The 576,716-nt window shown below is 42.2% G+C and overlaps 2 protein-coding genes across 5 annotated transcripts; both read left to right on the forward strand.

Annotated features, from left to right (window-relative positions):
- The first annotated feature begins 12,655 nt into the window (after positions 1–12,655).
- LOC144677608 (kinesin-1 heavy chain) lies at positions 12,656–137,754 on the forward strand. Its single transcript, XM_078537649.1, has 27 exons — positions 12,656–13,044; positions 48,357–48,444; positions 63,136–63,209; positions 63,716–63,820; positions 64,311–64,359; positions 79,910–79,965; positions 80,059–80,146; positions 83,557–83,681; positions 87,192–87,296; positions 88,928–89,073; positions 96,089–96,237; positions 97,105–97,277; positions 98,458–98,526; positions 99,114–99,320; positions 99,662–99,805; positions 101,760–101,945; positions 106,483–106,600; positions 108,510–108,571; positions 108,761–108,870; positions 109,434–109,535; positions 109,828–109,888; positions 110,001–110,072; positions 114,870–114,974; positions 117,238–117,454; positions 118,326–118,464; positions 131,080–131,147; positions 134,891–137,754. The coding sequence occupies exons 1-27, from the start codon at positions 12,919–12,921 to the stop codon at positions 134,908–134,910; spliced, it is 2,964 nt and encodes a 987-aa protein (XP_078393775.1). The 5' UTR covers positions 12,656–12,918; the 3' UTR covers positions 134,911–137,754.
- Positions 137,755–204,506: 66,752 nt separating this feature from the next.
- Positions 204,507–451,743, forward strand: arhgap12b (Rho GTPase activating protein 12b). Of its 4 annotated transcripts, XM_078537661.1 has the most exons (19): positions 204,507–204,751; positions 217,110–217,914; positions 316,223–316,480; positions 325,181–325,321; positions 326,104–326,184; positions 350,998–351,129; positions 362,079–362,159; positions 373,689–373,772; positions 373,956–374,017; positions 376,323–376,404; positions 405,483–405,587; positions 407,499–407,597; positions 408,805–408,907; positions 417,567–417,683; positions 425,038–425,136; positions 425,485–425,562; positions 435,083–435,217; positions 446,561–446,666; positions 450,250–451,743. In XM_078537661.1, the coding sequence occupies exons 2-19, from the start codon at positions 217,177–217,179 to the stop codon at positions 450,425–450,427; spliced, it is 2,679 nt and encodes an 892-aa protein (XP_078393787.1). In that variant the 5' UTR covers positions 204,507–204,751; positions 217,110–217,176; the 3' UTR covers positions 450,428–451,743. The 4 variants fall into 4 exon arrangements, with proteins under 4 accessions (XP_078393787.1, XP_078393793.1, XP_078393799.1 ...); XM_078537667.1 differs by lacking the exon at positions 362,079–362,159; XM_078537673.1 differs by lacking the exon at positions 325,181–325,321.
- The last annotated feature ends 124,973 nt before the right edge of the window (positions 451,744–576,716 follow it).

Here is a 576,716-nt window from a genome sequence, read left to right on the forward strand (position 1 = left end):
CCATTGAGTCTGCTCCGCCATTCAATGAGATCATGGCTGATCTGATAACCTTCAACTCCACTTTCCTGCCTTTTCCCCAGAACTCTTGATTCCCTTAATGATTAAAAATCTGTCTATCTCAGTCTTGAATGTACAAATTTAAACATCTCTCCACTGGGCTTTGGGGTTGGAGGTGGTTGTTTCACCATCAAAACCTTCCTCAGCATATGAGGTCTCTTTTTTAAAGTCCAGACTTTTAAGCCAGTATTGCCTTTATCATTCCTTCTCTCTATCCTCCATTGCTAACTTCTCCCTCTGGAGGTCAAGTTCAACACCACTGCTTCACACACCCATAGTAAAGAATTACAGACCTTCAGCTGTCTCCTTGGACCTTCCAGCTTCTTGCACGCCTATATTGCTTTAAATCACCCTCTACAGCCCTCTGCGGTAAAGAATTCCTCAGATTAACTACCCTCTGAGAGAAGAAATTCCTCCTCATCTCTATTTTAGATGGGCGTCCTCTTAATCTGAGATTATGCCCTCTGGTCCTAGACTCTCCCACAAGGGGAAACAACCTCTCAGCATCTACACTGTCAAGCCCCCTAAGAATCTTATATGTTTCAATAAGGTCACCTCTCATTCTTCTAAACTCCAATGAGTACAAGCCCAACCTACACAACCTCCCCTCATAAGAAACTCCCTCCTTACCTGGGATCAACCTAGTGAACATTTTGTATTTCTGTATTTGATTGTTAAGAAAAGGAGAAATTGAGTTTTAGTTTCACTTTAAAAGATGCCTGCATTTTAATGAAGATTTTATGACTCTTGCAGAGAAGGTAAAACAAACAAGGTAAAAAAAAACTGTGCTATTGCCTAGCAACAGAGGTCCACAGAGGGAGATCCACACATGTACACACAGAGACAGAGGGCAGAATTCTCCCCCCACTGGGGGGAAGTTCAGGAGCGGGTGCACCTCCGATCGGCACCCCCGACTGGGGGCACACCGCCATTTTACGTGACGTTCGCAAGGAAGTGTGCGGGCGGGGGAGGGGGTGGATTCCCTGAGCCTAGAGTGCGCTCTTTCACACATGTGCGCGAAAGAGCGCATTCATCTCCCTGAGGCTAAGTGCTGCCTCAGGGAGATTGGCTCCACAACAAAAAATCTTAAAAACAGAAAAAAAAAAATATTTCCCTGACATGTCCCCTCATGTGACACTGTCACATGAGTTGGGACATGTTCATCACTTTTAAATACACTTTTATTAAATTTTTAAAGACCTACATGAAACCTCATCCCGCCCGTGGATGAGGTTTCATGCTTTTTCCATTGCCCACCAGGGCTCCTGGCCTGCCCGCCAACCTTAAGATTGGATGGACAGGTCCACTAATTACTTTAATGACTTTGTCAATGGCCTCAATAGGCCATTGACAGGTTGGCGGGCATACAGCTGAGTTGGCTGAGCCCCCACCAACTTGAAAAGTGAAATGAGGTGGGGTGACGTTGGGAGTTCTGCCCGATGCCATCCCGCGTCATTTTACGTGTCGTCGAGTGGGCCCCGCCCCCTGCTCGCCGACTGGGAAATCCTGGCCAGAGAAAACTAGACAAGCAGTTTCAGTTCAGTTTGAGTTCAGTTGAAGCCAGGATTCCAGAGAGGCAGTTCAGCAGAAGGACAGATAGCAAGTCCCTAACTAAAGTTGAAGCCAGCTGTCAAGAAAGGCTAGACAGGAGAGGAAACTTCAGAAGCAGGTTCCAGAAACTAAAGAAGAAAGTCCCAAATCCAAGGGGGTGGAACAGGGAAGATCCAAAGAGGACAGTCTAGTCAAGGGACAAGGACTGAGATCTGAAAAAGGTTCAGTTCTGTGGAAGTGAAAGTAAGGAGCAGAGTAGAAGGCTCCAATCTTCAAGCTTAAAGAGAAGAAAGCTGCAGGATGCAGATTTAAAGCAATATAGGCGTGCAAGAAGCTGGAAGGTCCAAGGAGACAGCTGAAGGTCTGTAATTCTTTACTATGGGTGTGTGAAGCAGTGGTGTTGAACTTGACCTCCAGAGGGAGAAGTTAGCAATGGGGGATAGAGAGAAGGAATGAGAAAGGCAATACCGGCTTAAAAGTCTGGACCTTAAAAAAGAGACCTCAATTGCTGAGGAAGGTTTTGATGGTGAAACAACCACCCCCAACCCCAAAGCCCAGTGGAAAGATGTTTAAATTTGTACAAGCTCTTCCAAAGTTTGAGGGAAAGGATGTAGAGGCATTCTTTATTTTGTTTGAAAAGGTGGCTAAGCAAATTAAGTGGCCAAAAGAAATTTGGACATTGCTCTTACAGAGTAGGTTGGTGGGTAGAGCTCATGAGGTATATGCATCGCTGTCAGAAGTATCTATGGATTATGATGCAGTAAAAAAGGCTATCCTTAGTGCATATGAGTTGGTCCCTGAGGCATACAGGTAGAAATTTTGGAATATAAGAAAACAGCCTGGGCAGACCTATATTGAGTTTGAGAGGGTAAAGCAAAGTAATTTTGACCGTTGGATATGGGCATTAAAGAGACAACGTATGAAGCTCTTAGGGAAATAATTTTGTTTGAAGAATTTAAGGATTCACTTCCTCCTGTAGAACCCATGTTAAAGATTAGAGGGTTAAAATGGCTAGACAGGCAGCAGAGATAGCTGATGATTGAGCTGGTCCATAGGTTTAAACCTTTTTCCGTCATCCCCACAAACCTGAGAAGGATAGAAGGTGGAAGGAGGGCATAAAGCCAGGGAAGAAAAGGGACAGCTGGGAATTCCCAGGAATTTTCTTCTCAGACTAGAATGGAAAGTGCTGAGGGTGGAAATGAGATTTGAAAGCTTAAGTGTTTCCATTGTAACAAGATGGGAAATTTTAGGGCAGATTGCTGGAGATTAAATGGCAGACTTATTTCAGTAATAGGAACACCTAAGGAATCCTCAGGAAAGGTTGCATCAGAAAAAGAAATGATTGTTAAAACTGTAGCAGTAGTACAGGTGAAACATGATCCCTTAGAGCATATAGGAAAGGGGGATATGGTTCGGATAGACTAAAGGATTTTTCTTTGATTACTGATGAAGGAAGTCAGGTTATTAAAGGTTCTGAATGCTTGCCTGAAAGGGAGAAGTGTTCCCTTACTCCTCCAACAAAATAACAAACAGATTAAAATCTTGAGAGATACTGGGGAAAATGATGACACTGACTGGGTGGCTGATGATACAATTTGTGTTCCAGATAGTTTTATGAAGGAAAAAGTGTTAATGAGGGGTATTAGTGAAATTTATGAACTTGTTTCTTTGTATGAAGTCAACTTACAAAGTCACTTTGTAAATGGAATTGTTAGGGGAGGGGGACTGGTCCTAGGTCACCTATTGAGGAGGTGGATTTTATTCTGGGTAATTATTTGACTAGTGGAGACAGTAATGTGGCAACAACTGTATTCCAGTAGGCGTTTGATCATGCTGACCTTAACCAAATCCTGAAAACTAAAAATGAGATGCTTATTGCAGATAACAAGCAATTGAAGGAAAACCTGCTAATGTAGAAAACCAACTTTCATGTACAAAAGAGGAGTTTGCTAATGAGAAAAGAGAATTGGTGAGAACAATTGAGAAACAGTCACAGAAAGTAGAAAACCTGTCTGATGACTTGAAATGTCTAAATGATAAACTTGTAGAAGCAAATTTAACAAAGGTGAATCTTCAATTAAAACTTGATGAACTTCAAGCATCAGTAGTTGCTATGAAATATCGTGGAAAATGCCTTGAACAAGAAAAGGAATTGTTGGTAAATCTGAATAATTGGTTGAATGCAGAATTAAAAACCAAAACTAACGAACTGGCAGATTTGAATATGGCTAGGGGAGTGGAAGATCTATGGAGCTCTTTCAACAAAATGATCTGAGTGCAGTGGACCAATGCGTACCCTTGAAAAGCAAAAATACAAAACTTAAATGCATGCATGCCTAGTTAATGAAACTGTCAAGCAACTCATAAAGATAAATAAGGAATTTAGGGTCAGGAAATAAAATTACTTATAATTAAGATGGATTCAATACCACAAGGCATGCTAGGGTTTTTTTTTAAAAAGGCTTCAGAATGAAAATAAATGTTTTAAATAGAAGTAGCAAATAGTGGAAATACTCAGCAGGTCTGGCAGCACAGTGGAAAAAGAAACAAAGTAAATGAGCCTGATTTTAATCCATTCAAACCCATCCACTTAAAAAATCAGGTCCAATGTTTCAGGTTAATGACCTTTTGAATGTAAATCAACCTGAAAATTAACTCTGTTTATCTCTCCACAGATGCTAATGGACATGCTGAGCATTTCCAGCATTTTCGAATTTTATTTCAGATTTCCAGCATCTGCATTATTTTGCTTTTGAATATTATTTTTTAAAACTGAACATGGCAAGAGATACAAAGGATAATGAAAAACTTGTTAGTTATATTAAAAGAAAAATGACGAACTAAAAGTGAGATTGGGTGAGGGCATAACAATTAATGCTACACAGGTTGCAAAAGTGCTGCATAGTCCTTTTGCTTTAATTTTTACCAAGGAGTAGGGCAGGTAAGTTACTTAACTTTGAAAGATAGTAAATATGGAATCATGAAACTATTTACAATCTATATCAATGACTTGGATTCGGGGATAGAAGGTACTATAGCTAAATTTTCAGATGACACCAAAATAGGTGGGATAGTAAGTTGCAATGAAGAAATAAGAATTTTACAAATGGATATGGACAGGTTAGGTGAATGGGCCAAAATTTGGCAGATGGAGTTTAACGTGGATAAGTGTGAAGTTATCCATTTTGGTCGGAAGAATAAAAAGGTGACTTATTATTTAAATGGAGAGAAACTTCAGAATGCTTCAGTGCAGAGGGATCTGAGTGTCCTCGTGCATGAATCACTGAAAGCTAGTATGCAGGTACAGCAGGTGATAAGGAAGGCAAATGGAATTTTGGCATTTATTGCTAAAGGAATAGAGTATAAAAATAGGGAAGTGTTGTTGCAACTGTACAAGGCATTGGTGAGACCGCACCTGGAGTACTGTGCACAGTTTTGGTCCCCTGACTCGAGGAGGGATGTAGTTGCATTGGAGGCGGTTCAGAGGAGGTTCACTCGATTGATTCCAGAGATGCAGGGCTTGTCTTATAAGGAGAGATTGAGCAGTTTAGGCCTATACTCGCTAGAGTTTAGAAGGATGAGAGGAGATCTAATTGAGGTATATAAGATGCTAAAGGGGATGGACAAAGTAGACATGGAGCAGATGTTTCCCCTTGTGGGGCATTCTAGAATGAGAGGCCATAGTTTTAGGCTAAGGGGTGGTAGATTTAAATTAGAGATGAGGAGGAATTACTTTTCTCAAAGGGTTGTGAATCTGTGGAATTAACTACCTTAGAGTGCAGTAGATGCCGGGACGCTGAAAAAATTTAAGGAGGAGATAGACAGATTTTTAATTAGTAATGGGGTGAAAGGTTATGGGGAGAGGGTGAGAAATTGGAGTTGAGGCTGAAATGAGATCAGCCATGATCATATTGAATGGCGGGGCAGATTCGAGGTGCTGAATTGCTTACTTCTGCTCCTAGTTCTTATGTTCTTATGAAGGGGAGGTGTTGCCAATTTAATTTACAGGTTGTCTTTAGAATCTATCATTGGCCTCCCTCCTATTTTTAATTTACATGCTGCCCTTCAGCAACATCATCCAAAAGCACAGCATTAGTTTTCACATATGCGCTGATAACACCCAGCTCTACTTCACCATCACCTCTCTCAACTCCTCTACTGTTGATAAATTATCAGACTGCTTATCTGACATCCAATACTGAATGAGCAGAAATTTCCTCCAATTAAATATTTGGAAAATTGAAGTTTTGTTTTCAGTTTCCACTCCAAACTCCATTCCATCACTACCTACTCCATCCCTCTCCCTGGCAACAGTCTGAGATTAAGCCAGTCTGTTCACAACATATTTGATCCAGAGATGAGCTTCCAACCTCATATTTGTGCAAGTACTGAGATCACCTATTTCCACCTCTGTAACATCACCTGACTTCACCCATCTCTGTTCATCTGTTGCTGAAACCATCATTCATGCCTTCATTACCTTTAGACTCGGCTATTTCAGTGCACTCCTGGCTGGTCTCCATTTTACCCTCCGTAAACCTGAGGTCATCCAAAACTCAGCTTCTCCTATATCCCCATTCTTCCTGACCTTCAATGGCTCCTGGTCAAACAACGGTTTGATCTTAAAATTCACATCCTTTTTTTCAAACCCCTCCATGGCCTTGCTCCTCTCTATCTCTGTAATCTCCTCAATTCCCACAAACCTTCTGACCTCCTGTGTATCCCCGATTTTAATTGCTCCACCATTGGTGGTATTGCTTTCAGTTGCCTAGGCCCCAGGCTCTCGAATATCCTCCCACACCTCTCTGCTTCTCTACCTCCCTTTCCTCCTTAAGACACTCCTTAAAACCTACCTCTTTGACCAAGCTCTTGGTCATTGGACCTAATATCTTCTTCTGTGGCTCAGTGTCATACGTTATTTTGTAATGCTCCTTGAAGTGCCTCGAGACATTTCATTACGTTAAAGACGCTATATAAATTGTTGTAGTTTTCTTTGAGGCTGTAACAAAGGAGCTTGATAGGGGTAAGGCAGGAGATGTGCTTTACTTGGATTTCAGTAAGGTCTTTGATACAGTTCCTCAACAGATGGCTATGTCGGGACTTTCTTTGTTCAATATCTTCACATTGGGAGTGAATCTTCTGGTGGGTACCAGGACACCAATGTGGGGACCATATGTGGGTCCCAACCCAGATGGTGTGTGAGTGCTGCTTGTCTGTGTGATCTTCCTAGAGGCAACCAATCAATAGTTTTAAATCAGTTTTAAAATGAACAATTAATCTAGCATCAGTTGCCATTTACAGGAGTTCCAACCTTCTACGATCCTTTGTGGGAACAACTGTTTCCTAATTTCACTGCTGAAAGGCTTGGCTCTAATTTTTATATTATGCCCCTTAGTCCTAGGCTCCACGAACAGCATAAATAGTTTCTCTCAATCTAACCTATTTCCTTTATTATCTTGAAAACTTTGATCAAATCACCCCTTAAACTTCTAAATTCTGAGGAATACAACCCTAGTTTGTTTTATCTCTCCCCATAGCTTAATCCCTGGAGTCCAGGTATCATTGTGGTAAATCTCTGCTGCACTCCCTCCAAGGTCAAAATATCCTTCCTAAGGTCTAGTGCTCAGAACTGCTCACAGTACTCCTGGTGTGGTCTAACCAGGGCTTTGTATAACTAACTGAAGCGTGACTTCTACCCCTTGTATTCTATTCCTATAGATATAAAAACCAGCATTCCATAGGCCTTTTAGATTTATATCTGTACCTGTTCACGACATTTGAAAGATCTGTGTACTTAACCCCCATGTCTCTTTGGGCATTCACTGTTTCTAGCTTTTCACCATTTAGAAAGTACCCTGTTTTATCCTTTTCTAGGTCGAAAGTGGATGATCTCACATTTGCCTACATTTCTAGTACTGAGCCACAGCAGGAGATTCTGAATATACTTGGGAATTGGGTCGACAAAATTCAATCCATAGAAATGCAAACTGCTTCATATAGGGGCCAAAAATTCTGGAAGGGTTTCATTGGTTAAAGGAAAAGAAAATAATCTGTCTGGAGACTGAAACACCTAATGATCCAGTTTAACAATAAATTGAAACTGTCACAACATTGTTTGGAGGAAGTAAGTAAAGTAAATCAGATATTGCAATGTAATAAGAGATCGATATTGAGCTGAATGAATGAGACAACTCTGCTGCTTTATAAATCATAGTTGCGCCTGCATGTAGAATAATGTGTACATTTCTGGTCATCACAGTATGTGGAGGTGGTGATGTAGTGGTATTGTCACTGGACTAGTAATCCTGGGACCCAGGGTAATTCTCTGGGAACCTGGGTTCAAATCCTGCCATGGCAGATGGTGAAATTTGAATTCAATTTATAAAGTCTGGAATTAAGTCTAATGATGACCATGAAATGATTGTTGTAAAAACCCATCTGGTTCACTAATGCCCTTTAGGGGAAAGGAAATCTGCTGTCCTCACCTGGTTGCCCCTACATGTGACTCCAGACCCACAGCAATGTGGTTGGCTCTTTAAAAAAAAATGCCCTCTGAACAAGGACGATAAATGCTGACCTAGCCAGCAACATCCTACAATTGAATAAAAAAAAACAAAGGTTATTGAGAGGATACAATAGAGAGCAATCAGAATGATGGAGGGGTTTGATTATGTTGAGCAATTATATAAACTGTGCATCTTCTCACCAAAAATGAGAATGAGAAGTGAAATGATTGCTGTTTTTAGGGTTCTATTGGCGCCAGATAATGTTGACCACGACAAACTGTTGCTAGTGCCCGAACAGTAGAAACAAAGGACATGGCCTGAGCCTGAAGGGGCTTAAATTTAAAACTAATCAGTGGAAATATCAATTTCAGTAAGTGGTAAAGCTGTGGGACAAGCTCCCCAGAGAGATTGCAGAAGCATATGGAGTTAATTCGTTCAGCCACAAATGGATAGAATTCATTCAGAAAATAATATTTCAGGATACAGTATATGAGTAATTTGAGATAAATGTAGAATGATTAAGAGGAATGGGTGACTTTGAGCTTATGGTTTCCAAAACTTTTCTTGCCTCATCACTGAGTCTGTTGTAGATTGAATGCCATGGTTACTCACCAATTCCATTGTTGTATTATGTGACTACCAAGTTAGTGAAGGGTAAATTGGAAAATTGCAAACATTACGCCCTTGTTCAAAAAAGGTTGTAAGGACAAGCCCAGCAATTACAGACCAGTCAGTTTAACTTCAGTATTGGACAAGATTCTAGAGACAAGTATTCGGGATAGAGTTAGTAGTCACATGGAAAAAATTGGGTTGATAAGAGCCAGCATGGATTTCTAAAGGGGAAATCTTGTTTAACTAACTTGCTGGAGTTTTTTGAAGAGTTAACAGAAAAGGTCGGTGAGAGTAATGCTGTTGATGTGGTGTACATGGAATTTCAAAAGGCATTTAACATAGTGCCACACAACTGACTTGTGAGAAAAGTTATTGCTCATGGAGTTAAAGGGACAGTAGCAACATGGATACAAAATTGGCTGAAAAATAGGAAGCAGAGAGTAATGGTCAATGGATATTTTTCGGGCTGGAGGAAGGTTTGTAGTGGAGTGCCCCAGGGGTCGGTATTGGGACCCTTGCTTTTCCTGATATATATTAATGATCTAGCTCTTGGCGTGCAGGGGACAATTTCAAAGTTTGCAGATGATACAAAGCTTGGGAGTGTTGTGAACTGCGAGGAGGATGGTGTGGAACTTCAAGAGGACATAGACAAGTTGGTGGAGTGGGCAGATAGATGGCAGATGAAGTTCAATGTGAAGTGTGAGGTGATACATTTTGGTAGGAAGAACATGGACAGACAATATGAAATAAGGGGTGAAATTTTGAACGGGGTGCAGAAGCAGAAAGACTTGGGTGTCATTAAAAGTGGCAGGACAGGTGGGGACAGAGGGCAGCTAATAAAGCATATAGCATCCTGGGCTTTATTAATAAGGGCATAGAGTACAGGAGCAGGGAGGTTATGCTGAATTTATACAAGACACTCGTTAGACCTCAGCAAGAATATTGTGTACAGTTCTGGGCACCATATTATAGAAAGGATGTGAACACATTGGAGAGAGAGCAGAACAGGTTTACAAGGATGGTTCCAGGGATGAGAAGCTTCAGCTATGAGAATAGATTGGAGAGGTTGGGACTGTTCTTCTTGGAGAGAAGAAGGCTGCGAGGAGATTTGATAGAGATGTTCAAATTCATGAGGGGGCTGGACAGAGCAGATAGGGAGAAGCTGTTCCTACTCGTAAAAGGATCAAGAGTGAGGGGGCACAGATTTAAAGTGATTTGCAAAAGAAGCAAATGTGATACGAGAAAAAGTTTTTCCACACAACTAATGGTTCGGATCTGGAATGCACTGCCTGGAAGAGTGGCGGAGGCAGGTTCAATCGAGGCATTCAAGAGGACATTAGATGATTATTTGATTGGAAACAATGAGCAAGGGTACAGGGAAAAGACAGGGCAATGGCACTAGATCATAATGCTCATTCGGAGAGCTGGTGCAGACATGATAGGCCAAATGTCCTCCTGCTGTACCGTTATGATTCTGTGAACTAGATAGGCGATGATCTTTTTCCATCTTAAAAATTCTACATTCTAATGACGACAGTATTGATATGAATTGACAATTGTCATTTAATTATCATGGAACCATACAATGTTTGAGCACAAAAAAGGGCCATTTGACTCCTCAGGTCTTTGGTGGTGTTTTCTCCACAAACCACCCATATAATCCTACTCTGCTCCTCATCCCCATTAATATTCCACAGCTTCAAGCAATGACCTAATTCCCTTTGAAAATAAATTATGTCTTTTCCTTAGGTTTGCCAATCCTCCAAGATTCCTGGAGCCTCCAGGAATTAATTTTTAATATTCTGATTACTGCTGTGACCAACCCAGGAGAAAAATCATAAAGACATTATAATAAATCGTGCAATTTTTTTTCAGTTTCTTTCAGCATTTATTAATTGAACAAAGATTGCAGATGGGCTATAAAGATTGTTTGACAGTAAGTTATATAAGCATAGGAACTGGAGTAGCCCCTGATTCTATTCAATGAGATCAATGATTGATCTGTGGTCTATCATCATCCAAATGGGTAAGAAAGAGCATACCTACTTTACAGTTAGCCTAGGAAGGTGGTGCACTGTAAGGATAGGTGTGTTGACAACAAATGGCAGGAGTATGTGAACATAAGAAATAGGAGTAGTAGACCATACTGTCTCTCAAGCCTGCTCAGCCATTCAATATTATCATGGTTGATCTTCTGCCTCACTTTCCCACTTGCTCCCCATATCCCATAAAATTGGAGGTGGGGGTAGGGTGGTGGGAGGCATGAGGTTATTTGATGAAACCTCGAGAAATACATCCAGCTACAGGTGGCACCAAACTTCTGCTTCATACATGACTTATTACAGGAATTCCACATTTAAGCCATTCCCTTAGAATTTTCTAACAGTCTCTTTCATTACATGGAATAAAAGGAACAGTAGCAATATGGATACAAAATTGGTTGAGTGACAGGAAAGAGAGAGTAGTGATTAATGGATGTTTTTCGGATTGGAGGAACGTTTGTAGTGAAGTTCCCCAGAGGTCAGTGTTAGGATCCTTACTCTTCCTGATATGAATGACCTTTGCAGATGATACTAAACTTGGAAGCATTGTAAACTGCAAGGAGGATAATGTAGAACTTCAAAAGGATATAGACAGATGTGGTCAGAATGAGTGAATTTCAGTTAGGTAGATTGATTGGAGAAGCTGGGACTGTTTTCTTTGGAGAAGAGAAGGTCGAGGGGGGAGTTGATAGAGATATTCAAAATCATGAGGACAGAGTAGATAGGGAGAAACTGTTCCCATTGGTGGAAGGATCAAGAACAAAAGGGCACATATTTAAGGCAACTGGCAAAATGGAGACATGAGGGGAAACTTTTTCACAGGCTTTGCCTGAGAGTGTGGCAAAGGCAGGTTCAATCAAGGAATTCAAGAGAGAATTGGATTATCTGAAAATGAAGTATGTACAGGCCTATGAGGAGAAGGCAGAGGAGTGACACTAGTTAAATAGCTCCTTCTGAGAGCTAGCACACGCATGGCCTTCTTCTGCGCTGTAATAATTCTGTGATTGTGATTACTAGGGTTGCTAATCCTCCAGGGTTGTTCCAGCTGGAGTTTCCAGAAATTAGCATTTAATATCCTGGTCACTATTATGAGCAACAGAGGAGGTAACTCATAAGGGCATCAAAAACATTTTGTCATTTCATCAACACTTTGTCTATTAGTTATAGAGGCATTAGAAAATGAGGGCGGGAATAAAGTCTATTTGACTGGGAGGTGAAGTTACAGGCAGGAAGTCATATGATGAAACCTTCACACATATGTCCAATCAGAATTAGCAAACCTGTTAATTATCCATCGTTAATTTTAATTTGGTCAGTGGGCTTGTTTGCTTTTCAGGGTGCCTGGCAGAACGGGCCAAAGTCTGCGCACAGAGCAGGACAGGGCTATTAAAGGGCAAGCCTCCAATCCTGTAATGAGTCATGTGATTGAGGGTTGAAAGGGTTGAGTGGTTTACTCTCAATGCTGTCATCGCAGCGGATCTCGCGATATTTGGCTCCAGATGACATCATCTTCTCCACATATTACCCACAGAGAGCGGGGCGGCTCCAGGCTCCTGCTCACGATAGCAGTACTCACCGCCTTTCAATCAACTCAACATACTATTGGTCGTCCTTCCTTTTTGGGGGAAAAAACAAATTGTTCTCACGAAACTCTTAAAAGCAAAGTATGAACGACACCCGTCAATTCTTCCCGCTTCCTACTCGGGTTGGGAAGGGGTGGGGGGGGGAATAAAGCAAACACCGCGCGCGTGCACAATTAGGCGGCAGGGCATGGCACGCGCGTGCGCAGTTGGTCGGCGGAACATGAGCGGGGAGAGCAGCCGCGGGGATTGTATGGGTAGGTGACGTCACGGCCCCGCCCCATTAGTCCCGCCCTCCCCGCGCGCTGAGTGAGAGCGAGGCCGCGGCTGCGAGACGGGTGTTCGCCGGTTTAATGGCGGCCATGTTGCATCGGAAGTGAAGTGAAAAGGGAGAGAGCGGAAGAAAAAAAACAAAGTCGCCGTCAGGATCGGGAACCGGCTCGCCACGCTCGGCGGAGAGACATCAACCACCGATCAGGAGGGTGAAAGAAGCAAAGCTGTTAGTGGGGGGGAAAGTTTAATTTGTATTATTTTTGAAAATTTTCCCCCCCCATACAATAAAAAAGGACAATGGCGGATCCGGCAGAGTGCAGTATAAAAGTGATGTGCCGCTTCAGGCCCCTGAATGACTCGGAGGTCCATCGCGGCGATAAATATATCTGCAAATTTCAAGGGGATGAAACTGTGTCGGTCGGGGTGAGTTGTTTTTCTTGCTCCGGCGCTGTCATTCTTCGTGTGTTTCTAAAGCCAGGTTATTTTCAGTATTTTATGTGTTACTATAGACTGTTCAAGTTTGAGCTGTGCGTGAGTCTTCCTTTGAAATCGGATGCAGTATGAGATTGAAAGGGTTGGGGCTGTAAAATATAATCATCTGTCAAGGCGTCTCCCCCGAAGTGTGCCTGTTGTTTTAAAAACTTCTTCCAGGTCTACTACTGCTTCGCCCTGATATTTTATTTCTACCGTAGAAATCATGATCTCTTTCACTGCCGAAATATTGGAAAATGCCACGTCTTATCTTGGAGTGATTAGATAGCATAGCGTAGGGTGTGGATATTTTAAATTGAGGAAAACGCACTGTAAATTTTGTCCTCTGAGTAATGTTTAGTGCTTGAGGCGAATGGAATGAGCCCGAACTTGACATTTAGGACGATCTTTTACTTTTTGGGAGGGAGGGTGGGTGGGAGTGACAGTTATTATAGTTCAGTACAAATATCTTTCAGTAATGAGCCCAAGCTTTCTTTAAAAGGCACGAACTTCTTTATGCATTGATTTAATCAGAATTTGAAGTCAGTCTGGTAATTATTTTGAATCGCGTTCAAATTGAGATTACCCTAATCAAATGGTATATGTTGCAAGCTGGAACCAGTTCTGCTGATCTAGAGTGTTGAGTTCTCCACCCTGAAAGCTGTTATTGGGCATGATGGAAGTTGGGTAGTGTTTTAGGAGATGATGTACTAATAAATATGATTAAACATTTTAAAGTTCTGATTTATAAATTTTTAATAGGTAGCTACTTGTAATTGTTAGTAAAGACTGACTTTTCTTGTGATGTATTATTAGGCTTAGGTGATTTTTAAAGTGCAAGTATGCTGACCCAAGATTGTCATATGGGAAATTTCTAGCTTGATCTCCAACATCCCTAATGTAAAATTTCTTCTAATTTTCTCAAACATCAGGATCAAACAGCTATTTTCAAAAAGGAAATAAATGTTTTCGATACATTCTGACTGGAATTGCATGTTGTCTATTTAGATTTATTTACAGGTTTGGAATTGCATGTTGCCTGTTTAGAGATTTATTTACAGGTCTGGTAAACAAAAGGGCTATGATTTTTTGAGGTGCCACCTGTTTAAGTAGATAAACTGTTATTGGTAAATTTCTTGTCTGAAATCCTCAAAACGTTTAATGGGAATTAATGATCAATTAATTTTCTTGAACTTTTGCAGTTTTGTGAATTTATTTCAATTTTGTATAGAAAGTACAGTAAACACTGCTCAATTTTATGGAATTTCTGTGCTGTTTAAAAGTTTAGTGCTTGAGGTGAATGGAACCCAGTTCTAGAATTATTAATTAGATGCAAACCATAACCCCAGCGGAAAACCCATGTGAAGTGGCACCAATTTAGTGCCTTCTGTAATTCTCAAAAGAAGCCCAATTTAATTCTCAGGAAAATATATGCGTTACACAATGCATGGCCTGGAGAGTTGAAAATCTTTACTACCTCTGACCTAATGAAATGAAAGTCTGACATCAGTAACTGTAGTACAGTACTTCTATATTGACTTTTGCAATTGAAAAGCTGTATGGGTGGGCAGTGATATTGGAAAATGACATAGGCATTCAAAGAATGAAATCATAATAGCTAAAGCAAGCCAAGAAAAACTGTTCTTTTTGGAAATGCAGTATATATTCACCTCTTCCTGTCACATGGCAGAAATTTTATACAAGGAGGACCTGTCAATTAAGCAACCTAATGACATAGAAAAACTAAGCCATAATTGAAAATGCAATCCTAACCAGTCAAAACTAATAGGTAGCAGGATATTGACACCCCATACTGACAACAGCCACATAGAGATGAGAAAGAATTGCATATCCTATCTCCAACAGCTCAAGAAAGTAGTTTTTTCCTAATTGGGCTTGTGTTATAATAAGTATAAAGTAGCGTGAAAAGTCAAGGGGTCAGTGTTCATTAGCCTGAAATGTGTTCTAAATGATGAGTGAAAATATACAAATATTGAAAAGCAGGCATCGTATGTACAGTTAGTTGGTGAAAAAGCTATGTTCAAATCTGGACCAAACTTTTTAATTGTTTCATTTCAACCTAGTATCCAATGGAGGGAGTAAATGTTTATCACTGTAATTTAGGCTGATCGAGGGTGTATGCTGACAACACTATTGCCCATTTCTTTGGGCTAATGTACTAGAGCCATTGATCGTGGAAAGATGTTTGGAATTGTAGCATACGGTTTCCTGAAAATGCACATTGTCCCCCAAAATCCTGAAATCTTGTACAATAAAAATTAACTGATTTATTTTGTCACTAAATCTGTGGTGCTGTTTATATGATTTCTTTCAGGTTAGAAGCTTTGGGGGGGGGGGGGGGTTTGTGACGATCAATGTAATATGCTGCTCTTATCACTTTTTTCCTATGAGAGCAAATAGAAGTCACCTAAACTGTTTCCCTACTTTGGCAATCGCCCACCAATGGTAGCTTTCCCAGCTTGCCGTTAGACTTTACCTGTATGGTGAGCAGTTGTGGCTTGCATTTGGCTAATATTTGCATATGGCTAATGTTTGCCGATCATAATCCTTTAAACTTATCCTATGATGTCAGTACAATAGCATTCAACTTGAAGCATCAGTCTCAATGTGGAAAATACAAAGTGAGATGTTTTCTCTGTAAAATACAAGAATCCCTTTGCATCTGTACAGGAGTTTTGCATCTGAACGTTCAGTTGAGACTTTCTGACAAAATGTTAGAATATTAACTTATGGTCTTTTTATTTAAAAAATCTTGCTAACCATCTGCTGTTCATCTTAACCTCTGACCTGAATCTGCTTATTGAAAATCAATTCACATCTTCTAAACTTAGGGCCAAAACGTGTATTTTTAATGTTCGTCTTTCCTCTTTCCTCATTTCTGAAAGTGGTGATTTATGTAGGTTAAAGCTCCCTGTCTGCTAGTAGCTTTCAATTGCCCATTCATACTTGAGCTTAAATAGTAATTATCACCATGCTATTCAACTTTGAGAGACTGTTATAGTTGAGCAGTATCCTATTCTTGTCTGCTTCTGATTTTCACCCGCTCAACACATGCACTTTCCAGCGGGGGTCACTGGATAGCAAATAGGAGTTGGAATTCTGGTTCATTTAACCCCCACCTTTTTCCCAGCTTGGGCCATTAATATTAATTGTGGTCCAACTGATGCCTTGGTAGAGAGAGTTTCACTCCTGATGTGGATAACCTGTGTGAAGATACAATGGTATGATTCTCATGGCCATGTTTTGTTTAGGTACTGAGGTAGAACAATGGCCTGGCTGACTCTTTTAAACCTGCATCTGGTTTGGCGTAACTACACAAGGCAAACTGGACAAGATCACTGTGATGACTCTTTTCACCTTTTCTCATATCTTCCTTGGTGGACAACTGTATTTTGCTTTTGAACTTTGGAAGTTTTTTGGTCAGCTTCAGTTTGGTATAATTGGTAGGATTGTTGCCTGTTAGAACATAAGACCATAAATAGGAGCAGGAAAAGACCATTCTGCCCTTTGAGCCTGCTCCACCATTCAATGAGATCATGGCTGACCTACTTCAACACCTTGTTCCTTCACTATCCCTCTATCCTTTGATGTTTTTAATATGTAGAAACCTATCAATCTCTGTCTTGAACATACTCAAGACTGAGCCTCCACAGCCTGCTGGGGCAGAGAATTCCAAAAATTCACCACCCCCTGAGTGAAGAAATTCCTCCTCATCTCAGTCCTAAATGACCTGCCTCTTACCCTGAGACTATGTCATCTCTTCTAGATCACCCAGCCAGGGGAAACATCCTTTCTGCATCTATCCTGTCCAGCCGGTATGAATTTTGTTTGAATGAGATCACCTCTCATCCTTCTAAACTCCAGAGAATAAAGGCCCAGGCTATATAGTCTTTCCTCCTAGGACAACCCCTCCATCCCAGGAATTAGTTTGGTAAACCTTCATTGCACCCTCTTTGGCAAGTATATCTTTCCTTAAGCAAAGAAACCAAAACTGCACACAACACTCCAGGTGTGGTCTCACCAAGGCTCTGTATAATTGTAGTAAGACATCTTTACTCCTATACTCAAACCCTTTTGTAATAAAGGCCATCGTACCATTTACTACCTTAATTGCTTGCTGTACCTGCATTTTACCTTTCTATGAGTCGTGAACAAGGACGTCTTAGATCCTTTGAAATTCAACATTTCCCAGTCTCTCGCCATTTAAGAAATACTCTTTCTGTTTTTCCACATTGTGTTTCATCTGCCAAATTTTTGCCCACTCAACTTAGCTTCTCCAACTTCCTTTGAAGCGTCGTTGTATCCTCGCAACATGCACTTCCATTTAGTTTTATGTCATCTTCAAACTTGGAAATATTGCATTTAATGCCCACATTCAACTCATTGATATAGATTGTGAATAGCTGGGGCCCTAAGTACTGATCCTTGTGGTACCCTGCTAGTTACAGCCTGCCAACCTGAAAATGACCCATTAATTCCTACACTCCTTTCTGTTCATAAACCAGTTCTCAATCCATGCCAGTATATTTCCCCCCCTCCCTCCCCCCTGAATCCCACGTGCTCTAACTTTGTTTACTAGCCTCTTGTGTGGAACCTTTATCAAAAACAAAAATCTAAATATACTGCATCCACCAGTTTCCCCATTATCTATTGTGTTAGATAAATACTCCAAGGTTCGTTAAACATGATTTTCCCTTTCATAAATCCGTGTTGACTCTGCCCAATCTTACCAGTGTTTTCTAAATGTCCTGTTATCACATCCTTTATTATAGATCCTAGCATTTTCCCTGCAACTGATCTTAGGCTGAGGTCTGGAGTTCCCCATATTCTCTCTTTCTCCTTTCTTAAGTAGTAGGGTTGCATTTGCAATCAGCAGGAACCATTTCAGAGTCTATAGAATTTTGAAAGATGGTGACCAATGCATATTCTTGCATCTCTACAGAAAGAGTTGACTGTGGAGATAGATGTATTGGTCATCATCTTTCAAAACTACAGGGGATTTATCTACTTTAAGTCCCATTAATTTCTCAAGTACCGTTTTTTTCACTAATGTTAAAATCTTGCAGTTTCTCACTTACACTAGCCCCTTGATTCTCCATTTATTTCTGGGAGGTTTTTGGTATTTTCCTTTGTGGAGACAGACATGAAATATTTGTTTAGTTTCTCTGCCATTTCCTTATTTCCCACTTACCCATTATAAATTCTCCTGACCCACATTTGTTTTTGCTAATCTTTTCCTTTGCACACACCTATAGAAGCTTTTATAGTCTGTTTTTATGTTCCTCGCTAGTTTACTCTCATTCTATCTTTCTTCATCTTTCTCTTGGTCCTCCTTTACGAATTCTAAAATGCTCTCAGGCTTACCATTTTTTGGCAACTTTATGCATCTCTTTCTTTGATCTAAAAAGATCCTTGATTTCTTTCATTAGCTGCGCTTTGAGCACTTTCGTTTCCTGGGCTTTTGTGCGTTAAAGGAAAATATTTTTGTTGTATACTATGTATTAGTTCTTTAAATGTTAGCCATTGCCTGTCTACTATCATACTTTTTAATGTAGTTTCCCAATCCACCACAGCCAATTTGTCCTTCATATCTTCATAGTTTCCTTTGTTTAGATTTAAGATCCTAGTTTCTGATAGAATTTTACATTAAGTTTTAAAGTGATAGAACTATATCATATTATGGTCACTCTTTCCTAAACGCTCCTTTACAACAAGATTATTAATTAGCCCTTTTTCATTACATAATACTAGTTCTAAAATAGCCCATTCCCTAGTTGGTTCCTCAACATACTGTTCTAGAAAGCCATCTCGAGTATGTCCCAAGAATTCATCCTCCACAACATCAGTACTAATTAGGTTTACCCAGTCTTTGTTGATTGAAATCTCCCATGATTACTGTGTCACCCTTGGTTTGTGCCCACATCAGGATTTGGGACTCCAGTGTAGTTTTATAGAAGTTGGAATTTCTATTCTTTGGATGAAACATTAAATCGGGGTCCTGTCAGCTTGTTCAGTGGATGTTAAAAGATTTTGTGGCACTATTTCAAGGAAGGAGTTTGCACATGGTCCTAATCAAATTTTCTCCTTTAAAGCAACATCATCAAAAACCGATTAACTAATCATTGTGGCATCTTGCTGTGCACAGCAGTCACTGCACTTTATAGTTCACCTCGATGTGAAGTGCTTTTATATTAATATTCATGACTAATTTCATGATTCACAGCACTACTGTGAAGAAATTGTTCAAAATTGTAAAGTAAATTTACACCTGCCATGTTTCTTAAACTTGGTACACAAAATAGTTGATGGAAAATCTTAAAATTGAGCAGAAAGCATATATTGTGCACCAACTCCACCTGAAAGCAAGGTTTTGCTAACCTTTGTTTTTGAAACTGCTAAAAACGTGTTTGTTCTTTCCATTATCGTGTATGTTTCCATCTAAAATTATTGGAATATTTTGCAGTTTAGGCATAGATGATCAGTCTATTTTAAAATTTTTGATTTGACTTGTTTTCATGATATATAGACCATTTAGCTTTTGAATTTTGATTGTTTTTGTTTTCTACTTTAGATTAGGAGAAATAAACACGAGAGGACATGGCTTTAGGGTGAAAGGGGAAAGGTTTAGGGGGAACTTCTTCACTCAGAGTGGTGAGAGTGTGGAACGAGCTACCATCTGACGTGGTAAATGCGGGCTCACTCTTAAGTTTTAAGAATAAATTAGATAGATACATGGATGGGAGAGGTCTGGAGGGTTATGGACTAGGTGCGGGTCAATGGGACTGGCGGAATAATGTTTCGGCACAGACTAGAAGGGCCAAATGGCCTGTTTTCTGTGCTGTAGTGTTCTATGGTTCTACTCCTGCAATCTTGCAGCTACAGCAAATCACATGAATATAGATGAAGACCATTTTACCTATTGTAGCTTACCTACTGAAAATATTGTCGTTCCCTTCGTCACCCAACCTAGAAGTCATGATGTGTGTGGAAAAGAACTGTTCAGATTTCCCTTTTGTGAAATTGAATCAATCTATTTTTGACCCACTCTACAGTTTCATCCCAAAATAGTATTTATACTTCCTGCACTAGTTATTATCTCGCATAATAATGTGAGGGCCCTATTAGTTGTCCCCATTCATTCAGGTTTTCCAGCATTAACCACTGATTCACGTGATTGAATAGCTCATTCTGTTCTAGATTTTTACCTATGCTTGGGGGATGGCAGTCAATTATTTTGTCCATTCACAATATCTTATTGGTTTATGCAGATTGACCATGTCAAATTCCATTTCGGTTACATGGGATTCTGCTGTTTTAAGGATCAAATTCTGCTGTTGCAATCATTTTCCTGTGAAAACCAGTTGGTAGACATGTTCGTAACTCGGTCCACTGGCATTAAGGACAGCCTCTTATCTTGGAGCTTGATTTGTCCCGTTCAAAAATGGATTTTGAATTATCGCTAATGGTTTTATGGCATATTCCAATTTGATTCCAATGACTTCCTACCTGACCAGAGCATCGTATAGTTCTAACATAAATTTCTTGACTTTTGACTTTGTTTGCTTGAATGGCTGCTTTTCGTTGAAACAACATATTAACAGCTGTATCCACTTGAACCCATTCATCTCTTTAATACTTCTTCAAAGTTTGAAGAGGTCAAACCATGTGCACTAACATCATAAATTACTGTATTTCGTTAGAGAATTAGGCAAAATAAACTTATTTTTAGTTTTCATGTAAGGTAGTTGTGCAGCAGTCAGTGTTTGCCTAATTTTTGTTTGCACTGTGTAGCCGGTAGGTCAAAGTGGATTAATCTGTTTCACAGATTGGTATTGGATTATTTCTGTGATTTTCATGCTGGTAGACAAAACACTGTCAGCTTTTTAATCATTTGTGCACTTTAATTAAAAAAAAACCTCAATCATTATGAGGACTTCATTATTTGCATGCTACGTTACAAGATTTTTGTGATTTAGCAAAATATTTCTTTATAGTAGCACATAATTTTAACTAGTAAGAATTTTTTGCCCTGCTAATAACCTGTATGTTGCATTGTAAATATTAGATGAACTGGCTGATTACTAGCTGTGTTACATTATTGGAGAGTCTATAAATCATTTCAATGTTAGTGAATTCAGAGCTTACTAATAATTATAACAAATATGTAACTAGTTGGGATTAATCACAGTTTTAGTATTTTGTGACAGATAATGTTACTAAGACAACATTTTCTAATAAATTGATTTAGGGTATTGCTGGGGAAGCGATCTTTGCAGGGAAGTTATAGAACAAATGCCAGCTGAAACCCCACAGCACATTTTAGGTTACAAATAATTTTTAGTACTACTCTATTGGATTTCATTTTGTGATTTATAATTTTCTTCGAATGAGGGTTTCGATGGCAAGGCCACCAATGATTGCCTGTCTCTAATTGCCCTTGAAGGTGGTGATGAGCCACCTTCTTGAACTGTTGCAGGCCATGTGGTGTAGTTACACCTGCAGCACTGTTAGGGAAGGAGTTCCAGGGTTTTAACCTAGCGACGGTGATACAGTTCCAAGTCTGGATCGTATGTGACTTGTATTGTCACTAGTTGTGCTACGAAGATTGTTTAGTTGCACTGTTAAACGCTGAATACAATCAGAGGGGGGGAGAACATCCCTTTTTCAAAATAAATTTAGAATTATCCCCGCTGGATTCAAATTAAAATGTTCTTTTAAAATAAAACAATTAAATTCCCATCTGCAAAGGTCATCATTTGACCTATTATTATCAAATGACGTGGATGATTTCATTTTGTTTTTCAAAACTGCTTGTGGAACTTTTGGATATATTTACATTTGTTTTTGCCAAAAAGCATTGTCATTCACTATTTAATGAAAGTCACAGAGCTGATGGTAACTGGACTTCTACAGAGCAGACTTGGAATCTTGATACTCTGTTTAGGATGGAGGTTGGTGTACCAACACGTGGATCTATTGCATTTCTACACATTGCTTCTGGTTTATTTTTGAATTCAGCAAGGTCAGTGATGTCAGTGCTGCAAAGTGGATCAATTGGCACCCAGTGTTCCCACTGGCATTTTGAGGTCAGGTCTAGCATAGGCTAAATAAAGCACTCTCGATTATGTCTGGATATTGACTTCAGAAAAGCACCCAATGCACTATGATAATATTTCTATTTTGCATAGAAGTCATTCTTGTGACCTATCTGCCAGTGGATATTGAATTGTTAGTTTTAAAATGGCGATCCCCTACTCTCAGGAATTTGGTTGAGAATGGCAGGCGCTATGTACATGACATTGATTCATTTAAGGTGTGGCACGCTTAGTATGGCATGACATGCAACTGAAGTTTTTAATATTCCTATAATCTACCCTGTTTAGTTTTCAGACTACATTAGATACTGCAAATAATTTTACAAACATTCAGTTTATTTTTTGAGAGCCAGTGAGAGAAGAACTCGATGGTTTCAACTGAACCAGAGTAGTAAATGTAGATGTTGACGACCACATCTGACATTTTATGTCTCATATTTCCACAGACATCATGTAACGGGGAGTGGAACTATTCTTCCATCAGTCTCCATGCCCGTAATTATCAATTTTGTTTGCTCAGAACATTTAACCCATGTTTGGTATTGTATTTTGTAATTTGTTAACCTCTTTTTATATCACGTGTCAAAAATTGTTCTATTAATGAAACTCAGTACTATGCAAGTTATCGCTGAATTGTATTGTGTAGCTCACTAAGCTATTGCAATAAGATAAAATAACAGGGTTTCATGCATTATCTTGCCACTTAAAATAAGACAAAATTGAATCAGAGTTAGATGCTTCAGTTTACATTGCCTGTATGAACAACTTTAATTTTAAGTTTAGCTGATTTAATTAACCATGGAGGGAGAAAATTGCTTTTTTTTTGTGGTTGACATATATTAAACTAATTCTGGCTTTTGAGCATCTGCTATTTTAATCCACTGATGGGTGTGTTTTCAGTTACCTAAACCCTAAATTCTGGAATATCCTCCCTACACCTCTCTACCTCTCCATCTCTCCTACCTTGCTTTCTTCTTAAGGCACTCTTTAAAGCCTACCTGTTTGACCAAGCTTTTGGTCATCTGGCCTTGTATCTCCTTATTTGACTGTGTCCTGTGAAGCTTCTTGGGACTTTTTTTGTGTTTAAAGGCAGTGGCACCTTGGTATTGTCACTGGACTAGTAATCCAGAGGCCCAGGTTAATGCTCTGGGGGCCAAGGTTTGAATCCCACCACAGCAGATGGTGAAATTTGAATTCAATTAAAAGTCTAATGATTACCATGAAACCATTGTCAATTATCATCATAACCCATCTGGTTCACTGCTGTCCTTTTTAGGGAAGGAAATCTGCTGACTTAACTTGGTCTGAACTATGTGACTCCAGATCCATAGCAATGTGGTTGATCTTAAGTGCCCTTTGAAATGGCCTAGCAAGCCACTCAGGTTTAACAAACTGCTAAAAAGTCTAAAAAGAATGAAACCGGATGGACCACCCAGCATCATCCTAGGCCCTGGAACTGACAACGCTAAAACTTTTCCCTGTCGATGCTGCAAAGTTCTCCTTACTAAAATCTGGGGGCTTGTGCCAAAATTGGGAGAGCTGTCTCTCAGACTAGTCAAGCAATGGAATCATACCTTGCAGACAATGTCCCAGACGCCACCTCACCATCCCTGGGTATGTCCTGTCCCATTGGCAGGACAGACCCAGCAGAGGTGGCGGCACAGTGGTATACAGTCGGGAGCTAGTTGCCCTGGGAGTCCTCCAACATCAACTCTGGACCCGATGAAGTTATGACATCAGGTCAAACATGTGCAAGGAAACCTCCTGCTGATTACTACATACTGCCCCCCCTCCCTCCCCAAGCTGATGAATCAGTGCTCCTCTATGTTGAACACTACTTGGAGGAAGCAGTGAGGGTGGCAAGGGTGCAGAATGTACTCAGGGTGGGGGTCTTCAATGTCTATCACCAAGAGTGGCTCGCTAGCACCACTGCAGACCGAGCTGGCTGAGTCTGAAAGTACGTAGCTGCTAGACTGGGTCTGCAGCAGATGGTGAGGGAAAACATGCTTGATCTCATCCTCACCAACCTGCCTGCTGCAGATGCTTCTGTCCATGCCAGTATCTGTAGGAGTGACCACTGCACAGTCCTTGTGGAGACGAAGTCCTGCCCTCACACTGAGGGTACCCTTCATGTGTGTGGCACTGCCACCGTGCTAAATGGGATAGATTTTGAACAACTAGAGACTGGGCAACGATGAGACACTGTGGGCCATCAACAGCAGCAGAATTGTACTCGACCACAATCTGTAACTTCATGGCCCGGCATTTCCCCTACTCAACCATTACCACCAAGCCAGGGGATCAACTCTGGTTCAATGAAGAGCGCAGGAGGGCATGCCAGGAGTAATACAAGGCACACCTAAAAATGAGGTGTCAAATGAGGTGAAGCTATAACACAGGACTACTTGGTGCCAAACAGCATAGGCTGCCAGTGATAGAGCTAAGCGATCCCACAACCAGTGGATCAGAACTAAGCTCTGGAATGAGGAATCAGAGACTGCATAAGTGAAGGTAGCAGTCTGAGAGCTTTATCCTATGTCTAGTCAGACCCCTGATATTCCTTGGCTAATGTTAGCAGTAGCTATGTGCGTTTTACTTGAACTTGCTCACAATAGCATCATCTCTCAGTGCTACATGATGAACAAGCTCTGGAGTGATGAATACTGCACAACTTCAGTTTAGTATTTGGATTTTTCAACCGCTTCACGTTGACGTAATGGACTTTGAAGCAGTTATCAGCATTTATGTACCACCTTATCACGTCCTCAGACCAGCCCAAAGTGACCTGCTTGAGAACCACTAGCATTCCTTAAGTCCAGTTACTGTTAGGCAAGCAAACAAAGCAGCCAGCTTGCATGTAGCAAGTTCCAAAAATAACACAGAATTAATGACCACATACAGTACCCTATTTTTGGTTGTATTGAGAGTGGAACGTTGCCAGGACACCTATAACTCTGACCTTTGATTATTGCTTGGGGTGAATTCAGAAGATCCCAATCAGGAGAAAGAATCTGTGTTTAACACGTTATCTGAAAGACAGAACCTCCAGTGATGCAGTATTCTCCCAAAGCATCAATGTGATGGATTTTTTAAAATTGCTTTTAGGATGTGAGTGACAATGGCAAGGGAACATTTATTGCCCATCTCTAGTTGTTCTGAGGGAATTGAGGATCGACTCTCATGGTATAGACTTGAATTATAGAATCATAGAATGAAATAACACAGGCTTTTTGGCCCATTGTGCCTGCACTGGCACTTGGAATATAACTAATTGTACCATTCTACTCCTGCTCTTTCTCCATATCTCTGTAAATCCGTTCCCTTCAATTAATTATCTCATTCCCCTTTGAAAATTACTGTTTAATCTGCTGCCTCCAGTTTTTCAGGTTGTGCATTCCAGATGACAACACTTCACTAATATTTAAAAAACGTTTCCTTGTGTCATCTGTGGTTCTTTTGTCAGTCGACTTAAATCTGTGTCCTCTGATTACTTCTCATATGGTTTATTGCCACTGGAAATAGTTTCTCCTTGATTACTCTATCAGAACCTTTCATGACTTTGCATGTCTCTACCAAATCTCCTTTTAACCTTTTCTGCTCTAAGGAGAACAACCCCAACATCTCTAGTCTCCCCATGCAACTGAACTCCCTCATCCCTATTATCAATCTTGTACATCTCTTCTGCGCCCTCTATAAGCTCTTGACCTCCTTCCTAAAGCATGGTGCCAGAGTTGAACACACAAGAACATAAGCAGTAGCAGGAGTAAGCTATTCAGCCGCTCGAGCCTGCCCCACCATTCAATAAGATTATGGCTGATCTGCCCCAGGCCTCAACTCTTTTGTGCCAGCTCCTCATAGCCCTCAAATCCCCAATATGTTCCCTTTTTAATGTTCTACTTTTACTTTTATATTGCCTCTACTCCTCCTTCCCAGCAAAATTGTATCACTTCACATTTTACTGCGTTAACTTTCAGCTGTCATGTGCCTGTCCATTTTCCCAGTTTGTCTATGGCCTCCTCAAGTTTGTTACTATCCTCTTCTTTGTTTCATATCATCTGTGAACTTATGTCCTGTATAACCATGTCTAGGTCATTAATAGATATCAGAGCTGTGGTCATAATACTGACCTCTAGGGAATATACTTAAAAAAAAAACTATTCATCACTATTCTCTGCTTTCTGCCTTTTGCCCAATTTTGTACACATGCTGTGACTGCCCCTTTAATCCAATGGATTTGAATTTTGCTAGCAATTCTACATGAAGGCCAGAGCAGCTTTCAAGGTGATATGATTTATTGAACTCAGTTGTGCAATTGGCCATGGTGAGATTTAAACATGCCTGCTAACCCAGTACCATATCCAGTAGGCTAAAATACCTGTGACCCAAATCCATAATGGAGTTGGAACTCCAGAAGTCTGGCTCTGGTAAGAATGCTAACAATTGAGCCAAGCTGACCCTTGTTCTCTAAGTATAACTGGATTGCCAGCAATAGCTTGGAATATATTATATAATGTCAGTCCAGCATTCTGCCACATAGCTCTTGTGATTCTTATACTCTGCAGGCTCATGATATGATCAATAGGATGTCAATTCTTGTGTTTAGAATGCTTCCAGGATATGTTTTGCTTGAATTGGTAATGATCTGTTCTTGCTCAATGCATTCTTTGAGGAGGTCAATAATAATTAAAATAAATAATTTCAGGGGTGATGACAGCCCTGGCAGCCCATTCATTAAAGTCTTGCATGAACATTTTGATAGTCATGGTGATGTTGCAATGATCATATCATCTAATTTATAATGAAACTACTCCTTCAACTTGTCTTGCTTATCATTGGTGTAATAGCACTCGTGGTCTAGTGATAGTCAGTTATCAGGCATTCACCTATGTCATTTTGCAAATTAGCTTGCTAAAATGTAAATCATGGCCCCAACACCAGTGATCTGTGGTATTATTTATTCAAGCAATCCAGAAGAAGGTAAGTCATTGCTACGTTTCACAATGTGACATTCTGGAGCCAGGATAATGTTATAATGTCATTGTGAGCCAACTCTTGTGCTGCTGTCTTTTTAAATCTTGTCTACAAAAGAATTCCATGAAGACGATCGATATTTTTTATTTTCTTCCTTTTATGATTGCAGCGTAAAAGATTTGGCCTATCAACTTTAGCTAGGGCAGCATTTTGCGGATCCTGTCCCACCACCAAAAATGCCAGCAGGGGAGGCGGTGATGTAGTGGTATTGTCACTGGACTCGTAATCCAGAGACCCAGGGTAATGCTCTGGGTACCCGGGTTGGAATCCAGCCACAGCAGATGGTGGAATTTGAATTCAATAAATATCTGGAATTAAAAGTCTAATGATGACCATGAAACCATTGTCGATTGTCATTTAAAAATAAGATCTGGTTCACGAATGTCCTTTAGGGAAGGAAATCTGCTGCCCTCACCTGATCTGGCCTGCATGTGACTCCGGACCCACAAATTGACTCTTAAAAATGCCCTCTGAGCAAGGGCAATTAGGGATGGGCAATAAATGTTGGCCTAGCCAGCGTTGCCCACATCCCATGAAATAGTTTTTTTTTAAAAAAGGAACGCATCCCCACAGCCATTTAGCACACTGAGTTGACTAGAGGCAGGACTTGTGCCCCTCACTAGTGAGGGAAGTCCCACCTCGGCTGCCAGCCAGTCATTTTGACTGGCAGCTCTGTAGTTCCAGCACAATCATGTGTGATGGCCACTGTTGGGACTGAGCATAGAATATGGGGATTAAGTGCTGGGAGCCCCAGAATCATGTAAATATGGGGATCTCGTGACAGGGATTGGAGGGGTGGACCTGGAAAAGGGGGGTGGAGAGTTGGAAAGGTTAGTGGCTGGGGAGCACCTGATTTGGTTGGATTGGGGGGAGGTGATGGGTGTGGGGAGTCCTTGGATGTCTGGGAATAAAGGCCCTTAGGGAGGCACCCCCCACCCCTCTATCCTTGATCTCCCATTTAAGGGTCTTGGTTGGTTTGAGGGTGGGTGGCCTGCTGTAGGCCCCAGTCACCCCTCTCCCAGTAAAATTTCAGACAAGCCAGGGCAGCAAGTGAAGACCACCTAAGGAATTTTATGGTCCCTCCTGCCTGCAAACCTGCTGGCAGGAGCCCTTAAAATTCTGTCCTTAGTCTCACTGTTAAGATTTGTGTTTTGGCTACCTCTTTTTTTTTTTCTTCTTTGCATGTGGCGTGAGCTGTGGGCATGGCTGCCAAGTCATCTGAACAATGCCGTAGACTCAAATCTAGGCCCAGGTTGCCTGCATGTAGGTATTCTGATACAGCTTCCACCTTTTCCATGAGCCCAAAGCTCTTCTATCTTATCATACAAAATAGGAGCAGGAGTAGCCCATTAAGCCTACTCCTTCAATAAGACCATGACTGATCTGATTGTGGCCTTAACTCTACTTTCTTGCCGGTCCCCCATAACCCTTGACTCAAAGACCCAGTCTCCACTGCTATCTGTACAAAAAAAGTTCCAATGGCTAATGACCCTCTTAACTGGGAAACCCCTTATGTTTAAACTGTGTCCCCTAGTTCTAGATTCTCCCATGAGTGGAAACAACCTCTCAGCATCTGTCAAGCCTCTTCAGAATCTTATGTTTCAATAAACTCACCTCTCATTCTTCTAAACTGCAATGAGAATAGGCCCAACCTGCTCAAACTTTCCTCAAAACAAACCCTTCATCCCAATGAACTTTCTCTGAACTGTTTCTGATGCAAGTATATCCTTCCTTAAGGAGACCAAAACTGTACACACTTCTAACCAATGACCTGTACAGCTGTAGCAAGACTTCACTACTTTTATCTATCCCCCTTGCAATAAAGGTCAAAATTTCATTTGCCGCCTTAATTACATGCTGTGACTGAATACTAACATTTTTGTGATTCATGTACAAGGACACCCAGATTTCTCTGTACTGCAGCATTCCGAAGTTCCCCTCTATTCAAAGAATACTCTGCTTTTCTACTCTATCTGCTAAATTGGACAACCTCACATTTTCCTACATTATACGCCATCTGCCAACATTTTGCTGACTCTCAACCTATCTATATACCTTTGTAGACTCTTTGTATCCTCCTCAAAACCTGCTTTCAGGAGAATTTTCTTTGATCAATATGTCTTCAGCCTAATGAGGAAGGGGTCCAGATGACTGAAGTTAGGCCTGTCAGTGTGGGATCAAGTAAGTTTAAATAACACAAGTGCCAGATTGAGGAACACAGTTCTTGGAGGGTTGTAGGACCAGAGAGATTCCAGATAGGAAGAATGAGTCCATGAAGGACTTCTAACGCAAGGAGCATTTCAGACATAAAGCGTTGGGAAACTGGTGTCCAGTGTAGGCAAGTGTGAGCAAGAGTGAGATGGAGGAGGGGAATTGGGCATCGGTGTTTTGGATGAACTGAAGTTTAAGTGGCCAGGGGAGCTTTGGATTAGTCAAGCCTGGATATGACAATGGCCTGGATCTACTATGGCAGCAGATGGACTGGGGCAAGGGCAGAGATGGACAGTGCTACAGTGATGCAACCTGAGATAGTAGCTAGAGAGGGGGATGAAGTTGGTGCTAAGGGAAGTTTGTGACGAGAGCAGAAGGTGATTGCTTTGGTCTTCCCGATGTTCAACTGCAGGAAAGTGCAGCTATTCCAGGTAGAACATCGGGCGAATAATCTAACAACAGGCAGAAGGGCAAGTATATTGTTGAAGGGGCAGATCTGCATGTCGTCATGTACATATGGAGTTTGAGCCCATGTCTTTGTCATCCAAAGCAGCATTTTGATGAAGAGGTGGCGGAGCCAAGGGGATGGGTCATCATCAACCTGACACATTAACTCTGCTTCTCTCCATTGATGTTGCCTGACCTACGCATTTCCAGCATTTTTAAAAATTTCATGCCTGGTGAAGCTATAAAACAGGACTACTTGCATGCCAAACTGCATAAGCAGCAAGTGATAGACAAAGCTAAGTGATCCCACAACCAACGGATCAGATCTAAGCTCTGCAGTCCTGCCTCATCCAGTCGTGAATGGTGATGGGACAATTTAACAACTCACTGGAGGAGGTGGCTCCACAAATATCCCCATCCTCAATGATGCAGGACCCGAGCATAGCAGTGCAAAAGATAAAGCTGAAGCATTCACAACAATCTTCAGCCAGAAGTGCCGAGTGGATGACCCATCTCGGCAGCTTCCGGAGGACCCCAGCATCACAGATGCCAGTCTTCAGCCAATTCGATTCACTCCACGTGATATCAAGAAACAGCTGAAGACACTGTATACTGCAAAGGCTATGGGACCTGACAACATACCAGCAATAACACTGTAGACTTGTGCTCCAGAACTTGTCGCTCCCCCAGCCAAGCTGTTCCAGTACAGCTACAATACTGGCATCTACCCGGCTACATGGAAAATTGCCCAGGTATGTCCTATACACACAAAGCAGGACAAATCCAACCCAGCCAATTACCACCTCATTAGTCTACTCTTGATCATCAGTAAACTAATGGAAGGGGTCATCAACAGTGCTATCAAGTGGCACTTGCTTAACAATAACCTGCTCACTGATGCCCAGTTTGGGTTCCGGCAGGGCCACTCAGCTCCCAACCTTGTTACAGCCTTGGTTCAAACATGGACAAAAGAGCTGAACTCCTGAGGTGAGGTGAGAGTGACTGCCCTTGACATCAAGGCAGCATTTGACTGAGTGTGCCATCAAGGACCCCTGGCAAAACTGGAGTCAATGGGAATCAGGGGGAAAACACTCCGCTGGTTGGAGTCATACCTAGCACAAAGGAAGATGGTTGTGGTTGTTGGAGGTCAGTCATCTCAGCTCCAGGAGATCCTCAGGGTAGTGTCCCCAACCATCTTCAGCTGCTTCATCAATGACCTTCCTTCCAGCATAAGGTCAGAAATGGGGCTGTTCGCTGATGAAAGCAGCAAAGCACAGATACCTGATTAAAAGCCAAAGATAATTAGATGCTGCTTAAATGGCTGTTCAGGAGTAGGTACAACAATTCCAACTCTAAGTCAGTAGTAACAAAGTCCAATCAGCTGGATTACATCCTTCACATCAATAGACTTGACCTTCATTTTCACTCCTTACCGCTGTCAGTAATCAACCATCTACTCACTGATGATTTCTTTCCCTCCTTTTTCCTCACTGATTTGTGGTATGTCACATCCCAGTGTTTGACACCGTGGCCTGAATGATTTTTTTTGGTGTCAAAACCGACAGTGGCTCCAGCTTCGCTAAAATGGCGTCGAAGCCCCAATTTTCGCTGATGATTGCACAACGTTCACCATCCGCGGCTCCTCAGATACTGAAGCAGGCCATGTCCAAATGCAGCAAGACCTGGACAATATCCAGGCTTGGGCTGACAAGTGGCAAGTAACGTTTGCGTCACACAAGCGTCAGGCAGTGACCATTTCCAAGAGAGAAACCAACCATCGCCCCATGACGTTCGATGGTATTACCATCAGTGAATCCCCTACTATCAACGTCCTGGGGGGTTACCGTTGACCAGAAACTGAACTGGACTAGCCATATAAATACTGTGGCTACAAGAGCAGGTCAGAGGCTAGGAATCGTGCGATGAGTAACTTGCCTCCTGACTCCCCAAAGCCTGTCCACCATCTACAAGGCACAAGTCAAGAATGTGATGGAATATTCCCCACTTGCCTGGATGAGTGCAGCTCCTAGAACACTCAAGAAGCTGAACACTATCCAGGACAAAGCAGTTTGCATGATTCGCACCACGTCCACAAACATTCACTCCCTCCACCACTGATGCACAGTGGCAGCAGTGTGTATCATCTACAAGATGCACTGCAGGAATTCACCAAGGTTCCTTAGACAGCACCTTCCAAACCCACAACTGCTACCACCTAGAAGGACAAGGGCAGCAGATAGATGGGAACACCACCGCCTGGAAGCTCCCCTCCAAGTCATTCACCATCCTGACTTGGAAATATATCGCTGTTCCTTCACTGTCGCTAGGTCAAAATTCTGGAACTCCCTTCTTAACAGCACTGTGGGTGTACCTACACCACGTGGACTGCAGGGTTCAAGAAGGCAGTTCACCACCACCACCACCTCAAGGGCAACTAGGATGGGCAATAAATGCTAGCCCAACCAGTGAAGCCCACATCCTATGAATGAATTTTTAAAAAATACAAACATACAAAATATGAGCAGAAGTAGGTCATTCGGCCCCTCGAGCCTGCTCCGCCGTTCATTAAAATCCTGGCTCATTTGTTTGTTTCGAATTCCACTTTCCCATCTATCCCCAATAACCTTTTGATTCCCTAGCCAAACAAGAATCTATATACCTCTGCCTTAAAAATAGTCAATGACCACTGCCTTCTGAGGCAGCGTGTTCCAAGGTGTCTGTCCTCAGAAAAAATATTCTCCTCATCTTTCCTAAAAGGGTGACCCCTAATTTTAAAGCAGTGCCCCCTAGTTCTGGACTCAGCCACAAGAGGAAACATCCTTTCCACATCCACCTTGTCAATACCGTTCAGGATCTTTTAAATTTACTCAAGTCACTCCTCACTCTTCTGACCTCCAGTGGAAACAAGCGCAGTCTGTCTAACTTTTACTCTTAAGACAATCCGCTCATTCCAGGTATCAGTCTAGTAAAACTCCTCTTAAACACCTGATTGCCAGAATTTGCAGTATTTTGCTTGAGTTAGGGCTTTAAAAGTCTTTGGAAATTCTTTAAAAGAATTTGTAAGGACAGAGTGGTTGAGGATGATGGCTGTTCTGAAAGGAACAGTACGTGAGGAAAGGAAACCATTTACAATGTCAACTAACATGAAGACAACAAACAGAAGCTGGGTGATTAGAGTTTATTGGGAATGGAGTGGAGAGAGACCATTGGTGTCCTGGACAAAACTTTTAGTGAGGGAACTGGGGGCAATAGGGAAGAAACTGGGAAAAGATGTCATGCCTGCACTAGAGCAGGGGAACCTTAAGAGGTTTGGCTTGGTGGGGAGGATGACAACATGGATGCAGCAGAGGCAGCTCTACAGATGAACTCAATTTTGAGATGATCTCAACCTCCTGCTGGTTACCACCTACCATCCCCATCAGCTGATGAATCAGTACTCCTCCATCTTGAGCACCGCTTTGAGGAAACTGAGTAGACAAGGGTCCGGAACATACCCTGGGTCAGGGACTTAGACGTCGATTACGAAGAGTGGCTCGGGATCACCACTATTGACCGAACTGGCCAAGCCCTGAAGGACATAGCTGCTAGACTGGGTTTTCAGCAGATGATGAGGGAGCCGACGAGGGAAAAATCTACTTGACCTCGTCCTCCCCAATCTACTTGTTGCTAATTCACCTATCCGTGACAGAATTGTTGGAGTAACCACTGCACTGATTTTGTGGAGACGAAGTCCTGCTTTCACATTGAGGATATCCTCCATTGTTTTATGTGGTGCTGGTGGAGGGAATGATTGAAGGTGGTGGATGGGGTGCTAATCTGGCTTTGCCTTGGATGGTGTCAAGCTTCTTGAGTGTTATTGGAGCTGTATCCATCCGGGCAAGTGGATAGTATTCCATCACACTCCTGACTCCTACCTTGCATATGGTGCACAGGCTTTGGCGAGTCGAGAGGTGAGTTACTCGCTGCGGGGTTCCCAGTCTCAGACCTGCTTTTCTATTCACAGCATTTATGTGGCTAGTCCTGTTCTGTTTCTGGTCAATGGTAACCCCCAGGATATTGATAGTGGGCAATTTAGCAATGGCAATGTTATTGAATACCAAGGGGGGATGCTTAGATTCTCTCTTGCTGGCAATGGTTATTCCCTGGCTTTTGTGTGGTGCAAATGTTATTTGTCACTTATCAGCCCAAGTCTGAATGTTGTCCAGGTCTTGCTGTGTACGGACACGGGCTGTTTCAATATCAGAGGAGCTGAGAATGGTACTAAACATTGTACAATCGTCAGCGAACATCCCAACTTCTGATCTTATGATGGAGGAAAAGCCATTGATGAAGCAGCTGAAGATGGTTGTGCCTAGGGCACTACCCTGAGGAACTCCTGCAGCGATGTCGTAAGGCTGAGATGAATGGCCTCCAACAACCACAACCATCTTTTGTGCTAGATATGACTCCAACCAGTGGAGAGTTTTTACCTGATTCGCAATGACTTAATTTTGCAGGGCCCCTTGATATCACACGTGGTTAAATGCAGCATTGATATCAATGACAATTACTCCCGCCTCATCTCTCATTCAGCTCTTTTGCCAATGTTTGGACCAAGGCTGTGGTCCATGAGGGCAGAACCCAAAATGAGACTGCAAAACTTTGCTTGCTGCTACGTGCCACTTGATAGCACTGTTGACAACACCTTCCATCATTTTTCTGATGATAGAGGGCAGGCTGATGGGGCTGTAATTGGCCAGATTAGATTTGTCCTGCTTTTGGTGGATAGGACATACCTGGGCAATTTTACGCATTGTTAGGTTGATACTACTGTTCTAGCTGTACTGGAACAGCTTGGCTAGGGCATGGCTAACTCCGGAGCGTAAGTACTATTGCTAGAATGTTGTCAGGGACCATAGCCTTTACAGTACCCAATGCTTTCAGCCACCTCAATATCACGAGTGAATCAAATTGGCTGAAGACTGGCACCTGTGATGCTTAGGACCACAAGAGGATGAAGGATCATCCACTCATCACTTCTGGATGAAGATGGTTGCAAATGCTTCAGCCTTGCCTTTGGCACCAATGTACTGGGCTTCCCCATCATGGAGAATGGGGATAATTGTGAAGATGCCTCTCTGATTAGCTGTTTAATTGTCCACCACCATTCACAACTGGATGTGGCAGGACTGCAAAGCTTAGATCTGATCTGTTGTTTGTGGAATCACGGAGCTCTGTCTATCACATGCTGCTCTGCATACAAGTAGTCTGTGTAGTAGCTGCACCAGGCTCACACCTCATTTTTTAGGTGTGTCTGGTGCTGCTCCTGGCATACACTCTTCATTGAACCAGGTTGATCCCTTGGCTTGATGGTAATGGTAGAGTGAGGGATATGCTAAGCCATGAAGTCACACTGCTTTTTTTATTCCTTGGGATGTAGGCATCACAGATAGGGCCAGCATTTGCTGTCCATCCCTAATTGCCATTGAACTGAGTGGCCGTTTCAGAAGGCTATTAAGAGACAACCACATTGTTGCATTTCTAGAATCACATGTAGGTCAAAGCAGGCAGATTGTCTTCCCCGAAGGGCACTAGTGAACCAGATAGGTTTTTATGACAGTCAAATGATAGTTGTCATGGTCAGCATTACTGAGTCTAGCTTTTGTTTTCAAGATTAATTAATTGAATTTATCAATTAAATTTAGATTCCACCAGCTGCCCTGGTGAGGTCTGAACCCATATACCCACAGCATTAACCTGGGCCTCTGGATTACTAGTCCAATGACATTACCACTATGCCACCATCTCTCTCTACCCACAATGAAAAAAATATTCTGAAGGGCTATAATGAGAAAACCACCAGTTGACGACAAATCGGGCTCGAGTGGAAGACAATGGAGTGAAAGAAACGAATGGATCAGTGCTTAAGTCTCAGGAAGCGATTGGGTAAGATGGTCACCATGAACAAGAATCAGTCAGTTGGGTTTACCATAATTGGCCATGGCAGAGAATTCCAAAAGGAGGAACAGAGGGAGATGGTGGGCTTGTTGAGAAAAGAATGGGCAACAAGAGATAGAGTTGGCAGAGGATTAGGACTGGAAGGGCTAAGAGGAGCATGCTTTTTTTAAAAAAAAAAGTGGAAAAAAGGGTGAAGTGACAAAAGCAAGTGCCGAAGAAAGGGGAAGAGAGTGGAGCCGTCATCATCGACTGTCCCTCGATTTGAGTCTGACTTCTACTCGGTCACGAACCTCTGTCATGTGTCTTCAAATAACTGCATATCTTTGTTCATAGGGACAGGACATCCAACGAGGTAGTGGGACCCCGAGTGAAGAATTTGCTTCCTTTTCTTTCCTTCTCTGCTGCTGCTCTGCCTCATCATTAAGGTGTTGTGACTCAAAGCATAATGCTGCTTGATAGACAAGTTGTTGTCACTCTGAACGATTGGGTAGCAAGCTTCTCCCAGTAAATGGAGAACGACTGCATAATTGAGGTACAGAGGGATCTAGGTGTTCTAGTACGAGTCACAAAAAGTTAGTTTGCAGGTACTGCAAGTAATTAAGGCGGCTAATGGGATTCTATATTTTATTACAAGAGGGATTGAACATAAAAGTAAGGATGTTATGCTTCAGTTATACAGCGCATTGGTGAGACTGCACCTCAAATACTGTGTGCAGTTTTGATCTCCTTATTTAAGGAAAGATGTAAATGCATTGGAGGCCATTCAAAAAAGGCTTACTGGATTGACACCTGGAATGAGCAGGTTGCCTTATGAGGAAAGGTTGGGCAGACTGGGCTTGGAGTCTAGAAGAGTGAGGGGTGATTTGATTGAAATGTCAAGGCCGTTTAGGATCTTGTATAAGGTGGAAAGGATGTTTCCTCTTGTGGGTAAGTCCAGAATTAGGGGTGGGGGTGGGGGGGGGGGGGCGGGGGCACTGTTCTAAAAGAACAACCCCTAATTTTAAGGCAGAGATGAGGAGAAATATTTTCACTGAGGCTTGTGCGACTTTGGAACTCTCTGCCTCAGAAGGTGGTGGAAGCAGGGTTATTGAATATTTTTAAGGCAGAGGGTAGGTCCTTGTTTGGCAAGGAATCAAAGGTTATCAGGAGTAGATGGGAATGTGGAAATCAAAATTCAAGATGATCAGCCATGATCTTATTGAATGGTGGAGCAGGCTCAAGGGGTCAAATGGTCTACTCCTGTTCCTATTTCTTATGTTGTTATGGTAAACACTACCTCGCTTCAAGGAGAGCTTCAGAGTGTCTTTGAAGTATTTTCTTTGTCCTCTATTGGAATTTGAGAGTTGAGAAAACAGGACCTGACACAGGAGGCAGTTTCCACCCAACCAGACAGTGTGTTCAGTCCATCGAAGTTTATTGCGCAGGAGTTTTTCCCAAATGCTTGTGGAGCTGGCTTCAAGAAGGACACTAGTGTTTGTTCGACAGCCCTCCTATTGAATCAGAGGATGTGGCGGAGGCAACAATGGTGAAATTTCTCTAGTGCCCTGCTCATACATAATCCAGGTCTCACTGCAGAACAGGAGCGTGGTAATAACTGCTCAGTGTACACAAACTTTAGAGGTCTTTGTTGTCACTCACAGATTGCAGAAGGCTGAGCTAGCACGACCAATCCGGTATTGGATCTCATCACTGGTGGTCTTTTGAGAGAGGTGACTGCCAAGATGTGGGAAATACTCTTTCCAGAGTGTCTCCTTCAACATATATGGATGGTGAAATATTCGGCTAACCATGTGTGGGTTGAGATGAGTTTTTGTTTTGGCAACATTCAAGGAGAGGCTGAATTTATTGTATGCAGAGTGGGCAACGACACTGCAGCCATCCACAAACTGTAGATCATGTATACAGAATGGAGTAGGTGCATGGTAAGCTGATAGAAAAGATCAGGAGAGAGGTTTAACCAGTGCACAAGGAGTTGAAAGAATTTTTAACTAGTGTAAGAAATGAATCTAAACAACATAGTCTTTTGGCTGACGCAATGATACCAACAAAATCAATGTGATACCAATTTACAAATACTGATTTTTTAAAAAAAAAATTCATTCATGACATGTGGGTGTCGCTGGCTAGGCCAGCATTTATTGCCCTTGGTCAGACAGCATTTAAGAGTCAACCACATTGCTATATGGCCTGGAGTCACATGTAGGCCAGATCAGATAAGGACAGCAGTGTAAAGGAGCATTAGTGAACCAGATGGGTTCTTGCGACAATCAGCAATAGTTTCATGGTCAGACTTTTAATCCCAGATTTTTTTATTGAATTCCAGTTTCACCATCTGCCATGGTGGGATTTGAACCCTGGTCCCCAGAGCATTATCCAGGGTCTCTGGAATATCAGTGAGTGCCAATACCACTACACCACTGTGATTGCTTCACAAAAAGTAGTTAAAACAACAACATAAAAAGTAACAGCACGCACTGTATATCATAGGGATTGGTTTTGAAGTCATTGTTACTTTCATAGAACATAGAAGCAGAGAAACTAGGAGGAGGAGTAGGCCATTCGGCCCTTCGAGCCTGCTCCGCCATTCAATATGATCAAGGCTGATCCTCTATCTCAACGCCATATTCCTGCTTTCTCTCCATACTCCTTGATTTCCCCCAATATCCAAAAAAATATCAATTTCTTTCTTGAATGTACTCAAGTGACCTGGCTTCCACAACCTTCAGTGGTAGAGAATTCCACAGGTTGACCACCCTCTGAGTGAAGAAACTTTTCTTCATCTCAGTCCTAAATGGCCTGTCCCGTACCCTGAGACTGTGGCCCCTGGTTCTATACCCCCCAACCAGGGGAAACATCCTCCCTGCGTCCAGTCTGTCTAGCCCTGTTAGAATTTTATACATTTCAATCAGATCCTATCTCATTCTTCTAAACTCCAGTGAACACAGGCCCAGTCGAACCAATCTTTCCTCATGTGACAGTCCTGCCATCCCCTGTATCAGCATGGTGAACCTTCGCTGCACTCCCTCAATGGCAAGTATATCCTTTCTTATGTAGAGAGACCAAAACTGCACGCAATACTCCAGGTGTGGTCTCACCAAGGCCCTGTATAACTGCAGTAAGACATCCCTACTTCTGAACTCAAATCCTGTTGCAATGAAGGCCAACATACAATTTGCCTTCCTAATTGCTTGCTGCACCTGCCTATTTACTCTCATTGACTGGTGTACAAGAACACCCAGGTCCCTTTGTAATCTTTAAAATGATCAACCTAAATGGAGCTGGTGTATTTGGTGACCGCTTTGGTGCCTTCAGAGACGGCGTGTTTGGCCAGTTCCCCTGGCCGAGATGGTATTGCGCTTGTTGTAGCGAATGAGGTGCAAAGCCTCAGGCGATGCGCTCAAATGTTAATAACGAAGGAATTCATAACACTCATAGCCTTGGATGAGATCCTGGTGGAAGGGTGGACCTGAGTCAGCACCCTGTACACGTAAGTAGCTTTGCTTGCGAGATCTTCTCCGCTTCTTAGGCAGCTTCTTGGTGACTTTAGTCAGCGACTGTTTCAACGCACATTTCCCAATATAACACCATTTAAATAATACTCTGCCTTTCTGTTTTTCACACCGAAGCGTATAGCTTCACGTTTATCCACGTAATGCTTCCTGCTTACATCAGAGTGGTTACAGCACAGGAAGCCATTCAGCCCATCCATACCTGTACCAGCTCTCTGTGAGAGCAACTCAGCTGGTTCCACTTGCCTGCCTTTTTGCCAAATTTCACCAATTTTCAGAAAATTTCTCTTCAGATAATTATCCAATTCCCTTTTGAGGCATTATTGAACCTGCCTATACCACACTTAGGCAATGCATCCCATATCCTAACCACTTGCTGCATGAAAATATTTGCCCTCATGTCCTTTTGGTTCTTTTGCTAATCACTTTAAATCAGTGTCCTCTGCCTCTTGACCTTTTTACCAATGGGAACAGTTTCTCCCTATCTATTCTGTCCAGACCTCCCTCATTATTTTGAACATCTTGATCAAATCTCCTGTTAACCTTCTCTTCTCAAAGAGAACAATCCAGCTTCTCTAATCTATCCACAACTGTAGTCCCTCATCCCTGGAACCATTCTTGTACATCTTTTCTGTACCCTCTCCAATGCCTTCATGTCCTTCCAGAGTGTGGTGCCCAGAATTACACACACTATTCCAGTGAAGGCTAAACCAGTGTTTTACAAAAGGTTCACCATAGCTTCCTTGCTTTTGTACTCCATGTCTCTATTTAGAAAGTCCAGGATCTTGTATTTTAGCCTCTTACTCAACCTGCCTTGCTACCTTTAACCATTTGTGCACATGTACCCCCAGATCCCTGTGCTCCCATATCCTCTTTAGGATTGAACCCTTTATTTTATATTGCCTCTCCACATTTTGGTAGGAAGAATGAATTACTTCACACTTCTCTGCATTAAATTTCATTTGCCAGGTTTCCACCTACCTATGTCCTCTTGAAGTCCATCTGGGGGTGGGGTGGGGGGACGAGGAGAGACACTGGCAGTTAATAATTATTAATGGCTTTTAATTTTTTTTAACCAGTCTGCCATGTGAGACCTTGTCAAAAACCTTGCTTAAATCCAACTGTTCAGTCTGAAAAACAATCATTTACCACTACTGCTTCCTGTCACTCAGCCAACCTTGTATCTTTGCTGCTGCTACAATGCTGACAAGCCAGTTATGTGACATTTTATCAAATGCTTTTTGGAAGTCCATGTACATCACTTCATTCGCATCACTCTCATCAATTCTCTCTCGTTGCCTCAAAAGACTATCAAGTTAGCTAAATACAATTTCCCTTTAACAAATGCATGCTCACTTTCCTTAATTAATCCACATTTGTCCAAGTGACTGCCTATTTTGTCTTCGATTATTGTTTCTAAAAATTTTTCTACCAAAATTAAACAGACTGACCTGTAGTTGCTAGGCTTTTTTTGAACTAGGGTGTAACATTTGCAATTCTCCAGTCCTCTGACACCATCCCTGTATCTGAGGAGAATTGGAAAATTATGGCCCGTGCCTCTGAAAATGCCACACTTACTTCATTCAACAATCATTCTTTCCTGACAGCCAATTTTGCATCCAGCTTCCTTCATTCCCCATGACACCCTGGGCTTTTAATTTTTTAACCAGTCTGCTGTGTGGGACCTTGTCAAAACTTTGCTTAAATCCGTGTAGACCACATCAACTACACCACCCCCAATCCTCCTTGTGACTTTCTCCAAAAAAAAATTCACTTAGTCAGACGCAACCTTCCTGTAAAAAATCCATGCTGACTGCCCTTGATAATCGATGCCCTTCTAAGTGACAGTTTATCCTGTCCCTCAGAATTGATGGTATACACTACCACCACTGTGCGTCAGTGGTAGAGGGAGTGAATGTTTTGAGGTGGTGGATGCGTTGGCAGTCAAGCGAATTGCTTTGTCCTGGATGGTGTCACGCTCCTTGTGTTGTTGGAGATACACTGATACAGGAAAGTGGAGAATATTCTGTCACTCCTGACTTGTGCCTTGTAGATGCTGGGCAGGTGTTGGGAGTCAGGAAGTGAGTTACTTGTTGCAGGATTCCTTGCCTCTGACCTGCTCTTGTAGCCATAGTATCTATATTGCTAGTCCAGTTTAGTTTCTGGTCAGTGGTAACCCCCAGGATGTTGATTGATTCAGCAATGGTAATGCTATTGAATGTGAAGGGACGGTGGTTAGATTCTCTCTTGTTGGAGATGGCCATTGCCTGGCACTTGTGTGGCATGAATGTTACTTGCCACTTGTCAGCCCAAGCCTGGATATTGTCCTGGTCTTGTGCATTTGGACATGGACTGCTTCAGTAACTGAGGAGTTGCGAATGTTCCAAACATTGTGCAATCATCTGCAAACATCCCCACTTCTGACCTTACGATGGAAGTAAGGTCATTGATGAAGCAGCTAAGAAGGTTGGGCATCGGAGCATAGCCCGAGGAACTGCTGCAGTAATGTCCTGGAGCTGAGATGATTGACCTCCAACAACGACAACCATCTTTCTTGATGCTAAGTATGATTCTAACCAGTGGAGAGTTTTCCCCCTGATTCCCATTGACCCCAGTGTTGCTCGGGCTCCTTGATGCCATACAAATGCTGCTGTGATGTCAAGGGCAGTCACTCTCACCTCACTTCTGGAGTTCAGCTCTTTTGTCCATGTCTAAGCCAAGGCTGTAATGAGGTCAGAAGCTGAGTGGCCCTGAAGGAACCCAAACTGAGTGTCTGAGCAGGTTATTGCTAAGCAAGTGTTGCTTGATAGCCCTGTTGATGACCCCTTCCATTGCTTTACTGATTGAGTGTAGACTGATGGGGCAGTAATTGGCCAGGCTGGATTTGCCCTGTGTATTTTATACAGGACAAACCTGAGCAATTTTCGACACAGCTGGGTAGGTACCCTAGTATTGTAATTGGAACAGCTTGGCTAAGGGGCGCAATAAGTTCTGGAGCACAAGTCTTCAGTACTATTAACATTATTAGGAATATTGTCAGGGTCCAAAGCCTTTGCAGTATCCAGTGCCATCAGCCGTTTTTTGATATCATGTGGAGTGAACCGAATTGGCTAGAGACTTGAATCTGTAATGCTGGGGATCTCTGGAGGAGGCTGAGATGGATCATCTGCTCGGCACTTCTGGCTGGAGGTTGTTATGAATGTCTCAGCTTTATCTTTTGCACTGATGTGCTGGGCTCCTCCATCGTTGAGGATGGGGATGTTTGTGGAGCCACCTCCAGTGAGTCATTCAATTGTCCTCCACCATTCACGACTGGATGTGGCAGGACTGCAGAGCTTAGATCTGATCCATTGGTTGTGGGATCACTTAGCTCTTCTATTACTTGCTGCTTATGCTGTTTGGCATGCAAGTAGTCCTGTGTTGTAGCTTCACCAGGTTGACACCTCACTTTTAGGTATGCCTGGTGCTACTCCCTAGCATGCCATCCTGCACTCTTCATTAAACCAGGGCTGATCTCCTGGCTTGGTGGTAATGGTAGAGTGGGGGATATGCCAGGCCATGAGGCTACAGATTTTGGTTGAGTACAATTCTGCTGCTGCTAATGGCCCACAGTACCTCATGGTGCTCAGTCTTGAGTTGCTAGACCTGTTTGAAATCTATCCCCTTTAGCACGGTGGTAGTGGCAGACAAAACAATGGAGTGTATTCTCAATGTGAAGACAGGACTTTGTCTCTATAAGGACTCTGCGGCAGGCAGGTTGGAGAGGATGAATAGAATATGATCAAGTATGTTGCTTCTCTCTTGGTTCTTTCGCCACCTGTCGCGGACCCAGCCTAGCAGCTTTTGTCCTTAAGGGCTTGGTCTGTAATGGTGCTACCAAGTCGCTCTTGGTGGTGGACATTGAAGTCCCCCACCCATACTGACTTTTTAGCTGTTTGATACAACTGTGTGGTTTGCTTGGCCATTTCAGAGGGCATTTAAGAGACAACCATGTTACTGCGGACCTGGAGTTGCATGTAGGCCAGACCAGATGAAGACAGCAGATTTCCTTCCCTAAAGGACCAGATAGATTTTTATGACAATCAACAATGGTTTCATGGTCACTTTTAATTCCAGATTATTATTCAATTCAAATTTCACCATCTGGTGTGGTAGCCCCAGAACATTACCCTGGGTCCCAGAATTACCAGTCAGTGACAGTACCACCATGCCACTGCCTATACTCCCATTGACTTGGAACTATATCACTATTCCTTCACTGTCGCTGAGTCGACAACCTGGAACTCCCATCCTAACAGCACTATGGGGATACCTTCACCAGATGATCTGCAGCGGTTCAGGAAACCAGCTCATCACTGCTTTCTCAGACAATCAGGGATGGGCAACAAATGTTGTTCCTTCCATGAAAGAATTAAAGAAAAAAGGTTGACTTCCTGCCACTACCTGTCTCGCAGGTAGTGACTCATTCTCACCCATTAAAACTTACCTACCAGGCTGCACATTTCATTACCCACACAACAGTGCAGGTGTGGCTGCCCACACATTGTGTAATAGATAAATTACTGGGCTAATCATGCAACCACTCAGTTGTCAACAGTCCACCATCACATTCAGGGCAGCAAGGAATGGGCAATAAATGCTGGCCTTTCCAGTGACACCATACCCTGAAAATGAATAACATTTCCGACTTCCAATTCTACCTTAACCTCAACCTTTACGTTGCTCCCACCTACACTTATATCACCTCAACATTGCTATCTCCTGTGACCTCGCCACCTTCAAAGCTTGATCACTATCCTTGATGACTACATTGACTGCCTTACCATCCACATGTCCTTGCCTAGCTCTCTCTTCCCTCTACCCCTCGCCACCAAAAAAAAAGGTGCTCCTGCAAGCTCACCAATTCCCAACTACCTCAGCCTTTGGCCCTTCACCATCATTGTCACTGTTGACCTGTTTACCAGCTATATTACTTCTGCCTTCAACAGCTGCACCAGTGTTACTGATGTCATTGTTTCCCTGGACAGCTACCTCCTGATCCCTCAACGTTATTCCCACTAAGACCGCCTTACTTCCTTTCCTGACCCCATGGTACCATTAGCAGTTCTGTCTCTTCAGGGACTGAAGCCCTCCTCTAGATATGTGGTTGTCACCCTCTTTATTTTAATAAAAAGCACAAGTCTTGACCCAACCATTCTCAATTTTCTTCTTCACTTTTTTCTCCATGTGACTCAAAGTTTCATTGTTTATGGTAAAAGTTTTTAAAATGGTTTTCAGCTTGGTAGCTTGGCAAAAGCCATCACCTGGAGATCTCGAGTACATTTTTAAAATTTTACATATGCAAATTAAAGCCAAGATTGGCTGGCTGTATTTATAGCCAGATACATACTGTGCAGTCGGTATATTTTTGAGTTTGTCTGTTAAAAGCAATTCCAAATGAATGTATATTTGTATCATTTTTTTTTTTAAAGGTTTATTTGTGACATTCTGTGGGTGTGCCAGCAAAATAGCACCATAGGCCATAGCAGCTTTTTAGAGGATTTTGCACTCTATTTATTTCATTATGGGGTATTAAGGACCAATTCAGACAAAATGAATACAGTGATACTATTTCCTTCATAGGAACAATACCAGACCAGGTTTCTTTCTTTCTGCAGAGGATTAAACATGACTCCCCATCTTGGTGCTCGTCCTCTTCCTTTATACCTTTCACTGTCCCTGCTGCATGACAGCAGCGATTTACTGGTCGCAATTGCTCTTTATTTCCCAGATTTTGCATGTACTTTACAATTTGTGTAGGTAAATGTAATACTCTTCTGGTGAAGTAAATGGCACTCCACTGATGAAATAACATTGGCGTCCTTGCACTTAGCCCAGTAAATGTTAGCTACCTTAGCCCCCATCACATTCTTTCTATTTCTGATAACTCTTCATCCTTGGAAATCTGTTGATTTCCAGAGCCTCAGAACTTTCGCTCCCCTCCCCGCGGCCAATTTCAGCACCTACATCAAGGGCATTTTGTATATCTCATTAACTCTTTCCATTCCAAGTTGTTCAGCTTATGTGGTTCAGTTGTTATTGTCATGTCTTTCTGATTTGATTGAGTAGCTGTCATACTGTCTTGATATTAGTTTATTGCTGTGAATCAATTTCCTGTTCAACATCCATGGAAAATGATTTCAGTGGATGTTGTGTAATTTCTGGATATTTGGGGCCTGATCTACATTGTGGCTACACTGATGAGCTCTGCATGTGAATGCTGTGCATAATGTACTGTTTTATACAAACCAGCATTTAGCATTTTACTGGCACAGACAGGCTGCAGGTAGTGTGGAATAAGAATGGAAAAGTAGCCTAGATTCTTGCTTCTGATGGCTATACAGTGATTTCTAGAAAATATTCACTTTTGATTCGCATGAGAATAGGTTAAAATCAGCTCTCATGTCCCTCCAAGGCTGAATAGCCTTCCAGGACTTGCTGCCTTTCAGTTTAAGTAAAGAATAGCCTCCTGATAGGCATGAGACGGCTGCTGTCTGTGGAACAGTAACTCATTGTGATCATCAGTTTGAGAGGAAATATGTATTGGGAGAAGAGTAACAAACTCATCATTTAATTTGACTGAGATCTTGTGGGGACTTTTGCGTTCCATTCAGCTCATGGAAAAATCTGATGTTGATTCAGATTACTGTACTGAGAATGGAATGTTGGTTTGGCTCCAAAACAGTGAAGCCCTGTCCGGAAAGTTGTACTTTCTTTTTTTTTAAAAAGTCACTCTAGAAATACGACAGATCGGATACACTTGAATATATCTGAAAGTAGATGCAACAGAGCAAACCACACCACCTTGCATATAACGAGTTTATAATTTTTATGCTTTTAATGTTGAAAAATTCCCAAGGTGCATTCAGTGTAGAAAGGATGTCAAACCTTTGTAGAAGAATTCAAAGGTGACCCGAGACTTGATTGAAGAAATAGGGTTTCAGCAGAAACAGCAGTCAAGGCACATAGGTTAAAGGGACTTTAATACATTTTGAAGTACATTGTAATTTAGTCAGCATCTGAAAAAGGGAAAGTTAAAGGATGTTTACCCAAACCTTGTCTCTTCATGGGTGCTGATTAACCTGTATATTTCTTGTGTTTCCTGATTTCATTTTACTATGTTTTTTTTAAATCTCTACCTGTGTCTACAATGTGTATTCTACCAAGCCCCATCTCAGGATGGTGCAGAGATTATCCAACAGCCCTAAGTTTTATTATGGGGTGGTCTTGCCAACTATGGCCATACATGCATTAGTTGTATTTGATGCAAGTCTGTTTGAGATTATGGTTGCTAAAGTTATTGCATGTTATTTATAATGTACACCATAATTCATCTCTTCTACAAATGGTCAAAAGAATCTGTGATTAAAGCTCATACCACGAAATTAATGAAAAATACTTTCTACTGGTTGACACATTAATAACGAGGAGGAATGGATTTTCGATCACTGTAAGAAAAGGGAATTCAGAAAAATATTTTCAACTAGAATGTGAAATCCATTATTACAAGTGCTTATTAAGTAGAGATTATAAATGTTTAATTCCTTTTTGAATAAAGAATAATATAAAATGACAGGGAAAAGGCAGAGGGAGTGGAATTAAGATAGCTCTAGTTGCAATCTAATTACAATACAGTCATGAATGAGCAAAAGTCTCCTTTTGTGCTACAACTTTTGAACATCTCCATTCTTGTTGAAATCATGCATATAAAAACAAGACACAATTCTCCTAAATTAAGTCACTTTACATATTAGGATAACTTGAGATTCCTGGAATCTCTGTTCAAAGTCCTATGCAATCCACAATTTTAAATAAGACTTTGACATTAAATAGTGGGAGATGGGTTGTGTAAATGTCTTTTGTTTTTGTACTTGGAACATTGGATGAGAGAGTACAATGCTATAGTAAAAGCAAAAAACTGCGGGTGATGGAAATCCAAAACAAAAACAAAAATACCTGGAAAAACTCAGCAGGTCTGGCAGCATCTGCGGAGAGGAACACAGTACAATGCTGTCCATTTGGCAGATTCCAGAAACAAATGCCTCTCAATTACACTCTCTCTCCCTGTCTCTCTTTTTCTCTCTTCACCTAGTATCTTTGTAGACTAAGTGTTGCTCATTGCTATGGTGCAAGGCAAGGAGGCAGAACCCAGGAACTACCTCAGCCAGTATAGGGATCGAACCTGTGCTGTTGGTGTTATTCTGCACTGCACTCTAGCTTTCCTACTAACTGAGCTAACCTGCAATCCCTCAATCGCTTGTTTCCTCCAAAGTCTAATTTTCCCTTATTTCCACACTGCCATCTCTCTGAGCAGCCCATTTCACATATTCACCATCCCTGACATGGGCAAATCTAAATTCATTTCCTTCCCTCTTAAATTTAAGCCTTTGTCATCCAGTTGTAGAGTTTGGGGATATCTTGAATGTATTGCAGTATTGCTTTTTTGTTATCCTTCAATTAACTTGCTCGTTTGATAAGCTATCATAATCAGGAGAGAAAGGAGGAGGAGACTGGGATGTTCTCTTGCACAGATTAGCCATTCAGGTAATACATTGATTATGTGGTGTATATGGCCTTGTTCAAGAAATGTACTGCATTCAGTTCATTTTCTTCCCAGTGGCAAGTCTATTCTGTTCACACTATTTGTGTGTCTCCACGCATTTTATAATTGTTTTTGAATATTTAGGCTTCATACATTTTTCCTTGGAAGCCAGAAGTTTCTATTTTTTAGTGGATCTTTTTTTTCTGTTTAATTTCAATTTTTGCGCAATGTAGTCTTTGTTTCAGCACCATGCTGTTCAAAATAAACAGCTGCAGCCAGTTGGGGTTGAATTTCCACCCATACAATTATGAATACTTAATTCAAAACAATTATTTTTTATACAGTATTACTGTTAGGAGTAAATATAAGTTATTTCAAAGTTCTGTGCAAAATATTTTTCAAATTTACAGTATTAATTTAATTTTTTTTCAGGGCAAGTCTTATGTGTATGACTATGTTTTTCCATCAAATGCAACACAAGAACAAGTGTACAATGCCTGTGCAAAAAATATTGTCAAAGGTGAGTCATGTTGATGAAAAGTAGATGTTTGAATTTGTTTTATAAATTTTCCATTGCAAAGTATGAACAATTTTGAGTTGCATAGTATATTGTAATGCATTAAAATTAACATTGGCGACTTGGCAAAAATAATAATATGCATACAATTGATGAAATTGTTTGATTTCACTAACCACATAAATATTTTGCATGTAAATGCTTTGTTCCATATGCATAAAATCTTTATACGAAGGATCTTGCAATCCATAAACTTTGTCCAAGTGTTTATTTTTGTGTGAGGCCATCAGTAATGCCAACCCCACCATTTCAGAAATCAAGACAAACTCTTGATTTGGTAGAAAATTCATGAGTTGCTTTTTTTTTTCAAACAAAAACCAATATAGATTGCCAGTTGGTCTATGAGTGTATATGACTTCACTAGTGGCTTATTTAATCGCAACCATGTTAGAGCTGTTTACAAAAATTACATTTTACGTCTTAAAATACTTTACTGAGTCCCATACATGGAGATCCCAGGTCCCGTACTCGGCCTGTCCTGACCCAGTGTCTGTGCTCCTGCAGGAGTGCCTGGTTAGTAATCAGGACTAGGAACCACGGCAATTTTTAATCTGAGTTGCTATTCAGAAAGCTCCGAGAATTCGGAACTTAGAACCCAGTTGCGAGTGACGCTCAATTTTACTTCACAATCGTGTCTCTCTCAAATTTACAAAGGTGGCATGTCTCAGCCAAAGCCAATTTTAACAAGCAGGTCAAGTACAGATGAGCAACCCCTTTCAGGCCATTATAGCTCAATCATCCAGAAATGCTATGATTTTTTTTTTATAGTGTCCAGCTTTTTTTAATGGTTTTTGCTCTCACTAATCCATATGAAGCCCACTGCATGTGTTTATAACATTGTCCAAAGAACTCTGGAATTCCCTTCCTAATCCTCTGCTTCACTTAAAGGTCCTTCTTAAAATCTACTGCTTGACTAAGATTTTTGTCACCCAGTATCACATTTGGCTCTCAGTTTTTGTCTTGGGTGCCTGTGAAGCCTACATTTCCCCTACATTTTTACTTCATTCATGGGATGTGGACATCACTGGTTAGGCCAGCATTTATTGCCCTTGTTCAGAGGGTATTTAAGAGTCAACTGTGGGTCACATGTAGGCCAGACCAGGTAAGGATGAGGCTAAAGGATTTTACAACATCAACAATGATTTCATGGTCATCATTAGACTTTTAATTCCAGATTTTTACTGAATTCAAATTCCACCATCTGCCGTGGTGGGATTCGACCTGGGCCCCCAGAACATTACCCTGGGTTCTCTGGATTACTAGTCCAGCGACAATACCAGTATGTCATCGCGTCCCCCCAATATATAAATGGAAGCTACTATAATTGAACTTCCTGATAATAGCCCAAAATTTCTCTCTTCTTTGAATTTGCACCCCTCTCCCTCATCCTACTGCCAGGATAGCTTGAAGTACTTTTGGAGATTTACCCTTTATAACATGCCATGTATCATCTTGTATACTTCAAACCCCATTCCCTAACTACCATCTCCATCCTTCTCCCTGGCAACAGCTTTTAAAAAGCCTCAGAGTTTGTTTGCAACCTTGGTGTCACATTTTATACTCATCCTCATATTTGCACCATCACTAAGACTGCCTATTTATATCTGTCATCGCTGGAATTCTCCTGTCTCCGCTTATCTCTGAAATATTTATTCATGTCTTTGTTACCTCTAGACTTGACAATTCTAACGCACTACTGGCTGATCTCCTATATTTTACTCTCCGTAAACCTGAGGTCATCCAAAACTTTGCTGCCTGTAGCTTAACTCGCAGCAAGTCCCATTTCTATCACTTGCTGACCCATATTGGCTCTTTATAAAGCAACGTCTTGATTTTAAAATTCTCATCCTTTGTTTTCAAATCCCTTTGGCCCTGTCCCTCCCAATTTCTGTCATTCCCCTAGTCCCACAAGCCTCTGAGATATATGCACACCTCCTAAATTTGGTCTCTTAAACATCCCCAGTATTAATCGTTCCACCGTTGGTGACTGTGTTTTCAGTTGCTTTGGACCTAAGTTCAAGAATACCCTCTCCATACCTCTCTACCTCACTTTCCTTCTTTTGATGTACATCTTAAAAACTGCCTCTTTGACCAAACCTTTGACTGTCTGCCCCAATATCTCATCATGTGGCTTGGTGTTGTATTTTGTTTTAAAGTGCTCCTGTTAAGCATCTTAGGACATTATTCTCATGTTAAATGTGCTATATAAATATAATTTGTTGTAAACTAAGTCACCTTTGAAGTTGCTTCCTATCAAGACTCAGTCCCAAGTTTCTCCAGTCAGCGTCAGCCAGCTCTTAGTAGCAATTTCACCTGAATCAGAAGGTTGTGGGCCTAAGTCCCACCCCAGGACTTGAGCATGTAGTCCTGAGGGAGTGCTGTGCTGTCGGAGTTGCCAACTTTTGAATGAGATGTTAAACCGAGGCCCCACCTGCCCCGTTGGGTGGACATAAAAGATCCCGTGAAACTATTTTAAACAACAGTAGGTGTCCTGGCCAATGTTTATGCCTCAATCAACATCTCAAAATAGATAATCTGGTCATTATCGTATTGCAAATTGGCTGCCGCATTTCCTACATTACAACAGTGAATATACCTCAGAATATTTAATTGGCTGTAAAGCACTTTGGGATGTCCTGATATCATGAAACATGCTACATAAATGCAAGTTTTTTTTTTTCTTTTTCTCTTCCAATATAATTCAATCATCTAATGCAAGCCATTGACCCCTTAGCTCTTCTCTGCACCATCTCTAGGATTTGAAGGAGCTCCTTGTCTCTTGGTAACAGGATGCACCACTTTAAGATGTAGTCTTACCTGAGCACTTCATAGTTTAAATACACCTTTCATCACTTGTACCCCATTGTCTTTTCTGTATAGTTCATTCTGTTTCTTTAATTTAATAAATATTATTCAATATTTGGACATGATGAATGTTCAGCCTACTAAAATTCCTGTCACCCTCGACTTCATCCTTAGCTGCGTGAATTTAATTTATGAAGTACTTGTCGACAGGATCCAGAAACGGGAGTTCAAATCCACCATGCAAGCTGCAGACTTTAAGTTCGGTTAATTAAATCTGCAATAAGATCTTAGTCTTTGTAATGCAGACCATGAAACTACCAGATTGCCATAAAAATCCAACTGGTTTACTATTATCCTTTTTGGGAAAGGAAATCTGCTGCCCTTATCCAGTCTGGCTGATAAGTGACACCAGACCCACAGCAATATGCTTGTCTCTTACCTGCCCTCAGAAATGGCCTAGCAAGTTGTTCAGTTGTATCATACCACTATGAAAAGGTCAGATAAAAGAGACAGGATGGATTACCCAGCATCGACTTTAACACCGGACATGACCAAGACAGATCCAATCCATTCAGCCTGCAGTCTTCCTCAATAACACCTGGGGATTTGTGCCAAAATTGAGAGTGTTGTCCCATGGACTAGTCAAGCAACAGCCTAATGTAGTCATAGAATCACACCTTTCAATCAACGTCCCAGACTCCTCCTTGGATAAGTCCTGACCCCTGGTAGGACAGACCCCGTGCAGTGATGACCCAGGGAGTCTTGAACATCGACTCGACCCCATGACTGTTATCAGGTTAAACATGGACTAGGAAGCCTCCTACTGATCGCTACCTATTCTCCTCAGCTGATAAATCAGTGCTCCTCCATGTTGAACACGACTCGGAGGAAGCACTGAGGCTATAAAATGTACTCCGGATTGAGGACTTCACTATCCATCACCAAGAATGGCTTGATAGCACCACTACTGATTTGAGCTGGCAGAAGCCTGAAGGCTGCAACTGCCAGACTTGGGCTTGTATCAAGTGGTGAGAGTACCAACACAAGGGAAATACCTACTTCATGTCCTGAAATCTATCTGTTGCAGGTGCATTGATCCATGACGGTATTGGTAGGACTGATCACCACACGGTCCTTTTGGAGATAAAGTCCTGTTTTCAGACTCAACACCGTTCATTGTGTTTGTGGCCATTTCACCAAACTAAATGGGATAGGTTTAGAACAGATTTAGCAGCTCAAGACTGGATATCCATCAGGTGCTGAGAGCCATCGGTAGCAGCATTGGTATTCTACCACAATCCATAATCTCATGGCTTGGAATACCTATCAGTCTACCACTTACCATTAAGCCAGGCAGGGGATCAACCTTGGTTCAATGAGGAGTGTAGAAGAATATGCTAAGAGCAGCAACAGGTACAGCTAAAATGAGATTACAACCTGGTGAAGTTATAACACCTGGTTACAAGCATGCTAAACCATGTTGTACCGAGCTAAGTGATCCCACATCCAGCTGATCAAATCAACACTTTGCAGTCCTGCCTCATGAATGGTGGTGGGCAGTTGAACAACTAACAGGAGAAGGGGGTGGCTCCTGGATGATGGTTACAAGCATTTCATTCATCTTCTGTACTCAGCTCTGCCCTCTGCAGCCAGAAATGTTGAATGGATGATCCATTTTGGCCTCCTTCTGAGGTCCCCACCATAACAGATGCCAGTCGTCAGCCAATTCAATTCACTCCACGTGAGATCAAGAAATTGCTGAGCTTGCTGAATACAAAGTCTGTGGGCCCCAACAGCATCTCAGCTGATGTGCTGAAGATTTGTGCTCCAGAACTACTCATGCCTTTAACCAAACTATTCCTGTACAGTTGCAACACTGGCATCTGCCTAAGTATGGCGTATCCACCAAAGGCAGGACAATCCATCCAACTAACATCCTCTCCATCTACTCATCAGCAAAGTGATGGGATAGATTGTAGATAGTACTATCAAACATCACGTACTCACCACTAAACAGTTTTTAAACATCACTTACTTGCCAATAACCCGTTTACAGATACTCAAGTCTGGTTTCATCAGGACCATTGGTTCCAGATCTCATTAAAACCTTGGTCCAAACATGTCAAATTGGCTGAATTCCAGAGGTGAGGTGGGAATGATATCAAGGCAGCATTTGACAGAATGACATCAAGGAACCTTAGTATAATTGAAGGCAATGTGAATCGGGACAGTTACATTATATTGCCTGGAGCCATACCCAGCACAAACAAAAATGATTGTTGGAGGCCCATCATCTCAGCCCAAGAACATTGCTGCAGGAGTCCCTCAATGTAGTGTTCTAGGCTGAATCACCTTCAGCTGCTTCATCAATGACCATCAGTTAAGATATTTGCTGCAGGTTGTGCAGTATTCAATTTCATTTGCAACTGTAGCAAGATATGGGCAATGTTCAGGCTTGGGCTGATAATTGGCAAGTAACATTTGCACCATGCAACTACCAGGCAGAGTCTGACCACCACTACTGAAAGGCATCTAATGACCAGAAACCTAACTGAATAAACTGACTGCAAACACAGTCTAGAGCCATGACATTTTGTGGCGGGTAACTCTTGATTCTGACTCCCTAAAGCCTTTCCATCATCTACAAAGCACAAGCTCTACACCATCCCAGACAAAGCAGCCCACTTGATTGGCACTCCATCCTCCACCTGTTACTGTGGTTGCATTGTGTACCTTCTACAAGATGCATTGCAGCATTTTGCCAATGCTTCTTTGGCAGAAACTTACAAACTCGTGACTTCTACTGCCTAGATGAACAATAGCAATGAGTGGGAGCACCACCACCTGCAAGTTCTCCCTAGGAAATATATAGCCATCCCTACATCTTAATGGGTCAAAATCCTGAAACTTTCTGCCTAACATTTCTGTGGCACCTATACTACAACTCAAGAAGGTGAACTTCCACCACCACCTCAAGGAGAATTGGGGATGGTCAATAAACGCTGGTCTTGGCAGGGATGCCCACATCCCATGAATGAATGAAAAAACTCATGAAATTTCTGGTGTGCTTCCATAGATTCAACTGCTATTCCTGGTTTGCAAATGTAATGATTCACAAATGTAAGAAATTTGCATTGAGCTGCTGAATCCAAATCTTCATTAAAGATTAGAAACAGTCAGAATTCCAAATATCATTCCTGTGGTCCTCAACTTGGTATGCCTGTACCCCACCCGTGCCATACTTCAGTTAACAAATACCCCTTGTGTTCAGCTGTTTAGCCAATTTCTTATCTCAGGTTTTTGTCTTGAATTCCCACTGCTTTAAACTTTAGCTCTGCAAGAAGAATCTATAACTTTGTCAAACATGTTTTGGAATTCAAAGTGCATCACATCATAGGACCAAGTCCATTTTGCATATTACTTCAACAAATTGCATTTGAATAAAGCCTTTGTAGAAAAATATCCCAAGGCTCTTTTAGAACCATGTGGAGGAAAATGGATATGAAGTCAGGGGAGTAAACTAAAATTTAGATTAAGTAAGTTTTTTTAAGGAGACTGTTAAAGGAACAGTTGGAGTTGGAGGTGCAAGGAGATTTAGGGAGGGGATTTTAGAGTGGGGACTATGTAACTGAAGGCACAGATAGCAGTGATGGAAAGCAAGGAGTGAGGATGCACAAGACCAGAGTCAGGGTGTGCATCTGTCCTTTCATGCAGAATTTGAGGCCCATTGGAACAGCGTATTTTATATGTACATACAAATTAGGAGCAGGCCACTCAGGACCCTTGATCCTACTTCGCCATTCAATAAGATCATGGTTGATCTGGTTCTGACCTCAACTCCACATTCCTGCCTACCCCTGATAACCTTTCACTCCCTTTTCTTATCTAGAATCTATCTACTCCTGCCTTCAATATTCAAAGGCTCTATTTCCACCACCTTTTGAAGAAGAGTTCCAAAGACACTCAACTCAGAAAAATTCTCCTCACCTCTCCTTTAATTGGGTGATCCCTTATTTTTAAACAGTGACCCCCTAGTTCTAGATTCCTCCACAAGAGGAAACTTCCTTTCCATATCAACCCTGTCAAGACCCCTCAGGATCTTATGTTTCAATCAAATAACCTCTCACTCTTCTAAACTCCAGCGGATACAAACCTAGCCTATCCAGCCTTTACTCAAGACAACTTGCCAACTTCAGGTATTAGTCTAGTAAACTTTCTCTGAACTGATTCCAATGCATTTACATCCTTCCTTAAATAAGGAGACTAATACTGTACACAGTACTCCAGATGTGGTCTCACAATGTCCTGTATAACTGAAGCATAACCTCCCTACTTTTGCATTCAATTCCCCTGGCAATAAGCAATTATGTTCTATTAGCTTTGCTCATTACTTGCTGTACCTGCATACTAACTTTTTGCATTTCATGCACTAATACACCCAGATCCCTCTGTATCTCAGAGCTCTGCAACTCTTTGCCCACTCACTTACCCCACCTATCTCTTTGTAGCCCGCTTATGTCCTCTTCACAACTTACTTTCCTACATATCTGTGCCATCAGCAAATTTAGCAACCATACCTTCGGTCCCTAAATCCAAATCATTTGTATAAATTGTAAAGAGTTGAGGCCCCAGCACTGATCTCTGTTGCACCTTGCCAACCAGAAAATGGTTCATTTATGCCTACTGTTCCCTGTTGGCCAACCAATCTTCTGACCATGCCAATATGTTAGCACCTCCGCCATGAGCTTTTATTTTCCTCAATAACCTTTGTGGCACCTTTTCAGATGCCTTCTGGAAGTCGAAATATAGTACATGCACCAGTTTCCCTTTATCCACAGGACATGCTACTACTTCAAGACTCCAATAAATTGGTTAAATATAATTAATTCCTTTTCACAAAACCATGTTGACTATGCCTGATTATTTTGGATTTATCCAAGTCCCCTGCTATAATGTCTTTAATAATAGCTTCTAATGATTGCCCTGTGACAGATGTTAAGCTGAATGCTTAGGCGAACACATCTGCAGGAAGTACCACCGGCTGCAGAAGCTTGAGCTCCAGGTTTTGGAACTTGAGCAGTGGCTCAAGTTACTGTGGTGCATCCACAAGGCAGAGAACTACATGGATAGCATATTTAGGGAGGTGGGTCACACAGCAGGTTAGGAGGTTAGGAGAGTAGAGAGGGGTGAGTGGCAGGTGACCGCCAGGCAGGCAGTACAGGAGTCGCCTGAGTCTACTTTGCTCGTTAATGGGTTTTCCATTTTGGATACTGGTGAGGGTAATGGTTCCTCAGGGGAGTTCAGCCAGAACCAACTCCATAGCACCATGGGTGGCTCAACTTCCTCAGAAGGGAAGGAAGAAGAGTGGAAAAGCGAGTGTGATATGGGATTTGCTAGACAGGCATTTCTGCGGCAGTAAACATTACTATAGGATGATGTGTTGCCTCCCTGGTGCCAGGATCAAGTCTGTCATGGAATGGCTGCAGGACATCCTTCTATGGGAGGGTGAACGGTCAGAGGCCGTGATCCACATTGTTACCAACGACATGGGTAGGAAGAGGAATGAAGCCCTGAAAACTGATTTTAGTGAGCTTGGAAGGAAATTTAAAAAGCAGGGCCTTGAGCAGTAATCTCGGGGATGCTCCCAGTCCAATGTGCTAGTGAGCATAGGAAGAGGAGGATTGATCAATTGAACACGTAGCTGGAGAATTGGTTTAGGAGGGAGGGTATTGGGAACAGTTCTGGAGCAGACGAGACCTGTACAAGATAGATGGGTTGCACCTTAACAGGACTGGGACTAATATCTTCGCAGGGAGATTTGCTGGTGCTGTTGGGAAGGGGTTAAACCAGCTTGTCAGGGGGATGGGAACCTGAGGGGTGGCTCAAATTGGAAGGAAGTAAAGCTGGTAATGAGAAGTAGAAAAGTAGCAAGTGAAGTTAGAAGGCAGGCATAACAAAGGCAAGAATCAACTAAGCTTAAAATGTGGAATAATGCATTGGAAAAATGCGGAATAAAAAGACAAAGTTAAGGGCATTCTATCTGAATGCATGCAGAATTCACAACAAGGTAAATTATTTAAAGGCACAAATAGAGGTATGTGGGTATGATATTGAATTGCCATTATGGAAATGTGGCAACAGGGTCACCAAGGCTGGAAACTGGATATTCAACATTCTAGGAAAGACGGGCAGAAAGGAAAAGGTGGGTTGCACTGATAACGTATTTGGGATCAGTACATTAGCAAGGAAGGATCTCAGATTGGAAGAAGAGTGTGAAATCTTTGGGTGAAGCTAAGAAACAACAAGGGGCACCAAACATTGGTAGAAGTTGTTTGTAGGCCACCAAACAGTAGCGGTAGTGTGGAGCATAGTATTAATCAGGAGATTAGAGAAGTGCGTAGCAAGGGTAATACAGTAATCGTGGGTGACTTCAATCTGCATGTAGACTGGGTAAACCTAAAGAGCTCTAATACTATGAAGGACTAGTTTCTGAAGTGAGCTAGGGATGAATTTCTAGAGTAGTGTTGAGGAACTGATTAGAGAACAGACTATTTTAGATCTAGTATAATGCAATGAGGGAGAGCTAATTAATAATGTTGTAAAAGAACATTTAGGGGTGAGTGACGATAATATGATAGAATTTTACATTCTGTTTGAAAGTGAGGTAGTTTAATCTGAAGCCAGGGTGTTAAATTTGAACAAAGGAAATTATGAAGGGCAAATTGGCTGAAACGGATTGGGAAAATACATTAAAAGGTGTGATGGTACATCGCAATGGATAGTCTTTAAATAATTGTTACATAGTTTACAGCAACTATACATTCCATCAAGGCACAAAAAACCCAAAAAGAAAAGTCAGTCGACCGTGACCAGCAGAGGAAGTTGAGGATTGTATAAGATTAAAAGAAAAGGCTGATAAATTTGCCAGAAATAGTAGTAAACCTGTGGATTGGGAGCATTTTAGAATACAGCAAAGGATGACCAAGAAACTGATAAAGAAAAGGAGAATGGACCATATGACATAGGAGCAGAAATTAGGCCATTTGGCCCATTGAGCCTGCTCCACCACTCAATCATGGCTGATAAGTTTCTCAACCCCATTCTCCCGCCTTCTCCCTGTAACCTTTGATCCCCCTACCAATCAAGAACCTATCTATCTCGGTATTAAATACACTCAATGACCTGGCCTCCACAGCCTTCTGTGGCAATGAATTCCATAGATTCACCACTCTCTGGCTAAAGAAGTTTCTCCTCATCCCTGTTCTAAAAGGTCTTCCCTTTACTCTGAGGCTGTGCCCTCGGGTCCTAGTCTCTCCTAATGGAAACATCTTCCCCACGTCCACTCTATCCAGGCCTTTCAGTATTCTGTAAGTTTCAATCAGATCCCTCCTCATCCTTCTAAAGAGTCTTTAGACCCAGAGTCCTCAAACGTTCCGCATATGTTAAGTCTTTCATTCCTGGGATCGTTCTCGTGAACCTCCTCTGGACCCTCTCCGGGGCTAGAACATCCTTCCTGAGATACGGGGCCCAAAATTGCTCACAATATTCTAAATGTGGTCTGACCAGAGCCTTATAAAGCCTCAGCAGCACATCCCTGCTTTTATATTCTAGTCTTCTCAAAATAAATGCCAACATTGCATTTGCCTTCCTAACTAACCTGCAAGTTAACCTTAAGAGAATCCTGGACTAGGACTCCCAAGTCCCTTTGCGCTCCAGATTTCTGAATTCTCTCCCCATTTAGAAAATAGCCTATGCCTCTATTCTTCCTACCAAAGTGCATGACCTCACACTTCCCCACGTTGTATTCCATCTGCCATTTCTTTGCCCATTCTCCTAACCTGTCCAAATCCTTCTGCAGCCTCCCCGCCTCCTCAATACTACCTGTCCCTCCACCTATCTTTGTATCATCTGCAAACTTAGCCAGGATGCCCTCAGTTCCTTCATCTAGATCATTAATGTATAAAGTGAAAAGTTGTGGTCCCAACACTGACCCCTGCGGAACTCCACTAGTCACCGTCCGCCATCCTGAGAAGGACCCCCTTATCCCCACTCTCTGCCTCCTGCCAGACAGCCAATCTTCTATCCATGCTAGTACCTTGCCTCTAACACCATGGGCTCTTATCTTACTGAGCAGCCTCATGTGCGGCACCTTGTCAAAGGCCTTCTGGAAGTCCAAGAAGATAACATCCATTGGCTCTCCTTTGTCTAACCTACTTGTTACCACCTCAAAGAATTCTAACAGATTTGTCAGGCATGACCTCCCCTTGATGAAACCATGCTGACTTTGCCCTATTTTACCATGCGCTTCCAAGTATTCTGAAATCTCATCCTTAATAATGGACTCTAAAATCTTACCAACGACCGAGGTCAGGCTAATCGGCCTGTAATTTTCCGTCTTTTGCCTCTCTCCCTTCTTAAACAGGGGGGTTACATTAGCGATTTTCCAGTCCTCTGGGACGCTTCCTGACTCGAGTGATTCCTGAAAGATCACCACTAACACCTCCACTATCTCTTCAGCTATCTCCTTCAGAACTCTGGGGTGTAATCCATCTGGTCCAGGTGATTTATGCACCTTCAGACCTTTCAGTTTTCCTAGCACCTTCTCCTTGGTAATGGCCACCATACTCACTTCTGCCCCCCGACTCTCTTGAACTTTGGGGATGTTACTCGTGTCTTCCACTGTGAAGACTGACGCAAAGTACCTATTCAGTTCCTCCGCCATTTCTTTGTTCCCCACTACTACTTCTCCAGTGTCATTTTCCAGCGGCCCAATGTCCACTTTTGCCTCTCTCTTACCCTTTATATATCTAAAAAAAACTCTTGCAATCTTCTTTTATATTACTGGCTAGTTTATCCTCATATTTAATCTTCTCCCTCCTTATTTCTTTTTTAGTTGTCCTCTGTTGGTCTTTGTAGGCTTCCCAATCCCCTGGTTTCCCACTGCTCTTTGCCGCATTGTATGCTTTCTCTTTAGCTTTTATGCTGTCCCTGACTTCCCTTGTCAGCCATGGTTGCCTCGTCCTCCCTTTAGTATGCTTCTTCTTCCTAGGAATGAATTTTTGTTGTGTCTCCCAAATTACTCCCAGAAACTCCTGCCATTGCTGTTCCACTGTCTTTCCTGCTAGGCTCATCTCCAGTCAATTCTGGCCAGCTCCTCCCTCATGCCTCTGTAGTTGCCTTTATTCAACTGTAATACCGTTACATCTGATTCCAGCTTTTCCTCTCAAATTGCAGGGTAAATTCTATCATATTATGATCACTAAATCTAGAATTGCCTGTTCCCTAGTGGGCTCCACCACAAGCTGCTCCAAAAAGCCATCTCGTAGACATACCACAAATTCCTTTTCTTGGGATCCACTACCAACCTGATTTTCCCAGTCTACCTGCATATTGAAATCCCCCATGATCACTGTAACCTTGCCTTTCTTACACACCTTTTCTATCTCCTGGTGTATCTTGTGCCCCACATCCTGACTACTGTTCGGAGGCCTGTACATAACTCCCATTATGGTTTTTTTACCTTTGCGGTTCCTCAGCTCTACCCACACAGATTCTACATCATCTGACCCTATGTAATTTCTTGCTATCGATTTAATTTCATTTCTTACTAACAAAGCAACCCCACCCCCTCTGCCAACCTGCCTATCTTTCCGATAGCTTGTATATCCTTGGATATTTAGCTCCCAGTCCTGATCCCCTTGCAGCCATATCTCCGTGATGCCCACCACATCATACCTGCCAATTTCAATCTGTGCCACAAGCTCATTTACCTTATTTCGTATACTGCGTGCATTCAGATACAAATGGAATATGAATGTAAACTAGCAAAAAAAACATAAGGGATTGTAAAAGCTTTTCGGTATTTAAAAAGAAAATGTTTGGCTAAGACAAATGTGGGCCTATTACAGGCAGAGTCAGGAGAATTTATAATGGGAAATAGAGAAATGGCAGAGGCTAAATAATTACTTTTGTCTGTCTTCACTGAGGAAAATGCAAGAAGTCTCCCAGAATTAGAGATCTAAGGGACTAGGGAGAATGAGGAATTGAAGGATGTTAGTAACAAGGTTGCAGTGGAGAAATTAATGGGACTGAAAGTTGGTAAGTCCCCAGGACCTGATATACTACATCCCAGAGTGTTGAAAGAGGTAGTTATGGAGATAGTGGATGCACTGGTGAACATCTTCCAAATTTTATAGGTTCTGGAATGATTCCTCAGATTGGAAGGTAGCAAATGCCACCCCACTATTTAAGAAAGGAGGGAGAGAGAAAAAATCCTCACATCAGTAGGAGGGAAAATGCTCTTTTATAAACGATGTGATAAATGGACACTTGGATAATAATGATCTGGTGGGGCACAGTCAACATGGATTTATGAATGGGAAATCATGGTTGATGGACTTGTTGGAGTTTTTTTGAGAATGTTACGAACAGAATTGATAAAGGGGAGTTGGTGGGCACAGTGTACTTGGGTTTTCAGAAGGCTTTTGATAAAGTCCCCCACAGGAAGTTGGTCAGCAAAATTAAAGCACGTGGAATAGGAGGTAATATACTGGCATGGATTAAGGATTGTTTTCTGCATGTTAGCCAGAGTAAGAATAAATGGGTCATTCTCACATTAGCGGACTGTGACTAGTGGGGTACTGCAAACAATCAGTACTTGGGGGCCCCAGCTGTTCATCAATGATTTGGATGTGGGGACCAAATGTAATATTTCCAAGTTTGTGGATGAGACAAAGCTAGGTGGGAATGTGTGTTGTGAAGATGATGCAAAGCGGCTTCGAGAGGATTTGGCAGACTTGGTCGCCGGGATTTTCCGGCCCAGCCAGAAGTCTATTGATTTGCAGCGGGACCAGAAGATCCCAGTGGCGGGCGGGTGCAGAAAATCCCACCCAGTGACTGGGCAAGGACATGGCAGATGGAATATAATGTGGAAAAATGAGGTTATCCACTTTGGTAGGAGGAACAGGTGTGCAGGGTATTTCTTAAATGGTAAGAGATTAGAAAGCATGGATGTACACGGGGACCTGGGTGTCCACATCAATAAGTCACTGAAAGCTAACATGCAGGTGCATCAAGCAATTAGGAAGGCTAATGGTATGTTAGCCTTTATCGCAAGGGGATTTGAGTACAGGAGTAGTGAAGCCTTACTTCAATTGTATAGAATCTTGGTTAGACCGCACCTGGAGTACTGTGTGCAGTTTTGGTCCCCTTACCTCAGAAAGGATATTATTGCCATAGAGGGAGTGCAACGAAGGTTCACCAGACTTGTTCCAGGGGTGGCGGGACTGTTTTATGAAGAGAGATTAGGAAAATTGGGCCCGTGTTCTCTAGAGTTTTGGTGAGAGGTGATTTCATTGAAGCCGGCAAAATACTTTAAAGGGATGGACAGGGTAGATGTAGGTAGGATTTTTCCCTTAGCTGGAGAGTCTAGAACAAGAGGACACAATTTCAAAATAAGGGGGAAGCCACTTAGGGCTGAGATGAGGAGAATTTTTTTTACTGAGGGTTGTGAATCTTTGGAATTCTCTGCCCCAGAGGGCTGTAGAAGCCCAGTCATCGAGTACGTTTAAAGCAGAGATTGGTATTGAGGAATCTGTTGATGATGAAGGGATATGGGGATTATGTGGGGGAAAAAGGCATTGAAGTGGATGATCAGCCATGATTGTATTGAATGGCAGAGCAGGCTTAATGGGCCATATGGTCTAATACCTGCTTCTATTTCTCGTGTTCTTATGTGCTAAAGTACTTGCAGCAAATCGGCATGGAGATCTGTTATGGTCAGCTTGTGCTAACTTTGTATTATTGATTTCCTCCCGCCCCTGTTTCTAGATGTTCTTGATGGATATAATGGTACAATATTCGCATATGGGCAGACGTCTTCTGGTAAAACTCACACTATGGAGGTAAGTGTTTTCCCCACCCATCTGTGAGATCAGCAAAAGGTGTTTGCCTGGTATTCATCCATTATTTGCTCACCCCTCACCATCATTGATCTGTGTCTGCCAATTCCTGACCAATTTATTAGTAAAAGTAACAAGTGTTTTTTTAAAAAAACTTTATTTTGAACAAACAAATAATATTGCTGGTACAGGTACTGGGCTTTGGCTTCTGAAAACTATTTCTAAAGATACAAAAAGATTTAAGAGCTCTGTTTACATTACTTGAATTTTTACCCCTAAAGTTGCCTTTAAGTCTTAAACACAAATATTGCCTTAAGAGATTGATTCAAGAAAGGTTGCTGCTGATTTATTTGCAATGTATTAGAAATGCTGGTTGGGAAACTGAGCTTACGCTCTACTGGTATCAACTAAACTGTTAACTTATCAACTACAGTTAACTTCTTTGGTTTAAGGAAAGTCATGTCTTTTGGGTGTCATTTATAATACCATAATTGTGTTTCTAATTACAGGGAACACTTCATGATCCTGATTGTATGGGAATAATTCCCAGGATAGCCCAAGATATTTTTAATTACATTTACTCCATGGATGAAAATTTGGAATTCCACATCAAGGTAAAAGTGCCTTTGAAACAAACTTGGTAGATGTGATTGACTCTGGCAAGGCTGCTATTTATTGCTCATCCTTAGTTGCTCTTGTTGAGAAGACCATTCAGAGTCTTTTTCTTAGACTGCTGTAATGTAGTGTTTTGACACACATGAGAAACTTGCTTAGGTCACTTTAGAAAGCAGTTGAGTCATGTATTAGCTAGACCAGATAGGAATGGAAGGTTTCTATGCCTGAAGGGCAATAGTGAACCAGTTGCTTTTTTTTTGCACCTTGGCAACAATGATCATTTTTATTGGTTTCATTTATTTGAGACTTTTTTGAAAAAAAAATTTCAAATTCTCAAACTGTTGCTGTGGGATGTGTTTGTGTTTGCTAGAATATTTGTCTAGTCCATAGCTGGTTAAAAATAATTTCTGCAACCACCTATTAAAATCAATTTTAATTAACATCAGTTTCTTTGCGAGTAACTGGTGTCATTTCAATTATATATTCCAGGTTTCATATTTTGAAATTTACTTGGACAAGATTAGGGATCTTTTGGATGGTAAGATTCTTCATTTTTTTGATCTAGATAGTGTTTGTACATGACATTACTTAGTGTTATGATACCTCAAAATACTAACTGGGGTTTCTTTTTATGCGTGAATTATATATTTGGAAGTGGTATTGCCAAAAAAATTCATTTGAAGTCTCGAAGAGTTGTAGAAGTTGCCGATTTTAAAAGTAGAGTGGTCAGTATTCTTAAATAATTTGAAATTTGTTTAAACACATAAAACACATCTCTATTTGTGGATGTCGCTGGCTAGGTTAGCATTTATTGTCCTTGTTCAGAGGGCATTTAAGAGTCAACCACATTGCTGTGGACCTGGAGTCACATGTAGGCCAGACCAGGTAAAGACAGAAGATCTCATCCTCTAAAGGGCATTAGTGAACTTGATGGGTCTTTAGGACAATCAGCAATGATTTTGTGGTCGTCATCAGACTTTTAATTCTAGATTTTTATTGAATTCAAATTTTACTACCGTGGTGGGATTCGAACCCTGGTCCCCAGAGCATTACCCTGGTCTCTGGAATACTAGTCCAGTGACAATACCACATGCCACTGCCTCCCCCTCTCAGGTGCATAGTGAAATGACACCAGTGCATTCTGGCAGGAAGGTATATTTAAACCATATTCTGTAATTTTTTTTTCTTCCCTGAACTGGCACTAGATCCAAATGCTTTCCTGTCACAATTTCTTTCCTATGTGGTCAAAATGGTTAAAATAGACTTTCTTCCTGAGCAGCTTTCTGCAATCATTTGATGTGAGACTTTATACTATTGCTCCACACGGTTCCAACTTTCCTCAGAACTGGGTCACTGTCAATGCAATTCCTTTTTAGAGATTTTCTTTTTCTGCCATTGAGATTTTTTAAGAACATATATATTTTATAATTTCTTTGCATGGCTGAAGATTGCTAACATACAAAATTGTGTTACTGTGGGAAAAGAAATATTTTATGAAAATTGAAATCATAGACCAGACCCAAGTTTTTGGTAAGATTCAGTTAGGGACCAATAAGGTTTTGTTTAAAGTAGACAATGTTTGAGATTCAAGACACTTAGAGAACAAGAACATAAGAAATAGGAACAGGAGTAGACCATTCAGCCCCTCAAGCATGCCCCGCCTTTCAAAAAGGTCCTGGCTGGTCATCGTGTGTTTCAATTTCCAAGTTCCCATTTAACCCTGATAACCTTAGATTCTTGTTAGGCAAGGGAAGCAATCTATCTCTACCTCAAAAATATTCAATGACCCCACCTCCACCACCTTCTGAGGCAGAGAATTCCAAAGTTGCACAACCCTCAGAAAAAAATTCTCATCTCTGTCCTAAAAGGGCGTCCCCTAATTTTAACAATGCCCCCTAGTTCTGGACTCACCCACAAGAGGAAAACATCCTTTCATCATCCCCCTTGTCAAGGCCGTTCAAGATCTTGTACACTTCAATCAAATCACCCCTCACACTTCTAAACTCCAGTGGAAACAAACTCAGCCTGTTTAACCTTTCCTCATAAGACAACTCCCTCATTCCAGGTATCAATCTAGTAAACCACCTTTGAACCGCCTCCAATGCATTTATATCAACACACTATTCGAGGTGTGGTCTCACCAATGCCCTGTTTAACTGAAGCATAACACCCTTACTTTTATGTTCAACCTCCCTCGTAATAAAGGATAGCATTCCATTAGCTGCCTTAATTGCTTGCTGTACCTGCATACTAACCTTTTGTGACTCACGTACTAGAACATCTAGATCCCTTTACACCTCAGAATTATGCAGCCGTTCTCCATTTAAGTAATACTCTGCTTCTTTATTCTTCCTGCCAAAGTAAACAACTTCAGGTTTTTCCACATTTAACTCAATTTGCCAGATCTTTGCCCGCTGAACCTATCTACATCCATCTGCAACCTCCTCATGTCCTCTCCACAACATACTTTCCTACCTATCTTTGTGTCATCTGCAAATTTAGCTACCATGTCTTCACTCCCCTCATCTAAGTCATTGATGTAAACTGTAAAAAGTTGACGTCCTAGTACAGACCCCTGTGGGACTCAACTCGTCACATCCTGCCAATCAGAAAAAGACCCATTTATGCATACTTTCTGCCAGCCAGCCAATCTTCTATCCATGCTAATATGTTGCCCCCTACACATGTGCTTTTATTTTCTGTAATAACCTTTGATGTGGCATCTTATTAAATGCATTCTGGAAATCCACGTACAGTACATCTACAGGCTCTACTTTATCCACTGCGCATGTTACTCCTTCAAAAATTCCAATAAATTGGTTAAACATGATTTTCCTTTCATAAAACCATGCTGACTCTTCGCTATTGCCTTGAGCTCTTCTATGTGCCCAGCTATAACCTCCTTAATGATAGATTCTAATAACTTCCCCACGACAGATGTCAAGCATACTGGCCTATAGTTCCCTGTTTTCTGCCTCCCCCTCTTGAATACTTTCTACTTTCCAATCTGATGGAACCTTTCCAGAATTTAGCAAACTTTGGAAAATTAACACCAGTGCATCAATTACCTCAGCCACCTCTTTTAAGACCCTAGGATGTAGTCCGTCGGGACCCGGAGATTTGCCAGCCTGCAGCTCCATTAATTTGCTCAGTACAGTTTCACTAGTGATTTCAATTTCACCAAGTTCCTTTCTCCTATACACCACCTGATTTGCAGCTATTACTGGAATATTTTTTGTATCCTCTATAGTGAACACAGAAGTTAAATATTTGTTAATTTCTTCCGCCATTTCCTTATTATCTACTATTAACTCCTCACTGTCACTCTCTAGAGGACCAACACTCATTTTACTTGCTCGTTTCCTTTTTAAGTACCCGTAGAAACTCGTGCTATCCATTTTTACGTTTCTAGCAAGCTTCCTCTCATACTCTAATTTCTTTCTCCTGATTAACCTTTTAGTCATTCTCTGCCATTCTTTATATTCTGTCCAATCATCTGTCCTGCTAATCATCTTTGCGGAGTTGTATGCTTTTTCCTTAAGTTTGATGCTTTCCTTAATATCTTTAGTTAACCATGGATGGTGGGTTCTCCCCTTAGAATTTTTCTTTATAGTAAGAATGTACTTATTCTGAATACTCTGAAATATCCCCTTAAATGACAGCCACTGCTTTATTGATCTAGCCTAGCTTTCTACTTCACTTCAGCTAGTTCAGCTTTCATCCCCACATAGTTGCCCTTAAGTTTAAGATACTAGTGTTAGACCTGCTCTTCTCCCTTTCAAATTGGATGTAAAATTCAATCATATAGTGGTTGCTGTTATCTAGGGGTGCCTTTACTCTGAGGTCATTAATTAACCCTGTCACGTTACACAATATCAAGTCTAATATAACCTGCTCTCTGGTTGGTTCCAGAACTTGCTGATCTAAGAAACTATCTTGAAAGCATTCTAAGAACTCCTCATCCAGGCTACTACTGCCAATCTGATTTTTCTAATTTGTGTAGATTTAAATCACCCATGATTATTGCCATCCCTTTATCACAAGCATACAACATTTTCTCTTAAATACTTGGTCCTACACTTGCTACTGTAGGGGGCCTGTAAACCACTCCCACTAATGATGTATTTCCTCGACTTTTCCTTATCTCCTCCCAAACCAGTTCTACACCCTGATCTCCTGAACCAAGGTAATCTCTAACTGCTGCACCAATGCCGTCTTTGCTTAACTGTGATACCCCTCCACCTTCACCTAGCTTCCTATTCTTCTTGAATATCATGTACCCTTCAATATGAAGGACCCAATCTTTGTCGTCCTGCAGCCACATCTCCGTAATTGCTATCAGATCATATTTATTTACTTCACTGTGGGCCATCAATTCATTTACTTTATGAATGCTATGCACATTCAGATAGAGAGCTTTCAGTTTTGTCTTTTTGTTATCTTTGTAACATCTAGTCTTGACTGTTGATGTATTCTTAGGCTTTTTCTCTCTGTCCATTCCTGCCATTCTCTGACCCTCATTTCTCATATTACTATTTTGCTCTCCTGTCTTGACTCTACACCTTGAATTGCTACCTCTACCCAAGCTTGATCCTTCACCCCTCTTGTTTAGTTTAAAGCCCTCTCTACTTCCCTAGTTATGCGATTTGCGAGGATACTCATCCCAGCACGGTTCAGGTGTAAACCGTCCCAATGGTACAGCCCCACTTTCCCCAGTGCCAGTGCCCCATAAACCAGAACCCAATTCTCCCACATCAGTCTTTAAGCCACGCATTTGTGACTCTAATGTTATTTGCCCTATGCCAATTTGCACGTGGTTCAAGTAATAATCCAGAGATTATAACCTTTGAGGCTCTGCTTCTTAATTTTTTGTACCTAGCTCCTCATGCTGACTTTGCAGAACCTCTTTCCTAGTTCTACCCATGTTATTGGTACCTACATGGGCCACGACAACTGGATCCTCCCCCTCCCATTGTAAGTTCCTCTCCAGCCCTGACCAAATGTCCCTAGCCCTGACCAAATGTCCCTAACCCTGGCACCGGGCAGGCAACATAGCCATCTGGAGTCTTGCTCTTTGCTGCAGAGAACAATGTCAATCCCCCTCACTATACTATTCCCTACTACCTCTACATTCGTTTTTGCAACCCCCACTTGAATGGCTCCCTGTATCCCTGTACCACAGTGCCATGGCCAGCCCGCTCATCCACCTTGCAGACTTCACTTTCATCCACAAAGGTTGTGAGCACCTCAGACCCGTTTGACAAATACAATGCCTGAGGTTCCTCCCCTGCTGTCTGCTCGTTCCCATTACCTGCCTCGCTGACAATCACATCCTGCTGACCAAAACAGATGTCCCTCTTCTTAGAGATGTGACTGTCTTCTGGAACAAAGTATTCAGGTATTTCTCCCCCTCCCTTATGTTGCGCAATGTCTGCATTTCGGCTTCCAGATCAATAATCCTGATCCAGAATTCCTTGAGCTGCTTATACTTCCTGCAGACATGCTTGTCGTAGATCGCCTAGGCATCCAAAAGCTCCTACAGCTGCAACATAACTCCATTCTAACTTATATTATTTAGTTAATTTACTTTAATTTCTTTCTTCCTATGTATGTTACAATTTACTGTGTTTATTGAATGCTAGTACCACTGACAACTAAAGGGTATATGCTTCTTAACTACAAGGTATGTGTTTTAGATGTTTGTTTAAATTACGTTATTGCTTTTTTACCTTTATCGTTTGATTTTAATTTTAAAGTTTTCAAATTTTGGTTTATTATTTTAAAGTTTTAGTCCATTTTATTTATAGATCTACCTTAACTCGCCTGTCCTAAGCTGGTTTCTCACACACTGTCCCTTAGACTGAGCATTTACCGGCCAATCAACTTATAAATAAAGCAACAAGATTCCATGGGTGTGTGGAACAAACAAAAATAAACTTAACTTTACAAGGTCATAAAGATTAAACAATTTACACTATTTATCTTGTACTCTAACATTCAGGGTTAATATGAGATACATGTGAATTAACAGGAAAACTGTGGTCGAACACAGCACACTGCACAATAAATGCCAGATGTGACCAAAACAGAGCGCACATTTCTCAACAACCCACCCAGATGCACCCGCCCAGTAACATTGAGTTAACCAATTACACTGAAACTGGAATCCCTCGCGAGAGAGAGAGCACAATCATCACTTTTGAAGATCTATCCAGGGAATTCTCTCCTCCAGTCACGCCAACTCAAGGCATCGATGACGGCCCACGTCGCAGGGTTTCCCAATCGTCTCCCAAGATTCTATTCCCCTGGATTCCCGAGTATACACTCAAGCACAAGCTCACAAGCACAACTTCAGCTCTCTGGTGTATATTTGCCTGCAGCACGGAGTCGCTAACCTGTGGTTGCCTTATTCACTTAAAGTCTGCTCCCCACAACCCTCTTTCTGTTCGGAGCCTGTTTCTCTTTTTTTAACTGAAATGGGTCCTTTTCCTGTCCCCTCTAGGACTCGTCTTTTGGGATCTCTCCCTGTCCCCTGCCTGGGACACTTCTCAATGGCGCCCCCCCCTCCTGGTCACATGACTTGGGTTTTTGTGCCGTGTTGTCTCCCTGCACAGGTGTGCTGGGCCCAAAGAACTTAAAAATATATATATTATATGCAGAACTGCGCATGTGCAGCCCGCTCCCAATCTGTGCATATGCAAAAGCTCAGGTCCATCGGGAGCTGAAGTTCCTGACCTCTGCTTTCGATGAGAGAAATATAGATTTCACAACAATATAAACTTTAAATTTGAGCAACAGGGTCAGCAGGGAGGAGGTAGGGGGTTGTGGGTCTTTGAGTAAGTTTGGAGAGAAATGGCTTGATAATTGTTGATACTAGCATTTGGCATAAAGCACTTGTATCTTTCCCTGTTCTACTTTTCTGCTTTTGTTTCCTTTTCGTTTTTCCTCATGCTATCACTACAGGCTGAGTGAAAGTTTTTTGCGACAGGAGAATGAGTTTACCCCCACTGCTCAGTGAGTTCTCTACTTATTCTAGACAATATTGCCATCACAGATTGGTGTGGGTAAGCTCAATCTCCATTATTTTGAGTTGTTTCCTTGTGAATGAAGGTGGACTTTACCCATACTCATTGAGTGTGAAACCACTGTGTAATATATATTTCACACTTGCTAGTTCTATTGAGTTAACTTACGTTATTTTGAGAAACATTCCATTGACATGATAATCATGCCATCCTGGCTCACTTTGGTCATTGTTGTCATAAAATAGTCCACTCAGTATCATCTGACGTTTATTGTAGTATCGATGCTGAAAATTTAAATATCGAATAGTTTGTTACATTGTACAGGTATGCAGGTATTTTGCACAGGTATGCAGGTATTTTGCATTACATGACAAAATAGTGGTTGATACCCAATAATCTCTTGCCTTCTGCTCTTGTCTGTTTTCTAGAAAAAGTTGATTCTGAACATTGGCTGACAGTGTAATTAAGAACTGATTTCTATGCAAGCAGTTTGTTTTACTAACTAGCACAATTTTGTTTTTGTTACATAATAATTTAATGACCTGATTAGTTCAAAACTTTTTCCAGAAAGACCAGCCTTTAGTCTACAGATCTGAGAATACCAAAAAGCTAATTTCCCGCACAGAGTGCTATATTCTATAGATAACCAGACTGTGTTTATAGGACCACACCTAACCATCAGATTTTGTAGCTGCACTTTGGTTTTGCTTTTACTCATGATTTTACCTGAACTCTTCAAATTATTTTATTTCAGTGTACCTCATCTGCAGGCTATATAAACTGGAAGATTTTAACAGCGAAGGAAAGGCCTTGTCATCAGTACTCAATTTTAAGAATAAACTGGTTATAAAAAATTATTAAAAGACTTTAGGATTATGTTATCTCTGTTCATCTGAATATCTTTGTATAAACAATTAATGATATTGTCAACTTTTACCAGTGTTAACTACATGTGAAGTCTTCAGCTGCCTTGATATTTTGTCCTGACCTCGGCTCTCAATGAGAGAAATATAGATTTCATAACAATATGCACTTTAAATTTGAGCAACATTTTGTCCAACAATCTGTCCATGTATGTTAATTAACCTCCACGTGGTTTTAACATTGCTTGGATGGACTGCTGACCAAACATCAAAAATCTTTTGTACAAAAACCTGTCTTAATATATATTAAGAAAAATGAGTAAAGGAATATGGATGGTGAAACTAAATTCTAGTAAGAAAATTATTTTAACCCACTTTTCCATTTGTTAAAAATTTTCTTGGTTAAGTCATGATAAAGCAAGATGGAGTAAGATAGCACCAGAGTCCACAACTACATTGTTAGGGATCAGTGTATCATTAATTCTTAGTTTTAAGAAGTGCTTATTTCCTATTGGCGTCTGTCCAATAAGAAATTGGCTAATCGTTTTGAGAAGTATTGATTAAGGAAGACATTTATAAAGTACATATCTTTGTGGGTCTTGAGTTTACTATATTTTGAGCATCCCTGAATTATGCGCAGATATAAACAACACTGTCTTAAATTACTTTTAGTTTGCATGTAGTAGAAAATGCTCCTGTTTCCACAAAAATGGGTTGTTGCGATGGCAACCTTGTCAAACTAATAAGTTACAAGTCAATTGTGTGGATGTTGGTATGTTCAAAACATAATTGTATTTGGTATCCAAGTCAATGATTTCTTCCCATCATGAGATTTGCTAGAGGTAAATGGTTATCATTGTTATCATGTTTTTGGGCAGTCTTGCAGTAGTTGTGTGTGGTAACTGTTACAGTTTACTAGGGCAAGCTATATAAACTAAATGCCCATTGAATATGGAATATCTTACTGTTGCTGCTTGTGGGTAGTGCCACCGATCGGATTGATAGCTTATTTCCTGTTTGGCACAAATTGTAAAAAGGAAATCGGGTAGTAATTTAAAGGATTACAGAGACAAAGGTAATTCTTCAACATCATCACAAACCAGCAAAACCTTGTGAAAACTTTTTTCAATTGAAGTCAATTTAAACGCATCACCCTTTCGTTAGTCATTCTTGGTTAATAGCACAATTGCCTCTTGAGTCAAAAGGTTGTGGGTTCAAGTAAGATTCTGGAATTTGAACACAAATTAAGGTTGACACTCCAGTGCAGTAATGCAGGAGTGCTGCACTGTTGGAGGTGCCATCTTTTGGATGAGAAATTAAACCAAGACCCTGTTTGCCCCCTTGGTGGACGTAAAAGACTCCATGGCCCTCTCTCCAGAGTCCTAGCGAATAGTTATCCCTCAATTAACGTCACTAAAAAAACAAATTATCGGGTCATTGCTGCTTGAGAGCTTGTGTGCAAATTGGCTGCTGCCTTTCCTGCAGTGAACAGTGACTATACTTCAAAAGCACTTCATTGGCTGTAAAGCACTTTGGGGTGTCCTTTGGCTGTGAATAAACACATAGGCCACCAACTTGTAAGAAAGATGTAGAGGAACAAATTTACAAGGAAATTGGAGAGTTGCAAGAATTATAGAGTAGTTGTAATGTGGGACTAATTATCCGAAATAGCTTGAATAGGAAGGACAGAGAGGGTCAAGAGTTCCTAGAGTGTGTTCAGGAGAATTTTCTACAGTATGTTTCCAGTATAACAAAATCTGGTTCTTGGGAATGAGGTGGGCGAAGTGGATCAAGTGTTAGTAGGGGAACATTTAGGGGACGGTGATCTTTGCATCATAAAGTTTAGATTGGCTATCGAATTGGACATCTAAAGATTAGCAGGCAAAACTAATTGAGCATACGTTGCCTTTAATGAAGAGAGTTGAATACAGTCTAAGTAGATTCCCACGAAGAGGAAATGTAGGGCAAACAAATTCAAAGCTCCATGGATGATGAAAGAGGTAAAGATTAGGATGAAGCAGGAAAAGTGTACTTAGGACAAATGTCAAGTGGATAATTCAATTGATAACCAGGCCAAATAGAGGAGGTTCAGAGGAGAATTGATAAAGCAGATAAAAGCAACAGAGTATGAGAGAGACTGGCAGCTAACCTAAAAGAAAATCCAAAAGTCGTCTTTAGGCATACAAATAGTAAAACGGTGGTAAGAAGGGCAGATTACGGACCAAAAAAGGGGCTTACATATGGAGGCAGGGAGCATAGTGGAGATACTAGATGAATACTTTGCATCCTGTCTTCATCAAGAAAAATGCTGCTGCCCGGTTCATGGTGAAAGCAGAGGTAGTTCAGATACTTGAAGGGCTTAAAATTGATGAGCAGTGGTATTGGATATTGTCTATACTTATAATTTGATAAGGCACCAGGACCAGAAAAATTAAGTGCAAATATACTGAGGAAAGTGAGTGTGGTCATTGCGGAGGCACTGGCCATAATTTTCCAGTCTTCCTTAGACTCAGGGTGATGTCAGAGGACTGGAGAATTGTAAATGTTACACCTTTGTTCAAAAGAGGGTGTAAAGATAAGCCCAGCAACTCAGTTTAACCTTGGTGGTGGAGAAGCTTGAAGAAAGGATAATTCTGGACAAAATTAATAGTAACTTTTTAAAATTTATTTGTTCGCAGGATGTGGGTGTCACTGGAAGGGCCAGTATTTATTGTCAACCTGTAATTACCTTTGAAAGTGCAAATGAGCTACTTTGAACCACTGCAATCCATGTGGTATAGGTACACCCACAGTGCTTTTAGGAAGGGAGTTCCAGGGTTTTGACCTAGCGACAGTGAAGGTGATATAGTTCCAAGTCAGGACGCTGTGTGACTTGGAGGGGGATCTTGCAGATGGTGTTGTTGCCCTGAATATGTAGACCTTGCCATTCTAGTTAGTAGAGGTCACAGTTTTGGAGGGTGCTGTCAGAGGAGCTTTGGTGAGTTACTGCGTTGCATCTTGTAAATGGTACACACTTCTGCCACTGTGCATTGGTGGCGGAATGAGTGAATGTTGAAGGTGGTGGATGGGATGCTAATCAAGTTTGCTGCTGTGTGCTGGATGGTGTCAAGCTTCTCGAGTGTTGTTGGTGCTGCACTCATCTGGGCAAGTGGAGAGTATTCTATCACACTCCTGACTTGTGGTTTCTTGATGGTGAACAAGCTTTGAGGAGTCTGGAGGTGAGTTACTCACTGCAGAATCCCCAGCTTCTGACCTGCTCTTGTATCCACAGTATTTATATGGCTGGTCTAGTTTAGTCTCTGGTTAGTGGTAGCCCCCAGGATGGTAATAGTGGGGGATTTAATGATGGTAATGTCATTGAATGTCATGGGGAGATTATTAGATTCTCTCTTGTTGGAGTTGCCTAGTACTTGTGTGTTGTGAATGTTTCTTGGGCAAAATGTGTTTAACTAACTTGCGTAAGGGTAATGCTGTTGATGTGGTGTACATGGACTTCCAAAAGGCATTTGATAAAGTGCTACACAACAGACTTGACAGCAAAGTGAGAGCACGTGGAATTAAAGGGACAGTAGCAACATGGATACAAATTGGCTGGGTGATAGGAAACAAAGAGTCGTGGTGAACACTTGTTTTTTGGACTGACAGGTTTATAGTGGAATTCCCCAGATGTCATTTAGGACCTCTGCTCTTCCTGGTGTCCATTAATGACCTAGACCTTAGTGTTCAGGACACAATTTCATAATATGTGGATGATACAAAACTTGGAAGTATTCTGAACCATGAGGAGGATAGTGTAGAATTTCGAAAGGACAGCCAGGTGGAATGGGTGGACAAGTGACAGATGAAATTTAATGCTGAGAAGTGTGAAGTGATTAATTTTGATAGGAAGAATGTAGAGAGGCAATAGAAAATAAAGGGTATACAGACTTAAGGAGGTGCAGAAGCAGAGAGACCTCTGTGTATATATGCAAAAATCATTGAAGATGGCAGGACAAGTTGAGCAATTAATAAAGCATATAGCATCCTAGGCTTTATCAATGGGGGAATAGAGCACAAAAGCAAGGGAGTTATGTTAAGCTTATATAAGACATTGGTTCAGCCTCAGCTGGAGTATTGCATCCAGTTCTGAGCATCACACTTAAGGAAGGATGTGAAGGCATTGGAGAGTGTGCACAAAAAATTCATGAGAATGGTTCCAGGGATGAGGAACTGCAGTTATATAGAAAGGTTGGTGAAGTTGGGGCTGTTGTCCTTGGGGAAGAGAGGTGGACATGGGATTTGATAGAGGTATTCAAAGTCATCAGGGGCTTGGACAGAATAGATTGGGAGAAATTGCTCCCATTGGTGGAAGGATTGAGAACAAGAAGGCACAAATTTAAGGTAATTGGTAAAACAAGCAATGGTGACTTGAAAAATATTCATGGAGCATGTGCTTCGGGTCTAGAATGCAGTACTTGAGACTGTCGGACAAAGTCACAAAAAAGGAATGAAACCGGACGGACCACCCGGCATTGACCTAGGCACTGGAAACGACAATGGCAGTCTGTCCTGTCGACCCTGCAAAGTTCTCCTTACTAACACCTGGAGGCTAGTGCCAAAATTGGAAGAGCTGTCTCACAGACGAGACAAGCAACAGCCTGACATAGTCAGAATCATATCTTACAGATAATGTCCCAGGCACACCATCACCATCCCTGAGTATGTCTTGTCTCACCGGCAGGATAGGCCCAGCAGAGGTGGCGGCACAGTGGTATACAGTCGGGAGGGTGTTGCCATGGGAGTCCTCAACATCGACTTCGTACCTCATGAAATCTTATGGCATCAGGTCAAACATAGGCAAGGTAACCTCCTGATTACCATGTACTGCCCTCCCTCAGCTGATGAATCAGTGCTCCTCCATGTTGAAGGAAGCAGTGAGGGTGGCAAGAGTGCAGAATGTACTCTGGGAGGGGGATTTCAATGTCTATCACCAAGAGTGGCTCGGTAGCCCCACTACTGACCGAGCTGGCTGAGTCCTAAATGATACAGCTGCTAGATTGAGTCTGCAGCAGGTGGTGAGGGAACCAGCAAGAGGGAAAAACACACTTGATCTCACCCTCACCAAGCTGCCTGCCGCAGACGCATCTTTTCATGACAGTATAGGTAGGAATGACCACGCACAGTCCTTGAGGAGACGAAGTCCTGCCTACACATTGAGGATACCCTCCATCATGTTGCGTGGCACTACCACCATGCTAAATGGGATAGATTTTGAACAGTTCTGGCAACTTGACTAGGCCAACCATGAGGTGCTGTTGGCCATCAGCGGCAGCAGAATTGTACTCGAACACAATCTGTAACTTCATGGCCACACATATTCCCCACTCTACCATTACCATCAAGCCAGGGGATCAACCCTGGCTCAATGAAGAGTGCAGGAGGGCATGCCCGGAGCAGCGCCAGGCATACCTAAAAATGAGGTGTCAACCTGGTGAAGCTATAATACAGGACTACGTGCATGCCAAACAGCATAAGCAGCAAGTGAGAGACAGCTAAGCAATCCCACAACCAACGGATCAGATCTAAGCTCTGCAGTCCTGCCACATCCAGCCGTGAATGATGGCGGACAATTGAACAACTCACTGGAGGAGGAAGCTCCACAAATATCCCCATCCTCAATGATGGAGGAGCTCAGCACCTCAGTGCAAAAGATAAGGCAGAAGCATTTGCAACAATCTTCAGCCAGAAGTGCCGAGTGGATGATCCATCTCGGCTTCCTCCAGGGGTCCCCAGCATCACACATGCCAGTCTTCGGCCAATTCGATTCATTCCATGTGATATCAAGAAACGGCTGAAGGCACTGTATACTGCAAAGGCTGTGGGCCCTGGACAATATTCCGGCAAGAGTACTGAAGACTTGTGCTCCAGAACTTTCCGCGCCCCTAGCCCAGCTGTTCCAGTACAGCTACAATACTGGCATCTACCCAGCTATGTGGGAAATTGCCTGGGTATGTCCTGTACACAAAAAGCAGGATAAATTCAACCCAGCCAATTACTGCCCCATCGGTCTACTCTCGATCATCAATAAAGTAATGGAAGGGGTCATCAACAGTGCCATTAAGTGGCACTTGCTTAGCAATAACTTGCTCACTGACGCCCATTTTGGGTTCTGCGAGGGCCACTCAGCTCCTGACCTCATCGCAGCCTTTGTTCAAACATGGACAAAAGAGCCGAACGCCTGAGGTGAGTTGAGAGTGACTGCCCTTGACATCAAGGCAGCATTTGACTGAGTGTGGCATCAAGAAACCCTAACAAAAAGTGGAGTCGATGGGAATCGGGGGGAAAAACTGTCCGCTGGTTGGAGTCATACCTAGCACAAAGGAAGATGGCTGTGGTTGTTGGAGGTCAGTCATCTCAGCTCTAGGACCTCACTGCAGAAGTTCCTCAGGATAGTGTCCTCAGCCCAACCATCTTCAGCTGCTTCATCAATGACCTTCCTTCCATCATAAGGTCAGAAGTGGGGATGTTCGCTGATTTGTACAATGTTCACTATTCACAACTCCTCAGACACTGAAGCAGCCCATGTCCAAATGTAGCAAGTCCTGGACCATATCCAGGCTTGGGCTGACAAGTGGCAAGTAATATTCGCGTCACACAAGTGTCAGGCAATGACCATCCCCAACAAGAGAGAATTCAACCATTGCCCCTTTATGTTCAATGGCATTACTATCACTGAATTCCCCCACTATCAACATCCTGGGGGGTTATCATTGACCAGAAACTGAACTGGACTAGCCAAATAAATACTGTGGCTACAAGAGCAGGTCAGGAATCCTGTGACGAGTAACTCACCTCCTGACTCCCCAAAGCCTGTCCACCATCTACAAGGCACAAGTCAGGAGTGTGATGGAATACTCCCCACTTGGCCAGATGAGTGTTGCTCCCACAACACTCTAGAAGCATGACACTGTCCAGGACAAAGCAGCCTGCTTGATTGGCACCACACCCACAAACATTCACTCCCTCCACCACCGATGCACAGTAGCAGCTGTGTGCACTATCTGCAAGATGCACTGCAGGAATTCACCAAGGCTCCTTCAACAGCACCTTCCAAACCCACGACCACTACTGTCGAGAAGGGCAATGGCAACAGATAGATGGGAACACCACCTCCTGGAAGTTCCCCTCCAAGTCACTCACCACCCTGACTTGGAAACGTATCGTCGTTCCTTCACTGTTGCTGGATCAAAATCTTGGAACTCCCTTCCTAACAGCTCTCTGGGTGTACCTACACCATGCAGCGATTCAAGAAGGCAGCTCACCACCACCACCTCAAGGGCAACTAGGGATGGGCAATAAATGCTGGCCCAGCCAGCGAAGCCTGCATCCCATGAATGAATTTTTTTTTTTAAAGTGTAGCAGAGATAGGGTCAATTGAGACTTTCAAGAGGGAATTGGATTATTAACTGAAAAGGAAATATTTGCAGGGCTATGGTGAAAAGGCAGTGAAGTGGCGAGTGTCTCCTTTTGAGAGCTTATTAGCCATGTCGGGCCAAATACCCATCTGTGCTATAACCATTCTATCATTCTATGTAGATACAAAGCAGAATGTTCAATCATAATCTAAAATGGATTGTGGTTACATTTTTAGATGTTTAATGGCTGGTACAAATTTTGAAATTTGAGCATAAGTAATAAATGTCTGCCAGGGAAGTGAAACTGTTAAAACTATATGATTGATTTTCTGATGGATGATACCATGTATCTCATGAGATTAAATCTAAATCTACCAGAGGATATGGGGATAAATTCTGGGATAAAGTTTATTTCCATACTACTTGACCAGTGAAGAGTGTAGAAGTACCAGCACAGAAACGATGGGCCAAAGGATTTCCTTCAATGTCATAAATTTCTATGCTCTATAAGTTAAAGATTCCTTCTAATTTTGTCTTGATTTGCTAACTTTATATTTGTCCACTAAGTCTGTGCACAACCCAAATTTAAATATCTGATTGCATCTACGTTATCAATTTCTCTCATGATTTAAAAAAAACTGGTATACGCCTTATCTTAATTTTTCACCAAGGAATGCAAAACATGGCAAAATAGTATTGGAAACTGTTTAATTTGCATTAATGTGGCTAAATTTTATATTTGTATGTAGACCTTAATTACAGGAACTATTAGGTTTTGAGAAAACATTGTTCCTTTCTGTTTGCAGTGTCGAAGACGAATCTCTCTGTCCATGAAGATAAAAATAGAGTTCCTTATGTTAAGGTGAGTGAAATGTACCAAAGATGCATTTAGCATCACACACTGTGATACCATTTTGTTTACAAGACTTGTCTTTTTTTTGTTCTCCTGGTATAGGGCTGCACCGAGCGTTTTGTTTGCAGTCCTGATGAGGTCATGGATACAATTGATGAAGGAAAGTCCAACAGACATGTAGCAGTTACAAGTAAGTGTAGCTACCATTGTGTTAAGCTGTGCACCAAACAGTTTTAAACTAAACACAATCACATGCAACATTGTAGTGTTGAAAGGATGTGATGTGATTGAATATGGTGTTTTTTTTTAAATTATTTAAATCTGCAATTTTATGGAACTAGTTTAGGCAAATTACACAATTTTAAACATGCTCTTGCAGAGCTCATGTGGTGTTCCGTATTCATTGTTTTGATCAAGACTTCTGTCAGTCGTGTAGGAATAATTTAGGTGAGGGGTCTCCTTGAGCCATTGCTTCTCATTTCTAGTAGTTGACTTAATTGGATAAAAAGTAATAGGAACCTTTCTCCCCTCCAGCCTCTGTCTTTCATTTATTGTGAAATACCAATTGTAAGAAGAGTTGATCTGTGGCTAGCATTGTTAAGGAGCAGTTGTGCTCCAAGGAGATTATCATGCTCTATATATCTTCGTCAGTCTTCAATAAAATTGAATAACTAATTCAACTGACAAGCCCTCTGAGCTTGAAGTGTAAATCAGGTTAATTTACCTTTAACTGTTTTCTTTTGAGGTGGAAGGATTATTACCTTGGTTGGTGAATTACAAAGGAGAGACATTAAATCACATTAGTGCTAGAAGTATAAGGAAGAGGTTAGACAATTTATTTTTCATGCAAAAGATTATTAGAATATGGAACATGAAACCGCATAGTTGAAAATATCAACTAAAATACTTAAGATGAATACTTAGACAAACAATACAAGGGATAGACAAATAGTACAAGGGACAGACAAAAGAGCTGGGAAATGGTGTTAGTGCATAGTTCCAACGTGAAGCTCATACCAGCACAGTTCAAATCAATCAAATGGCCTCCTCTGTTCTGTCATTCCTATGTTAATGCATACTTCTTAGTGACTTGTCGGATTGAAATGCAGTATCAATCTTTAGGTTTGTAATTTAAAATAATTATTTCGAACCAACTGCGCCACATTTTCTGTCTTGGATTATGTGTAGGTATCATTACAAATAGGTGTAGGAAGTAAGTATTAAAGTATGGAGGTGCGCACACACAGGGTAAATGGAACAGCTGGTAATGAATTAAGAAGGCCTGGCTCACTAAATGGGTTTGGTTTAACAAAACTTTCAGTGTAGATAATGGGAGCCAGTAGATGTAGCATATTTAGATTTTCAGAAGAAAGCGTTACACACGATTGGAGCTCATAAAGTTGGCAATGATGTGGACGGAATGCAGATTGGTTGGTTCAGGGGCAAAAAGCAGAGTAGGAATAAATGGGTCACATTTGGGTCAGCAAGATGTAACTAGTTGGGTTATGCAAGGATCAGTGTTTGGGCCTCCACTATTTACAGTCTATATCAGCGATTTAAATGAAGGGACTGAGCATGTTAATCCAATTTTGCTGACAATGCAAAGGTAGATGGACAAGTAAGCTGCAAGGATGCAAAGAGGCTGTAAAGGGATTTGGACAGATTAAATGGACAAAAAGGGGCAGATATTTTTATTATTTCGTGGGATATGGGCGTTGCTGGCTAGACCAGCATTTGTTGTCCATCCCTAATTGCCCTTGAGAAAGAGCTATTAAGCTACCTTCTTGAACTGCTGAAGTGCATGTGGTGTCGGCACACTTGCAGTGCTGTTAGGAAAGGGAGTACCAGGATTTTGACCCAGCAACAGTAAAAGAACGGTAATGTAGTTCCAAGTCAAGATGGTTTGTGACTTGGAGGGAAATTTGCACGTGGTCCTGTTCCAATGTGTCTGCTGCCCTTGTCCTTCTAGGTGGTATAAGTCCTAGGCTTGGAAGGTGCTGTCGAAGGAACCTTGTTGAGTTACTGCTGTGCATCTTGTAGATGGGGTACACAGCTGCCATTGTTTGGTGAAGGAGGGAGGGTGCATGCTAACCTTTTGTGATTCATGTACGAGGACACCCAGATCCTTCTGTACTACAGCATTCTGTCGTCTCTCTCCATTTAAATAATATTCTGCTTTTCTATTCTTCCCACCAAAGTGGACAACCTCACATTTCCCCACTTTATACTCCATTTGCCAAATTTTCTCCCACTCACTTAAATCACTATGCAAACCAATAGATAGATTGAGTGTCTTTGTACATGAATCACAAAGTTAACATACAGCAAGCAATTAGAACAGAAAATGGTATGTAAACCTTTATTGCAAGGGACTTGGAGTAGAACAGTAAGGAAGTTTTGCTGCAGTTACATCGGGATTTGGTGAGATCATACCTGAGTACTGTATATAGTTTTGACTTGCTCCCCTAAGGAAGGATATGCTTGCCTTAGAAGGAGTGCAACAAAGGTTCACTGGACTGATTCCTGAGATGAAAGTGTTGTCTTATAAGAAGAAATTGAGTAAAATGGATCTATATTATCTGGAGCTTAGAAGAATGAGGCAAACTGAAACATAATTCTTAAGAGGGTTTGGCAGGCTAGTTTGCTGAGAGGCTATTTTCCCTGATTGGAGAGCCTCAAACTAGGGGTCAGTCTCAGGGTAAGGGGCTGTCCATTTAGGACTGATGAGAAAGTTATTCACCTGACTGTGAATCTTTGGAATCCTCTACTTGGGGTATGTATACTCAGTCATTTGAGTATATGCAAGACTGAGATCAATAGGTATTTGGGCACTAAGGAAATAGAGGGATATTGGGATTGGACAGGAAAGTGATGTTGAGGTAGAAGATTCGATGTGATCTTACTGCCTGGTGGAGCAGGTTTGAGGCACTGTATGACCTACTGCTATTCCTAATTTTATGTTCTAATGAAATGGACAGTAATTTTCAGGTCTCTGCTTGTGCTATAACAAAATTCAAGCTTTGAGAAAGTTATAGGATGTGAATTTGAGCTCAGATCAATGCACCTAGAAACAATTTTTGTATTGTCATTTGACAACTAATGAAACATTTTATTAAATTTTCACTAAGCTTGATATTCTTCCCTTAACATAATTTGTGTATACTTTAGTTCTTCTAATTTCTCTATCTAGCAGATTGTTTAACCATTTTCTATTAAAGTTTGCAGGTAATTTACATCACCCCCTCTCTGATGTATCTGTGACTGTATGAAAATTTTGCAGATTTGTAAATAGAAGTTGCATATTTTACAAAATTACATCTGCAATGCCTGGAGAAGAATACCCTGTTCTCTCTCCCTCCCAATCCACTTTCTAATGATCTCTGTATCATGCATCATCTGAAGTCAATAAATTTAACTGATGACACTGTGCCAAAAGAAAATCAACCTTTGCTTGTACTTTAACTGTTCACTTACTGGGTTTGCAACAGCTCTGAAAAATAGGAGACCAAGGGAGGAAATGGGACTAGGCTACCCTGTAATTTTTGCATTAGAGGCTGGATGAAATACACATTTTTAATCAGTAGCCTCTGTCTGTTTCAGATATGAATGAACACAGCTCACGTAGCCACAGTATCTTCCTTATTAATGTCAAACAAGAAAACACTGCAACAGAGCAGAAGCTAAGTGGCAAACTTTATCTGGTTGACTTGGCAGGTAGCGAGAAGGTATGATTGTTTTTTTTATAATTCTATACCTTAAAAAGAAAAGTGTTTGTGAACCAACCACTTTGAGATTGTTGTGATTTCCAGATCAATTGAATGAGAAAAATGCTTGATCTAAGCTTAATTGTTTTCTTAAAAATCCTAGCTACGTCACGCTGATATTATCACCCAAGGTGTGGCAAGCCTTTTTGTTATGTAAATTAAAGGAGGGTTGCACAATACAGTTTTGGTCAAAAATTTAAACACATTTCTGCAATATTTTTCTAAATTTGCTAAATACTTCAGCTCTTATTTTGCATAATACCCCAGCCCTTCAAAACTCCATCAGATTGGAAAATAGCGAATGTGACTCCTCTATTCAAGAAAGAAGGGAGATAGAAAGTAGGAAACTACAAGCCAGTTAGGTTAACGTCCATCATAAGGAAGATGCTCAAATTTGGTCTTATGGAGGTTATAGTGCGGCGCTTAGAAAATCTCAGTACAATCTTGTAGAATGGTTTTGTGAAATAGAAATAATGTTTGACTAATTATTGGAATTCTTTAAGGAAGTAACAACCAACCTGTGGATGTGGTGTACTTAAGATTTCCAGAAGGCATTTGACAAGGTGCCACATCAAAGATTACTATGCAAAATAAAAGTTCATGGTGTAGGAGTAACATATTAGCATGGAAAGAAGATTGGTTAGTAACAGAAAACTGTAGGTATATATGGTCATTTTCAGGTAGGCAAAATGTGACGAGTGGAGTGCCACAGGGATCAGTGTTGGGGCCTCAGCAATTTACAATTTGTGTAAATAATTTGAATGAAGGGACCAAATGTATGGTTGCTGATGACACAAAGATAGATAGGAAAGTAAGTTGTGAAGAGAACATAAGGAGTCTGCAAAGGGACATAGGTGAAGTGAATGGACAAAAATTTGGCAGATTGCATATAATGTAGGAAAATGTGAACTTCTCGGCTTTGGCAGGAAGAACAGAAAAGCAGCTTATTATTTAAATGGAGAGAGATTGCAGAACTCTAAGGTATAAAGGGATTTGGGTGTCTTGGTAGATGAATCACAAAACGTTAATATGCAGGGACAGCAAGTGATTAGGAAGGCACATGCAATGTTGTCATTTATTGCAAGGTGAATGGAATATAAAAGGGATGTTTTTCTACGGTTGTGTAGGGCTTTGAGACCAAATTTTGAGTGCTGTAAACCGTTTTGGTCTCCTTTAAGAAAGGATATAAATGCATTAGAAGCAGTTCAGAGAAGGCTCACTCCACTGAATTGGGGGTGGGGTGGGTGGGGAGGTTATCTTATGAGGAAAGGATGGACAGGCTGGGCCTGTATCCATTGGAGTTCAGAAGAATGAGGGGTGATCTTGTTGAAACATACAAAATCCTGAGGGGACTTGATGGGTGGAGGCTGAGAGGATGTTTCCCCTTGTGGGAGAGACTAGGGCTCATCTAGGGGGGACAGTTTATCTTAAATGAGAGACATTTTTAGAGACGAGGACACATTTTTTTTCTTACGGGAGCTGTAAGCCTTTGGAACACTCTTCCCCAGAGAGCGGTAGAGACAGGACCAAAGAATATTTTTAAGGCAGAGGTAGACAGACTCTTGATTAACAAGGGAGTCGATGGTTACTGGGGGCTAGATGGGAATGTGGAGTTGGCGCTGCAATCAGATCAGCCATGATCTTATTGAATGGTGGAGCAGGCTCAAGGGGCCAAATGGCCTCCTACTCCTCATTCATATGTTGGTACGGTTTTAAAGAATATTTTAGCAGCAAAGCTAATTAGTGTTAAGTCATGTTCAATACCACATGGATGCTTGGGACTCTCAACACCAAAAGGTAATGAAGTAGTAGCAATCAAGTTAAAGATGTTTATATACCAAATAGAAAAGTAGACTTTGGCAACTTAATAAAAGCAAAATACTACAGATGCTGGAAATCTGAAATAAAAACAGAAAATGCTGGAAAAACTTAGCAGGTCTGGCAGCATCTGTGAAGAGAGAACTGAGTTAAAGTTTCAAGTCCATATGACTCTTCAGAGTCTGAAGAAGAGTCATGTGGACTCTAAACGTTGACTTTGTTTCTCTTTCCACAGATGCTGCTAGATCTGAGTTTTTACAGCATTTTCTTTATCTGTCAAATTGATGGATGATTTAGTTTTGAGAGGATATTGAGATGTAGGCAAGAGGTTTACAGTAGGTCTTAATGTAAACCTAGATTTGCACTTATTCACTAATGTCCTTTAGGGAAATAAATCTTTAGTCCTTTCCTGGTCGGGCCTATAAGTGACTCCAGACTGACCTGAAATGTGGTTGACTCTTAACTGCCCTTTGAAATGGCCTAGCTACCCACTCAGTTGTATATGAAAAAAGTGGCTCACCATCAACCCTTGAGGGCAGATAGGAATGAGCAATAAATGTTGGCCTGCCAGCGATGCCCACATCCCAAGAATAATTTCTTCTTAAAAAAGTTAGCATACATTTGAAAAAGAGAGAATTCAGTTTGGACCCCTAAAATCAGATTGGTAAGCACCATAAGAGAACTATCTAACACAAAGCTAGGACAAGACAGCAAGTTAGTTAATTCATTTATTGTTGTCCCTAAATAAAAATTGAACAAAATTAGTCAGCACAATGGCCTTTCCTGTCTCCCAAAGCTTGTAACTGAAGTAAGTTTCCATCATAAAACAGTTCCTGGCACTGTTCCACAAATGTATTAGAGTGCTGTTGTCCTTTTGGAAACTTGATTCATAAATGTATTGATTGCCATTCAGAAGGAAATGCTGGCATGATTAAAGCCACATTTCTTATAATAGATATGTGACTTTCACAATGTTCCTGTATTTCAATGGCCTGGACTGAATTCAGAGAATGAGAGTTTAAATCACCATGGCAGCTTGAGAGTTTGAATTCAGTTAAAATCTGGAAATTAAAAGCAGATAGCAGTAAAAACGACCACAAAGTCATCAGATTGGGGTTTTTAAAACAACAACCCTTTTCACTAAATGTCCTTTAGGGAAGAAACTTTGCTGTCCTTACTTGGCCAGGCCCATTTACGATTCCAATTCCACACTGTGATTGACCCTTTGCTGTCCTCTGAAGTGGCCTAACGAGCTATTTACTTATATCAAATAGCTACAGCAATATGGAAGCACCATTACTACATTGAACTGCAGGGTTCAAGAAGGTTCACTTTCAACTTCTCAGGCAGTTAGGGATGGGTAATAAAGGGTGGCCTGCCAGCAATGCTTAGATCCCAAAAATGGAAAAAAGTTGACCCCTGAGCATGAAGTCAAGTATTCAAATCCTCTCTCTTTCAAACACTTAAAGTAATTTGCCTGAGGAAGGGGGTGTGCATGTGATTTGCTCTACTTCAGATTTTGTGCTCCCTCGTTAGCATTATTTGTCAAATCATTTGGTCTGTAATGTGAAAGAAAGGGAAAACTATATTTTTTAAATCTGGAAATTATTGTAGTAACACTGCATTTGTTTCTTTTGTTGAAAATCCATTAAGGTCAGCAAAACTGGAGCAGAAGGTGCTGTGCTCGATGAGGCCAAGAATATCAACAAGTCTTTGTCAGCACTGGGGAATGTCATTGCTTCTCTAGCAGAGTCAAGCGTGAGTGTTCAACATGTACTATTTGTGTAAATCTTAACAGATCAAGGATTTTTCACTTACATGCCTTTGAAACTTAACCAAAGACAACATAGAATAAATTCACCAACCTGAGACTTGTCAGTTGTATTGCCATTTATTTTTATTAGGAGTAAATTTAAATGCAAAAGAATTCCATAGAGAACACAGCATATTCAGGAGAATTAAAAAAGCATATTAAACAATAACCTGTATCCTATAAAATGTCTTTTGTTGCATGTTTTTCATTTTTTTAAATCTCTCTGCCAATTGTCTTGTGTTATTAACAATTTGAAATCATTAAGCTAATAGATTGTTCATAATCTTTGTTCTGAAATTTACACTCCGTCCTATTGTGTGTATTATGACACAGCAGTTGATAAAGCTGAGTTATTTAGAAATCCCAGAGGGAAATTTTAAACAACTGTCATAACCTGTATTTTCATTTGGTATGTTTGGGATGCAACTCTGAATTCAGGCATAAAACCACCAGCTCTCAAGAGGTTTTTACATCAAAATACATGAGACATTTATTAATTAACAGTAAATTAATTTAAGTTAAACATATACACATGGCTACAAATTACGACTATCATAACTTTTAACAAATTCCCAGATTAATCTCCACTAAGGCAACAACAACTCATAGACTTTAAGCAGACACCAGGCAAAGCACTTTCACCTTACAAATTCAAAATAAGGTTCCTTTCACTTTGGTTCCTTTGCAGACAGTGCTAGGCTTACAGGCTTTGATGTTACATGCCTCTGCATTGCACACACAAAACTGCTGTCTGTTATACTCAGCACATCTTTTTGAATGTAAATTCTCATTGTATCACCAGCCCTTTTGAACTCCACCTCTTCTAACAAAATCCCTTTCATAGTACTAATTTTATTAGTAATGTAAACATTGCTTGGTCTCTGCTAGCTAGGCGCCAGATTTCACTCCCCTTCTTGATTGCTCTATTCAACAAAATACAAATGCACGCTACCTCTCTTACATCTCAAAGCTAGTATATATCAAAGCACCCAGACTAGCTGGCTTTAATCCACTTAAGACACACCGACAGATTAAACATTTTTTTAAAAAAATAATTTCCAACAATATTATATACATTAATAGCTTCATGACCATCTGTATGCCCTGAAATGCATTAAATTCCACTCTCCCATCACTCCTGTCTGTACCGGCCTGTGCTGGTTCCCAGCTACCACGTTTGCATCAAATTTCAGATCCTTATTTATAAATCCCTCCATAGCTTTCCCTGCCATGCCCATGCAACCTCCTGCAGCCTTGCATCCCTGCGCTGCCACCATCTCTTTCTACTGTTCCTTCCACTATAGGTGCTACTCCACCTCAACTCCCTCTGCCTTTCTACTTCCTTTCACATCCTTACAGGTGTCCAGAAAATCCATATCTTCAACTGAGTCACCTTGCTGACTGCCCCTCGGTGTATGTTAATTTTTTTGCTTCTCACCTGCAAAGTGCCATAGGATGTTTTCAATGTCAAGTGCTGTATGAATGCAAATTGCAGTTGCACAGTAGGCTGATAGGCATATAAAAGTTAAGGTAGATTTGTACATGTATGTCTTTAAAACCTTGGTTGTTCTTTTAGACATACGTACCATACCGTGACAGCAAAATGACCAGAATTTTACAGGATTCACTGGGTGGTAACTGCAGAACTACTATAGTTATTTGCTGCTCTCCATCATCCTACAATGAGACAGAGACTAAAACTACATTGATGTTTGGTCAGAGGTAAGTAAACTATTTTTAGGAACTATTACAAATGTTTTTTGTGCTGTGTAGACTCCGGGAGGAGTCCTATGCTACATACAAACATATGAACAAGGAGCAGGAGCAGGTCATTCGGCCCCTCGAGCCTGCTCCTCCATTTAATAAGATCTAACTCTCCCTTCAAAATATTCAAAGACTCTGCTTTCACCGCCTTTTCAGGAAAAGAGTTCCAAGGACTCTCAACCCTCGGAAAAAATTTCGCTTCATCTCTCTTTTAAATGGGCGAGCCCTTATTTTTAAACAGTGACCCCCTAGTTGTAGATTCTCCCACAAGAGGAAACATCCTCTCCACATCCACCCTGTCAAGACCCCTCAGGATCTTGTATGTTTCAATCATCTTACTCTTACTCTTCTAAATTCCAGCAGATAATGCCTAGCCTGTCCAACTTTTCCTCATAAGGGAACCTGCCCATTCCAGGTATCAGTCGAAAACCTTCTCTGAACTGCTTCCAATGCATTTACATTCTTCCTTAAATAAGGTGACCAATACTGCACAACTCCAGATGTAGTCTCACTCATGCTCTGTATAACTGAAGCATAACCTCCCTACTTAAGCATTCAATTCCCCTTGCAATAAATGATAACATTCTATTAGCTTTCCTAATTACTTGCTGTACCTGCATACTAACCTTTTGTGATTCATGCACTAAGACACCCAGAACCCTCTGCATCTAGAACTCTCTAATCTCTTGCCATTTAAATAATATACTTCTCTTCTATTCTTCCTGTCAAAATGGACAATTTCACATTTTACTGCATTATACTCCATTTGCCAGATCTTTGCCCACTCACTTAACCTGTCTATATCTTTTTGAACTTCCTTATGTCATCTTTACAACTTACTTTCCTACCTATCTTTGTGTCATCAGCAAATTTGGCAACTATCCCACCCATCGCTTCATAAGACCATAAGATGTAGGAGCAGAAGTAGGTCATTTGGCCCATCAAGTCTGCTCCACCATTCAATGAGATAATAGCTGATCTGATAATCCTCAACTTGACTTCCCTCCCTTTTCCCCATAACCCTTGATTCCCTTACTGATTTAAAATCTGTCTACCTCATCCTTGAATATACTTAACGGCCCAGCCCCTACAGCCCTCTGTGGTAAAGAATTCCACAGATTCACTAACCTCTGAGAGAAGAAATTCCTCCTCATCTCTGTTTTAAATGGGCGACCTCTTACTATGAGATTATGCCCCCTGGTACTTGATTCTCCCACAAGGGAAAACAACCTCTCAGCATCTACCCTGTCAAGCCTCCTAAGAATCTTAAGTTTCAGTAAGGTCGCCTCTCATTCTTGTAAACTCCAGCAAGTACAGGCCCAACCTACTCAACCTCTCCTCATAAGAAAATCCCTCCATACCAGGGATCAACCTCGTGAACCTTCTCTGGACTGCCTCCAATGCCAGTGTAGTTTTCCTTCGATAAAAGGCTGTTCACAGTAGTCTAGCTGTGGTATAACTAGTGCCTTGTATAATTTTAGCAAGACTTCCATATTTTTTATACTTAATTTCCTTTGAAATAAAGGGCAACATTCCATTTGCCTTCCCTATTGTATGCTAGCTTTTTGTGATTCATGCACGAGGACCCCCCAAATCCCCCTCTGCTGCACCTTCTGAAGTCTTTCTCCACTTAAATAATATTCAGCTCTTCTTTTCTTCCCGCCAAAGTGCATAACCTCACATTTTCCCACGTTATATTCCATCTGCCAAGCTTTTGCCCACTCACTTAGCCTGTCTATATCCCTCTGCAGACTTTGTGTCATCCTCGTCACTTGCCTTCCCACCTATTTTTGTATCATCTGCAAACTTGGCGATAATACATTCACTTCCTTCATCCAAGTCATTAATATCCAAGTCATTTATGTAAATTGTAAACAGTTGAGGTCCCAGAACTGATCCCTGTGGCACATCACACGTTACGTCTTGCCAACTTGAAAAAGACCCATTTATGCCTACTCTCTGCTTCTTGTTAGCCAGCCAATCTCCTATCCATGCCAACATGTTACTCCCATACCACGAGCTTTTATTTTACACAATAACCTTTGATGTGGCACTTTATCACATGCCTTCTGGAAGTCTAAGTACAGTCCATCCACGAGTTCCCTTTTATCCACGCCACATGATACTTCTTCCAAGAACTCTAATAAGTTGGTTAAACATGACTTCCCTTTCACAAAACCATGTGCTGGAGAGGGAGGTATCCTGTATTCATGCTAGATTATTTCCTTGTGACATTTACTTAATCCCTGTGGTTTTAAAAATCATATTAATGTTTGCATTACTAAACATATTCTACTACGTCGTTCATCTTTAACAATCCTACTTTTTAAAACAAATATAACAGGTTATGAAGAGCTTTCCTGAATTTTTTTGCAAAACTGGAAATAAACATGATTTATATATTAACTTGAATCGTAAAAGTAGGCACGCCAATTGCACTCAAAAGGGTTTTAATCTGAAACTCACTTTTTCTTGTTTTTCTATATTTCTATCTCATCCTTTTCTGAAAGTGGCTGATTGCTGGTTGTGTTTTCTGAGAATAACTGTCACCCTCTGTTACCTTCAGCACATATCAGTATTTTAAGTGCATGAGCCTTTCTAGCTAGTTGGTTGACTGTGGTAACCATCATTATAGCTGAGTCAAATCTTATACAATATCCAGGTGCTATACATGCACACTTCCACCAGGGATTGTAGGTAAATGTGAGGAATTGGAACCTTGACCAGCTCCATCATAACCTCCCTGCTCTTGTATTCAGTGCCTCGACTAATAAAGGCAAGTACCCCATATGCCTTCTTAACCACCTTATCTACCTGTTTTGCAGCCTTCAAGGATCAATGGACATGCACACCAAGGTGCCTCTGATCCTCTGTACTTCCTAGGGTCCTATCATTCATCACGTTCTCTCTTGTCTTATTCGTCCTCCCAAAATACATCACCTCACACTTTTCAGGATTAAATTCCATTTGCCACTGTTCTGCCCATCTGACCAGCCCTTCTATATTGTCCTGTAGCCTGAGGCTTACCTCCTTACTATTTACACCACCAATTTTCGTGTCATCTGCGAACTTGTTGACCATATGTCCTACATTCATATCTAGATCATTAATGTACACTATAAACAGCAAGGGACCCAGCAGTGAACCCGGCAATGTGCCACTAGACACAGGCTTCCTGTTCCAAAAACAACCTTCAACCATCATGAACTCTCTCCTCCATCCTCACCCCCTTTCCGATCCCCCTCCCCACCCCCTTTTTTTTTTCCTATAATTTATATAGATTTTTCTTTTCCCACCTATTTCCATTATTTTTAAATGTATTTCCATCTATTGTTTTATCTCTACCTTTTAGCCTTTTTCGATTCCTTCACCCCACCCCCACTAGGGCTATCTGTACCTTGCTTGTCCTGCTTTCTACCCTTAATTAGCACATTCCTTAGATAATATCACCACCTTCAACACCTCTTTGTCCTTTTGTCTGTGACATCTTTTGGTTATCTCCACCTATCACTGGCCCTCTATCCAGCTCTGCTTGTCCCACTACCACCCCCCCCAACCTTAAACCAGCTTATATTTCACCTCTCTTCTATTTTTACTTAGTTTTGTTGAAGGGTCATTCGGACTCGAAACGTTAACTGTGTTCCTCTCCGCAGATGCTGCCAGACCTGCTGAGTTTTTCCAGGTATTTTTTTTTTTGTCTTCGACCATCACCCTCTGCCTCCTGCCACTAAGCCAATTTTGGATCCAATTTGTCAAATTGCTCTGGATCCCATGGGCTTTTACCACCTTGATCAGTCTCCCATGCAAGACTTTGTCAAAAGCCTTGCTGAAGTCCATGTAGACTACATCAACTGCGCTACCCTCACCTACACACCTAGTTGTCACCTTGAAAAATTCAATCAAATTTGTTAGACATGACCTCCTCCTGACAAAGCTATGCTGACTATCCTTGATTAACCCTTGCCTCTCCCAAGTAGAGATCAATTCTGTGTCTCGGGTTTTTTTCCAAATGTTTCCCTACCACTGATGTTAGACTCACTGGCCTATAGTTCCCAGGTTTATCCCTATCGCCCTTCTTGAATAATGGTACCACATTAGCTGTCCTCCAGTCCTCTGGCACCTCTCTCATGGCCAGAGAGGATTTGAAAATTTATGTCAGGGTCCCTGCAATCTCCTCTCTTGCCTCCCACAGCAGCCTGGGATACATCTCATCTGGGTCTGGGGATTTATCCACTTTTAAGCCTGTTGATTTGTTCAAATATATCTCAATCCCCCTCCCTGATTTCTATACGTACATCATGCTTCTCTATAATGAATACAGATGCAAAGTATTCACTTAAAACCTCACCTACATCTTCTGGCTCCTCACACAGATTGCCACTTTGGTCCCTAATGGGCCCTACTCTTTCCCTGGTTATCCTCTTGCTCCTAATAATAACTCCTTATAAAACGCCTTTGGATTTTCCTTTATTTTACCTGCCAGTGTTTTTTCATACCCCCTCTTCGCTCTCCTAATTTTTTTTTAAGTACTTTCTCTACTCCTCTAGGGCTTCTGCTGTTTTGAGCGCTCAGTGTCTACTATAATGCATCCCTTATTTTTTCCTTATCCAACCCTGTACATTCCTCGACATCCAGGGTTCTCTGGACTTGTTAGTCCCACCCTTCACCTTTACGGGAACACGTTGGCCCTGCACTCTCACTATTTTCTTTTTCAATAACTCCCACTGCTCTGATGTTGATTTTCCTACAAGTAACTGCTCCCAGTCCACTTTGGCCAGATCCTGTCTTATCATATTAAAATTGGCCTTCCCCCTATTCAGAACCTTTATTTCCAGTCCATCTTTGTCCTTTTCCATAACTACCTTAAATCTTAAAGTTATGGACACTATCCCTGAAATGCTGCCCCACTGACACTTCTACCACTTGCCCGGCTTCAATCCCTAAGATTAGGTCCAGCACCATTCCCTCTCTTGTAGGACTTTCTACGTGCTTAAAAAGCTCTATTGGATACATTTTAAGAAATCTGCCCCTCTAAGCCTTTCACACTAAGATTATCCCAGTTAATGTTGGGGAAGTTGAAATCCCCTACTATTACTACCCTGTTATTTTTACACTTTTGAGATTTGCCTACATATCTGCATTTCTATCTCTCCCTGACTGTTTAGGGGTCTATAGTATACTCCCAGAAATGTGATTGCCCCCTTTTTTTGTTTTAAGTTCTATCCATATGGCCTCAGTTGAGGAGCCTTCTAAGATATCACCCCTCCTAATTGCAGTAATTGATTCCTCGATCAATATTGCTACACCTGTTTTACACACACACACACACACACACACACACACCCCCCCCCCCCCCCTCAATCTTGGTGTCTCCTGCAGATTCTATACCCTGGAATATCGAGCTGCTAGTCCTGTCTCTCCCTCAACCATGTCTCCATAATAGCAATGATATCATATCCCCATGTGTTAGTCAACACCCTCAACTCATCTGCCTTACTCGCAAGACTCCATGCATTAAAACAAATGCAATCCAGCCTTAATACTCCCTTGTATCTTAACTTGACTATATACAATATGTGGGCAGTTGTAGGTCCACAGTGTATCTAGGGGCTGCATATTTGCACGGTGTGGGGAAAATGTGACTCTGGAACAGAGGCTTTCTGCTCCAAGAACAGTTGGCCATGCAGCATCAGAAAGGGTGGAAAGTTTTATTGAACAGACTTTTCACAATGTGGCTACCAAAGGTGCAGTGCTAGACATTTCAGAACACAGGAATGGTATAGAAAGGAAGAATCATGTGAATATCCATAGGGACAGCAGAGGGAAATGATGCTCAAGTGTAAGGAGCTACTGAAACTCTTCAATTGATGCAGAGTTGAACAAGTATGAAGTTGACAGTGATTCTGGATAATGGTGGCCTTGGAACAACACTGCCTCTATGAAGCAGGGCACCATTCAGCAGAGTGATTAAACAGGTAGATTATAAGACTGTCGGTGCCAGTAGTGGTCAATTTGGGCTGCTTTTTTGTTTTGCAAGTGTGACGGGGAGCGCTGAATAGTATGTTGCCTCCTTGATTCAAGGACGAAAGATATCACTGAACAGGCAAAAAGCATCTTGAAAGGGAAAGAAAAGCAGTCAGTGATAAAATAAAAAACTACTGGAAGTACTCAGCAGGATAGATTGTATCTGTGTAGAGGGAAACAGAGTTGATAATGCAGGTTGGTGACCTTTCATCATCGATTTGAAACTTTAATTCTGCTTCCCTCCAGATGCTGACTGACCTGAGTATATCCAGTGTTTTCTGTTTTTTATTTGATTTCTAGTACCTGCTATACTTTAGTCAAAAGTTGCAGTTTGCGATGGAACTAATGACAGCATGGTTGGGAAGTCAGTGACCAGGGTTCAGCAATTTTAAATTGTCACTAAGGTGATATAGTGACATGAGAGCGGTTAGAAATTTAGTTGGTGAGCATGGAATCCTTTGACAACTCCAAAGGAGGAGTAGCAGAGATCATTTGAAGGAAAATTCAGTTAAATATTTAAAGCAAAAAAAAAAATGCCAGTCTATGAAAAGAGAGAAAAAAGGCACAGTGCAGTTGTTTTGGATTGTGCTAGCAAAAACCTTTTCTCTGATATAAATTTCGGTACTTCTCATTTATTTAAGTCTTTCTGGGTTCCCCGGATAAGGTTTGGGAAACACCTGTTTTATTTGATCTCTTTATAGTTGCATGTGAATTTATAATATGGTGTATCATTTAATGTAGACAAAGGAGAATTTACTCTGGTGTGCCATGCCAAAATAGTGCAGTATGCGTATAGATGGACCCACGTTATTCCAAGAGCAAAAAGCTTGGGTTTTTGGGGAGGCATTTATATGTATGAAATTCGGATCACAGGCTAGGGAAGATACTGTTTTTGCTTCTTTAACCAAGTAATTTACTAGTTTAATCATTATTTTTCTGTTCCCTACAGAGCCAAGACCATAAAGAATACTGTAACTGTTAATGTTGAGCTCACGGCAGAACAGTGGAAGAAGAAATATGAAAAAGAGAAGGAGAAAAACAAGACTTTAAGAAATACTGTACAGTGGCTTGAAAATGAACTCAATAGATGGCGGAAAGGCATGTAAACTTTCATCAGTAAAGTTGCGCCACACTTAAGTTACAACTTCAAAAATTGTGGACTTGGAAAGTGACCTACCTTTCCAGCCAATTGCTTTATTAGATTATCCATGTTATTTAGAATTCTTGACTAGAGAGAAGTTATGCATAGTTCCGTTAACATTTGCAGCATTAGTCTATTCTAATTCAGGAGTTAACACGCTTATATAATACAAAAATTGTCTTCAAAACTAAAATTTTTGGGTTTACTTTGAAGTGTATACTTTTTATTGAGTGAGACCATATTTTGAGAATTTTGATCTTCAGCTAATTATAAAGACAGTGACTATTCAGAATTAATACAGTTTTCTCACCCTGCATTTTGTATCAGCTGTCAAGTTTGCCCCATTCTGTAGACTTCTATAACTCCATACATGATCTTCCTGCCTCCTGGCAGAGGCAAAAAATATTGTGCCCAATTCAGAAAAAAAAATTCTCTGATTCCCGGAGACAGTCGAGCAAGCTCTTGATGAATGTGGTTGCCTGTCACAATCTGAGCAAATTAGCGCTTGCCTCCTATCACTGGCAAAGGTCCTCCTCTCAGAAACTTGCCAAGTGCTCCTTTAAATGACTGCAGTGACCTCAGGTTTTCAAAATGTTCCAGAAATTTGTTCAGAAGTCATTGACTGCAAAAAGAAATACTTCCTAATTGTCTAGCATGCCTCCAGTGCTAATATTCATATCCATTTGAAATTGGTTATCTATATTTGTATTCCAGATGGTTAAGTTTGTAAACCAATCGTTTTGTTGCATGACATTTTAGATAAATTAAAAGCACTTAACCAGGATTATTTGCTTTGTCTTACTTCAATGAATTCTTTCCTATAGGTGAGTCTGTACCTGTAGAAGAACAGTATGACAAAGAGAAACACAAGGAAGCACTTGAGATTGTTCTCACTAATGACAAAATAGAGGAAACACCTACTGTTAAACTCACCGATGCAGAGAAACTAAAGATGGATTCAGAAATTTCAAAACTGTATAAGCAGCTTGATGATAAGGTATGCTAATTATCTGCCCCTAATTATACTACAGTGCTTTTAAATGAACATTAGAAATGCTCTTTTCTAGTGTCTTTTTTGCTGTTGTAAACATGTTTGTTTTGCTGAAATAGATCATTCCTTTTGATTCCCACTCCCCAGAAATATTTCTCAGGGCAACAAATTTCTCTAGCACTTGTGATGTAGTTGATCTATTGCAGTTGAATTGGTCTCCTGATAGTTATCCTACAAATATTATAAATCTGCCATTTTAAATTGAAGGAACTAACTCAAAAACTAGACAACCCACAATGTTTTTCAATCCATTCCAATAGCAACCAGTTTAAGAAAAGAAATATTCTGAGCAGTGTTAAAGATGAATAATTTTGAAATAAAACTGGGTGTTACATCTTGATGATATTGACTGAAAGAAAGAAAGCGTAATTTTAATTTGGATACGGAGCCAGTTGTAGGAGAGGAAATGTCACTGTTTAGTAAAACTCTCAACAATGAAGATATACCAACATAATTGAACTTATTATTTTTCAGAGAAGGTAAAATTGAGAACTGGCATGATTCATGTATTTAAAATACTGTGAAAGGCTTGCTTAATGTGGATGTAATCAGGTTAACTTGGGGCAATTACAACTTTGTGAAATCAAAATGTATCCACTGGATACATTTTCCTCAAGATACCAGATTGGTGACATAAATTCAAATTATAGCTAGTTCATTATGTTGTTTAGTTTCCATAAACGGAGAAGCCAAGCTATTACCTAGAAAGGAGATTGACAAATAAAAGGATGGGCATGAATGACTCAAACCTTTGCCGTTGTCCTATTTGAACCATAGGATTGTCATCTGTGGAATTTAATAGGCCAAAATAAATAATTCCCAATTATTTTTCAAAACTTGCACATTGGTCATTGCAAGAAATGGATTTGTAGCCCTAAGTTTATCATTTAGGATTTTGTTAATGTAAATACGCAATTGTGTTTTGTATCTTAAATACAATTTAAGGAGTCACTTTTCCATTTCATAGATCATACATAACAAAGAAATTATTTTTCACTGGCAGAGGTAAAAACAAAGTCCTTCCAAATTATACTGCGCCAGTGTGGCCTTGCACAAGGATTTTTTTTAATGTAATATTAGTACTGTTGATGAATCACTAACTGCAGAATGCTTGAACTGGTTGCAGGATGAGGAGATCAATCAGCAGAGCCAACTGGTGGAAAAACTTAAGCAGCAGATGTTGGACCAGGAAGAAGTAAGCTTGATCAAACTTGTTGACATAATTGTGTTCGTATAGTTGTATAAGAGAGGCATTGACCTGCGTCAGGCAATGGCTCCCTGGATGTTGACAGCCATCGACAGCCCACTCCCCACTCAATTAGCTTTTTTCATAAATCAGCCGCCTTGTGTACTTTTAGAAGCAGAAATTATTGGATGCAAACAGTGATCCTGACTGACTTTTCATTTGTTCTGCTTTCTAGCTCAGAGTATTAAGACCATTTATGCTGCTGGTGCTACAACTGTTACACTGACTAATTCTGAATAGATCAGAGATCCTACCTGAGGACTTTTTCATTTCTATAGCATTAATCCAACATTGGCTGATGATCTTACACATTAAAACATTTGGAGATTTTAAACTTCTTCACTGATTATCTTGAGAAACAGTATTAAATGCATCATTGAAGGCATTTCTTAATCTTTGGGAATAAAATGATGAAATAATTGTGCCTTTTTTAATATAATATGAAATTGTAACTTCTTTATAATAGTGCAGGCAACATGAAAATGAAAAACGTATGTGCGTTCATCTATGTAGTGCTGATTTACATCTTTATATAGCTTCTGGCATCCACCAGACGAGACCAAGACAATATGCAGTCAGAACTAAATCGCCTACAGGCTGAGAATGATGCCTCCAAAGAGGAAGTGAAAGAGGTGTTGCAAGCCTTGGAGGAACTTGCAGTTAACTATGACCAGAAATCACAAGAAGTGGAGGACAAGACAAGGGAATTTGAGCTACTAAGCGATGAACTGGGTCAAAAGTCGGTAAGAAATCGCTCCAGATGCGAGGCTCCCAAAATTGTATACAGTGTTCAAACATCTTAGCTGGTAATTTCCTTGAAGATTTTGGTACTGTTTATGGTTTAAAAGTGAAAGTTCTGTGCTAAATAATTTTAATAAAACTGGCTGGCTATCGGAAGGGTGTTTCTAAGTAGCCTCCACGCAAATTAACGTGAGCTTGTATCCTTTTCACGTGTCAAAGCAACATTTGATTGTCCCTGGTTTGAACCTCTGATTCTAATTTATAGTTTAAATGGTTATCTTATTTATTTAAACTTTAAATAATCATCGTTTTAAGACAATTGCTTTTAATTCTGGTATTGCAGGCTACATTAACGTCCATTGATGCAGAGCTGCAAAAACTGAAGGAAATGACCAATCATCAGAAGAAACGAGTGACTGAGATGATGACGTCATTATTAAAAGATCTTGCAGAAATTGGAATTGCAGTTGGCAACAATGATGTTAAGGTAAGCATACAATTTTGAATAATTCCAAGTTGTGGCTGTCTACCAACAAGCTTCTGCAAAAATAATGTGTTTGACTTCTGGAACAGATTATTTTTTAATCATCTTTTCCAGTCCTGCTTCTAAGAATTTGAGACATTATCTTGCTGTTGTTTTGACGTTCAGTCTCAAAAATCCTAAAATGGTTTGTTATATTACTTCAGTCACTCTTGAATATGAAATTGAGTGTTGCTACATAGTACAATGGCAACATTGTTTTTATCAAAGTCCATGTAGTCATATATGTGATATAAACCACCTCCTTCACCTTTTCTAAATAAGGATGTATCTTTCCCAGGTAGCATTACCGACTGTGATAATTCCAAAATCCTCATGTTGAAATCAAATGAAATTGCCTCCCATGGCTGCTACTAGATCTATGTAGCCTGTTGACCATCTAGAGGAGAAAAAACTCTATCTAATCAGGTTAATGCCAAAGTACGTTTTGTACCAGATTTGGGCATTTTTGAGATTCTTGTAATACTGGAGTCCGTCATTGTTGACAAAAGATACAATCTGCAGTTATTTTCTTGGAAGTGTAGAGTTTCTAATTGGGACATTTGGACCTGTTGTCTAGATGACATGAGAGTTAATTAACATGCTATTGATCTTCAATTGAACTGCTGTATTGAGCAAAAACTATTGGCTTGAAAGTTGTAATGCATGTTCAAAGCTGTCACTAGTTCCTCCTGTTAAGATTCCTCTGTCTGCAGGAAAATTTTGTCTTAATTTGTTACTGGAAAAGGCACCAAGGTTATCTAAAAGATTATAGACATTTGATTTATTACTGTGAACAAGCAGTTTTAGGCTCAATGTTTTCTATTATCAAAAGTATCTTACAATACATTTAGAATATTTAAAAAAATGTTTATGTAGACAGAGGTCATGATGATCAAGATTGGGTGGTATGAATGAACCTTGAAAATATGCACTCAAATGGTGCATAATTGGTTTCTGAAAGAAGAACCATCTGTTGGGTTAAAAAATACAATCCATCTGCAAATTTTAGACTTCTTCAACCTTCTCAGATATCATCTAGCCCCCTTTATCTGGATAGCTAATTTTTCAAAAGCAATGATGGGTTTATTTTCTGGCAAGAAAAGAGCGGGGCCATCAGCATGTTTGCCTTAAGTGAATCACTGAGTTGTTTAGCATGAAGCCCTGCGGTCTGTATTTTATAAACAAGCCACCTTGATCTTGGTGTGTTTGTAAGATTAGAGGAAAATAAACACACGAGATTCAGCCACAGGGTGTTGCAGCATTATAATTTAGAAAGACATCATCTTACTGCAATAAGCCAAGATGAACTTAATTACTAAACTATTGTTTGGGATGCATTGCTGCTGAAACACCAGGAATGTTAGCATCGGAAAGGACTGGCTTTAGTAAGCAGGAGTTGCTGCAGAATGTAATATCCTCATGTATAGCCCTTTAAACAATTATATCTCCAACCTCATACAGTCATACAATCCTTAGATCTCTGCACTCCTCCAATTCTGGTCTGTGAACCCTGATTTTCATTTCTCTACCACTGGTAACCAGGAAAGCCCTAAATCTGTCCACCTCTCTACTTCTGTACTCCCCCCTGTCCTTTAAGATGTTCTTTAAAAACCTACAGTTTTGACCAAACATTTGATCACATTTCTTGACTTGGTGTAAAACTTTGTGTGACACTGTTCTGGCAAAAGTGCTTTGGGTTGCTTTACTACAGTCAAGTGCTGTAGTACTGCAAGTTGCTATAAGTAGCAAATCAGCCTGAGAATAAACAAATAAAACTATTTTAGCTATCTCTTGCTGAACTTAGCTTTTCTTTAACATTGTAAATTGTTGAAACATAAGCTAACTTGGAAATGTATTCACTAACCTGTTTGCCTGACATTGTGACAAAGTACATGAATGTAAATTTACGACTTTGCAGCCTGAGGGAAGTGGTCTCCTAGATGAGGAATTTACAGTGGCACGGCTGTACATTAGCAAAATGAAATCTGAAGTGAAGACCATGGTGAAACGCTGCAAGCAGTTGGAAAGCACGCAAGTCGAGAGTAACCAGAAGTTAGAAGAGAATGAAAAGGAACTGGCAGCTTGTCAACTTCGCATTTCCCAGGTAATTGATGGAATAAGCTAAGGTTGGCTGGCTAATTTCATTATTCAGCTAGCTGCAGTTTCATTCCGAAGAGGTGTCAAGGTAGAGCATCAACAAATCCTACAAAGTTTTAATCTGTTTGATCTATTATCTGAGCAATGAACCTTTTCATTGTGTTTATATTGAGGCCATAAATTACTTTTATAAGACCAGTCAGTGTCAGCACTTTCAAATTGGAAAGGACTACATAAACATGTGTTGTCATGATTCACAGGGCACATCAGGGACCAAGTGCTTGAACAAACTGACAATAATTGGTGTATTACATCTCTACCATGCCACATTTCTCGGCTTTTGCTTTTAAAATAAAAGCTGGAAACTTTGAGTTCTACCATCTGTTGGGCTCATGTAACTTCTGACAAGTTGCAATCAATCATAAAGCAGCATTGGCCCGAATCTTCCACTTTACTATGACACGTCGGAGTGCCACATTTCTGGCCGAACTTCTGACCTGGCTCCTTCAGAAATGTGAAGCATACCTTCAATCCAGCTGCTTCCTTAGGGCACTGGATCATTGGGGGAAGTCAAGCCACACCCCTTTTTATGGCACTAGCTGCTGTATTCTGGTAAATGTTCACTAATGTACTGAAAAGCCAGTGCATTTAAAAAGCTTGTCAGTGTGTTAGTGTACGAGTGTCTGAGTGAATGGATAGTGTAGGGGTAGGTAGAGTGGCGAGGTCAGGTTGCGGGTGGGGGGGGGGAAGAGTGGGCGGTTGGGGTTGAGTTGGGGAGGCGGTCAGGTCGGGGGGGTGGTGAGGCTTCAGGGAGTTGAGTGGTGAGATTGGGTCAGGGGTGAGTCGGAGCAGGAAGTCAGGTGGTAGGCGCTAGTCAGGTCGGTTGTTGGGTGGAGTGGGGTTAGTGACCATGACTGAGATGGTCAGTTGTATAGTTACCCAGGAGCTAGACTAAGATTTTTCTGTCCTAAAGTTTCCTGGGTAACTATCCAGTAAGTAAGTTGGAACTGTCCGAAGTCTCTGACTCTAACTCCCTTCCCGGGGAGCAGGGGAATTTCTCATAGGAGGTTCAAACTCCCGAGGCAATTCCCACAAAGTCGTTGCTTTGGAACTTCTGAGGGGTCCTGACACGCATTGTGGTGGGGGAAGGGGAATGGATGTGGCCTCCATTTGGTCGCCAATGATCTGAAGACCGGAAGATCTGGGCCACTGTTGCATAACCAACAGCCATAATCAGATATCAAAAGTTTAGAACCGAAAAATCATCTCTAATCACTCAAACAGCCAGGAGAAACTAAATGATAAAAGTTAAATATATTACTTGTTACGATCCCCATAGGACCAATAACATTTTGGGAAAAAAAAAAGAAATTTGAACTTCCAGTGAATTGTTGAAAGGATGCCACAGCAAGATTTGATGTTCTAAGACTTTTACTGTAACTAACAAATCAAAAGCAACATTGACTAAAAGCTATTTTTCTAGGCAACTTATACTTTAAATTATAAAACAAAACTTTCCCCTTTACATTTAACACAACTGAAAATCCTACTTTACACTTTAAGTAGACATGCAATTCTCCCGGAACCAGTCCAAAGTGATTTTTTGCTCCCAAGGGCATATTTCCATTCTTTTCCTTTCTAGCCTGGTAACTTTTACCCCAGAACACTCCTTTATGGTTATAGTTTTCCTGGAAATTCTCTCTAGCTCAAGCTAAGCATATCTTCCAGGCTTGTTTTAACCCCTCACAAATTTGATCTTTTTATCTGAGCATTTGCTCCCACTCATAATCCTGTGTGGTGAACCATAGAGAATGGCTGCCTCTGGTTGTTCTCCCTGTCTCTCGGATCCCTGCAGACTAACTCTAAGAGTTAAAGGGATACCTCAGAAACCCTTCCCCTCTCAAAGTCCATCTCCAGAACAATGAATCGTATGAGCCTCATTTCCAGGTAGAATTGCTGAGTAACTATCCTTTAGACCCCAAATCTCGTCTATCTTGGAATCAAGTGACCAGTTTCAAATATAACAGTTTACAACCTGACATTCTCAACACCTCCCTGTTACTTGGAGAACAACAGTCTATCCATTGTTAGCACAGATGCTTTTGCGATTGTCCACAAGCTTGAACATCTTGCACCAACTTCCCAGTAAAACAACCTGGGTCCCTCTTTAATCTTAAAACCTGGGTGGTTTGATTGTTGCTGTCAGGTCACGTGGTCACTTCATTTTACCCTAAATTAAAGACAGAGTCCCAAACGTAGCAATCCTATAAACCTCATACTTGTAACAATCTATGAAATCTTGCTGGCCATACAAAGCTCTTCAATGGGCTGCTAGTTAGACAGTGCTGGTTTAGATGCTTGGTTCAAATAAACTTAAGTTGGTTTGTATGATTTTTCTTTTTTTCCTCCCTTGCCATAACCCCACTAGACAAGATTCCCATTTGATCCACTGAAGCTCAGTGAAAATCAAATCTGTGAAATCAAGGAAAAAGATAGAAAACTCCTATCCTAGATTTTCAAATAGCATTATTTTAACACCTGGTGTGGTTATCACCAGACCTTCTGACCCTTCTACTTTCTTTCAATTCAGTCTGTTCATCTGAGTGCCTGTTACTCAAAGGAATATTTGAGAAAAGCTCACATTTTTGAGTAAAATGCCATTGGGATATTATTTAACACTAATATCCAACACTACTCCAACACTAGTTCATTCACTTAAAAAATTGAATAGAAAACTTAACTGGAATTTTTTCTCTATTCACAACACCAATTTCCCATATCAGGGTATTTGTACCTATTGCCATGTTCTGCAGTCATTTTAGGTGTAAGGTGGTGATCAAATTATGTAGGAAGATGAATCCATGTTCCCAGAAAAAGTTGAACGCAGACATGAAAGTAAAATTTCATCAGATATACTGAACCTGTGGCAAGATGTCACTGTACATTACCTGATCTGATGAAAGCTGGAAATAGGCTGCCCACTGAGTGGACCAATATGTCAAACCAAGTGGGAGAAGGTTAATGGGTGCGGCATTCCGATGATGAGGTTAGTTGCCCTCATTGAACATGACTTTCTCCTGTGCTCGGCAGGCAGGAGCTTCATAAATTTAGGAAAATTAGTATTGCCTTTGCAGCAATAATATCCTAAAGGCATTTTAGGAAGGGCCTGGGTGTGGAAGCTACTGCGGCTTTGCTGCCAGCATAAAGCAGGTTGGCAGTTTGTGGAAAGTTCAAAGAGGTATGTTGAGTAAGTCAGAAACTTTTTGTGGGGGCACAAAGAAAAGGAGTCTTTCTACAAGCTTCACAATGGAAGTCTCAACTTCCCTCCCACCAGGAGACCTGAGGAAGAATGTTTTTATGCAATGAGTGGTAATGACCTTGAACTCTCTGCCTATGAGGTTGGTGGAAGTGCAGAGGATCAGTGATTTCAAAAGGAAATTAGAACAGCACCAGGGAGCGAAATAAACTTGCAGGGCTTGGGGGGTGGTGCTGGGTGATGGTAGAATGAGACTGACTGGATTGTTCAAGAAAGAGCAGGCATGGATTCGATGGGTTGAATGGCTTCCTTCTGCCCACAATGACTCTGATTCTGAGCTCCTTTTCCCCTTCTGGAAATCCTCTCCAGTTACCTGAATGCCAAGGGTAACTTGATACCCTGCTGAAAGCTGTTCTGTGCTCTCTTCCCATCTGGGAGGTTGACAGTTAAAATATCCCAGGTCCGAAATTTAGGCCATCAAATGGGTTTTTCAGTCAATCCCTTGGTAAAATTGCAATGACTTTATTTTCCAACATGATTCAAAAGGCAGAATGAACATCTCAAACTCAGCATTTTTAGCCCAGAGCCAATTTGGTACATTTGACTGACAAATGAACAACCTAGGTATCGATTAAGGTTTGCATCTATAGAATTATTTGTGCAATTTTTCCATCTCTGTTCAGTCAGGTCATATGTTCCACAGTTATGTCAATCTATGTGATGCCACTATGATTGACTGAATTGGAGCTGAGCTAATAAACCATATTGTAGTAATGTTGACTCGCAATGAAGTCCACTGCGGCATTTTGGGGGGGTAAAAGTGATAAATGCTGTTCTAGGATATAAAACATCAAACTGGCAGCAATTCCATCACCTCGAGATTAAAAATCTGTTGCTTGTGTACAAAACAATTAATACACAGCTCTATTTAAAATTGTTTCAGTAAAGCTGTTCGCAATTTTGCTATTTCTGTTTAGATTGATGCTCCCCATTAACTGCCCTCATTTCTAAGTAGGTTTCTTTTCTGCCTCCTCTGCCTATATAGTAACTTATTTTTGGCTCATTGTAATTTTATCTCTTAGACATTCGACTGCAAAAGGGCAAAAGCCTGTAAGTTTAAAATAATAACCTAGATTGCCTCCTTAATCTGTCTATCATTTAATAGAAATATCCTAATACAGAGACCCACCCAAATTTGTAGTGGGGAGGGGTGGGGGGGCGGGAGAAAGAGATTCTGAATCATTCTAGTCAAACCATAGCTTTATTTTTTTTAAATCAATGACCCTAGCATGAGGCAAAGATCAAGTCGCTCACAGAGTATCTGCAGAACGTAGAACACAAAAAGAGACATCTGGAAGAGTCTGTTGATTCACTCAACGAAGACTTGGTCAAGCTTCAGACACAAGGTATGTTTAAGATTCATAGCTCTCTTGGTAAGAGCATGTTTTTGTGGACTGCGTAGTATTTTTACAGAATACTGAATGCATTTTTCTATTAAGAATTATAGTTTATAGAAATGTTTTGATGCAGTATTTAGTTGCATCTATTATATATTTTTTTGTTCACCGCTTACCTTTGCAATTCTCTACATTTCACCAAGAAAAGAAGTTTATAATTATATAAATTGGGAGTAGTTTTGTCTGAAATTGTAAGAGGCAGAAATTTGAGTGGAAGGAGTTGAGTAAAATGAGGCAGGATTTTCACCTCTATATGGGTTGAGAACTGAGGTGAGTGGGTGTGTTTGAGGGCATAATTTCATGCAGCCAATCAGCATGCCGGTTTACTGGCACCATCCGGTCTTTGAGCCAATTTGCTGCAGACCGAATCAAGGGGGTAGAATGGCTACCTGCTTGCAAGCGGCAGGTGGCCCATTATGCTAGTTAAAAGACCAATTAAGGCCATGAATGAGAGGCCAACTGGAATTTTCCATTTGGCCTGCGGGCCCCACTGTGGCATCAGCAGTAGATCTGCCTGGAGGTGACCTCCAAGTGACAGACTACAGGGTTGGGTGGGGGGCAGCGCTCGAGGTAGACTTTGGCTTTCATCTTCTCAATGGTGGCCCAACAGTTGTGGCCATTTTTGCAGTAAAAGTTTTAAGTTTGAGATGGTGCCCTGATAGAGGCATCCTCTCTCTCCCTTACCTGCTGTAGCTCCTTCTGTGCTGGAGTGCCTCCTATTAGCCCTCCAGCTTCAAGACCCTGTTCACCATCCAACTCAGGTAAAATTGAGGTCGGGTAACTGCTTTTGACACAGAGGGTATGGAATCGGGATCCCCATTTGACCCCGATGTCGGGATCACGACCTAAAACGCAAAATCCTGCCCTCGGTTTTTGTTTCCATCTTGAGTGAAATTAAGAGTCTGTTCTCTGTTCTGTATCTTAAAAAAAAAAATAGACATTTTATGTTAGCTGGTTGATCTCCCATGCCATTGCACCTGGATTAAGCCTGGATTGAGTGCAGTGTTTAAATTAAGTAGGATTATAGGGTTGGGGGGAGGGGTGTGATTACGTTAAGAAGGGGAAAGGAGAAGCTGGAGAGAAGGTGATAAACTCCATAGATAATCTCAACAGTGGGGTTGGCCAGGGTCTTCAGTCATTCTCAGTTTGGGCAGTGGGGTGGGCTGACAGGCATGGCCAGTAAAATTTAACAGGAGAGATGGGGGAGAACATGGCAAGAAAAGGTTCTCAGCTCGGTGGAGTCGTGGTTTGGACTTCACCTAGCCAAAGAATTCTCTCTGAGGTGGGGACCAAGGTCAAAAAACTATCTTGGCGAGATGGTAGTAAACTATTGCAAGTAACAACAGAAAATGCTGGAAAAGTAGGTCTGGCAGCATTTGTGGAAAGAGAAACAGAGTTAATGTTTCAAGTCTAATATGACTCTTGGGAGCTAAGTCCAATTTGTCTGTTCTTCAGAACTAGTCCTGAAGAAGTGTCATGTTATACTCTATATTAGCTCTGTTTCTCTTTCCTCAGGTGCAGCCAGACCTGGGTTTTTCCAGCGTTTTATGTTGCTATTTGACATTTCCAGCATCTGCAGTATTTTACTTTTATTTTAGTAAACTATTGCAGTTTGCCATGAGGTCAAGGCTAGGAATCTCACACGGGAAAGGGAAACTGGGGTCAAAAACATCTAAAATCTCAGCTCTAGTAGTAAATTTATCTTCAGATTTGACAGTATGGAGAAAATAGACCTGAAAGTAAATGTTTAATTATGGTTTTTGAATAGTTTGTTTTGAATTTATTAAGCTCTAAGTAATTCAAGTTTTGTTAGTTTGAGATTTTACAGAATGAGTGATGATCTTTTACAATTTTACAGAAAAAGTACATGAAATGGAAAAAGAGCACTTGAACAAAGTGCAGACTGCAAATGAAGTAAAGGTAACTCCATCCATTGTTACTGTTGGAATGAATTCTGTGTATGACATTTTGTCCAGATGCCTTAAATGATGTACAGGCCTGTATTTTCATTTATGACAGTGATAAATATTGTGAAACAATATGTATGTTTTATAGATTGTTCAGGCTTTAAACTGATGTATAATATTTCTCATTCATTTCTGACTATAGCAAGCTGTAGAGCAACAAATGCAGAGCCACCGTGAGGCCCATCAGAAACAGATCAGCAGTTTGAGGGATGAAATTGAAAAGAAGGAAAAGCTCATCACTGACCTTCAAGAGTATGTTTCAAGACTTTTTAAGCACAATACTTGAATTTATAAACAAATATTTGGTCTAATTGTTTCTTTTGTAAGTTTTATGCAGTACATCAATTTCCTTTGATTTTTTTCTGATTTATAACATCAGTTAGCACTTTGATTAAAAGGATCTTTAATGTTTTAGACAAGTGTGGGATGCAGTTTGAAACCTTTAACGAAATATTTGGCTCCCAACAATTACTCAAACTTTACAAGCCTCTTTAAATAAGGCTTGCTATTTTCTGGGTGCACCTTTATTTTTTTTAAAGAATTGCATTGGCAGAGTAAGTTGATCAGTTCTTGTATCAGACCCTTACTGCCCTAGAACCTGTTGGCTGAGAATTGAGTAAAGACTCAAGTTTACAATGAACTGGCCCCCCTGCTGAACTATTGTGAGAGATCTATGATTTCCCTGCCTATTTGGAGTTCAAAGGAGGGTATAAATTTTTCAGACATGAGTGTTGTTACTACTTTATTAGATGTGGCTTGTTTACAGCTGAAAACAAAATATGCTATATTCATGTTCTTTTCCCATTTGATAACAGCCAAAATCAGAAAATGATGCTAGAGCAGGAGCGTCTACATGTAGAACATGAAAAGCTAAAAACTGTAGATCAGGAAAAAAGCCGCAAATTACATGAACTGACGTAAGTAATGTGTGGGTTTATGTGCACCTAAATTAAGACTTTTTCAAAATGTATTAAAACTTTACAGTTACTTGAAGGTTAAAACTCAATGCTGTAATATTGAAACAAAATTAATTTAGGACAAGCTAATTCAATACATTATTAGTAACATAAATCTCAAACACTTTCCTGTTTATAGGAGCAGGAATTAGATTTTGTATTTGTTCCAAAATCATTGGTAGTGTATGTAATTTGTCGTCGTTTGTGTAAATATATCTCATTATTCTAAATAATACAATATACTGCCATTTAGCATTATGCAGGATCGACGAGAACAAGCAAGGCAGGACCTCAAAGGACTGGAAGAAACAGTGGTAAGTGAAGTTGAAGATGTTAGGTTTGGGTTTTGGAGATTTTTTTTTAATGAATTCCTTCATAAAATTACTGTGTAAGAGTTAATCAGTGTTCTCATTTTGATTTCTGTAGGCAAAAGAACTCCAGACACTCCATAACCTTCGCAAGTTATTTGTTCAAGACTTAGCGACCAGAGTTAAAAAGGTATGTAAATAGTGATCTTGCTTCTGGGTAATGTCACACATTACCCAGAACATTGGAACATGATGGAAATGAATTCACAGCTTTCAAAATAATTATATTTTGGTTGGCTCCTTTCAATACAAAAAGCAAGTACATATATATATATTTGTTTGGAGATTTGAATTTCGACCAGTGAACTTACACTACTGAAGCATGTCTACTGGAATTAGCTTCTGTTATAGACTTGATATAAAACACATACAAGATCTTTTTCTTATGTCTTCAGGACATCCACAATGCTTTAGCTACAGTTAATTATTTTTGAATTACAGTTAATGTTATGTAGGGTAATGCAACAGCCAGTTTTAATACAGCAAGGTTCTACAAGTACAGATATGGTTTATTTTATATATCAATACCTTCTCAAAACCTACTGTAAGTGTGAAACCAGTAATTTTGTCTGTGGACTACAAGAGTCTTGCTGTTGGTTTTGCATCCTTAATTTTGAGTGCTCTATAGGGATTTTCTCTTTTGACAGTTTGTAAACTTTGATAGTCAAAGTCTTGATCCTGTGAATGGGAAATTCCTATTTCAAGAACCCAATTTCAGCATCAATAATAAAATCAAAATACTGTGGAAGCTGGAGATCTTAAATAAAAACAAAGTGCTGGCAAAACTCAGCAGGTCTGGCTGGCAGTGTCTGCGGAGAGGGAAAAAAATTAACGTTTCAAGCCCAATATGACTCTTCAGCATCAAGAAACCCAGCTGGCCAGGTTTAACATGCAAAGCCAGTCTGCTCTTCCCCAATCCAAGAAGAGCATCTTTTTATTACTGCACTACAATATTTTCCTTTCATGGCCATGATCCTGTGACCACTGATCTATGGTGCCAGTTTATTGGTGTACATTAGTCCAAAGGGGAATTTTGCACTGTTGGACCCAAGCCCATTAAGAACTGTTTTGAGGCTCTCCAAACTTTTTTGAATGTTGACCTTTTTTGCCGGCAAATGAAAAAAGTGTTAGCCCATCATTCTAGGCTTGAACCCGTGCTCCAGAACTGAGAGTCCAGTGTCTAACCCATTGTCATTGAGTTCCCCCAAGAAGTTTTTTTAATCAATGTAGTAAGCCTGCATGGCATTGTTTATTACATGCAGTCAATTGATTTAAAATGAGTTATCTAAGTTTTGCACAATCTTGATTGACAGCAGCTCCAACAGCACAACTGCCTTTAACTTCTTAAAACCTTGAAAAGGATGAATGATATGCAGACTATTGGTTGGTTCCAAGCTTAAGATATCTTGGTATAATTAGGAATTCTTATTTGAATTTACTGTTGCTTTTATACTTGGGAATTATTAAATATGAAGCAACTCATACAATTGCCCTAAGATAATTTACTATGTGCTCTCTTGCATGAAACACAGCCAGTTTTTAAATGTTTTGTGTCAGATGACTGCTGCAGTAATCATGTTGTACCACTAGAGGTCCTATGTCAGTTGTTATTCAGAATTACAAAGGATTAATAGCATAGGTTTCTCAACATTTTTTTTCAATGCAAAGTGGCACTATTTGTGATTTGACTGGTACTTTAAGTCCAGAACATTGACCCTTTTGGATTCTGGTTACTATTGTTCTGGTTACCTCCCTGAGGAGAAATTTGAGTGGAAACACTGATGTAGTTTGGGCTTTTGATCTGGGATGGATTTTGGTTATCAGGATTTAGGGTTCCACAACTGGTGAATGAAATAGTTGCACAAAGTTTGCTACTCAGTGCTAGGATTCAGCAATTCCAGTTTTGGGATTGCCATTGCTGACATTTTTGGAATGTTGTTGTGCATTTATTGCCCATCTCTAGTGGCCCTTAAAGGTGGCTGTATGTCACTTTCTTGAAATGTCAACTGTTTGATACAACTGAGTGGCTTGCTAGGGCACGTCAGAGGTGAAGGTAGTGTTGGTATGCAACTGAAGACCAACACCAGGTAAGGACAGACACCAGATTTCCTTCCCAAAAGGACCTTGGTGACCTAGTTAGATTTTTAATCAGGTGGCTTCATGGTCACATAGCGAACCATCTGGTTCACTAATGTCCTTTAGGGAAGGAAATCTGTGGCCCTTGACTGGTCTAGCCTACATGTGACTCTAGACCCACAGCAATGTGGTTGACTCTGAAATGGTCTAGCAAACCACTCAGTTGTATTAAACTGCCAAAAAGTCTGAAAGGGATGAAATGAGACGGACCACCGAGCATTGACCTAGGCACTGAAAATGACAATGGCAAACTTAGCCCTTTCAACCCTGCAAAGCTGCCCTCCATCTGGAGGCTGGTTCCAAAATTGGGCCTCCTGCTGATTATCACATAACACCCACCCTTCAGCTAATGAATCAGTACATCCCTATGTTGAACACCACTTGGAGGAAGAAGTGAGGGTAGCAAGGGCGCAGAATGTACTCTGGGTAGAGGACTTCAATGTCCATCACCAAGGGTGGCTCGGTAGCACCACTCCAGACTGAGCTGGCTGAGTCCTAAAGGACATAGCTGCTAGACTGGGTATGCGGCAGATGGTGAGGGAACCAAAGAGAGGGAAAAACACATTTGACTTCATCCTTACCAACCTGCCAGCCACAGATGCATCTGTCTATGATGTGACCACCGCACGGTCCTTGTGGAGATGAAGTCCCATGTTCACATTGAGGATACCTGCCATCGTGTCACTACCACCTTGCTAGATGGGATAGATTTTGAACAGATCTAGCAACTCCAGACTGGGCATCCATCAGGTGCTGTGGGCCATCAGCAGCAGCAGAATTGTACTCAACCACAATCTGTAGCCTCATGGCCTGGCCACTCTATCATTACCACCAAGCCAGGGGATCAACCCTGGTTCAATGAAGAGTACAGGAAGGCATGCTAGGAGCAGCACTAGGCAAACCTAAAAGTGAGGTGTCACCCTGGTGAACCTACAACTCAGGGACTATTTGCATGCCAAACAGCATAAGCAGCAAATGATAGACAGAGTTAAGTGATTCTACAATCAATGGATCAGATCCAAGCCTTGCACTTCTGCCATATTCAGTTGCGAATGGTGGTGGACAATTATACAACTCACTGGAGGAGGAGGCTTCACAAATATCCCCATCCTCAATGATGGAGGAGCCCAGAACATCAGTGCAAAAGATAAGGCTGAGGCTTTTTTAATTCGTTCATGGGATGTGGGTGTCGCTGGCAAGGGCAGCATTTGTTGCCCATTGTCCCCCCATTTTCCCTTGAGAAGGTGGTGTTGCACTGCCTTCTTGAACCAGTGCTATAAAGCAGCATTTGCTTAGCAATAACCTGCTCCCTGATGCTCAGTTTAGATTCTGCCAAGGCCACTCAGCATCTCACCTCATTGCAACCTTGGTCCAAACATGGAGAAAAGAGCTCAACTCCAGAGGTGAGGTGAGAGTGACTGCCCTTGACATCAAGGCGCTCCAGCTGAAGTCAATGGGAATCGGGTGGGGGGGGGAACTCTCTGCTGGTTGGAGTCATACCTAGCGCAAAGGAAGATGGTTGTGGTTGTTGGAGGTTAAACATTTCAGTTCCAGGACATCACTGCAGGAGTTCCTCAGGGTAGTGTCCTCGGCCCAACCACCTTCAGCTGCTTCATTGACCTCCCAGCACCATTGATGACTCCTCAGATACTGAAGCAGTCCATGTCCGAATGCATCAAGACCTGGACAATATCCAGGCTTGGGCTGACAAGCAGCAAAAAACTGTATTTTGTGCCAGGCAATAACCATCTCCAACAAAGAATCTAACCTTGACATTCGATGGCATTACCATTGCTGAATCTCCCACTATCAACATCCTGACGCTTACCATTGATCAGAAATTGAACTGGACTAGCCATATAAATACTGTGGCTACAAGAGCAGGTCAAAGGCTAGGAATTCTGTGGCAAGTAACTCAGCTCCTGACACCTCAAAGCCTGTCCACCACCTACAAGGCAAGTCAGGAGTGTGATGGAATACTCTCCACTTGCCTGGATGAGTGCAGTTCCAACAACATTCATGAAGCTTGACACCGTCCAGGACAAAGCAGCTCTCTTGATTGGCACGCCATCCACAAACATTCACTCGCTCCAGCACTGATGCATAGTTGCTGCAGTATGTACCGTCTACAAGATGCACTGCAGAAACTTACTAAGGCTCCTTAGACAGCACCTTCCAAATCCACGATCACTACCATCTAGAAGGACAAGGACAGCAAACGAATGGGAATATCACCAGCTAGAAGTTCCCCTCTAAGCCACTTGCCATCCTGACTTGGAAATATATTGTCGTTCCTTCACTGTCGCTGGGTCAAAATCCTGGAACTCCCTTCCTAACAGCACTGTGGGTGTACCCACACCACATGGACTGCAGCAGTTCAAGAAGGCAGCTCACCACCACCTTCTCAAGGGCAATTAGGGATAGACAATAGATGCTGAACTAATCAGCAGCATCCCATGAATGAATAAAAAAAATACATTGAACAGTACTGTAGTACACATGACAATCTGTCATCCTCATTCAGCTACAAATACGATAAGCCTCTGATAATCCAGGTATTATACTTGTTTGGCTTATTATTGCTAAAAAAATTTACACTCTACTTCAGTCACTTGAGAAAAATTAATTCTGGGCTGGTGAGTTTGTTGACATTTACTTGTACTGTAATTCATTGAAGATGTGTCCTATAGTAATAAAGTTTAGTAAAGTTTAAAGTAAAGTAAACTCAATGTTTGAATGCCTTGCAGCTGTTAATGTTTATCATGGCTCAATATAATGTATTTTATCCCAGAGTGCAGAAATGGATTCTGATGATACTGGTGGTAGTGCTGCACAGAAGCAAAAGATCTCCTTTCTCGAGAACAACCTTGAACAGCTCACAAAGGTTCATAAACAGGTAAGCCAAAGAACTTTAGCTTCAGACATCAGACCTTATGCTTGACACAGATTTCATATTCAGAAAACGGCAACAAATAACAGCTGAAAAAGTAGGAAACATACTAATGAGGAATGGAAACTACCAATCACAGTTTCAAAAGCTACAAATCAAAAATGGCCAATCATGATTAAGCTGCCATTTTATAAAAATCATTTTAGCTGCCATCCTGGACTCTTCACTAAATAGAGTACTTACTGCTTAAATTAAAATCTGTAACAAGGTATAAAATTACAAAATTTGCAGATGACCTGTGCCTATTTGAGAAGCCTAAGCACTGATGCCAAGATCCACCACAATTAGCGTAAGAGATTTTTGTTACAGCCTACATTTGCCAGGATCCAGCTACACAGCTACAGCTTCTATAATTTCTTTTGATTGGCACAAGGCCCAGCCATTCAGAATGCCTGGGGTACATTTAACACTACCCATTCTAATGGTAAATTACTGAACAAAACCCCAAGTTTTTGTTTAAATCTTTAGAACAACATCAATTATGAACTCCAGCTTTTTTCTGAGGTAACCTTGAAAGCAAAACAATAAAGATTAAAAAGTTGCTTCCCTATATTATGTTGAGATTTACTCGGTTGTATTATTATACTAAGTAGTATGTCATAAATGATCAGCTGTCCTTTTTTACTAACAGGCAGCTTGATGTTCATTCTTGATCATGCACAACTTAGAATTATCAGAAAGCAAAGCATGATTTTCTTTAAAAAAGTTTAAAAAATTAAGTTCAGGATTAAGATCATCAGGTTTTAAGTTACAGCCCTAAAGGAACATCAGAGAAGCAGATTTGTTGCTGACATACAGCAGGTAAATCGGTCATAAACAAGTACCTCGGTTGGTACTTGTTTATGAACCATGCAATTGGTGAGAAATATACTGTTGTCTTTTGATTACTTTTTGGAAAACATTTTGTTGCCTAGGGGGTGATCTCACCAATGTTGTCATTGAAGATGTGCATCCAACGCCCCCCCCCCCACCAACCACTTCCACACAAAAACACCAAATTGTGTGTCACTCACTGAGCAATATCATGATAGATCTGCTGGTATAAGTAAACAGTTTTGACTGGTTTGTGCCTATCACACTCAAGTTGATGCCGTGCAGATTTAAAACATCTTTCTTTTAAAACCAAAGGGAGTCCTTGATTTGAAGGCTAGAATTTATAAGCATTTGATCTTAGTTTATAAGTAGCTACAATTATTTTGATTTTCCTAGTTCAATTAGGGTTTCCATTCTGTAACCCTAGGTGGTGCCTTGTGGTGCCTGAGCTATGGCATTCTGGCCCTTAAAACCAAGGTACTATAGTCCAAGTTACATTTGTAATTCTTGTTTCTGGCATGTCCTGTTTGAATTTTTTGGTCTGGAGGCTTATAAATGGATGCCTTCTAGCAATCTTGCTTCCTTGTTCGATAAACCCTGAATCAGAACACCCAAGACCTGTAACTAACTTAAAGTATACAAATCAATGAGTCTATATTTAAACTCCTTGGTACCCAAGGCTCTATGTTGCTATAGTTCAATAGCTTGAACTGTCCCAATTTAAACCATCTACCCGCAAAAGCAGGCCAGGTTAGTAGCTGGGCCATTGAAGCAATTGAATCTGTATCAGGTTACATGCACAGTTTTTTGTCTCTTCAGGCCTTAAGCTATTCAAAGTATCACTGATAGTTACATTGTCTCTGCTTTGATTAAAAGCAATACACTTAAAGTATTGCGATTATTCAGCAATCAGAAACTTATAGTTGAATCTTGCTTTAATGCTCAGTTCTTAGCAACAAAAATCAAGGTTTTCAATTAATTCATGACTACCGATAAAATCAATCCCCACAAATTAAAAGCAGCTTCACTTCATTTCCTCTTGTTTGTGATTAATTTTTAAAAAACTTGATCAGTATTTATAATACTGATTTCAATAACATATAAAATACTATAATTCAATTTGAAACATTTAGTTTCTTTGAAACGCTCTAAAAATATAGAAACATAATCATTGATGAGCTCATATAGGTCAAGGACCGGGAAGTAAATTGGGTATCTTCTATGTATATTAAATAAAACAGTTTAAATTCTGTCATTGCATTCAACTTTATCTTATTTTTGCTGAAGTTTGTTACTGTCCAATTCTTTGCTTTTAAATTGTAATTTTGTTAAGCCCTGATACAATCTGATCAGGTTTTCACATTTACTAATGTTAAGTTGTTATAATTGCCTTTAGTTGGTACGAGATAATGCAGATCTTCGTTGTGAGCTTCCAAAACTGGAGAAACGACTTAGAGCTACAGCTGAGAGAGTCAAGGCTTTGGAATCTGCATTAAAGGAAGCCAAAGAGAATGCAGCCCGAGATCGCAAACGCTACCAGCAGGAAGTGGATCGCATCAAGGATGCTGTGCGAGCAAAGAACATGGCGAAGAGAGTGCACTCTGCACAGATTGGTATGTTAGGTACATTATAGCAGTGTAGAATCCAACAATTTACCTAGTCATGAATTGATCATTTTTAAAGTTTTTTTAAATAATTTGATGTAATATTTTTCCTATGGTTTAATTTATGGTTAAAAACCTGTTATTTTGTAAATTATTGAAATAAGTTGCTGCTCATGCAGGGAGACAACATGGACATGGCAGGCTAATGGTCTCCTTTTATGCTGTAACCATTCTATGATATTGAAATGAAATCATGTTTTCTCTATCTATCTCAAATGTAGCAACTAAATTTTTATAACAACTTATGGACTCTATTGTGTTAACCACATAATTGAAAATATAATCAGAATTAATTGTTTGAAAACTGGATGAAAGATTAAAGATTCCTCTGGAAAAGAGGAGACCTGATAGAGGTCTTTTAAAACTATAAATGGACTGATGAAGGGATATGGGGAAACAGTTTCCACTCGAGTAATTCAGAACAAGGGGGCATAAATATAAGATTATCACAGAATTTCAGTAGTGGTAAGAATGTGGAACTTGCTTCCACATGGAGTGGGTGAAGCAGGTAGCATTGATACATTTAAGAGAGAGGCATGAGTGAGAAAGGAATAGAGGAATAGGCAATCAGAATTGGTGGAGGTAATTAGCATGTAAGGAGGCTTGTGGAATGTAAGCACCAACATAGACCAGTTGGGCATAACTGTCTGTTTCTCTGTATATAATGTAATTCAATGTACCATTCATAAATTGTACAAAATTGACTGACCTTTTTTTACCTATGCAAATAGCAAGTTCTTAAAATGCAAAGCTATAACTTGGTCTCTAAGCAAGATTTAAGCAGCTAACGTTTTCACAAATGCATTCTTATTTTGTCTAGCTAAACCCATCCGCCCTGGTCAACCCCCTATGGCTTCCCCAACTCACCCAAGTGCAATTCGTGGGGGAGGTGGATTCTTCCACAACAGCCAAGCAGTTGCCATACGTGGAGGTGGAGGCGGCGTGAAATCAGATAAGTTGTACGTACCTTGTGTGTCAAAAATTATTTGAAAAGGTTCCGAAAGCAAATGTTTTGACTAAACCTGCATTTTTTTAATGCTCTTATTGTGGGACAACGGGTCTCAAGCCCCTGCAAGCTAATAATTTATACATCCTATTTTTTAATAACTTCCAGATTTTTCAAATCTACTGAATTCTGCTCATCTGCTCATGCTCTGTCAAACCTTTTCCTGTTGGAAAGTTTGCATGTACTATCTTGCATGTACCATTTATTAGTGGACAGAATAGTAGAACTATCATGTTCTACCATAATGAAGGCAATCCCCTACCCCAGTGATTAATTGCCTTAAGTGGCAAATTAGAAATCTCCAAATTTTGGCCACATTCAGAGTTTATCCTGGACATGGAATGAAGATGAGGACTAAACAAATAATATAGATTGAATTTAATCTTCAATTGTAAAGTTGATATCAGATTGGGGAATTTCATGTCCTAATGCTGTGAAGTGAGAGGGATGTAGAGAAACAAATTTGCAAAGAAACTATAGAGTTGCAAGAATTATAGAACAATTATAATGGGGGACTTCAGTTAACCAAATATAGACTGGGATTGGAATAGTGCAAAGGAACAAGAAGGGCATGAGTTTCTGGAGAGTGTTCAACGTTATTTTCTGCAGCAGTATGTTTCGGTCCAACGAGAGGGCAGGCACTGTTGGACCTGGTTCTGGGGAATGAGTTGGCCCAAGCTGATCAAGTAACAGTGGGAGGGCATGTAGGGCACAGTGACCATTGAATCATAAGGTTTAGGTTAGCCATGGGGAAGGAAAAGGAGCAATCCAGAGCAGGGATAATTATTTGGGGGGAAGCCAACTACGATGGGATGAAAATGCATCTGAGTCGAGTAAGTTGGAATCATGTTGGCGGAAAAGATGGTGGCTGCCTTCAAAGAGAGTATTGCAAGCAATGTAAAGGTATATTCCCTTGAAGGGGAAAGGTAGGACAAATAAATCTAGAACACCCTGGATGATGAGAGAAATAGAGGTGAAGATGAAAAGGTAGAAGTACATGTATGACAGATATCAGGTAGAAAATACAATGGTGGATCAGGCTGAATATAGAAGGACCAGAGAGGAAGTGAAAAGAAAAATCAGAAAAGCAAGAAGGTAACATGAAAGTAGACTAGCAGCTAACATAAAAGGGAATCCCAAGTTCGTCTTTAAGCATGTAAGTAATAAAAAAGTGGTAAAAGAAAGAGTAGGACCAATTAGGGATAAGAGGAGATTTGCATGTGGAGGCAGGAGAAGTAGCAGAGGTATTAAACGAGTACTTTTCATCTGTCTTTACAAAGGAAGAGGATGCTACCCAGGCAGAGGTGAGAGAGGAGGTAACTGGTACACTCGAAGAATTTACAATTGAGGAGGAGGAGGTATTAGGCTATCTTTACTTAAAATTGATAAGGTACCAGGACCGGATGAGATGCATCCGAGGATACTGAGGGAGGTGAGTGTGGAAATTTCAAAGGCACCGATAATCTTCCAGTCTTCCTTAGATACAGGGGTGGCGCCGGAGGACTGGAGAATTGCAAATGTTACACCCTTGTTCAAAAAGGGGGTGCAAGGATAATGCCAGCAACCACAGACCAGTCATTTTGACTGCAGTGTTAGGGAAACTTCTGGAAACTGTAGTTTGGGACAAAATCAATAGTCACTTTGACAGGTGCAGGATAATTAAGGAAACCGTGGATTCATTAAGGGGAAAATCATATTTAACTAACTTGCTGGAATTTTTTGAGGAGGTAACAGAGAAGGTTGATAAGGGCAATGTTGTTGATGTGGTGTATATGTATTTTCAAAAGGCATTTGATACAGTGCCACACAATAGACTTGTGAGCAAAATTCTAGCTCATGGAATAAAAGGGAAAGTATGCACTTGGATAAGAAATTGGCTGAGTGACAGGAAACAGAATAGTGATAAATGGTTGTTTTTCAGATTGGAGGAAGGTCTATAGTGGCGTTCCCCAGTGGTCACTGTGGTGTGCAGGGCATGATTTCAAAATTTGCAGATGATACGAAGATTGGAAGCATTGTCAACTGTGAGGATAGTCTTGAACTTCAAAAGTACATAGACATATTGGTGGATTGGGCAAACAAATGCCAGATGAAGTTCAATGCAGAGAAGTGTGAGGTGATTCATTTTGGCAGGAAGAATGTGGAGGCACAGTATAAGATAAAGGGAGAAATGCTAAAAGAAGTGTAGGAACAAAGGGACCTCCTGTGTGTGTATATGTACATAAGTCATAGAAGGTGGTAGGGTATGTTGATAGAGCAGTTAATAAAGCCTATGTATCCAAGGTTTTATTAATAGGGGCATTGAGTACAAGAGTAAGAAGGTCATGTTGAACTTGTATAAGACACTAGTTAGGCTTCATCTGGTGTCCTTTGTCCAGTTCTGGGCACCATACTTGAGGAAGGGTGTGAAGGCATTGGAGAAAGTATGAATGATTTCAGGGATAACCAACTAGACATAAGGATAGATTGGAGAGGTTGGGTCTGTTTTCCTTGGCAAAAAGAAGGCTGAGAGGACACTTGATAGATCAAGATCCTGAGGGGTATGGACAGGGTAAGTAGTGAGAAACTGTTCCCACTCACGTGTACATCAAGATCTAGAGGGCAGAGATTCAAAATAATGGGCAAAAAGAGTAGAAGTCATGTGAGGAATTTTTTCTTTACCCAGAAGGTAGTTGGAGACTGGAACAAACTTTCTGAAAATGTGGTGGAGACAGGTTCAATCGAGGTATTCAAAAGGGAATTGGATTGTTACCTGAAAAGAATGTGCAAGGTTACGAGGATAAGGCAAGGTAGTGGGATTAGTTAGAATGCATTTTCAACGAGCCAGTGCAGACTCGATGGGCCAAATGGCGGCCACCTGCACTGTAAAGATTGTGATTCTGTGAAGTGAGGCAATGTTTCATGAGGTTTATTGCTGTTAAAATTTTGGATACTACTGGTATTGTGGATAATTGAAGTGTGTATAATAGAAGTATAATTAAGTTATTGACTGATATTTACTTTATGGACCATATGAATGGCTGACATAACTTAAGGATCAGTTTGAGCTTGATCAAGGTAAGTGCTGTAACTAACTGCACAGGTCATTCTGCCTTTATTGTTCTAAATACTGAAATGCTGTTTCTGTAGATTTGTTTGAAATGTATGTGTTTGTTCATTCTGGTTAAACTAAAATCTTGTACACTGTTTGAAGTTCAGTTGATAACATTCCAAAGGCAGGATGTCATTTTAGTGAAGCTACCTCGTTTTAAGCAGTAGCTTCACCAACAGGATGAAGGAAAATATCCATTGCTAACTGCTGGCTGCCTGCTTTTGAGAAGGTTGCCCTAAGGAAATTTCTGAGTAGCAGCATACCTTGTACATTGCTGCTCTAAGTAATTCTCAAAACTCTAAAGAAAAGTGAGTAAAGATCAACTTCAAAGTATTCTAAATATGTGCAGGATTTTTCCCTGTTTTCTTCAACCACCAGAAAGAATGAACTACAAGGTAGGTCCCATTGAAAGAGCTTGAAGGATTGAAGCAGAAAATAGATGACACTGATGGCAATGTTAATTCAGTGCCTCTGATTGGTTTCTGAAGCTGGTTGAGTTTTATGCTGGCTGGAATTATGCAATTAAAATGTATCAACATAATTTATAAAATATTCCAGTGTGGAGTTATTTGGTTTCCTTGATTTGTCACTCTAAATCAGATAGCAATGTTTACAGATATTGATGGTGGTTTTGAGGGGGAGAAAAGCAATATATATCACTTTAAATGCCCATGCTTTGTTCCTTTTATAATTAAATACATATAGCAGTTTTTTTTAGTCTTTAATTATGGCTACGTAAGCTTCTGTTTATATGTTCTTTTAATGAGGTATAATAATTTTCTACTCAGTTAAAGAATATCCCTTTTAGGCAAGGTCCAGTTTCTTTTCTGTTTTAAATTTTATAGTTGGTTGCTTGCTTGGTTGATTCCAGGTATTATTTTCCTGACCTGGAAAAGTAGCCACCATTTAACACACAAAAACTAGCGCACAGGTCATACTGATGTAAAGGTTATACCCCAAGTTTTCTAATCTTGAAGATTTATGTGAATCTAGACATGAACTCTTGTAGTCTAGCACAAAATTGTAATAGGCAGACAGATTTAAACTGCACAATACTTTGTAGATATGATTTATATGTTGGATATATTAAATTGAACCCTAAAACATTTTATAAATATATAAAATGTAACAGGTTAATGGGGTGGGGGAAGGAAATGTTCCTATTGGGAACACAAATGGAATCTGCCTGCTAAGCTGAATGATTACTGACCAGTTGCTCTTGCATTGATAGTCATGAAGTGTTTCGAGCGCATTGTGTTAAAGCATCTTTTAAATCCTCTTGTTCCACACGTTAATTGGTTATAGTTTGCCTATCAACCTTGTAAGTTGGTGGACACCCTGTTCTGATGTTGTTCCATCTGATCCAACAGCACACGGATAGATCGGGCAACCATGCTCGCGCTACCTTTGTTGAATTTTCAGCTTTTGATACTATGCAACCATTTGAGCTTATTGAAAAAATTAAAACTTTGATGTCAGTCTTACTCAGCTACTTTGGATCAGTGATTTCCTTTACAACAGAAACCAACAGGTAGAAGTTTCCATGATTTTCTGAGCCCATGCTAATGAATATTGGATCTCCTCAGGGCTGTGTACTTTTACTTTGATTGTCAATCAGCGTACAATGACATAATCCTGAAGTATTCTGATGATGTAGCACTTATGGACCTCCAGGAATAACGAAGGAAACCAAAGAAACTCGGTGGAGAAGTTCGTAAAATGGTGTGATAACAGTTCACTTAAACTGAACGAAAACAAGATGAAAGTACTAGTTATAGACTTAGGAAAAATCCAGTTAATGATGTTGTTCCTGTGAATATTCATGATGTGGATATTGAAATTGTTACTAACAAATACCTAGATGTCAAAGTAAATGATAAATTGATTTAGAGGGAACAGTGTACAGATGTGGTGGCCAAGGGACATGCAGAATTATACTACCTCAAAATTAAAATCCTTTGAGTAGATCCTACAATCATGAAACCTTTCTTTATGGCTGTAGTTGAGAGTGCTAACCTTTTTGGGTGCCTTGCATGGTACAGTTTTTTTAAGAGAGCAGACTCTAAGGGTACAGAGATTATTGAAACAGGCAGGAAGGGTATTTGATAGACATATCTTTCTCGATGAAATCTGCACTTGAAGAAGTTTGACGAAAATAATGTGCTGTTAATAATTAGAATCACCCCTTGTCTCAGTATTTCTGTTGCTTGCGTTCAGAGAAAAAGCTACAATTCCTCAGATGCAGGTCAAATTGATTCCTGAACTCCTTTGTACTCTTCTGTGTAAGAACTTTTAACAGGAGTTTGATGGATTGAGAATCGCTGATTATTTTAATGCATTGTGATAGTTTTTAATGCTTTTTAATTAAAGGTAGTTCTCTGTGATAAGGTAACTTTTTTTCTATTATAATTCATTCATACAAGTTTGGTAGTACAGAACTGAAGTATTGCTGAAAAAAGAGACATGCTGTTGAAGCTTTTCGTCTTGCACTCATCAGGACAAGAATACCAATTGTAAAGGGAACAACAATTTATGCTGATGAGAAGAGTGCTGATTGGTTGGCAATTGGACTCTGGTAGAGGTATTGCTATGGAGAATGCGCCAGGGGAACGGTTAACTGCCAAGCTTTTGTTTAAATGCAAACCAGGCAGGTCGACTCTGGTGAAGGCATTACCTTGGGGAACGAACCAGGAAATGGCTGGCCCCAAAGCTTTTTAATTGAAAAAGACGCAATGTGTGGACATGCTCTTCCTGTATGAAAAGGACAGGGCCCTGTTTGTCAATATATGTAGCTTCTAGCACGTGTAAATGAGCTATACTGCGAGCCCGACTGATAATCTTAAATTGGTTGTCAGTGTAATTTTGAGCACAATCAGGATTGTTTGGCAAGTGCTGTCCAATTGCAGCATCATATTTCAAATGTCGGGCACTATGTTTTGAGTTTTGCAAACATGGGCTGGTTGGGTCTGGTCACTGCTTTGCATGTTGCAAACAGCTGAAGAGACATGCTGTTTGATATGATCATACTTAGAAAGAAGGATGAGGTCCTGCAACAAAAGAATTTAGGGAGCTAGGTAGCAGATTAAGAAGGAGGACCTCAAAGGCTGTAATCTCTGGTTTACTCCCTGTGCCACGTGCTAGTGAGTATCGGAATAGGAGGATAGAGAGGATGAATGCACGGCTGAAGAGATGGTGCAGGAGGGGGAGGGCTTTAGTTTCCTGGATCACTGGGTCTATTTCTGGCGAAGGTATGGCCTGTACAAGTCGGTCAGGTTGCAGCTGAACCGGATTGGGACCAACATCCTTGCGTGAAGGTTTTCTAGTGCAGTTTGTGGGGGTTGGTTAAACCAGTCTGGCGGGGGGTGGGATACAGAGTGGAGGTACAGTAGGGGGTGATGCACAGCCAATTAAAGAAGAGAAATTAAGTCAGTCTGGAAGGCAGAGCATATGTTACGGCACAAGGGAATAATGCAAGCCTGGATTGCATCTATTTTAATGCAATGAGTCTTACAAGTAAGGCAGATGAATTGAGGGCGTTGATTAACACATGGGAATATGATATTGCAATCACAGACATGGTTGAGGGAAGGGCAGGACTGGCAGCTCAATCTTCCAGGGTATAGAATCTTCAGGTGTGACAGGGAGGTGGTGCAAAAGAGGATATGGCATTGCACTATAGATCAAGGAGTCAATTACTGTAGTGAGGAGGGATGGTGTCTTAGAAGGTTCCTGAGATGAGGTCATATGGGTAGAACATAAAAACAAAAAGGGGGCAATCACTTTGCTGGGAGTGTACTATAGGCCTCCAAACAGTCAGGGGGAGATAGAGCAACAGATATGTAGGGAAATCTCCGCGAAGTGTAAAAATAATAAGGTAATAATAGTAAGGAATTTCAACATTCCCAATATTAACTGGGATAGTCTTGGTGTGAAAGGCTTGGTGGGGAGTGGGCGGAATTCTTAAGGGTGCATCCAGGGGAGCTTTTTGAGCCAGCAAGTAGAAAATCCTACAAGAGAAGGGACGGTATTGGACCTAATGGATTGAAGCCGGGCAAGTGCTAGAAGTGTCAGTGGGGGAGCATTTCAGGGTTGGTGACCATAACTCTAAGATTTAAGGTTGTTATGGAAAAGGACAAAGGTGTACTGGAAATAAAGGCCCTGAATTGGAGGAAGGCCAATTTTCAATATGATAAGACAGGATCTGGCCAAAGTGGACTGGGAGCAGCTACTTGTAGGAAAGTCTACATCAGACCAGTGGGAGTCATTCAAAAAAGAAATAGTGAGAGTTAAAGGATGTCAAGGGATGTAGAGGATTTGATAAGGAAAAAAAAGAGGCTTATGGCAGAAACAGAGGGCTGAAAACAGCAGAAGCCCTGGAGAAATATAGAAAGTGTAGGGGGGTACATAAAAAAAAAAGCAATTAGGAGAGCAAAGAGAGGACACGAAAAACGCTGGCAGGCAAGATAAAGGAAAACCCCAAGGCATTTTATAAATATGTTAAGGGCAAGAGTAGGGTCCGTTAGGGACCAAAGTGGCAATCTGTGCATGGAGCCAGAGGACGTAGGTGAGGTTTTGAATGATTACTTTTCATCCCTGTTCAATATGGAGAAGGAAGGAAGGTGTAGGTGTAGGTGTAGAAATCGGGGAGGGGGACTGATATACTTGAACAAATTAGCATTGAAAGGGAGGAGGTATTTGCGGTTTTAGCGGGCTTAAAAGTGGATAAATCCCTAGGTGCAGATGAGATGTATCTCAGGCTGCTATGTGAGGCAAGGGAAGAGATTGCATGGGCTCTGTCACTAATTTTCAAATCCTATCTGGCCACAGGAGAGGTGCCAGAGGACTGGAGGATAGCAAATGTGGTACCATTATTCAAGAAGTGTAGTGGGGATAAACCAGATAATTACAGGCCAGTGAGTCTAACACCAGTGATAGGCAAACTATTGAAAAAAATTGAGGGACAGGATTAATCTCTGCTTGGAGAGGCAGGGATTAATCAGGGATAGTCAGCATGGCTTTGTCGGGGGGGAGATCGTGTCTAACAAATTTGATTGAATTTTTCAAGGAGGTGACTGGTTGTGTAGATGAGGGCAGTGCAGTAATCTACGTGGACTTCAGTAAGGCTTTTGACAAGTTCTTGCATGGAAGACTGATCAAGGTGGTAAAAGCCCATGGGATCCAGAGCAATTTGGCAAATTGGCTTAGTGGCAGGAGGCAGAGGGTGATGGTCGAAGTTTGTTTTTGCGATTGGAAGCCTGTGATGAGTCATGTTATGCAGGGATCAGTGCTGGGACCCTTGCTGTTTGTCGTGTACATTAATGATTTAGACATGAATAAAGGAGGTATGATCAGCAAATTTGCAGATCACACGAAAATTGGTGGTGTCGTAAATAGTGAGGAGGAAAGCCTTAGATTACAGGACAATATAGATGGGCTGGTAAGATGGGCAGAGCAGTGACAAATGGAATTTAATCCTGAGAAGTGTGAGATGATGCATTTTGGGAGGACTAACACAGCAAGGGAATACACAATGAATGGTAGGACCCTAGGAAGTACAGAGGATCAGAGGAACCTTGATGTGCATGTCCATAGATCCCTGAAGGCAGCAGCACAGGTAGATAATGTGGTTAAGAAGGCATATGGGATACTTGCCTTTATTAGCCGAGGCACAACATAAGAGCAGGGAGGTTATGTTGGAACTGTATAAAATGCTAGTTAGGTCACAGCTGGAGTACTGTGTGCAGTTCTGGTTGCCGCACTATGGGAAGGATGTGATTGCATTGGAGAGGGTGCAGAGGAGATTATCCAGGATGTTGCCTGGGCTGGAGCGTTTTCGCTATGAAGAGAGACTGGATAGCTAGGGTTGTTTTCCTTAGAGCAGTGAAGGTGGAGGGGGGACCTGATAGTGGTATACAAAATTAAGGGGCATAGATAGGGTAGATAAGAAACTTTTCCCCTTAGCGGAGGTGTCAATAACCAGGGGGCATAGATTTAAGGTAAAGGGCAGGAGGTTTAAAGGAGATTTGAGGCAAGATTTTTTCACCGAGAGGGTAGTTGGAATCTGGAACTACTTGCCCGAGGGGTTGGTAGAGGCAGGAACCCTCAACTTTTAAGAAGAATTTAGACGAGCACTTGAAACACCATAGCATACAGGGCTATGGGCCAAGTGCTGGAAAATGGAATTAGAATAGATAGGTGCTTGATGGCTGGCATGGACACAATGGGCCGAAGGGCCTGTTTCTGTGCTATATAACTATATATTCAGTGATTTGGTCTGCACAGCCCTCTGTGGTAGAGAATTCCACAGGTTCACCACCCTTTGAGTGAAGAAATTTCTCCTCATCCCAATCCTAAATGGTCTACCTTGTATCCTGAGACTGTGACCCCTTGTTCTAGATCCCCCCCCAGCCAGAGGAAATATCATCCCTGCATTCAGTCTGACCATCCCTGTCAGAATTTTATGTTTCAATGATATCTCCTCTCACTCTTCTAAACTCCAGTGAATACAGGCCTAGTCAGCCCAATCTCCTCTCGTACGACAATCCTGCCATCGCAGGAATCAGTCTGGTGATCCTTCGCTGCACTCCCTCTATAGCAACTATATCCTTTCTTGGGTAAGGAGACCAAAACTGCATGCACTACTCCAGGTGTGGTCTCACCAAGGCCCTGTACAGCTGCAACAAGACATCCTTGCTCCTGTACTCAAGTCCTCGCAATGAAGGCCAACATACCATTTGCCTTCTTAACTGCTTGCTGCACCTGCATGCTTGCTTTCAGTGATTGTGTACAAGGACACCCAGTTCCCTTTGTATATCAATATTTCCCAACCTATCATCATTTAAATAATACTTTGCCATTCTGTTTTTCCTCCCAAAGTGAACAACTTCACACTTACCCACATTATACTGCATCTGCCATGTGTATTTGCCCACTCACTCAACCTGTCTAAATCACCTTGAAGCCTCTTAAAACCTCCTCACTGCTCACACTCCCACCAAGTTTCATGTCGTCAGCAAACTTGGAAATATTACATTTGGATCCCTCATCCAAATCATGATACATATTGCAAATAGCTGGGGCCGAAGCACTGATCCCTGTGGTACCCCATAAGTCAGCGTCTGCCACTCTAAAAAAAAGACCCTTTTATTCCTACTCGGTTTCCTGTCTGTTAACCAATTCTCAATCCATGCCAATACATTACCTCCAATCCCATGTGCCTGAATTTGACGCACTAATCTCTTACGTGGGACTTTATCTAAAGCTTTCTGAAAATCCAAATACACCACATCCACTGGTTCTCCCTTATCTATTCTGCTAGTTATGTCCTCAAAAAAACTCCAGCAGGTTTGTCAAACATTATTTCCCTTTCATAAATCCATGTTGACTTTGTCTAATCCTGTTGATATTTTCTAAGTGTCCTGTTATCACACCCTTTATAATTGACTCTAGTATTTTCTCTACTTACTTAGGTTAGGCTAACCCATCTGTAATTCACTGTTTTCTCCCTCCCTCCTTTTTTAAATAGTGGGGTTACATTTGCCACCCACCAATCTTCTGGGAATGTTCCAGAATCTACAAAATTTTGAAAGATGACAACCATCGCACCACTATTTCCATTGCCACCTCCTTTAGTACCCTGGGATGGAGATTACCGGGCCCTGGGGATGTATTGGCTCTCAGTCCCATTAATTTCTCCAGCACTATTGTTTTAGTAATACTAATTTCCTTCAATTCCTCCTCCTCCTCATTAGACCCTTGGTTCCTAGTATTTTTGTAAGTTATTTGTGTCCTCCGTAAAGACAGAACTGAAATAGTTGTTTAATTGCTATGACATTTCCTTGTTCCCTATTATAAATTCTACCGTTTCGGACTGTAAGTTATCTACATTTGTCTTCACTAATCTTTTTTCTTTTTAAATACTTAGAAGCTTTTACAGTCCACTTTTATATTCCTTGCAAGTTTACTCTCATACTCTCTTTTTCCCCTCTTAATCAATCTCTTGGTGCTCCTTTGCTGAATTCTAAACTGCTTCCAATCATCAAGCTTGCTACTTTTTCTAGCAACTTTATATGACTCCTCTTTGGATCTAATACTATCTTCTTTTGTTTTGTTAGCCATGGTTGGGCCACTTTTCCTGCTGTGTTTTTGCGCCAGAAAGGAATGTCTAACTGTTGTAATGCATAGATTAGTTCCTTAAATATTTGCCATTGCCTATCCACCATCATGCCTTTTAATGAAGTTCCCCAATCTATCTTGCCAACTCACGCCTCATATATTTGTAGTTTCCTTTAAGATTTAGGAACCTAGTTTCAGATCAAACTACTTCACTTTCCATCCTAATGAAGGATTCTACATTATTTGATCAAGGTAGTGCAGCAGATGTATATGTGAGCTTTTGAACAAAGATATTAGACAAAGTTCCTCACAGGCTTGTTAAGAAGATGGAAGCCCATGGAATTGAAGGGAAAGTGACGGTATGAATATGGTTTACCTCAGTGACAGGAAGTAGAGAGTAGTGGTGGATGGGTGTTTATCAGACTAGGAGGTGTTTTCATTGGTGTTTCTCGATGGTCAGTTTTGGGTTTGTAACTTTTACCAGATTTTAGATTCAAAATCTAATTTGAATTTCACTTGAAGTTGAGATTGAAACTGACCTCTGTTGGGAGTGATTTTTCATTATATTCTTCATGGGGTGTGGGCATTGCTAGCAAAGCCAGCATTTACCCATTCCTGTTGTATCTACCACTTAAATTATTTAGCCCTGCACTTTAGTTGGGTTCTTGATTTGAAGTTTGACATCAGATTTTGGATCTTTTGAGATGTGTGTAGACCATGGCTAGTTTGGATGAACAGAGTGGTGACAGTTCTCACTAACAGTTTCAAGTGCAATCTTGTTCCCATTATATCTGTCTAAAATATATTTCCTAAGGTATAATATGCCACAATACTTCAAGGGAGGAAGCTTACCATTTAAATTTCATTACAAACCCTTATTAAAAATGTTCAAGGAACAGAAAATATTAAGTATCAAGACTACAGTGGTGGCAGCTGTTTTCAGAGGATTAATATACATTTTTATTATGAAATGATAACCATATTGTGGAGGGATGTGGTAGCTTCAGGAAGGACATTATTGTAATCAAAGGGGAAGTGGTGTAGTGTCGTGGGTAGCAGTAGCCGCAGTGAGCAGCGATGTGGAATCAGGCTCTGGGTGTGAAAGAATTTGTCAGTAGATACTGTAGTCTACTCTGATTAGAATCTTGTGCTTTTTTTTAGCTGGTGTATTTTGCTCCAGATGATATGTGCTGTTTGTGTACAGCTATTTCTGATTACAAACCATTGTCAGGATAAATTTGTTGAGTCAGCTAGACAGAAATTTGCTAATATTGTGCTCAGTCACTTGCTGTCCAAAAATAAAAATCAAGATTTGTTTGGAAGCCTGGTATTGTACTAAATAAAAACTTTTTTTTTTTGTAGTGTCAGTGGAGGGATGGCTAATAATGCTGAAATTGGAGACATTGGCTTCTTGCCTTCATCTGTAAAAGGTAGGTCATCTGCTAAATATAAAAGTAACATCAAGCTTGTTACTCAGTGTAAGCTAGAGGTTAAGGGGATATTTTGAATGTATTTTCAGATTATTAGGTATGTTCAGAATGATGCAACAAATAGTCTGTATTTAGGAATGGCTGAGTGTGCAGTGCATGTAGTTTTGCACATATTGCTGTGTATGTGTTCTTGAACACCTGTAATTGTCCCCTGACCATCTTTGCTTACATTGCCTATGCAACTAAAATAAGTTGTGAATTAATGGTTTGCAGTGAAGAATGGATGAATGATATCTGAGATAATGGTCTGGATTTTGCAGTAGTTATGACAACGAAACGGTCAGCATTCGCTGGCGTTACTCTTAATTAAATAACTTGCTGTTAGTTTCTTGTGTAGTTAAAAACAGAAATCCAGAAGCTGTTGTCTTGAAACACTCAAAAGTTGTCCCTTGTTGAATGAAGTGTAACTAGGTTTTTAATAGCATACAAAGTTTATAACGACCACTCTGGCCCTAAAAAGAAACTAATTTTTGTTTGAGGAATGTCACATTTCTCCATTGTGGTAAAATACACATTTAATTTTTAAAAAATTTTCAAATGCCAGTTTCTACCTTAATCCTATTTGCATGTCCCAATCAAGTCCCAATCCCAATTTGTTTAGCCTTCACTTTTTAATACCATTTTACAGTGCATTTTATTTCCTGGTTTACTGCCTGTGTGAATACTTCAATGTGATTTGGTTGTTTATCCTGTTTGATGGTATCCCTGGATATCTGGAGATCCCCTTGACTTTGCTTCAGATCGAAACTAATATCGAGAAGGGGAAAATCCATGCTACAAAGATAACTAGATCTTTGTGGACAGCTTTCTTTGAGGTCACAGGCGAGCAGTGTCGCTTTGCTGTTGACCACAACATACAGGTCATTATCTGTAAGTGCAAATATATTGAAAATTTCCACATGCAGTTTGAGTAAACCATCTTGTTTATAATGTCATTTGGTAAACACTGCCTTGTGACAAGTTAACTTGTTGCCCTTATGTTTGCAAGATCAAATCGGCGATTATTTTTTAGCTCTTTCAATTGACATGCAAATCTGAATTATTTGACTTTGATCAACATGAACAAATGTGGTTATTACAGTGAATTATTTAAATTGAAGAGGTTTGTCAATTTGTATAATCATAAATTTGCATTATTAGAACACTGTTCCCAACCTGTTTCTAGAGGATGGTGTGATTTGCAAAAAGGATCTAGCTAATGGGTGATGAGTGGTGAAAATTTGGATTAATCGAATGTTGTTTGCAAGAGTGAATCACTTTAAATAACTGATATATCTGTTGTACTGGCAGGTATAGATTCCTTTACTCCACTACATCAGTGGAATGTAAGAATTGTTCATTTGAAGTACTGTTCCTGCAACATATGCATTATTTTCAAGAAGAGCTGTCTTCAAGCTTTTCTCTCTTCCACACACACACCTGTTCAATAAAATAAATTTTCAACATTCCATTAACTTTACTGTTACGCTTTTTCTCTCTCTCTCTCTCTCTCCCCTGGATATTCTTTGATCATGCAGGTGACCCGAGAGATGTAAATGATAATAGGTGAATACATAATCTCTATTCTCACACTTGTAGTGATAGTTAATTCCCTCCCCAAACTTTTCCTAATCCTATAGATCCCCTTTGAACTTTGTGTGTTTGAAATAATTTAAATTAAAATAATCCCTTAGAATTTACCTGTAACTTTTTATACATTTAATCACCCAATGAAAACACATAATAAATAACTTATCCACCCCATTTGTACTGTGACCCTTCCCAAGTTATTCTTTTAAGACTGGGCTTTATTGTTTTATGTACAGAGATCACTAGTTATGATTTTTCTTGCTGTGTATGATTCCAGCGCATAATGATTTTACCTTGTACTTTTAGTGCCAGTTTGACACACATACCTACTTTTAGGATGCAAGGAAATAGCACCAGCATACTGCCCATTTACACTGCCTTCAAAAAAAACAATGCAGTTACTCACCTCAAGCCTCCAACTAGCTTGTTATATTTCTGTTAGAAACACATAGACAAGGTAATTGGTATTTTCTTAAAATTATAAACTTTGAAAATTGAGTGGACTGTGTTCAAACTTTAACTTGTAAAGTTTCAAAAGTTGGCTTTGTTCTTTTAGTGATATGAGCTTGAAGCAGAGTTGAGATTAACGCCAGAGCTCCTCACATCTGATACCATTTCAAACTGCCGGTTTGCCTGCAGTTTTATTGCACTATTTTGCTTTCACTGATTTGATACCCTATTAACAGTACACTGAAGAAACACTAAGATAAAAGCAAAAAACTGCAAATGCTGGAAATCCAAAACAAAAACAAAAATACCTGGAAAAACTCAGCAGGTCTGGCAGCATCTGTGGAGAGGAGCACAGTTAACGTTTCGAGTCCGTATGACTCTTCAACAGAACTAAGGAAAAATAGAAAAGGGGTGAAATGTAAGCTGGTTTAAAGGGTGGGTGGGACAAGAAGAGCTGGATAGAGGGCCAGTGATAGGTGGAGATAACCAGAAGATGTCACAGATAAAAGGACAAAGAGGTTTGAAGGTGGTGATGTTATCCAAAGGAATGTGCTAATTAAGGGTGGAAAGCAGAACGAGCAAGGTACAGATAGCCCTGGTGGGGTGTGGTGAAGGAATCGAAAAAGGCTAAAAGGTAGAGATAAAACAATGGATGGAAATACATTTAAGAAACACTGAAGAAACACTGCTGTTTGCCTTCTACAGTGAGCACATTTCATTTTTCCATGTGGAAAGCACTTAGATTAATAATGATAATCATAGTCACGCTAATTAGCCAGTAACCATTCTAATGCATTGTGTTAGTCGAGATTTTGGTGATCTGATGTATTGTGTATTTCTGGTGAAAATATGTCTTCTGACTATGATCCATAACCTTGTCGCAATGTGGTGAGCAAAAATTTTAATTTCCATGTGTAGAGGGAAGTCCACTTTTAACAGTTTGTCAGTATCTTTCTTTCAATTCAAATATTATTGAACTTTCAGAATTTTAGTACAAAAATTTATTACAGTTTTGCTATACATTTCATTCCATGATGGTCAACATCTGAAAGGAAAAAGTAAATTAGTTTCATTTGCTTGCTTCATTCAGCAAATGCTAGGAACAGGATTAGGTCATTCAGCCCCCATCACAGCGGTTCCACCATTCAGTGAGATCATGGTTGATCTGTGTCCTAGCTTCATCCATCTTCCTTGGTGTCATATCCCTTTAAATTGGAGATGCATAGATTTTTGCTAGGCCAGGGTATAAAGATCTGGCATTGAGCTGGCATTTACTGATTGTGGAAGGGAGTTCCACACTTCTACAACCCTTTGTGTGAAGAAATATTACTAACTTCTCTTGTGAAAGAGCTTTCTCTGATTTTAAACACTAAAACATTAATGTAGTTGAATTTAAATCTAATGTGCCTATTTTAAAATCAGGATTCCTAGTTATAGCTCCTCAATTCTTAATCTTCATTGTCTTTACCTTCTTTTCTCTTGTCCCTCCTACAATTCCATTAAGGGGAAGACTTGTTCCAGCTTTGTTTTTACTGGAATAAAAATGTTGTTTAGGTTTTGCAATACTGTTCAGATATTCGTATCATTAAGTGACTTTCTACAAACCAGTGTGAATTGGTTAGCACTTAGTTTTCCTTGAATGCTGATTTCTTTTTTCTTTACAGCTGCTAAAGCAACAACATAATCAAAGAGAAGCAGACATCATCCAAACAACCCATCATTCCAAAGCAGTGTGAACTCTCCAACTAAGACTTTTCACAGGATTATTTTTGAAAAATTTAAAAAAAACTGGCCTGTACAGCTCCACCCTTGGCAAAATCTCCTTACTGATCTCCTTGCAAAACAAGAGTGCAATGTAGGCGTCTTGCAAATAACTACATCTAATTTAACGTGTAGCTCCATTGCACAGTACATTGTCATTCATGTCTTAAATTTAGTCTGCACTGTGCCAAGTTGAATGTACGTTGTTGCAGGAAAACTTTAGCAGAAGCGTTGAAGCCTAATTTGTGTACATTTCATTGTTTTAGGACTTGTGAAACAATGTCGCCAAGTAGATTTGATAAGCTTGTTTTACAGTGAAAAATGATTTGGCGGAATGCAGCTATCATTCTCGTGTAAATTAAGATAGTACTTGAAGTTTTTCTTGAAATGGATTTTTTTTGGCTCGAGATGAAGAGGAGTAGTACAATTTGAATACTGAAGGTACATTCATGACAGTATGGGGTTAGAGCAGAGTGTTAGGGTAGTACTGAATAAAATGCTGCTAACAATGAAATACAGGAATGTTCAATGAGACTGTTTAACATGAATATATTGTGACATTGTCCGACTAAGTTTATGGGAGAACGCTAAAACACTTTGGCTGACCATAAATGTATGAGGGAAAATTTAAAAGGCATTATATTTTAAGATGGAGCACACAACAGCATATTCTGTCCAGATTCTTGCCATCGCTTTTTGTGGTAAATTAAAGATCAATATTTCACCCTTGGGCTCATTATATATATAGCAAGATAGCATTATTTAAAAAGTATTTGAGTTAAGACATTGCACTTTTACTGGTTTTATAATGGATTTCAGGTGAAGTGCAAACACTCAAAAAAAAAAAATTTAAGTTTTAATTGATAAAATCATTAACAACTGGCCATCGTTTGAACATTTTGCTGTCATCTCGTGTGTTTTTTAAGTACTTAGTACGTGCTATTAATCACTGTTCAGTGATGACCAATAAAATTCAAGATGGCTTAAAAAAGGCACAAATGGAAAGCAGGTACAAATTTGTAAAGTACTATTTTACCACAATTGGGTTTTTCTAGAAAAGCAAAATACTGATGTTAAGTCTAACTTATCTTTAAAAACAAATCTTATCCATAAGAGGTAAAACTGGTTCTATTCTGGCACTTATCCAGAAAACATATTTACAGTATAAAAGGCTGGTTATTAACATAAACAGGAAAAGGTGAGGAACAGAATAAATGATGCAAAAGATTAGATAACTGGGTAAGATTTATTTTTTGGAGGAAAAAAATGAGAAAGCAATATGTGATGAATAAAACTTCAATGAAGTGTCTCCAAGGACCCAATGGTCTAAATATAGTCCTGATATAAACACTGTTGAGGAATATCTTGAAGTGGCGCAGCCCCTAATATATATCAATCTTGCATGTGTCATTTATAATTACAAAAATACAGGTCTCTGCTTGTCGATTCAATTAGGATTACTTGTGGAGTGTTATTACGTGTGACTATAGGCAGAAAGTTGTTCTGCACCGTTTCTCCTAAACTTAATGGATCAAGCCTTGTGACAAGGTATTGGCTAAGAAGACTATTGGATGTGTGAATAAGTGAATTCATTCTTGTGCAAAAGAAAATGCACTTTACAAGTTAGTAAATAGCCAAATTGGCAGGTCGAACAAATGTTTTTGTGTGGTCTGAATAAATGACTCATTGTTATACCATTTTAAACATGAGGTGATTATTTTTGGCATTGTGTACTATATCCTTCAGCCTCCGAATTTTCGAATTCTGTTATTTACTTCTGACTTGGTGGAGGCTGACCAACAAATCAGCCAATAAAGCAACTCTTTTAAACACAGTGCCGAACATACATAACCGCTATTGTATCTGATGCCTTTTCGTTGCAAGGTTGATCACTTGGATTTGTTGCTCTTGATACTGATAAACCAGTCAGTGTATCAGGACATCTGACAAAAAGGCCTTACAGATGCTATATTAATAGGATTGATATAAAAATCTTTTAAATTTGATTATCTTTACTTCAAAAAAACAATGCCATACTCCATGTGGTTTCGAAAAAAGGAATATTTGGACCATAAGACACTATTTATTGTCTAAGATGAAACTTAATTGCTTTTGTACATTTATTGTCTTTACAATAGTACAAACAACCTAATTTTGCATATTTACTTGTTAGATTTCCTGTTTGGCATATTGGGTCATGTATGTGCCTAAAACTCAATATTGGCCAAAAGGTGCAGTCACTGCACTGAAGACATGACTGGTTTAAGGACCTGTTTCCTGTATTGCAATTTTCTTTGATGCACAGCACATATTTCAAATTGCACAAAGTTGCCATGGCAAATCATCTGGACAGGACTGCACACTGGGTGTTGAATACAAATTTATTCTCATTTGCTGAATAGTAAATGCCTTGCTATCCTGATTGCATTGCAGTGTACTCTTCAAGTGCTTATTGTGAGCTCGTTCCTCAGATCTTGTAGAAATGAATGGTTTTAAAACATAAACGCAATTGAATAAAAACCTAGTATTTATTCATGGTGATCAACTAAATTATTTGCATAATTTAAACAATGCTAAGGAAATTACTGTAATAGTTCTAAATTTGACATGAGATGACACTATGGTTTCCGCCTGTGGAATATGGTGCAGGATAAGTCGGACAGCAGAAGGCACATAACATTCTGTTTTCGTTAAGCCATCATTTAGTTTTGACTGACTGCATGCTGTAAATGTATTTGTGTTTAAATAAATGACTTTTGTCTGGGAATTCTGTGAGCTTTCGAGTAGAAACATTTTTTGTATTTTTTTAAAAAAAGCTTCAATCCAACACACCCCTAATGACTGCTTAATTATAAAGTACTAAAAACGAATCTTGGTGTTTCCATGCAAACTAGTACAGTGTTCAACTGGCCACTTGCACCAGTTTGTCCAGTGAAAGGTTCATGTGGAAAATATTCAGTCCAGTTCATGAAAATTCTAGTCAGTTTAGTTCATCTGTTTGCAAATTAAAATACCAATGCTGGCTATTACTTTATGGTATCAGTTTTAACAAACTTTCAAGTCGTAATGAAAATGAGTTATTTCAGGCGTGAACTATTCTTCCTTCATAACACTACATTCAAGCTATAACTATGATCATTGGAATAAGACCCAATTTTAATTATTAGTGGAACATTTTTGACAGAAATGGGTATAGAACATTCCAAATGGTCACGTTTTTCAGCATTGGTAACTGTCACTAGATTGTGTCCTTTTCCACTTGGAAAACGATTAGCATATCACAGATAACTCAAGCGACCATGAAATGCCGTGAGATGCCATATCATATTTGTAGGGAATTCTAAATTTAATTCTAAAGTGTTTCAAGTTTACTGTTAGGTAGAATTTAATTTTGTTTTTCCTACTTCCCCTTCTGAAGAAAAAAAAATTCACCATCATATCTTGTACCTTTTGTTTGGCTGCAGTTGAGAGCTCTTGGTTTATCTGATGAGTGGGATGATACAAGCAGCATGTACAAAAGATTATTCTACCATTGATTAGCTTGATTCCTGTTGTCACTAAATCTTAGGCAAGATTTTTTTTAAATCAATTAGAACAAAGCAAGATTGCAGTCAGTCCTGCAAGTAAAATTGTACAAGAATGTGGCATCCATTGTGACTTGTGCTCAATAACTAGGCATTGTTGCAGGAAGACATGGTATAAGCATATTAACTATAGACAAACTTTGCTGCTAATTACCCCAAAGAAAAATTAAATGTAAATGAGGTCTTCACCAGCTGAGTGTTTTAAGTATTTTGTATTTTTATCAATATTTGGAACTGCAGTATTAATTTGCGTATGTTGATTGAGTACCACTGTCTGAAAATTGCCTTTATAGTAAAATGTCCCAAGTTACTTCGTAGGAATGCCATCGAACAAAATTTGACATCGAGCATGTAAAGCAATATTAGGTTAGATGACCAAAAGCTTGGTCAAAGAGGTTTTTAAGCAGTGTCATAAAGGAGGAATGCAAGGCAGGAAGGTTTAGGGAGGGATTTCCAGAGTTCGGGGCCTTAGCAGCTGAAGGCTGAGCTTCCGATGGGTAAAGTGATTAAAATCAGGCAAGCTCAACAGGCCAGGACTGGAGGAGCGCATATCTTTGAGGGTTGCAAGAGATAGGGAGGGGTGAGGCTGTGGAGGAATTTGAAAGTGAGGGTGGAGGCATTGCTTAATTGGGATCGTAGGTCAGCAAGCACAGGGTGATGGGTGAACAGAATTTTGTGCAAGTGGGACATGTGCAGCAGTGTTTTAGATAACATGTTTACAGAGGGTAGATTGGTAGATAGAGGCTGAGCAAGGCTGCATTTGAATAGTCAAGTCTCGAGGCATAGTTGATGAGCTGAGGCAGGGTGGATGCGGCTAATGTTCTGGCGGTGAAAACAAGTCTTAGATATGTGGTCAGAAGCTCATCTTGGAGTCATATATAACATCAAAGTTGTGAACAGTCTGGTTCAACTTCAGTTGCCGGGAAAATGAATGGAGTCTGAGACGAGGGAACAGGGTATGTGGTGTGGACTAAAGCCAATGACATCAGTCTTCCCAGTAATTAATTGGAGGAAATTTCTGTTCATCCAGTACTAGATGTCTGACAAACTGTCTGACAACTTAAAGATAGCGAAGGGGTCAAGAAAGGTGGTAGTGATGTGGAGCTAAGTGTCATCAGCATACATGTGGAAATGGGTGCTGTTTTGTCACCAAAGAGCAGCCTATATAAGAATTAGGAGGGGGCCAAGGATAAGTCCTAGGGAGACATTCAAAGTATAGTTGAAGTGGGAAGAGAAGCCATTGCAGGCGATTGTCTGGCTACGACTGGATAGATAAGAATGGAACCAAGTGAGCACAGTCCTGCCAAGCTAGACATCGGTGGGATAGGTGATGAAGGAGGGAGGATATTGTGATCAACCTTGTCAATGATTGCAAACAAATCAAGAAGGGCCGGGGGGATAATTTACCTTTCGCATTGGATGTCATTTATTTCATGTGGGAGGAGAGGAAACCTGATTGGAGGAATTCGATAGATTATTTAGCTCTAAAAGACCACAATATTTCATGCACAATGTAGGGTTATTTTGTCATGCAGGGTAAAGTTCACGTACATTTAGCAAAATAAATAAATTGGTTGCTTGAATAGAGGTCATATATTGTGCACTGAACTACACCAATTGAGGACTGCAGTTTCCCCAAACCTTCTGGGTTAGATCTGTCCACTAACAGCAGCATGTGAAGTATCTGATGCTATTGTGATCAACTGTCTCACGTATGAAGTAGGCAGAGGAGTGAGTTATGCTTTCTGTCAAGACTGATCTGCATTTCAATACGATGATAGCTGAACATCTACATCAACTCCACGTTACTTCCCATCCCCAATCTCAGCCTTGAATTAGCTCCTCAACTGAGCACCTACCACCATCTGGAATGGAGAATTCTAAAGATTGACAACTCTGAGCGAAGAAATTTCCCCTCATCTGTCCTAAATTGACTCCTTCTTCTTAGACTGACTCAATGTTCTAGATTCCCCATCCAGAGGAAATAGCATGATTGACAGAGTTGATGCTGAGAGGCTAAGGATTTTATATATTTCAATGAGCTCACCGCTCGTTCTTCTAATCTCTAGAGAATATACTCTCATCTCCGGAATCAATCAAGTGAATCATTGCATCCTCTCTAAAGCAAGTATATTCCTGGGTTTTTAAAAAAACATAACTCCACTCAGAAGGTATGGCCTTGCTAAAGCCTACTATAGTTGCAACAAAACTTCCTTACTCTTCTATTCCAACCCGTCTGCAATAAAGATGAACATACCATTTGCCTTCCTAATTGCTTGGTGTACCTGCATGTTAACTTTGTGATTTCATGTACAAGGACCACCAAATCACTCTACATACCAACATTTACTAGTGTAACAGTTTTTTTTAAAAATAATTTTCCATTCTTCCTACCAAAATGGATAATTTGACACGTCCCCACATTATACTCCATCTGCCATCATCTTGCCCAATCACTTAGCCTCTCCCTAGCCCTTTGTAGTATATTTGTATCTTCCTCTCAGTTTACTTTCCCACTTGGTTTTGTATCATCACGAAACTTGGATACATTACACAGTCTACTCATCTAAGATATCAATACGGATTGAAAATAGCTGAGGCTCAAGCACTGGTCATTTTGGTACTCCACTAATTATACCCTGCCATTTCCTGTTTTCTCTCTCCCTCCTTTCTTAAACAGTAGCATTTATATTTGCCACTTTTCTAGAATCTAGAATTCTGGAAGATCAAAACCGATGCACTATTATCTCTGCAGCTACTTTTTAAAACCTAGGATGTAGGCCATCAGGTCCAGGGGATTTGTTGATATTTAGTCCCATTAATATCCCCAGTACTTTTTATTTACCAATATTAATTACTTTTGGGTTTCTCACCCTTCCTTTGACCCTTGGTTCCCATTATTTCTTGTGTGTTTGTATCTCTTACTGTGAAGAGAAACACAAAATATTTGTTTAATGTTGGTCATTGCAAATAGTCGTTTGGTGGTACAGAACTTGAGTATTAATGAAAAAGGAGACGTCAAAGCTTTTTGTCTTGCACTCATCTGGACACTTCAAGAATACCAATATAAGAGGAAAACAACAATTTACTCTGTGAAGAGTACTGATTGGTTGAGGTATTGCCATGGAGAATGCGCCAGTGATGGTGACTGACAAGTACAGCACGTCTAAAGGCTCCCCTTTATCCACAGTGCATGTCACTCCTTCAAAAAACTCCAATAAATTGGTTAAACATGATTTCCCTTTCACAAAATCATGCTGACTCTTCCCGATTACCTTAAGCTTTTCTAAGTACCCAAATATAACCACCTTAATTCTAACACATTGCCCATGACCGACATCAAGCTAACTAGCCTATAGTTTTCTGCCTCCCTTGCTTCTTGAATAGAGGGGTTATATTTGCTACTTTTCAATCTGATGGAACCTTTTCAGAAACTAAAGATTTGGAAAATTAACACCAACACACCTGCCTCATTAGCCACTTATTTTAAGACCCTAGCATGAAGTCCATCAGGACCCAGAGACTTGGCATCAGTTGCTCAGTACCGCTTCCCTAGTGATGGTGTAATTGCACCAAGTCCCGTCCCTTCCACCTCTTGATTTACGGTTATTAATGGAATGTTTTTTGTATCCTCTATAGTGAAGACAGAAGCACAATATTTGTTCAAGTCATCTACCATTTCCTTATTACCTACTATTAACTCCCCACTGTCACTCTCTAGAGGACATTCACTTTATTCTTTTCCAATTTAAATACCGGCAGAAACTCTTGCTATCCATTTTTACATTTCTAGCTAGCTTCCTCTCATGCTCTAATTTCTTTCTCCTGATTAACCTTTTAGTCATTCTCTGCTGTTCTTTATATGCTGATCAATCATCTGACCTGCACTCATCTTTGCGCAGTTATATGGTTTTCCCTTAACTCTGATGCTTTCCATAACTTCTTTAGTTAACCACGGATGGTGGGTCCTCTCTTTAGAATTTTTCTTTATAGTAGGGACATACTTATTCTGAGTATTCTGAAATATCTCAAATATCTGCCAGTACTTCTCCATTGTCTTTTGTCTGCACTGGAGTGCTGCTTTGGGCTGCAGTAGAGTGCTTAACTTGGAGTTTGGTGACTGAGGGAATTTGGTGAGGAGGGAACGAGGTGATCCTTTGAGTACCGTGAGTACGGTCGGGTAAGCATTTACTACTTATACCACTTATAGTTTTTAAGGTCTTATTTTGTGGTTCATCATTTGTAAGGGCTATATTCTGTAACAACGAGGAGCAGGGAAGAAGGGCCCTAGAGTAATTGATATTACTTGATATAAATATCTTCCAAAAGATTTAATTTAAAAGTCATGTTAGGAGAGCTCAAAGGCGTGGTGTGCTCCTCCTGCTCTATGTGGGAAGCCAGGAATATTTCCAGTGCCCGGGACCAGCATGTGTGTGGGAAGTGTCTCCAGCTACAGCTCCTGTAAGCCCGGGTTTCGGAGCTGGAGCTGCAGCGGCGGCTGGAGGCACTGTGGAGCATCCGCAAGATGGAGAGTATCGTGGATAGCCCGTATAGAGAGGTGGTCACACCGCAGGCTAAGAGTCCACAGGCAGGAAATGAATGGGTGACCACCAGGCAGAGCAAGAGGACTAGGCAGGCAGTGCAGGAATCTCCTATGGCTATTCCCCTGCAAAACAGATATACTGCTTTGGATACTGTTGAGGGGAATGGCCTCTCAAGGAAAAGCAGCAACAGCCAAATTTGTTGCACCACGGTTGGCTCTGCGGCACAGGGAAGGAGTAAAAAGTGTGGGAATGCAATAGTTATAGGGGATTCACTTGTAAGGGGAATAGATAGGCGTTTCTGTGGCCTCAAACGAGACTCCAGGATGGTATGTTGCCTCCCTGGTGCTAGGTTCAAGGATGTCTCAGAGCGGCTACAGGACATTCTGAAGGGGGAGGGTGAACAGCCAGTGGTGGTGGTACACATTGGTACAACACATAGGTTAAAAAAAAGGGTTGAGGTCCTAAAAGGAGAATATAGGGAGTTAGGAAGTAAGTTGAAAAGTAGGACTTCAAAGGTAGTGATCTCAGGATTACTACTAGTGCCACGTGCTAGTCAGAGTAGAAATAGCAGGATATATCGGATGAATATGTGGCTGAAGAGATGGTGTGACAGGGTGGGGGGGGGTTCAGATTCCTGGGACATTGGGACTGGTTCTGGGGGAGGTGGAACCAGTACAAACTAGACGGGTTACACCTGGGCAGGACTGGGACTGATGTCCTAGGAGGAATACTTGCTAGAGTGGTTGGGGAGGGTTTAAACTAAAATGGCAGGGGGTTGGGACCCTATGCAAGGAGTCAGAGGAGGGGGAATCAAGGACAAGAACAAAAGAAAGAAGGGAATAAGAAAAGTGATCAGCAGAGAAATCGAGGGCAAGAACATAGGGTTTAGTGAGAGGGAGGAACTGAAAGAAAACAGTATTAGTAGGGAAATGGTGTTGCGAATATTGTTGGGATTGAAGGCCAATAAATCCCCAGGGCCTGATAGTCTACATCCCAGAGTACTTAAGGAAGTGGCCCCAAGAAATAGTGGATGCATTGGTGGTCATCTTCCGAGATTCTATAGACTCTGGAACAGTTCCTATAGGTTGGAAGGTAGCTAATGTAACCCCACTATTTAAAAAGGGAGGTAGAGAGGAAACAGGGAATTATAGACCAATCAGCCTGACATCGGTAGTGGGGAAAATTCTAGAGTCCATTATAAAAGATTTAATAGCTGAGCACTTGGAAAACAGTGGCAGAATTGGACAGAGTCAGCATAGATTTACGAAAGGGAAATCATGCTTGACAAATCTGGAATTTTTGAGGATGTAACTAGTAGAGTTGATGAGGGGGAGCCAGTGGATGTGGTTTATTTGGACTTTCAGAAGGCTTTCGACAAATTCCCACATAAGAGATTAGAGTGTAAAATTAAAGCACATGGGATTGGGGGTAGTGTATTGAGATGGATAGAAAACTGGTTGGCAGACAGGAAACAAAGAGTAGGAATAAACGGGTCTTTTCCGAATGGCAGGCAATGACTAGTGGGGTACCGCAGGGATCAGTGCTGGGACCCCAGCTATTCACAATATATATTAATCATTTAGATGAGGGAACTAAATGTAATGTCTTCAAATTTGCAGATGACACAAAGCTGGGTGGGAGGGTGAGCTGTGAGGAGGATGCAGAGATGCTTCAGTGTGATTTGGACAAGCTGAGTGAGTGGGCAAATGCATGGCAGCTGCAGTATAATGTGGATAAATGTGAGGTTATCCACTTTGGTGGCAAAAACAGGAAGGCAGATTATTATCTGAATGGCTATAAATTGAGAGAGGGGAATGTGCAACGAGACCTGGGTGTCCTCATACACCAGTCGCAGAAGGTAAGTATGCAGGTGCAGCAGGCGGTAAATGGTATGTTGGCCTTCATAGCGAGAGGATTCGAGTACAGAAGCAGGGATGTCTTGCTGCAAATATACAGGGCCTTGGTGAGACCACACCTGGAATATTGTGTGCAGTTTTGGTCTCCTTATCTGAGGAAGGATGTTCTTGCTATAGGAGTGCAGCGAAAGTTTATCAGACTGATTCCTGGGATGGTGGAACTGACATATGAGGAGAGATTGGGTCGGTTAGGATTATATTCGCTGGAGTTCAGAAGAATGAGGGGGGGATCTCATAGAAACCTATAAAATTCTAACAGGACTAGTCAGGGTAGATGCAGGAAGGATATTCCCAATGGTGGGGGAGTCCAGAACCAGGGGTCACAGTCTGAGGATACGGGGTAGACCATTTAGGACTGAGATGAGGAGAAATTTCTTCACCCAGAGAGTGGTGAGCCTGTGGAATTCGCTATCACAGAAAGTATTTGAGGCCAAAACATTGTATGTTTTCAAGAAGGAGTTAGATATAGCTCTTGAGGTGAAAGGGATCAAAGGATATGGGGAGAAAGCAGGAGCAGGCTATTGAGTTGGATGATCAGCCATGATCATTTTGAATGGCGGAGCAGGCTCAAAGGGCCAAATGGCCTAATCCTGCTCCTATTTTCTATGTTTCTATTGATCTATCCCATAGCCTGGTATCCTAGTTCACTTCAGCTAACTCAACTTTCATGTCCACATATTTGCCCTTATTTAAGTTTAAAATATTAATCTTAGATCCACTCTTCTCCCTTTCAAATTGGATCTAAAATTTAATCATATTGTGGTTGTTGCTAACTAGGGGTGCCTTTATTCTGAGGTTATTAATTAATCCTGTCACATTGCACAATACCAAGTCTAACATAACCTGCTCTCTGGCTGGTTCCAGAATGTGCTGCTCTTAAAAAAAACTCTCTCAAAACCATTCTATGAACTCCTCATCCAGGCTACCACTGCCAATCTGATTTTTCCAGTTTATATGTATATCAAAATCACCCATGATTATTGCTGTCCCTTTATCACACGTCCCCAATATTTCTTCTTGTATATTTTGTCCTACATTGTGGTCATTGTTAGGGGGCCTGCAGACCACTCCCACGAGTGACTTCTGCTACTACTATTCCTCATCTCCACCCAAACCAATTCTACATCCTGATGTCCTGAACCAAGGTCATCTCTAACTATTGCACCAATGCATCCATGATTAACAGTGCTACCCCTCCACCTTTACCTAGTTTCCTGTTCTTCTTGAATATCATATATACCCTCAATATTCAGGACCCAATGCTTGTCATCCTGCAGCCACATCTCCGTAATGGCTACCAGATCATATTTATTTACTTCAATGTGCGCTATCAATTCATTTACTTTGTTATGAATGCTACGTGCATTCAGATACAGAGCCTTTAGTTTTGTCTTTTTGTTAACTTTATAACATCTAGTCTTGACTATTGGTGTATTCTTAGGTTTTATTTCTCTGTCCCTTCCTGCTATTCTACGACCGTCATTTCCAATATTACTATTATGGTCTCCTGCCTTGAATCTACCCCTTGATTTGCCACATCCACCCAAGCTTGATCCTTCACCCAACCTCCCCCACCCACTTGTTTAGTTTAAAGCCCTCTCTACTTCCTTAGTTATGCGATTCACAAGAACACAGTCCCAGGACAGTTCAGGTGTAGACCATCCCAACAGTCTTTGAGCCACACATCTCCCTAACCTTATTTTCCCTATGCCAATTTGCGCATGGCTCAGGTAATAATCCAGAGATTATTACCTTTTGAGGTTCTGCTTCTTAATTTGGTGCCTAGCTTCTCATACTGACTATGCAGAATATCCTTCCTCATCCTTTCTATATCGTGGTATCTACAGGGATAACATTCAAGGCTATGGGCCAAGTGCTGGTAAATGGGATTAGGTAGGTCAGGTGTTTCTCACGTGTTGGTGCAAACTTGATGAGCCGAAGGGCCTGTTTTGCAGTGTGAGATTCTGTGACTGGATCCTCCCCCTCCCACTGCAAATTCCTCTCCATCCCTGAGCAGATGTCCCGAGCCCTGGCACCGGGCAGACAACAAAGCCGTCTGGACTCTCAGTCTTTGCTGCAGAGAACAGTGTCACTCCCCCTCCCTACGGTGTACCCTACAGCCACTACATTCCTGTTTGTTCCCCCCACTTCAATGGCTTCCTGTACCGTGCTGTCATGGCCAGCCTGCTCAACCAACTTGCAGACCTCGCTTTCGTCCACATAGGTTGTGAGCACCTCAAACCTGTTTGACAATTGCAAAGTCTGAGGTTCTTCCACTACTGCCTGCTTGGTCCCATTACCTGCCTCGCTCACGGTCACATCCTGCTGTCCCTCACTGACCAAAACAGATGACCCTATTCTAAGAGGTGTGACTGTCTTCTGGAACAAAGTGTCCAGGTATTTCTCCCCCTCCCTTTTGTTGCGCAGCGCCTTAAGTTCGGCTTCCAGGTCAATAATCCTGATCCAGGATTCCTCTAGCTGCTTACACTTTCTTGCAGACATGTTTGTCATGTCTCGCCTTGGCATGCAAAAGCATCCATATTCCACAGCTGCAACATAACACCTGTACTGTCATTGTTACTTATGTTATTTAGTTAATTTAATTACTCACTTAATTAACTTAGAATAATTCCTAACCTGTGCACCGAATTCCCACTTGAAGCTAATTTGCTACTCACTCAGTCTCCACCTCACTCCAGCACAGTCACCTGTCTTCTCATGCACCCCTTACTGATCATATTATAATCACTTCCCCATAGGATCCTTTATGATATTCACAATACACAAAACTAGATCTAAAATAGCCTGTTCTCTCATTGGTTGCTGGACATTTTGTTCTGCAAAACTGTCTCAAATGTGATCCACGAACTCGTTGTCCATGTTATTTTTGCTAATGTAGGCAATATAAGATTTCAAATTTCAGTTGGACATGGGGTTTTGCAGCAAAATGCTTGGTTCAAAATTTTGGGGAAGTAACTTTTTGGAGAGTAGGTAAAGGCACCATACTCCAGTAGAGCACGAAGTACCTCTGACATTGCTAAGATGATTATGACCTGCATCTTTTGTCAGTGACCCACTTCTTTTTAAAATTTTTGCAATAGAGAAAGCTCTACCTCTCGGCTCAAAAAGCTGAACATGGAGTTAGTAATGACCCAGAACAAAACTTGACTAACTTTAAGTGCCCGATTTTAATATGAATAAAATTGCCCATTATACCCCATAGGTATTGTCCCAATACTTCTAAAGAATCTTAAACAAAAAATAAAAAATACCTGGAAAAACTCAGCAGGTCTGGCAGCATCGGCGGAGAAGAGTACAGTTGATGTTTCGAGTCCTCATGACCCTTCAATAGAACTAAGTAAAAATAGGAGAGGGGTGAAATATAAGCTGGTTTAGGGTGGGGTGGGGGGGGGTGGTTGTTGGGACAAGCAAGCAGTGATAGAAGAAGATAACCAAAAGATGTCACAGACAAAAGAACAAAGAGGTGTTGAAGGTGGTGATATTATCTAAAAGAATGTGCTAATTAAGAATGGATAGCAGGACAAGCAAGGTAGCTCTAGTGGGGGTGGGGTGAAATAACCCCACCCCCTTATATTTCACCCCTCTCCTATTTTTACTTAGTTCTGTTGAAGGGTCATGAGGACTCGAAACGTCAACTGTACTCTTCTCCGCCGATGCTGCCAGACCTGCTGAGTTTTTCCAGCTATTTTTTATTTTTTGTTTTGGATTTCCAGCCTTCGCAGTTTTTTTGTTTTTATCTCTAAAGAATCTTGCCAGTTTTGAAAGCAACAGAGCATCAGCTCAGGCCTTGTTTTACATTTAAAATATAATGTACATGTATACAAGATTATACAATTAAATCATCTAGCAGCAATATATAAAACTGTTTAGTCAGACATTTAAGTGAGTCAAATCTAATACTGAGCTTTTGAGAGTTAACTTTCATATACCTAGACCTTGTAGTACGGATTTGAGTTTGTGTAAACAAAGGGGAAGAAAGATAGACTGTTAGTTTGAGGATATTCTACAAAGTTATAATTTTATATCGTACCTTACCATATTCCCATGATGTTCCAAAGTGCTTCACAGCCAATTAATTACTTGGCGTGTAATCACTGTTTATGTAAGTAAAGATGGCAGCTGATTTGTGTACACCAAAATCTCGTAAAGAACAATGTGATAAATGACCACTTAATCAATTTTCAGTTGTTTGGTCGAAGGGTAGACATTAGCCAGGACAATGGGAAAACTCCCCTGTTTGTCTTTGAATACAACCGTGGGATATTTTACATCCACTTGAAGAGGCTGATGGATTTCGATTTAACATCCCACCAGAAAGATGGTACCTCCAATGTTGCAGCATTCCCTCAGTATTGCAGTGAAGTGTCAGCCTAGATTATGTGCTCAAGCTTTAAACCCTTGATGTTCTGAATCAAGTTGACACAATAAAGGGATATAGATTATTTAAGTGGGCAGCACAATGGCATATGCAATTTAATATAATGAAGTATCATCACAATATTGCCCACTTCCACCTCTATCTCAGAACTCCAAGCAATTTGAAAACAAATCCTTTTCCAGTTTAGCTGAAGTTACCGCAGAGGTTAAGCATGTAGGGGAGTGGAATATGGGAGACAGGACCATTATAGAAGAGAATAGCAGGGAGGAAAGATCGTTTAAGTCATAATCAGTATTTGTGAACAATAAAACAAAATGGAACACAGGAACAGGTATTCAACCTCTGGAACCTGTTTCACCATTCAATTAGGTCATAGCTGAACTGTTTAACTCCACTTACCCACTTTAATACTGTAATCCTTAATACCCTTACCCAGTAAAAAACTTATCAACCTCAGTTTTGACATTTTCAAGTGACCGCGTCTCTACAGTTTTCTGTGGGAAGAGATTTCCAGACTTCACTGCACTTCCTGTGGAAAAAATGCTTCCTGACTACACCCCAAACAGCCTAGCTCTAATTTTAAGGTAATGTCTTTTTGCTCGGGACTCACCCACCAGAGTAAATTGTTTCTTTCTACCAATATAACCCTTTAATCATCTTAAACACCTTAGTTAGATCACCCCTTGACTTTCTAGTCTTAAGGGAATAGTCTGTGCAACACGTCCTTATAATTTAACTCTTTTAGTTCATGTATTATTTGGATACATCTGTTCTGCACACCCCACCCAGAGGCAATACATCCTCTGAGATGCAGTGCCCAGAAGTGAACACAGTACCACGTGTAGAAGTCTAATCAGAGCTTTACATTACTGCATATTTCCACTACTTTCTATTCCAGTCCCATTACGATGAGCGCCAACATTACATTAGCCTTTTAAACTATTTTTCTTTTATTTGTCCACTAGTCTTCAGCAATTTCAGTACTTGGACCTCTAAATCTTTCTGTTGCTTCAGAGTTCGAAGCTTCCCATCCATTAGAAAATAATCTGATCTATTTTTCTTAGGCCCACAGTGGATGACCTCGTCATTTCACACATTGAACTCTACTGCTGCAAAATGTGGGAGTATACACTGGTTTGAGAAAGTGAGACAAGCAGAGATGGAAGTCAGCAAAGCGGATAGCGTAAGGCGAGGTGAGGATGACCACAGATAGTGGGTTCCTACCTACCTCCTCGGGTGGTGCGAATGGAGGGTGAGGAGGAGACATGCAGAGTTGGGGAGGTGAGAACAATATAGCATATTGTTGAGCATATAGCTCAAAGGCAATGGGAATGTGGAGTTGCAGGAAGGGAAGTAGGTAGTTAGAAGGTAAAAGGGGAAGGGAATCAATCAATAAGAAGGGATGGTATAGAGATAGAAATGACAGGGAAGGGATATGGAAAGAGAGCCATAGGAGTTGTAAATTGCATTTCCCTGGAACTGCCATCAGAAAATGTAGCTTGCAGCTACAGGTGTTTTCCTTTCCTTCCCCACAATATTTAGCCTTCTACAAGAAGATGAAAGACCAGTAAAAGGAACAATCTGTAGATGACCGACAGATAAGGAAAACATCATATTCTCTGATTTAATGTGTGCAACGCCAAGGCAAATTCTTCAGTTACAAAATAGGGCAAGTTCAATGCAATATCACTTGTCACAACAGGGAGGTGGGTTGGATTTAGTGCTACAATACTCCAGAACAAATACCCTGCCCCTTATTCGTTTTTCCAGAGCAGCTCCTTGCTTGATGCATTTGGCTGCATTGGACACTGATTTACAATCTGATAAATACAAGAAGATATTTTCTGGCACAGTTTTAACTACAGTGTCCTCAACCTTACCCCTTCGTTTTTATGAATTGGCCAATATGACAATCCATGGTTTCAATTTCACGTTTCGAAACATTAGTGAGGTTATGAAAGCAGGGTAAAGGTTTCTGTGTAAAGGGTATGTGGAACATTCCTTGTTCCAGTCCTACTCAGGCCCCCTCCCACAACTCTTTCTCCGGTACATCGATGACTGCTTCGGTGCTGCTTCATGCTCTCGTCTGGACTTGGAAAAATTTATTAATTTTGCTTCCAATTTCCACCCCTCCATCATTTTCACATGGTCCATCACTGACACTTCCCTTCCCTTCCTTGACCTCTCTGTCTCAATTTCTGGTGATAGACTGTCCACCAATATCATCACAAGCCTACCGACACCCACAGCTACCTCGACTACAGCTCCTCACACCCCGCTTCCTGTAAGGACTCCATCCCATTCTCTCAGTTCCTTCACCTCCGTCACATCTGTTCTGATGATGCCACTTTCCAAAACAGTTCCTCTGACATGTCTTCCTTCTTCCTTAACCAAGGTTTTCCACCCACGGTGGTTGACAGGGCCCTCAACTGTGTCTGGCCCATCTCCCAAACATCCACCCTCACACCTCCCTCTCCCTCCCAGAGCCATGATAGGGTCCCCCTTGTCCTCACTTATCACCCCACCAACCTCCGCGTTCAAAGGATTATCCTCCGCTATTTCCGCCAACTCCAGCATGATGCCACTACCAAACGCACCTTCCCTTCACCCCCCTTGGCGGCATTCCACAGGGGCTGTTCCCTCCGGGACACCCAGGTCCACTCCTCCATCACCTCCTACACCTCAACCCCATCCCATGGCACCTTCCCATGCAACCGCAGAAGGTGCAACACCTGCCCCTTTACTTCCCCACTCCTCACCATCCAAGGGCCCAAACACTCCTTTCAAGTGAAGCAGCATTTCACTTGCACTTCCCTCAATTTAGTCTACTGCACTCGCTGCTCTCAATGCGGTCTCCTCTACATTGGAGAGACCAAACGCAGACTGGGTGACCGCTTTGCGGAACACCTTCGGTCTGTCCACAAGCATGACCCAGACCTCCCTGTCACTTGCCATTTCAACACTCCACCCTGCTCTCACATGCCCATTCTTGGCCTGCTGCAATGTTCCAGTGAAGCTCAACGCAAACTGGAGGAACAGCACCTCATCTTCCGACTAGGCACTTTGCAGCCTTCTGGACTTAATATTGAGTTCAACAGTTTCAGATCGTGAACTCTCTCCTCCATACCCACCCCCTTTCTGATCCCCTTTTTCCAATAATTTATCATTTTTTTTACACTATATTTTTTTCCCCTCCTATTTTTATATTTATTTCGATCTATTGTTTTATCTCCACCTTTTAGCCCATTTCAATCCCTTCCTTCCCACCCCACCCCCACTAGGGCCATCTGCCACTAGCTTGCTTTCCTTAATGTCCCCATTAACACATCTTTTAGATAATATCACCACCGTCAACACCCCCTTTGTCCTTCTGTCTATGACATCTTTGGCAGTCTCTTCTTGGCCTCCACCTATCACTGGCCCCCTATCCAGCTCTACCTGTCCCACCCCCCTCTACCAGCTTATATTTCATCTCATTTCTATATGTCTTAGTTCTGATGAAGGGTCATACGGACTCAAAACGTCAACTGTATCCCTCTCCGAAAATGCTGTCAGACCTGCTGAGTTTTTCCAGGTATTTTTGTTTTTGTTCTAGATTTCCAGCATCTGCAGTATTTTGCTTTTATCTAAAGGTTTCTACTCCTGGAATGTCTTAGTTCAAATATCAAGCATTGTGTATTCCAGAGATTTGATGGCTTAAAAGCTCTGATAAAACCCTGTGTCATTTCACTCACTGCTGCTCTGTGGTAATGGCACTGGAGAAGTAATCCGGTAGCCCAGGCTAGTGCTCTGGGGACATGAGTTCCACAGCAGCTGGTCGAATTTAATTCCAATTAATAAATCTGAAATTGTAATGCTGGTTTCAGCAATGGTGACCAGGAAATTATTACCAGTAAAAACCCAGTTGGTTCACTAATGCCCTTTACCTGGTCTGGCCTACATGTGACTGACAGAGGGGCAGGAAGAAGAAAGCAATGGTGAAATCGGAAAGCTGTGATGAGCCAGCGGCAGAAACTGAGAGTGAAAGCGCGGCTGAACTTTCCTGCTTTAACTCCAAGGTACTGGAGTCACCACACCTGACCTGATCATTACCTTAAGTTGCCTCTTAAAAAGGTCTGATTAATGTTCCCAACTTCTCGGAGTCATGCTCTGTGCCAGGTCCATGCCCATGTCGCATAAAATTTGCAAAAATTCCAGTCTCCATATGATGAAAAAGATTTGGAGGCACTGGAGAATGTGCAACTGAATGATACCAGAAATGAGAAGTTATACCCATCAGGAAAAATTGAACTGGCTTGGGACTGTTTTCTCCTGAAAAAGGAAAGCTGAGGGGTGGCTTGATAGAGGTCTTTAAGATTGTAAAAGGTTGTGATAAAGTAGGGAAGATGTTTCTGCTTGTTGGGGAGACCAAAAGAGCGTGGTGGAACAAAAATATAATAGTCACTAAATCAAATAGGGAATTGAGGAGAATCTTCTTTACCTAACAGAGTGTTGAGATTCTGGAACTTGCTGCCAAAGGGAGTGATTGAAGTGAGTAGATGTATTTAAGGAGAAGCTAGATAACTACACTAGGGAGAAAGGAATGCAAGGATATTTTCATGGTGTTAGATAAAGAGGAATGGGAGGAAGTTCAGGTGGAACATAAACACTGATATGGATCTTTTTGGCCAAGTGATCTGTTTCTGTGCTGACACATTTCAGTAGAACGCAAATGGAACAGCTTTGAAGGTTTAAAATTGAGTGTGCTAGATAAATAACATTTCCAACAGGGTCCAGCTGCACAAATATGATTTTAAATGTCGGTAGTGGGGAAAATTCTAGAGTCCATTATAAAAGATTTAATAGCTGAGCACTTGGAAAACAGTGGCAGAATCGGACAGAGTCAGCATGGCTTTATGAAAGGGAAATCATGCTTGGGAAATCTACTGGAATTTTTCGAGAATGTAACTAGTTGAGTTGATGAGGGGGAGCCAGCGGATGTGGTTTATTTGGACTTTCAGAAGGCTTTCGACAAAGTTCCACATAAGACATTGACGTATAAAATTAAAGCGCATGGGATTGGGGGTAGTGTATTGTGATGGACAGAAAACTGGTTGGCAGACAGGAAACAAAGAGTAGGAATAAACGGGTTTTTTTCCGAATGGCAGGCAGTGACTAGTGGGGCACCATAGGGATCAGTGCTGGGACCCCAGCTATTCACAATATATATTAATGATTTAGATGAGGGAACTAAATGTAATATCTCCAAATTTGCAAAGCTGGGTGGGAGGGTGAGCTGTGAGGAGGATGCAGAGATGATTGGACAAGCTGAGTGAGTGGGCAAATGCATGGCAGATGCAGTATAATGTGGATAAATGTTAGGTTATCCACTTTGGTAGCAAAAACAGGAAGGCAAATTATCTGAGTGGCTATAAATTGAGAGTGGGGAATGTGCAACGAGACCTGGGCGTTCTCATACACCAGTCGCTGAAGGTAAGCATGCAGATGCAGCAGGCGGTAAAGAAGGCAAATATGTTGGCCTTCATAGCGAGAGGATTCAAGTACAGGAGCAGGGATGTCTTGCTGCAATTATACAGGGCCTTAGTGAGACCACACTTGGAATATTGTGTACAGTTTTGGTCTCCTTATCTGAGGAAGGATGTTCTTGCTATAGAGGGAGTGCAGCGAAGGTTTACCAGACTGATTCCTGGGATGGTGGGACTGACATATGAGGAGAGATTGAGTCGGTTAGGATTATATTCGCAGGAGTTCAGAAGAATGAGGGGGGATCTTATAGAAATCTATAAAATTCTAACAGGACTGGACAGGGTAGATGCAGGAAGGATGTTCCCGATGGTGGGGGAGTCCAGAACCAAGTGTCACAGTCTGAGGATACGGGGTAGACCATTTAGGACTGAGATGAGGAGAAATTTCTTCACCCAGAGAGCGATGAGCCTGTGGAATTCACTACCACAGAAAGTAGTTAAGGCCAAAACTTTGTTTTCAAGAAGGAGTTAGATATAGTTCTTGGGGCGAAAGGGATCAAAGGATACGGGGGGAAAGCGGGAGCAGGCTATTGAGTTGGATGATCAGCCATAATCATTTTGAATGGCGGAGCAGGCTTGAAGGACCGAATGGCTTACTCCTGCTCCTATTTTTCTATGTGTCTATGACTCTGGACCCACAACAATGTGGTCTGACTCTTAATAGCCCTCTGAAATGGTTTAAAAAGCCACTCAGTTAAAGGGTAATTGGGGATGGGTAAAAAATGCTGGCCTTGTCAATTATGCCCACATCCCACGAAAGAATAAAGAAACAAAAAGATACAGTCAGACTGTAATTATTCTCTGCTGGCAGAGGGACAGAGACTCAGTTACTAGTCCCTGCATAGTTATATGATTTAATTGCAATGAGTATAAATGATTTAGTGCGATAAATATTAATTATTGCAGCCTGATTAAAAATGAGTCACTTACTGCATTCCTGGGATGATAAAAGTAATAATTAGTTGTAATGAATGAAAAATGATTTGTGTGTAAATAAAATTAGCCATTCATGGCAGCGCCATTAAAACAATTAACTCAAACAAAACTCACAAAGCCTTGTGTAGAACTCACTCTGTCCTCCTCTGCCACCTCAACTCTTTCCCCACCTAAAGAATAGTCTGTACAACCAGACTAGAAAAACTGCTAAAGTGGATTATTGGGTAACCTCAGATGAATGTTGGTTTTTACTCACAAAAGTAGAAGCAGATACTGGAACTGAAACCCTAACTATTTACAATAACATGTGGGTTAAATCTCCATTGAATGAATCCCGAATCTATAAAATTGTATTGCAGTCAGCTCGTTTATTTTAAGACTATCTGCAACTCATATAAATTATTTTGGCTTGAAAGATACAATCACAATAGACTCCCAAATGCTGGGAAATACTCCCAACTGATGTGTAAAAGATAAAATATATTTTTCTGAAAGAGTTTATGTCTTAAAACAATGGTTCTTAAAGGACGGTCCATGAACTACCAATGGTCCATGGCTTGGTCCAAATTGCGAGCCACTGACCGCACACAAAGCTGTACGAGAGAACAGATCAGGGAACGCAGCCTAATCACTGGCGCGATTTCACACAACCAGACCGGTTCCTGTGTGTGCGGTATGAGCCATCAGAAGCACGAGCAATAACATTGTCATTTTATAAGTAATATTTATGTTACTGTTACAACAAACAACTACAAGATCAGATTTCAACATTTGTGGGGCTGAAAACAAGGAAGAGGAACTGACTGAATGAATGTGCAGCTGACATGAGACTGAAGCTCTCTCGCTTTGAACTAGATATCACCTCACTGGTGTCTCATCAAAAGCAGCACCGTTCTCCCTATTAATTCTGATGAGCTTTTTGCAGTGGCAAGAGAAAGCAGGTGGGGTAAGACTGGTAGGTGGTCCACAGGGTCTTTTGCCCTGCCTAAGTGGTCAGCAGATGTAAACATTTGCAAACCACTGCTTAAACACTTATATTTTTTCAAATTTTCTTGTGCTTATCAGGGATCATTTTGTAAGGTGCCTTGATGAACCTTATAAGATAGGTCTCAAATTTGACCCAATATTTTGTAGCCCTACTTTGATACACTTCATCCAGCAAGCTTCCACACCAGGAGTGTTGCCTCACCAATCCTTCCAATACTAATGAATGAATTCAGGCTGCTTGCTAATGTTTCCCCAGTGCTGGAAATCTCAGTATAAGGCCTATATCGTTTTTAAAAATCACTCATGGGATGTGGGCATCACTGGCTAGGCCAGCATTTATTGCCCATGCCTAATTGTCCTTGAGAAGGTGGTGGTGAGCCACTTTCTTGAGCTTCTGCAGTCTATGTGGTGTTGGAACACCCACAGTGCTGTTAGGAAGGGAGTACCAAGATTTTGACCCAGTGACAGTGAAGGAACGGTGATATATTTCCATGTCAGGATGTTGTGTGGCTTGAAGGGGAACTTGCAGGTGGGTGGTGTTCCCATGCATCTGCTGCCCTTGTCATACGAACAAGGAGCAGAAGTAGGCCATTCGGCCTCTTGGGCTTGCTCTGTCATTCAATAAGATCATGGCTGATCTGATAGTAACCTCAAATCTGCATCCTGCCTACCCCCAATAACCTCTCACCCTCTTGCTTCCCAAGAATATATCCACCTCTGTCTTAAAAATACTCAAAGACTCTGCTTCCACCACCTTTTCAGGGAGAGAGTTCCAAAGACTTTCTGTTGTTCTAGGTGGTAGAGTTCACCGGTTTGGAAGGTGCTGCTGAAGGAGCCTTGGTGAGCTGCTGCAGTACATCTTGAAGATGGTACACACTGTTGCCACTGTGTGTCAGTGGTGGAGGGAGTGAATGTTTAAGGCGGTGGGATGGGATGCCAATAAAGTGGGCTGCTTTATCCTGATGGTGTCAAGCTTCTTGAGTGCTGTTAGAGCTGCAGTTATCCCGGCGAGTGAAGAGTATTTCATCACAGTCCTGACTTGGGCCTTATAGATGGCGGACAGGCTTTGGGGAATCTGACCTGCTCTTGTAGCCATAGTATTTATATGGCTAGTCCAGCTTCTGGTCAATGGTAAAGCCAAGGATTTTGATAATGGGGGAGTCAGTGATGGTAATGCCATTGAATGTCAAGGGGTGATGGTTAGATTCTTTAATGTTGGAGATGGTCATTGCCTGGCTCTTGTGTAGCGCAAATGTTAATTACTACCTGTCAGCCCAAGCCTAGATATTGTCCAGGTCTTGCTGCATTTGGACATAGAACTATAGAAAAGTTACAGCATAGAAGGATGCCATTTGGCCCATCTTGTCCATGCCAGCCCGAGGACACCCAGGTGCTCTTTCTAATCCCACTTTACTGCACCTGGCCCATAGCCCTGCAGCTTACAGCACTTTAGGTGCAGACCCAGGTACTTTTTAAAAGAGTTTAAAGTTTCTGCCTCTACCAACAACTCGGGCAGCGAATTCCAGACACCCACTACCCTCTGCGTAAAAAAGTTCTTCCTCATGTCCCCCCTACACCTTCTGCCACTTATCTTGAATCTATGTTCCCTGGTTCTAGAATTCTCCATCAAGGGAAACTTGGACTGCTTCAGTATCTGAGGAGTCGTGAATAGTGCAGAACATTGTGCAATCAGCAACGAACATCCCCACTTCTGACCTTATGATGGAAGGAAGGTCATTGATGAAGCAGCTGAAGATGGTTGGGCCTCGGAACTCCTGCAACAATGTCCCGGGACTGAGGTAATTGACCTCCAACAACTACAATCATCTTCCTTTGTGCTACGTATGACTCCAAACAGCGGAGAGTTTTCCCCCTGATTCCTATTGACTTCAGTTTTGCTAGGGCTCCTTGATGCCACACACGGTCAACTGCTGCCTTGATGTCAAAGGGCAATCATTCTCACCTCACCTCTGGAGTTCAGCTCTTTTGTTCATATTTGGATGAAGGCTGTAATGAGGTCAGGAGCTGAGTGGTCCTGGCGAAACCCAAACTGGGTTCAGTGAGCAGGTTATTGCTGAGCAAGTGCCGTTGAAAGCACAGTCAACCACCACCACCACCTGGAAGTTCCCCTCCAAGCCACTCACCATCCTGACTTGGAAATATATCGCTGTTCCTTCACTGTTGCTGGGTCAAAATCCTGGAACCTCCTCCCTAACAGCACTGTGGGTGTACCTACACCACAGGGACTGCAGCAGTTCAAGAAGGCAGCTCATCACCACTCTCTCAAGGGCAATTAGGGATGGGCAATAAATGCTGGCCTAGCCAGCGACGCCCACATCCCGTAAATTAATTTAAAAAAATCTTTCCATCACTTTGCTGATGATCGAGAAGAGGCTGATGGGGCAGTAATTGGCTGGGTTGGATTTGTCATGCTTTTTGTGGAGAGGACATACCTGGGCAATTTTCCATATTGCCGGGTAGATGCCAGTGTTGTAGCTGTACTGGAACAGCTTGGCTAGGGGTGTGGCTAGTTCTGGAGCACAAATCTTCAGTACTATTGCTGGAATATTGTCAGGGCCCTTTGCAGTATCCAATGCCATCAACCGTTTCTTGATTTCATGTGGAGTGAATCAAATTGACTGAAGACTGGCATCTGTGATGCTGGGGACCTAAGGGGCAAGCCGAGATGGATCATCCACTCAGCTCTTCTGGCTGAAGATTGCTGCAAATGCTTCAGCCTTATCTTTTGCACTGATGTGCTGGGCTACCCCAGCATTATCTCTGTGTCCCGTTGCTCTTTCAACCTACTAAGCCATTTTTGAGTTACCTAATTTTGTGATGCTATGTCATCTTTTCGTAGTTTTCTAGGTTAACATATGTGATAATGATTAAATCTGTTGCAGGTAAGTGTAAAGCATTGCACATGGACAATGTAGATATGCCATGACTGGTTTTTTTACCTAAAGATGAAATTGAAGAGATCTGGTTGACTCCATTTTCAACTCGTACAATCACTGCAGAGCAACATTGAACAAAGCAAGTATACTGCTGAAAGATACAGTCTATGTTTTGGCTGTAAGTCGGAGGAAGCTGTGCTCAAAGTGTATTGTGCTTTGATCGGACCACAGCGTGACTACTATGGAAGACAACAAAACTGAGTTTCTGCATTAGGGATCTGATAAATGACTGGAGAAATGTTAGTTTTTTTGACATTCAAATCCTAGTTGAAAGGTGGCCATACAGATGTACATAAGATAGTGACATAGGGCTGAATTTTCTGGCTGGTGTGGGGGGCAGAGCAGGTGCGGGTGGCCACAGACCCAATCGCCGCCCACGATTGGGTCCGCACTGCCATTTTTTGCGAGCGGGCCAATTAAGGCCCACCCAGCGTACTTCACAACTCCCGTGCATACCGGGTCCGATGGTTACCCGGCGACCTGTATAAAGGAAGGCCTGGCAGCCTTGGAAAGGCTGCTCACAATGGCTGGGCCAAGGGCTCTGCAGAGGGACAATGGAGGTGACGCAAATCCAGAAGGTAGGCCATCAGGGCAGGCCAGGCCGGAGAGTAGGGTGGTGGCCAGTGTGCCCCTCATTTTTCTGATGACTGCCTTGCTGCCCTCCCCGAGGAGGTGGCAGCATGGCAGGAAGTGCTGGTTCCCCAGGACGGGAGGAGGAGGCTCCCCCAGGTGACGAAATGTGCCTGGGAGGAGGTGGCGGAGGTGGTAATCTCCCACGACGTGATGCAGTGCACCTGGATCCAGTGCTGCAAGTGCTTCAATGACTTGTTGCGCTCTGGAAGGGTTGACCATTAGTTATGGAAGGATGAGCGCATAATGATCTGGGGGACAGGGATGGATTTTGTCATTGTCTCCACATTAACTGATTCAATGTCCTTGTTCTTCCTTTCAGCATCATCGGATCAGGGCCGGGAGGAGCAGCAGAGGCCCCCTCTCACACCTGAGGGCCCTGAAGTCTCACCAGCGTCACACCATCTCAGCCAGGCAGGCACCAGCGCAGATATTAGCACCTCGGTGGGAATTAGAACATCGGCTAGTGTCCCAGGGCACAGCGGTGAGGGCTCTTCACAGTTGCTGGAGGAGCTGGCAGAGACAGAGAGTGTCCATGGCGTCAGCAGTCGGAGGACTGCAGGGGACCAGGCACATGCTCAGTCGGTGCCTGATGATGTGCCTCTGGAGTTGTCCGCGACGCAGCAAGCGCAGGAAATGGCCGGGTGTGCGGGAGTATCTGGTGGAGATACATGAGGCTATGTTTGGCTTGGTCTCTGTGGTGGAGGAGTCTACGTGGACGATCACCGAAGCAATGAGCTACATGTCCGAGCGCCATGCGTCCTCCATGGAGAGAGTGGCGACTCTCGTGGAGAGGCTCCTCCAGGAGACCCATCAGGGCTTCCTGGGATGCGCTCAGACCTGCAAGCCCTCAGAGCGGCATTGACCTCAGCTGGTCAGTGCCAGTGTGGGAGATGGTCTGGGCACCAACTTTCCCAGCTCGATGCCCATCCATCCACGGTGAGGCTCCCCCACATGACGTAACATGCCTGGGAGGAGGTGGTGGAGGTGGTAATCTCCCACGACGTGGTGCAATGCACCTGGATCCAGTGCCGCAAGTGCTTCAATGACTTGTTGCGCTCTGGAAGGATGAGGACAATGTTGGCATTGGCACTTAATCCAGCAGGTCGGCTTTCCCCCCTGCTGCTTCCCACCCACCCCCCCACCCCACCTGCCAACAACTCTGAGTATAGTGACTGCATTGAATCAATGACGGCGTGTGTTCTTTGCTGGGTGGGCCAGCAGATATTGCCCATGCCGAGGTCACCCTGAGAGCTTGGTGAAGAGATGGGTTCTGGCCCCACAGCATGTGTTACACTGAGACCCACATGACTGTTTTAGCAGCAACCTGGAGGAGCTGAACCTAGGCGCAGTGCTGGAACTGCAGGACATGTCCAAGTCAGGGTGATGACATGCTGGGAGGGGAGCTTCATGGTGGTGGGCAACGAACTGTCTGCTGCCCTCTGCACTCCATGTGCTTGCGCCTCCTTGCTATGGAAGGATATACCGTGTGGTGCCTAATGTGATGTAGGCAGCATGTGTCCAAGGCGGGGGTGGGGGGTGGGGAACAGGCCTAGCATCTTTGTGTGAGTGTTCGGCAGCAGCGGGGTGAGGAGGCACTGGAGCCTGATATGTCCCACCCTGGTTGGGGTGGGTCGTGTGTGAGGAGAGTCCATGTTGCACAATTTGCACAAATCAATGCTTTTCTGTCATTTTCAGGAGAAGAATGCTCTTAATGCTGCAGAGCGTGTGAGGACTGGCAGCGGCCAGGTGCAGTTAGCCATTCTCAGCCGGTTTGAGCAGGAGGCCCTGGATTTGGAGAAGTGCCATGCGCCCAGGTTCACTGGTGTCGGTGAGGCTGGGGTGCCACGGCCAGGTATTTATGCCCAGCAGTGAGGTCAGCATTGTTCTCCCAACAGCCATAGCAGTGCTGACTGTTCAGTGATTGAAGTTTGGAACATAGCTTGACCATTGTTTATGGAAGGATGAGCGCATAATGATCCGGGGGACAGGGATGGATTTTGTCATTGTCTCCACATTAACTGATTCAATGTCCTTATTCTTCCTTTCAGTATCAGTGGAGCAGGGCCGGGAGGAGGAGCAGAGGCCCCCTCTCACACCTGAGGGCCCTGAAGTCTCACCAGCGTCACACCATCTCAGCCAGGCAGGCACCAGTGCAGATATTAGCATCTTGGTGGGAATTAGAACATCGGCCAGTGTCCCAGGGCACTGCGGTAAGGGCTTTTCACAGTTGCTGGAGGAACTGGCAGAGACAGAGAGTGTCCATGGCGCCAGCAGCCGGAGGACTGCAGGGGACCAGGCACATGCTCAGTCGATGCCTGATGATGTGCCTCTGGAGTCGTCCGCGACACAGCAAGCTCAGGAAATGCGACTGGGTGTGCGGGAGCATCTGGTGGAGATACATGAGGCTATGCTTGGCTTGGTGTCCGCGGTGGAGGAGTCTACGCGGACGATCGCCGAAACAATGAGGCACATGTCCGAGTGCCATGCATCTTCCATGGAGAGAGTGGTGACTCTCGTGGAGAGGCTCCTCCAGGAGACCCATCAGGGCTTCCTGGGATGCGCTCAGACCAGCAAGCCCTCAGAGCGGCATTGACCTCAGCCGGTCAGTGCCAGTGTGGGAGATGGTCTGGGCACCAACTTTCCCAGCTTGGTGCCCGTCCATCCACGGTGAGCAGGGAGGTCCGAAGCGACCTCACGTCGGCGCAGCAGCTGCCTGTCGTCTCTGCGGGCACCTCTTAGGGCGCTCCGGATGAGGGCGGCAGCTCCACCGCCTCTCAGCCAGTGACTGTTGCATCTGGTGAGGCTGTGACGACTGGGGAGATGCCAGCTCTAGAACTGGCAGATCCCTCCCAGGCAGGGTCAGCACAGACTCCACGCACCAGAGGACGACCACCAAGGTCATCAAGGCCAACAGGACAGCAGAGTCAGCAGGCTGTCTCAGATGCCACTCCCAGCGATGGGGCAGCACCAAGACGTAGCACCCAGAAGCGTAAACATAAGGCACCTTAGGCACACCACGGGTTTATCACTGGTGCTTTTGGTTGGCCCCGAGATGAGGTCTTTATGATTTGCTTTGAATTGGAACACCATTGTCATTTTTTGGCTTAAGTTTATTTGCTTGTGATATTAAATTCAGACATGTGACCATGGCCGAGGATGCCTCTTTTCTTCTGCGTGTGCATGGTTTCCAAAAATGTTATGAGTGCTTTGTGGGACAATCAGCTTTATTAACAAGGCCCTTAGTTACTGTTTCTAACCTGGCAGATTTGGCACTTAGATATCGATGATCAGGACACGATGAGAAGGAAAAGAGTGGCTTTTAGCAGGTACAAGGGAAGCAAATCAGTGAAGGCATTAGTGGAGTACGGAAAGTGCAGGGTGGAGCTTAAGAAAGCAATTAGGAGAGCAAAGGAGGGATATGAGAAAGCTCTGGCTGGTAAAAGTAGGGAAAATCCCAAGATATTCTATAAGTATATCAATGGGAAGAGGATAACCAGGGAAAGAGTAGGGCCCATTAGGGACCAAGGGGGCAATCTATGGGTGGAGCCAAAGGACAACGGTAGAGTGTTGAATGAATATTCACATCCGTCTTCACCCAAGAGAATGAGGATGAAGGTATCGAACTCAGGGAGAGAGACTGCGAGGTTCTTGAGCAAATTGATACAGGGAGTGACAAGGTATTGGAGGTGTTGGCAGGCTTAAAAGTGGACAAATCTCCAGGTCTGGATGATTTGTGTCCCAGACTGCTGAGGGAGGCAAGGGAGGAGATCGCAGGGGCTCTGACCCAAATTTATAATTCCTCTCTGGCCATGGGGGAGGTGCCAGAGGACTGGAGAACAGCTAATGTGGTTCCGCTATTTAAGAAGGGTTATAGAGATAAGCCATGGAACTACAGACCAGTGAGTCTCATGTCAGTGGTAGGGAAACTATTGGAGAAAATTCTGAAGGAGAGAATCTATCTCCACTTGGAGAGGCAAAGGTTTGATCAGGGATAGTCAGCATGGCTTTGTCAGAGGGAGGTCATGCCTAACAAATTTGATTGAATTTTTTGAGGAGGTGACCAGGTGTGTAGATGAGGGTAGTGTAATTGATGTAGTTTATATGGATTTCAGCAAAGCCTTTGACAAGGTCCCACATGGGAGACTTATAAAGAAAGCAAATGCACATGGGATACAGGGTAATTTGAAAGGGTGGATTCAAAATTGTCTTAGTTGTAGGAGACAGAGAGTGATGACAGAAGGGTGCTTTAGTGACTGGAAGCCAGTGTCCATTGGCGTACCACAGGGATCTGTGCTGGGTCCCCTATTATTCGTCATTTATATAAATGACATAGATGACTATGTGGGGGGTAGGATTAGTAAGTTTGCGAATGACACAAAGATTGGCCGGGTGGTTAACAGTGAGGTTGAGTGTCTTGGGCTACAGGAAGATATAGACGGGATGGTCAAATGAGCAGATAAGTGGCAGATGGAATTTAACCCTGAAAAGTGTGAGGTGATACACTTTGGAAGGAGTAATTTGACAAGGAATTATTCAATGAATGGCATAACACTAGGAAGTTCTGAGGAACAAAGGGACCTGGGCATGTGTGTCCATAGATCTCTGAAGGCGGAGGGACATGTTAGTGGGGTGGTGAAAAAGGCATATGGAACACTTTATCAATCGAGGCATAGATTACAAAAGTAGGGCGGTCATGTTGGAGTTGTATAGAACCTTGGTGAGGCCACAGCTGGAGTATTGTGTGCAGTTCTGGTCCCACATTATAGGAAGGATGTGATTGCACTGGAGGGGGTGCAGAGGAGATTCACCAGGATGTTGCCTGGGATTTAAGTTATGAAAAGAGGTTGGATAGACTTGGGTTGTTTTCATTGGAGCAGAGAAGACTGAGGGGCGACCTGATCGAGGTGTACGAGATTATGAGGGGCATGGACAGGATGGATAGGGAGCAGCTGTTCCCCTTAGTTGAAGGGTCAGTCATGAGGGGACATAAGTTCAAGGTGAGGGGCAGGAGTTTAGGGGAGGATGTGAGGAAAAACTTTTTACCCAGAGGGTGGTGACAGTCTCGAATGCGCTGCCTGGGAGGGTGGTGGAGGTGGGTTGCCTCACATCCTTTAAAAAGTACCTGGATGAGCACTTGGCACGTCATAACATTCAAAACTATGGGCCAAGTGCTGGTAAATGGGATTAGGTAGGTAGGTCAGGTGTCTCTCACGTGTCGGTGCAGACTCGATGGGCCGAAGGGCCTCTTCTGCACTGTGTGATTTTGTGATCGAGTATGGAGCCTGCTGCCCAGGCTTGTCCTGGAGGTCCATATGTTGTGTGCTTGCTGAAGGTTCATTGGATTAAAGCCTCCTGGGTGTCCCTGCCTCCCTGGAGTATGCCCGGGTCAGCGTCTACCCCTCAGCATTTCCCTGTGCGTGCTCATCTTTGAACTCACTGCTGTGTGCAACCAAAGACACTGCATCGACATCTTCATCGTCCACTGCGTCCCCCCTTCCCAGCGCAAGATTGTGGAGAGCGCAGCATGCAACCACTATCACCGACACATGATCTGGGGGCTACTGGAATGGTCCAGGCATTGGAAGCGCATCTTGAGAAGACTTATGGTTCTCTCCACCACAGCCCTTGTGGAGCCGTGGCTCCTATTGTACCGCTGCTCAGCTTCTTTTCTTGGATGGCAGAGAGGCGTCATGAGCCACTTCTGAGGGGATAGCCCTTGTCACCCACCAGCCATCCATCCAGCCAGGCTGGAGCACTGAAGAGCCCCGGGACCTGGGACTGTCTGAGGATGTAGGCATCGTGGAAGCTGCCTGGGTGCCTTGCACAGACTTGCAGAATCTGCATCCAGTGATCACACACTATCTGCACGTTCATGGAGTGGAAGCCCTTCCTGTTGATGAAGGCACCGGGCTCACCTGCTGGTGCCTTGATGGCCACATGTGTACAGTCAATTGCACCCTGGACGCGGGGGAAGCCAGCAATGGCTGCGAAGCCTCTGGCTCGCTGTGTCTGGCTTGCCTGGTCCCAACAGTAGAGGATGAAGGTCAATGCACGCCTGAACAGAGCGTCTGTAACCTGCTTCACACAAGTGTGGACAGCTGATTAGGAGACACTGCAAAGATCACCCACCAACCCCTGGAAGGAGCCAGAGGCACAGAAGTTGAGGGTAGCTGTGACCTTTAGAGCCACTGGCATGGGGTGTCCACCCACACAGTTCGTGAAGATCTCAGGGCCAATCATCTGACAGAAATAGTTGACTGTCTCCCATAAGAGATGGACCCTCATTCGGCACTACACCTCAGACATATTATGGTAGCCGCTTCACCGCCTGTATACCCTGGCATCTTCTGCGGCCCCTTTCACCTTGGACTACCTCTTGGCCCTGCACCCCTTGTGCCTGCGCCTGTCCTCCCAAAGGTGGCTCCCCTGGAGGCTGAATGTGCACTCCTGGCCTCCTCCCCCTTCTAGCCCTCCCTTCCTCCTCAGAGGAGGTGCCTCCAGTGGAGAGTTCAGCTCCCATTCCCAGGCTAAGGGAAGGCTTCCTGAAACCTGCAGGCCCAAAAAAGATTCCTCACTGCAGAGCGCTGACCTGAGGGTTAAGAGCCTAGACAAAGCAGTTGGTATGCATTCTGAAGTACTGCAGATCACACAGGCAAGTTTCAAAAACTTTTAAAAATAAATACTTGACTTTGCACACTCGCAACCTCAGCGAACCCTCTTATCCCGCCCATCGATGAGGTTTATACAAATGTGTCCTACCCGCCTGCCCATTGCGCCCGTGCGCCGACCCGAAGATTGTACAGACGCTGCAAAATTGGCGTTGATTGGTGAATCAAGGGCCTTAAGTGGCCCGTTAATTAATGGCGGGCGTGCCAGCGGCAAAATTCTGCCCATAGGTTTTACAGCACTGAAACAGGCCATATGGCCCAACCAGTTCATGCCAGTGCTTATTCTCTACTCGAGCCTCTTCCCACATCTAAATTTACCATCATAACCATCTATTCCCTTCCCCTCATATGCTTGTCTCATTTCCACTTAAATGAACGTGTACTATTTTCTTCAACCACTCCCTGTGGTAGTGAATTCCACATTCTCACCACTTTTTGGTTGAAGAAGTTTCTTCTGAATTCCCTATTGGATTTCCTGGTGACTATATAGTTATGCACATCCCCCACACGAGGAGACATTCGACATTCTCTCTGTATCCACTCTATCAAAACTTTTCACCATTTTAAAGACCTTTATTTGGTCACCCCTCAGCCTTCTTTATTCAAGAGAAAAGAGACCCAGCCTGTCAAGTCTTTCCTAATCTGTATACCCATGTATTTCTGCTTTCATCCTTGTAAACCTTCTCTCCACTCTCTCCAGCACCTCTATATCCATTTTATAATATGGCGGCCAGAGAAATGGAAAGCTCCGCTGGCTGAGAATAGGGCCCAGAGAAAACAGAGACCAGCGAATCCTGCAACGTCTCAGCTCAGTCTTCATCTGCAGGACTGTCATTGCCCCCTTCTTAAATAAAAACACCTGGACTCAATCTTTCTTACAAACCACCAATCCGTTTTCAACCTCACTTTCCTCTCAGAACTTTGTCATCATGTTGCATCCTAATCAATGCCAATATCTCCTATAACTCTCTGAGATTTCTCAAGTTTCTGCCCCTCCCACACCACCTTACCTGATAGTCAATCTTGGATAAATAGTAGTCCTCCAGCTAAACATTGGGAAGACTGGAGCCATCATCCAACACTGCCACAAGGCAATGGCTTGATGTTTCTTCTCAGGCACTTGCTCAGGCTGAACCAAAATGGTCCCAATCTTGGTGTCCCATTTAGCTTTGAGTTGAGCACCAGACTCTGTATCCTCTCCAGTCCAAAAACAGATTACTTCCACATCTGTAATATTGCTCATCTCCTCCCTTAGCTCTGCCTATCCATTACAAAACCCTCTTCCATGCCTTTATGATCTCCACACTTGACTATTCCAATGCTCTGTCTTGGCCAATGTTCCATCACCCACCTTCTGTATCTTTTGACTTATCCAAAACTCTGCTGCCCATATCCTATCCTGCACCAAATGCTGCATACGCTTCATCTCTCTGTTCCTTCGCACTCTGACCTTTAGTGGCTACCAGTCATCCAGTGCCTCAAAAAAGTGTCAACCTTAGACTTAAATTCCTTTATGGCTTTGCCCCCCCCCCATCTATGTAATATGCTCCAATGCTATTACCCCCTCGGTTCCTTTGAACAGTTCTTTCATCTGCCTCCGCTGTACTGAACCTTCAGTCACAGACCTCACACTTTGGAATTCTGTCCTTACATTCCTCTACCATCTTTCTCTCCTTCACCATCTTTCGCTCCTCCTTTAAGAGTCTCCTTAAAACCTACCTCTTTGATTAAGTTTTTGGTCAAACCCTGCCTAATCTCTCCACGTTTGGCTCCAAGCTGAATTTAATAATGTCAACACGAGGAAGAAACTATGGATTCCCATGTCCCACAATTAAAACAGCAGCAATTTAAACATAGCTTTAAGAAATAAAAAGCAGAAATGGTTGGGAATAGACAATCAGCACCTATAAAGAGAAGTGACATGTAACATTTCAGGCAGAATCCTTCAATTCATAATTTTTTCTCCCCCTACAGATACTGATGTTTCCAGCATTTTCAATTTTTATTTTAAATTTGTAGCATTTACAGATTTTTTTCTCTTTTTGTGACTTAAACAGTTGTGCTGGGGTTGAGGGTGGGGCGAGCACAGGGCTGGGGTTTCTTTTTGAATGTAGGAGCCATAATGAGCTGACTGACCTTCCCCATCTCTACCTCTCATTCTGGTAAAATTGCATCTCTCGGTTAAGCAGATTGAGTTGCAGCATCAACACCAGGTGGCAGACTTAACAGATTTTCCTGACACCTGATAATGCCTAATTATTGAAGTGAGATGAACCCAATTGTCATAACTACTTCTAGATGCAATATTATTATATACACGCACTTACCTGTTGGTAACTATTGCTACCCATGTCCCTAAACTCAGTGAATTTTTTTTAGAAGATAAGTTTCCAAATTTTGATCTAGGGAAGGCTGAGGTTAGTTAGTATTAGTCCAGAACAATTTTTGTGAGCGAGGAAACCCAGATGGTATTGTTAAATGCTCAGTAATTTGTGATTGGAATCAGTTAAAGTGTGCTGAAAACAATATAAACCAATACAGCAGTCTGTGACTATCAACAGTAGCACAGGACTGATACTGGTGTATGGTCATTGCTAGAAATTTAATACTTGCCATGCACTGTTTATTTTTAAATTCTTCATCCAATTTTCTCTCCCCATCCTGAGGGAGGCTTCACTATCAATTAATTCCTAACCTGTTCCTCACACACACAGATTTACATGCTGGAGGTTAATGATAAGGCAGAAATCTGACTGATTAATTCTCTCCATGGCCCAGGGCATGCAGAGGTCAGTTGTTTGACCGCTGTCCTGCCTGAGACCAGCTAACTGTAAGATTCAACCTGGGACTTTCCTGGTCTGTATAGTTCAATTTCGCAATATGCAGTGCAGCTACCAGATGAGCCAGCAGGAAGGGTTATATGTCCTTATTATTGGCATCGGAGAGATTTTACTGCATTAGAGGAATGGAGATATTAGGATGCAGACATGTAGCTATTTAACGTTGAAAGAGCAGATAGAGTAGGCCATCAAAACAAATGGGATTCTGGATTTGATATACAGTGGTATTGGGCCTAGCTGTGTGAAGAACTACCATGGCGCTCCATGGACAGCAGATTGGGGTCAAGCAATCTGGAATATAAAATAACACAGTTGATTCTCAGTACACCAGGTTTTGTAATGAGCAATTTTGGTCAATGTGAGGAGGTTGCATTCTTGGCAATGTCCTTGATCTTTTTTTAAATCTCTAAATTACATCGAATTTATTCCAGCCCGCCGTGGGGGAAACATGGCGGTCGGGCCAACTTAGATGTGGGAGTGCCCAGTTCCTTGGGGCAAGTAAATCTCCCATGATCAAGTCAGATGCAGGAAGGGGCCTGTGCAGGAAAATTGCCCACTTACGACACGATGTCAATTAGGCCATTATTGAGCCAATTGACACCAATTGTCACTGAGCCCACCAGAATTTAGTGGTGGCTCAGGGATTAAATAAATCCAGGGATCCAGAAATGATCCCTGGTGATGTCCTTATAGCAGTACCGGCAGCAGCCACAGCTTTCGGTGGTGCTGAGGGCAATGGAGAGAGGCTGACCTCTGATCGGTAGAAGAGGCCGGGGGAGGGAGAACCCAAAGGAACAGACCTTCGGTGGGCCACCCAAAGTGGAAAGGGGGTCCTTGAGGGAGGTGGTTCCCCCTTCCCGCCTGAGGCCTGAGCAAGGGGAACCTGCTGCTTAAGTGGTCACTTAAGGGCCGCAATTGGGGAAAGGACAGGTGGACCACCTAGGCGGACAGGTCAGGAATGGGTGGGAGGGCGGCAGGAAGGCCACCCGGGAATGTTATGGGCCCTCCCTTCTGCAAAGCCACCAGCAGAGAACCTCACAGTTCTGCCCTTAGTGTGTAAATTGCTCATTTTCTTACAAAACAGTAGCGACTCCACTCGCAAAGAAAGCAATTAATTCTTTAGAAGGGCTTAAACCTGTTCCGAGGACTGAGGCAATAAGTGCAAGTCCTTTCTTTATTGTTCCTGAGGACATGAGGCTTGCGTTGTATTAAAAAAAAATCATAGAATCATTTTGCACAAAAGGAGGCCACTTGGTCCATTATTCCTCTGCCGGCTCTTTGAAAGAGTTATTCAATTTATCTCACTCCCTTGCTCTTTCCCCATAATCTGCAAATTTTACCTTTACAAGTATTACTTAAATCAACTAGACATTTGTGCTTTGTTCAAATGGGCTGCCACATTTGTCTACAAAATAACTATATTATACTTAAAAATATAATTAATTGGTTTAAAGTGCTTGGGGGGACTGAGGAAGTGAAAGGTGCTACATAAATGCAATAATAGCTTTCCTACAAGGCGTATCCAGAACTACTACGTATGCCTCCTAGGTCTCTGGCTAGATTGGAGTCATATCTAACACAAAGAAAGATGGTTGTGGTTGTTGGAGATCAATCAGAGGCTCAGGACATCACTGCAGGAGTTCCTCAGGGTAGTGTCCTAGGCCCAACCATCTTCAGCTACTTCATCAATGGCCATCATAAGGTCAAGTTCACTGATGATTGCACAATTTTCAGCACCGTTCGTGGCCCCTCAGATATTGAAGCAGTCCATGTCCATATGCAGCAAGCATGGACAGCACTCAGGCTTGAGCTGATAAGTGGCAAGTAACATATGTGCCACAGAAGTACCAGGCAATGACCCTCTCCAACTAGAGAGAATCTAACCATTTCCCCTTGACATTCATTGGCATTACCATTGCTAAATTCCTCACTACCAACATCCTGAGATTACCTTTGATCAGAAGCGGAACTTGACTACAAGAACAGGTCAGAGGCTGGGAATTCTGTGGCAAGTGACTCATCTCCTGTCTCCTCAAAGCCTGTTCACCATTTACAAGGCATAAGTCAGGAGTGTGATGGAATACTCTCTACTTGCCTGGATGAGTGTGGTTCCAACAACACTCAAAGAAGCTCGACACCTTCCAGGACAAAGCAGCCGCTTGATCGGCACCCCATCCACCAACATAAATATTCACTCCCTCCACCACCGATGAACAGTAGCAGCACTGTGTACCATATACGAGATGCACTGCAGCAACACTCTAAGCCTCCTTCAACAGCATCTTCCAAACCCGCAAACTCTACCACCTAGAAGGACAAGAGCAGCAGATGCATGGGAACACCACCACCTACAAATTCTCCTCCGAGCCACATAACATCCTGACTTGGAACTATATCGCCGTTCCTTCATTGTCGCTGGATCAAAATCCTGGATCAGCATTATGGATGTACCTAAACCAGTTGGACTGCAGCGGTTTGAGAAGGTGGCTCACTACCACCTTCTCAAGGTCAATTAGGGATGGGCAACAAATGCTGGCCTTGCCAGTGATGCCCACATCTCAATAAATTTTTAAAAAGCTATAATCCAATTTAGACCAGTATGCCAGATGTCCTCTTGCTGTGATGTTTGTCGTGCACAGTGAGAACCAAAACATTAATAGTGAATGTAACAGGGGAAAAAAGTGCTCCTTGTCACAGCTCACTGCCACAGACTGCAAGATATGAAAATGAAAGCAAAATACTGTGGGTGCTGGAAATCTGAAGTAAAAGTGAAAATGCTGGAAAAACTCAGTAGGACTGGCAGCATCCATGGAGAGAGAAACAGAGTTAACATTTCAAGTCCATATGACTCTTTTTCAGAGCTAAAGAGAAGTAGAAATGTGATGGATTTTATACTGTTTAAGGAGGGGTAGAGCAGGTGGAGCAAAATGAAAGGTCAGGAATAGGTGGGAGCTCAGGAGAGATTGACAAATATGTCAAGGACACAAGACAAAGGGAGCGTTAATGGCAGTGTTAAAGACTAAAGTAAGAACACATAAAAGTAAAATAGCACAATGTGTTAATAGCAGAACAAGGGTCAGCAGTCTGTGAAAGCACAACACAGAAACCAGTGACAGATGGCCCTGTGGGGGGAAGAGGTGGGCATTGGGGGAAAAGGATAAAAAAAGGTTATTAAATAATTTTAAAAATGAATAAATAAATAAAAACAAATAAAAGGAGTGAAAACAATAAATAAAAATTAAGAATTAGATTCAAAAGGGGGTAAAGATGGAGGAGCGGGTTCATGGTCTGAAACTGTTCAACTCAATGTCTTGAAGGCTGTAAAGTGCCTAATCAAAAGGTGAGGGAGGTACTGTTCCTCCAGTTTGGGTTGGGCTTCATTGGAACATTTCAACAGGTTGAGGACGGACATGTGGGCATGAGAGCAGGATGTTGTGTTGAAATGCAAGCAACAGGAAGGTCTGGGTCATGCTTGCAGACTGAGCGAAGGTGTTCCGCGCAGCAGCCACCCAGTCTGTGTTTAGCCTCCCCATTGTAGAGGACACCGCATTGGGAGCAGCAAATGCAGTAGACTGAATTGAAGGAGATGCAAGTGAAGCGCTGCTTCACCTGAAAGGATTGTTTGGGGTCTTGGATGGTGAGGATGGAGGAGGTAAAGGGGCAGGTGCTTCACCTTCTGCAATTGCATCGGAAGGTGCCATGGGAAGGGGATGAGGAGTTGGGGGTGATGAGGAGTGGACCAGGGTGTCACGGAGGGCATGATCCCTATGGAATGCTGATGTGTGTGGGGGGTGGGGGTGGGTGTGGGTGGTGAGGGGAAGATGTGTTTGGTGGTGGCATCATGCTGGATTTGGCAGAAAAGGTGGAGAGTGATTCTTTGAATGTGGAGATTGGTGGGGTGAAAAGTGAGGACAAGGGGGACCCTATCATGGTTCTGGGAGGGAGCGGCAGGTGTAAGGGCAGAGGTGTGGGAGATGGGTTAGACACAGTTGAGGGCCCTGTCAACCAAAGTGGGGAGAACACTCAGTTAGGGAAAAAGGAAGACATGTCAGAAGCACCATTTTAGAAGATAGCATCATCAGAACAGGTTCGACGGAGGCGGCGGAACTGGGAGAATGGAATGGAGTCCTTACAGAAGCAGGGTGTGAGGAGCTGTATCCTTTTCCCCCAACTCACCCTCCCCTCACAGGGCCATCTGACACTGCTTTCTATGTTGTGCTTTCACAGAGCACTGACCCTTGTCCTGCTATTAACACATTATGCTGTCTTACCTTTTTGCCACTATCAGCGTCTCCTTTAGTCTTTAACACTACCATTAACACTCCCTTTGTCTTGTCCTTGACATCTTTGTCAAGCTCTCCTGAGCTCCCACCTTTCCCTGACCTTCTATTTTGCTCCACTTGCTCCACCCCCCTTTTAAACAATATAAAACCCATCACATTTCTACTTCTCTTTAGCTCTGAAGGAGTCATATGGACTTGAAACGTTAACTCTGTTTCTTTCTCCACAGATGCTGCCAGATCTGCTGAGTTTTTCCAGCATTTTCTGTTTTTACTGCAAGACATGAATTCATCTTCATGATTCCCTATATGGAATATTGTTAATCTGGTAAATATCATCAGGGAGAAGCAACAAACAGAAGGCAAGCACTTTCACACAGGGTGGAGCGGAAACTGAAGGATTAGGATATCACAGGCCTATTGATTCCAGTAAACAGCTTGTGCCAAATACTGGCACAATTCAAACAGTAGGCCACCTGTCACTTTCAAACTAGAAAAATGCCTCCTCCTGGAATGGAAATTAACTTTAAAAAATGGAATACACTACCAACACAATCCAGTGCGACTCATTTCACACAATTTAGTGTTAGAATCCAAAAATGAAAATCAACTTGCTATCTAACACCAACAAAGGACTTCTCACCAGCTGAATCCCAATCCAGAACCCACACACTGCTGAATATGAATGATTATCAGCTTTAATGGAGGACCAAACCATGTTGTTCAACATAGCCCAATGAATTCCTTCAGTATTTAATTATAATAGATTTATTAGTTCAAGTTGTTCTTAAAATATGGACAATAAAATATACTCAGTTAGACAGCCTAAGCAGAGATATGATATCAATAAAAACCTAGTGAATTTCCATTGAATATTATTTTAATAGAATACACAATATTTTGAGCTTTTGGACATCAATATGGGGTTGGGTCTGCTCACCATAAATATTTTACAGTAAGCTCCTTTCACGTACTGTCTAACAAGGACTGTTTTATTTGTTTTGCGATATGATATATAGTGCTGCAGAACGATCAAATATCCATCTGTATTTGTTCAGCCTACAAATATTTAAATGAGTTTAGCTACTATGTGCTTGAGCCTATTTGAACAGATTAACATGAACTTTATCCCAATCTTTAGTTCTGGATTAGGCAGAAGATTGTTTGTCTCTGAAATGTTCTCTTTCCCTTTCTTGAAATAAATTGACCTCAGAAAATTCACTGATGATTCACAAAGTTAAGCTTAAGTCATTGAGTTTTATTTTGAATGTTCGTTCATTTTAAAAAAAGGAAGGGGAAAAAGAGTATGCCATGTATTTATTTTAATAACAACATCATCATGGTGCCATTGAAACTATTTCAAGACAGAGGATGTGGGGCCATAAAAGTTTTTTAAAATTGTATCTTTTTCATACTCTGATCAAAGAAAACTGTAAATTCCTTCGTAAGTCCAAAAGCTTAAAATATTGTGCAGTCACATAGCCTGTCACAAACCAGCATTTTCTAACAGGGGTTCAAAGTATGTGAATGTGTTTCAAAGAAGACCATGTGCCTTTATTCTGAGAAAACTAGCTTCATTAAGTTAGGTCCTGTGTTTTCTGGATATCAACTGATTGTGACTCTATAACTTGAGTCCAGCCATTTAATTCAGCATCAGAAATTGTTTATCTAATTTTATTATGGTGTAGCTTCAGACTTGAATGTGTTTTTATTGTGATTGTGTTAAAATTGGCAAACTTGTATGCATGAAAGGAGTCAGGCACTGGACTGAAACAATGAAGTATAATCCTATTGTATTTTAGTTTGATAATATATTTATGACTAATTTGCTTTGCTCATCAAAGGAAGTAAGTGGACAATGGCAGGATTTATCTGCAATCTCTTTGTATACTGAAGACTGTTCAGTTAACTTCATAGAGCTCTGTGAGTAATTGACTTACATATTTCTCATGAAACTGCCCAACTAAGAGACATAGCTTGAGACAACATCCTGGGGTGGATTTTACGGCGTGGCAGGGGCGAACAGATTAACTCCTCCCAAAACCTAGAAAGTCGGTCAGCACTTTGTTGATGTGAAATCCTGCTGCCTCCTGTAGTATAACATTAAATATGTAAATACATAGTCTACATCATCAGTGATGTAAGATCACACGATAGCAGAGCCTGAAGAGGGATTGTTCTATGTGGAGCATCTTGCAGACACTACCTTGTAAATAGTTAGCATAATGTTCAATAAAAGACAGAGTTTGCTAACAATATTGCTTTCAGCCGTATCTATAAGTCCAGGACCGCGACTACCACAGACCGAAGACAACAGTAACAGGTGGTGGCAATGGTTAAACACAACGGAAGAAGCAACAAGTAAAGAGCCCACTGGACAAGGACAAGGACAGCGTGGGAAAATCTTCAACTGTATACCAGAAGAAGCAACAGTAAAAGGAAGAGATGGAAAGAATCCTACTTTTGCCAGAGTGCTTCAACCATGTGGAAGGCCCAGATCAAGCTGAGAAGAGGCAGAAGGTACAGAACAGCATCAGGGTTAGCAGAAAAGACTAGCAAGGAGCAGGTCAGTACCTTACTATATGCCATAGACAGTAGTGCAAACAATATCATGGTCCAATAGGGCAAAAAGAAGACACAGGATCATATGAGTAAGTTATTAAAGCCTTAAATGCTTATTTTAATCTTCGGAAAAACACCATTATAGAGCAAACAAAATTTAATAGGTACACCCAAAGATCAGGAGAGAGCATAGATTCCTTTAGTAATGAGCCATATCAATTAGCAGAAATTTGTGAATACGGAGCCCCGAAAGATGACTTCAATAGGCACCGTATTGTCATGGGAGTCTTAGAAGAGACACTCTCCGATGTTTTGCAGTCGCAGGAAGACTTGACCCTATGGAAAGCAGTACAGATGGAGGGGCAGGCAGAGGAGAGAAAGCAAAACTAAAGTTTAATTCGAGGAGTAAGAAATCTCAGGCTGATACAGTCCAGTTTATAGCCTGAAAGAATTGCCGTGCACCTAACCCCAAACGGAGAAAAAGAGAAGGGGGCGCAATAGCCACTATTATTCTGTGTTCTTGTTGTGGCAGGAAAAGGTTGCGTCGGCGCAAAGATGCCCAGTCAAAAATGCAGAATGCCATTCCTGCAAGAAGAGAGGCCATTTTAAATCAGCTTGCTGCAGTAAACATCTTTTAACCAAACAACTAAAGGAGAAACAGCCAAGATCATGTACTATCCAGGAAACTGAAGACATTCAAGAAATTGAAGAAGAAAAAGAACCAGAAACATCAATCTTGGGAGAAGTCACAGGATCAAATGGAAATTAATGGAGTGAAGGTATTATGGCCAACGGACATAAAATAAACTTCAAGTTAGACACTAAAACAGGAGTTTCAACAGAGATAGAAAAGTGGTCAAAAACAGAGATACTCTGGCATCAACCGTAAAGCTCCATGGTCCAGGGGGCATTCAGCTGAAAGTCAAGGGAAAGCTGCCTGCTAAACTCCAGCCAAAGGAAGAGACATCATAGGAACTTTGTATGTGATTCACAATCAAGAATGCTCACTGTTAAGCAAGCTTGCACAGATTTACAACTTCTCTTTAAAGGAGATGAATTGGAAGACATAGAGGAAACCAGGCGCAAGATATTTTTCAAACAGCAGGTGAAGGAACCAGATGAAGGAGGCAGCAAGGCAAGCGACAAACACCACCAGATGCATTGTCAGGCATTCCTGTTGGGAGGCCTGAACAGGAGGACATAAATCACTCATAATGAAATTCTTACCAGCAATCACACAGAAGCTGAACAAAATGTACCAAGCACGGAAAACAGCTGAAGAATGTTCTAAAATTAGAGAATACTGTGAAAATGGATGACCTCAGAGTAAAGGCACCCTAGGTAGCAGCGAACACAATATGATTGAATTTTACATCCAATTTAAAAAGCTGCAGAACAGGCCTTAAGCTTAAATAAGGGCAACTATGTGGGGATGAAAGCTGAGCTAGCTGAAGTGAACTGGGAAACTACCTAGAGGATAGATCAATAGAGAAGCAGTGGTAGGCATTTAAGGAGATATTTCAGAGTATTCAGAATAAGTACATTCCTACTATAAAGAAAAATTCTAAGGGGAGGACCCACCATCCGTGGTTAACTAAAGATGTTAAGGAAAGCATCAAACTTAAGGAAAAAGCATCCAACTCCGCGGAGATGATTAGCAGGACAGATGATTGCACAGACTATAAAGAATGGCAGAGAATGACTAAAAGGTTAATCAGGAGAAAGAAATTAGAGTATGAGAGGAAGCTTGCTAGAAACGGAAAAATGGATAGCAAGAGTTTCTACGGGTACTTAAAAGGAAAAGAGCAAGTAAAATGAGTGTTGGCCCTCTAGAGAGTGACAGTGAGGAGTTAATAGTAGATAATAAAGGAAATGGCAGAAGAAATGAACAAATATTTAACGTCTGTGTTCACTATAGAGGATACAAAAATCATTCCAGTAATAGCTGCAAATCAGGAGGTGAATGGGAGAAAGGAACTTGGTGAAATTGAAATCACTAGGGAAATGGTACTGAGCAAATTGATGGAGCTGCGGGCTGGCAAGTCTCCGGGTCCCGATGTACTACATGTTACTCCTTCAAAAACTCCAATAAATTGGTTAAACATGATTTTCCTTTCACAAAACCATGCTGTCTCTTCCCTATTGCTTTGAGCTCTTGCAGTGCCCAGCCATAACCTCCTTAATGATTGATTCTAATAAGTTCCCCACGACAGGTGTCAAGCTAACTAACCTATAGGCCAGGATTTTCTGGTCGGCGAGTGAGGGGGTGCAGGGCCCGCTCGCCGACACATAAAATGACGTGGGATGATTTTGGGCATAACTCCCGACGTCACCCCGCCCCATTTTAATTTTCAGGTAGGCGGGGGTTCAGCAGAATCAGCTGTGCACCCGCCAACCTGTCAATGGCCAATCGAGGCCATTGACAGAGTCATTAAAGTAATTAATGGACCTGCCCGTCCAACGTCAAGGTTGGCGGGCAGGCCGGGAGCCTTAGCGGGCATTAGAAAAAGCATGAAACCTCATCCACGGGTGGGATGAGGTTTCATGTAGGTTTTTAAAAATGTAATTAAACTGTATTTAAAAGTGAATGACATGTCCCAACTCATGTGACAGTGTCACATGAGGGGACATGTCAGGGAATTTTTTTTTCTATTTTTAAGATTTTTTACTGTAGAGCCGATCTCCCTGAATCAGCACTTAGCCTCAGGGAGATGAGTGCACTCTTTCATGCGTATGCATGAAAGTGCGCACTCTCGGCTCAGGGAATCCCCCCCCAACACAGGGAGCACATAGTGCTTCCTGACGCATGTCATGCTGCGCGGGCCTTAATTGGCCTACCCATGTAAAATGGCAGTACGCCCCCAATTGGGGGCGTCAATCGGAGGCACGCCCGCTCTTAAACTCTCCCCCCACCCCCCAATGGGGGGAAAATTCTTAAAAGTCTTAAAAGAGGTGGCTAATGAGGTAGTTGCTGCCATGGTGCTAATTTTCCAAAATTCGCTAGATTCTGAAAGATTGGAAAGTAGCAAATGTAACCCCTCTCTTCAAGAAGGGAAGGAGGCAGAAAAGAGGAAATTATGGGCAGAATTTTCCCCCCATTGGGGGGTGGGGGGAGAGTTTAAGAGCGGGCGCGCCTCCGATCGACGCCCCCAATTGGGGGCGTACTGCCATTTTACATGGGTAGGCCAATTAAGGCCCGCGCAGCATGACATGCGTCAGGAAGCACTATGTGCTCCCTGTGTTGGGGGGGGATTCCCTGAGCCGAGAGTGCGCACTTTCATGCATACGCATGAAAGAGTGCACTCATCTCCCTGAGGCTAAGTGCTGATTCAGGGAGATCGGCTCTACAGTAAAAAATCTTAAAAATAGAAAAAAAAATTCCCTGACATGTCCCCTCATGTGACACTGTCACATGAGTTGGGACATGTCATTCACTTTTAAATACAGTTTAATTACATTTTTAAAAACCTACATGAAACCTCATCCCACCCGTGGATGAGGTTTCATGCTTTTTCTAATGCCCGCTAAGGCTCCCGGCCTGCCCGCCAACCTTGACGTTGGACGGGCAGGTCCATTAATTACTTTAATGACTCTGTCAATGGCCTCGATTGGCCATTGACAGGTTGGCGGGTGCACAGCTGATTCTGCTGAACCCCCGCCTACCTGAAAATTAAAATGGGGCGGGGTGACGTCGGGAGTTATGCCCAAAATCATCCCACGTCATTTTACGTGTCGGCGAGTGGGCCCTGCCCACCCCCCACCCCCCACCCCCCCAACTCGCCAACCAGAAAATCCTGGCCTATAGGTCAGTTAGCTTGACACCTGTCGTGGGGAACTTATTAGAATCAATCATTAAGGAGGTTATGGCTGGGCACTGCAAGAGCTCAAAGCAATAGGGAAGAGACAGCATGGTTTTGTGAAAGGAAAATCATGTTTAACCAATTTATTGGAGTTTTTGAAGGAGTAACATGTGCAGTGGATAAAGGGGAGACATAGACGTACTGTATTTGGATTTCCAGAAGGCATTTGATAAGGTGCCACATCAAAGATTATTACAGAAAATAAAAGGGCATGGTGCAGTGGGTAATGTATTAGCATGGGTAGAAGATTGGCTGACTGGCAGAAGGCAGAGAGTATGCATAAATGGGTCTTTTTTTGATTGGCAGGATGTGACAAGTGGAGTCCCACAGGGGTCTGTACTGGGGCCTCAACATTTTACGATTTACATCAATGACTTAGATGAGGGGTGTGAAGTCATGGTAGCTAACTTTGCAGATGACATAAAGATAGGTAGGAAAGTATGTTGTGAAGAGGACATGAGGTTGCAGATGGGTATAGATAGGTTGAGTGAGTGGGCAAAGATCTGGCAAATGGAGTTTAATGTGGGAAAATGTGAAGTTGTTCAGTTCGGCAGGAAGAACAAAAAAAACAGAGTATTACTTAAATGGAGAATGGCTGCATAATTCTAGGGTGCCGAGGGATCTGGGTGTACTAGTACAAGTCACAAAAAGTTAGTGTGCAGGTACAGCAATTATTTGAGAAGGCTAATGGAATGCTATCCTTTATTACAAGAGGGATTAAACATAAAAGTAAGGATGTTATGCTTCAGTTATACAGGGCATTGGTGAGGCTGCACCTCGAATATTGTGTGCAGTTTTGGTCTCCTTATTTAAGGAAGGATATAAATGCATTGGAGGCGGTTCAAAGGAGGTTTACTAAATTGATACCTGGAATGAGTGGGTTATCTTATGAGGAAAGGTTGGACAGACTGAGCTTGTTTCCACTGGAGTTTAGAAGAGTGAGGGATGATTTGATTGAAGTATACAAGATCCTGAACAGCCTTGATAAGGTGGATGTCGAAAGGATGTTTCCTCTTGTGGGTGAGTCCAGAACTAGGGGGGCACTGTTGTAAAATTAGGGTCACCCTTTTAGGACAGAGATGAGGAGAAATTTTTTCTCTCACAGCATTGTGGAACTTTGGAATTCTCTGCCTCAGAAGGTGGTGGAGGCAGGGTCATTGAATATTTTTAAGGCAGAGTTAGATAGATTCTTGTTAGGCAAGGGAATCAAAGGTTATTGGGGTTAGATGGGATGTGGAAATTGAAACACAAGATCATCAGCCATGATCTTATTGAATGGCGGAGCAGGCTCAAGGGGCCAAATGATCTGCTCCTACTCCTGTTCCTATTTCTTATGTTCTTAAGAATATGTACCTAACAATCTCATCTTGAAACAGTACTTTGAGCAACACAGACATCTCAGTATTGTGGATGACTAATCTACAATGAGAGGTTGGTTGTACCAAGAGTCTACAGACTCAAAATCCTTCAAAGAATACATCAGGGATACCTAGGCATTACAATGTGTCATGCGAGGGCACAAAATTCAGTTTGGTGGCCAGGAATTTCAAAATTACTAGGGCACATGATTTCAAGCTGCATCACCTGCGCAATCTATCACCAAGAACAGAAGGAACCTTTGATGGTATCATAATTTCCATCCAGGCCCTGGGAACGTCTTGGAGTGGACATATTCGAGCTCAAGGGGAAGACATCTCTTATCGTTGTTGATTATTATTCAGATGGGTTGAGGTTAAACGTCTTCATGGAACAACCACAGAAATAGTCATCAGTTCATTAAAAGAAACTTTTGCCACACGTGGCTATCCAGATCTTGTCATTTAAGACAATAGTCCATAGTTTACAAATGAAGCGTTAAAAAATTTTACAAAGGCTATGGATTTGTTCACACAACTAGTTCACCTAGGTACCCACAAGAAAATGGTGAGGCCAAGAGAGGAGTAAGAGCGGTCAAAGCTTTGTTGATAAAGAAAGATTATCTCAATTTAGCACTGTTGAGCTATCGTTCCACACCACTTCAGAATGGGTTAGCTTCATTAGAACTACTGATGGGAAGAAGATTACACAATCAACTTCCTGTTCTTTCACATATGCTCATGCCAAGTCTAAAAACCGCTGACATTGCTAGAGTAAGGGAGAAGAAGGATGAATATCGTGCAAATCAGACAAAGAATCACAATTACCGCCATGGAGTGCATCAATTACCAGAATTCCAACAGATTAATCAGTCTGGATTAGAGACCAGAATACAGAAGGCTGAGCACTGGAAACGAACAAAGTCGGAGATTTATCTTGTTGAAACAGAGAATGGAATAGTGAGAAGAAATAGAAGCACATTCATAATTTTTTTGTTTACTCTTTCATGGGATGTGGGGTTTGTTTCCCATCCCTAATTGTCCTTGAACTGAACATTTCAGAGAGTAATTAAAGAGTCAACCGCATTGCTGTGGGTCTGCAGTCAGGCCAGGCCAGGCCAGGGAAGAATGTCAGATATCAATAAGAAGGCCATCAATTGAATGGACTAAGATAAAAGCAAAATACTGCAGATGGTGGAAATCTGAAATAAAAACAAAAAATGCTGGAAAAACTCAGCAGGTCTGACAGCATCTGTGGAGAGAGAAACAAAGTTAACATTTTGAGTCCATATGACTTGCTCTGATGGTTGACGGTTTTGAAGAAGAGTCATATGGACTTGAAACATTAACTCTGTTTCTCTCTCCATAGATGCTGCCAGGCCTGCTGAGTTTTTCCAGCATTTTCTGTTTTTATTTTATATTATATATTATTTATAATTGAATTGACTAATTATCCATATGATCAGGAAGACAACCTGAACAAAAAACTAATAGTCTCTGAGGATTCACAAGAGGAAACATGGAGTACCTGAATCCCACGCAACTCCAAAAGAGATGCGAACAAAGTTGGGGAGATTGGTGAAACCATCACAACACTTATCTCTGTGAACAAGAGATAAGACAAAAACTTTGCGGGGAGATGTAGAATAATGTAAATAGCATTTATTGAGTCAGAGGCTTAGGGGGAGATGCAGTATAAAACGTTAATGTTAAATGTGTAAATGTATAGTGTTCATCATCAGTGAAGTAAGATTACATGATAGCAGAGCATGGAGAGAGAGTTCTATGTAGAGCATCGTGTAGAGACTACCTTGTAAATAGTTAGCATTATGTTCAATAAAAGATAGAGTTTGCTTACAGTATCGCCTCCAGCCTTATTTATAAGTCCAGGACGCGACTACCACATACCAGACCAAAACAACAATAACAGACCTTGCAGCACTATTACTCTGGGGGAGGCCTGAATTAGTTAAGAGTGGGACTTCTGCCCCCTTCAGGGAAGAAGTCCCAGCCTGGAGAGCTGCTGCTCTGTAATCCCAGCTGTGCCCGAAGATAGTAATGGCCAATGCTGGGACTACAACCAGTCCTCATGAAGAAATAAAGATGGATTTTGGACTTAAGGTACATCCAGGAATTTTTGGCCAGCATGGCTATGAGACCCTAGCGAGCAGGGGAGGGGGATTGGTTGGGGGTGATTAGAGAGGCAGGTGGAAGGCATAAAGGGGCTGCCTCTGATAGGCAAAGGTATCCTCCCTACCTTCCTGACAGCAGCCTGCACTGTCAAAGCTGCCTGGTTGCTTGCCTACCTTCAGTCTTGCCCTGCAGGCAGTGGCAGAATGAGGTCCTTAAGTGGCAGTTGATTTCCTCCTAAGGGTTTCAATAGGCACAAGGGTGGGCGGGCGGGCTTCCTGACACCTTACTTGCGCCCCTGTAATATGGGCGCAGGTCAGGGTAGGTGGGAAGAAGACGGTTTGGCCACCCGCCAAACCGCCCCCTCACCTTCAAATACACCAGCACGGGGCAGGGTAAATTCAGCCCCCTATCTTCATAAACTTGAGTTTATCCAAAAATCTGTTGCCCACATCTTACTCTCTCCAAGTCCATTCACATATCATACTCTGACCTTTGCTTCTGGTCCAACAATGCCTCAAGTTTTAAATTCTTATTGTGTTTTCAAATCCCTCCATGGCCTTGCCACCACACCCCCAATGCGTTCTGGCATCATGCTTTAGGTTTGCTATATTAGTCTTGGCATAAGTTTTACTCCAAGACACCATTCTAACTACTAGAGAACATGGAACTCCACCTGTGACCAGACTCCATTCCCATTAATGACAATCTTCTGCCTATGAGAGTTCAACTAGTTTATTATCCAAAATGGTATATGTCCTACACAGCTGTCCTTCATTTAGCATTCCTAATATGTTCCTAAAAAAACTGAGCTAAATGAAAATGTACTAAACAGAAATTACTTTTCCATAAAAAGCCATGTAATAAAGGTTATGTTTCTGACCAGTAATTTTGACCTGATCTTAATTTTTACGTTAAAAACCAATTTGCTGCCTTTAACCTAACTGGTTCAAAAATCCTCTTACTAACTTATTATTGTTACTAGTGTATTACTCTCACTAACATAATACTCTTTTTACTCACCTTGCTCACTGCTTCCTGCATCCTCCTCACCACTCCCCATCACCTGCCTCTCTTCCTCGTGCTCACCACCCCTCTCCCAGCTTCCTTGCTCCCTTCCACACATCACCTCTCTTGCCGCCTATCTCACTCGTTCCTGTTCACCACTAGCCTCTCCTGACCTCCTTGTTTCCTCCCACTCTCCACCCCTCTCTTGAGCTCTCCACAAGGGCTTAGGAGAGGGGTGGCAAGCAAGGTGGTGAGCAGGAAGCAGCGAGGGGGTCAGGGAGGGAGGTGATGAGCAGAAAGGAGTGAGGAGCTTTGGTGGCCATGAGCAAAGCACAAAGCAAAGCGTGTTTACTGAGCATGTGCATTTACAATGTGGTTCTTAGCACATGCTTAGTAATCACTCTAAAATGAAAATTGGGGCAACGCTATTCGGGGAAGTTCCATTGTTTTCAAAAAATGCTAAAATGAAAATGCACCATTAGAATGCACTTTATATGGGGGATACCCGTAATTCCATATGATCTAATCCTAATCAGCAGAGATTCACTAAATTGTTACCAGGATTCCAAGGGTTAGATTATGAGATAATATAAACTAGCCTGTGGAACCAAAGCAGGTAGGTGGAGTTAGGGCACTGATAAACTATAATCTCACTGAATGGCCTGCTCCTGTTCCTATTAAGGTAATCATGCACGAACTGTAGAAGACTGGGTCAAATGAACTTCTCTTATTCCATGTTTTCTTTTGTTGTTAACTTATTATTGCCTACATAGATAAATTTATATTCCAAAAGGATATTTGTGTGCATATGACTGGTGTGTTTCCCTCCCTGCCTTGGGCATCTGAAAAGCCTACCCTTTTCAACCTTGCCAACTATTGCCCAAATATTTCCTTTTTTGGCTTGGTATCAACTCCCTGTATTGTAAAGTGCTCAGACATATTCTCTTACACAAGGAGTACTTTAAATTTGTAAGTAAAATCTGACAAACTATAATTGTAACTTAAAGGTTCACCACCTTTGGAACAACGCTGGGAATCTGCCACAGGGAACCAAATTGGATTGTGCAAATTATGTAAATCAGGAAAATGGGCTTGGAAGACAGAAGGTCAGGGTTGAGGTTAGGAGGGGATGACACATGTAGAGACGATCTAGAATGGGGTAGAGTCAACAGGGAAGACTGGGGCATAGAGCTGCACAATGATTTATGGGAATTGCTTTGTTATGTTACATCAGACTCATAGTACATTTGTCCTTTGTGTCCGTGCATTCTGTGTGGAGGCTCCTGAGAATTGTACAGTGGTTGTTCAGTTCAGATGTAAAACCTCAGCCAAGTTCCTGAACCATGAAGTAACAGGAATGGTAACCCCAGATTGGAGATGGTTAAGATGCAGCAGACAATTGTTGTGGAGGGAGTGATTTGTTGGGACAAATGGAAGATGGGATTGATTGGCTTAAAGGTAAATTTACAATTTTCTGGTGAATGCAAAAGTAGGGATAATCCAATACTACAGTTGACACGTCCTCAGATGTCCATGCTGCTTTCTTCCCTCTCATCCCAAAGTAGCTCCACACATCAGCTATACTTGAAGTATTCAAGTTATTTTTTATATATACGGGTTCCCTTATAAATCATTATGTATGTTGGGAAAGAGTCAAATATTGAGACTTATAACGCTTAATCAATGAGAAAGAAGACAATTGACCAACAGACCAACAGTCGCAATGGAGATTACAGACTTAATTTATACATTCAGAATAAATTTTTAGTAAAATACTATTCTTTCGGTTTTGCAAAATTTTCAGATCCTAGTAGATTAATGCCTGTATAACAAAAATGCAAAAAAACGGGAAAAAACTGTATAATTGTTTGAATTATGTTTTTGGAAAAGAACAATAAAAACTTAAGAATTTTGAGATCTAAAACAAACTAGTAGCAGTTGTTAGCCCTGTCAGCTTTTGAATCTCTACTTCAGTTAGTAGAGGAACAAACACACCGCATCAATTATAAATACAATACAAGTGAGGAGGGCACTCACGAGAGTGCATACCTCCACCACACTGTGTTAATGTTTCTAGAATAAGGCATTTAAGGGTTTTCCCTGTCTGGTTGATGCTCTGTAACTACAAAGCTGAAAAAAGAATTTTTTTTATTCAGAGCTTCCATCTCACTGAGGAGGCTTCAGGCCAAATCACATCCAACAACCTGGTCTGAAAACTCTGCTCACATTTTGACAGCTGTGACAAATTCCACCACAGCAGCTGAGATAATCCACAACATTCTAAAACAATCCACAACTTTCTAAATAAAACATGCCACAACATTTGAAAAAAAAGTCAATTCACCCTATTTACCAATGTTAATGGATCCTTTAAAAAAAAACCCCAGATCCGGATTTTCACCAAAAACTAATTAGCTCTTCATTGGTCAATATCGTATTTGTGTACCAAGTTTCGTTGATATCCATCCAGTAGCTTTTGAGACATATTATTTACACACAGACAAACGGACTAACAAACAGGGATGAAAACATTACCTCCACCCACCTTCAGTCATGGAGGTAACCACAGAGCATCGACCCAGGCTTCGGAAATGACACCGACAAACTCAGCCCTGTTGAACCTGCAAAATCCTCCTTATGGACATCTGTTGGCGTGTGCCAAATTGGGAGAGTTGTCTCATAGACCTAGTCAAGCAACAGCCTGATACAGTCATACACATGGAATCATACCTTACAGATAACCCAGACACCACCATCACCATCCCTGGGTATGTCCAGTGCTACCGGCAGGACAGACTCAGCAGACGTGGCAGCACCTGTGGTTTACAATCAGGTGGGAGTTGCCCTGAGAGTCCTCAATATCAACTCCCGCCCCATGAAGTCTCATGGCATCAGGTCAAACATGGGCAAGGAAACGTCCTGCTGATACCACCTACTGTCCCACCACAGCTGCTGAATCAGTACTCCTCCACGTTGAACATCATGTGGAGGAAGCACGGGGGTAGACAATGTACTCTGGTTGAGGAACTTCAATGTTCTCACCAAGAGTCACTCAGTAGCACCACTACAGACCGAGCTGGCCGAGCCCTAGACTAGGTCTGTGGCAGCTGGTGAGCGAACCAACAAGGTGGAAAAACCTACTTGACCTCATCCTCACCAACCTGCCTGCTGCAGATGCATCCGTCCATGACAGTATCGGTAGGAGTGACTACCGCACAGTCCTTGTGGAGATGAATTCCCGTCTTCACACTGTGGATACCCTCCATTGTGTTGCGTGGCACTACCACCATGCTAACTGGGATAAATTTTGAACAGATCTAGTATATCAAGATTGGGCAACCACAAGACATTGTGGGCCATCAGCCGCAGCAGAATTGTGCTCAACCACAATCTATAACCTCATGGCTCAACATATCCCTCACTCTATCATTACCTCCAAGCCAGGGGATCAACTATGGTTCAATGAAGAGTGCAGGAGGGCATGCCAGGAGCACCACCAGGCATACCTAAAAATTAGGCGTCAACCTGGTGAAGCTACATAAAACTACTTGCGTGCCAAACAGCATAAGCAACAAGTGATAGACAGAGCTAAGTGATTCCACAACCAACGGATCAGATCTAAGCTCCTGCGGTCCTGCCACATCCAGTCGTGAATGGTGGTGGAAAAATTAAACAACTCACTGGAGGAGGAGGCTCTACAAATAGCCTCATCCTCAATTTTAGGGGAGCCCAGCACATCAGTGCAAAAGATAAGGCTGAAGTATTTGCTACAATCTTCAGCCAGAAGTTCCAAGTGGATGATCCATCTTGGCTTCCTCCAGAGGTTCCTAGAATCACAGATGCCAGTCCTCAGCCAATTCAATTCAATCCACATGATATCAAGAAATGCCTCAAGGCACTGGATACTGCAAAGGCTATAAGCCCTGACAATATTCCAGCAATTGTTCTGAGGTCTTGTGCTCCACAACTTGCCGCGCTCCTAGCCAAGCTGTTCCAGTACAGCTACAACACGGGCATCTATCCAGCTATGTGGAAAATTGCCCAGGTATGTCCTGCACACAAAAAGCAGGACAAATCCTATCCAGCCAATTACCAGCCCATCTGTCGACTCTCGATCATCAGTAAAAATGATGGAAGAGGTAATCAACAGTGCTATCAGCAGCACTTGCTTAACAATAAACTGCTCACTGATACTCAGTTTAGGCACTACCAGGGTCTCTCAGCTCCTGAACTCATTACAGCCTTGTTCAAACATGGACAAAAAAGCTGAACTCTGGAGATGTGGTGAAAGTGACTGCCTTAACTGAGTGTGGCATCAAGGATCCCTAGCAAACTGGAGTCAATGGAAATCAGGGGGAAAACTCTTTGCTGGTTGGAGCCATACGTAGCACAAAGGAAGGTGGTTGTGGTTGTAGGAGGTCAATCATCTCAGTTCCAGGACATCACTACAGGAATTCCTTGGGGTAGTGTCCGAGGCCCAACCATTTCAGTTGTTTCATCAATGACATTCATTCAATCATAAGGTCAGAAGTGGGGATGTTCGCTGATGATTGCACAACATTCAGCATCATTTGCGACTCCTCAGATACTGAAGCAGTCCATGGCCAAATGCAGCAAAACCTGAACAATATCCAGGCTTGGGCTGACAAGTGACAAGTAACATTCACACCATACAAGTGCCAGGCAATGGCCTTCTCCAAAAAGAGAGAATCTACCCATCACCCTTTGACATTCAATGGCATTACCATCACTGAATCCCGCACTATCAACAACCTGGAGGTTACCATTGACCAGACACTGAACTGAACTGGCCAGCATTTATTGCCCATCCCTAATTGCCCTTGAGAAGGTGGTGGTGAGATGCCTTTTTGAACAGCTGCAGTCCCTGTGGTGTAGGTACACCTACAATACTGTTAAGGAGGGAGTTCCAGGATTTTGACCCAGCGACAGTGAAGGAAAGGTGAAATAGTTCCAAGTGAGAATGGTGTGTGGCTTGACAGAGAACTTCCAGGTGGTGGTGTTCCCATGTATCTGCTGCCCTTGTCCTTCTAGATGGCAGTGGTCGTGTGTTTGGAAGATGCTGTCTAAGGAGCCTTGGTGAGTTCCTGAAATGCATGTTGTAGGTGGTACACACTGCTGCCACTGTGTGTGTCGGTGGTGGAGGGAGTGAATATTTTTGGATGGGGTGCCAATGAAGCTGGCTGTTTTCTCCTGGATGGTGTCAAGCTTCTTGAGTGTTGTTGGAGCTGCACTCATCCAAGCAAGTGGAGAGTATTCCATCATACTCCTGACTTGTGCCTTGTAGATGGTGGGCAGGCTTTGGGGAGTCAAGAGGTGAGTTAGTGCCACAGGATTCCTAGCCTCTGACCTGTTCTTGTAGCCACAGTATTTATATTGTCATGAAAGTATAATCATTCTCATAATATTATTGTGCTTTATTGTAAAAGCAGGTTAATATAGGGGTTTGGATAGTTTCTGTGTGTGTGAGGGATAGATTTATTTGAAATGGAGGCAACTGGTCTGGAGGCTTTGTCTCATCAAAAGAAGCTAGGTTTGAAATGCTAAATACGTAAACATGGCTGAAGTTTTAGAAAGTGAAGTGAGGAGAATTTGCATTTTTAGATAAATCAGTGTGGTTTGAATTTCAAAGAGATGATAGGATATTACATCTAGCTAGAGAAACTAGGCCAAGCAGTGTGTTTATTTTTCCCAAAGGTTATTCATAATATTAGCTGCATGAATAGATTTGTATTATGAAAGAGTAAAGTTCCAAAGACATATGGGAACAATGCAATTTACATTAAAAGGGAGAAACATGTATAAAGGAGAATGAGTTGTGTGTCAGGGAAGGCATTGCAAGATCTATCAGAAGTGCGAAAAGCCTCCTGTATTTGTGCATTAAGCTGCTGTCTACAGAAACCAAGGGCAGAATTTTGCCCTCGGATGGCGTGTGGGCCCCACCGGCTCAGCGGCGGGCGGACAGCCGACCCCTGCCACCGAAACGGGGCTGGCTGCCATTTTGAGTGGGCAGGCCAATTAAGGCCTGCCCAGCGGCCTGCCCGACAGGAAGTGCTATGCGCTTCCTGTTCCGGGAGGGGGAGGGAATCCCCATCTGTCAAAGTGCGCTCTTTCGCGCATGTGCATGAAACAGCGCACTGCTCCCTGAGGCAAAGTCCTGTCTCAGGGAGATTAGTGACAGGTAAGTAAAGTCTAAAAATAGAAAAATATTAAAATTATTAACATGTCCCCTCATGTGACAATGTCATATGAGATGGGACATGTTAATAATAAACTTAAAATTTATTACTTTTTAAAAAAACGGACAGGAAATTTCTTCCCGCCAGTGGATGAAGTTTCATGAATAATCTGGAGCCCACTGGGGCTCCTGGCCTGCCCGCCAGCCTTAAGGTTGGACGGGCAGGTACTTAATTATCTTCACTAGCCTCTCAATGGCCTCAATTGGCCATTGAGAGGTCGGTGGGCGGACAGCTGATTTCGCTGTCTGCCCGACTTCCTAAATATTTAAATGGCCCAGGATGATGTCGGGGATTCCTCCTGACGTCATCCCGTGCCACTTTCCCCTTGGCGAGCAGGTCCTGCCCCCAAATCGCAGAGGGGAAAACCCTGGCCCAAAGCTGGGAAAAGCCATTTTGAATTATACTGTCCAGGGTATTGTGTTAACTGGCTGGAATCTATTTAAAATATATTTGTTTTTACTGTTGCTTTAATGGGGGTGCAAGTGGAAGCAAGTAGGGGTTTTAGGAGTTTTTATAGTAGTAATTTGTAGACCTATGTATGTGCTTGAAATCTTTTCTTTTGTTAATAAATGTTAATTTAGTTTTCTAAAAAAATCTCTAGAATCTAGCGTGGTCTTATTACTACTGAATTCAGGGCACGCATCTCGAAATAAATACAAATGGCAAAACTATTGTGACCACGTGATCAAGTTTCCCTCATGGATGTGATCCGCCTGGCACACATCATCTGCCGTGACATAACAATATGGCTAGTGCAGCTCAGTTTCTGGTCAATAGAAACCCCCAGGATGTTGATAGTGGAGGGTTCAGCAATGGTAATGCCATTGAATGGGAGATGGTTAGATTCTCTCTTGTTGGAGATGATGATTGCCTAACACTTGTGTGGCAGGATATTTTCTTGCCAGTTGTCAGCCCAAGACTGCATATAGTCCAGGTCTTGCTGCATTTAGACATGGACTGCTTCAGTATCTGATGAGTAGCAAATGGTATTGAACATTGTACAGTCATCAGCGAACATCCCCACTTCTGACCTTATGATGGAAGGTCATTGATGAAGCAGTTGAAAGTGGTTGGGCTTAGGACACTACCCTGAGGAACTCCCGCAGTGATGTTCTGGAACTGAGACGATTGACCTCCAACAATCACAACCATCTTCCTTTGTGCTAGATAGAGCTCCAACCAGCAAAGAGTTTCCCCCCTGATTCCCATTGACTCCAGTTTTGCTAGGGCTCCTTGATGCTGCACTCGGTCAAAGGTGGCCTCACCCTGTGTGTAACATTGCAACAATATCTTACTATCTCCTTTCAAGTTTGGTGTACTCTGAGTACAACCACACGCCTTCTTTGTAAACATTTCTTACTAATGTCACCCTGCAGTAGTTGAACAATGCCAGACACACCTTCTAGCCATTTCTGCTCTGTAAGCTGTACTTTGTCAGTCAAAATAGAGGTGGTGATTCAGCCCTAGTTAACAAATCACAGGTTAGGTGCAGTCCTAATTAAAAGAGTGTAACAACATTTGTATTATATCATTGTACAACCTTGTTGTAGAAGCAAGTTAAGAAATTCAGCAAATCTAGCTTTGTAATGGCTTTTTAATCTTTTTTCTATCAATAACAGCTCCACTGGTTTCATTCGCAGCTTCTAAATTTCTAAATGTTTGTGTTATGTATATGTATTAATGCCCAACCAATACTATGAATGCTTTATGTTAACTTATCCTACTGAGTTTTCAATGCACCTAGAATATTTTTTAATGCATTGTTGATGCTTCGGTTTCATTTTCTGAAACTCCTTAGATTCGGGGAAGGTCCCATTAGATTGGAAGATAGCAAATGTAACTCCATTATTCAAAAAGGGACGGAGACAGAAAGCAGGAAACTACAGGCCAGTTAGCTTAACTCCTGTCATAGGGAAACTGTTAGAAGCTATAATTAAAGAATCTATTGCAAGGCACTTTGATAAACTCAAGGTCATCAGGCAGGATCAACATGGTTTTGTGAAAGGGAAATTGTATTTAACCAACTTATGGAATTCTTTGAGGAAGTAACGTGTGCTGTGGATAAAGGGGAACCGGTGGATATATTGTACTTTATCGAATACTTTATCAAATGCCACATCAGAGATTATTGCAGAAAATAAAAGCTCATGGTATAGGGGGTAACACATTGGCATAGACAGAATATTGGCTGGCTAACAGGAAACAGAGAGTAGGCATAAATTGGTCTTTTTCAGGTAGGCAAGATGTAATGAGTGGTGTGCCACAGTGATCAGTTTTGGGACCTCAACTATTTACAATTTATATAAATGACTTGGATGAAGGGATGGTTGCCAAATTTGCTGACGACATAAATATAGGTAGGAAAGTAAGTTGTAAAGAGGACATAAGGAGGCTACAAAAAGATATAGGTAGGTTGATTGAGTGGGCAAAGATCTGGCAAATGGAGTATAATGTGGGAAAATGTGAAATTGTCTATTTTGGCAGGAAGAATAAAAGAGCGTCATATTATCTAAATAGTGAGAGATTGCAGAGCTCTGAGATGCAGAGAGATCTGGGTGTCTTAATGCATGAATCACAAAAGGTTAGTATGTAGGTACAGCAAGTAATTAGGAAAGCTAATAGAATGTTATCATTTATTGTGAGGGGAATTGAATACAAAAGTAGTGAGGTTATGCTTCAGTTATACAGAGCACTAGTGAGACCACATCTGGAGTTGTGCAGTATTGGTCACCTTATTTAAGGAAGGATGTAAATGCGTTGGAAGCAGTTCAGAGAAGGTTTACCAGACTGATACCTGGAATGGGCGGGTTGTCTTATGAGGAAAGGTTGGACAGGCTAGGCTTGTATCCGCTTGAGTTTAGAAGAGTAAGAGGCAACTTGATTGAAACATGTAAGATCCTGAAGGGTCTTGACAGGGTGGATGTGGAGAGGATGTTTCCTCATGTGGCAGAATCTAGAACTAGGGGTCACTGTTTAAAAATAAGGTGTCGCCCATTTAAAATGGAGATGAGGTGAAATATTTGCTCTTGGAGGGTCGTGAGTCTTTGGAACTCTTCCTGAAAAGGTGGTGGAAGCAGAGTCTTTGAATATTTTTAAGGCAGAGGTGGATAGATTCTTGGTAAGCAAGGGGGTGATAGATTATCAGGGGTAGGCGGGATGCAGATTTGAGGTTATCATCAGATCAGCAATGATCTTATTAAATGGTGGAGCAGGTTCGAGGGACTGAATGGCCTGCTCCTGCTCCTTGTTCGTATAATATTTTGCAGATGACAATCTCAGTACCTCATAAGTTCAAGCATTTTGCAAAACCCACCTCTGTTAATTTACTTTGTGGCACCTTCAAAGACCCAGCCTATTATTTATTGGCTTTTCAGTCAAGGTATCTGCTTCATGTAGACTATTGCATTGATCATTTGTCTAATAAATGAAAATTCTTTTCAAAATGTTTTGATTTATTATTCTCCTGCACAGGTCCAATTTCAACTTGCTTGCCCTACTGACCCTGATGCTTTGCATTTCTTGTGCAATTTAATCCTGGATTACTTACATCAATCCCAGTTAAGTCTGATGGCTTTTCATGTTTTGTTATGCTTAAACATCACAACTATAATTGTTTGTCAGTATCTCTGGTATATTTTATTTGCGATTGCTCTACAATAACAGGAAAATCTTTTCAACAAAAGATATTGTGCATTTAATGTTGGAAACTGTGTTTTTGTGCATCTGAGTTCCTTTTAGCACTTCCCTGATAAATTAGACTTTCTCCTTTATCTGAATAAGTGCATTCTCTTAAACCAGATTCTATTGTTCAGGCTTAATTTAATGATTGTTTACCAGAATACAAGTATAAATTCACAATTATGCCAGTGAAAATATTAAATGATTTTTCTATTTTTATTGATTTATTTATAATAATGGGGAGATGGTGGCGTAGCAGTAATGTCACTGGACAGAGGCCCAGGCTAATACCCTGCAGACATGGGTTTTAATCCAACCACCGCAGCTGATATAATTTGATTTCAATCAATTAACAAATTCAATTGATTAATAAAAGAAAATCTGGAATTCAAAGCTAGTCTCAGTAATGGTGACCATGAAACTATCACTGATTGTCGCAGAAACCCATCTGATTCATTTATGTCCTTCAGGGAAGGAAATCTGCTGTCCTTACCCGGTCTGGCCTACATGTGACTCCAGATGCAGCAATGTGGTTGATTTTTAACTGCCCTCTGAAGTAACCAAGCAAACCACTCAGTTCAAGGGCAATTAGAGATGGGCAACAAATGCTGGCCTTGCCAGCGACACCCACATCCCATGCTACTTACCACAAACCTCCTGCAGATTACATTCCTGTAAAACATTTTACATCAGCTGAATAGCAACACATGCCAATAGCAAGCCAGAGTTATTTTTTATCATTTAAAATAATCTGATTTACATATACAAACCAATGTATAAATAGGAATGCTACTAAAAATAATCTCAACCTGAAGTTCAATTAAATTCCTTCCTTGTACTTACTCTGAAAATACTATCCTTTATTTTCAATTTAATGTTTTCATTATATTTTTGTTTCCAGTTGAAGGTCATGAGCCTCCCTGACAGGTTACTGCTTAAAAAGATCATGCAAACATTACAATGCACTGCATATGTAACTAATTCTACTTATTTTACAATTTGCTATGCTGCACACTAACTGTTTTGCCGAGTGGAGTTCAGTTAATTTTCCTGTAGATAATCTGTTCCTAATCTTGTTATCTTGAATCTCATTGGTTTGCATCAATCTCACAAAATGTCTCAGAGCATATCAGGAGAATTATATTACTATGATGTAAACAGCAAAGTTGAGAGTTGGCAACAATTTGCCTATTAGTCATTGTACTATTAGGACTGTACATATGTCAATTTGATTGTGGTTGTGATTTAAAACACAAATTATAAATCATCTAGCTACACATCTGTGCTGCATATTATGTGAGTCTGCCTATCCCTTTGGCCAGGTTTGAGGAATGGGAATGAAGTTAAATATGACAGGATATCACTCTGTTAAATGGAGATTCATTGCCCAATAACATTATCCATTTCCTGCTGCAGATCTTTTGCCTGTGTATAAGTGATGCATAAAAATTACAGGACTCAGAGCTCCATGTTGGCTCCAATGATCCTCAGTTTGATTCCCAATTTGCACTGGATGCATGGATCTCAGCCAAAGTAGGAGTGTGGCCATTATAATAGCATCCTTGAGCCAGAGAGGGAAAATATTAAACTAGTGTTTTCATTTATGATCATTATCACTGCTATGCATATGTAAATATTGGGTGAGGATAGTATTGTGCTTGACTCTGCTGTTCCTCATAGTTTAAAAGCTTGCTGTCACACACTGCCAGTGCTCATATGTTGAGAATAGTTATTGGAGTGAGAGATGGACAGCTGATATGCTTGTGGAGACATACTGCAGTTTGACTTACATCACTTGAGGGCTAGGAGGAATACCCTCCTGACCAGGTTCCTTCCCACAGATCTACCTTTTCTTGGCCTAATGTTGACTGACAACATCACTAGCACCCTTTTCCACAGGCTTCAAAAAAATGCCACTAACAAAGACACCAACAACACACTTTGTGACTATCCCTTAATAGCCCACTTTGCCCTGCCAACAGCATTCAGAATGGACAATAATCCCATCCTTCTCCATTGTATCTCCTTTGTATTCCAGTAAAATACATAGTTATGACACTGGATTCATAAATCAGAAGTTATGAACTCCCTCTATGGCATGTTACAAAATTGAATTCAAAATAAAAACTTTACAATCACATTAGCAAACAAGTGAAGAGAGTATTCAGCAGAGTGCATACCTCCACCACGCTGTGTTAACTCAATGTTATTCTACTCAGCTCTTCCTAGAGGCTTTTTCTTGCTAGGCTGATGCTCCATAGCTACAAAGCTGAAAAAATAAATCTTTTTATTAAGAGCTTCCATTTATTGAAAGGGGAATCGGGTATAAAAGTAGGGAAGTGTTGCTACAGCTGTGCAGGGCCTTAGTGAGACTGCACCTAGAGTGCTGTGTACAGTCTTGGTCTCCTTACTTAAGGAAGGATTTAATTGCATTAGAAGCAGTTCAGAGAAGGTTCACTCAACATATTCCTGGAATGAAGGGGTTAGCTTAGGATGGCCTAAACCCATTAGAGTTTAGAAGAGTGAGAGGTGATCTTATTGAAACACATAAGATCCCAAGGGGACTGACAGGATGGATGCTGAGAAGATGTTTCCCCCTGTGCAGGAGCCTAGAACTAGGGCACACCAGTTTAAAAATTAGGGGTCTCCCATTTGAGACTGAGATGAGGAGAATTTGTTTCTCTGAGGGTTATTCATCTGTGGAATTCTCTTCCCAGACAGCAGTGGGTCATTTAATATACTCCAAGCTGAGTTAGATTTTTGATTGACAAAGGAGTCAAGGGTTACGGGGTTGGACAGGAAAGTGGAGTTGAGGCCACAATCAGATCAGCCATGATCTTATTGAATGGCAGAGCAGGCTGAAGGAGCCAAATGGCCTACTCCTGCTCCTAATTCTTATGTTCTGGTATCTCACTGAGGAGGCTTCAAGCCAATCCACATCCAACAACCTGCTCTGAAATCTCTGCTCATATTTTGATAGCTATGACAAATTCCACCACAGCAGATTAGTCAATCCGCAACATTCTTAAACAATCAACAACATTCTAAAAAAAAAGTCAATTTGCCCTATCTCCCAGGATCTTCGTAGGGACCTGTAACTTTTAAAAAGAGATTTGAACTTCCAGTTGATAACTAAAAGAATGATGCTCAAGATTTCACGTTTTAAAACTTTACTGTAACCAATGTCGAAATGCACTATTGACTAAACACCATTGAAACTTATACTTTAAACTACAGAGAGGAATGTTCTGCTTCTATACTTATCACATATTACACTTTCCAAAGAATTACAGTCCTTTTAGCAAATTGTCCACAGTTGCTCTCAGTTCCTATATCCCATTTCACTGAATAGTAACTTTGACTGACCGTCATCTAGTTGCTTTCCTCAGTTTTCAGAAAGTTTCTTAAATTCACCACCAGAAGCTAAAGCCTGTTCTAATTATTCTTCTTCCTCTTGGCTACACCAGGACAAATCTCCCAGAATCCTTAGAATGCCGCAGGATGCATCTCTTCAACTGGAGACCATCTCTCTCCCACATCCAGCTGCGGTAGCTCACAAAGCCAAACAGCCTTTTCTCTCTGATGACCACACACAACTTCTTTCTGAGATATTCTTGACTTGTAGGGAAGTCTGCAACCTGATCTCAAAAAATGACTTCCTCTGTCCTTTTCTCCATGGCAATGTGAAACACATTAACCTTGGATCCAGGTGGTAGTGCTGATTAGCTGTTCTTGACCCCAACTCTCTTTCATCTTAGAAGTAAATGGGCAGTTGAAAGCACGACTTTACAACCCGATGCCTTCAACATCTTTCTGGGATTTTGGGAGACTCAGAGTCTACCCATTATGAACTCAGGGACTGCTGCCATTGTTTCCAAGTGTAAATTCCTTGCATTTTCTTCCCAGTAAAACAATCCTTTCTTGATCGCTAACAATCAAACCAGCCAGGCTTACTGTCAGGTGGACTTCCGAACAGGTCACATGACCCCCCTTCATTTACCCTAAGCTGAAAGACACAGTCCCAAAACATAATAATCTTATAAACCCCACAATTGTAACATAACAGATCCTTTAAAAAATCCAGGATCCAGATTTGGAACTGTATCTTCCCAAAACATGAATCAGTTCTTCCTCATGCTATTCCGTACCTGTGTAACAAGTTCTATTGAAATCTGTCCATTATTTTTTGAGATATATTGCTTACAGACAAACAGACCAACAGGGGTGAAAACATTACCTCCACCCAACTTCATCAGCAGAGGTAAGAAGAGGGTGATCAGAAGCTATGTGAGCCCTTGGAAAACTGATAACAGTGATGCTGTTAATGAAAATAAGAAAATGGTGGACATACTGAATAACTACTTTGTATAAGTGTTTACAGTAGAGGAAGAGGTCATCATGCCAGACTTCCAAGAAAACTAGTATCGAATCAGAGGCATAAGTAAAATAACAGTAAAGGAGAAAATAATAACGCTAAAGAGAAACAAATCCCCAAGAGTACATGGTTTCCATCCCAGGGTTTCAAAAGTAGGTAGGTGAGAACATTGAAAATGCCCCAAGTAGAATCTTTATAAGTTCTCTAGATTCAGGAACCATTCCTTTAGATTGGAAAATGGTGCATTCCACTCCTCTATTAAGAGAGGTGAGAGAGGGAAGCCAGGGAATTTGGACCAGGTAGCTGAACATCTCCTGTCTGAAAATTGCTCGAATCTATAATTAAAGATTGGGTGAGTGAACACCTTAAAAATTGTCAGCAGATCAGAGAGAGTCAGCATAGATTTGTAAAGGGTAACTCATGCCTGATCAATTTGATTAATATTTTGAAGAGGTGACTAAATTAGTGGTTAGGGGAACCTCTATGAATGTTATTTATATGGGCTTCCAGAAGGCATTTGATAAATGACCTCATAAGAAGCTGTTGGCTAAAGTTGAAGCTCATGGAATTCAAAGCAAATTATCAAGCTGATTAGCTGGGTGGGAGGATGAGCTGTGAGAAGGATGCAGAGATGCTTCAGTGTGATTTGGACAAGCTGAGTGAGTGGGCAAATGCATGGCAGATGCAGTATAATGTGGATAAATGTGAGGTTATCCACTTTGGTAGCAAAAACAGGAAGGCAGACTATTCACTATTATCCGCTATTTAAGAAGAGTTGTAGAGATAAGCCAGGGAAGTACAGGCCAGTGAGTCTCACGTCAGTGGTAGGGAAACTATTGGAGAAAGTTCTGAAGGAGAGTATCTATCTCTGCTTGGAGAGGCAAGGTTTGATCAGGGATAGTCAGCATGGCTTTGTCAGAGGGAGGTCATGCCTAACAAATTTGATTGAATTTTTTGAGGAGGTGACCAGGTGTGTGGATGAGGGTAGTGTAGTTGATGTAGTTTATATGAATTTCAGCAAAGCCTTTGACAAGGTCCCATGTGGGAGACTTATAAAGAAGGCAAATGCACATTGGATACAGGGTAATTTGAAAAGGTGGATTCAAAATTGGCTTAGTTGTAGGGGGCAGAGGGTGATGACAGAAGGATGCTTTAGTGACTAGAAGCCAGTGTCCAGTGGCGTACTACAGGGATCTGTGCTGGGTCCCCTATTATTTGTCATTTATATAAACAACATAGATGACTATGTGGGGGGTAGGATTAGTAAGTTTGTGGATGGCCGGGCGGTTAACAGTGAGGTTGAGTGTCTTGGGCTACAGGAAGTTATAGACGGGATGGTCAAATAGGCAGATAAGTAGCAGATGGAATTTAACCCTGAAAAGTGTGAGGTGATACACTTTGGAAGGAGTAATTTGACAAGGAAGTATTTGATGAATGGCATGACACTAGGAAGTTCTGAGGAACAAAGGGACCTTGGCGTGTGTGTCCATAGATCTCTGAAGACAGAGGGGCATGTTAATGGAGTGGTGAAAAAGGCATATGGGACACTTGCCTTTATCAATCGAGGCATAGATTACAAAAGTAGGGAGGTCATGTTGGAGTTGTATAGAACCTTAGTGAGGCCACAGCTGGAGCACTGTGTGCTGTTCTGGTCGCCGTATTATAGGAAGGATGTGATTGCACTGAAGGGGGTGCAGAGGAGATTCACCAGGATGTTGCCTGGGATGAAACATTTAAGTTATGAAGAGAGGTTGGATAGACTTGGGTTGTTTTCGTTGGAGCAGAGAAGACTGAGGGGCAATCTGATCGAGGTGTACAAGATTATGAGGGGCATGGACAGGGTGGATAGGGAGCAGCTGTTCCCCTTAGTTGAAGGGTCAGTCACAAGGGGGCATAAGTTCAAAGTGAGGGGCAGGAGGTTTAGGGGGGATGTGAGGAAAAACTTTTTTACCCAGAAGGTGGTGACGGTCTGGAATGCACTGCCTGGGATGGTGGTGGAGGCGGGTTGCCTCACACCCTTTAAACAGTACTTGGATGAGCACTTGGCACGTCATAACATTCAAGGCTATGGGCCAAGTGCTGATAAATGGGATTAGGTAGGTAGGTCAGGTGTTTTTCACGTGTCGGTGCAGACGCGATGGGCCGAAGGGCCTCTTCTGCACTGTGATTCTGTGATCTAAATGTATATAAATTGAGAGAGGGGAATGTGCAATGAGACCTGGGTGTCTTCGTACACCAGTCGCTGAAGATAAGCATGCAGGTGTAGCAGGTGGTAAAGAAGGCAAATGGTATGTTGGCCTTCATAGCGAGAGGATTCGAGTACAGGAGCAGGGATGTCTTGCTGCAATTATACAGGGCCTTGGTGAGACCACACCTGGAATATTGTGTGCAGTTTTGGTCTCCTTATCTGAGGAAGGATGCTCTTGCTATAGATGGAGCGCAGCGAAGGTTTACCAGACTGATTCCTGGGTTGGCGGGACTGACATATGAGGAGAGATTGAGTCGGTTAGGATTATATCCGCTGGAGTTCAGAAGAATGAGGGGGGATCTCATTGAAACCTATAAAATTCTAACAGGACTAGACAGGGTAGATGCAGGAAGGATAGTCCCGATGGTGGGGGAGTCCAGAACCAGGGGTCACAGTCTGAGGATATGGGGTGGACCATTTAGGACTGAGATAAGGAGAAATTTCTTCACCCAGAGAGCAATGAGCCTGTGGAATTCGCTACCACAGAAAGTAGTTGAGGCCAAAACATTGTATGTTTTCAAGAAGGAGTTAGATATAGCTCTTGGGGCGAAAGGGATCAAAAGATATTGAGAGAAAGCGGGAGCAGGCTATTGAGTTGGATGATCAGCCATGATCATGATGAATGGTGGAGCAGGCTCAAAGGGCCGATTGGCCTACTCCTGCTCCTATTTTCTATGTTTCTATGATTAGGAAATAGGCTGAGCGACAGGAGACAGTGAGTAGGAATAATAGGCAGGTATTCTAATTGGCGCAATATGATTTGTGATATCACGTAAGGATCTGTATTGGGACCACAACTATTCATATTTATTAATGACTTAGGTAGTGGGATGGAGAGCCACAGATCCAAATTTGCCAATGAAATAAAGATACATGACACTCTAAACAGTGTAGATGGAAGCATGAAATTATAAAGAAATATTGATAGATGAAGTGAATGAGTGAAACTGTAGTGAATGAATTTCAATGTAGGCAACTGGTAATCCTCTTTGGACCAAAAAAAGATAGAACGGGGTACTTTCTAAATGGTGAAAATTGGAGGTCCAAAGAGACTTGGGGCTCGAGGTACATATGTCATTAAAATGCCATGAACCGGTACAGAAAATAATCAAAAGTCTATTGGATTGCTGGCTTTTATATCTAAAAAACTAGAATGCAATGGGGGGAAAGTCATGCTTCAGGTGTACAAACCCTGGTCAGACCACACCTGGAGTGCTATGCGCAGTACCAGGTACCACAGCTTAGGAAGGGTATATTAGCCTTGGATGGAGTGCAGCATAGATTGACCAGAATAATACCTGGACTCCAAGAGGAGGAGAGATTACACAAAGGAGGGTTGTACTCCCTGGAATTTTAAAGGTTAAGAGGTGATTTGATCAAAGTTTTCAAGATATTAATGGGGATTAGATACAGTTGATAGAAATAAACTGTTCCTGCTGGTTGGGGAGTTTAGGACTAGGGAGAATGGTCTAAAAATTTGAGCCAGACCGATCAGGAGTGAAATTAGGAAAGGTTTCTTGACACAAGGGGTGGGAGAAGTTTGGACCCCACTTCTGCAAATGGCAATTGTAGCTGGATCAATATTCATTTTAGAATTTAAATAGTTAACCAGCAGGATTAAGGCAAAATAGTAAAGGCAAAGGTGGGTATATGGAGTTAGGTTGCAGATCAGCCATGATTTCATTGAATTTTGCTCCTATTCTCATGTTCCTAGGTGTTAGTTGTTGTCAACCCTGTGCAAAATCACAATGCGGAGGAAAAAATAATCAATCAAAAGAAGGTACTTAAAAAGTGTATTTATTGGATCTGTAATACTGGGGTACATTTCCTGAGTTACTGCTGATATCACCGGATTAGTGCCTCTACTGCTGGATTTAATTTTATAAGAGGATGTTAGAAATGTTTTTGGCTGTCCCCGATTACTTAATTGGTAAGTGTACTTAGTACCAAGTTCAATAAAGTCTATGTACATAGGGAGTCGGAATAGTTTCCTTTGGTAATTGATTGTTGTAGAGCATGTCGTTATATTTTGATTATTAGGACGCTCTGGTGAATTTGCCAGTTTTTTTTGGTGTGAAAATCTGTAGGGTCATTTTCTTCAGTCAAAGCTTCAGAAACGAAACCAGCAATGCTCCGTGCAGTCTAACTCAATTTCTGTGGACGGTCGTATGTGATTATATTCAGGTTGACCTCCTGTGGTAAAGCTGTTTACACTTCAACATCTTGATATGTAATGGAAGTATTAAACTTGAATGACCCCGTTTTTTATACAGGCCCAAATATGGGCTGGTGTTAAAGGTCACCCTTGCTCCAAAGAGGTTTTGATCCTGGGACCCTATTTGCATATCAGCCAGGGAAAGGTAGCGAATACGTTGCAGGAGGCGGTGATAAATTGCTTGTGCCACTCTTTAACAGTTTACGATGGTAGTCTCTCACCTTTTCAAGTGCAAACACCTTCAAATCCAACTTCAGCGAGTGCGACTTTTTGGAAGGGGGAGGGGGACAGAGAGTAAGCTTTTAATCTTTCGCCATGATAAACTTCTACCCTCCAGTCCAGAGAAAGCCGGGTCCCACTCTTGCCCGACCTTCGCAGCTTCCCCCACCCACGCCCTGGCCCCTTGCAGCCGCAAGGCGTCGCTGCCAGGCAACTGCCCCGCGCCGCACGCGCACGCGCAGCCTGAGCTGGAGGGAGAAAGAGGGAGCGGGGGCAGGTTCAGAATGAGGGAGGGGCGCGGCGCATGCGCGCACCCCCCGGCCCCGGGGGGGGGGGGGGGGGCAGAGGAGGAGGAGGCGGGCGGATGGAGCGCGCGCACGGGGATGGACCAGCGGGAGCGCGCACGCGCGCAAGTGGAAACGAGGCGAGATGTTTGTTCGACGGCAGGAGGGATTAGAATAATGATAAAAAAAAAATAAAATCAAACCTGTAAGGGAGCCGTCAGTTTACAGACATTAAACCATATTTCCAGAAAATTTAACCTCCACCATTTCCTTCCCCGGCTGCTTTCGCCACTGTCCAGAGCAGGTGCGTGATGGGTTTTCTTTTATTTATTGCTCAAAGTTTCTGATGTGTGAAGTGAATTTGCAGCGAAAAGTTTCTCTTGTCTCCTTTGTGTTTTTCTCCCTCCTAATCACTTGTCGCAAATATGAGCGATCGCCTGCCTCTGCTTCCCCCCCCCCCCCCCCCCCCGCGGGGTGTGTGTGTATGTGTGGGCGGGCGAACGAGCGAGGAGGCCGGGACCGAAACCGAGACCGGGGCCTCGTTTAAAGCGAGGGAGGAAGCACTAACCACAAGAGAGCCTGAGATTTACTCAGTGGCCGCCGCAACACTCACCCTCCCTTTTCCAGATCAGATATGTAAACCATAAAACGATATCAATAACTGCACCGAGTCCAGGCTCAACGCATTGATCTCTCTTTCCCCTGTTCACCCCCCTACCAACACATCAACCCCACACAACCACCCCTCCCTCTCCACTCAGCCACCCCCTACTCAAACCCTCCTTCAGCTCCTTCCCCCTACAACCCGAACACATCCACTCACCCCCACCCCACCAAACATACCCGTGCACTTGTTTTAAATCGACTGGTATTGTGTTGAAGGCTGGGGAGAGGAATTCATAAATCTCCAAACGCTTGTGAATTGCACACTCGTTTCCCCCTCTGCCTTGTTATTATTTCATCTCCAGAGCTACAGGGTTTCTCTTCGCTCGCTGTGTGTTACCCTGAAGCTACTACGTGCGTGTGTTTATTATGGAAATTATTGCTCTCCCGAAAAATGTTATTGTTAATATTGTGCAATGTGCGTTGCCTCTAATTTTTATATTGGTTTTTTTTAAAACCCTTGCGTTATTAAAACACCTGGAAATGTTTTACTGATCAGGAATGAACTGGGTGGCAAGTTACAACATGAACCAGGGAAACATGGGGGAGGCGATGGCATAGTGATATTATCATTGTACTGGTATTCCACTGGTAACCCAGGTTCAAATCCCACCACGGCAGAGCAGATGGTGAAATTTGAATTCAATTAAAAAAAATCTGCAATTAAATGTCTGATGATGACCATGAAACCATTGGTTTCAAAAACCCATCTGGTTCACTAACGTCCTTTAGGGAAGGAAATCTGCCATCCTCACCTAGTCTGGCCTCCATGTGACTCCAGACCCACAGTAGTGTGGTTGACTCTTGAATGCCCTCTGAACAAGAGCAATTAGGGATGGGCAATAAATGCTGACCTAGCCAGCAATACCAATATTCCACGAATGAATTTAAAAAAACAACAAAACATAAGATTTTTGCTTTGAAGTTTTGTCTTTTTCCCCCAAGATGGCTCCTGGGCAGTCAGTTTACTGGGGAGCTCCTTATCGTGAACTTCAGTCCCTGGCCAACCGCTGCCACTCATGGCCTTCTCTCCCTAAATTTCCCCGTTCCACTGTTGAGTTCCCTTGGCTCAGAGTGGTTGCATTTTAGCTTTAATTTCAAGTTAACTGCTAGTTTCAACAGCCAATGTACTTCCCCAACCATACATGCTCACTGAATTCCTCAGTGAGCTCTGGGTTTTTCTTGAATTTTGGCTTCAAATTCCTGAAAACTCTGGACTTCAAGACTATGCTTCTGCGCTGGATAACACAGGTTACTGTGCAAGACGCAGCTCTGTGTCTCTGATTTGCTGCTCTGTTATTTATGTTTTAAATTAATTTTGATCAGCTTCAGCCCTTCCCCCATTGCTGCTGTGATGCAGGGTCTGAGGGACTCAGTACCCTAGTGAGCTAGTATTTGGACTGGCTTTTCTGGTTTGTCAGCCTCCGCGACAGCTACAGTCTGGTTCCTGCCCAGCGTTATACCTTCCTGGACTGAAGCACATCTCTCTCTCACTTCTGGATTGTATGACTTCTAACATTGTCGTCATCTTCTGCCCCGCAACCGATTCTGCACACTTCCTGGATCTTCATTTCAACAGGAATTCCTCCATCAGTACATCCTGTGATACTCTACTCTTCAAGCTTTATTTGCCCACCACACTTGTCAATGGTTCATCAATTCGCCACACTGATTCCACCTACCTACATCAACTTTAATCCACTATTATGACTTTAACTCTGGACTATCCCCTACTGTTTTCTATCTTTCCAGTGTAAGCTAATTAATGCCACATAACCAGCCTATGTAACTTTCCCTTTGTCCCTTTGCATGCGCACTTTCCCGATGCTGTGGACCTGAGCCTATTGCTTTCATTTCTACTTTATTATTTCCCCATCTTCTCAGCCCCTTCAAGACCCTTATTTCCTGTCATTAGGCTTCCTTTCATTTCTTCTCTTTCAGGTACTGAACCTTCCTAAATTCTTACCCCAAACCTTCAGACTCCTTGATTTTCCTACCCTCCTGCTGCCGTCCCATACTTGACTCCCTCTTGGGTTAGCCTATACCTTTCTGTGCCTGTCTTGGCATCCCCTGAAGGTCATATTGAGGCACATCCTGTCTCCTCACAAGCAGCAACCCCAGGCTCGCTCATCGTACTCTCTCACTGACCTTCCCCTTTCATGCCAGCTGAGGGGTTGGTCTAGCCAATCTCCTGTCTGTCCAACTCACCCTCCCTAGTCCTTTTTGACCTGTCTGCAACCTTTGACGCAGTTGACCGCTCCACCCTCCTCCAGTACCTCTTGTCCAGCTGGGTGGGACTGCGCAAGCCTGGCTCCATGTTTATCTATCTAATCGTAGTTAGAGAATTGCCATCAATAGCTTCTTTTCCTATTCCAGCACTCTTGCCTCTGTTGTCCCCCCAAAGATTTATATTATCCCCTTACAATTTCTCATCTACGTGCTGCCCCTTGGTGACATCATCCGAAAACACCTTCACTGACAACACTTCCTCACCAATAACAGTCTCGACCTTTCCACTGATTCTAAATTATCACGTTGCTTATCCCACATCCAGTACTGGATGAGCAGAAATTTCCTCCATTTAAATATTGGGAAGACTGACCCTAATTCTTCAGTCTCCATCACAAATTCCATTTCTTCGCCACCAATTCCATCCCTCTCTCCTGGCAACTGTCTGAGGCTGAACCATCTGTTTGCAACCTTGGTTTTATATTTGACTCCAAAATTCAGCTTTCAACCACACACCTGTGCCTATCACTAAGACTGCCTGTGTAAATCACCCATCTCTGCCCCTGCCACCGCTCTTCTGCTGAAACCATCATCATACCTTTGTTGCCTCCAGAGTGACAATTCTAACATGTTCCTGACCTGCCTCCCACATTTCTACTCTTTGTAAATTGAAGTCATGCAACATTCTGCTGCCTGTGTCCTAACATGTACCAATAGCTGTTCATTCGTCACCCCTGTGGATTGGCTCCTGGTTAAACATTGCCTCTATTTTAAAATTTTCACACATATTTTCAAATCCCCCTGCCCCCAATTTTTGTAATTGCCTCAAACTTTATAACCCTCCCAGATGTCTGTGCTCTAATCCTGGCCTCTTGTACTCCCAATTTTAAACCCTCCAGCATTGTTGGCTGTGCCTTCAGCTGCCTAGATCCTAAGCTCTGGAATTCCTTTGTTGCTCTTTCACTTCTCTCTACCTTGCTTTCCTCCTTTAAGACACCATAAAACCTACCTATTTGGTGAAGCTCATCTGCCCTAATATCTCTTAATATGGATCAGTGTCAAATTTTGTTTTAGAATGTTTCCATGAAACATGTTGGGACTTTTTTATTACGTTAAAGGTGGTATATAAATATAAGTTGTTGAAACCGTCTGCTCCTGTTTTAAAACACTGGATGTTATTTTTCCAGATCAGAAATATGAACTTGTTTTTAGATGCAGCAAATTAAGGTAGGCATCCCCTAGTTCAACCAATATGAGGGAAAAATCTACTTGACTTCATCCTCATCAATTTTTTAAAAAATTGTTCATGGGATGTGGGCATTTCTGACTAGACCAGCGTTCGTTGCCCATCCCCAATTGCCCTTGTTCAAAGAGTATTTTAAGAGTCAACAACATTGCTGTGGGTCTGGAGTCACATGGCCAGACCAGGTAAGAGTGACAAATTTCCTTCCCTGAAGGACATTAGTGAACCAAATGAGTTTTTACGACAATTAGCAATGGTTTTGTGGTCATCATTAGACTTTCAATTCCAGATTTTTATTGAATTCAAATTTAATCATCTGCCGTGGTGGGATTTGAACCCGGGTCCCCAGAGCATTACACTGGGTCTCTGGAATACCAGTCTAGTGACAATGCCACTACACAACTGCCTCCCCTTGTCAACTGGTTGTAGATGCATCTTTCCATGACAGTATTGGTAGGAGTGACCACTTCAAAGTCCTGCCTTCATGCTTCACTACGACAGTGCTAAATGGGATAGATTCAGCAAAGATCTAGCAGCTGAAAAGTGGGCATCCATGATGTGTGGTGGGCCATCAGCAGCAGCAGAATTATCTTTAACCACAAGCGGTAACTCAAGGCTGAAGCGTTTGCAACCACCTTCAACCAGAAGTGTCGAGTGAATGATCCACCTTGGCCTCCTCTTGAGGCCTCCACCTTCACAGATGCTAGTCTTCAGCTGATTCAGTTTGCTCCAGGTGATGTCAATAAATGGCTGAATGCACTGGATATGGCAGAGCACTGTGACAATGTCCTCGCTGTGGTGCTAAAGACCTGTGCTCCAGAAATAGATGCAATTCCAGCCAAGCTGTTCCAATACAGCGACAGTGCTGACACCGACAGTGTGTCTAGGCATAGCCTGTCCACAAGCAGGACCAATTAATTCCAGCCAATTACAGCTTATCAGTCTACACTCAGTGAGCAAAGTGACGGAAGGTGTAGGTGGCACTTACTCACCAATAACCTGCTCCGCAAGACCCAATTTGGGTTCCAGGATCAATTGGCCCCCAGAGCTCATTACAGGCTTGGATCAAACATGGGCAACGATTTGAATTCCAGAGGTGAGGTGAGATTGATTGCCTTTGATGTCAAGGCAGCATTGGACTGGACGTGGTATCAAGGAGCCCTAGAAAAACTGATATCAATGAAAATCGGGGAAAGTTTACCACTTGTTGGAGTCATACCAAGATGGTTGTGATTGTTGGAGGCCAGTCACCTCATCCTCAGGACATTGCTGCAGGAATTTCGCTGGGCAGTGTCCTAGGCCTAACCATAAGAAGTAGGAGTAGGCCATATGACCTATCAAGCCTGCTCCATTATTTAAAAAAAAAAATGGCTTATCTGATCTTGACCTCAACTCCACTTTTCTTCTTATCCCCCACAACCCTTAACTCCCCTATAGTTCAAGAATTTGTCTCTCTTAGCCTTGAATACTGTGGCTGTAGGATCAGGCCAGAAGCTGGGTATTCTGTGGCAAGTGACTCACCTGATTCCCTAAGGCCTTTCCACCATTTACAAAGGCACAAGTCAAATGGACTTGATGGATTACTCTCCACTTGACTGGATGGGTGCAGCTCCAGCTCACTGAAGAACCTCAACAGTCAATCCACTTGATTGACACTCTGACCACCACATTAAATCGTCACTCCTTGCAGCATGGGTACACCATGGCTGCAGTGTTGATCATATACAAGACTCAGTGCAACAACACTCAAGTCTTTCCAAACCTATGATGTCTACATCCTAGAAGAGCAAGAGCAACAGGAACATCATTACTTCCAAGTCACACACCATCTGACTTGGAAATATATTGCTGTTTCTTCATTATCAGTCAAGAACTCTCTCCCTAACAGCACTGTGGGAGTACCTTCACTACACTGCAGCAGTTCAAGCCGACTGCTCACTATCATCTTCTCGTGGGCAATTGGAGCTGGGCAGCATATAATGGCCTTGCTAGCAATGCCTACAAACTATGCTTTATTTTATTTAAAAAGAAATCGTTAAGTTAAATAAATCTTATAACCTGTGTATATGAGAGAGAACTTTTTATTATTGTTTCATGGGGTGTGGGTGTCGCTGGCTAGGTCAGCATTTATTGCCCATCCTTAATTGCCCTTGAGAAAGTATTGGTGAGCTGCTGCCTTGAACCGATGTAGTCCATGTGGAATGGGTACACCCACAGTGCTGTTTGGGAGTTTCAGTATTTTGATCCAGCAACAGTGAAGGAATGGCGATGTGGTTCCAAGTCCGGATAGTGTGTGGCTTGGAGGAGAACTTGCAGGTGGTGGCATTCCCATTCACCTGCTGCCCTTATCTTTCTTGGAGGTCAGGGATTTGGGAGGTGTTGTTGAAAGAACTTTGAGTTGCTGCAGCGCACCTTGTAGATTGTACACACTGCTGCCACAGTGCGACTGTGGTGGAGGGAGTGATTGACGAAGGTAGTGGATGGGGTGCCAATCAAGCGGGCTGATTTTGTCCTAGATGGTGTTGAGCTTCTTGAGTGTTTTTGGAGGTGCGCTCATGCAGGCAAGAGAGTATTTCATTACTCTTGTACCTTGTCAATGCTGTACAGACTTTGGGGACTCAGGAGGTGTTTTCATTGTTGCAGAGTTCCCATCCTTACTCAGAATGACACAAAGAAAGGTCGGAAAGTAATTTGTGAAAAGGACATAAGGAGGCTACAAAAAGATATAGACAGGTTAAGTGAGTGGGCAAAGAACTGGAGTGTAATGTGGGAAAATGTGAAATTGTCCATTTTGGCAGTAAGAATAAAAGAGAGTCATATTATCTTAATGGTGAGAAATTACAAGCTCTGAGATGCAGAGGGTTCTGGGTGTCTTAGTGCATGCATTGCAGAAGGCTAGTATGCAGGTACAGCAAGTAATTAGGAAAACTAATAGAATGTTATTTATTGTGAGGGGAATTGAATACAAAAGTAAGGACATACAACTGAAGTATGCTTCAGTTATACAGAGCACGAGTGAGACCACATCTGGAGTATTGTGTACAGTATTGGTCACCTTATATAAGGAAGGATGTAAATAGCAGTTCAGAGAATGTTTACCAGACTGATAAAAATAGGGGGAGGGGAGGGGAGTGGTGTGGGTGTGGGTGTGGGGGTGGGGGGGCGCCCATTTAAAACATAAAAGGCAGAATTTTTTCTGAGGGTCATGAGTCTTTGGAACTCTCTTCCCAAAACGGTAGTGGAAGTAGAGACTTTAAATATTTTTAAGGCAGAGGTAGATAGATTCTTAGTAAGCAAGAGGGGTGCTAGGTTATTGGGGGTAGGCGGGATGCAGATTTGAGGTTACTATCAGATCAGCCATGATCTTATTAAATGGCAGAGCAGGCTTGAGGGGCCAGATGGCCTATTCCTGCTCCTAGTTTGTATGTTCGCATCTTCTGACCTGCTCCTGTAGCCACAGTGTTTAGATGGCTGGTCCAGTTCAGTTTCTGGTCAATGGTAATCTCCAGGATGTTGTTAGTGGGGGATTTAGCGATGGTAATGCCATTTAATGTCGAGGGGAGATGGTTAGATTCTCTCTTGTTGGAGATGGTCAATGCTTGGCACTTGTGTAGCATGAATGTAATTTGCCACTTATCAGCCCAAGCCTGCATTTACAATATGCTTTTTAGAACCTCCGAACATCCCAAAGTGCTTTCATAGCAATGAAGTGCTTTGAGTTATAGCAACTGTCGTAATGTAGGAAAACATGCTGCCAATATACACACAGCAAGTCACCACAAACTGCAATGAAATAATGACCAGGTAATTAATTAATTTTAGCAATGTGGGTTGAGGGATAAATATTGGCCAAGACACGTATCAGTAGAAGACATGACCCGATTAATAAGGCCATTTAAAATAAAATGGAACAAAGCACTGGGGTTCATTTCTAGAGTGATAGAATTAAAAAGAAGAGATGTTATGTTAAACATGTATCGAACTGCAGTAGACCAATTTGGAGTACTGTGAATGGTCTGGTCTCCATATTTTAGATGTAATGCGATTGGGCATTGGAGAAGGTGCAAAATAGATTCACTATAAAGATGCCAGAACTGAGAGGTCAGATCGATCAAGAAAAATCAAACAGGCTATTGGCTCTTTTCTCTAGAAAAAAGAAACCTAAGGAGGTACCTCACCAAGGCATATTTGGCAGCACCTTCCAAACCCATGACCGCTACCTTTGGGAACGCCACTACCTGGAAGTTCCCTTCCAAGCCACTCACCATCCTGACTTGGAAATATATCGCCGTTCCTCCATTGCCGCTGGGTCAAAATTCTCGAACTTCCTCCCTAACAGAACTGTGGGTGTATCTACACCACATGGTTCAAGACGGCAGCCCACCACCACCACCTCAAGGGCAATTAGAGATGGATGATAAATGCTGGCCAGCCAGCGACACCCACTTCCCATAAATGAATTTTAAAAAAGCTGTTAAAACTATGAAAGGATTTGATGGGGTAGACGTAAGATGTTTCCATTTGCCTGGTAGAGTGCAGCTGCAGCAACACTCAAGAAACTTGACACCGCTCAGGACAAAGCAGTCTGCTTGATTGGCACCTCATCCACCACCTTCAACGTATACTCCTTCCCCCACCGATGCACAGTAGCCGCAGTATGTACCATTTACAAGATGCACTGCAGAAACTTATCAAGGCCCCCAAACTCGTGACCGCTACAGCCTAGAAGGACAAGGGCAGCAGATGCATAGGAACACCACCACCTGCAAGTTCCCCTCCAAGCCACACACCATCCTGATTTGTGACTGTATCACTAGCTCTTCACTCTCGCTTACATGGACTGCAGCAGTTCAAGAAGTCAGCTCACTGCCACATTCTTGAGGGCAATTAGGGATGAACAACAAATGCTGGCTTAGCCTGCCACACCTACATCCTGTGAAAGGAAAATATACTTGCAAGAGAGACCAGAACTAGCGGTTGTAAATATAAGATACTAATAAATTCAACAGGAAATTCAGGGTAAACCCCTTTAACCAGAGAGTGGTTAGAATGTGGACCTCACTGCTACAAAGAGTAGTTGAGCCAACTAACATAGTTGCATTTAAGGGGATGCTGGAATGTTGGATAAATCCATGAGGGAGAAAGTAACAGAGGAATATGTTGATGGTTTGATGAAAAAAGGGTGGAGGAGGACCGCGTGGAGCAGAAATATTGGAACAGATCTGTAGGGCTGAATGGCCTGTTCCTGTGCTGTATGTACTGTGTAAGATTATGAGAACACTGGTGAGAATTCCATTACCCCTTGAGTAATACAATCATCAGAGAGCATATCTCAGTTTAATGTCTCATCCAAAATACATCATCTCCAACTGTGCACCTAAATCCCACACTGAATTTTTCAGCCTGGATTATATGTTCAAATCCCTGGATTGGGGTTGAACTCACAACCTCTGACTCCAAGGTCATAGTGTTACCTAGCAATAGATGCAGCTATTGTTGTTTAGCATGATAAGTTCCGTAAAACTGAGCTTTAATGCTGGTTCTCTATTTCTTTCTTACTGGAAAAAATAGTTATGCACACAATTGTTTGTCCAGACTACTCACTAACTTTTTAAACTTTACTTGACACTAGTGCACTTATACGGTAGCATATGCAAAGCCAAAGGCAGTGTTGCGTTGATTCTCTAAATTTAATTTGGACAACCTTGCATACAAGTTAACCCACATGGCTTGTGTCAAACAAGCAGGAAACTTTTCCTGGGTTATAATTGTAACCTGTAAATATTGTAATAAATAGTCTACGTGAGACAGCACAATTTAAAAGTTCAGATGACATAAGCCATGAGTGGTTTATAAAGTCATTGGAATTCTGAGATTTTGTACCTTTATATAAACATGATAAAAGTCAATTTTTTTACAATACAATGTATTTACTTTGTACGTGAAAACTTATAAGTAGAATTACCACAGTCACTTTGGGAATAACTACACTTAATAATGTAAGCAACATGTGTTGAGATGAGAATTTCACAGGACTGATACTTAATCAGGCTTATAAAAACATTACCCACCTGAAAAATGTGTTTTACTGAAATCCAGTACTGTTCAATAATGAGTTATAATACTCTTGTAGGTATGTAATGTCATTTTTATTTAAATGCAGCCTGAACCTCCTGTGTCACATTTTATGGAACAATTTTTGGTCATGCCATATTTACCTTTTGTATACATTGAGTCACTGACTGAGGTAGCTGCTTCTGATCTTGGCAACAACAAAACCTCTTATTTTTAAAAATAAATCTTATGCCTCCTGCCACTTCTGCCACTGACCCGAGGTGGTCTTCCCTAGTTGCTGTGACTACTTTCTCTACCTGCTCATTTTCCCTGCTCCAACACCAAAGAATGTCAGAGTTTGTCTTTGGCATTGACTGGAACCTAGATACATATTTTTTTCCTACTTAAACAACTTAAAGCTAGTTCCTAGCTAAGACAGTGAACACTTTGCTTTTCTTTACTGCAGAATGTGAATCTCAAAGGGTTCATAGTACTTGAGTTGGGAAGAATCCTAAAACCTATAAACATCATATTAAGTTTGTGTAAAATAATAGATGCTCTTTCACTCATTACTAGGCAGTCCTTTTCCAAAACCTCTGGGGGTTGTGAAGAATTAATGATTGTACAACCTTTCTTCTCTTTGAGCCCCCTCCCCCCCCCCCTCCATTCCTACCTACACCCAGTGTAGTCCTGTGATTTTTAGCTTCTTATTGTTGTATAAACGTGTTTCTCTACAAATTGGGCAGAATATAATGTAGGTGACAGGGTTCTCGTCTGCCTGCTGGAGCCTGGCAAGAGTTCTGCATTGCCAATTTAAGGGAAGGCCTGATGAATTAAGAGCTAAACTGGGTAGTGTTGGGCATTCTCTGGGATGAAAGACCCTGGGGGCAGGAATCCCTCCCCCTCGAGAGCTGCAGACCAATTAGAGACCGACAACTGTGCATTACTCAGCAGCACCACCAGGGAAGTGATGGCTGGTGCAAGTATTGCACCTCCCTGAGGCCCAGGATTGCCAAGGGGCCAGAGGCAGATGAGTGATGGCAGATGGGGTTACGGCAACAAGGACAGTGGGGTGGCTCTTAGTGGGTCACCCTTCCTGATTCCAGGCCCTTTGATCAGGCAGAGTGCTTTTAAACGAGGGGACACCCAAAGATACTCTCCCCAATACTCATACCACATTACTGCTCTGCTCCAGCACGCCTGCACCACTCCTATATGCCTGTCATAGGGATCCTGGAATTAAAAAAGTAAGACATAAGATTGGGTATGTGGTCAACATGTAATAATTGTGATTAATTATAATTTTCTGAAGTTGATTCAAAAATCTGAAGCTGAAGACATAATTTGAACTTGAATCAGTCGCATAAAACAGTGGGTCGCCCTGTTCACTAAGCAACACCACTGAAGATCAGCTAGCACATATTGTATTGCATATGGAAATATTTAGCATGTTTGCCACACTTTGCTATGGATATAAAAATAACAGGTTGAAAAAACAGCAACTTACTGCTGGATTCTGAGCTTAAAATTTAAACACCTTTTAATCTGCCTTGTGTGTTTTGTAAATTACAATTAAATGCTGGTTGTTTTAAGATTGTATTTACTTAACCTCAGTTAGATGTTGTTTCCTTCAAGAGCTATAGCTCTCCCTTAGCTGAATAATACAAGCCCACTTCTGATAATTCAAAGTTTATTAATGCTAAAAAGTGGAATTGTGTAGTAATTTAAGCTTGAATGACCAGAATTGGACTAAGTGATTTTGGAGCTGGAGATGTGAATTTTATTGTCCATTAGGCAGCATAATACTCCTGCACTCTTAGAATAGTGGTTTTATTTGATTCACTGAGATGTGAGATCTGCTGATTTATAGATATTATCATAGTACCTGTAAACCTAAACCCTGTTGTACTAGGCTTGAGAAGCTTGTGCAAGTTTCCTAGAATTCTCCTTTAGTATCTTCAGTTTTCGCAATTCTTTTCGGAGGCTGTCTGTTTTGTTTACTTAATAGTTGTCATCAATTCACCCTGTAGCTTTTCTTTGTGTTGCTCTTAATGTTTTTTAGGCAGCTCAATAATGTGGCTTTTAGCATTAATTATTCCTTCTCAATGTGGTTTTCTCTGCTCATATTGCCTTTATTCTCATCTTTTCCAAGTCTGCCTCAATAAAATGTTTGAGTTACAGCATATGTAGTACACATGCTACATGTGAAGTGAAAATCTGTTGTAAAAATGAATTAAAAGATCTTGCTGTAATTCAGAGATTTGATTGAATTCTGACTAAAGCAGTAATTTTAAGATTGTCTAAGAAAACCATGATATGCAGGTCCATTGACTTTAAGTCATCTAAAAAATGTAAAAATGTACGGTGATCAATGTTTATTACAAGCCTTTACAATGATCTTCAGTATATTGAGGATAAACAGGTAGTACTTACTAATGTCTTTTTTTTTACCCCCCCCCCCCCCCAATTTTAGCACAACATTGGAAACAAATCATGTGGATTACTGCCAGCTTCAAAAGGTGAACAATAGTTTATTTGAGATGGCTGAGAAAGACGGAAAACTAGATGTATCTATTGTTCCAGGACAGATCTATATTGAGGTGGAGTATGATTATGAATACGAGGCAAAAGATAGAAAGATTACAATAAGGCAAGGTGAAAGGTATATTTTGTTGAAGAAGACAAATAATGATTGGTGGCAGGTTAAGAAGGAAGATGGCTCCAAGCCTTTTTATCTTCCAGCACAGTATGTTAAAGAACTACCTCGGAAGGCATTAATGCCACCAGTGAAACATGTACCCACTTCCGTTAAAATCAAATCTGCTAGTTTAAATGCAGATGCCAAGCTATTGCAACTGTCCACTGAAAATCTTTCCAAACCACTAGACTACTCCAGCTCTTTCAAATCCTCAATGGGACAATTGCAAGCTCAGACTTCTGCACAGAACCAGACAAAAAACCAAAGCACAAGCCAAGCACTGAACCAGGACCAGGCTTGTGTTCAAGGGATAGGCCACTTGCATTCTGGAGTCCAAAGTAGTGTCAAAGCTAGCAACCATAGTCAAGGATTCGGAGAAAATACATCACAATATGTAAGAGTTACAAATCCAAACCGAATTCTAGGACAACCACAAGATTTTGAAAGCCTGGATGTAGAGAAAATTAAAAACTTGGCTCATGAACCTTCATATGAATGGGCACAAGAGAGTTTGGAAAAGCATCAGCAAGACTCTGAATCAGGAGATGAACATAGTAGCAGCTCCACAGAACAATTGCAGGTATGAATTCCATATTACCACATTAAAGATTATAATTTTGCTGTTGTTATTAAGAGTAGAATTGCATTGCCTCATATATTCTTATTGAAGCTTGCACCTTGTACAAACCTGTTCTGGAAGTTTTAGTTACTTATGCCTGTTAGATTGATCTGTTTTTCTGTGCCCGTGTCTCATTAAAAAATCTGGATTTTTGGTGGAAATTTTGGCAAAAGTGATCTTTCCACACTGACGTATTGTCTGCGAAAACCCCTGCCACATAAACCCTATACTGCAACTTCCTCATTCGCTAAGTGTTAATTCAGTTGTCAATTGATTTGTTGTGAAGTTGTTTTAAGGTTCCTGAAACAATAGAATAACATAGTATTTGCTTGATAGAATAGCAATGTTTAAAACACACAGGTTTACAAAAAACATTTTGTATTAAGTGATCAAACCTGTCCATCAGCAATCAGTAAATATATTCTGATGTTGGTTCATGGTCATTGGATTGCAAGAATATATCCAGAAACGTACTTTGGGATATATTTTACAATTCACGTCTGACAGGTACCAATTAGAAGGCTGAAGTGGTGTAAATTCTGTCATGTTGGTGAACCAATCATTTTTACTGTGACCTGCCATAGTGATTTTGTCAATTACTCTTCCTGTGAAATGGTAAATACATTAATTCATTGTGTAGATTAATTTAAGATACTAATGGTTTACTTAAATTTTCAGAAAAAAATCATTCAGAACAGATATGTATATCAGTATTTGAAATTCCTTGCTTTAAATTCATTATTAGGCTAGCTTGGCAATACTAAACTTTTGAGGATTGAAGAGTTGCTGAGTGGGGAATGAACACATACTTGATCCCTATGTCTCTCAGTTTTTAATTTGAGAATTTTTTGTAGCAGAGGCTGCAGTAACTCCTATAGTGAAGTAACACTAGAGGGGTAGAACTATGTGCACGTCTGTTGTTTTGCAGTCACTGAATGAGTCAAATTCCATTTTTTTTATTTTGTGGTATTCAAAAGCTTCTGCTGATGTATATGCATCAAAGTCTGCATTTTCTGATGGTTTGCTGTGATTAGGGCAAATTCCATTTTAATTAAATGAGACATTGGGATTTTCTACATTGGTTGTTGTATTCTGAGAGTGGTACATTATTCTTTGAATGGCACACAGTTGTGTTCTTGGTGACGCGTAGCGATCTTTAATGTCTTATGGGACCAAAACTATCAAACAACCACTTAATGCATCAATATCAAATTCCTAACTACGATTGAAGTGTTTAAGCCATTTAAAATTGAGGATTTGGATGCACAAATGGTTAGTGTTCTAATTTTTCCCTTGAAATACCTTGTAGCTTTCCTGGGAATAGAAAGTATAATGGCCCAGGTTTTGTGGTCAGCAGCAAATAAACAGCTAGCCATTAATTATACTTACACTTCCCCACAGACTTTATCAGCATTTGCACTGTTAATTAGGAAACAAAAGCGATACGGTGTTCTCTACAGGGCACCTGGAACTTGTGTGAACAGGGCACGTGAACAGTGTATCGCCTTAACCAGTCAGATTGCCCAAAGTTTATTGAGCAGTGCGGAGACTAAATTAGGAAATGTAAATTAGGACAGCTAATTCAGTGCCAAATATGAGAACGAAATAGGGGAAGCAAGATGGGTGTAAGAGACAGAATTTTTAAAAAAGCTTTTTCGTTTTTTATCTTTTTTAAGTCTCCAACAATAACTCAGAAGGAATGAGACTATACGCTTGTAAAAGTTAGTTTTCAGTGCTAGTGAGGTTGTTTGGTAGTAATTAAGACTTATCACACCATTAAAAATTCACTTACCCTTAATGAACAAGTCCTAACCCTTGTCTGCCTTGTTTGGTGGATATCTACATTGCAGGTACTCCAACTTTATACCATTGCATGTATTTCAAAGCCAAGACTTTTGGTGAGATGGCAGTATAGCAAATTTCTGAAGGAGCATGGCAGCAGCTTCATAATATTCGCACTTAATTGCTCATCTGCGAGTGCTGGAAGTTGCTGTCCAATTAGTTCTTTATTTGCAGTAACAGCCTCACTGTAATTTCTACCACAAAATCCTGGCCAAAATGTCAAAGTTACCACTAAATGTCCTTCTAGATGAGATGCCTCTGGGTACGCTCTAGGTGCAACTGTGCCATATCAACCAGAGTATTGTGGGTCTGTGCTGAATTAGCTAATTACAGGAAGTATGTTACATGTGGCTTCAATGTATCTGGGAAAGGGAGAGGAAAATCCTGTTTTGCTCATGTTGGAAACTATGAATGTGTTTGATGGCAAAATAGAGAGCACTTTTAATTGAATGTATGTATGGGTGTGTATGTATTTGTATATCTTTTAAATCCTTATCTTTGTTGTAATACTCCGTAAGCCCTTCAGAATAACTGGGTATCCCCTAATTCAGTTGTAAATAGAGGTACCACTCAGTAAGTCAAAAAGTTTATGCATATCTGACTTTTGTTCTGTGAAAAGTAATATTTGAAATTGATTGCCTTGTTGCTAGCTTTGGCACATTGATAAAGCAGTGGGAAGTAAAATAAAATGTACATTTATTAAAGGCAGAAAACCAAAAGCTGCTTCTGCATGTACAGATGTGTGTCTAAAGCTCAAGACTATCTTGTTGCTTTCACTAAAATGATAACTAGCTGGTCATTATAGTGGACTTTATCTACCTACCATTGCCTTTGAGAAAGTATTATTTTCCAAATATTAGTGCAGCTCCACAGAAACAAACGTGTTAATTTTATAGTAATTGTATTTAATTGTATGCAGGTGATGGGCATTATCTCGGGGTTCACTTGAGCCCCCGTAGACACAGCCTGAAACTGCTGTTGTTGGAGTTAGGTGTGTGCTCATAATGTATAGCTCTAAATTAATAAATAATTTAAGATTGGCTGCAGTTTTGTTCTTCATCATCTGGCTTTCTGGGCAAGAACATAGAGAGCTATTTAAATGCATAACACATCAGTTTTTTGAAATTTGAAGTTTTTCTGTTTTAACCATTGCTCAACTTAAAGAATAAATTCCAACTCATTGGTGCAGTGAATGGTGTGATGAAATATTTAATGATCACATAAATATATCCTTTTGATATTTTACAATATATTTTCCCATGAGCTGATTTTTACACAGGTAAAATGAGGAAAAAAGTATCATTTGCGGCTGCTATAAGCAGGTTCTAGCCATGTTGATTTTGAGTCGGCCATTAGAAGTTGCTTCCTAAGGTGACTTATCCCTAATTTCTTGTGGAGGGTTGTCTATGCTGCACTCATCTCCTATAGTCCTTACAGCTGAGGTTAAGAATTTTGGCATATGGCTACAATTAAGGACTTGGCAAATGGGAGATCATCGGCTCAAAGCTACCTTCCGCCACTTGATTTGGTTTGTTGGTTGGCGAACTGCCTGCAGTTCTCTGAATCTTAAATATTACATTTAAATTTTGCTTTCCCCTTTCAAGTACATTTAATTTCAAACAGTAGCCACACTGACAAAAGTGAAGCTAATTTGGATTTTCCTCCACTTTGAGAAATACATTTGGAACAATTTGCCTTTATGGTATCTTTTTTAACTGTCAGAGACCATTTTTTAAAATTAGCTTTACAAATGCCTTTCCCACCAATAGAAGGCAAGAGTATAAGTTACATATGAAATACCTTACCATAGCAAGGTGCTTCACCTGGCTAAGAATTGGCAAAATAGTAAATTTAATGTTAACAAAATAAAATTCAAAGTAACTTCATTTGTTTCAGGTTTGCAAAAACTTCTCTCTGATAAAATGTAAAATTGTAATTTAGCATTGTATCTTTTTTTTGTATCTTTAAAAGTTTGTGGATCCAAGAGTGTAAAACGGGAAAGTCATTGTTCTGTTCAGTATTCCATGAGTTTAGAAGTAGGATGTGCTGAGCTCAGAAAATTTTATCTCCTTGGTAGCCAAGCTGCACAGATTTTTTTTCTGGTTTGTATGAAATTTATTGATCTCATGACGCTACAATTAATTTTGATGCCCCAGGTTAGGGAGGGGAACATTGGACAGTGAATTTATGCTCTAGACTGCAGTTGCCCTTGGTGCATCTGTGTAGTAGTGTTAGTAAGGACAGGGCCATACTTGGGGCAGGAATGGCATCTATAAACAATGATGCCTGTTGCAGTTCAATAGGTTGCAAACATTTAGTATATAATAATATACTATTAAACACCAATAATGGATGAGTTTACTGGAGGAGTGTACTCTAGCAATGTTCTCAACATATTTAATCTTTACTCATGAGTTAGGGTAGCACAATTCAAATTTGAACTTACTATACCAAAATTTAACACTCTGAAATATTTTGATTTGACTATCTTGTACGGATTCCTTTTTGATGCTTTTTAGACCAAAGTTTGTGAGATAGAAAATGGTCTAATTATTTATAGCACATGAGAAGAAAATGGTCGTCTCCTGACTAAACACCATGACACCATACTTTAGGTATATCTATCAGAGCTGCACCAGACAAGTATCTGCTTGTAATTAAAAGGAATTTCTTTTGTTAGCTGCAGCCTAAGACCAATTCTACAAACTTTGAAAATATTTCCACTTCTGGTCTCTTGCCACTACATGCTTGAAGCTGCTTTATTATCTGGACTGGATTCATATTATAGTTGGAGAGTTTTCTCATTTATGTCTATACCTCCACAAATAAATGTTCTTCAGACATTGCACATTTGAGGAATTACAAAATGTTTCCACCATTCAAACAGATCAACGCTGATCATCTACTTCCTACACCATTTTTCCCTGCTATAATTTGTTTAATTTCCTGGTTAAACTTAATTTTTCTACATTTTCATAATTCAACTCAGAATCCTTCAAAGGGTACTGAAATAACTGTTCACTTAAAACTGCATTTTTGAATTCCCTTTAGCTCTCCATTTGTCCCAATACATTTTGATCACTCGCTCACGCATGCACGCGCCCGCTCGCTTGCTCTCCCCCTGCCACCCACTCATCCCATGCTGCTCATTCCACTTAGTACGGTTCCATCTTCACTCCAAGGTGTATACTTGAGTGTAATCTGGCACAGAGTTGGTTTAACCATTTATACTTGGATATGGCTTGACTACATCAAGCATTATTTGGCTCAACTCTTCTCTGCTAAAACTGCTCTCTATTCTAGGATCATCTTTTATTTACTACCAAACACCCCATCCCCTTTCAAACTCACATGAAACAAGTGTGCAGAGCTCATGGTCTCCATCATGGTGATAAAGAAATCCATCCATTCCCTTTCCCAGGCCTAGCAAACCAAATTTCTCTCTCGCTCCAGCCCTGAGCCCACATTCTATATCTTCTATCTCCCCTATTGACCATGAGACACAACTGTTCTCGCGACCATGTTGTTTGTAAATTGCTGACCTTCCAAGCCTGGCTTTCATGATAGCAGATGTTGGAAATGATTTAATTTCCTAAGGCACTGTTCCCTTCCCTTTCATAACCTCCAACCTTGATTCCTCTGTTGTTGCAGCTTCTGACCTTCTATCAAATCCATCACCAAGACTGCCTACTTCCACCTCAAAATTGCTTGTTTCTCCCTCTGCTTCAGCCTTTCTGTCGCTGAAAGCCTCAACCATGCTTTGGTTACTTTCAAATTTAACCATTGCAGTGCTCCCCTTGTTGGCCTCCCATCGCCCACCCTTCATAATCTTAAATTCATCTTCGTAATTCACGGCAAGTCTTGTTTGCCATCATTCCTGTGTTTGCGGACCTACATGCACTCCCAGTTCAGCAACACAGCAGATTTTTAAAAAAAACCCTTATTCAGATCCCTCCAAGACTTTGTGCTTCCCTATCTCTGTAATCCCCTACAACCCTCCAAGAACTCTGCATTCCTCCAATCTGGTTTCGTTGTGCATTCTTTATTTACTCTGCTGCTGCGTCACCTCCCCCTTCATCTCATCCATGGGCAGTTGTGCCTTCAGCTATCCAAACAGTAAACTCTGGATTCCCTCCCTAAATCTCTTTGTATCTATCTATCTCTGCTTCTTTCAGATGCTTCTTAAAACTCACCTCTCTGAAGGTTTTCTTTGCCTGTCTGAATAGTTCCATATTTGGTTTGATGCTTGGTTTGTCTGATTACACTTTTGGAAAATGCCTTGGTAAATTTTAATATGTTGAACAGGCTATTCATTGCAAGTTGTTTTACTGTCTGAACAAAAGATTGAACTAGGATAATATCTTTAAGTATATTTTTCCTTTAGAACGGAATCCCATTCCTTTGTTAGCTTATGAAATGTTAAATGCATTGCTTCTTTGCGTTTGAGCGTATTTTATTGGCATGGACATGATAGGCTAAATGGCCTCCTGTGTTGTGACCATTCAATGAATTCAGGCGTGGTGCAATTTTATTTTTCTATTCGTTATCATCCTTTTATCACTTTTGAGAACCTGACGACAATATAGGCTGCTCCCTTGTGATCCCATCAAGGGTGCTTGCCATCTGTGGCAATTTTTTTATTTGTTCATGGGATGTGGGTATTTGTTGCCCATCCCTAATTGCCCTTGAACTGAGTGGCTTGCCACACCATTGCAGAGGGCAGTTAAGGGCTGTGAACCTAGAGACATGTCCCTGAAGGACATTAGTGAACCAGATGGGTTTTTACAACAATCAACAATGGCTTCATGGTCACCATTAGTGAGACTAGCTTTTCAATACTAGATTATTGTTTGAATTCACATTCCACCAGCTGCCATGGTGGGATTTGAACCCTTGTCCCCAGAACATTAGCCTGGGCTTCTGGATTACTAGTCTAGTGACATTACCATTATGCCACCATCTATCACTGTATATTGAATTCTCCTGTGGCTTAAACTGCTAGAATCTTGACTTGCTGTTGTGGCTGCTGTCTCTATTTTCTCTGTGTAACCAGGAAGACCTATGGAAGTGTTTAGTAAGGCATTATTATGTAAAATACTGAGAGGTATACACTACTGCTTGGAATGTTGTTTTATGTAGATAAATATTGGCTAACAGTAAATTTGTTACAAGGTCACAGTGGTGAAACTGATACATTGCAAACATAGTTACTCTGTCATTACAAACTAACTCAGTCTAAACAAAATAGGTCTGTTGTTACTGATCCATGGATGTCAGTTGTACTGATTTGTTTTCGCTCCCAATTTAACCTCTTAACCATGCTCCAACCCCCACCTAAATCCCGTTTTGGTTCCTTTGGTTTATTTAACGCTTTATAAGGTACCGAATATAAGAGCATAGGACCAAGTAAGCCATTCCCTTGAGCTTGTTCCAGAATTTAGTTAGAGCATTGCTGATCTGCACCTCAATACCTCCATTTACCTGTGTGCCCCATATCCCCTGATGTCCTTAACCAGATTAAGTGAAAATGGCAAGATCTTTATTAGGAAGAGCTTTGCTCTAGAGGATGGTTATGAAAGGTGATCCATTTTTCCATACATCATTTTCTAGAACTAAGCTGTATTTGTCTTTTAAAGGAAAATTGCTTTCCAAAAGTGTTTTCCTAGTTTACCATTCTTGCCTCATTGTTCCCCTACCTTAAATGCAGCAACCCTTTATCTAGGAAGGCTAGCCATTTCCCCAGTAGGAACAAGTCCCAATCTATAAATATAAACCAGAAAAAAGGTCGAAGCACTCATTGGGTCATGTCACATCTGTAAGGAAAGGAAAATAATTAATCATGCAGGATATTTGAAATGTTGCTCTCTTTCTTTACAGATGCTGCCTGTGTGTCCTGTTGAGTGTTTTCTGTTTTGTCTCACTACTTTGCTCATTTGCAAGTAACGAAGTTAAATGTAGCACATCAGGTCCTCCAACCTTTATTCTGGAAAACAGTTCATCGGGAATAGTAGTTAATTGTGCTTTCATAATGAGTGCAATATATGGCCCACGTGTCTGTTGTGACTCAGTTTAAGTTCCATTCCAGCGAATTCTGCACAAAATCCAGGTCAACACTCCCTAGTGCCAGTACTAAGGAAATGCTGAACAAAAACAGAATTACCTGGAAAAACTCAGCAGGTCTGGCAGCATCGGTGGAGAAGAAAAGCTTTTAGCTTTTTGTTTTTATCTAAGGAAATGCTGCACTGTCAGAGGTGTTGGCTTTCGGATGTTTTTTTCTGTCTCATAGGGATGCGGTAGCATAGTGGTTATGTAAATTAGTTAATTAAATACATTTTGAATGAAAATATGTTATTATCAGTAATGGTGACCATGAAACTACCTGATTGTCATAAATCCTATCTGATACACTGTTTTATAGAGAAGGAAATCTCTCCTTACCTGCTGTGCCCTCTCTGTGACTTCAGACCTACAGCAATGTAGTTGCCTCTCAATTTCCCTCTGAAATGGCTCAGAAAGCCACTCAGTGTATCAAAATGTCTACAAACAACTAGAAAATGAAAAAAAAAATGGTCAGAGCACCCAACATTGACCTAGGCATTAGATTCGGGCGTGTCAACAAGGACTCAGTTGGTAGCACACTCAGCACTGTGACAGAAGATTGTGGGCTCAAGCCCCATTCTAGAGACTTGATTGTACCAATGGAGGTGCTGTCTTTTGGATTAAATATTAAACTGAGTCCTTATCTGCTGTCTGAGGTGTATGTAAAAGATACCACGATACTATTTTAAAGAAGAACAGGGGAGTTATCCCCAGTGTCCTGGCCGATATTTATCACTTAATCAGCTCTACTAAACTGAATATTTGGCCATTATCACATTATTGTCGGTAGGAGCTTGAAGTACACAAACAGGCTGCCACCCTTTCTACGTTACAACAGTGACTACACGTCAAAAGTACTTAATTAGCTGTAAAATGTTTTGGGATATTCTGAAGTTGCAAAAAGCACTATACAAATGCCAGTCTTTTCTTGTTTACGACAAAAGCGCACACAACCAGCGAATCTGGTTATGATTTTCCAAAGTTCCCTGGATTCTAGAGCAGGCTCAGTGGATTGGAAGTTAGCAAATGTGACACTGCTATTCAAGAAAAGAGGGAGAGAGAAAACGGGGAACTACAGGCCAGTTAGCCCTATGTCAGTCATTGGGAAAATGCTGGAATCTATTATTAAGGAAGTCTTAATAATACGCTTAGAAAATCATAGGATTAGACAAAGTTAGCATGGTTTTACGAGGGGAAAAAATGGTGCTTTTGACATTTTATTAGAGTTTTAGAGGATGTAACTACTAGACAAAGTGAAACCAGTGGATGTAGCGTACTTGGATTTCTAAAAAGCATGGAGTTGGGGGTAATGAAGGATTGATTAATGGACGGGAAGCAGAGAGTAGGAATAAACATGGCATTTTCAAGTTGGTAAGCTGCAATCCAGAGTGCTGCAAGAATCAGTACTGGGCCCTCAGCTATTTACCATCTATATTAATGACTTAGACAAAGAGACAGAGAGCAATGTATCTCTAAGATAAAAGCAAAAAACTGCGGATGCTGGAAATCCAAAACAAAAACAAAAATAAAAATACCTGGAAAAACTCAGCAGGTCCGGCAGTGTATCTCTGTTGTTTGCTGATGGTGTAGCTTACATTCACACCTAACTTTGTAAGGAGGACACAAAGAGGCTGCAAAGAAATATAGACAGGTTAAATGAGTGGGCAACAAGTGGGCAGATGCAGTATAATGTGGGGAAGTGTGGGCTTATTTACTTTGGTTGCAAGAATAAAAAATCAATGTTTTAAAAATTGTGAAACTTCTAAATGTTGTTGTTCAGTGGGACTTGTTTGTATTAGTAAACAGATTACATAGGCCTGTTCCTGTGCCATATATCCTTTAAGCCCAACCAGTCCATTACTCAAGCCTCCTCCAATCTTTCCTCATCTAAATCTACATTATAACCATCTATTTCCTTCCCCCTCATATGCTTGTCTAGCTTCCCCTTAACTGCGTCTATACTAATTGCATCAACCACTCCCTGTCAAAGCCAGCTCCACATTCTTATAACTCTGGGTGAAGAAATTCCTTCTGAATTCTCTATTGGATTTCTTACTGACTGAGTTATACTGATGGCCCCTAGTTATATTCGTCCCCAGAAGAGGAGGCATTCTCTCTCTATCAACTCTTATCAAAACCTTCCATAATATTCAGTACCTCTGTTAGGTCACCCCTCAGCTGCTTTTCTTTTTTTGAAGAGAAAAGAGACCCAGCCTGTCCATCCTTTCCTGATATTTATATCCACACATTTCTGGTACCATCCTTGTTAAGCTTGTCTGTATCCTCTCTAGGGCCTCTATATCCTTTTCATTAAAATATGGCAATTGGAATAGCATGCAGTGCTCCTAAGTGTGGTCTAACCATGGTTCGATACATGTTTAGCATAGCTTGTCTACTTTTCAATTCTGCGTCTCTAGAAGTAAAAACTAGTGTGTGGTTTGCTTTTTTTATGACCTTGTTAACCTGTGGTGCAACTTTTGGTGATTGACTATACGTGAACCTGAGACCTGTATGAGCATGGTAAGGAACAGCTTGGCTCTTCGGCCATTCAAATTGAAGAATCCTTAATGAGATGTGCAGAATCTAAACCAGGAGGTATAAATTAGAATGTTTAATTCATTGTAAACTTATGTGCAGAAAGTAAATAAAGAAAGGGAAAGAAAGATGAAATCGAGAGAGACAAGAGATGGAATGAAAAAGTGAAAATTTATTATAATTAAAAAAATCTCCAATAATTAAAATCTGGCATTCACATTTGTAAAGGGAAATTTTCAGTGCCAGTGTGGTTGTTTTGGTAGTAGTAACGACGTAGCATTTCTTTATGCTTGAACGCACAAGCCCTACATTTTTCTGGCATGTTTAATGGGTAGCAAATGGGCAAGTGCCACAACTTCACGTCCCTCATGTGTTTCAATGTGGAATCTCTCCGTGAGATGCCATTGTTGTGAAGCTTGTGGAGGAGTAGGGCAAATTGGACAATGTCCTGATTTCTCTGATTAACTATTAATTGGCTGGCACCAGATGTTGCTGTCCAGTTTACTTCATAATACTTCATTATAACTTTGAATACTGATGTACTCACTGTTATTCCTAATGCAAAATCTGGCAAATGTCTTGTTGCAATTGTGGTAGAACTTTGACAGGGCAGGACTTCTCCCTGTGCTTCTGTCCCTGGCTAATTTCCCAGGGCTGGGATTAATTGAACAATGTTAATGGGCTCCAATGTCTGTCATTGCAAGGTCACCTCCCTCGGGTGGTGAATGGAAGAGAATTGGCTGGAGCGCTGGCTCTAAATTTTAACTTTCTGTAGATATTTCCTCTCCTCTCACATTGCTTAGTAAAATTACGTTATTTAAAATAAAATTTAATTTTAGTCTTGCCCCCACAATAGCCCCAGCTGTTTGAACGTGGCCCTCATTGGGCCCAGCTTTACTGTGATGCAATTGCTGGAATATACAGCGTAGTAGATATTCTCGTCATTTTGAGTTTCATCATAATATGTTTTCCTATTTTGAATGTCAGTTTAGATGGGCAGTCACTGAACTGGGGCCAGATGGTAGAAGGCCAGCAGAATAGCTTCAAGCTCATCTTTCTTCTAATAACTCAGGTACTCAAGTTTACGAATATAATCAGAGGAAATTTTGCCTTAGGGTTATAAACTGTTCTTGCTTGGGACTAGTTCACTTCCAGTGTTCCCTAGATTTAAACTTGAAGATTAAAACTTGTGACAAGAATGCTTTCACCAGTAAATAGTCTTTTTCTGGAAATAAAATAATTAATTCTTGCACTGCAATGAATCATGAAAAGGCTGTAAAGATGCTGAAATTTAATTAAATTTTGAACTTTATCTCTATAGGCAGAAGGAAATAAACAGTTTTAATCTGCTTAGCTAGAATGAATAATTATCTTTTTATTTTCTTTTGAGACTGCAAGGAAAATGTAGCCAGAAATACAGTACAAGCAAAGGAACCATCTTTAGCACACAAATGTTTTATGTTTGTCTTAAACTGAAAATTACCTTTTAAGTTAGTGATCTCCGAGTGAAAATCCAAGCGAAGCAACGCCAATGTTAAAAATAAATATTGACTTTTGTAACACAGAAGATGTTCTCTGTGGGGCATCATGGATCTCAGCATTTCTATGGTATTTTTGTTCCATCTCTGACCCCAGCAAGTACTTGTTAATGCATTTTAGGCTATAAATGTGGGGCATCATAGCTGACCTTGAACTCTGCCTTTTTTCGATGTTCAGATACATCCACTTCATTAATGGAGCACTCTATGGTGATCAGAAACAAAACATCCGTCTAGAATGTAAATAGTTGTTCCTTTCTTATTCTGTGCTGACCAGCAAAACCTGCACATCCATTTTGAGTGAGATGGGTTGCCCGAGCACAGACCAAGATACCTAGGAACTGTATAATGAGTTCATTCATACTAGTAGAATGGAGATGGTGCGATATCAAATTGTAAATTCAACATATTAAAGAAATAATAAAAGCATTTCAGTCTATCACAGTTTATTTTTAATAGCTATATGCCTGCACACATCATTAAATCAAATTAATAGTTTAAGCAAGGTACTACTAGATCTGAAAAGGGGGAATGGAGATTTATTAGATCACAGATGGGCAGCTGAAATCTGTTGCTTGCAATCTCTGCGTCATGTGGGAATTTCAGTACACTTCATGCATCTTTGGGGACTGTGTGTGTATGAAATACCTCCAGCTGCTTAAGTTCATGCTCTTGGTTTCAGAGCATGAAGGACAGCTGGAGTTGCTGTGGAGCATCAGGGAGGGTGAGAATTTCCTGGATCATATGTTCTAGGGGGTGGCCGTCCCACAGGCAGTGTGTGTTCAGGATAATGAATGATGGCTATCTGTAAGAGTAGGAAGAGGCAGGAATTATGAGCGTTTTTGGAGTATGTGCTTCTCTCAAACCAGGGCACTTGGCATTGAGGACTGCTGGGAATGAAGATACCTCGAAGGAATGCAGTCCAGACCATGGCAGTAAGGGACAATGAACGGCATGGTGGGAAGCAGTAAAATGTAGAAATGCAGTTGTTATAGAAGATTCCATAATTACCTATGACAACTGCTGAGTCCTGCATGGTGTGTGGCCTCTCTGGTGCCAGGGGTAATGGACATCATGAAGATGCGGAAAATTCTACAGGGAAAGGGAGTGAGCCACAAGTTGTGGTATATATTAGTACCAACGACAGAGAGGGCAGGTATTGAGGTCCTGCGGTCAGAATTTCAGGAACTAGAGAGGAAGTTTAAAAAGTAGGACCTTGAAGGTAATCTTTTTTTCATTCGTACATGGGATGTGGGCGTCACTGGCTAGGACCAGCAGTTATTGCCCATCTCTAATTGCCCTGAGAAGTGGTGGTGAGCCGCCGCCTTGAACCATTGCAGTCCATGTGATGTAGGTTCTGGGCATTTAAGGGTCATTGCTGTGGGTCTGGAGTCACGTGTAAGCCAGACCAGGTAAGGATGGCAGATTTCCTTCCCTAAAGGGCATTAGTGAACCAGATGGGTTTTTATGACAATTGATAATGGTTTCATGGTCATCATTAGACTTTTAATTCCAGATTTTTATTGAATACAAATTTCACCATTTCATCCATAGTGGAATTCGAACCTGGGACCCCAGAGTATTACTCTGGGTCTTTGGATTAGTGGTCCAGTGACAATACCACTATGTCACCGCCTCTCTTTTCTCTTCTCTCCCTCACCCCACCGTGGACCATCAACAGCAGGAGAATTATGCTCAATCACAATATGTAACCTGATGGCCTAGCATATCCCTCACTCTGTCGTCAAGCTAGGGGATCGACCCTGGTTCAATGAAGAGTGCACTAGTCATGAACAGGATACCTAAAAATGAGGTGTCAACCTGGTGAAGCTGCAACACAGGACTACTTGCGTGCCAAACCGTATAAGCACAGCAAGTGATAGACAAAGCTAAGCAATTCCACAGCCAACGGATTGGATCTAAGCCCTGCAGTCTTGCCACACCCTGTCGTGAATGATGGGGGACAATTAAATAATTCACTGGAGGAGGCGGCTCCACAATGATGGGGGAGCCCAATTCACCTGTGTAGAAGATAAGACTGAAACATTTGCAACAATCTTCAGCCAGAAGTGCTGAGTGAATGATCATTCTTGGCCGCCTTCAGAGGTGCCCTGCAGTGCAAATGTCAGTCTTTGGCCAATTCGATTCACTCTGTGAATCAAGAAATGTCTGAAGGCATTGGATACTGAAATATATATGGGCCCTGACCACATTCTGGCTGTAGCACTGAAGACAGCTACAACCCTGGCATCTACCCAACAATGTGGAAAATTGCCAGGGTAGGTCCTGTACACAATAAGCAGGACAAATCCAACCTGGCCAATTACTACCTCCTCAGTCTACTCTCGATCATCAGTAAAGTGATGGAAAGGGTCATAAACAGTGCTATCAAGTGGCACTTGCTTAGCAATAAACTGCTCACTGACCCCCAGTTTGGGTTCTGCCAGGGCCACTCAGCTCGTGACCTCATTACAGCCTTGGTTCAAACATGGACAAAAGAGCTGACAAAGGCAACATTTGACCTGATTGTGACATCAAGGAGTACACCTAAACTGGAGTCACTGGGAATTAAGAGGAAAAACTCTCTGTTGGTTGGAGTCATACTGAGCACATTGGAAGATGGTTGTGGTTGTTGGAGGTCAATCATTTCAGTCCCAGGGTATCACTGCAGGAGTTCCTCAGGGTAGTGTCGTAGGTCCAACCATCTTCAGCTGCTTCATCAGTGACCTTCCTTCCATCAAAAGATCAGAAATGGTGATGTTTGCTGATGATTGCAGAATGTTCAGTATCATTCGCTACTCTTCAGATATTGAAGCAACCCAGGTCCAAATACATCAAGACCCCGACAATATCCAGCCTTGAGCTGATAAGTGGCAAGTAACATTGACACCACAAAAGTGCCAGGCAATGACCAATCTCCAACAAGAGAGAATCTAACCATCGCCCCTTGGCTACAAGAACAGGTCAGAGACTAGGAATCCTGTGGCGAGTAACTCACCACCTGACTCGCCAAAGCCTGTCCACAGTTTACAAGGCACAAGTCAGGAATGTGATGGAATACTCTCCACTTGCCTGGATGAATGCAGCTCCAATAACACTCAAAGCTTGACACCATTCAGGACAAAGCAGCCCTCTTGATTGGCACCCCATCCACAAACATTCACTCCCTCCACAGTGACAGCGGTGTGTAAAATCTACAGATACACTGCAGGAACTCAACCAAAGGCCCTTAGACATCACCTTCTGAACCCATGACCATTAAAATCTAGAAGGACAAGGACAGCAGACATATGGGAACACTCACCAGGAAGTTCCCCTCCAGGCCACTCACCAATTGGACTTGGAAATATATTGCCATTCCTTCACTGTCACTGGGTCAAAATCCTGGAAGCCCTTCCCTAACATCACTGTGGGTGTACCTACATCACATGGACTGCAGCAGTTTAAGAAGGTAGCTCACCGTCACCTTCCCGAGGGCAAGTAGGGATGTGCAATAAATGCTGGCCTAGCCAGTGATGGCTCATCCCATGAATTAAAAAAAAACTTGCAGTGTCATGCCAGTGAAAGTTTGAAATAGGATGATAGAAAGGATGAATGAGGCATGGTGCAGAAGGGAGGGCTTCAGCTTTGGGACGTTGGGACAGTTCAGGTGCCTACTGCTCCTGTTCAAAAGGGACAGGTTTCACCTCCAGAGGACTCTGACCAATGTCCTTGAGAAGTTCACGAGTGATCGGTGAGCATTTAAACTAAATTAGCAAGGGGATAGGCACTAGCATATACAAGTAGAAAAGAGGAATAGGGGCATGAAGGATTGCTTGTTGGATCGTACTAGAGTAGGAAGTAATACCATATTAGGACTAAGAAGCAGAACCTGGTGGTGAATAAGATGGGTGAGCTACAAGCCCAACTAGCATATTGAAATTTGATGTGGCAATAACAGAAATGTGATTCGGACTGGCCACTTAATATTCAAACTCAGGGGTGTTGGGGGGTGGTGATATAGGGAGGTAGGATGGCAGCACTGATTATGGAGGACATTGTAGTGTTGGAAGTAGAGGGTATCTTTGAGGGGGCAGGGATAGAATCCATTTGATTAGAGTTAAGAAGTAAGAAAGGTATGATCACTGGATAAATGCTGTAGGGCTCCAAATAATGAAAGAAAGAGGAATTTTGAGGGAAATCAGAGATGAACTAGAAATAGGGGAGTTGCTAGAGGATTGGAGATTGGCACATGGCACCCTTATTCAAGAAAGGCCTCGTAACTCTTGGCTGGTCAGTTTAACATCAGTGGAGGGGGTTGGGTGGGGACAAGATTTTAGAAACAATACCCAAGAAAAAAAATTAACGAGCACTTGGAGAGATTTGTATAAATTGAGAGCCAGCATGGATTTGTAAAAGGCAGATCATGTTTGACTAATTTCTAGAATTTTTGATGAAGTAACAGAGAAGCTCGATGAAGGGAATTCAGTGGATAGCATTTGACAAAGTACCACATAAGGGCTGGTCAACAAAATTGACTCTCATGGAATAGGAGTGTCAAGTGTCAGCTTGGATAAAAGATTAGTTTAAGGACAAAACACAGCCACGGTAAATAGTTTTTCAGACTACAGAATGGTAGACGGTGTTCCCCAAGGGCCGGTGCTAGGACTACCTATGACTTGGATATTGGAATGTTGGAGAGAGTAAAATTGCCAATAGTGGTATTGAGAATGATACCCATCGACAGCTAGCAGAATCGGCATTGTCAGATGGAATTTAATATGTGGGAGTGAGAGTTGATGCATTTTGGCAGAAAGGATAGGGACAGACAATATATACTTAAAGGCACAGTTCTAAAGTGTGTGCAGGGACAGAGGGGCATGTAGGTTCATGTGCTTATGCCTTTGAAGGCGGTAGGACATACTGAGAGTAGATAGCAAAGCATGTTAGGCTTCATCAATAGAGGTAAAGTACAAAAGCAGGAACCTTTCTAAAGCTCTGGTTAGGCTACAACTGGAGTATTACATCCAATTTTGGTCACCACACTTAAAGAAGGATGTAAGAGTGCTCGAGAGGGTGCAGAGGAGATTATTCAGAATTGTTTCTTAGCGGAAAAGGGTGTGCGGACATCATATTATGCCTGAGTGAGACGTCAGTTGAGTGAGGAGTTAGGAATTTGGTTTGGAATGGGAATTCAGTGCACAGGGGAAAGAGGTGCTCCTTTTTTCTACTTTTTGCAGCCTTCAGTGGTTGGTGACTTTCCTTCCTTGTCTTTAAGCTAGGTGAGTGGAACTTTCTATTACTTTATCTGCATAAATTATTAACTAATTGACTGAATAAGTAAGGTTGGATAGAAACAGCAGGGCTTGTGATGTGCTGTGACTACAGCATGTGGGAATTTTGTGGAATGCATGGCAATTCCAGGCAACCAGTTCTGCAGAAAGTGTCTGCAGCTTAGTCAACATTAGCTCCGAGTTGCTGAGCTGGAGTCTGAGTTACAGACATTGCAGGGCACCAGGGAAGGGTAAAGTTACTTGGACACTTTGTTCCAGGAAGCTGCCACTCCCCTTAGGTTAGGCAGTACTTTAGAGTTCGTCACTGGTCAAGGACAGGAGGATGTGACTGCGAGCCAGGCAGGTAAGGGGAGCCAGTATGTAATGCTAGAGGAGCTTCAGCCCCTGACTTTGTCCAACAGGTACGAGATGTTTGCTACCTGTGTGGATGAAGAGAAGGGCTGCAAGATGTATGAGCGGACTGACCATGGCACCATGTTGAAGGATGCCATTTAAGTCAGGGGAGTGAAGAGGAATGTGGTAGTGATAGGAGGCAGCATAGTCAAGGGAATAGACACTGTTCTCTGCAGTCAAGAGCGTGAGTCCAGATGGCTGTGTTGCCTGTCCGGTGCCAGGGTTCGGGATAACTGCTCCGGCTGGAGAGGAACTTGCAGCGGGAGTGGAAGGATCCAGTGGTCGTGGCCCATGTAGGAACAATGACATAGGCAAGACTAGGAAAGAGGCTCTGCATAGAGAGGATGAGGAGCTAGGCACTAAATTTAAAAAGTAGAACCTCAAAGGTAATAATCTTTGGATTATTACCTATGCCAATTTGCATGTGGCTCAGGGTAAACAAAATTAGAGAGGTGAATGCATAGCTCAAAGACTGGTGTGGGAGAAGTGCGTTCCGATTTGTGGGGCACTGGCACCAGTACTGAGGAAAGTGGGGGCAGTACCATTGGGATGGTCTACACCTGAGCCGGGCTGGGACTGGTGTTCTGGTGAGCCGCAAAACTAGGGTTTAAAATAAATACTGGGGGCAAGGGATCAAATTTGGGAAGATGTGCTACATCAAAGAGTAGAGAATAGGCAAGCGAGAAAAGTATTAATATGGGAAATGATGAACAGACCGTGACAGAAGTACAAATCTAAGAGTAAATCAGATAAAGCTAAAGGTTACAAAAATAATAAAAAGACAAAACTATAGGCTCTGTATCTGAATCACAAAGCATTTGAAACAAAGCAGATGAAGTGATAGTGAAAATAGAAATAAATAGCTATGATCTGATAGCCATTATGGAGAAATGACATGACATGACAGGATGACAGATTGGGACCTTAATATCTGAATATTGAAGGGGACGTAACATTTAGGAAGGACAGGAAGCTAGGAAAAGGTGGAGGGGTGGCTCTATTAATTCATGATGGTATTAGCACAATAAAGAGGGATGACCTAATTTCAGAAAACCAGGATGTAGAAGCAGTTTGGGGTAGAGATGAGAAACGATAAAGGCAAGAAATCACTTGTGGGAATGGTGTGCAGGTCCTCTAACAGTAATCACACAATAGGATGGGGTACAAAGGGGGAAATAATGGGAGCTTGTCAGAAAGGTATGGTGATAATCATGAAATTTTAATCTACATATAGACTGGAAAAATCAGATGGAGAAAGGTAGCCTAGATAAGGAATTTATAGAATGTTTTTGGGCTAGTTTCTCAGAACAGCATGTTCTGGCGCCAACCAGAAAGCCGGCTATACTAGAGATAAAAGCAAAAAACTGCGGATGCTGGAAATCCAAAACAAAAACAGAAACAGAAATACCTGGAAAAACTCAGCAGGTCTGGCAGCATTGGCAGAGGAGAGCACAGTTGACGTTTCGAGTCCTCATGATCCTTCAACAGAACTAAGTAAAAATAGGAGAACAAAACTTCTTCAAGGTGGGCATTCCTTGAAGAGAAGTGGCAGTAAATTAAACACAGAGATAAAAGCAAAAAACTGCGGATGCTGGAAATCCAAAACAAAAACAAAAACAGAAACAGAAATACCTGGAAAAACTCAGCAGGTCTGGTGGCATTGGTGGAGAAGAGCACAGTTGCGAGCCGGCTATACTAGACCTGGTATTGTGCAATGAGAGAGAATTAATTAATGATCTCATAATGAAGGCACCCCTAGGTGGCAGTAATCATATGATTGAATTTAACATTCAGTTTGAGGAAGAGAAGAGTGGGCCTAAGACTAGTATTTTAATCTTAAATAAGGGCAATTATGAGGGCATGAATGTAGAGCCCTAGCTAAAGTCAACTGGCAAATTAGGGTAAGGGGTAGGTCAATAGAGATGAAATGGCAGGCATTTAAAGAGATATTTCAGAATGCATAGAATAGATGCATTCCAACAAAAAGGAAAAATTCAAACGGGGTGGGGGGGACCCACCATCCATGTTAACTAAAGATAGTATCAAACTTAAAGAAAAAGCATATAATTGTGCAAAGGTGGATAGCAGGTCAGAAGATTGGACAGAATATAAAAAAACAGCAAAGAATGACTAAAAGATTAATAGGGAGAAAAATATTAGAGCACGAGAGAAAACAAGTTAGAAATAAAGACAGATAATAAGTAATAAGAGTTTCTATAGGCATTTAAAAAAGGAAAGAGTTAACAAAGTGAGCATTAGTCCTTTAAAAAGTGAGTCTGGGAATTAATAATGGAAAATAAAGGGGTGGCAGATGAATTGAACAGGTAAATTGGATTGAACTTCACTATAGAGGATACAAGTAACATTCCATAAATAACTAAATCAGGAAATGGAGGGGAGGGAGGAATTCGGAAATTTACAATCGGCAGGGAAGTGATACTGATCAAATTGTTGGAGATGCAGGCTGACAAGTCCCTGGGTCCTGATGGACTTCATCCGGGATCTTAAAATAAGTGGCTAGGGAGATAGTTGATGAATTGGCTGTAATTTTTCAAAATTCCCTGGATTCAGGGAAGGTTTCATTAGATTGGAAAATAGCAAATATAGCTCCTTTATTCAAAAAGGGAGGGAGACAGAAAGCAGGAAACTACAGGCCAGTTAGCTTGACATCTGTCATAGGGAAAATGTTAGAAGCTATTAAAATGTTATAGCATGGTACTTAAAAAAAATTCAAGGCAATCAGGCAGCGTCAACATGGCTTTATAAAAGGGAAATCATGTTTAACCAATTTATTGCTGTTCTTTGAAGAAGTAACATACTGTGGATAAAGGGATGTACTGTACTTAGATTTCCAGAAGGAATTTGATAAGATGCCATATCAAGGTTGTTGCAGAAAATAAAAGCTCCTTTGTAGGGGGTAACATATTGGCACAGATAGAAGATTGGCTCGCTAGCGGGAAACAGGCATAAATGGGTCATTTTCTGGTTGGCAAGATGTAATGAGTGGCGTGCCACAAGGATCAGTGCTTGGGCCTCAACTTTTTATGAAGGAAGGGACCACAGATATGGTTGCTAAATTTGCTGATGTCACAAAGATAGGAAAGTAAGTTGTGAAGAGGACATAAGGAGGGTACAAAGGGATATATATAGATTAAGTGAGTGGGCAAAATCTGACAAATGAAGTATAATGTGGGAAATGTGAAATTGTCCATTTTGGCAGGAAGAATAAAAAAGAAGCATATCTAAATGGTGAGAGATTGCAGAGCTCTGAGATGGAGAGGGACCTGGGTGTCCTAGTGCATGAATTGCAAAAGGTTAGTACAACAAGTAATTAGGAATAATTGAATGTTATTGTTTATTACGAGGGGAATTGAATACAAAAATAGGGAGGTTATGCTTCAGTTATACAGGGCATTGGTGAGACTACATCTGGAGCACTTTGTACAGTATTGGTCTCCTTATTTAAGGAAGGGTGTAAATCCATTGGAAGCAGTTCAGGGAAAGTTTACTAGACTAATGCCAGGAATGATTGGGTTGTCTTATGAGGAATGGTTGGTCCAGCTAGGCTAGAAGAGTAAGAGGCGACTTGATTGAAACATAAGACCCTGAGGAGTCTTGGCAGGGTGGATATGGAAAGGATGTGGGAGAATCTCGAGTTAAGGGTCACTGTTTAAAAATAAGGGGCCACTCATTTATGACCGAGATAAGGAGAAATGTTTTCTGAGGATTGAGAGTCTTTGGAACTCCTCCTGAAAAGGCAGTGGGAACAGAGTCTTTGAATATTTTTAAGGCAGAGGAGGATAGATTTTTGATAAGCAAGGCAGTGAAAGGTTATTGGGGGTAGGTGGGAATGTGGAGTTGAGGTTACAGTCAGATCAGCCATGATCTTATTGAATGGTGAAGCAGGATTGAAGGGCTGAGTGTTCTGCTCCTAATTCCTATGCTTGTATGTATCAGGTTAGGTTGGAGAAGCTTGGGTGGTTCTCCTGGGAGCAAAGGTGGCTGGCAGAAGATTTGATGGTGTTTATAAGATTATGATTGGTTTAGGTACAAAAGCTGCGCCTGGTAGCTGATGGTGCAAGGACATGGGGGGACACAGATTTAAAGTTTTAGGTGAAAGATGCAGGGTAAGTACGAGGAAGAACTTTTTATGCAGTAAGTGGTAATGACTAAGGATTGAGTGGGGGAATGGGACTGACTGGATTGCTCTACAGAGTACTAGCATAGACTCAATGGGGCCGGATGGCTTCCTTCTGTGCTATTATGACTCTTGAGTCTCTGACTAAATGGTTATATTACAGTATATAGTGTATTCATTGAATGATCAGAGAAGTTTGAATATTAAGTACAGCAAGTCCTTGCTTAAGTTTGTAGTTGCTTTAAATGAAACAACGTTAAGTAAATCAGATTTTCCCATTATAACTAATGTAAAAGCTGTCGTTATGTTCTGAGGGACCTTTCTCATCAGAAAAAAAGATGAAGCATTGTATCCTGTAAGTTGAAATACATTACATTGCTAAATCCCTATATTCGAAAATGAAATAACTTTCAAAATAAAATGAATATAAAAGAAATATGCTGACTCTTCTAGTTGCCTCCAGCTTGCAGCCTCTCCTGCTCCTCGTCCTTCCAGCTTGCAGCCTCTCCCGTTCCCTGACCCTTTGGCTTGCCCCTCTCCTGCATCCTGACCCAATTGCTCACTGACTTCCCCCTTCCCTGACCCTTCTGGTTGTTGCCAATTGTACTTGCTGGGCCTCTCTCTTACTGGGCCTCCCTTGTCCACTTGCCGTTTCCCTCTCCTGCTCACTGCTTCGCTCTCCTGAACCCTCACCGTGAGCGAGGGCTTGTGAGTTGAAGGTTGACATTGCAGGAAGAGCAGCTTTGGGTTGCAGAGGTAAGCCACAAGCTAGAGAGATAGTGACCAGGAGGTCCGGCGTTGACCTGGATGGCCAGGGAGTGGTAGAGGCCGCTCCAAAATGGTGCCGATCAGGTCACCTGACCCTGCGTCAGATCCAGTGTACAACAGCGTTAAACAAAACTGCCAACGGTAAATATGAGTACGGGCCCTCTGAATCGACGGACATTAAAGCAGAGTAATTTAAAATGGGCTTACTGTGTACATTTTCCTTTGGTAGCTATTTTTTTATTAACAAAGTAAATATAAGTATAAAACATTCCTCCTACCTACTTTATACATTTGCTAACAACTACAAGAAATTAGAGTTTTACCTTTCAGCCTTGAATAAACATCTTTGGCAGTAATGAACCTAATTCATCATCTAATAGATGTCTGTTGGGTTGATGAAGGAATATCTTTGTTAATGGAGCTGTTAGTGCCATTTATGATGTGTTCAGTCATATGATCATTAAAGTTATGATAGATGGTTGTGGTTTTATTAAAATTGTTTCTTTAATGGCATGTTTAATTTACAGATTGATATTTCACTTTCTCTAGTCTACTAATACTAATTAGTTCATTGTACTCACAATTGAGACATGGAATTCCACTGGATTTGTCACTTGTTCTAGATCAGTCATAGAAACATAGCATGTAGTGTGTGGGATACTTGTGCCTGCACTGCGGTTAATATCTTTTCAGGTCATGTGCTGTAAAGATTTTGGAATTTCTTAATCCTTGTTTATGCTGATTCTTAGCAGAACAAAATTTGGAGAGCAAGCATAGTGGGGAATTACACTTCGAACCACTCAACTGTTTTACTTGTGTCAGAGCTTGATTATATGTTTGCAGTGCACAGCTGCAAGAGCTCAGTTGGTGTAAGCTGCTTACTAAACTGCTGGCATAGTATGTGAAGAAACTGGAAAATCAGAATTTATGTTTTTAATAGTTGTGTATCAAACCTATAGTATTATGGTAGACTAAATATATTCAGAACAAAAGGTAGATTTTAAAAAAAATCGGACCTGGACTTAATAGTAGAAGTGTATATGCTTATGTTGAGAATCATTTTAAATTTTTTGGCACTTTACTGTTGCCAGTGAATTTTACTGATATTGGCAGGTACAGCTAATCGTTGATACGGTTTTGTCTTTCTCAAATAGGGCTCTCATTCTTCCAATTCCTGGCCCCTTTCACACCCTCCAAATCATGCCACAGTTGGTGCTCATGCCTAAAGCTGTCTAGTACCCCTGATCTTGAATTTCCTCTCTTAAACATCTCTGCCTCCAGATTGCTCTCTTCCTTTAAGACCCTCCTTAAAGCCCATGGCTTTGAACAAACTATTTGTCACCTCTGCCAACATCATCTCCTTTTCTGGATATTGATTTTTGCCTGATCATGCTTACGTTAAGTGCCTTGAGACATTTTTATACCTTAAAGGTGCTTATAAATGCAAGTTATTATTGAAAATCTCTTTCATATATTTTGAGTTACATAAAATGTAGCTCAGGATATGGCTTTGAACTTTATTTGCTTTCATTTCAATAATGCAAACCACAGCATTGAAAGTGGATATGGGACAAAACCAGGTTGGAAAGTCTATTATTTAAGTGAATTTGATTGTTTAAAATTATATTTTTGGCGATAGTTAAGCGAATCAGTTTTAAAACATTTAAACTCCAGTATCTCGAACAACAAAATAACTTGCATTTGTAGAGCACTGTTAACGTAACAAAATGTTCCAAGGCTCTTCACAGAGGCATTATAAAACAAAATATGACACCAAGCCACATAAGGAGATATTGGGGCCGATGACCAAAAGTTTGGTCAAAAGAGGTAAATTTTAAGAAGTGGCTTAAAGAAGGAAAGTGAGGTAGAGAGATGGAGAGCTTTAGAGAGGGGATTCCAGAGCTTAGGGTCTAGTCAGCTGAAGGCATGACCACCAATGGTGGAACGATGAAAATCAGAGATACTCAAGTGGCCAGAATTAGAGGAGCGTAGATATCTCGGAGAGTTGTGGGGCTGGAGGAGATTAGAGATAGGGAGGGGCCGGGCTATGGAAGGATTTGAAAACAGGCTGAGAATTTAAAAATCAAGATGTTATTTAACAGGGAGTCAGTGCATGTTAGTGAGCACAGGGGTGATGGATGAACGGGATTTGGTGTGAGATAGTACAGGGGCAGCAGAGTTTTGAAGCACAGTAATTGCAATTCTTTGGAATGTGGAATGGTAGAACTTGGATTCACACCCATGACTTTCCATGTGGTAAGTTATTAATTTTAGATGTGCAGTGGAAGTGCAGGAGAGTCTGGGTGATATTGCAAACAGTGGGGTGAGTCAACCTGCCTATATCTTTCCCACAGTTCCATGTTGAATATCTCCATCTTGGCTTCTGCCCTTCTTACAGGATCGGAATGGTTCCAGCTGAAATTACGAATATCCACCTTTACGATTGTGGTACATTATCTTTATTCAACCTTTCACATCTCCACAATATTGAACACTCTGCCACCCTGCTCTAAAGCCGTCTCCATTGTCCAGATCCTTTGACTATCCTTGCATAATTCCATGTACAAATTAGCCAACATATCTTCAACAATGGCTTTTCCTCCCTCCTTGCACTATCGCCGCAGATCTATTGCCAAATTCTTGGCCCCTCGTTTTCCTTATCCTGTTGCACTGGGTAACACCTGGAGCCACTTCTCTTGATTACCTCTTTGCTATCTGATTCCTTGTCCCACATCAAGTACTAAATGAATCACCAGGTTGTCTATCTGTTTTGTTTCCATGATTGTAGTGCAGCCACAAGCAGCTCAGGCCTCCATTTCAGTGCAGGCATCCTCTGCACACTCCAGGGGGACAAACAGCTTGGGAAAGAAACCGACCGGCTTGTCTAGCTGAACATGAGGAATACTGATAAAAACAAAAAGCTAAAAGCTACTGCGGATGCTGGAAATCCGAAACAAAAACAGAATTACCTGGAAAAACTCAGCAGGTCTGGCAGCATCGGTGGAGAAGAAATCAGTTAACGTTTCGGGTCTTCATGACCCTTCGGCAGAACTGAGTATAGTTAGGAGAAAAGTGAAATATAAGCTGGTCTAAGGTGGGGGGGCGGGGGGAGAGAGAAGTTGAGGGTGTGGTGATTGTGGAGATAAGCAAGCAGTGATAGGAGCAGATAATCAAAAGATGTCACAGACAAAAGGATCAAAGAGGTGTTGAAGGTGGTGATATTGTCTGAGAAAAGTGCTAATTAAGAATGGAAGACAGGATACTCAAGGTACAGCTCTAGTGGGGGTGGGGTGGAAAGACTAAAAAAGTTTTAGTTTTAGATTTTAAAAATAATGAAAATAGGTGGGAAAAGAAGAATCTATATAAATTATTGAAAAAAAAGGGAGGGGGGAGAAACGGGGTGGGGATGGGGGGAGGGGGAGTTTAAGATCTAAAGTTGTTGAATTCAATATTCAGCCCGGAAGGCTGTAAAGTGCCTAGTCGGAAGATGAGGTGCTGTTCCTCCAGTTTACGTTGGGCTTCACTGGAACAATGCAGCAAGCCAAGGACAGACATGTGGGCAAGAGAACAGGGTGGAGTGTTAAAATGGCAAGCGACATGGAGGTTTGGGTCTTTCTTGCGGACAGACCACAGGTGTTCTGCAAAGCGGTCGCCCAGTTTGCGTTTGGTCACTCCAATGTAGAGGAGACCGCATTGGGAGCAACGAATGCAGTAGACTAAGTTAGGGGAAATGCAAGTGAAATGCTGCTTCACTTGAAAGGAGTGTTTGGGCCCTTGGACGGTGTGAGGAGAGAGGAAGTGAAGGGGCAGGTGTTGCATCTTCTGCGTGGGCATGGGGAGGTGCCATAGGTGGGGGTTGAGGAGTAGGGGGTGATGGAGGAGTGGACCAGGGTGTCCCGGAGGGAACGATCCCTACGGAATGCCGTCAGGGGGGGTGAAGGGAAGATGTGTTTGGTGGTGGCATCATGCTGGAGTTGGCGGAAATGGCGGAGGATGATCCTTTGAATGCGGAGGCTGGTGGGGTGATAAGTGAGGGCAAGGGGGACCCTATCATGTTTCTGGGAAGGAGGAGAAGGCGTGAGGGAGGATGCGCGGGATATGGGCCGGACACGGTTGAGGGCCCTGTCAACGACCGTGGGTGGAAAACCAACATTGTCATCAAACCCGCTGACAAGGGTGGTACTGTTGTAGTCTGGCGCATTGACCTCTACCTCGCGGAGGCTGAGCGTCAACTCGCAGACACTTCCTCCTACCTCTCCCTGGACCATGACCCCACCACAGAACATCAAGCTATTGTTTCCAGGACTGTCACTGACCTCATCTCCTCTGGAGATCTTCCTCCCACAGCTTCCAACTTGATAGTCGCCCAACCTCGGACGGCCCGCTTCTACCTCCTACCCAAAATCCACAAACAGAACTGTCCTGGCAGACTGATCGTGTCAGCCTGTTCCTGCCCCACGGAACTCATTTCTCGTTATCTTGACTCCCTTCTCTCTCCCCTTGTCCAGTCCCTTCCCACCTACATCCGTGATTCCTCTGACACCTTACGTCACATCAACAATTTCCAGTTCCCTGGCCCCAACCGCTTCCTCTTCACCATGGATGTCCAATCCCTCTACACCTCCATCCCCCACCAGGATGGTCTGAGGGCCCTTAGCTTCTTCCTTGAACAGAGGCCCCAACAATCCCCATCCATCACTACTCTCCTCCGTCTGGCTGAACTTGTTCTCACACTGAACAATTTCTCCTTTAACTCCTCTCACTTCCTCCAAATAAAAGGTGTGGCTATGGGTACCCGCATGGGCCCCAGTTATGCCTGTCTCTTTATGGGGTATGTGGAACATTCCTTGTTCCAGTCCTACTCCGGCCCCCTCCCACAACTCTTTCTCCGGTACATCGATGATTACTTCGGTGCTGCTTCATGCTCTCGTCTGGACCTGGAAAAATTTATTAATTTTGCTTCCAATTTCCACCCCTCCATCATTTTCACATGGTCCATCTCTGACACTTCTCTTCCCTTCCTTGACCTCTCTGTCTCAATTTCAATAGACTGTCCACCAATATCCACTACAAGCCTACCGACTCCCACAGCTACCTCGACTACAGCTCCTCACACCCTGCTTCCTGTAAGGACTCCATCCCATTCTCTCAGTTCCTTCGCCTCCGTCGCATCTGTTCTGATGACGCTACCTTCAAAAACAGCTCCTCTGACATGTCCTCCTTCTTCCTTAACCGAGGTTTTCCACCCACGGTCGTTGACAGGGCCCTCAACCGTGTCCGGCCCATATCCCGCGCATCCTCCCTCACGCCTTCTCCTCCTTCCCAGAAACATGATAGTGTCCCCCTTGTCCTCACTTATCACCCCACCAGCCTCCGCATTCAAAGGATCATCCTCCGCCATTTCCGCCAACTCCAGCATGATGCCGCCACCAAACACATCTTCCCTTCACCCCCCCGACGGCATTCCGTAGGGATCGTTCCCTCCGGGACACCCTGGTCCACTCCTCCATCACCCCCTACTCCTCAACCCCCACCTATGGCACCTCCCCATGCCCACGCAGAAGATGCAACACCTGCCCCTTGACTTCCTCTCTCCTCACCGTCCAAGGGCCCAAACACTCCTTTCAAGTGAAGCAGCATTTCACTTGCATTTCCCCTAACTTAGTCTACTGCATTCGTTGCTCCCAATGCGGTCTCCTCTACATTGGAGAGACCAAACGCAAACTGGGCGACCGCTTTGCAGAACACCTGCGGTCTGTCCGCAAGAAAGACCCAAACCTCCCTGTCGCTTGCCATTTTAACACTCCACCCTGTTCTCTTGCCCACATGTCTGTCCTTGGCTTGCTGCATTGTTCCAGTGAAGCCCAACGTAAACTGGAGGAACAGCACCTCATCTTCCGACTAGGCACTTTACAGCCTTCCGGGCTGAATATTGAATTCAACAACTTTAGATCTTAAACTCCCCCTCCCCCCATCCCCACCCCGTTTCTCCCCCCTCCCTTTTTTTTCAATAATTTATATAGATTCTTCTTTTCCCACCTATTTTCATTATTTTTAAAATCTAAAACTAAAACTTTTTTAGTCTTTCCACCCCACCCCCACTAGAGCTGTACCTTGAGTATCCTGTCTTCTAATCTTAATTAGCACTTTTCTCAGACAATATCACCACCTTCAACACCTCTTTGATCCTTTTGTCTGTGACATCTTTTGATTATCTGCTGCTATCACTGCTTGCTTATCTCCACAATCACCACACCCTCAACTTCTCTCTCCCCCCGCCCCCCCACCTTAGACCAGCTTATATTTCACTTTTCTCCTAACTATACTCAGTTCTGCCGAAGGGTCATGAAGACCCGAAACGTTAACTGATTTCTTCTCCACCGATGCTGCCAGACCTGCTGAGTTTTTCCAGGTAATTCTGTTTTTGTTGATGAGGAATACTGAAGCCATTATAATTTACCGCACCACAAGCTTGCTTCCTCTGCCCTTCATCCACCTTCTGGCTACAACTCATGGCTACAACTCATGCTGAACCTGACAATATGCAGTCTTGGCATCCCGTTTGGATCTCAGATGATCTTCACATCCTATTTGTCTACACACTCCAATCTCTGGTATTGCCCACTTCTACCCATGCCCCATTGCCCACCAAACTCTTATGCATGTCTTTGTCATCTCCAGATTTGACAGCTCTAATGATATGCTGGAGGCTTTCCATCCTCTACCCTCACCGCTTCCTAAATGTATCCTGCACTAAGATGTGATTACCCATTATTCTTGTTCTTGATGATCTACATTGATTCATAGGGCAAGAGGTCACAGATTCAAACTAATAAAAGGCAACACAGTGATGGAACTTTGGGATTTCTCTGGATGGTGGAATTATTTGGTGATCTTGTGTAGCATGTGGACATGGGGAAGCAAAACATAGAGAAAAGAACCACATGATAAGTATTGGACATTTATTTTAAATTTAGTCATTTATAAATAAGCTGCTTAACTGAAAACTGCTGATGTGGAATTGAAAATGCAATTTAAATATATTCAGTTTATTCAGGGTGAAATAATAATATTTGGCTGTGTACTGTAATATCTGTCAAAAAAAAAAAGTTGGAGGTCTTTTTTTGAAAGAAGTTATTTGAATACTTCTGGAGAATGATTTAAACCCTTTACACTTTGCTTCGGCAAGGCATAAAAATATCCCGGGCTACCTACCTGCGATTTTAACTTAGGCTTTTGGATGGCTGGCTATATCAGGGGTCCTCATTGATAAATATAGATCGACAAGCATTTAAAGTATCAGACCCCACTGCAGTTCTAATGTTGATCTGAACAGAGAAGCCACTTCTTGAAGTCAAAGTGAGGAAAGGATTCAGGGCCATAAGAGGCCTTTTGTTTTGTTTGTGGGTCTGTGAGGAGCACAAATGTATTTCAAGGCTCCATAAGGAAATATTAGGCCTTTGCTACACATCTGCCACAAGACCTCAGGACTTGCTCCCTTGCAGCGACCTGCATATTGGCAGGGATTCATAGGATTTTCTGCAGGCCACCAGCCATGTGTTAATGAGGTCTGGGAGTCAAAATACTCTTGCCTACTGTTTCTTCCAATGGCTGAAATTCTAACTCATCTGCTCAGCAACCTGCTCAAAACCTTCCTGGAGTTAAATCTGAGATCTGTTTTTTGTGGCTAGTAAAATGAAGAAATGTTATTGCTCAGGAAAGAAAACCCTTTTTACTTTTCATGCTAAGCATTGGGCATCACGTGGGTGTAACACAGGCAAAATGTAGGCTATAGCTAAAATTTCCTCTAACAATATGTTTAAACCCCAACTCCTTGAGCTCTTCCCAGTATATCAGTATCAGTTTCTTCTTTCCTATGGCAGCAGTCGATATGTCCCTTGTCTCTTCCCAACAATTCTATCTCAGTGCAGCATAGGACCCAATAAATATCTTTGTGCAAAAATTATTTGAATTATAAATGTTATGTCACAGAAGCAAACCATTTGTCTATCATGTCTGTTTCATATGAGCCTTGTCATGAAGATATCCATATATATGAAGTTATCGGAAATTATTTTAAATTGGTCTTGTAGTAGGATCTGTGCCTGTGGGTGTGAGAGCGTGTGTCTTAATTGGATTAAAACCAGCTAGTGTGGGTACTTTGATGTATAGTAGTTTTGAGATGTTAAACAGTAAGGTAAAGAGTACATTTGCATTTTGTTGAATAAACCATTCAATGACTGGGGTGAATTCTTGCATCTAGCTAGGAGACGCCAAGCAATGTGTTCATATTACTAATAAAATTGGTACTATGAAATGGGTTTTATTGTTAGAAGAGGTGAAGTTTCAAAGGGCCTGATGATACAATGAAAATTTGCATTCAAAGAGAAGGTTAGTTATATGCAGAAAAGAGTTTTGTGTGTGGTTAAGAGGCATGAAGAAATGTTATTGCTCAGGAATGAAAACTTTTTTACTTTTCAAGCTAAGCATTGTGCATCACGTGGGTGTAACACAGACAAAATGTAGGTTAAGCTAAAACTTCCTCTAATCTTTAACAATATGTTTAAACCCCAACTTCTTGAGCTCTTCCCAGTATATCAGTATCAGTAAGCCTACAACTGTGCAAAGGAACCTCATTTTGAATTTGTAAGATAAAATGTGCTTTGCCTGGTGTCTGTTAGGTCTATGGGTTATTGTTGCCTTGGGGAAGATTACCTGGGAGTAATTAATTTGGGGATTTGTTTAAAAGTTATTTTGGTAGTAATTTGTAGACATGTGTATGTGCTTAAATTTGTTGTTAAATTAATAAATTGAATTTAATTTATATTAAAAACCTCTTGAGGCTTAGTGGTTTCATTTCTGAATTCAGAGCTGCATTTCAAACATACTAGTGGAAAATATAGGTTATGACAGTTGTTTAAAGTTTTCCTCTGGGATTTTAAATAACTCAGCCTTTACCAACTGGTGTGTCATAACAGCCTACTTATTGCTAAATCGCAATCCTGCTTAATGATCTTCATTTTCAAGCAGCAATTTCTGCTTTTGGCAGAGAGTTCCAAATTCTATTCTGAAAAAAGTTATTTTTCTAATGTCCCCTGTAATTATTTTTGAAACAATCTTATATTAATGTTGAAAGCTGCAGAGAGATCTAGAAGGAGTGATAAACTGCAGTTCTAGCCACACACAATGTTAGCGATTTTGATGAGGGCAGTATTATTGCTGTTAACTCAGACTCGATTTGAAATATATATTTTTGGGAGTGATGGGCAGAATTGGGTGACATACATATTCCAGAAACTTGGAATGAAAGACCACACTGGGACAGTAATTAGAAGGGCAGAGGGCAAAGCAGGCAAAAGTTTGGGGAAGCAGTTGAACTGCTGGTAAGTATTAGAACAATGGGGGGAAGGAGAGTGGTCAGGAGTTGAACCTAGAGGATTATTTTTGGGGATGTAATTCTCATAGAAGTAAACCTGATGAGGGCTGTGTTTGAGATATGAGACACTTTTGTGCTGTTACTACTATGACAGGGTGACCAACTCTTTGGTAGTAAATTAAGGGATAGTTTTGCACTAGACCAAGGTGGGAGTGGGGAGCACCCATACATGCCAGAGCGGGTGGCAAGGTGCAGTGCTGCCAGACCTGTCTGAGCAGACTGTTGGGAGCATAATTGCAAAGTGCGCATGTGCAAAATTTAATGTGAAAATTATGGGACAAACAGCATCCTGGATAACGACCTGGGACAATCTCCTCAAATACAGGAGGGTTGGTCACCTTGGGTGTGAATTAGGAAACACAGGCAGCTGAGTAGAATATCCAAACTTGCGGCTACACAGAAATTCCATGAGTTTTTCACAACTGGAATCAGAGCTAAGGATGGAAGAAATAGGATAAAGCTTGAAGGAGGTGAATGGTAGCGGAGAAGAGTTGAGATTTTCCTTATTCTTCAAGATAATACTGGAGTAACAAGATGACTTAGGTTGCTGAGAGGAAGAAGTATTTTTTTTTCAGCCCGTTAACCCAGACCTAACTATGCTAACTAGCTGGTCATGTAGCACATGCACTCTTCAGTTGCAGTGTTCTTGTGTGTATGCAGGAATTCTTGTCTTTTGAAGAATGAAACATGAGGAAATATTGTAATCTTCAGGAAATTAAAAGCGAAAAATATCCCAGCATTAGTTAAATACTGTATTGGTTACTTGAAGTTACTTGAAGCCTGGAAAAAGAATCAAGACATCTAAAATGGAACAAGTGGGAGGTATATCATCTATATTACAATATATTTATATATTGTGTATATTAGTTTTATGGTAGAATAGCCAAACATTTTTGAACTAATTTTGAGTGCGTCTCAGACACTTGTGGAACAGGAATTTATGAAGCAATGAAATAAGCAAGTCTCAACCAGTTAAAACTATTATGGGAATGGTAGCATGGTGATTAAGTTACTAGATTAGTAATCCAGAGACCTGGACTAATGCTCCAGAGACGTGAGTTCAAATTCCACCATGGCAGCTGGAAAATTTAGTTAAACAAATCTGAAGTACAAACTAGTCCCAGAAGTGGTGACTTTAAAACTACTGATTGTTGTAAAAGTCCATCTGCTTCATCGATGACCGGGAAGAAATCTGCTGTCCTCAACCGTTCTGACCTACAGACCTACAGCTCTGTGTGGTTGACTCCCAACTGCCCTCTGAAATGGCCTAACAAGCCACAGTTGCTATGAAAAGTGAAATTTGTATAAAATTGGAGGGACACCACTTGGAAGAAATGCAGAACTTAACAGTTTAGAAGCAGGAGTAGGCCATTCAGCCCATCGAGTCAATTCTGTCATTCAATATGATCATGGCTGATTGACCACTTCGATTCATTATTCCAACACTATCCCCATATCACTTTCAGTGGTATTTGGAAATCTTTCAATCTCTGCTTTAAACATACCCATTCTCAGGGGTGGAGAATTCCAACCCTCTGAGTGAAAAAAAAATTCTCCCTAAGTAGCTTCCCCCTTATTCTGAAATTGTGTATCCTGGTTCTATACTCCCCAACCAGGGGAAACATCTACCCTGTCTATCCCTTTAAGTATTTTGTAGGCTTCAATGAGATCACCTGTCATTCTTCGGAATTCTAGAGAATACAGGCCCAGTTTCCCCAATCTCCTCCCTTGGACAGTCCTGCCATCCTGGAACATGTCTAGTGAACCTTCATTACACTCACTGTATGGCAATAAAATCCTTTCTGAGGTAAGGTGACCAAAACTGCACACGATACTCCATGTGCAGTCCAGCCAAGGTTCTATACAATTGAAGTAAGACCTCACTACTCCTGTACTCAAATCCTCTTGCGATAAAGGCTAACATACCATTAGCCTTCCTAATTGCTTGCTGCATCTGCATGTTAGTTTTCACTGACTTATTGACGAGGACACCCAGGTCCCTTTGTATGTCTACACTTTCTAACCTCTTACCATTTAAGAAATATTCTGCACATCTGTTCTTCCTACCAAAATGGATTTCCTCTCATTTTTCCACATTATATTCCATCTACTATGTCCTTATCCACTCACTAAGTCTGTCTAAATCCTCTTGAAACCGCTTTGCATCGTCTTCACAACACACATTCCCACCTAGCTTTGTGTCATCTGTGAACTTGGAAATATTACATTTGGTCCCCACATCCAAATCATTAATATATATTATGAATAGCTATGGCCCAAGTACTGATCCTTGCAGTACCCCACTAATCACAGCCTGCCAACGCGAGAAGGACCTGATCTCTTCCTACTGTTTTCTGCCTGTTAACCAATTGTTTAATCCATGCCAGTATATTACCCCCTATCCCATTTGCTTTAATTTTGCTAACTGATCTTCTGTGGGGAACTTTATCAAAAGCCTTCTGTGAACCCAAGTACACTATGTTCCCTTTATCAATTCTGTTAGCAACATCCCCAAAAACTCCAACAGGTTCGTCAAACAGGATCTCCCATTCATAAATCCATGTTGACTATGTCTAATTATTATTTAAGTGTCCATTTACCACAGCCTTTATAGTAGATGCTAGCATTTTCTGTACTACTGATGTAAGACTAATAGGCCTGTAGTCCCTTATTTTCTCTCTTTCCTCCCTTCTTAAATAATGGGGTGACATTTGCTACCTTCCAATCTGCAAGAACCGTTTCAGAATCTGTAGAATTTTGGAAGATGACCATTAATGCATCCACTATCTCCATAGCTACCTCTTTCAACATTCTGGGTAGAATATCATGTTTCAGGGACTTCCAAACTTTAGTCCCATTAATTTCTCCATTACAACCTTCTTACTGATACTAATTTCTTTCAATTCCTCATTCTTCCTAGCCCCTTGAATCTCTAATTCTGCATGATTTCTTGTATCTTCCTCAGTGAAGATGGACACAAAGTAATCATTTAGCTTTTCTGCCATTTCTGCAATCCCCGTTAAAAATCCTCCTGACTGCATCTGTAATGGACCCACATTTATCTTAGCCAAACATTTGCTTTTTACGTAACAATAGAAGCTTCTACAATCATTTTTGTCTTTTGCTAGTTTACATTCATATTCTATTCTCACTTTCTTCATCAGTTTCTTGGTCCTGCTTTGTTGTATTGCAAAATGCTCCTCAGGATTACTACTATTGCTGGCAACTTTATAGGCCTTTTCTTTTAATCTTATACAATCCTTAACTTCCTTTGTTAGCCACAGCTGACTGTCTTTTCTCTTTGGATTTTTGTGCCTTGAAGGAATGTATAGTTGCTGTAAATTAGCTCTTTCTTGTTACATAATACTAGATCTAAAATAGCCTGTTTTCTAGTTGGTTTCTCAACTTACTGCTCTAGAAAATCATCCCTAATACACTTCAGAAACTTGTCCTCCACAGCATTAGTGCTCATTAGGTTTACCCGGCCTACATGCAGATTGAAGTCACCCATGATTACTGTATTACCCATGCTACATTATTCTCTAAACTCCTGTTTAGTACTATGCCCCACACTACCACTCCTCCTATAAACTATTCCTACGAATGTTTGCTGTCCCTTGTGATTTCTTAGCTTCACCCAAACACATTCTATATTTTGTCCTTCCAATCGGAGATCCTTCGTTACTAATGTACTGATCCCATCCCTATTATCAATGCAACACCACCACCTTTTCCTTTTACCTGTCCTTCCTAAATGTCAAATGACCTTGAACATTCAGTCCGCAGTCTTTATCACCTTTCCATAATGACAATTAGATCATACCCATTTACCTCCTATTTGTGCCTTTAAATCATCAACCTTGCGTGCATTCAGGTGAAATGTCCTTAGTTTTGTCATCTTGGCATTATTCCACACACTAAGCTTAGTTGATGCACACCTTCATTCCGCTTGCCTTCTAATTTTGCTCTTTTTCTACTTTCTGTTAACAGCTTTTCTTCCTTCAAATTTGAGCTACCCCTCAGGTTTCCATTCCCCTGACAAGCTAGGTTAAACCCTCCCCAATAGCACTAGTAAATTGCCCTGTCACGATATTAGTCCCAGTCCTGTTAACGTGTAACCAGTCCATCTTGTAAATGTCCCACCTGCCCAGACCCAGTCCCAATGCCTCAGAAACCTGACGCCCTCCCTCTTACACCAGTTCTCCAGCCACGTGTTCAATCGATCAATCCTCCTTTTCCTATGCTCATTAGCACATGGCACTGGGAGTAATCCTGAGATTACTGCACTTGAGGTCCTACTTCTTAATTTCCTTCTGTTGTGGAGTATCTAAAAGACACTCAACAGAGTGAGTTGTAGGTAGAGACGAGCAGCATTTTTATTCAGTACAAGTATGCACACGTACAAAGTGCTCTTTCAGAATGCTCTAAAAGACAATTTGGTGTTGCACAGTTTCTGTCACTTATATATACCATCTTCGGGATACCTCATCATTAGCTCAGTGTTGTTATCTTATACTTCTAGTTTGTTACATCCGTAATTACAAATTAATTTGTAAAACAATCACGGAATGACCTGATCTTTAGCACAAATGATGTCCACAGTTTTTTCTAAAACATGAAATTTGCTTATCTGATGTTTCACTGCAGTGCCTAATCATCTGTATATCTTAGCTTGACCCTGAGATCAAGTAATCAGTTTATTATGGTATAACTCATTCATCAACTTATTTTATCCTGACCCAAAGGTCACATTCTTTTGGTTTATCTGATCCATAGGCAAGTCATCAACTTCCTGGCCTTGCCAATAGGACATATTCCCTATTATATCCATTCTAATTGTTTTTCTGCAAACTATTTTAAAACTTGTATCCGCAACTTGGCCAAGCCTGGGTGCTTCCTTGATGCATCCTAATATGCCACTTCACTTTAATTTTAATTTATTTCCTAACACCCTAATGTTTGCTTTCAGAACCTCATCCCACTTCCTACCTATGCATAACAAAGGCATAGAATGTACTGTAGGCGGGGTCTTCAATAACATCACCAAGAATGGCTTGCTAGCACCACTGTTGACCGAGCTGGCCACGTTCAGAAGGACATAATTTCCAGACTAGGAGTGGGGCAAGTGATGAGTGAACTAACAAAATGAGAAACCTATTTGACCTCAGCCTCTCAAATTTACTTGTCGCCGATGCATCTGTCCATTACAGTTTTAGTAGGAGCCTTTGTGAGACAAAATCCCATCTTGACATTGAGGGTATACCCTCCGTTGTGATGTGTGGCACTGCCGCCATGCTAAATGAGAGAGATTCAGCAGAGAAGAGACCTAGCAGCTCAAAACTGGACTTTTGTGAGCTGCTGTGGGGTATTTGCAGCAGTAGAACTGTATTCCGCCTCAACCTGTAACCTCATGCCCAGCAAATGCCTGACTGTACCATTACCTCAAGCCAGGGGGCCAACCTCCTTCATTAAAGAGTGCAGGAAGGCATGGCAAGAGCAACACTAGGCCTACCTAAGAATGAGGTGTCAACCCAGTGAACCTACTTACTATACAGAGCTACTTCTATGCAAAGCAGCAGAAGTAGCATGCGATAAACGGAGCTAAGTATTCCCATAACCAATGGGTAAGATCAAAGCTCTGTCACATCCAGTCATGAATAGTGGTGGACAATTAAACAGCTAACTGGAGGAGGAGGCGGTGCCACAAATATCCCCATCCTCAATGATGGGGGAGCCCAGCACAGTGCAAAAAGACAAGGCTTGAAGCATTGTAGCCAGCTTCAGCCAGAAGTGCCAAGTGGATAATCCGTCTCGGCCATCAACATCACAATGTTGGTCCCCAACATCACAATTTCTAGCCAATTTGTTTTACTCCACGTGATATCAAGAAATGGCTGAAGGCACTACATTAACAGCAAAGGCCAAGAGTCCTGACAACATCCTGGCAGTAGTATTGAAGACTTATGCTCCAGAACTAGCAATGCCCCTAGGCAAGCTGTTCCACTACAGTTACAACACTGACATCTACCCGACGATTTGGAAAATTGCCCAGGTATGTCCAGTCCACACAAAGCCAGGACAAATATCTGGCCAATTACCAGCCCATCAGTCTACTCAGTTTATGTCTGCTCGAACAACTCAGCTCCAGAGCTCATTACTGCCTTGGTCCAAACATAGATGGAAGAACTGAATGCCAGAGGTGAGGTAAGAGTCCTTCTGTTATGGAGTATCTAAAAGCCACTCAACAGAGTCAATTGTAGGTAGAGATGAGCAGCAGTTTTATTCAGTATAAGTATGCACACAGGGGAAATGCTCTTTTAGAATGCTCTAAAAGACAATTCGGATTTGCACAGTCTCTGTCACTTATATGTACCATCTTTGGGATACCTTATCATTAACTTGACGTCAAGGCAGCACTTGACTGACTGTGGCATCAAGGAACCCAAGTAAAACTGAAATCAATATGACTCGGGGAAAACTTTTCCCGAGGCAGTTGGGGTTGGGCAATGAATGCTGGCTTTTCCAGTGATACTGAAATCTCAAGAATGAATAAAAAAAAACTTTAATTTCAGTTTCAATGTGTCCTGGGTCCAGTAAGTGTACTGTTCCTACAGCAACTGTACATTCCAAAGAATTATTAAAGTTTAGATAAAAGAGCAGAGATTTCCAAAATATTTTAACCAAATCTCCCCTCCAGTCATGTAATCTTGGAAACAGTATTTTTGCATTGTTTCTCTTGGTTATACTTGTTTACGTATGTAAATATGCAACAAATATATGAAGGCAATCCATACAGAACCTGTAAAAAGTCTTTTTTGATTTGAACCTTTTTATGTTGCAGGTTTTGTAATGTGCCCCAGAATTTTTTTCAATGCAATATTGCAGTATTTGATTTCTGCCACTAGAGGCCCTTGGTGTGTTTTGCAACAAAGGATTGCATACTCGGCTTCCATTATAAATGAGGTGTGTTTCTGTTGGTTTGTCTAATTTTGTAATTTTTTTTGTGCACATGTAAAGCATGGGATATGCAATTACTTCGAACTATCTTAACTCACGGACTGGAACTTGTTGCACAAAACTAACCAGAATTTAGGATTAGCTCAGAACCTCAAACACGAGGCCTGGCACCGGCAAGCAGAGATCTGTCTATTCGGTACTGGGTTAGACTGTTGTTGGCTTTACTCGGGCCAGTAAATGTATTGTCGCTACAACAGGTATGCCATCTGCAGTTATTAAAATTTAGACAAAATAACACAATCCAAACTTCTTTTTACTGAACTACTCCTACGGAGAGCCACGTCTAATTAGAAACGGTATTTTAGCTTGATTAATGTTAGTGTAGATGAGGACTAGTGTGAATAAACCAGTACTTCAGCAGTTTTGTCACTTCAGCTGTTAAAATTATGTTCCCTTGTACTTTAGAAGTTTAATATGAAATCAAATCAGATAACAATTACTGAATTGTTGCAGCGCAGGAGGCGGCCATTTGGCCCATCACACCTGTACTAGTTCTCTGAGCATTTCACCTAGTACCATTTTCCTGCCTTCTCCCTATAACCCTGCACATTTGTTTCTCTTCAAATAATCGTCTAATTCCCTCTTGAATGCCTTGATTGAACCTGCCTCCACCACACTCTCAAATGGTGCATTCCAGACCCAAACCACTCGCTGTGTGAAAAAGTTTTTATTAAATCGCTTTTTCTTCTTTTACCGATTACTTAAATCTGTGCCCCAGGTTCTCAATCCTTCCACCAATGGGACAGTTTCTCCCTATCTACCCTGTCCAGGCCCCTCATGATTTTCAATACCTCTGCCAAATCTCTTGTCGGCCTTCTTTTCTCCAAGGAAGAGTCCCAGCTTCTCCAATCTTTCTTCATGACTGAAGTTTCTCATCCCTGAAACCATTCTTGTAAACCTCTTCTGCACTCTTCAATGCCTTCATATCCTTTCTAAAATGCGGTGCCCAGAATTGTATGCAGTACTCCTGCTGGAGTCTAACTAGTGTCTTATGCAAGTTCAACATAACCTCCTTACTCTTGTACTCTACGCCCCTATTAATAAAGCCTAGGAAGTTGTATGCTTTATTAACTGCTCTCAACCTGTCCTTCTACCTTTAGTGACTTAGGCACATATCCACCCAGATCCTTCTGCATCTGCACTCCCTTAAGAGTTGTACCCTTTTTTATCATGTCTCTCCATTTCTTCCTATCAAAATATATCCCCTCACATTTCTTCTCATTGAACTTCATCTGCCACCTATCTGCCCATTCCACCAACTTGTCTGTGCCCTTTTGAAGTTCTGCACCCTTTTGAAGTTCTGCACTGTGCTCCTCACAGCTTACATAAGAACATAACATAAGAACTAGGAGCAGGAGTAGGCAATTCAGCCCCTCGAGCCTGCCCCGCCATGCAATACGATCATAGCTGATCTCATTTCGGCCTTAACTCCAATTTCCCGCCCTCTCCCAGAACCTTTCAACCCGTTACTAATTAAAAATCTGTCTATCTCCTCCTCAAATTTATTCAGCGTCCCGGCATCCACTGCACTCTGAGGTAGTGAATTCCGCAGATTCATGACCCTTTGAGAAAAGCAATCTTACAATGCTTCCAAGTTTCATATCCGCAGACCTTGAAATTGTTCCATGTACACCCTGGTCTAGATCATTGATATGTATCAGGAAAAGCAAGGGTCCCGATACCAACCCCTGAGGACCTCCACTACAAACCTTCTTCCAGCCCAAAAACATTCATTAACCATTGCTCTACTTCCTGTCACTCACTTTAGCCAATTTTGTATCCATGTTGCTGCTGTCCCTTTTATCCCCTGAGCTATAACATTTCTCACAAAGAACTCATTGGCTGGGCGATACTTCGGATCTGCTAACCCTTCATTGAGGAATTTGCTGGACACTGTTTGACATCCTTCTTATGACTACCCCTGCCCCCAATACCCAACTTTGGAAACCCCAGCCTTAGAGTGATCCAAAGCTAATCTCATTTCCCTTTTCCCATATGTATACTTCAAACATTAATCCAAATTTCCTATGAAGTTTTGATGAAGGGCCAGATTTTGCTGTCAAAATAATGAGGCTAGTGGTGCTCATGACTGTTTGTGTATATGATACATGAGCTTCAGGTGAGAAACAGGTGTGCAGTGAAATGCCAATATCAAAAAGTTGTTGTCACCCTGCTGTTAGTTTCACACAATTGGAATTGACATGCACTGAATGTCATGAAGTTGCTCTAATTATGTGTGGTCGATAGGAACTAAATTTGCCACACCGAGTTAAATCTTGTCATTACAAGCATAAGTACCTTTATAACAATGCGATAATTGTTAATTAATGCCAATAAATCTCTGGTACAGAAAATTAATTATTACAAGTCTGAAGCCTCATCCCTTCAGGGATTTATTGTTGGAAATTTAAAAAATTCAAATTTAAAATGCTTGCTTACTTCAACTTCACGGAGAATTACGGTTGGTTACCCAGTTCACTCGCCTCACAGTTCCCTCGCGCCCCAGTTTCCTCACTGCACTGTTATCAGCGCATCCTTGCAGCAAATTGTGACAAACCCTAAATGTGCATGAACAAATTCAATTAATGGAAATCACCATTCGATGCCCTGCTACAGCAAAATAAAGGTTATTAAGTTGAAGAAGGAGAAGCTGTATTTGCTGACTGACAATTTTTTTTTTTTCTTTTTATTAATATCTGGTGTAATGTGCAAAACTAATTATCTGGCTTGTTTGTATATTTAAAAATATTAGTATGTTTCACTGAATGCTGTGCTTATCTTGCAACTTCAGTTGATTACAACAAGGACTTAAAACAAATGCAGTAACCTCTTTCTTGTTTCTGATCAAGTATATATTCTAAATAATTAACATTCAGAATAGAAATATACTTTTTTTCTCTCTTACCGCAGTTAGTGGTGCTCTCATTTCTCTATGTATTGGTTTCGGACTCCATACCTGAGGCCATAACTTAGGTTGGGCACTTCCATGCAATATGAAGGAACTGCTGAATTTACAGTGGTGCTATTTTTTGGCCTGTTCTGGCAGTTCCACTAATTCATATAGATATGAGGCACAATACCCTGGACAGTGTTCCTTGTTTAATCTGTTTTATGCATTGGTTGGTTACTTGTGGGACATTGCTAGCACAGAATGGCTACTGTGTTTGTTTTTATAGCAAACACCGCACTTCTAATTTAGGGTGCAGTAATACTGGACCAATAATAATCCAGAGAATGCAAGTTCAAATTCCACCATGAATTTAAAAAAAAAAGAAATCTGGAAATTAAGAAACTTGTGTTAGTGAAGTGAAGGCCATGAAGCTGTCAACTGGCTTGCTAATGTACTTTAGGGAAGGAAACCTGGTATCCTTATCTGATCTGGCCTTTATGTGATACTGCCCTCTGGTTTAAAAAGCCACTACTGTATTGAGTAACTAAAGATGGGCAGTATTGGCCTCACCAGCAGTGTCCGTATCCTAAGAGTGCATTTTTTTTAAACAGTAAGAGTAAATTATGTTTGAAGTGCTTAGGAGCATTTGATGTGAAAAGTGTTCTAGAAATAGACATTTTTCTATAATGTCATTGATGAAATTTCTTAGTTTTAGATATTGAAGACAAAGTAGAGAGAATTGCTAAGTATTAGAGGAACTTGGCATTACATAGCGACTTTCATGACCTCGGGATGCCTCAGCAATTTACATAATGAAATACTTTTGAAGCATAATTACTGTTGTAATGTAGGGAAATGCGGCAGTCAATATGCACACAGCTAACTCCCTCAACCAGCAAAGTGATAACGACCAGATTTTTTTTTTTGTGATGTTGATTTGAGGGATAAATATCAGTCAGGAAATGAGTGATAATGTCCCTGCTCTTTTTCGCAATAGCACTCAGCAAGGTTCCACAAACGGCAATAAGATCATGACCAGATCATTTTTTGGTGTTTTTATTCATGGGCTCATGGGATGCGAGCCTCTCCTAAATTATGACCTCAGGTATAGGGTTCGAAACTGACACATACCACAGTTAGTGGTGCTCTCATTTCTGTAAGAGGGGAAAAAAAAGTATATTTCTATTCTGAATGTTAATTAGTTAGAATATATACTTGATCAGAAACAAGAAAGAAGTTACTGCATTCGCTTTAAATCCTTATTATAATCAACTGAAGCTGCAAGTTAAGCACAGCATTCAGTGAAACATACTAATACTTTTAAATATACAAACAAGCCAGATAATTAGTTTTGCACATTACATCAGCCATTAATAAAAAGAAAACAAAAAAAATTGCTAGTCAGCAAATACAGCTTCCCAAACTAAATAACCCTTATTTTGCTGCAGCAGAGCATTGAATGGTAAATTCCGTTAATCGGACTTGTTCCACCTAATTATTCTTGAGATGATGGTGGTGAGCTGTCTTTTGAACCACTGCAGTCTGTGGTGAAGGTACACCCACTATGCTGTTAGGAAAAGATTTGCAAGATTTTTTCAAAATATAAATATTTTCAAATCAGGATGGTGTGCGCTTTGGAGAGGAACTTGCAGATGGTGATGTTCCCATCCATCTGTTGTTCTTGACCTCCTAGGTGGTAGAGAACGCAGATTTGAAAGTTTTCTGTTAGAGAAGCTTTAGCGAGCTGCTGCATTGCATCTTGTAAGATGGCACACACTGCTTCTGAAGTGCACAGATGGTGGAGGGAGTGAATGTTTTAGATGGTGGATGGGGTACCAATCAAGTGGACTGCTTTGTCCTTTATGGTGTTGAACTTCTTGAGTGTTGTTGTAGCTGTATTCACCCAGGTTGATAGTTTTGATTACACTCTTGATTTGTGCCTTGTAGTTGGTGGTCAGGCTTTTGTGAGTCAGGAGTTGAATTACTTGCAACAGAATTCCCAACCTTTGACCTGCTCTTGTGCAACAGTATTTGTATGGCTGGTTCAGTTCAGTTTCTGGTCAATGGTAACCCCCAGGATATTGATGGTGGAGGATTCAGCGATGCTAATGCCAATGAATGTCAAAGGGTGACGGTCAGGTTCTATCTTGTTGGAGATGGTCATTGTCTGCATTTGGCATAAATGTTTGTTGCCACAGCCCAAGCCTGAATTTTGCTACATGTGGACAAACATCTCCACTTTCAACCTTACATTGGAGGGAATGAGGAACTCCTGCGGTGATGTCCTGAGGCTGAGATTATTGACCCCCAAGAAGCATAATCATCTTCCTTTGTGCTAGGGATGACTTAGCCAGTGGAGAGTTTTCCCCATGATTCCTACAAACGTATGAATTAGGAGCACGAGAAGGCTATTCGGCCCCTCAAGCCTGCTCCGCCATTCAATAAGATTATGGCTGATCTGAATGTAATCTCAACCCCACATTCCTGCCTACCCCCGATAACCTTTCACTCCCTTGTTAATCCAGAATCTATCTTGCTCTGCCTTAAAACTATTCAAAGACTCTGCTTCCACTGCCTTTTGAGGAAGAGAGTTCCAAAGACACTCAAACCTCTGAGAGGAAAAAATTCTCCTCATCTCTGTCTTAAATGTGCAATCCCTTATTTTTAAACAGTGACCCCTAGTTCTAGATTCTCCCACAAGAGGAAACATCCTCCACATCCACCCTGTAGAGACCCCTCTGGATCTTAAAGGTTTCAATCAAGCCGCCCCTTGCTCTTCTAAATTCCAATGGATACAAGCCTAACCTGTCCAGCCTTTCCTCATAAGACAACCTTCCCAACCCTGGTATTATCCTAGTAAACCTTTTCTGTAAATGCGTTAGAAGTAGTTCAACTTTCTTTAAATAAGGAGACCAGTACTGTACACAATACTCCAAATGTGGTCATACCAATGCCCTGTACAACTGAAGCATAACCTCCCTAGTTTTGTAATCAATTCCCCTCACAATAAATTATAACATTCTATTAGCTTTCCTAATTATACTGTACCTGCATACTAACCTTTTGTGATCCATGTATTAGGACACCCAGACCCTTCTGAATCTGAGCTCTGCAATCACTCACAATTTAGATAATAAGCTTTTTTATTCTTCTTGCCAAAATGAACAATTTCACATTTGCCCACATTATACTCCATTTGCCAGATCCTTGCCCACTCACTTAACCTATCTATGTCACTTTGTAGCCTCCTTATGCCCTCTTCACAATTTACTTTCCTACCTATCTTTGTCTCGTCAGCAAATTTAGCAACCATTCCTTCTGTCCCCTCATCCAAGTCATTTATATAAATTGTAAAATTTTGAGGTCCCAGCACTGATCCCTGTGGCACACCACTTGTCACACCCTGCCAACAAGAAAAAGACCCATTTATGCCAACTCCCTGTTAGCTGGCCAATCTTCTGTCCATGCCAAAATGTTACCCCCTACACCATGAGCATTTATTTTCTGCAATAACCTTAGATGTGGCACTTTATCAAATGCCTTCTGAAAATCTAAGTACCGTACATCCACTGGTTCCCCTTTATCCACAGAACATGTGACTCCTTCAAAGAACTCCAATAAATTGGTTAAATACGATTTCATTTTTACAAAACCATGTTGACTCTGCCTGATTGCCTTGAATTTTTCTAAGTCCCCTGCTGTAACATCTTCAATAATAGTTTCTAACATTTCCCAATGACAGATGTTAGGCCAACTGGCCTGTAATTTCCTGCTTTCTGTCTCCCCTTTTTGAATAAAGGAGTTCCACTTGCTATTTTCCAATCTAATGGAACCTTCCCCAAATCTAGGGAGTTTTGGAAAATTAAAACCAATACATCAACTATTTCACTAGCCACTTCTTTCAAGACCTTAGGGTGAAGTCCGTTCGGACCTGGGGATTTGTCAGCTCGCAGCCTCAACGATTTGCTCAATACCACTTCCCCGGTGACTGTAATTTTCCTGAGTGCCTCCCTGCCTTCCGTTTCCTGATTTACAGCTATTTCTGGGATGTTATTCGTGTCTTTTATGGTGGAGACCAAAGCAAAAAACGTGTATAATTCATCTGCCATCTTCCTACTTTCCATTATCAATTCCCTAGGCGCACTTTCTATAGGACCAATGCTCACTTTGTTAACTCTTTTCTTATTAAAGTATCTATAGAAACTCTTATTATTCATCTTTATGTTACTAGCTAGCTTTCTCTCATACTCTAATTATTCCCTCCTTATTAACCTTTTTGTCAAGTTTGCTGTTCTTTATATTCTTTCCAATCTTCTGACCTCTCACCTGTCTTTGTGTAATTATATGCTTTTTCTTAAAGTTTGATACTGTCTTTAACTTTTTGAGTTAACCACAGATGGTGGGCCCTCTGCTTGGAATTTTTCTTTCTCATTCTCATTCCCAATGCCTTCAATTTTACTATGGCTTCTTGATACCATATTCAGTCAAATGCTGCCTTGATGTCAAGGGCAATCATTCACCTCTCCTCTGGAATTCAGCTCTTTGGTCCATGTTTGGACCAAAACTGTAATATGGCCTGTAGCCTAATGGCCCTGGTGGAACCCAACCTGAGCATCAATGAGCAGGTTATTGCTGAGTAAATGCCCCTTTATAGCACTGTTGGTGCACCTTCCGTCATTTTGCTGATGTTCAAGAGTAGACTGGTGCGGGATAAGTGCCCAGATTGGATTTATCCTCTTTTTGTGGACAGGATATATCTGGCAATTTTCCACATTGTCAGGTAGGTGTCAGTGCTGTAGCTGCATTAGAATAGCTTGGCTAGTTGCACAGCTAGTTCGGGAGCAGAAGTCTTCAGTACTGTGGCCAGGCTTTTATCAGAGTCCATGGTCTTTGCTGTACCCAATGCCATTTTGCAATCTCACAGAGTGAATCAAAATGGCTGAAAACTGGCATCTGTGTTGCTGGAGACCTTAGGAGGAGGTCAAGATGGATCATCTATTTGGCACTTCTCGTTGAAGATGAATGCAAATGCTTATCTTTTGTGCTCACATGCTGGGCTGTACCATTATTAGGATGTGAATGTTTGTAGAGCCGCCTCCTCTGCTTAATTACTTAATTGTCTACCACCATTCAACTGGATGTGGCAGGATTTATAGACCTGTGATCTGATCCATTGCGGAATAGGTTGGCTCTGCCAATAGGTTGAGGGATAAATATTGGCCAAGTCATGGAGAACTTTCATGTTCTTTGAGTAATGTTATGGGATCTTTTAAGTCCACCTGAGAAATGGTGATTCTGATAATGCGGCACTTGCTCAGTACTGCGCTGAAGTGTCCACCTGGATTATGTGCTTCGATCTCTGCACTGGGGCCTACACTACAGCTCGTAAGAACCATTAATTTGTGTAAGGGAAATAAATAATTAGTAATTCAATTCGACTAGCAACGGCATAATTGCAGATACTAAACTACGGTACTGGTTTTGTCATCTTTATAAAAAATCATGAGCTGTACTATAGTAGGTTGGAGATTTTGGTACTGGTATGACCTAACTATACTCAGCCATGTCCTGATTAAATCTTTTTCTAAAGGCCTATAGTTTAGATTGATCCCTCAAATGCTGATTAGGGTGGTATTATACAATCCTTTGAGTAGAATTTATTTGCTGCAGTGGCATGATGGTGGATTATTGACCATTGCTTCATCAGCACAATTTGTAGAGCAAATTCTTGCCATCTCAGCTGTAATATCCTGCTTACTGAGTTCATTTACATGTGCATTAGTCTCTCTAGGCACAGTATTTGGAATGGTTTTATTAATTTTATAACAAAGTAGGTCAGAACTAATTAGCTTTTTAAATCACCAGTGCTACTTAATCTCTTGCCAAAGAACAAACAGGAGCATGTGTCTTCCATCATTATCCTAGATTTGCTTGACATGTGGTTGTTGCCTTTTCACTGTTGTTTGTACATCTATGTACACGTCCAATTTTTAGTTAACTTGCCTGTTACTTTTAGTGCTAAAATTCTTTATTTGCTTAAAAAAGATAAGAAAGAATAAATTTCATTTGCTCCTTCAGACTTGGGTAAGTAGAACATAAGAACTAGGAGCAGGAGTTGGCAATTCAGCCCCTCGAGCCTGCCCCGCTATTCATTACGACCATGGCTGATCTCATTTCGGCCTCAACTCCAATTTCCCGCCCTCTCCCCATAACCTTTCAATCCATTACTAATTAAAAATCTGTCAATCTTCTCAAATTTGTTCAGCGTCCCGGCATCCACTACACTCTGAGGCAGTGAATTCCACAGATTCACGACCCTTTGAGAAAAGTAATTCCTCCTCATCTCTGATTTAAATCTACCACCCCTTAGCCTAAAACTATGGCGCCTCGTTCTAGAATGCCCCACAAGGAGAAACATCTCCACGTCTACTTTGTCTATCCCCTTTAGCATCTTATATACCTCAGTTAGATCTCCTCTCATCCTTCTAAACTCTAGCGAGTATAGGCCTAAACTGCTCAATCTCTCCTCATAAGACAAGCCCCGCATCTCTGGAATCAATCTAGTGAACCTCCCCTGAACCGCCTCCAATGCAACTACATCCTTCCTCAAGTAAGGGGACCAAAGCTGTGCACAGTACTCCAGGTGCAATCTCACCAATGCCTTGTACAGTTGCAACAACACTTCCCTGTTTTTATACTCTATTCCTGTAGCAATAAATGCCAAAATTCCATTTGCCTTCCATATTACCTGCTGTACCTGTATACTAACTTTCAGCGATTCATGCACGAGGACACCCAAATCCCTCTGCACTGAAGCATTCCGAAGTTTCTCTCCATTTAAATAATAAGTCACCTTTTTATTCTTCCGACCAAAATGGATAACCTCGCACTTATCCACGTTAAACTCTATCTGCCAAATTTTGGCCCATTCACCTAACCTGTCCATATCCATTTGTAAATCTCTTATATCTTCATTGCAATTTACTTTCCCACCTATTTTGGTGTTATCTGCAAATTTAGCTATAGTACCTTCTATCCCTGAATCCAAGTCATTAATATAGATTGTAAATAGTTGGGGCCCGAGGACCAAACCCTGTGGCACCCCACTAGTTACAGCTTGCCATCCAGAAAAAGACCCATTTATCCCGACTCTCTGCTTTCTGTTGGTTAGCCAATCCTCTATCCAAGCTAATATATTACCCCTAACTCCGTGTGATCTTATCTTGTGTATTAATCTTCTGTGCGGCAAGGTTTTCTGGAAGTCCAGATATACTACATCTAAAGGATCCCCATTATCCACTTTGCCTGTCACATCTTCAAAGAACTCTAGCAAATTAGTCAAACACGATTTACTCTTCATAGAACCATGCTGACTCTGATGGATTGCATTTTGACTTTCCAAGTGCCCCATTACTACTACCATAATAATGGATTCCAACAATTTCCCAACGACGGACGTTAGACTAGCTGGCCTATAGTTTCTTACTTTCTGCCTCCCCCCCTTTTGTTTTTTGAATAAGGGTGTTTCTATTACCATTTTTCCAATCCACTGGAACCTTTCCAGAATCCAGGGAATTTTGGAATATTATAACCAATGCATCCACTATCTCCGCTGCCACTTCCTTTAAGACCCTGGGATGTAAAAAAGGAGACATGAGAAGTGACATGGCTCTGATGTAGGAAAACATCCAAGAGGAACATTTAAATCAAAATTAGTTGGTGCATAGTGGAAAACTTTAATTCAAAGAGTAAATACAGCTGATCATGAAATTAAAGCACTAAATGAAGTCTTATTCTCAATATTGCATTTCTAAACTAATGGTTAAATCACTGTTTGGCTTGGCGATTGATTTACCAGACATTGTTAATGAAAAGTTCTAGTGTGAAAAAATAGCAGGAACAGTGTGAGGTAGAATGTTGAAGTTATAAAATATAATAATTAAAATTGTTTTATATTGCTAACTTTCAATTTTATAGGCACAAAATAGCTCCCATGAATATAGACACTTGTCTGAAATATATGCAAATGCCTCCAAACCCAAGTTGTCAGCTATGACCTAATTATTTATAGTCTGGTCGACTACTTCTGTTTCAAATTCCTGGAGTTGATGAACAAAAAAAAAACCCTCCTCCCCAAATAAAATTGAGTTTACTTCTCTTCTCTTCAGACTTCCCTAGCTACAGAAACTAGGAAAATCTTTGTTACTCTATCGTTAATAGGAAGAGCACAAAAGTGAATGATGTTTCCTTGTTCCTCCTCTTCCCTTTGGGCCAATGCATGGCCTTAACTTATGTAGCATGTTGAAATCAGGAATTTTAATTGGGAACTGAGAGATAGAACAATCTGTACCCTACCATTTCTGAAGTAGAGTATGTTGCAGTGTAAATCTATTGCACCACAGAGCTTTCATTTAAAATTAGCGCGCAACAGGAGAGCAGTATGCGATGAAAAGGAATTTATTTTAAAGATTTTAAAATAATTAAGATTAGAATGAAGGCTGTCTTCCATTAAGATTTAAAATGGAAGACCAAGATCTGCAAAAAATGAGGCAAATATCTTTTAAGAAACCAATTAAGTTGAAGATGGAAACACTGGTAGCTGACACATGCAGCATGTTGTTGAGAGGAAAATCTAATTTCCTGTTACTTCCAGGTGTCAAAACAAGCAGGCGGTTCTGTATCAGGAAGCCAAAAAGCCATTCGTGTTTTGTCAAGCAAGATGTAAACATTGTTAACATTTTGTTGCCTGCTTGCTTCAAAGAGAGAGAGCTATTCTAATTATCCTAGAACTTCCTTGTTTTCTATTTTTCTAGTTTGCACAAAATACGAAAGGGAAGTCACATCAGAATATGAAATAAAATGAGTCAGAAGCAACACCCCATCTAAGCTGCCAACTCCAGTATGATGCCACGACCAAACACATAGAAACATAGAAAATAGGAGCAGGAGCAGGTCATTCGGCCCTTCAAGCCCACTCTGCCATTCATTTTGATCATGGTGATCCTCTATCTCAAAGCCATACTCCCGCTCTCGCCCCATACCCCTTGATGCCTTTGGAGTCTAGAAATCTATTTCCTCAAACATATTCAGTGACTTGGCCTCCACCGCCTTCTGTGGTAGAGAATTCCACAGGATCACCACCCTCTGAGTGAAGAAGTTTCTCCCCATCTCGGTCTTAAATGGCCTAACCCCGTATCCTGAGATTATGACCCCTTGTTCGAGACCCCCAGCCAGAGGAAACATCATCCCTGCATCCAGTCTGTCCAGCCCTGTCAGAATTTTGTTTCATTCTTCTAAACTCCAGTGAATACAGGCCTGGTCGGCCCAAACTCTCCTCATTCAACAACCCTGCCATCCCAGGAATCAGCCTGGTAAACCTTCGCTGCACTCCCTCTATGGCAAGTATATCCTTTCTTAGATATCTTCCTCTCACCTCCCCTGCCAGTATTCTGTAGGGATCGTTCCTTTCATGACACCCTGGTCCGCTCCTCCATCACCCCCAACACCTCATTCCTCCTCCCGTGGCACCTTCCATGCATTCGCAGGAGGTGTAACACCTGTCCCTTTACCTCCTTCCTCCTTACTATCCAAGGCCCCAAACACTGCTTTCAGATGAAGTAGTGATTTACTGCACCTCTTTCAATTTAGTCTACTGCATTTGCTGCTCCCAGTGCGGAGGTCTCTACTTTGGGGGGACTAAACGCAGTGACTGCTTTGCCGAACACCTTCACTCAGTCTGCAAGCATGACCCTGACCTTCCTGTCTTTTGTCATTTCAGTTCACCACCTTGCTCTTCATGTTCACATTTTCATCCTTGGCTAGCTGCAATGTTCCAGTGAAGCCCAACACAAACTGGAGGAACAGCACCTTATCTTCCGATTGAACACTTTACAGCCTTCTGGACTTAACATTTGAGTTCAGCAACTTCAGAGCATGAGGTCTGTCCTCCATTTTGATCATTTCTTTTTAATTTCTTTCCCAATCCCCCTCCCCCCACAGGGCCAGTCTGTAACTTGTTCTTATGTTTTGCTTTCAGAGCGCTGACCCTTGTTCTATTAAAGCATTCTGCCATCTGACATTTGTGCTATAATTAGCACCCTCTTTAGTCTTTAACGCTACCACTTGCGCTCCCTTTATCTTGTGTTCATGCCATCTTTGTCAAATCTCTCCTGAGCTCCCACCTATTCCTGACCTTCTATTTTGCTCCACCTGTGTCATCCCCTCTCTTCAAGTGTAAAATTAATCCCATTTCTACCTCTCTTCAGCCCTGAAGAAGAATATGCACTTGAAATGTTAACTCTTTCTCCCTCCACAGATGCTGCCAGATCTGCTGAGTTTTTCCCCAGCATTTTCTGTTTTTATCCCCCTCTAAGCTGCATGGGTGTGCAGCCATGCAGCAGCCCATAACACAACGTGCAGGGAACAAATAGGCCACATACAAGAACTAGCCCCATTTAAGATGTGCACATCTGCAGCCAAACAGCAAAAAGGGACTGCAAAGTACAACAAGCAGGTTGCACATAGTGAAGGGAAATCAGAGGGAACATGGGTTAGAAGCACAAATTTAGCTAATAAGGCACAATGTAGCTAATAGGCTACAATCTAAGTATGATTGGGAGATCAATATTCCAAGCTATGTGATCTGTTCAAACAATAGGGAAATTGGGAAAAAAGGGAAATAGATTTAAAATAAACACAATTATCACTATATTGATAATGGACAATTACTGCAGTAGAAAGGATTTTTTTAATGAGGTTGAGTGGGCAGTGGTAGAGTTAAAGAACAGTAAAGTATTCAAGACTAATACCAGTTGTCTATAGGTCTCCTGATGGGCAAGGTTTTGTTTACACGCTTTCAAATTGAAAGATTTGTGATCTTATCACTGATTTGTCGAAAGGCCATGGACGCCAGAAGTCATTTCTTGATGAATAGTTTTAGTTTCACCCTTAGAAGGTTTTGGAGCTATGACATTGTCTGGTGTATAATATATTCAGAATGAGAATTGCTTAGCTGATGCAACAAAAGACTTATAGATAGTGCTGTGCACTGCAATTTTCCCAAAACATTCAATGGCTGTAATGTTTGGGGAAAGCAGCTAATTGTCTAAATAGGTACACAGGGGAGGTCATATTATGAGTACACAGGCCTAGTGGGGCTTGTAAACAGTAACTCTGAGCATGCTTTGATGGCTAGTTTTACCATGAACCAAATATCTAGAAATTTTACACACGAGCTGCTTTTAGCTGAGTCTTTTCAACTAACAATGATGGGTTAAGAACCTGCATGAATTCATGGCTCAGACTTCTGTGGGCACAGAATTCTGATGGAAAACTTGCTGCTAGCATTTTAAATGCATAAAATGACATATGGGCTTAATCATTTTACTGAAAATTTGTAATTTTTTGCTTTTTTGCAAGCCTTATTTCCAGTACCCGATGAGTTCAAAATGGGAGCTAAAGTTAATTTCAAGAAATATTTTGATTGGCTTACCTTTTTTCAGTTGGTGGCTATTTGCTGATTATTGTCTGACAAAGAATTTTCAAAACTGGTTGAAATATCTAGAATCTGGTTTTCTGTTCCAGCTAAGGTTAACATCTAACTGGCTATAGTTTTGAGTATTTGAAGCGTCTGTAAAATTGCAGTTATACTGGAAATCCTTCCTCGTTGATTCAACTCCCATGCACATTTAGACTTGTTGACCTCTATGATGAATGAGCAACTCCGCATGCATTGTAATTGGATAGCAGTTGGAAGAGATGCTTCTGCATAGCTGGTACCCTACATCTGCAGTTGTTGCATTAGGGGCTGGACTTTGTAGTCAGCAGTGCAGCAACACCGCTCACTGCTGACCTCAAAGAAAGTTACCCACAAAGATCTAGTGATCTCTGTGGCGTGGATTCCTCCTTTCCCATGTCAGTGTGAATCTGGCACCAAATTAAGGAGATCCCCAGGTGTCCAGCAGCAGAGATGTCATCAAGCAGTGTAAGCAATCAATCTGGTGGAAATATTCTCACTGACAGGAAACCAGTTTTATATTCCAGAAAGCCAGTTGAAGAATAGAACTAGAGCCAACCTTTACACACTTTCATAAGCATTTATATACAGAGTTAGACATTCCAAGCATACACTTCCTAATCCACCAATTTGCAATTTCATTCTATTTATTTATTGGAGAAAAAGTTCATCCCCAGTTAATGCTTACCACCTGTATGTAATTAAACAGAGTATACAATTAACAACCAGTAAGCAAAAACCACTGAATCCATTCACTTTCAAGCGGAGTGCTTTTCCAGGACAGCAAGGACCTGTGGGACATGCACTTTACAAAATACAGCAGATCAGAAGAAACAAAAGTATGCGAGTGACCTGTGGAATATAAAAAGCGAAACAGGAAAAGAGGAATTAGTCTGAATCAGGTTTCAGATACATTACAAATCGATTCAAGATCTTGTGGATACACTGTACAAAGTTATATTTCTACTCACGCCCCCACCTTTAAATATCTTTGCAAACTACAGCTGTTAGATCAAATCTTCAAAAGGCTTGGTACAATATCCTATTCTCCTCTGTGAAGCACTTGGGCATACTTTTTAAAAATCTTTCATGGGATGTGGGTGTTGCTGGCAAGGCCAGCATTTGTTGCCCTAATTGCCCTTGAGAAGATGGTGGTGAGCTGCTGCCTTGACTCCAAGGCAGTGAAGGAACAATGATATTGTTGCAAGTCAGGAAGGTGTGGTGTTCCCCTTGGTGGTGTTCCCATGTATCTGCTGCTTTTGCCCCTCTAGGTGGTAGAGTTTGCAGGTTTGAAAGGTGCTGTCAAAGGAGCCTTGGTGAGTTGCTGCACTGAATCTTGTATTTTTTTTAAAAATTAACTTACGGGATGTGGGCATCGCTGGCTAGGCCAGCATTTATTGCTTATCCCTAATTGCCCTTGAGAAGGTGGTGGTGAGCTGCCTTCTTGAACCACTGCACTCCACATGGTGTAGTTACACCCACAGTGCTGTTTGGGAGGGAGTTCTAGGATTTTGACCCAGTGACAGTGAAGGAACAGTGATATATTTCCAAGTCAGGATGCTGTAGGTCTTGGGAGGGAACTTGCAGGTGGTGGTGTTCCCATGTATCTGCTGCCCTTGTCCTCCTAGGTGGCAGTGGTCATGGATTTGGAAGGTGCTGTCTAAGGAGCCTTGATGAGTTTCTGCAGTGCATCTTGTAGATGGCACACACTGCCACTGTGCATCAGTGCTGGAGGGAGTGAATGTTTGTAGATGGGGTTCCAATCAAGCAGGCTGCTTTGTCTTGGCTGGTGTGAATCTCTGAGGCAAGTGGAGAGTATTCCATCACACTTCTGACCTGTGCCTTGTAGATGACGGGCAGGTTTTGGGGAGTTAGGAGGTGAGTTACTCTCGACAGGATTCCTACTTCTGACCTGCTTTTGTAGCCACAGTATTTATATGGTTAGTCCAGTTCCATTTCTGGTCAATGGTAACCCCCAGGATGTTGATATGGTATGCACTGCTGCCACTGTGCGTCAGTGGTGGAGGGAGTGAATGTTTGTGGATCGGGTGCCAGTCAAGTGTGTTGCTTTGTCCTGGATGGCGTAGATCTTTGAGTGTTGTCAGAGCTACACTCAACAAGGCAGGTGGAAAGTGTTCAATCACATGCCTGACTTGTGCCTGATATATATCCTAAAGATGCTCAATAAATACAAGTTGCTCAACGCTTTGCCTTAGCTATTGAGCCCCTAGAAGTAGCCACAATAGAAGTATCAGATATTTGCAGCATATAGATTGGAATTATCGCTGTACACTAATAATGGGGAGGTGCTGACATAGTGGTATTGTCACTGGACTAGTAATCCAGAGACCCAAAGTAATGCTCTGGGAACCAGGATACGAATCCTACGATGGCAGATAATGGAAATGGAATTCAATAAAAATTTGGAATTAAAGTCTAGTGATGACTGTGAAGCCATTGCCGATTGTCGTAAAAACCCATCTGGTTCACCGATGTCCTTTAAGGAAGGAAATTTGCTGTCCTTACCTGGTCTGGCCTACATGTTACTCTTAAAAATGCCCTAGCAAGCCACTTGGTTGTATCAAACCACTACAAAGTCTAAAAGGAATGAAACCGCAAGGACCACCCAGCATCGACTTAGGAACCAGAAACGACAATGACAAACTCAGCCCTGTCGATCCTGCAAATTCCTTCTTATGAACATCTGGGGGCTTGTGCCGAAATTGGGAGAGCTGTCTCACAGATTAGTCAAGCCTGACATAGTCATACCCATGAAATCATACCTTCCAAACAATGTCCCAGACACCACCATCACCATGCCCTCTCCCACCGGCAGCACAGATCCAGCAGAGCTGGCAGCGGCACAGTGATATACAATTGGAAGGGAGTTACCATGGGAGTCCTCAACATGGACCATGAAGCCTCAGGGCATCAGGTCAAACATGGGCAAGGAAACCACCTGCTGATTACCATGAAACCACCCTGCCTCCTCTTCTCAGCTGATGAATCTGGACGACTCCTTGTCTTCTGGGTGGGAGATTTCAATGTCCATCACCATTGTGGCTTGGTAACATCACTACAGACCGAGCTTGCAAAATGCTAAGGGACGTAGTTGCTGGATTGGGCCTGCGGCAGGTGGTGAAGGAACTAACACGAGGGAAAAACATACTGGACCTCATCCTTACCAATCTGCCTGCCACAGATTCATCTGCCCATGACAGTATCATTAGGAGTGACCTCTGCACAGTCCTTGTGGAGCCCTGTCTTCACATTGAGGATACCCTCCATCATGTTGTGTGGCATGTGCTAAGTGGGATAGATTGTGAACAGGTCTAGCAACTCAAGACTGGGCAACCATTAGGAACTGTGAGCCATCAGCAGCAGCAGAATTGTGCTCAATCACAATCTGTAACCTCATGGCCTGGCGTATCCCCCACTCTACTATTACTACCAAGCCAGCAGATCAACCCTGGCTCAACGAAGAGTGTAGGAGGGCATGCCAGGAGCAGCACCAGGCATACCTAAAAATGAGGTGTAAACCTGGTGAAGCTACAACTCAGGACTACTTGTGTGCCAAACAAGCATAAGCTGCAAGTGATAGATAGAGCTAAGTGACTCCACAACCAATGCATCAGATCCAAGCTCCGCAGTCCACAGTTGCAAATGGTGGTGGACAATTAAATAACTCACTGGAGGGGGAGGCTCCACAAATATCCCATCTTCAATGAAAGGGGTGCCCAGCACATCTGTGCAAAAGATGAGGCAACAACAATCTTCAGCCAAAAGTGCCGAGTGGATGATCCATCTCGGCCTTCTACAGAAGACTGGCATCTGTGCTGGCATCACAGATGCCAATCTTCAGCCAATTCTATTCACTCCATGTGATACCAAGAAATGGCTGAAGGCACTGGTTACTGCAAAGGCTATGGGCCCTGACAATATTCCAGCAATAGTACTGAAGACTTGTGCTCCAGAACTTTCAACGTCCCTAGCCCAGCTGTTCCAGTGCAGCTGCAACACTGGCACCTACCCAGCAACATGGAAAGTTGCCCAGATGTGTCCTATATTTAAAAGGTAGGACAAATCCAACCCGGCCAATTACCGCCCCATCAGTCTACTCTCAATCATTATTAGAGTGACGGAAGGGGTCATCAACAGTGCTGTCAAGCAGCACTTGCTTAGCAATAACCTGCACACTGCCACTCAGTTTGGGTTCCACCAGGGCTACTCAGCTCCTGACCTCATTTCAGCCTTGGACAAAAGAGCTGACCTCCAGAGGTGAGATGTGTGTGACTACCCTTGGCATTAAGGCAGCATTTGATCGAATGTGGCATCAAGGAGCCCTAGCAAAACTGGAGTCAATGGGAATCAGGGGGAAAACTCTCCACTGGTTGGAGTCATACCTAGCACAAAGGAAGATGGTTGTGGTTGTTGGAGGTCAATCATCTCAGTTCCAGGACATCACTGCAGGAGTTCCTCAGGGTAGTGTCCCAGGCCCAACCACCTTCAGCTGCTTCATCAATGACCTTCCTTCCATCGTAAGTTCGGAAGTGGGATGTTCGCTGATGATTACACAATGTTCACCATTTGCGACCTCAGATACTGAAGCAGTCCATGTCCAAATACAGCGCCACTTGGAAGTTCATCTCCAAATCACACACCATCCTGACTTGGAAATCTATCGCCATTCCTTCACTGTCGCTGGGTCAAAATCCTGGAATGCCCTCCTTCACAGCACTGAGTGTACCTACACCATGTGGACTGCAGCGGTTCAAGAAGGCAGCTCACCACCACCTTCTCAAGCAAAGTTAGGGATGGGGAATAAATGCTGGCCTAGCCAATGAAGCCCACATTCCATGAATGAATAAAAAAAATTGCTACCCTCCTGTGAGGACTTACTGACTTAATTCAACCTGTCAAGGTGTAGGCTCCCAACACAGACACAGTTTCTTCAAAACAATGCATTCTATTCACCCATGTGGAGCTGCTTCTCTCCATGTTCCCTTGTACATTCTGGCTTTTACAAACTCCAGAGGCATCATATTTGAAACCAACTAACATTCTATAGTGACAGTAAGCCTCAACCTGGCAGGAAGTTTGTGAGTCAGTGAATATAACTAGGACTCTCTTCCCCAACAGTGAACTTTCTCTCCCTAAATTTAGGACCTGATACAAGAAAAGGGCATTAGAGCTCGGATAGCTACTCCAGGTGAAACAACCTGCTCAGTATTCTTTTTGTGCTTGGGATTTGGATATCATTAGTGAAAGAAAGACTTGCATTTATACAGTGCTTTTCACAACCACTGGACATCCCAAAGTGATTTACAGCCAAGAAGTAGCTTTGAAGTGTCGTATTTGTTGTAATGTAGGAAATGTGCCAGCCAAAATGCCCACAGCTAACTTTAATGAACAGCAATGTGAGAAATGCCAGATAAATTGTTTTTGTGATGTTGATTGGGGGAATAAATATTAGTTTAGACAACTCCTCTTCGAAATAGTGCCAAGGATTTTGTACGTCCACCTGAGCAAGCAGATGGGATCTCAGTTTAAGGTCTCATCCGAAAGACAGTAGCTCCAACAGTGCAGTACTTTGTTGGAGTGTCAGCCTTTTGTCCCCAAGTCCAGGACTAGGACTTGAACCCAGAACCTTGTGACTCAGAGGGAAGAATGTTATCAAGACAAGGTCGGCATTTATTGGCCACGGTGAACAAAAAGCAACTTACCCAACACAACCATTATTATCCAAGCTCATTGTAAGAACACAAAGATCCATAGTGAGAAAATGTCACGCAACTTATGACATCTGTTCCATCTCGAGCCTTAAAATGCTCTTCTCGGAAATGAGCACTGACACTTTCTAAGCGTATTGATAATGCTAGAATGCAATTCTCCGTCCCTGAAAAAAAGACAGTATTGTTAAGAATCTTTACACCTCAATACAACTTTTAAAAAGACACTTAGTAAACAGTTCAAAGATCCCAGAGTACGCATCGCCCAAAGATGCCCATATTTTGCGAATGCAGCACAATTTAGGTTGGTTCAGTAATTCACATTCTTAAGATACTTAAACTACTGTTTGAATATAATGTTACCCGCTGTGTCAAAGATGAAAGGAATGTTATACAACTGATTTGGAATTTAGTGCACTATTCACATAGTTACAATTATTCCCTCCCTTTGAGGCCAGTTCATAACTCATTCAGTCATTTAGGACCTGGAGGAGGCCATTCAGCCCATCAAATCCCATGCTGGATCTCTGTAACACAGTCCAGGCAGTTCCATTCCTCAGCTCTATCCCCAAGCCCTGCAAATCTATTTCCTTCAGGTCTCCATTCAATTTCCTTTTGAAATTATTGATTATCTCTGCTTCCAACACCTTCATGGGCAGTGTGTTCCAGGTCATTGCCACTTGCTGCATAAAAATGTTCTCCCTCACATCCCCCTGCATCTCTTGCACAAAATTTTAAATCTGTGTCCTCTAGCCCTTGTACCTTCAGCTAATGGGAATGGTTTTTCCTTGCCTACCTTATCCAAACCCGTCATAATCTTGTACACCTTTATCAAATCTCCCTTCAATCTCCTTTGCTCCAAGAAAAACAACTCCAGCTTCTCCAATCTAAACTTGTAGCTAAAATTCCCCATCCTTGGAACCATTCTGGTAAATTGGTGCACCCTTTTAAGGTCCCTCACATCCTTCCTAAACTGAAATCTTAATTCTAGAGAGACACCTATTTTAACAACTACCACTAACAAAAATGTTTTCAACTACCTTTTAACCATTTCATAGTAAAAGGTGTACAATATCAACAATAAATTCATACAGAATGAGAAGGAAGCCATTTGGCTCATGTTTGCACAGGCTCTTTTGGCTCCATTTCCTGACTTTTTTAAAATAAAAAGCTCTTATTCAAATAAATATATGCTTTCATTTTAAAATCTATTGTGCATTTTGTAGCTACTGCTGTTCCTGGTATCCCATGTCCCAATAGTCCTCTCTTTAAAACCTCTTTCATCATGTACCTTCAAAAAAGTTTTTGCAGTTAGGACCTTTAAAAGCAACCTAATCAGGTATGAAAACTTGCCTATCCAAAATAAAAATAAAATGGTGGAAAAACACAGCGGGTCTTTAAGCATCTGTGGAGAGAGAAGCATTTCAACTCGAGAGTTCCGAAGAAGAGTCTTATTGGTCTCTCAACATTGGTCAGAATTTTACATTGACCGGGCGGGCATGCGCCCGACCCGAATGCATGAGAAATTGCACGAAATGTGTCGGGCACGTGTCCCGGCGTTATTGTACACACGAGCAATATTGAGGTCGTTAGGCGTGCACAGGAGTCGGAGCCGCACTCGTTGACAATTAAAGGGCCATTAAAAACCCTATTGTCCATGATTTTACGTTGCCCATGCAATTTCGTGCTCGTCGCATGGGCCAAACAGACAGGCAGGCAGCCTATTTTAAGGAAACCTCATCCAAAGGCGGGATGAAATGTCTGGGGTGAAATATAATTAAAAAAAAGATATCTGGGGACTGATTTTTTTTTGAGTTCTGCTGTTAGGTGTTTGAATATGTTGTGTAGACGCAGGTTGGTGCAATTTTTTTCTTGTCATTTAATCTGTACAGGCCTGCAGCTCCGCAGCAGCTGTCTGTCTTCAGGGAGCTCGCTAGAAGCGCCCACTCACACCCTCACTTTTGTCAGTGCCTGCCCTCTTCCCGAACCCCTCAGCAGCGCTGAGACTTTCTCAGCATGAAATTGCGCTCGGGGGCCGATTGCAGGCGGAAGCACATTTCGCCTCCGCTTCCGGGCCCGCCGACTAGGCACACGTGCCAAGCGTGAAGTTCAGGCCATTAACTTTGTTTCTCTCTCCACAGCTGCTGTCAGACTTGCTGAGTTTTTCCAGCATTTTCTGTTTTTATTTCAGATTTCCAACATCCAGTATTTGGTTTTATTTACCTTAATAAAACCTGCCTTTCTTTTCAAGAGCCTCTCCATTTAATTTATTGTTAATGTTTTGTTTGGAATAGTACTAATGTTGAGGGGGAAATCAATTCGAGAATCAAGAAATCCTGACTTTTATTTGCATACTCTTTGACTTTCTTGAACTCTGTAGTAAGAGATTCCAAGCAGGAACTGAACAAGATCGCAAATACAATAGTAACATTTTCCAGATTCAGACCCCTATCTTTTGCTGGAGGGAATATTCTTCTAAATTCCCTAAATCTGGTTTATTTTAAGTTAATTTACCCATCTCATCAAAGTTGCTGATAATCATTACTTACATATTTTAAGGTTAATTTTTATGAAAAAATTAAACGTTTCACAAATACAGTTTATAGGAATGTAATACAGTATAAGATGATTTTTTTTTACATAGAATGAAAGAGACATAAGGGGTATTACTAACTACAAAAAACAAGCAGCTTTTCGTTGTGTGGGAAGTTAGAATGTTAACTTCAAATCTGGACTCAACCTGCCACTTCCAGTTTTAACAGAGTCAGGATGAAGGGTGGTGACCAATCCACACCCAGGAGGTAGCTTGGTCATTAAACCTTTTAAGATGGCTATGTTCTTCCAATTCAAGAAGATTTCTTCTATTTTTAAACTGTCAGCTGTTTCCCAGGCCTTGTGAAACCCAGCAAGTAAAAAGAGGTTCTGTTGAGTTCTGTTGAAGGGTCATGTGGACTCGAAACGTCGACTCTTTTCTTTTCCACCGATGCTGCCAGACCTGCTGAATTTTTCCAGGTAATTCTGTTTTTGTTTTGGATTTCCAGCATCCGCAGTAGTTTTTTGTTTTTATTTAAGTAAAAAGAGGTGTCAAGAGTTGGATCCATCACTTGTGTCTTTACAGCACTACTTATGGTCCAGGAGAATTAGGAATGTTTCCTCTAAGTCCATCAAGGTACCCTGTAAAGCCCCATTATCTGTTAAATCCCAATTTCCTGTTGACACCCCAGTGATTGCAGATCCCCCACCATGCAATCTCCACCACGATGCTTCTGCCCGCCAGTCTGGTGATTGTGCCCTGCTTTCCACACCCCACCGAGTGTGCCCGAAAGACTGCCTGTTGTTCAAATTTAAACACACCCTGGATTTAAAACGTTCTAGCAAACCCTCCTCCCACCCCCCACTTTGAACTCATGTCTTGCTGCAGACACTCCCTTTATAACATCATCGTAATAACATTAACCTAGATATGCACTTTAAGAGAAAGCTTGAACTGTTGCAATGTGATGGCGCTTTGTACATGTCAATGTGTGCAAAATCGTCAATCAAATTAGTTTCTAAGCATGTATTTCTAATACCTGAAATTAAATCTCCATCTCCTTAAATTATAAAAGCAAATTTGTAGAAGTAATTCAGTTTACTTAAATTCTGATATGCTGTACTTAAAGTCTAATCTACCATCTGTCTCATAAATCTTCTTTCAAGTTCTTGTTTTCCGTTGTTAGAGGGCGTTGAGATAAAATCGTTAATTAGTCACATGATAGTATACCAAAGTAAACCACAGCTTTGTTTCGGAGAGCACATTCAAGCTAGTTGTTCATTGGCTAGGCTTTACTTAGATCTACTATTCTTGCCAAGTCATAACCTCCACACTATTTGGGCACACACTCTACCATGTGAACCTGTCATCCACAAAGACATGAGCATGATGCAGTTTTCGACTTTTAGGAGTATCAGCAGAGAGGAGGAGGGAGAGGATGATGTTTTTATCTGTAGTTCACCTTTAAAGGTACAGTAACAAAAGATTTTCTCCAAGTTCAGCAATGTCACAGCAGGATGTATTTTTGTTTTCCTGAGAATACCATGATCCAGCTGCTTGGTACACAGTAATTATACAGCAGCAATTAAAAAAATATATAGTTAGGCAGTGTATTTTGTAAGATGATTGCAACTAGTCTACCTGGTAGGTTTCAAAATACTCTTATTTAGTGGTATGCAAGTTGCCTTTTTTATTTTACATTAGGAAAATGAAATAGAAACAACCTGATGTAATAACTTGCGCAGTATTTTTGGATTTCAACATACAAGCACTGGAATTTTTAAAGCTGGATTTTAGAGGGACTATTTGGTAATATTCAAATGTTTTTAAATAATTATTTCATTTACTCTACATAAATTAACCAAGTTGACTTGGTTTTCAGAAAGCCTTCGAAATCCGATACTATTATTGTGATTGTTTAAGCTTATCGCCTGAAAGTGTTTAGTGTTAAACCTGTGGTATTTTGATTTACAAAACAGAAAATGGCACACACCAATACATAATATATGGTAATTGCTGTATTAATAAGTTCTGGTGTTATGTTATTTTTTGACACATCTACAAATTTCTAGCTAATGTATTACTTAATGTATATGACAGGAGCAGAGGTGAGTTTAGCTTGAAAATAGGCAAAACCAAAAAGCACAATACCTTGCTGACAGTTGCGTTCGGTTACATGAACTATGCATTGAGTTGGTTTCAATGATTAGCAGCTGAAAATTAGGAAGCAATAGGAAAATATGATGTGATACCACGGTTTTCAGCAGCAGCAAAACGTGACTGAATAAATGCTGAACAGTTTGTGAAGTAAAACTAAATTTGATTCTAAATTATTTCTGACCAAAATGTCTTGGAAATTACAGCAAGTCTACCTGGTAAAGGGACTTGGAGTGAGTGAAAATATTTGGGTAACCCATAGATCAGCAATTCCCTTCATAACTCTGCTGAATACCGTGTTGTTTTTGTTAAATGCTGCTTTTGTTTTTGCTGCGCAGTCAACTGTTTTTGTTTATTTATCCTCTTTAACCTCCATAAAAGAAAAGGAAAAAGTAATTTTTAAAAAAGAATTGAAGAACAAAAGAATTGCAACAAATACTATTTAAAGCAAAAATATGCAGATAGTTAATTATCAACATATCCACTCAGCTTATGGCCAAGAGCTTCCTGCTCAAAAATAGGGAAGCCATGGTAACTTATTTAAAATGTATTTTTAAAAAATCATTGCCTTTTCTCCATCTGATCAATTTGCTAAAGTTTATGCGGATCACTGGAATTTATAGGATGCCTGGCCCATTGTAAAAATATTTGCACCAGAATGCTTAATTTCCTGCTTTATTTCAACAACAGCTTGCATTTGGTGCACAATTTAAGTTTGCTGCTATAATTTAAGAGTTTATTGATGGCATAAAATGTTGGCATCATCTTTTACTACTTAAATTGACACAGTACCAAAATTGCTCTTATCTAAGTCCCAAATAAAATCCTATGTGTCAGTGAAAAAGGTAAACTATCTCTCCTTACCCATCTCGATCTGTCAGCAACCTTTGACACAGTTGACCACATCATCCTCTTCCCATGCCTTTGCATCGCCTTTTAGCTAGGTTGGACTGCTCTCACTTGGTTCCATTTTTGCCTATCTAATTGTAGCTAAAGTATCACCTGCAATGGCTTCTCTTTCTGCTCCCATATCATTACTTCTGGTGTCTCCCAAAAGATTTATATTTAGTGCCCTCCTATTTCTCATCTACATGCTGCTCTTTGATAACATCATCCAAAAGCACAGCATTACTTTTCACATGTACACTGGAAACACCCAACTCTACCTCACCACCACTTATTTTGACACCTCCGCTATAGCTAAATTATCAGACAGCTGATACGGCATTCAATACTAGATGAGCAGAAATTTCTTCCAATTAAATATTGGTAAGATTGAAGCTATTGTTTTTGGTCCAGGCTCCAAATCCGACTCCATTCCAGTTCCTGGCCAACAGCTGAGACCAAACCACCGTGTTTATAACTTTGTTGTCATACTTGATCTGTGCTTGCTGACCCACGTTGACTCCTGGTCAAGCAATGACTTGATTTTTAAAATTGTTATCCTTGTTTTCAAATCTCTCCATAGCATCGCCCTTCTCTATCTCTGTAATCTCCTCTAGCCCCATAACCCTCTGAGATATCTCAATCTAACTCTAGCCTCTTGAGCATCACCAATTTTTAAAAAAATTGCTCCACCGTTGATAATGCCTAGGCCCTAAGTTCTAGAATTACCTCTCTATGCCTCTCTGCCTCCCTTTCCCCCTTTAACACACCTCTTAAACATACCTCTTTGACTAAGCTCTTGGTTATCTGACCTAAAAACCCCTTATGTGGCTCAGTGTCAGATTTTGTTTTATTATACAGTGCCTTGGGGCATGTTTTGTTAAAGGCGCTGCACAAATATAAATTATTGTCGTAAATTCTTGATTGAGTGAATATTAAGTAATTCAAATGCGCTCAGCAGAATTTTGGATCTGCCATAGGTATTTGATAAAATGCCGCCCAAAAGCTGATGACTTAAACTCAAGGCAATTAGGAATTATGCTAAATCCTGGGAATGGAGGAAAAAAACTAGATGAAGGGTAGTAAAGAATTAGTAAATTTGTTACAAGAATGCCCCAGGATTGTTTCTAGCTTACATAATTGTCCAGAATTCAGGATCTCGATACCAAGCTAGCAAAGGCAATGGAAGCAAAGGTCAAGAGTTGCAAAATGAGTTGGATAAAATATGAAAATTGGTAGAAAATGACAGGTGACATTTAATGTCGAGAAATGTAAATTACTTCACATTGGAAGGAATAATGAGTGGGACATACACTCTGAATAGTGTTGATATAGTTCATGATGAAGTTGAAAAAGAGCTAGGAATCTTACTGGACTTAATGTTCAACATGATCGACCATTGCAGAGCACCAATCAGCAAAGTTAATGTTGAACTGCATAGCTACTGGAATTTAATCACAGTAAATCATGCCAGAACTGTGAAATGCCCTGGGCTATACCATACCTTGAGTAGTGTATGTATTTGACAAGACACAAGAGAGATATTTAAGCACTGGAGACAGTATCTTCAGCATCCATCTGTCTTGGGAGACAATGGACTGCGCCCGGGGTGTATGTCACTTCTGGATTGGGCATCGTCTCTTGTGGCTGTAGAGGCTGATTTGTGACAGGCAGTCCCTTCCACTGCTGGTACAGATGAATGGAGTTGGCCCAAGGTCGACTGATGTTTTTTCGTTCTGGTGGGTTCTCCTTTCCACCACCTGGACATCTCTTTTGTCCTCCACTTTTTCCACGCCCTTCCTGACTGCTTGTCTCCAGGCTCTCCAGTCTGCAGCAAGGACTTCACCTGCATTGACTCTGACCTCGGTCAACTGAGTTCTCGCTTAAGACGTCGTTGTGTTACAGACATGGGCGACTTGTTGGTCTCGTGCCGATAGCAAGCTCGCAGCGATCATCCATTTGGCTCACATGACCCAGTCACCGGAGTTGCTGCTGGCTCAACAGCAAACATGCTGGGCATCCCTGTATGCTGGCGTACCTGCCAGGAGATGCCCAATGTTCATCTGAGGCATTGGAGGTAAAAGCTGTTCAGCTAGCTGCTTTTCTTGGCTTGCATAAGTTGTCCATGCCTCACTACTGTAAAGAAGGGTGTGAGAACACAATGCTGATACACATGGAGCTTTGTATTTTCAGTTAGTTTGCTGTGGTTTCCTGCTTGGCTTCTCAACTTTGATGTGACAGTTGCAGCATTGGCAATCCTGGTGCTGGTTTTGGCATCAAGGGACAGGTTGCTGATAATTGTTGATCCAAGGTATGTGAAGCTGTCTATGACCTCCAGAGCAAGGTTGCCGATGTTGATGGAAGGTGGAGTCTCTATGTCCTGCCGTATACCTTTGGTTTTCTGACGCTCAGTCCAAGCTCCTTGCAGGCCTGGGAGAACCGATCTTCAAGCTGCTGCAAGTGAACTTCAGTATGAGATGCCAGTGCAGCAGCATCAGCAAACAGCAACTCATGGACTAGGACATTATGCAGTTTGGTCTTGGTGTGCTGGCTTGCCAAGTTGAAAGCTTCTGCACTTCAATAAATAGAATGTGAATCAAAAGAGTAATTATTATTGTGTAAGATACTGGGTTAGACCGCAGCAGCACATTTGTGCAGTATTGGTCATCCTACTATATGAAAGGTATTATTGTCTTTGCAATGGATCTGAATGAACTTTGCCTCAGTTTCCTCTTTTGCAACAAGAACAATGTAACAATTTTCCAAATGATGACAGGAGATAGCTGAAGTTGATCCAGATTAATTTTTATACTGATAGAACTGAAACATGAACAAATACAATTCAAAAATTAGAAAATTTGGAAAAAATAGGAAACTTAGGCAGAAATTTGACGCACAGAACAAGATAAAAGTCAATCGGCTGCAGAGGAATGGAGTACAATGAGAAGGTACAATAATTGGGGCTAAGATCAACCGAAAAAGGGTATTGCTTGCTGGTTCCAGTGGCTTTTTGTTACTCTTAAAATGTCTTGCAATGAAAGTTCAAAGGTAGAACAGAAGAGTGAAAAGCCAGGCCTTTATGAATTGGGCTTTGACCCCCATTAAGCTAGAATATTACCTTGAGAGGTACAATGATGGAGAGATTGGTTAGTGTTTAATTATAATAGTTTCAAGTATTTCTTGACTACAATGGCATACTGTTCTAATATTACAAAGAAATCTTTTTAAGATTAGTATGGATATCCAGACCGACCAAAGCCAACATTTGAGCACATTGGATACGTTCTACTTTGGTTTTCTGTTTATTGTTTTACAGTACAAAAATTATAGCCACCTTCCTTGGCCAGATCCATAGCTTTACTTGGGGTGTTGTGGGAAACTTTACTAATACCTTGCCCAGCATTGGCTTCCAAGTCGCAATATGTTTCGCATCAGTCTAGACTGTTGATGTATTTCTCTAGGTATTCTGTGACTGGACTTGAGTGAGTCCTGTTCATTAAGACCTTGTTTTTTCACCCTCCCCGTTGCACCTCAGTCTCTGCCTGGTGTGTTGGTGTACAGACGGCTTTTGTTTGCTTTAAGATGCACTGCATATTTAATTACAGCTAGGAAATTCAACACCCTCATTTTGTCCCTTTCACAAAATTATGATAAGGCAAGGTGATCAAATGTTTGTTTGCATGGAATTGATCAATAATTTTATGGTTGATGCTTAACAGGACAGTTTAGTCTTTCAACTTTCATTAAGTTCCCAGATGTTGAAGAGCTTTTTATAAATAATGTAATTTTTAAAGTCTTAATGCTATTAATTATCCTAGAATATAACTTTCTATTTAAAGCAAAGTTTCAAAATGTACTCCCTGATGACTCCATTGGTTGATGCTAGGCAGCTGGGCTCTACTGACTGGGCCCAGCATCAACCCTGGTCTGCTGATTTGGCTGATTTTTTTCTGTGGTGGTAGTAGTAAGGTACATTACATTTGACCTCCACACTCTCAAGCTATGGAAGGAAGAATCATTGAAGATTTCTGCTCCTTGCATATAATGACATCTGCCAAATGTGTCCATGAATACGTATTCAGTGAGGGCAGGATTGGGGTTAACTGCATTTCTTCAGTTGTCAATAGTCATCTGATGCTCACTGATTACATACATCTATAATGGCTCTCTAGGATGCCACTATGCTTGGAATAATATTGCAAAGAGATATGGTTGCAAAGGAAATGCGTGGAGATTGGGAGGATTTGGGCATTGCTTTGAAATGCAAATTCATACATAACATGGTTTTTCATGTGTAATTTGTTTTCCAGACTTTATGCAATGTGTTAGAAAGCATCTGTCAGGATGTTTCATTGCCTCCTCTCTTACGAACATAGGAATTAGGAGCAGGAGTAGGCCACTTGGCTCCTCAAACCTGCTCTGCCATTCAATAAGATCATGGCTGATCTAATTTTAACTTCATATTCCTGCTTACCCCTGATAACCTTTCACTCCCTTGCTTATTAAAAATTTGTCTCCTTCTGCCTTAAAGATATCCAAGGACTCTCTCCCAAAGGTGGTTGAAGCAGAACTCCAAAGTGTCTCAACCCTCAGAGAAATTTTTTCCCTCATCTCTGTCCTAAATGAGTGACCCCTTATTTTGAAACAGTGGTCCTGAGTTCTAATTTCTCCCACAAGAGGAAATATCCTTTCCACATTCACCCTGTCAAGTCCCCTCAGGATCTTATGTTTCAGCCAAGTTGCCTCTTACTCTTCTAAACTCCAGCAGATACAAGCCTAGCCTGTCCAACCTTTCCTCATAAGATAACCTGCCCATTCCAGGTATTAATCTATTAAACCTTCTCTGAACTACTGATGCATTTACATCTTTCCTTAAAAAAGGGTACACAGTACCCTAGATGTGGTCTCACCAGTGCCGTGTATAACTGAAGTATAACCTTCCTACTCTTGTTTTCAATCCCCCTTGCAAAAAATGATAACATTCTATTAGCTTTGCTAACTACTTGTTGCACCTGCATAATAACCTTTTGTGATTCATACACTAAGACACCCAGATCCCTCTGCATCTCAAAGCTCTGCAATCTCTCACCATTTAAGAAATGTGCCTCTTTTTTTATTCGTCCTGCCAAATTGGACAACCTCACATTTTCCGACGTTATACTCCATTTGCCAAATCTTTGCCCACTCCTATCTATATCCTTTTGTAGCCTCTTTATATCCTCTTCACAACTAACTTTCCTACCTACCTTTGGCACCATACCATCGGTCCCTTTAATTAAATCATTTATATAAATTGCAAAGAGTTAGCCCTCAGCACTGATACCTGTGACACACCACTCGTCACGTTCTGCCAACCATTTATGTCTACCTTGTTTCCTGTTAGCTAGCCAATCTTCTATCCATGCCAATATGTTACCCTCTGCACCATGAGCTTTTATTTTCTGCAATAACCTTTGATAAGGCACTTATCAATGCAATCTGAAAATATAAGTACAGTACATCCACCGGTTATTCCCCTTTGTCCCACAGCACCTGTTAGTTTTTCAAAGAGCACTAATAAATTGGTTAAACATGACTTCCCTTTCACAAAGCCATGTTGACCCTGTCTGATCACCTTGAATTTATCTAAGTGCCCTGTTATAAAATCTTTAACAATAGCTTCTAACATCTTCCCTATGACCAATGCTAACTGGCCTATAGTTTCCTGCTTTCTGTCTCCCTTTTTGAATAAAGGAGTTACATTAGCTATTTTCCAATCTAATGGAATCTTCCCCGAATCTAGTGAATTTTGAAAAATTAAAACCAATGCATCAACTATCTCACTAGCCACTTCTTTTAAGACCCTAGGATGAAACCCATCAGGACCTGGTGACTTGTCAACCCAGAGTTCCAACAATTTGCTAAGTACCATTTCCCTGGTGTGTAATTTTCTTAAGTTTCTCGCTTCCTTCCAGTTACTGATTTACAGCTATTTCTGGATGTTACTTGTATCCTCTGTAGTGAAAACCGATGCAGAGTACCTATTCAATTCATCTGCTGTCTCCTTTTCTATTATTAATTCCCCAGACTTACATTCTATAGGATCTTTCAACCTTTCAGTTTTCAGTTCAGACTTTTCAGTTGGACTATTTTGTCTGTTTCAAAAAAAATTCTTAAATGATCTAGTCACAGAGTTGTCCAACATATGGCCTGCAGGACAGATTCTGGCCTGTCAAAGGTTTCTATCCAGCCTGCCAACCTTGCATAACTTGTGCCGACTGGTAGTGAAAAATGAAGGTCAAGTTTTAAACTTTTCTTTGAACCAATCTGATGTGCTTTTCACTTGATCAACTTCAAAATTGCTGCCCCCCCCCCCCTCTCTCTATCTCTTACTCCCTCTCTCTTACTCCCTCTCTCTCACTCCCTCTCTCTCACTCCGTCTCTCTCGGTCCGTCCGTCTCTCTGTCTCTGTCTCTCTCTCTCTCTCTGTCTCTCTGTCTCTTCTCTCTGTCTCTCTCTCTCTCTCTCTCTCTGTCTCTCTCTCTCTCTCTCTCTGTCTCTCTCTCTCTGTCTCTCTCTCTCTGTCTCTCTCTCTCTGTCTCTCTCTCTCTGTCCCTCTCTTTCCCTCTCTCTTTTTCTCTGTCCCTCAGCGCCTCTCTCTGTCTCTGGAACCTGGACAGCCTGCAGAGGCCGAGCACTGTCCCAGGCCATGGATTGAACCGTGAGGGGGGTGGGTCAGTTACACTCACATCACCACCCAGTCAGCAGCTTCCCCATCTAAGCTACCATGCCACCCCTCGAAGTGGCGGTGACTGTCCCAGTTGAGCCTCTGGGCCAGGCTCCCTGCCTCGTGCTCCTGCTGCTCTCCCCGCAGCCTTGGCAGAGGCAGATACGGCATCAGAACATGGTGGCGGCTAGCCCAGTTTGCAGCACCTGGGGGTCAGGGTCAGAGTGCAAACAACGTAAAAACGAAAATGGTGATAGAAATCAGGCCCTGAAGAATAAAGTTAAAATGAAACAACTTTCCACGGGGTGACTTAAAGTGAGGACTTACTGTAATGACCTTCTCTGTTAACTTATCTGTTATTCTCTATATGTAATGTTATTCTCTGTATGAAATATTATTGTCTGAATTCGTTATTCACCCCTATGTTTTCACTGTTCTCACAATGAGAGAACACTGGTTCCTTTAAGAAGTGTTTTGTTATGTCAGCTTCCTAGTGAACACCAAATAGATGATGGCCATTTGCTGATGTACATTACTGTCCTGATTTTGTCTACAATCTGTTAGTAGTTTAATGAGAATTTTTGTGAGAATTATAAGAAATATAAGACTGTGAAAGCTTCTTGACATTTTATAACCTTGGGAGTTCATATGATAGGGTTCGCTAACGTCAGGAAGATGTAATAATTTTCATAATGTTATTGGAGCTTATTGTAAAGTAGAAATTAATGTGTGTGTGTGTGAGGGGGGACTTAATTTGAAGGCTTTGATGTATCGAGAAGGGAAGCTAGGCTTGAAAAGTAAATAGGTAAACATAGCTGGAGTTTTAGAATGTGAGGTGTAAAGGGAACGTTTGCATTTTTCGATAAATTAGAGCAATGAATTTCAAAGAGCTGGTAAGGCGTTACGTCTAGCCAGCAGAGGCTAAGCCAAGTAGTGTGTTAATTTTTCCCAAAGCTTACCGATAAAATTATACTATGATAGATTTTTATTATTCGAAAAGTAGAGTTGAAAAGACATATCAAAACAATGGGATTTACATTGATAATGGAGAAATCTGTATAAACGAGATGAGGTCATGTGTAAGGGGCAGGCTTTTTAAGACCTAACACAAGTGTGAACAGCCTCAAGTTGCTGTCTATGAGGAACTGAAACTAAGGAAAACTTCCTTTGAATTCGACTGTCCAGGATGTGTGCTTTGCCTGGGCCTGTTTAAATCTGTGTTTTACTGTTGCCTTATCAGAGATGTAACTGGGAGTCAGATTAATTAGGGGATTTACTCTAGTAGTAATTTGTATGTGCTTAAATTCTTTTTCTTTTGTTAATAAATGTTTAATTCAGTTTTGTAAAAAAAACCTCTAAGCCCCGGTTGCCTTTTTACTGAATTCAAAGCCCGCATCTCAAAATAAATACAAATTGCAAATAGTTGTGCAGCTGCTTCAAGCTTCCCTCTGGGATTTGAGCAGCTTGGCATTTACCTCCAAAACACTAGCTATTTTGGCTGGAAGTTGACGATGGCCAGGTGTCTTTAAGTTTTTGAATTTGGTCACTAAAGGAATTGAAGTTAGGCAAGTGTGATTTGAAGATGTAATGTTGACAGTGGGAATCAAAATTCAATTAATTTTATTTGCAGTTATGTGGTGGCATAGTTCAAGAAAAAAATTGCACATATAATAACATAAATTAATTAACAACCACATTAATCTCTTGAAATGCAAAAGAAACTCATGCAGTGGCCCATAACTTGTTACACAAATATGTTATTGTGAAAATAACCCTATTAACGTTTATTAATAATAGGTTTTGTTGCAGTAATGCTTACATGTGGCACTGTTACTCATGGCGTTTGGTTCATTCAGTGGGGTCAGATACTTGAAAGTGACAATTTTTGATTTATTTTGTTTTTGTTTAAGCAAGGTTGGAGTCAAAGACTGGAGAGTTCAGAGGCTGGGGGTGGGGTTGTAGACCTGGAGAAATTTACAGAAGATGAGGGGTGAGGTCATAGAACTCATAGAAATGGCAGGATGCGAATTTTAAATTTGAAGGATTGAGAGTCAGCAGAGGATAAAGCGATTGTTCACTAGGCCTCGGTGTGGAATAGCTTGTGGATAAACTGAAATTTATGGAAAATTGGAGATTGGTGAGGAGTGCATTTAGTAATAAATCTAGACAAGACAGGTTATGGATGAGAGCCTCAGTGATGGAAGTACGTGGTCTCTGATGGAAAAGATAATTGAATCACAAATTCAACTTGTGGTCAAATAGAATGTCAAGATTGTAATATGTCTAGTTCATCTGAAAACAGCCATAGGGTGAGGGAGCCATGGCGATGGTGCAGGGTTACTGCTGAAAGTTGGAGATATCACTTGATCTTCTAAGTGTTAGGTGGAAATTGTAGCTCATCCAAGACACCAAACTTGAATGTAATTTGGATGCGAAGGACGAAATTAACTTGGAAGCAGAATGGAGCACAGCTCCCTTCACTTCGCTTTGTTTTGCTGTTGGGCTGAGCCCTGCATTTAGTATTTGTGCAAATATATTCATGTATACAAGAAAGCAATGTCAGCTTTGAGGTTAGTGAATTTGCTTATGTTAAAACAACTATAGTAACTGTACATTTATAGACTGTTATATTATGAATGTAACCATGTATTAGTTGGGGAATTTTGACATAAAGCACAAATTCAGCAGGAAAACCAGCCCATTGAGGCAGTAAGATTGGCTGACATGAATGCTTGGAGGGGAGCACCAGCAAACTTTTACATCCTCTTTTTAGACTACATTTGCTTTTTAAACTATCTTTGGTAACTTGTTTGCTCATTCAGGTGATCGAAATCAGAAAGCTGACCAATTCTTTCCTCTTTCGCTTCCACCACAATTAGGTCAGACGTAACATGAATGGATACGGAAAATCTTTTTTGCCTCAATAAATTTGTATTAAGCTTTCTTTCTGATCATTCCAGTCAATGTAACTAAGAACTATGTTGTAATTATCAGATTAAAATGTACTTGTGTTTGGTCATGTACAATTGGTTAGAATGTAATACGTAGCATTTATTGGTGACATAACAGTGAGTTTAAATTTAGTTGTATTGGTCAGTGTGGGAAGTTCTTCTGTGAAAAGCTGCTGAAGGAAGTGAAGGGGATGCTTCCCCACATCCCATGAACGAGACAAAAGAACTGCACTATATATTCAGAATATGGAGTCATTACTACGGCAAAACAATTCACATGAAGTAGGGAAAAATGGAAGTTGATCCAAAGGACAAAACATTAGAAGGGTTGAAGTTTGCAGAGTGTGAAGGATGAGAAACCAAGAGAACATTGGAGTATCTGAGCCTGGAGGTGACAGAGGCATGCATGAAGTTTCAGATATTTACATAGAATTTAGAGCACAGAAACAGGTCATTCAGTCCAACTGGTCTATACTGGTGTTTATGCTCCACATGAGTCTCTGCCTGCCACCCCACTTCACCTAGCCCTATCAGCTAACCCTTCTATTCCGTTATCCCTCATGTACTTTTCTAGCTTTCCCTTAATTGCGGCAATTTTATTCAGATGGGAATTAAAGTTGATGGCTTCAAACATTTTTCCTCTATCTCCAAAACTCCAGTGTTAAAGAAGGTTGGATATCTCCCCATTTTGCAAAAGCAAAGGTGGTGCTAAATTGTAAAGCTCCTCTAATTTGCTTTGCTCCTTAAGTAATTCCATTATCAGCCTCAGCAACACTAACCTCAGTTTCTTTAAAATTAGTGCAAAATACATGCCTACTTAAATGCATTTTTCACCATTGTGGAGCAGCATATTATAATAACTAAGATAAAGGCAAAAAACTGCGGATGCTGGAAATCCAAAACAAAAATAAAAATACCTGGAAAACTCAGCAGGTCTGACAGCATCTGCGGAGAGGAACACAGTTAACGTTTCGAGTCCGTATGACTCTTCAACAGAACTAAGGAAAAATAGAAGAGAGGTGAAATATAAACTGGTTTAGGGGAGGTGGGACAAGTAGAGCTGGATAGAGGGCCAGTGATAGGTGGAGATTGCCAAAAGATGTCATAGACAAAAGGACAAAGAGGTGTTGATGGTGGTGATATTAGCTAAGAAATGTGCTAATAGGTGACATTAAGGGTAGAAAGCAGGACGAGAAAGGTAGAGATAGCCTGGGTGGGGTGGGGGGAAGGGATCGAAATAGGCTAAAAAGTACAGATAAAACAATGGATGGAAATACATTTAAAAATAATGGAAATAGGTGGGAAAAGAAAAATCTATATAAATTATTGCAAAAAAAGGGGGATCGGAAAGGGGGTGGAGATGGAGGAGAGAGTTCATGATCTAAAGTTGTTGAACTCAATATTCAGTCCGGAAGGCTGTAAAGTGCCCAGTTGGAAGATGAGGTGCTGTTCCTCCAGTTTGGGTTGAGCTTCACTGGAACATTGCAGCAGGCCGAGGACGGACATGTGGGCATGAGAGCAGGGTGGAGTGTTGAAATGGCACGCGACAGGGAGGTCAGGGTCATGCTTGTGGACAGACCGAAGGTGTTCTGCAAAGCAGTAACCCAGTCTACATTTGGTCTCTCCAATGTAGGGGAAACCGCATTGGGAGCAGCGAATGCAGTAGACTAAATTGAGGGAAGTGCAAGTGAAATGCTGCTTCACTTGAAAGGAGTATTTGGGCCCTTGGACAGTGAGGAGAGGGGAAGTAAAGGGGCAGGTGTTGTACCTTCTGCGGTTGCATAGGAAGGTGCCGTGGGAGGGGATTGAGGTGTAGGGGATGATGGAGGAGTGGACCAGGGTGTCCCGGAGGGAACGATCCCTGTGGAATGCGGCCGGGGGGGGTGAAGGGAAGATGTGTTTGGTGGTGGCATCATGCTGGAGTTGGCGGAAATGGCGGAGGATGATCCTTTGAATGCGGAGGCTGGTGGGGTGATAAGTGTGGACAAGAGGAAACGTATCATGGTTCTGGGAGGGAGAGGAAGGTGTGAGGGCGGATGCGCGGGAGATTGGCCGGACACGGTTGAGGGCCCTGTCAACCACCGTGGGTGGTAGACCTCGGTTAAGGAAGAAGGAAGACATGTCAGAGGAACTGTTTTTGAAAGTGGCATCATCAGAACAGATGCGACAGAGGCGAAGGAACTGAGAGAATGGGATGGAGTCCTTACAGGAAGCGGGGTGTGAGGAGCTGTAGTCAAGGTAGCTGTGGGAGTCAGTAGGCTTGTAATGAATATTGGTGGAGTCTATCACCAGAAATTGAGACAGAGAGGTCAAGGAAGGGAAGGGAAATGTCATAGATGAACCATGTGAAAATGATGGAGGGGTGGAAATTGGAAGCAAAATTAATAAATTTTTCCAGGTCCAGACGAGAGCATGAAGCAGCACCGAAGCAGTCATCGATGTACCGGAGAAAGAGTTGTGGGTGGGGTCCGGAGTAGGACTGGAACAAGGAATTTTCCACACACCGCATAAAGAGACAGGCATAGCTAGGGCCCATGCAGGTACCCATAGCCACACCTTTTATTTGGAGGAAGTGAGAGGAGTTTAAGGAGAAATTGTTCAGTGAGAGAACAAATTCAGCCAGATGGAGGAGAGTAGTGGTGGATGGGGATTGTTCGGACCTCTGTTTGTGGAAGAAGCGGAGAGCCCTCAAACCATCCCAGTAGGGGATGGAGGTGTAGAGGGGTTGGATGTCCATGGTGAAGAGGAGGCAGTTGGGAAGGGGAGAGAGAATGGAATCAAGATAGCAAGAAATGAGTTCCGTGGGGCAGGAACAGGCTGACACGATCGGTCTGCTGGGACAGTCCTGTTTGTGGATTTTGGGTAGGAGGTAGAAGCGGGCCGTCTGAGGTTGGGAGACTATGAGGTTGGAAGCTGTGGAAGGAAGATCTCCAGAGGAGATGAGGTCAGTAACAGTCCTGGAAACAATGGCTTGACACTTCCTCCTACCTCCCCCTGGACCATGACCCCACCATTGAACATCAAACCATTGTTTCCAGAACTGTTACTGACGTCATCTCCTCTGGAGATCTTCCTTCCATAGCTTCAAACCTCATAGTCTCCCAACCTCGGACGGCCTGCTTCTATCTCCTACCCAGAATCCACAAACAGGACTGCCCTGGCAGACCGATCGTGTCAGCCTGTTCCTGCCCACGGAACTCATTTCTTGCTATCTTGACTCCATTCTCTCTCCCCTTGTCCAGTCCCTTCCCACCTACATCCGCGATTCCTCTGACACCCTACATCGTATCAACAGTTTCCAGTTCCCTGGCCCCAACTGCCTCCTCTTCACCATGGACGTCCAATCCCTCTACACCTCCATCCCCCACTGGGATGGTCTGAGGGCTCTCTGCTTCTTCCTTGAACAAAGGCCCGAACAATCCCCATCCACCAGTACTCTCCTCCGTCTTGCTGAACCTGTTCTCTCACCTGAACAATTTCTCCTTAAACTCGTCTCACTTCCTCCAAATAAAAGGTGTGTTTATGGGTACCCGCATGGGCCCCAGCTATGCCTGTCTCTTTATGGGGTATGTGGAACATTCCTTGTTCCAGTCCTACTCCGGACCCCACCCACAACTCTTTCTCCGGTACATTGATGACTGCTTCGGTGCTGCTTCATGCTCTCGTCTGGACCTGGAAAAATTTATTAATTTTGCTTCCAATTTCCACCCCTCCATCATTTTCACATGGTTTATCTCTGACACTTCCCTTCCCTTCCTTGACCTCTCTGTCTCAATTTCTGGTGATAGACTGTCCACCAATATCCATTACAAGCCTACTGACTACCTTGACTACAGCTCCTCACACCCCGCTTCCTGTAAGGACTTCATCCCATTCTCTCAGTTCCTTCACCTCCGTAGCATCTGTTCTGATGATGCCACTTTCAAAAACAGTTCCTCTGACATGTCTTCCTTCTTCCTTAACCGAGGTCTACCACCCACGGTGGTTGACAGGGCCCTCAACCGTGTCCGGCCCATCTCCCGCACGTTCGCCCTCACACCTTCCTCTCCCTCCCAGAGCCATGATAGGTTCCCTCTTGTCCTCACTTATCACTTCACCAGCCTCCGCATTCAAAGGATCATCCTCCACCATTTCCGCCAACTCCAGCATGATGCCACCACCGAACACATCTTCCCTTCACCCCCCCGGCCGCATTCCACAGGGATTGTTCCCTCCGGGACACCCTGGTCCACTCCTCCATCACCCCCTACACCTCAACCCCCCTCCCACGGCACCTTCCCATGCAACTGCAGAAGGTGCAACACCTGCCCCTTTACTTCCCCTCTCCTCACCGTCCAAGGGCCCAAACACTCCTTTCAAGTGAAGCAGCATTTCACTTGCACTTCCCTCAATTTAGTCTACTGCATTCGCTGCTCCCAATGCGGTTTCCCCTACATTGGAGAGACCAAATGTAGACTGGGTTACTGCTTTGCAGAACACCTTCGGTCTGTCCACAAGCATGACCCTGACCTCCCTGTCGCGTGCCATTTCAACACTCCACCCTGCTCTCATGCCCACATGTCCGTCCTCGGCCTGCTGCAATGTTCCAGTGAAGCTCAACGCAAACTGGAGGAACAGCACCTCATCTTCTAACTAGGCACTTTACAGCCTTCTGGACTGAATATTGAGTTCAACAACTTTAGATCATGAACTCTCTCCTCCATCCCCGCCCCCTTTCCGATCCCCCTTTTTTCCAATAATTTATATAGATTTTTCTTTTCCCACCTATTTCCATTATTTTTAAATGTATTTCCATCCATTGTTTTATCTGTACTTTTTAGCCTATTTCGATCCCTTCCCCCCACCCCACCGACACTAGGGCTATCTCTACCTTGCTCGTCCTGCTTTCTACCCTTTTAATGTCACCTATTAGCACATTTCTTAGCTAATATCACCACCGTCAACACCTCTTTGTCCTTTTGTCTGACATCTTCTGGCAATCTCCACCTATCACTGGCCCTCTATCCAGCTCTACTTGTCCCCGTCCCCCGTCCCCCCCTTAAACCAGCTTATAATTCACCTCTCTTCTATTTTTCCTTAGTTCTGTTGAAGAGTCATACGGACTCGAAACGTTAACTGTGTTCCTCTCCGCAGATACTGTCAGACCTGCTGAGTTTTTCCAGGTATTTTTATTTTTGTTTTATATTATAATAACAATAGCTTACATTCATATAGATAGAAAAATGTTGCAAATAGGTTGGCATCACTCAAAAGTTAACCAGTTACCCAGTCCGGATGGGATGCCTCCTGGTTAACCGAGCGAAGCTGGGTTCAAGATAGCAGAAGCTCTGACTATAATCTTTCTATCCTCCTTGGATATGGGAGTGGTGCCAGTGGAATGGAAGATTGTAAATCTTACACCCCCCGTTCAAAAAAAAATGGATAAACCTGGTAACTACAGTCTAATGTCAGCGGTGGAAAAACTACTAAAGACCAAGGACAAAATTAGTTCTCAGTTGGAGAAGCATGGGTTAATTAGGGACAGATACCAAATATTTGTTGTAAGCAAATATGTTGGTTACTCCAATGGTTGTGTTCTTTGAATGACAGAGAGTTGAAAGTAGTGTGGTAGATGTCCTTATGGGTTTTCAAAAGTTTTTTTGATAAAGTACCCCATAACAGACTTATTTGGAAAGTAGAAGCGCATGGTATTAAAAGGACAGTGGTAACTTGCTAAATCTGTGTTTTTATGCCTAGATGAAGTATGGAGAGTGGTTTACTAGGAATTGGTGTTAGGGTCATTGCTTTTCTTATATACAAATGATCTGGTCTTGGGAAAGGGAGTATAATTTTGAAGTTTGCAGATGATACAAAATTTGGCAATCTAGTAAGCAATGAGCAGGATAATAGCAGACTTCAGAAGGACTTAAACTGGTAAAATGGGCAGGCATGTATCAAATGCAATTTAATGTGGATACATGTGAAGTGATGCACTTTGGGAGAAATAACCTGAATGGTACTATTTTGAGGGGTTGCAAGAGCAGAAAGACCTAGATATGCATATTCACAAATCTTCAAAGGTGGCAGGACATGTTCATAAGGCAGTTAAGAAAGCATATGGTAATACTTGACATTGTATACTGAGGCATTAAATACAAAAACAAGGAAGTCATGCTAAATCTTTACAAATTGCTGACGTGGCCTCAGCCCGAGTATTGTGTACAATTCTGAGCACCATGCTTTAGGAAGGATGTCAAGACCTTGGAGAGGATATGGAGGATGTTTGCCAGGATGATACCATGGATGAAGGACTTCTTTCATTTGGAGAAGCTGGAATTGTTCTCCTTAGAGCAGAGAGGGTCATAGGGAGATGTGCAAAATTGCGAGGGGTTTTGATGGAATAATTAGTTTTCCCTTGCAAATGGGTCGGTAACCAGGGGTCATGGATTTAACAAATTGGCTGAAGAACTGGAATGAAAATGAGACATAATTTCACGTAGATAATTGTTATGATCTGGAACCCACTATGGTGGAATCAGATTCTGTAGAAACTTTCAAAAGGCAATTGCCTGTGCATTTGAGGAGAACTTATTTGGGGGAAAAAAGTTGTGGCGTGGAATTAAATTGCTAGAACCATAGAAAAGTTACAGCACAGAAGGAGGCCATTTGGCCCATCTTGTCCATGCCAGCCCGAGGACACCCAGGTGCCCTTTCTAATCCCACCTTCCTGCACCCGGCCCATAGCCTTGTAGCTTAGAGCACTTAAGCTCTTCAAAGAGGTGTCACAGGGCACAATGATGGCCCTTTTGTTCTGTAAGATGGTATTCCTTATGCTGTATTTACTCACGTAAAACTATATACATTTCTTCCGATGCAGTATAAATATATAACAAATCAACTACAACACTTTGCATTGTAATCCTTTGAAATCTTTCTGATCACCATCTGAACCACCAATTCATCCCAGTCATCTGTTGTATAACATCATTCCATTGGATCTTCATCATCATTGTTAGTAACTTTGGCATCATCATTCCACAAGTAATCAAACTCAGTACTGATGAGTGCATTTGATATTCTTCATTTTAGAAATATTTTTTGACAATATTCGGATAAAGTTCATTTCACGTGTCTATGACCATTGACACAATGTTGCTCATGAGTGTATTCACATATATCCACCCTTAGTGAATGTTTATTTCGCCTTCCAATACCTAGTTGTTCCATATCTTTCGGAGCTTGTCCTTAACAGGTTTATTTAGACACGTGTCTGAGGGCTGAACAACAGTCTCAGAACTGTTGGGAATAACTACCATGTTGGTGTTGGCCAAGCTCACATGACTGACTACATTGTCAACCAGGTAGGGTTTGAACATGTCCCAGACAAGCAAGCTTTTTTCTCTTTGCGTAGTTCTCCTGGCCTCAAATTCCACAACCCTTTGATCCATTTCTTGCAACCGCCTTCATCTATCCAGCCTTTCTTGTGAACATGGAGGACAACGCCTTGCCAAAATTCTCCTTTGGGGAGAATACTTGAATATCACCATTGGCTTTAATTTTGTGCCACCTGCCTTGCAAGATGGAACCCCTGTGAACCACATCTCGTGGCCAGTCATCTTTACGAGGATCGTTTTTTCACCAATCTTGGTAATTGTCTTGTTTACTGGCATTTAAAGTTCATCAGTGGTTTCATCCATATTTCCAATGTAGCCCAATTGATATGCATTCTTCTCTCGATGTAGGATGACAAATTGGTGCAAAAGGTTGATTTTATTGCCAAGGTCAGGTGGCAGCCGCAGTGAAATTTTCATTTTCTGATGGAGTACTAATTTGTGCCTTTTCATGAATCTTGTGCACCACTGGCCTAGAATTCTGGAATGCCACCTTTCTTCCCTTTTCTGTGTGTAGAGTGGGATGGCCCTGAGGGTGATGATAATATGGCCATTTTGCTGATGCTTGTTGACTCGTTCTGCCACTCCTTTTCTCCAGTTTAAATTGAGCTGTGTACTTGTTATTCTTCCTCCTCCTCAAAGGCGTTATGCTAGGTAATGCAGTACACAGTTTTGCTGATTGGCTGGGAGATTGCGGTGAGAATTTGCAGAGGGAAAACCTAAAGGTTCCCACCTGTGCCTTTAAATTAATGAACCAAAGTAATTACCAGTAAGTAATTAATCACATCACGTTTGACCCCTCTGAAACTCGGATTGACTTTTACATACGGTATGTGAAAAATTATGGTATTTTAGGCCATAAGTCATGGCATGAGTATATATGGTAGCAGAAATACTGAAACATGTTACAGGAAGCTTTGCAGAGGTGCAATCAAAAATGGGTGGCAAGTGAAAAATGGAGATATTAGGAGTGATTAAAAATTCAGACAAAGGAATGTCATCAGACAAGAAGGGCTGGAGAAGTAGAGGAAGGGAGGTAATTCCTAAACTTTGGGCCTAAACTGTTCAATAGACATTCTTAATGTTGGTGGGGAGGAATTTTGGGATGGGTGCAGGGGTCATACACAAAAGGTTGCATGGGATTGTTGTTACAAAAGTTGGGAGAGTTGAAGGCATGAAGGAGAGTTGAATTTAAAAACGCAAAAATCCAAAAAGCACAAAAATTTCCAGCGACCAATCTCATTATTTTAGTTGCGTGGTTTCAATGCTGTAATTAGATTCCTGCTTCTAAAAATCTAAATTTTCAAACATCCTTTTGATCAGTGATCTGATGTTCTTAATGTTCAAATCCCTCCATGGCCTTATTCCTCCATATCACTAATCTCCTTCAGCCCAATAACTCTTCAAGAAACCTGTGTCCCTTCAACTTTGTCCTCTTGTATATCCTACACTTCTTTTGGGAGCCAGTATAGGTCAATAAGCATAGAAATTGCTGGAGTAATACCTAACACAAAGGAAGATGGTAGTTTTTGTTGGAGGGCAATCATCTGAGTGCCAGTATATCACTCCATGACTTCCTCAGGGCAGTATCCAAGGCCAAAACATCTTCAGCTGTTTCATCAATGACCTCACCACATAATAGATTGGAAATAGAGATGTTCTGATGATTGCACAGTATATAGCTTCATTCGTAATTCCTCATATAATGCAGCAAGATCTGAGCAACACCCAGGCTTAGGCTGATAGGTGGCAAGTATAATTTGGATCACGGAAATGCTAGACAATGACTATCTTTAAGAGGAGAGAATCAAACCATCTCCCTTTGATGAGCAATGGTATTACCATCATTGAATCCCTCATCAACACTTTTGGGGACCACCATTGACCAGAAACTTAACTCAACCAGCCACATGAATACTGCTGTTTCAAGAGGTTAGAGTTTTGGTATTCTGTAACAAGTAATTCACCCGCTGACTCCCCAGATCCTTTCTACCATCTGCAAGGCACATGTCAGGAATGTGATAGAATATTCTCCACTAGCCTGGGTGAATGCAGCTCCAGTAACACTTGAAGCTCAAACCATCCAAGACAAAGCAGTCCATTTGATCAGCACCCCATCCACCATCTCAGATATTCACTCGCTTCACCACTGGTGCAACGTGGCTGCAGTGTGTGCCATCAATAAGATACTCACTTGGCTTCTTCAACACAGCTCCCAAACTTGCGACCTCTACAACCTCAAAGGGCAACGACATCCATCGCAGTCACAGAATTGTTACAGTGCAGAAGGAGACGATTTGGCCCATCATGTCTGCACTGGCTTGTCGAATGAGCAGTCCACTTGATGCCATTCTCCTGCCTTCTCCCTGTAACCCTGCAAATTATTTCTCATCAGATAACAGTCTAATTCCATTTTGAATGCTTGGGTTGAACCTGCTTCCACCACACACTCAGGCAGTGTGTTCCAGACCTTCACCCCTTGCTGCATGAAAATATTTTTTCTCATATTGCTTTTGCTTCTTTTGCTAATTACTTTAAATTTGTGCCCTCTCATTCTTAATCCTTTTCATGAGTGGGAACTGTTTCTCCCCATCTACTCTGTCCAGAAGCCTCATGATTTTTGAATACCTCTATCAAATCACCTCTCAGCCGTTTTTTTCAAGCAAACCAGTCCTAACTTCTCCAATCCATCTACATAACTGAATTTTCTCATCCCTGAACCATTCTCGTGAACCTTTTTTGCACACTCCAATAACTTCACAACCTTAGGTGTGACGCCCAGAACCAGATGCAGTACTCCAGCTGGCCCGACTAGTATCCTACACAAGTTCAACATAGCCTCCTTGCTCTTGTACTGTCTGCCCATATTAATAAAACCTAGGATACTGTATGTTTTATTAACCACTCTCTCAACCTGTCCTGCCACTTTTAATAACTCATGCACACGTACACCCAGATTCTTCTGCTCCTGCACCCCATTAGATTTGTATCCTTTATTTTATAGTGTCTCGTCATATACTTCCTACCAAAATGAATCGCTTCACATTTCTCCACATTAAACTTCATCTGCCACTTGTCCACACAGTTTGTCAACTTGACTGTTCTTTTGAAGTTCTACGCTATCTATCCTCCTCACAGTTCACAATGCTTCCATGTTTTGTATAATCTACAAATTTTGAAATTGTGCCCTTTACACCAAGGTCTAGGTCATTAATATATATCAGGAAAATCTAGGGTCCCAACACTGACCCCTTGGGAACCCCACTACAAATCTTCCTCCAAGCCGAAAAGCATCTGTTAACCATACTGTTTTCTGTCACTCAACGAATTTCATAAGAACATAAGAAATAGGAGCGGGAGTAGGCCATTTGGCCCCTCAAGCCTGTCCTGCCATTCAATAAGATCATGGCTGATCTGCCCCAACTCCTCGGCCTCAACTCCTCTTTCATGCCAGCTCCTCATGTCCCTCAACACTCCAGTATTTCAAAAACCTATCTACCTCCTCTTTAAATACTTTGTGATGTAGCCTCCACAACTCTCTGGGGCAGAGAATTTCAGACATTCACTACCCTCTGAGAAAAGAAATTCCTTCATGTCTCCATTGTAAATGAGTGCCTCCTTATTCTGTAACTATGTCCCCTAGTTTAAGATTCCTCCACTAGTGGAAATATCTTAACATCTACCTTGTCAAACCCCCTCAGCATCTTATACGTTTCAATAAGATCACCCCTCATTCTTCTAATCTCTAATGAATAAAGGCCTAGCCTGTTTAGCCGTTCTTGATAAGTCGGCCCCTTCATCCCAGGAATCAGCCTAGTGAATTTCTTAAATACGGAGACCAAAACTGTACACAGTACTCCAGGTGTGGCCTCACCAACACCCTATACAGTTGTAACAAGACTTCCCTACTTTTAAACTCTAACCCCCTAGCAATACAGGCCAAAATTCCATTTGCTTTCTTAATTACTTGCTGCACCTGTATGCTAACTTTTTGTGTTTCATGCACAAGAACACCCAGATCCCTCTGTGCTGCACTTTTTTGGAGTCTCTCTCCATTTAAATAATAGTCTGCCTTTTGATTCATCCTGCCATTGTGCATGACCTCACACTTTCCTACATTAAACTCCACTTGCCAAGTTTTTGCCCACTCACTCAACCTATCTACATCCCCTTGCTGATTCCTTTATGTTCTCATTACAACATGCCCTCCCACTTACTTTTGTATTGTCAACAAATTTGGATCATTACACTCTGCCCTCTCCTCTAAGTCATTAATATAGATAGTAAATAATTGAGGCCTTAGGACTGACCCTTGTGGCACTCCACTAATTATGTCTTTCTAACCTGAAAAAGGCCCATTAATCCAGACTGTCTTCTGTGTGTTAACCAATCCTCAATCCATGCTAGTTCATTACCCCCAGTACAGTGAGCTCCTATCTTTTGCAGTAACCTTTTATGTGGCACCTTATCGAATGCCTTCTGGAAATCCAAATACACTACGTCTACCAATCCCCCTTTACAACTCTGCTTGTTATATCCTCAAAGAACTCTAGCAATTTTGTCAAACATGATTTCCCTTTCACAAAGCCATGTTGACTCTGTTTGATTGCGTTAAGTGTTTCTAAATGTCCTGCTATTTCTTGCTTAATAATGGACTCTAGCATTTTCCAAACGACAGATGTTAGGCTGACTGGTGTATAGTTTCCTGCTTTTTGTCTCCCTCCCTTCTTGAACAGGGGCATCACATTAGTGGTTTTCCAATCCGTTGGGACCCTCCCAGAATCCAGTGAGTTCTGGAATATTTTGACCAATGCTTCCACTATCTCTGCAGCCTCTTCCTTTAAAATTCTTGAATGTAAGTCTTCAGGTCCTGGGGATTTGTCTGCCTTTAGTCCCATTATTTTGTCAAATACTTTGCCCCTCGTGATAGAGACTGTTACAAGATCTCTCCTCCCATTAGGTCCTTGTTTATCTGGTATCTTTGGGATGTTTATAGTGCCCTCCAGTGCGAAGACTGATGCAAAATATTGGTTTAAATTATCTGCCATTTCCCTGTTTCCCATGCTCAATTCTCCAGTCGTATCCTCCAAGGGTCCCACACTGACTTTAGCCACTCTTTTTATATACCCGTAGAAGCTTTTGCTGTTTGTTTTTATATTTCTTGCCAATTTACTTTCATAATCAATTTTCTCACTCTTTATTAGCTTTTTAGTCGTTCGCTGCTGGTTCCTAAAAAAAAAATCCCAATCCTCTGGCCCCCTGCTAGTTTTCGCCACTTTGTAAGCCTTAGCTTTTGATTGGATCATCTCCTTGACCACCTTTGTTAACCATGGTTGGTTCGTCCTTTTCACTAAGTCCTCCTTTTTTATGGGGATAAATCTTTGCTGAGCGTTATAAAATATCTGCTTAAATGTTTGCCACTGCTCATCCACTGACCTCCCCCTTAGTCTATTTTCCCAGCCTGCTTTAGACAACTCTTTCTTTACACCTCTGTAATTGCCCTTATTTAAGTTGAGGACACTGGTTTGAGATCAGAGTTGCTTGCACTCAAACTGAATTTGAAATTCTACCATGTTGTGGTCGCTATCCCCTAGAGGATTCTTAACTACGCTATCTCTTATTAATCCCGCCTCATTACACATTACTAGATCTAAAATAGCCTGTTCCCAGGTAGGTTCTGCAACTTATAGCTCTAAGAAACACCCCTGATGCATTCTGCAAATTCGTCTTCCATGTTACCCCTGCCAATCTGATTTGTCCAGTCAATATGCAGATTAAAATCACCCATGACAATTGTAGTGCCCTTCTTACACGCCTCCATTATTTCCCGATTTATACTTTGTCCTACAGTGAGACAACTCTTCGAGGGCCAATAGACGACTCCCACCCCTTGCTATTCCTTATTTCCACCCAAACTGATTCCACATCACGATCTATTGCACCTATATCACTACTCACCACCGCACTTTTCCTTTTTCTTCCTTTTCCTTTTTCCCTATTTTTCCGGAACATCGAATACCCTTGGATATTGAGTTCCCAGCCTTGGTCACCCTCCAACTGCGTCTCTGTAATAGCTATCAAGTCATATTCATTTATTTCTATTTGTGCCGTCAACTCATCTATCCTGTTACAAATGCTGCATGCATTCAGATGAAGAGCCTTAAGCTTTGACTTTTTACCATTGTTGCTCATTCTGGTTCTGGTTTCTGCTGCACTCTTATGCTTATATTTTCTGCCCCTCCCTGTTACACTTGGATTATTGTTTGCCTCTTCACTATCCTGCACCTCTGCTCTCTCGGTTCTTTTTGATTTTTTAAACTTCCCTTCAATTGAATCTCTTCCCCCCCCCCGCAACAAATTAGTTTAAAGTCCTATCTACAGCCCTAGTTTACAATTCACCAGGACACTGGTCCCAACATGGTTCAAATGAATAAAAACAAAAAGCTAAAAGCTACTGCGGATGCTGGAAATCCAAAACAAAAACAGAATTACCTGGAAAAACTCAGCAGGTCTGGCAGCATCGGTGGAGAAGAAATCAGTCAACGTTTCGAGTCTTCATGACCCTTGAAGGGTCATGAAGACTCGAAACGTTGACTGATTTCTTCTCCACCGATGCTGCCAGACCTGCTGAGTTTGTCCAGGTAATTCTGTTTTTGTTATGGTTCAAATGAAGCCAGTCCCAAAGGAACAGCACTCTCCTTCCCCAGTACTGGTGCCAGTGCCCCATGAATCAGAACCCATTTCTCCCACGCCAATCTTTGAGGCACACATTTATTTACCTCTAATCTTATTTACCCTATGCCAGTTTGCACATGGCTCAGGTAGTAATCTGAAGATTATTACCTTTTTGGTTCTGCTTTTTAATTTAGCCCCGAGCTGCTCGTAGTCCCTCAGCAGAAACTCCTTTTCCTAGTCCTACCTATGTCATTGGTACCTATTTCGCATCTATGTTGCTACTTTCCCTTTTATTCCATTTGCTATAAGTTTGCTCATGAGTCTGTGTATGTTTCTCTTCACAAAACGCTACAGTTCACAGTAGTTAATTCTGTCTTAAAGTATCTTGAGATGTGTGAAACAAGGTATAAACGAATATTTATTTTCTATTATTGAGTATTCTCTTGGTTTCCCCCTAAATTATTGTTTCTAATTCAGATTTCTCTAAATTAGACATTGCATAGAATTGCAAGACATCTAGAAAATTTGCAACTTACTTTTGTGTGACAATAAACTAGGTTTACTATCCAGCAGTTTTTTGAAATTTTAAGCAATTCTTGATATTTCACTGGTAAAATACTAATACTGAAATAACAATTTTATTTAAAAATGTAATCAGTTGAACCCCCATCTTGATGTACTGTTTGAGCATGTCATATATAGCTGCACTACAGACTGACAATAAAAAGCTAGGACAATTTAACTGTTTTTCACCACCACCTTTTCCTCCCCCTTGTTTTTTTTAAACTGAAAATAAACTGAACATTTTCATTGCAACATTTGGTGTTGTGTCATGTCATCTGCAGGATGCTGATTGAAGAAGCAAAAAAGGAAGTTTTAGTTGTGTGGTTTTAATGCTGAAATTGAATTCTTCTAAAAATGTAACTTTCCCAAAAACGTAACTTTCCCAATGCCCCTTTGAAACTTCTATACTCAGTCGTCTGGGACTGAGTTCCTTCTTTTGCTAGTTCTGTTGGGAGGGCTTTAAACTAACTCGGCAGGGGTTCCCCCAAACCAAGAGGAAATATTAGAGAGGAATACCAGGGTGCACAAAATACTGGGAGGGAAAGATCACACTAGTAAAGAGAATAGAAGTTAATAGGTTAACTCGGGGTGAGGGAGAAAGTAACAAAATCTAAATCAGGGTTACTATGCATGTATGTGAATGCACGGAGTATTGTAAATAAGATTGGGGAGTTACAAGCGCAGGTTGCCATATGGAAATATGATGTTATGGTGATAACAGAAACTTGGCTCAAGGAAGGGCAGAACTGGGTGTTAAATATCCCCAGGTACAAGAAGTTCAGAAAAGATAGGAAAGGATTTGGTGGGGTGGGTGCTGGTGTTGGTTAAGGAGAGCATTGCTGGAGAAAGAGGATGACCCAGAGGGTTCAAGGTCAGAATCAATTTGGCTAGAGCTAAGGAACAAAAAGGGTGCAATTACATTGCTCGGCATAGACCGCCAACTAGTGAGAAGGATGTAGAAGAACAAATCTGCAAGGAAATTGCAGAGAGATGCAAGCAAATGACTTGGGCCAAGTAGACCAAGGGCCAGTGGGCGAACATTTAGGAGACAGGGATCATTGTATTGTACGTTTTAGGATGATAGAAAAGGACAATAGGCAATCCAAAGTAAGAATAACTAACTGGACAAGAGCTACTTCGATGGGGCAAGAGCGGAGCTGAGCCAGATAAACTGGAATGAAAGATTGGCAGGAAAAACTGTAGCTGAGCAATGGGCTACCTTCAAAAAAGAATTGGTTTGGGCACAGTCAAGGTATATTCCATCGAAAGGGAAAAGTAGGGCAAACAAATCCAGAGCTCCCTGGATGAAAAAGGAGATAGAAATTAAGATAAAGAAAAAGTGTGCTTATGACAGGTGCCAGGTAGAAAATACAATTGAGAACCAAGAGGAATACAGAAGGTTCAGAGGGGAGGTGAAAAAGCATATTAGAGGAGTGAAGAGGGATTATGAGAAAAGACTGGCAGCCAACATTAAGTGGAATCCCAAAGTCTTCTATAGGCATATAAATAATAAAAGGGTGGTAAGAGGAGGAGTAAGGTCGATTAGGGATATGAAAGGGAATTTAAACATGGACAAAGGGGCCATGGCTGAGGTATTAAATGAATACTTTGCATCCGTCTTTACCAAGGAGGTAGATGCTACCCAGACCCTGGTGACACAGGAGGAAACTCTGTCACAAGAAGGGTTCAAAATTGATAAGGAGGAAGTGTTGAATAGACTGTCGGTACTTAAAGTTGACGAGGCACCGGGACAAGATGAGATGCATCCAAGGGTATTGAAGGAAGTGAGAGTAGAAATTGCAGGGGCACTGGCCATAATTTTTTAGTCTTCCCTCGACTTGAGAGGTGCCAGAGGACTGGAGAACATGATGCTCTTGTTCAAGAAAGGTTGTGAGGAAAAGCCCAGCAATTACAGACCAGTCAGTTTAACTTCAGTGGTGGGCAAAATTCTAGAAACAATTATTCAGGATAGAATTAGTAAAAATATGAGTTGATAAGGAAGAGCCAGCATGGATTTCTAAAAGGGAAATCATGTTTAACTAACTTGCTGGAGTTTTTTGAAGAGGTAACTTTTTAAATTATTATTCCTTCATGGGATGTGGGCTTTACTGGCTCAGCCAGCATTTATTGCCCATCCCTAATTGCCCTTGTTTAGAGGGCTATTTAAGAGCCAAGCACATTGCTGTGGGTCTGAGAGTCACATGTAGGCCAGACCAGCAGATGAGGTTAATGCTGTTGATGTGGTGTACATGAACTTTCAAAAGGCATTTGATACTGTGCCACACAACAGACATGTGAGAAAAGTTATTGCTCATGGAATAAAAGGGATGGTAGCAACGTGGATACAAAATTGGCTGAAAAATAGAAAGCAGAGAGTATTGGTAAATAGATATTTTTCAGGCTGGAGTAAGGTTTGTAGTGGTGTTCCCCAGGGGTTGATAATGGGACCCTTGCTTTTCCTAATATTTATTAATGATCTAGATCTTGGTGTGCCGGGGACAATTTCAAAGTTTGCGGATGATACGAAGTTTGGGAGTGTTGTAAACTGCGAGGAGGACAATGTAGAACTTCAAAAGGACATAGACAATTTGGGGGAGTGGGCAGATAGGTGGCAGATGAAGTTCAATGTGGAGAAGTGTGAGGTGATGCATTTTGGTAGGAAGAACATGGACAGACAATATAAAATAAGGGGTGAAATTTTGAAGGGGGTGCAGGAGCAGAAATACCAGGGTGTATATGTGCATAGATCATTGAAGGTGGCAGGACAGGTGGAGAGAGCAGTTAATAAAGCATATAGTATCCTGGGCTTTATTAATAGGGGCATAGAGTACAAGAGCAGGGAGGTTATGCTGAATTTATATAAGACACTCATTAGACCTCAGCTGGAGTATTGTGTACAATTGTTGGCGCCACATTATGGGAAGAATGTGAACACATTGGAGAGAGTGCGGAAGAGCTTTACAAGAATGGTTCCAGGGATGAGCCACTTCAGCTATGAGGATAGATTGGAGAGGAGATTTGATAGAGATGCTCAAAATCATGAGGGGCCTGGACAGAGTAGATAGGGAGAAGCTGTTCCCGCTCGTAAAAGATCAAGAACGAGAGGGCACAGATTTAAAGTGATTTGAAAAAGAAGCAAATGTGAGGTGAGAAAAATCTTTTTCACAAGTGGTTCGGGTCTGGAATGCACTGCCTGGAAGTGTGGTGGAGGCAGGTTCAACTGAGGCATTCAGGAGGGCATTAGATGATTATTTGAATAGAAACAATGTGCAGGGATGCGGGGAAAATGCAGGGCAATGGCACGAGGCCATAATGCTCATTTGGAGAGCCAGTGTAGACACGATGGGCTGAATTGGCCTCCTTTTGGGCCGTTAAAATTCTGTGATTCTGTGAAAATGTCCTTGATGTTCAAGATCCCTCCATGGCCTTACTCCTACCGATCACTGTAATCTCCTCCAGCCCTACAACCTTCCAAGAAGTCTGTGTTCCTCCAGCTTTGTCCTGTTGCATACATCCCACACTTTAGTCCTACGATTGCTGGCTGTGCCATCATCCCTTTGGAATTTCATCCTTCTGTCTCATTACCTCTCTCCTCTTTTAAGATGCTCCTTAAAATCTACCTCTTCGATCTAGCTTTTCATTATCCATCCTAATATTTCCCTTTTTGACTCCTTACCAGTTCTTGCCTAGTTCCACTCTGAATATCTTAGGATGTTTACAAAATGTTAAAGGTGCTATATAAATGGTAGTTCTTGTGTAAGGAACTTTGAGGTATTAGCCAAACAGAACTTAACATATGATGCAATTAATGAAGAAACACAATCTAGAAAATGACTTATTTATGTAATTTCAAAATGATTGATTTATATAATTTCAAAATGACTTATTTATGTAATTTCAAAATGCCTTTCCATAAATTTAGGATGAAATCCCAGTCATTATCTGTAGTTAAAGTAGTGTACACCATTGCACCTACCAATTTGGGCAAACTACTTAAGTGGGGTGTCACATTGAAATTCTGTTTTGTTCATTGCAGCCATTCTGCTGAGCCAGTTCCTTTTCCAAGATCATCTCTTTCTGGCGCTGGCAGCTAGCTGATTTTAGGTTACAGGTTGATTGAACAAAAATCCACTTTCTGCTAATTTCAGTTGCCTTTCTTGGTTTTAAGTTGTTTGGAACATTATAAGTTCCCCCTCACGAATTATGTAATATTGTTGCAATACTTAATTGCTAGCTGTTATAATTTTGACTTCTATTTTTCATTGTATTTAAAGAGGTGACCTAATTTGTGTCTACCTGTTAATGTTCAGGTTATGGCTTAGCATATTTATCACTTTCAGATACCTAGACTGCCTTTGATGCTTGTGTACAGCCTACTGGCTAAAAATTGGTTGACTTGACTGAAATACCAGGATGCAGGAAAGCCTTTAACATTAGTCATGACAGTTCTTTCCAAATAATACCTATGGGCCAAAAAATTGATGTAGCAGACCATCCAACAGTGTCTGCTGTGAGTTAGACTTCCCCTTACACATTTAGGTTTTTACATTTTTTGCGTCACATGTTGCTGAAAGTAAGAGTTAATAACACAGCAAAGGAAATAGTGCATTTGGGACTTGAGTGAAAAGGGCAAGCATCTGTGTATCTTCTTATTCAATCAGATTGGAGGATTGTGAAATTAACTGCGCAAGGACAGAGAACGAAACGCAATTTAGAATGGGTGAATTTAATGTCAAGTCAGATAGAAAAATAGAGAAGGAAAGAAAGATTTGATCGAGAAAAAGAGACAAAGGAAACATTTTCGAAAAGTAAAATTTAAAATCTTACACTTTTAAAATCTCCAACAACAATTAATACTTGAAGGAATTAGACCTCATTTATTACAGTTTATTTTCAATCAGACAGCTTGGTTGTCAGAAATTAACATTTGTCACATTGTTAAAAGCATGTTCAGACTGAAATGATTTGACTTACCCTTTTGTGCAGAGTTTCGTTTATATCTACTACGCTTATTAAAATTCTTTCATGGGATGTGAGCGTTGATGGCAAGGCCAACATTTGTTGCCCATCCCTAATTGCCTTTGAGAAGGTGATAGTGGGCTGCCTCCTTGAACCGCTGCAGTCCATGTGGTATAGGGACACCTTCAGTGTAGTTAGGAAGGGAGTTCCATGTTTTTGACTCAGCAACAATGATAAAATGGTGATACAGTTCCAGGTCAGTTTGGTGTGTGACTTGGAGGGGAACTTGCAGGTGGTGGTGTTCCCATGAGCCTGGTGCTCTTGTTCTTCTAGGTTGTAGAGCTCACAGGTTTGGAAAATGCTTTTGAAAGAGGCTTGGTGAGTTGCAGCAGAGCATTTTGTAGATGCTGCATACTGCTACCATTGTGTGGGCTGGAGAACCACACCCTGTGGGATTACCAACTTCATGGTCAAAGAAGGAAAACTTTAAATTTTGCAATTTGGCATGTTAGAATACTCCTGGATAATCTCAAGAGAGAGAACGTCTAGAAAGAAGAACTATAATTGTATCGAGTGAATTATCAAGAGTTCAAATTGACGTTGTTGCCCTCAGTGAAACGATCCTCTCTGGGGAGGGGTAGGTGAAGGAACAAGCAGAGAGATGCTGCATCTTCTGGAAAGGAAAGGCTGACAGCGACTCTTGTGTCTGTGGAGTTGGTTTTACCATCTGGAATAGGATCTTGGCTGCGCTGCCAGAAATCCTCAATTGTATAAATGAAAGGCTGTCATGACACTTAACCTACAGTTCTGCCGTAATCAATATGCCACTGTCATCAGCATTTTTGCCCTGTCCCTTGACTCTGATAATGTTATGAAAAAGTTCTATTTTGACCTTGATGAAATCCTCTCTGCCATCCCAAAAGAAGAAAAGATCATCCTTCTGGGGGCTATTAATGCCACAGTTGGCCGTGACTCTGATATCTGAAGTAGAACCATTGGGAAAAACAGGTTGAGAAAAGCCAGTGGAAAGAGTGTCGTCCTGCTAACAAAGTATGCTCGTGTCTTCGTTATAACGAACACCCTCTTCCACCAGAAGGACAAATAGAAAACCATATGGAGACACCCTAGATCAAAGCACTGGCACCCCCTGGCTTACGTCATTGTTTGAGTCAAAGATCTAAATGATGTCTGTATCACTTGATCCATACAGGTGACCGATGCCAACTGAAGAGATTGTCGACTTGTTCAATTGGTGACCAAGACATCGCAGGACCCAAAAGACCCGGAGGAAGATGATCAATGTCTCAGTCCTAAAGCAGCCCAACCGAAGAGAAGAATTCCAAGTGCAGTTCACAACCAATCTGGAAAATCTTCTCACATCCAATCCAATTTCAGAACAGTAAGATCAAATAAAGCCAGCTGTATTACACTTCTGTGTCCAGACCATTGGGTTCGAGCATCATCATCATCAGGCCTGATTTGACAAAAATGCAGAAATATGTGACCACCTGGAACAAAAATGAGCAGCCTAGCCTGACAGAACAACTCAAGATCACAAGTCAAGAAGGCAGCATTCCAGCAGCCCAAGGACAAACCTGGAAGATAAAGGGCAAGTGGTGGGAAGGGAAAGCCCGGCAGATCGAACAATATGCTGACTGCCATGATATGCAAAACATTTTTGAAGCAGCAGGGCCATCTATATACAAAGGTCAAATGGACAAAGTCCCCTTCACTTGCAGGGCAGTGTCTCTATTTTTAAGGATGACAGTGCTATCTGTCAATGCTGGAAAGAACATATTCAACAACTCCTTAACCATGAATCCACAGTGGCAGCTGATACACTCCAGGCTACCTCCCAGTATCCTGTGGTAGAATCCATGGGTGAACCTCCATCGATGGGATTGCAATGATTGCAACAATCAATCAAATGGATGAAAAAAACCCACAAAGACCCCCCCCCCCCCGCCGTCCCAATTTCAGGAATGCATCAGTTGTAATTATCTTCAAGAAGAGAGATAAATCATGCCATGGAAATATCGAGGTATTTCCTCTTGAACTAGCAGGAAAATCCTGCCACGCATTCTCCTGAATCACCTACTTCCTGTGGCTGAGGATATGCTCGCAGAGACACCCTGTGGCTTTAGACCTTGCAGAGGAACCCAGAGGCTTTTATTGCCAAGAGAAATGTTGAGAACAACACCAAGAACTCTTCATTGCATTCATTGACCTGACGAAAGCATTTGACTCAGTAAATCGTGAGGCTTTGTGGATTCTGCTTCAGAGATTTGGATGTCCAAGGAGCTTCATAACAATCCTGCAACTGCTTCATGATTTGACTGCAACTGTCTTGAGTAGGAGATCTGAAACACACAGCTTCAAAATCCAGACCGAGGTCAGGCAAGGCTATGTGATAACCCCCATACAATTTACAATCTACTTGAGTGGCTGTTCACCTCATCAAAGATTAACTGCCCTCTGGTGTGAGTATTAAATATTGTGTAGATAGGAAACTCTTTTAACCTCAGATGCCTCCGCACCAAAATTAAACTGATCACCACAGACATGCATGATCTATAGTTTGTGCATGACTGCAATGTCGTTGCCCACTTTGCACTAGATTTACAAGCCACTCTTGATCTCTCCAATTCTGCATACAAGAGACTTGTGTCCTTGAATGTTGCCAAAACAAAACTCATCTCAACCCAGACCTGGTCAGTCAAATATTCCACCTCCCATATATGTTGAAGAAGAGACTCTGGAATGTGTTGAGCACTTCTCATAACGTGACAGCCATGTCTCAAAAGACCACCACTGGCAATGAGATCCAACATTGGATCCACTGCGTTAGCTCAGCCTTTTACAAAGTATGGTGGTGAATGTTTGACACCAAAGACCTCGGCAAGTCAACAAAAGTCATGGTGTACAGAGCATTTGCCTTCACCACACTCCTTTTACTATAGTGAGATCTGAACTGAGTATTAACACAAGAGTGTGAGAGAAATTCCATCAGCCACACCTGTGCTGCATCCCCTGGTTTCAATGGGAGGACTGTTGAACAAATGCTAGTGATGTCCTTGAAGCCAGTTCCATAGGCATTCGGGAAAACTGCTGCAAAATCGAAAAATCAACTGCGATAGCCTAGAAGCCATGTCCGTATGTTTGAAAAGTGTTTTCTCAACTCTCAAATGGCCAGTATTCAGGAAGGACATCAAAAATGCTGCAAAGATACCGAAGCCCTCCTTGAAGCGCATTAACACTGACCTTAATTACTGGGAGGAGCTTGCTACCAATGATTCAAAATGGCGACAACTTGTCCATCAAGCTGCTTCATGCTTTGAGTCGAAATGCCTTAATGATGAGGCAGAGCTGCAGCAGAGAAGGAAAGAATAGGAAGCAAATATGTACTCTGGATCCCATTACCTCATCGGGTAATCCTGTCCCATGTGTCCAAAAATCTGAGAGCCGAGAAGCAGCCTGTTCAGTCGCAACATGAAGACCCATGGCAGAAACTCCTGACCTTGAGTAGATGTGATCCTCTAATTGAGAGACAGCCAATGTGCCATTCGATGCATTTTGGCAGTGAGGCAGAAAGTGAAATGCCTTTTTTGTGAAACAGTAACTTTTGGCTATCCTTGTTTAATTGTGCATATCTGCCTCTTGCCTGAAGTTGCAACACATTTACACGTAAGTAAAGGTGATCACTGCTACTCTCACCATTATTTTGACAACAAGACCTATAGTTTGAGTCATGCGCTTATCGGGCTCTAAAAAATCAGTTGTTCAAAGCTAATATGCTATTGTAATACATAGACATCTTATCTGAAAAAGGATCAACCAGAGAGGTCAGCAAATTCATAATAAACTTTTTTCTGTTGTCAGCAGGGGTTCTGTACTAATTCCTTGCCTGGATTAATAATGTGTAGTGCCACAGAGTGCAGGTTCAGTCCTTCACTGTATTGAGGCCCTAACCTGAGCCCAAGAAGTGAAACCTAGAACATCATCCAGAAGCTGAAATAAATATTGGGCAAGGTTTCTTACCTGGTGGTAGTTCAATTTTTAACTTAGAGTGAGAAGTGTGACTTTCATTACAATAGTATTAATTGAGATTTTAGTGATATTGACAGCAGGAAAATTACTTAATAATCAAATTGAAAAAAGGCTATGGCTAAATGGAAAGGCTGTGTTTGTTTTTCCCCAATTCCTGTATTCTAGATCCAAATAGGATCATTTATCAAACTGTATAGGTAATTCAGATTATATATTGTTTACTAATAGGTATTGCTTTTACTTTTGCAGACAGTTCCACCTGCAAGACCAGAATCACCAGTGTATGCAAATTTGCAGGATTTGAAAATAACTCTAGCTAACATGCCCCCAATTCCCACTAGCCCTCCCATGCAAATCCATGGTGAATGGGAGGTGCATAAAGATGCAACAGGACGCACATACTATTACAACAAGGGAACGCAAGAAAGAAGCTGGAAGCCCCCTCGATGGACAAGAGACTCTATAAATAAAGAACCTGATTACCAGGTGGATTCTGTAAACCATGGGGTAAGTACATGCATTTACAAACAAGATTTAGCAATGGATACTACTATGATGTATTGTCTACAAAATTTATTATTGTTGAAGACAAAATAGCATTTTGCTAGTTGTCAAGGGTGATAGCTATGAGAGTGGCATGTTACTTTTAAGAGTAGTAATATCAATTCAGAGTTGGAGCAAAATAAAGTACGACCTAATCGGCATGCTCTTCTGGTGCAAACTGCACCTCTGTGACATTTTCTGCTTTTATGCTAGCCGTCTTGAATAATCTTAAGTGCAATTTCCAATTTTGTACTGATTGATAGAATTTTGTAATGGAAGTCCATCTGCACTAGTAACAGGATTTAGACAACCCCAACTCCATTTAAAACCCTTACAGCTGACAGAGCAGACATTATCTATCTGGTGAAAGGGCTGTGGCACCCATTGCAGCAACTAGTCCCCGTTTCTTTAAATTTCTTCAAAATAGGTTAAATAACAATTATGGAACCATGTTCTTTTTTGAAGAATAACTATAGAATAACTTAATTAATTAAATAATTCATAAGGTTTTCATTTAAAATTGAAATCTTGATACCAGCAAGGAAGTTTTTATGACCTACAAACTTAGGGTGCAGCTAAATACTCATATAAATTAGAAGCTTTATGCAAATGGGTATTTAATGTGGAATGCAATGCAAATATTAAGTGATTTCAGACTGAGTTTTTTAAGCTAAATTAGCAACTGTTGAGAAATAGAACTGTTGCGCTAAGTAAAACAATCTACAAGATCATCCACGATTTGTGATAATTTCAGATTGTTACCTATCCATCAAAGAGCAATGGGTGTGGCTTGAATGAACGACAGCTTGGAAACAGTGTTCCTGAGGGATTAGTGCAGGCCCATTTTGTTTCTTTGTCTCTGTGTTTCTCAGTCTCTCTTTGTGATCAGCAGCAAAGCAACCATTAAGCTTACACTTGCCCACAGGCTTTTGCGCTAAAAGTTTTGGTTATTTGAAGTGAGAAAAAAAGCCAGCTGCCTCTAAAGAGGGCCTGAGTGAATAGGGCAAGCAATGGCGCCTCTCCTTAACCAATCGGATTGAGCAATCCATATCAAGATACAAAGTCTAAGCCAAAAGTGTAAACTAGAATCAGGGTAATGTAATTTCAATGCCAAGTTACGTTAAAAAGCAATATATAGAGGGGAAAGAAAGATAAGATTAAGAGAAAGCTAAAAGAAACAAAAAAGAAGTTCAATAAAATTCAATTTTTAAACATTTCCAACAGTGATTAAAATCTGAAGAATTGAATGTTTCAAACTAGTTTTTAAAAAAAATTCTGTGCTGGAGAAGTTGTTTGGCAATTAAGACTTATCACGACATTTACACTTGAACAGAAAAGCTGTAACTTTTTTTTGCACAGTAAGTGGCTATCTATCATGTAAATACCCCAACTTCACATTATTGCATATATTAAATACCAAGTCTCTGGGTGAGATTTGCAGGGCTATGGGGAAAAACAGGAGAGTGGCACTAGGTGAATTGCTCTTGCAGAGAGCCAGCATGGGTATGACGGGCTAAATAGCCGCTTCCTGTGCTGTAACCATTCTGAGATACCGGTATAACAAAGCTTGTAGAGGACTGCGGCAACTCAAACAACAACTTCCTTATTTCTGTGTTTGACTGCATACATATTGCCAGAAGGTGCTGTTCAACCCTTCAATAACTCTGAGCACTGATAGCCTCACTGTTATTTTCTCTGCCAAACCTTCAGGGCCTGTGTGAATGTATGTGATTTGGGCTTAGACAAAGGGGACAGTAGGGCACAGTAACCTAATTGTACTGGACTAGCAACCCAGATATTACAAGTGCAGATTCTGCCATGGTGAAGTGTGAAATTGAATTCAATAACTCAGATATGGCTTGCAATTTTAACTCATTCAAAACCCATCTGCTTGCAGAGTGTTAAAATCAGGACCAACATGTGGGCTGGCACTATAAAAGCTGCCATTTCTTCGTGTAAAACTGAGCTAGTTCACTAATGTCCTTCAGAGAAGCAAACATAACAACCCTACTTCATAGGACCTACATGTGACACTATTCCTGCACTAACTGATTTGACTCTTAGCGCCCTTAGGGTAACTAGAGATGGACATTAAGTCCTGTGTTCCAGTGTTACCCACAATCTAAGAACAAATGTGGGTAAACAGCAAGGAGGGCATAGTCAAGTTAATGGTGGAGCAGGGGGTGGGGTGGGGAATGGTGAAATTTAATGTGCAGAAGTCTGAGGGGCTGCACTTCCTGAGGAAAAGCAAGGAATGGTAGTATGAAAAAATACTGATGAATGTAGAGATTGCAAGATGTTAATACATAATTCTTCGAAAGTGTGAATATAGGTAGATAGATACATCAAAAAGGCCTGTTGCTTTTTATGCTTTACTTATAGGCCCACAGAGTATTAAAGCAGATGTCAAAGACCATTCTTTCACCAATACTCTGTATTGCATGAGCATCAGAGGTCAAATTTATACTGAAATTTTGTTTATAAATCCATATCTATCTTGCTCACTCCAGAAGGATATAATTTAAAGCCTTTTTTAAAAAAGAAATGCGCAAAAGTTCAGAATAATTGATGCATGTCAAAATGTGCATATTTCACCATCAGCTATATAATTGTTTCCTATTGCTGAAGCGTTTTATATGAGATGCCACTGTGACCTATGTTTCTATGATTGTATGTGACTAAAGGAATGAGCTGTGCTATGTTAAACTGAAGAGTTTGGCTCTTGAGAGCTTGATTTTTCAGAGTAAATTATATGAAAAGTTTAAAAGTAATGATGAGCAGTGTTTGCAAAAATTTTACTTGGAAGGGGATGCAATAGCATTTCCCCAAAAAAGGGAGCAAAACATGCAGCGGTAGAATCTGGTTTTTTTTTTGTAACAAGGCTTAACATTGTTGGATCATGAATCTTCAATCTTCATGAATAGATTGTTTATATTTTAGTCATGTATGGCTCTCAGCCTTGAAAAATATTTTAATTCCAACCTCTTAGCTCAGAATATAGCATTCTGCAGCTTCAGAAATTGAATCCAGATTAGGATGAACACTTTATGCTGTATCTTTTTTCCTGAATGTTTGGAGTTATAATTGATTAGAGTTAAAATACTGTCATGAAAGTAGAGGTTATTTGCATATTAATACTTAATGCATTCATCTGAAATTCCTTTCCCCACAGATTTAGCAGAGGGATTAAACTATTAAAACTACCACCTAAATTGGCTGGCAGACAGACCAATTTCAAATTATTGGCTTTTGTATACTAGTATTCTGTGGTTTAGTTTCAGGACTACTGTTGGATTATTGCATCATGGTTTTGGTATCAGTCAATCAATTTTTTCATTCCCTTCGAACTATTAATAAATTCTAAATCTGTGGAACAAAGACAAAAGTATGTTGAAAATATGAAATAAAAGCTGCTGGAAACACTCAGCAGGACAAACAGCACCTGTGGAGAGAAACAAAGCTAATGTTTCAGGTTGTTGACCTTTCATCAGAACTGGAAAAGGTTTAATGATGTAACAGGTTTTAAGCAAGTGCAGAGGCAGGGGAAAGAGGTTGTGAAGGAAAGGGCGAAAGGAAAGGTCTATGTTAGGATGGAAGGCAGGAAAGATTATATGACAAAAGGCATAATGGTGTAAGGCAAAGGTAATGGGACAGGTAAAGAAACAAAAGATGTGCCTAGAGGAAGAGTGAATGGCAAAACAGAATCATTACCTACAGCTGAAAAAATGGGAGCAGTGTCTTTGAAAGTTTCCTGATATTGTTGAACCAAGTGTCGAGTCCGGAGGGCCTCAGAGTACCTGATCATAAGATGAGCTGTGAACTTCCCCTGAGCTTAATTTGAACAGTGTAGGAGGCCAAGGACAGAGGTCAGAGTATGACGGGGAATGAAAATGAGCAGTGATTGAAAGCTCAGACTCTAACTTGTGAACTGAATGGAGGTGGCCCACAAAGCAATTACCCAATTTAATTTGATCTCAATAGAGGAGACTGGAACATGAGCAGCGAAAGGAGTATACAAAATTGAAAGAAATACAAGTAAATGGCTGTTTCACCTGGAAGGAGTGTTGGGGCCCTGTATAGTGGGAAAGGAGCAGGTAAAATGGCAGATGTTGCATCTCATGCATTTGTGTGGGAAGGGTGGTGTTAGGGGTGACTGAAGAGTGGACCAGAGTGTCACAAAGGGAACTGAGCCCCATGATTGCTCAAAGGGGAAGAAGATGATGTACTTGGTGGTGGCATTATACTGGAGGTATTTGAGAGTTCAACATATACATGTAGTACACAATACTGGAAACTTCAAAATGGTGTGATGCTGTCATAATAGTGAGATTCTTCAGTGTTTCTTCTGTTGTTTAAGACATTTTAGAATTTATAGGCAGTTTGAAGAATTGTCACTTTTTACTTATTGTATAACCGGATTCAATTATAAAGACATAAAAAATGTGCACTTAAGCTAGTTGAACTTTAAACTAAATTTTACGTAAGTGTTTTCCAGTCACATACACCACTGCTTATGCTTTTATTCTGATACTATATCTTGCATTTAATGCAGTAGTTGCACCAAGCAACTGAAGTGCTCATATTGGTAAAGCACATATGGTTGAGTAAGTATATGTGGTGTTATGAGAAATGTTATATTTTGATAATGTTTTAAGTTGTACATGATTACGTAGATGCAACAGCGTAGATTGTATGTAGTACTCTGTATTTAAGCCTAGCATTAAATATATATATTTTACACCTGCTAACTAGAGTATCATTATTTGAAGAAACCTACACGTGAGGTAAGAATCAGAAACCATTTAGTACATAAAAAAATAAAGCTTATGCAAAGCTTCCTCAAGGCTCCTAGCGACTGCTGTGTGGTACTGAGCTGCAACCCCCAACAAGGTCCAAGGATTGATCCTAGCTCTCTAATGAGTTAGCTGCTTTCAGCTATCATGCTTTAGATGTTCCTGGGACAGAAAAGGAAGTAACAACTCAAAACCCTGTTTACAGTCACTATTGAGTGACCCCTTGGAAAATGTATGTGATCATAAAAGTCAGATAAGGATAGGATTATGCTCATAGTTGAATAGCCTGATGAAACTGCCCATAGAAACAGGAGTAGGCCTTTCAAATCCTTCAAGCCTGTTTGCCACTCAGTGAGATCATGGCTGATCAGTATCTTGTCCTAGATTCCTGCACCACTAAACTCCCTTTCTACCCTATCAACCCTTTTCAAAATCTCAATCAAATCACCCCTTCAACTTTATTCCTAGATGCTACCTTCTAATTCATGTACATACCTATGATCCTTACCCTGTCTTCTACCATTTAACCAATCTTCTAACTAGGCCAGTAATCTTCTGAAAAAGATGCATACTTTTTATCTTGCGCTCATTAGGACGGCTGAAAGAATGCCACATTGCAAAAGGAACAACAATTTATGCTGTATGAGAAAAAGGGTGCTGATTGGTTGGCAATAAGGCCAATCCTGTAGCATGTGGAGCTTTGGGAATCCCAGTGCAAATATTGATAAGTGAAGATAGGCTTGCAATAGGAAGTAGTAGAGAATCCACTAGTGCATTTCTCAACTGGCACGTCAAGGAAAGGGCTCGGTAGTCTACTCCATTTCAGAAGTGAATTTGAGTCTGGGATGGAGCACATTAAGGTATGTTCTTACATGCAGTTACAAATTCAGTTATAGCAAACGTGTCATCTACGTATCAGAAATGTGCAACGGTAAGGAGGCCTTATCAGCAAACTCATAAATAGGGCCCGAGCCATTTGCTTACTTTGCAAGCTTGACACTGAAATAGGACACATTAAAATTATCCTGCAGGACAATGGCTACCCCAGTCAGATCATTGCTTGCTATATATCACTCATACTCATGAATGGGTCTAAGGCTGCCACTTTTGGACTTGGTTTCCAGTCTTCCTCACATTACCCTGTAAGGGTAAGGTGTCTCAAAAATTTGAGCAACAGGTGAAGCTAGCTGTTTCACGCTGCTCCTATGCAGTGGCAACACAAGTGGTGTTTTCCACTAACAGGATGCTGTCGTCAAACCAAAAAAAACCTTCTGCATGTGACACAAATGAGTAATGTGCTATATGAATTTCAGTACCAGTGCGATGCCAGGTACACAGGCCATATGTCCCAACGACTGGCAGATCATATCAAACAGCAGGTCCCTTTGGCTCTTCACAATAGGCAGAGTACTGACTGTACTCCACCAACCTGTGCTTGCAAAACTCAGAACACAATGTCTAACGTTCGATGTGATTCCGTGATTGAGCAGCATTTGCTGAACAATCTCGAGTGCGCTAAGAATTACACTAAATCAATTTAAGGTTATCAGTCGGGCTTGCAATGTAGCTTGCTAGAAGCTACAAATATTCATATGCAGGAACCTGTCCTCTGCAGGCAAAAGGAATATGTCCAGACATTGCACCTTTTTATTTTGAATAAACGAAAGCATGGGAGACTATAGCTCCCTGCTGCATTTGCCCTGGCGATGTCTCAACCAATCAGTGCTGACTTGCCAACCAGCCAGCACCCCCTATCTCATGCAGTACAAATTGTTTCCTTTGGAATGTGGCATTTTTAAAATATTCATTCATGGGATGTGGGCCTTGCTGGCAAGGTCAGCATTTTTTGCCCATCTCTAATTGCCCTTGAGAAGGTGTGGTGGTGAGCTGCCGCCTTGAACCGCTGCAGTCCATGTAGTATAGGTACACCCACAGTGCTCTCAGGAAGGGAGTTCCAGGATTTTTTGACCCAGTGACAGTGAAGGAATGGCAATATAGTTCCAAGTCAGGATGCTGTGTGACTTGGAGTGGAACTTGCAGGTGGTGCCCTTGCATTTCTCGATGGTAGAGGTCGCAGGTTTGGAAGGTGCTGTTGAAGGAACCTTGATGAGGCATTCTTACCTCTGTGCTGATGAGTGGAAGATGAAAATCTTTGGTTGCATGTATCTTCTTTTTCAGCATTACTCAGCAATTTTCCTTCAATTCCATGGGCTTTAATTTTAGCTAACAGGCCTTTATCAGGCACATTATCAAATGCCTTCTGAGTGCCCACATAAACTGCATCCATAGACATTTTGAATGTTTCAGTCTGTAATCATTTATGAAAAGTTGCAGACCTGAAACGATAACTCTGGCTCTCTATCCACAGAAGTTACTATATCTGAGTGACTTCAGCATTTTTTGTTTTCATTTCAGATTCCTAGCATTTTCAGTATTATGCTTTAGTTCATAGACATTCCCGTCTACTACTTTAGTTATCTCCTCAAAAAGTTTAATTAGGACACTTCACAGAAGTATCATCAGTAAAACAGGCATCAAGCTAAAGAAGACCACAAGAACTGAACATATACTTGGTCGAAGAGTTGAATTTTAGGAGGGATCTTAAAAGGAGGTGAGGGAAGTGGAGAAATTGAGAGTTTTGTGGAGGGAATTCCAGAGGGTGACCAAGGCAGTTGAAGACATGGCTGCCAAATCGAGCGCACAAGAGGCCAGAGTTGGAGAAACACTGTTCTGGGAGAGCGTTAGGTTTGGAAGAGGTTATAGAAAAGGGGAAGGCAATAAAAGCCGTCAAATAGGAAAATGGTAATTTAAAATCTGAGGCATTGGGAACCAGGAGCCAATTAGGTCAGCAAGGACCTAAATTGCTGAGGGCTAAGGTGGTGCCAATTCTTGTATAAGCACACTGATTTAAAGGAGTTCTTTGCAATCAAAAAATAGGAACCATACTTGCAATAGGAACAGGAATAGACCAATTAGCTTCTCAAGCCTGTTCTGCCAGTCAGTGAGAGCATGTTTGATCTGCAATCTAATTCCATGCACCTACCCTTGCCTGATACCTCTTTAATACCTTTGGCTAACAAAAATATATCAAAGAGGGAACAGGGTTCTTTCTAGTGTTTCTAGTACTTTCTAGTGAAAAGCTAGAAGCAGTGAAAATCCAAAGAAACTTTGGGAGTCCAGGTACGCCGACCATTAAAATTGTACAAACTTGTACGGGAAATAATCAAAAATATTAATGGAATGATGACCTTTATATGTAGAGGAATAGAATACAAGGGGGCGGATGTCATGCTTCAGCTATGTAAAGGTCTGGTTGGATCACACCTGGAATAGTAAGCACTGTTCTGCACACCACACCATAGGAAAGATACATTGGCCTTCGAGAGTGCATCATAGATTTACTAGAATGATACCTGGTTAAACTATGAGGGGAGATTACACAAACTAGGGCTCTAATCTGTGGAATTTAGATGGCTAAGGGGGATTTGATTGACATTTTCAAGTTATTAAGTGGAACAGAGGGGTAGATTGGGAGAAACTATTTCTTGTCGTTGGGGAGTCTCAAAATTTGGAGGCATAATCTAAAAATTAAAGCCAGGTCCTTCAGAAGTGAATTTATGAAACACTTTGTGCAAAAGGAGATGCAGTTTGGAACTTTCTCTCTTCTCTGTGATTCTTGGTCCATTTTGGGAGAACTCAGAATTAAATGTTTGCTTCATTTCTCATACTTTTAAATTAAGGGGATACTTTCTGCCAAAGGGAAATCTGTACCTACTTCTGTATTTTTTCAGTAACAGCAATTCTCAAATGCCTGAAGCTTACATAATCAGACACATAAAGCACAACATGTTCCTTCTCTAAATGCTTCCAGCATCACCTCACAGAAGAGAGCTACCGCAGCATTTACTCCAGCCATACAGATAATCAATTTGATTTACCTCCTCGTGGTTGGTCAGAAGAAATGGATGAGCGTGGCCAAACTTTGTATGTCAATGAATATACCGATGAAAAGGTACTTTGATTTCTTCTCTTAAGTTGATTTGCTCTTTAGCTGTCTGCTCTTACTGTATTAATTTTTAAAAACTGTACAGCTCTTAATACTGATGTAAATCTCAGTTGTGGAGATAAATGCATTGGAAATTTCATTGCATTGTGATTGACAATCTCAGTTAAATTAAGTACCATTTTCAATTGCCAATGTTAAGTGAACTACTAGTGTCAGGTGCAAATAAATGAGAAGGATTCCTATCAATCAATTGAATGTGTGTTGATGACATTTTCCATGGAGTGAGGATCACATTTTAGGGACAAGCTATAATGCACACATACTGTGCTATTTGATATAAAGAGCTTTGCATGCCCTAGTAAGTTGCTGTTTGACTTCTAGTAGGTTGCAAGAAGTTGAGCAGATCTGTTATAGTCTGGTAATGTCATTAGAACACATTTATGTTTTTAAAATTATGTATTTGTCTACGAGAATGTAACAATGTTTTCAGAGAAATTAATATGTATCCATCATCCAAGGAAATAGTAAAGCCTTTGACAGCCTTTTATCACTATTGCAGTTGATGTCTTAAATTTTTCTTAAACTGATTGAAGCTTGGTATTGTTGATTTCCGTTGTTCCAATTTCAATATTTTCTGTCAGCCATAAAGAATTAGGATTAAAATTTTTGTGGAGCTTAATACTCATGCGAAGTAGCAGCATTTTGAATTTCCTATTTAATGTAATATTAAGACAATGCTGAATCCTATGAAGATGCACCAAAGTGTAAAACTATGTCTTTGTTTACAGTGGATGAAACATATTGATGATCAAGGCCGACCATATTACTATCGCACAGATGGATCCAAGTCTGAATGGGAATTGCCACAGGTGTGTATGTTGCATTACGCTGAGTGGTGACTAAGGCCTTAATCCTGATGGTGCACTTGGTTGAATGAGTTTGGAGTTTCAGGCGACATGAATAAGTTGTTTACAGTTCTGATTTTGTATAATTGGTCCTTGGTTCAGCCAAGGGATTCATGAGTATTTATTGGCATTTGTTGAATATTTGCCAAGCACATCGTATGACCTGTCTTAAGAAAGAAAAAGTACAGCTGCACAATAGGCATGAATGAGCTTTTTGGCAACCATCTTGGGAGAGGAGGAAGGGATCAGTGTTTTTTTATCATTTATATACGTCTGAATGTTCTTTCTTTGCCTGGGAGATGTTAGATCGCAGGTACAATTTCTGCCTAGGTAAAGACAAATGATGAAAATGACTAAATTGAATGTTGACTTCAGTTTTACATTTTAAAACAATGTTTCACATGGAGAATGCACATTCCAATTATGGGTAATGGTGTCAACCTTGGCTCAATTGGAGCATTTTGCCTCTAAGTCAAAAGGACCTGCATTTAAGCTCAAGACTTAAGCACATAGTGGGCGGGCACTTCAATGCGATACTTAGGGAATGTTGCACTTTTGGAGGTGTAGGTTTTCAAACAAGTTATCCCCTCCGCTGTCTCAGGTGGACCCAAAATATCTCACTGCATTATTTGAAGAAGAGCAGGGAGGTTGTTCCTGGTGTCCTGGCCAGCAGTTATTCATTAACCAGCATTACTAAAAACATTTATCTTATTGCAGTTTTGTGGGACATTGCTTTCTGCAAATTGGATGCTAGATTTTTCAAAAAAGTTACACTTCAAAATATATAATTGGTTATGATGTGCTTTGGCATGTCCTAATGTCATGAGAGCCACCTTAAATCAAGTTCTTTATTTCTAATGGCGCTGAAGACTAGGAGATGTTATTCATGATGGGAATGTTCTGAACAAGGCCATTAAATTTTACTTTTTTTCCAAGTGCAAGGAATTTTTTTCAGATTGTCCAAGTAACTGCTTTACATCTCCAAATCTTTCTCCTTCCCCTTTTCATCTCTCCCTTAACCACAGGCCACTCTCTCCCATCTGTTAGTCAATTGTAAGTCGATCACATGCCAGGTGTTAATTAGGTATGGTGTTAGTTGGGAGCAGAATAACTAGTTTAAAGTGATTTATGTCGGTCTGATATAAAGGAAGATAGTTGCAGGAGCCCAGCTTGAGCCAAGAACACATCAGAGTGAACTGGTAATGCAGTGAAGTGAGAACAGAATGATTAAACAACAACTTAAGAGCACCTTTAACATATTAAAACATCCCAAGGCGCTTCACAGGAGCTTTGTAAAGCAAAATTTGCCACTCAGCCACATATGGCGACATTAGAGCAGATGACCAAAAACTTGGTCAAAGAAATAGATTTTAAGGAGTGTCTTAAAGAAGCCGAGAGAAAGACAGGCAGAAAGGTTTAGGGAAAGAATTCCAGAGCTTAGAGTCTAGGCAGCTGAAGGCACAGCCACTGATGAAGGATAAATTAAAATTGGGGGATACTCAAGGGACCAGAAATTGATGAGCAAGTATCTCAGAAGGTTGTGGGGCTGGGGGTTTTAGTGATAAGTAGGGACGAGGCCTTGGAGGACTTGCAAACAAGGATGAGAATTTTAAAATCGAAGTGTTACTTGACCAAGAGCTGATGTAGGCCAGTGAACATGGGTGTGATGGGTGAACAGAGCTTGCCACAAGTAAGGGCACGGACAGCAGAGTTTTGGATGACCTCAGGTTTATAGAGCGTAGAATATGGGAGGCTGGCCAGGATTGAGTTGCAATGGTCCAGTCTAGACTAACATTGGTATGAATGAGGAGTTCAGCAGCAGATGAGCTCAGAGAGGGGCAATGTTGTGGAGGTGGAAATAAGTGGTCTTAGTGATGGTGTGGATATGTGGTCAGCAAGGTCAAAGTTGTGAACAGTCTGTGTGGGTTTCCGCCAGGTGCTCCGGTTTCCTCCCACTGTCCAAAAACATGCTGGTTAGGTGAATTGGCTATGGTTAAATTGCCCCATAAGACGTAGGAGCAGAAGTAGACCATTTGGCCCATCAAGTCTCCTCTGCCATTCAGTGAGATCATGGCTGACCTGATAATCCTCAACTCCTCATTCCTGCCTTTTCCACATAATCCTTGATCCCCTTACTGATTAAAAATCTGTCTCTCTCAGCCTTGAATATACTTAACGACCCAGCCTCTACAGCCATCTGCAGTAAACAATTCCACAGTTTCATTACCCCCGAGAGAAGAAATTCCTCCTCACCTCTGTCTTAAATGGACGATCCCTTACTCTGAGATTATGCCCTCTGGTCCTAGACGGCCCCACAAGGGGAAACAACCTCTCAGCCTCTACCCTTTCAAGCCCCTAAGAATCTTGTGTGTTTCAATAAGGTCGTCCCTTCTAAACTCCAATGAGTACAGGCCCAACCTACTCAACCTCTCCCCATAAGAAAATCCCTCCATACCAGGGATCAACCTAGTGAACCTCCTCTGGACTGCCTCCAATGCCAGTATAGCTTTCTTTAAATAAGGGGACCAAAATTGTTCACAGTATTCTAGGTGTGGTCTAACTAGTGCCGTGTATAGTTTTAGCAAGACTTCTCTATTTTTATATTCCATTCTCTTTGAAATAAAGGCCAGCATTCTACTTGCCTTCCCTATTACCTGCTGAACTTGTATATTAGCTTTTTGGGGTTCATGCACGAGGACTCCCAAACCCCTCTGTGCTGCAGCTTTTTGCAGTCTTTCTCCACTTAAATAATATTCAGCTCCTCTATTCTTCCTGCCAAAGTGCATAACCTCACATTTTCCCACATTATATTTCATCTGCCAAGTTTCTGCCCACTCACTTAACCTGTTTATATCCCTCTGTAGACTCTTTGTGTCATCCTCACCACTTGCCTTCACACCTATTATTGTGTCATCTGCAAACTTGGCAATAGTACATTCACATCCCTCATCTAAGCCATTAATATATTTTGTAAATAATTGTGGTCCCAGCACTGATCCCTGTGGCACTCCACTAGTTACAGATTGTCATCCTGAAAATTCCCCCCTTATCCCAACTCTATCTTCTATTAGTTGGCCAATCTTCTATCCATTCTAATATACTATCCCCAACACCATGGGCTCTTATCTTATTAAGTAGCCTTATATGTGGTGCATTATTAAATGTGTTTTGGAAGTACAAATGTATTACATCTACTGGTTCCCCTTTATCTATCCTGCTTGTTACCTCCTCAAAGAATTCTAATAAATTTGTCAGGCATGATTTCCCCTTCATGAAACCATGCTGACTCTGCTTGATTATATTATGTATTTCTAAATGCTCTGCTATTATATCCTTCATAATAGGCTCTAACATTTTCCCAGTGACGGATGTTAAGCTAACTTGCCTGTGGTTACCTGTTTTTCATCTCCCTTTTTGCCCCTTATTGTGTGTGTGTGTGTGTGTGTGTGTGTGTGTATGTGCGCCCTGTGATGAATTGGCGTTCTGTCCTGGGTGAACCGCGCCTAGCGCCCATTTCCTGTCAGAATAGGCTCCAACTCCCCACAACCCTGAATTGGATAAAGTGGTTCTAGAAAAGTAAGTGAGTGAGTGAATTTTTAGTGAGAGTTTGGGGTTAAATAGAGATGGGGTGAAGGTAGTGGAGGAGGAATGTTGAGTGGGGAAAAGCAGAAAGGAAAAGTGAGAGCAGATGTACCCAGAGCAATTTATGCTTTCGAACAGATTTGCATCTCTAGCTTTCTGTGGGAAAACTCTGGACAGGCTGAGTAAATAAATATAAATGGCAGCAACAAGCAAGTTGACACAGACTAGAAAATTAGCAACATAGCGGGAAACGTAGTAGTGATCAGGGCTTCAGTAGTTAAAGGGTTTGCATGAACTTTTGTATTGTTAACTCCTAACTTACTAAGGGACGTATTGAATAGAATGGAAAAGATTGTGCAAGGGAAGCAATAGCAACCAGTCATTGTGGCCCACATGGGAGTATATGATGTTGGTAAAGAAAGGTCTGGAGTCCTTTAAGATGAATTTAGGGGTTTAGGAACAAATTTAGAGCAGGATTTCTCAGGATTACTTCCCTAGTAATGTGAGATATGAAGGAAGCACAGGGATTTTAAAGAAATCAGTGCATAACTAAAGAGGATTCCACTTTGGCAACATTTCTGGGGTAGAGGGGAACTATTCAGCAAAGATCAGCTACATTGAGCAGGGAGGATGCTAATACACTAGAAAAATGGTTAAATAGGGAAGTGATAAGTATTAAAACTAAGAAGGCAGCTGGGCTCATTGTCTGCTGATGCTTCATCTTGAGCTGTTTGCTTCGCAGTTTTTGTTAGTGGTGTTTTGCCATTGCCTTCCACTCTCAGAGGCAGGACAAGGAGGGAGGCCCCAACTCTACTGCAGTCGGAACAGGAATTGAACCCGCACTCTTGGTATTAATCTGAACCATGTGCTAGCTATCTAGACAAATGAGCTAATCGACCCCTGAAAGGTCGTGGCTGATATGGACAAAAATCATGGGTAAGTAGGAAAGGGAGTAAGGCGTTTTTTCTTAGAAAAAAAGTTAAAATGTATTTATTACAAGTGCATATTGTGAGAAACAAAATGGGGGACTGAAAGCAACTATATTACAAAAAGATCAAAGGCTTTATAGCGTTAACAGAAACTGGCTGTAAACTAGACAGGGATGGCGAATAACCATCTTGGAATAAAGTATGTTTGGGAAGGATTGAAAAGACAAGAAAGGAAATTGAGTAGCACAATTGGTAAAAGAGGATGATTCGAATTTATTGATTGGAATAGAGGGTGTTGAGTCTTGCTCCCAGGCCTCTGCAGATGCTGTTTTGCTGCAGTGGGTGTCAAGTACACCATTTTGGTATAAGCAAAACCTGAGCTGGCATGGGCAGATTGTTATGGTAGCTCAATATTTATGGCCCAACAAAACACTTCTGCAATTCCTAATCTAGCTGAGATCATAGAAGCTTATAGCACAGAAAGAGACCATTTGGCACAGTTGTACATATGTTGGAGCTTTGAAAAGTTATACAATTTTATCACGTACCCTAACTTTTTTTTAACCCATAACCATGCAAGCCATTCTTCAAGTACATGCTCAATAGTCTTTTGAAAGTTGCTATGGAATCTGATTTCACCACCCTTTCTGGTAGTGGGTTCCAGGTCATAACCACCTATGTGAAAAAAATTCTCCTCATTTCCTCTCCTTTTCAATTATTTTAAATCTATGACCTCTGGTTGAAAACATGGCTTCTTCCCACTCGCTCTATTAAAATCCCTTAACTTTAAATACCTACTTTTAACCTTCTCCGCTCCAAGGAGAACAATGCCAGCTTCATCAATCTGCCCATAACTCATCCTGATAAACTTGCTCTGTACCCTCTTCATGGCTTAACATCCTTCTGAAAGCGTGGTGTCTAGAATTGCACACACAGCTAAAGCCTAACCATGATTTGCGATGGAGCATGGCTTCCTTGTTTTTGTATTGGCTGTGTATATTGCCAATGTCGTGCATAAGGAGTTGTATGCACGGCCACTGTCTTCATATGCACAATAATGTGGACATTAATTGGGACAACGTGCAGCAGGGTGCATGCACGGTGATCACCGGCTCTGAAATTACAAATATTACAGCACTGGAAGCAGAATCTATTGTGTTCAACAGTTTTCTTGATCCCATTTGATTTCCTTAACACTTTTTTTTGCCTTTTCTCCCACCATTCTTTTGGGAAGGCACCTTCCTTCCAATGAACCACTCTGTCATAGCAGCATGTTTCAATGGTGTGGAAGGGATGTTGTGTAATTAAGCCTGTATTCCCTCATCTGCCTGCCCTGTTGGTGCTTAAGTGTGCTGTGCTGGAGAAACGAGCCCTAAAGCTGCAAAGGGAATTGTGGTGGATCAGAAGCCTCCGCTTCCCTCCCCGTCCTGACCTCTGGAAACTGTGGGGAGGCCGGGCCCCAGCTGCCCACCTGCCACGGGACTCAAACTGAGTGAACAGCTTCAGGAATCAGAAGCCTCCCCTCCCTCCCTCCATACCGATTCCCAGAGTCAGAAGCCTCCCCTGTGGAAGGCTGTGTTCTGACTGCCCACCCGCCGGGGGGCCCAGAAACTGGGTGAACCGGCACTGTCTCCTGCAAATGACAATATATGATTCTGTGCATGCGTTGCCAAGTGTGCATGTGCAGACAGGTATCAGTGGCCATCTTGTGTTGGCAGGAGACAGTGTTTTGTTTTTCAAGGTACCTATCTACATATCAAAGTATCCCATCCGCTTTTGTAACTGCCTTAACGTGCCCTCACATCTTTAAAGATTCATATTAACTGCCTTAATGTGCCCTGACATCTTTAAAGATTCATAAATATGTACTCCCACATTCATCTGGCCTTGCAACTCCCGCAAAATAGTACCATTTAGTTTATATTGCTTCTCCACGTGATTCTCCCAAAGCATATCACTTCACACTTGCTATAGATCATGGTGTATAAGTTGACCTGGCATATAAGACCCCATTTTTCAGCACCAAAAATCATGCTATTGCATACTCTTGGTATATAAGTATTTTCAGCTACAAGATGCTATATTTGCAATAGTAGTCGGCCTCACCCCAGGGATGCATGTTTTACGTAGCTTACACTGTAAGTCGGTGGTTGGGTTCAAGAAGGAGATACAGGCTGTGTTGCAAGATAGAATTGGGACTTCAAGATGCCACACAGAGCAGATCACTCCTGGCATGGAACAGAAATGGATCCTCCTGCAAAAAGAATGAAGTATGAATGAAGAATGAAGTTTTCAAGCTAAAAGTCGTAACATTTGCTAACTTGTCAAATAACTGCTGCAACAAGAGAATTCGGTGTTAATGAAAAATTGGTATGCGAATGGAAGAAGGAATCCTCCTGAGACCAAATGTGCTAACAGAACAGAGGCCAGTCACTCTTCAGATCTTGAGATGTGTGTATCGGAATGGATCCTCGCAAATCGTTGGAATGGTTACATCATCACCAGAACTGCAGTACCTATATACACACAAAGGTGGGTCAAATCAAACCCCGTGTCCATTTAAAGTTTCAGACCAGGAGTTAGTTGGTGTAACTGCTTTATGGAACAAAACAGCTGAGTGTGTGACAAAAGTCCAAGATCACTCTCAGACTACCAAGAGTCCTTGATGCCAAAATGGCCAGTTTCCAGCAGTTCTTCATCAAATGGCACCAAAAACATGAGTACCCATTAAGTCATATTGGCAGCATGGATGAAGCATCCATGAATTTCGCTATGCCCAGCAGCCAAACTGTGAATTACAAAGGTTTGAAAACAGTTCTAGTGAAAATGACAGAACATAAGAAGGCAAGATTTGCGGTGCTACTAGCCTGCATGGCCAATGGAACGAAATTAAAGCCTATGGTAATTTTCAAACACAAAACCATGCCGAACATCAAGTTCTCGCAGGAGTTTTTGTGCCTGTCCGTGACAATAGTTGGAAGGATGAGGATGGAGTGCAGTTATAGATCGATGATGTGTGGGATAGACGTCCTGGTGGCTTACATAAATAGTTCAGCTTACTGTGGGACATGTTCAGATTCCACATAACTGATGAGATGAAGAGGTGCCTGTGAAGAATCAACACCCACATTGTAGTTGTACCAGGGGGTCTAATGTCCATAGTTCAACTTTTGAATGTATGCCTCTTTGAGCCTTTCAAGGATCATGTTCAAGCTGAATGGAATAGGTGAATGATTGATGGAGGAAAAATCCTTCAAAAAGAGTGGGAATATGCATGCAGCCCCACTTGGTTTTATGTGGTTTCATTATCAAACTGTGAGATGCTATTAGTGCACAAAGAGTCGGATCATTCAAAAAAATGCAGAATATCCAATTCAATGGGCGGAGATGATGATTTTGTTGTGAAGGGATGATCCTAAAAGCAGAATTGCCCAATCTGATCCAGAGTGGAATCCTTACGATGATGCAATAGCTGAAGTGACTCAGAATGAATTTAATGAATACTTACTGTCTTTGACATCTGTGCATTTGACGGTTTTAAAATGCTTTGATTGTGTTAAAGGTATCTTTGTACAATTAATTAATTCAATAAACTGCCACATTAACTTGATATGAATTAGTTTTTTTTTTCGCATTTCAAAATGGAAACCAGGCACACCCACACCGTAGTTCACAATGTATACTCAGTATAAAAGTCACCCCCCGTTTTTGGAGGGTGCAAGGGTTGATTTATAAGCCGTGATCTACAGTATCCGCATTAAATCGTACATGCCATGTGTCTGCCTGTTTCATCATACTGTGCCTTCCTGATGTCTGCTATGAACTTGCTCACAATTCACTGCATTGTCAAATCTTGTATCATCTTCAAACTTCAAAATTGTATTCCCTATACCCAAGTCCAGGTTATTTATATATAACAAGAAAAACAAAGGTTGTAATTCCAGTCCTTTGGGTCTACACAGTGTATTTCTCTGCATTCAGACAAGCATCTGTTCACCTCTGCTCTGCTTCCTGTCACTTAGTCAATTACATACCCAAGTTACTACCATCCCTTTAATACCACATGCTTCTATTTTCCAAATAAGTCGGACAGTACTTTAAGTCCATATGGACAACATCTACTGCACTGCCTTCACTAACCCTCTGAGTTCATCAACGAGCTTAATCAGGTTAGTTAGACATGATTTGTTTTTAACATATCCATGTTGGCTGTCCCTTATTAACATATGCCCCTCCAAGTGAGATTTAATTTTGCCCTTGACAGTTGTGTGTAGTTTAATTGGCCTGTAGATTTTAGGTTTATCCCTCTGATCTTTTTGAATATGAGTGTAGCATTTACAATCCTCCAGTTCTCTTCTACCACACCCATTTCCAAACAGAATTGAAATATTGTGGTCAGACTTGCTGCTCACTCCACCCGTAGCAACCTAGGAAGCATCCCACCTGGACTGGGTGAGGAGTTGACATTGAAGGATCCCAACCTATTTAACACCTTGTTTCTATCTACTTGTACCCTATAAGTACGTCTCCTCACCTGCGCCCATGGCCACTGCAGTATTAACATCATTTTCCTTTGAGAAGAAGACTCTAAAGTACTCAGTTTAGTACCTCAGTCCTGCGTTCTACCCCCACAAGATTTCATTTTTTGCCCCTAATCGGCCCCATCATTTATTAACTATCTTTTTACTTTGTGTATGTTAACAAAAGATTTTTGGGGTCCCTTTTGTTATCCACTAATCTTTTCTCATACCCTGTGCCTTTCTTATTTTCTTGTACAGTGTGCCCTTGCACACACTGTATTCTGCCTGGTTTTTGATTGTATTCTGTTCCCAACATTTATCATAAACCTTTTCCTGTTTTGTCAATGCTGAATTTTGCCATATTTTCATAGATGCTGGATAGAAATTCGGGATGGGAGGAGTGTCGTAAACAGACAATCTTGTTCATACTAAATGTTATGGATGCGGTACACAAGTCTTCTTGCCAAATGTTTTTTTTATTCATTCATGGGATGCGGGCATCGCTGGCCAGGCCCGTATCTATTGCCCATCCTTAATTGCCCAGGAGAAGGTGGTGGGGAGCTGCCTTCTTGAACCGCTGCCATCCATGTGGCATAGGTACACCCAGAGTGGTGTTAGGGAGGGAGTTCCAGGATTTTGGCCCAGCGACAGTGAAGGAACAGTGATATATTTCCAAGTCAGGATGGTCAGTGGCTTGGAGGGGGACTTGCAGGTGGTGGTGTTCTCATTTATCGGCTGCTCCTGTCCTTCTAGATGGTAGTGGTTGTGGGTTTGGAAGGTGCTGTCTAGGGCGGCTTAGTGAATTCCTACAGTGCGTTTTGTAGATGGCACACACTTTTGCCACTGTGTGTCACTGGTGGAGGGAGTGAATGTTTGTGGATGGGGTGCCAATCAAGCAGGCTGCTTTGTCCCGGATAGTGTCAAGCTTTTTGAGTGTTGTTGGTGCTGCACTTATCTGGGCAAGTGGAGAGTATTCCATCACACTCCTGGCTTCTGCTTTGTAGATGGTGGACAGGGTTAGGGGAGTCAGGAGGTGAGTTACTCACCACAGGATTCCTAGCCTCTGACATGCTGTTGTAGCCACAGTATTTATATGGCTAGTTCAGTTTCTGGTCAATGGTAACCCCCAGGGTGTTGATAGCGGGGGACTCAGCAATGGTAATGCCATTGAATGTCATGGGGTGATGGTTAGATTCTCTTGTTGGAGATGGTCATTAGCTGGCACTTGTTGCTTGTCACTTGTCCGCCCAAGCCTCGATATTGCCCAGGCATTGCTGCGTTTCAACATGGACTGCTTCAGCACCTGAGTCATCGCAAATGGTGCTGAGCAGCGTGCAATTGTCAGTGAACACCCCTTATTACCTTATGATGGAATGAAGGTCATTGATGAAGCAGCTGAGGATGGTTGGGCTTAGGACACTACACCGAGGAACTCCTGCAGTGATGGCCTGGAACTGAGATGATTGACTTCCAATAACCACTACCATCATCCTTTGTGCTAGGTATGACTCCAGCCAGCGGAGAGTTTTCCCCCTGATTCCCATTTACTGCAGTTTTGCTAGGGCTCCTTGATGCCACACTTGGTCATGTGCTGTCTCGATGTCAAGGGCAGTCACTCTCACCTTACCTTTGGAGTTGAGCTCTTTTGTCTGTGTTTGAACCAAGGCGTAATGAGGTTAGGAGCTGAGTAGCCCTGGCGGTACCCAAACTGAGCATCAGTGAGCAGGTTATTGCTAAGCAAGTGCACTTGATAGCGCTATTGATGACATCTTCCATCACTTTGCTGATGATAGAGAGTAGACTGATGGGGCAGTAATTGGCCGGGTTGGATTTGTTCTACTTTTTGTATACAGGACATACATGGGCAATTTTCCACATTGCCAGGTAAGTGCCAGCGTTGTAGCTGTACTGGAACAGCTTGGCTAGGGACGCGGCAAGTTCTGGAGCACAAACCTTCAGTACAATTACCGGAATATTGTCAGTGCCCATAGCCTTTGCAGCATCCAGTGCCTTCAGCTGTTTCTTGATATCAAGTGGAGTGAATCAAATTGATTGAAAACTGGCATCTGTGGTGCTGGGACCCTCCAGAGGAGGCCGAGATGAATCATCCACTCGGCACTTCTGGCAGAAGGTTGTTCCAAAATAATTAGCCTTATCTTTTGCGCTGATACGCTGGGCTCCCCCATCATTGAGGGTGGGGATATTTGTAGAGCCGCCTCTTCCAGTGAGTTATTCAATTGTCAACCACCATTCACGACTGGATGTGGCAGGACTGTAGAGCTTAGAACTGATCCATTGGTTGTGGAATCACTTTGCTCCATCTTTCGCTTGCAGCTTATGCTGTTTGACACACAAGTAGTCCTGTGTTGTAGCTTCACCAGGTTGCCACCTCGTTTTTAAGTATGCCTGGTGCTGCTCATTGCCTGCCCTCCTGCACTCTTTATTGAACCAGGGTTGATCCCATGGCTTTGTGATAATGGCAGAATGGGGGGATATGCTGGTTCATGAAGTTTCAGACTGTGGTGTACAATTCTTCTGCTGCTGATGGATCCCAACTTCTCATGGTTGCCCAGCCTTGAGATCTGTTAATAATCTATTCCACTTAACATGGTGACAGTGCCACACAACACGATGGAGGGTAATCTCAACATGAAGACAGGACGTCGTCTCCACAAGGACCGTACGATGGTCACTCCTACCGATACTGTCATGGACAGATGCATCTGTGGTAGGCACATTGGTGAGGATGCGTTCAAGCATGTTTTTCCCTCTTGTTGGTTCCCTCACCATCTGTCGAAGACCCAGTCTAGCAGCTTTGTCCGTCAGGACTTGGCCAGCTCAGCATGCAGTGGTGTTACTGAGCCACTCTTGGTGATGGACATTGAAGTCCCCCACCCAGAATACATTCTGCACACTTGCCACCCTCAGTGCTTCGTTCTAGTGGTGTTCAACATGGAGGAGTACTGATTCATCAGATGAAGGAGGGTGGCGTGCGGTAGCCAGCCTGGGGTTTCCTTGCCCATGTTTGACCTAATGCTTGAACGCATCCTCACCAATGTGCCTACCACAGATGCATCTGTCCATGACAGTATCGGTAGGAGTGACCACCGTACGGCTCCAGGCCCAGCAGAGGTGGCGGCACAGTGGTATAGTCAGGAGGGAGTTGCCCTGGGAGTCCTCAACATCGACTCTGGACCCCAAGATTTTACACGGCCACCCCTCAACATAGCCTTCCCCACCATTCTTTATATATGTTTCTCTCTCTTTAATGTGTAAAATTCCATTGTGCTACAGGTCTTTGGAAATTTACATTTCCCATGATAGAAAAATCTTTCATATTGCCAATAAGGCCTTTTTTCCTGTTGGGAAAAAATAAATGTAATAACTTTGCCCCATTTATGTTGTTGTAAACATCCTACCATCCCTTGGAAAATCAAACAAGTCCCCACTTATCTTAAAATGCAAACTTCATTCACCCCTTATCTACTGACCCTTATACTCTTGCTCACTCGTTAGCATTTTAAATACCCTTTTTATACCTAACCCTTTTGATAATTTCAACCTTGCAGTCTATCTGTCTCTAATTCAATTAAATCAGCCATCCACATAAACCTACCTTACAATATCCCACAATACTATTATGAAAAAATAAGATAGCTTCTTGACGTGACAGTACCACTGTGCCACCATTATCCCAGTGCACTTGTTCCATTGTAAAGCAGGCTTCTGTGGAGGAGCTTTGTAATTCTTTAAAAATGTGCTTTTGAATCTTATACAAAATGACTTAGCCATAATTCTCCAAAACACTTCAGTAACAACTCAAATATTGTATTGTTATTCCTTAAATGCAGCTGATTATAAATAAAACTTGTTAAAATAAATGTTGAATGCTACTCATAGAGGAGCAAGAGCACATTTTTTCTTGTACACTATTAGTCATGAAGTCAATTGAGAATAATTAATTTGTGAATTAATCACACATAGGAGATGTACAAAGAAGTGGAAGTAGAAACTTAAGTCACAATGGATTTACTTTGGAAAAGCAGATAATGAGCGAGCGCATTTGCACAGGAAATGCATTCAGCGTTTTCCAGAAATGCTGGTTATAGTAAATGCTGTCTAAATCTGGAGTCAGTGCCAAACAAAATTCCAGAACAAACTGGAATAAGACTTCCTAGGGGAGCCGCCCAACTCTACTTCGTACTCCGAATAGCTTTATGATGTATTCACGTTAATGCAGCCATTTTTACATTTCAATGGTAATAATTTATTTATTTCTTACATTTTTCCTTTTTGTTTTATACTTCCTCTTAACTTGTACTTTTCAAATTTTTAACATTTTTCAAACATTTCTGGTTTTGAAACAAGCATACGAACAAGGAGCATAAGTAGGCCACTCGGCCCCTCGAGCCTGCTCCGCCAATTAATAAGATCATAGATGGTCTGATAGTAACCTCAAATCTGCATCAGGCCTACTCCCAATAACCTATCACCCCCTGCTTACCAAGTATCTATCTATGTCTGCCTTAAAAAATATTCAAAGACTCTGCTTCCACTGCCTTTTCAGGAAGAGTGTTCCAAAGACTCACGACCCTCTGAAAGAAAAAATTTCACCTCATCTCCGTTTTAAATGGGTGACCCCTTATTTTTAAACAGTGACCTCCAGTTCTAGATTCTCCCACAGGAGAAAACATCCTCTTCACATCCACCCTGTCAAGATCCCTCAGGACCTTATGTGTTTCACTCAAATCGCCTCTTACCCTTCTAAACTCCAGCCAATACAAGCCTAGCATGTCCAACCTTTCCTCATAAGGCAACCTGCCCATTCCAGGTATTTGTCTGGTAAACCTTCTCTGAACTGCTTCCAATGCATTTACATCCTTTCTTAAATAAGGTGACCAGTACTGTACACAGTACTCCAGATGTGGTCTCATTAGTGCTCTGTATAACTGAAGCATAACCTCCCTACTTTTGTATTCAATTCCCCTTGCAATAAATTATAACATTCTATTAGCTTTCCTAATTACTTGCTGTACCTGCTTACTAGCCTCTTTGCGATTCATACACTAAGACACCCAGATCCCTCTGCATCTCAGAGCTCTGCAATCTCCATTGTGATGTTACTAAACTTTAGTCTAAAATTGCAGTATAGTTTATAGGTGTATGTGAAGTACTTAGTTTATCTGATATCTTTTATAGACTGTTATCAAATCTCTGCCGTTCTAAAGCTATATGATCCCAAAATGTGATGGTTCCTTTTGACTTTACGGGGTGTCCCGGTGCTATTATTTTGAGAGGACATTCTGGTCTACTTCTTCCAGTCCTCTTTCAGTGTTACTGTACTGCTTGCACTAAGGAGATGTGCATAAAGAAGCCTGGGATTAGTTGCATTTTTGGCTTACAAAGTTTCCCTATTGGGCATCTTCGTGTCCGGCCAGTCAGTTGTGGTTAAGGACTCCATTGTTGAGTAGTAGGTCTGTAAGCCAACAGTTGTTTCCTGGCTTTCAACACCCTTTTCCTGTATGATCAGCCTCTGTGATTTTTAGAACGTAGTTCAGATTATTGCTGCAGCTCCAAGGCCTAACAGTACACAATATGAATGTGGAAAGCCCTGTTTATGAAATCGTTTGGAGACTCCAGTCCTTTTTAAGGTGCAAAGTGTGGACTGTCACCCATGAAAGCCAAGATTTCTGCATTTCCTCAGAGGAATTTTTTTTTTTAATTAACAAATCTAAGTTATCCCAAGCAGGGAAAGTGCTATTCATGGAACAGGGTAAATCTACCATTTTGGTGAGAGACTTTCAAAGATAACATTTCAAAAAAAGATGTGACGTGATTAAAAATTATTTACCTAGTAAAATTTGAAAAGACCTATAAACCAGTACTTTGAAGGCAGAACCTGGTGCTTTCCATTAGAATATAATGATTCCAATCAATTGTTATAGTTTTCAGATTTCTTGACTTTTTCCATTGTGGATATTTTGCTTCAGTGTTTCAGATTACTTTTGCAGGTTAGTTCTAGCTCTCATGCTTCAAGCCCAATGTTCAGCTCTCTAAATTGCTTTGTAGCATTCCCAGGAAACAAAGTCTTAACCATCCTTTGTTCAATTTATTTCAGTTGCTGGTTTATATTGTGTTTTCATCTGATCCTCATTTTTTTTGGATCGGTGCAGGATAACACCACTAGATCTTGTTTTGGGCTTTAACTACCAAACTAAATTATAAAAGAATAAAGAAAGAAGAGAAAAACTTGCATTTATACAAATCTTTCCAGGATATCCAAACCGTTTTAACAGCAATGATGTACTTTCAAGGTATAATCATTGTTCTGGCATATGAAATGCAGCTGCCAGTTTGTGTGCACATCATGGCCACCCCCCCACCAAAAAATTGCCCGACACCAGCTTGCACAGTTAAAGCTGCCAGGCTACATGCATGTGCCTTCTCCTGTCATGGGTAAAATAAGTGATGGGTCAGGATGGGCACTTAAGTGGCCGCTTAAGGGCCTCTATCGGCCCAAGGGTGGGTGGGCTGCATGACGCCTCCACCACTTGCTGTAAAATGGGATACAGGTTGGGGATGGGCAAGTAGGCGATGGACAGACCACATGTTGCATTTTATGAGCCCCCACCATCACCAACCTTCAAACCAAATAATGGAGGACTGTAAAATTCCACCCCAGGACAACATTCGGGCTTGGACTGATGTGAAAAGTAACATTCTTGCCACAGAAGTACCAGGCAATGATCATTTCCAACAAGAGAGAATCTCACCCTCTCCCCTTGATGTTCAACATCACTACCATCACTGAACCCCCACCATCAGCACACCTTTGACCAGAAACTGAACTGTACCAGCTATATAAATACTGTGGCTACAAGGGCAGGTCAGAGGTGGGAATTCAGCCGTGAAGTAACTCGCCACCTGACTCCTAAAGCCTGTTCAATATCTACAAGGCACAACTCAGGAGTATGGTGAAATATTCTTCAATTGCCCTGGATGAGTGTGGGTCCAACAACACTCAAGACACTTGATACCATCCAGGACAAAGCAGCTGGTTTGATCAACACCCCATTCTCTACCTTCAATATTCACTTCCCCCACCACCGACACATAGTGGCAGCAGTGTGTACCATCTACAAGATTCTCTGCGTTACTTGTACTGAGAGATCAGGAACTCCTTTGGTGAGAAAGCAAAGATTTGTGTTTATGTCCCAACATTCATGTGATATGACACCATAATGCAGATTTTAAAAATATATATTTTCTTGTTAACAGTTCTTAACTTATTTTTAAAAAACATACCAGAGTAAAAATTCTTGGCTTACCTATAATTTCAACCCAAGACAATTTTTTTTGCTGTGCGGAGAAAGTGATGAAACTTAGCCTTCAGTATGCTAGTGCCACCCAGAGGCTGAAAAAGGACTCTGCACATTTATTTTTCTTAGTAATGAAAACAAGTAGTTCAAGGAAAAAAGATGTTGAGATTTTTCATCTTGCACTTCTCAGGACACTTCAAGAATACAAATAGAAGAGGAAAGCAACAGTTTATATTGTATGAGAAGAGAATGCTGATTGGTTGGCAAGTGGACTCTGGTAAAAGGCGTTGCCATGAAGAATGGACCATAAGACCATAAGACATTGGAGCAGAAATTAGGCCAATCGGCCCATCGAGTCTGCTCTGCCATTCAATCATGTCTGATATGTTTCTCAACCCCATTCTCCCGCCTTCTCCCCGTAACCTTTGATCCTCTTACCAATCAAGAACCTACCTATCTCAGTCTTAAATACACACAATGACCTGGCCTCCACAGCCTTCTGTGGCAATGAATTCCATAGATTCACCACTCTCTGGCTAAAGAAGTTTCTCCTCAACTCTGTTCTAAAAGGTCTTCCCTTTACTCTGAGGCTGTGCCCTCGGGTCCTAGTCTCTCCTAATGGAAACATCTTCCCCACGTCCACTCTATCCAGGCCTTTCAGTATTCTGTAAGTTTCAATCAGATCCCCCCTCATCCTTCTAAACTCCATCGAGTATAGACCCAGAGTCCTCAAACGTTCCTCATATGTTAAGCCTTTCGTTCCTGGGATCATTCTCCTCTGAACCTCCTCTGGACCCTCTCCGGGGCCAGCATATCCTTCCTGAGATACGGGGCCCAAAATTGCTCACAATATTCTAACTGTGGTCTGACCAGAGCCTTATAAAGCCTCAGCAGCACATCCCTGTTTTTATATTCTAGTCCTCTCAAAATAAATGCCAACATTGCATTTGCCTTCCTAACTACCGACTCAACCTGCAAGTTAACCTTAAGAGAATCCTGGACTAGGACTCCCAAGTCCCTTTGCACTCCAGATTTCTGAATTCTCTCTCCATTTAGAAAATAGTCTATGCCTCTATTCTTCCTACCAAAGTGCATGAGCTCACAGTTCCCCACGTTGTATTCCATCTGCCACTTCTTTGCCCATTCTCCTAACCTGTCCAAATCCTTCTGCAGCCTCCCCGCCTCCTTAATACTACCTGTCCCTCCACGTATCTTTGTATCATCTGCAAACTTAGCCAGGATGCCCTCAGTTCCTTCATCTAGATCATTAATTTATAAAGTGAAAAGTTGTGGTCCCAACACTGACCCCTGTGGAACTCCACTAGTCACCGGCTGCCATCCTGAGAAGGACCCCCTTATCCCCACTCTCTGCCTCCTGCCAGACAGCCAATCTTCTATCCATGCTAGTACCTTGCCTCTAACACCATGGGCTCTTATCTTACTGAGCAGCCTCCTGTGCGGCACCTTGTCAAAGGCCTTCTCAAAGTCCAAGTAGATAACATCCATTGGCTCTCCTTTGTCTAACCTATTCGTTACCTCCTCAAAGAATTCTAACAGATTTGTCAGGCATGACCTCCCCTTGATGAACTTTGCCCGATTTTACCATGCACTTCCAAGTATTCTGAAATCTCATTCTTAATAATGGGCTCTAAAATCTTACCAACGACCGAGGATAGGCTAATCGGCCTGTAATTTCCCGTCTTTTGCCTCACTCCCTTCTTACACAGGGGGGTTACATTAGCGATTTTCCAGTCCTCTGGGATCCTTCTGACTCCAGTGATTCCTGAAAGATCACCACTAACCCCTCCACTATCTCTTCAGCTATCTCCTTCAGAACTCTGAGGTGTAATCCATCTGGTCCAGGTGATTTATCCACCTTCAGACCTTTCAGTTTTCCTAGCACCTTCTCCTTGGTAATGGCCACCATACTCACCTCTGACCAGTGACGGTGACTGACATAACTACCAAGCATCATTTGAAATTTAAAGTAAGTAACTTGACCATGATTGGTCAAGGCATTGCCCTGAGGAATGAGTCAGTGATTGGCTGTTTGGTTGAAACAGGCAACGTGTGTACTTATTCTTTCTGTCTGCAAGGAACTGGGCCATGTGTGTTAACATATGTAGCTTCCAGTACATGCAAATGTGCCACATTGATCCTGGTTGACGATCTTAAATTGGTTGTCAGTATAATTCTTAGCACACTGAGGATTGTTTAGCAAATGTTGACCAATCGCTGAATCGCACCTAATGTTGGACACTGTATTTTGAGTTTTGCAAGCACGGGCTGGTTGGCTACAGTCTGGGACATGCTGTTTAATATGATCTGCCAGTCTTTGGGACGTATGGCCTACATACCTAGCATCACACTTTGCAGACAGAAAGAAGATGTACTCACATATTACGCCTGTTTCAGCTAAACAATAAGTGACAGCCATTCGTTGACTCATTCCTCAGGACAGTGCCTTGACCAATCAGGGTCAAGCTGTTTGGTTTAAATTTCAAACAATGCTTGGCAGTTAACTTTCAATCACCATCACTGGTACGTTCTCCATGGCAACGCCTCTACCAATTAGAGTCCACTTGCCAACCAATCAGCGCTCTCTTATACAGTATAAATTGTTGTTTTCCCTTATATTCATTTTTTTGCGAAGTGCCCTGATGAGTACAAGACGAAAAGCTTCGACATGTCTCTTTTTCAGCAATACTCAATTTCTATGCTAGCAAACAAATAGTTGAAGGCACTAAGATTAACCTTCATCTAGCAAGTGAAGTGTTGTCCTAAAAGCCACCTACCCCTTTCACCTCCTGGGAAAAACAAATCATCCTTCCTCATCTGCTCAATATTTAATTGAAATGTTAGGATATATTTTATCTCATGCAAAGATGTGTTTAACGAAGGAACAGAAGAAGGTTATTCAGCCCCTCGAACCGGTTACACCATTGTTAGATGATGGCTGATCTCGACTCCATCTGCATGTCCCTTAGCATATGAGGTAAAATGCTGAGGACCCTGTATGGTTCTGTGCACCACTACTTTTTTTTTCATTCACAGGTTGTGGGCTTCACTGGCTGGGCCAGCGTTTATTGCCACAGTATTTATATGGCTAGTCCAGTTCAGTTTCTGATCAATGGTAACCCCCCATCCCACTAATCAGAGACTGTCCTCTCTATCCTCACTCTGCCTGCTACCTCTCAACCAGTTACCAACACGTACTACAAAGTTACCGCCACCCCCCCCCAACTATCATTTGTACTGGTTTTGTAGCATACCAAATAATTGTTTGAATACTTACCACTGTTTATCTTTATGTTTACCCATTAAGCTATTATCTGACTAATGGGCATTATTTTTTCTATTTTTGATAGTGGATTTCTGCTTCACTAGGTAGTTGACAAACTGGGACTGGCAGGAACACTCAGTGAATACCTAATTTTGTGCACAATTTACATTGTAAACACTGAACCAACTTGAGCATTAATATGTAGAATCTCCAGAACACAAGTATTTCTGTTGCTTTACAGCAGCTTCAATAAGTAAAGTTCTGTAATTTAGTAAGATCTCTGGTGTTGATTTTTTTGTTGTGATTTACTTCTTGATAAATCTGAATTATAGTTTATAGTCTGAGAAATATGGCCTGTACCATTTGGTCATTTTATCAAAGTGATTCAGAGAATAAGAACAAGATGCCTCCTGTTATACTTAGTGAGAATCAAGAGGTTTATTCAGCCAAGTCATGTTCATTACCAAATAATTTAAGCGTTAAGATCACTTTTTTTGTAGGATACATGTGCATGTCTATTGAAGCTGTTTGTTTCTTTGGACATGAGAAAAAGTGCCTGGAGAAGCCTAAATTTAAGTAATCTTTGTTTCTTTGGGCCAAAGGGTTACTGTGCATTGGGCCATCGATGTGCAGCAGGATGGAGCAATGGGAATAGGGCTCAGTCTATCACACAGCTGAGTTCTACTTGCATCAATGCCCTTGTGTACAGAAAATGCCAAACATAGGCTGCCCTTTTCTGGAAAAAAAGGAGAGTGACTGCAGAACCACAATTGCATACCTTTATAATAAATTCAGAGTATTTACATATTTCTCCAAGCATGTCAATGACACCACAACTATGATTGACGTAGGGTACAAGATGACTAACAGAGAAAAATGTGGAGAAATTATTTCACACACAATTATAAACCTTAGGGAGTTAAACATGCGCTTGGATGGAGAACTAAATTTGGACCTTATAATATGATTACTGTAATTGACATTAAGGCAGGTGTTCACAGAGAATTATGAAGCTCTGCAACCTTTAATGTAGGCTCCTGAAATTATAAAACTATAAAAACTAAAATGTCATTCGGAAATGTAGATTTGAAAGCCATGCTAATCTTTCAGGATATTTGGGATATAGGATAATTGAAATGCAACTCATTTATTAATGGAAACTAGTTATTTCAGTCAGTCTATATCTGTGCAAAAAATTTTTTAATATTGATAGTATAGACATCAATATAAGGAATCACTGCACAGTACAATGATTATACTGTGAGTAACACATACTTTTTTTCTCAAAATATGCTTTATGTAATGTACTTTTGCAAAATGTTAGGAACAAAGTTCAGTTTGGCATTACATAGAGTACATTACAGTTTCTTTCAATGCAGAATGTGGCACTCTCAGGTGCCTCATTATATTTGCAGTTACTGGTTATATTTACAATATGCCTTTCATGTCAAACTTCTCTGGTGCATACAGTCGGTGGGGTTTTCCACTGTTTCCAGCCCCTCAGTATACTATGGTAGCAGGGCTTTAGACTGTGGCTGTTTCCCATTGAGCTTGGGTTGCCCCAAGCTTTAGTGCATCCCTACTCCCCTACTGGTTTAAAAAATGCCAATCACTATAATTCATTTTCTGTGCAACTCATGAAGTGTTAGTTCTTCCATATCTTTCACAACATGGTGGCCAAAACTATACATGGTAATTTGTGTGGTCTAACCGGTATCCTTTCTATAATGGGGCCCAGAACTGCACACGGTACTCCCCATTAGTTCAAATTGATAACTTCCTTGCTTTTGTATATTTTACTTTTTTTTAAAAGAATAATCCCTCTTTGTGGCCTTTTGTAATCTGTGCTATAATCTTTAAAGATCTATGTATCCACACTTCTTTACCCACTCTTAAAAGTCTAGCTTATTTCATTATTCTTTCCCCCATCCCATCCCCAAATACCCTACTTCATGCTTTGGACTTGATGACTATTTAATGAAACCAAACAATATTGACCTTAAAATGCATGCACTAGTTAGTTTAGTACAGCATTTTATTGTTGGAGAATGTAAGACTAACAATACATTACAAGACAATTAAACAACTCACTGGAGGAGGAGGCTCCACAAATATCCTCATCTTCAATGAGGGGGAGCTCAGCACATTAGTGCAAAAGATAAGTGCATTTGCAACAATCTTCAGCCAGAAGTGCCAAGTGGATGATCTATCTCGGCCTCCTCTGGAGGTCCCCAGCATCACAGATGCCAGCCTTCAGTGTGAAGGCACTGGATACTGCAAAGGCTATTGGCTCTGACAATAGTACTGAAGACTTGTGCTCCAGAATTTGCAGCACCCCTTGCTAAGTTGTTCCAGTACAGCTAAAATACTGGCATCTACCTAGCTATGTGTCCAGGTATGTCCTGTACACAAAAAGCAGGACGAATCCAACCTGACTAATTACAGCCCCATCAGTCTATTCTCGATGATCAGTAAAGTAATGGAAGGGGTCATCAACAGTACTACCAAGTGGCACTTGCTTAGCAATAACCTCACTAAGGTGAGATGAGAGTGAATGCCCTTGGCGTCAAGGCCACATTTGACTAAGTGTGACATCGAGGAGCCCTAGCAAAACTGGAGTCAATGGGAATTAGGGAGAAAACTATCCACTGCTTGGAGTCATACCTAACACAAAGGAAGATGGTTGTGGTTGTTGGAGGTCAGTCATCCCAGCTCCAGGGCATCACTGCAGGAGTTCCTCTGGGTAGTGTCCTCAGCCCAACCATCTTCAGCTGGTTCAGCAGGAATTCACCAAGCCTCCATAGACAGCAACCCCCAAACCCACTACCACTACCATCTAGAAGGAGAAGGGCAGCAGATAGATGGGAATATCTCCACCTGGAAGTTCCCCTTCAAGTCACTCACCATCCTGACTTGGAAATATATCACTGTTCCTTCACTGTCGCTGGGTCAAAATCCTGGAACTCCCTCCCTAACAGCACTGTGGGTGTACCTACACCACATGGACTGCAGCGATTCAAGAAGGCAGTTCACCACCATCTTCTCAAGGGCAATTAGCAATGGGCAATAAATGCTGGCCTTGCCAGTGATGCCCACATCCTGTGAATGAATAAAAAATCAGAGACTGCTTAGTGCACAAACCGAGATAAACATCACCTACTGCTGGAGGAGTATTAACTCCGTGAAAGGCGCTCTTTGGTCTTCCGTAAACTTGTCTGTCTGCCAGTGCAAAGAGCTATCCATGAAGGAGACTGGCACACTCCAAGGTCCAGGATTATGTACTGAGGAATGCACTAAACTTTGAGGCAGCCGCTAGAAAGGTTCTGTGGGGAAAGGCCACTGCCTAAGGCTCTCCTGCCATAGTACAACAAGGGGCTGGAACCCATGTAAAGCCCCTGGGTGTATGCGTCAGAGAATGTTTAATATGAAATATAAATGCAATGTGTAAATCTTTTTTTGTACATGTAGTTAGGAACCTCAGAGTGCCACTTACTGTATTGAAAGAAACTGATCTGTTTTGCATTTTATGTAATGTCAAATTTGAACTGTTATGTAATGTACCTTTACAAATTATATGAATAAAATATATTTTTTGGGGGGAAAAGCTCAGCGTATTGTTTTGAACATGCGTGCAAACATTGATTAATGTAGACCCAGTGTGCACTTGCCCATTTTTTGCTCATGAAAGTCAGCATGGATTCAAACACCGTGTGCCTGTGTTCTCTTCCCTTTGATTTGTATACTGATTCCCATTTTTTTTGCTACTTTGAGTCGCATATTTACCACTAATTCCCTGCTCACCAATTCAAGTGCTGCACAGCTAAGTTCCTGCTGTGCAGGGAGAGGAGTGCAGGGCAGATACACAAAGAACCAGATGTGTGCAAATTACCATCTGCTTCATGTGAGTGGAATTCCTTAAGTTGTTTTCAAGTATTGCAGTTGAACTGTTAGTTTGAGCCTCCTTGAAAAAAAGCCTGTAGCTAGAGGCTGTGTGTGAACTGATGTTTCCTTTTAAGAACATAAGCAGAAAGATATGTTGTTAAACTGATGATTTGTACTCTGCTTGAAACCATATTTTTTTAAGGAGGAAGAGAAATGCACTTTGTAAACCGTATATATTATATATTTTAATTTTTTTAAGAAACCTAGTTGAAGGACCATGACGCATAAAACAAAACACTAGCATATATTCCAACTCGTAAATGTTTTACACGATCAGTGTCTATTTGTCCACTTTTGCCTGTGGGTTCAAATATCCCATCATCTGCAGAGGTTGCCATAGTAGTCCATTTTGTAATATGAATACCCCTGCCATTTCCATTTGACTCCCTTGTTCAATCGGACAGATGGAAGTAAGGACTGGGGCCAGACTTACTTTGCATTAAAGCTATAAATAAAGGGCTAAAACTTAAAGTTAAATTGTTGTTTGTGTTTGAATGTGCATTAATGAGATTTTGGAGGTCCAGCAAAGGATCATTGTAACTTTTGCAGCAAATGAGGTCAGACATTGGAATCTCTACTCTCAATATTTGCATCTCAGCTGCTGGAAACGGAAGCTCATAGTGAGTTCATCAAAATCAGAGAAAAATGTCTAGTGATGGTAAAGTCTCCCTGCTCCCTTAAGTATTAACACTGCAGGATTCAGAACTTCAAGCTGCAGTAGAAGGGATATCGGTCGGTTAGCGGGAGGGGGTGCTGTTGGGGTTGGGATTGGGCAGCAATGCTGCCAGTGTCCTCTGTTCCAGCTGATCTCTGTGCACATGCAGAAAGCATTCTGCAAGCGCCAGAGAGAGGACAAGTTGGAATCAGCAGGCTAATCATTATAGGGAGATGGATACAGCACCTGCACAAGACTGATTCCTGTCCAGAGCTATTTCTGGCTGTAGGGAGATCTCTCTTCCCACCAGATGTAACTGCTTCTTGGATACTGAACACACAAACGTGGCAAGAGAGGCTAAGGTACAACAGCCATCTGACGTCTCGCTGTACCTTCAGTTTAATCATTTGTTTTGCAGCCCTATATTGAAGGATGTTTTTGAGCTAACAGTTTTCCACCTGTGTCAAATTTATTGAAGCTCTTAGCTTTTGCTAGTTTTAGTAAATTGCATGCATCATATTTTCATTGTAATTTTTTTTGTTAATAGTACAACATCTCAGCAAAGCAACAAGAAGTTGTTAGTAAAAGTAGAAGCTTGGACAGGAAGCCAACTGAGCCTTTAGTATTGACAAATTGGAGACATAGCACGTATGGAGTTGGGCAGTTGGACCTTGAAAAGGTAGGAAATTGCACCTTAACTTGTACCCTGTTAAGTAAACTAAATTTTTTTTATGGTTAGTACATAAAACTGCTGTTCCTAACATCAATGATTCATTCATGACTCTGATTCATTATAAAGTAATTACATTGCTGTCTGTGGAGCATTGTTGTGTGCTTATTTATTGCCAAGCTTGCTGACAAAACAACAGCGTCTGCGCTTTGCGGTGTCAGAATGACATGATAAAGCACTATATAAATGGATCTTTTTCAGTTTTTCTGTGATTTAGGCAGAAATATTATAATAAAAAAGCAAGACATTGTGTTTACTAGAAACCTGAAGTAATAACAGAAAACACTAGAAATACTCAGCAGCTCAGGCAGCAATCATGGAGAGAGAAACAGTGTTAATGGGATGGATTTTGCAGGGGTACAGGTTACCCAAACCCCTTCTCCCACTGAAAAGTTCATCGGCGCCGGACGGATCAGAAAGCCAGCTGCCTCGCAGCAATAAGCTGGGTTTAGCCTTAATTGATTTAGCGTGGGACTTCTGCTATCGGAGAGGAAGTCCCACCCTAGAGAGCAGCCATCCAGTCTGATTGTCAGGCAACCCTGTAGTCCCAGCAGTACCAAGATCAAGGAGTAGCCACTGCTGGGACTACAGAGCAATCCCCGGAGAAGAAGTGTCATAGATGCTGGACTTGAGGTGAGTCTGGGGATTTTAGATGGGCCTGCCTGGCAGACCCCAACGACGGAGTGGATGGCAGCAGTATTTTAGAGGCTGGTGGAGGGGCTTGCAATCTTGTGATGGGCACATGGAACCCCCACTCACAAATGAGGTAGCGCCCCCTTCCTGCCCACCAGCAGCTTGTGCAGTGAAAGCTGCTGGGGTTTCCCGCCTTGCCTGCACTTCCCTCTGCTACACAGAGGTGGAGGTGTAATGAGTAGCCATTTAAGGGCTTCAGTAGGTCTAAGGGTAGGCAGGTAGCCTGATGCCTTCCTTGCCCACTAACAGGGGAGAGAGATCAGTGGTGGGCGGTAAGACAGTGGGCAGACAGCTTGTTTTATTTTACAAACGCCTCACCCACCCCCGCCTTCAAACATGGCAGCGGTGTGGACCAGAAGATTCACCCAATGTTTCAGGTCGATGACTTTTTATCAGAACCTAGAAAGGGCAGGAAACATTAACTTTCGTTACACTCACTACAAACATGGCCTGACCCGTGTTTCCAACATTTTCTGTCTTAGTAAGAATTAAATTAACTTGTTTAAAACTGAGATTAATCTTGATGGTGGATGAAATTGCTTACATTGTGCAAAATGCAGTGCTGGGTATATACAATGAAAATGCCTCATGACGAGTGAGATGCAGAGTTTCATTGAAACACTAAAGTGTACGAACATGGCAGAGCAAATCTGTGGACTGAATAGGATATATTCCATCTCTGCACAATTGAGTATCAGTAATAAAGTATAAATTAAATTTAGGTTTTTAGCCCAATCATAATTTTAACAAACACTAAGGGCAGAATTTTGCCCTCAGATGGCGTGCGGGCCCCACCGGCTCGGCGGCGGGTGGACAGCCGACCCCCGCCACCGAAACAGGGCCCGCCGCCATTAAGGCCCACCCAGCGGCCTGCCCGACAGGAAGCGCTATCTGTGCCGGGGGTGGGGGGGGGGGGAGCGGGGCGGGGAGGTGGGAGGGATTCCCATCTGTCAAAGTGCGCTGTTTCGTGCATGCGTGCGAAAGAGTGTGCTGCTCCCTGAGACAAAGTCCTGCCTCAGGGAGATTAGTGACAGGTAAGTAAAGTCTAAAAATAGAAAAATTAAAAAATTATTAACATGTCCCCCTCATGTGACAATGTCAATGAGCGATGGGACATGTTAATAAATATCACACAAACTTTATTAGACTTTTTAAAAACTGACATGAAACCTCATCCCGCCAATGGATGAGGTTTCATGCATTATCAGAAGTCCGCTGGGGCTCCTGGCCTGCCCACCTGCCTTAAGGTTGGGTGGGCAGGTCTTTAATTATCTTAATTAGCCTGTCAATGGTCTTAATTGGCCATTGACAGGTCAGCGGGCGGACAGCTGATTTCGCAGTCCGCCCACCTTCCTAAAAATTTAAAGGGACCGGGATGACGTCGGGGGTTCCTCCCGACGTCATCCCGCGTCATTTTCCCCTCGGCGAGCGGGCCCCGACCCCAAATCGCTGACAGGAAAATTCAAGCCTATATAAGTGCCTTTCAAATTTGACTGCATGGCAATATGTCATATGTAAAGTGGTACAATATATGGTCATAGGATGATGCAGCATAGAGAAAGGACTTTCAGGCTATCATGTCTGTGCAGGCTTTTTGAAAGAGCTATCCAGTTAGTCCCATTCCCCTTTTCTTTCCCCAGAGCCCTGCAGATTTTTCCCCTTCAAATATTAATCTAATTCTGCTTTGAAATTTATTGAATCTGCTTCCACCACCCTTTCAGGCAATACATTCCATAACTCGCTGCTTAAAAAAATTCTCCTCATCTTGCTTCTGATTCTTTTGCTAATTATCTTAAATCAGTCCTCTGATTACTGATCCTTGTGCCACTGAAAACAGTTTCTACTTATTTACACTACTGAAACCCTACATGATTTTGAACATCTCGGTTAAGTCTCCCCTTAATCTCCCCTGCTGTAAGGAGAGCAATTCCAGCTTCTCTGGTGTCTCATCCCTGGTAACGATCTAGTAAATCTCCTCTTCACCTTCTCTAATCCTTTGACATCCTTCCTAAAGTATGTTGGCCAGAATTAGACACAATACTCCAGCTGAGGCTTAACCAGTGATTCATAAAGGTTTAACATAACTTTCTTGCTTTTGTATTCTATACCTCTGTTTATAAAGCCGAAGATCCCATGTGCTTTTTAATAAGTGACCATGTCAGCTTGCCCTGCTGCCTTCAAAGATTTGTGTACATACGCCCCCAGGCATCTCTGTTCCTGCTCACCACCTCCCTCCCCCGCCCCCCAAACCACCCTCACCTTTAAAATTGAATGTGATTTTTCTCACATTGATTTGAGCAATGTATCTGAAATTGAATCTGCTCTTATCTACTGGATTCTCAGGGGGCATGAAAAAAGCATTTTAACTGTTGCGTTCAAAACAAGTTTCAGTACTTCATGATACAAATGGACCACGTTAAATTCAAAAAGTGGCTTTCAGATATTTCAACTGTCTCAATATTCGCAGATGAAATCTATTCATTTGGGAAATCTGACAAAAGTGTGCACACTATTTGAAATAGCTATATAACAAAAAAAATCAAGGTTTTATTCAATGAAAAATATACATTTCTTTATCCCTTTATTATGCTTTAGTTTCTAGCTATAGTGCTATTCTAATTTTTATTATGATAGTTATTTTGTATATTTTTAATTGTTCAAATAGCTTAAATGTATTTTGTGCCTAACAGAATAGTCAACTGTGTATTTTCACTTCATGTTTAACTGATTTGAAATGTTATACAAATGTGGAGAGCATAGGTGAGAATTCACATAGGTATGGTAGAACTGTAAGAATATTTAAGCACTGTAGATTTTCAAATATAATGCACCCAGTTATAGTGTAGGCAAAAGCACACATATAACTGATCCTTATTCTCTGGGCTGTATATTGTTCCAGTAAAAATGTTAGCATTTTAGGACCTGTATAGTGTGCACCCCACAGTTTTGTAATTTTAGGGGAAGAAGTGCATGTCAAGATAGCACTTCATTGCAATCACCTAATATAAGATAAATTCTGAATTAGAAAGTAGGTTTATAATGACATGCGGTTGGGCACCAAGTTATAGTACTAAAAAATAGAAACAAGGTGAACAGAGGGCTGGAAGAGATAATTATAAATAATACAGAATTAGGTGAGATCATAGAAAATACAAAGAGGTCTAACTTAGGTTGGAGTGCATATATTTAAATGCTTGAAGGATACTGGTTGGTGACTTGCAGACGCAAATAGCCGAGTGTGAATATGATTCAGTGGCGATAACTGAGCCATGGTTCAAAAAAAGCAAGAATTTGGATGCTTAATATTCCTGGGTGCTGGGCATTCAGAAATGAAGGGGAGGGAAAAGTGGAGGAGTGGGGTAGCAGTTTGTTTAAGGAAATACTACATTGCTGGAGAGAGAGAATATCTTTGAGGCATCAAAGCCAGTATCAATTTGGTTAGAGTTTTTAAAAAAGAAACAAAGGAGCTATTGCACTACTTGATGTCCTTTATAGGTCACCAAATAGTGGGAGGGCGATAGAGGAATGGATTTGTAAAGAAATTACTTGGGAGGGGGGCGGAGGGGGGGTGTGTGCAAGAACTATGGAGTAGCGATAATGCAAGGCCTCAAATGTCCCAGTATTGAATGGAACAATGATTGTGTTAAAGAGAATTTTCTTAATCAGTATGTTTCCTGCCCGATGAGGAAGAAGAGATTGCGAGGTCTAGTCCTGGGGAAGGAAGTAGGTCAAATGGGACCGTCATAGTTGGGGAGCATCTTGGAAACAGTGAGCAGAGAATCGTAAGGTTCAGATCAGTTATGGAGAAGGACAAACAGCAGCCTAAAATAAAAGTACTTATTTAAAAATTCTTTCATGGGATTCTGAAAGTCACAGGCAAGGCCAGCATTTATTGCCACTCCTGAATTGCCCTTCAGAAAGCAACGATGAGCCGCTGCCTTGACCGCTGCTGTCCATCCAGTGTAGGCACACCCACAATTCTGTTAGGAAGGGAGGTCCAGGTTTTTGACCCAGTGACAATGGAGGAAACTATATAGTTTCAGGTCAAGATGGTGTGTGGCTTGGAAGGAAAGTTGCAGGTAGTGGTGTTCCCATGCATTTGTTGTTCTAGGTGGCAGGGTTTGGAAGGTGCTATCAAAGCAGTCTTTGAGACTTGCTGCAGTGTATCTTGTGGATGGTACATACTGCTGCCACAGGTACCAGTGGTAGAGATAGTGAATGTTTAAGGTGGTAGATGGGCTGCCAGTCAAGTGAGCTCCTTTATCCTGGATGGTGTTGGAGCTGCACTCACCCAGGCAATTGGAGAGTATTCCATCACACTCCTGACTTCTGCCATGTAGATGCCAGAAAGGCTTTGGAGAGTTTGGAAGTGAGTTACTTGCCCTAGAATTGCCAGTGTCTGACCTGCTGTTGTAGCCACAGTATGTATGTGGCCAGTCCAGTTAAGTTCCTGGTCAATAATAACCCCCTGGATTTTGATGGTGAAGGATTCAGTGATGGCAGTGCCATTGAATGTCAGGGGGGGGTGGTGGCGGTGGTTAGATTCCCTCTATTTGGAAATGGCCATTGCCTGGCACTAATGTGGCACGAATGTTACTTACCATCTGGCAGCCCAAGCTTGAAGGTTGTCCAAGTCTTACTGCGTATGGACACAAACTGCTTCAGTATCTGAGAAGTTGCGAATGGTACTAAACACTATGCAACCATCAGAAAACATCCCCACTTATGATGGAGGGGAGGTCATTGATAAAGCAGCTAAAGGTGGTTGGGCCTAGAATGCTACACTGAGGAACTCCTGCAGTGATGTCCTGGAACTAAGATGATTGGCCTCCAACAACCAGGACTGGTTTGCTTTGTACTAGATATGATTCCAACCAATGGAGAGTTTTGTCCCTGATTCCCATTGACTTCAATTTTTGTTGGGCTCTTTGAAGTCACACTCAGTCAAATGCTGCCTTTATCTCAGGGCAGTCATTTACATCTCATATCTTGAATTCGGCTCTTTTGTCCAAGTTTGTACCAAGGCTGGAATGGGACCAGGTGACAAGTGGCTCTGGCAGAACCCAAGCTGAGTATCAGTGAGTAGGTTATTGCTGTGCAAGTGCTGCTTGATGGTACTGTCGCTGACATCTTCCATCACTTTGTTGATGATCGAAAGCAGACTGATGTGGTGGTATTTGGCCAGATTGGACTTGACCTCGTTTTTGTGGCCAGGACATTCTTGAACATTTTCCACATTGTTGGATAGATGCCAGTTCCAAGCTATGCTGAAACAGCTTCGTTAGGGATGGAGCTAGTTCTAGAGCACAAGTCTTCAGCTGGGATGTTGTCTGGCTTCTTATCCTTTCCTGTAAACTTAAATAAGGGTAATTACAAAGGAATGAGGGCAGAGTTGGCTGGAGTGGACTGGGATAGGATTTTAGCAGAAAAAACGGTTGATGAACAATGGCAGATGTTTAAGAAAATAATTCATGACTCACGACAAAGATATGTCTCAGTGAGGAAGAAGGAGTCAAGGAAGAGGATGAACCAACCATGGTTAGCAAAGGAAGTTAAGGATAGTATCAAATTAAAAAGAAAGACATACAATGTGGCAAAGATTAGTGGTAAGCCAGAGGATTGGGAAAGTTTTAAAAACCAACAAAAGATGACCAAAAAAAAATAGAGGGAGAAAATAAACTTTGAGGATAAACTAGCAAGTAATATAAAAATAGACATTAAGAGCTTCTTTAAATATATAAAAAGGAAGAGAGAGACCAAAGTGAACATAGGTCCCTTAGAGAATGAGGCTGGGGAAATAATAATGGGGAACCAGGAAATGGCAGAGGAGTTGCTTTGCTTCAGCCTTCACAGCAGAAGACACTAATAGCATTCCAATACTAAATAATCAAGGGGCAAAAGAGGGGGAGGAAATAAATACAATAACTACCACTAGAGAAAACGTTCTAGGGAAAATAATGGGATTAGAGACTGACAAGTCCCCTTGACCTGATGGGCTGCATCCTAGGATATTAAAGGAAATAGCTACAGAGATAGTGGATGCACTTGTAGTATTCTTCCAAGAATCCTTAGATCCTGGAAAAGTCCCAGAGGATTGGAAAACTGCCAATGTAACACCCTTATTCAAAAAGGGAGGTAATATAGACCAGTTTCCGTCATTTGGGAAAATGTTGGAGTCTGTTATAAAGGATGTAGTAGCAGAGCATTTAGAAATACATAATCTAATCAAGCAGAGTCAGCATGGCTTCATGAAGGGGAAATCTTGCCTGACAAATTTATTGGAATTCTTTGAGGAGGTAACAAGCAGGATAGATAAAGGGGAACCAGTAGATATAATATATTTGGATTTCTAAAAGGCGTTCAATAAGGCTACTTAAGTTAAGAGCCTGTGGTGTTGGGGTGGTATATTAGCATGGATAGAGGATTGGCTAACTAAAGAAGACAATGAGTTGGGAGAAGGGGGCCATTTTCAGGATGGCAACCTGTAAACTAGTGGAGTGCCACAGGGATCAGTGCTAGGGCTTCAGTCATTTACAATATATATTAATGGCTTAGATGAGGGAAGTGAGTGTACTCTTGCCAAATTTGTGGATGGTACAAAAATAGGTGAGAAGGCAAGTGGTTAGGATGACAAAAGGAGTCTACAAAGGGATTGTAGACAGGTTAAGTGAGCGGGCAAAAAAATGGCAGATGGAATATAATGAGGGAAAATGTGAGGTTATGCACTGTGGCTGGAAGAATAGAAGAGCTGAATATTATTTAAATGGAGAAGGACTGCAGAAGGCTGCAGCACAGAGGAATTTGGGGGCCCTCATGCATGAATCCCAAAAAGGTAACATACAAATTAAGCAGGTAATAGGGAAGACAAATGCAATGTTGGCCTTTATTTCAAAGGGAATGGAGTATTAAAATACGGAAGCCTTGCTAAAACTACACAAAGCACTAGTTAGACCACACCTAGAATACTGTGAACAGTTTTGGTCCCCTTATCTAAGGAAAGATATACTTGGAGGCAGTCCAGAGAAGGTTCAGTAGGTTGATTCTGGGTTTGGAGGGATTTTCTTATAAGGAGAGGTTGAGTAGGTTGGGCCTGTACTCATTGGAGTTTAGAAGAATGAGAGACGACCTTATTGAGACATATAATATTCTTAGGGGGCTTGACAGGGTAGATGATAGGCTGTATCCCCTTGAGGGAGAACCTAGGACCAGAGGGCATAATCTCAGAGTAAGGGGTTGCCTATTTAAAGGAGGAATTTCTTCTGAGGCTAGTGAGGGCTGTAGAAGCTGGGTCATTAAATATATTCAAGGCTTAGCTAGACAGATTTTTAATCAGTAAGGGAATCGAGGGTTATGGGGAAAAGGCAGGAATGTGGAGCTGAGGATTATCAGGTCAGCCATGATCTCATTGAATGGCAGAGCAGACTCGATGGGCCGAATGGCGTACCTCTGCTCCTACGTATTATGGCCTTATCCAGTGCCTTCAGCTATTTCTTGATATCACGTGGAGTGAATAGAATTAGCTGAAGACTGGCATCTGAGATATTGGAAACTCGGGAGATGACCAAGATAGATCATTGACTTGGCACTCCTGACTAAAGCTGATTGCAAATGCTTCAGCCTTATGTTTTGCACTGAAGTGGTGGGCTCCCCATCATTGAGGACGGGGACATTGTGGACTATACTCCGCTGGTTAGTTGTTTAATTGTCCTCCACCATTCACAACTGGATATGGCAGGACTGTAGTGCTTTGATCTTATCTGTTGGCTGTAGGATGATTTAGCTCTGTCCATTGCATGCTGCTTCCACTGTTTAGCATGTGTGTAACCCTGTGTCGTAGCTTCACCAAGCTGGCACCTCATTTTTAAGTGTGTCTGATGCTGCTCCTGGCATGTCATCCTGCATTCCTCATTGAACAAACATTGATCCCCTGGCTTGATGGTAATGGTAGCGTGAGGGATTTGCTGGGCCATGATTGTGGTTGAATGCAATTCTGCTGCTGATGGCTCACAGCACCTCATGGATGCACAATTATGAGTTACTAGATATGTTTTGAATTTCTCCCATTTCGCACGGTGGTAATACCATACAACACAATGGATTGTATCCTCAGCGTGAACTCTTGCCTTCATCTCCACAAGGACTGTGTGGTGGTCACTCCTACCTATGTAATGGGCAGATGCATCTGCAACGGGTAGATTAATGAGCTCAAGGCCCAGTAGGTTTTTATCTTTGTTACTTCAGCACCTGCTGATAATCCAATAGCCTCATGGTCACCGTTACTGCAACTAGCTTTTAATTCCAGATTTCGTAATTTATCGAATCAAAATTCCACCAGCTGCTCTGTTAGGATCTGAACTCGTGTCCATAAGAGTGTTAGCCAGGTCCTCTGGATTACTAGTCCATTAACAACTGGAGGAAGGCTAATGTCAGTGGATTGAGGACTGATCTGGCTCAGATAAACTAGAGTCAAAGATTAACGGATAGAAATGTAATGTTGCAATGGGTGATTTTTAAAGAGGAAATAGCTTCAGCACAGTCTAGGTTCATTCCACAAAGAGGAAAGGGAGAGCAACCAAAGTTAGAGTGGAATGAAGCACAAAATTGGAGTTGGGCTGGGGGGGGGCGGTGGTGCCTGTGACAGATATACAAGTGTGAATCTAAAATTTAGAGAAGTAAAAAAGGGAATAAGAGGAGCAAAGAAACAGTACAAGAATAGTTTGGTAGTTAACATAAGAGGGAATCTAAAGGCCTTCAAGTTAATTAACAGTAAAAGAGTTGTCAGATGAGCTGTATGACCAATTAAAGACAAAAATGTAGGCTGTTCAGCTTAACATTGGTAGTAGGAAAAATAATGGCGTACTAAACGAGAAAGTATTAAAACATCTAGAAACCAAAATTGTAATAGTGAATAAGCAACATTGATCCCAGGAGAGAAAGCCTTATTTGGCAAAACTCTTCAATGAGAATAACAGAGAGAGTAGACCAGGATAATTTATTAGGTGAAATATATCTGAATTTCAAAAAGCCTTCGATAACATATTAATCACATAATAAACTAATAAGTAAGGTTACAACATGCAAAGTTGGGGGCAAGGAGCAGAATGAATAGCTAGCTGACTGGCTAAAAGTCAGAAAGCAAGTGTAGGGATGTAGGGTCGCAATTCCGTGGCAGAAAATGGGAAATGGCGCCCCATGAGAATTAGTGCTGGGCCACTGTTCTTCACAATTCATATTAGTGATTTAGACTTTGGAATTAAAAACACAATTTCTAAATTTGCTGGCAACACCAAATTGGGAGGGATAGTGAACACTGAGGAGACTGTAATAGATTGCAAGAAGACATGAATAAACTTAAAGAATGGACTCACAATTGGCAAATGAATTTCAACGTAGATACGTGAGAGGTTTTAAATTTTGGTAAGGAAATAAGAATCTAAGTGAGATACAGGGGAAAAGGGATCTGAGAAAACAAATTACTATAAGTTGTGCCATAGAACAATAAGGCCATAACAATAGTAAACGAAGCACCAGAGTTTATTTTTAGGGGGATAGAATTGAAAAGTAGAGCTGTTATGCTAAACTTGCATTGAACTTTGGTTGGACTACACTTGGAGTGTGTACTGTTTTGGTCGTCATATTATAAAAGTGATGTAGAGGCACTGGAGAAGGTGCAAAAATGACTTACAGGGATGAGACCGGAACTGAGAGGTTAAATCCATTAGGATGGATGGATGAGCAGGCTGGATCTCTCTCCAGAAGACTGGGGAGTGACAGTACAGTAATTGGACAAAAATCTGTAGTGTTAAAAATTAAAAATATTAAATCACTTTGCCAGGTGATCTGTGACACAATTCCATAATCTACAGTTATGATCAGCGAAAATGACTTTTTTTCCCCACTGATAGGTTTTATTATTGTGGGCAAAAGTATTTAGTGCCTGTGACATTTTACTAGTTTTTTTTTAGTAAATGGTAGACTAAATAATTTATTATTACAAATAATTTTTAAAAATGATAAATTGATGAGATCAAGCTGGGAAAAGGTAAAAACAAATGCTGTTACTTCAGTCATTACTAAAGTAGTTATCAATCCTATATTTGTTCATTTGACAAAGATCCAAGTTCTTTTTGAATTTGTAAATCAGTATTGTCTTGGGAAATTGAGGATATATGAGTAACCAATGAGAAACATCTTGATTTTTCCAGTTCACTGCAAAAAAGCACAAGCGCAATTCCTCTGAACATCTCTGTGCTCCATCATCATTGTTTTCGCAGCATCCTGATCAAGTTAGTATTTTATTTTAATATAAATTATCCTGAAATACCCTTTAGTGCAAATATATCTCTTAAATTTGTATAAATTATATTTCCTGATTCGAGTTAGTCTGAATGAGCTTAATGCTTTTTTACTAATAGCACTTTATTTCAATAAAGTTTCAGCTCCTCTGAGGGCTTTTCTATTTGATCTGGCATTTACTTTGTGATTGGATAATTCTCAATATGATTTAGTATGATAGAATTATGGAGTCCTGACGTGCAATTCATTACAATATGTATGTTGTTATTGCAAAAGTATTTCAGTTTGAATATCTTGCTGGGTAAGTCATTGGCCTACTAAGTAACGATCAAGTTGATGTTTCCACTGTCAGTGAAGCAGATGTGTCATTGATGTAGCAATTGTATAAGTTTTTTGAGCTGAACAGACAGGAGATTGGTAAAGATGTACCTCGTACTTAAGGCAAACTTTGCTTTGCTAATGGGGACACAGTGCAGTTAAAAGCATTTGTATAAATGAATGGAATTTTCTGTATTTCCCTCCAGTTTCTGATTATGTTCTATTAAAACATAGCGAATTTCAGCAGATTTTAAACTATGATTAATTATATATCATTGATGTTTATCATTCCTCTGAATTGTGCTGGAGCTTGTAGAAATTAATCATTGTCCAGGTTGTACTGCATTATGTTTGGCACTAAAATTGCTAATTCATACTGTAAAACAGTTTTTGTAGTCTTGGTTGATGTTGTGTTGATTCATTCATGGTTTACTTACTAAATAATAACCCTGCATTTTTCTTTGTGTCAACAATTTGCATAGTTAAGTAATTTTCAAATTCCAACAAAAAAAAACCCAACTCTCTTACTACACAATTACCTTACAATATAGTTTACAACAATTTAGTCATAAAATTATTGCACTTAGAGTGTAGTACACGGTAAATCATTTCTAAAGAAGTTAGAGTTTTTTTTTAATGATTCATTTACGGGATGTGGGCTTCACTGGCTGGGTCAGCGTTTATTGCCCATCCCTAGTTGCCCTTGAGATGAGCTGCCTCCTTGAACCGCTGCAGCCCATGTGGTGTGGGTGCACCCACAGTGCTGTTAGGATGGGAGTTCCATGGTTTTGACCCAGTGACAGTGAAGTAACGGTGATATGTTTCCAAGTCAGGATGGTGAGTGACTTGGAGGGGAACTTCCAGGTGGTGGTGTTTCCATCTATCTGCTGCCCTTGTCTTTCTAGATGGTAGTGGTTGTGGGTTTGGAGGGTACTGTCTAAGGATATAAATATATTCACCTATTGGTAATTTTAAGCTATCAAACAAGTGAAAATACTCTGGATTGGAATTTATTGCATTATGATCCAGTTTACCTTTAACTTCGTAACTTGCAATTATTGCATCAAAGGGCTTGATTGAAATTTGACCCCTCATATGGTGATACCTCCCATTTCAATGAGGCCTTCGATCTTGGCTATTTATTCCTAAATCAACAGCATTTCAGCCTATCATGTTAGAATTCACATTCTCTCAAAGTCATTGAACTATTGTTACTCCAATCCCCTGTGGCTGTTCTTTCTGACTGCACTCATGGTACACTACTTTCTTGCACTCTTTGTAGTATTCAGCATGGTCAAGCATCACATCCTCCTCCATCATCTCAGCTCTGTGATTCACCTCTGCAATACTGTGCTCATGTCCAGCACAACCATTATATTACTTACAATGGCTTTCCCATCTGCAGTTGCACAGTGTGGGTGCTTTCTATTTTAAAAACTAGCAGGGAGAGTGTGGAAACTTCATTTAAAAAAACCAAGCGGGAACAGTGTGGTGACTTCATTTTTTTTTAAAAAATGAGAGGAGAGAGTGTGGAGACTTCATTCTTAAAAAAAAGTGGGGAGAGCAGCTGATTGGTGAGAATTTCTAGTCTTTAAAATTTAAGGTCTGTAGTTTGTGTTTAGGTCTCTAGTCCTTATTTTCTCTTTCTTAAAAATAGCTTGTCAACCGGGGTGTAAAAAAAAAATAATTACAGTAAACTGTGAGGAAATCTTCAAGTGTAAAGAGCAGGGATGCTAGAACAATTAATTTGATTAAATTAAATATGGGGGGGCATAGATTTAAGGTAAGGGGTAGGAGGTTTAGAGGGGATGTGAGGAAGAATTTTTTCACCCAGAGGGTGGTGGGAATCTGGAACTTACTGCCTGGCAGAAACCCTCATAATATTTAAGAAGTATTTGGATGTGCACTTGCAATGCCATGGCATACAAGGCTAAGAGCCTAGTGCTGGAAAATGGGATTAGAATAGTTAAGTACTTGTTTGACCGGCGCAGACTCGATGGGCCGAAGGGCCTTTTTCTGTGCTGTAGACCTCTATGACTCCATGACGATAGCAGGACAGGTGATATGTTGCTGCGGTAGCATCTGGGTGCTGCTGAACGCCAAAGTGATCCAGATCCACTGGATGATGGATCCATGCTTGCAGCTCGAGGAACTTCGTATCTGAGTTGAGGAGCTGGAGCCCGAGCTGCAGACATTGCGCCACATCAAGAAGGGGAAAGTTACCTGGACACTTTGCTCCAGGAGGTGGTCACACCCCTCCAATTAGATAATTCAAATTTGGTCTGTGGTCAGGGACAGGAGGGCGTGACTGTGGGTGAGGCAGGTATGGGGACACAGGAGGTAGCATTCGAGGACCCTCAGCCCCTGCAGTTGTCCAACAGTTTCAAGGTTCTTGCAAGTTGTGTGGATGAGAGCAGGGACTGCAGGGAGGATGAGCAAACTGACCATGGCACTGTGGTACAGGGAGCCATTCAAGCGAGGGGTAGAAATAGGAACGTAGTAGCGGTCGGGGACAGTATAATTAAGGGGATACGCACTGTTCTCTGCAGCCGTGAGCATGAGACCCGAAGGCTGTGTCGCCTGCCCAGTGCCAGGGTTAAGGTCATCTCAGGGCTGGAGAGGAACTTGGAGTGGGAGGGGAGGGATCCAGTTGTCGTCGCCAACATTGGTACCAACGACACTGATAGGACTAGGAAGGAAGCTCTGCTGAAAGAATTTGAACAGTTAGGAGATAAATTAAATTAAAAAGCAGAACCTCCAAGGTAATAATCTCGGGATTACTACCTGAGCCACGGGCAAACCGGCATAGGGTGAATAAAGTCAAGGAGTTAACTGCGTGGTTCAAAGATTGGTGTGGGAGGAATGGGCTTCGGTTAATGGGGCACTGGCACCAGTTCAGGGGTAGAAGGGAGCTGTTACGGTGGGATGGGCTTCACTTGAACCATGCCAGGACCAGTGTCCTGGCGAATCGAAGAACTAGGGCTATAGAGAGGGATTTAAACTAAATGGAGGGGGCGGAGGGGGGATAACTAGGCTTACAAAGCAAAAAGGATATGGCAGCATTGCAGCACAGCTATTTAGGTAATGATACCCACAGTGTGACAGGATGGGACAGTGTGTACAAACATTTAAAAAAAGCAGCAAATAGGGTCAAAGGGGGGGAAAAATGGTAAAAAGGCAAAATTAATGGCTCTTTACTTAAATGCATGTAGTGTTTGGAACAAAAGAAATGAATTAACGGCACAAATAGAGGTTAATGGGTATGATCTTACAGCCCTTACAGAGATATGGTTACAAGGTGATCAAAGCTGGGAACTAAATATTCAGGGGTATGTGACTTTTTGAAAGGACAGGCAGGAGTAAAGGATGGTGGGGTAGATTTGTTCGTACAAGATGGAATAAGTACGGTAGCAAGAAATGATCTTGGATTGGAAGATGTAGAATCCATATGGGTGGAGGTAAGAAATAACAAGGGAAAGAAGACACTAGTGGGAGTAGTCTATAGGCCCCCTAACAGTAGCTATACTGTAGGACAGAGAATGAATCAGGAGATAATGAGGGCATGTAAAAAAGGCAGTACATTAATCATGGGTGACTTTAACCTTCATGTAGATTGGAAAAATCAAATTCGCAGAGGTGGCCATGAGCAAGAATTCATAGGGTATTCAGGACAGTTTCCTAGAACAATCTGTTGTGGATCCAACCAGGGATCAGGCTATTTTCGATCTGGTCATGTGTAATGAGGCAAGTTTAATAAAAGATCCCCGAGGAAAAAGTGACCATAACATGATAGAATTTAGCATTCAGTTTGAGAGTGAGAAACCTGGGTTGCAAACAACTGTGCTAAACTTAAATAAGAGTAATTACAAAGGAATGAGGGCAGAGTTGGCTAGAGTGGACTGGGAAAGGAGCTTAGCAGAAAAGACGATTGATGAACAATGGCAAACGTTTAAGAAAATAGTTCATGACTCACAAGAAAAATATATCCCAGTGAGGAAGAAGGATTCTAGGAATGAGATAAACCAGCCATGGTTAACCAAGTAAGTTAAGGATAGTATCAAATTGAAAGAAAAAGCATACAATGTGGCAAAGATTAGTGGTAAGCCAGAGGGTTGGGAAAGTTTTAAAAACCAACAAAAGTTGACTAAAAAAGTAATTAAGAGGGAGAAAATAAACTTTAAGGGTTAAACTAGCAAGTAATATAAAAACAGACATTAAGAGATTCTTTAAATATCTCAAAGAGAGAGGCCAAAGTGAACATAGGCTCCTTAGAGAATGAAGCTGGGGAAATAATAATGGGGAACCAGGGAATGCCAGAGGAGTTGAATAAATATTTTGCATCAGTCTTCACGGTAGAAGACACTAATAGCATTCCAAAAATGCTAAATAATCAAGGGGAGAAAAAGGCGGGTGGGGGGAGGAGATAAATACAATAACTATCACTAGCTAAAAAGTACTAGGGAAACTAATGGGGCTAAAGGCCGATAAGTCTCCTGGACCTGATGGGTTACATTCTGGGATATTAAAGGAAATAGCTACAGAGATAGTGGATGCACTAGTAGTAATCTTCCAAGAATCCTTAGATTCTGGAAAAATTCCAGAGGATTGGAAAACTGCCAATGTAACACCCTTATTTAAAAAGGGAGGGAGACAAAAAACAGGTAACTATAGGCCAGCTAGCTTAACATCCGTCATTGGGAAAATGGTAGTCTATTATAAAGGAAGTAATAGCAAAGTATTTAGAAATGCATAATATAATCAAGCAGAGTCAGCATGGCTTCATGAAGGGGAAATCATGCCTGACAAATTTATTAGGATTCTTCGAGGAGGTAACAAGTTGGATAGATAAAGGGGAACCAGTAGATGTAATATATTTGGATTTCCAAAAGGCATCCAATTAGGTTTCTTTTTAATTCATCCACAGGATGTGGGCTTTGCTGGCTGGGCCAGCATTTATTGTCCATCCCTAGTTGCCCTTGAGAAGGTGGTAGTGAGCTGCTTTCTTGAACTGCTGCAGTCCATGTGGTGTAAGTACACCCACAGTACCGTTAGGAAGGGAGTTCTAGGATTTTGATCCAGCGACAGTGAAGGAACCGCAAATAAGGTTACTTAATAAGGTAAGAGCCCATGGTGTTGGGGATAGTATGTTAGCATGGATAGAGGATTGGCTAGCTAATAGAATACAGAGTTGGGATAAGGGGGGCATCTTCAGGATGGCGACCTGTAACTAGGAGTACCACAGGGATCAGTGATGGGGCCACAATTATTTGCAATATATATTAATGACTTGGATGAGGGAAGTGAATGTTCGGTCACCAAAATTGCGGATGACACAAAAATAGGTGTGAAGGCAAGTGGTGAGGATGCCACATGTCTACAGAGAGATATAGATAGGCTAAGTGAGTGGGCAAAAACTTGGCAGATGGAATATAATGTGGGAAAATGTGAGGTTATACACTTTGGCAGGAAGAATAGAAGAGCTGAATATTATTTAAATGGAAAAAGAGAAGGACTGAAGAAAGCTGCAGCTCAGAGGGATTAGGGAGTCCTCATGCATGAAACCTAAAAAGCTAGCATGCAAGTTAATAGGGAAGGCAAGTGAAATGTTGGCCTTTATTTCAAAGGGAATGGAGTATAAAAATGCGGAAGCCTTGCTAAACTATACAAGGCACCAGCTAGACCACACCTAGAATACTGTGAACAGTTTTGGTCCCCTTATCGAAGGAAAGATGTACTGGCATTGGCGGTAGTCCAGAGAAGGTTCACTAGGTTTATCCCTGGTATGGAGGGATTTTCTTATGAGAAGAGGTTGAGGAGTTTGGGCCTGTACTCATTGGAGTTTAGAAGAATGAGAGACAACCTTAATGAAACTTATGAGATTCCTAGGGGGTTTGACAGGGTAGATGCTGAGAAGTTGTTTCCCCTTGTGGGGTGAGCCTAGGACCAGAGGGCATAAGAGGTTGCCCATTTAAGACAGATGGGGAGGAATTTCTTCTGAGGGTAGTAAATCTGTGGAATTCTTTACTCCAGAGGGCTGTAGAGGCTGGGTTGTTAAATATATTCAAGGCTGAAATAGACAGATTTTTAATCAGTAAGGGAATCGAGGGTTAAGGGGAAAGGCAGGAAAGTGGAGTTGAGGATTGTCAGATCAGCCATGACCTCATTGAATAGTGGAGTGGACTCGGTGGGCCAAATAGCCTACTTCTGCTCCTACGTATTATGGTCTCATGGTCTATTTTCTCTAGTCCATCCTTAGTTATGCTGATACCACCCAAGCTCTACCTCTGCCACTAACCAAATTATATTACCACCACTTCTGTGTGATTGTCTGTCAGCATCAAATAGAGGAGCTATCTGCAATATTATAATCGAAGCTGAAGCCGTTCTGTTCAGCTCCTGCTAAAAAGCTTTGTACCTTATTACTTGATTCCATCCCCCTTCTTAGATATGTGGTAATGCTGAACCCAATGATGTGTGGACTCTATCATATTTGATCCTAAGTTAAGCTTCAAACGCCACATTCTAGCGTATGCTACCTTTTTGTGCTATTGCAACATTCTCCATCAATACTGTAGAAATCCTTACCCAGAACTTTGGCACTTCCAAACTCACTTGTACCTGCATCCAATTCCCCTGTATCTTGAAGTACAATTCACATGTGGGTTGCAAACTTTTCAAAGATTTGCTGTTTTATCATTCCTGCTGTCAACAAACTTCAATGGCTCACTTTAGTCCAAAGGGCAAATTTAAAATCTTTAAAGTTGTCTATATTCCTCCATAGCCTGTCACTCCCTACTTCTAAAACCTCCTTTACCTCACATGTGAAGACATGTTCTCTGTTCCAGCAACTCAAACCCTGCCTCCAATTTTCTCTCCACATTTGGCCATTAATCTTATCTGCAATCTTTGGAATCCTTTACTGGCTGCTTTTTACCTGTCTCTATTCTCTCAAGGGAATCCTTATTTCTTTAGCAAAGATTTTGGTGGTCATCTGGAATTCTTTTCTTTCATTGTTTGGCTTTTGGCTTCACTATAAAATGACAGGCAAGTTGCTGTTCTTGGTGCATTTGGAAATGTTTTGCTGCTTGTTTAGGTTTTAAGAGGGCTTGAAGTAGCAAAAGTATTATAGAACCTGGCTGTGACTATTTAAGCTTTGAACCAGAACGGAGAAGGAGAATGTCAGTATCTTGGACAAGGCGAACAATTATTGCCCACTCCTAATTGCCCTCAAGAAGCTGGTGAGCTGCTTCTTGACCTACTGCAGTCCTTATGTGTGAAGATGCTCCTACATTGCTGTAACAGTAATGTAGGAAGTTCCAGGATTTTGACCCAGTGATGATGAAGCAATGGCAATACATTTCCAAGTCAGGCTGGTGTGTGACTTTTTTTATTCATTCACGGGATGTGGGCTTCGCTGGTTGGGCCAGCATTTATTGCCCATCCTAGTTGGCCTTGGGAAGGTGGTGGTGAGCTGCCTTCTTGAACCGCTACAGCCCATGTTGAAGAGGATCTTGGAGGTGGTGGTGGTGGTGGTCCCATGCACTTACTGTCCTTGTCATTCTATGTGGTGGAGATCGCAAGTTTGGAAGATCCTGTCAAAGAAGCATTGGAAAATTGCTGCAGAGCATTTTGTAGATGATGCATACTGCAGCTGTGGCACGCGGTAATGCAGGGAGTGTATGTTTAGGGTAATGGGTGATGGAATATGGAGTTTGAAGCTTAACTTAGGGTCAAATATTGTACAGAGTCCACACATTATCGGGTTCAGCATTACCACACATCTAAGAAGGAGGGTGGAATTAGGTGACAATCAGGTGGACTGGTTTGTCTTGGTTGGTATTGAGCATTTTAGTGTTGTTGGAGCTGCACTCATCCAGGCAAATGAAGAGTATTCCATCACAAAAACAAAAATTTCTGGAAAAACTCAGCAGGTCTGACAGCATCTGTGGAGAGAAAGACAGAGTTAACGTTTCGAGTCCATATGACTCTTCAGAGCTAAAGAGAAGTAGAAATGTGATATTCCATCACACTTCTTCCCTCATGCCTTGTAGATGGTGGAAAGGCATTTTAGAGTAAGGAGGCGAGTCATCCGTTGTGGAATACTCAGCTTCTGGCCTCCTCATGGTACATAGAGTATTTATCTGGCTGATCCAGTCAGAGTTCTGGTCAGTAGTGACCCCCCAGGATGTTGATGAAAAATTTGACCATACTAAGCTCGCTGAATGTCAAGGCAATGCATTGTCTCTTGTTGGGGATAGTCATTACCTGGCACTTGTGTGGCACAAATATTACTTGTCTCTTACCAGCCCATGCCCGAATATTGCCATGGTCTTGCTGGACGAGGGCAGAGCCTGCTTCAGCACCTGAGGAGTTGAAAATGGGACTGGATATCAGGCAATTGTTCACAAACGCCCCCATTTCAGACATTATGGAGGGATGATTATAGATGAAGCAGCTGAAGGTAGTTTGGGTTAGGACACTGTCCTGAGGAACTCCTGCAACGATATCCTGGGGTTGAGATGATTGGCGTTTGTGCTTGGTATAATTCCAGCCCATGGAGAGTTTTCTCTGATTCCCATTGACTTCAATTTTACTAGGACTCCTTGATTCCATCCTCAGTCAAATTCTGCCTTGATGTCAAGTGCAGTTGTTCTCAACTGACCTTCAATTCTTGTCCATGTTTGGATCAAGGCTGTAATGAGATCTAGAGCTGAGTGGTCCTGGCAGAACACAAACTAAGCATCATTTAGTTGGTTATTGGTGAATAGTTAACATTCAGTAGCACTGTCAATGACCACTCCCTTCGTTTTTGCTGATGATTGAGAGTAGGTTCATGGAGTGGTAATTGGCTGGATTGAATTTATCCTACTTTTTGTGGACAGGATATACCTGCCAACTTCCATTTTGTTGTGTAGATGACAATGTTGCAACAACTTGTTTAGAGGCATGGCTAGTTCTAGAAGGCAAGACTTTAGGCACTATAGCAGGATTATTATTGGGGACCCATAGCTTTTGCTGTATCCTGTGCATTTGAATGTTTCTGATAACATGAGGAGTTAATCAAATTGACTGAAAACTGGCACCTGTGATGCTGGGGACTTGAGGAGATTTGCTGAGGTGACAAACACTTCAGCCTTGTCATTTGCACACAAATATTTGAGAATAAGGATGTTCTTGGAGCCTTCTCCTCCCATTAGTTATTTAATTACCCAACAGTATTCATGATTGGATGTGGCAGGACTGCAGAAATATGATATGAGCTGTTGGTTATGTGTTCACTTAGCTTGGTTTCTGCTGTTCAACTTGCATGTACTCCTGTGTTGTAGCTTCACCAGGTTGTAACATCATTATTAGAACCCCCTGGTACTACTCTTTGCATGCTCTTCTATGGCCCTCACTGAACAAGGATTGGTCCTCTGGCTTGATAGTAATGGTAGAGTGAGGGATATGCTGGACCACGGGGTTACAGGTTGTGATTGAATACAATTTTGTTGATGATGGATGTCCAGTTTTGAACTGCTAGATCTGCTCTGAATCTATGCCAGTTAGCATGGTGGTCATCCCACTTATTACAATAGAGGATATTCTCATTGTAAAGACTAGACTTCGCCCCCCACAAAGATTCTGGAGATGCTGAGCAATACTTTCATGGATAGATGAATCTGTATCAAGTAGATTGGTGAGGATGAAGTCGAATACATTTTTTTCTCATTTTGTTTATCTCACGATCTACTGCAGGCTCAGTCTGGGAGCTGTATCCTTCGGAATTCTGCCAGTTTGGTCACTAGTGTTGCTGCCAAGCCATTATTGGTGATGGACATTGAAGTTCCCCACCTAGAGTATATTCTGTGCCCTTGCTACCCTTAGTGCCTCATTCGAGTGGTTTTTTTCTTAATTCTTTCATGGGATGTGGACGTCACCGGTGAGGCCCACATTTGTTGCCTATCCCTAACTCCCCTTGAATTGAGTGGCTTGCTAGGCCATTTCAGAGGGCAGATAAGAGTCAACCACACTACTTTGAGGCTGCAGTCACATGTAGGCCTGAACAGGTAAGGATGGAGGACTTCCTTTCCTAAAAGACATTAATGAACCAGATGGGCTTTTACAACAATCGATGATAGGTTCAGTAATGGTGTGCATGAAACTAGCTTTCAATTCCAGATTTAGTAAATGAATTTAAATTCCATCAGCTGCCATGGTGGGATTTGAACCCATGTCACTAGAGCATTAGCCTGGGCCACTGAATTACACAGGGCAATTAATAATGAACCTCATTCCTGTGGGCCTGGAGTCGCGTATAACCCAGAACAGGTAAAGGACATTAGTGAACCAGATGGTTTCTTATGGCAATCCAGTAGTTTCCTAGTCTCTCTTACTACTATTAGCTTTTTATTCTAAATTTATTTAATTAACTGAATTTCAATTCCCCAGCTGTCATGATGGGATTTGAACTTGTATGGCTCCAGATCATTGGTCTAAGCCCTTGGATTACTATTCCAGTAACATAACTACAATGCCAGCATACCTGCTTATATTATCTGCCATTTAGTCTTGATAAATAGTGTCAAACTAATAATTTAAAACAAGACCCAGGTGTGCGAATGGAGTACTGTTGTGGAAATTACTTGACTTATGCTTGACCATTTGGAAAAAAGTCAAAAGTAAAACAATCGGTCATTTGAACATGGCTAGTTGTTGCAATGAATAGGTATGGTTCTGTGCTGGAATCAACCTTGTTGATAAATAATTGTAAAGGATTGTCAATTATCAATTTTAATCCCTTGCTTTGACTAACCTGGTTTCATATTTAATGTTAGCAGTTTCCATAACAGGTGTTACGATTTGCTGTGCATTCATGCTTAGCAGCCCTAACTGTTAGTACGGCTGGGTCTTGTTTTAAATTATTAGCTTTGACATTATTAATTAAGACTTTTTTTATTCATTCACAGGATGTGGGCATCGCTAGCTAGGTCAGCATATATTGCCTGTCACTAATTACCCTTGCTAAGTTGACGGTGAGCTGCCGCCTTGAACTGATTTGTGGTCCATGTGGCGTACATACCCACAGTGCTGTTAGGAAGGGAGATCCAGGATTTTGAAATTTCAATTGACATTGAAATGTTTAGTGCTGTTTATGGTTTGATTCCCATGGTCTTTCTTTCATGCAGTTATAATGTCACAACATATTTTTGTCTTTTTAGGAGCCTGCAACTAGTCCAAAGTTAATCCACGACAACAACAATGAGCCACCCTCATCGCCAAAATATTCACAGTCTTCACCAATTGTAAGTATACATTCAGCAAAAAAACGACTACCTATTAAAATGAGTCTAAATGTCAGCTGAAGGAAATTAATTATTATTTCTAGTGAATGACCATGAATTAACCTAACTAGAAATTATTTAACTCCATTGCTGCTTGTTGTCTTACAATGCAAAACAAACTTGTGTTCTTCACTAAATTTGCAGGTTTCAGAAAAATATGGGTTACTTTATGTAACAAAGATCACTGAGAATGGCAAAAAAGTCAGGTGAGTACATAAGACAAAGGCAACTTATTTGAACTTTCAAACGCTTAAGTGTTTTTTGCTCTTATGGTTAATTTGACATCTTAATGAAAACTAATTAAACACTAGTCATAAATGGAGGATAGTATGATTCCAATTTGTTACCTGACTCTACCAGACAATTTTCAATTATAATTTTAGTTAATGCTCTGTTTGCCACTTTTTAAACAAGGAGATATTGAAAATGTATACATCAAGACAATTTCAACTAAATAGCACAGTTTTAATGGGGGTGAAAGAACAGCGACACTTTGGATCCTTGGTTTTATAAACAAAGGCATTGGAGAGAATTTGAACTCCCAAGGGTGGGTGGGATGTTTAAAAGAAAATCATTTATATTCTCAAATTCATTTTGCAGATTTATTGGAGGTGAGTCAAAAGTGACTAAACAGCTCTTAACAGGCCAGTCTGCCAGCAAAAGTCTTTATGAAGGCTGTGTGCCTTTCTTTTAATGGGATTTTAAAAAAAACCCACGGCGACCTTGTTTCCTGGAGCATTTACAGCACTGCCTACCTATTGACCAGAAGGAGCAGGAGTATTTCCTCTAGTTCCAAAATAGCACATGATTTCCCTCCACCCACCTATCAATCAACCTGGCTGTAGTGGGGTGGAGGGGAAGAAACCTGCTGGGAAAAAATTAAAAGATTAGAAGACATCCTGCAGTCAATTTCAACATATCATCCAGAAAGCCCAAACTTACTGGCTTCCTGCCTGGAATCTACCTCCTTCCCCAAACTCTGAAAGTACAAAACCAAGGAAGTTATAAAGGCATCAAGGCCATAAAGAGGGTACTTATATTTACTGGAATAGTATCAGGGATTCAGGAGCAGCTGGGTTGTTTTTCTTAAGGCAGAGAAGGTTAAAGAAAGATTTAATAGAGGTGTTCAAAATCACGAAGGGTTTTGATAGATTAAATAAAAATAAACTGTTTCCAATGGCCCAAGTGTCAGTCACCAGAGGAAACAGCTTTGGTAATTGGCAAAAAAGGCAGAGGCAGGATGAGGAGCTATGATCTGGAATGCACCGCCTGTAAGGGTTGTGGAAGCAGATTTTATCAACTTTCAAAAGGAATATAAGTAAGTACTTAAAGGAGAAAAAGTTGCAGCCCTATGGGACAAGGCTGAGAGCTGGCACGATGGCCTCCTTTGCATCATATGATCTATGCAAGGCTGATGTGGCCATGGAATTCATTTCACATGGGACATGGACTGAAGGCATGTGGGGTAATGGACATCAGTGGAAGATTGAGCAGAAAAACGGGCAGAAGTTGAGCTGTAGATGTAGTTGAAGGTTGGTGGGGGTGGGTATGGTGCTGGGTGGCTAGGTTTAGGGGCATCTACCATTGTCTGCTGGTACCAGTTATCTATTGTTACTGATGTTTACTCCACAAAATAAAAAGTACTTCATTCAGAAAGCCTAAATGATTCAGTTTAAATTGATATCATTCTGAGAGGAAAGAAGTTTTGGTGTCCTATTAGTGCCATCATCAGAAAAGATCTTGTTTATTATCTCTAAGCAGAAAATCACCTGTAGGGATTTTGGTTCAGTCAGACAGAGGTGCAAACTCAGGGTTGTTGATAGAGACCAAAGCAGAAAGGGATAGTGATAAGTGCAGCTGCAGTGATAAGAGTTTTGAGCAATGAATAGGAGTGAGACAGAAGTTCAAACTGTAGCCTGTACCGAGCCATTATCTTAGATGGCTGAGGTTGCTGATGCTGGGACTATCATCAAGGAAAGAAGGGATCAAAGGTGAGAGAAAGATTGAAATGTAATGCCTGAGAACTCGCGAATTGTCATGGCAGTTGTATACCTCTCTTTTTTTGGTAGAAATATACTGTTATTTTCAGTTAAATAATTAAATTGGAAATGGTACAGTTGTGGTTGTGGGATTTAATTAATCAAAAGGCTCAAAGTTTCTGAAACACGATAGAAGGGACACTAGCATCACATAATTGTAGGCAAAACATTTTAATTATATGAAGAGATAGATTAGCTTTATATAGAAATTGAAATATTACAACTATTTGAAGGTGAGTAAAAATGATTCACTATTTGATGTCACTAGCTTAGTAATTAGTAATTTGATTCTATGTAAATCTGCAACTCATAAAATTAATGTACGTAAGTTAGTATTTATAATTCAAAGAAAGTTATTGAAACTGTGCTTTTAATATTTATAGTTGAAATATATGCTATGCTATTTAAATAAAACTTTGTCAGAACAATTCTGTGTATTTTATTGGGTATCTTTTAACAAATTTACTTATAGGAAGAATTGGACATCATCTTGGACAGTCTTGCAAGGGTCATCTCTGCTATTTGCCAAAAATCAAGGCAGTGGAAGTGGCTGGGTAACAAATGTTTCCATCATGTTTTATAATGTAGTACATGCAACATGTCCTTCCACTACAGTAATTATACACGGAGTAATTCTACTGCTGTGTTTATGAACTATTCAGATCACATTAGCCCAATAACAGTAATGATAGTATACAACGGTAATGCACTATACTATAAGCATATTAGATTGCCCATCATTCTCAACCATGGATTGTTGAAAGTCACAATAATAACTAGTAAATGCAGGTAACTATATCCAACTTTTAAATGTATATTTCTTTTTGGCCATTTGGTGCATAAATGTAAACAATTACATTGATACATTGTATTGCAGTTTTACATCTACAAATTTTTTTTAAAAACTTTTAAAATGTACCACTACTGCTGCAATGAGCGATTTGTTAAAAGATGGGTGTTAAATTTTCATTACTTTGGATTATGCCCAATGGGCTCAGCCATTTAAGCAATTAAGCAATTGCAATTCTTTGCAATTAATGTTTTTTGGAATTTTTATTCTCACACCTGAAATATGCATTATTAGGTGGTCCTTTTGCAAGTCAATTAAATCTGGTACTAATCAGAAATTAGTTTCAAGTTATAAATGGGTAATCATCATATAATTTTAGTTGTAACTGGCACCCACATTGAGCTATTGTTGTCAGACCAGTGAGGAGGGTTACTCATTTTGGTAGGTAACTTCTTATTGCGCAGTTAAGGGCTTTACTGCATTCCTTTTAAATGCTTATTATACTTTATTTGCTTTGGTGCAGGACAGTGGTAGAGGTGGAAAATAATGCAAAAGAATGTTTGATAACATCTTTCATAAATAAGAACATAATCTATATATTACTATTTCAGACTTGTTAACTGTATACGGCACACTTATACTTCCACAAATATTCTGATACTGAATAATTTAGAGTTACCCTTAACATGTATTTTAAATGATCCGTATTGGATCAACAGTCAATACCATCACAAAACAGATTGATAGTCATTCATATCCTGCTGTTTGTGGGATGTGGTTGGCACAGAATGCATACAGCATTTACCTAGTCACTCTATTTCAAAAGTAACTTATTATGTGATGCTTTGAAACTTTTTAAAGACAAAATTCACTCTAAAATTGCAATATTTTTGAAAGATTAGTGCGGTTACATCACCATAGTGTCTCATATGTTACCAATATGCATATGTTTTTAAAAAATTTAACCCTGCCCTGTCAAGTTACGAAGAAATTCAACATATGCTAAAGTATCCTCAGATTAACCTGTAAAACTTTATAATGTGAAATATTTAAATTATTGTCAACTAGCATGAATAAGTATAAAGATGTAAGGTTTGAGTATTGCTGAAAAAAGACATTTTGTCAAAGCTTTTCGTCATCAGTACAATCACAAGAATACCAATGTCAGGGAAGCAACAACTTTATACTGTATGAGAAGAGTGTGCTGATTGGTTGGCACGTGGACTCTGGTAGAGGTGTTGCGAAGGAGAATGCACCAATTAATGATGACTGACAGTTAACTGCCAAGATTTCCAGCTACATGGTGAATGACCCCTTCACACTTGCGAAGACCATACAGGACTTGCATATCGATAGCAATGCTGTGTCCATGTGCTTATTTAACATTGCCAGCCTATTTACCAATGTTTCACTTAAAGAAGACATAGATATTTGTGCTGCAGCATTATATCTTTGCGATCTAGACCCACCACCACTGCGTGAACCAGTATTCATTTAGCTTATGAACTCGGTAACTTGCGCCGTTGAGTTCAGCTTTAACGACATAATGTATGCCCAAATAGATGGTGTTGCCATGGGATCCCCTCTAGGCCCAGCTCTCACAAACATTTTTGTTGGGTTCCATGAGAAGCATGTCTTCGATGGAATGACACCTAACCTCCTACCCTTTGCATATTTCCAATAGGTGGATGTTACGTTTGCTATATTTAAATCCGCAGCTGCATGTAATAATTTCCTTGCATATCTTGATGGGCTTCATCCTGTGCTCAAATTCACCTTTAAAATGGAGCAGTCAAATGAACTCCATTTCATTGGCGTACTAGTTGACAGATCTGCCAAGGGCTCTCTACCACAGCCTGCCACAAGCTTACCGTCACAGGTCAATACACGTGCTGTGAAATTGGCCTTATCGGCAACCTCCTAAATAGGGCTCGAGCCGTTTGCTCACCATGCAAGCTTGAAATAGGGCGCATCAAAGACATCCTACGGGGATAATGGCTACCCTGATCAGATCATTTCACACTGTATATCACGAGAACTTATGAGCGGGCCTAAGGCTGTCACTTTTGACCCTGAAAAGTGCCCAGTCTACCTTAGATTACCTGGAGAGCGAGGTATTTCAAAAATTTGAGCAACAAGTGAAGCTAGCTGTTTCCGACTGCTACTATGGTTTATTTTGAAGTGGCCATTGCTATTTTTCCTTCTTTGGTGTACCCCAAAGGATTTGCAATTATTTTCTTTTTAAAATCACTTTTAAATTCTAAATAAATCTATTTACAGACTTAACATACCAGTACTACTGCCAGAAAGCAAAAAATGCAAGAAGGATCCCCTGAATTTATATTACCAGGATTGTGTTTCTTTTTTGCTACCTTGAGAAAAGAAACACCATCCAGTAATCCAAAAAGGAGCCCTGTAAAATATCAAAACCTTGCAAACCTGGAAATGCTTGTGGGATCAGGTGATCTACTGTGGCATCCCTGTACAGGATTGTGAGACCGAGTGTGGGGTCACTGTGCAGCATTGGGCGAGCGAGTGTGGGGTCACTGTGCAGCATTGGGCGAGCGAGTGTGGGGTCACTGTGCAGCATTGGGCGAGCGAGTGTGGGGTCACTGTGCAGCATTGGGCGAGCGAGTGTGGGGTCACTGTGCAGGATTGGGCGAGCGAGTGTTGGATCAGTGTGCAGGATCAGGTGAGCGAGTGTGGGATCACTTTGGGGTGTCAGGTGAATGAATGCAGGATCAGGTGAGCAAGTGTGGAATCACTGTGGGATCAAATGAGCAAGTGTGGGATCATTGTGCGGGACTGGGTGACCAAGTTTGGAATCACTCTGTGGGATCAGGTGACCAAACCTAGGGAGGCAGAAACACTTATAGGTAGCAATGCAAAGCCATAAAAGGGCAAATAAGATTTTGAGTTTATACATGGCAGCATTGGATATTACTTGGATTTACAACACAGAAACAGGCATTTGTGCCCAACTTATCTGTGCCATTATTTATGCTCCAGACAACTAACTCTTACCTTACTTCATATAATCCTATGAGCATATCCTCTTATTTTTTTCCCTTTACTTATCTTGCTGCCCCTTAAATGCATCTGTGCTATTCATCTCAAATACTTCATGTTGTAACAAGTTCCACATTCTAACCATTCTTTGATTAGCAATTTCTCATGAATTCCTTATTGTGATTTATTTGCAACCACCTTATATTCATGTCTTCTAGCTCCCCCACATGTAGAAACACCTTCTCTACATCTACTCTATAAAACCCCTTTATTTAGTTTTAAGACCACTGTTAGGTTATCCCTCAGCCTTCTCTTTTCCAGAGAAAAGAGACCCAACCTGCAGCCTTTTTTGATAGCTTTAACCTCTCAATTTTGGTAGCATCCTTGTAAATAGTTTTTATAGCTTCTCCAGTGCCTCTATATCCTTTCTACGTATGGAGACCAAAGATGTGCACAGTTACTGAGTGGTTTAAGCAAGGTTCTGTACACCTTAACATAACCTTCTGTTTTCAATTAGAACAAGGAACTGATATTTGTACAAAGCAGCAATTAGGGCACAGTTGAAGTACTTGCAGCTTTGAGTATTTCACTCAGCAAGAATATTAGAGCTATGGAAAGAATGCAGTGAAAATTCACTAACCTGATACCAGGGCAATTTAGAGTAATGAAAGAAGACTTGAAATATAAAAATTATAATTTTTTTCATGGAAATAGAGAAAGTTATGGGGAGATCTTTTTGAGGTTATCAAAATTGCCTACTGTTAAGTTTAACCACACTTTATTGTTACTAATGGCCACAAACTTATTTGGAACCTTTCACCCAGACACATATGGCCTCTTGCCTAAGATTTGTACCTCGTAGAAGAAGGGATTGCTTTCAAAATGTTACTGAGAGGTTGTGGGATTTAAATTCGGCTGTGTAGCACCACTTTTATATAGACATGTTAGTGGCACGGGAACATTGTGCAGTGTCAGGTGACTGAAGTGACACTCAGGAGCACCCCTCTGTGCACTGAAGAGCATGATGGGACGAGATCATGATGTCAATCATCAGCAGGCTGATGGAATGCACAAATTCAAAATATGGCCATTGAATGCATAGGGAATGCGATTCTTATTCACTCTGAAACAAGTGTTAGCAAGATGGACCTGGTCCTGGGGCTATTTAAAGTGCCACCCAAAAAGTTTCAGTTGATGTGCTTTTTACTTGTATTCCAAGATAGTGGAAGTATCGTGATGAGTTGCTGGAGAATTGTGAAGGTTTCTGCTGACCACAGAAAGGCATAGCCTTTGATAAATATGGAGGCAGTAATCCAGGTCCAATTGCTCTGCAGTATGACCAAAACTAGCAGAGGGGAAGACAGAGGGGAACCTGTACCAGGCAGGAGGAAAAGGAGGATTTTTCTTAGGTCATACCCCAAGAGGGCATTCCACATGCCTACATTGGGGTGAGCAAGGAGTAGTGCCTCAAGGCTTTGTTTTACTAAAGAAGATGATGACAGAATTGTGCCGCCACCTCCATGAAGACCTGGAACCTCAAACGAGAGTGAGAACGCCCCTCCCGATACCAGTGAAGATCACCATTATTGTTTCCTTCCGTGGAGCCAATTCCTTGCAGAAACATTAACAAGATCTCTCAGGTTGACATCCATAGAATTATCCAGGAGATGACAGGGGAAATCTACAAGAGAAGAGGGGATTTCATTCTTTTTTCCCTGAGGAAGGAAGACCACGATGAGGGCAAATGGATTCACTAGCATAATGAGCTTCCCAATGGTGCAGGATTTCACAGATCACACATTCATGGTTGTTATTCTCATTGGTGTGAATAGCTACTATCCTGGAAGTGCCAGCTATGTTTCCATCCTTCAACAGTCTGCACTACTGATGGAGTTCAGGCCTGCAAGACAAATATAGGATTGCTACTCGGTGACAGGGAATATCCCCTTCACACATGGCCCCTTCCACCATCCCTCCAGAGGCGACTTCAATGAGAGCCATGTATCCACACCTAACGCTGTAGAGCAAGCCATCAGTCTGTCAAAGCAGAGGCATGGCTGCCTAGATCATTTACAGGGATCTCTGCATTACACACTCCAAAAAGTCTCTGTTTGTGGTGGTGTCTTGCATCTTCCATAACCTTGCTATTGAGGGCCAGCCACTATCTCTTGGGATCCAGAGGCCACCTTGGGAAGACGAGGAAGTAAAGGAGGAGGAGAAGGAAGGGAAAAGACAACATGCATCAGCTGTACCTATATGTAATGAGAGGGACTGCAAGGTGAGGTTTTGATTCAGTTAAAAGGAACTTCACCACCCCCAAGATTGACCCACCACCCCTTTACAATATTTTCCGAGGGTTCACATGAGGGGAGATTTGGAAAGATTAAAAACAAAGGCCAAGACAACAGTGCAGGGTTGTGGTATGGGTAATGATAGCCAGAGCGTGATAGAAAGGAACAGAGCATACAAACATAAACATGCAGCAGTAAATAAGGCCAGAGTAGGGGAAAATGGTAAAAAGGCAGAATTACTGGCTCTTTATCTGAATGTATGCAGCATTTGTAACAATATGCATGAATTGATAGAGCAAATAGAAATAAATGAATTATATCATATGGCCATTACAAAGACTGGGAACTGAATATTCAGGGTTTTTTGACATTTCTGAATGATAGGAAGAAAGGAAAAGGAATAGTGGGGTAGCTCTGTTGATAAAGGATGAGCTCAGTACTGTAAGTGAGAAATGATCTTAGCTTGGTAGATCAAGATGTAGAATAAGTTTGGATGAAGAAATAGCAAAGGAAAGTCACTAGTGGGAGTAGTTTATACACCCCCTAACTAACTATGCCATAGGGCAGATTATAAATCAATAAATAATGGGGGCCTGTGGGAAAGGTGCTGCATGCAATAACCATGGACAATCTTAATTATCTTATAGATTCAATGAATCAAATTGGGCAAGGTAGCCTGGAGGATGATTTCATAGAGGATATTCAAGACACTTATAACAATATTTTTTTTCATTCGTTCATGGGATGTGGGTGTCACTGGCCAGGTCAGCATTTATTACCCATCCCTAGTTGCCATGGTTCAGACGGCATTTGATTTTTTTTAAGAATCAACCACATTGCTATGATTCTGGAGTTATATGTAGGCCAGGTGAGGATGGCAGATTTCCTTCCCTAAAGGAAGGAAATATAATTATAATTAAATATAATTAAAGGACATCAGTGAACCAGATGGGTTTTTACAAAAATCAGCAACAGTTTCATGGTCATCATCAGATTTTTAATTTCAGATTTTTTTAATTGAATTCAAATTCTACCATTTCAACCTGAATCCCCAGAGCATTACCCTGGGTCTCTGGATTACTAGTCCAGTGACAATACCACTTTGCCACCAGGCTGGAGCCAACCAGGGAGCAGGCTGTTTTAGGCCTGGTAATGGCCTAAATGGGTAATGGGTAATGAGACAGGATTAATTAATGACCTCATAGTAAAGGATCCTCTCAGCAAGAGTGCTCAGAACATGATAGAATTTCGCATTCAGTTTGAAGGTGAGGAATTTGGATCTGAAACTAGTGTCTTAAACTAAATAAAGGCAATTACAATGGTGTGAAGGCAGAGTTAGCTGAAGTAGACTGGGAAAATGGGTTAAAAGGTAAGATGGTAGAGAAGCAGTAGCAGACATTTAACTCTCAAAGATATATTCCATTGAGAGAGATTCTGAGAAGGATGTAAAATCTGTGGCTGACCAAGGAAGTTAAGGATAGTATCATAATGGGGAAAAAAAGCATATGATGCTGCGAAGAGTAGTGGTACGCCAGAAGATTGGGAAAATTATAGAAACCAGCAAAGGATGATTTAATAAAGAGGGAGAAATTAGAGTAAGCTAGCAAGAAATATAAAAACAGACAGTAAAAGTATATAAAAAGGAAAAAAGTAGCTAAAGTAAGCACTGGTCCCTCAGAATGAGACTGGGGAACTAATAATGGGAGACAGAATTGGAAAGGACTTTGAACAAGCATTTTATATCTGTCCTCACAATGGAAGACACAAAAAACATGCCAAGAATAGTAGAAAATCAAGAGGCAAAAGGAAGGGAGGAACTTAAAACAATCATTATCACTGGAGAGAAAGTGCTGGGAAAACTGATGGGTCTAAAAGCTGACAGTCCCCTGAACCTGATAGCCTGCATCCTAGGGTTTTAAAAGAAGTGGCTGCAAAAACGGTGGTGGATACATTGGCTGCAGTCTTCCAAAATTCCCTAGATCTGGAACGGTCCCAGCGGATTGGAAAAATTCAAATGTAGCACCTCTATTCAAGAAAAGAGGGAGACAGAAAACAGGAACGTTTAGGAGACACTGATCATTGTACCATAAGGTTTAGGATGACAGGAAAGGTCAAAGGGCAATCCAGAGTAAGAATAATTAACTGGGAGAGAGCTGACTTCAAGGGGGCAAGAACAGAGCAAGAATAATTAACTGGGGGAGAGCCAACTTCGATGGGGCAAGAACAGAGCTGGGTCAGATAGACTGGAACCAAAGATTGGTGGGATAAACCATAACTGAACAATGGCCTCAGAAAAAATGATTCGGGCATAGTCAAGGTATATTCCCTCAAAAGGGAAAGGTAGGACAAACCAATCAGAGTTCCCTGGATGAAAAAGGAGATAGAAATTAAGATTAAGGAAAAAGTGTGCTTATGAGAGGTGTCGGGTAGAAAATAGAACTGAGAAGCAAGCTGAATACAGAAGGTTCAGAGGAGAGGTGAAGAAGCAAATAAGAGAAGCGAAGAGGGATTATGAGAAAAAGCTGGCAGTCAACATGAAGGGGAACCCCAAAGTGTCCTATCGGCATGCTATTGTAAAAGGGTGGTAAAAGGAGTAGTAGGGCCGATTAGGGACCAAAAAGGGGATTCACACAAATAAGGCAAGGGGCATGATTGAGGTATTAAATGAATACTTTGCATCTGTCTTTACCAAGGAAACAGATGCTACCCAGGCCATTGTGACCGAGGAGGAAACTCTGTCATTAGAAGGGTTCAAAATTGATAAGGAGGAGGCATTAGATAAATTGTTGGTACTTAAAGTTGGCAAGGCACTGGGACCGGATGAGATGCATCCAAGGATATCGAAGGAAGTGAGAGTGAAAATTGCAGGAGCACTGGCCATAATCTTTCAGCCTTCCCTCGACTCGGGAGGTGCCAGAGGACTGGAGAATTGCAAACATTACATCCTTGTTCAAAAAAGGTTGTAAGGATAAGCCCAGCAATTATAGACCAGTCAGTTTAACTTCGGTGGTGGGAGGCTTCTAAAAACAATTATTTGGGATAGAATTAATAGTCGCATGGAAAAATGTGGGTTGATTAGGAAGAGCCAACGTGGATTTCTCAAGGGAAAATCATGTTTAACTAACTTGCTAGAGTTTTTTGAAGAGGGAACAGAGAGGGTTGCTGAGGGTAATGCTGTTGATGTGGTATACATGGACTTCTAAAAGGCATTCAGTACACTGCCGCAAAACAGACTTGTGAGAAAAGTTATAGCTCATGGAATGAAAGGGTCAGTTGCAATGTGGAAATTGGCTGAGTAATAGGAAAAAGTGTGTAATGGCTAATGGATATTTTTTAGGCTGGAGGAAAGTTTGTAGTGGTGTTCCCCAGGAGTCAGTTTTGGGATCCTTGCTTTTCCTGATATATATTAATGATCTAGATCTTGGTGTGCGGGGGACAATTTCAAAGTTTACGGATGATACAAAACTTGGAGGCATTGTAAACTGTGAGGAGGACAGTGTAGAACTTCAAAAGGACATAGACAAGTTGGTGGAGTGGACAGATAGATGGCAGATGAAGTTCAATGCAGAGCAGTGTAAGGTGATTCATTTTGGTAGGAAGAACATGGAGAGACAGGCAGAAGGATCTGGGTGTATATGTGCATAAGTCATTAAAGGTGGCAGGACCAGTGAAGAGAGCAGTTATTAAAACATACAGTATCCTAGGCTTTATTAATAGGGGCATAGAGTACAAGAGCAAGGAGGTTATGCTGAACTTGGATAGGACACTAGTTAGACCTCAGCTGGAGTATTGTGTACAGTTCTGGGCACCATACTTTAGGAAGAATGTGAACGCATTTGAAAGAGTACAGAAGAGGTTTACAAAAATGGCTCCAGGGATGAGAAACTTCAGTTTTGAAGATAAATTGGAGAAGTTGGGACTGTTCTCCTTGGAGAGGAGAAGCTAAAAGGAGATTGGATCGAGGTGTTCAATATCATGAGGGGGCTGGACAGAGTAGATAGGGAGAAACTGTTCCCACTCGTAAAAGAATCTACGACACAGGCACAGATTTAAAGTGATTTGCAAAAGAAGCAAATGTGATGTGAGAAAAAACTTTCACATACAGCAAGTGGTTCAGGTCTGGAATGCACTGCCTAGAAGTGTAGTGGAGGCAGGTTCAATAGAGGCATTCAAGATGGCATTGGATGATTATAGATGAACCTTTCTTGTTCACTAATGTCCTTTAGGGAAAGAAATCTGCCGTCTTTACCTGGTCTGACCTACACGTGACTCCAGACCCACAGCAATGTGGTTGACTCTTAAAATGCCTGAACAAGGGAAATTAGGGATGGGCAATAAATGCTGGCCTAGCCAGCGACACCAAGAATGACTATATTTATATGACTATATTTTAAAAATCAAGTAAAAACAATATGAGAAAAGGGCGGGAGAATGGCACTGAGTCATAGTGCTCATTTGGAGAGCCAATGCAGTCATGATAGGCCAAATGGCCTTCTGCACCGTAACAATTCTGTGATCCTATATTGGAATCCATTATTAAGGAAGTAGGAAAATCATTATACAATCAAGCAGAGTCATCATGGTTTTATGAAAGGGAAATTGTGTTTGGCAAATTTATTAGAGTTCTTTGAGACTGTAACAAGCAGGGTGGATAAAGGGGAACCAGTAGATGTAATGTATTTTGATTTCAAAGTGGCATTTGATTAGATGCCGCTCACAAGATTGCTACACAAGATGATGTTGGGGGTAATATAGAATGGTTATAGAAGGAGACAATTCAGCCCATCATGCCTGTGCTGGCTCTCTAAAGGAGCGATTCATCTAGTGCCATTCCCCTGCCTTCTCCCCATAGGCTGCCTGTTTATACTTTTCAGATAATCCAGTTCCCTCTTGAGTGCCTCCAGCACACACTCAGGCAGTGCATTCTGGATCTTAACCACTCACTGCATGAAAAAGTTTCCCCTCATGCCTCCATTGCTTCTTTTGCCTTAAGTTACCTTAAATCTGTGCCCTCTGGTTCTCGATCCTTTCACGAGTGGAACCAGTTTCTTCCCATCTACTCTGCCCAGATCCCTGATGATTTTGAATACCTCTATCAAATCTCCTCTGTTTTCCTCAGAAAAGAGAAGATTCAGTCTCATCATTTCCTTTCTATTAACATTACTGAAACTCCTCATTCTCCACCACCAACGAACAGTGGCAGCAGTGCATACCACCTACAAAATGCACTGCAGAAACTGATCAAGGCTCCTTAGGCAGCACCTTGCAGACCCATGACCTCTACCATCTAGAAGGACAAGGGCAGCAGATAGATGGGAACACCATCACCTGGAAGTTCCCCTCCAAGCCATTCACCATCCTGACTTGGAAATATATTGCCATTCCTTCACTGTCACTGCATCAAAACCCTGGAACTCCATCAGCACTGTGGGTGTAGCTACACTGCATGGACTGCAGCGGTTCAAGAAGGTAGCTCACCATCACCTCAAGGGCAATTGAAGATGGGCAATAAATGCTGGCCTAGCCATCGACGCCCACATTCCTGCAAATGAATTTTATAAATACCCTCTCTAACGCCTTCACATCCTTCCTAAGGTGTGGTGCTCATAACTGGACACAATATTCCAGTTGAGGCCAAAGCAGTGTTCTATACAAGTTTAACATAACTTCCTTGCTTTTGTGCTCTATGCCCCTATTGATAAAGCCTATGATTCTGTATGTTTTATTAACCGCTTTCTCAACCTGTCCTGCCACCTTCAATAATTTATGCACATGTACACCCAGGTCCCTCAGCTCTTGCACCCTCTTTAGAATTTTATCGTTTATATTGTCCCTCCATGTTCTTTTGACCAAAATGAATCACTTTACACTTCCCTGTATTGAATTTCGTCTGCTACTTGGCCATCCATTCCACCAACCTGTCTACGTCCTTTTGAAGTTCAACATTATCCTTCCCTCAGTTCACAATACTTTCAACTTTAGTGTCAATTACAAATTTTGAAATTGTGACCTGTACCTGGACACACAGGGATCTGTGCTTGGTCCCCTATTATTTGTCATTTATATAAACGACATAGTTGACTATGTGGGAGGTAGGATTAGTAAGTTTGCGGATGACACAAAGATTGGCCGGGTGGTTAACAGTGAGGTTGAGTGTCTTGGGCTACAGGAAGATATAGACGGGATGGTCAAATGGGCAGATAAGTGGCAGATGGAATTTAACCCTGAAAAGTGTGAGGTGATATACTTTGGAAGGAGTAATTTGACGAGGAAGTATTCAATGAATGGCATGACACTAGGAAGTTCTGAGGAACTTGGCGTGTGTCCATAGATCTCTGAAGGTGGAGGGACATGTTAGTGGGGTGGTGAAAAAGGCATATGGGACACTTGCCTCTATTAATCAAGGCATAGATTACAAAAGTAGGGAGGTCATGTTGGAGTTGTATGGAACCTTGGTGAGGCCACTGCTGGAGTACTGTGTGCAGTTCCGGTCGCCACGTTATAGGAAGGATGTGATTGCACTGGAGGGGGTGCAGAGGAGATTCACCAGGATGTTGCCTGGGATGAAACATTGAAGTTATGAAGAGTGGTTGGATAGACTTGGGTTGTTTTCGTTGGAGCAGAGAAGACTGAGGGGTGACCTGATCGAGGTGTACAAGATTATGAGAGGCAATGACAGGGTGGATAGGGAGCAGCTGTTCCCCTTAGTTGAAGGGTCAGTCACAAGGGGACATAAATTCAAGGTGAGGGGCAGGAGGTTTAGGGGGGGAATGTGAAGAAAAACTTTTTTACCCAGAGGGTGATGACGGTCTGGAATGCCCTGCCTGGGAGGGTGGTGGAGGCGGGTTGCCTCACATCCTTTAAAAAATACCTGGATGAGCACTTGGCAAGTCATAACATTCAAGGCCATGGGCCAAGTGCTGGTAAATGGGATTAGGTAAGTAGGTCAGGTGTTTCTCACGTGTCGGTGCAGACTCGATGGGCCAAAGGGCCTCTTCTGCACTGTGTGATTCTGTGATACTGCGAGGTCTAGCTCATTAATATATATCAGGATAAGCAGGGGTCCTAACACTGATCCCTGGGGAACATTACACTTTCTTGAACAAGGGTATAACATTTGAAATTCCCCAGTCCTCTAGCATCATCCCTGTGTCTAAGGAATGGAAAATTATGGCCAGTGCCTCCACAATTTCCACACTCAATTCCCTCCATATCCTTTGATGCCTTATCAGCTTTAAGTATAGACAGCCTAACCAACACCACCACCTTATCAATTTTAAACCCTTCAAGTCTCTGAACTACCCCCTCTTTCACTATGACCTGTGTACTATCTTCTTTGGTATAGACATGCAAAATATTCATTTAATACCTCAGCCATGCCCCCTACCTATATAGATAAATTCCCTTTTTGGTCCCTAAACGGCTCCACCCCCCCTTTTACCATCTTTTCACTATTTATGTGTCTATCGAAGGCTTTGTAATTCCTTTTTTTTTTGTTAGTTGCCAGCCTCTTATCATACTCTTTCTAAGCTTTTCTTGTTTGCGTTTCAATTCCCCTCAGTTCAGTTTTAACAACACAACATATGCCCAAATAGATGTGTTGCCATGGGATCCCCTCTAGGCCCAGTTCTTGCAAATATCTTTGTTGGTTTTCACAAGAAATGTGCCTTTGATCGAATGACCTCCTGCGCCTTGCATGTTTCCAATACATAGATATGTTTGTTACATTTGAATCCACAGCTGCACCTGTAAGAACTTCGTTACACACCTTAAGGGCTTCATCCTGCGCTCAAATTCACCTTTGAAATGGAGCAGTCAGATGAGCTCCCCTTCCTCCACATGCTAGTTGAGAAACCTGCCAATGGGTTCTCTACTACTGTGTGCTGCAAGCCTGTCTTCACTGGTCAATACACACGTTGATATTCCTACAGTTCCACAGGCTATAAGATTGGCCTTATCAGCAACCTCATAAATAGGGCCTGAGCCATTTGCTCACCATGCAAGCTTGATGCTGAAATAGGGCACATCAAAGCCACCCTGCGGGATAATGGCTACCTTGATTCATTCATGAATCAGCCTAAGGCCGCCACTTTCGGTCCTGAAAATTGTCCAGCCTACATCAAATTACCCTGGAAAGGTAAGGTGTCTCAAAAATTTGAGCAACAGGTGAAGCTAGCCATTGAACACTGTTACTATGCAGTAGCAACTCGAGTGGTATTCTCCGCTAACAGGATGCTGCTGTCAAGCCAAAAAGATATTCTGCCTACCGCATAAATGAGCAACGTGGTATATGAATTTCAGTACTAGTATGATGCCAGGTATACAGGCTGTACCTCCCAACAATTGGCAGATCATATCAAACAGTGCGTCTCTTAGGCTGTTTTCAACAGGCCAAGTACTGACCATACCCAACCAGCCTGTACTTGCAGAACTCAAAACATAGTGTCCAGCATTAGATGTGATTCCATGATTGGACAACTCCTGCTAAACGATCCTGATTGTGCTAAGAATTGCACTGAAAACCAATTTAAGATTCAGTCGGGCTCACAGGCATGCTAGAAGCCACATATAATCACACACAGAGACCTGTCCTTTGCAGTCAGAAGGAACATATCCACACATTGTGCCTTTTTAACTAAACAAAAGTTTAGGGGACAGTCATTCCCCGGTTAATTCCCCAGGGCAATGCCTTGACCAATCAGAGTCGACCTGCCCAGTTTGAATTTGAACAAAGCTGGGCAGTTAACTGTTCCATGCTGCGTTCTCCTTTGCAATGCCTCCCCCAGTCAGACTCCATTTGTCAACCAATCAGCACTGTCTTCTCATGCAGTATATATTGTTGCTCCCCAGTTACTGTTGGTAATTTCTTACGAGCTACCCTGATGAGTGAACCCAATTAACATCTCACTATCTCCTGCCCTAGTGCCATCTGTCTCTTCCAGTATTCTGTGCACCTTGGTATTCCTCTAGCATTACTTCCTGTTTCCTATATCCATGCCAAGTTAGTTTAAACCCCTCCCAATAGCACTAGCAAATCACCCTGCAAGGAAATTGGTCCTCACTCTGTTCAGATGCAAATTGTCTAGCCTGTACAGATCCCATCGTCCCTAGAACTGATCTCAATGCCCCAGTAATCTAAAACCCTCCCTCCTGCAGCATCTTTCCACCCACACATTCATCCTCCCATTGCTATACTTGTGTGGCTCTGTGAGTAATCTAAAAATTACAACTTTTGAGATCCTATTTTCTAATTTCCTACCTAACTCCCTAAATCCTGAATGCAGGATCATATCCCTCTTTCAACCAATGTCATTGGTACTGATGTGGACCACAGCTGCTGGCTGTTCACCCTGTCCTCTCAGTGTGCTGTACAGCAGTTCAGTGACACCTTGACCCTGGCACCAGGGAGGCAACATAACATCCTGGATTCACATCTGCAGTGGCAGAAACTCCTGTCTGTTCCCCTAACTATCAAATCTCCTATCACCATTACTCCAATCGTCTTTGTGCCTCCCTGGAGCCAACTGGTGCCATGGACTTGGCTGTGGCTGCATTTCCCAGATCAACCATAACTTTCATCAGTATTCCAAACTGAATACTGGTTGGAGAGTGAGATACACGCATCCCCCCCTCTCTCTTTGCACACTCTTAGGGCAGAATTTTGCCCTTGGCGTGCGGGCTTGATGGGGGCAGTCGGGAAGCCACCCACTGCCCAAGATTGGACCTGGAAGGCAATTTCACGCTGGCAGGCCAATTAAGGCCCGCCCAGCGTGAAACCTGAGCTGCAGCGCTTAGCGCTGCCTGTGCGGGAGGGGGGTTTGGTGGGGGGGTGCAGGGAGCGGGTGGAGATGTGCGAGCTGGGCGAACACGAAGTTTGTGCATGTGTGCGAGTGCGCACTACATAATCTCCCTGAGGAAAAAAATAATTTTAAAAATAAAAATGTAATGAAACGTCCCCTCGTGACTCTGTCACATGAGCAGGGACATGTTATTAATGAAAAATTATAGTTTTTATTTTATTTGTTTTTGGAAACCTCATCCCGCCTGTGGATGAGGTTTCCAAAAAAAGTGCGAAGATGCTTAGCGTTTTTGCTTGCCTGCCAACCGTAAGGTTGGACAGGCAACAAAAAATTGTATTTCAATTAACTTTTTAGCGGCCTTAAAAGGTCTTTTAATTGTCGGCGGGTGTGCTGCCGACTCTGGTGCACGCCAACTGAAATATTACACGAGTCTGCAATGATGTCGGGATGCTCGCCCAATGTCATCGCATGTCATTTACCACTCGCACCCGCCCACCGAGCGAAAAATTTTACCCTTATTATGTGGGATGATGACATCTATAGACATGCTATGACGAAGCTCGCCACCTCACGCTGCAGTGATGCTGGCTGCTGCTCAAGCTCCAAGACTTGAGCAACTGACGACACTTCCTACATGTATGATTAGCCAGGGCACAGGAGTTCCCACATAACGCAGGATGTGCACTAGAGAGGTCGGAGCTGTTCTGCCATTCCTGTATCTAATAGATAATAAACCGTAGTACTGCTAATAAACCTAGTACTTAAAAAGAAAGACTCACTAGCTACTCGATTCCTTTCTGTTGACATCAATTAAATATAGGGAAGCTAACTGAAGGTTTTAATTCACTTTTTTTTTTAAAGAAATTGAATTTTTAAATTTCCCAGCTCCCTAACTTTGGAGATCAAGAAACAAAGCAACAACACTCAGCAGCCAATCAACTCATGACCTTCTTGTGATCTCGCAGTTTGATTTCTTTTCTTCCCCCTCACTTGCTCAAACTTGAGTGCCTCAGTCTGCTCCAGCTGCTAATACTCTCCTCAGATAAAGGCCCCAAGTCCGGGCCTCAATTTATCCTCACCTGAGTGCTCCTGTTTGCTTCCAGATCCGCTACGGCTGCTGAGTCTCTCTCGGTTAATATCAAGGTAGAGGATTGGCTAGCTAACAGGAAACGGTGTGTTGGGGTAGATGGGTCATTTTCAGGTTGACAAACTGAAGCAAATTTTCTGCCATCAAGAGGCAAACCTTAAAATTGGGAGGTAGCCTAACTTTAAATGGTTTTGGAGTGAGCAACTTAGAGATCTGTGTTCATTTTGTAGGGTGCTTTGTGAATGAGATGGCTATGGACGCAAAGAAAACTCCGGGTTCACATAGCCGTTATTTAAGTCTATTAATGCCCTTGCCTCTTGCCTTGTCCTATCTCTGTAATATCCTCCATCCATGAGACTCTACTCCAATCCATGTCCCTACTCCTCTGACTCTGACCTCTTCTGCATTTAATCTTTGCATACCCACACCATTTGGACTGTTCCTTTAGCCACTTAAGATTCACACTCTGGAATTGCCTCCCTAAGCCCTTTGCACTCTGTACCTCCCTCTCCTCGTTTAAGACCATCCTTAAAACCCACCTCTTTGAGCAGCTTTTAATCAGGCTTCCGAATTCCTTAAAGTGAAGTGCCTTGGGATGTTTTTCCTCTGTTAAAGGCATCATATAAATGGAAGTTATTATTAAGAAGATTGAGTTAGTTCATTCATAATCAAACTAGCCAAGTGGACACGGGTGCAACTCAAGTCTTTTCAGTCATGCAAAATCTCACCCAGGATGTCATTATTTATTTTTACAACAGTGGACAAAATCCATTGATGCTGTAAATACCCTAGTAGCAATAAATTCAATGGACCAGAAATTTCCTTAAGTATCTTGTGTCACACTCTGTCATGTGGCAAACACAGAATTGATTGCTCACAAGGAGTAAAATTGTTTATTTTCCTTATGGATACAGGAACAAGAGACTCATTTTCTTTCCTGTATTGCATAATTTAAGTAAGAGTTTCCCCTTGATATGACAATAGTAAGTTAGCATATAATAACACAAAGACGGGTGGCAGGCCAGAAGATTGGAAAGAATATAAAGAACAGCAAAGAATGGCAAAAAGATGAATAAAGAGGGAAAATTAGAGTATGCGAGAAAGCTAGCTAGTAATATAAAGACCGATAATAGGAATTTCTATGGATATTTAAATAAATAAAGAGTTAACAAAGTGAGCATTGGTTCTATAGAGTATGCATCTGGGGAATTGATAATGGAAAGTAGGAAGATGGCGGATGAATGAAACGGGTATTTTACTTCAGTCTTCACCATAGAAGACACAAGTAACATCCTGGAAACAGCTGACAAATCCCCAGGTCCGGATGGACTTCACCCTAAGGCCTTGAAGAAGTGGCTAGTGAAATAGTTGATGCACTGGTTTTAATTTTCCAAAATTCATTAGATTCGGGGAAGGTTCCAGATTGTAAAATAGCAAATATAACTCCTTTATTCAAAAAGGGAGGAAGACAGAAAGCAGGAAACTATAGGCCAGTTAGCCTAATCTGTCATTGAGAAAATGTTAGAAGCTATTATTAACAATGTTATAGCAGGGCACTTGGAAAAATTCAAGGCAATCAGGCAGAGTCAGCATGGTTTTGTAAAAGGGAAATCATGTTTAACCAATTTATTGGAGTTCTTTGAAGGAGTCACATGTTCTGTGGATAAAGGGGAACTGGTGGATGTACTGTACCTAGATGTCTAGAAGGCACATCAAAGGTTATTGCAGAAAATAAAAGCTCGTGGTGTAGGGGGCAACATATTGGCATGGATAGAAGATTGGCTAGCTAACAGGAAGCAGAGAGTTGGCATAAATGGGTCTTTTTCTTGTTGGCAGGATGTGACGAGTGGTGTGCCACAGGGATTAGTGCTGGGACCTCAACTGTTTTCAATTTATATAAATGACTTGGATGAAGGGACCCAAGGAATGGTTGCTAAATTTGATATATTTATATAAATTTGAAATAAAGACAAAGGTAGGTAGGAAAGTAAATTGTGAAGAGGACGTAAAGAGGCTACAAAGTGATATAGTTTAAGTGAGTGGGCAAAGATCTGGCAAATGGAGTATAATGTGGGCAAATATGAAATTGTTCATTTTGGCAAGAAGAATAAAAAAGAAGCTTATTATCTAAATGGTGAGAGCTTGCAGAGTTCTGAGACTGAGTTTCTGAGATCTGGGTGTCCTAGTGCATGAATCACAAAACGTTAGTATGCAGGTACATCAGGTAATTAAGAAAGCTAATAGAATGTTATTCATTGTGAGGCAAATTGATTACAAAAGTAGGGAGGTTATGTTTCAGTTGTACAGGGCATTGGTGAGACCACATCTGGAGTGTTGTGTACAGTATTGGTCTGCTTATTTAAAGAAAGATGTAAATGCATTAGAAGCAGTTCAGAGAAGGTTTACTGGACTAATAACAGGAATGGGTAGGGTTGTCGTATAAGGAAAGGCTGGATTGTTAGACTTGTATCCACTGGAATTTCGAAGAGTAAGAGGCAACTTAATTGAAACTTTTAAGATCCTGAGGGGTCTTGATAGGGTGGATGTGGAGAGGATGTTTCCTCTATTGGGAGAACCTAGAAGTAGGGGCTGCAGTTTAAAAATAAGGGGTCGCTCATTTAAGATAGAGATGAGGAGAATTTTTTTTCTGACAGTTGAGATTCTTTGGAACTCTCTTCCTCAAAAGGTGGTGGATGCAGAGCCTTTGAATATTTTTAAGGCAGAGGTGGATAAATCCTTGGTAAGCAAGGGGATGAAAGGTTGTCGGGGTAGGCAGGAATGTGGGTTTGAGGTACTTTCAGATCAGCCATGATCTTGTTGAATGGCGGAGCAGACGCGAGGAGCCGAGTGGTGTCCTACTGCTCCTAATTTGTATGTGCCTATTATAACTAATGTGTGGCAATTCTTAGCTCAGTTATCACCTGAATATTTGGGAAATCATATATTGTTGCAAAATATTGTCAATGAATACTTTAGCTGTACATCTGCAAAATATGTTGATGCTACTTTATTTGTTGTGCATTTCATTTGTGACTTCCATTTGTGACTTCACTTTTCTTCCCTCTTTCCACCATGTCATTCTACTATTGGAGCTCAGTTCCAGAGCTCCTGCTTTCTCTTCTTGCCACGTGGAAAAGTGCTGTCAAGTGTCGGTCTGCAGTCACCTGTGTAAACTGTCCAGCTGCCACTGTATGTCCTTTCTGCATGCACCATTTAAAAATGCATAATTACATTTCATCAGCATTTCATGGCCTGCAGTAATTTTGGGTATGCTTAGCTAGAAAATCTCGCATCTGCTTTGCTTGCTTGCATGTTTCTGGCATGTTTAAGCATTTTGTGGTACCATTCTAGACATCTTTGCTGAATTTCCAATATTACAATTTCTTGAAAAATGCTTTAATAGACATTAGGCCTTTTAACATGTATAGAGTTTACTACAATGCCTACTTCATTACATTACAATGGAATTAATTTTTGGTCTCCTTCCCACAACAGAAAATTAAATGGTCATATTACCATCTTTTATAGGAATGCATGATAGTTTGTGGCTACCGTTATTGGGATTTGGTTTTGTAGGGAGAGATTAGTGTTAATCCTGCTGGTACTGCATTCTTCATCACCATAAAAAATTGAATTCTCATCAAGATCAAGCTAAGGTTGATCATTAATGGTACTCGGCCATGAGTAATCACCATGAAAAATTCTACCTGGCTTTTGCAGTAGGAACCCGCTTTCCATTTTGGAGTTGCTGTCCAACTATGCTTATTGTAATAACCGACTTTAAAATACATGTGACTTAGTAAAAATAAGCGTAAAAGTTCAAACAATAGAATGAATACTTAGTCCTGTTTTGCACAAGCAGGGAGCAACAGTGCAGGGATATAGATGATATATTGTACCTTGTTTGTTCTGCTTGGCAATTGTTGCCGGGCCATGGAAAGGAAGAAAAATCACCCAATCATTTTTGCCATTCTGGTCTCTGCCCTCTGGTTTCAAAGTCTGTATTGAATGTCATTGGATCTTTTCGTGACTAATGCATGCAGCACTTACATTTTTATGCCAAACAATGTTCAGAAAAGGGAAATAGTTCCAAATTCAGCTATATTGTTCCAAATTGAGTCTGGGAAGAGTGTCCTGCAGTAAGCATCGTTGTGAAGCAGTCTGGAAAGAGTGTCCTGCAGTCAGCATCGCTGCGAAATAGTCTGGGAAGAGTGTCCTGCAGTCAGCATAGCTGTGAAGCAGTCAGGGAAGAGTGTCCTGCAGTCAGCATAGCTGTGAAGCAGTCTGGGAAGAGTGTCCTGCAGTCAGCATCGCGGCGAAGCAGTCTGGGAAGAGTGTCCTGCAGTCAGCATCGCGGCGAAGCAGTCTGGGAAGAGTGTCCTGCAGTCAGCATTGCGGCGAAGCAGTCTGGGAAGAGTGTCCTGCAGTCTGTATCACGGTGAAGCAGTCTGGGAAGAGTGTCCTGCAGTCAGCATCATGGTGAAGCAGTCACTTCAAAAAGTGATGTCAGCACAAAGGTGAGCGCTGATTGGTGAGTAGTGGGTAAGTATTTTTCTCCAGTTTAAAATAGATTAAGCTAAGGAAAGGTAAGGGTTCTAGTTTTTATTTAAAGTGCATAAATAATTTAACTTTTTTTTACTGTATTTAACTTAAATTAAGGGTTTTTTCCAACTAGAGGCATGGCAGGGTAGCTCAGTCCCGTGTTATGTACCGCCTGCAACATGTGGGAAGTCCTAGATGCTCCTTGCGCTCTGACCGACCACATGTGCAAGAAGTGCCACCAACTGCAGCTACTTGAGCTCCGAGTTTCGGAGCTTGAGCAACAGCTGGAGGCACTGAAGTGCATCGGCGAGGCTGAGTGTTTCGTGGATAGCACGTTTTTAGATGTGGTCACCTCACAACTCACGGAAGTGCAGACAGAGAGGGAATGGGTGACCATCAGTCAGAAGAAAGGTGCCAGGCAGGTAGTCAGGAAATCCCCAGGGTGCATCTTGCTCGAGAACCATTTTTCCGCGTTGGAAAATGGTGAGACCAATGGTTCCTCTGGGGAGTGCAGCCACGCTCATGGCACTGAGTGTGGCTCAGCTGCACGGCGTGGTGGGGGGAAGAGGTGAAGAGCAATAGCGGCAGGAGACTCGATAGTAAGACGTGACTCCAGAATGGTATGTTGCTTCCCTGGTGCAAGGGTCAAGGATGTCACTCAACAGCTGCAGGGTATTCTAAAGGGGGAGGGCAAACAGACAGAGATTGTGGTACATGTTGGTCCCAACAACATGGGTAGAAAGAGGGATGAGGTCCTGCAAACAGAAGTTAGGGAGCTAGGAAACAGATTAAAAAAACAGGACCTTAAAGATAGTAATCTCTGGATTACTTCCGGTGCCACGCCCTAGTGAGTATAGAAATAGGAGGTTAGTCCAGATGAATGAATGGCTGGAGAGATGGTGCAGGAGGGAGGACTTTAGATTTCTGGGACATTGGGACCGTTTCTGGGGTCGGTGGGACCTGTACAAGGTGGACGGGTTGCACCTGAACCGGAATGGGACCAACATCCTTGCGGGGAGATTTGCTAGTGCTGATGGGGAGGGTTTAAATTAACTTGCCAGGGGGTTGGGATCCTGAGAGGAGGTTCAGCAGGGGGAGATGCAAAGCCAAAATTAGGAGAGAGAGCAAGTGAGTCTGGAAGGCATAGAAATTATAGGTCAGTTAAGGCACAAAGGAGTTTGGCAAGATTGGATGGTATTTATTTTAATGTAACGAGTCTGACGAATAAGGCAGATGAGTTGAGGGCACATATTAATACATGGAAGTATGATGTCATTGCTGTCATAGAGACATGGCTGAGAGAAGGGCAGGATTGGCAGCTCAATATTCCAGGATATAGGGTCTTCAGGCGAGACAGGAAAGGAGGTAAAAGAGGGAGGGGTATTGCAATATTGAAACAAGGAATCAATTACAGCAGTAAGGAGGGATGACATCTTAGACCCCTCAAATGAAGCCATATGGGTAGAACTGAAAAATAAAGGAGCAATCACATTGCTGGGAGTGTACTATAGGCCCCCAATCAATCAGAGAGAAATAGAAGAGCGAAGATGTAGGCAAATTTCAGAGAAGTGTAAAAATAATAGGGTAGTAATAGTGGGGGATTTCAACTTCCCCAACATTAACTGGGTTAGTCATAGTGTGATAGGTTTAGAGGGAGTGGAATTCTTAAAATGCATCCAGGAGAGCTTTTTAAGCCAGTACGTAGAAGGTCCTACAAGAGAGGGGGCGGCCCTGGACTTAATTTTAGGGAATGAAGCTGGGCAAGTGGTAGAGGTATCAGTGGGGGAGCATTTTGTAGATAGTGATCATAACTCCGCTAGATTCAAGGTTGTTCTGGAAAAGGACAAGGATGGGCCAGAAATCAGAGTTCTAAATCGGAGGAAGGCCGATTTTAATAAGATCAGATATGATTTGGCCAGAGTGGACTGGGAGCAGCTACTTTTAGGTAAATCTGCGTCAGAGCAGTGGGACTCATTCAAGAAGGAAATGGGGAGAGTATAGGGCCAACATATTCCAGTAAAGACAAGGAATGGGACCAACAAATCCAGGGGACACTGGATGTCGAGGGATATACAGGATTGGATAAAGAGAAAAAGGGAAGCTTATAACAGATACCGAGGGCTCAAAACAGCGGAAGCCCTAAAGGAGTATAGAATGTGTAGGCGGGAACTTAAAAAGGAAATTAGGAGAGCAAAAAGGGGGCATGAAAAAACATTGGCAGGTTAAATAAAGGAAAATTCAAAGTTATTTTACAAATACATTAAGAGTAAGAGGATAACTAGGGAAAGAGTAGGGCCCATTAAGGACATAGTGGTAATTTGTGTGTGGAGCTGGAAGACGTAGGTAAGGTTCTAAATGAATACTTTGTGTCAGTGTTCACAAGTGAGAGGGACTGCGTGGGTATGGAAATCAGGCAGAAGGACAGTGATATAATTAAAGAAATTAGCATAGAAAAGGAGGAGGTTCTAAGTGGTCTGGCAGGCTTTAAAGTAGATAAATCTCCAGGCCCGGATGAAATGTATCCCAGGTTGTTGAGTGAAGCAAGGGAGGAGATAGCAGGGGCGCTGGCAATAATTTTCAATACCTCTGGCCACAGGAGAAGTGCCAGAGGACTGGAGGACAGCCAATGTGGTACCGTTATTCAAGAAGGGAGGAAGGGATAAACCAGGGAACTACAGGCCAGTCAGTCTAACCTCAGTGTTGGGGAAACTATTGGAAGCAATTCTGAGGGACAGAATTAATCTACACTTGGAGAGGCAGGGATTAATCAAGGACAGTCAGCATGGTTTTGTTAAGGGGAGGTCATGTCTGACCAATTTGATTGAATTTTTCGAAGAGGTGACCAGGTGTGTAGATGAGGGCAATGCATTTGACGTAGTCTGCTTGGACTTCAGTAAGGTTTTTAATAAGGTCCTGCATGGGAGGCCAATAACGAAGGTAAGAGCCCATGGGATCCAAGGCAATTTGGCAAATTGGATCCAGAATTGGCTGAGTGGCAGGAAGCAGAGGGTGATGGTCAAGGGATGGTTTTTGTGACTGGATGCCTGTGTCCAGTGGGGTTCCACAGGGATTGGTGTTGGGTCCCTTGCTGTTTGTGGTATATATAAACGATTTAGACTTGAATGTAGGAGGGTTGATCAGTAAGTTGGCGGATGACACGTGGGGTAGTAAATAGTGAGGAGGGTAGCCTTAGATTACAGGAGGATATAGACAGACTGGTCAGATGGGCTGATCAGTGGCAAATGGAATTTAATCCGGATAAGTGTGAGGTGATGCACTTGGGCAGGATAAACAAGGCACGGGAATACAAAATGAATGGCAGGACCCTGGAAAGTACCGAGGATCGGAGGGACCTTGGTGTACTTGTCCACCGGCCCCTTAAAGTAGCGGGACAGGTAGATAAGGTGGTGAAGAAGGCATATGGGATATTTGCCTTTATTAGCTGAAGCATAGGATATAAGAGCAGGGAGGTTATGCTGGAACTGTATAAAACGCTGGTTAGGCCACAGCTAGAGTATTGCATGCAATTCTGGAATCCACATTATAGGAAGGATGTGATTGCACTGGAGAGAGTGCAGGGGAGATTTACCAGGATGTTGCCTGGGCTGGAGAGTTTTAGTTATGAGGAGAGATTGGATAGACTGGGGTTACTTTCCCTGGAGCAGAGGAGAATGAGGGAGGACATGATTGAGGTGTATAAAATTGAGGGGCGTAGACAGGAAGGAACTTTTCCCCTTGGTGGAGGGATCAATAACCAGGGAGCATAGATTTAAGGTAAAGGGCAGGAGGTTTAGAGGGGATGTGAGGAAGAATTTTTTCACCCAGAGGGTGGTGGGAATCTGGAGCTCACTGCTTGAAAGGGTGGTAGAGGCAGAAACCCTCATAACATTTAAGAAGTATTTGGATGTGCACTTGTGATGCCATGACACGCAAAACTATGGGCCTAGATCTGGAGGAACAGTGATATATGTCCAAGCCACTTGGAGGTGATCGTGTTTCCATGCACCTGCTGCCCTTGTATGGTGAACATTATGGGTTTTGGCACATTCCACCAAAGTTTTTGCAGTGCACCCCTTGGAGCCAATCTCGCCTCACCTCTTGAACTTAGGTTTTGCGTCCATGGTTGGACTAAGGCTGTAATGAAGCCTGGAATAGTGATCTAAACTGGGACCCAAACAGAGATTTGGTGAGCAGATTATTTGTGAGTAAGTATAACTTGGAAGGACCTTTCCATCAGTTTACTATTTTTGAGAGTGGGCTGATAGGATGGTAATTGGGTAGGTTGGGTTTGTGTTGCTTTTTGTGGACAGGATATACATATGCAATTTTCCACATTGTTGAGTAGATGTCATTGTTGTACCTGTACTGAAAAACTTGGAAAACAAACTTCTGGAAAACAAACCTTCAGGGCTATAGCCTGAATGTTGTTGAAGCCTGTAGACTTTACTGTGTTCAGCGTTTCTTGCTGTCAGAGTGAATCACATTGACTGAAGACTGATTATGAGGACCTCGGGAGGAGACTGAGAAGGACCATCGATTGAGCACTCTTGGCTGAAGATGGTTGCATCCGTTTCAGCCTTCTCTTTTGGACTTGTATGCTGGGCTCCACTGTCATTGAAGATGGGAATGTCCAAGGGGTCGCCCCCTTTCATTAGTTGCTTAATTGTCCACCACCTTTCATGACTGGATGCGGCATTGTTTCTGAACTTTGAATGAACAGTTGGTAGTGAGATCACTTAGTTCTGTCCACAGCATGCCACTTTCACTGTTTAGCATGTACATACCTTGTGATGTTTCATCACATTGCTACCTCATGTTTAGCTATGCTTGGTGCTGCTTTCATTCTGCAATCATTGCACCAGGGTAGCTCATTTGGCTTGGTGATGATGAGAGGGTGAAGAGTATGCTGGGCCAAGAGGTTACATATTGTGGTGGTATACAATTTTGCCGCTGCTGACGGCTTCATGGATGCCCAGTTTTGGACTGTAAGTTGTATTCTTAACCTATAATGTGGTGGTAGTGCTACAGCACGCAACAGAGAGTCTTGGACTCCACAGGGACTGTGCAATATTCACACCAATACTGTCATGCACAGATGAGCCTGCGACAGCTAGATTGGTTAGGCGAGGTCAGATAGGTTAAATACTCAAACCGGGGTGGAATTTTAACACTCGTTCTTTGGGGCTGCTAGTTCTGTAACACAAGCACTGTGCTACAGTCCATTAATTTTCCTGTCTATAATTCACCTGCTGCAGAGAGTCCTTCCTAGGACACTCGAGGGTTCCATCAGTATTATCTTTCTACAAGGGATTATTTCATCCATATTGCTGGATTTGCCAAAGTAATTATTTTGTGTTTCTTTCACTGTAGGGCCAATATCTGTAGCACAAGTTCCAGTGTCATTACTAGTTTTAAAATGATTAGAAACTCAAGCAGTTGCAATATGCACAGTGGCAGAATCCAGTATTAATGAGAGAAGTGTTTGCAAGGGTCCTCAGCCAAAAATGGCAAGTGGATGACCCTACACAACCTATATCAATAGATGCAAGTGGCAAGTCAGTCTGGTTTATTCCATGTGATATTACAAAGCGCTGAGTGCATTGGACATGGGCAAAGGCTTTAGGCTCTGACAACAACCTGCCTATTGTGCTAAGTGCCAGAACTAGACACCCCCTAGTCAAGCTTACAATGTAACTGACACTCTGACATCTGTCTAATAACTTGAAAAATTGCCCAGGTATGTCTTAGCTCTAAAAGAACATAGCAAACTTAACCCAGCCAATTACTACATATCGGGGAGATGGTGGCCTAGTGGTAATGTAACTGGACAAGTAATACAAGGCCTAGGTTAATTCTCTGAAATGGCCTATTAAGTCACTCAGTTGTACTAAAACGCTACGGAAAAGTCAAAAAGAATCACCAGATGGACTGCAGTGATTCAAGAAGGCAACTCACTCACCTTCTCGAAGGAAATTAGGGAAGGGCAATAAATGCCCTTCTATATCTATCTATAACGATCCATGAAAGAATTTTTTTAAAAACCCCCTGATCATTGCACTGAATAAATGCTGCCTGCTCACTGATGCTCAGTTTTTGTTTCTCCAGAACCATTCCGCTCCAAATCCCATTACAATCTTGATCCAAACATGGATGTAAGACTGATTGCCAGGGAAAACTGAGAGAAGCTGCCTTTGACATCATTAAGACATCATTTGAGTAATTCAGGCAACAATGAGACTTAACAAAACTGAGGTCAATGGCAGACTTGTCAGTGGCTGAATTCATACCTGACACAAATGAAGATGATTGTGGTTGTCAGAAGCCAATCATCACAGCCCCAGGACATCACTGTAGAAGTTCCTCAGGACAGAATCTTTGACACACCCATCCTCAGTGATTCACCAATGACTCCCTATGTCATAAAGTCAAGAAATTAGCATTTTGCTGATTCCAGTATTTCAATGTTTACAAATCCTTGGATAATAAAACAACCCATGCCTGCCAACAGCAGGACCTGGACAACATCTTTGCTGACAAATGGTGGGTAACATTTGTGCCACACAAGTGCCAAGCAATAACACCTCCAGTAAGAAAACTAAAGATCAACTTTCTACCCCCAAACTTCTTCACTGACTCCCACTTTATAAACATCTTTGGAAGAACCGCGGTCATCAGTCATATCAACACCGTGGTGATAGGATTGGGGCAGAGGTTGAGTACTCTTAACAGTGTCTCACTTTCTGACCCAACAAACCCTTTCCACCATCTATAACAAGGCACCAGCTTGGGTGTGATGTAATACTCACCACTCACTGGATGCTGCAGCTACAAAGCTCAGCTTGGAGCTGTCCATTTATTCAGTGCTCCAAGTACTGCATATCAGCCCCTCCACCACCATCATACTGTGGCTGCAATTCGTATGATCTACAGGAAGCACTTCAGCAACGATACTTCAATAGCAGCTCCTGATCCATGAACTCCACCATCAAGAAGAGCAAGAACACCATCACCATGGGAACACAATCACCTTTAAGTTCCTCCAAGTCACAAATCATCCTAATATGGGCATACATCGCCTTTCCTTCATTGTTGAGTCAAAATCTAGGCTAGGTAGATAGTAACTTGTGTTTAGTTTCAAAATCTTCCAGGTGAAGTTTTGGATTCAGTCATAATATTAGTGGACCCAGAATCCACGAGTAATGTCATTGGTTGCCTATCTGGTGACCTTTCATTTTTTTCTTATCCAACGATCAGCGAAAGATTATGCTTTTTCAAGAAGTGAGCATTTATCCAGGGTATTTTCATCCACTTCTTAAAAAAAAAGCTGTGGACCCACCCCCATCATTCACATCAGCCATCGCCACCTCCTTCAAGGTGACTCTGGTGATTCCCTTGTGGAATGACAACAGTCCCTATTTATATGTGGATTTTGAAATTATCTTAAAATATGATATAAAGGTAGGTAGTTGAACAGTCAGAGAGACGTAGTCAGGAGCACGCGTTTGATAGATATCACATCCCACAGGTCTCAATGATGCATTTTGAACTATATATTAAAAATTAAGTTTTAATTTAGTTAAAAGTTAGATACAAGTAATTAGTGGTTTTAGGAAAATTGATTCTGGAGCTGCCAGAATCAAAATGGGAATAAATCATACCATTGCACCCACATGAAATTCCTATTATAATCATAAACGTGATATCAGAGCACATTGGTGGAACCTTGGAAGCAGGTTAAATATGTGCAGTCTCAAGCCCATTGACTCACGTTGGTGACCATTGTCTCATGGTCGTTTAGCAATTCCATGTCCCAACTTCAGCCATTTTAACCAGAGACAATACCACTATCCAGAATTTAATGCTTGAAGTGCATATGCTGATGGAGACCGAGTTGAGTTCAATTGCAATGTTGTGCAAAACTCAGGTTGTGAAGGCTCACACATGAATGGATTCCTCAGCAAAGTGCTTGAGAGTGACCAACACCCAGAAAATCTTACCTTGATGACTTCAGAAAGGAAGGAGACAGGGTTGATGAAAATAGAAACGATTCATGCTTTAATGGGTGTTGGTTATAACCCGTGAACTTTAACAATTTCAATTTTTGACATTTTAGAAATTTGGTGGCAACCAATCCAAACCTGAGTTCACTGTCGATCTAAAAGGAGCTGCTATAGAATGGGCTTCAAAAGACAAATCCAGTAAGAAGAATGTGATTGAGGTAAATATTTTAGTTTACCAGTGCAATTTTCTATGTTCCATGTTCTAAGCACCTAATCAAGCACTGGCACTTTGTCATCGCTTTGTTGCACTAATCATTGCTGCTCACTAACTTTTTTAATCAATGGCATTTGATTATATGATAACAATCAAGGGAAGTGATGCAAACCCAGAAGAATTACTTTTTCTACTATTCTTAGGTGTTTTGCAGTACTTCCCTGATCACTCATTTGGGGGTCAGTTCTGGTTAGTTTCTGACACTTGTCAAACAAGTCAAGCAGGTTTCAGATGGAGGGCTCAGGGATCTGAGACTTGATCCAGACCAAATTGGCGAGTAAAAGTTTCTGTTCCTTGTTGTGTAGTACTACATGAAATGACTTTGAGTGGTGTCAGTCTCAGTTCCTAGTGGATTGGAGACCATGACTTAAAAATTGGCAGTCTCACTCAGAGACAACTATGACTAATGTACCAAATGAGATGTTATAAGCCAAGGCAATGTAGGGTATTCCTTTCAGGCTGGGATAGAGTTGATGTAGGTTAATAATTGATACAACAAACTTCGCATCAATTACATTGATGGTCATCATCAAATTTGTAGCATGAAACTCATTCCCTTGTAAAATTCAAAGCAGTAGTCATTGCTTGAACTGGTCGTTTCCAGAAATGCCTCAGGAGGCAGCATCACCTGTTGTGCAAAACTAAATGATGGACGCTGACTCAACTGCCATTTAACAAGGAAAGGGCTATGAGAAAGTGCCTTCAGAAAGAAAGGCAGAACTACCAAGGTAAACCAGCTGATTGAGAGGAGAGCAATGCCAGAGTGTTCCATACTGAAGAATTAACAACCTTCAACTTCATTACATACAGCATAAATTCAAGTTCTTACAAGTTTTCTCAAAGAAAGCACAAGGTTCAAATGTTGCCTTCAATGAGATGTGCATTGTGATGTGTGTATTCCTTTAAGTACGAAGAAGCGGAATTTGAAGCCCTGTATATAGTGCAGGACCAGGATTGAAATATGGATTTTTAAAATTTTCACAAGGTGCAAAAGTGGGTGAACTCAGTGCACTCAATACAGTAGAGAAACTGACACAAATGTTAAAAACTTATGGATTATGCAGCTCTTTATTTGAATTGAGAGAGGAGGCTTTCATATAAGTTTGTAAAACTGTAGTTATTTAATTTTTTTTAAAGTTAAAGCTTGATGTAGCCTGTTTCTGAAATTAATTCTATCTTCTAGATGGTCTTCACAGTTGGAATTCAGCAATAGGCAACATTTGAATCTTGAGGTTGTATCGGGAAAGCAGGCTGCTTTCGTGCTTATGATATGTATTGTGGAATATATCAACAAAATCGCATCCAATTATTCTTTACCAGTAGTCTCATTTGCCTCCTTGTGGTGTTTTCACTTGTCACACCAACATTCCCAACTAAAAGGGCAGGCAAGCAATCTACCTGCTCCACGACTCTATCAATGATTTCCTTAAAGAGCCAGATTGACATTTTCTTAAAATTTTGGAATTTATTTGTGAACTTTTTAATTTACTATATAAGGTTTCAGAATTCCATAAAAGTTTGCCATTGATCAAAACAACATAATATTACTTGTTTCAATTTTATGCAAGTTAGGCTTACTGGCTTGTTAATGTCAATTCAGGGCCCAGATAATTGTTGGACATTTATGCTAAAATTATGACTGGTGATAATAAGTTGCCCAGAGGGAGAGGGTGCACTTCTGAAACTTAACTCGATTGACCAGAATTCAAACAGCCATAAAAGTTAAATATTTTAGGCTTAATCTGTAGAACACAAGACAGTCTAAACGGTACATAAAATTACAAGTGATAGGCTGGTTATGAATAAATGTGAACCTATACGTTTCATTTATAAAAATAATCTTGCTGTTTTCCAGCTCAAAACACGCCAAGGAACAGAATTACTGATTCAGTTGGACAATGACAATCTCATCAATGAGTGGTATAAAGCTCTTGAGGAGACTATTGGTAGTCAGGTGCGTATTCAGATTGAACATTTTGTTTTCCGTCTCATCATTTTTTACACCAGGTAAAAATTTCCTTTGCTTTTACTGATTCACTGATAAACTCTTCACAATATACCTTGGATGCAACAAACCTAGCACAAAGGAAGATGGCTGTGGTTGTTGGAGGGCAATCATCTCAGTTCCAGGACATCACTGCAGAAGTTCCTCAGGGTAGTGTCCTAGGTCCAACCATCTTCAGCTGCTTTATCGATGACCGACCCCCCCATCATAAGCTCAGAAATGGGGATGTTTGCTGATGATTAAACAATGTTCAGCACCACTTGCGACTCCTCAGATACTGAAGCAATCCATGCCCATGTGCAGCAGGAGCTGGACAGCATTCAGGCTTGGGCTGATAAGTGGTAAGTAAGTTGCGCCACATGTGCCAGGCAATGACCATCTCCAACAAGAGAGAATCCAACCATCTTCCCTTGACATTCGATGGTATTACCATTGTTGAATCCCCAGTATCAACATGCTGGGGGTTACCTGGACCAGCCATATGAATGCTGTGGATACAAGAGCAGGTAAGAGATGAGGAATCCTGCCACAAGTAACTCACCTCCTGACTCACCAAAGACTGTCCACCATCTACAAGACACAAGTCAGCAGTGTGATGGAATACTCTCCACTTGCCTGGATGAGTGCAACTTCATCAACACTCAAGAAGCTCAACACCATCCAGTACAAAGCAACTTGCTTGATTAGCACCCTATCCACCACCTTCAACGTCCACTTGTGCCACCGACGCACAGTGGCAGCATGTGTGCCAACTACAAGATACACTGCAGGAAGTCACTAAACCTCCTTAGGCAGCACCTTCCAAACCCACGACCATTACCATCTAGAAGGACAAGGGCAGCAGATGCATGGGAACACCGCCACCTGCAAGTTCCCCTCCAAGCCACTCACCATCCTGATTTGGAAATATATCTCCATTCCTTCACTGTCACTGGGTCGAAATCCTGGGGCTCCCTCCCTATCAGCACTGTGGGTGTATCTACACCACATGGACTGCAGTGGTTCAAGAAACTGGCTCATCTCCACCTTCTTAAGGACACTTGGGGATGGACAATTGAAATGCTGGCCTAGCCAGTGATGCCGAGGCTCCATGAAAGAATTTTAAAAATGTATATATTAAAAACTGATTTTGATCCTGCAACTACTTTCATTACAGACAGTGGAGTCTGATGAAGCCGCTGAAGATGACACTCCGGAGTCCCCTGGAATTGAAAAGCATGATAAGGATAAAACTAATAAAGACTTAAAGAAATTGCGCCGTAAGTCATTAAAAACAGAATAATTTTACAAAGTTAGCCTAAACACACGTGTATGTTGTTGTTTCGGTCTACAGGATAAAGATGCGATTGATTCTTGCTTAATTTTCTCCCTGCAAGTACAACTTTTGCAACAGCTTAGGGAATTAGCATTGAAATCATTAATTATGAATTTATTCTTTACAATTTTAATAAGTATTTGCAGGACTGGTGAATAGTTTCATTGGTATAGCGGACAAAGATATTTTATATGCAAGTGTAAACAGCTAAATACCCATACAACACTGCTCCATTTAAACTTCATAATTCATTTGAGAATCAATTATGTAAATTAATGGTCAACATGTCCCATATGTATAAAACATTAATTGAGGTAAGAGTATGCACCAATTTTGTTAGTAAAGGTGCAATGGCCTGCTGTGATATAATTCCTACGATGGCCAATAAAGGAAGGCCTTTTATTAAGGGTCAATATTTGATAACTTTTTTCTTCTTGACTATACTATAGTAATTTCACTTGCATCAGTTTTTAAGTTAGGTACTCTGTTTTATATATAAAACTCAATGAACAGAAAATGGACGTACTGTATTCTGGGCTGATATTTTTCCCCCTATCTGTCAATCAGGGTATCTGTGGTTAGAGCAATGTTTTTATGATTGGAAGAAATAAACATTCATATCTTCATGGGGAAATAACATAACACCTATGTGTAAAAATTCATTGTTCTGCTGAGGATAATAGCAAATGTTTCTTAATGTATTGATGGCAGTAATCCAATCTTGAGTTTGATGCAATTGCTATTTTAGGCTAATTTATATGTTGTTCATTATCAAACATCCAGCACTATAGATGAAAGTAAATTAAAAATGTTTTCCAGCACATAATTAAAGCCTTAGTTTTTTTCCAGTAACTTTAAATCCACAGTTGCCAAGACATAACAGGGTAAGTTTTGTAGCTGCTGGCACTGGTGACACCAGAGCAGAAGAACCCTTTGTTTCACCAAGGAGGCTGTCAGCCACAAATCCACTCTCAAACCTGTGGCTTTCAAGGGGACCTTAAGTTCATGCTGTGGATTCTTTTCAGCCTGCAACAGGTGACATCAGCAACATCTAACAGTTCAAAGAATACCAATATATCAGGGAGGTCACATTATAACAATATCTACCCTTCAAAAGTATCTGATTGGCTGTAAAGTGCTCAGGGACATCCTGAGATCATGAAAGTCAGCTTTTCATTCTTTATTGACCGAGAAAAGCAGGATGAGAGAGCACTAGGTTTCCCACTCTTATGACAGGCTTCCCTGTGGTGCAAGGTGCCATTGACTCTCACTGTGGCTTGTGCCCCCTGTCAGCATCAATCAAAAGTGAGTCATCAATGTGCAGTTAGTGCATCGTCCAGGACTGTGCCCACTATCTCAACAGTGGTCATAACTCATTCGATCTGTGCCCCCTTTAAGCTGCCAAGTTGCAGGGTAGCAACGTCACGAGATAGGAGCAGACCATACAGCTCATTGAGCCTGCTCTGCCATTCAACACGATCATGGCTGATGTTGGGATTCTACCCTACTTTCCTGCCTGCTCCCCATATCTTGATTCCTTGAGGGACCAAAAATCTGTCAATCCCAGCCTGAAGTAAAGTCAATGATGGAGCACCCACAACCCTCTGGGGTAGGGAATTCCAAAGATTCACAACTCTTTGAGTGAAAAAGTTGCTTGCTGTAACTGCGCACTAACTTTGAGTTCCTGTAGGGCGTACCCCAGTCTCTCTGAACATCAACATACAAGTTTGGCACTTTTTAAAAATTATTCTGCTTTTCTATTTTGACGATCAAAGTGAATAACCTCACACATGCCCACATTATACTCCAGCTGCTATCCTGCCCACTCACTTAACCTGTCTATATCTCTTTGCGACCCCGCTGTGTCCTTCTCCCAACTTACATTTCCACTTAGCTTTGTATCGTCAGCAAACTTAGTTCACTTTTTGTGTCTCTAAGTCATAATATATATTGTAAGTAGCTGAGGCCCCAGCACTGATCCTTTGTAACACTCCTAGTCACCACTTTCCATCTTAAGAATGCCCCATTTATGCCTTGTCTTTGCTTTCTGTCTATTAACCAATCCTCTATCCGTGCCAACTCCATAAGCCCTTGTCTATTAAACTTTTGCGCGACACCTTATAAAATGCCTTTTGGAAATTCAGGCATATGACATCGATTGGTATCCCTTTATCTACCCTACTGTTATATCCTCAAAAAAACTTTTCAAAAAATAATTGTCAAACACTATATCCCTTTTGTAAAACCGTATTTACGTTGTCTGATCATACTATGATTTTCTGAGTGCGGTGTTCAGACTTCCTTAATAATAGATTCCAACACTTTCCCCACACCTAACATCAGGCTAATTGGCTTGTAATTCCCTGTTTTCTCCCTCCCTCCTTTCTTGAATAGCAGTGTCACACTTGCTAACTGGCAATCTGCTGGAACCGTTAAGGAATCAAGGAATTTTTTGAAAATTGTAGCTAGAGCACCCACTACCTCTGCAGCTATTTCTTTTAGAATTCCAGGATGGTAGGCCATCAGGCCCTGGAGATTTGTCAGATTTTAGTCCCATAAGTTTCTCCAGTACTTTTTCTGTTCTAATAATAATTTCCTTAATTTCCTCACTCTTACTAACACCTAGGTTACCCTCTATTTCTGGTGTGCAACTTGATTCTCCTACTGTGAAGACAGAAAACATGTGTTCAATGTCTCTGCCATTTTCTCATTCCCCATAATAATTCTCCTGTCATTGCTTCTAAGGGGCCAACGTTTACTTTAGTCTACTCTCTTTTTTATATAATTGTAACAGCCCTTACAGTCTGTTTTTATATTCCTGGCTAGTTTGCTCTCAGATTCCATTTTTTCCCTTTTTATCAACATTTTGGTGGCCCTTTGCTGGTTTCTAAAACACACCCCCGACCTCAGACTTGTTTCTGTTCTTTGCAACATTATAAGCTTCTTCTTTTAATCTAATACTATCCTTACTTTGAGTAAGCCACAAATTGATCTTCCTGGCTGAGTTTTTGCATTTCAGTGGAATGTATTTTTGTTTCTTTAAATATTGTCCACTCTTTATTTACGGCCATACCTTTTAGCCTATTTACCCAATCAAACTTAACCAGTTTACCCCTTATACCTATGCATTTGGCATTGTTTAAGTTTAAGATTCTTGTTTATGATTGGAGCATGTCGCTTTCGAAATTAATATGGAATTCAGTTGTATTACGATCATTAGTTTCTACTGGACCTTTTACTATGAGATTACTAATTAACCCTGCTTCATTACACATATATTAGATCTAAAGTAGCATTTTCTCTAGTCAGTTCCACAATGTATTACTCCAGGAAACTGCCGTGAAAACATTCTACAAGCTTATCTTCTATACCACCCTTGCCAATTTGATTGATCCAACCTATATGAAGATTAAAGTCCCCATAATTATTCATTGCCTTTGTTATGTGCTCCAGTAATTTTGTGTTTAATGCTCTGTCCAACAGTATAACTACTGTTAAGGGGCCTATGAATTACTCTCATCAACATTTTCTGACTCTTGCTACTCCTGATCTCTACCCATAGTGATTCTACTTCATGATATTCTGAGCCAAGATCCTTCCTCATTGATGTCCTTATGTCATCTTTTACTATCAGGGCTACCTCTCCTCCTTTGCTATTCTGCCTACCTTTTCGAAATTTTGTGTGCCCTGGAATGTTCCCAACCTTGGTCACCCATGACTCTGTAATGGCAGTTGGCTCCAATCCATTTATCTTTATTTATGCCACTAGTTCAACTATCTTATTGCAGATTCTTGAAGCATTCAGATAAAGAGCATGTAATTTTTTTTTACTATTGTTCTCTGCATGGTCCTTACTCTCTGATGCGCAGTGACTGTTAAGCTCTGTCCCTCCCTATCCCACTCTTCTTTTTAACCACTCAACTTTTCTCTCTGGATTTCCACATCTCCCATCACCCAACCCCTCCTCCCACCTCTGTTACTTCAAAGCCCTAATTATATGATTCGTCAGGACATTGATCCCAGCCCGGTTTAAGTGGAGCCCAAACCAACGGAACAGCACTCTTTCCTGTGTACAAGTGCCAGAGCCTCGAATTGAAACCCCTTCTTCCACTCTGAGCCAGATGTTTAATTCTCTAATCTGCTTGACCCTATGCCAATTGACATGTGGCTCAGGTAACAATCCAGAGATGATTACCTTTGATACTCAGCGTTTTAATTTGAATCCTTCAAACTCTCTCAGCAGAACATCATTCCTAGTTGTACATATGTAATTGGTTACTACGTGGAACACGACAACTAGATCCTCCACCTCCTACTCCAAGCTCGTGTCCAACTTCAAAGAGATGTTCTTAAACTATGGGGAACAGTGCTTATCCTTCTGACGACACTAAACTCAAATACTACCACGTTCCTTTTTGCTCCCCCCACCTGAATGGCATTCTTTAACATGGTGCCATGGTCAGTTTCCTAATCAAAGTTGAGGGCTGAGACTCCTTTTTAAAATTTATTCACGGGATTTGGGCTTTGCTGGCCAGGCCAGCATTTATTGCCCATCCCTAGTTGCCCTTGAGAAGCTGGTGGTGAGCTGCCTTCTTGAACCACAGCAGTCCATGTGGTGTAGGTACACCCACAGTGCTGTTAGAAAGGGAGTTCCAGGATTTTGACCCAGCGACAGTGAAGGAACATCGATATATTTCCAAGTCAGGATAGTGAGTGACTTGGAGTAGAACTTCTAGATGGTGGTGTTCCCATCACTACCTTCTGTATCCCCATACCTGCCTGGCTTGCAGTCACATCTCCTTGTTCCTGACCATTGACCTCCTCCACAGATGCCAGTCTCAGCCAATTTGATTCATTCCACGTGATATCAAAAAATGGCTGAAGTCACTGAATACAGCAAAGGCAATGGGCCCTGATAAAAATCTGGAAATAGTATTGAAGACTTGTGCTCCAGAACTTGCCGCGCCCCTAGCCAAGTTGTTCCAGTACAGCTACAACACTGGCATCCAACTGGCAATGTGGAAAGTTGCCCAGGTATGTCCTGTACACAAAGAGCAGGACAAATCAAATCCAGGCAATTACCGCCCCCATCCGTCTGCCCTCGATCATCAGTAAAGTGATCATCAACAGTGGTCATCAACAGTAATATCCAGCGATTATTGCTTAGCAATAATCTGCTCACTGACTCTCAGTTTGGTTTCTGCCAGGGTCACTAGGCTTCTTACCACATTACAGCCTTGGTTCAAGCATGGACAAAAGAGCTGAACTCCAGATTTGAGGTGAGAGTGACTGCCCTTGACATCAAAGCAGCATTTGACCAAGTGTGGCATCAAGGAGCAAAAATGGAGGCAATGGGAATCAGTGGGAAAACTGTCTGCTGGTTGGAGTCATAACTATCCAAAGGGAGATGGTTGTGGTTGTTGGAGGTCAATCAATTCAGTCCCAGGACATCACTACAGGAATTCATCAGAGTAGTGTCCTATGCCCAACCGCCTTCAGCTGCTTCATCAATGACCTTCCATCATAAGGTTAGAAGTGGGGATGTTTGCTGATAATTGCACAATGTTCAGCACCATTCACAATGATTCAGATACTGAAGCAGTCCATGTCCAAATGCAGAAGAGCTGGACAATATCCAGGCTTGGGCTGACAAGTGGCAAGTGACATTCGTGCCACACAAGTGCCAGGCAATGATCATCTCCAACAAGAGAATATCCGCCCATCGCCCCATGACATTCAATGGCATTACCATTGCTAAATCTCCACTATCAACATCCTGGAGGTTACTATTGACCAGAAACTGAAGTAACCAGCCATATAAATACTGTGGCTACAAGAGCAGGTGAGAGGCTAGGAATCCTGCAGTGAATAGCTCACTTCCTCATTTCCCAAAGCCTGTCCATCATCGACCATTCAGAAGTCAGGAGTGTGATGGAATACTCTCCATTTGCCTGGATGAGTACAGCTCCAACAACACCCAAGAAGCTTGACACCATCCAGACCAAAGCAGTTGGCTTGATTGGCACCCCATCCACAAACATTCACTCCCTCCACGACCAATACACAGTGGCAGCAGTGTGTATCATCTACCAGATGCACTTCAGGAACTTACTAAACCTCCTTAGACTGCACCTTCCAAACTCATGACCACTACCACCCAGAAGGACAAGGGCAGCAGATACATGGGAACACCACCACCTGGAAGTTCTCCTCCAAGCCACTCACCATCCTGACTTGGAAATATATTGCTGTTCCTTCACTGTCGCTGGGTCAAAATCCTGGAACTCCCTCCCTAACAGCACTGTGGATCTATATACACCACATGGACAGCAGTGGTTCAAGAAGGCAGCTCACCACCACCTCCTTGAGGGCAATTAAGGATGGGCAATAAATGCTGGCCCAGCCAGTGACACCCACATCACATGAATGAATGTTTAAAAAACTACTTAACCATAGGGGTGTGAGTGCCTCCTGGAACAAAGTGTCCCCATCCCTGTTGTTCTGCAATGTCTGCAGCTCAGATTCCAGCTCACAACACTAAGCCAAAGCTGCTCAAGCTGCAAACCCTGACTGTAGATGTGGTTGCCTGGGACTGCAATGCATTCCACAGGTTCGCACATGTTGCAGTCATGACATGCCACCATCCCTGCCATGTTTGTCTCACCTTATTTATTTTACTAGTCAATTAGTTATTAATTTACACAGCTAATGTAAAAGCAAGTCTCCTAACTTAGAGACAAAAGAAGAACCAACTTTCCCCTTCTACACTAAATTTCCACTCGTACCAAATTCCTAATTCAGCACTCATTCCCATCGCACTTGGGCCTCGTCATCTCACTCTATGCCATAGCAAAACCTGTCTGCTTTGATAGAGAATTGGTGACACTCACCCAAGTTGCAACTGGTAAGTCAGGTTCCTGCTCCAGTAATTAACACCTATTCAGGCAACCACTTTCAGTTGATTGATAGATAACTGCCACTGCCTGCAGTTTCTTGAGTAGCTTTCTGGTTTAAAGTTCAAAGTCAGAGTCTGACTATTTTTCTAAATTAAGCTTTAGAAAAACTTACCAGAGATATCCCACCTGCACCATATTCCCAACTTAGCACTCATTCTTCATTGGACTCAGTCCTCTCTTCCCACTCTCTGCTCTCACAGATATCCCTCTCGGACATGGCTAGTGACTCCTGTCAGGAGCCCATGTACAACTGCGGAGCTTTCCTACCATGAGAGTTCCAATGCCACAACATTGAAAAAACAATTGACCAGCTGAAACAACGCTTTTGCTGCCTGGACCATTCCACAGGTGCTTTGCAGTATGCCCCTGAGTGGGTAGCCAGATTTGTTATTGTCTGCTGCATGCTGCATAACTTTGCCATCAGGTGGACAAGTCCTTAATATCACCTTGACATTAGCAAATAGAGGAGGAAGAGGGAGAGCCTTAGCTGCACAAGTTCTCAGAGACCAGTGCATTGAAGAGTGCTACAACTAAATCAATCCGCAATGCACCCACAATCCTTACCACTCTTCTTGTTATTCCCATCAGATTACCTTACTTCACTCCAAACTTATTGGGATTGCCCTCATTTCACTACATAGACAAATACTGCCATCAAATCAGATCAAAAAACAAATTTGACAAATAAATGCGCTAACAAAAAGAATTGACTAATTATCTTTGAGCCAATCCTTAGTAGCCACAGATTGCGAGGTGGAAGGCTGTTGAGCATCCATCTTTACATGGACTTGGAGAGCAACCCTCTGCAACTCTGGGCGTAGAGAACCTGTTTGCAGGCCCCTTCACCTCTGTGTGGGATGCGGCAGTCTAGGCTGGCTGGCTGAGTGATGCTAGCAAGGACACTGGCAGAGTGCCTGGCAGGGGACAACACATACTGTCATTTTTAGAGAGCACAGGTGTTCCTGTCATGATGCCAAGGCTACTCTCCTGGGGCATAGCCTCTGCACTACTGGAGCTCTGCCAGTGAATTGATGCAGGGCTGATGCGACACTATTGAAACCTTTTTTAGCAGTAGCAGCATTCTGTGCTGCCTTGGAAGCTGTTGAAGCTGTCACAAATGGTTGTTAAGGTGGGTTCCACTGCAGTACTGATGGAGCTGACCCGATCCAAGCTGGACAGAAAGGTTCCCATGGCCTGCGAAAAACATTGAGGCTAGTTGAAACTGGATTCCTTCCTTCTCTGTAACATTATGTGCAAGCTCTTTGGCAGGCTGACAGTACACCAAGCATTTTGCAGTCTAGTGCTCAAGTTTCCTCTGGTAGCCTGGACCCTCAAAGTCAGCATCTGAGCCCTCTGAGACAGAATTAGTCGGAAACCTTTGGCTCCTAGTAGCACCTTTGCCAACCCTCTGGAGTGGGGATTGAACCCACAGCCCTCTGACTCAGAGGTGAAAATACTAGCAACTGAGCCACAACTGATACAATAAACAGTCACCCTATCTTCTCAATAATAGAACCTTGTGTTATCACTATTCTCTAACAAAAACAAATAAAATTTTACAGCCATTTCCTAATGGGATTTAATCATTTTGTATTTTTTATGATTTCATCATTTAAGCTTTATTTTACTTGTTTCTGTTTGTTACAGCAAGCAAATCTAGTAGTATAGATAATGCAGATCAAAAAAAGACAAAAACAAAATTGAAGAAGTTCCTGACACGAAGACCAACGCTCCAAGCAGTCCGAGACAAAGGCTATATAAAAGGTAACAAAATTTATCTTGAAGACACAGTACTAGTACATTGAATATATGAACGAATGAAAGAAGCCCAGTTATTTTTGTTATAAGCATTTGAGTGATGAGTTTTTTTTAATTTTAGATTTTTATTATTGTCTCTAATGAGTACATGCAACTCATCTGTTCCTCCCCTTCTCTCAATAAAGTTCTCATGGGGTCCTACATCTTCTATATGTAAGCAGACAGTAGCTCTTTTAATAGGTCTTGCCAAAGCTGCTGTTTAACACATCACAAGGAAGTGCATAATGTTTCCTTCTAATTCTCTTCCCCTGACCACCCTGTATAAGAGCAAGGAAATTCAGCAGAGTGAACAAAATAACCTATGTCCTTCCTGTCAGTGGCTTTGTGGTTTCCTGTACATATTTACTGAGCTCTAATTATGTTAAAACATGAAACTTTTAAAACACTGATTTTTTTTTTATTTAAAGACAAAAAAAATCACAATTTAAAAATTAAGTAAACCAAAGCGTTATTTTATTCACTTAATTAGTACTTTTAATTTATAGTATCTTTTAATTTCACTGTATTAAGCACAGTGCTGTAGGTCACTCTGAACATTGAATCGTAGAATCAGAATAGTTACAGCACAGAAGGAAGCCATTTGGCCCCTGGCGTCTGTTCCAGCTTTATAAGAGCAACTCAGCTAATGCCACCCAGCCACTTTTTCCCTGTCATCCTGCACATTTTTCTTTTCCAGATAATGATTCAATTTCCTTTTGAATGCCTCGATTGAACCTGCTTTCACCACACTGTCCAGCCATGCATTCCAGATCCCAACCACTAGTTGCATAAAAATGGTTTTCCTCATGTTGCCTTTGCATCTTTTGTCAATTACCTTAAATTTTGTGCCCTCTGGTTCTCGATCCTTCCAGCAGTACATACAAGCAAGGAGCAGGAGTGGGCTACTCAGCCCCTTGAGCCTGCTCCACCATTTAATAAGATCATTGCTGATCTGATAGTACCTACCCCCGATAACCTATCATCCCCCTTGCTTAGCAAGAATGTATCCACCTCTGCCTTAAAAATATTCAAAGACTCTGCTTCCACCACCTTTTCAGGAAGAGAGTTCCAAAGACCCATGACCCTCAGAGAAAAAAATTCACCTCATCTCCGTTTTAAATGGGCGACCTTTTATTTTTGAACAGTGACCCCTAGTTCTAGATTCTCCCACAAGAGGAAACATCCTCTCCATAACCACCCTGTCAAGACCCATCAGGATCTTATATGTTTCAGTCAAGTCATCTCTTCCTCTTCTAAACTCCAGCGGATACAAGCCTAGCCTGTTCAACCCTTCCTCATAAGGCAACCCGCCCATTCCAGGTATTAATCTGGTAAACCTTCTCTGAACTGCTTCCATCGCATTTACACCCTTCCTTAAATAAGTTGACCAGTACTGTACACAGCACTCCAGATGTGGTCTCACTAGTGTTCTTTATAACTGAAGCATAACCTCCCTGCTTTTGTATTCAATTCCCCTCACAGTAAATGATGACATTCTATTAGCTTTCCTAATTACTTGCTATACCCGCATACTATCCTTTTGTGATTCATGCACTAAGACATCCAGATCCCTCGGCATCTCAGAGCTCTGCGATCTCTCACCATTTAGATAATATGACTCTATTTTAATTCTTCCTGCCAAAATGGGCAATTTCACATTTTTCCACATTGTACCCCATTTGCCAGAGCTTTGCACACTCACTTAACCTATCTATATCTTTTTGTAGCCTCCTTATGTCCTCTTCACAACTTACTTTCCTACCTATCTTTGTGTCATCGGCAAACTTGGCAACCATCACACCCATCCCTTTATCCAAGTCATTTATATAAATTGTAAACAATTGAGGTCCCAACACTGATTCCTGTAGCACGCCACTCATTACACCTTGCCAACCTGAAAAAGACCCATTTATGCCTTCTGTCTGCTTCCTGTTAGCCAGCCAATCTTCTGTCCATGCCAATATGTTACTCCCATGCCACGAGCTTTTATTTTCCACAATAACCTTTGATGTGGCACTTTATCAAATGCCTTCTGGAAACCTAAGTACAGTACATCTACCAGTTCCCCTTTATCCACAACACATGTTACTTCCTCAAAGAACAGGTTCTCTCTATCTACTCTGTCCAGACCCCTCATGATTTTGAATCCTTCGATTAATTTCCCCTCAAACTTCTCTTCCCCAAGGAGAACAATCCAAGCTCCTCCAATCTATCTACACAATTGAAGACATTCATCCTGGAACCATTGTTGTGTATCCTTTCTGCACCCTTCTAATACCTTCACATCTTTCCCAAAGTGTGGTCGCAATTCTCTAGTTCGCAAGCTCCAACAACTCATCGACACTAACGCCCGTCCAGGACCCTCCACCCCTGCCCACCCCTCTGACCCCATCCCGTCTTCCAATCCCAGCCCCAGCCGTGTATTCACCATAACCACTGACCTTCCCCTCTCTGATGCTGAATGTTTAGTGCTCAGCAAAGGACTCCGTTTCATACCCTTACGCCCTCACCTCAATGAATTTCCGGCCTGGCATGACGCTGAACTCTTCTTCTGCCGCCTTCGTCTCCGTGCTCATTTCTTTGGGCAGGAGTCCTCTCCCCATTCAATGGATCCTTTTACCCGCCTCCAATATTCTCACTCCACCTGGACCCCTCCCTCTGGATTCTTACCTGCTCTTGATCTTTTCATTGAGAACTGTTGGCGTGACATCAGTCGTCTCAATTTCTCTGCGCCTCTCACCCACTCTAACCTGTCTCTTTCTGAACTTGCTGCACTCCGTTCTCTCAGTTCCAACCCTGACTTTGTTATCAAACCTGCTGACAAGGATGGTGCTGTTGTTGTCTGGCGCATTGACCTCTACCTCGCAGAGGCTGAGCGTCAACTCGCAGACACTTCCTCCTAGCTCCCCCTGGACCATGACCCCACCACTGAACATCAAGCCATTGTTTCCAAGACTGTCTCTGACCTCACCTCCTCTGGAGATCTTCCCTCCACAGCTTCCAATCTCATAGTCTCCCAACCTCAGATGGCCCGCTTTTACCTCATACCCAAAATTCACAAATAGGACAGTCCCAGCAGACCGATCGTGTCAGCCTGTTCCTGCCCCACGGAACTCATTTCTTGCTATCTTGACTCCATTCTCTCTCCCCTTGTCCAGTCTCTTCCCACCTACATCTGCAATTTCTCTCACGCCCTACATCATATCAACAATTTCCAGTTCCCTGGCCCCAAACGCTGCCTCTTCACAATGGATGTCCAACCCCTCTACACCTCCGTCCCCCACCGGGATGGTCTGAGGGCTCTCTGCTTCTTCCTCGAACAGAGGCCCGAACAATCCCCATCCACCACTACTCTCCTCCGTCTGGCTGAGCTTGCTCTCTCACTGAACAATTTCTCCTTAAACTCGTCTCGTGCCGCTTCATGCTCTTGTGTGGACCTGGAAAAATTTATTCATTTTGTTTCCAATTTCCACCCCACCATCATTTTCACATGGTCCATCACTGACAGTTCCCTTCCCTTCCTTGAACTCCCTGTCTCAATTTCTGGTGATAGACTGTCCACCAATATTCATTACAAGCCTACCGACTCCCACAGCTACCTCGTCTACAGCTCCTCACACCCCGCTTCCTGTAAGGATTCCATCCCATTCTCTCAGTTCCTTCGCCTCCGTCGCATCTGTTCTGATAATGCCACTTTCCAAACAGTTCCTCTGACATGTCTTCCTTCTTCCTCAACCGAAGTTTTCCACCCACGGAGGTTGACAGGGCCCTCAACCGTGTCCGGCCCATCTCCCGCGCATCCGCCCTCACACCTTCCTCTCCCTCCCATAACCATGATAGGGTCCCTCTTGTCCTCACTTATCACCCCACCAGCATCTGCATTCAAAGGATCATCCTCCGCCATTTCCGCCAACTCCAGCATAATGCCACCACCAAACTCATCTTCCCTTCATCCCCCCTTGCGGCATTCCGCAGGGATCATTCCCTCCGGGACACCCTGGTCCACTCCTCCATCACCCCCTACACCTCAACCCCCTCCCACGGCACCTTCCCATGCAACCGCAGAAGGTGTAACACCTGCCCCTTTACTATCCGCCTCCTCACCATCCAAGGGCCTAAACACTCCTTTCAAGTGAAGCAGCACTTCACTTGCACTTCCCTCAATTTAGTCTACTGCACTCACTGCTTCCAATGTGGCCTCCTCTACATTGGAGAGACCAAACGCAGACTGGGTGACCGCTTTGAGGAACACCTTCGGTCTGTCCGCAAGCATGACCCAGACCTCCCTGTCGCTTGCCATTTCAACACACCACCCTGCTCTCATGCCCGCATGTCCATCCTTGGCCTGCTGCAATGTTCCAGAGAAGCTCAACGCAAACTGGAGGAACAGCACCTCATCTTCCGACTAGGCACTCTACATTCTTCCGGACTTAACATTGAGTTCAACAACTTCAGATCATGAACTCTCTCCTCCAACCCCAACCCCTTTCTGATCCTCCTTTTTCCAATAATTTATAATTTTTAAAAATATATTTTTCTTTTCCCACCTTTTTTGAATTCATTTCAATCTATTACTTTATCTCCACCTTTTAGCCCATTTCGATCCCTTCCCCCCACCCCACCCCAACTAGGGCCATCTTGTCCTGCTTTCTACCCTTAATGTCCCCATTAGCACATTCCTTAGATAATATTACCACCATCAACACCTCTTTGTCCTCTTGTCTATGACATCTTTGGCAATCTCTTCTTTGCCTCCACCTATCACTGGCCCTCTAACCAGCTCTACCTGTCCCACCCCCCTCTACCAGCTTATATTTCACCACATTTCTATATTTCCTTAGTTCTGATGAAGAGTCATATGGACTCGAAACGTTAACTGTGTTCCTCTCTGCAGATGCTGTCAGATCTGCTGAGTTTTTCTAGCTATTTCTGTTTTTGTTTCAGATTTCCAGCATCCGCAGTATTTTGCTTTTAAATTTCATCTGCCACTTGTCCACTCATTCCACCAACTGTCTACGTCCTTTTGAAGTTTACACTATCATCCTGACTGTTCACAATACTTCCAAGTTTTGTGTTGTCGGCAAATTTTGAAATTGTGCCATGTACACTGCCATTAATTTATATCAGAAAGAGCAGTGATCCTAACACCAACCCTGGGGAACTCATTAAAAACCTTCCTGCACTCTGAAAAGCAACTGTTCACTACTAATCTGACTGAGCCTATTTGTAGCCAAGTTGCTACTGCCCCTTTTATTCCATGAGCTCTAACTTCACTCAAGTCTGTTGTGCGGCACTGTATCAAATGCCTTTTGGAAATCTACATACACCACATCAACAGCATAGTCCTCCTTAACCCTCTCTGTTAACTCATCAAAAAACTAAGTAATTTAATTAACAAATCCGTGCTGGCTCTCCTTAATGAACCCGCATTTGTTCAAATTACTATTAATTTTGTCCCAAAGTATCACCTTTAAAAGCTTCCCCACCACTGAGATTAAACTGACTGGACTGGAGTTGCTGGGCTTATTTTTTTTTCTCAACAAAGGTGTAACGTTTGCAATTCTCCAGTCATCTCGTACCACCACTGAATCTAAGGAAGATTGGAAAATTATGGTCAGTGCCTCCGCAATTTCCACACTCATTTCCCTTCGTCTCAACTGTTAAATAAAAAATTATTTTTTCCAAAAAAATCTTGAAATATTTGTACAGTATTTGTATACTGAGAATGTTATATGGAGCATATAAGCATTTTGGCATAGGGATCATGACTGCAAAGGGACCCCTTTAGAGAATACTTAAATCCATGGTTTACATAAAACTTTACAAAGCTGAATACAAAGCATGTTATTTTAAAGACGTATTGGCCCAGATTTTCCAGTCAGTGGCAAATGAACAACACTTGCGTTCATGCACTCAGTGGTCCAGAGACTTTCTTTAGCCTTTTTTCAATGTGATTTGCAGTTATCAGACAGCCAAAACAGTGGGGCCTGGGGCCTGTGTGAAGATGTAACGAATGGAATTCCACCTCCTTCAATCGGATTGAAGAATTCTTACTGAGTCATTCAATGTCTAAACCAGGAAACGTAAATTAGAATATTTAATTCAGTACCAAATTATGTGCAGAAAGAAAGGTGGGATTAAGAGATTGTATAAGGGACAGAAAGAAAAAGTTTTTAAAAATGCACTTTTTTAAATCTTCACTGACCATCTCCAACAAGAGAGAATCTTAACCATCACCGCTTGACATTCAATGGCATTACCTTCGTTGAACCCCCCACCATCAACATATGGGGGTTACCATTGACCAGAAACTAAACTAGACTAGCCATATAAATACTATGGCAACAAGAGCAGGTCAGAGGCCAGGAATCCTGCTGTAATTAGCTCACCACCTCACTCCTCACTCCCCAGAGCCTGTCCACTAGCTACAATGCACAAGTCAGTGTGTGATGGAATATTCTCCAATTGCCTGCATGAGTGCAACTCCAACAACACTCAAGAAGCTTGACACCATCCAGGACAAAGCAACCTGCTTGACTGGCCCCGCACTTACAAACATTCACTCCCTCCACCACCAATGCACAATGGCAGTAGTGTTTACCACCTACATGATGCACTGCAGGAACTCACCAAGGCTCCTTTGACAGCACCTTACAAACTCCACGACTGCTACCATCTAGAAGGACACATGGGACGACCACCGCCATCACCTGGAAGTTCCCCTCCAAACTGATATCAATCCTGACTTGGAAATATATCACCGTTCCTTCACTGTCGCTGGATTAAAATTCTGGAACTCGCTTCCTAACAGCACTGTGGGTGCAGTTCAAGAAGGCAGCTCACCTCCACCTTCATAAGGGCAATTAGGGATGGGCAATAAATGCTGGCCTAGCTAGCAAAGCCCGCATCTCATAAATAAAAGTAAAAAAAATCAGAAGGAATGTGACTCCATACTTATAAAAGTAAATTTTCAGTTTTGGATAGGTTGTTTCTCAATAATTAAGTATTCCATGCATTCAAATAAATTTATGCTTGAATAGACAAGACCTAATTTTTTCTGGTATATTTAGTGGGTGAGTACCCCCGACTTCGCACCCTTCAAGTATCATGCTGCGTTTCATGGCTTCACCTGTATAGTGAAGCTTGACAAGATTCAGGGCAACATGAACAGCAACTTCCTGACCTCTACAGTTAACTAAGCATCTGCGGATGTCTAAGTTGTTAATTGCAACAAACACTATTAACCTCACTATTGTTAACACAAAATCTGGGCCATTATGTGAAAACAAATTAGTTTATTTTCAACTTTTTTTTCATGCAGATCAAGTGTTTGGATGCAATCTAAGTAGTCTTTGTCAGAGAGAGAACACAACTGTACCAAAATTTGTGATGATGTGTATTGATCATGTGGAGAAAGAAGGTATGATATTCTAAGACTTGATTTTTTTGAAAGACTACTGTGACGTATTGTTTGCGAAATATTTTCTATGTAACCAGAATTGTTCGCCTGTTCAAGTAATGGTACAAAATGGCAAAAAAGCTTCTGTTACTGTTTCTAACAGAATCAATATCTCAGTGCTTACTTTAATTTTAGCATAAATTTCAACAAATCACATCTTACTGCAATGACTTTTTTTGCATGAATGAAAAAATTGAGTTCTGGAAACATTGGACAATAGCGTTTTAGCAATTCAGATCCATTTGTCTAGGAGTTTCTGGTCCTTGAGACTCTTGCCTATTCTTATGCTGTTTCATGTTATGTCATCAGGCTTAAACATTGATGGTCTGTATAGAGTGAGTGGCAACCTGGCTGTTATACAAAAACTTCGCTTTGCAGTCAACCATGGTAAGTCATTTTATTAACCATGTGAATTTTTTTTAAAGTGACATTATATATAGTTGATAGTAGCACATAATATTTGTAAATTTGGTTAAGCACACCTTCAAGTTCAGGGTATTTAAATCTTGAATGTGCATAAAATGCAAGTGAAGGTGAAATGCAAGAGGCATGGTAGGTAGCCTGCTTCCAGGTCTCTGCTAATGATTCTCTTGATCCAGCCGCTGAGGTGTGGAATGACCTCAGCAGCTGGATCAGTTGCATATACTGCATCACTCTCCATCATAAGGTCAGAACTGGGGTTCGCTGATGAACGCAGGTTCGGTTCCATTTATAACTCCTCAGATGAATGAGTCAATCCATGCCTGCATGCAGCAAGCCTGAAAAATATCCAGGCTTTGTCTGAAAAGTGGGAAGTAACATTTTCGCTACCCAAGTGCCAGGCAATTGTCACCTCCAGAAGAGAAAATCTAGCCCTCCCCTCTTGGCATTCAGTGAAATTACCATCACTAAATCTTTCACTGTCAACATCCTGGAGGTCACCATTGACCAGAAACTTAAATGGAGCAGCTACATTAAATACACCAGCTACAAGAGTTGTTCAGGTGCTAGGTATCCTGCGGCGATTGAGTCACCAACTGACACCCCAAACCCAGCATCTACAAGGCACAGGTGAGGAGTGTTATGGAATACTCTTCACTTGCCTGGATGAATAGAGCTCCAACAATAGTCCAGGACACAGCTTGATTGGCACCCCAGCCACTTTAAACGTTCACTCCCTCCACCACCATTGTACGGTGGCTTCAGTATCCTATATATGTTACACTGCAGCAATGCGCCACAGCTGCTTCAACAGAACCTTCCAAACTCAGGAATTCTACTACTTATAAGAATAAAAGCAACTGGCACATGCGAACATCACCACCTGCAAGTTCTCCTCTAAGTTGCACATCATCCTGATTCGATAATGTGCCTTAATCATTGCTGGGTCAAAATCTGGAACTCCCTACATTTAATCCTTCATCACAAACTATAATGGTTCAAGGTAGAAGCTAACCACTGCTTTCTCAAGGGCAATTCGGGATGGGCAGTAAATACCAGCCTTGCCAGTGATGCTCACATCTCGTAAATGAATTAAAAAACTTCAGTGTGCTGGTTATGGGAAGGATAGGCCAGAATTTTGACGTCGGGGTGCGTGGGCGGGCCCGACAGGCTGACACGTAAAATGATGCGCGGTGACGTCGAGCGTGCGTCCCGACATCACCACACACCATCGCGATATTTCGGTGGGTGGACACGCTATGCGCTCCAATTCCTGCCCGCCATTAATTAACAGGCCACTTAAGGCCCTTGAGGCATTAATAGACCGAGAATTTTCGGAGCCCATGCGATCTTCAGAGTGTGTCACAGGCACAACAGGCAGGTGGATAGGCCACCTTTTAAAAACCTCATCCATGGGCGGGATAAGAGGGGTGAGTGGGATCACGAGTGCTATTTGTTAGACATTCACTTTTTAAACTTCTACTTCCTTGTGTGATCGGGAGAACTTCAAATCTCTTCAGAGCTGCTTGTACAGGAATGACAGGCTTCAGGTCAGGACTCTGGAGTAAACATCATTCTTGGGGCCTTGCAGGTTTCAGACAGCCTTTCCTTACCCTGGGAATGGGAGTTGTGCTCTCCACTGGAGGCACCTCCTCTGAGGAGGAAGAGAGGGCCAGAAGGGGGAGGAGGGCAGGTGTCCATATTCAGCCTCTAGGGAAGCCACCTTTGGGAGAGCAGGCGCAGGCACAAGGGGGGCAGGCCCAACAGGAAGTGCAAGGCAGAAGGGGCCGCAGAAGACGCCACTTTTCTGCTGCCAGCGTTTACAGACGGCGACGCAGCTACCTTAATATATCTGAGGTGCAGTGCTGAAGGAGGCTCTGTCTCTCAAGTGAGACAGTGACCTCAATTTGTCAGATGATAGGCCCTGAGATCAGCTCCAACTGTGTGGGTGGATACCCCATGCCAGTGGCATTGAAGGTCACGGCTGCCCTCAACTTCTTTGCCTCCGGCTCTTTCCAGGGCTCGGTGGATGATCTTTGCGAAGTCTCCCAGTCAGCTGTCAACAGTTGTGTCAAGCTGGTGACAAATGCTCCGTTCAGGCATGCATTGATTTTCATTCACTACCACTGGCAAGAGGCCAGGCAGGCGGAGCGAGCCAGAGGCTTCGCAGCAATTGCTGGGTTCCCTCGTGTCCAGGGTGCAATCGACTGCACGTATGTGACCATCAAGGCGCCAGCAGGTGAGCCGGGTGCCTTCATCAACAGGAAGGGATTCCACTCCATGAATGTGCAGCTAGTGTGTGACCATAGGATGCTAATTCTGTGCAAGGTACCCAGGCAGCTCCCACGACGCCTACATCCTCAGACACTCCCAGGTGCCGAGGCTCTTCAATGCTCTAGCCCGGCTGGATGGATGGTGGCTGGGTGACAAGGGCTACCCCCTCAGAAGGTGGCTCATGACACCCCTCCATCATCCAAGAACAGAGGCCAAGCAGCGGTACAATAGGAGCCTTGATTACTCAAGGGCTGTGGTAGAGAGAACCATCAGTCTTCTCACGATGCGCTTCCGATGCCTGAACCATTCAGGGGATGCACTGCAATACCCCCCCAGATTGTGTGTCGCTGATAGTGGTTGCATGCTGTGCTCTCCACAATCTGGTGCTGGAAAGGGGGGACGCAGTGGAGGAAGATGATGTAGATGCAGATGCTTTGGCTGTACACGATGAGTCCACTAGTGAGTCTGAGGACGAGCACGCTCAGGAGAACGCTGAGGGGATAGACACTGGCCCGGGCAACCTCCAGGGGGGCAGGGACACCCAGGAGGCTTTGATCCAACGATCCTTCAGCTAGCCCACCACAGATGGATCCCCAACACAAGCCAGGACTGCAAGCTCCATACTCGATACCTGAGAGCAACATCTGCCGGGAAGAAACATTAACTATGTGCCCTGTCAATGACAAACCAGTCACTCATAACATCATGGGTTCCCGTACACCTGCAGAAGTAATGAAGCATCCTGAGTCTTGTTCAGAACTAAAGCATTTGATGTTTTCATAAAACAAAATAGAAATGAAAGTTCATTCAGAGGTGTTGAGCTGCACAACGACAAATAATCAACTAATGCCGGAACAACAGAAAACCACCAGTGAAAAGTCTGTGGTGTGCCTAAGGTGCCTTACTCTTGCGTTTTCGAGTGCTATGTCTAGGTGCTCCCCCCTCACTGGCACTGGCATTAGAGACAGCCTGCTCACTCTGCTTCCTGTTAGCCTTGATGACCTTGGCGGGTGTCCTCTGGCCCATGGAGCCTGTGATGGCCCCGCCTGGGAGGGAGTGGCCAGTGGCTCGGCTGGCATCTCCCTAGTCGCCGCAGCCTCATCGGATGCCACAGTCACTGGCAGAGAGGTGGAGGAGCTGCTGCCCGCATCTGGAGCGCCCAGAGAGGAGCCCGCAGAGACGACAGGCAGCTCATGCACCAGCATGAGATCGCTTCAGACCTCCCTGCTCACCATTGATGGATGGGCACCTAGCTGGGATACTGGGTGCCCAATCCATCTCCCACACTGACACTGACCAGCTGAGGTCAATGCTGCTGTGAGGGCTTGCAGGTCCGAGCACATCCCCAGGAAGCCGTGATTGTTCTCCTGGAGGAGCCTCTCCATGAGAGTTGCTACTCTCTCCATGGAGCAAGCATTGCGCTTAGCCATGAGGGTCAATGCATTGCTGATGCTCAGAATGGACTCCTCCATCACGGAGACCATGGCACGCATTGCCTAATGTATCTCTGCCAGATCCTCCCTTAGACCCTGCTGGACTTCCAGCATCTGTTGCCTCAGGGATGACTCGAGGCACATCATTAGCCACCAACTGAGCATGTTCCTGGTCTCCTGCAGTCCTCCGACCGCCGGTGCCATGGGCAATCTCTGTCTCTGCCTGCACCTCAAGCAAGTGTGAAGTTCCCTCACCACTGTGCCCCGGGACACTAGCCGACGATCTTATCCCCCACCGAAGTGCTGGTATTGGCACTGGTGCCTGCCTGGCTGAGATGGTGTAACTTTGGTGCTTGTATCTCTTCAGGGCCCTCAGGTGTCAGTGGTGGGCCTGCTGCCTCCTCAGTCCGGGCATGCTCCGGTGAGACTGAAAGGAAGAACAAGGACATTTGATTAGTTGAAGCCGTGACACTGTTAATATGCATGCCTGGTCCCTGGATCAGGATGAGATCCTCCTTCCATAATCAATGGAAACCCATGTTGGATGCTAAATCCAATAAACAGTCAACAGTGGAACGGTTGCAATGACAGACATTGTGACCTCAGTGCACGGCACTCTTACCTCCCACTGGCACCCCAACCTCACCACTGCCAGTAGACTTGGGCGCATGGTACCTCTCCAGCTTGAGAGCCTCCTGCTTGTACCTGCAGAGAATGAGTAATTGGGCCTGCCCTCCATCCGTCCACATCCGTTCAGCGTTATTGTGTGCGGTCTTCTCCTGAAAGGTGAAAGGAGTATTGATTAGTCCACCCTGTACCTGGGTTGGTATTGCAGCCTTGCCACCCCCACCTGAGTGAAACATTGCAGGGGTCTTGTGAATTGTGACCCTGGAGCCGCCATACACTCACTCCAAGCAGCCAGTGCTGACCCCCTTACCCAGATGCTGCCTCCATCACATTTGCCACTCAAACTGTATCACCCTTCAAAGCAAGGAAGCACTACCACCTAGAAGATCAAGGGCAGCAGATGGATGGCTGCCCTGCCGTCTGGAAGTTCCCCTCCCAGTCACTCAGCATCCTGACTTTGAAATATTTCGGCGTTCCAGCACAGCGCCAAGGTACAGATCCTTGAGGTCGCCCCCAAAACAGTACTGTTAGGTGTAAGTGCACTATATGCAGCAGGTACAGAAGGCAGCTCAGCACCAGCTAGACACGGGCAATAAATGCTGGCCCACCCAGCGAAGGCCACATGCCTTGAATAATTCAATGCAGTAACTACATTGAGTTGGGGGTGGGGGGGGGTGGGGGGGTGGGAGGCAACCTAACTGCTGTGCTAAATGACCCATGCCAACACGGCACTCACCCTTCCCAATTGCAAGAGGTCATGGAACTGCTTGTGGCACTGAGCCCAGGTGCGTCGCACCACATCGTGTGCGCTGACCCTTTCTGCCACCTCCCCCCAGGCACGTTTCGATATATGGGGGACCTCCTCCTTCCGTCCCTTGGCATGATGATTTCACGCTGTGCTGCCACCTCCTCAGAGAATCTAGGGGCACAATGCCCTGCTGACCTGCCCTCCTACCTGGCCTGATTTCTGAGAGCGCTCTCGGGAACCCTTCTGTGCACCATTGTTGCTAGCCTTTGGTAGGCTGCCTGCGCGTTTTTTAAACAGGCCGCCGGTTCGCCAGTGGACCCGGTGGTCATTGGAGTCCCTCCGCCGCCCGCCCCTTCCTGCTGTCCTCGGGAGCCACGATTCACGCTGGGCAGGCCTTAATTGGCCTGCCCGCGTAAAATGGCAGCGCGGAGCTGGTCGCGGGCAGCGATCGGCTCTGCGCCCGCTCCTGTACAGCCCGCCCAACATGCTGAAAATTCTCCCCATAGAGATTGAATGCAGTGGTACAGGATTCGCTCAAGTCACTGAAGTTCCTGGAAGATGAAGGCTTTTCTCTTGATAGAGATAATAACTAACTGGCATTTAAGTAGCTTCAATGTTATCTGCCACTCTTCAGCCCAAAGCTGGATCTTATCCAATTTCTGCCATAAGCTAGCCTGTGCTGCTTATTATTGAATGAGTTTTGAATGAGCTTAGAATTGTAGAATAGTTAGTGAACAATCTGGCTCTTAACTTTATGATGGAGGGAATGTTGTTGATGAATTACTGAAAATGTATAGGTCAACAATGATTCCCTAAAATTGTCCTTTGGCTGCAATGATTGGCCTCCAATAACCACAACCATCTACTTTTGCTTCCAGTATGACTCCACCACTAAAAGATTTTCCCTTTTAACTGTCATTGACCTAATCTTCCCACATTTGTTCTGTTGAATGGACGATTCTAGCATCCAAACGAGGAGGAGAGCCTGGCTAAATGGAAAGGGTTGGTGATATAAGGAAAACCCACCAAAACCGATTCATGAATTGAAACAAAATACGACCAACATTTAAGCAAGATACATGGTACCACGCCACATTGCAACATTTTATAGATTTTTTTCTGCTCAAATTTTCAATACCAAATTACTGAATAAGTGGGAAGTATTTTTCTAACCATTGGAAAGTGAGAGTAGTGAAGGAGAGATTTATAAATGAAACCATTTCTAACATGGCTTGATCGATGTGAATTTATTTTGGAGAGTTATGTGCTGAGTTCATGGTCATCTTCTTTTAAACCTTATTGATGGGAAGGCAAATGTGCTCTTTAAATGTCTTGCAGAAAGAAAGCCATTTGACAGCAGTACTAACACAAAATCAGTAATTTATGCACCAGCATTCATTTATAGTTATACGAATTGAGATTTGGGCTGAATCTCACAGATGCAAGGACCATAATTCCTGTTAAGGCGTGAGCAGAACTGGGGTGGATTGCCTGACAAGGAATCAGAAAATGGGGTGAGGACTCTGTTCCACTGGGAAATCTCCCCTTGTTTTCCATGTGGCTATTTTCTAGTTTTGCAGCTGGGGGAGATGGTTGAAAGCTGTTGTGTGTTTCCAAGGCCCCAAAATTTTGAAAAAGGAAATTGATCCTGGAGGATATTGATTATCTACAATTGTGTCCAAAGGCTCCCTGAGAAACTGAATAATGGAAAGAAGCATAAGTTCTATCTGCTTCACCTGGACCTTTGTATGGTCAGAGCAGCATGATGTCACTCAGATTCCAGACTTCCATTGGAGTGGGGACTCTTGCTGGCATGATATGCCTTATCTGAGAATGAAAATGACCTTGTCCCCATAATTTAAGTATTGCTGAAATAAGAGACACATCTAAGCTTTTTGTCTTGCACTCATCAGGACACTCACAAGAATACCAATGTAAGGGGGAAAACAACAATTTATACTATATGTGAAGAGAGTGCTGATTGGTTGGCAAGTGACATTGCCATGGAGAATGACCACTGATGGTGACTGACAATTAACTGCCAAGCATTGTTTGAAATTTAAACCAGACAGCTTGACCCTGATTGGTCAAGGCATTGCCCTGAGGAATGAGTCAGCGAATTACTGTCACTTATTTTGTTTAGCTGAAACAGGTGCAATGTATGTCCATGTTCTTTCTGTCTGCAAAGAACAGGGCCCAGTGTATTAATATATGTAGCTTCCAGCACACGCAAATGCTCCACATTGTGAGTCCGACTAACTATCTTAAATTGGTTGTCAGCGTAATTCTTAACACGTTGGTCAACATTTGCTAAGTAATCCTCAATTGCAGAATCACAGCTAATGTTGGACTTTGAGTTTTGCAAGCATGGTCTGGTGGGGTACAGTCTGAACCCTACCCATTGCAAGCAGTGGCTGTTTAATACAATCCGCCAGTCCTTGGGACGTACAGCCTACATACCTAGCATCATACTGGCACTGAAATTCATATACCACATTACTTGTTTGTGTGATAGGCAGAACGTCTTTTTGGCAGCATCCTGTTAGTGGCAAACATCACTTGTGTTGTTACTGCATAGTAGCAGCGTGAAACAGCTAGCTTCATCTGTTGCTCAAATTTTTGAAATACCTTGCCCATCCAGGGTAATCTGAGGTAGACTGGGCACTTTTCAGGGTCGAAAGTGACGACCTTAGGCCCGTTCGTGAGTTTGCATGATATATGGTGCAAAGTGATCTGATCAGGGTAGCCGTTATTCTAAAGGATATCATTGATGCACCCTATTTCAGCTCAAGCTTGCATGTTGAGCAAATGGTTTGGCTCGGGCCCTATTTACAAGGTTGCCGATAAGACCAATCTTATAGTGTGTAGAACTGTTAAGAATCCAAACACGTATATTGACCAGTGAAGGTAGGCTTGCGGTAGACTGTGGTCGAGAACCCCCGGGCAGATCTATCAGCTAGTATGTCAAGGAAGGGGAGCTCATTTGACTGCTCCATTTCATAGGTGAATTTGAACGTAGGATGGAGCCCATTAAGACATGTAAGGAAATTGTTACATGCAGCTGCAGATTTAAATATAGCGAATGTGTCATCCCCATATCGGAAATATGGGAGAGGTAGGAGCTTAGGTGTCATTACATCGAAGACGCGTTTCTCATGGAACTCAACAAAGATGTTTGTCAGAGCTGGACCTAGAGTAGATCCCATGGCAACACTATCTATTTGGGCATACATGATGTCATTAAAACTGAACTAAACTGCGCGCGTTGCCGAGTTCATAAGTTCAAGGAATACTGTTTCATGCAATGGTGACAGGTCTAGATTGCCATGATATAGTGCTGCAGCTCAAATATCTATGGCTTCCTTAAGTGGAACATTGGTGAATAGGCTAGCAATGTCAAATGAGCACATAGACGCAGCATTGCTATCAATGTACAAATCCTGTATGCCCTTCGTAAATGTGAAGAAGTCCTTCACCGTATGTGTGCAAAACTTGGTCAAAACTGGTTGTAACAATTCACTGAGCCATTTGGCCAATTCATGTTGTGCAGAACCGGTCATAGATAAGATGAGGCGTAGAGGAATATCACTTTTGTGTGTCTTGGGCAGCCCATACATACACAGACATAACGAACCATGAGGATGAACCCTGTCATATATATCACGCAGTAGTTCATCGCTCTTACACAAATCCAGCAAGTGTCTCTTTTTAGCTTACTTTCGAGCAAGGCTGTCCAATCATGTTGTTAGGTGGATGCAAAAGATCTCATAAAATCTGTGTCAGAAACTGCAGGCAATCGAAAGTCCCACACTTGTAGTGGCAGAGCAGGGGCCCCCAAATTTCTAGCCTGCAAGCATTACTTTAAAAAATAGGCCATTGTATGCGCTGTGCTTATGATTTTCCCAACCCAATTTCCTGTTTCTGTCTTCCCTCCTCCTATAATCATGCTATCTTCCATATCTTTAATGTGCTTTCAAAGCTGCTTCTTCGTTAATCCACCAAAGGCATTTATCCAAGTGAACTATTGGAGCGTATCTAATTTTTTTCCCCAGCAATATGGCTCAAACCCAATCTCAGAAGAGGATCCTCTACTACACTCGTAGGAATTTCCCCATTTTTCATAATCATCATAATGATCAAGTCAGATTATTATTTCTCTCCTGATTACAGGAGGATTTGACGCTTGGTTCAGTTTGCCTAAACTAATTTCACATTGGATCCTAACTACTAACAAGAGAAACCTTTCATTCATTTTGGCTCAAATTTGATCACATGGTCCATAAATGGAAAGATGACATGCGCACAAAACTATTACTTAATCCTCATTAATGCATTTTTAAAACACAGTAATGAAATACTGATTTGCTTCTTACCTCAAACATAATCAATTATGCCTTCCTTACAGATGAGAAGCTGGACTTGAATGACAGTAAGTGGGAGGATATCAATGTTATTACTGGGGCTCTCAAGATGTTTTTCAGAGAATTGCCAGAACCCCTCTTCACATATCATCTCTTTAATGACTTTGTCAATGCAATCAGTAAGTAAAAGTGATATTAATATTGTCTTAATCTAATTTTAAAACTTGCTGGTTTACAGAAGTTTGTGAGCATTTGCTCGTAGTGTGTCAGCTCACTGCACAGCACTGTCAACTTTGAGACCCACTCCAGGACCCTCCACCGATGTACTGTGAAAGTGCTGTACTATCAGCAGTGCTGTCAGTGGAGACGTTAACTGAGACCCCATCAGTTCTGTTAGGTGGGTGCAAAAGATCGATTTAGAAGAGGAGACACTGCAGTGACAGGCTAATATTTATCCCACAATCAACATCACAAAATCAGGTCATCTGTTCATAATTATGTTGCTGTTTGTGGGAATTTGCTGTATGCAAATTGGCTGTTTCATTTGCTACATTGCAACAGTGACTGCACTTTGAAAAAGGACTTCAACGGCTGTAAAGCTCTTCGGGATGTCCAGCAGTTGTGAAAGGTGATTTATAAATGCAAGTCTTTTATTTAATATTTTCTTTGTGAAGCATTCAACATAATCAATGTTCAGTAATAATTTGGTTACAGTGATTAGATGGGAAATGAAGGTCCAAGTCTTGTGATTTTTCAACTTTGTACTTCTTATAAGAAGCCTGACTCACACCAAGAAAACATAGGAGGATTTTGCCATGATGCTGTGTATGGTTTTCCAACTAAATTGTGCTTGGCTTGTACCTGAATTTTTATCCGTGTTCCTGACAGGCAAAACTTGACATCAGAAAATTGCCCCTAATATCGAAGGGCATCTCACTGACCTATCAAAGCATTTGTTATTACTTTGAAGAGGCAAATTTATCTCATTATACAAAACCATTTATCACCATTCTATTATCTAAATAAAGAAAGAACTGTACAACTTTTTTAAAAGTATTACTCCGGGACTAACTTTCGCTCACCTGATAATTTTTATGCAAAATTGATGTAGTTGGGAAGTAAGTTGAGTGAGAAATTGGCAATTGAACACAAAATCATTTGCATTAGTAATAGTGCCTTATGTGCCCTCTGCAGTTTGAGTGTTGATGATATCATTGTGAAAATAAAGGAAGCAGATTACGTTAAATGGAAAGCTCATGCCAAAGGAGGTCGAAGGGAAAACTTTCATGTCAGAAATTATACCTGGTACACAGTCAGATGTTCACAGTTGCTGAAAATCAGCCATCAACCCAGGACATTGATGCAGGAATCAATCATTATTGATACTTCTTCAATGGCCTTCACTGGCATAGAGTCAACTCTGAGCCGGTAACTGGCAGTTCCACAGTGTCCCACTCACAGCACCTCCAATAATGAAATGGCCCATACCAGTCCACAACATCCAGACTTGTGCTGACGAGTGGCATCTAACATTCATGCCACAGGAGTGCTATGTAATGACCATCTGCAATGGGTCCCAACTATGTTCATGACCTTCAACCACACTGCAGTCTCCACCATCAACACGCTGGGCTCATTGTTGACCAGAAATCTAGATTCAGTTCAGAAGTCTGACAGAAGACTTGTCTGAACTGTTGCTACCAAAGCAACACTTAAGAAGCTCAATATCATTTTTGTTATTCATTCATGGGATGTGGGTGTCTCTGACTAGGACAGCATTTATTGCCTATCCTAATTGCCCTCGAGAAGGTGGTGGTGAGCTGCCTTCTTTAACCGCTGCTGCCCATAGTGCTGGCAGTTACAGGATTTTGACCCAGCGACAGTGAAGGTACGGTGATAGTTCCAAGTCAGGATGGTGAGTGGCTTGGAGGGGAACCTCCAGGTGGTGGTGTTCCCATGTGTTTGCTGCCCTTGTCCTTCTAGATAGTAGAGCTTGTGGGTTCAGGAGGTGCTTTCTAAGGAGACTTAGGGAGTTCCTGCAGTGCATTTTGTAGATGGTACATACTGCTGCCAGTGCTCGTCAGTGGTGGAGGGAGTGAATGTTTGTGGGAGGGGCGCCAAACAAGCGGGCTGTTTTGTCCTGGACGGTGTCAAGCTTCTTGAGTGTTGTGGGAATGCACTCATCCAGGCAAGTGGGGAGTATTCCATCACTCTCCTGACTTGTGCCTTGTAGATGGTGGACAGGCTTTGGGGAGTCAGGAGGTGAGTTACTCCTGGCTTCTGACCTGTTCTTATAGCCACAGTATTTATATGGCTGATCCAGTTCAGTTTCTGGTCAATGGTAGCCCCCCCCAGGATGTTGATAGTGGAGGATTCAGCAGTGGTAATACCATTGAATGTCAAGGGGCGATGGTTAGGTTCTCTCTTGTTGGAGATGACCATTGCCTGGCACTTGTGTGGTGCAAATGTTACTTGCCATTTGTCAGCCCAAGTCTGGATATTGTCCAGGTAATGCTGCATTTGGACATGGATTGCTTCAGTATCTGAGGAATCGCGAATGGTGCTGAACATTGTGCAATCATCAGTGAACAACCCCCCTTCTGATCTTATGATGGAAGGAAGGTCACTGATGAAGCAGCTGAAGATAGTTGGGCTTAGGACACTGCTCTGAGGAACTCCTGCAGTGATGTCCTGGAACTGAGATGATTGACTTCCAACAACCACAACCAACTTACTTTGCTAGGTATGACTCCAACCAGGGGACAGTTTTCCTCCTGATTGCCATTGACTCTAGTTTTGCTCGGGCGCCTTGATGCCACACTTGGTCAAATGCAGCCTTGATGTCAACACTTGCCTCACCTCTGGAGTTAAGCTCTTTGTTTGAGCCAAGGCTGTATTGTGGCCTGGAGCTGAGTGACCCTGGCGGAACCAATGCTGAGCGTCAGTGAGCAGGTTATTGCTAAGCAAGTGCTACTTGATAGCACTGTTTATGACCCCTTCCATCATTTTACTGATGATTGAGAGTAGACTGATGGGCTGGTAATTGGCTGGGTTGGATCTTTCCTGCTTCTTGTGTACAGGGCATACCTGGGCAATTTTCCACATTGCTCGTTGGATGCCAGTGTTGTAGCTGTACTGGAACAGCTTGGCTAAGGGCGCGGCAAGTTCTGGAGCGTAAGTCTTCAGTACTATTGCCAGAATATTGTCAGGGCCCATAACCTTTGTAGTATCCAGTGCCTTCAGCCATTTCTTGATATAACGTGGAGCAAATCGAATTGGCTGAAGACTGGCACCTGTGACGCTGGGGGACCTCTGGAGCAGGCCGAGATGGATCATCCACTTGGCACTTTTGGCTGAAGATTGTTGCAAATACTTCAGCCTTATCTTTTGCACTGATTTTTCTGGGCTCCCCCATCATTGATGGGGATATTTGTGGAACCACCTCCTTAATTGTCCTCCACCATTCACCACTGGATATGGCAGGACTGCAGAGCTTAAATGTGATCCGTTGGTCGTGGAATCACTTAGCTCTGCCTATCACCCGCTGCTCATACTGTTTGGAATGCAAGCAGCCCTGTATTGTAACTTCACCTCATATTTTTAGGTGTGCCTGGTGCAGCTCCTGGACTCCTCTTTGAATCAAGGTTGATCCCTTGGCTTGGTGGTAACGGTAGAGAGGGGGATATGTTGGGCCATGAGGTTACCATTTGTTGTCGAGTACAGTTCTGCTGCTGCCAATGACCCTCAGCGCCTCATAGTTGCCCAGTTGTTAGATCTGCCCGAAATCTATCCCATTTAGTGCCACATAACATGATGGAGGGTATCCTCAATGTGAAGACAGGACTTTGTCTCCACAAGGACTGTGCGGTGGTCACCCCTACCAATAGTTTCATGGTACAAAGTATGTTTTTCCCTCTGAGGCAGGTGGTGAGGGAACCAAAAAGAGGGACAAACGTACTTAACCTGCCTGCCGGAGATGCACCAGAGAGATGCATCTCTCCTTTAGGACTCGGCCAGCTCAGTCAGTACTAGTGCATTGAAGTCCCCCCACCCAGAGTACGCTCTTGCCACCCTCCAAGTGTTCAACGTGGTAATCAGGATGTCATGGGGTCTGGAATCTATGTTGAGGACTCCCTCCTGGCTTTATACCACTGTGCCACCACCTCTGCTGGGTGTATCCTGTCCCGCCAGTTTCATGATCACATTATCATGGTCATCATTAGACTTTTAATTCCAGATTTTTATTGAATTCAAATTTCATCATTACCCTGGGTCTCTATATTACTAGTCCCAGCGACAATACCACTATCCCAACGCCTCCCCCTGATAAATCATGCAGGATAAAGTAGTTTGTCTCATCCGTTGCCTATCCACTGAACTCAGTACTGCGCTATCCTTCACTGGCACTCTGCATCCTGTAGATAGTACAGTCTATAACAAATTACCAACAGTACTTCAGAGTCCACTAACAGGAAAGTGATGATCATACAACATTATCATCTCAGTTTCCCTTCAAGTTGCACATCATCCTAATTAGATGGATATTGTCATTGCTTCTTCATCACTGGATCAAAATTATAGACTTACCTACCTAACAACATTATCACAAGGACCGGATTGACGGTGACTTTCTTCTCAAACCAGTGTGATATTGCCATTGTTGTACACTCCCCAAGAACGGATTTTGAAAAACACCTGCGTTATTATAGTGACTTTCTTGTCCTTAAGACATCACAAGATACGTCGCAGACAATGAATTATGACACATAGCAAGGCTCCCACAAACAGCAGTGACCAGTTTAAGATTTAGTTAAAGGAGAACTCTTCTTCAGATGGGAACTTTTATATCCCCCTGAACATAAAAGGGGCCCAGTTTTAACATCTCACCTGAAAGACAACATCTCCAACAATGTTACATCGAGGTCTCAATACTGTACTGTAAGTGTCTGTCTAAATTATATATTAATTATGTGCTTAATTCATGAAATGGGACTTGACCCACAACTTTCTGACTTGGAGGTTAGAGTGCTCATCAACTAAATCAGTAAAAAAGCATTTTCTGTTACTTTGTGAATGTTGGCTCTACATTTAGATGAAAAACCCCTTGCTTTAATTGTTCTTGCCTGTTTTGTATTTCTAAGGTATGAGCTGTTAGTTCAAAGGTCTGCATCACTATACATTTATATTTTAATAGTTTGCGTGTTTGTGCTGTAATTGGGTTTAATTGACTCACTAGAATATCCATCGTTAAGCTTTTCATATTCCATAGTAACATGGTGCAAGCATGCAATTGATGGCATAATAGAAGCTGTCCACTCATGCCTAGGGAGTACTAATAATGTATTTCACACACTGTATATTTGCCTCCAGAAGATGGTGAAAATCCTTGTGCCCAAGTTCCCCCATAACTCTAAAGCCCATCACCACATTAGGATGCCTTGTGTAAGAATGATGATTTCAAAGTACAGATTCCGTCATTTGCTGTCAGTGTAGATAGAAACTGCACATTGTTTCTAGGTGTCCTCCAAACCCGGCCAGTCTCTTTCAAGTCAATGATCTGCTTCTTTAAATATGATTAGATGCAAAGTTTTTTTTCTTGATGGCAACAATGTAAGTTTTGAGTTATCTGTTGTGAAATATAATGATCTGTAATTTCTGGCCTCTTGACCATTTTAATCACCCCACCATTTGCGGCTGTGCATTTCAGTTGCCTAGGCCCTAAGCTCTGGAATTCCATCCTTACACCTCTCATCCTTCCACCTCATATTTCTCCTATAGGACACTCCTTAAAACCTGCCTCTTTGACCAAGCTTTTGGTCATCTAATCTAATATCTCCTTGTGTGGTTCAGTATATTTTCATAGAATGGTTACATTTTGTTTTATACTGCTACTGTGAAGCAGCTTGGGACATTTTGTGTTAAAGATGCTGTGTAATGCAAGTTGTTATTGAGGAAAGAGTGAGTATTACAGTAAAAGGACAGACTTGGAACACTGTTTCAATCCAACTTTAAAGATGCCTGTTCAGTTAGCAGTGTCAACATGCTATTGACTAAGATCAGCAAAAATTGGGTATATTGCTCAAACGATTAAATATTCAAAATGATTAAATAATTGACATACGTTGTGTGGTAGGTAATTTCCTAGGGTTCTCCCGATTTCATGCTGCAAATTCAGCAGAACCACCACAGAAAAAAAGCGGAAGTGACCTCTTTTAGCTCATTTCTGTGGAGGTTGCATCAATCTTCTGCTGCTGTGAGACATCAAGAGAAACCCCCTCCACCTACCCCCCTCTAGCCTTAGAAAAGCTATATGCTCAGACTTGGAACATCTTTATGTTTTAAGATAACGAACATTTTCAACTAACTGTTAGATTTCTTCCTATTGCCAGTTTGGGAGTAGGTAAGTTAGTTAAGAATGGGGGTTGAATGAGACTTTCCTGGTTTAACTACATAGGTGGCCTTTGCCTCCTAAGCCACCTAGGCTGTCAATTTCTCTGGTATTTACATAATCCACGATTATTATTGAAATAAAAATAACTGACTTTTAATAGTAACTGTTTTGGAGATGTCCGTCCGTCCCCACCCCCCCACCAACAGCACTGTGTGGGTGTACCTGCACCACATAGACTGCAGAGGTTTAAAAAGGCATTAAGGATGGGCAATAAATGCTTGCCTAGCCAGCGACACTTTCGTCCTATGAACGAATAATGAAAAAAAGGGTACCTCAAAGTTGTACGAAACAGTGAACAGTGTGGAAAAGGTGAGTATGGAATCTCGATTCCAAGTTAAAACATAAGCTGTACCAGTGGGTACAGGATACGAACTGAGAGCTCAATTTATGGCTAATTTTAGAGTCTTTCATCACAGAGTGATCAAAACATGGATCGACTTCTTAGTATTTTAGTCAAAAACCCTGAAATATATATTTTTTAAATAGTTAGATGTTGTAATGAAGTGAGTAGTTTGTTCTCCAGTTGGTTAAGCTGGAAAGGGTAAATAGCTATCCTCACCTGAATCTACCTTGCAATTTTCTGATTACCAGGACTGATCAATAAATGGAAATGGTTTACAATATTTTCCAAGAAAGACGAGAACAGATGTGTTTTAATCTTGTTTTAAAAAGTTTAAGTACATCAGTTTTACTAATATAACAATAATACCACCTCACCAGCATTATTCTTGTTTCAAGACACCTTAAGCTTAATGTTGAGCTTAAAACCTTCAAAATAAATTGTTCATATGGAGTTCCTTTAAGCTGCAGGCAGTTTTGAGTGTAAATTGCAGTGTTGAATGCAAATTTGCAGCATTCACATTTTGGACACTAATGAGGATGATTCAGTGAATATTTGTTAGTCTTTGAATCACTGAAAATAGCATTTTGTAACTGATGTGTGAGGCTTTTAGCGTACCAAATTGCATCACTGATTCTGTTCAATATATAAAAAGTCTACTTAAGGTGTCACCCGTAATGAGTGCAGTAAGTTACAGCAAAAACGCACAACAGATGTTTCACTCTTGATTGGACCCACCCTGTTGAGTTTCTGATCTTGAACAACCTAGTGTGGAGAAGTGCTAACCATAAGCAAAGCTTTTCCCTACAACAAGGAAAACTGGTTAACTAGAAACACCTGAGATTTCTGTTTTGGAGCCCCAGAAGACAGTTTAGAGCCACTTTTATAAAAAGCCTAGGAGTGCCACCTACCTAATACATTGTCTAGGGAAAAAAATAGAGTGAACTATGATTTTTTTTTTAAGCAATGTGATGACATTTAATTAGCTTGACACTACTTTTTAAAAAGTACTCTAATGTTACGATTTCAGTTAATTTCCTACACCTGTCATTAACCAGTGGAAAAATTCTGGAATTGTAGCTTTTAGCAAAATCATCACATTAACAATATTTAAATTTGAAAACTCAAATGTTGCCCTCTTAGGAAAGTGGTGTAATCAAGAAGTTAATCATTTTGAAGATTCAAACATGAGCATAACTTACCTTAATCTTACAAGATCAGCAGTTTAACTAATAAGGCTGCTGTCTGTAGAGTGACAATAGATTTGCTGGTCAGCTAGTGTTTTGTCATTGCACATTGATACAAACTGCCATTTTTTCAACTGCTTGTAGTGCACAGTTCAGCCACAGAGTGGCATTTGCAACATTCCAATATTTTTGATATTGTCTTTTGGGTGTTCATCCAGGCAATTTGTTTTAGGCTGCAACAAAATTATAACTTCTTACTCTGTTAACTTTGAACCTGATCGACGGGAAATATCATAAAAATCAAAGTCAATATTAAAAGAACCTCAGAAATGATCAAATTAAGTCAGTTTTAAACTTTCATTGCTTATTTTGTGCAGTTATTTCCCCATTCAGGTTCTTCACTGTTTTCCTTTCACTTACCATAGATCCTTTAACCAAGATGAGAGAATGGTTTTGAAGCTGTAAATCCAGTGCCACTTTTAACACTGATTTATTTTTTCAAGGATGAACTGATATTGCCAGTTTTTCTGGGAGATGTATTTGGAGAAATATATATATTAAAAATGTAATGCAGTTAATTTCTGCCTTCTAAGAAAGGAAAGGACTTGCATATATAGTGCCCTTCATGTGTTCAGGTGGTCACAGTGTTTTACAGCCAGTGACTTATAGGTCGAGTATCCGTTATCCAAAATCTTTGGGGCTGATCGCATTTCGGATTTCAGATAATTCCGGTTTTCGGATACCTCATATAGGACTAGGCCTACTTACATTACAATAGCCCAAGCCTAGGCTAGCTGTAGACTAAAGTGACTAGAAAAGTAAGATGTACCACTGAATAATAAATACAAGGTACCAGTAATAAGTTCCCACTTGTGGCGCCATCTGCAATTTTGCTTGTAGTAGAGGGTTCAGAGTGTCAATGTGCAGATAAACAACTAGACTTCTCACGCTAAAGGTCAGGTGCGGTTGCCAAGGTTCGGGCCAGGGGCTTCCTGCACTAAACGTCGGGTGTGGTCGATGAGGTTTGTGTTGGCTTGGGTCATGTTGGCTTGGGTCAGGGACTTATTGCGCTTAAGATCAATGAGGTTCAAAAAAGGTGTGTTTTTTGGATGTGTTTGGTTTTCTGATTTATGGGTAAAGTATACTCGACCTGTACGTTGAAAGTTCAGTGTCATGGCAATGTAGGTAAATGCAGCATCCAGTTGCAAACAGCAAGGAGATAAATGACCAAACAACTTGTTACTGGTGATCCAAAACAAAAACAGAATTACCTGGAAAAACTCAGCAGGTCTGGCAGCATCGGTGGAGAAGAAATCAGTTAACGTTTCGAGTCTTCATGACCCTTCGGCAGAACTGAGTATAGTTAGGAGAAAGGTGAAATATAAGCTGGTCTAAGGTGGGGGGGCGGGGGGAGAGAGAAGTTGAGGGTGTGGTGATTGTGGAGATAAGCAAGCAGTGATAGGAGCAGATAATCAAAAGATGTCACAGACAAAAGGATCAAAGAGGTGTTGAAGGTGGTGATATTGTCTAAGAAAAGTGCTAATTAAGAGTGGAAGACAGGATACTCAAGGTACAGCTCTAGTGGGGGTGGGGTGGAAAGACTAACAAAGTTTTAGTTTTAGATTTAAAAATAATGGAAATAGGTGGGAAAAGAAGAATCTATATAAATTAATTAATAAAAAAAGGGAGGGGGGAGAAACGGGGTGGGGATGGGGGGAGGGGGAGTTTAAGATCTAAAGTTGTTGAATTCAATATTCAGCCCGGAAGGCTGTAAAGTGCCTAAACTTGTTACTGGTGATGTTGGTTGAGGGATCAATATTAGCTAGGACACTGGCAAGACTCTCATTGTCGTCTTTGGGATCTTTTAAATACATCTGAGCAAGGGGTTTAAATATCATGAAAGGTGATACTTCTGGCAGGGTCCAATTATCTTCACCTGCTCCATCATAAGGTCATAAGTGTAGCTGTTGGCTGATGATTGCATTGAGCAATTCCAATGACAATTTTTTATGCTAATGAAGCAGTCTGTGCAGACATGCTGCAAAAACTGGACAACATCCAGGATTGGGCTGATGCGTGACAGGTGACATTCGCAATATCAGGCAAAGACTATCTTGAACAAGAGCATGACCACTTCCCTTGACGTTCACTGATGTTACCATCAGCAAAGTCCTGATTATCAATATCCTGGAGATCACCATTGACCAGAAACCAGCCTCATAAATGCTGTGGCTACTGGAACAGGTCGAAGACCTGGTATTTTCCGGTGAGTGGCTCACCTCCTGACTACTCAAAGCCTCTCTACTGTCTAGAAAACAAAAATTAAGAGTGTGATAGAATACATTCTATTTGCCAGGATGTGTGCAGTTCTAGCAAAGCTAAATAAGCTCAACACTATCCAGGACAAAGTAGTCCACTTGATCTGCGTCCCATCCACTGCTTTAAACGTGGACTCCCTCTACCCTTAACGAGCTGTGGCTGCAGTGTATTGTGTCTATAGGATACACTGCTGCAATTCACCAAGGTTTTTTCACCAGCACCTCCTAAACCCATGATCTATAACATCTAGAAGGACAAAGGCAGCATATGTATGGGAACATCATCACATCCAAGTTCCACTGCAAGTCACATATCATTTCTTCATTATTATTGGATCAAAATCCTTTAACTCCCTCCCTAACAGCATTGTGCAAGTTCCATCACCACACAGACTGCAGCGAATCAAGAAGGCCCATTACCGCCTTCCCAAGGGCAACTGGTGATGGACAATAAATGCCAGACTTGCAGTGACGTCCACATCCTGAGAATGAATTTTTGGGAAAAACAGCAACTATAAATTTTGTTTTTTTTAAATCTTGGCTATTCGTGTCAGCAGACAAGTGCAGTATAAAATCTAACAGGTGGCACACAGTTAATTTGTTAAACAGTGCTAGAAATACAAGACAGGTCAATCAACATCTGTGAAGAGAAAAATCAAGGTAATGTTTGAAGAGTTACTTTTTTTTTTAGTTAAGTTTACCACTGATACTGGGAGAGGCGATGGCGTAGTGGTAACGTCACTGGACTAGTAATCCAGAGACCCAGGGTAATGCTCTGGGGACCAAGGTTCGAATCCCGCCACGGCAGATGGTGAAATTCAAATTCAATTTAAAAAATCTGGAATTATGTCTAATGATAACCATGAAACCATTGTCAATTATTGTAAAAACCCATCTGGTTCACTAATGTCCTTTAGGGAATGAAATCTGCTGTCCTTACTTGGTCTGGCCTACGTGTGACTCGAGACCCACAGCAATGTGGGTGATTCTTTTTTTTAAAAAAAAATGCTCTGAACAAGGCTGCCCACATCCAATGAATAAAAATTAATAAATAAACAAACGAACATTAACAACTAATGACATTCCAATTCTTATATCCACAAAGCCACATTCTGGCCCAGTCTGATCATTAAGTGAGTTTTGTTTCAGGAGATTTTGTCTTTTGTATATTTATACATACATGTATAAGAGCAAGCATAAAACCAATTGTATTTAACGGTTTTCAGAAACTCCAGACTACAAGCACCGTATTCAGGGTATTACCGAACTAATCAGGCTATTACCTAAACCGAACCATGACACTATGCAAGTTCTATTCAAGCACCTTGTCAAGTAAGTATGAATTAGTTCTTACCTGTGATGAGTTTTCTTATAGTATTGATAGCTGTGATCAAAAAGAAATATTGTGTATTGTTAACCATGTTTGGTAATTTTATTTTGTGAAAGTAAATCCCCATCTATAAAATTCCATATGTTTAAAACTCCTTTTGCACCTTGAGTTTTGACATTTAATAATGTTATTCTCTCAATCAGATTTCCTTAGAGTGGGGCATCTTGTGGCATTCCCATTGGTTTTGTCCACTAAGTTGCTGGCAGTGAGAGCTGGTAACAAAGGGGAAAAAAAACAAATTAAGTTAACATTTGACATTTTTGAAATCTCCAAAAACTATTCACAAGCAGAAGCATGGGATGCCACATTTATAATTTGTTGATTGATTGGCAGTTGGTAACAAATATCACATTAATAATAGGGTACTTATGCTAGTACCTCATGGGGAGGCGTAACAATGGTATTGTCACTGGACTGGTATTTCAGTGACCCAGAGTAATGCTCTGGGGAAACAAAAACAGGAAATGCTGGAAGAACTCAGCAGGTCTGACAGCATCCATGGAGAGAGAAACAGAGTGATGTGTTGAGTCCATATGACTCTTCAGAGTTACAGAGAAATAGAAATGTGATGAAATTTATACCGTTTAAGGGGAATGGAGCAGGTGAAGCTGGATAGAAGGCCAGCGACAGGGGGGTGCAAAGGAGAGATTGACAAAGATGTCATGAACAATAGGACAAAGGGAGTGTTAATGGTAGTGGTAAGGGCTAAAAAAGGTGCTGATAGTGGCAAAGGTAAGAAAGCAGCATGTGATAATAGCAGAACAAGGGTAAGCACTCTGAAAAGGACAACATGAGCAAGTAATAGATGGCTCTTGTGGGGGTGGGGGGAGAGGGCGGTAATGGGGGAAAAAGGATCGAAAATGCGATAGAAATGGGGGGAAAAAACAATGAATACATGAATAAAAATAAGTAGATAAAAAATAAAAATGAATTTGAAAAAAGGAATAAAAAGTGGTGAAGATAGAGGAGAGATCATGGTCTGAAGTTGTTGAACTCAGTGTTAAGACCGGAAGGGCGTAAAGCACCTAATTGGAAGATGAGATGCTGTTCCTCCAGTTTGCGTTGGGCTTCACTGGTACATTGTAGCAGGCCAAGGACAGAGATGTGGGCATAAGAGCAGAATGATGTGTTGAAATGGCAAGCAACAGGGAGGTCTAGGTCATGCTCATGGACAGACTAAAGCTGTTCCGTAAAGCGGTCACCCAGTCTGCGTTCGGTCGCTCCAATGTAGAGGAGACCACATTGGGAGCAACAAATGCAGTAGGTCAAATTGAAGGAGGTGCAAGTGAAGCACTGCTTCACCGGAAAGGACTGTTGGGCCCTTGGATGGTGAGGAGGTAAAGGGGCAGGTATAAATGTTCCAGTGAAGCCCAATGCAAACTGGAGGAATAGCACCTCATGTTCCGATTAGGCACTTTATGGCCTTCCGGACTTAACATTGAGTTCATCAACTTCAGACCATGAACTCTCTCTTCTAGCTTCTCCCCTTTCTTTTATTCCTTTTTTCAAAATTCATTTTTATTTTTCATCCATTTTTATTTTTATTCATTTATTTATTGCTTTATCCCCTTTTTTAATCCCCCCTCTCTATCCCATTTTCGATCCTTTCTTTCCCCACTATTGCCCCCACCCCACCCCCACTAGGGCTATCTGTCACTTGCTCTTCCTGCTTTCTACCCTTAATGTCACCATTAGCACATTCCTTAGATAATATCACCACCATCAACACCCTTTTGTCTATGACATCTTTGGCAATCTCTTCTTTGCCTCCACCTATCACTGGCCCTCTATCCAGCTCTACCTGTCCCACCCCCCTCAACCAGCTTATATTTCACCTCATTTCTATATTTCCTCAGTTCTGATGAAGAGTCATACGGACTCAAAACGTTAACTGTATTCCTCTCCGCAGATGCTGTCAGACCTTCTGAGTTTTTCCAGCTATTTTTATTTTTGTTCCACAAGGGCCATCTGTTGCTTGCCCATGTTGTTCTTTTCAGAGTGCTTACCCTTGTTCTACTATTATCACATTCCGCTTTCTTACCTTTGACACTATCAGCATCTTTTTTAGCCCTTACCACTACCATTAACACTCCCTTTGTCCTTTTGTTCATGACATCTTTGTCAATCTCTCCTTGGCCCCCACCTATTGCTGGCCTTCTTTCCAGCTTCACCTGCTCCACCCACCCTATCCCGTATAAATTTCATCACAGTCGGACTCAACGGCAACTCTGTTTCTCTCTCCACGGAGGCTGTCAGACCTGAGTTTTTTCCAGCATTTTCTGTTTTTGTTTCAGATTTCCAGCATCCGCAGTATTTTGCTTTTATAATAATGCTCTGGGGACCCGGGTTCAAATCACACCACGGCTGTCAGTAAAGTTTGAATTCAATAAAAATCTGGAATTAAAAGCCCGATAATGACCATGAAACCCTTGTTGATTGTTGTAAAAGCCCATCTGGTTCACTAATGTCCTTTAGGGAAGGAGATCTGCTGTCCTTACCTGCTCTGGCCTACATGTGACTCCAGACCCACAGCAATGTGGCTGACTCTTAAAATGCCCTCTGAGCAAGGGCAATTAGGGATGGGAAATAAACGCTGGCCTAGCCAGTGATGCCAACATCCCAAAAACGAATAATAAAAAAAATCACTAAATTTTCTCTGGCAAGTTTAATGGGCAATTTCATTTGCAAATGTAACAATTTCATGAAAATCTCACAGCTGTTAAATGTAAGATGCCATTTCCTGCAAAGCTAATAGCAGCGCAGCAAAATCAGCCAGCAGCTTGTGGGGATTCACAATTCATGGGGTACCTTTTCCTTACTGCAAGTTGCTGGCCAATTTGTGTATTAATAATGAACACCTTTTTTGTTCCCAACAAAATCTGACCCAATATTTTTCATTGTGTAAATCACTTTCTTACCCAATAACTTGTTACTGATGTCAATCCCAAACTCTTTGTGCAATATTTGTGATATGCTGCTTCAATTATTAGACTTTATTTTCAGGACTTTCAGTACTCATTGAGATTATAACACTGGGAAATGAGACATTTTCTCAATTCAGGCATTCAATGTTATCATAAAACACTCCAGGTCAGTCATAGTAATGTATGATATAGACTAAAGCTCCTATGCCTAACAATGTGCCTTACATTCTATCTCAAAAGAGGGTCTTGCACTGGTGTAATACTTTGATACTGATTTGTATAGCTATTTAAATAACACTATAGTATTGGAGATGTGGCAGTTCATCAAAACCAAAAAAAAATTCATTTAACTGATAATGTTATAACCTAGCCATTATTCTGTGTGGCAGCCGTTTTTATTAAGTATAAGAAAAACTGCAAGACCAATTACTGGAAATGCAGAATAGCTCAAAGACATTTAAAAAAGGAAAGGTTAACAATTGAAGTGCTTTTATTCCATCAGTAAATTGGATATACTATTTTGTTCAAGTTATTAGTAATTGTGTAATGTTTGACTGTGAAGGTGTTTGTTTCTTGAACTTTTTTTTAACTTTCTCTACAGAGTTATTACCCGTTCTGAAGTAAACCGAATGACCAGTCAAAGTGTTGCCATAGTATTTGGCCCCACCCTCCTGAGGCCAGAGAAAGAGACAGGAAATATTGCAGTTCACATGGTATACCAGAATCAGATTGTGGAGTTGATCTTATCAGAGTATGATACCATATTTGGAAGAAGTTGAAAAAAAATGAGCAAGTGAAATGCAAATCTACCAAAACCCACTACGGGAAAAAAATAAGATTATATTTTGTGTTTTTTTTTGTACCTTGAGTCAGCCAGAAAATGGTAAACTTTGCACTTGTTTTCCTCTGGTTTTTAAAAGGATCTTTATTTTTTTCAGTGGTTATCAATCCTGAAAGCAGATGGCACTGCTGCAGATGTTTTGCATAAAATGTAGTACAGACAGATGCAGGGAAGCATGTCACCTGGTTATAACGAAGAGTAGAGACTTGAGTATACTGTAGTTATATACACTGGGTTCTTTTGAAACAATATTTGCCTGAGGGACTTGGCAGTACTCTTCTGTACATGTGTAGATATTTTTAGGAAATTTCCATTTCCTGCACATAGTTAGCAAACTTTTCTTGCAGCCTTTTCTGCTGTTTGGTATAGCAGAAGTCCTAATACTGTATATTGTTGCTGAGTCCATACAAAAGCATGGCCAGGTTTTGTGTAATTTATTTTTTTCAGGTTTACTCGAAAGGCTAAAGTATTAATGTTGATTTTTCCCGGTTGATGAATATGGACTATAAGCAATCCTGCACTTGCTGTTCCTTCAACCTACTGTTAATGCAGAGGTCATATGATCACACTGTGTTTCAGAACACTAGTGATGTACAGACAAATAAGGGGTATAATACATTAAAATAACATGCTGTCAAGCAATGTATATATAATCTGTATAGTTCCTTAACAAAGTGTGTTTTTCATACAGTAACATTTTCTAATCAAATTTTGCCAACTTGTAATATTCAGTTGCTGGTCAGTGTACCAGCCAAGATCAGTACTAAGAGCTTTTTGGGGGTATTTTATGACAGGCAACACAGGGGCTATTCTTAGGTATACTAAGAAGCTGCGTGCACTTTTTAGCTATTGGTAATTTCGATGCAGGGCAAATCTTAACCGTTTGTATTTCAAATGGTACTGGAAAGTATTGTGTAAGCTTGTGCTTTCTAGGTGCACTACAACAAAAGCTGTTTATTTAAAATGTACAGACAAAATTTGAAAAAAATCTGCTTAGCAATTTATTGTACAATAAGTGCTAACATTTAATAAAATTTCATGTATGCACTGATCGATATTAAAGCAGATTCACTTGATGCTCAATTGAATTTTTTCATTTTATTGATGTGGACTGGTTGTATAAACAGGTTTCTTTGGAATACTACCTGTTTTTGGGCACATGATCTAAAGATTTTTTTGAATGTATTTTTTTAAACTAACTGCTGTATGGCGATATGCTATGTCTAATCAAAAATTAAAACAAAATGATGAAAAGCTCTCTTTCAGTTTATTTCAGAATGCTAAATGAATTTGCTTACAAGTGTTTTGGTGTAATGGTTCTGGTAAGATCATGAGAAATAGGAGCAGGAATGGGCCATTTGGCCCATCAAGCCTGTTCCGACATTCAGTAAGATCTTGGCTGATCTGATTGTGGCCTTAACTACACTTGCCAGCTCCCCACAGCCCCCATAACCCTTTGCTCCCTTGTCAATCAAAATTCTGTCTAAGCCAGCCTGGAATATAGTCAATGACCCAGCCTCCACTACTCTTTGTGGATGAGAATTCCAAAAATTAAAACCGTCTGAGAGAAAAAAATTCTCCTCATCTCTGTCTTAAATGGATGACCCCTCATTTTTAAACTCTACCTCCCAGTTCCCGATTTCCCCACGAGGGGAAACATCCTTTCAGCATCGACTCTGTCAAGCCCCCTCAGAATCTTAAAAGTTTCACTTCTCTTTCTTCTAAACTCAAGTAATTATAGGCCAAACATGCTCAACCTTTCCTCATAAAACAACCCCTTCATCCCAGGAACCGGCCTAGTAAATCTTCTCTGAACTGCTTCCAATGCAAGTATATCCCTCCTCAAGGAGACCAAAACTGTACACAGTACTCCAGGTATAGTCTCACAAATGTGCTATACATTTGTAGCAAGATATTCCTACTTCTATATTCCATCCCCCTCACAATAAAGGCAATATTCAATTTGCTATCCTGTTGCTTGCTATATCTGCATGCTATCTTTTTGTGATGCATGGAGCAGGACACCTACATCTCTCTACCGCAGCATACTGCAGTGTCTCCATTTAAATAATATTCTGCGCTTCTGCTCTTTCTGTTAAAGTGGACAACGTCACATTTTCCCACATTATACTCCCATCTGCCAAATTTTGCTCACTTACTTTAACCTATCTGTACCCCTTTGCAGATTCTTTGTATCCTCCTCGCAACTTGCTTTCCTACCTACCTTTGTACCGTTAGCCAACTTAGCTACAATACAGTCGGTCCCTTCATCCAAGCCATTAATATAGATTGTAAATAATTGAGACCCCAGCACTAATCTCCGTGGCATTCCACTCATTACAGTTTGCCAAGCTGAAAATGATCCATTTATCCCGACCGTTTCCAGTTAATTAACTGATCCTCTATCCCGGCTAATATGTCACCCCCATCACCATGAGCTCTTATTTTGTGCAGTAACCTTTACAGTTTGCCAACCTGAAAATTATCCATTTATCCGGGCAATTAAGGATAGGCACTAAATGCTGACCTTTCCAGTGATGCCCACATTGATGAAACAAATTTTTAAAAAAGCAACTTGAAGCAAGAAACATGACTGCTTTCGTTAAAATGTCAGTAGAGAAATCTGCCTAGACTATTCTATAACAAGTATTTTAAACAAAAAGCGCTCCACATGGATTTCCTTTTTTTCAAAGAATATTTAAAGTAGAGAATGGTTTTGAAAAGCATTAATAACTTGTTATCCACCTATTTAAATATGCTTGTGAAAAAATATTAAACCGAGGAAAATGATGAATGTAGGAATGCTGACATACTTTGAAACTGAATTATATATGCAATATTAAAGAGTGAAATAAAATATTAGTCCACTCAAAATTCAGGTGGGAAGATGAAGTCTGGGTAGAAAGAAAGTTAATTTTAAGATGGATATTTTGTATGCCTTCATTCAGGAAGTTGCATAATTTAGATATGCAGGTACAAGAAAGGATCAAGACTACGTAATACGAACAGTATATATAATTTTTAAATCTGAAAGGAGATGAGAACTGAAATTAGTGAAGTTTTAACATTTTTGTATGTTGCTAAATTTGAGGATTGGTAAGATTGCAACAAAGATATTTCTGGATAATGAAAATTGTATCTGGTAAAGAAACAAATGTGTTCGGATTGCTATGATCTTGAGGGATACCATTAACTTTCTAAAAAAAAAATTCAAAATCTCAGTTATTTACTGAAAGAATGAAGTCACAAGATTCCATGGTTTAAAACAAATGGATTTTACTATACAACTATCAAGAAAAGTAAACACTATAAAAACACTGTCTTAGATAATTATTTATACTTTACATCAAAAAGCACAACAAAACACAACCACATATGCCTTATACTAAAATCCTCAACTAAACCTTCCCTTTTCCACTATGACTCCCTGAAGAAAGTCTTTGGCTACTTATCAGGTTTTTGAAGGTTCTCCGCTTTCTGGGGACCAACTCCAAACTTTTTCACAGCTGCCTTCCTTCTCAGCTCAAGCCTGAGCTTCATTTGCAATCCTACACAGTGACATAAATAGAAAATTAGAAACACCCCTGTTTTCTAATAGCTCCATTCTCAGGATTCTCCTGTTCCACAGCTCTTGGCAAATTTTTTTACGCTGCCTTCAGAACTCGGGGCTTACACACACCAACCTTGTTGCTTCCAGCTCCAACCCCAAAACCTTTTGGCTGCCTGTTTCTGTGAGCAAATGCATACAAATAAACCCAGAACACAAAAGAGTACCTCCTTGTATAGCCTATCTCCATGACAACATTGCACAGTCGGGATGTTCCCAATAGTAATGTAAATTATCGTTTACCTTTAAAACAACCTGATGACTCTGCGACCCACATAAATAATTTATATCTCCAATAGAATTAATGGCCCTTTTCCCAGACTTGCTGGTTCCACCTAAAAATCCGGTGTTTACAAGTTTTTAGCTTTTTATCTGGGAACTATATGGAAAATTTAAATCCCTTATTGAGATAGCTGTAAATGTTCTATCCTTACCAAAAGCTCAGAGGTGGGGTATTCCATTGTTCAAGTTTTCTCATTTCTAACCCTGACCTTATTAAATAATGCAGGTTACCCTTTAAACTGTAATTACCCCAGGTCTATTTGAATTGAACTTACTTCAGAGTTGTTTTACCAGTTTCTCAATCAGATGTTTTCATTTATCTTAGATTTAACATTTTAATTCTGATTTTAAAGTCATACTTCTAAAACACTTGAATTATGAATTTAGATATTTGCAACAAGATCCTTTTCCTAAACATAATGGTTCTGAAAAAATGCAAATAGTGGACTTTTGCTGCATTCAGTGCTACGGACACCATAAATGCTTCAGTAACCATGAACAATTGAAACAAGCATTTGGCACGTCCTGGATCTTTTGACTCCAAAAAAGGCAGTTCAACACCAATAATGCATTCACTTGGCACACCCTGTGGACTTTATCCATATGCCTTTTGCTGGCCTCTTCCAAAGAAAACTAATTTTTACATCACATTAGCATAGGATAACAGTTCATATCTTGAAAAATGTATTTCTAATTTAAGAAAATATGCAGTTTTTAAAATTTTACTCCTGCATTCCCCAAAAATTTAGTTTGAAAAATAACACTTGACAATTCAAAATTTAGGGACTAAAATTATTTAGCATGGAACCTTATTATCCATTATTAGCAACAAATCATACTTTTTAAGGTAAAGTTTTGTTGTTGATCCAAAGCAGCCTCCAGGTTTCACTTGCAAGATTGCTTTGATATTGCTTATCTCAGCACTCACCAACTAACCATGCTGCTTTCCAGAAATAATGTTCTGGGTTTATAATCTTGGTCCTGATTTAAAATCCTAGGATAGAATTGTGGCTCTTGTACAGACACTTAACATACTTTCACTAAACTCCACACACTACAATTTTAATGCAGGTGAACATAAACATAAGAATATTAGAACTAGGAGCAGGGTAGGCAATTCAGCCCCTTGAGCCTGCCTATCATTGGGAAATTGCTGGAATCATATCAATTGTTGGATTCAATACGATCATGGCTGATCCCATTTCGGCCACAACTGCAATTTCCCACCCTCAACCCAACCTTTCAACCCGTTACTACTTTAAAATCCGTCTGTCTCCTCAAGTTTATTCAGCCTCCCAGCATCCACTGCACTCTGAGGTAGTGAATTCCACAGATTCACGACCCTTTGAGAAAAGTAATTCCTCCTCATCTCTGATTTAAATCTACCACCCCTTAGCCTAAAACTATGGCGCCTCGTTTTAGATTGCCCCACAAGGGGAAACATCCGCTCCACGTCTATTTTGTCTATCCCCTTTAGCATCTTATATACCTCAATCAGATCTCCTCTCATCTTTCTAAACTCCAGTGAGTATAGGCCTAAACTGCTCAATCTCTCCTCATAAGACAAGCCCCGCATCTCTGGAATCAATCGAGTGAACCTCCTCTGAACCGCCTCCAATGCAACTACATCCTTCCTCAAGTAAGGGGACCAAAACTGTGCACAGTACTCCAGGTGCGGTCTCACCAATGCCTTGTACAGTTGCAACACTTCCCTATTTTTATACACTATTCCTTTAGCAATAGATTGCAAAATTCCATTTGCCTTCCTTATTACCTGCTGTACCTGTATACTAGCTTTCAGTGATCCATGCACGAGGAGACCCATATCCCACTGCACTGAAGCATTCTGAAGTTTCTCTCCATTTAAGTAATAAGTCGCCTTTTTATTCTTCTGACCAAAATGGATAACCTCACTCTTATCCACGTTAAACTCCATCTGCCAAATTTTGGCCCATTCACCTAACCTGTCCATATCCATTTGTAAATTTCTTATTTTTTCATTGCAACTTACTTTCCCACCTATTTTGGTGTCATCTGCAAATTTAGCTATAGTACCTTCTATCCTTGAATCCAAGTCATTAGCGTAGATTGTAGATAGTTGGGGCCCAAGGACCAAACCTTGTGGCACCCCACTAGTTACAGCTTGCCATCCAGAAAAAGACTCATTCATTCCGACTCTCTGCTTTCTGTTGGTTAGCTAATCCTCTAAGCTAATACATTACCCCAACTCTGTGTGATCTTATCTTGTGTATTAATCTTTTGTGCAGCACCTTAATCAAAGGTCTTCTGGAAGTCCAGATATACCACATCTACAGGATCCCCATTATCCACTTTGCTTGTCACATCTTCAAAGAACTCTAGCAAATTAATCAAACACGATTTACACTTCATAAAACCATGCTGACTCTGATGGATTGCATTTTGACTTTCTAAATGCCCCATTACTACTACTTTAATAATGGATTCCAACAATTTCCCAATGATAGGCATTAAATTAACTGGTCTATAGTTTCCTATTTTCTGCCTCTGCCCTTTTTGAATAAGGGCGTTAAATTAGCATTTTTCCAATCCACTGGAACCTTTCCAGAATCCATGGAATTTTGGAATATTATAGCCAATGCATCCGCTATCTCTGCAGCCACTTCCTTTAAGACCCTGGGATGTAGGCCATCAGGTCCTGGGGACTTGTCACCCTTTAATCCCAATGGTTTGCTCAGTACTTTTTCTCTAGTGATGGTGCTTGTTCTAAGTTCCTCCTCTATACCCTCAGCACTACCTGTTACTATTGGGGTGGTACTAGTGTCCTCCACCGTGAAAACTGAGACAAAATATTGATTAAGCATCTCTACCATTTCTGCGTTCCCCACTATTAACTCCCCAGTCTCATCCTCCAAGGGCCCAACATTCACTTTTGCTACTCTCTTTCCTTTTATATACTTGTAGAAGCTTTTGCTATCAGTTTTTACATTTTGCGCTAGTTTTCTTTCATAATTCACCTTTGCTCTTTTTATTATTTTTTTTAGTAACCCTTTGTTGATCTTTAAAAGTTTCCCAATCTTCCAGCCTGCCACTGACCTTTGCAATTTGGTAGGCCTTAGTTTTTGCCTTTATGTTATCTTTAACTTCCTTGCTTAGCCATGGATGCTTTCTCCCCCTCTTACCATCTTTCTTCCTCTTTGGAATATATTTTACAAGGAAGGAATTGAATATCTCCTGAAATATCTGCCAATGTTCTTCAACTGTCCTACCTTGTAGTCTTCCTGCCCAGTCCACTAGGGTCAAATCTGCCCTCATGCCTATGTAGTTACCTTTGTTTAACTCCAGAACACTAGTGTGGGACTCAAGTTTCTCGCTCTCAAACTGAACTTGAAATTATAGCATGCTATGATCATTCTTCCCTAGAACCATAGAACACTACACAGAAAACAGGCCATTCGGCCCTTCTAGTCTGTGCCGAAATATTATTCCGCTAGTCCCATTGACCTGCACCTAGTCCATAACCCTCCAGACCTCTCCCATCCAAGTATCTATCTAATTTATTCTTAAAACTTAAGAGTGAGCCCGCATTTACCACGTCAGATGGTAGCTCTCTGAGTGAAGAAGTTTCCCCTAATGTTCCCCCTAAACCATTCCCCTTTCACCCTAAAGCCATGTCCTCTCGTGTTTATTTCTCCTAATCTAAGTGGAAAGAGCCTACTCGCATTTACTCTGTCTATACCCCTCATAATTTTGTAAACTTCTATCATATCTCCCTTCATTCTTCTACGCTCCAAGGAATAAAGTCCTAACCTGTTTAATCTTTCCCTGTAACTCAACTCCTTAAGACCCGGCAACATCCTAGTAAATCTTCTCTGCACTCTCTCAATCTTACTGATATCCTTCCTGTAGTTAGGCGACCAGAACTGCACACAATACTCCAAAGTTGGCCTCACCAATGTCTTATACAACCTCACCATAACATCCCAACTCCTATACTCAATACTTTGATTTATGAAGGCCAGTATGTCAAAAGCTTTCTTTACAACCTTGTCTACCTGTGACGCCACTTTCAAGGAATTATGTATCTGAACTCCCAGATCCCTTTGTTCCTCCGCACTCCTCAGTGCCTTACCATTTACTGTGTATGTCCTACCTTGGTTTGACCTTCCAAAATGTAACACCTCTCACTTTTCCACATTAAATTCCATCTGCCATTTTCTGGCCCATTTTTCCAGTTGGTCCAGATCTCTCTGCAAGCTTTGAAAGCCTTCCTCGCTGTCCACAAAGCCTCCAATCTTAGTGTCATCAGCAAACTTGCTGATCCAATTCACCACATTATCATCCAAATCATTGATATAGACAACAAACAACAATGGTCCCAGCACAGATCCCTGAGGCACACCACTAGTCACAGATCTCCAGTCTGAGAAGCAATCATCCACTACCACTCTCTGTCTTCTCCCAAACAGCCAATTTCGAATCCAGTTTACAACCTCTCCATGGATATCAAGTGTCTGAACCTTCTGAACTAACCTTCCATGTGGGACCTTGTCAAAGGCCTCACTAAAGTCTATGTAGACAACATCCACAGCCTTTCCTTCATCTAATTCCTTGGTAACCTCCTCGAAAAACTCTACAAGGTTCGTTAAACACGACCTACCATGCACAAAACCATGCTGACTATCCTTAATCAGCCCTTGGCTGTCCAAATAATTATATATCCGATCTCTCAGAACACCTTCCAATAATTTACCTACTACTGACGTCAGGCTCACTGGCCTGTATTTACCTGGTTTACTTTTGGAGCCTTTTTTAAACAACGGAACAACATGAGCTACCCTCCAATCCTCCGGCACCTCACCCGTGGCTAAGGACATTTTAAATACTTCTGCCAGGGCCCCTGCAATTTCTACACTAGTCTCCCTCAAGGTCCGAGGGAATATCATGTCATGCCCGGGGGATTTATCTGCCTTTATTCGCTGTAAGGCAGCAAGCACCTCCTCCTCTTTAATCTCTATATGTTCCATGACACTACTGCTTGTTTCCCTTCCTTCCTTATACACTATGCCAGTTTCCTGAGTAAATACTGATGTAAAAAAACTGTTTAAGATCTCCCCCATCTCGTGAGGCTCCACACATAGACGACCACTCTGATCTTCAAGGGGACCAATTGTGTCCCTTACTATCCTTTTACTCTTAATATACTTGTAGAAACCCTTCGGGTTTACCTTCACATTATCTGCCAAAGCAACCTCATGTCTTCTTTTTGCCTTCCTGATTTCCTTTTTTAGTATTTTCTTACATTTTCTATACTCTGCAACTACCTCATTTGTTTCTTGTTGCCTATACCTGCTATACACCTCTCTCTTCTTCTTAACCAGATCGCCAATATCTCTTGAAAACCAAGGTTCCCTATGCCTGTTAACTTTGTCTTTAATCCTGACAGGAACATGCAAACTCTGCACTCTCAAAATTTCGCCTTTGAATGCCTTTCACTTACTGAACACATCCTTGCCAGAAAACAACTTATGCCAATCCATTCTTCCTAGATCCTTTCTCATTTCCACAAAATTGGCCTTTCTCCAATTTAGAATCTCAACTCGAGGACCAGACCTATCCCTATCCATAATTAGCTTAAAACTAATGACATTGTGGTCACTGGATCCAAAATGTTTGTCTGCATATACTTCTGTCACCTGACCTGTCTGGTTCCCTAATAGGAGATCAAGTATTGATCCTAGAGGATCAAGTATTGACCCTAGAGGATCCTTTACTATGAGATCACTAATTAATCCCATCTCATTATACAAAACCAAATCCAGAATAGCCTGCTCCCTGGTTGGTTCCACAACATATTGCTCCAAGAAACAATCTCTAATGCACTCTATGAACTCCCCCTCGAGGCTACCCTTGCCAATTTGATTAGTCCAGTCTATATGCATATTCAAATCACCCATGATTATTGCCCTGCCTTTCTTACATGCTCCCAGTATGTCCTGGTTTATACTGTGTCCTACTGCTGAACTACTGTTTGGGGACCTATAGATTACTCCCACCAGGGACTTCTTTTCCTTGCTATTTCTTATTTCTACCCAGACTTGCTGTCCAATGCCTGTATCATTCCTCACTATAGCACTGATCTCTTCCTTTACTAACAAAGCTACACCACCTCCTTTTCCTTCCTGCCTAACCTTCCGAAACACTGAGTGCCCTTGGATATTCAACTCCCAAACCTGTTCTCCTTTTAACCACGTCTCAGTAATCGCCACCAAATCATACCTATTTATCTCTATTTGCACTGTTAACTTATTAGTTTTATTCCAGATGCTACACACATTCAGATACAAAGCCTTTAAGTTTGCCCTATTGTCAGTTTTCCCTACTCTTATATGATTCTTTGGTGCAAATATGGCATTCACAACTCTGTCCCTTCCTTTCACTTTTTGGTAACAATCAGCCCCGTCACTAACCTGCACTCTTATCCTCTCCTTTAAACTTTGTTTTTTTATATTTCAATGCAACTGAACCCTCCCCCCACTATTTAGTTTAAAGCCCTATCTACAACCCTAGTTATGTGATTCACCAGGACACTGGCCCCAGCATGATTCAAGCGGAGCCCGTGTTTACTCATTTAAAATGAATAAGTTAATCTCTGTGTTGATACCACACACAAATTTGTTACAAGAGTATCTGTACAAGAATAGTGCTGATTGTAAACTCTGCCCCTTCATTCTCGACCTGTTTCTAAAGTGCTAGTTTTACTTCCCACTATGCTGACCTAGTTTCCTCAAAAATGCTGCCTTCACAAAATGGAAATCCAAGTGAAGCACGCGTCATTGCCACAGCTAATCAATCAGAGAGCCACACTACAATCAATCAGATGCAAAGGTCAATGCTTCGCTCTTTAACAACAGAAGAGCCAGACGCTTACAAACCACATGTTGGTCATGGCAGTTCTCAAAGCTTAACAGGTTGTAGGCAAGTCTTGAAGAGCAATCAGAATGGACTCGAGCAAAGCTGACAATATTTAACAATTGCTAGCTTTTTGGATGCATTATTGATATGATTGTATCCCTGTGAAGTGCTTTTGGACATTTTCTACTATGACACTATAGAAATTGCATTGTGGTATTGAAAGAAAATGCAGTTGACGCATGTTGACACATGCTTACGTTATAGGGTTTTTGACAAGGTGTCGTGCTCAAATTAAAAGTCATGAAATAGGAGGTGATGTGTTGCACAAGATGGATCAGTGACTTTAAAATAAAATGGTATAAATTGGTTCAATTTGCTGCACTTTTAAAGAGCAAAATGATTGAGGGATGTGGTGATCAGACTGATGGATGGGTTTGATCTCTGGAAAAGGAATAGATTTTTGTAGCAAAATGTACTTTTAAAAAATGCTTAAAGTCTATTTTTGTAGAAACCCAAAAAATGTACAGAACAGAAGGAGGCCATTCAGCCCATCATCTCTGTGCCAGGCAAAAAAGTTACCCTAAGATCAAAATAAAATACTGTAGATGCTGGAAAACTGAAATAAAAACATAAAACGCTGGAAAAATCCAGCAGGTCTGACAGCATCTGTGGAGAGAGAAACAGAGTTAACGTTCCAGCTCATTTGACTTCTTCAGAGCAGAGATTATATAAAAAATGTTACCCTGCCTAATCCTATTTTCCAGCTCTTGATCCATAGCCTTATAGGTTACAGCACTTCAAGCATGTATCCACCTATTTTGTAAATGCGATGAGAGTTTTTGCCTATACTACAGGCAGCGAGTGCCAGACCACCACCAGCGGCCCCCACCTCCCCTCCCCCCCCCCCCCCCCCCCCCCCCCCCCCACCCTCTGAATGAAAAATATTTCTCAACCCCCCTCTAACCCTTCTACAAAGTACTTTAAATTTATACCCCTGGTTATTGACCTCTCTGCTAAAGGAAATAGAACTTTCCTATCCACTTTATGTAGGTCACACAAGTTTATACATCTCAAATCAACTTTCAACCTCCTCTGTTTCAAAGAGAACAACCCCAGTCTCATAGCTAAAATTCTCCTTTCCTGGCAATATTCTTGTAAATCTCGGTACCCTCTAGCGCAATCACATTCTTCCTATAATGTTGTGAACAGAACTATACACAGTTCTGGAAAGGATGTTTCCCAGTACCATGGGGATACTGTTTTAAAATTAGGGATTGCCCTGTTAGGACAGATGAGGTGAAATTTTTCTCTCCGAGGGCTGTGAGACTTTGAAACGCTCTGCCTCAGAAGGTGGTGGAAGCGGGGTCATTGAATGTTTTTAAGGCAGAGGTAGATAGATTCTTGTTAGGCAAGGGAATCGAAGGTTATTGGGGGTAGATGGGAATGTGGAATTCGAAACACAAACAGACCAGCCATGATCTTATTGAATGGCTGGAGGGGTTTGAGGCTCAAGGGGCTGAATGGCCTACTTTTGCTCCTCTTTTGTATGTTCGTATGGTGTATCTGTGATCTAACTATACAGTTCTAGCATAACCACCCTGGTCTTATATTCTACATCTTATCTTAGAGAGGAAAGTATTCTGTATGTCTTCCTAACTACCTTATCTACCTGTTCCATCTTCAGGGATCTGTGGACGTGCACTCTGTCCCTCTATATTTCTCAGCATCTCCCCCATTTATTATGCTTTCCTTTGTCTTGTTTGCCTTTCCAAATTCAATACTTCACATTTTGGTGGATTTAATTCCATTTGGTACTTTATTACCCACCTGAACAGTCCATTGATATTTTCCTGCTGTTTATAGCTTTCTTCCTCACTATCAACCACAGTCCGTTTTGTAATACCTACAAACCTTTTAATCATGCCTCTTGCATTTAAGTTTAAATCATTGATATATATACTATGAAAAGCAAGGATTGGTACTCAGACCTTTGGAACCTCATTAGAAACAGCTTTCCAGTCACAAAAATATCCGGCGACCATTACCCTTTGCTTCCTGCCACTGAGTTTATTTTGGATCCAACTTGAGAATTTTCCATTGGCTTTTACTTTTCTGACCAGTCTACCATGTGGGACCTTATCCAAAGCCTTACTAAAATCCATGTACACTACATTTAATGTGCTACCCTCATCGACCTTCCTTGTTACCTCCTCAAAAATTCAGTCAAATTAATCAGACACAATCTTCCCTTAATAAATCCATTCATTAATCTGTGCCTTTCTAATGATGACTTATCCTGTCTCATTTTTTTCCTATAATTTGCCCACCACTAAGGTTAGGCAGAATGGCTTGTATTTGCTCGGCCTATCTGTTTCTCCCTTTGTAAACATTGGTACAACATTAACAGTCCTCCAGTCCTGTCAGTAGCACCAGGGGATTGTATATATCCCAGGTGTTAACAACTAGAAATAAAGTGGAAGCACAGCTGAGATCTGCACACGGAATGGGCACAAGCCAAGTGTTCCCATGGAAATGAGATGGTAGAATACATTTTTCAGGCCTTTTGTTGACCTGGAAGGGTATTTAGTTACAGACATCCAAAGAAGCTGGCCATTGTCCTTGTGCCTGATTCCTCTCTGTGACTAGAGTGGTTGAGGAGGCAAGACCACAAGACAAGAAGGTGTAAATGCTCTCTTTCTCTTGAAGTCTCTCAATATTTCTTTGAGGCTTTCTAGCTGCTGTTCTTCAGGTCAGCCTCTGCTTCCCTATTCATCCCCATTTGCCAATGCCAGGGGAAGACCTCCTCCAGCGATGTGACTGGGTCACCAGATTTTGGCACCATAAGGCTCGGGAAGGCAGATGCATTTAGGATCCAGTTGCTGGAAAATATTGGGAATGGGGTTACCAGGAAAAAAGCCCCCTTGTGTTTTTGTACACCTCCTAATAGCAGGATAGAGAACAATATTCAAGGCAATGTTGACAGATGCTTCTGAGTTGCTTATTTTAACTGTACTCTTCGGGCTAGTAATTATGTAGAGTGCCTTTTAAGAGGAGAGCTGTTCCAATTTGTTTTGTGGCACAGTGGTTACTGCATTTGTGAGGAGATTGACGAAGGTTCTATAATAGTTTGGCACTTCTATTACTGTGAATAATATGTTTCTTTCTCATTGTTCTGCTTGTGAAGATAATTAAACTTTCAGATATTGGCAAGGATAATTAATAAGTATAATAAATATATTATAACCAGTGTATTTTAGATAACTCATAATACGGGGGCCAGAGTAGTGGCATTTTCTGAATTCTGCCAAAGAATCTGGTAGACTAACATCTTTGTATATGTTTCAACTGTTGGGATAAAAGCTAGTCTTGGAGCTATGAAAACAAATCTTTCTATATGGCAATTATTCCGATATTCTGGAGAATAATGTGCCTCAAATATTACGGTTACATTTGGATGTTTAAAATCTGTTCTATTTTAAATTTACTGAATTGATGAGTCTCCTTTCCTATAATTTGTACAAATTTAGAACCACATATTCCCCCTGTATTTTCCCCAAATGCAAAATGGATTTATTTTTGTTAGACCCACCATGATGGCCTTGATAACATCCTCACTGTTTTCATTAAGCCAATATAAATCTTCTAAAATTAGTTGCATTATTAGAAGACATTTTAAACTCACTACAACATTCCATGTTTAAATTATCTACTTCTTTGGTGTGGATGAACTTGATAAGCAAGTTTATGCTTATCAATATGGGGATGCAGCATCTTGAAAACTTTCTTGGTTTTTCAGACTATCTTGTTCTTTGCTTGCAATCTAAATTATTCATGCATGTTGTTGTGATTCTATTACAGATGAAAGACTCACACTTCTGCTGACTTGTTCAGTGTGGCGAGATAGAGCTTCCATCTGCTGCTTAGGCTTCACTAGGACCCCATCCCAAACCCTGAAAATTGACTTATTAGAAAAATTGGGGCAGGCGACCCATACTTTAGATGTGCAACAGAAGTAGCCAGATGACTGTGCCACTGAATCCCAAAGCAGGACTCAGCCAGTCTGAGGAGAGGCAGTCTGAAACCCTGAGTAGGCTGAAGATTAAGATGAGCCAAAAATAAATGTTCCTGTGGAGAATGTTGGCTGCCACTTTGAACATAATTGATTACCAAGGCCCACAACAGATACTGTGCCAGCAGAACAGGTGGAATTCCCTTAGACATCTTGGGAAATGCCAGTAAAACGCTTCTTGGGTGTAAACGCAATGGATACAAGGTGTGCTTTTCAGTCTTCAATTTTCCCCTGGTTAAAATTTGCAAGTTAAATTACAAAGGGCAAAAATCCTAGCAGATCTGGGTTTCACCCCAAATTCTGAACTCCCCTGCCATAACTCCACTTGAATCTCCCTTCGCGAGAGGGCTGGTATTATAAATTATTCGGGTTGTGGATTAGACGCAATATGGAACCATTCTTGCAGTGTCAACAATGTTATCAATGAACATGGAAGAATACTTACATGTTACACCATTGTAGTATTTCCATTTCCCACACTAGTTAAATCCCAGCCTGTCTCCTGATTCTCGACCCTTCTGCTGGTGTTTCTCTCCAGCTACTCTGTGTAGACCCATCATGATTTTGAACACCTCTACCAAGCCTCCTCTCAACTTTCTCTTCAAGGAGAACTATAGCCTCTCCACTCTATCCATGTAACTTGAAGTACCATATCCCTGGAACCATTCTTGTAAATCCTTTCAGCACCCTTTCTAAAGTCCTTACATTCTTCTTAAAATGTGGCCCACAGAATTCTGGGCAGTTTTCTGTTATGGAATCATGCTCACTACTACCTGCATTGGGTCAGACTAAATTAGTTTCATTTAGAATCTTTAACAGCATCAGCTCAGTTATTTCCAACTCTCTCAGAATTCAAAACTACATTCCTGGACTGCCTTGGAGCAGTTTTATAACTTACTGTGCCAACATTTTCCTCATTTTTTCTGTTCAAACCAACATAAGATTTCCAAAGTTTGTGCTGGAATAGGAGCTTATTCTAATACATCCAAGGTTACTGAAAAAACAAAATAAATAACATTTGTGGAGAAATAACTAGAAATGCATTGAGGTAACATACAGGAACTATACTGTACACTCTAGTGTAGGAGAAATTCCTCAAGAATTACCTTAAATGGATTCAGTGGTCAGATTGAATAGGTCACTAGCACGGTGGATAGGGACTGCGAATGTATATTGTGCATATGGACTTCCAAAGGCTATTTGGATTGAGGCTGCACACAACAACATGAATTTATAAAGCGTCTTTAACATTGTAAAATATTCCAAAGTGCTTCATAGGACTATTACCAAACAAAATTTGACATAGAGCCACATAAGGAACTATATTAGGGCAAAAGATCAAAACCTTGGTCAAACAAAGAGATAGATTTTAAGGAGAGTCTTTAAGGAAGAAAGAGAGGTGGAGAGGTTAAAGGAGGAGATTCCAGAGCTTAGGGCCTGGACAACTGAAGGGCATGCCCACCAATGGCGGAGCGATTAAAATCAAGTATGTTCAAAAGGCAGGAGCACAGATAGCTTGCAGTGTAGGACTAGGGGAAATACATAGGTAGGGAGAGTCAGGGCAACTGAGAGGTTTGAAAACAAGGACTAGAATTTCAAAATAGATGTGTCATATAACCAGGAGCCAATGTAGGCCAGCAAGCACAGGGGTAATGAGTGAATGGAACTTGGTGTGGGTTAGGACACAGGCAATAGTTTTGGATGATCTCAAGGTTAAAAAGGGTAGAAAATGGGTAGCTGGTCAAGATTGTGTTGGCATAGTTAAGAGATAACAAGGGCACGAATAGAGTTAGTGGTCAGACTGAACGTGCCAGAACCATTTATTGCATGAAGAAGTGTCTCCTTATTTGCCTTTGGTTCTTTTGCCAATCACTTTACACTCTTGTCGCAAGAACACAGAAATAGGAGCAGGACTAGACCACATTGCCCATCAAGTCTGCTCCACCATTCAATATGGCTGACCTTGGGCTTCAACTCCATTTTCCCTGCTCCCCGTATCCCTTAATTCCCTGAGGGCCCAAAAATCTGTCTATCCCAGCATTAAATGTCCTTAAATCCCAGCCTGCCTTCTGGTTCTTGACCCTTCTGCCAGTGATTCTCTCCAGCTACACTGTGTAGACCCGTCATGATTTTGAACCCCTCTATCAAACTTACTCTCAAGGAGAACTATAGCCTCTCCAATCTATCCATGTAACTTGAAGTCCCACATCCCTGGAGCCATTCTTGTAAACCCTTTCAGCAGTCTTTCTAAAGCCTTTACATTCTTCCTAAAATGTGGCACTCAGAATTGGACACAATATTCAGTCCAAACTAATGCTTTATAATGTTCTTGCTTTTGTGCTGCATGCCACTGTTTATAAAGCCCAGGATCCCGTTTATCTTTTTAACCGCTCTCAACCTGCCCTGCCACCTTCAACGATTTGTGTACATATATCCCCAGAACACTCTGTTCCTGCCCCCCTTTAGAATGATACCCTTTAGTTTATATTTCCTCTTCTCATTCATCCTAACAAAATGCACTTCTCGCTGTTAAAGTTCATCTGTCATGTGTCCACCCATTCCACCAGCCAGTTTGTCTTCTTGAAGTCTATCAATATCCCTCCCTCAATTCACTATACTTTCCAGTTTTGTGTCATCACAAATTTTGAAATTGTGTCCTGCTCGCCCAAGTCCTCATCATCAATATATATCCGGAAAAGTAGTGGTCCGTTTTTGAATGAAATCAGAATTGTTAATTGCATGTCAATTGTGGTTAACAATATGCAGGTGGAGGGCATTGATTGGGTTGTTACTTCAATACATATAAAGCGACACTTATTGACACTGGGTTGGTTGAGTTAGGAGATAAATACTTTTTATGTTTCTTCTGTGAATAAATCTGAACTGAGTAAAGATTGGCTCAGGTTTCATCTTTCACCAGCTGGCTAACAGGCATTTAACAAGAACTACTTTTTCAAACAAAGTGTAATGGAAATAAACTTTTTCCCCAAAAGTCTGAGAATGCTGAGTCAATTAAAATGTTCAAGAATGTGATGTGTAGATTTTTGTTAGGAAGGAATGCGGAACAAAGGCTGGTAAATGGGTCCTGAGGGTGCAAATCAACCACAACATAATTAAATGATAGAACAAACTTGAGAGGATGAATGTCCTACTCCTGTTCCTATCTTCGTATGTTCCAATGATGCTAGGAAAAGAAAAAGCTAACACTAGTTAAACAGTGAGGGCTTATACAAACAAAACATTCTTTATCAGAGATGATATACCACCAAGCCTATAATAAAAGCAAAATACTGCAAATGCTAGAGATCTGAAATAGAAACAAAATGCTAGACAAACTCAGCAGGTCTGGCAGCATCTGTAGAGAGAGAAAAACAGAGTTAATGTTTAGAGTCCAATGTGACTGTTCTTCAGAAATCCATTAGCCTAGAAATGCCTCAAGACCATAAGCCTGGAAATGGCTGATAAAGAGGAACATAAAGATGTTTTAACTCTTTCGAGTTATCAACAGATCGCATGTAACTCTTTCGAGTACATTCACAGTTCTTGGTTTTCCGGGAGTGGGACATGAACCCACAACCCTCTGATTCAAAGGCAAGGGTGCTATGAACTGAGCCACAGCTGACACCTCAGAAAGATGTTTTAAGTGGAACCCTATACAGCCCCCTCATTAGCGAAGACCTGAAAGCTAAAGTAAGCAAGTGACCAATCAGTATAGATGCCAACACATCATTGATTTGGTGGTCATCAGGGCTGTGCAAAGTGATTAACATTAAAATGGCTGAACAATTCTAATGCACCTCTCAGATTCGCAATGGAATTGAGGAACTTTCTTTGGAAATTAAGGATTTGGAGATGGTATATTTAACTCTAAAATCCTCAGTTCTTAATTCTACTTTGTGATTCTTGTCATAATCTTTGTTGGTGTGCTGAAGGTCATCAAAATAAAATCAGGAAGTGCATCTCTAATACAGAGAAAGATTACAGAAGTTAAGATTTTACGGCAATGCCAGGCACATACAAATTTATCACTTAGATGTACAAGTTTTCTTAAGATCATGGCACTTGAAATTTAACTTAGTTCAAATGCAGTTACCCAACACAGAGGTGAATTTACCCTGGAGCAGCAGATCTCGGATGATCAGAAAGCACCTCTGGAGGTGAAGACTCATCACACGGACTCCTCTGAAGGGTAACATCATCTTTTGAGAGGAACGCAAGTCAACCAGATAATCCATTCCAGTTCAGAAGGACAAGATCAGGAAATATCTGGAAACCTTGCTCACTACAAGAATGTAGCCTTTAATCCAATCAATAGAATGGCTATCTATAATGCTGTTAACTTACTAAGGTGTCTAAGAAGCCGAACTGTAAATTAATCTCACCAATTTCTATCAATCTAAGTCATTGATATTAACTTTAAATTTATAATCGGTACATGATTATTGCCAAATTACTGTGATGTAACTGCTTTTGTAAACTTAATTTGTCAATTAACCCAATCAAACTGTTTGAAGTTTAAATGTTACTTGCTATGATTCTAGAGTTAATAACTAATTGTTAGCTAATAACTTTGTTCCTGACTTTTTGATAATTGATAATAAAGGGTTAATTTATTCACTCAGTGTCTTTGAGGCATTTAATGAGAGATTAATAATGTAAATTCTAATATGATCTGAACTGGTCGTGTAAGATATTTTGGCGAACTAGATATAGGCATCATTAATTCTTGGGTATAAACTGGGTGGTAAGCCCCCAAAGGGTGCCTTGTCAAGGAGTTGTGGTGAAGAGATTCTGGAGTCATATGGTGCCCTTGATGAATATACTTGTTAGGATACTGATCTCTGTGTTTTTACAGTATGTCAGAATGGAAATAGCCTTTTACGAAAGTATATTTTGTTGTCACTCACACAGTAATGGAGAACAGTGTTTGCTGAGTGTAGTCTGTTCAGTGTCTCGGTAATAATCGTTCTCTGCAAAAACCCCGCTGGTGTAATGATTTGGTCTCTAATCATGCTCTTGTATTTGTCCTGTTATTTATGTAAGATTAAGTAGCTTTTTTATCACTCTGATTAGAGCTTATTGGAGCCTCAATTAAGCCATCAGTCAGACTTTACAGAGAACTGAGAAAATGACTATCTTTTCATTACAATCATCATCTTTCCTTTTTTCAGCAAACCAGGAAGACAATTGGTTCCAATTGGGCTGCTTGGTGGCATCTAACCAATCAGCATAGTCATAATGGATAAACGCTACCAGGCTCCCAGAGGTGCTAAGGCACAGAGTAATTACTGTTCCTGACAGCTGAAAACAGCAGGGATTCCATTTCCTAGTATAGCATAGTCTTCCACGATTGCTGGCACAGAGAACCACTGATTATAAGTAAACATTAATTATCCCCTGCCACTAATGTGGTAAGCTAGGGTGCACTGTTACTCCACTTAAACAATTTACCTGCATTTTTTGTACCTGCATGGCTGTTGTTCCCAAATATTTTAACTCAACTGATATGTGTATATGCTCAGTGTCTAAACACCATTTGCTTTTGAACTCTAAGGTAAAAGCAAAATACTGCAGATGCTGGAAATCTGAAACAAAAACAGAAAATGCTGGAAAAACTCAGGAGGTCGAGCAGCGTCTGTGGAGGGAAAAACAGTATTAACATTTCGAGTCCATATGACCCTTCTTCAGAGCTGGAGAGAGGTGGAAATGTGATGAAATTTATACTGTTTAAGGGGGGATGGAGCAGGTGAAGCTGGATAGAAGGCCAGCCATAGGTGGAGACAAAGGAGAGATTGACAAAGATGTCATGAACTAAATGACATAGGGAGTGTTAATGGTAGTGGTAAGGGCTAATAAAGGTGCTGATAGTGGCATAAAGGTAAGAAAGCAGAATGTGATAATAACAAAACAAGGGTAGCATTGTGTGAAAGAACAACATGGAATAAGTAACAGATGACCATTTTGGGGATGGGGTGGGGGGGAGGGGCGGTGGTGATGAAAACAGGATAGAAAATGGGATAGAAGGGGGAATTAGAAAAAGGGATAAAACCATGGATAAATGAATAAAAAGAAAAATGAAATAAAAATAAGTGGATAAAAAATAAAAATGAATGTAGAAAAAAGAGGATTAAAAAGGGGGTAAGGATAGAGGAGACAGTTCGTGGTCTGAAGTTGTTGAACTCAATGTTAAGTCCGGAAGGCTATAAAGTGCCCAACCAGAAGATGAGATGCTGTTCCTCCAGTTTGTGTTGGGCTTCACTGGAACATTGGAGCAGGCCAAGGGTGGACAAGTGGGCATGAGAGCAGGATGGTGCGTTGAAATGGCAAGTAACCAGAAGGCCTGGGTCATACTTGTGGACAGACCGGAGGTGTTCCGCAAAGCGGTCACCCAATTTGCTTTTGGTCTCCCCAGTGTAGAGGAGATCACATTGGGAGCAGCGGATGCAGTAGACCAAATTGAAGGAGGCGCAAGTGAAGCGCTGCTTCACCTGAAAGGAGTGTTTGGACCATCTCCACAGATGCTGCTAGACCTGCGAGTTTTTCCAGCATTTTCTGTTTTTGCTTTTGAACTTCTTTGTCTTGCAAATTCCGTCAATATAATATGTTTTTAGACCAAAACCAATCTTCCATTTTGTTAATATTTTTCAGCAAATGAAGGGTATTTTTCCGATCGAGTTTGTGAAAGTTAAATATGTCAGAGACCTTACCCCCCCAAAAAAAAAACAATTATTTTAGCTTTTTATTTTAAAGATGTGACGTAAAATTCAGCAAATCGCAGCAGTGCAATGCCAATAGGATGCCATTATAACATTAAAAACAGACACAATTATTCATATTACAAAATCATCATCCTGTTTCCAAAAATATTGTATATTGTGTTTCTAATGTCACAATGAGAAAATTATTGATTGCTTGATTAATATTATTGTAATGGAAATAATGTAAATGGGTCCAAGCCACCTTGAGATTTGAGAGTTTGTCAAAATATCCCATCATATCCTTACCTAACAAAAATCTATCAATCTCAGTTTCATAATTTGAAATCTCCTTTTGGTTAAAGAAAAACTATTTCCACTGGCACCAACAACACACATTTAAACTAATTGGCAAAAGAATCAATAGTGAGATGAAGTGAATATTTTTCATGTGGCGAGTTATGATTATCTGGAATGCACTGCCTGAAAGAGTGATGGGAACAGATTCAATAGCAACTTTCACAAGAGAATTGAATAAATACTTGAAAAGGAAAGTATTATAGGGCTCTGGGGAAAGAGCAAGGGAGTGGGACTAATTGAATGGCTCTTTCAAAGGGCTGGCACAGGCCTGATGGCTTGAATGACCACCTCCTGTGCTGAATGATGAAACCTGTTACAAGATTAGTGAAGTTTGTCCCCTGTGCCAATCACAAGATGTCACTGAGTCCTCAACATTGTAATTCACATCTTGCAGAGACAGCTCCAGATTTTTCCACATTTAAGAATGTTATGCATTCCAGAACCACAAGAGTCACTTGACTACTGCTCCTTCGTGATGTCTAAATTCATATTTAGTGGGCTATTTTCTCTTTGAGTCTTGGACCTCTTCAGGGATGCTTTGAGGGTACCTGCTTTGACAACATCTCTAAAGTAGTTTCCGCTGTCCTCCTGGGAGCCTCCTGTCGCGACCTAGTGCAAAAAGCAAACATTTAGCAGTGACATGTGTGTAAGAATAAATTACAGTTTGTGAATTTTTACAGGGACTGTGGGAGAAAAGGTAAATTATACTGTGGGTACCTGTAAAATGCAGAGGTAAGGACAGATGAAGGTGTTAGGAAGAAAGCCGTGCGAGATGAATGTCACACGATGTGAAAAGAGTCATGCCTTTTTAAGATGTTGGATAAGATATCATGGATTAATTTACTAATAATTGTTTGATTCATTTGCTGATAAGTTGTAAGAATAGGAGTGTGTCTTTGATAATCTGAGTAAAGTTTAAAGGCGCAATAACTTAAGTAGTTTTAGAAAATAGAATAGTTTTAAAATGTAGGCTGCATGTTTGAGCAGACCTATCAAAATAGGATGGCAATCTCAGGGAAGTGCATGTATTTAACAACTGAAACTTGTAACCCACGTCAGCAATTGCTACTGCCTGTAAAAAAAATTGATGAACTAAATGTAACAACTTATGGTCCAGTCCAAAGAGGAACAGAAAAACGATGCCTCTGCAATATGTTGGATAGGATTGGAAAGTGCCGATGTACAGAAGAGCTCAACCATGTAAGCTTGCTGGGTAAGCAGGAAAAACCAAGCTTTGAAATAAAAACCAAAAATGTTGGAAATACTCCACAGACCTGACAGCATCGCTGGAGAGAGAAAAACAGAGTTTCAGATCTGTGACCTTTCATCAAAACTGTGTCCAAGTTGCTAGACTCTATGCTGATTACAAAAGTAGTTCAGAAGAATTTTGCTAGTAGATTGGTATGGGCATTTTGAGGCTATTTCTGCTCTTTTTTACCCCCTGTTGTACTTGGGTTGGCAGGAGCTCTCGATGCAATTTTTTTATTATTCATTCACAGGATGTGGGTGTTGCTGGCTGGGCCAGCATTTATTGCCCATCCCTAATTGCCCTTGAACAGGTGGTGGTGAGCTGCTGCCTTGAACCGCTGCAGTCCGTGTGGTTTAGGTACACCCAAAATACTGTTAGGGAGGGAGTAGAAGTTCTTGTCCCAGCGACAGTGAAGGAACAGCGATATATTTCCAAGTCAGGATTGTGAGCGGCTTGGAGGGGAGCTTCCAGGTGGTGGTGTTCCCATGTGTCTAGATGGTAGCATTTGTGGGTTTGGAAGGTGCTGTCAAAGGAGCCTTGGTGAGTTTCAGCATCTTGTAGATGATACACACTGCTGCTACTATTCAGTGGTAGACGGAGTGAACGTTTGTGGAAGGGGTGCCTATCTAGCGGGCTGTTTTGTCCTCTTATGTGTTGTTGGAGTTGCACTGATCCAGGCAATCGGAGAGTACTCCATCACGTTCCCGACTGGTGCTTTGTAGGTGGTGGACAGGCTTTGGGGAGTCAGGGGGTGAGTTACTCGCCGCAGGATTCCTAGCCTCTAACCTGTTCTTGCAGCCACAGTATTTAAGTAGCTAGTCCAATTCAGTTTCTGGTTAATGGTAACCCCCAGGGTATTGCTAGTGAGGGATTCAGTGATGGTAATGCCATTGAATGTCAAAGGGTGATGGTTAAATTCTCTCTTGTTGGAGATGGTCATTGCCTGGCACTTGTGTGGTGCGAATGTTACTTGCCACTTGTCAGCCCAAGACTGGATACTGTCCAAGTCTTGCTGCCTTTGGACATGGACTGCTTCAGTATTTGAGGAATCACAAATGGTGCTGAACATTGTGCAATCATCAGCGAACACCTCTGCTTCTGACCTTATGATGGACGGAAGGCCATTGATGAAGCAGCTGAAGATGGTTGGGCCTAGGACACTATCCTGAGGAACTCCTGCAGTGATGTCTTGGAACTGAGATGATTGACCTCCAACCATCTTCCTTTGTGCTAGGTATGACTCCAACCAGTGGAGAGTTTTCCCCCTGATTCCCAGTGACTCCAGTTTTGCTAGGGCTCCTTGATGCCACATTCGGTCAAATGCTGCCTTGATGTCAAGTCACTCTCACCTCACCTCTGGAGTTAAGCTTTTTGTCCACGTTTGAACCAAGGCCGTAATGAGGTCAGAAGTTGAGTGGCCCTGGTGGAACCCAAATTGGGCGTTAGTGAGCAGGTTAATTGTTAAACAAGTGCCGCTTGATAGCACTGTTGATGACCCCTTCCATTACTTTACAGATGATGGAGAGTAGACTGATGGGGCAGTAATTGGCCAGGTTGGATTTGTCCTGCTTTTTGTGTACAGGACATACCTGGGCAATTTTCCATACAGCCGGGTCGATGCCAGTGTTGTAGCTGTACGGGAACAGCTTGGCTAGGAGCACAGCAAGTTCTGCAGCACAAGTCTTCAGTACAATTGCCAGAATATTGTCAGGGCCCATAGTCTTTGCAGTATCCAGTGCCTTCAGCCATTTCTTGATATCATGTGGAATGTATCGAATTGGCTGAAGACTGGCATCTGTGATGCTGGGGACCTCCAATGAAGGATCATCCACTCGGCACTTCTGGCTGAAGATTGTTGCAAACGCTTCAGCCTTATTTTTTGCACTAATGTGCTTGGCTCCTCCATAATTGAGGATGGGGATATTTGTGGAGCCTCCTCCTCCTGTGAGTTGTTTAATTGTCCATCACCAAACCTGGATGTGGCAGGACTGCAGAGCTTAGATCTGATCCGTTGGTTGTGGGATCACATATCTCAGTCTATCACTTGCTGCTAATGCTGTTTGGCATGCAAGTAGTTCTGTGTTGTAGCTTCACCAGGTTGACACCTCATTTTTAGGTATGCCTGGTGCTGCTCCTCGCATGCCCTCCTGCACTCTTTGCGTTGGACGCATTTTTAACACATTGTAATAGACAACTCTACCTCTTAGTTTCAAACATGAGAAAAATAAGTTTCATTTGATACTTTATTTTGCAGAATAATACTGTGAAGTTACAACACTTTAATTTATCTTAAGGTTTATCATTTGACCATATGATTTCCCTTTTCAATTCTTAGTTCTGTGCCTTATTCTGTGTTGGAATATAGAAATATTGGGGAAAAAGTCATTATCACTTTATGATGCATTATAAATTATCTGTAAGGTTTAAACTTGTGTTATGTTTGAAATTTTCCACTATGTTTACAAAACATTATTTTAAACTTACAAGCTTAAGTTTGTTGGTAGTAATGAAAACCAGTTCAATGGTGCATGATACTGTTGTGCTCTGAAATATTCAAACATGCAATGTTAGTTAAGTTAATTGGATCTATCTAGTAATTCATTAAACTGGTGTTTTCAGTTCAGTGTAGATCGTGCAGAGCAGTGCTATGCATTTATTACAAGGTGCAACATTGTTTTAATACAGTTAACATTAAATTTTACAATACTTCTTGTGATAAGTGGGCAGTAAAATCAAGGACACTCTGAAAATTTTCCACATGGCTTCTACTAATATATGCAGTAAACTAGAAGGAAGCCCATATCAAGAAAAAGACATTGGTGTGACCCTATGGATTTTCACTATCTAGAATCTTTGTAGGATTGTTCTAACATAGACTTCCGCCACTCTCACCAATAGTTGATCTCCTATTTCAGGGAAGGGCAAGTTCCTTTCCTTAGTTTACAGTTACCTCTCCAATATAGCTGCTTAATCCAATATATGCAAAGGACCCCAGTAGGATTGTGAGGCATGAAATGTTACTTTTAGAACCACGTTGACTGCTTCCTCTCTGATACGTTCATTTTTAAATGTGTATTTACAGCATTCCACAGAACGCCCTTGAGCATTTACCTAACAAACTGGAATATACCAGCTCCTTGCTTTTTTTTGAATATTCAGACTACATTTGCCATCCCCTCAAATCTTCAGGGATTATTCCTGGAGTTATGGAGCTCTGAAAAATATCAACAAAAGCATCACTAATTTCCCCCTTTAGTTCCTTGAGGATTCTAGAATGTATTCAATCTGGTTCAGAAGTCTTAGCGGTATTTACTTTCTTCAGTTTCTACTTAATACAATCTTTACCAGCTCTCCATATCATGAGCCTCTGACATAACATTGTTCTATGCTCTCTTTCCTTGTGAGAACTGATGTAAAGAAATGTTTCCTTTCTATCTGCAGCACTTTACATTTCTACTGCATTAAATACAAGCTGACGTTTTTCTGCATGGGCACACACATATTCTCTCTAACTCACTATGTAAATTTGGTGCTGCCTCCTCTGATTTTTGTTCTATACTTGTTTATTGTATAGCTTCATTAGTACCACTCATGAGAATTCCAATAGCTCAAAGCTTTTATGTGGAAGGAAAGGAGGGTTGCTTGAGGGAAGCCGCGCAGATCAGGCTACAATAAGTATTTTATACTCACCCACTAGTATGTCCACACCCAAAGAGTGGTGTATACACCTTGTTTTGGCAGAGCATTTGCCCTTGCAGAGGCTTCAATGACAAGCGGAGGCTTTAGCAGTAGATGTGAAGTCACGCATACAACAGCCAGTGTAGCCTGATTAACCATGCCTGCCAAGTTGTCACTGTTAATACCTGCAGGCCCTGGCACACCTACTGGGGGAAACTATGTCTGCAGACTCTCAGTCAACAGGAAATCTGTACCGAGCTATATCATCTGGAAATAACACACAGCACAGGAGTGACACATCCAGTGAGAGGACTCCGTTGTAGGTCTGCCTCCAGCTCCTTCCAGGTATGCTGTAATGCTGATCTATGGGACTGTATCCTGCAGTAGCAAACAGACACTTCTCTTTCTGACACTTCATACAGAACTGCATTCACTTTGGCAAACATCAGGCAGGATGTGGGATGTTGGCTGTTGTTCCAAATTGCCCAGTTTCATTACTCCATATTGGGATTCCTTTCTCCTCATCTTTGCCTGTCACTTGTTACCCTTTTCTCCCTTCAGCCCTGCAAAGACTGAAAGGATCTCAGTCACTTACCCAATCATCAACATCCCTTTAAATTTCAACTATACACAAATTTTTGGTCCCACCGGGAGGCTACCTCCCTGCACACAGCAAAACCTGCTCTTGAAACCATGACCACCTTTTCCCTGTAACCCTGCACATTCTTCCTTTTCAGATAACAGTCTAATTCCTTTTTGAATGCGTCAGTTGAACGTGCTTCCACGACACTCTCAGACAGTGCATTCTAGACCTCAGCCAATCACTGCTTGAAAAAGTTTTTCTGATATCGTTTTCGCTTCTTTTGCCAATTACTTCAAACCTGTGCCCTCTCGTGCTCGATCATTTCTTGAGTGGGAGCATTTTCTCCCTATCTACTCTTTCCAGGCCTCTCATGATCTTGAACACCTCTATCAAATCTCCTCAGTCTTCTTTTCTCCAAGGAAAATAGTCCTAATTTCTCCAATCTATCTTCATGACTGAAGCTCCTCATCCTGGAACCTTCCTTGTGAATATTTTCTGCAGTCTCTCCAACGCCTTCACATCTTTCCTGAAATGCAGCACCAAAACTGGGTGTTGTCCATCTCTAATTACCCTTGAACTGAGGGTGCTTACTAGGCCATTTCAGGTGGCAGTTTAAGAGTCAACCATATTGCTGTGGGTCGGGAGTCACATTTAGGGAAGACCAGGTAAGGACATAGAAACATGGAAATTAGGAGCAGGAGTAGGTCATTCGGCCCTTCGAGCCTGCTCCGCCATTCAATATGATCATAGCTGATCCTCTATCGCAACGCCGTATTCCCACTCTCTCTCCATATCCCTTGACGCCTTTAGAGTCTAGAAATCTATCTATTTCCTTCTTAAATATATTCAGTGACTTGGCCTCCACAGCCTTCTGTGGTAGAGAATTCCATAGGTTCACCAACCTCTGAGTGAAGAAGTTTTTCCTGATCTCAGTCCTACCTTGTATCCTGAGACTGCGACCCCTTGTTCTAGACACCCCTCCCAGCCAGAGGGAACATCATCCCTGCATCCAGTCTGTCCAGCCCTGTGAGAATTTTATACATTTCAATGAGATCCCCTCTCATTCTTCTAAACTCCAATGAATAAAGGCCTAGTTGACCCAATCAATCCACATACGACAATCGTGCCATCCCAGGAATCAGTCTGGTGAACCTTCGCTGCACTCCCTGTATGGCAAGTATATCCTTTCTTAGGCAAGGAGATCAATACTGCACACAGATGTGGTCTCACCAAGGCCCTGTACAGCTGCAGTAAGACATCCTTGCTCCTGTACTCAACTCCTCTCACAATGAAGACCAGCATACCATTTGCCCTCTTAACTGCTTGCTGCACCTGCATGCTTGCTTTCAGTGATTGGTGTTCAAGGACACCCATCAACATTTCCCAATCTATCGCCATTTAAGTAATACTCTGCCATTCTGTTTTTCCTACCAAAGTGGATAACTTCACAGCAGATTTCCTTTCCTAAAGGACATAATCGAACCAGATGGGTTTTTAATGACAATTGACAATCGTTTCATGGTCACCGTTACTGAGACTAGCTTTCAATTCCAGGAAGTTCAGCAGGTCACAAAGTTAGTCACTTGTAGTTTCTTCTTACCAGGAGATCAAGTTTCTTTACAGGTGGGCTTGGAATGGGAATCAGGCTGGGAGACTTCTAGATGTAACAACCTCCAGGGTTTTAAAAAGGTGTTGGTCTACAAACTTTTCTGCTGCTGATGTTCTCTGCAGCTGGTGCTCTTGTGTAGACTGACTGAGTTTTCCTCTGGGTCTTGAGATAAGTACAATTTCAGTCACATGATTAACTTCTATTGTCCACCCAGAATGATCTGGAAGCCCAAAACCATGGCTACACAATGGTGATAATGGATGCGTTCTTCACACTTACTCACAATTAATTGGTTTCTGCCCAGCTTTCATCGTTAGAATTCAAACTCAGAGACATGTATTTGATATCCCTGCTGAACATGTTTTTGGTGGGAGGGCACATAAAGTAGGGCAGGTGCCCACCCCACCACATTCCCACCCAACCGCAAGCTCACCCCCATAACAGTGGGGCGGGTAGGTGCCGAAATCGGCAGCCCACCAGCCATATTTAAATAGATAATCAAGGGTCAATTAAGCTTGTCACCAAACCAATTGACCCTGATAATACGTTGCCCTTGCCATAAAACATTTGGTGTGGACAGTCGGGCAGGAATGGGTAGCCCAATTTTTTGAATAATTTCTTCAAAGGTCGGAAGGAATGGGAGCCTTTGCCAATCAGGGGATGGCCTCCCCCCTAACATAGAACCCCCCCACTTTCTACCTACCCCCCTCCCTGACCTTCCCAAACCCTTCTTGCTCAAGAGCCTGGACTTAACCTTTCTGGAGATGTATTACTCCTCCTTCTCCTTATTCATTGCAGTCCTGGCAGCGCCCGCAGCATTCTTGGCACTACCAGGACTGATGGAGTTGCCGGCCAATCAGATTGGAAGTCAAGTCTTCCTTCCCATTGAGAAGCGGAAGTCCCACTTGGCCCTTGTTTAGCCTGTCCACAACGCATTATGGCTGCAGGGGTGGGCTAGGATTGGCTCCATGCCGACTTTGCTTCTGGTGGTGGGGATGAGTGGGGGGTGCAAGCCGTCCGTGTCCCCATAATATTCAGTCCATGGAGTCTGGACTTGTGTTTTTGGTAAATCCATAAACAATAGCGCGTGTAATTTCCATAGATAGTATCTGTCTTGGTATGTATATTCAAGTGGGAGCAAATAGGAACATTCAAGAAACTTGAGGAAGTGTGTGTAATAATTGCAGAAGTCACCTGACCCTTGGCAGCCATCTTAACAGTCTTGCTACTGTCCATTTTGTTAAACAGAAGACAGTTCCAGAAAAATATATACTGAGTGCAGTCCACATTTAAAGTTATGAATAGGACATGCCTTCACTGGGTATGACACAAGGGTCTCAACATTAGCCCCTGGCCACTACACACCTCCCTCCAACCTGAAAAACATCCATTAAGCACTACCCTCTGTTTCTGCCACTCAAATCAATTTCGTATTCATGTTTCTACTCCCCCTTTTATTGCATGAGCTATAACTTTGCTCAGAAGTCTGTTGTATGGCACTGTATCAAATGCCTTTTGGAAGCCCATGTATCCCACATCAACAGCATTACCCTCATCGACTTTCTTTGTTACCTCTTCAAAAACTCCAGCAAGTTAGTTAAACACGATTTTTCCTTAAGAAATCCGTGCATCCCACATTTGCCCACATTACTATTAATTCTGTCCTGAATTATTATTTCTAGAAATTTCCCCACTATTAAAGTTAAACTGACTGGCCTGTTGTAATAAACTTTGTGTACCGGGCAGATTTCTTGTTAGAAACAGTAAACTTTATTTATAGAGCTTCTGATGAAGCTACATGCTTGTGCCAAGGCCAAGTTTAGAAAGCTCTGCCCCAAGATTACCCACGCTTGGGACTGAATTGTGTGCGGTCTTCTCCTGAAATGGAGAGAGGCGCATAGATTAGTCCAGCCTGTACCTGGATTCCCATCGCATCCCTGCCACCCTAACCAGAGTGGGACATTGCAGAGCTCCAGTGAATCGTCACCCCGCAGCTGCCGCACACTCACACCAAGAAGCCAGGGCTGACCCCCCCCTTGCCCACATGCTGCCTCCATCACATTTGCCACCACACGGTCTAAGCTTGTAAAGCAAGGAGGCACAAGCACGTGGAATGCTAAGGGCAGCAGATGGATGGGTGCTCCGCTACCTGGAAGTTCCCCTTCCAGCATGTTAGCAACCTGACTCTGACATGTTTCCCAGTTCCAGCACTGCGTCTAGATGCAGATCCTTGAGGTAGCCCCCAAAACAGTACTCTGGGTGTCAGTCTACCAGATGCTGTGGGTGCAGGACCCATCTCAGCACAACCCTCTCAGGGTGAACTAGGCATGGGCAATATCTGCTGGCACACCCAGCGAGGGAAACATGCCGTGAATGATTCAACGCTGTCACTGCACTCAGAGTTGGGGTTGGGGGCTGGGGGGAAAGCCTAACTGCTGTGTTAAGTGACCTCTGCCAACATGGTACTCACCCATCCCGAGCGCAGGAGGTTGTTGAAACCCTTGTGGCACTGGGCCCAGGTGCGTCGCACCACATCATGGGAGCTAACTATGTCCGCCACCTCCTCCCAGGCACATTTGGTCACGTGGGGGAGGCTCCTCCTCCTGTCCCAGGAACAAGGACCTCCCGCCGCGCTGCCACCTCCTCCAGGAGGGCAGCTAGGCACCTGTCAGAAAAGCGAGAGCCACAGTGACCTACCCTCCTGCCTGGCCTGCACACCAGCAGCGCTCTGGGGAGCCCTTCCACTGGCCATGATGAACAGCCTTTGCAAGGCTGCAGGAGCGCTATTTAAACAGGCCGCCAGGTCACCTGTGGACCCAGCGGTCATTGCACTCACGCCGCCGGCTGCCCACTCCCGCTGTCCTCGGGAGCCGTGTTTCACGCTGGGCGGGCCTTAATTGGCCAGCCCACATAAAATGGCGGCCTGGAGCCGATCGCAGGCGGCGATTGGCTCCGCGCCCGCCTGCGCACACTCCCGAATGGCCCGCCTGACGGGGAGAAAATTCTCCGCCATGTGTAAATCCCCTTTTTGGTCCCTAATTGGCATTACTTCTCCTTTTACTACCCTTTTACTATTTATATGCCTATAGAAGACCTTGGGATTCCCTTTTATGTTGGCTGCCAGTCTCCTTTCATGCTCCTTCTTTGCTTCTCTTATTTGCTTTTTCATTTCCCCTCTGAACATTCTATATTCACCCTGGTTCTCAACTGTATTTTCTACCTGATACTTGTCATAAGCACACTTTTTCTTCATTATCTTAATTTCTGTCTCTTTTGTCATCCAGGGAGCTCTGGCTTTATTTTCCGTAACTTTCCTTTTCTAGGGAATATATCTTGACAGTGCCCGAACCATTTGTTCTGTGAAGGTAGCCCCTTGTTCAGTTATAGTTTTTCTGCCAACCTTTGATTCCAATTTATTTGGCCCAGACCCATTCTTACCCTATTGAAGTTGGCTTTCCCCTGGTTAATTTTTCTTACTCTGTATGGTTCTTTGTCCTTTTCCATAGTCAGTCTAAACCTTATGATACAATGATCATTGTCCCTTAAGTGTTGTCCTACTGACACTTGATCTACTTGACCCAACTCATTCCCAAGAGCCAGGTCTAGCAGTGCCTCCTTTCTCAGTGGATTGGAAGCAAACTGCTGTGGAAAAATTTCCTGAACAGACTCAGGGAACTCTTGACTCTCTCTGCCCTTACACTACTACCATCACTGCCTAGTTTCAAATAAATAAAGTCCCCACTTACAGCACAGAAGGAGGACCTTCAGCCCCTAGTTCCCCTACTATCAGCTAATGAGAACAGACTTTCCTTATCTACATTACCCAAACCTGTCATAATCTTGTGCACTTCTATCAAATTTCCCTTCAATCAGCTTTGCTCCAAGGGGAACTAAAATCCCCCATCCTTAGAACCGTTCTGGTAAATCTCTTCTACACCCTCTCAAGGATCCTTACATCCTTCCTAAAGTGTGGTGGCCAGAACTGGACATAATACTCTAATTGGGACCTAACCAGAGCTTTATAAATGTTCCGCACAACCTTCCTTCTTTTGTATTCAGGACCTCTCTTTATGAAGCCCGAGATCCCATTTGCTTTCCTAATGTTCTGACCACAGCTGGCGTTAACTGCTGTGCAAATCAAATCCCAGATAGAAACTTGGTTTAGGGGCCACACCTTCCTTTTGTATTCGGAAAACAAGAAGAAGATGCACCAATTTCAGCAGTAAGAGGTCCAGTAACACTTCTGGGTTTTTAAATATTAAAAGTTTTATTACCAAAAAAAAACTTAAACACACAAGATTACAGTTACACAATGAAGGTTAGTCTCACAATACATTCCCCCACTTGTGGTCAAACCCACAAGTAAACACTTTCCAGGCAACATTCTCTTATAGATATTTAAATATGGAATCCAGTGATACCACACATGACAGACTGCTATAACTTCAATAAAGGTGTACCACATGACCTGTTCCCTCTTCCATTTTGCTATGGAATTCACTTTGGAATCAAACTGCTTGCTGCAACCCAAGATTTCTCAATAGCTCAAACATCTCCAGCTATCTCAGGTTAAACAGCTCGACAGCTATACAGCTCAATAACTCAATAGCTAAAAACCAGCTATCTGTAGTAAGTCTAATATGCCTTTTCCCCCTTTCAGCTCAGTCCCATTGGTCTCACACCCCTTTGAAACTCAAACCCTTCCAAATATAAGATCTTTCATGTTTCCATCTCGTCTTTGCTTTTGGGTCAATAAAAATATAATATCCTCGCTACTATTTACCAATAGACTCCTGCGAGATGCAAACATTTTACTTGTTGCCTCGGATTCCCTTTTGAAATTCAAACAGCCTCTCAACTTACCTAAAAATGCAAATGTTAGAGCTAACCTATTTACCTGTACCTCAAACTTAACGCCTTTAACCTTTTCATGTTTCCAAATACCCAGACAGCCTGACTCCTATCGACCTCTAGCCCAGCTTAATTAAATCTCACACACACACGATATTCCTTAAAATATTAAAAAGAACGGCCATTCTCACACTAACCACTCTTTCAATATGTTCTGCCACCTTCAAAGATTGAGAATGTGGAACTGCAATTGTCCGTCACTTAGAATTGCTGCTTGGGTGTCATGCTGCTGTGTGCTGTAAAGCCATTATTTCCAGGCTGAATGTATTATATTTGAATAGAAACAATGAGCTGAATAATATGGTCGTGCGCCGACGGTGGGTTCCGGAAGTTGGTGGCATTCCGACTTCTGTGCTTGGCATCAGCGTACACCCAATAACATGGTAATTGCCAAAAATTAGCAGCAAGGGCGCATTACAGACCATCATCCCGCCTAATGAGTGCGGAGGGGGGGTTATCTGGTCTCTGAGGCTGCAGGCTGTTACCCAGAACAAGCACTTTAAAGGGCCCCCTGGCATGGGGCAGTGTCAGGTGACCCATCAGATGATAAATTGAGTGCATCTACTATATGTAGTGAAGATTTGTGCATTTTCCAGTCTGGTCAGGTAATGATAGTGTTAAAGACTAAGGGAGGTGCTAATAGCAGCAAAAAAGTCAGAGAGCAGAATGTGTTAATAGCAGAACAAGGGTCAGCGCTCTCTGAAAGTAAAACATAAGAACAAGTTACAGATTGGCCATGTGGAGGGGAGGGAGTTTGGAAAAAGTATCAAAATGGAGGACAGAGTTCATGGTCTGAAGTTGCTGACTTTAGACGGACTTGAAACGTTAACTCTGTTTCTCTCTCCACAAATGCTGCTAGATCAGCTGAGTTTTTCCAGCACTTTCTGTTTTCATTTTAAAATTTAACCCATCTCTGCCAACCAGGTCAATCTTTATAGGGTGCGGAGCTTTTAAAATCAGCACGTCTCCCACCTTTTGCCATTGAGGAGTTGTTGTACATTTGTTACTTATTTCCATGCATTGATGTCTGCACCATCGAGGGTGGAAGAGGGGGACAGGGGAGAGGAGACCTAGAAGGGGCAAAGCTGCCCCCAGATTCAATCAGGCCACCCTTGGAGCCCTCCTGCGTCCAGTATGATAGACATGACCAGCTCATGCTAGGCACTGGTAAGGGGAGGAAGCGCAGGCAAACTCATGCTGTGTGGGAAGAGGTGGCCGACGAGGTTAGCAGTGTTGATGTGGTGAGGAGGACTTGGTCCCAGTGCCACAAAAGGCTCAATAGCCTCATGAGGTGAGTTGCAGGTAGCTAAATCTCTGTCCGTATACCCTTGGGGTGGCATATGTTCGCCTGCACCTCTGCTGGGTGTTTCTGGGTTTCTCTTGACCCTTGGGGTCTGGCACTGTTCTGTCCCTTTCCTGAGGAATGACAGTCCTGAGCCTCCCTGTGTTCCCTTCTTCCTCTCACCCTTCTCCTCCTTGTCCTCCTCCTAAACCTCCTCTCCTCCTCACTGGAGGTTGCGTCTCCAACCGAGACAATGATCCCCATCTGGCTCAGGCACTTTTCACCCCTCACCCTTGGGTAATGGGCAGGGAAATGTTCCATTGAAGGAGCCCTTTGAATCAGAAGAGAGTTCTCCTCATGAAAAATATCCGAAAGCTTCCTCTGTCCGCTCAAATGAGCTGTCCCTGGAGTCAATAGAGTTTGAACTGCAAAGCTGAGGCTCTGGTCTCAGCTGCAGTTTTAAAACCCACAAAAACAAATTTGCCCTTAAAACAAGAGATTCCCCACCTGTCGTAAATCTCTCACTGAAGGTGTATTATTGCCTTCTGACTGTATTAATGCAGTGAGATGGGTAGATAATTAGCTCAATTGCCTTTTAAATTGATGTTTAAATAACGTGGGCGGGTCCCTGGTTTCTGACTCACTCGCGTTATCAAAAGCCAGTGTGATGACATCATAAACGGCGCCCAATGTCATCACACTCCATAATACACTCTGCAAAGCGGGTAACACCCCCAATCTCGGAGCGTAAAATTCAGCCCGATAGACGTATCACACAGCAGAATGATTCCGACTGTGACTATCTGTAGAGAAACTGAGGCAAATTCCATACAATGTTTGCAGGTCATCAGGCATGTTTGTTAAATCAACATGACATCGCATCAAAGTTTTTTTTAATCCCTATACATCTTGAGGTGATAAATCTGCTCCGTGGCTCCCTCAGATTATGCAGCATCATTCTGTAACATGAGCTTTCCACTGAATGCTGCAGCAGAAATTCACCCACAACTTTGTTTTAGGAGCATGAACCTGCTGAATCTATAGGTGGTAATGAGCAGCTTGACTTTATAGACTCATGTTGAATCATCCTGCTGTGGTCTTGCCAACAATGTGTCACAAAAGATTCGTGTGAATTAGAATTCTGTGAATTAGAATTCCAAGAAACAATTCAAGTTGCTTTGATAAGCTCTGCCGTGATAAAAAAAATTGTTGAAAATATAAAAATCTTAAAGGCTTATAAATTAAATGGATAAAATGAATCGTCTTCTGACACAAACAACCAAAGGTGATCCTGCCCACTAAGTGTTCCTTTTTCACAATAATATCCCTGTTCTAATACTTGGTGGAGCAGTTAATTGCACAGTTCTCCTAAATAGAGAAGGACATGAAATAAAAACAGAAAATGCTGGAAAAACTCAGCAGGTCTGGCAGCATCTGTGGAGAGAGAAACAGAGGGCAGAATTTTGCCCTTGGCGTGTGGGTTTGGCGGGGGCAGCTGGGAAGCCAACTGCAGCCCCCAATCAACAGCGCACCACAATTTCACGTTGTCCGGCCAATTAAGGCCCGTCCAGCGTGATAAGCAAGTGGCTGCGCTGAGCGCTGCTTGTGCGGGCGGGGGGAGGAGGAGGGTGAGCAGGCCTAGTGTGAATTTTGCGCGTGCGCAGGAGAGAGAGCGCTGAATAATCTTCCTGAGGCACGGAGCTGCATCAGGGAGATGAAGAAGATATTGAAAAGATTAATAAAGCACAGACAAATGTAATGAAACATGTCTCCTCTTGTGACTCTGTCACACGGGCAGGGACATGCTTTTAAGTAAAAAATAAAGTTTTTATTTTATTTATATTTGCTTTTGGAAACCTCATCCTACCCGTGGATGAGGTTTCTAAAAAAAATGCAAAGGCCGCTTGGCCTTTTTGTCCGCCCGCCAACCGTTAGGTAGAACGGGCAGTGAAAAATGAACGCCGATTGATAACTGAATGGCCTTAACGGGCCTGTTAATTGTTGGTAGGCCCGCTGCCAGCCCCGGCGCATGCCCGCCGACCAAACTATCGCGCGACTGCGCGTTGACGCTAACACGCTCGGCCGATGTCATCGCGCACCATTTCACGCTCGGTCAGGTCGGGCGCGCGTCTGCCTGCTGAGCTAGAAATTCTGGCCAGAGTTAACGTTTCGAGTCTGAAGAAGAGTCACACTGACTTGAAACGTGAACTCTGTTTCTCTCTCCACAGATGCTGCCAGACCTGCTGAGTTTTTCCAGCATTTCTTGTTTTTATTTCAGATTTCCAGCATCCGCAGTATTTTGCTTTTATCTTCAGGAAGGACATGAGTTTGCTTCCAGAGAACCCTCCTCCTTCAAGTATTTTAATAATAGAATGTTTGTGCCCAGCTTAAGCATCCATGTGGAAAATGGCAGTGGGTCTGCCAGCTACAAAAAGAGTAAAAATAATTCATGAAAACAGATGAAGACAACCCTGGCAGAACTGTGTTCTTACAAAGGATCTACACCTAAGACATGAACTCAGCTCTGCAGCCAACGCCCCCACCCCCACCTCTGGATGCCAACACACTCGCCCGCATCACCAGCATTAATTGCTGCAAAGAAAATGAAGGATGTAACAAAAGCCTGAAGTTACTAAAGTCAGTACTCAGACTCAAGATAAAGAAATGACACAGGTCCCTGGGGAATATTATTAGTTACTTCAAACTATTCCAAGACACATCTATTTACTTTTACTCTCTGCTTTCCATCCGTTCGGCATTCCTCTACCACTACTGCCACTTGATCTTTGATATCGTAGAGCCTAATCTTCAGGACAAGTTCTCTTCATCAAAAATCAAAGTCATTCTTTGGCAAGAATATCAAAACTTCCATTCAGCTCCAGGCTGATTGTAATAAGAATGTGTCATTCCCCTTTCTCCGTAACCCCAAGCGCAGCTCAAAACATCTAATTCTACAAGTCAATTCTGATAAACTCCAATTAAATTATTAAGGTCTGAGGCACATTTAAGCTTCTAACTGTATCTGACCTGCAGGCACTGGCAATGAAAGTTGTGCTGAGATATGAATTGTTGCCAAGACATAACCTGGTCCATTTATCTGAGTGAACCTTTGATTCTATCTTTCAGTCTCTTGGGCTGAACTTCCTTCCTCCTGGTGCAGATTGTGTAAGGTATCTCAGTGGGGGATCAGAATGAATATTTTATGTAGTTTCAGGCATTACGCTTCCTGATGTTTTTCTTCCATCTACTCACCCTTTCCTTTCTATGGACCCCTCCCTCACCTTTTCACCATTTTACCTAATTATACATTCTTTTGGTCCTTGAATGTCGTTCTACTGCTTTACTGAGAAAATAATTCTGAGGAATTGTCACTGACCTGAAATATTAACTGTTTCCCTCTCCACCAATGCTGCCTGACCTGCTGAGTAGTTCTAGTATTGTATATCTTTATTTCAGATTTCCAGCATCCACATTATTTTGCTTTTTTAAATAATTTATTTCACTTAACTGTTTACATTAGACATTTCACAGCTCATTGAATCCATTAACTTCCTTTATAATTGGAGCATCTGTTACTTCTCTTTCACTCCCCTTCCTTTCCTCTGGTTCAATGCCTCAGACAGGGGATAACCAGTATCTCAGAGTTTCCTCTACATTGGAGAGACCAAACGCAGACTGGGCGACCGCTTTGCAGAACACCTTCGGTCTGTCCGCAAGCATCACCCAGACCTCCCTGTTGCTTGCCATTTTAACACTCCACCCTGCTCTAATGCCCACATGTCTGTCCTTGGCTTGCTGCATTGTTCCAGTGAAGCTCAACGCAAACTGGAGGAACAGCACCTCATCTTCCAACTAGGCACTTTACAGCCTTCCAGACTGAATATTGAGTTCAACAATTTTAGATCTTAAACTCCCTCCTCCATCCCCACCCCCTTTCCGTTTCTTCCCCCTCCTTTTTGTTTTTTCCAATAATTTATATAGATTTTTCTTTTCCCACCTATTTCCATTATTTTTAATGTATTCCACCGATCATTTATCTATACCTTTTATGCCCTTTTAGTCTTATTTCATCCCACCCCTAGAGCCATCTGTACCTTGCTTGTCCTGCTATCCATTCTTAATTAGCACATTCTTTTAGATAATATCACCACTTTCAACACCTCTTTGTTCTTTTGTTTGTGACATCTTTTTGTTATCTCCTATCACTGCTTGCTTGTCCCAACAACCACCCCCCCTTCTCTCTCTCTCCTCCCCCCCCACCGCCTAAACCAGCTTATATTTCACCCCTCTCCTATTTTTACTTAGTTCTGTTGAAGGGTCATGAGGACTCGAAACGTCAACTGTACTCTTCTCCGCCGATGCAGCCAGACCTGCTGAGTTTTTCCAGGTATTTTTTATTTTTTGTTTTGGATTTCCAGCATCCGCAGTTTTTTGTTTTTATCTCAGAAAGGGCAGCTCCAAGGTGAATCAGCTGTTCCTGGCTTTCACCTCCACACATTTATGCAACCCCTCCCCCTCCCTCCTTGTAATAAAAGCAGTTTTTTAAAGAAATAATTTTATTCTAAGCGGTTGAATCAAGCAGTTTGCTTAGTTTGGTAACAAGGTGTTAGAGGAAAATGGTACTTTGGTCCACGCAGATCCAACTTGTTGCTCCCCTCCAGGACATAGACTAACGTGGAACAGTGCTAAAATATGTTGGTGCACTGCCAGAAAATAAAATGTCCTGCATTTGTGCTCAGCTTAAGCATCCAACACGGCTCTGATTTCAAGGCATTTGGCCAGTAATTCTTCACATCCCCAAGTGGCTGCAGGTTGTTGTGAGTAACCTTGTTAAATCATTACTTTCTCAGACAAATTACTTTCATGTATTAATCGTATGTTGGGTCGTTTATTTCTCACGCCGTTCTGTTCAAGAAATGCACAAGCCATTTGATTTATTAAGACATTTGAATGACCATATGGCTACTAATCAACCATGGGATTAGTTGCAGCAGAACCTGAATGTGCCCTTACACAAGTGCTTCCAGAGATTTCAATTCAACCCTGGGCAAATCTCTCCTCCCTATCTCAGGGGTGTAAAGGCCAATTGTAGCCCAGCTCCAACCAGCTGAGACCTCCCTGTTCTGTCGAACCTTTCCTCCATTTATTTTTGTCACTTTATACTTGCATTGATCTTTTCACCAGCTACAACAAAAGGAGTGAAATTAGCAGCTATTTATATATATGTGTACAGCCCAGCTACTCAGTCGCTTAACCAACTGTAGTACATTATGTAAACCTCCCTTCTGTATAGATCTCCATGTAGATTATTAGTGTGTAAAGGGAGATTATGTTGCTGTGGAGTTTAATTTAATCCAAGCAGAATCAATGTAGTTTAGTTTTCATTTTATATAACAAAATCAGTTGCTGGTGAAAATACTTCTTGATGTAGTTTCCTTAAGCTAAAAACACATCGCACCATGGCAACTGGGGAATTTAGATTCAGATAATTAAATAAATCTGAAATAAAAAGCCCGGCTCAGTAATGGTCGGATTGTCGTCAAAACTCATCTGGTTCACGAATGTCCTTTAGGAAAGGGAATCTGCTGTCCTTACCTGGCCGGGCCTGTGTGTGGTCCCAAGCCCACAGCAACGTGATTCATTCCAAATTGTCCTCTGGAAAACTGTTCAGTTGTCAAGAAGGCAGCTCGCCAACACCTTCTCAAGAACAATTAAGCATGGGCAATAAATGCTGGCCTTGCCAACAATGTCCACATGCCATGAATGACTAACATGTTAGATCCCATGGCAATAAAATGATGCCATTTATTGATCAACCCATTGGTGTTTTCTCTCTTTTAACACATCAACCTGCTTAAAAGCCAAAGCCTCGTGCAGAACCAAATAGTGTCAAACCTAAGGAAAAACTGCCGTGCCATGAAATCACACATCATCGTCATCACAATGTCACAGAGAGTGGCACTCGCTTTACTAATGACATCATCTATACACCACTGGTGTCACAAAACTGCCTTATTTTTCATATTATTGGGGATATTGTAAGGTTGGTGTATTTGTGTGAATGTGTAGTTCTGTCTGTGTGGCTGATTTAATTGAATTAGAGTCGGATAGACTGCAAGATTGAAATTATCAAAAGAGTTAGGTATAAAAAGGATATTTGAAACGCTGATGAGTGAGCTCAGGTAAAAGCCTCAGCAGATGGGGTGGGGGGGGAGGGGTGGGGGATGGGGTGAATGAAATTTGCATTTTAAGAAAAGTGGAGAGGTATTTGGTTTTCAAAGAAACATGGGGCAGGATTTTACGCGTCAGCGAGCGGGGGCGGGGCCCACTCGTAAAATGGTGCGTGGTGAAGTTGGGGGGAACTCCCAACGTCACCGCGCCCCATTTAAATTTTCAGGAAGGCGGGGGCGCAGCAAAATCAGCTGCGGGCCCGCCAACCTGTCAATGGTCAATTGAGGCCATTGACAGAGTCAATTAAGTAATTAAAGGACCTGCCCGTCCAACCTTAAGGATGATGGGTAGGCCAGGAGCCCAGGCGCGAACTAGAAAAAGCATGAAACCTCATTCACGGGCGGGATGAGATTTCATGTAGGTTTTAAAAAATTTTAATGGAGTTTTTGTGAAAATTATGGACCTGTCCCAACTCATGTGACATTGTCACATGAGGGGACACGTTAGGGAAATTTTACTGTTCTATTTTTAGGTTTTTTACATTTAGAGCCGATCTCCCTGAGGCAGCACTTAGCCTCAGGGAGTTGAGTGCGCTCTTTCATGCGCATGCGCGAAACAATGCACTCTCGATTTTGGGAAGTATAACGCTTCTGTGCGGATGTCACGCTGGGCGGGCCTTAATTGGCCCACCCACGTAAAATGGCGCCGTGCCCCCAATTGGGGGGCGCTGATTGGAAGCGCGCCTGTGTGCGCCCGCCCTGCAACTTCGCCCCTGACGGGGGGAAAATTCAGCCCATGATAAAGTTTTACAACTGACAGGATAAAAAGGGCAAGATTATTACATTTATTTTTCCCAAAAGGAAAAGGCCATATTGATAACAAGGAAGATTTTTTATAGTATGAGATAAGTATGAAATTCCAAAGATGCCTGGAAACAATGGGATTTACAGATTAAAGAGGAAGGAATACATTAAAAGAAGGATGGAAGGTTGTATCAGGGGTGGCTGTATAAGATCTAAAATATACACCATGTGAAACAGACTTGGGGAAAACACCTCTAGCCACTTTGCAGAAGTCTGCTGTTCCAGTAACCAAAGTTGTGTTAAAAAGCCTTTAGAATTCCACTGTCAAGTTGGTGCTGTAGTAACCTTGCTGGATTGCCTCTCTACATTTAAAATCTATTTTGGACTGTTGCATTAAAGAAGGTGTGTAGTTGGGAGTCAGATTAATTAGGAATTTTGGGATTTGTTATAAAATTAAGTAATGGTGTAACTGTAATCTTATGTATGTGTTTTAATTGTTTTCTTTTATTAATAAATGTTTTAATTTGATTTTTAAAATCTCTAAAGTTGTTAGTGGACTCAATACTTCTGAATTCACTGCACAAACCTTCTCGTAATAAATACAAATTTCAAAACTATTGTGATAGTGTGGCCAGGTTTCCCTTATGGATTTGGTCAGCCTGGCAAATACTCCTGCTGTATCACAATACTGGTGAAGATGGGCAGATCTGAATATTGGGAAAGACAATTTGGCAGAGCATTGAGAAGATCAATTTCATTCTTGGGATTCTTATCCAACAGAGGCGCTGCAACCCATCTTCCTGGATCAGGGATCATTCGAACTGCACAGTAGGCCTCCAGAAAGATTCCTACCACCAAAGTGGCAGAAAATCTCACGGAAAGAGGTAACATGAGTTAAAGATGCAGAAACACCCCAAAAATTAGATTAGCAGCCCCAACAATGGCTTTGGGTAGGGTTGGCAGGTATATTGAGGCATTTGAGGCCAATTGGAAGGCAAGGAGGTCATTAGAAGGCCCTTTCACCCCACCGATGGATGTCAAGGGCTTTAGCATCACTCCCCAGAGCTACTATCACCTTTCACGTAAACACCTCAACTGAGAATAGCTTGGAGAGACCTCTCTAGAGGGCTGAGATAGATATAGAGGCTGGTTGCTCTGAGACTCATGGAGCACCAGCATCACAATAGAACAAGAAATTGGGAAGGGTGGTGTATTCATTCCAGAAAAAAAATGCTCTACCTCAGACAGGAAAAATATGACTGCAATCCAGTGGCACCCAAGCAGCGGCTCCAAGAAAATCTCATTAACCCATACAACCCATTAACCATTGCTCCACTGTGCCTGTCTGATTGATCTAATATCTGTCTACCAATAAGACAATTGATGAAGCCTCATCTCTAAACAACAGAAGAAACCATCTCAGTTACCTTCTGGGAAGTTCATTAAACTGCATCCTGGTTTGAATCAATATAATTGCATTTTTCTGCAATAACTGTTGATGATATTAGCAAATGAATGCAGACCATGTATCTAACAATCCTCTGCCATTTGTAAGTCACTATTTTCTTTATTTTAAAGAGACTCATGCCTTCACTAATATAACAGACAAAGGCATGTCACAGGAACATGCTTATCTTTCAGCCACAAATATCACCAAATAGTCCTTTCTATCCTCTAATTTCCCTGATAAGCAGCTACAGACTTGCAAAAGGCAACCCTGATGCAAATATTCAAGATGCTACCTCAAAACCTGCATTGGAACTGTCGAGATGGAGAAGCACCACTCACCATGAGAGGGGTTAAGTTTGGTAGAACCTCCTGCACTTTGATGTTATGCAATACATTTCCGAGGGTGCACTATTCACTTCTTGACCTTTGATGCATGTTCGTTGTGAATATGAAAGATTACAATAAAAGAAACTTTTTTTTTTTGCAAAAATATACTTTATTCATAAAATATCTTCAATCACATTCCAAACCATTTCAAAAACACCATTACAAGGGTACAATCCAGGTTAAACTTTTACAAAATGTATCACCAGGTGCATCAGTACAAACAATATTACAATCATTTACAGCCTTTCATTTTGAGCTGTACAGCCCGAGGGGCTCTAAACAGTTCCCAGTCTCTCGGTGCGCTGTGGCAGAAAGGTCTTAGACAGCGACCCTTCCCCATTGCGCCTTTGCGGCAGCTGCCCCAAGCTTTAGTGCGTCCCTCAGCACGTAGTCCTGGACTTTGGATTGTGCCAGTCCGCAACAATCGGTCGGGGACAACTCTTTGCGCTGGAAGACCAACAAGTTTCGGGCAGACCAAAGCGCGTCTTTCACCGAGTTGATGATCCTCCAGCTGCAGTTGATGTTTGTCTCGGTGTGTGTCCCTGGGAACAGCCCGTAGAGCACAGAGTCCTGTGTCACAGAACTGCTCGGGATGAACCTCGACAGCAACCACTGCATCTCTCTCCAGACTTTCTTTGCAAAGGCACAATCCACAAGGAGGTGAACAACGGTCTCTTCCCCACCACAGCCACCTCGAGGGCAACGTGCAGAGGGGGTGAGACTCCTGGCGTGTAGGAAGGATCTGACGGGGAGGGCCTTTCTCACCACCAGCCAAGCCACGTCTTGGTGCTTGTTGGAAAGTTCTGGCGATGAGGCATTCTGCCAAATGACTTTGACAGTCTGCTCGGGGAACCATCCCACAGGGTCCACTTGTGTTACTGCTGTCACTTATTTCTTGTCAGTCATGAATGAAACAAAAGAGGCAGTCCATTACAGGTCACTTTTAGCTGCTGTTATATAATTGAAGGATTTCCCACAGTGCTGCTACATCAGGCACGTGAATCTATAATTCTTTATTTTGTGACGTCCCAGGGATAACCACATCTCACACCTCTTTGGAAACTTTGCTAAAAACGATCTTGAAATTGAAATATTAAAAAATATTATAACTTTCCATAATTGTGATTTCTCATGAATCTCTGGCGTCACAGGTTTCTAGCTTCCTTGTAATCACATGATTTATTTCTATGTTGCCTATAGTGTAGGGATAATGTCCAGATAGTTCCAATAACAACTGTACTGAATATCAACGTACATATATGATCTCAACTGTTATTAATCAGGTACCTTCACATGTGCTTTTGTATGTTGCAAAGGGATGCAGCTGAGATGTAAAGATACTTGAATGAAAGATATGAGCTATTCTCTGCTTTATATAACTAACCTTCCCAATATTAATTTCAATTTTGCAAGAATGTATGAGGCCTGAGCAAAATAATCTTACGATCTGTTGAATTGATTTAATACACAAATTAATTAATCCTGCAGTTCGTACCTTGGATGATGTTCAATCATTACGTGCAATTCTTTGCTTCAATATGAATTACATTTGGTATTGAAACTAAATGAATAAACTTTTACGTTGGAGGTATTTGCTTTCTTATAATTCAGATTTTCCAGTCAGACTATTGCTATGAATCAAATGAATATTAAAGCTACCCTTTCATGTGGAACATTATGGTTGCAGCCGACTTGCTTTTTCCTCTAGCCTGAGGCATTTCAGCTGCTGACTTTGCTTTTTCTTGCCACAAACATTTATTTTATGTTTGTTTAGTCTTTTGGGGGTCTCTTAATACTCACTGACGCACTTACCTACAGTACAGCTTCCACTATGCCTAGTTCCTATCTAAAATCTGCCAGAGGCAACCTAAAGTCAATTCATTTTTAATGAATTTCTTGCTGTGGCTTCCACAAGACCTAGGCCATATTTGCCACTGAAATACTAACGGAGGCTTTGTGCTGTATTTACAGCCCAGCCTTTCTATAAAATCCTTACTCCGGCACCTGGAGTATTGCACTTTAATTGAGTTAAAAGTGAAAGACTATTTCAGATATGTTATTGGCCCTCCATGCTTTCAGATTAACCCTGCAGGATCCATAACACCAGAAAAAGATGAAGAACTGTGAAGAAATCTTGACTTATTAAGAAAGGTGTCTTACAGCTGATTTGGTAAATTTGTTCTGTTAAGATGTGTTTGGGCGTGCGAGGTTGACGTCAGCAGATCTCAGTTTCGCAGATGTTGCTAGGGAATGCTGCAATGTCCATTAGTATCCAGGAGTTCGGGATAGGGAAAATCAGACAGACTTCCTGCTCCAAACAATGGCCTCTGCTGGAAGGTGAAGATTTGTGAACATCGGGAGACATATTTATCTCTTTGTGAATTTGAGTGGAAACTAGACATGAGCAAACCGTTGAGCACCTAAAGGAAAAATTTCTGCAGATGTAATGACTTGATGTACCGGACAGGCCTCTACTTGAAGAAACAGATAACTTTGTTGCTGAGCTCTTTCAGAAGCTACATGCTTGAATCAGGTTCACGACTACAAAACCACGCCCCCAGGATTACCCGCGCTTAGGGAATGTTTGCCAAGAGCAATCACGTGACCCCTAATAGGCAGTAGGAAAAGCTATACCTTCAATCACTACATTTCCTCCCCCTTTAGTTTTTTACATTTCCCATTTACAAAGAACATTTTAACCCACAACATATACATATACACAGGTCAGGTGATTTAAGATTAAGTCTCTGAGGTGGTTTCCCTACTCGGTTAGAACGGTGTAGCTCTACCACTGGAGCTTCTCCCACTGGATCGACATGATCAGGAACTGCAGCATCAGGTACATCATTAGAAAGTGGCAGTTCAGGGTTAGGCAATTCTACAGAGACATCAGATATGTTTATTCTAGGTCAATCTGTCACCTCAGGGATTAATGGTTTGATGGTAATCATAGGTGAAATAGCTGGTTTTTGGGATGTCTCTCTATTTCTAATGTTTGCGAACATACGTTTGCGAACAATTCGGTCTTCCACTTCTACTTGAATGGACAAGGGACCCGTTTCTGAAACAATTATACCAGGAACACAACAAAGCCCACTTCCAAAATTCCGCATGAAAACTGTATCTCCTACAGCAAATCTTCAATCTTTGCTATGAAAATTGTGATTCAATTTTTGATTACACTGATTTTTCTCTACCTGCCCCTCTAAGTTTGGAAACACCAGACTTAACTTTATACATAGGCGGCGTTTCAACAATAATTCAAACAGCAGTTAAATGAGGAGTCATATGATAGTTGAGAAAAAATCGGGAAAGTTGAATTTCTAGAGTGCCTTTGGATAACCTCTTCATTCCTGATTTGAAAGTTTGCACAGCTCTTTCAGCTAACCCATGTGATGAGGGATGATATGGTGCTGTTTTAATGTGTTTGATTCCATTTAAAATCATGAATCTCTGAAACTCTATGCTGGTAAAGGCTGTACCATTATCTGAAACAATGACTTCTGGTAGGCCATGTGTACTAAAACATTGACGCAGCTTTTCAATAGGTGCACTTGCTGTCAGTGATCTAACGTCATCCACTTAGAATGTGCATCTACAATGAATAAAAACATGGTACCTAAGAATGGTCCTACTTAATCAATGTGTAGTCTAACCCAGGGTCAATCAGGCCACTCCCACGGTTGCAGTGGAGTTGAAAAAGGCAATTTCTGTTGTTACTGACGCTGGAGACAGTGCTTGACCATGCTTTCAATGTCACTGTCAATGCCTGTCCACCAGATGTGGCTTTGCGCAAGTGTATTCATCTTCGATATGCCTGGATGCGCACTGTGAAGCTCTGTCAAAAGCGGTTCTCTTCCTTGTGAAGGGATGATAACTCTTGATTCCCACAACAATATTCTATCTTGACAATTTAACTCTGTTTAACGGGCATGGAATGGTCTCATCTCTTCAGACACTGGTGAATTCGACCACCCTTGCAATACAAGGACTTTCGACAAAATTGGATCTCTGTTCATTCAATTCTTTATTTGCTTCACACACACAGCGAAGCATCCAAGAAATTCAGCACAAGCACAACTTCCTGTGGCACTGGAGCACGTACAATGCTATCTGTGTGATGACTGAGTGAGTCTGCATTTGCAATATGCAAGCCAGGACAATGCATAAAGGCATACTCATACACAGATAATATCAAAGCCATATGTTGAATTCTTGCTGAGGCTATTGGTGGAATGGCTTTATCCTCACTGAATAAACCCATTAATGGTTTATGGTCCGACACATGGTAAAATGTCGTCCATGCCGATACTGGCGGAATTGCTTCACTCCAAATAACCCTTCTCGGCTACAGAGAGGGTTCTGTAGACACAACCGATTATCCTCTCTGGTTTGATTTCTGTCTTTTCTTCTGTTTCCCGCAAGATGGAATCGTCCCAGATTTGCACTAAGTGCAGTAGCAGATGGATAAAACATTGTTTTACCCAATGGCTGCAATGGGGGTTTTCGCGCTGTTTCATCCCAAACCCACCACATTAATTATGCATTCCCAGGAAACACGCCGTTTCCATGGTGGGTGGGCTTTCATTCTCCTGCCATGCCACCACCTCGCCACGTCATCACGCCGGGCACCATATTTGAAGTCCAGCTGTATGCACACATCTCGGTTCTTCCAGCCCATAACTACTGCAGGGAAGATGACCACGAAAGGCAAAATTACTGCAGCCACCAGGTTTAGTATCGTGCCGCTGGAATGCCTTTTGGACGCCATGGAGGCCCGCCATGATGTCCTGTACTCCCGCTCTAGCCGCAGGATGGGCAGCGGCGTGACCAACCAGGCTTGGGAGACAGTGGCAGTGGTGATCAGTGCCAATGCTGCACAGATGAGATTGGCTATCCAATGCAAATAGAGGATGAATGATCTCATCCATGCAGCCAGGATTTGGCAACCATCTCATCACTCTAAACTCACACACTCAAGCCCATCACACATTCACTGGCATCTCACTCACTGCCAGCTCAAGGGACATCACCATCCATTCTCACACATACCCTCTCATCTCCATCTGACCTCATCTCCTCTGGAGACTGCCTCCTCAGCCCTCACCATCTTGAGGCCACTTACACAGATCAACTTGTGCCCCCCCACCCCTGCCTACATAATTGCTGGGTTACCCTCCTTCCCCAGTATAGCCCTCATCCTGCAGCCTCTTCCCTTGCCTGAGGCCACTCCTCCCCCTTTGTCCTGCAGCCATTGAAAAGCCAGCCACATATGGCTGATCTGGTAGGTAGACACCTGCCATGAGCCCCCCTAAAAGTGACGTGGTGCTGCCTGTGAAGCCTGGCGCTGATGTCTATGAGCGCTGACTGAAGCAAGGTAGACAAACAAACCCTGAAGTCCTGGGCGCAGTGCAGCTCACCAGGTGCACGTCGTTTATGCGCTGTTGTGAAACACATCGGTGTGTTTTCCTGCCAACGTGGGTGAATGATCCAGTGGGGGTGTTGGGCAGTCCTAATGATGATTTGCCGATGTATTACAATGAGCTTCCCGATGTCTGGTGGTGGAGAACGCGGCCTGCCATCGGCGGGCTGAGCGCATGATCGCGAACTGGCTTCATGCTGTCGTGAAACTTATGCGCCATATTGCCCACTCATGCCACCGAACATGCCCGATGCCAGAGGGCATGGATAATCCCGGCCGCAGAGTCTTGTCTCGTGCTTCATTTTGATTTCACAGTCGGCCAAATTTCTCTGGTGAAATTTTAACCTGGTTCAGTTCAGTAGTTGAGCGACCCATGGCCTCATTTCCCACTCACATCTTGGAAATTTCCATGACTTTTCCTTCCAATGCCTCTTTTGTTTCGCTCAGCTGGTTCTTCAGCTCTTCTGTCTCCTTCTTGTATCTCTCGGCTTCTTCCTGGACCATTGAACATTGTTGAGTCTTCTCTGCCAAATGTTTCTTCAGTTTGTTCAGAGTGGCACTAAATTCATTTTGTTTCTTGTCACAATTTTCCAGTGGAACCAACTCTGACCTGAGGGATCCTTGCATCCTGTGAAGGTCCTTCGGCTCTCCTAATTCATTCCAAAATACACTGTCATATTCCCTTAGCAACTCAGCAACTCCTTCTGTTCTCACTTGAATTATTTCAGACCAGTTGAACTTAATTTTTTGTAACCAGTCTGGGCCCAGAAGACAAGCCCTTCACCTGTCACTATGATCACTGGACTGTCTGTTGCCTATAGGACACAGGTACTGCGGTGATGCCTTTTACCTGTATGGACTCTCCAGTGTATGTCTTCAATTGAGCCGTGGTTTGCTCCAGATTCAGTGGCTGGGTACCTTCATTTAGGTATTTAAATGTGTGTTCTCCCATCACTGTGGTTGAGGCTCCGTATCTACCTCCATTATTAGTGGCTTCCCATTCACATAGATTGTGATGGCGTAGAGTGCCTTGGTTTTTATTTTATGGCGAATGAAATTACCACAGAGGAGAAGCAGACAGCAAACCTTTTGTGTGTCTGTGGTAGCAAGATATATAACCTCATCCGCAGTCTGAAGGTGCCCAATTCTAAATCTTTTAATGAGTTAATAGACATCGTGAAGATTCCTTTTTTAGCCGAAGCCATCTATAATAATGCAGAGGTTTAAGGTTAACTCCAGGGTAAGCACCCCAGGAGAGTCCATCGCAACCTATATAGTGAAGTTGTTTTTTACTGCTTAGACAATGTACAGGGAATAGATATCAGTATTGGCAGCTTCAGGTTCTTATATTATTCACTTCAATCATTTTGGCTGCTGTCTATGAGCTGTCTCGATTTCGCCCTGCATTGCTTTGTTATGTGCTCATTTTTATGGCAGTAATGGCATTCTGCCTTCTTGAATCTGCAGGTGTCCAGTACGTGGTTACCCTCACATCTGTAACAGATTCACTTCGGAGTCGCTGCTGAAACACTTCCACTAGGCCTTTTCGTTTTTTGAGCAGCAGAGACTGTCTCTCGCTTCACTGCTGTGTCTCTGGTTTTCACGCCATGCCCAGCAGTAGGTTCCCGCCCCAACTGAAGAACGGCGCCATGTTGCACGTTCTGTAAAGCCTGCGAGTCTCTTGCAGCACTTTCCATGGCTAGCGCTATTTCCATGGCACGCTTCAAATCAATGTTAACTTCTGCGAATAAATGGCGCTGAATGGTGTCATCATGAACTCCACAAACTAATCAGTCCCGCAGCGTATCATTTAGTGTCTCTCCAAAGTTGCAGTGCTCAATCAACTGCTTCAACTTCACTATCTAGGTTGCGACGGACTCTCCCGGGCTGCTTACTCTGGGGTTAACCTTAAATCTCTGCATTATTATGGATTGCTTCAGCTAAAAAAGGCATCTTCACGATTTCTATTAATTCATTAAAAGATTTAGAATTGGGCACGTTTGGGGCTGTCAGACTGCGGATGAGGTTATATATCTTGCTACCACAGACACACAAAAGGTTTGCTGTCTGCTTCTCCTCCGTGGTAATTTCATTCACCATAAAATAAAAACCAAGGCACTCTACGTACTGGCTCCAGTCTCCCAAAGCCGCGTCATAAGGGTCGATTCTGCCAAAGACTGGCATGACTGGTGAGTATACTTTTCTTTTTTTCTTAAGAACTGATGTACTCACATTAACAAGGCGAGGTGCAGTGTCGGAACTCTTTGTCCTCGTCGGTGAACCTAATGAAGCTTTTCAGAAGCTTCAGATGCTTGAACCAGGTCCACGACTAGAAAACCATGCCCCCCGGATTACCCGCACTTAGGGCCCATTCGCCAAGAACAATCACGTGACCCCTAATAGACGGTAGGAAAAGCTATACCTTCAATCACTACAGCAGACTAGCTGTTCGTCTCCAAAAATAAGCACAGAAATGAAGGCAAGACAAGATTTTGATTTGTTAAGGTCTTGTAAAAAGTCCATCATGAAAAATGTATGGAAGACTGTGCACAATGGGGATTACAAGTATCTAATACTGAAAAATTATTGGCCAAGGTAGAGGCCTCAGGAGACCGCATTTTTATTGCCTTACTTCTTACATTGATGGAAATATTCCTTGGTGAAAACGATGTTTTCCCTGCTTCAGAAATGAGAATGAGCTGTTTGAGAATTTGAATAGAGCTGTAAAGATCTGGAAATAAAAAGCAGGCATCAGTAAAAGTGACGATGAAGCTGTTGAATTGTTGCACAAACCCAACTGATATCCTTTAGGAAATGCAGCCTGCTCTCCTTACACAACCTGGCCCCGTATGTGACCCCAGTCCCGCACCAACATACTTGACACTTAGCCGATTTCTGAAGGGGCCTAGCAAGCCATTCAGTTGTATCAAGACTTGGGAATGGGAAATAATGTCAGATTTGTCAGCAACGCTCACATAGATGGATTGAATTTTTAATCATTCAGTTTAGGCAAAATGACAATATTTATGTACTGCACAACTAGATGACCAAACTTTTTAATATTGTACTGGTTTTCATTAGCTGCCTGATAGACTGCTTTTATACCTTTCCTGTGAATAACCTTCCATTAGATAAAATGGTGCATTTAAAATTTAGCATTCTCTCGTTATTTTAGGCAGTTCATGATTACTGAGGAAAATGCATCTGACTCTCTTTTGAGAAAAACATTTGGAGTTGATAGGATGCTGCTGTGATACCTTGGGGTCAAATAGACTGGCAACGCTTAACGTCTGGGCTCAAATATTTGGGTATTTTTATCAATCCAGACTGCCAGTGAAGAGTCCCATATGGTGAAAGTTTCAAACATGCTTGCAGCCCAGGACTGCTCCAGTGAAGACATGGCCCTGACAGCCAAGAAGAGTTCAGTGACCGGTCCCTGGAAAGTCTTTCTGAGGCTGGTCATAATGTCCTCCACCCCCGCTCTGACCACAGGAGGTCCAGCAATCTCACCACTCTGGCTTGGGAGGCGGTGGCAGTGGTGATCAGTGCCAATGCTGCACAGTAGAGGTTGGCCATCCAATGCAGATAGAGGATGAATGATCTCATCTGTGCAGCCAAGATTTGGCAACCATCTCATCACTCTAAACTCACACACTAAAGGCCATCACACATTCTTTGGCATCTCACTCACTGCCAGCTCAAGGGACATCACCACCCATTCTCTCACACACCCTCACATGTCCATCTGCCCTCAACTCTTCTGGAGATTGCCTCCTTAGCCCTCACCCTCTTGAGGCCACTTACACAGATCAACATGTGTCCACCACCCCCCCACACTACACACTTGCTGGGTTTCCCTCCTTCCCCAGTACAGCCCTTGTCCTGCAGCCTCTTCCCTTGCCTGAGGCCACTTCTCCCCCTTCCCCAAGCAAGACCTAGCCCCGCAGCCATTGAAAAGCCACTCACATATGGCTGATCTGGTAGGTAGACACCTGCCATGAGCCCCCCTAAAAGTGATGTGGTGCTGCCTGTGAAGCCTAGTGCTAATGACTACGAGCGCTGACCGAAGCAAGGTAGACAAACAAACCCTGAAGTCCCGAGTGAAGTGCAGCCCGCCAGGTGCACGTCGCTTATGCGCTGTTGTGAAACACATCGGTGTGTTTTCCCGCCAACGTGGGTGAATGATCCAGTGGGGGTGATGGGCAGTCCTAATGATGATATGCTGATGTATTACAATGAGCTTCCCGACGTCTGGTGGTGGAGAACGCGGCCTGCCATCGGTGGGCTGAGAGGATGATCGCGAACTGGCCTCATGCTGTCGTGAAACTGATTGCACCAAATTGTCCGCTCATGCCACCGAACATGCCCTATGCCAGTGGGCACGAAAAATCCCAGCCGCACAGTCTTGTCTCATTTTGATTTCACTGTTGGCCAAATTTCTCTGGTGAAATTTTAACCTGGTTCAGTTCAGTAGTTGAGCGACCCATGTCTTCATTTCCCTCCCACATCTTGGAAATTTCCAAGACTTTTCCTTCTAATGCCTCTTTTGTTTCACTCAGCCGATCCTCCAGCTCTCCTGTCTCCTTCTTGTATCTCTCGGCTTCCTCCTGGAACATTGAACATTGTTGAGTCTTCTCTGCCAACAGTTTTTTCAGTTTGTTCAGAGTGGCACTAAATTCATTTTGTTTTTTGTCACAATTTTCCAGGGAATCAACTCTGACCTGAGGGAAGGCAAAATAAAGCGGATGCTGGAAATCTGAAACAAAAACAAAAAATGCTGGAAAAACACAGCAGGTCTGACAGCTTTTGTGGAGAGAAAGACAGAGTTAACGTTTCGAGTCCGTATGACTCTGCTCTGAGGGCTATCCGCTCAAAAAGTGGCTCATGACGCCTCTCTGCCATCCAAGAACATCCAAGAAAAGCACCAGTGAAAAGCCCATGTTGTGCCTAAGGTGATTTATGTTTATGTTTCCGGGTGCTATGTCTAGGTGCTCCTCCCTCGCTGGCACTGGCATTGGAGACAGCCTGCTCACTCTGCTGTCCTGTTGGCCTTGATGACCTTGGCGGGTGTCCTCTGGCCCATGGAGCATGTGATGGCCCCGCCTGGGAGGGAGCGGCCAGTGGCCCGGCTGGCATCTCCCTAGTCACCGCAGCCTCATCAGATGCCACGGTCACTGGCAGGGGGGCGGAGGAGCTGCTGCCATCATCAGTAGCTCCCTGAGAGGAGCCCGCAGACAACAGGCAGCTCATGCGCCAACGTGAGGTCGCTTCGGACCTCCCTGCTCACCATTGATGGATGGGCACCTAGCTGGGATACTGGGTGCCCAATCCATCTCCCACACTGACACTGACCAGCTGAGGTCAATGCCGATGTGAAGGCTTACAGATCCGAGCACATCCCCAGGAAGCCGTGATTGTTCTACTGGAAGAGCCTCTCCACGAGAGTCACCACTCTCTCCATGGAGGAAGCATTATGCTCAGCCATGAGGGTCACTACATTGCTCATGCTCTGCATGGACTCCTCCATCACGGAGACCATGACATTCATTCCCTCATGTATCTTCGCCAGATCCTCCCGCACACCCTGCTGGACTTCCAACATTTGCTGCCTCAGGGACGACTCCAGAGGCCCATCATCAGCCACCGACTGAGCGTGTTCCTGGTCCCCAGCAGTCCTCCGACTGCCGGTGCCACATGTACTCTCTGCCTCCGCCTGCACCTCAAGCGAGTGTGGTGCCCTCGCTGCTGTGCACCGAGACAATAGCCAGCGCTCTTATCCCCACCGAGGTGCTGGTATCTGTGCTGGTGCCTGCCTGGCTGAGATGGTGTGACGCTGGTGCATTTATATCTTCTAGGCCCTCAGGGGTCAGCGGTGGTCCCTCTTCTTCCTGAGTCCAGGCGTGCTCCAGAGAGGCTGAAAGGAAGAACAAGGACGTTTGATTAGTTGAAGTTGTTACACTATTAAGGTGCATGCTCGGCACTCGGATCAGGATGCGCTCCTCCTTTCATTATCAATGGGCAACCCATGTTGGATGCTGAAATCAATATACAGTTAACAGTGGAATGGTTGCAATGACAGACATTGTGACCTCAGTGCACGGCACTCTTACCTCCCACTGGCACCCCAACCTCACCGCGGCCTGGGCGCATGGTGCCTATCCAGCTCGATAGCCTCCTGCTCGTATCTGGTCAGCATGAGAAGGTGGGGTTGCCCTCTGCCAGTCTCCAGCCGCTCTGTATTATTGTGTACTGTCTTCTCCTGAAAGGAGAGAGGAGCATTGATTAGTCCACCCTGTACCTGGGTTGCTATTGCAGCCTTGCCACCCCCATCTGAGTGAAACATTGCAGGGCTCATCCGATTCATGACCCTGGAGCCACCATACACTCACTCCAAGCAGCCAGGGCTGACCCCCTTGCCCAGATGCTGCCTCCATCACATTTGCCACTCACACTCTAAGACCTTCCAAACCCACAAGCTCTACCACCTAGAAGGACAAGGGCAGCAGATGGATGGCTACCCCACCACCTGGAAGTTCTCCTCCAAGTCACTCAGCATCCTGATTTTGAAATGTTTCGACGCTCCACCACAGTGCCTAGGTCCAAATCCTGGAGCTCGCCCCCAAACAGCATTGTGGGTGTACCTGCATCACATGCAGCGGATCCAGAAGGCAGCTCAGCACCACCCTCTCAGGGGCAATTAGGGATGGGCAATAAGTGCTGGCCCACCCAGCGAAGGCCATATGCAGTGAATGAATGAATGCAGAAACAAAATTCTGAGTTGGGTGGGGGCGACAGTGCGGGGCAACCTAACTGCTGTGCTAAGTGACCCATGCCAACATGGTACTCACCCTTCCCGGTCGCAAGACGTCATTAAACCGCTTGAGGCACTGCACTCAGGTGTGTCTCACCACATCCTGGGAGCTGACCCTTTCTGCCTCCTCCTCCCAGGCACGTTTTGTCATGTGGTGGGGGGGGAAGCCTCCTCCTCCTTGTCCCTTGGCACAATGATTTCACGCTGTGCTACCACCTCCTCGAGGAGGGCAGCGAGACACTCATCTGAAAATCTCAGGGCACACTGCCTCTCTGACCTGCCCTCCTGCCTGACCTGCTGTCCGAGAGCGCTCTCAGACACCTTCCTGGGCACCATCTTTGCCAGCCTTTGGAAGGCTGCCTGCGCCATTTTTAAACAGGCCGCTGGGTCGCCATCGGGCCTGGTGGTCATTGGACTCCCGCCGCCGCCTACCCCTTCCCGCTGTTCTCAGGAGCCTTAATTGGCCCACCCGCGTAAAATGCAGCTGCACAGGCAGCGATCGGCTCTGTGCCCGCTCCCAAGCAGCCCGCCCGCCAAAAGTAAAATCCTGGCCCAAGTATCTTCAGGGCAGCACAGGAGGAAATTAGAGAGGGACTTTTCATAAAGAACGTAGGGTGGAATCGTCCCAGAATTGCGGTAGTGGGTGGGTAAAATGTCGTTTTTCACACCTGCTACCGGTGGGTACTCAGCACAATGCTTGCAGCCCAGGACTGCTCCAGTGAAGACATGGCCCTGACAGCCAAGAAGAGTTCAGTGACCCTTCCCTGGAATGTCTTTTTGAGGCCTGTCATAATGTCCTCCACCCCCACTCTGGCCGCAGGAGGTCCAGCAATCTCACCACTCTGGCTTGGGAGGCGGTGGCAGTGGAGGTCAGTGCCAATGCTGCATAGAAGAGGTTGGCCATCCAGTACAGAAAGAGGATGAATGATCTCATTTGTGCCACCAGGGTAAGGCAACCATCTCATCACTCTAAACTCACACGCTCACAAGCCCATCACACATTCACTGGCATCTCACTCACTGCCAGCTCAAGGGACATCACCACTCACTCACACACACCCTCATATCTCCATCTGGCCTCATCTCTGGAGACTGCCTCCTCAGCCCTCATCCTCTTGAGGCCACTTGCACAGATCAACATGTGCCCCACGCACACCCTGGGAAACCCCCCCTTCCCCAGTACATCTCTCGCCCTGCAGCCTCTTCCCTTGCCTGAGGCCACTTCTCCCCCTTCCCCAAGCAGGCCCTAGCCTTCAGCCATTGAAAAGCCACCTCCGCCTTATGGCTGGTCTGGTAGGTAGAGACCTGCCGTGAGCACTCCACCTAAAAGTGATGTGGTGCTGCCTAAGGAGCCTGGTGCTGATGACCGCTAGTGCTGCCCAAAGCAAGGTATGCAAACAAACCTGGAAGTCCCGAGCCAAGTACAGGCTGCCAGGTGCACGTCACTTCTGTATATTGGTGAAACATTGCATGTCGACGCGCCCAGATGATCCAGCGCGGGGAGGGGGAATGATGTCGGTGAGCAGGGCTTATAATGAGATGCTAAAGTGTTGAAACTAGACCCTTGACATGCGGCAGCGGGAAACGCGGCCCGCCATTGAGGGGCAGAGTGGACAATTGTAAAATGGCTTCATGACAGCGTAAAACCGCTTTTTGGCCTTTTCGCTATGTTGTCCGCTCACACGTCCACCAGGAAATTCTGGCCATAGGCTTAGCTACTTTTTCATCTTGATGTGGAATCTACAAGATAATATCCCATACTGTTTCTCGGACAATATTCAAAATTTAGCAACTGATGTTCAAGATTATTTTCCCTCAAAAAAAGCACCTTCCCTTTCCTAACACTCCATTCTAGTGCAGGGACTTAATCCTCTGGAGAGTATTTGCCTGAATTTACATGCAGACCACCTGCAGCCTTTTGTCAGTCTAAGTGGAAGCACTTGAGATATTAGTTTTAAATACATTACTTGCCTTTCGTCTTATTACTTTCTTTTATGCTCGAGTAAGGCTTGTATTAACCATTCTGGGCATATCTCAATTCTGTCAGCAGTATCTTGAACTCCTATCATTTTGTGATATTTGTTCTCAGGTGTGGGAGAATAGCAGTTCATTTTTTGTTTGTATAACTGAATGGCTCGCTAGGCCACTTCAACCAGCACTGACAGTCAACCGTGTATTGTGGATTGGAATCACACATAATGCCTGAATAGGTGGGAGTGACCCAGTGAACAAGTTAATTTTATTTACAGGCTTTCATCGTCAATTTTCCTGACACCAGCTCACAAAGTGCCAGCTTTATTGAATTATATTTCACAACTTGCCACAGTAGGATTTCAACTCACAACTAAATGGTCTTGAACCTTAACCATTCCATTAACATAGAATCACAGAATCACACAGTGCAGAAGAGGCCCTTTGGCCCATCGAGTCTACACTGACACATGAGAAACACCTGACCTACCTGCCTAATCCCATTTACCAGCATTTGGCCCATAGCCTTGAATGTTATGATGTGCCAAGTGCTCATCCAGGTACTTTTTAAAGGATGTGAGGCAACCCGCCTCCACCACCCTCCCAGGCAGCGCATTCCATACCGTTACCACCCTCTGGGTAAAAAGGTTTTTCCTCACATCCCCCCTAAACCTCCTTCCCCTCACCTTGAACTTATGTCCCCTGGTGACTGACCCTTCAACTAAGGGGAACAGCTGCTCCCTATCCATCCTGTCCATGCCCCTCATAATCTTGAACACCTCGATCAGGTTTCCCCTCAGTCTTCTCTGCTCCAACAAAAACAACCTAAGTCTATCCAGCCTCTCTTCATAACTTAAATGTTTCATCCCAGGCAACATCCTGGTGAATCTCCTCTGCACCCCCACCAGTGCAATCACATCCTTCCTGTAATGTGGCGACCAGAACTGCACACAGTACTCCAGCTGTGGCCTCACCAAGGTTCTATACAACTCCAACATGATCTCCCTACTTTTGTAATCTATGCCTCGATTGATAAAGGCAAGTGTCCCATATGCCTTTTTCACCATCCCACTAACATGCCCCTCCGCCTTCAGAGATCTATGGACACATACGCCAAGGTCCCTTTGTTCCTCAGAACTTCCTAGTGTCATGCCGTTCATTGAATACTTCCTTGTCAAATTACTCCTTCCAAAGTGTATCACCTCACACTTTTCAGGGTTAAATTCCATCTGCCACTTATCTGCCCATTTGACCATCCCGTCTATATCTTCCTGTAGCTCAAGACACTCAACCTCACTGTTAACCACCCGGCCAATCTTTGTGTCATCCGCAAACTTACTAATCCTACCCCCCACATAGTCATCTATGTCATTTATATAAATGACAAATAATAGGGGACCAAGCACAGATCCCTGTGGTACGCACTAGACACTGGCTTCCAGTCACTAAAACATCCTTCTGTCATCACACTCTGTCTCCTACAACTAAGACAATTTTGAATCCACCTTATCAAATTACCCTGTATCCCATGTGCATTTGCCTTCTTTATAAGTCTCCCATGTGAAGACCTTGTCAAAGGCTTTGCTGAAATCCATATAAACTACATCAACTGCACTACCCTCATCTACACACCTGGTCACCTCCTCAAAAAATTTGTTAGGCATGACCTCCCTCTGACAAAGCCATGCTGACTATCCCTGATCAAACCTTGCCTCTCCAAGTGGAGATAGATTCTCTCCTTCAGAATTTTCTCCAATAGTTTCCCTACCACTGACGTGAGACTCACTGGCCTGTAGTTCCCTGGCTTATCTCTACAACCCTTCTTAAATAGCAGGACCACATTAGCTGTTCTCCAGTCCTCTGGCACCTCCCCCGTGGCCAGAGAGAAATTAAAAATTTGGGTCAGAGCCCCTGCAATCTCCTCCCTTGCCTCCCTCAGCAGCCTGGTGATTTGTCCACTTTTAAGCCTGCCAACACCTCTGTCACTTATTATATCAATTTGCTCAAGAACCTCGCAGTCTCTCCCCCCGAGTTCCATACCTTCATCCTCATTCTCTTGGGTGAAGTCGGATGTGAAGTATTCATTCAACACTCTAGCGATATCCTCTGGCTCCACCCATAGATTGCCCTCTTGGTCCCTAATGGGCCCTACTCTTTCCCTGGTTATCCTCTTCCCATTGATATACTTATAGAATATCTTGGGATTTTCCCTACTTTTACCAGCCAGAGCTTTCTCATATCCCCTCTTTGCTCTCCTAATTGCTTTCTTAAGCTCCACCCTGCACTTTCTGTACTCCACCAATGCCTCCACTGATTTGCTTCACATACCTGTGATTAAGTTCAGTCAGTGGCCACCACCTCCACCCCGACCCCCACCCCTTCTTCACTTACCTTGAAATCTGGACCCTCGTCAGTGGTGATTATCTAGACTCAGACAGTAAGAGTGTGAAATATATGTTCCAGTAAAGGGTGAACCTCATGTTAGCAATCTGTAAAACAAATTTTCAAAACTTTTGATCTCTAGTTGGAGTGTCAGTATCCAGACATATCTAGGTCTAAAGTTAGTGATGTGGAGTAGGGCCTCTGTAATGTTCAGTGAAGAGTTACTAACATTATGATTTCTCATGTGTCAGAGTGTTAAAGTGGGCAATCACTCAGACCCCATTTCTTATCTGATACGTTACCAAACCCAGTCCAAGGCCATTTCATCTCTGTCACTAAAGTAGCTACTCTGTCTCAAAACTACACTCTTGGGCTGATATAAATCATGCTCTGTTGCTGCTTAGATCAACTGCTGGCTCGTAGGTTTTAGAACTGCAGAACTGCTTAATGTTTGTACGCTTGACAGCTCAACCTGCTGACTTTATAAATCAGATATCACATATATATTAGGATATGCTGATGTAGATGCTGTTCAATGCAGAGATAAAATGGAAAAGTAATTGTTTTCTACAGAGATTAGTACAACTCCATAGTAAGCTCAAGTCAGCTCAATATTTCATCTGGGAAGAGTTCCAAACAGGGAGAAGTTCATATTTGTGTATCCTAGTGGTAGCTTGGCTCAGTAGCAGCACTCTCACATCTTAAACCAGCAGTTTCAAAATCCTAGCACCACTGCAGGGTTTGATAATGTATTTAGGTTGGTATTCCAGTGCAATGAGGGAGTGTTCTATTGTCCCAGACATATGGGGCAGGATTTTCCAGTTGTTGGGCGGGCGTGGCAGGCGGGCCTGGGAGCGGCCGGGAAACAGTCCACTGCCCGCGTTCAGCCCCCGACCGCCATTTCACACTGGCTGGCCGATTAACGGCAGGCCAGCGTGAAACACGCGCCGACAACCTCAGCGCTGTCAGGGTGGGGGTGAGACGGGCAGAGTGCAAGCACAATACTCTGCGCGTGCGCGGGGGGAGTGCGCACTGAAAGCTCCCTGAAGGCAGGGAGCTGCCTCAGGGAGCTGAACAGTTTTAAAATCAAAAATAAAGATTTTTACAATCTGAAAAAAATGTCCCGACAGGACTCGCTCACAATCACGTGAACAGAATAACATTTCGGCCCAAAAATTTATATTTATTTTCTACTTGATTGTGAATGTGGCTTGCTAAAGAATCAAATGCCCGCCTGACCATGTCTCCCCCATGGTTCAAGCTAACAGCACAGCCTTGCAGCACAGGTTAGGAGAATGCCTGTGCCTGAGCTGAGAGCACAGCATGCAGTCCAGTGGCCGAAGCTGCTGCCAATTGGTCAGGTGGAGTGGGGCAGAAGTGGGTGGGGTTTCTGGCAGACATGCAGTGCACTAAATTCTTGCCATCCAAGTGGTGGCCAGCACTCTCTGCAATGAGCTAAGGGGCCTTCAGACTTAACCCAAGCTAACCCTTGCGTCTCTCTCTTTCATTCTGCAGAAGGAGTGCATCAGGATCTTGGAGCCTGGTGAATTAGCTGTATGCCTCATGGTGTTCAGAGAGCAGAGATGATGGGGAAGAGAGCGAAGGAGGGGCCTGGCTGCACAGAGGGAGGAGCAGCACCCTAAGAAGGGGTGGCTGGGGCTCCCGCATGCGGTGCTGAAGAGCCACAGCGAGCCGTTGCTGTTCGGCGCCTAGGTAGACCCAAGGCCTATAGACGCCGTCTTTCATTCCTGCAGATGGCTGAGAATCAGTGTTGCTGAAGACTGTGCATGTCTAGGAAACTGGTCAGTCATATGTGCCAGCTACTGCAGGATTTAGCGCCATGGGGACATGGAGGGCATCCACTGACAGTGGCCTTGAAAGTGACTGTGACGTTCAATTTCTATGCCAGTGGCTCCTTTCAGGGCTTCACAGGTGACCTCTGTGTGATATCACAAGCCTCTACCCACAAATGCATCCATGAGGTCACTGATGCCACCTTCGTGAGGGCACACAGCTTGTGCATTTCGCCCGGGACCAAGAGAGCCAGGATGCAAGAACGATTGGATTTGCCCAGATCTCAGGTGCAGGATGCCATTGACTGCACTCATGTGGCGCTCAGATATCCATCGCAACACGTGATCAACTATGTCACCTGCAAAGGCTTCCATTCGCTGAATGTTCAGCTGGTGTGCAACCACCACAAACACATCCTGCAGGTCTGCGCACAGTTTCGAGCAACTGTCCTTGACTCCTACATCCTCAGTCGGTCACAGATCCCTGATGTCTTCCAGGGTCCACAGAAGCTGCTGGGATGGCTCCTCGGGAACAAGGGCTACTCGTAGTGGCCGTGGCTGATGACACCCATGTGGCGGCCTCAGATGCAGCAGAGCGACGGTATAACGAGGCTCATGCTGCAGCTCACAACTTGGTGCAGCAAACCATCGGGATGCTGAAAGTGAGGCTCCGGTGCCTGAACTGGACTGCTGGAGTCCTGCGACACAGTCCGCAGAGGGTGTCATGTATCGACGTCGCCTGTTGCGCTCTTTACAACCTGGCGCTGCAACGGGGAGAGGAGCTGGCTGAGGAGGAGATGCAGGAGCTGGAGGACTCCTCCGATGAGGATGTCAACAGTGATGAGAGTGAGGAGGCCCTCAAAGGCGGCAATTATGGGGATGAGGCCCTCACACTGGCCAGATGAGGCAGGCGCACTCGGGAGGCCCTTATAGCTGCTAGATTTGTGGAGGTTGTTGGCGACATGCAGTGAGAAGACACCATAGATCCTCACATTGCATCTATGAATTTTTAATTCCAGTCTGGCTTATGGCAGCGCACATGCCCTCTGTGACAATGCTCCTGTCATGGAGATGCTGTGGAGGCCTTAATGGTCACTCGATTGCAGGAGGATGATGATGACATGCAGCGAGGACACTCCATAGATCTTCACATGGCCTCTGTGAATGTCTGACTCCTGTCTGGCCGAGGGCAGCTCGCTTGTGCTCTGTGATCAGGGTCATGTCATAGACACGCAGCCATGAAACTTTAAAAAACACCTGATCCTTTATCAGCCTTCAGCACCTGACCTCTTCAGGAGCACAGCGCCACCGGTCACAGATGCTGAAGAGATGGGGGACCAGCCCCACCTCAAAGGTGCTGAGAGCACACAGAGAGAATGACAGAACCCTGTGACACCTGCCCACGATATTCTGGCAGCAATGACCAGCACCTTTGAGGTACAGGCATCACTAATATGTTCAGTGTGATGACTCTAAGGAGCAGACTGGTTTCGTCAAGAAACAATTAAACTTTGTTGCAGAGACATTTTCAGTGCATGCTCGCTCGACCAGATCTCTCATGGGAAAAGCCCGCCCCATGGATTGCCCCAGCTAAGAGCTCACTTGTTGGAGCCCCCACAGTACATCACATGACCCGTGATTGGCAGGAGACAGTGACTATACATTCAGTTACCACATTTCCTTCTGCTTTAGTTCTTTACAATTACTCTTTACAGAAAAACATTTAAACAATCCAACAAACATATACACAATTTCAGGTGATTATAAATCAAGTCTCTGAGGTGCTCTTCTTATGCAGCTAGAGCGGTGTAGCTCTACCACTAGAGGTTCCTGGACAGGATTGAGAGGATCTGGAGCTGCACTGTGAGACACCTCATTGGAACTGGGCAGTTCAGGATTTGGCAAATCCTCTGGAATAACTGGAATGTCTGTTCTAGGTCGATCACACACCTCAACAGTTGATGGTTCATCTTTGATCAGATAATTGTTGGAATGTCTCTCTGGCACGGATGCGATCTACATACTTACGGATGATTCTATCTTCCACTTGCACTTGGAAAGATAATGGACCAGTCTCCAAAACAATGGCTCCTGGAGCCCAGCAGGGTCCACTGCCGAAATTTCGCACCTATACCGTGTCACCCACACTGAATGTGTGAGCTTTACTGTGTATGTCACGGTTAAATTTCTGATTACTCTGGTTCTGCTCTACCTTCCCCTCTAAATTCGCAAATACCAAGTGTAAATGTGTACGCAGATGGTGTTTCATTAATAACTCCGACGATGTTGAAACTGTAGTCGAATATTGTATGATAACTGAAGAGAAATTGGGAAAGTCAATATTCCAAAGTGCCTTCCAATAATTCTTTCATACCAGACTTAAAAGTTTGTACTGACCTCTCGACTAGACCATTTGAAGAGGGATGCCAAGGGGCTGTTTTAATAATGTTTAATAATCCATTCGGATCCATAAATTTCTGAAACTCAGTGCTGGTAAAAGCCGCACCATTATCAGAAACAACAATTTCAGGTAAGCCATGAATGCTGAAACATTGATAGCTTCTCAATAGTTGCGTTCGATGTTGGCAATTTATCTTCATACACATCCATCCATTTTGAATGTGCTTCTACAATTAACAGGAACATGATACCTAAGAATGGTCCTACATAATCAATATGCAGTCTAGCCCAGGGTCGACCAGGCCGCTTCCACGGATGCAGGGGAGCTGAAACAGGCAACTTCTGTTGTTGCTGACACTGGAGACAATGCTTGACCATGCTCTCAATGTCACTGTCAATGCCCAGCCACCATACTTAGCTTCACGCAAGCATTTTCATCTTTGATATGCCTGGATGTGCACTCTGAAGCTCTGTCAAGAGTAGCTCTCTACCTTGCGATGGGACGACAACTCCTGAACCCCACAACTCAATTCCGCCTTGACAGCTTAATTCCATGTTTCTGACATGGAATGGTCTCAATTCTTCAGAAACAAGCGAGTTTGGCCATCCTTGCAAAACAAAGTCTCTGACTTTCGACAATATTGTACCTCTGTTCATCCAATTTCTAACTGATTTCGTGCACACAGACGAGGCATCTAAGAAATTCAATAATAGCACTAATTTTTGTGGAACAGGAGTATTTACAATACTATCCGGGAGTGGGAGACGACTGAGTGCATCTGCATTTGCAATGTGTAGGCCAGGGCAGTACATAAAAGTATACTTGTACGCAGATAATGTTGGAGCCCTGCATTGTATTCTTGCTGATGCTATTGGCGGAATGGCCTTATCCTCACTGAATAATCCCGTTAATGGTTTATGATCCGACACAATGGTAAAATGTCATCCATATAGGTGCTGGTGAAAATTTTTTTACATCGAATACTACTGATAATCCTTTTCCTAACTGAGAATAGCCCTTCTCAGCTTGGGAAAGCGTTCTCGAGACATAGCCAATGGGCCTTTCTGATCCATTTTCCATCTTATGTGATAACACGGCTCTTACATCGTATGAAGAGGCGTCACATGTTAATACCAGCTCTTTCGATGGGTCATTGTGTACCAATAAATGCCACAAATGCATCAATTTCATTGCTTTCACAAAAGTTTCTTCCTGTTGTGGCCCCTATAACCAACAGTGGCTCTTTTTTAGCAACAAGTGTAATGGAGCCTAAACGGTTGACAGGTTGGGTAAGAAACGGCTTTAGTAGTTGATCATGCACAGGAAGGACTTGAGTTCTGTTACATTGGATGGTGATGGTGCAACTTTTATTGCCCGAACTTTATCTTCTACCAGATGCAAACCCGTGGTGTCCACCCTGTGACCCAGGTAAGTAACTTTTGGTGCTTGAATGTGCATTTTTCCTTCTTTAACTAAGGGCCGACTTCCATGAACCTTCTTAGCACCTCCTCCAGGTTGGCTAAGTGTTCAGTCTCAGTTGACCCAGTGATGAGAACATCATCCAAATATATTACTCGTGGGAGTCCTTCCAAACGACTCTCCATTGTTCTCTGGAAAATAACACATGCTGGCGAGACTCCAAAGGGTAGACGAGTGTACTGATAGAGACCCTTATGTGTGTTAATAGTCACGTATTCTCTCAATGTGCTATCCAGTTCTAATTGTTGCTAGGCATGGCTCATATCCCATTTTGTATAGGAATTGCATTGGCATATAAGTTATATCCTTGGAATGGAGTACTTATCTAGTTTTGTTGCCTTATTTAGAGTCAATTTATAGTCTCCACAGATGTTTATGATGTGGTCAGACTTAACCACTGGAACTCTGGTTGCAGCCCACTCCGAGAATTGGACAAGTTGGGTGATGCCCAGCTTTTCTGACCTGCATAAATCTGCATCCACCTTTTCTTTCAATGTGTAAGGCAAAGACCCTGGGCCGTGGACCCCCTTGGCTGTTTCACAGATGTGCCCGTGAAAGCAAGGGGAGATAATTAGTGCATGGCAGTGGCCTGTGAAACAGGACACATCGCTCACAGCATGGTTGTCTAATGGATGTTGCACTGCTGGATCCTCACTTGCTAGAGCAGCACCAACCTCACCGTCAGCACAGGGACGGTCCGGATCCTCGCCAGCCAGCTGGATGGCTCTGTTTTCAAAGTCCGTGAGGACATTCATTTCAGGCATTCCTCCACCAGTCTGTGGCCTCCCTCTCTCTTGTTGTGTGCCAGCTTGTCCTGCATGAATAGAGATGGAGAGAGCGTAAGCAAGATGCCTGCTAGGTCAGCTGTTAAGTATGCCTGGCATGTGTGAATGGTGAGTGGTCCTATGGATGGGATGAGGACAATGAAGGTGTGTGTGAGAGAGTGAATGGCGATGTCCTTTGAACCGACAGTGAATGAGGGCCCTGTGGATGTGTGATAGGTTTGTGAGTGTGAGAGTTGAGAGCGATGAGAAGAGTGACTCACCCTGGCAGAACGGAGATCATTCATCCTCTTGTGGCAACGGGTGGCTGTCCTCTTTTGCAGTGCTTTGGCACTGACCACTGCTGCCACCGCCTCCCAAGCCAGATTAGTGATGTTGCTGTCCATCCTGCAGCCAGAGTGGGGGTAGGGGACTTCATGGCGAGCCTCCACTGCGTCCAAAAGGCACTCAAGGGACACGTAATTGAACCTGGCGGCTGCAAGCCTTCTCGCCTTTCAGGGCCATGTCTTCCATGCAGCAGCCGTGGGCTGGAAGCAGTGAGAGAGATAGTATAGGGATACTACTAGGGAGTACTATAGCGAAGGGGATTGATACTGTTCTCTGCAGCAAAGAGCAAGAATCCAGACAGCTATGTTGTCTGCCCAGTGCCAGGGTTCAGGACATCTGCTCAGGGCTGGAGAGGAATTTACAGTGGGAAGGGGAGGATCCAGTTGTCGTGGTCCATGTAGGTACCAATGACATAGGTAGAATTAGGAAAGAGGTTCTGCAAAGTCAGTGTGAGGAGCTAGGGACCAAATTAAGAAGCAGAACCTCAAAGGTTATAATCTCTGGATTATTACCTGAGCCAAATTGGCATAGGGCAAATAAGATTAGAGAGATGAATACATGGCTCAAAGACTGTGTGGGAGAAATAGGTTCCAGTTTGTGGGCACTGGCACCAGTACTGGGAAGTGGTCTACAGGCCCCCTAACAGTAGCCACAGTGTAGGACAAAGTGTTCAAGAGAAAATATTGTGTGCTTATGATAAAGAAGACGGCAATAATCATGGGTGATTTTAATCTACACATAAACTGGAAAAATCAGATTGGTAGTAGTAGCCTGGATGAGGAGCTCTTAGAATGCTTTCAAGATAGTTTCTTAGAGTAGCATGTTCTGGAACCAACCAGAGAGCAGGTTATATTAGACTTGGTATTGTGTTATGTGACAGGGTTAATTAATGACCTCAGAGTAAAGGCACCCCTAGGTGGCAGCGACCACAATATGATTGAATTTTACATCCAGTTTGAAAGGGAGAAGAGTGGGTCTAAGGTAGTATTGTAAACTTAAACAAGGGCAACTATGTGGGGTTGAAAGGTGAGCTAGCTGGTGAACTGGGATACTAGGCTAGAGGTTAGATCAATAGAGAAGCAGTGGCAGACATTTAATCGGATATTTCAGTGTAGTCAGAATAAGTACATTCCTATTATAAAGAAAAATTCTAAAGGGAGGATAAGCATCAAACTTAAGGAAAAAGCATACAACTCAGCAAAGATGAGTGGCAGGAGAGATGATTGGTCAGAATATAAAGAATGGCAGAGAATGACTTAAAGGTTAATCAGGAGAAAGAAATTAGAGTATGAGAGGAAGATAGCAAGAAATGTAAAAATGGATAGCAAGAGTTTCTACAGGTATTCAAGAAGGAAAAGAGTAAGTAAAGTGAGTGGGTCCTCTAGAGAGTGACAGTGGTGGGTTAATAGCAGATAACAAGGAAATGGCAGAAGAAATTAACAAATATTTTGCTTCTGTATTCACTATAGAGGATACAAAAAACATTCCAATAATAGCTGTAAATCAGGAGGTGAATGGGAGAGAGAAACTTGGTGAAATTGAAATCACTAGGGAAACGGTACTGAGCAAATTGATGGAGCTGCGGGCTGGCAAGTCTCCGGGTCCCAGTGTACTACATCCTAGGGTTTTAAAAGAGGTGGCTAATGAGGTGGTAGGTGTGCTGGTGTTAATTTTATAAAATTCACTAGATTCTGGAAAGATTCCATCAGACAGGAAAGTAGCAAATATAACCCCTCTCTTCAAGAAGGGAGGGAGGCAGAAAACAAGGAACTATAGGCCAGTTAGCTTGATGTCTGTCGTGGGGAGGTTGTTAGAATCGATCATTAAGTAGGTTATAACTGGGCATTTAGAAGAGCTCAAGGCAATCAGGAAGAGACAGCATGGTTTAGTAAAAGGAAAATCATGTTTAACCAATTTATTAGAGTTTTATGAAGGAGTATCATGCGCGGTGGATAAAGTAGAGCCTGCAGATGTAGTGTACTTGGATTTCCAGAAGGCATTTGATAAGGTGATACATCAAAGGTTATTATGGAAAATAAAAGTGCATGTTAACATATTAGCACGGATAGAAGATTGGCTGGCTGGCAGAAAGCAGAAAGTATGCATAAATGGGTCTTTTTCGGATTGGCAGGATGTGACAAGTGAAGTCCCACAGGGGTCTGTGCTGGGGCCTCAACTTTTTACAATTTACATCAATGGCTTAGATAAGGAGAGCGAAAGACATGGTAGCTAACTTTGCAGATGACACAAAGGCAGGTAGGAAAGTATGTTGTGAAGAGGTTGCAATGGATATAGATAGGTTGAGTGAGTGGGCAAAGATCTGGCAAATGGAGTTTAATGTGGGAAAATGTGAAGTTGTTCACTTTGGCAGGAAGAACAAAAAAGCAGAGTATTACTTAAATGGAGAACGGCTGCATAATCCTGAGATGCAGGGGGATCTAGGTGTTCTAGTACATGAGTTACAAAATGTTAGTATGCAGATACAGCAAGTAATTAAGAATGCTAATGGTAAGATATCCTTTATTGCGAGAGGGATTGAACATAAAAGTAAGGATGTTATGCTTCAGTTATACAGGGCATTGGCGAGGCCGCATCTCAAATACTGTGTGCAGTTTTGGTCTCCTTATTTAAGGAAAGGTGTAAATGTATTGGAAGTGGTTCAGAGGACATTTACTAGATTGATACCTAGAATGAATGAGTTGTCTTATGAGGAACGGTTGGACAGACTGGGCTTGTTTCCATTGTAGTTTAGAAGAGTGAGGGGTGATTTGATTGAAGTATACAAGATCCTGAATGGCTTTGACAAGGCAGACGTCGAAAGGATGTTTCCTCTTGAGGATGAGTCCAGAACTAGGGGGTCACTGTTCTAAAATTAGGGGTTGCCCTTTTAGCACAGAGGTGAGGAGAATTTTTTTCTCTCAGAGGGTTGTGTGACTTTGGATCTCTCTGCTTCAGAAGATGGTGGAGGTGGGGGCATTGAATATTTTTAAGGCAGAGGTAGATAGATTCTTGTTAGGTTTGGGAATCAAAGGTTATTGGGGGTAGATGGGAATGTGGAAATCAAAACACAAGAAGATCATCCATGATCTTATTGAATGGTGGAGCAGGTTCGAGGGGCCGAATGGTCTACTCCTGTTCCTATTTCTTATGTTCATATGTTCTTATGTAGAGGTGTGCATGTGGCTGCACTTTAAATATGGCGCCCAGCATGACAAAGGGGCGAGATATGGAGTGGAGGGAAAATGAGAGCCCGCCTTTCACGGAAATGGTGTGTATCCCAGGAATGTATAAATAATGTGGTGGGTTTGGGACGATACAGCCTGAAAAGCCGCCATCGCAGCCGGTGGGTAAAACATCATTTTACCCTCCAGCTAGTGCACTTAGTGCAAATCTGGGACGCTTCCACCCATAGAGTTAAAAAGCAAGGGAGTTATGATGAAACTTTATGAAACACTGTTTGAGCCTCAACTGGGGTATTATGTCCGCTTCTGGACACCGCACTTTAGGAATGATGTCAAGGCTTTAGAGATGGTGAAGGAAAGATTTAGGAGAATGCTTCCATGAATGAGGGACTTCAGTTATTTAGATAAATTGGAGAAACTGGGCTCATTCTCTCTCGAGAAGAGAAAGTTGTGAGGAGATTTGATAGAGGTTTTCAAAATCACGAGCAGTCAAGAAAGGGGTGTAAGAGAGAAACTTCCCTTTGGCAGGAGGGTCTAGAACCAGAGGACATCAGGGGCAGAATTTTACATTCGGCATGCGGGCGCGCACCCGACATGCCCGAGCTTAATATGACGCACGATGATGTTGGGTGTGCCTCCCAATGTCATCGCGCACTCGTGCGATATTTCGTTCAGTGGGCGCACGCTGGAGTTGGCCGCACGCCTGCCGATAATTGAAAGGCCTATTAAGGCTATTAACAAGCTAATTAAAATCAAATTTACGCTGCCCGTCCAACCTTATGGTTGGCGGACAGGCGAAACTGCCAAGCGGCCTTTACATTTTTTAGGAAACCTCATCCACGAGTGGGTCTTAATTGGCCCGCCCGCGTGAAATTGCGGTGCGGAGCCAATCGCGGGCAGCAGGTGGCTTCCCGACTGCCCCTGCTTGCCCCTGCCGAGCCCTCCCACGAGGTTACACACCTGTCTATAAACATGCACAGAATGTGCTCATGTCTCACAGCAGAAGCTGGCCTCCAATTGTCTTGCAAAGCCATTGGACCGGGTTCTAGTTGCCTGTCCAACCCTGTAACCCTTGATTCCTTTGTCAATCAAAAATCTAACTCAGCTTGCAGTATATTAAATGATTCACTGCTGTCTGGGAAGAGAATTCCACAGGCAAAAACAACCATCAGAGAAACAAATTCTCCTCATCTCAGTCTTGAATGGGAGACCCCTCAGATGCCCCATCCTTACAACACACCGCAGACCCCGCGGACCCTTCCTTGACCTCCTGAGGAGGAGCCGCTCACAGATGCACCGTCAGATCCTCCCTCTGCACCAAACACCTGTGCCATCACAGGCACAACGGTGGGTGTTTGCATGTCAGATCAGATGGTACTGTACAGTGGTGAGGGCACATCACACTCGCCTGGGGAGCTGGCGGAGGTAGAGGGTCCAGCAGTCGCTGGCAGCTGGAGGATTGCTGGAGACCAGGACCATGCTGAGTCCGCAGCAGATGATGAGCCTCTGGAGTCGTCCATCAGGTGGCAGATGCTGGATGTCCAGCGGGATGCACAGGAAGATCTGGCAGAGATCCCTGAGGGTCTGTGTGCTTTGGTCTCTGTCTTGGAGGAGTCCATGCAGAGCGCAAGCCCTGCATTGAGCCGGAGCTCTGAGCGCACAGTTTCCTCCATTGAGAGAGTGCTGACTCTCATGGAGAGGCAGCTCCAGGAGCAGAATGAGGGGCTTCTGGGATTGCATTCAGACCTTCAAGCCCACACACTGGCATTGACCTCAGCAGGTCGCTGCCAGTGTGAGATATGGATGAGGCATCTAGTAACTCTGCTAGCTGCCAGCCCATCGATGGTGAGGAGAGAAGTTCAAATCAACCTCATGTTGGCGGATGAACTACAGCTCGCATCTGCCATCCCCTCTCAGGGCGCTGTGGATGATGGCGCCTGCTCCTCCGCCCCTTTGCCAGTGGCCGTCGCATCTGATGAGACTGACGACTGTGGAGTGCCCAGCCGTGCTGGGCAGCCCAGCGCTGGATCCTACTGCCCAGGTGGGGTCTGCACAGGTTCCACCGGCCAGAGGATAACCGCCATGGTCATCAAGGCCAACAGGACATCAGAGTCAGCAGCCTGTCTCCAATCTTGCTGACAGTGAGGGTGGGTGGGCACCAAGACTTAGCGCTTGCAAATGGAAGTTTAAGTCACTGTGATCACAGTGATTGTACAGGTGTTGTCACAGGTAATTTATGATTCCTTGGCATATGTGCACTGGTTCTTTTGTATATGTGGCTTCATTATAAAATTGTCTCATTATGGTGTTAGTGTGCTTCATGCTTTGGAAAGGGAATAGGCCTGGGAGTCAGGTGTGACACAGTCACAGAGGTCAGAGCTTGACTTAAGGGTGACAGGATTGTCTCATCAGGAAAGATCATTAAGGTGGTGCTACCCTTGCCATCGCCTTGACTCATTGCGTCGGATGCCTCGCTGGAAGTTCTCAGAATTAAGGCCTCCTAGGTCTCCCTGGCTCCGAAAGGGATCCTCACATTGGCCTCCACCTCCTCGCCCTGGGGCTCCTCCTCAGACCGAGCATTTGAGTCATCCCCTGTGACACGTGGAGCAGGATCGCTGTCTTCATCCTCAAATTGGTCCCCCCCTTGACAGAGCCAGATGGTGTGGAGCGCAGCAGACAACGACAATAAGTGAGACATGCTCTGGAGAATATTGAAGTGCTCCCTCTGGTCGGTCCAGGGAGTGGAACCTCATCTTTTGCAGTCCAATGGCCCTCTCGATTATCGCCCTTGGAGAGCCATGTCTTCGATTGCACCTCTCCTCTGCTTCTGTCTTTGGGCGCCGGAGTAGCACCAGGAGCCATCTTTTCAGGGGTTAGCCTTTTTCACCCAGGAGCCAACCATCCAATCGAGCTAGAGCGACGAGCTGGAGCTGGCACCTGGGAGTGTCGCAGGATATGGCATCATGGCAGCTGCCAAGGTACCTGGTGCAGACCTGCAATATCTGAGTCTCGCGGTTGCAAACAAGCTGGACCTTCCGGGAGTGGAACACCTTTCTGTTGATGTTGGCACTTGGCTCATCCCCTGGCACCATTATGGCCACATGAGTGCAATCTATAGCTCCCTGATGTGGGGAAACCCAGCAACTGCAGCAAAGCCTCTGGCTTGCTCAACCTGTCTGGCTTGGTTGGCCCAGAAATGAATGATGATCCTGACCCGGCTGAACAGAGCGTCAATGACCAGCTTGACCCAGCTGTGGGAAGCAGATTGAGAAACACCAGATAGATCTCCCACTGAGCTCAGGAAAAAGCCTGAGGTGAAAAAATTCAGGGCCACTGTAACCTTCAGTGCCACTGGCATAGGGTAGCCACCTGTACGGTTTAAGGCAATCTCTGAGCCAATCATCTTGCAAATGGTGGCCGGGGTGTCACTAGAGAGGCGCAGCATCCTTTGGCACTGGACCTCAGGCTGCCTGTAAACTCTGGCTGCAGGATAATGGCATCTTCTGTGGTCCCTTTTGCCTTGCACTTCCTGTTGGCCCTGCACACCTTCTGGCTGCACCTCTCTTTTCACAGGTTACACTCTGGGACGCTGCTTGTGGGCACCTGGCCTCCTCTCCCTTCCGGGCCTCTCCTCCTCTTCGGAGGAGGTCCTGCCAATAGAGTAGAGAATATCAGGATAGTGCACTGAAGGGGGCTCTCAGCAGATAGCCTCTGAAAATGCTGGTAAACCAAAGAGCCCTCCAGAACACAGTGAAAAAGCAATGAGCTGTCTGAAAACCTCCTCCAACCAACTCACAGCAAAACTCCTACCTACTCAACTTGCCAAGGTCCTGTTCGCCCTTTATCCCGCCCCAGAGCAAGTTTTAATTAAAAGCGTGATGGCTGCCTGGCTGGGTGGCCCGTACGCCAAACCTGAAATTGCGTGAGCCACATAAAATCCCACTGAATGGCCTTTTTAATTGGCCTAATTGCCCCTTTAATTGTCGGCGGGTGCGCGTGGGTCTTGGAAGCGCGCCCGCCGGCCATAATATCGCAAGATGGCGTGGTGATGTCAGGATGCCCCACCTCCCCCCGCCTGATGTCTTCCCGCGCGATTTTACACGAGCTCAGGACTGCCACGCGCCTGCTCTAACACTGCAAAATTCAGGCCCTGGCGTTGTTCTCCTCCGCAAGGTTGGGGTAAAGAAAATGGGGCAGATGTTATGATCTGAAATTGCTGAACTCAACGTTGAGGCCGGAAGTCTGGGTGCCAGGTCAGAAGGTGAGATGCTGTTCCTCAAACTTACATTGGGACACAGCAGGAGGCCAGAGATCCGAGTGGGAGCAAGGTGGAGAATTAAAATGACAGGCAACTGGAACCTCACACGTGCAGCCCGAATGGAAATGTTCCGAAAAGTGGTCATCCAATCTGCATTTGGTCCCTCCAGTGTAAAGGAGACCACATGGTGAGCAGCGGATCCAGTATGTTAAATTGAAAGAAGGACAGTAAATCACTGTTTCACCTAGAAGGAGTGTTTGAAGCCTTGGATATTGAGAAGGGAGGAGCTAAAAGGACAGATACTACATCTCTTGTGCTTGTATGGAAAGGTGCCATGGGATGTGGAGTGGGTGTTGAGAGTGATTGAGGAATGCACCAGAATATTGTGGAGGGAACAGTCCTTTCACAATGCTGAGAGGGGAGGGGAGGAGAAGACATGTTTGGTGGCATCACACTGGTGGTGGCAGAAATAGTGGAGGAAGATCCTTTGAATAAGGAAGCTGGTGGGGTAGAAGGTGAGGACGAGGGGAATCTTATCCTTGTTCTGGGAGGGAGGGAAAGGGCTGAGAGCAGAAGTTCATGAAATGGGACAGACACGGTCAAGGGATAGTTGAGTAAAAAAGAAGACATATCAGAATTGCTAGTACGGATACTTGCATCATCAGAACAGATGCAAAAGGGAAGGAGAAATTGGGAGAATGGAGTTCTTACAGGAAGTGGGGTGTAAGGAAGTGTAGGTGAGGTAGCTGTGAGAGACAGTGGGCTTATAGTGAATATTAGTTGATAGCTCATCCCTAGAATTAGAGGCAGTGATGTCAAGGAAGGGAGGGAAGAGTTAAAGATGGATCATGTGAAGGTGAGAGAAGGGTAGAAATTGGAAGAAAAGTTGATGAAATTTTCCAGTTCAGTGGCGGAGCAGCACACAGACTGATACAGGCATCAATGGACCAGAAAGAGACTTGAGGAAGGGACTTGATTAGGGCTGGAACAAAGAACACATTCCACAAAACGGCAAGCATAGCTAGGGTGTGTGCAGGTAGCCATAGCAACACCTTTTATTCGAGGAAGTGAGTGGAGTTGAAGGAGAAATTTACAAGTTCAGCCAGGTGGAGGAGAGTCGTGGATGGGGATTGGTTGAACCTCCATTCAAGGGAGTAGCAGAGAACCTCAGACTAAACTGGTGAGGGATAGAGGTGTAGAGGATTTGGGGGTCCATGGTGAAGCCAAAATGGTTAAGGCAAGGGAATTGAAAACTGTTAAAGTGATGGAGGGCATCAGGAGAATCATGGATGTAGATGGGAAGAGATTGGACAAGGGGAGAAAAAATGGAATCACTGTGCCGCCACTTCTATTGGGTCTGTCCTGCCAGTGGGACAGCAAAATACCCAGGGATGGTGATGGTAGTGTCTGGGACATGATCTGTAAGGTATGATTCCGTGAGGATGACTATGTCAGGCTGTTGCTTGACTAGGCTGTGAGACAGCTCTCCCAACTTTGGCACTGGACCGCAGATGTTAGTAAGGAGGCCTTTGCAGGGTCAACAGGGCTTTGTCGTTTCCGTTGCATCAGTCAATGCCGGGTGGTCTGTTCAGTTCCATTGCTTTTAGACTTTTTAGCAGTTTGATACAATTGAGTGGTTTGCTTGGTTATTTCAGAGTCAACCTGCTGTCGGTCTGGAGTCACATGTAGGCCCGATCAGGTGAGAATGGCAAAATTTCCTTTCCGGGAGGGCATTAGTGAACCAGGTGGGTTTTTACGACAATGGTTTTATGGTCATCATCAGAATTTTAATTCCAGATTTTCATTGAATTCAAATTCCACCATCATAGGATTTGAACCTAAGCCCCCAGGGATTACTCTGGGTCTCTGGATTATCTAGCCCAGTGACAATACCACTACACCACCACCTGCCCCAGATTAATAAGCAAGGGAGAAAGTAATAAAGTCTAAATCAGGGTTACTGTACATGTATGTGAATGCACAGAGTGTGGAAATAAGATTGGTGAATTACAGGGGCAGATTGCCATGTGGAAATATGGTGTTGTGGCTATAACAGAGACCTGGCTCAAAGAAGGGCAAGTATTAAATATTTCTGGATACATAGTGTTCAGAAAAAATAAGAAAGGAAGGAAAGGAGGAGGGGTGGTGGTATTGGTTAAGGAGAGCATTGCAGTGCTGGAGAAAGAGGATGTCCCAGAGGGTTCAAGGACAAAATCAATTTAGTGAGAGCTAAGGAACAAAAAAGGTGCAATTACATTGCTCAGTATGGCCTACAGGTGACCAACTAGTGGGAAGGATGTTATCTACGCTGCAGAGATACCAGCGAGTTCACAAGTAACGACTGCAAAGGAATGACAGAGAGGTACATTATAGAGTAGTTACCATGGGGGGCTTTAGTTATCCAAATATAGACTGGGATAGTAAGAGTGTAAAGGGCAGGAAGGAGCAAAAGTTCCTAGAGTGTGTTCTCATGTTTTGCTTTCAGACAGTGCTGGCCTTTGTTCTGCTATGAACACATTCTCAAAACTGATGGATTGTAGGCCTGTCAGTCAGGAGGTTGAAAGCAGATATTCCTGGGCCTGAATTTTGCGCTAGTTGGGTGCGCTTGATCAGCAGGCTCGGAAATGGCCATGATTTCCACTTCTGGTCACGATCGGACCCCGAATGTGATTTCACGCTGGCTGGATGATTAAGAGCCTGGATATTGGCAATACGCTGGCAGCAGGGCCAGGAGCATGCTGGGCACCGGGTCCAATGTGGACCTGGCGGGGCATTTAAAAACAGCAGAGGCAGCTCCCTGAAGGCTGCCAGCAGGTTTTGAGGAGCTTCAGGGAGCTGTCTTGGAGAAACTTTTGAAATTTGCATGAGTTATGGCCTCAGCACCCACTGGGCATGCAAGGAGGGAGGGCAAACTATCTGCTCATTCATGGAGTGGTAACCCTTTCTGTTCATGAAGGCACCTGGCTGGTACCTTGATGGCCACATGAGTGCACTCTATGGTACCCTGGATGCGGAGGAGCTCTGCAATTGCTGCAAAGCCTCTGGCTCGCTCAGCCTGGCTGGCTTCATTGGTCCGGGAATGAATGAATGTCATGACCATGTCTGAAGAGAGCGTCAGTGATGAACTTGATGCTACTGTGGACAGCAGATTGGGACACTCCACACAGATCCCCTCACTGACCCCTGGAAAGATTCGGATGCGAAAAAATTGAGGGCTACAGCGACCTTCAGAGCCGCTGGCATTGGGTGCCCACCCGACTTCAGCAGAAACCACAGGAAAAGGTCTGAAAGCAGCAGCAAACTCTCACCTTAACTCCTAACAGCTCACACAGCCAGTGCTCCACTCCCCTTTTATCCCTGCCTTGGATGAGAAAAAAGAAGAAATGGATTGGCCGCCCGCCCTTGTTGCCCATGCGACGAGCACTAAATCGTGCGGGCAATGCAAAAATTCAGGTCAATTGGGTTGTTAATGGGCTTAATTGCCCATGTAATTGTCGGTGGGCACACTTCCGGCTCCCACGTGTGACCGCCGACTGTAATGGTGCGTGTGACTGCGAAGATGTCGGGACGCACACCCACTCATTCAACGTAAAATCCTGGCCCTGGCGCTACCACCTGGTCCAGAGAGAGCTGCATTGAGTCATTCCTGGGAATTAGGATATTACTGAACTCCTTTGTGATCCCTACTATCTGTCTCAGTCATTCCGCCTGAGTATAATCCTTAAACAACATCTTTCTTTTTAGAGCAGGATTGCAGAGATCTGTATATACAGATTTGAGAGTGAGGGTTGATTACTGCAGGGCCTCTACTCCCCACTGTCAAATCTCAGTTTCACCTCTGGCTCTTCTGGTGTCATGAGAGTAATAAGTAAAGGAGTGCCACACATGTACAGGGGCTGAGAGAGAGAGAGAGAGAGCAGGGGCGGGGGAGCATGTAGCTTTCCTTAGCCGATTTGTCTGGATCACTCTTTTCTTTGCTGCACAGCAAAGCAGCTTTAAGATTCAAGAAGGCTGCACTCACTGTCATGTCACAGCAGCCACCTTCCACAAAGTATGCACCACATCTTTGGTTGGGCCCCAACCACCCCCAAGTCCAAATAGATCTTTCTGCTCCATCTCTCCATTACTGGTCCATGTGGGGCCGACTCTGTGATTATTGCTGCCAATCTGGTGGCCATTCTTCTCATCCTGCTTGCCATTGCCTCACTTAACTAGCATCAAGGTGTATATTTTGCTGCAGCACCAGATATTTTGCACCCCTCCACATATTTTGAAACCCCCCCGACACTCTTCCCCACTACGTTTTAAGACCCTCTCTCAGGCACTATGCAATGCGCAACCAATTTCATGCCATTTTATAGCCCCCACTAAAGTATTTTACAGCCTGTACCCCTACATGAGATATTTTACATCCAGCCATCTGGGAATTTCTGGCCTTCAAGTCAATCAGGGGTATTTGTTGCCTTTATTGGGTTTCCCCTCCCATCTCAGTACTCCTAAGGTGTTGTAGGCTAGATCAGTTTGTGTACCTCTGCCTATGTAAGTTAGCTTAGCTCAGAATTTACAATAGAGTTGTACCACATGCTGCCCAAAGTCCCATCCAGCCCCAGTTCCAGTAATGAAACGGCACCAGTGGACTGTCAGTCTATTTCTTTGGTGGACACTATTAGCACTCTTTGGCAAAGGAAGTTTCCCGAATATCTGTTAAACACCTTTCACTAATTTCCATTCCGTCATCTAATCACACTCTCTTGTAAACTTAGCTTACCTCTTTTAAATCCCAGTTCTCCATGAGACTGTAACAGAATTTTCCAAAATCAAGTTACTCCAGATAGAAAGGTGTTAAGTCACTTGAGGATATGGAAATCAACCGGATAGAAACAGAATACAGTCCTTTCAGTCGTGTCAATCTTTATTAATTATAGATACTGGAATACTTATCGCCAGCTACTAAACAGTAGGGCTTTGGGGGAGTTTTTACTTTGTGCTATATATGTATTCGGGGAAAAAAAAGTCACATAGGAGACTTACTGGATGGGTACAGGTTAATGTCAGCTGCAAATAGCTTGTTTGTGCATCGAACTGGATAAGTTGAAATTTCACACTGTTAGGAATACCAAGATCCAGCACTGATTCTTCTTGTAGCTTTTTCATGAGTTTCTTTTTACCATTAGGTAATTAAGAACTGTATCATTGTGGTCTGGCTCGGGAAATTTTTCCACTGTCCAGCATCTAGTGGTAAACATAAAGGTTGGTTTTTGCCCTGAGCATGCTTGGAATATTACACAGACAAGCAACAGGTGCCCTGTCCACATAGATTTATCTTTCAACAGTAGGAGGTGCTCACAGCCCAGGAGGCACAATGGCAATGTTTCAAATCGCCTGACTAGCTGTCAGTTTAAGTTGGGTAGGCTCACCGGCAAATCAGCTATTTCACAAGCAATAAACTCTGTGTGCGCATATGACTGCTCTTGAGGACCGGCCAGTACAAAAATGTTGACGTCGTTTAATTAAACATTGTTGAGTGGTTATTTACTGCCTGCTGATAATGTATGTTTACATTTTAATGTTTGTTCCCACATGTTCCTAATTCTTACTCATTTTATTCAAAGTATTCATTAAACTGACATATTAATACATTGTTGACACTAGAGTGTTAGAGTTCTACTTTTTATCTTGAGGGAAGCAGCAGTCAACATGCAAAGATTTCCTGTTTACAACACTGCAGGGGTAAAGTTTAAACTAAGAGGAACTTCAATTTGTCACTGTCACATGCAGCTGCACATGATGTTCTGCTCCATCTGTCTCATTATCCTTTGTGTATCAATATATACACAATTGTTTTGATGTTGGATAGCTTAGATTAAAGTAAACAAACCTAATTCTATCTCAGATGCCAGTTTTCCCTTAGATTTAATCCATTAAGCACCAACAAGGGAGATGGTTTTAATCTTCCTCAACTCGGAATGGCTGGAGCAGTTATTACACAACTCCCTAAAGTCGCAACAGAAGTTGCTTCCAGCAATCACGTAAGAATTTATTTTCTAAAATATTTTTACAATCATTTGGAAAGAATGTTGAAGAGGTTACCTTAGTGCAAAGTGCATCTTTTTAATAGTTATTGTAATTAGGCTTTGGGGGAGTTTTTACTTTGTGCTATATATGTATTCGGGGGAAAAAAAGTCACATAGGAAACTCACTGGATAGGTACAGATTAATGTCAGCTGCAAATAGCTTGTTTGTGCATCGAACTGGATAAGTTGAAATTTCACACTGTTAGGAATACCAAGATCCAGCACTGATTCTTCTTGTAGCTTTTTCATGAGTAAATAAATGTCGTATATATTGACAGTTTTCCCATCTATCTTCCAACTAGACTTATGTATACCAAAGTGGTAAACATGCATCTTACAAATTGTATGTTCTTTTCCCAAAGTGTGGCTCTTAGCACTTGGCACAGACGCAGTCATGATGTGAGAAATACAATAAGATACCAAAGTGAGCAGTATCCCATTTATTCTGGCTTTGTTAAATAAGTGTTTTTACATTGCAACCAGCACAAGTAGTTGATTTTGGCCTGAATACAGACCTGGGTTGGCAGTGAGTTCTTTAGCACAGACTCTACTCTTGAGCAGTGTCCAGTTCAGAGCTGGAGCATGAGTAGGAACATCCCTAATATTCAATGCATGGGGCACTGTAGCAAGGAAAAAGCTGGGTGCTATTACCTGCAGTGGAAATGCTGGTTTAATCTTTGTTGAGGAGCTTCTACCTATGACAGAGAATGAGAGGGAAGGGCATCAGTGGGGGTGGGGGGGGTGGAATAGCAAGAGGAACTGTATGAAAGGAGAGTGGACAATGCAATCCAGTTTTCAGGAAATTAAGCTTGTCAGGGGTTGAGGATTTTAGACTTGCGCTGGTTGAGACTGCAGTGGGAATTTCAGTAAGGAAATAAATGAAGGAAATTACTTACAATATTTATAGCCGCTTTCATGTGCCAGGATGTGCAAAGCGCTTTATAGCCAATGGCTTAATTTTTAAGTGCAATCACCGTTGTAATGTGGGAAACATGGTAGCCAATTTAGACACAGCAAAGTCCCACAAACAGCAATGCGATAGGCCAGATAATCTGTTCATTGAAGAATAAATATCAGCCAATACACCAGGGACAACTTCCATGCTATTCTTCAAAATGGTGCATGGGGTCTTTAAGATCCACATGAGAAGGCAGACTGGGTGAATGACAGAAGGCCTGCATGTGTGCTCTATTAGAATCTGTGACTCCTTACAGTCTCTATATCTGTCTCTTGAGCTTTGACCGATTCGCTAACTCTTCCCTTTACTGCACTAGCAAATACACTACCTTCATCATACTTTATGCGGACAGTTGGTAGCACTCTCACCTCTGAGTCAGGGGGTCGTGGGTTTAAGTCCCACTTTAAGTCGCTCTGTACTGAGGGAGTGCTGCAATGTTAGAGGTGCTGTCTTTTGAATGAGGTTTTAAACGGAGGCCCAATCAGCCCTCTCAAGTAATTGTAAAAGACCCCATGCCACTATTTCAAAGAAGAGCAGGGGAGTTATCCCAGTTTCCTGGCCAATATTTATCCCTCAATCAGCATTGCAGAAACAGATGACCTGGTCATTATCGCATTGCCGGTTTGTAGGATTTTTCCGTGTGCAGATTGGCTGCCATGTCTCTCACATTATAAATGACTGCACTTAAAAAATTACATCATTGGCTGTAAAGCGTTTTAGAATGGCCGGTGGGAAGGTGCTATATAAATGCAAGTCTTTCTTTTTCTACACTGCCCGACTTCAAAAAACAGTAGTGAATTAAAGCAAAGGGCATGCAGTGAACAATTTTATGCATTTAAGGCTAGCATTCATTTCTGTCGTTATTTCTTCCCACCCAATTTCTGGCCTTAAATTAGCCCCAAGCATGTACACTATGTGTTGCCATCAAGAGGATGGAATGTGGACCATCCCTTGTCAATTCCTCTGCCAATGTCAACAGCAGTCTGTGGATACCGTGTAAGAAATGTATTTGATAAGACAGGAATGGGCCCCCATAATCCTTTTTATGGTTTGCTTAGGAAATTGGACTGGGGAAGTGCACTGTCTGGTGCAGTAACACAAATAATCTTTTGTCAAGGCCACAAACCTCTCTCCCCATCCAATATTTTCTTTGAAGTCTACTTTCAAAAATGTTGTGAGCGTGGAATGAAAGGAGTACAAAATGCCAAGTAGCAAGTTCCTTATTTCAATTATGACACAGTTGCTAAGTGGGTGACAGCAGAAAGGCGATGGGACAATAATTCTGTGAATTAATTTTCCGTGAATACAGCTCTTTCACTTGCTGCATGGAAACTGAGGTCATCTTCAGCATCCTTCTGCCTATTTTCACTGGTAGGTGGAAAAAAAGGGAAACAAAATCATGCAATCATACAGGAGGCCATTCAGCCCATCATGTCTGTGCCAGCTCTTTGAAACAGCTAACCAATAAGTCCCACTCCCCTGCTCTTTCCCATAGGCCTTCAAGTAATTATCTAATTCCATTTGGAAAGTTACTATTGAATCTGATTCCACCGCCTTTTCAGGCAATGCTCTCCAAATCATAACAACTCACTGCATTTAAAAAAATTATAAAGTAAAAGTACAGGTACTCAATAGTTTCACTAATATGCAGCAGCACACCAAACACGGCTGGATTAGTGTCAGCTGTGACTCATGTCCCTGTTATCTGTAGCCCTCAGCTAACAGCTCCATTTATGTCCCACTTGGCTAAAACAGTCCCTAGAGCCAGCACTGTTCCCTCTCCTTCTGTCTAGTGAAACAAAGCAAGACAATGTTAACCTGGCTGTGCTCTACAATAAGTGAGAGCTACATTAAAATGGTAGGATTTGTGTACTTTTTGGGGATGATTGGTCCTAAGGTATTTTCCCAAATGCCACAGAATCTCAGCGAAGTCAACTTCCACAACTGCCCTGCAGGAACATTCATGAGTGAGATCTCTGAGTCTCGTGCCTCAGGATTGTGATTTTATGCTTACATGTACTGTGCTGGCAATTCCTGGCAATTTTCTCATTTTCCTTTGCTCCCCAAGCCTCCTTCGACAGCACCTTCAAAACCCACAACCACTACCATCTAGAAGGACAAGGGTAGCAGATAGATGCGAACACCACCACCTGGCCACTCACCATCCTGACTTGGAAATATATCACCGTTCCTTCACTGCCGCTGGGTCAAAATCCTGGAACTCCCTCCCTGACAGCACTGTGAGTGTGGGAAGGCAGCTCACCTCCACCTTACCTAGGGCAATTAGGGATGGGCAATAAATGCTGGCCTAGCCAGCAGCTGTCACATCCTGTAGTCCACGTTAGCGGTGCTACATCAACAACTACAGTGTGAATTAAGTCTCTCCAGTGACATTGTAAACTCTATGGTTTATGTTTTCACTTGCAATATGAATGCTGGAATTGTCCATTATTTTCTCTAGCAAAAGAGCAGAGCAAGGATAAATGACATCCGGACTCACTCACACAAGCAGAGTAGACAAGTGAAGGGTGAGAAAGAAATAATAAGAGATGATGAATAAAGATCATCATTCGACCAAATCAAACCTATTTCCACTCCAGGAGCTGCTTTAGGCGCAGGAAACCTTAAGCATTTGGATTATTCCCATGTGTCACATTTTTGGAATATTAGAGGTTATTCACTACACAAACATTACACACATAGGAGTGGTTCTACAAAGTTCCCAGACTAAAATCTAAGAGAAATTCAATTAGCGCTTAGTCGTTCTGCAAAGGTTGTCCCTAATGATAGCCATATACTAATAGCCATGTGACAACTGTACATAGCTGAAGCTCTGTGTAACTATCCCAATTATTTTAATCCAAGCGGATAATGACATTCAGAGTCTAAGGGAGGGGTTGTTTGGAATTTGTATACGTCCTTTATTAAAGCTACATTGGTTATTAGGAAAATCTGTTGTAAGCATTCTAAAATAACTGGAATAGAGAAAGGCTGCGTAGCACATTTTTTGTATCGGCATATTAACAGAATATACTTGAAACTTAATTTTACTACAACTTTCCAGTTACTCATATTTCTACATTAATGATATTTGTGGAATAATGAAAAATCATTCAAATACAACAGTCATATTTTCTTTGTGTTGCCAAAGAAATGACTATTGAGATCTTTTGAATGCTTATTGTGGTTTTACTTCAAATTACATGACAAAATTCAAAACCAGAATATTAAAGAGCTACTGCCTCCCTGAAAGAGGTGTGCAGTGAATGTCTCATTGTGTGTTTATAAATGACAGGCAGTGTAAACCACACTGAAATCTATTATTGTGTCACTGGCACATTATATCATGGTAATGAAAATGGCTCTTCTCCCTCCTCAAGCAAAAAAGAAGCTTGCTTTAAGACAACAGAGTTATTTGAATCTACTATTGGAAATCTCTTTAGAGGACTGGCACTGACTGCTGTTGTTTTAACATATAGATTGCTTTAAAGCTGCTGGTCTAAAAGATGCGTTGTTATTTATGACTGACAAAATAATGGCGAGTACTACAGATTGCAGGGACTGTTGTGCCCTGCTTAGAAGCTACCACATGAGTGCGCTATGAATTCCACTGGGGAGGTTAACAACAGTGAAGGTTAATGACAGATGAGCTCTGCGAGGATCGCACTACACAAGGGAAGGAGCGAGCAGAAGATTTAGTGTCTAATATTTCTGGGAAAATGTAAGGGTGGAGCAAATCAGTCTACTGGGAGATGGAATTGTTTATGTGGACAAGAGGTTAGACAAAGACAAAATGGTTGAGGAACTAATGGAGTGGGAAGAGAAGAAGCAGCTTAAAAGGTCCCTTTGGCAGTGGGGGCTCAACATGAACAACAAATCTGTCAAATCCTCAGTTAAACAGACCAAGAATCCTCACAAAGTAACACATCTGTCAATGCAGACACCTTCCTTAGTAACCCTGCACATGGCCGTTACACGTTAGGCCTCCCTGAGCTCAAGCAAGGTTTTGATATCTGTCAAATGTAATAGGGATAATGGGTTTATATTTATAAAAATGCATTTCTGCCTTCCTTTTGAACATATTTTTCTCTGTCATTGTATGATAGTTTTCCTTCTCCCCCTTTTCCCTCCTATGTCTTTCTTTAAACTGACAGCACATGGGTGGATCAAAGGCTTCCCTCACATCCTGTCACCGTTGTCACTGAAAGGAAACATGTTCTTTGTGGAACCACAAGAGAATGTTGATTTTCCACCCATTCAGGTCACGATTTTGTTCTTTTGTTTACAAAAGGCGGATTGAGATTTTGCTGGTTTCATAATTTAGTTTCATAATTGTTCACTTTATTTCATAATTTAGTTTGAAATGTTAATGTTTCTGCTGGCCGTAGGGCCAAAACCACATTTTAATTCCTCGTCAGTGTGATGAACTTTATTCCTTCTAGGCTGGATTTAATTGGAAGATCCCCGAGGTGAACAAAGGGTATTCTATTACAAGCCTTTTGCACAAGAGCAGTTCAACATCAGCACAAACCATATCAAGCTGTCAATCTGATCAAGCAGCTTTAGAAAAAGGCATAAGGAAAATTCATAAGGCCTTACACAGACAGAATCCAGGCGTGCAAGGGTCTAATACTGCCAAATCTAACAGAGAGCATTGAAAGAGCTATTCTTAAGCTTCCTTCTTTGTTATTTACATTAAAGGCACTGTGTCTCATAATTACTATTACCAAACTTACATCAAAGATAGAGCTACAAGCAAAGGTACTATGAACCAAACCATACTGTTAACCTATTTATTTTAAATGAATGCTGGGATTTTTAAAAGTTCTACTTTATTGATTTGATCTGTCTCTAATGTTGTCAGGACTGGTGATTTTAACTCTAGGACTCCAAGCAGTTAGCATTATGCCACCAAATATTTAAAGCAGCAGCAAATATTATTATGAAAAAACATTAATGATAATGTTGCTGAAAAGGCTGTGGTGATTCTTTCAGCAACAGGGGCATTAGGTCACAGTTACCATTAATGTACATGAAATTAATAAAATGCACATCTAAAATTAATAAACCTCTCCTTAGTGTCACAATGGCATTCTGCACTAGGGCATTAATGTCCACAAAATCGGAACAAATCCAACCTGCATTATCGACCCATCAATCTACTCGTGATCATCAGCAAAGTGATAGCAGGGGTTGCCTACAGCATTATCAAGTGGCACTTACACCATGATAGCCTGCTCATTGACACTCAATTTGCGTTCCGCCAGGGCCACTGATCTCTTAACCTCGTTACAACTTTGGTCCAAACGTGGACAAAAGAGCTGAACTCAAGAGGTGAGGTCAGAGTGACTGCCTTTGACCTCAAAGCTACATTTGACTGAGTGTGGCATCAAGGAGCCCTAGCAAAACTGGAGTCAATGTGAATCAGAGAGCAATCTATGACTGGTTGGAGTCATACTTAGCACAAAAGGAAAATGATTGTGGTTGTTGGAGGTCAATCACCTCAGTTCCAGGACATCACTGCGGGAGTACCTCAGGGTAGTGTCCTCAGCCCAGCCATCTTCAGCTGCTTCATCAGTGACCATTGGTGAATCCATCATAAGGTCAGAGGTGAGGATGTTTGCTGATGGTTGTACAATGTTCAGCGTCATTCACGACTCCTTAGATGCTGAAGCAGTCTGTGTCCTAATGCAGCAAAAACTTGTCAACATTCAGATTTGGGCTGATAAGTGGCAACTAACATTCGCACCACACAAGTGCCAGGTAATGACCATCTCCAACAATCTAACCATCTCCCCTTGACATTCAATGGCATTACCATCAATGAAGCCCCCACCATCAACATCCTGGGTGTTACCAAAAGCCAGCATTTGTTGCCCATCCCTAATTGCCCTTGAACTGAATGGCTTGCTAGTCCATTTCAGAGGGCCGTTAAGAGTCACCCACATTGCTGTGGGTTTGGAGTCACATGTAAGCCAGACCAGGTAAGGATGGCAAATTGCCTTCCCTAAAGGACATCAGTGAACTAGATGGGTTTTTACGACAATTGATGATAGTTTCATGGTCACCATCACTGAGACTAGTTTTATATTCCAGATTTTATTAATTGAATTCAAATTCCACCAGCTGATGTCCAGAGAACTAGCCTGGGCCTCTGGATTACTAGTCCAGTGACATTACCACTATACTGCCATATCCCCCAGTGAATGAGGCATCAGAGTATATTTCATGTTACTAAACATTTTACAATTAAAATTTTTTTGCACGCTTTCTCACTTAATGTTTAATATTATCAACTTCACAGTTTTGTTTTTAACATTTTCTGCCTGCCGTTGACACCACTGTAATCATTTGGATGCGATTTGTAGATGAAATCTGCAGGGATCGTACACATGGTCAAATTTAGCTACATGTGCTAGTCTGCTTTGTTCGGGTGATTGCCAGATGATGTGTGCATCAGATTGCATCTGAGGTGCAATACACCTTTAAACAAACATTGTGTGAGTGCTCTGTTATTTGTGTAAATAAACAGTATGTGCTTCATCTTACATTGTTCTCTGCATCTGCAGTATATTTTTTGCCAACTCACCCACCGGTAGATACCATGTTCACAAGCAAAGCAACCTGACAGAAGGAACATAACATGATGTATGATGTACATCAAATACTGTGCTTTGATAGTGTGCACTGACATACTTCTGAAATAATGTAGTAAACAGATGAACACTTGGTGAGATTATTAGGCAGACAAGATGAGAGGAACACAACTATAAACCTCAAAACTTACCTGTTACTTCTGTTATCCATTAAGTCCCCCCCACCACCCCACCACGCTCTATCCATGATTGGTAGGCACTTTGTCCCCTCCCAAGTGCCCATTATTCATGTATGAGTCCTGGTGGGTAGATTCACTTAGCCTCTCAAGCATAGTGGAGTAATCAGAGCTGCTCCTGATTCCACATATATGACTCCACTAGAAGCCTCTAGATTGTGAGCTATGTGAGGCTTGCATTTATACAGTGCCTCTCACAACTTCAGCATGTCCCAAATCACCATGAAGCCAATGAAGCACTTTGGAAGTTACAATTGTAAGATCGGAAGTATGACAGCCAATTTACACACAGTAAGATCGCATAAATAGCAATATAATAATAATCAGGCAATCTGATATTAGGTGTCAATTGAAGGGTAAGTATTGTTCAAGACTTAAACCGAGAGCAATAAAACCAATTGCAGAATCCTTATCAATACCCTGGCGAAGACCAGCTAATACAACACTGATGGCCACTGGACACTTCAGGCTCACCTTTTGCTGCTGATTTCAAAGAACAAATGTTCAAATGCCAACATCCCAGTGTCACTTCCCAAGTTAGCACCATACAGGTTTGAAGGAGACATTCGGTCCTTCACTTCTCTGCTAGGTCTTTTCTAGGGTAATCCAAAACTAAGCCCTGGCCTCTTCAAAAAGGGCAGTATTTTTTCTGCTTTGACCAGAAATTGAACCGGACTAGCCATATAAACACTGTGGCTACAAAAGCAGGTCAGAGGCTGGGAATTCTGTGGAGAGTAACTCACCTCCTGACTCCCCAGTGCCTGTCCACCATCTACAAGGCACAAATCATGAATGTGATAGAATACTCCCCACTTGCCTGGATGAATGCACCCCAATGACACTCAAGAAGCTTGACAACATCCAGTACAAAGCAGCTTTCTTGATCAGCACCACATCCACCACCTTAAACTTTCATTCCCTCGAACATTGACGCATAGTAGTAGCAGTGTGTACCATCTACAAGATGCACTGCAGGACTCACCAAGGCTCCTTCGACAGCACCTTCCAAACCTGCAACCTCTACCATCTGAAAGAACAAGGGCACCCAACACCACCACCTGCAAGTTCCCTTCCAAGACACACACCATCCTGATTTGGAACTATATTGCCTTTTGTTCACTGTCATTGGGTCAAACACCTGGAACTCCCTTCCTAACAGCACTGTGGGTGTACCTACACCATATGGACTGCAGCAGTTCAAGAAGGCAGCTCACTACCACCTTCTCTAGGGCAATTAGGGATGGGCAATAAATGCTGGCCCAGCCAGCGACGCCCACATCCCATGAACGAATAAATAAAAAATATATACATCCACTTCTCCCTTAAAAGACGCAGTCATTTCTTCCACAATCACTCCCCATGGCCAAACTCCAATAGTTCTCGTTACCCCCAACCCGTCTCACCAACATTTTGTAACAATTTTAAATTGAGGACTCCCCTCACTGACTCCCAATCTAGTCACCATACCAGAACCTTTCAGTGTTAAAGTTCCTCTTAAGGAAAGCTTAAAAGCTACTTTTCCATTTATTTTCTGCCCACAGGAGATGTGACTCTGATAGATATTCACAAGGCATAGGGTATTTTGTGTCTCAGCACTGGAACCAGATAAGTCATCAAGTTGCATCTGGAAAATTGTAACATGGTGCTATGGTGGATCTATGTCACAGGCAGTGCCACAGCCTGGTCAGACGTGGGTTTGTTCCAATGACTCACACTTAGGGCAGGATCTTCTGGGCGGGGCCCGCTCGCCGACACGTAAAATGACCCGGGGTGACGTCGGGTGGAACTCCCGACATCACCCTGCGTCATTTCCATTTTCAGGTTGGTGGGGGTGCAGCCGAGTTAGCTGTGCGCCCGCCGACCTGTCAACGGCCTATTGAGGCCATTGAGAAACTAATCAAAATCATAAATGGACCTGCCCATCCAACCTTAAGGTTGGCGGGTAGGCCTGGAGCTCTGGCAGGCTTCAGAAAAAGCATGAAACCCCATCCATGGGCAGGATGAGGTTTCATGAGGGTATTTAAATTTTTAATAAAGGTTTCAGTTAAAGCTGTCACAGAGTCACATGAGGGGGGGACATGTCGGGGAAATGTTTCTATCATTTGTATTGCAAATTTTAATTCGGAGCCGATCTCCCTGAGGCAGCACTTAGCCTCAGGGAGATCAATGTGCTCTTTTGCGCGCATGCTTCCTGGTGGACGTCACACTGGGCGGGCCTTAATTGGCCCAGCCACATAAAATGGCGGCTCGCCCCCAATTGGGGGCGCTGATCGGAGGCGCGCCCGCCCACGCCTGCGCCCACTCCCGGACATCCCCCCCAACAGGGGGAAAATTCTTCCCTTAGTAAATTTTAATGGTAGTGAGGTGAATGGAGGCAGAAAGCAGAGGTGAGGCATTTCCCCAGTGAGATGGAAAATTGGAGGTCAGTTATCGTTGAGCAGTCAGACATTCTTCTGAGCAGGACATTAAGATCAGCAAAGAGCTGTGAACAATTGCTATAGACTAATTGGATGAAATTATCACAATTTGGTACCTGTTGAAACAATGTTACCATCAGCGGGTCAGGAACCTGTCAGAATCTCCAGGAAACATTGAACAGGCTGGGTCTTTTTTCTCCTGAAGGAGGAAGGTTGAAGGGTGACCTAATAGGGATCTTTGAAATGCTGAAAGGTTTTGATAGAGTGGATACAGAGAAAATGTTTCCTTTTGTGGGGAAGACAGTAACCAGACGCCATCAATATAAGGTTGTCACAAGAAATCCAATAGGGAATTCAGAAGAAACTTCTTTACCCAAAGAGTGGTGAGAATGTGGAACTCACTACCACAGGGAGTGGTTGAACTAAGTAGTATAGATGCTTATAAAGGGAAACTAGACAAACATATGAGGGAGAAGCGAATAGATAATTGCGATGTTAAATTTAGATGAGAAAAGATGGGAGGAGGCTCGAGTGGAGCATAAAGGCCAGCATGGACTGGTTGGGCTGAATGGCCAGTCCCTGTGCCATTTTTTTTATTAATTCATGGGATGTGGGTGTCACTAGCTAGGCCAGCATTTACTGCCCTTGAGAAGGTGATGGTGAGCTTCCTTCTTGAACCACTGCAGTCCATGTGTTGTAGGTACACCCACAGTGCTGTTAGGGAGGGAGTTCCAGGATTTTGACCCAGCGACAGTGAAGGAACGGTGATTTATTTCCAAGTCAAGATGGTGAGTAGCTTGGAAGGGAACTTCCAGGAGGTGGTGTTCACATGTGTCTGCTGTCCTTGTCCTTCTAGATGGTAGCGGTCATGGGTTTGGAAGGTACTGGCTAAGGAGGCTTGGTGAATTCCTGCAGTGCATCTTGTAGATGATACACACTGCTGCTACTGTGCGTTGGTGGTGGAGGAGGTGGCTGCGGTGCCAATCAAGTGGACTGTGTTGTTCTGGATGGTGCCAAGCTTCTTGAGTGTTGGATCTGCATTCATCCAGGCAAATGGAGAGTATGCCATCACGTTCCTGACTTGTGTCTTGTAGATGGTGGACAGGCTTTGGGGAGTCAGGAGGTGAGTTACTCACTGCAAGGTTCCTAGCCTCTGACCTGCTCTTGTAGCCACAGTATTTATATGGTGAGTCCAGTTTAGTTTCTGGTCAATGGTAATGTCCAGGATGTTGATAATGGGGGATTCAGCAATGGTAATGCCATTGAACATCAAAGGGCAATGGTTAGATTCTCTCTTGTTGGAGATGGTCATTGTCTGGCACTTGTGTGGCCCCAATGTTACTTGCCACTTGACAGCCCAAGCCTGGATATTGTTGCTGCATTTGGACATGGCCTACTTCAGTATCTCAGGAGTCACGGATGGTGCTGAAAATTGTGCAATCATCAGCGAACATCCCCACTTCTGACCTTATGATGGAAGGAAGGTCCATCCAGCTGGCTTTTCCATGACTGTTTAACTGAGCAATGGCATTGACATCCCCCTTCCTGGTTCCGCGACCAATTAAGGAGAGTGGACAGGATGATGCACTTGATCTATCAAAGGAAGGGTTTCTAATTCAAAGGACCAGGGTCTGGTTTACAATGACTGATCTGCACATGGATATTTGAAGCTGCAACAGCCACAGGACTGGACAGGAGGCCTGGAATGGCTATTTCCTGGATATCTCACTCTTACCTGGAGGGCCTGCTGTGTGACAAGATTGTTATATATTTTATTGGCCCAGCTGGGGACCATGCAAAACTACGACAGTTTGGAAATAGCACCCATTCAGCAGGTTGCTTCAGCTTTTGATGGTGACTGTGAGGTGAGCTCTTCCATGGACACGAGGAAGAGGTCAACCTCTCTACCTAAGCAGGTGTGGATAGAAGTGGCCAAGGAAATCAGCAGCAGGAGTGTGTTCCCTCCAACTTGTAGACAGTTCTCCAAGGATCCAGGGCCCAGGTGGGTGGGAAAGGTGAGGGATCTAACAATCCAGGAGCCAAGACCCACACACTGACTTTCCCAGCATTCTCCTGCACAGCACTCCTCAGGACGACACGCCTTGCAGTTCCATTCATTCCTCTGTCTTCGGCCACCTCACATCCCCATCTGAACAATCAACACTCACACTCATTCTCAGCCTACTGCCCTCTCAGACTCGTGCCTCACAGTCACCCTTCACAAATGGTGCCCTTCACTTCTCTCCACACAAGTCATTACCCACACTCACAATTATCCATTTCCTACCCTTCTAGGAGAAGATTGCAGACAACCTTGAGGATATGTAAACACCTAGTGGGGTTGGATGGGGGAGGTGGTGACCCTCCAGTGACAGGCACCTTGATGGGCCACCGGCAATTTGAGTCCACCCGGCCCTCTGGGAAGGAAGTCGTTTCAGGAGGTTACAGATATCAGCAACAACCTGCAGTGAAAACCTGAAACTCCTGAGGCGCTGGTGCTCAGAAATGTCACGAGAGATGATCCTCAGCCTATGGATCCTGCGTTGGGAGTCTCGTCTCCTTGGAAATGGATCTCTGAGCCTATCCCCTCTGCCCTCTGGAGCAGCATGTGACACAGGAGAAAGCAGCTTGCTATTACTGTTCTTTGTTAGAAGGGGAAGGTAGAATTGCATAAACTCCTCCCAAGCTGTGGTGAAGGCTGCCCGCAGGGAAGTGCAGTTAAGGGTGAGTGAAGTGCAAGAGAGGTGAACTGACCTCCAAGAAGTTCGCAATCATCTGTCAAGGCCTGAAATCTCTCTCTGAGAAGTGTTGTGAGCAGCAGCCTCTCGCCTGGCCATGGCTGCAGCTCTTCAGTCTCACTGAAGCAGCTCTGGCCGTGTGAACTCACTTTTTCGAGGAAGTGACAAAGATGATCGATGTTGGAAGGGCAGTGGATGTTATATACATAGATTTCAGTAAGGCCTTTGACAAGGTCCCTCATGGCAGACTGGTACAGAAGGTAAAGTCACATGGGATCAGAGGTGAGCTGGCAGGATGGATACAGAATTGGCTTGGTCATAGAAGACAGAGGGTAGCAGTGGAAGCGTGCTTTTCTGAATGGAGAGCTGTGACTAGTGGAGTTCCGCAGGGATCAGTGCTGGGACCTTTGCTGTTTGTGGTATACATACATGATTTGGAGGAAAATGTAACTGGGCTAATTAGCAAGTTTGCAGATGACACCAAGGTTGGAGGAGTTGCAAATAGTGAAGAGGATTGTCAAAGGATACAACGGGATATAGATCGGTTGGAGACTTGGGCGGAGAAATGGCAGATGGAGTTTAATCCGGATAAATGCGAGGTAATGCATTTTGAAAGGTCTAATGCAGGCAGGAATTACACAGTAAATGGCAGAACCCTTAAGTGCATCGACGGGCAGAGGGATCTGGGTGTACAGGTCCACAGGTCACTGAAAGTGGCAACGCAGGTGGATAAGGTAGTCAGGAAGGCATATGGCATGCTTGCCTTCATTGGCAGGGGTATTGAGTATAAAAGCTGGGAAGTCATGCTGTACAGAACCTTGGTTAGGCCACACTTGGAATATTGCGTGCAATTCTGGTCACCACATTTCCAGAAGGATATGGAGGCATTGGAGAGGGTGCAGAGGAGGTTTACCAAGATGCTGCCTGGTCTGGAGGTTATTAGCTATGAGGAGAGGTTGGAGAAACTCGGATTGTTCTCACTAGAGCGACAGAGATTGAGGGGTGACTTGATAGAAGTTTACAAAATTATGAGTGGCACGGACAGAGTAGATAGTCAGAAGCTTTTTCCCAGGGTGGAAGAGTCAATTACCAGGGGACATAAATTTAAGGTGAGAGGAGAAAACTATAAAGGTGATGTGCCAGGCAGGATTTTTACACAGAGGGTAGTGAGTGTCTGGAATTCGCTGCCAGAGGAGGTGGTGAAAGGTGGTGTTTAAGAGGCAGCTTGACAAATACATGAATAGGATGGGAATAGAGGGATACGGACCCCGGAAGTGCAAAATGTTTTAGTTTGACAGGCAATATGATCGGCGCAGGCTTGGAGGGCCGAAGGGCCTGTTCCTGTGCTGTACTTTTCTTTGTTCTTTGTTCTTTGTGACCCAGCGAGTTCCACACAGCTCAGAAAGTTGCTCTGCTACCTGTGAAAGCCAGAATCCTTGCTTAAAACAGAAGCTAATGACTTATTGGGGGAGGCAGTGGTGCAGTGGTATTGTCATTAGCCTGGTAATCCAGTGACCCAGGCTAATGCTCTAGATTCTCAGGTTCAAATCTCACCATAGTAGATGGTGGAATTTGAATGGGGCTGAAAAGTCTAATGATGACCATTTTAAAAAAAAAAACCCATTGTTAGAAAAACTCATCTGGTTCACTAATGTCCTTTAGGGAAGGAAGCCTGCTGTCCATTATCAGGTCTGGACTACAGGCCCACAACAATGTGGTTGACTCTGAAATGGCCTAGAAAGCCATGCAGATCAGTGGCAATTAGGGATGGGCAATAAATACTAGCCTAGCCAGCAATGTCCACATCCCATGAATGAATTTTAAAAATTTAAATGTCTTACTCAACATATACACAGGGGTCCCCTGCTTGCCTTCGAGCCCACCCAAAAGAGGGTGGGGTGATTTCAGTATCTCAACACGATGTCACTTTTAGAGGATTTTACTCTGTGCATACACTCAAACCTGCCTCCCCTCACCTGTAAAATTTTCACCTATTGTATTAGATTAGGAGAGAGAAATTACACTCTCAGGAATAATTTAACCAGAACCAACCAATCTAAAATTTCAGAGCTAAGAGCCTAAGAACCTCCTAGAAATAAAGTCACATGACTCTACAGCAAACAGCCCACAATATATTTTCAGCCACACAAAGAACTGTACAAGTACAAGCATTTGAATTAGCTCTACTAGGGGTGACATTCCAGCAAGTCCCAATTCCCTATTACCATCCTCCCCCACCTCCCCAGTTTAGGAAGCTGTCTCTTCATGCTCTGTTTCACTTCTGGGTAGTGAAACCTTGGTCAGACTTTTAAGTGTTTCTGTTGACTTTAAGCACATAGGTACACTTGACACAGAGGATCCAGGAACAGAGTAGGAAGTTCCATTCTCATTGACTCATTTGTTTATGGGGAGCAAAGTGTGACTTGAAACAGTCACCATCAAAGGATGACGCAAATGTGCTAAATAGGTGCTATTTCCAAATCCTCATAGTTTTGCGTGGTCCCCAGCTGGGCTAATAAAATATATAACTCTCACACAGCAGCAGATTTATGGAGTTAGACTAGTTCCCACAACACCATATAAATAGTGAGAGTAGTTTTCCATACTAAATTGGCAGAGATGCTTTTCCATTGTCCTCTGCAACCTCATATAAGGGTTCTTTTGAGGCCAAGACATCATCTACTGGTACTGTGTGTACTCAACAAAATTATACTTAACATAGTTTCAAGGAGTTCAGTGGCCATGCTAGATCGGCACCTCATTTAATTTTGGTCCTGTGTGAAAATCAGTTTAATCCTGTTGGTGATGTTGCTTTTGTTAACCCTTAAAGCTGGTAACCCTGTAAAACTGCATGGTTTCAGGTTGGGTGTTCTGGTCTGAGTGAACTGCATGAGTAACCCCTGTCCAACAGTTCCAACATTTGGTATGATTTCACCTCTTACTTATTTACAGCATACCAAGTGTGAAATATGACTTAATATCAGAATGAAACAGACAATCCCAATGCCTGGTCCAATTATAATAATGCCAAGAAAACTCAACCTCTCCACATCGGCAGAAGCCTGATTTAGGATTTGGACGCTTTCTGGTTGTGCAAGTATATAGTAGCGATGGCAATAATGAACTGACTAACTACTCAGAAGTACTAGAACCCAGTTATGATCTGACTCTAACTAGTCAGAAGTACTGATTACCTGTTTTACCAACTGTGTGTCCAGGTGTACATCCAACACCTGACCTTAAGTATTGAGTAAACCAAAAGTCTCTAAACTCTGGACTCAGAAAAAAAGTGCCCCCAGCATCTGTGCCAAGTATTAGGCTAACTTTCAAACTCAGAAAAATGCTACCCATTCCGAGTGTCCCTCAGAAATGAAATAGAGAATGGTGTTATCTAAACATACTAGATATGGCCAAGTAAGCTGTGCCATGTGCTCCATAACTGAATTTTCAAACTACAACACAACACAATTATATGTAGATATAATTGTGGGTTGGCTCAGGAATAGTTTAACTCAAACAATTCACCAATAATATGCTATCTATAGTGGGGAAAGGGAGGTAGGTGTCGTAAACTCATATTTGGTCAGCCCTGTTTTAGATACCAGCAAGATCCTATAACTTCGTAATGGCTAGGTATTGCACAATGGTATGAGACAAAGAGGATTGAACAGACAGTGCTTAATTTGCAGTTAAATCAGGTCACATTTCAATTATTTATTTGGAGACTTAGCACAAGAGATCAAGCAAATATCCGTGCAAAAAGTAATAGAGGAATTACTTTAACATTGTATATTGCTTCTCTATAAGGTAGGACATGCTGAAGTGGCTAATTTTGTTTGCATTACATTTTACCCGCAACTTTTACAGTGTGCCCTCCATTACTTCCGATTTGTCATGATGCTTGTCTGACCTCCAGAAATTTCCTCCCATTAAATAATGGGAACACCAAAACCACAAACTTTATTTACTAGCCATCAACTCCATCGCTGTCCCTGACCACTGCCTGAGGCTGAACCAGGCCATTCATACCCTTGGAGTTAAGGCCCTGAGGTGAGCTTCCAACCACATATCTTCTCAAATACCAAATTGCCTACTTCCAATCTGTTACCACTTCCGCCAGAGCTGCAGTTCATCTGCTGAACATTCATTCTTTATTACATCCAGGCTCAACTATTTCAGTACTCTCTTGGCTGTCTTCCCACCTTGTATCTTTCATAAACTTAAGCTCATCCAAAACTCTGCTTCCTACGCCCAAACTCGCAACCAGTACCATTCAGCCATCAACTCTGTTCTCACCGACATATGTTGGCTCCCAGTCTGGCAGCTCCTTGATTTTAAAATTCTCATCCTTGTTTTCAAGTCCCTCCATGACCTTACCTTTGCCCCTCTTCGTAATCTCCTCCAACCCTACTACCTTCAGGGATCTTGACACTCTTCCAATTCTGGTCTCTTGGCCATCTCCAATTTTAAACACTCCATCATTGGTGACCATGCCTTCAGCTGCCTAAGCCTAAAGCTCTGGAATTCCTTCACTAAATCTCTTTGCTTTTGATCTTTCTTTCCTCCTTAAGTTGCTTCTTAAAGCTCTTTTCTTTGACCAAGTTTTTGGTCAAATAACTCCTTATGTGGCACAGTGCCAAATTTTGTTTGGTAATACTTGTGTGAAATGCCTCGGGGCATTTTACTACATTAATGATGCTTATATAATTGCATGTTGTGGTTATATCATGTGCAAGAAAATATAATAGGTTTTTGATGTTCATTATTAAAAAGTCACAAAACCAATGTAATATTCAACAAGACAATTACAAACCTCAGATGAACAAACATGTCAGTTGCTCACCGTCATGAGTTGAAACACCATTTGCTTCTACCTATACTCCATGCATCTAATCAATTTTAGCACAACTTTATGAGCTACACATTGAAATGTGGTGGGAATTGATTCACTTGCCAGTGAAAATTAAACATGTGGTAGCAACATTAATGAGACAACATTGTATTGAATTAGGGTTGTGTGAAACACCCCATTTTCGATAAATGGCTATCTGGAATAACAGGTTACCAAATTACTGCTTGATGGCTATTACATATATCAGCAACACAAAGCGTCCAAAAAGTCATCAAGAGGTTTCCAATGTATTTTTCTGTTGGCAACAATCACTGACATTTACATTATTCACTTGTCATACTCAACAAATGACATTTTATTTTATCTAATGAAGGAGGATGCCTAGCCTCTGTGATCTTCAAATACATTGGCTGCTTATAAGTGTTGTGGCAGTCATTTCGTTTCAATGCAATCACAGAGAGGAAACGACAAAATTTTTACCCCTGTTCATCTGCGATCTCTGACCACTGTTAATTGGATAACCTGATGGAAGGGCTTTTGTCATTGAACACTGGGAAAAACGTGTTCCTTTAAAAGAGCTAGTGATTAGCCTCTTTGTGAACAGCAATACTCTTTGGATATTTAGAAGGTGAGGCAAAATGATGATGAATAACTGACCTGACCCTTGCACAGCTTTGTATGTAAGTGAAGTTACACTTTACTCAACTGGTGCTGAGCGTTCCCAAGAATTCAATGAGGATGCACAATCTATTTAAAAGGTATGTTATATGATACAATAAGGATAGAAATGTTTCCATATTTCAGTCCTAAATTACCCAGAACTCTAAAACATGAGAACATAAGTGCACAAATGACAAGAAGAGGCTTGTCTAGCCAGAATAGGAAGGCCCAAATATATACCGAAATATATATGGTTCTCTGTTTTGCCACTGTTTGCCATTTGCTATTGGGATCAAATTTAAACAGCTGCTGGCCAGGCTATTGGATAAAGAGATCTGTCGCTATGAGAAGAATCTCTATCTTAGGAATGAAGGGAAAATAAGTGGCATAGCTGAGTCACCTATATATAAATTAATGATCACAGTTTGGTAGTAACAACTGTTAGAGTGTAGGCTGTGACTTGGACAGCAAAAAGATATTGAAGGGTTTCATTTCTTTCAGTGCTGAATTAACCAATGCATCTCTCAACCCACACACGATTGTTTTCTCTCTCATACACAATTTGAAAACCTCTACATCTAGTGTGCATTTCCTGTCCATTGTCTAATGTTAAGTTCTTAGCCACACTTAAAGAAAAGGCAGCGACTTGCAGTGTACAGAAGTCACCAGGAACAGAAATGTCTACCCACAATATTTGCTGCCTCATTATTCTTCCCTCCATAAATATTGCCAGGGTTCTGATCACTAACCTTTTACTTTTGAATGGATGCCCTCACTATTTGGTTATCAATGAAATTTCCCAGCCTTTAAAGGACAAAGCTGAATCTTATCAGCTGAATAATACATTATGCATTACAGATGCTTCTCCTTATAAAACATCTTGGCATTCTACCAACGTTATAGGAGAGCAGCAAGTACTATTAGAAAAAACATGATGTATGTGTGCATTTCTTGACTATTACACTTCAGCTGCTCGCCAGACATTGTCAAGGACAGAAGGCATATGGGAACACCAGCAAGTTCCCCTCCCAAACCACTCACCATCCTGACTTAGAATTGTATTGCTTTTCCTTCATTGTTGCTGGGTCAAAATCCTGGAGCTCCTTTTCTAACAGCACTGTGGGTGTACCTACACCAGATGGATTGCAGCGATTCAAGGAGGCTGTTCACCACCACCTTCTCAAGGGCAATTAGGGATGGGCAACAAATGCAGGCCTAGCCAGTGACACCCACATCCCGTGAAAGGTTAAAAAACATGACATTTCTGTGCCATGTTTAAAAAAAGACAGCTATATCCAATGTATAAAAATACTCCCCAGGAACAGAAAATACCAGGGCCAATTTATCTGCAGTTCTTCAACTGATATTCGTATGAATCCATTCAGTGTTTACTTAACTGTAGCAGCCTCTTATTTGACCTCATTATTGGCTGATTTGTACATTAAAACAACTAAGCTTTGTGGCAAATAAGGAACCCTAAGAACATAAGAAATAGTAACAGGAGTAGACCATTCGGCCACTCGAGCCTGCTCTGCCATTCAATAAGATCATGGCTGATGATCTTATGTTTCGATTTCCACATTCCCGTCTAACCCTGACAACCTTTGATTCCCTCGCCTAACAAGAATTTATCTACCTCCGCCTTAAAAATATTCAATGCCCCCATCTCCACCACCTTCTGAGGCAGAGAATTCCAAAGTTGCACAGCCCTTTGAGAGAAAAAATTTCTCCTCATCTCTGTCCTAAAAGGGTGACCCCTAATTTTAAAACAGTGCCTCCCTAGTTCTGGACTCGCCCACAAGAGGAAACATCCTTTCCACGGGCATCTTGTCAAGGCCATTCAGGATCTTGTATACTTCAATCAAATCACCCCTCATTCTTCTAAACTACAATGGAAACAAGCCCAGTCTGTCCAACCTTTCCTCATATTCAACCCACTCATTCCAGGTATCAATCTAGTAAGCCTCCTTTGAATTGCCTCCAATGCATTTACATCCTTCCTTAAATAAGGAGACCAAATCTGCACACAGCATTCGAGGTGTGGTCTCACCAATGCCCTGTATAACTGAAGCATAACATCCTTACTTTTATGTTCAATCCCTCTCTTAATAAAGGATAGCATTCCATTAGCCTTCTTAATTGCTTGCTGTACCTGCATACTAACTTTTTGTGACTCATGTACTAGAACACCTAGATCCCTCTGCACCTCAGAATTATGTAGTTGTTCTCCATTTAAGTAATACTTTGCTTTTTTGTTCTTCCTGCCAAAGTGAACAACTTCACATTTTCCCATGTTAAACTCCATTTGCCAGGTCTTTGCCCACACACTCACTCAACTTATCTCTATCCATCTGCAACCTCATGTCCTCTTCACAACATACTTTCCTGCCTATCTTTGTGTCATCTGCAAATTTAGCTACCATGTCTTCACTCCCCTCACCTAAATCATTGATGTAAATCGTAAAAAATTGAGGCGCCAGTACAGACCCCTGTGGGACTTCACTAACCACATCCTGCCAATCCGAAAAAGACCCATTTATGCATACTGTCTGCTTTCTGCCAGCCAGCCAATCTTATATCCATGCCAATATGTTACCCACTACACCATGCGCTTTTATTTTCCATGATAATCTTTGATGTGGCACTTATCAAATGCCTTCTGGAGTACGTCTACAGGCTTCCCTCTATCCACTATACATGTTCAAAAACTCCAATAAATTGGTTAAACATGATTTTCCTTTCACAAAACCATGCTGTTGCCTGGAACTCTTCTAAGTGCCCAGCCATAATCTCCTTAATGATCGATTCTAATAACTTCCCATGACACAAATCAAGCTAACTGGCCTATAATTTAGTGTTTTCTCCCTCCCTTCTTGAATAGAGGGGTTATATTTGCTACTTTCCAATCTGATCGAACATTTCCAGAATCAAGCAAATTTTGGGAAATTAACACCAGTGCATTGACTACCTCATTAGCCACCTCTTTTAAGATCCTAGGATGTAGTACATCGGGACCCGGAGACTTGCCAGCCCGCAGCTCCATCAATTTGCTCAGTACCGTTTCCCTAGTGGCTTCAATTTCACCAAGTTCCTTTCTCCCCTTCACCTCCTGATTTGCAGCTATTACTGGAACTTTTTTTATATCCTCTATAGTGAACACAGAAGCAAAATATTTGTTCATTTCTTCAGCCATTTCCTTATTATCTACTTTTAACTCCTCACTCTCACTCTCTAGAGGACCCACACTCACTTTACTTACTCTTTTCCTTTTTAAATACCTGTAGACCTCTTGCTATCTGTTTTTACATTTCTAGCAAGCTTCCTCTCATACTCTAACTTCTTTCTCCTGATTAACCTTTTAGTCATTCTCTGCTATTCTTTATATTCTGTCCAATCATCTGTCCTGCTAATCATCTTTGCGGAGTTGTATGCTTTTTCCTTAAGTTTGATGCTTTCCTTAACATCTTTAGTTAACCATGGATGGTGGGTCCTCCCCTTAGAATTTTTCTTTATAGTAGGAATGTGTTTATTCTGAATACTCTGAAATATCCACTTAAATGTCTGCCACTGCTTCTCTATTGGCCTATCCTCTAGGTAGTTTCCCAGTTCACTTCAGCTAGCTCAGCTTTCATCCCCACATAGTTGCCCTTATTTAAGTTTAAGATACTAGTGTTAGACCTGCTCTTCTCCCTTTCAAACTGGATATAAAATTCAATCATGATGTGGTTGCTGCTACCTAGGGGTGCCTTTACTCTGAGGTCATTAATTAATCCTGTCACATTACACAATACCAAGTCTAATATAACCTACTCTCTGGTTGGTTCCAGAACATGCTACTCTAAGAAATTATCTCAAAAGCATTCTAAGAACTCCTCATCCAGGCTACTACTGCCAATCTAGTTTTCCCAGTTTATGTGTAGATTAAAATCACCCATGATTATTGCCGTTCCTTTATCACAAGAACACAATATTTTTTCTTGAATACTTGTCCTACACTGACTACTGTTAGGGGTCCTGTAGACCACTCCCATTAATGATTTTTCTCCCCTACTATTCCCTATCTCCATCCAAACTGATTCTACATCCTGATCTCCTGAACTAAGGTCATCTCTAACTATTGCAACAATACCCTCTTTGATTAACAGTACTACCCTTCCACCTTTACCTAGCTTCCTTTTCTTCTTGAATGTCATGTATCCCTCAATATCAAGGACCAATCTTTGTCATCCTGCAGCCATGTCTCCGTAATTGCTATCAGATCATATTTATTTACTTCAATGTGGGCCATCAATTCATTTACTTTGTTATGAATGCCAAGTGCATTCAGATAGAGAGCCTTCAGTTTTGTCTTTTTGTTATCTTTGTAACATCTATTCGTGATTGTTGTTGTATTCTTACATTTTTTCTCTCTGTCCCTTCCTGCCATTCTCTGACCCTCATTTCTCATATTACTGTTTTGCTCTCCTGTCTTAACTCTACACCTTGAATTGCTACCTCTGCCCAAGCTTGATCCCTCACCTCTCTTGTTTAGTTTAAAGCCCCTTCTCCTTCCTTAATCATGCAATTTGCGAGGACATTCATCCCAGCACGGTTCAGTTGTAAACCGTCCCAGCCCCCACTTTCCCCAGTACTGATGATAGTGCCGCGCAAACCAGAACCCACTTCTCCCACACCAGTTCTTGAGCCACATCTTTGTCTCTCTAATCTTATTTGTCCTATGCCAATTTGCATGTGGCTCAGGTAATAATCCAGAGATTATAACCTTTGAGGTTCTTCTTCTTAATTTGGTTCCTAGCTCCTCACACACTGACTTTGCAGAACCTCTTTCCTAATTCTACCTATGTCATTGGTACCTACATGGACCACGACCACTGGATCCTCCCCTTCCCACTGTAAGTTCCTCTCCAGCCCTGAGCAGATGTCCCGAACCCTGGCACCATACAGGCAACATAGCCGTCAGGACTCTTGCTCTTTGCTGCAGAGAGCAGTGTCAATCCCCCTCACTATACTATCCCCTACTACCACTACATTCCTTATTGCTCCCCCCACTTGAATGGCTTCCTGTACCACAGTGCCATGGCCAGCCAGCTCATCCACCTTGCAGACTTCCCTTTCATCCACACAGGTTGTGAGCACCTGAAACCTGTTTGACAATTTCAAAGCCTGAGGCTCCTCCTCTACTGTCTGCTCAGTCCCATTACCTGCCTCACTGACAGTCACATCCTCCTGTCCCTCACTGCTGACCAAAACAGTTGACCCTATTCTAAGAGGTATGACTGTTTTCTGGAACAAAGTGTCCAGGTATTTCCCCCCCTCCCTTATTTTGCGCAATGTCTGCATTTTGGCTTCCAGGCTAGTAATCCTAATCTGGAATTCCTCAAGCTGCTTACACTTCCTGCAGACGTGTTTGTCATGGATTGCCTAGGCATCCAAAAGCTCCCACATCCCACAGCTGCAACATAACTCTATTCTAACTTATGTTATTTAGTTAATTTAATTTAATTACTTTCTTCCTATCCTGTGTCTCCACTCTGCTTGCGCACTTTTATCCTTTGTTTCCACCACTCTCCTCACGCTCTTTTATCCAGTGTCTCCGCTCTCCTCGCATTCTTTTATCCAGTGTCTCTGCTCTCCTTGCACTCTTTTATCCAGTGTCTCCACTCTCCTTGCACTCTTTTATCCAGTGTCTCCGCTCTCCTTGCGCTGTTTTATCCAGTGTCTCCGCCACTCCCCTCACGCTCTTTTATCCAGTGTCTCCGCCACTCCCCTCACACACTTTTATCCAGTGTCTCCACTCTCCTCGCGCTCCTTTGTCCTATGTCTCCACCGCTCTCCTTGTGCTCTTTTAACCTGTGTCTCCGTCGTACTCCTCGCGCTCTTTTATCCTGTGTCTCCACTGTTCTCCTCCTGCTCTTTTATCCTGTGTCTCCACCATTCTCCTTGTTCTCTTTTATCCAGTGTCTCTACTCTCCTCGTGCTGTTTTATCTAAAGCTATTCATTAGCACAAGAATAAGGCATTCTATGTTATATGTTATAAATATTCCTTTCCTTCTAAAACAACACAACTTCTGATTTGCTATGAATAGTGACACAAATCTATTAATTAACCTACAAAAGACTTGACCTCACATGCCTTCTGTCCACCTTTAGGCACCATTCATCCTGTGTTACTCTTGTAGTTATGGGGAACTTGTGCAACTGTCAGGCACAAATTTCATATTCATAAAAGAGCAAATCACAATTGACAGACAGGGAACATACAAAGCAAAACAGGGAGTAAATGTACCAATCATAAAACTGAAACCTTCAATGATCAATAGTCAGCAAACAGCGTAACAATAAGGAACAAAAGGAGAACCATTGAAATTACTCCCACTGCCTTTTAAAAATCATTTAAACTACCATCTTGTTTCTCCATCAAGCTGAGGACTTAGTACTGGAAGTAAGTCTTGTAGCATAATAATAAATAATAATACATTTTAATTAAACTTAAAATTATTGAAGTATAATTTTTTTTATCAAATCTTCAGTTCATGGAACTTCCCAGAACAATTACTATCAGTTGAAGAAACTCAATACTTTAGCAGGTTACAATTCCTCAGATGTATCGATGCTTATAAGTACCAGAATATTATAAATGAGTGCTATAAAAACTGGGTGTTCACAGAGCATGCCAGGATGTGCTTCATTTAAATACCCTTCTCCTTGATTCACTCCTGAGCATGAATGAAAATATCACTAAGCACTGAGAACAAAAAACCCCTCACAAGGATCATTTCAAGGAACAAACAGCTTTATTTTTCGAAAATATCAAAATTAGGGAAAGCACCAGCTCCCAATTGTTTTCTGAAGTAGCTTTGCTGAAACTAAAATGTAAGTTTGTGTGGTCGCACATTTAAAAAATGTAACGTGTACACAAATGACGAATGAAGGGGAATGAATATAGGTAGGAAATTCGAACTTGGTGGAAGTTGTGAATGAAAGACTTGAATTTAAACATGTTTATTTAACTAGGTTTATTTAAGCAGAACCTTTTTATGAATGCTAACAGTTGTCGAGGAGACATCTGATAAAAAAGGAAAGGCATGCTTAGATAATTGTTTTCTTAACCAGATATGTTTTGGATGGTCCCTCTGATCTGTGGACTTTGGACATGGTTCTTGGCTATTGGACAGACTGTAGACATACTCTGGTATCTGCTTAACACTTGTTTATTAATACTGTATCTAAACAGGTTACAGGGTAGGCATGTTGTTCCTACCTCTCTCTCTCTCTCAAGCCTAACACATGACTGAGTGATACATCATCATCTACGCCATACACTAGCACATTCATTCTATTAACCCTTACGCTACAGTATATTTCATGGTCTTCACTGTAAAAAGCCACGTCCTACATCCTAAACAAAGGGATATTTGATATTTCAGACAAAAAGTCGCCCTGTGGGTTGGCATAGAGATAGCAAGGGGTTACTCTCACCTCACCTCTCCAATTTAGTTTTTTTGTCACTGCTTGGACCAGGTCTGTAATGAATCTGAAGCTAACTGATTCTGGGGCAACCCAAACTGGGCATTAGTTAGCAGATTATTTGTGAGTAAGTGCTGCTTAATAGCTCTGTCAACCACACCTCTCACTGGAGGTGGGATGAACTTTTGCAATTAAGTTCTCGGAACTTTAAAGATGGGTTGAGGTTCTTGATGAACAGTGTCAGGAAGCCTTTTTGCATGTATTTGCATGTAATGCATGCTCATTAAAAGGTCAGCTCACCAGGATTAAGTGCCCCCTCCAAATTAGGTCCTCCCCTGGCGAGAAATTCTTGTGTTCAGATTCACGACTACATATAAGTGGCATGTGCCTGGCGAGATAGACCTCTTCCTGGGTTTTGAAGTGAGTAGCCAGAAAAGGGAAGCATTCGTAAGGGCTAGAAGGCTGGGAACAGATAAAGCCCGTGGAGAATACAAAGAAAGTAGGAAGAAACTTAAGCAAGGAGTCAGGAGGGCTAAAAGGGGTCATGAAAAGTCACTGGCAACCAGGATTAAGGGAAATCCCAAGGCCTTTTATACATGTGTAAAAAGCAAGAGGGTAGCCAGGGAAAGGGTAAGCCCACTTAGGGACAGAGGTGGGAATGTGTGTGGAGCCAGAAGAAATGGAAGAGATACTAAATGAATACTTCTCATCAGTATTCACCAAAGAGAAGGACTTAGCGGTCGCTTTGTCTAGGGAGGAGTGTGTAGATAGCCTGGATCATGTTGAGATCAAAAAAGAGGAGATGTTAGGCGTCTTGAAGAATATTAAGGTGGATAAGTCCCCAGGGCCAGATGGGATCTACCCCAGAGTACTGAGGGAGGCAAGGGAGGAGATTGCTGGGGCCTTGACAGAAATCTTTGTTCCTCACTGGCTACAGGTGAGGTCCCAGAGGACTGGAGAATGGCCAATGTTGTTCCATTGTTTAAGAAGGGTAGCAGGGATAATCCAGGAAATTACAGGCCGGTGAGCCTTACGTCAGTGGTAGGGAAATTATTGGAGTAGATTCTTTGTGACAGGATTTACTACCATTTGGAGGCAAATGGGCATATTAGTGAGAGACAGCATGGTTTTGTGAAGGGGAGGTCGTGTCTCACTAACTTGATCGAGTTTTTCGAGGAAGTGACAAAGATGATCGACAATGGAAGGGCAGTGGATGTTATATACATGGATTTCAGTAAGGCCTTTGACAAGGTCCCTCATGGCAGACTGGTACAGAAGGTAAAGTTGCATGGGATCAGAGGTGAGCTGGCAGGATGGATACAGAATTGGCTTGGTCATAGAAGACAGAGGGTAGCAATGGAAGGCTGCTTTTCTGAATGGAGAGCTGTGACTAGTGGAGTTCCGCAGGGATCAGTGCTGGGACCTTTGCTGTTTGTGGTATACATACATGATTTGGAGGAAAATGTAACTGAGCTATTAGTAAGTTTGCAGACGACACTAAGGTTGGAGAAGTTGCAGATAGTAAAGAGGATTGTCAAAGGATACAACAGGATATAAGTCGGTGGGAGACTTGGGCGGAGAAATGGCAGATGGAGTTTAATCCGGACAAATGCGAGGTAATGCATTTTGGAAGGTCTAATACAGGCAGGAATTATACAGTAAATGGCAGAACCCTTAAGTGCATCGACGGGCAGAGGGATCTGGGTGTACAGGTCCACAGGTCACCAAAAGTGGCAACGCCGGTGGATAAGGTAGTCAGGAAGGCATATGGCATGCTTGCCTTCATTGGCAGGGGTATTGAGTATAAAAGCTGGGAAGTCATGCTGCAGCTGTATAGAACCTTGGTTAGGCCACACTTGGAATATTGTGTGCAATTCTGGTCACCACATTACCAGAAGGATATGGAGGCATTGGAGAGGGTGCAGAGGAGGTTTACCAGGATGCTGCCTGGTCTGGAGGTTATTAACTATGAGGAGAGGTTGGAGAAACTCAGATTGTTCTCACTAGAGCGACAGAGATTGAGGGGTGACTTGATAGAAGTTTACAAAATTATGAGTGGCATGGACAGAGTAGATAGTCAGAAGCTTTATCCCAGGGTGGAAGAGTCAATTACTAGGGGACATAAATTTAAGGTGAGAGGAGAAAACTATAAAGGTAATGTGCGGGGCAAGTTTTTTACCCAGAGGGTAGTGAGTGTCTGGAATTCACTGCCAGGGGAGGTGGTGGAAGCAGGTACGATAGTGGTGTTTAAGAGGCAGCTTGACAAGTACATGAATAGGATGGGAATAGAGGGATACAGACCCCAGAACTGCAAAATGTTTTAGTTGATGGGCAATATGATCGGCGCAGGCTTGGAGGGCTGAAGGGCCTGTTCCTGTGCTGTACTTTTCTTTGTTCTTTGTTCTTGTTCTTTGTCCTTCTTGGGAACCACTCATAAATGTCAGCCTCTTGATTGCGAATGGATGCTGGTAATCCAAGCTTCATGGAGGCTGAATAAGGGAGGCAGGGTCAGTCGGGAAGGACGGAACAGAGGCTGGGCAAGGTCAGAGGGGAAAGAAGCCAGTCTGTCTGGGGCATGTTCGGAGGGTAAGCATGTCACGCCTGCTTTGGTCCCATTGTAGGGTGGTGGATGGGCTCTCTGGGCAGTGACCATTGTAGCAGTATTGGTTGAAAGGGCTCGGTCAGTGATGACAAGACTTTGTTCCTAAGGGTTTAAATTAGGGTGCTGTGAGGCCGAGGGTACAGTGACAGTCAGAGCGGGGAGTTGGATCATGTAGGGTGGTAGTTCTAGGGTCATGTGTAGTTCTAGTGGACGGTCTCATGCGGGGTTCGTGGAAAGGCAGGGTACAGCTGGCCGATATCAGGAGGGGTCATCTCAGGAGGGGCAAGGGCATGATGGCAATGGCTCAGAGGGAGAGCAGAAATGTCCACATAGATAATAATCGGGCCCAGAGTGACTGAGGGAGGTTGAATGATTACAGGATGGAGAGGGATGACAAGGTGGTGATTGTGTAGGATGATAGGAGAAGCTGGGTGGGTAATGGGGGAGGGTAGAAAGTGCTTGGTGTATGGCAAACCTCACAAGCAGCATGCTGAAACTGCTAAAGTTGTTGCGCAGTTCGTAAAACTGCTCAAGCATTCGATATGGGAGTAGTCTCTTTTCAGTGGGAGGAGTTAATGCTTCACTTTTTGGGCCGAGTGAAGTGGTGCCCTATTAATTATTAGTCCACTCCATGGACAACCAGGCTCAGCTGAGTTCTGCTTTCAAGGTTCCAACTTCCAATCAAGCAGCATTGTTTCATGACTAATGGATTGCATTCCAGTGAGAAGCCAGCAAGGTCTGGAGCTACCGTACACTGTGTGCTTACTGACATCTGCTGCTGTCAGAGGTAGGGATGTAGGGAGGGAGGGAGGTGGATACCCCCAAAGGGCTCGGATGGTGGGCGGCAGCAAAGTCCTGACTCCAAACTTCCATCCTCCTGGTAAATGGTCATGCCTGACAAGGGCTCATGTGGTAAGTCTTTCTATGACGCCATGGCAATGATCTCTCTACAGAGTCTCAATGGCAATGGAGGCAAGCTGAATTACGTCTGAGGGAGGGTTCTCGCACATCCCAGTCAATGTGCAACGTCTCCGTGCATATTCAGCTATGAATGGGAGGAAAACTCATCTGCGGTTCTCCAATATATCCTTCACCATGAAGGGGTGGGTGGGGAGGCCATGCCTAGATGGATGGCAGGCACAGGGCTTAGCATTGGCTTAAAGGCTCAGAGATGGAGGCAAATCTACAAAGAACATGCTGACTAGAATGACCACTGCACTTTGTTCACAGGTGCTCTCAGGTCTAGGTAATGCAGACTCCAGGCAACCCTACCTTTCTACTGGCTCTAGTTTAGACAATAAGGAACCAGCGTGAGTTAGCTCAGGGTCAGGGGCAGCAAAACTCAGAGCAGCACTTGGGGGCAGAGCCTCAAGAAGGTCAGGATGCTGGCGACCAGGGGTCAATGCGACGGTGAGCATTGGCCTGAACTCGGGTATATTGTAGACAGTGCAGTTACCTGCAGATGAGTGAAAGGCAATGCTGGAGGTGCCTTAGGATGTCCTGGGATGTGGTTGATCACATATGCCAGCTGCTCCATGAAGTCCTGCATTCACAAGGGCTTGGAGGCAATCCCATGCTGGTAGCATTAAAGGTCACTGCCGCCCTAAACCTCTCTGCCGGTGGCTCCTTCCAAGTCTCCACTGGGAGCCTGTGTGGCATCTCCCAGTCAGTGACACACAAGTGCATCCGGGAGGTGACTGATGCCCTCTGTAGGAGAGTGCACCAATTCGTTCAATTCTTCCTAGATCCCGAGAGCCAGGCAGTCAAAGCATTTGGTTTTGCAGCAATCGTAGGGTTCCCAGAAGTGCAGGGGTACACATGTGGCTTTGAGAGCTCCCTGGCAACAGCCAGCCACATTTATCAACAGGAAGAGTTTCCACTCTTTGAACGTGCATCTTATGTGTGATCACATCAGGCAAATCCTGCATGTTTGTGCTCAGTTCCCAGGGACCTCTCACAACACCTACATTCTGACCCCCTCCCAGGCTCCAAAAGTTTTTGAAGGACCTCAGTAATTGCCAGGCTGGCTCCTTGGGGACAAGGGATACCCCCAGAATACCTGGCTGATGAGATCTGTTTGCTGTCTGCAGCGTGCCAATGAGCAGCAGTACAATACCGCACTTGCCTCCATAAGGGCCACCATTGTGCAGATGATAGGCCTCCTAAAGATGAGGTTTAGATGTTTGGATCGCTCAGGTAGGGCATTCCAATATTCCAAAAAGAATGTGTCCCAGATCATTGTTGTCTGGTGCGTCCTGCACAACCTCGCACAACAAAGGAGGGATGTCTTTGCAGAGGGAGACATGAAAGAATGAGCTGTCTCCTCTGACGATGAGGATGGGGAAAGTGATGGTGATGATGAGTGCCAGGATATCGCAGAGACACATGCAGAGGCCATTGTGAGAGTACAACGTGGCAGATAGACCCATGGCAATGTAACAGCTAACAGATTTCAGACAGAGTAAGCTACTGATACTTATCTTCTACTATTTTGTTTACAACCCTCTGTGGCTGACAGGCTGTGGCTCCTTATCTGTAAAACACGTCATAGTTTACTCTCATGTACCTCCGACACCTGTGTGTAGAAATGAAATACTTCCCATGCCCACACAAAGTCCATATGCACATCCTTGGCAGGGTTGAACTCGTGTCACCCTCACAGCTTCTCCCAATGGGGAGTAGACCTTATCAAGAGCTCTTTCAGGTGGAACCAGAGACCTGGGTGCACAGAGAAGAACAACATGAGTGGGCCATTTGGCCCCTTGAGGTTACTCCACCATGATCAGGGAAGTTCTTGTAACTGGTCCCCAATCGCCAATCGCCCTCAGTAACCCCATATCCCTTGACACCTTTATCACCCCAAAAAGTATCAAAGTAACTTTGGAGTCCACTCAATGACAGTGCCTCAACTACACTTTGGGTATGGAGGTCCAACCACTCACAACCCTACAATTGCTGAGAGCCCTACACATCTCAGTCCTAGGTGACCTTAGTATTACTACGAGACTGTGTTCTGTCACTCTGGTCACGCCAGTCAACTTAAACAACTTTCCTGCATGGACCCTGCAGAGCCCTGTAAGAACTCGTGATGCTTCACGTAGACAGCCTTTCAGTTCCCACGATTCAGCACACTGGTCCATTCTGCTCTCTCTCATCTCATGGGATAGTACCCCAGACCTTCGGTGAAGTCCAGTGGACTTTGCTTGTAATCCATTTGTGCAAGGTCTATTCTTACCCTTTATAAGGAGTCAAGCAGGGCAAACAATTCTCCATGTGAGGTCTCACAAAGGCTGCTGTCAACTGCACACACGCCTCTTTAATCCTTCACTCAATCCCTTTTGCATTAAAGGCCAACTTGCCCATTGCTTCCTTGCTTGCAGCCTTCACCTGCACGTGTCCTCAGCCCAACCATCTTCAGTTGCTTCAACAATGACCTTCCTTCCATCATAAGGCCTGAAGTGGGGATGTTTACTGATGATTGCACAATGTTCAGCACCATTTGTGACTCCTCAGATACTAAAGCAGTCCAGGTGCAAGTGCAGAAAGACCTGGACAATATCCAGGCTTGGGCTGACAAGTGGCAAGTAACATTCGTGCAGCACAAGTGTCAGGCAATGACCATCTCAACCACCGCCCCTTGATGTTCAATGGCATTACCATCACTGAATCCCCCACTATCAACATCCTGGAGGTTACCATTGACCAGAAACTGAATTGGACTAACCATATTAATACTGTGGCTACATGAGGTCAGAGGCTAGGAATCATGCGACAAGTAACTCATTTCCTGACTCCCAAAGAATGTCCACCAACTACAAGGCACAAGTCAGGAGTGTGATGGATTACTCCCTACTTGCCTGGATGATTGCAGCTCCCACAACACTCAAGAAGCTTGACACCACCCAGGGCAAAGCAACCCGCTTGATTGGCACCCCATCCACAAACATTCACTCCCTCCACCACCGACGCACAGAAGCAGTAGTGTATACCATGTACAAGATGCACTGCAGGAATTCAGCGAGGCTCCTTTGACAGCACCTTCCAAATCCACGACCACTACCGTCTAGAAGGACGAGGGCAGCAGGTAGATGGGAACACCACCACCTGCAAGTTCCCCTCCAAGTCACTCACCATCCTGACTTGGAAATATATCGCTGTTCCTTCACTGTCACTGGGTCAAAATCCTGGAATTCCCTTCCTAACAGCACTGTGGGTGTACCTACACCACAGGGACTGCAGCGGTTCAAGAAGGCAACTCACCACCACCTTCTCAAGGGCAATGAGGGATGGGCAATAAATGCTGGCCCTGCCAGTGAAGCCCGCATCCCATGAATGAAAAAAAAACGTGAGCTCAATATTACATCAACAAGGGCATCCAGGAATGATTGGACTTGCCCGCCACAGCATTCTCCTGACATCTAGGAAAGACTCTGGCTTTCTATTCTTCAGACCACAGTGCAGAGCTTCACACTTTTGATCCTCATGCTGCATCCACAGTGTTCTTTACCACTCACATTGCCTGTTTCACTCCCCTTGAAGACTCTTTGCATCCACCCCACATCTCAAATCACAGCAACAGCAGCAGGACATGCAAGGACTTCACTGCATTCTCTGCACAGACAACATTCTCAGAGGTCAGATCCTGATGAGCTGCAAGTAATGGATTGTGTGATGCGTGTCCAACCCGAACACTCACAAAGGCTGGCCAGTGCTTAAGCATCCTCATACCAGAATATTCAGTGATCATAATGCTGATAATGTGAGAGAAGTGACTCTATAGGAGGACATTATCAGACTCTGATGGGAGTCCAAATTCCACATTCTTAAATGGTCATGACCATTGAAGCAGCTAGCAGAAAGGTAAGAATTCAGGAAACTTCCAAACTGTGCAAGTGAAAAAGTGCCAGAAGTCTGTACAATAGGTGTACACCCATGCTACCTGTGTGCCTTTAAAATATCTTTGTCTTTCTTTGCCTACAGCTACTTCTTGGTGCAGCCCCGACATCCACAGCTGAGGTGGAGGTAGCCTGCTGACTGCTATGCCCTGTTGACTGTGATGACTCTGGTAGATGTCCTCTAGTGGCATGAGGCCTGGAGGGCCCCAGCCTGCTAAGGGTCTCCTGCATTGGTGCAAATGCACCCTCTCTGGCATGATCTGCTGGAGACGATGGGGCCACAGGCAGAGGGGAGGTGGAGCAGCAAGACACCCTAGGAGTATCATAGGTTGAAGTTCCTGGGGTGCCTGGCTGGCGCTCCTCCTCCCTGTGGGTGCTCAATGGCACCTCCTGACTCCTTGAGGAGAAGGGGCACCTGGAGGGAGGTTGAGGTGCCTCATCCCCCTCTTGACTAGCCTCTGCTCCACTGCACCCATGACTAGAGCGATGAAAGCATATCTGGCAGCCTGTGTGTGTTCTGCTGGAGCTGGGTCTCCAAGGCAGCCTTCACCCTTTCCATGGAGGCAGCCAAGTACTCACATCAAAATTCACTCTGCATGGCCTCTGGCATGTCTGCCTGATGTTCCCCAGCCTGTCTCTGCAACTCTATCGAATCTCTTATGGCCGACTCCAGGAGCTCGCCATGTGCATGGGGCTGAACAGGGGCCTAATCTCCAGCAGTTGTCTGAGCGTCTGAGAATTTAGCTATGACTTCCTACATCAGCTGTGAGCCCGTGTCTGTGATGTGCTCACCAAACTGTGACCCTGAGAACATGCACCCAGCAAGTTGAATGTATCTATGCAGGTGGAGGGTGCAAGTGAACACTAACGGTGCATTCCCTGAGGGTTCTGAGTCATCATCCTCAGAGTGGTGGAGGTGAAGGTAGAGCTGGTGTTGCGGGTGAGCTGCCTTCTTCTCCTCCCACATTTTTTCACAGAATCACAGGATCTCACAGTGCAGAAGAGGCCCTTCGGCCCATCGAGTCTGTACTGACACGTGAGAAACACCTGACCTACCTACCTAATCCCATTTACCAGCACTTGGCCCATTGCCTTGAATGTCATGACGTACCAAGTGCTCATCCAGGTACTTTTTAAAGGATGTGAGGCAACCCGCCTCCACCACCCTCCCAGGCAGTGCATCCCAGACCGTCATCACCCTCTGGGTAAAAAAGATTTTCCTCACATTCCCCCCGAACCTTCTGCCCCTCACCTTAAACTTATGTCCCCTCGTGACTGACCCTTCAACTAAGGGGAACAGCTGCTCCCTATCTACCCTGTCCATGCCCCTCATAATCTTGTACACCTCGATCAGGTCGCCCCTCAGTCTTCTCTGCTCCAACGAAAACAACCCAAGTCTATCCAACATCTCTTCATAACTTAAATGTTTCATCCCAGGCAACATCCTGGTGAATCTCCTCTGCACCCCCACCAGTGCAATCACATCCTTCCTATAATGTGGCGACCAGAACTGCACACAGTACTCCAGCTGTGGCCTCACCAAGGTTCTATACAACTCCAACATGACCTCCCTACTTTTGTAATCTATGCTTCAATTGATAACGGCAAGTGTCCCATATGCCTTTTTCACCACCCCACTAACATGCCCCTCCGCCTTGAGAGATCTATGGACACACACGCCAAGGTCCCTTTGTTCCTCAGAACTTCTTAGTGTCATGCCATTCATTGAATACTTCCTTGTCAAATTACTCCTTCCAAAGTGTATCACCTCACACTTTTCAGGGTTAAATTCCATCTGCCACTTATCTGCCCATTTGACCATCCCGTCTATATCGTCCTGTAGCCCAAGACACTCAACCTCACTGTTAACCGCCCAGCCAATCTTTGTGTCATCCGCAAACTTACTAACCCTACCCCCCACATAGTCATTTATGTCATTTATAGAAATGACACATAATAGGGGACCCAGCACAGATCCCTGTGGCACGCCACTGGACACTGGCTTCCAGTCACTAAAGCATCCTTCTGTCATCACCCTCTGTCTCCTACAACTAAACCAATTTTGAATCCACCTTATCAAATTACCCTGTATCCCATGTGTATTTGCCTTCTTTATAAGTCTCCCAAGTGGGACCTTGTCAAAGGCTTTGCTGAAATCCATATAAACTACATCAACTGCACTACCCTCATCTACACACCGGGTCACCTCCTCAAAAAATTCAATCAAATTTGTTAGGCATGACCTCCCTCTGACAAAGCCATGCTGACTATCCCTGATCAAACCTTGCCTCTCCAAGTGGAGATAGATTCTCTCCTTCAGAATTTTCTCCAATAGTTTCCCTACCACTGACGTGAGACTCACTGGCCTGTAGTTCCCTGGCTTATCTCTACTTAAATAGCCTTCTTAAATAGCGGAACCACATTAGCTGTCTCCAGTCTTCTGACACCTCCTCCGTAACCAGATAGAAATTAAAAATTTGGGTCAGAGCCCCTGCGGTCTCCTTCCTTGCCTCCCTCAGCAGTCTGGGACACAAGTCATCTGGACCTGGAGATTTGTCCACTTTTAAGCCTGCCAACACCTCCAATACCTTGTCACTCCCTATATCAATTTGCTTAAGAACCTCGCAGTCTCTCTCCCCGAGTTCAATACCTTCATCCTCATTCTCTTGGGTGAAGACGGATGTGAAATATTCATTCAATACTCTAGCGATGTCCCCTGGCTCCACCCATAGATTGCCCCCTTGGTCCCTTCTGGGCCCTACTCTTTCCCTGGTTATCCTCTTCCCATTGATATACTTATAGAATATCTTGGGATTTTCCTTACTTTTACCAGCCAGAGCTTTCTCACATTCCCTCTTTGCTGGAGTGGAGAAGAGAAAAGTTTAGCAGATCCCTAAGCAGTCTCCCTTATTAGAGCAATGTCTCACTCAGTCAGCGCACCTGATAACTGCAGGCTGCCTTCCTGGGGAAGCCCTATCTTGCCTTCAGGCTGGGCACAATCCTGGTCCTTCCTGGCCAGTTGTGCGGCCTTCTCCTCGAAAGTGGTGTGGACTCTAATATCCACCCACTGTTCTGGACCAGCTCCTTTCTGTTGTGAGCATTCTTGTCCTGCAGGCAGGCAGAAGTTATGACTGTCATTCCAGTGGGTACATGAGCAGTTTAGGAGCATGCATGCCTATTCCAGCTCTTGAGCCCTCCCCAGTAAGTGATTAACGAGCAGGATGTCCTGCAACTGACAGAATGTTGACAGCAAGAAGTGACTGTCACATATTCAGTGCACATGTCCCACCTGCTGCTGAGTCCTGCAACCCCAACTCCCACCTGACATCCCTGTTCACTCACACACTTACAATGCCTGATGCCCTTGTGAGTGCCACTTTGCAGTGAGTAGATGGTGCCACTTACCCTGGCAGAACGCAGCAGATCATTCATCCTTTATCGGCACTGTAGGCCAGTTCTGGTGTGGGCCCCACGGGCGCTAACCTCCGCTGCGGTCTTCGCCCAGACTGCCATGTTCAGATGGGAGGGCCTCCTGCTCGTGCCTCTGGGAAACAGGCCCTCCCGTCTTTCCTGAGTGGCCGGGAGGAGAGGCTGCAGGGGAGCATCATTGAGCCATGGGGGCCACATGTTGCCTGCTCTGCGACATTCTGGGCTTAGCAGAGCCTGGAACAGCCGCCTGACTGATGTTCCTGGCTTGCAGTGAGTGAATGGCTGTCTGGGTGCCTTTTAAATATGGTGCCAGGATCTTTGACCCCATGAGGTAAAGGTGGGGACAGTGACTTTCTGTCTGCCCCCGCTGCAAGATTCGCTATGCTCCTCACGCACGCATATGTCAAGAGCTGAACAGCACGAGATCACAGGGGGCAGCCGTCCTGCCTCCGAATGGAAATCATGCTCGTTTCTATATGGATAGATGCATTTTCAACAGTTGATTGGTGAGGACGAGTCAAAAGGCCTTTCCCTTTTGTTGCTTTCACCACCTGCTGCAGGCCCTGTCTGGCTGATATGTTCTTCAGGACTAGGCCAGCTCAGTTCCCTCAGCCAGAGTTCTTGGGTTTCTGAGAAGAAACCTTTGATATTGCAACAAAAATATCAGAGTTATGGCTTCTCAAGCATTTGTTTATCCAGACCTGGGGAATGCATGTTGTGTGTGGGACCCTTATATGGCAAGAGGTATAAATCAGACTGAATTGATCCAAAGAAATGGATACTGCATGAATCAGTATGGGAAATACATCAGTGTCACATTCTCGATCAAAGATTTGGAATGGGAATCATTGCAACAAAGGAGGGAGAAACTAGACTGACTGTACTCTATAAAATATGGAATGGACTGATGGAAATTAACAGAAACAAGTAGCTGGTGCCCTCCAGCAATAATGAAACACAAGGTAGCCATCCATACAAACTACAAAGACCATTTATTTCCAAGACAGTGTATCAACTTTCTTCCCAGGGACAATCCCACAATGGAACACGCTGCCACAGGCAATAGTCACAGCCCCATCACTGGAGATCTTCAAGGCCCATCTTTAGATCATTTCCATTTAAAAGTTTGCATTATCAGGATCACCATTTCAGTCGATCATGTCTGGTTTAGTTAGTGCTACCCATATAAATGTTGGCAGAACACGGATATTTGTCTATTAGATATTAATGATGCTGACACAATTAAAACCTAAGAAGCAGAAGTTAGTAGTGGCGCTACCAAGTCATTCTTGGTAATGGACATTGAAATCCTCTGCTACTCTCAGTGCTTCTTCCAAGTGGTGTTCAACATGGAGAAGTACTAATTAATCAGCTAAGGGAGCTTGGTAAGGTAATCAGCAGGAGGTTTCCTTGACTATGTTTGACCTGGTGCCATGAAACTTCATGTTGAGGACTCCCAGGACCACTCATTCCAAACTGTAGAGCAGTGTGCTGTTACCTCTCATTTCGTGTATCAGAATCAACACTCCAGGCCTCTGGGTTATTAGTCCAGTAACATAAACACTATACTACAGAATCACAGAATTGTTATGGTATAGAAGGAGGCCATTTGGCCCATTGTGTCTGCACTGGCTCTCTGAATATTTTAACTTAGTGCCAATCTCCTGCCTTTTCCCTGTAACCCAGAATCAGAATCATAGAATCTTTACAGTGCAGAAGGAGGCCATTTGGCCCATCGAGTCTGCACTGGCTGTCTGAAAGAGCATTCTACCTAGCCCCACTCCCATGCCTTATCCCTGTAACCTTGCACATCCTTTCTTTCTTTTCAGATAGCCATCTAATTCCTCTTTGAATATCTTGATCGAACCTGCCTCCACCACCCTCTCAGGAAGTGTGTTCCAGGCTCCAACCACCTTCTGGATGAAAAAAAATTCTCCTCATCACTTTTACTCCTTTTGCCAATTATTTTGAATCTGTGCCCTCTAGTTCTTGATGCTCCCTTGAGTGGGAACAGTTTCTCACTATTTACCCTGTCCATAACCCTAAGGATCTTGAATATCTCTTATCAACTCTCCTCTCAGCCTTCTTTTCTTTAAGGAAAGCTCCATTGGCCATGTTCTTGCCCAATCACTTGGCTGGTCTAAATACCTTGTAGCCTTTTTGCATCTTCCTCACAACTCACATTCCCACCTAGTTGTATGTCATCAGGAAACTTGGAAATATTACATTTGGTCCTCACATCCAAATCATTGACACAGATTGTGAACAGCTGGGGCCCAAGCACTGATCCTTGCGGTACCCCACAGTCTGCCAACCTGAAAATGAGCCATTCATTCCTACTCTCTGTTTTTTGTCCATTAACCAATTCTCAATCCATACCAACATATTTCCCCAATCCCATGCCATCTAATTTTGCTTACTAACCTTTTGTGTGGGACATTATTGATAGCCTTCTGAAAATAGAGACAGGGGGCAATGGGACATATAGAGGGTGGATTGGCCAAAAATGGTGTGAAGATTGTGCCTCATATCCACTGCTCCATCACCAATGATGGAGGGATCAACCGGTGAACAACTTAACTCTCATCAAAATCTACTTGTCAAAACTATAAGTGAAATTTTAGATGCAGAGAGTAAAGAAAACTTTTACTCTTTGGACTGAAATTGAAGAAGGGCGTGGGAACACTGGGAATACTGGCAATGGCAAAATTGAAATTAAAGAGGAATAAACTCAATTCATATTAAACAACAAACTTCTGACAGATTCTCAAACTTATGGGGTTGTAATGAACAGCAAATATTCATGACTTCCCTAAATTGATTTTGCTGTCCCAAATATGTGTCTGGATTTAATCTGGCTCTGATATGTGGCATTTGTAAGTTTCAATGTATCTTATTTAATCTGAATGTTATTTATTCATAACCGTTTTGTATATCTTAATTTTTTCTTACATCACTTGTATTCTCTTATTTTTCTGCTAATATACTGTATTTTATTATAGTTATGATGCATAAGTAAAGGATATAAAAGTTATATGATCACAACAGTGAGCAAATAACTCATGATTGACAAAGATTCTTAATTTGTTTTCTTTCCCAAGCTTTCCCAACAATTTCCAGTGAGTTTTATCCTGCAATGCATATCTCCAGAAGTAGAGACCATCCTTAATATCAAGTAACCCTGCATGTTGTTTCTATTTAAATAATCATCCAATGCCCTCTTGAATGCCTCAGTTGAAACTGCCTCCACCACACTTGCAGGCAGTGCATTCCAAACCCTAACTACTCGCTGTGTGAAAAAGTTTTTTCTCACCTCGCATTTACTTCTTTTGCAAAACACTTTAAATCTGTGCCCTCTGGTTCTCGATCCATTTAAGAGCGGGAACAGCTTCTCCCTATCTACTCTGTCCAGACCCCTCATGATTTTGAAAACTTCTATCGAGTCTCCTCTTAGCCTTCTCCTCTCCAAGGAAAACAGTCCCAACTTCTCCAATTTTTCCTCATAACTGAAGTGTCTCATCCCTGGAACCATTCTCATAAACCTCTTTTGCACTCTCTCCATTGCGTTCACATCCTTCCTATAGTGTGGCGCCCAGAATTGTACGCAATACTCCAGCTGAGGTCTAACCAATGTCTTATATAAGTTCATCAAAACCTCCCTGCTCTTGTACTCTATGCCCCTATTAATGAAGCCTAGAATACTGTATGCTTTAGAAACAGCTCTCTCTACCTGTCCTGCTACCTTTAATGACTTACGTACATATACACCCAGGTCTCTCTGCTCCTGCACACCCATGAGAATAGTATCCTTTATTTTACACAGTCTCTCCATGTTTTTTGTACCAAAGTGTGTCACCTCATACTTCTCCGCCTGGAACTTCTTCTGCCACCTGTCTGCCCACTCCACCAATGTGTCAATGTCCTTTTGAAGTTCTACACTGTCCTCCTCACAGTTTACAATTCTCCCGAGTTTTCTGTCATCCACAAACTTTATTGTTCCCTGCACACCAAGATCTAGATCATTTATATATATCAGGAACTCGTGGAACTCCACTACAAACCTTCTTCTAGCCCGAAAAATACCCATTAATCATTACTCTCTGTTTCTTATCCCTCAGCCAATTTTGTATCTGCACTTGCTACTGTCCCTTTTATTCCATGACCTATAACTTTCCTCATAAGTCTGTTGTGTGGCACTGTATCGAGCGCTTTTTGGAAGTGCATATAGACCACATCAACGATCTTGCCCTCATCAACCATCTCTGTTACCTTTTCAAAAAACTCCAGCAAGTTAGTTAGACATGATTTTCCTTTAACAAATCCATGCTGACTCTTCCAAATCAATCCACATTTTTCCATGTGACTATTAATTCTATCCTGAATAATTGTTTCTAGAAGTTTCCCCACCACCAAAGTTAAGCTGACTGGTCTGTAATTGCACAGCAGATCTTTACAACCTTTTTTGAAGAAGGGTGTAATGTTTGCAATTCTCCAGCCCTCCGGCACCTCTCCCGAATCCAGGGAACATTGAAAAATTATTGCCTGTGCCTCTGCAATTTCCACTCTCACTTCTTTCAATATTCTTCGATGCATCTCATCTGGTCCTGGTGCCTTATCAACTTTAATTACCGACAGCTTATCCAGTATCTCCTCCTTATCAACTTTAAACTGTTCTAGTGACTGAGTTTCCTCCTCTCTCACCATGGCCTGGGCAGCATCTACTTCTTAGGTAAAGACAGGTGCAAAGTATTAATTTAACACCTCAGCTATGCCTCTATGTGTAAATCTGCTTTTGGATCCCCAATTTGCCCTACTCCTCCTTTTACCACCCTTTTACTATTGATGAGCTTATAGAAAATACTTTGGGATTTCCTTTTATGTTAGCTGCCAGTCTTTTTTCATAATCCCTCTTTGCTCCTCATATTTGCTTTTTCACATCCTTTCTGCATCTTCTGTGTTCAGCTTGGTTCTTATTTGTATTTGTTACCTGTCGTAAGCACACTTTTTCTTCTTTCACTTAAATTCTATCTCCTTTGTCATCCAGGGTGCTCTGGATTTGTTTGTTCTACCCTTCCCTTTTGAGGGAACATACCTTGACTGTGCCCAAACCATTTCCTCTTTGAAGATAGCCCATTGTTCAGCTATTGTTTTCCCCGCCAATCTTTGGTTCCAGTCTATCCGGCCCAGCTCCGTTCTTGCCCCACTGAAGTTCGCTCTCTGTCAGTTGATTATTCTTACTCTGGATTGACCAAAGTCATTTTCCACCATCATCCTAAACCTTACGATACAAGGATCACTATCCCCAAAATGTTCCCCCACTGTCACTTGATCTGCTTAGCCCATTCCCAAGAACCAGGTCCAGCAGAGTCTCCTTTCTTGTTGGACTGGACACATACTGCTATAGGAAATTCTCCTGAACACAATCGAGGAATGCTTATCCCTCACTGCCCCTTACACTACCAATATCCCAGTCTATATACGGGCAATTAAAGTCCCCCATTATAACTACACTATGATGTTTACACCTTTCTGTAGTTTCCTTACAGATTTGTTCCTCTATATCCTTCCCAAGAGCTGGTAGTCCATATACTACACCAAGCAATGTAATTGCACCCTTTTTATTCCTTAGCTCTAACCAAATTGATTCTGTCTTTGAATCCTCTGACACATCCTCTTTCTCCAGTGCTGCAATACTCTCCTTAACCAAAAATGCCACCCCTCCTCCTTCTTTTGTCCCTTTCCTATCTTTTCTGAACACTTTGTAACCAGGAATATTTATCACTCAGGTCTGCCCTTCCTTAAGCCAGGTCTCTGTTATCGCCACAACATCATAATCCCACAAGGCAATCTGTGCCTGTAACTCCCCAATTTTATTAACTATACTCCCTGCATTCACATGCAGTGTAACCCTGATTTAGACTTCATTACATGCTCCCTTACTCTGATTCCATCTATTAACTTACTATTCTCTATTTTAGTGCTACCTGTCTCTCCCAACATTCCATGTACCCTGGTATTACTTAATAATATTCTCTCCTGGTTCTCACACCCCTGTTGAGTTAGTTTAAACCACCCCCAACAACAGCACTAGCAAAACGACCCACAAGGAACTCAGTCCCGGCTCTGTTCAGATCACAGAATCACAGTGCAGAAGAGGCCCTTCGGCCCATCAAGTCTGCACCGACACTTGAGAAACACCTGACTTACCTACCTAATCCCATTTACCAGCCCATAGCCTTGAATGTTATGACATGCCAAGTGCTCATCCAGGTACTTTTTAAAGGATGTAAGGCAACCCGCCTTCACCACCCTCCCAGGCAGTGCATTCCAGACCGTCACCACCTTCTGGGTAAAAAAGTTTTTCCTCACATCCCCCCTAAACCTCCTGCCCCTCACTTTGAACTTATGCCCCCTTGTGACTGACCCTTCAACTAAGGGGAACAGCTGTTCCCTATCCATCCTGTCCATGCCCCTCATAATCTTGTACACCTCGATCAGGTCGCCCCTCATTCTTCTCTGCTCCAACGAAAACAACCCAAGTCTATCCAATCTCTCTTCATAACTTAAACGTTTCATCCCAGGCAACATCCTGGTGAATCTCCTTTGCACCCCCTCCAGTGCAATCACATCCTTCCTATAATGTGGCGAACAGAACTGCACACAGTACTCCAGCTGTGGCCTCACTAAGGTTCTATACAACTCCAACATGACCTCCATACTTTTGTAATCTAAGCCTCGATTGATAAAGGCAAGTGTCCCATATGCCTTTTTCACCACCCCACTAACATGCCCCTCTGCCTTCAGAGATCTATGGACACACACGCCAAGGTCCCTTTGTTCCTCAGAACTTCCTAGTGCCATGTCATTGAATACTTCCTTGTCAGATGCAACCCATCCGACTTGTACAGGTGCCATCTCCCCCAGATCCAGACCCAGCGCCTCAGGCATCTAAAGCCCTCCCTCCTGCACCATCTTCCCAGCCACGCATTCATCTGTTTTATATTCCACGTGGCACGGGGAGTAATCTGGAGATTACTACTTTAGAGGCCCTGCTTGCTAATTTTCTACCTAGCTCCCTAAATTCTTATTATAGGACCACATCCTCATTCCTATGTCGCTAGTACCAATGTGGACCACGACCTCTGGCTGTTCATCCTCCACCAGAAGAATATCCTGCAGTCATTCTGTGACATGCTTGACCCTGGTGCCAGGGAGGCAAAAAACCATCCTGGAGTCACATTGACGGCCACAGAAACACCTGTCTGTTCCCCTAACTAAAGAATCCCCTATCAGTACTGCCCTTCCTCCTCCCCTGTACAGCTGGGCCACCCGTGGTGCCACATGCTTGGCTCTTGCTACCAAACTCAAAATTGATTAGATTGTCAATACAAAGCATGCAAGATTTAAAAATAGAGGCATAGAGTACCAAAGCCAGAAAGTTATGCTAAACCTTTAATAATTAAGTCTCAGTTGGAGTATTGTCTTCAATTCTGGGCAGCATATTTAATAAGACTCCAAGGCACACAAGACTTTAGGCACACTCCAAGGCCCTGGAGAAGATGCAGAGATTTATCAGAATGGTACCAGTGATGAAGGGCTTTAGTTCTGTGGAGGGACCGGAGATGCTGGGATTGTTTTTTTTTAATTCATTCATGGGATGTGGGCATCACTGGCTAGGCCAGCATTAATTATGATCTGGAATGCACTGCCTGAAAGGTTTCAATAGTAACTTTGAAAAGGGCACCTGATAAATAGTTGAAGGGGAGAAAATTGCATATGTATGGGAAAGAGCTGGGGAATGGGGGTAATTGGATAGGTCTTTCAGAGAGCAAAGAGAGCAGAGAGGGCTAGAAGAATGTTTGTAGTGGGAGTTCCGCTGGGGTCGGTATTGGGACCCTTGCTTTTGCTGATATATATAAATAATCTAGATCTTGGTGCGCAGGGGAAAATTTCAAAGTTTGTGGATGACACAAAACTTGGGAGAATTGTAAACTGTGAGCAGGACAGTTCTTTGAATGGCCTCTTTCTGTGCTATAAGATTCAATAAGGGAAAATAAACCGCTAAATGCAAACAGAGAAATTTATTGCCAACAAAAAATTTGAAAAATTACAAAATAATGGGTGTATTTATACTAATACTAGTGACAATAGTTAACAGTGAATTGGAAGTAGAAGCACCAAAAGCATTGATTGACATTTTCACTTTACCAGTAGAAAATTTATTAAAAGTCTTGAATAAAAAGAGAACATGCTGTGTGTGCACAGTTTTGTCAGTTAGCATCTACAAGGAGAAAATAATTTGAGAGGGAATTCATTTTTTTCTCATGATATCTGATTTGGATAAAATCATGCTTAATCTTTACTCTGCGTATGGATTTACATTTAAGCAGATTTATGCCTGTTCTCCCAAAAAGTGAAAGGTTAAATGTATTTGTTTTTCTTATTGTAGATCAATGGATCTCTTG

Source organism: Cetorhinus maximus, chromosome 3, assembly GCF_964194155.1.
Source record: "Cetorhinus maximus chromosome 3, sCetMax3.hap1.1, whole genome shotgun sequence".
In the NCBI taxonomy this organism is placed as follows: Eukaryota; Metazoa; Chordata; class Chondrichthyes; order Lamniformes; family Cetorhinidae; genus Cetorhinus; species Cetorhinus maximus.

Excerpts from the sequence above, each read along its gene's own strand:
- LOC144677608 (XM_078537649.1), top strand. The coding sequence starts at position 12,919 with ATGGCGGATCCGGCAGAGTGCAGTATAAAAGTGATGTGCCGCTTCAGG. Across the intron at positions 108,572-108,760 it reads AGACTGCAAATGAAGTAAAG|CAAGCTGTAGAGCAACAAAT; the intron begins GTAACTCCATCC and ends TTCTGACTATAG. Across the intron at positions 109,889-110,000 it reads AAGGACTGGAAGAAACAGTG|GCAAAAGAACTCCAGACACT; the intron begins GTAAGTGAAGTT and ends TGATTTCTGTAG.
- arhgap12b (XM_078537661.1), top strand. The coding sequence starts at position 217,177 with ATGGCTGAGAAAGACGGAAAACTAGATGTATCTATTGTTCCAGGACAG. Across the intron at positions 351,130-362,078 it reads GGCAGTTGGACCTTGAAAAG|TTCACTGCAAAAAAGCACAA; the intron begins GTAGGAAATTGC and ends TGATTTTTCCAG. Across the intron at positions 408,908-417,566 it reads AGACTTAAAGAAATTGCGCC|CAAGCAAATCTAGTAGTATA; the intron begins GTAAGTCATTAA and ends TGTTTGTTACAG.